Source organism: Ctenopharyngodon idella, chromosome 6 (genome assembly GCF_019924925.1).
Source record: "Ctenopharyngodon idella isolate HZGC_01 chromosome 6, HZGC01, whole genome shotgun sequence".
NCBI classification, from domain to species: Eukaryota; Metazoa; Chordata; class Actinopteri; order Cypriniformes; family Xenocyprididae; genus Ctenopharyngodon; species Ctenopharyngodon idella.
In genome coordinates, this window is record NC_067225.1 from 13,633,536 (window position 1) to 14,173,655 (window position 540,120).

The following is a 540,120-nucleotide window of genomic DNA, read 5'->3' on the forward strand; positions in this document are numbered from 1 at the left end:
CCTGCAAAGGAACCTGTGAAGATTCATCTGACCCAGCTGCCCAATCCATCCTAAAGGACCCTCTTGGCGCAACCGAAGTTCAGCATACTCCAGCCCAGCGTGGCAACTCCGTGCCCTCCCACTGCACGCAGACTGCATCATCAGTGGAAGACGTCTCTGCTACCGGATTGATCACCCGACTGTGTGGAACGTAAATATAAACTTACCAAACCTCTTTCTAGAGACCTTGGCATTAGTTTAAACATGCAGCATATGTTTTTCTAACCTGTTTAGATAACAGTTACTTGAGGTCAGCTTATTACAAATAATAGGGATATTATTTGTTGAATGATAAATAAGCAATTATTTATCACCATTTTACCACAGCCATTAGGTGGCTTCCATAAGAAGCATTCCCATACAGTTCTCTTCCATTCTACATTCAGTTCAACAGCATTGCATTTATCCATTCTGTGTTCACTTCATTTATTTGTTTCTTTGATTTAATTCAGTATTTCCCTTTGATTATTATTTTATTATCTTTTAGAAGTGCATATTCATTATTTCATTATTAATCGTTGTGGTATTTACTCTTGCATGTCTATTGTTAATAAATTTCATTGATTTTATTATAACTGTGTCTTCCGTGTGTTGATGATCAAAGACTCTACTAGTTGGTCAGACTCTCGCAAATCCTTCAGATAAATCAGTTGACCAACTCCCTCCAGTTTATATTAATTCTGAATTATTGAACAGCTCTTTTGGAGTGTTCTTAAATTGTTAAGATAGTATTCTTAACTGGTGCCCCGTATTACAAAAGCGGGGGAGGGGTCATCTAATACACTCATAACCACACCTTAAGTGACACGTGATCAAAAATCACTACGTCACCGGTGAATGGAGTAAAAATCACTACAACTCTGTCTCTCTCATTTCCTTTCTTACTGCAACGAGTGTGAGTGTGTGTGTGTGTGTGTGTGTGTGTTAGAATAAATAAAGTCTCTTGTAGATTTTAAAAGAAAGTGTCTTGTATTATGTGCTTGTAAAATTTAATGTCTTAAACTGTCGATCTTAAAGTTACCGGGCTCTAATCAGTGTTTTCACGATAGTGGATATTCATATCCGCTACAGAGCTTATTACGGCTCGAGCAAATGAATGCTGGACGATTCAGTTGCTCTGTCGTAAACTAAATGACTCTGTAAAGTTTGGAATAGATTGGTTCAGGAATGTGCTACCAGGATGGTGTGTCCATTAAAACACAGTGGATCTAGTACTCAGCCCATGATCTTTATTTGACATTTAGAGGCATAGGAATTGAACCATGGCAAGTTTCAGACAGAGTTGTATGGTGTCTAAAAAAACAAAAACAATAAAGAACAAACAAGTCTTAAATACAACAATATAACAATATAACTCAAACAAATCATATAATCCAATTAGCACAACACAACAGTTTAGCAATCAAATATAAGCACTAATACATATGAATTAAATCACACAGAACTCAAACATAACTTCAAGAAATAACATTAAATACTAAAAGAAATAAACTTACATAATCAGAAACACATCAACTCTACTAGAAGCTCTCTATGAGGAGGAGGAGGAGGAGGAGGAGAAGGACAAGGAATGTCAAGTTCAGCTGCATGCTTCACACACACCAAACAACGGCAGCTAAATAATGATCAGTGCACCTGAGGAGACTTAGCTCCACCCCTAGCTGATTATGTCATGTGACCTGGGAATTCTCAACAGCCGCCCCCAAATATGGCAACATATTTGCATTTAGAGAATTCTGTACAATTATTTTGAGTCATCTAAAAACTTACTAAGTTCCACCAAACGGCTGACAGGACGTACATAGGTTTTCCCATCAATAATAACTTCCACAACCCTTATCCTGCCATCAGAACTTGGCAAGATCTTTGTGACAGTTCCTATAGGCCAGAGTCCCCGTGGAAGTTGAGGATCCACTACCATAACTACAGCATCACTTGAAATTGAATTCCCATCCTGTTTCCACTTCTGGCGACCTTGAAGAGAAGGAAGATAATCTTTAATGAAACTTGACCAAAATCTGTCAGCCAGTACTTGGCTATGTCTCCACTTCCTACGTGAAAGAATTTCTGAATCAGCATACATTACTTGAGGAAGGGAAGTATCTTGCCGCCTCATCAACAATATATTTGGAGTTATAGGATCAGGGTCTGCGATATTAGAAGACACATATCCAAGGGGTTTAGAGTTTAACATCACTTCCACTTCAACAAGTACTGTATATAGAACTTCCTCTGAAAGTATCTGTGTACCCAGTGTCACCCGTAAGGCTGTCTTAATGGATCTGACCTCTCTCTCCCAGCAGCCTCCAAAATGTGGAGAATATGGAGGGTTAAAGTTAAATCGAATCTGATATTGGGAAAGCAGTTCCTGAAGAACAGGATTAAGTTGATCAAAGGCTTCCCTGAGCTTTCTCTCTCCTCCCCGGAAATTAGTTCCTTGATCCGATATGAGCTCGTAGGGTAGACCTCTACAAGCTATGAAACGTCAGAGGGCTAGTAGGAAACGGTCTGTATCCAACCCAGACAGAAGCTCAAGATGAACACATCGTGTTGTCTGACATTTGAAAAGAAGACCCCACCTTTTCACCTGCCTACGACCCACAATAATACTAAAGGGGCCAAAACAGTCCATACCTGTTGACCAAAAAGGGGGCTTATAAAGGCGGAGTCTAGAGGGAGGAAGGTCCGCCATCCTAGGGACTGAAGGAGAACCTTTCCATCTCCGACATTCACAACATAATCGTTGAACTGACTTTATCGCTTGCCGTCCACGTAAAATCCAATATTTTCTTCGAAGTTGAGCAAAAATTCTTTGTGGTCCTGGGTGACACAAAGTTGAGTCAAAATATGCAATCAGAAGCTTAGTAATTGGATTCTTATGATCCAAAACTATTGGATGGAGAGCTTCTGACTCCAAGTCCTTGCTCTGACGGAGGCGTCCTCTTACTCTTATAAGACATGTCACAGGGTCATACTCAGGTGCCAGTTCAACAAGCCTACTCTGTGCAGAAACATCCTGGCCTAATTGGAGTAACTTAAACTCCTCAGGAAAATCCTCTTCTTGTGCATGACGTAGTAGTAATAGCTCTGCTTGATTCTGACTGAGTCTGTTCTCTGGTGTAGAATCAGGGGAAAAGTTCTCAATGGTATATGAAACTAGCTGTGACCAAGTATTGAATTGGGAAGGGTTTAATTTGGAAAGACTTGATGAAACTTGTGTCTGGCCACAAAACAAAGGTTTCCGCAATTCTAGTGCCACATCATCAGAAGCAATATTTGGATGTTTAGGCCATTGATGAGAAGGTAAAGTGAGGAAAGAAGGTCCTCGAACCCAGCGACTAGTAGGAGATAACTCAGCCAACCTCTTTCCCCTAGTAATGTCATCTGCCAGATTATTTCCAGTGTCCACATATCTCCATTGTTCTGGTGTAGTGTGGTCTAAGATCTCAGTGACACGATTAGCAACAAACACCTTATACCGGCAAGATTCAGAGCGAATCCATGTCAAAACTGTAGTTGAATCAGACCAGAGTGTAACTTTATGAAGGGGCACAGAGAGCTCCTTTACTAGGAGACTTGCTAGCTGAGATCCAGAAAGAGCAGCACATAGCTCCAGACGTGGGATGGATATGGTCTTCTTTGGGGCGACCCTAGATCGAGCCAAAACAAATGAGGTGATAACTTCATTCTCATTTGAAAGACGAAGATAGGCTACAGCTCCATAAGCCTGCTCCGATGCATCACAGAATGTGTGCAATTCCCTCATCTCATCATATGATCCTGCTGATCCATACCACCGTGGAACTTGAAGTTCACTCAAGCATGATAGCTCATTCTCCCAAGCTAACCAGCTCACCTTAATGCCTTCAGGAATATCTGGATCATCCCATCCTCTTCCTGGTCTGATCCACAACTGCTGGAGCATAATCTTAGCACGGGTAGTAAAAGGAATAATAAATCCTAAGGGATCACATTGCCGGGCAAGGATGCGATACAAGATTCGCAAGGTAAGGGTCTGGTATTCTACCGGACGATGCTTATACCCCAAAGTATCTTGCATACAGTGCCAACTCAGTCCAAGTGTACCCTCACATGGATCATTGCAATCATGGCTCAGCCATAAGTCGGTCTGCAGGGAACGAGCTTCCTCTCTGTATTCTAGCTAAGGAACGACACACCTGAGCCCCAATAGGATACATTGATATCTTATTACGAGTTTCAAATCAATCAGAGACAACCCTCTCTTACTAAATGTTTTTTCTCATGTGTTTAGTTGTTCATCAACTACCAATTCTATACACATAATTAGACAAAGGCTTCAGAACCATTTGTGGATCAGGTCTCCTTCCTTCTCCTTTCCTTTTCCTCACGTCTTTCCTGTTCTATCCTGCTTTCTTCCATCTTATTCTTCACATTTGTAGGGATCAAGCTTGGACGAACCATCAATCGATTCTAAAGAAAGAGAAACACAATCTTTCCAAAGATACAATTCATTAGGTATTTGATTTCAATCAAACCCTTTTGTGTTCTTCATACTCCCTGCATCTGTAAACGCAATTTAAATTTTGACCTTTCATCCAAAAACATTTAACAGAGACCAGTGTTGAGCAACCGTTGCCTTCACAGCATCCCTGGTAAGTGGTTCAACTGAAGGTGTGTGGTGTCAATCCTGTTAAACTAAGAAAAGAGGTATCATCATTATTATTGTATTATTGACCTTGCGAACATAAACAATAATATATATTTTCTTTTCTTTTCTTTTTAGACAGCTTTTCATTAATAGAAAATATTTATTGGAAATAAATATTTCTCTAAATTGAAGGAAAAAAAAAAAAACTTTCTTTACAGTTAAAATTTGTTTTAACATTTTTCTCTCTTTTTCCCTTACTCAGTTGAGTGACAAAGCCTTCTCATCAATAGCCTACCTGTCTACACACTGAGACCAACACGTAGCCATCACACTTCACTATTGGTGTACATTCACTGAATTGACACTTAGCTGTTCCACCACATATAGGCTTACACCCCACACCGATCTGTGTCAGTCTCTTCTCCCAGCGTGCCAACATGTCGCAGACACAAACCCCACTGCTCAAGATGTGGACGCCTGGCTCAACGGCATTACAGACTGCCTCATGCCAAAGACAATTGAACTGTTATTATTTTTAATAATAATCATAATCCTGAGAAGATTCCCGACACATGATTCAAGCCAGAACCAAAACCATGCTGAACTAGGCAAGATCACCAATTCTCTAAGCATTGCCTTCACAGCCCAGCTGAAACTAAGCTTCAAGCACATCACCCACCTGCAAGAGGAGTTGACATGTGCCCAGAGCCGCATAGACAAGCTGGAAGTGAAAGTCCAGGATGACTTCAAGCGTCCACTGAGTTCCTGAGAGAGCTGATGCACATTCAACACTGCACAGACCAGCACAAAGTGAAAGCTCAAGACAAACTCAAAGTGTCCGAAGCAGAGCAAGAAACCAAGGAACAAGTTGACAAGCTCCAAGAAGCTCTTGCAGTTGCTGAATGCGTCAAACAAGAATTAAAGACTGTCCAAATTCACCTGGTAAACCAACTAGAAAACACCATTTCTGACATTAAAGACAAGAACTTTAAAATCATTGCTCTGGAAGAACATTTGAAAAGGTACAGCACTGAAAGGGACCATCTGAACCAACAACTAGACAACACCAATGGCGAGCTCTACATGGTCAGAAATGAACTCAAGCATGTTCACACTCAGAAACCACCAATAAACCCAACGAGCTCCCAACTCAAGAACCATGCTTGTGCAACAGTAACAACAGTAAGCACAGAAGGTCAGACAGTCTGTTACAACCAGAAGGCGTTACAAAAGGAATGCAACGTAGGAGACAAAGTTTTGCACCATAGCTCAACGCAGCCATATTAAACTACCTCCCACTTTCTGCCAAAGAACTTCCTGCCTCACTGGGCTGACTCCCCTCAGATTATGGACGATTCCCTCGTTTCAAGTCCAAGATGCAATAGCCAATCTTCATCTAAGCCCTCAAGAAAAGGGGGAGCAAAACAGACTGAAACAGATCTGACCATACATACACTACACTACATTACACTACCACATTAACATACTCACCAACATGTTCTTCCTACAGACAGAAATTAGTTTCAGAAACTAGCTAAACATTGACTTAGCTACATTCACCATAAGAAACATGCAACTATCTGCACAACAAGTAGAACACCTCTCATTAAACTATGATATGTGACACCTTAGATGCACGCAGAAGTGTTAGCCGTACCAGGAAACATTCAACTGCTTTTTGTTTTTCCTCTTCCTCTCCTTCCCTTCTTCTTTATAAGGTAAAACACCTGTCTACCCCATAAGGGTCAAGGTCATGAAATTAGGATTGACGCACCACGCCTAAGGTCTGAAAGCCACCTTAAAATTTGAATGTGAGCCAGAGAGAGCTCCATGCATGATGGGTCACATCATTTTCACCACAAATGATGTCACCAGAAAATGAATGGTAAAGCTGTCTCAACCTAAAACAATTTAGAAGAGAAGAAAACAAACAATTTAATCACATAATTTGGTCCAAGCATTAACATACTGAGACAATTTAGAATAACACTCTTAAAATTGAACTTAATCTGTTAGTACTCAGATAATCTAATGCCCTGCACCAATACAGTGACCAATCATGGAGGTGTTGTTTTGTTGTTGCTTTGTATGTGTCTGCTTCTTCTGCCTGTGTTTCTCCAGTGTCCACCGACGTCTTCATCCCAACACATCGCCGAACAAAGGGGGGGATATATGTAGGGACCGTGGACGAACCAGACAAATGAATCATTCAGATGATTCTTTCAAAACATAATTCCAGAAACCCAAACTCAGAGAATCTAAGCTCCAGTCCGTCTACAGAAAAACCCTTGCTAATTACTTTTATGACACCCATAGTTCCTGACAGAAGGAGAAGTGACAAACTGAAGCTATTTGTGACAAACCAAATGGTCACCAAGAAGATAAAGAGTCTTTAATCTCCAGATCAAAAGAGACAGAGACAATGCAGATTTGTTTCTCTGAGTGACCTAACTTTACAGAAAAACCAACAAAGACTGTTCTACAACTAAAACTGCATCAAATTGCTCCAAACAATTTGAAATGGACTTATCAAACATCTTTTAACTGCATGCTACATGTGACCAGTTATGTTTTAGAACACCCACAACTCATGTAACTGTGTAACTATTGAATGGCTGAATGAAAGTATTTTGTGTCGGATATGTTTTTAATTCTCTTCCTCTCCTCTAAATCATGGCTTGAATGAAATCTGTGTAAAATGTATCATATTCCATTTAATAGAAATTATGTCTAAAACGGTACACTCTGCCAAAGCCGGCAATTCCAGAGACCGGAAATAACAACTATTTTATGATTGGGGGCAGAGAAAAGTCACCTTTTTAAACAAGACTATATCTGATTGGCCAAAACTCCTCTCAGAGGTGGGACAAACACCTAAGTTTAAATGGTCATATCACAAGACAAAGAACGAGTGACCAAAGTAAGAATAACAAAGAGTAACCATGGAGTAACAAGAAGAAGAAACAAAGACAAGACCAAGCTGACAAAGGACAGACTTCATTCAAGCCATCCAACTTTCACTCACTTTTCTTTTCTTTTACTTAATTTTCTTTCCCGTTGAGAGTCTCGTGTTCTAAGTTTTGCCGCAAAGTTCAACCAACGACTGTTGCCGCTTCAACTTTAACTCCAGCCACGACAAAGAGACTTCCTTTCATTTTGCCAGCAAGCTCAAATGTGATTGGTTTTTACCTAACACAATCCGGACCTGAGAGACCCTCAACATATCATCGACTCGGAAAACCTTTCTCTCCACGCCGACGAGAAGATTCACATTTAAAGTCGACTCAAGCAAGTACCTCCAGATTCTAAAGCTGAACTGGTGCATTAAATTAATGATTCATGGTTCGTTCAGGTCAGGTCTTTTGAAGTGCATATTTTGCTAGAAATCCTCATCATATCACTCTCCCTCTTAAAACTCTGTCTCTCTCATTTCCTTTCTTACTGCAACGCGTATGAATGTGTGTGTGTGTGTTTGTGTTAGAATAAATAAAGTCTCTTGTAGATTTTAAAAGAAAGTGTCTTGTATTATGTGCTTGTAAAATTTAATGTCTTAAACTGTCGATCTTAAAGTTACCGGGCTCTAATCAGTGTTTTCACAAAAGGGGATATTCATATCCGCTACAGAGCTTATTACGGCTCGAGCAAATGAACGCTGGACGATTCAGTTGCTCGGTCGTAAACTAAATGACTCTTTATATTTCCCTATGAATTAATTATTTCATTTGAGCTAATTTTGCTTCCTTTCCTTACATAATGTTATTTAAAAAGCATTACAGTAAAAGTTGTTCAGTTGTGCTTTCATGTTATTTTTTTTTTTAAAGATTGGAAACAATTGTTGTATCCATGGACAGCTTATTTAATTTCTAAACAAGGTGATATGAAGATAAAATATTGATGTAATCAAACTACAGCGAGAGCAAACAAGCGACTCCTTTTGAATTGCTCTCGCGGTTCTCGAATCTTAATCTCGTTATCGAGTAGAACGGTTTTCGGATCACCAGTACACAACCGAGAACCGCTTCTTTCGGACATGTCCGATTTGAGAACCGATGAGCTGATGATACCGCTCATGCGTGATTCAGTGTGTGATCTGAAGCTACCAAATAGTAATGACTGTAACAGCACCGGCGTCTGAACCGAACTAGGACAACTGATGCCATGAGAGGACTTGAATGAGGGGCCAATCTGGCGAAACGTAAGTTTATTTAATTACAAATAATTCGTAATGGATTATGTATAGTAGTGGATCATGGTTTCTGCGCTGATGAAGACTAATTTATTAAGTTGGCTTGAAAAAGCCAACATATTGATATTCTATTTAAGCTTATTTTTCTTAGACTAAATTTTGCCCTGCTACTCCTCCTAGACTGTTCAAGCTACAACCACCAAACTCGGACTAGACCTCCAGACTGTTCTGACTCGAGTTGCTATATCTTTTCAGACTGATCCGACTTATGGTTTTCCTAAAAATGCTGATTAAAACTGGAAAAAACTCCCATTGACTTACATTGAAAATCTGAACATTCCATCAAACTCCAACTGTCAAAAATTCAAATTTAAACACACTGAAGCCCATTAGACTCAATGAAGCTGCCATTCTATGTACTATTACTGCCATTTAAACTCATTTAATCTCTCTCTCTCTCTCTCTCTATCTATCTATCTATCTATGACTTCTCATCTATCTCTCTTCTCATCCATCACTTCTCATCCATCTATCTATCTATCTATCTATGACTTCTCATCTATCTCTCTTCTCATCCATCACTTCTCATCCATCTATCTATCTATCTATCTATCTATCTATGACTTCTCATCTATCTCTCTTCTCATCCATCTATCTATCTATCTATCTATCTATCTATCTATCTATGACTTCTCATCTATCTCTCTTCTCATCCATCACTTCTCATCCATCTATCTATCTATCTATCTATCTATGACTTCTCATCTATCTCTCTTCTCATCCATCACTTCTCATCCATCTATCTATCTATCTATCTATCTATCTATCTATCTATCTATCTATCTATGACTTCTCATCTATCTCTCTTCTCATCCATCACTTCTCATCCATCTATCTATCTATCTATCTATCTATCTATCTATCTATCTATCTATCTATCTATCTATCTATCACTTCTCATCTATCACTTATCATTTATCTATCTATCATCTATCTATCACTTCTCATCTATCTCACTTCTCATCTATCTCACTTCTCATCTATCTCTCTTCTCATCTATCACTTCTCATCTATCTCTCTTCTCATCTATCACTTATCATTTATCTATCTATCTATCTATCCTCATTCAAACTCATCTATCTATCATCTATCTATCTATCTATCTATCTATCACTTCTCATCTATCTCTCTTCTCATCTATCTCTCTTCTCATCTATCACTTCTCATCTATCTATCTATCTATCTATCTCTCTCTCTCCTCATCTATCACTTCTCATCTATCTATCTATCTATCTATCTATCTATCTATCTTCTCATCTATTACTTCTCATCTATCTATCTATCTATCTATCTATCTATCTATCTATCTATCTATCTATCTATCTATCTGTCTGTCTGTCTGTCTGTCTGTCTGTCTGTCTCAAAACTACTAAACTAAAACCAAACTGAAAACTGAAAACTTTTAAACTTTAAACTTTATAAACTACTTTACACTTTCTGGACCTACTTTTTCAAGCCAACTTAAAGTTTGTCTCGACGAACTTTTTTATCTAGTTCACTTTATAACTGTAAAACTTCCTCGTTTGCACATCACTGCCCGTATATGTGTTTGTATGCTTTAGATGCAAAACTAAATTTTAAGAAACGTTTCAGATTATAATGATGTTTTAGTTGACTGATGTTATGATTACTGACTTTATATATTTGAATGTGTTAAGTGTTTTTTCATCCCGGCCCGCGATAGACGTCGGAGCGTAAAAGAACTGGTGAACCGTTTTTTTCAACCGGTTTTTTGAAACGAACTGTCAGAAAGAACCGGTTCGCGGAAAAGAACCGAACTTCCCATCACTATCGTCAACTACAAATCACTGTTATTTCAATGTCACTGTCTCCAACCATGTGTGCTGCCAACTTTCATAAAAAATATTCCCTTGTGTGTGGTTTCCAAGTCCAAGAAGTCAAGTCAAGTCAAGTCTAGTCTAGTCTTGTTTTCCCCCTTGGGGTAGTTTTTGTTATGTTTTGTTTTTTTTTATTATTAAATAAAAGCCCATTGTACTGCTATTGAGTCCTCGCTCATCCTTCCCTGATTTGAAAACGGTCCACTGACTGAGTAACAACCACTAGCATTCGGCAGAGATATTTACTTTCTTGTGGTCATCAACTACATATCAGTGTTATTTCAGCATCCCTGTCTCCAACCACATGTGTTGTCAGCTTTTGTCAAAATTTAAACGCGGATCCAACATACTTTACACATTGAAACATCAGTCACTTAACCTAAATCTAATATTTCATTTCACTCACAATATAAGTTAGATTTTACCTCTTATATTACCTATCACTTTTTTCATTGCACTTTCAATGCAATTTTGCATGCATATAGTGGATTCCAATTTCTTTTTCTTGCTGTATTTGTGTTACCATTTTTCATTTTGTGAAAAATAGGAACCTTGGTAAAATTGTAATTTTAATGGAGTCCATTGACCATCGTACCATGTCCTGTTTAGCCTTGTCTAATGCTGGTTTAAAATTACTGTTGAATAGATCCTTATACCTGCGTGTTACACTCACACCTAAATAAGGGAATTTGTCGAGACTTACTGAAAATGGAAAAGATTGGAATGACATTTGATGTGCTCTTTCATTAATAGGGAAAAGAAGACTCTTTGTTAAATTAATTTTATATCCCGAAACACTCCCGAAATCGGAAATAATTGAAAGAGCAATCGATATAGAGAAGTACACATTCCAAAAAAGTTGGGACAGGTAGAAATAAGAGGCCGGAAAAGTTAAATGTACATATAAGGAACAGCTGGAGGAACAATTTGGAACTTATTAGGTCAATTGGCAACAAGATTGGGTATAAAAAGAGCCTCTCAGAGTGGCAGTGTCTCTCAGAAGTCAAGATGGGCAGAGGATCACCAATTCCCCCAATGCTGCGGTGAAAAATAGTGGAGCAATATCAGAAAGGAGTTTCTCAGAGAAAAATTGCAAAGTGTTTGAAGTTATCATCATCTACAGTGCATAATATCATCCAAAGATTCAGAGAATCTGGAACAATCTCTGTGCGTAAGGGTCAAGGCCGGAAAATCATACTGGATGCCTGTGATCTTCGGGCCCTTAGACAGAACTGCATCACATACAGGAATGCTACTGTAATGGAAATCACAACATGGGCTCAGGAATACTTCCAGAAAACATTGTCGGTGAACACAATCCACCGTGCCATTCGCCGTTGCCGGCTAAAACTCTATAGGTCAAAAAAGAAGCCATATCTAAACATGATCCAGAAGCGCAGGCGTTTCCTCTGGGCCAAGGCTCATTTAAAATGGACTGTGGCAAAGTGGAAAACTGCTCTGTGGCCAGACGAATCAAAATTTGAAGTTCTTTTTGGAAAACTGGGACGCCATGTTATCTGGACTAAAGAGGACAAGGACAACCCAAGTTGTTATCAGCGCTCAGTTCAGAAGCCTGCATCTCTGATGGTATGGGGTTGCATGAGTGCGTGTGGCATGGGCAGCTTACACATCTGGAAAGGCACCATCAATGCTGAAAGGTATATCCAAGTTCTAGAACAACATATGCTCCCATCCAGACGTCGTCTCTTTCAGGGAAGATCTTGCATTTTCCAACATGACAATGCCAGACCACATACTGCATCAATTACAACATCATGGCTGTGTAGAAGAAGGATCCGGGTACTGAAATGGCCAGCCTGCAGTCCAGATCTTTCACCCATAGAAAACATTTGGCGCATCATAAAGAGGAAGATGTGACAAAGAAGACCTAAGACAGTTAAGCAACTAGATGCCTGTAATAGACAAGAATGGGACAACATGCCTATTCCTAAACTTGAGCAACTTGTCTCCTCAGTCCCCAGATGTTTGCAGACTGTTATAAAAAGAAGAGGGGATGCCACACAGTGGTAAACATGGCCTTGTCCCAACTTTTTTGAGATGTGTTGATGCCATGAAATTTAAAATCAACTTATTTTTCCCTTAAAATGATACATTTTCTCAGTTTAAACATTTGATATGTCATCTATGTTGTATTCTGAATAAAATATTGAAATTTGAAACTTCCACATCATTGCATTCCTTTTTTATTCACAATTTGTACAGTGTCCCAACTTTTTTGGAATCGGGTTTGTAAATGTACTTTGTTACTACCCACCTCTGGAGTGTGAGAACCGCTTGCACACCGTCGTTCGCCACTACTAGAACTACCACTGATTTTGCCGGTTTCGTGTGTCTCATTGAAAATGAACTAGAGACTTGTGCTTTGCAGGTCCCGTGTAAAACTGTCTTCATGTCGAAGCTACTGCTGGCCAAATTTATCAGCGGCCCACCAGGAATTTTCCTGAATCTTCCAGGAGATGTTCTTACTAGCTATAGCCAGGCGTGCTGTTGGCACGGGGGACGGGGGGTCAGGACCCCCGCAGTTTTGAAAAGACAGAAATCGACCCCTGCACTTTTGATAAGGGCTGCTTTAGTCAGCCATAAACCTCTACAAACTCTATATCATCTTTTAGCTTAGGATATTTTCTTTCAAACGAGGCCATTTTCACATTTTTGTGAGCTTTCGTTCATAAATAATCAACTGTTTTGTCGCGGATGTGCATAACAGAAAATGCACTCTCGAACCTAGAAACACGCAATCTCCAAACCATCGATCAAAGCATGCTAACGTTTTCTGAGGACATGTCAATGGTATAAATCATGCCCGGAACTCAGCGTTTGCGGGGACATGTCAATCAAGCCATCCGTCCATTCAGAAACCGAGAAATTTGACACTTCAAGGTCAGGAGGCTGATCTCTCAGATTAGTTCCAGTTGACGTGTACGAGCTGCTTTGACTGAAGTTTTCGCGTGGATTTATAGTTTATGGACTGTTTTGATTTCGATAATTACATCTAGAAAGGGAAAAGCATCGATGGCATTGATAAAAGATTTCTTTGAAATCGAAACTAAAGCAATGATTGCCTCCGCCAGCGGCGCAGTGGGGAGGATGCGAGGGGAGAGGACTCCATGTTTGGTATGTACAGGTGCTGGTCATATAATTAGAATATCATCAAAAAGTTGATTTATTTCACTAATTCCATTCAAAAAGTGAAAATTGTATATTATATTCATTCATTACATACAGACTGGTATATTTCAAATGTTTATTTCTTTTAATTTTGATGATTATAACTGACAACTAAGGAAAATCCCAAATTTAGTATCTCAGAAAATTAGAATATTACTTAAGACCAATACAAAGAAAGGATTTTTAGAAATCTTGGCCAACTGAAAAGTATGAACATGAAAAGTATGAGCATGTACAGCATTCAATACTTAGTTGGGGCTCCTTTTACCTGAATTACTGCAGCAATGCGGTGTGGCATGGAGTCGATCAGTCTGTGGCACTGCTCAGGTTTTATAAGACCCCAGGTTGCTCTGATAGTGGCCTTCAGCTCTTCTGCATTGTTGGGTCTGGCATATCGCATCTTCCTCTTCACAATGCCCCATAGATTTTCTATGGGGTTAAGGTCAGGCGAGTTTGCTGGCCAATTAAGAACAGGGATACCATGGTCCTTAAACCAGGTACTGGTAGCTGAATGAAATCTGCATCTCCATAAAGTTGGTCAGCAGCGGGAAGCATGAAGTGCTCTAAAACTTCCTGATATACGGCTGCGTTGACCTTGGACCTCAGAAAACACAGTGGACCAACACCAGCAGATGACATGGCACCCCAAACCATCACTGACTGTGGAAACTTTACACTGGACCTCAAGCAACGTGGATTGTGTGCCTCTCCTCTCTTCCTCCAGACTCTGGGACCCTGATTTCCAAAGGAAATGCAAAATTTACTTTCATCAGAGAACATAATTTTGGACCACTCAGCAGCAGTCCAGTCCTTTTTGTCTTTAGCCCAGGCGAGATGCTTCTGACACTGTCTGTTGTTCAAGAGTGGCTTGACACAAGGAATGCGACAGCTGAAACCCATGTCTTGCATACGTCTGTGCGTAGTGGTTCTTGAAGCACTGACTCCAGCTGCAGTCCACTCTTTGTGAATCTCCCCCACATTTTTGAATGGGTTTTGTTTCACAATCCTCTCCAGGGTGCGGTTATCCCTATTGCTTGTACACTTTTTTCTACCACATCTTTTCCTTCCCAGCCAGCCTCTTTTGCAATGACTTTTTGTGTCTTGCCCTCCTTGTGCAAGGTGTCAATGGTCGTCTTTTGGACAACTGTCAAGTCAGCAGTCTTCCCCATGATTGTGTAGCATACAGAACTACACTGAGAGACCATTTAAAGGCCTTCGCAGGTGTTTTGAGTTAATTAGCTGATTAGAGTGTGGCACCAGGTGTCTTCAATATTGAACCTTTTCACAATATTCTAATTTTCTGAGATACTGAATTTGGGATTTTCCTTAGTTGTCAGTTATAATCATCAAAATTAAAAGAAATAAACATTTGAAATATATCAGTCTGTGTGTAATGAATGAATTTAATATACAAATTTCACTTTTTAAATGGAATAAGTGAAATAAATCAACTTTTTGATAACATTCTAATTATATGACCAGCACCTGTATATATACTGTATTACTGCATTTACAATGCTTATACTAAATTTTGATAAACTTTTTATTTTGAAATGTGAATGTAGAGCAACTGATAAACTATTATTTGACAAAAAAGTCAAAACTACATTTAGGATATGGCAAGGCTGTTTGCACACCAGTCTGCAAGTATGCAGACTTGAATACAATTGTCATTTCAATAAATCTACATTTTGAAATATGTGAAATGGATATTATTGCAGTGCAAAAACTGTGTGTGTATAAACAGTAGTTTCTTTGTTTCAGTTGCTGATGAAGATTAGTGAGCAGCAGCAGCAGCAGCAGCAACTGGCACAGCTGGCATTACATCTCCAGGAGGCAGCCAGGTGATGCTGGGGTGATGCTCAACACAGGTGACAATAATGATGCACATATAAGGAATTATACAAATCTGGAGGTTGTAGATCCTGTTCTAGATTGTAATATTCTTGTCCTGAAACAAATAAAACTGATCAAAATCACAAAACGCCTCTTTTTTTTTCTTTTCTTTTTTTGTTTATTATAGCACAGACAACATATACTATAATATATATCACTTTCAGCAGTGTGGTCCGATATCTGGAAATCTGATCTTACTGTCTGGGCTTTTGCTTACAGTTTGGTCCCCCCCCACTTAAAAAATGTCGCCTGCGCCCCTGGCTATAGCCTGTAATATAATACAGCATTTGCATTTGCACTTAAGGGTTTTTTATGTTGCAGAAGTCCCATGTTTTAGTTTGTAGTGTGTTCTCCTTGAATATAAAATGAATAAATGAATGAGGCATATGAATAATATCATATAAACTCTGTGAATTAAAAGTCTAAATTCTAAAATGCTAAAAGCATGCCATAATATTGCATAATATTGCTCTTTCTAGTTGATGGTAATCTCAGTAATCTGTATCCCCAAAAGCTGTACACATAAAGAAATAAGTAGTGTTTTGTATATTTATATATAGCCTATTATAAAAATCATAACAGAGGTTTTTTTTTTCTTTTTTAGGTGAACAATTCCTTTAATTTACATGGAGCATGTTGTGATCACATGACCAGGTGAATACTGTTGTACTCTTATGGGACACTGGGATATAAACTGCTGTAATTATACAGTGACATTATTAATGGAAAATTATTGCTTTTGTGTGATGCTGCATTGAGACCACTAGGTGTCAATGTGTATCTAAACTGACTCATAAAATGAAAAATGCTAAATAAAAACAATATTTCTGAGTGCACCTTTAATATTTTCCTAATTTCTTGATGACATGTGTGGGTCACTTACACTTACATGTATTTTTAAAATGTTTCAGTAAATCTAAAAATCCACAATAGTTTGATAATCTCCAGAGTTTGGTTATGTCAGATTTTCATTCTGTGTTTTGCTATTACATGTATTTCACCTTAATCATAATTTTGTCTCTCATATTATGTTTAACCTTTAGCATTCCTGTAAAATTATGCCTAAAAAAGACATACCCAAAGTAAATGTTCTTGATCCATTTGGAGTATATGCATGGTTTTGGAAAGGTATGTGTACCACAGGCAGTGGAATGCTAACAGGTTAAACTGTAACAAGTTACTGAAAACTGTAAATACCAATCATTTACTGGGATCTAGAGCACTTGTTAATGGCTACAGAAGCACAAAATGCTATGTCACACTGATTAAACATGTATGTTCGAAATTATAACATTCACCTGTCTGGATTATGCATGGATACATGACTGCTTCCTTCTTTTTTTCAGCAATCCAGTCTGTTAATGTTCACACAAAACATAGATAGAGAACAAAAACAAATGCCCCATGTGCACAAACATAGACAGTGAGTGAGAGGATGAGAGAATATTATTTTTAGGGTATATTTTTGGGGGAATGTTATTTTTAGGGTATACTCAAGCACATTTATATAAAATTTAGACATATCTGTTGATTTATAATTCATCCTATATCTCTGTTATTCTCTACTAAACAGAATTTGAGTAAGAATGACTGCAGAGGTAAAATGCTTTTCATATAATATATCACAATTTTATTACAAAAATTAGATCTTTATCATTTTCATTAGTGCCATGCTTTTAGCATATATCAATACAGTAAAAAACCCAACCCAAAACAATAGGAGAAGCAGATATCAGCATTGATGTTGCAGCATTTGATAATTCATGCTGTTACAGTATGAATTACATTACTAGAACAGAGTCAAAACACACCAGAGCTTTAACAATAGCTGTTGAACACATTTCATAAAAACAATAATTCATCAATAAAATGAAAAAGATATTGCATAACACAATGACTAAGCAAACTAAAAGTTTGTGCTGAACTGATACATCAGCTCAAGGCACTCAGGCTGTAAGCATGTTGGCAACTAAACGACATTCTTATAGAAACATCGGTGAGATCACTGAAACAAATACAGAAAGTGCCATCCTTTTAAACCATATTTTTCCAAATAAATACATTTTTCCCCATCCTATTTTCAAGTCCATCACAGTGCAAGATCAGGTGGGCACCATTAAGTGCAGATATTAAATAAACCATCATTTAAAATGGTGACGATTTGTAATTAGGTTATCAGCAAAGTGTGTTCATTGGGAAAAAACATTATATTCTGATGCACTGTTGCTTTACTGCCCAAAATGCTGCAAAGAGACAGTTCTTCAGTTGTTGGCCCCTTCAAATAAATATATGAAGAAAAAAAAAAAAAAAAAAAAAGAAAAAAGAAAAAAAAGCTAACTGTTTCCACTTGCAAAAAAAGCGGCAAAAAATATTGTAATGCTAAAAGTAACCTGGAGTAACACTGTCACTTTGAGGTTCGCAAGACAACCAACAGGAAACTATTTTATCAAGACAAAAAAAAATACAATTATTTTAGTTTTGCACAGAAATATTTAGGTATTCATAAAAAACCCAGATTTATGCTTACCTTTGAATCATTTTATCAAGAACAACAAAAAAATGAAGGACAAAGACAGACAAAAAATAGAAACATGGATCTGGCCCCATTGCAGTTCAGTTGAGCTGACGGCAGGGCTCAAAAGTCCATTTTGTGGCTCCACCAAACACATCGATATTACTCTCTGACCATGACAACACATTGCCAGCTTGTGCTCTGTTGTTGCAGGTTGCCAGGTTGTAAATTTCACCAGCTGTCAACTTTCTATCCCATATATTGAAGTTCGCCAGTTCACCTACAAAGGCTTGGGTTGCATCAAAACCTCCACCAAGTGTGTCCTGCAAGATCAAAAAACAATCAAATTCAATATCAGGTTGCTGAACAGCAGGCAAACCTGTTAAATCTAAATAAGCATGATTGATAGATTTACTACATTTTCTAATAATAATTGACATTTTCTAAATAAATTAAACCTAATAGGCATGCTTTTGAGTCTTACCTGCTCCTGACCTAAGACCAGCACACCATTGGGTTTGATTGGGTGGTAAGGTGCCAGATTTTCTCCAGTTCCACGCAGAACACCATCCTGAAAAGCTTCCCATACTCCATCACGAGTCGTCCATGTAATGCAGATGTGATGCCATTTACCATCGTTGATAATGAAAGGTAATTTTGCAACCTGTAAAGTTACACTTTGGATTACTCATATTGCTCTTCTGTCTACAAGTGCTAAAAGACTAAAGACTTCAGCATTTATCCAGAGATGCACACAGATATAACAATCATGTTATGCATTATATAATTGCATTATTCTTTCTGACACTGTACCTTATCATTTATGAGAATCTCCATTGGATTGTTCCCCCATTCTATGAGAACAAGCTCATTGGCTTGTCCAGGAACAGCATAGGAGAAAGGTGTTCCTACCCCAGGTGATGCGTTGGACTTTATCCACAAGCAGAAAGAGAAGGCATACATTTCTGGTAGACTTTTTTTCACTTTGGCATACATGTAATTTGTTCTTAAGGGGAACGTTATCTGAAACTTGTCCAGTGGTCTGCTACCTTTTGAACCTGCAGAGTATAAAGTAATGACTGTTAGTATTAAACACTCAAAATAAATCTCTCTCTCTCTCTCTCTCTCTCTCTACTTTTATTCCACAAGGACTTCTAAACAAAGGCTGGTGCCTAAATGCTTCCATTGCTTGTATCAACTACTCTGGTGCTTAAGAGACTGTAATTAATAGGCTATTCTTAGACTATTCGTTGCACTACTGTAAATTACTTTTTTTTTTTTTTTTTTACACTGAACGCCATTCACTGTCCATATCCATACACTGTAAATGAAGTGGTTTTACTTACCAAACTCAAGGGTAAACCAAACAAACTTAAGGGTAAACCAAACAAACCCATGAAATAAATAAATAAAACCATTTGCATTCTTTTTATTTGTGAAACTGGTGATTGAAAAATTGGAGAAATGTGGGACTGCTTTGACTCTTGCATGCTGCGCTGAGCTGGCTGCGCTTTGAGCAACTAACTTTGCAGCTCTGCAGAGATCTACTTGCATTGAGAATGACCAAGGCTCTAATTATCCGTCATAATATTAGCCTACATCATGGTTTATTGGCTCAATATGCTAAGTAATGCAGCTCCCCCTCCCAAACCATCCTCTGCGACATTACACCGCCTAGACATTGCCGTTTTACTGTAACTACCAGCTATGCTTCTCAAACACTTAATTATTGTAGTAGCCTAGTTCAGATTTATTATTTGCATCACAAATAAGTAAAATTCCTCATGGAATGAGATCTCTTACCTTTCTCTAGGTCGTTAATTCTCTGATGTAAGGAGGTGAGAGTTGACTCTACTCGATTGCGCTGATCCGTGTTGTTCCTCTGCCCGGGTTTGCTCTCCTCCATAGTACTGACCCGGGACAGCACCTGCTTCTCCATATCATCAATCTTATTTTGAAGCAGATCTTTAAGGCTGTTCGCCTGGACAGAACCGTTGTTTCTGCTGTACTGCTACAGGAAAACAGAAGATAGCAGGGTGCTTATTCAAACGAACAGTAAAACGCACGCATGGGAAACTTGTGAGACTAGATAAGCCAATTTCAGGCTTAGCGCAGCCTGCCGTGAAACAGTTACACATTGACTAAATCTGTAAAAGGCCTCCATATAAGTCGACCCCATTAAGATTACTCAGTCTGGCTTAAAATCTATTAACGTAAAGTAATTTATCATGCATTGTATGAGTTTGTGTATTTAAAGAACTGTGGGATATGACCATTAGGACTGTCACACGTCTTTAACTGAAAAGTCCAAATCATGCATACCTCCAAGTTTTCTAATCTCTGTTTAAGGGTGGCTAAAGTCTGCCCGAGTTGGGTTAGAGTATCTGTCGGGCCGCGGGACACGTCTCCCATCGTGTTTTTGCCCGGTTCTTTCCTACGACCAGTCACGGGCTCCAGAACATTCTGACTCTCACAGCGGCTCAACTTGGAAGTTAGTTCCCTGATCGTCTCCTTTTGATTCATAATAGTTTCCTTCTGCTGCAGCACTGTCTCTCTTAACTGCATTACTGTGGTCTTCAGATCCTCTGCTGGCCCGCTGTTCTGCATAGTGGCTGCGCACAGGTCCATATCCTTAGGCACGGACGTGCAGATGAACTGTGTCTGTCCGAAATCTTGCGAAGATCCCTCCCAATATGTAAGAGAAAGTAGAAAAAGTGTCCATGAGATTCTCTCCATTGCGGATTGTCTTCTTTGTCAGTGTTTAAAGTGTGAGTAACGTATTGTTTCACCACCACAGAGCTGTCCGCTGACTCTATGCAGCGCGTCAGGGTTTTATATAGGACAGCAGAGGCGCGGCGCAGATCTGCTGCAGCGCGCTCTCCAATCATGGCAAGTGTATTTCTTAAGGTGGAACTGAGAGATGGTAAATCAGATGTTTGTTTGTTTTTTTCGCCACAATGGTAAGTACGATGTAAAGTACAGCAGACTATTCAGATTTATGAAGTAGTTTTACTTGGACTGTTATTTAGAAATCTAGATAACCTACCGATATTGTGTTCATGACCAATATCGAAGTAGACTATTTTTATATTTTAGTGTAGTTATATCCAAAAAAGTTTATCTAAAGTAATGGTTTCTTACCATCTGGTCAAATTTAAAATAGCATTGACTTAATAGTTAATTCATCCATCCATGCAGTGGTCCCTTGAAAGTTAGCTGCTTGTTGCCTTTGTTTTATAATGCCATTGAATAGCCTACCACACATGCAGCTGTACACTTAGAATTTTGTAAAAAAAATACAAAAAAATATTTATTTGCATACTGAGGCATCTTAACGTTATGAGAGGACATTGCGATACATCATAAATCAGTATATTTTCCCACTTTACAGGTTCCACCTTAAGACTGGGTCCTCTTATTTCATTGGGTTGGTCGAGTGCCCAAGTGGTGGCCCTGCGGGGTGGGTTTTACCCGCGGCTCTGTCACGCGTGGATCTTAAAGCCTATTCAGCATGCATGGACAGAAATTCTTCCACAGCAAGGATTAACACTCACTCTCATGACAATGATCTTCAGCAGTTGTAGTGTGTGCAAATAGGGCCCGTGCAAGGAGGGGCCATGATTGGCTGTGGAGGGAAGAAAAAAGTAGATTGACTGGCCATCAGGGGCATCAGAATTTTTCCCGATTGGCCGATCGCTAAAACCCCACCACGACCCACATATTAAACGCTGTGGAGCGCATGGGAAACACCAAAAGCCAAGTGGGAAAAAAAACGCTCCACCTAATTAAACCCCGCACACATCCAGTAGCCGTAGCGCGAGAGCAGCTGGACCGGTGTCTCCTGCACAGCGCTGACGAACTTGCTCGACGCTTTAGCTGATTTATACCTCGATGTTGTAACAGAAACTATTGCCTCTGTCTTTTCCAGCACATTAGACTCAGTTGCTCCTTTGCGCTTAAAAAAGATTAAGGAAATTAATCCAATGCCATGGTACAATGAGCACACTCGGGCCCTAAAGTTAGCAGCCAGAAAAATGGAGCGCAGCTGGAAGAAAACAAAACTAGAAGTATTTCGCATTTCGTGGAGAGAGAGAATGATTGAGTACAGAAAGGCCTTAAAATCTGCTAGATCTGCTTATTTTTCAAAACTTTTAGAAGAAAATAAACACAACCCTAGGTATTTATTTGATACAGTGGCTAAATTAACAAGAAATAAAGCTTCAACTTCTGATGTTTCCAAAGAGCACAGCAGTAATGACTTTATGAACTTCTTTACTTGCAAGATTGATATTAGAGAAAAAATTATAACCATGCAACCGTCTATTACAGTGTCGCGTCAGATAGTGCATTGTAGTGTCCCTGAGGAAAAATTCAATTCATTTCACTGCTTTAGGAGAGGAAGAATTGTCTAAACTTGTTAAATCATCAAAAACAACATGTATGTTAGACCCTATACCGACTAAGCTATTGAAAGAAATGCTTCCAGAGGTTATAGATCCTCTTCTTAATATCGTCAATTCATCTTTATGACTAGGACACGTACCAAAAACTTTTAAGCTGGCTATTATTAAACCTCTTATTTAAAAAACTACAACTTGATCCTAGAGAATTAGTCAATTACAGGCCGATCTCAAATCTCACTTTTCTGTCAAAAATACTAGAAAAGGTAGTATCATCACAACTATGTTCCTTTTTAGAAAGAAATAGTATCTGTGAGGATTTCCAGTCAGGATTTAGACCGTACCATAGTACTGAGACTGCTCTCATTAGAGTTACTAATGATTTGCTCTTATCATCAGATCGTGGTTGTATCTCTATATTAGTGTTACTGGATCTTAGTGCTGCATTTGACACTATTGATCACAATATTCTTTTAAATAGACTCGAAAATTATGTTGGCATTAGTGGAATTGCATTGTCATGGTTCAAATCATACTTATCTGACCGTTATCAGTTTGTAGTTGTAAACGAAGAGATGTCATATCGATCACAAGTTCAATATGGAGTACCGCAAGGCTCAGTACTAGGACCGTTGCTGTTCACTCTGTACATGCTACCCTTGGGAGATATCATTAGGAAGCATGGCGTTAGTTTTCACTGTTACGCTGATGATACTCAGCTCTATATTTCTTCGCGCCCTGACGAAACTTACCAATTCACAAAATTAACAGAATGCATAGCTGATATAAAAAATTGGATGACCAGTAATTTCCTACTACTAAATTCAGAAAAAACAGAGATTCTAATTTTTGGACCAAAAACTTCTTCACGTAATAACCTAGAATACTGTCTAACACTTGATGGCTGCTCTGTTAAGTCTTCGTCGTCACTTAGGAACCTGGGTGTGCTCTTTGATACCAATCTTTCATTTGAAGGCCATGTTACTAGCATCTGTAAAACCGCATTCTTCCATCTTAAAAATATATCTAAACTACGACATATGCTCTCAATGAAAAATGCAGAACAGTTAGTTCATGCGTTCATGACCTCAAGGCTAGATTACTGTAACACTCTACTGGGTGGTTGTTCTGCTCGCCTGATAAATAAACTACAGCTCGTACAAAATGCAGCAGCTAGAGTTCTTACTAGAACTAGGAAGTATGACCATATAAGCCCAGTTCTGTCAACACTGCATTGGCTTCCTGTTAAACATTGTATAGATTTTAAAATCTTGCTAATTACTTACAAAGCACTAAATGGTTTAGCTCCCCAGTACCTGAGCGAGCTCCTAATTCATTATAGTCCTTCACGTCTATTGCGATCTCAGAATTCAGGCCAGCTGATAATACCTAGAATATCAAAATCAACCGCAGGCGGTAGATCCTTCTCCTATTTGGCACCTAAACTCTGGAACAATCTTCCTAGCATGGTTCGGGAAGCAGACACACTCTGTCAGTTTAAATCTAGACTAAAAACGCATTTCTTTAACCTGGCATACACATAACACATTACCAATTTATATTTTCAAATCTGTTAAAGGATTATTAGGCTGCATAAATTAGGTCAGCCGGAACCGGGAACACTTCCTATAACGCCTGATGTACTCGTTACATCAAAAGAAGAATGGCATCTACGCTAATATTAGTCTTTCTGGTTATCCCGAGGTTCACCGTAGTCAACCGGATCCGGGCCGTTTCCAGGTGAGACCAAGGACCTGCACCTTGACACGACCACAACGCAGCCCTGAAGTATCAGCAGAGATTGAGTCAACTAGATCATCCACTGTGAGGGCCTCATCGACACGACAGCCACGACACAGTTCCTCAACAACCGTCCATACCGTCGTGATGAATACGATCCTCAATTGGATGGAACTGGAATAAATACTTTGAATGTTGCGATCCTGTCGGACTTATGATAGCTACCTGAATCGTAACAAAGCACTGTTGGCCAGAGGAGAACTGGCCCCCCGACTAAGCCTGGTTTCTCCCAAGGTTTTTTTCTCCATTGCCACTTGTCTGCCACCTGATGTCACCTGATGGAGTTTGGGTTCCTTGCCGCTGTTGCCTTTGGCTTGCTTAGTTGGGGACACTTGACATTTGACTTGACATTTGATATTCAACAGTGCTTTGATCTGCCTGCATTGACACTATTCTTTTAAAAGCTGCTGTGTAGCCAAATAATGTACCAGTTATCAATGTAAAGCTGCTTTGACACAATCTACATTGTAAAAAGCGCTATATAAATAAAGGTGACTTTATTGAAGTAATAACGCAAGTGGCGTGACCCATTTGAATTCGACACAACACAACATGATATGTGAACATTAAAGGCTCTGTGGTTAATCTAGCTGAAACCAGATTGAATAGCTCAGAGCATGTAAATTTAAATGTCGAGGTAAACTATACACAATGGTAACTACAAGCTTTTCTATCCACACAGCACTACCCCTATAAAAAATTACCATGCAGTTACTAATGCTGTATATGGCATTATGGTATTTATTATTAATGTTGCTATTATAATGTTGCGGGTGACACTTTACAATAACTACTTTAGTTAACAGGAGCTAAAAAAGAACAATACTTCTACACCTTTTATTATTCTTAGTTAATGTTAATCTCAGCATTTACTAATGCATTAATAAAAAGTTGTATTTGTTAACATTAGTTGAGGTTCTGTGAACTAACATGAACAAACAATGAATTTGTCAGGGTTCTGTCACTTCTGTCCACTTTATTTCTTGGTTTTGTGGCAGAGCTCTGACACTTCCCGGCACCTAGGTCAGTTTTGGTTTCGTGTCGGGGTTCGGACACTGTTCCCTGTTCTGTCTTTATTGTGAGCGCAAGGGTTGTGTGTACTTTCACTCGACATGCGCTCTTGTCTCCTGTTTTGTGAGCGCCTGGCCAATAAGGTGCCGGGAAGTGTCAGAGCTCTGCCACAAAACCAAGAAATAAGTACTTGTGTTGTTGTGTTCTGCCGCATGCTTTCGTGTTTTGTATTGTCTTGTGCTGTGTTGCACGCAGCTTGTGTTTTTCACTGGCTGCGTGCTTTCATGTCGTCATGTTTTGTGTGAACGCGACTTATGAGTTCTCATTAGCTGCGTGTTCATGTCTTGTTTTGTTTGAGCACATGGCTTGTGATTTTGTGTTTGCTGTGCTCTGGTTTTTGTTTTGTTTGTGTGAGCACATGGCTCTCATGTCTATTGTCTTGACTCCGCCCATCTTGTTACCTGGTTATTGGTTCATTTGCCCCACCTGTCCTCCTTTGTTACCTGCCTTGTTTGCTTTTGTATTTAGGCTACATCCACACGAAGCCAGAGCTTTCCCTATCCAATCTGTAATTCTGCAATAGAGATATACTTAAAACAAAGAATAAGACTTGGAGCACGCACATAAACCTTGCACGCTGTATACAAACTTTAGTAAAACTTAGAAATAAAGCTTTATTTTAATAAAGCTTTAGCCTCGGTAGCTTCTGCAGCATGAGCACAAGCATATAGTCTGCTATTGCTGTTGTTGTTGCTGTTTTGTGCTGTTAGCGGTGTCTGACTAGGGTCGACACGTGGGGTGATGACTTCATCATTTCACAAAATATACGGATTGGCTGTACACACAAACGCAAGGGCGTCGTTTTCAGATTTATCCACTCTGGGACCTGGTTTAAAAAAAAAAAAAAAAAAAATTTCACCTTATGAAAATGCCGGATCCATCTGGACAAAACGCCTATACGATACAAATTTTTTGGGCATACAGCTAAACTCGTCTCCGTGTGGACGGGGCCTTATTCTCCTTGTGTTTGCAGTCCTGTGCATGTTCGTTGTCTAATGCTGGGTACACACCACAAGATAAATGGGGTAATTTTGGGCCGATTTCTCCCCTTCCGACAATCTTAGGTAATGTTCCGATTATCTTGATGGTTCTACAGATTATCTTATGAGATTTTCCTGTGGTGTGAGGTGTGTTAAGAGTGACTGAATCTGCTCGGAAGAACGTCGGAGCCACAACGATCTCGAATTGTAAATATTCAACATGTTGAATATTTATGATTGGAAATCCTGTTGTATGAGGTGAACCCAGAGGACAAACGCATGCATGCTCTGGAGATTATCACGTGAAACAAAACAACACCCAATCACAAAGCAAGCTGACTCCCCTCCAGCTCATGCTGTAACATGTAATGTCGCATGTTTGCGCTGTCTCCATGACTTCATCTAAACATTTTTCTTTTTCCCCAACAAATTTGCTGTAAAAAGCATTGCCGCAATGTGCCAAAGAAGTGCCATTTCTTCTTGCCAATCGTCCGCCATATTTGTTTACTTTAAGGGGGGGGTCTAATGCTATTTCATGCATTCTGACTTATTGACACTGTGAAAGAGTTGGAACTACATTTAAAGTCATGTTTGGTGCGAAAGATTTTGCGAGATTTCCTGTGTTCACAGGCTGGACTCTGGTTGTTTGTGAATGAAATCTGTTAGTGTGTGGTGTGCTTTCCTGGTCACATCGTGGCACTCCACACACTAGAGGAACAAAACGGTTAAATCTACGATTTCTTATCGTCATGTTTGTGGTCACCCTCACGTGTCCTGTTCCTGCCAAGTCCACTTAAGTCTTGATGCCTGTCTTGTTTCCCCCATGGCGTAGTATTTGTTTGTTTTTGTTTTATTTTTAATAATAATAAAATGCCCTTTAATCTGCATTATTGAATCCTCACTCCTTTCATCCCTCACCAAACCCTGACAGAATGACTGTATTTTTATTAACTAACATTAACAAAGATTAATACTGTAACAAATGTATTGCTCATTGTTAGTTCATACTTTAACTAATGTTAACAAATGAGACATTATTGTAAAATGTTACTATTAGCCATATATTAAAGATTGGGTAATAGCTATAAGGGCAATAGGGATGGGGCCTAAGTCACTTATATAGTTTCATGTGTTTAAGATGTTTTTCATCACTAATACCATAGTTTATTATTAGTAATAATATTATTGTTGTTGTTATAGAAACCATTAAACTATGGTAATGGGTTGTGCCTGCATGTGTTATGATGTCACAGTTAACTTTTCATTAGGGCAACTACAAAGGAGAAATTAGGAGCTTGTCTGGATGGATCACATGAATTAATAATTAAGGTAAAATATTAATTCAGTAATTGAACGCCTGCAATATAATGCAATACATAATATGATTAACTCAAGCATCACAATGTAAACTCAAATAACACACGCTAAAGACCGCAGCCTTACACTCTCCCCCCTAAACCTCAGTCCTATCTGGGTCATGACACCAAATGTAACCGGTCCTACCTGACCCGCTCCGCTTCGAATCAGCATCTCTGGAATGGGAGGCAGGCACGCTAACAAGGACACTAAAGTCTGCAGCCTCTAACATCAGTTCCCAGTGTACCTCTTGAGGCCAGGGGCCTGATGTACAAAGACTTGCGTTGAATTCATACTAAAACATTGCGTACGGATAAAGCTGTAAATGTGCGTACGCACAAAAAAAATCAGATGTATGAATCTCTGCATATGAAGGATATGCATATTCTCTTTGTACATCCCAATTAACATAAAATTGAGCGCACATGCATGAGCACAACACCCCACCCAGTCTCATCCCTTAAACTGGATTGGATGTGCTACTATCGGAGGTAGAAACGAGAAAAAAATATTAATATTTGGAACTTTGTCCTCCGGAATTAATAACAAAAGAAAAAAAAAAAAAAAAAAAAATGAGTGGGAGAGTTTGCCTGATGCCGTCAATGTGGTGGGATCTGAAAATTGCACTGTAAATTACTGTAAAAAGAAATGGTCTGATATAAAGGTGGAAGTTAAGCGGAGAACTGCTGCGCACCGACAAAGTGTGGGCAGAACAGGCAGTGGTACAGGGGTCGATGAACTTACACCCTTTGGGCAGAGAGTTGCCTCTATTATGGGTGACACTTTACTCTCTGGAATAATATCTGTTGCTGTGGAAGAGACTCGGATTTACTACAGGACTGCCACGAAGGTAACTAATTTCTTATTTGTTTGCTTAACTTTGGTACACATAGCTTACCAGCTTACCTATTTAATTTTCAAATGCATGCAATGTAGCTGACCAAAAGTACACCAGAAATTTTATGTATCCATTGCATTTATGGCAAATGCGTGTACCCATTAATAAGGAATAGATTCAAATCACAGTTAACATGTACCTGTGTTTATTTGGACTTATATGGTACAACAGCAGGAGCGTCCACTGGCACGCACTTGGAGTCCGCCCCTCCTGAGCAGCCAGAGCCCATTGTGTCCGGCGTCTCCAGTGTCTCCGCCATTTACAGTGCTCCCCCCAGTGCTGAGGCCCGTCCGTCTGGCCACATCTTGATGCATGTTCTGGGGTCACAACAGCAAATCGTTATGGCCATTAGAGAAATTAACAGTCACTTGAAAAATATCACTGATGCACTCACAGACATAAGCCACTCATTAAAGGAATTGGTCAAAAAATGAACTTTGTCTCTGATTACCATTTATATTGTCGCAATCACATGTTTACAGACCTGAATGGCTTGTTTGTTGGGCTGCACATACATTGGTCCTGGGTCGGGGTCATCTAGCAGTGCCGCAACCTCACCAAGTGGTATGCCGTGCCTGTGCGTGACATTGTGCAGCACACCACAGGTCAGCACGATGCGGCACACCTTGTCAGGGCAGTATAACAGCATCCCCCCGGTCCTATCAAGGCAGCGCCACCGACATTTCAGCTGCCCAATTGGCCGCTCTACAACTGACCGAGTGCGAGAATGGGCATTGTTGTATCTGTGCTCTCGGTCAGTTTGTGGGTTGGTGAGGGGGGTTAACAGCCATATCTTTAGTGGATAACCACGGTCTCCGGATGGGCAGTTGAATTATTAAATGCAAAAAAAAAAAAAAAAAAAAAGGGATTAGATAGAACCATAACTTTAAATGCATCACTCACCAAAGTCACCCATTGTGCACCCTGCCAGCTTGGAGCCTCATCCCAACCATGCTGTTTGTAAGGATGTATGAATCATGGGTTGACCCAGGCCACCCTGCCACAATATTTCTTAGGTGCATTTGTGCATCACATATTATCTGCACATTTATTGAATGGAAATGTTTCCGATTCACATATGCAAATTCTTCTTCAGATGGCGCCTTTATAGCAATGTGTGTGCAGTCGATCGCTCCGATTACATTAGGAAAACCGGCTATCGCAACAAATTGCATTTTAATGTTTGGCTGGTCAACTACATCGTATGGGAAACTTATATACCTGGTAGACATGCGGATGATCCAGTCTCATACAGCTGGCATTGCACGGCTCAAAGACGACTGGCTTATTCCTGAGCGGTCTGCCAGTTCCCTTTGGAAAGAACCAGTTGCCAGGAAACAAAGTGTTGTCAGCACCTGTAAGGGAACGGGTATTGCGTGGCTCCTCGCTGTCTCTCTCTCCAAATTCGGACCCAACTCAGCACAGAACTCCAAGAGGATAGCCCTTGGAAATTTGAAACGGCTGATAAGCCAGTCATCATCCTGGGCCAGAAAATCATTGTGGTCCCTAAAAACTTGTTCTCTTCGGATTCTGCCATTAGCAATGTCCTCTGATAAGGCCAATGCTGCCATTGCCATAGACTAAGGGTTGTATCAATTTGCACATGCTTTTATATGTTCTTACTTAATTGTATAATTGATAGAATATTGTGTGAAAATATGTCAATTATTTTATAAATTGCAAATTAATAACAATGCTTCTCACAGGTGGTGGTACGATAGACTTGTACAACAATTCGTAGTGTAATGTTTGCAACTTCACTTCATTGCCTGTAAGAGCTGCCAACGGACAAAAACCATGAGAACTGTACATACGCCAGACATGAAGTTAGCGTGGAGGAACGCACATTCTCGCGTTAATTTCACTGTTAGTACATTCGACCGCAAGCATGAAAGCTGGCGTACGAAAAGTTTTTGTGTGTACGCAGCGTTGATACATGAGGCCCCAGGTGAGTGAGGTTTACACACAGCTCTTACTAGCTTACTTCTGTTACAAAGAGGCCAGGCAGAACCAGGGGGACAGCTGGCAGAGGTGAAGCTGATGGAAGTGGAGACCCAGGCGGAGCCAAAGAGCCGAAGTTACAACAAAGGACCTGGAGACCAAGGTAGAGCTGCGGTGACAAGCAGCTGAGCTGGAGCCAGGGTTCCAGGGGATTGAGGAGAAGCTGGCAAACAGGAAGCCAAAGGCAGATCCGAGCTGCTAGGTAAAGCCAGCGAAGGATAAGTCAATGAGCTGAATGGAGCCAAAGGCCAAAGAATTGAATAGCACAGGCAGAGGGTTACAAGATGGCCTCTTGGCTGTGACAGAGCAGGCAGACAATTCAAAAAAGAGACTTCCTTGGCCAGTACAGGACAGGCTGAGAGTTAAAACTTGGCCTTCTTGGCCGATACAGTACAGGGAGAGGAGGTGGGAGTGGGAGGCATGGTGGGAGCATCATAATCCACACTGACATGGTACTTTGTGACAAAACCACTCAATACCCTAATACTCTATTAGAACTCCCAGAGGAACGGGCACAGGGACTGGTCACACACCTGGTCAGACTCCATTTCTGGGACAAACTTGGCCTTGATAGGTATGATGGCCGGCTCACACATCTGGTCAGGCATGGCCTTCCATAGCTCTGGGTCTGAAGTGGGCTCTGGCTTCATCTCCATGTGGGGCTTTGGCTCCTTGTTTGTGTTGGGCTCAGGCGTTGGGTCTGCAGTGGGCTGTCTTGTTGTGCTCCATTGGGGACGTGGCTGCTGGTGCAGCGTGCGCTGAGGAAGCAAGCTGGGCTGGATCCTCTTCATTCTTATCAATGGTGTTGGGGGACCTGCATGAATGTAAAACCCACTCGATGTAATTGTGGAATCTATGCTCAAGGGCCATCTCTGGTCTTTTGATTTAGACCGGTCAAAAAAAAAAAAAAAAAAAAAAAAAAATGCAGAGATGTCATCGTAGTGCACAGAGGGGACCAGATCAAGAAAACTCTGCACATGCTCCTCGAAGGACATATCCCCCTGAGAGAGGAGAAGAATCTGAACTGCTGCTATATCCATTTGTTGTGTTCAGATCTTCTGTCAGCCAAAGGCTTGCAAAAATGCAGAGATAAAAGTGCTGGATCTATTTGCAATCTTTTTTTTTTTTTCCTTTTTAATAAAAATAAACTTCATTTTTCATCTGACAAACAACAATTGAAAATGAGGGCTATATAAATACAAGAAAAAAATAGGGACTAAACAAGGTAATTAACAAGACACCTCGTTATCCCTGTGTCTCTCTCCCTATATAACCCTGTTCTATTGTTTGTTTCTTTGTGAAGTATTGTCTTGTGGTTCACAGCTTTACTGTGCGTTTTTCTTGTTTCTATGTTCCTGCCCTGTTGAAAAAAAACAGCATATGCTGGTTAGGTATGTTTTGAAGCATGGAAGCTGGTTTGAGCTGGTTTATGCTGGTCCTTAGCTGGTTTGAGCTGGTTTATGCTGGTCATGAGCTGGTTTGAGCTGGTTTATGCTGGTCATGAGCTGGTTTAAGCTGGTCAAGTGCTGTTTCTAAGCAACCAGCTCCAGCTCAGGACCAGCTTAAAACCAGCACTTGACCAGCTTAGCTCCAGTGGCCACGGAGTTTGGCCCATCACAGTCACCAGCATGCCCAGTTTTGATGGTTGCTAACCCAGTGCTTTATGTGCCTTCCTGTCCTGTAATTCCTGCATCAGAGTCACAAGTCAAGATGGCTGCCATGCCAGAGCGTCCAGCTGTCATGGCCGCCATACCAGTGTCTTCAGACAAGATGGCTGATCCGCCTGTGTCTTCAGACAAGATGGCTGCCGAAACAATATAACCGTCCTCCTCTTTTTTTAAAAGGCACAGCTAATGATAATTTTTAAGGGAGGGGCCCACCAACCACATTTCATATAAGCACCTTAAATACTGTTCAATCCAGGTCAACCGAAATATGAAATAAAGTTTGTACCAACACAGATAAATGAGTAATACCAAATTATTGAAAAATAAGAATGGGCAAAAACAACAGACAATGAAAAATAAAGCAAAATAGATCAGCAGACTCATTTAAAGAAAACTTGGAAGTGGTATTAAAAAAAAAACAGTAGGCATAAAGGCAAACAGCATAGCAAAAATTACAATACATGAATAAAGTCTTTTAGTCAGAGAAATACAAGACTTAAATAAACAGAAAATCACTTACATGATTGAGCTTGAAACACCTGTTTCTCAATCTGAACTCTACTGAATTGAATACTGGAAGAGAAAACCATGCTTTCTCTTCACCAAACAAATCTCCCTTCCTCTACTCCTCACCTAGATTTAAGGTAGAGGAGGAGAGCACTTAGGGCCCCTAGAGGACAGGAGTGGTACTACAACCTACTAAACCCATAGTAACAGAACTATGGACTGTTACATACTCCGCGGCTCAGTGGAAGACTTGTCATAACGATGACAGGTCTTGAGATTTTGGACATGGTAAGTATCAACATTAGTGGGATCAGATAAAAACGAGACAGAGTAATTAACCGGGCCTAAGCGTTTAACAACCTTTGCGGGGCCTTTCCATTTTGCGGAAAGCTTGGCCATAAAACCATCATCTGCTCTGGATAAGGGGTGAGTCCATACCCAAACGATATCTCTGACCTGGAATAGAGTCTGTTTTCATCGCTGGTCATAGTATCGCTTCTGCTTGGCTTGGGCTCGTTCTGCATTTTCTTTCACCAAGCTGATGAGTTCCTTTTGTCGGTCAAGAATGGGATAAGCAGGGCTGTTGGGGTCAGGTGGTTGTTGAAAAGCTCTCTCCATAGGTCCTTTGAGCTTACGCCCAAGAGCTATTTCGGCTGGTGTAAATCCTGTGCTCTCATGCCAAGCAGTGTTAATGGCGAACCTGAATTCAGCTATCCATTTGTCCCACTGCCGGTGTTGCTCTTCAACGTAGGACGCGATCATGGTTTTCAGGTTCCGATTAACCCGCTCTGTCAGATTTTTCTGAGGATGGTAGACCGTAGTCAACTTTTGGACCACTCCCCACTGTTTGCATATCAAGATGAGTAGGTGAGAAGTGAACTGTGCCCCTCGATCTGAAACTAGATAGGCCGGGGTTCCCCATCCGGTGAAGATCTCTTCTACAAGAATCTTGGCTATCTGAGGTGCTTTGGCTTTTCTCAAAGGAAACACTTCGACCCATTTGGAACAGTAATTGACCGTAAGCAGAAGATGTTCGTTTTGCTTGGCACTTTTGGGGAATGGACCCATGAGGTCAACACCAATCATGTACCCAGGTTCAACAATTTTTCACAATGTATTGAATTCGTGAAGTATTATGCATTGTCTGGTTCTGTGCTTTGGAGATCAACTCTTGAATTTCACTATCATTACTTTGTGATATGGCAATTCAAGAGAGGTCTACAGGCATGGTCTTGGAAGCATTTACAATGAAGATCGTATCAGGCAGAGTGTTGTGATTTCAGTTTCTGGATAATACGTCTGGTATGATTTTGCACTGTCCCTTCCGATATCTCACAGTGAAATGGAATCCTTGTAAACGTATTGTCCAGCGAATGAGGCAAGAGGAAGGCTTTGGATGCTGGAAAGCCCATGTCAGGGCAGCATGGTCTGTGACGACTTCGAACGGTCGACCTTCAAGGTATGGTCGCCATTTTTCTACGGCCCAGACTATAGCTAAACACACTTTCTCGGATACTGCATATGCTTTCTCTGCTCCTTTGAGCAGTCGGGAGGCATAAGCAATCACATGCTCTTCTCCTTCTACATTCTGTGTAAGAACAACCCCTAAACCAATGTCGCTTGCGTTGGTCTGAACTCGAAAAGACTTGCTAAAATCAGGTGTTATTAAGACAGGTGCTTGTACCAGATCCTGCTTGTGTCGAACGCATGCTGACATTGCTCTGTCCAGATCCAGGTTGAATTTTTCTGTTTGAGTGCATGAAGTGGTGCAGCTTTCTCTGAGAAGTGGGAAATAGAGTGGTGGTATCAACCTGTCAATCCTAAGAACCTTTGGACGTCCTTGATGGATTGAGGTATGGGGAATGACTTGACTGCAGCAACTTTAGAGGGATCTGTTTTTATGCCTTCGTCCGAAACTATGTGACCAAGAAATGCAAGCGATCTCTGGATGAAGTTACATTTCTTAAGGTTAAGTGTGAGTCTGGCTTTATGGAGACATGTGAAGACTTGGTGGAGGTGTTGGAGATGTTCTGTCATGGTTTTAGAATACACCACGATGTTGTCAATATATACCATGCAACACTTGCCCTTCACTTCTCGGAGAACATGCTCCATTAGCCTTTGGAAAGAGGCAGCGGCATTTTTTTTCAGGCCAAAAGGAAGACAAAGTGATTTCAGAATATCCTGTATCTGGGGCATAGGATAGGCATCTAAGTGTGTCTTGGCATTCATTCCACGGTAGTCAACACAAAATCTGGATCCTCCATCCTTCTTTTGAACTACCACTACCGGAGAAGCCCAAGGAGACTTCATCCAGAGATCACTTGCATTTCTTGGTCACATAGTTTCGGACGAAGGCATAAAAACAGATCCCTCTAAAGTTGCTGCAGTCAAGTCATTCCCCATACCTCAATCCATCAAGGACGTCCAAAGGTTCTTAGGATTGACAGGTTGATACCACCACTCTATTTCCCACTTCTCAGAGAAAGCTGTACCACTTCATGCACGATCGGACTGCTTCCAACAGGACTCTTGGATCGGTGAAAAAGTGCTTCCAGTGTCAACCATGGCACTGACACCTGTCCTGTAGAATTATGGGGAGATATGATATTTTTATAGTCATGTTGAACCGCACTCTGAAAGGATTGTACTACTCGATTGCTGGCATGTGGTGGCTTGTGGTGAGGTTCTTGAACTGTGGAGGCTTTCTTCCTCTGCTCTTCCCCATTAGCTTGACTCCAATACATCTTTTGGATTCATCAAAATCCCTTTCTATCTGTGTTCCAATCCTGACTAGTTCTCCTATGTCCTTGATGGTTCCACGTAGCAGACTAGCGAGTCGTGGATTACAGTTTCTAATGATTGCTTGAACCACTTCCTTTTCTGACGTCTCCTTCCTCCACCTCAGACACAACGCACGATAGTGAAATGCAAAGTCTCTGATGCTTTCTCTGGCCCCTTGTCTCCTCTCCAACAATTTCCTTGCTGCGACATCATCATAATCCTCACTTAAAAATGCATGCAAAAAACTTTATTTAAACTGTCTTCAGTTGTGCACATTTCTCCGCTCTGCCATCCTGCAATCCTTGGCAGTACCTTTGAGTACAGCAGAGAGTGAAGCAGGGATTTCTCCATCGCTAAGAGGACGTACAGCAAAATACGCTTCGCAGTGTTCAATAAAAACAACAGGATCATCCTCTTGTGTACTACTAAAGCTAGGGAAATCCAGTTTTACTGGTGGGTTATACTGCACGGTGGTTTGGTTACCCTGATTTGGTAAGAGACTGCATAGGTAACATTTCTTTGTTTAGACTGAGAAAAAGAAAGTGTGGACTTAGTATCTGGAGTGGATGCAGATGGCACCAGAGATTGAAATCTTTGCTCTAATTGACGATCTCTTCTCTTCAGGCAGTCTACAACAGACTGACCTAACTCCTGGACAAGCAGTTCTAGTTGTTTCTTTACTTTAGCACACTCTCGTTGTACCCGATAAGACATTCTCTCCTCTATCAGTTTACATCAGTTTTCAAAATCAAAGGTAACATTTTCACTCACCCTCTGACTGAAATCTGCTAGCTGGTCTTCCAGTGAAGTGAACCGTTCAGACAGGCGTTCTATCATGGATGTTACTGAATTGGATTGGTCGTTGTTGGATTCAGAATCCATCTCCGGTGGTGGTGGAGGAAGAGGACAAGAATCGTCTGGAATGTCATGTACATTGTCCATAATTCTCTCACTTTCCTCATCTGAATCAATATATAGGTCACTGAAGGTGTTGATGAGATCTTTCAGGGGTTCTCTCCGTGTGGTGAAAGGCTCAGTTAAAAAGTCTACACTGGGCACGGCCTCATCCCCATCCAGAGCAGTCTGACTGACCCTTCTGTGTGACATGAATGCAGATTAAAGTAGCAAAATACAGGTTTAATGGTCCCTGTTCGGGCGCCAATCTATAACCATCCTCCTCTTTTTTAAAAGGCACAGCTAATGATAATTTTTAAGGGAGGGGCCCACCAACCACATTTAATATAAGCACCTTAAATACTGTTCAATCCAGGTCAACCGAAATATGAAATAAAGTTTGTACCAACACAGATAAATGAGTGATATCAAATTATTATTGAAAAATAAGAATGGGCAATAACAACAGACAATGAATAATAAAGCAAAATAGATCAGCAGACTCATTTAAAGAAAACTTGAAAGTGGTATAAAAAAACCAGTAGGCATAAAGGCAAACAGCATAGCAACCAAAGTGAATTTTGGAATGAAAAAACCTTATCTGACCATTGTCCATTTAGAATCCCAACTGTCCTTGGGTGAATGTCCGTTGAACTTAACGTAGAGGACGGTGATGACGACGATAATGACGATGATGATTTATAGTTCAGTGAGCATCAAACAATAATCCAACCCGATAACCATCCACCATGTGCTTCCTAACAATCGCTTTAGTCCTTGAGTAACGAATAATCCCAAAAGATCCACTATAGGTTTCTGTGTAGTAGTCTCACAGTGGAAATGCTCTTCACATCCCCTTTTACATATTAGTAGTATTTAACTACCAATACTAAAGAGTCCTTCTACAAATAGAATGTACAAAAATGTGAGTTAGCTTGCTAACAAACCCATTCCACACAGAGCAAACATGATAAACAAAATTACAATACATGAATAAAGTCTTTTAGTCAGAGAAATACAAGACTTAAATAAACAGAAAATCACTTACATGATTGAGCTTGAAACACCTGTTTCTCAATCTGGACTCTACTGAATTGAATACTGGAAGAGAAAACCATGCTTCCTCTTCACCAAAGAGTATAGAGCCCAAGAGGCGACACTTTGATATTTTTTGGGTAACGGCGGCCGCGCTCCGGTAGCGCGGCCGCCATTATGGGCTGAAAATACTAACTGGACCATAGAATCCTTCACATCTTACGCACCCAAAATCAGCGAATTTCACTGCCAAAGGGAGTTCGAACAGTTTTTTAAATTAAGTCACCAGTAAACTGTATGGCTCCTACAGTAAATGTTGTATTGTCTTATATATGTTTTATTTTACCAGTTGTGGAATCCAACTATTCAACCATCTGAGGTAACGTAGTTAGCCTACTTTATTGAATATTTCCATTTTATGCAACTTTACACATTTATTAATAGTAAATTAAAAATTAATAAATTTAAGATCATCATGTTTGCAGCGAACAATATATTTCAGACCTAGTGGAGTAATAGTAACAATATCTAGGTCTGAATTGAAATATGTATATATATATATATATATATATATATATATATATTGTATGTTTTAATGGATCACGCTACAAACATAATGAGAACTATGGACTGTTACAACAGTGTCTTCAGACAAGATGGCCGATCCACCTGTGTCTGCAGAGAAGATGGTCTCCATACATATATTTAATTTATAATTTGTCTAGTGCAGACTGTTTGATAACTTTATTCAATTTCTGTATATTTCCTGCCACAGGTAGGCCTAAATATGACATTTATTGTGGGTTTATGTGAAGATTGTTTTAAGTTCACTTAAATTAAAAGTTGTTTTATTTTTTGGAGCCTAATAAATGTTAAAATGTATAGTTTTCAATTACACTGTAATGCTGAATGGCAATAATTAATGTTTAAAAAAAAAAAAAAACAATTTAACAATTATGGAGCCTATTAGCCTAACAATTTACATGATTTGAAATATAGAAGTAGATAATGTGTTATGTGTATGCCAGGTTAAAGGGATTTTAGTCTAGATTTAAACTGACAGAGTGTGTCTGTTTCCCGAACAACGCAAGGAAGACTGTTCCAAAGTTTAGGTGCTAAAAAAGAAAAGGATCTACCACCTGTGGTTGATTTTGATATTCTCTAGGTTTTATCAGCTGGCGAGAATTTTGTGACCACAATAGATGTAATGGACTATAATGTGTTAAGAGCTCGCTCAAGTACTGGGGAGCTAAACCGTTTAGTGCTTTGTAAGTAATTAGCAAGATTTAATTAGCAAGATTAATAAGGAGCCAATGCAGTGTTGAAAGAACCGAACTAATATGGTCATACTTCCTGGTTCTAGTAAGAACTCTAGCTGCTGCATTTTGGACCAGCTGTAGTTTGTTTATTAGGCATGCAGGGCAACCACCCAGTAGAGCATTACAATAATCTAGCCTTGAGGTCATGAACACATGGACTAACTGTTCGCAATTTGTCATCGAGAGCATATGTCATACTTTAGATATATTTTTAAGATGGAAGAATGCGGTTTTACAGATGCTAGAAACGTGGCTTTCAAATGAAAGATTGGTATTAATGAGCACACCCAGGTTCCTAACTGACAACAAAGACTTGACAGAACATCCATCAAGTGTTAGACAGTATTCTAGGTTATTATGTGTGAAGGTTTTTGGTCCAATAATTAGAATCTCTGTTTTTTCTGAGTTAAGTAGAAGAAAATTGCTAGTTATCCAGTCATCTATTCATCTAAGTGTACTCATCTGTGCTATTTTGAGACACCATGAAATATGAACTAAAATGTGCTTTTAATATACTATCTCTATATTAAAAAAATATTAGTTACCACTTGTAGTACACTATGGGTTCAAGTGTACTATAAGTGGTAACTAAATACATTTTTTAAAATACAGAGATAGTATATTAAAAGCACATTTTAGTTCATATTTTATGGTGTCTCAAAATAGCACAGTTGAGTACACTTAGATGTTCTTAAGATTATCTTAAGAAGTATTAAAGAATTTTTAGTATATTAAGTACAAAATTAGTGCCCGAAAATAGAGCACTTTAAGTACATTATAGAAATTTTCTTTTTTTTTCACCTGGGTATGCATTCCGTTAATTTTGTGAATTGGTAGATTCATCAGGGTGCGAAGAAATATAGAGCTGAGTATCATCAGCATAACAGTAAAAAAAAAATGCCACGCTTCCTAATGATATCTCCCAAGGGTAGCATGTACAAAGTGAACAGCAACGGTCCTAGTACTGAGCCTTGCGGTACTCCATACTGAACTTGTGATCGATATGACATCTCTTCGTTTACTACTACAACATAGTTCTTGAGTCTATTCAAAAGAATGTTGTGGTCGATAGTATCAAATGCAGCACTAAGATCCAGTAACACTAATAGAGAAATACAGCCATGATCTGATGATAAGAGCAAATCATTTGTAACTCTAATGAGAGCTGTCTCAGTACTATGGTATGGTCTAAATGGTTTTCGGTACATATCTTGATGACAAAGATGAATTAATGATATTAAGAAGAGAATCTTTGACCTCTGGAAGCATCTCTTTCAGTAGCTTAGTCGGTACAGGGTCTAACATACATGTTGTTGATTTCTCTCTAATACTATCAATCTTGTAAGTAAAGAAGTTGGGGTTGAAGCCTTATTTCTCATTAATTTAGCCACTGTATCAAATAAATACCTAGGGTTGTGTTTGTTTTCTTCTAAGAGGGTTGAATAATAATCAGATCTAGCAGTTTTTAGGGCCTTTCTGTATGCAATCATGCTCTCTCTCCATGAAATGCGAAAAACCTCTAGTTTGGTTTTCTTTCAGCTGCGCTCTATTTTTCTCGATGCTCTCTTAAGGGCCCGAGTGTGCTCGTTGTACCACAGTGTTGGACTATTTTCTTTAATCTTTTTTAAGCACAAAGGAGCAACTGTGTCTAAAGTGCTGGAAAAGAGAGAGTCAATAGTTTCTGTTGCAACATCGAGTTCTATTAAGCTATCTGGTATGCTGAGGAGATGAAACTGATAAGGAAGATTATTTATAAAGCAATCTTTAGTGGTAGAAGTGATAGTTCTACCATATTTGTAACTGGGAGTCAGCTTTGCAGCCTTGGCTAAATGAAGTATACATGAGACTAGATAATGATCTGAGATGTCATCGGCATCAATATCGATTCCATGTGACAATATTAGATCTAAAGTATGATTACGACAATGAGTGGGTCCTGACACATATTGTCTAAATCCAATAGAATTTAAAATGTCTGTAAATGCCAACCCCAATGTGTCTTTTTCATTATCTACATGGATATTAAAATCACCAACAATTAGGACTTTATCTTCAGCCAGTGCTAACTCTGATAGAAAATCAGCAAATTCTTTGGTAAAGTCTGTATGGACTTATGAATGTGTTCAGGTTATTATCTGTAATCATATCATTTATCATTGGTGGCCTGTATACAGTAGCCAGCACAAATGTCAAGCGGGATTTATCATGTACATTTGATAACATTACATAAAGCACCCATCACTTTAGAAGAATTATTTTTGAAACTAGACCTCTGAGTAATACTGAAGATATTGCTATAAATTACAGCAACGCCTCCCCTTTTGCCTTTCAGAAGAGGCTTGTGTTTATAACAGTAACTTTGATGGGTGGACTCATTTAAAGTAATGTAATCATCTGGTTTTAGCCAGGTTTCTGTCAAACACATCTAGGTTATGATCTGTAATCATATCATTTACAGTTTTTCTCAATTGCTAACACACAATTCATGAAACAGTTCACCATTTTCTCACAACTATAAACACAATCTTGTAACTATACACCAACTTGTACAAACATCAAACTTCCACGTCAAAATCAAATATTTCAGTCAAAAACTTATTCACTTCTGTCAAAATCAAACTTTGGCCTCAGATGACACACAAAACCTGCAAATACACAGACTACTTTCCTGCCCAGTGAACACTAGTGTGATCAATTCATAACACTATAACAAAAATACCTCTTATTGGTATTCAAGAATAATTTGGCAGCTCAGTGTCTATTACAGTATACAACATAAATTAAAGAGTGCAGAAAGAGTAAAATGCAACGAGCTTTAGGAATTTTTTTTTTTATTTCACCACTCTAAAGTGATCTTACAAGAGATGAAAGTAGATGAAGTAGTTGATCTTACAAGAAGAAGAAAAGTTCAAAAACCAAATAACTAAATATGAAATGTGTATGCAACACAGTACAATATACTGTCAATTACAGTAATACATAAATAAAGAAATAAATTCGCCATCCTCTGCACCTTCAGCCAAATTTCATTACAGTATACAATACTATAGCAGCTTCTTGATCTTCTGACAAAAGACTTTATCTACCTTCCTTAGGCAGTCGTCTAACAGTTCTGCAAAAATACAGCACATAAAAAAAATTAAAAAAAAACCTCTACAAATAAATTTGACAATCACAAATTTGAGGGTGTACATGTGCTACAGTTTACTGGACACAAAATAGTGAAATTTCTCTCATATAAAGTACTGTTACTGTCACAAATACGGCTCCCGCGGCTCCCCCTCCCAGCCGCCGGAGGGAGCCATCACCTGAGTTTTGAGTTACTTCCTTCTGGACTACGTTACCCATAGGCCCCCATTCCTGGGACTGATTGCGCACACCTGCACTGCATCACACTCACACTATTTAAGATGCACACACGCATTCATACACTGCGAAGTCTTGATTTGCCCCGGTGATCACTACTGAGCGTTTTCTTGTGGACTGTTACCCTGTTATTGTTTGGACTGTTTATCTCCTGTGAACCTCTGCCGCCTGCCTTGAACCCTGCCTGTTTCCTGGATTACGTTTGCCTGCCGCCTGCCCTGAACTCTGCCTGTTGTAAGACCCTGTATCTCTGCCGCCTGTCTCGACCTAAGCCTGTCCCTGTTTCCGCTACTGTCTTGCCCTTGTCTGCTTTGTGCTTTGTTGTTACAATAAAGAAACTGCAAATGGATCCTCACGCTGTCGGCCCATCATTACAGAAGACTTCGCCATCAAACGATCCAGCAGTTCTCCTGCAAATCTCCACCGAACTCTCAGCACAGGCCTCTCAGCTTGCCGCGCACCAGCACCAGCTGACTCGTCTTACGTCACTCACCGAGGAGCTGGTGAGCTGGCTTCCCTCTCCTGAAGCCATCACGCCGCCTTCCACTATCAATGCCAGTCAAGCGTTCACTTCTCCACCCGCTGTAAATCCACGCCTCGCACTACCCGAGAAATTCGACGGCAGTCCAGCCAAGTGCAGGGGCTTTCTCCTTCAAGGGCTTGTCTCTGGAGCTCAAGGCCGAGCTCGCTTGCCGTGACGAGGGGAGATCGCTGAATGCATTCATTGAGTTGGCCATTCACATCGACAACCTCCTCCGAGGCCGATGACCCGTTCGCTCCCTCGCGCCAGTCTCTGCCGTTCCTGAACCCATGCAACTCGGATATACTCCCCTTCTTCCAGAGGAACGAGAGAGAAGGCGCCAGCTGCACTTGTGCCTATACTGCGGCCAGGCTGGTCACATCAAGCTCAATTGGCCCATTCGACCCAATGCTTCTAATCTCAAAGTGGTGAGTTCAGCACAGCATGTCGATTATTTGCCCAACTGCCTTAAAATCCCCATCCAACTAACCAGTGACGCTCAAACTATATCTACTTATGCTCTTCTGGACTCTGGTGCAGCAGGAAATTTCATGTCAGACACATTCATCCGTCAACACAACATACAACTAACCAACTGCAACTCTTCATTAACAGTGGAGGCGCTAGATGGGAAACCAATAGGAGGAGGAAGAGTGGCGCACATTACCTCAGCGCTGGGTCTACAAGTCGGGGCGCTGCACCATGAACAAATTCAGTTTTACGTCATCCATTCACCTAACAATCCAATCATCCTCGGGTTGCCGTGGCTTCGAACACACAATCCGCACATATCCTGGAAGGAGGGTCAGATCGGCCAGTGGGACCCCGCCTGTCATCATCGCTGCCTGAGTTCTGTCACGCCATTACCTCTCCACACCATCTCCGTCGACGAGACCCCAACGACCTCGAACCTGCTATACCAGCCGAATACACAGATCTGGCCATCGCTTTCAGTAAGTCCAAATCCACGGAACTACCACCTCATCGCTCCAGTGACTGTGCTATTGAACTATTACCCAGTACCACTCCCCCTAAGGGCAGGATATTCCCTTTGTCACAGCCCGAGGATGCGGCCATGAGATCGTACATCGAGGGGGAACTGGCTATGGGATTCATTCGGCCATCAACATCACCAGCTTCATCTGGGTTCTTCTTTGTCAAGAAGAAAGACGGCAGCCTACGGCCCTGCATTGACTATCGCGGCCTGAATGACATCACTGTAAAGTTCCGGTATCCGCTACCATTGGTCCCTGCAGCCCTCGAACAACTACGTCAAGCCAAATACTTCACCAAGCTGGATCTACGCTGTGCATACAATTTAATTCGCATCAGGGAGGGCGATAAATGGAAGACCGCTTTCTCCACTGCCACTGGCCACTACGAGACCCTTGTCATGCCCTTCGGCCTGTCCAACAGTCCTTCAGTCTTTCAATCCTTCATCAATGATGTCTTCCGAGATATGCTCAACCGCTGGGTCATCGTATATATAGATGATATTCTCATTTATTCCAACTCCTACGACGAACACGTTCAACATGTTCGAGCTGTGCTGCAACGTCTAATACAACACAAACTCTACGCCAAGGCTGAAAAGTGCGAATTCCACCGCACCTCAACATCCTTCTTGGGCTACGTCATCAGCCGAGATGGAGTGGCAATGGATGACAGCAAAGTAAAGGCGGTGTTGGAATGGCCGCAACCACGCACCTTGAAGGAGTGGGGTTGCCGCTCCCTTAACATCCATGACTAAGCGCCAATCTTCACGACTCGTCTGGTCACCCGAAGCAGTAAGTGCGTTCCAGGAATTGAAGGAATGTTTTACGTCAGCGCCCATCCTCCGTCACCCAGGCCCCGAGCTTCCCTTCATCGCGGAGGTGGACGCTTCCAGTACTGGCATTGGTGCAATCCTTTCTCAAAAGCAAGGTAATCCGGCCAAGATGTTCCCCTGTGCCTTCTATTCTCGCAAACTGTCAGCGGCAGAACGTAACTACGATGTGGGCAACCGAGAATTACTCGCAATGAAGGCGGCGCTGGAGGAGTGGCGACATTGGTTGGAGGGGGCAAGACATCCGTTCACTATTCTCACTGACCACAAAAACTTGGAGTACCTGCGCTCAGCCAAACGCTTAAATCCACGACAGGCAAGATGGGCAATGTTCTTCACGCGTTTCCACTTCACTGTTACTTACAGACCCGGGTCAAAGAATGTCAAGGCGGACGCACTATCAAGGCAAACGGAGGAGACGGGACGTAGTGAGGGTACTGAGAACATTCTGCCTGAAACTTTGTTACTCGCTCCAGTACAGTGGGATGTCATGACTGAGATTTCACAGCTCAACAAGCAAACCGCACCCCCAGTAGTATGCCCCCTGAACCGAACATTCGTCCCCATCCAGCTCAGGGACAAACTACTCCACCAAGTCCATGATTTCCCAAATTCTGGCCATCCAGGTATCACAGCTACGCTGCAGCTCCTTCAAAACCAGTTCTGGTGGGAGACCATGCTCGCGGATGTCACCAAATTCATCAGCAACTGTATCGCCTGTCAAACCACCAAAACTTCCTGCCGGTCTGCTCCAACCTCTTCCCATTCCCCAACGTCCTTGGTCCCACATCGCAATTGACTTTGTCACCGATCTCCCCGAATCCCAGGGTCACACCACAATTCTCACGGTCATTGATCGCTTCTCCAAAGCATGCCGCTTACTGCCACTACCCAAACTACCCACAGCTCTAGAGACCACTGAGCTCCTGTGTAACTCGGTCTTTCGCTTCTACGGCCTGCCGGAGGACAGGGGTCCTCAGTTCACCTCTCGTGTCTGGGCCGCCTTCTTCAAACAGCTCAATGTTAACATCAGCCTCACCTCTGGGTACCACCCCGAATCCAACGGCCAGACTGAACGCTTGAATCAGGAGCTGACACGGTTCCTCCGCACCTACTGCCATCAGAACCAGGCCGACTGGAGCCGATACTTAATGTGGGCGGAGTACGCTCAAAATTCCTTACGGAAACCTGCCACCGGAATCACGCCCTTCCAATGCGTGTTGGGCTTCCAACCACCTCTCTTTCCCTGGTCAGGGCAACCATCCGACTTACCCTCAGTCACAGAGTGGATGCGTCGTAGCGAGGAAACCTGGGATCTGGCTCACCACCATCTCCAGCGGGCTGTGAGGTGACAGGAGAATCAGGCAAACCGGCATCGACGTCCCAATCCTCATTACTCCGTGGGACAGTGGGTCTGGCTGTCCACCAAGGATCTTCGCCTCCGACTTCCATGCCGCAAGCTCAGTCCCAGGTTTGTAGGGCCTTTTCAAATTCTAAAACAAATCACTCCTGTATCATTTCGACTCGATTTGCCTGCTAATTATCGTATTTCTCCCACCTTCCATGTATCCTTGCTGAAACCCTCCGGGGGCCCGAGAGAGGAGCCAGTGGGAGCCGAGACCCGCAACCCCCCACCCCTGATCATCGAAGGCGAGGAGGCCTATCAGGTTCAAGAATTGCTCGATTCCAGGCGCCGGGGTGGAAGGCTACAATATCTGGTGGATTGGGAGGGGTACGGCCCGGAGGAGCGATCTTGGGTCAACAGGGATGATATCCTGGACCCGTCTCTCTTAGAAGAGTTCCATCGGATGCATCCGGAGAGACCGGCCCCTCGCCCACGTGGTAGACCTCGGCGCCCGCTTCCTCGTGTCTGGAGCCGCTCACGGGGGGGGGCTCCTGCGGCTCCCCCTCCCCACCGCCGGAGGGAGCCATCACCTGAGTTTTGAGTTACTTCCTTCTGGACTACGTTACCCATAGGCCCTCATTCCTGGGACTGATTGCGCACACCTGCACTGCATCACACAGCACACACGCATCCATACACTGCGAAGTCTTGATTTGCCCCGGTGATCACTACTGAGCGTTTTCTTGTGGACTGTTACCCTGTTATTGTTTGGACTGTTTATCTCCTGTGAACCTCTGCCGCCTGCCTTGAACCCTGCCTGTTTCCTGGATTACGTTTGCCTGCCGCCTGCCCTGAACTCTGCCTGTTGTAAGACCCTGTATCTCTGCCGCCTGTCTCAACCTAAGCCTGTCGCTGTTTCCACTACTGTCTTGCCCTTGTCTGCTTTGTGCTTTGTTGTTACAATAAAAAAACTGCAAATGGATCCTCACGCTGTCGGCCCATCATTACAGTTACTGTGTACTGTAATTATACTGTATGTGTAAGTAGTATAAAACCCTATCGATGGTTCTAGGATGCAATTTCTAATGACCTGTGCTCCTGTTTATATTATCCCGAGATTCTTAATTGTGTGTTATATTTTTTGCTACTGAATGTTTACTGATAGATAAATGTGTGCTATTTGAGTTTACATAGTGACACATGAGTTAATTATACTATGCATTTGTGTTTTCTGAATGAGAACATGGTTAAACCACTGTAAAATAAGTAATACTATGCATTTTTGTGTAGAGTTTTGCAGAAATCATTAAGAAAATCGGAATGTGTGTGAAAACAAGTGAAACATGTTTATAGTTTTGAGAAATGTGTCTTTGCTTTGAGAATTAAATAAATGGTTTGGGAAATTGTGTCAAATGAATCAGTTATAGTGTGTTAGCAATTGAGAAAAACTGTAAAAAGAGTGATTTTGTAGAAAGGGATCTAATATTAAGCAAACCAAGATTTATCATTTGTTCATCTGTATTATATCTGTTTATTATTTGCTGAACATCAATTAAATTTTGGTAACATTTTAGTATAGAGAACATGTATTCACTATTAACTACGCTTTTCCCTCAATAAATTCCCAATTTACTTCTTATTAATAGTTAGTAAGTTAGTTGTTAAGTTTAGGTATTGGGTAGGATTAAGAATGTAGAATAAGATTGTGTAGAATAAGGTAATGCAGAATAAAGCATCAATATGTGCTTAATAATTACTAATAAACATCCAATATTCTAGTACTATGCATGCTAATAAGCAACTAGTTAAAAGACCCTCAAATAAAGTGTTACCCAAATTTTTACCCTTAAATCGGTTTGAGAGTTTTTTGTATTTACTAATTCAGGGAACAGACACAGTCTCCATGTGATGATATCTAGGTGAAAGAGTCACTTTGTGTTGGGATTTATCTGACTTCTGTAATGTGAGACAGCTAGCAGACAGTCTGTTTAGCCAGTCTGTCTGCTTCCTGACCTTGTGACGGTCTGAGGAAGAAGGACCCAAAAGCAGTAGAATGCTGAATTTCGATTTATTGAAATTAAAGACAGCTCAAGCAATAAGACTGCAGTCCAGAATGGAAAGAGAATCGTCAGTCAGGCAGGGGTCAGAGTGCAGAGCAAACAAATCCAAATCATGAGACGGGAATCGGTGTCAGACAAGCAAGGTAGTCAGGCGAGGGGCAAACAGAACCAACCAAAACGTCCAACTCACGATCATAAGCATGCAGGTGTTCACAACAGAAAGCAGTCCAGAGTTGCAAGCGGAAATACAGAAAAATCCAATGACAGTCCAAAAGTTCAACAGCACGGGAAACATCCAAGACCAGTAATTTCTGGAGAGAAACAGGAGACCATAACACAACTGGGCAGAAGAAAAAATTTGTAAGATAAAAGAAACAACCAAAATTAAATAATAACTAAACAAGAAAAACTGGCAAATGAACAGCAAACAATACTGAACACACTGGCAGAAAACAAAGGAAAAGGAAGAATCGGTACATGTCTTCGCAATTGTGAAAAACTGTAAATTCTGTCAGGACCACTATCGTCAAATATGATTGATAATTGCATAGAGTTTGTATTGACGGTATGGTTCTGTTCTGGGCAATAACTCCCTGTCCATCCATGCAGCCTAGCATGGATAAGCATGGATAACAGCAGGAGGAGCAGCAATAACCCCCCTGGTAAACAAAACAGAACCAATATGCAGATATAATTAACGTTGTCACAGTTCCCTCTGTTCCCGGACTCCATTTCCCAAGATCCTCCTATTTCCACACCTTGCACTCACTTCCTCGTCATCTCCCCATCATCACGGATTACCTGCACCTGCTCCTGATCATCTGCACTCCCTTTATATTGGACTCACTCCCTGCATTTCTTGTCTGTTCTATTGTTAACCCAAGTGTGTATATGTGTGTTTCTCCTTCTCTGTTATTAAATACCCATTATTGTGGATCTCCGTATATGCTTCATCTCTTCAACACCAGCTACACGTAACAAATGTCAATAATTTAACATGTACACATATTTCAAGAATTAATTTGATTCAGGGGAATCATAAGGCCAATCCTGACTGAAGAGAGGAGGAGCTGGGGATGGAGGAGGGTAATTAGCTCCTGAGAATGCAATAGCTGCTGATAATACTGAAGAGCTTATATATGGATACATTAATACACATCAATTATACATTAATCTGACGTCACTAGCTTTTAATCTTTGAATCTAAATCGCTATTACAACGTGTTTGCATCTCGCTAGCTTGTTAACTTGTCATCAGTCTCTCGCGCGCTCATTTTCTTTTCAACACGTTCATCAAACAGCTGTTTCAGATCAGTCTACAAACACGGTGAGTCATGTCATCCTCTCCTAGTGTTATATCGTTTTCTGTTTGCCACATGTTCAGTATAGCTTTCTCTGTCAGCGACGAGGGATTTACATGTCATAAATGTAGGGAAATAGTCAGGCTGACAGAGAAAATCTCAGAATTAGAGACACGCATCCAAACTTTAATTGAGGATAGTAAGAATGTAAGGGCTTCAGATACTGTTTTGGATGCGACTAGCTTAGTGAACTCTGTACATTGTTCGGTTCTGGCTGTAGAGCCCGCGCAGCAGGGCACTTGGGTAACGATGAGGCGGCCTAGCCGCGGAAAACACCACTCTTCCATTCCAATAAGAACATCAAACAGGTTCCCCCACTCAGTGATACAATCACTGAGAATCCTGTTGAAAGTGCCCTAGTTATTGGCGATTCTATTACACGGAACGTGAAAATAGAGACACCAGCCACCATAGTCACATGTTTGCCAGGAGCCAGAGCACCTGACATCAAAGCAAATTTAAAAGTGCTGGCTAATGCTAATCGTAAATACTCTAAAATCATTATTCACGTCGGCACTAATGATGTTCGACTTTGCCAGTCGGAGATCACTAAAATTAACATTAAAGAGGTGTGTGAACTCGTAAGTACAATGTCAGGAAAAGTAATCTGCTCTGGTCCCCTTCCTGTTCATCGGAGTGATGAGATAGCAGATTATCATCACTCAATGGCTGGCTGTCTAAGTGATGTCCGCAAAATAATATAGGTTTCATAGATAATTGGAAAAGTTTTTGGGGGAGACCTGACCTGTTGAAAAGAGATGGTATTCATCCCTCCTGGGATGGTGCTGCTCTTCTCTCTAGTAATATGGCACATAGTCTTAGAGCTGAAACATGACAAACTGGGGTCCAGGTCAGGAAGCAGACAGACTGGCTAAACCGACCGTCTGCTAGCTGCCTCACGTTACAGAAGTCAGATAATTCCCAACACATAGAAACTCTTACACCTAGATATTATCACATAGAGACTGTGTCTGTACCCTGAATTAGTAAAAACAAAAAACTTCCAAACCCATTTAATGGTAAAAATTTAATTGATGTTCAACAAATAAAAAATAGAGATAATACTGATAAACAAATGATAAAGCTTGGGTTGTTAAATATTAGATCCCTTTCTTCAAAAGCACTTATTGTAAATGATATTATCACAGACAATAATCTGGATTTGCTGTGTTTGACAGAAACTTGGCTAAAATCAGACGATTACATTACTTTAAATGAGTCTAGCCCTTAAGGTTATTATTATTGACACAATCCTCGTCAGAAAGGCAAAGGGGGAGGTGTTGCTGTAATTTATAGTAATATTTACAGTATTAGTCAAAAGTCTTTCAAATATAATTCCTTCGAAGTGATGGTACTTTATGTAACATTATGTAAGTTGACATTTGTGTGGACTACTGTATACAGGCCACCAGGACACCATACAGCCTTTATCAAAGAATTTGCTGATTTTCTATCGGAGTTAGTACTAGCTGCAGATAAAGTCCTTGTTGTTGGTGATTTTAATATCCATGTAGATAATGAAAAAGACGCTATAGGATTGGCATTTACAGACATTCTAAATTCTATTGGAGTTAGACAACACGTGTCAGGACTCACTCATTGTCGTAATCATACTTTAGATCTAATATTGTCACATGGAATCGATATTGATGCCGTTGAAATTCTGCAGCAGAGCGACGACACCTCATATCATTATCTAGTCTCATGTATGCTACATTTAGTCAAGGCTGCTAAATTGCCTCCCTGCCATAAATATGGTAGAACCATCACTACTATCACTAAAGATCGCTTTATAAATAATCTTTCTGATCAGTTTCATCGCCTTAGCATACCAGGCAGCTTAGAAGACCTCGATGTTGCAACAGAAACTATTGCCTCTGTCTTTTCCAGCACATTAGACTCAGTTGCTCCTTTGCGTTTAAAAAAGATTAAGGAAATTAATCCAATGCCGTGGTACAATGAACACACTTAGGCCCTAAAGGTAGCAGCCAGAAAAATGGAGCGCAGCTGGAAGAAAACAAAACTAGAAGTTTTTTGCATTTCGTGGAGAGAGAGAATGATTGAGTACAGAAAGGCCTTAAAAACTGCTAGATCTGCCTATTTTTCAAAACTTTTAGAAGAAAATAAGCACAACCCTAGGTATTTATTTGATACAGTGGCTAAATTAACAAGAAATAAAGATTCAACTTCTGATGTTTCCAAAGAGCACAGCAGTAATGACTTTATGAACTTCTTTACTTGCAAGATTGACAATATTAGAGAGAAAATTATAACCATGCAACCGTCTACTACAGTATTGTGTCAGACAGTGCATTGTAGTGTCCCTGAGGAAAAATTCAATTCATTTACTGCTTTAGGAGAGGAAGAATTGTCTAAACTTGTTAAATCATCAAAATCAACAACATGTATGTTAGACCCTATACCGACTAAGCTATTGAAAGAGATGCTTCCAGAGGTCATAGATCCTCTTCTTAATATCATTAATTCATCTTTATCACTAGGATACGTACCGAAAACTTTTAAGCTGGCTATTATTAAACCTCTTATTAAAAAACCACAACGTGATCCTAGAGAATTAGTCAATTACAGGCCGATCTCAAATCTCACTTTTCTGTCAAAAATACTAGAAAAGGCAGTATCATCAAAACTATGTTCCTTTTTAGAAAGAAATAGTATCTGTGAGGATTTCCAGTCAGGATTTAGACCGTACCATAGTACTGAGACTTCTCTCATTAGAGTTACTAATGATTTGCTTTTATCATCAGATCGTGGTTGTATCTCTCTATTAGTGTTACTGGATCTTAGTGCTGCATTTGACACTATTGATCACAATATTCTTTTAAATAGACTCGAAAATTATTTTGGCATTAGTGGAATTGCACTGTCATGGTTCAAATCATACTTATCTGACCGTTATCAGTTTGTAGTAGTAAACGAAGAGATGTCATATCGATCACAAGTTCAATATGGAGTACCGCAAGGCTCAGTACTAGGACCATTGCTGTTCACTCTGTACATGCTACCCTTGGGAGATATCATTAGGAAGCATGGCATTAGTTTTCACTGTTACGCTGATGATACTCAGCTCTATATTTCTTCGCGCCCTGACGAAACTTACCAATTCACAAAATTAACGGAATGCATAGCTGATATAAAAAATTGGATGACCAGTAATTTCCTACTACTAAATTCAGAAAAAACAGAGATTCTAATTTTTGGACCAAAAACTTCTTCACGTAATAACTTAGAATACTGTCTAACACTTGATGGCTGCTCTGTTAAGTCTTCGTCATCAGTTAGGAACCTGGGTGTGCTCTTTGATACCAATCTTTCATTTGAAGGCCATGTTTCTAGCATCTGTAAAACCGCATTCTTACATCTTAAAAATATATCTAAACTACAACATATGCTCTCAATGACAAATGCAGAACAGTTAGTTCATGCGTTCATGACCTCAAGGCTAGATTACTGTAATGCTCTACTGGGTGGTTGTTCCGCTCACCTGTTAAACAAACTACAGCTCGTACAAAATGCAGCAGCTAGAGTTCTTACTAGAACTAGGAAGTATGACCATATTAGCCCAGTTCTGTCAACACTGCATTGGCTTCCTGTTAAACATCGTATAGATTTTAAAATCTTGCTAACTACTTACAAAGCACTAAATGGTTTACCTCCCCAGTACCTGAGCAAGCTCTTAATGCATTATAGTCCTTCATGTCTATTGCGATCTCAGAATTCAGGCCAGCTGATAATACCTAGAATATCAAAATCAACTGCAAGCGGTAGATCTTTCTCCTATTTGGCACCTAAACTCTGGAAAAATCTTCCTAGCATTGTTCGGGAAGCAGACACACTCTGTCAGTTTAAATCTAGACTAAAAACACATCTCTTTAACCCGGCATACACATAACACATTATCAATTTATTTTTTCAAATCCGTTAAAGGATTATTAGGCTGCATAAATTAGGTCAGCCGGAACCCGGAACACTTCCTATAACACCAGATGTACTCATTACATCAGAAGAAGAATGGCATCTACGCTAATATTAGTCGTTCTGTTTATCCCGAGGTTTACCGTAGTCAACCGGATCCAGGCCGTATCCAGATGAGATTGAGGACCTACGCCTTGACACGACCACAACACACCCCTGAAGTGTCAGCAGAGATTGAGTCAACTAGATCATCCATTGTGAAGGCCTCATCGACACGACAGCCAGTGGCACAGTTCCTCAACAAACCGTCCATACCGGCGTGATGAATACGATCCTCAACTGGATTGAACTGGAATAAATACTTTGAATGTTGCGATCCTATAAGCCTTATGATAGCTACCTGAATCGTAACAAAGCACTGTTTGCCAGAGGAGAACTGGCCCCCCAACTAAGCCTGGTTTCCCCCAAGGTTTTTTTCTCCATTTTAACACCTATTTGCCACCTGTTTGCCACCTGATGTCACCTGTTGGAGTTTGGGTTCCTTGCCGCTGTCGCCTTTGGCTTGCTTAGTTGTGGACACTTGACATTTGATATTCAAGAGTGCTTTGCATCTGCCTACATTGACAGCATTTTCTTTAAGAGCTGCTGTGCAGCCAAAATTATATACCAGTTACCACTGTAAAGCTGCTTTGACACAATCTGCATTGTAAAAAGCGCTATATAAATAAAGGTGACTTGACTTGACTTGACTTGACTATGGATGCTGTTATAGGCGTCGTATTCCTATAAGTAGACGTGAGTCACCTGGGAGTCAGCTGATGCGAGCTTGACTGACGTGACCTGCCAGAACTGACGCTAATGCTGGATCATTCAAATATTTTTGGAGGCACTGTGTCATACAGTTAATATAAACAGAAAGTGTAGTTCAATTAAATCTGATTTGGCTTCATTTTTCATGAGTAAAGGTGCAGTAAGCAGTAATAGGGCATGCAGCAGCATTAAGGGATGATTTGTTTAATCATTGATCGCACATCTTCCAATCAGCACTGTGCCATGCTTAAGGCGTAAACGAGGTAGCAAAACAAATGTAACACTTTAGAATTCTGTTCCATCATTAATGAATAACTACACAGGAACAAATGAGTAACACAATATTAACATTCTAGTAACTGCTATTAACTAACAAGAAACACTGGTTAACTAATTAGTAAGTAATAACGCTCAGTTGAATGAGGTAGTTCACTATTAGCTAATCAGTAATTACTATTTTTTTCATACCTCTCAGAAAACTACTAAGAACTACTATATACACATTCATAATTGTTGTGAATAATGCATGATTACTCAAGTGTTACCTATTCACTCTTCAAGTACTACTATCTGGACCATTATTTTAAAGGGTTTTTTTTTTTTTACTGAGAAACTCTGGTCCAGGAGTGGGCCCTGGAGCGGACTCATAGGCTGGAGCGGGCTCTTGAGCGGACTCATGGGCTGGAGTGGGCTCAGGAGCATACTCATGGGCTGTAGCAAGCTCTGGAGTGGACTCTGGAGCGGACTCATGGGCTGGAGCGGGCTCTGGAGCGGACTCATGGGCTGGAGCGGGCTCTGGAGCGGACTTATGGGCTGGAGCGGGCTCTGGAGCGGACTTATGGGTTGGAGCAGGCACTGGAGTGGATTCATGGACTGGAGCGGATTCCTGGACTGGAGCAGATTCCTGGACTGGAGCAGTCTCTGGATCAGATTCATGGACTGGAGCGGATGTGTGCGTAGCCCACACACACCAAATGGCTGTGGCCATAATGGCCAGCGCTGCAATCTCTGAGGGCTCAGGCGTGGCAGCCATCTTGGCTGAGGGCTCAGGTGTGGCAGCCATCTTGGCTGAGGGCTCAGGCGTGGCAGCCATCTTGTGAACTGGCTCAGGTATGGGAACTATAGAGCAGGAAGATGCGTAAAGCACAGGGCTAATATGTTTGGGGATACCAGCTGTGCGTATTGACACCAGCGGTGGATGCCTGAAACGTAATGAGGCTCTAGAAGATCTGCTGAAACGTAATGAGGCTCTGGAATGGACGCAAATACAGGAACGGAATTCGATGCGGCCACCATTATGTGATCAGGAACTGTTGAGGGAATTACTGGATTTGGGAGTACAGAGAGTTTCGGGGTTGCAATAACCATTGGAGGGCATAGAAATTTGTGATGGTACAATCTCTGCTGCTGCCGGAGCTTCCTCCACAGTAAACGGTGAACCACACAACATTAAAGCATAGTCCATTAAGTCTCTCAGAGTGGAATTTAATTTTCCTTCAGGAAACCAGGATCTTAACGGCTCATTAAGTCCAAAACGAAAAATGTCCTTCAAAATCACATCATCAAAAGGAACCAGAAAAGACAACTCACAGAATTGGTGGACATAATCCTCAATTGATAGCTCTCCCTGTTGAAGATCTAGTAGCTGGTTGACTGGATCCATAGTTGAACTGGGAACGCTCAAAAAGCCGCTGGATCTTGGTAAGGGCTGAGTATTGTTTAGCCTTTGATTGCGCCTTGTATTTGACCTTGTCTCTGTATTCCTTGTTCCTTGCCTTGCCTGTGTTTTTGACCCTGGACTGATTCCTTGTTTATGATCATTTGCTGCCTGCCTTGACCTTTGCCTGTTTTTGGATTACTCTTTGCCTTGCCTCTCCTGATCCTGTTTGCTGGTGTTTTACCTCCTGCCTGTTTGACTACACTTTCATTTAATAAAGCTTGCATTTGGATTTACCTCCCTGTCGTCTCGGTTCCCATCGTTACAGTTAGTCATTAAGTTCTGTGTATTTAAGCCCTGAGTTTTGTTCTGTCCTTTGTCTTGTATCCACCTTATTCCTACGCCTCATGACACTTTGCGTGAATTATGGGTGGAACTTCCGTTAAGCTGTAAACAATCAGTGAAAGGCTCGCTCTATGAATGCAATAATTGCAATAAGTTTTTTTAAACTGGGTACAATGAGATGACATTATTCTACTCACTCTTACACCATCAAACATTAAAAGCATCAACAAGGTACTTTCAGCAGACCACGAATATATCTGCGCTGTGTAACATACATTGCCTTAATAAAAAATGTTCATTAACCTCAGCATCGCGTGATACTATTTCAAAGCGATTTCCATTATTTTAACAGATAATAAATTGTATTTACCTGTGAAAACAAACCTGGAAAGATTTGTGAAAAACGAGAGATTCTTTGTGCATTCCAGAGAATTATTAATGAGATATTGGGATAATGGGTACATGTTGTCCTTTTTCATACTATTACAGCAGAATGCAAAGGGGAAAAAAGAAAATAATCATGAGGAAAAGAATGCAGCGACTGAAAAGAGCTCTTGCCATAGATTGTTATAATGTCATGTAAAAATACCAAGCGTTACATTATTCTCATGATGTCTAAAAATAAATTATGGTGGAAAATTGACAGCTCATTCAGTCAAACTGACGGATACGCTTTATTTGTAGGGCAAATTTATGAATTGAAATGATTAGTTTCAGTCTTTTTGAATGGAAGTTCCCCAAACCGGAAGTGCCACCCATAATTCAAAACGCAGTAGGCTCATCAGGAATAAATTGTCTTTGTTCTTGCACAAAGCTGTTATGCTGTGCTTTGTTATCTTATTGATTATCTAATTAGGAACCATCTCAGACATAAACTTGCTATTACTTACTGCAGGGGTTCCCAAACACATTCCTGGAGCCTCCCCAACACTGCATGTTTTCCATGTCTCCTTAATTAAACACATCTGATTCAGATCATCTGCTCATTAGTTGAAACTCCAAGACCTGAAATGGGTGTGTCAGACAAAGGAGACATGCAAAATGTGCAGTGTTGGGGAGGCTCCAGGAATGTGTTTGGGAACCCCTGACTTACTGATTAGTTAATATTGTTTCCATATTAGAAGTAGAATGAATAGTAGAAGCTAAAGTGTTAATAAAAATATTTATCCAACATTTTCTAAGAACATGTACCTGTGATCGACATAAGGGACTCCAGTTATGAGCAAAACAATGAACATCTGGGAGAGGAACAGAGTTTCTTTAGTTAGGGAGCAGCCCAGGATGGCGCGTAGCCCTTCTCCAACATACCACAGTTCATGATATCAGCCTGATAATACTCATACACCTAATAGACTGCACAAGGATGTTGCAGTGTTGAATGACTGGCAGCACACAATACCATGTGACAGCGTTAGTGCACAGGGAGGTGACAGAGCTGGGCCTTATCCTCCAGGAGGTGCCCCTCGCTCTGAAGACCATAGGTATCATACTGATGACTACAGACGGCCACGCAGCCCTAGTCCTGTCCAGCAGTAGAGACGGGAGCCCTCAGAGCCGATGCAGTGTACACTTTAGGTCTCCTGACAGCCAGCAGTCATTCAAACAACAGGGAAACTTCCATTAGCTGATGTTGAGGGGCAAACATCAGCTTCAACCTCCCAGCACTACACTGATTTTACAGTATTTAATACAAATGAGGAGCACACACAACCACCTAACAAGGTGTCAGCAAATGTTTTGGCAATTGTGGAAAGAGTGGAGGTCTCTGGTGGGCACAGGCTCTACTATTTCCATTGTGGGGGAAGATTTTCGACATTCTCATCCACTGTTAAAAAAAGGATGAAGAGGATTAGAGGATGAAAACAACGCAACAGGAGCATGCGGGAGGCTTCATCTGAATGTGTAAAGTCTCTGGTTTTGTATGCAAAAAATTTTGTGCTACCTATATGGGTTCAGTTTTTATGGGCTCTTAAAGAGGGACACGCAAACGGGAGCACGGTTGCTCCATCTGGTCTTAAAGGGTTAAAAGCAGATGTCATCGTTATAGCCCCTGGGCAGCGCCCGTAGTTTTAGTGCGTAAGCGGGATGGCACATGGTGATTCTGCCTGGATTACAGAAAACTCAATGCTGTAACCATAAAAGACTCTCATCCCCTTCCAAGAGTCGACGATGCATTAGATGCATTATCAGGATCTGCTTGGCTCTCCACAATAGACCTGCAGCATGGCTACTGGCAAGTGGAATTGGCAAAAGAGGATGTGAGAAACTGCTTTCACCACAGGTAGTGGGCTGTACCATTTTAAAGTTATGCCCATGGGTCTGACAAATGCTCCAGCGACTTTTCAAAGGTTAAAATGGAGACGGTACTTCGTGGGCTGCCTTGGTAAACTTGCTTGGTGTATTTGGATGATGTCTTAATTTTTAGTAAGATTTTAAGGATCACCTTCAGCATTTGGAGGAATTTTTTTCCAGATACAAATCCTGTGGGTTAAAGCTCAATCCCTCCAAATGCTCGCTAAGTGTGAGGTTCAGTTCTTGGGTCACATTATATCTAAAGATGGCGTTCAACCTGATCCAAGAAATGTTCAGTGTTCAGGACTGGCCTATCCCATGCTCACCTACCGAAGTGAGGGCATTCTTAGGATTGTGCTCCTACTATAGGAAATTCATTAAGAACTTTGCTCACCACGCAGTCCCTCTCCATAGACTGACAGAGAAAAATGTTGGATTCCATTGGACCGCTGAATGTCATGATGCATTTGCTTATTTAAACATGCCCTGTTTCATCCACCTATTGTCTCTTTCCTAGATTTTCACTGGCTGTTCCATTTGTATACAGATGCCTCTGCATCAGCTATAGGAGCTGTCCTTGCCCAGGAAAAATGGACTCGAGAAACAGTGGTAGCTTATGCCAGCCATGTCCTCACAAAAGCTGAAAAGAAGCGGTCTACGTACGATAGAGAACTTTGGGCCATTGTGTGGGCTGTCAGACATTTCCGCCACTATTTGTACAAGCAGCCCTTCTTCATCATTACAGACCACAAACCGCTCCTGGGCCTGAGGAAAATCCCTATCGACAGTGATCACACTAGACGGCGAACCCGCTGGGCCCTTGAATTAGATCCATTTGAATGGACGGTCATACACAGAAAAGGACAAAGTCACGCCAATGCTGATGCCCTGTCACGTCGTCAAGACTCAGGCTCAGAATTTGAAAACACAGCCTCTTCATCTGATCAGCCTGATCTTAGTGCACCACTGTCAAATTGCAGCTGTCAATTATCAACTATTCAGGGACTGAAAGACCAGGTTCAGTCAGTCGGCATGATATCAAAATCAAAATCAACCGCCTGTGTTGAGCACGAAACCGAGAGAACATCCTCTTTCATTCTGCAGTTGGCTACCTCTGTGTAACGACTGAGACAAATCAGACACAATTATTTGTTATATTTAACAAACAATTGTTTAAAACTTACCCTGGGGTCTGTCCCCAACCCCCGAGAAGACCAGCCTTAGTTTTATTGCCCTGAATATGTATGTGTTGCCACGTGGAAAAGCAGAGACAAAGAGACACATAGAAAACCCTCAAGACAGACTTTCCTGCATTCATTTATAGACAGGCTGTTCTATAATATAATTGGCATCCATTATTACTGTTTGTGTATTATCTCTGGTTTTTGAATTCAGTATTGTTATGCATATTTTATGATAAGAACCAATGGTTAACGTAAACTAACCTATAAGTTTGGTGTCTATGAGTTTGTATTTTGAAGATTTGAATGTTCGTGTATAGGGTATGTCGATACCTGTGCAACATATCAGTATTACAAAAATCTTTAATAGTTTCTTCAAAACAACTTAACCAGTTAATGTGCAGATCCCCTGCTATAAACACAAAGGATCGTAAACTTGTCCTTGTCGGGAGCTCATGTATCATTGGTCCAATTCTCAGGACTTCCTATGGCAACAATATATCCAGACGCTCTTCAAAAGGGCAGAGGCCTAATGCAGGTATCGTACGGTATATTAAATTGCTGCTAGTTAGTTAAAATTGTGAACCTCCTTTGTTACAAGGGAGTTTTTATGATGAACACTGGGGATTCTTTTCCTGGTCTTTGGTTTCTTCGTAGCTCCTACTGTTTCCCACTTCCGGTTTCACTCTATCATTTATCATTTTACCCGTTTATGTGTGACTTGCGTGTATGTATGTTTGTGTTTATTAGTTAGCTATGTGTTCGTGATTTAGTTAATAAAACTTGTGCACAATACATATTTGGTTCTGACTCCCTGTCTGCCTCTTAAATGATCAGATCTTGACTACATGCTCTGAGTAGTACTGTACAATAGGAATGTTGTTTCCCATAACCTGGAAAGGAACATTTCTTAGAATTAATAAACAATTAACACTGAGTGTTCACTGGACGAACAGGTTAATTGATTGTAATATTAATTTTATTACATTAAGTTAATTTTATTAACTGATCCAGATATTCATAATTAATTATGACTAGTTATGATTAATTATCATATTTATTTTGAGCTAATATCGCTACATCTGAATTGAGTTTCAAAGAGCAGCAACGACAGGATCCAGTTTTAAAGGAAGTTGTGAGTTGGAAACTCAAAGGCCGTTAACCACCATATAGTAAGATGAACGGACGGTTGCCAGAGGAGAGAATTCTGTGGAAAGAATACTTCAGGCTAACACTACCCAATGGGCTTCTCTGTTGTGAAATTGCTAGTCCAGGCACCAAATCTGTGATTTTTCAGGTCATTGTACCTCAAACCTTAAGGGAGCAAGTCCTTCAGTTCCTCCATGGCAACCTTATTCCTGGTCATCTATCAGCCGAAAAAGTCTTGCAACAGGCACAACAACTCTGCTTCTGGCCTTTTATGTCCCAGGACATATGTGAGTGGTGTAAGAAGTGCGTTCCTTGTGATGCCCTTGAACTTTGAACTTTCTGTTACAAGTCGACGAAACAGGTATGTTCTTGTTGTTCAGGACTATTTTTCCAAATATGTTAACCTTTACGCTATTCCAGACCAGAAGGCTACAACAGTGGCTAAGTGTCTTTTTGAGAATTTTGTCTGCGAGCATAGCATTCCAGAGGTCTTACAGACCAAGGGCAGCAATTTGAGTCAGACCTTGTTAAACATCTCTGTCAAATGTTGGGTGTTCATAAGACCAGAACCAGCCCATACCATCCACAATGTGGATCCTGTCGTTCTCTGAAGCCTGATCGATTGCTCCTGTCTGCTCCTGTCTGCCTTGCTGTCTGCCTCGCTGCTCAGAGTGGTTTACGTCTGTAACTCCGTATAGCTTTGTATTGGATCTCTTACTATCATTCATTGTTGTTTATATTATCATTACCATACATCTAATATTGCCTACCACATTAATATGACTTCGATAGCTTTTAATCTTAGCTTTTAATCTTTTAATCTAAATCGCTATCACAACGCGTTTGCATTTCGCTAGCTTGTTAACTTGTCATCATTCTCTCGCGCACTCTTTTTTCTACGTGTTCATCAAACAGCTGTGGTAAGTCGGATCACTCTACAAACACGGTGAGTCATGTCATCTTCTTCTTCTATTGTTACTTGCTCTGCCTGTCACAGGCATAGTATAGCTTTCTCTGTCAGGGATTTACATGTCATAAATGTAGGGAAATAGGCTGACAGAGAAAATCTCAGAATTAGAGACACGCATCCAAACTTTAATCGAGGATAGTAAGAACGCGAGGGCTTTAGATACTGTTTTGGATGCAACTAGTTTAGTGAACTCTGTACATTGTTCAGTTCCAGCTGTAGAGCCCGTGCAGCAGGGCAATTGGGTAACGGTGAGGCGGCATAGCCGCAGAAAACACCACTCTTCCGTTCCAATATGGACTTCAAACAGGTTCTCCCCACTCTGTAACGCACCCACTGAGAATCCTGTTGAAAGTGCCCTAGTTATTGACAATTCTATTACACGGAACGTGAAAATAGAGACACCAGCCACCATAGTCACATGTTTGCCAGGAGTCAGAGCACCTGACATCAAAGCAAATTTAAAAGTGCTGGCTAATGCTAATCGTAAATATTCTAAAATTATCATTCACGTCGGCACTAATGATGTTCGACTTCGCCAGTCGGAGATCACTAAAATTAACATTAAAGAGGTGTGTGAGCTAGCAAATACAATGTCAGAAACAGTAATTTGCTCTGGTCCCCTTCCTGTTTGTCGGAGTGATGAGACAGTTAGCAGATTATCATCACTCAATGGCTGGCATTCTAAGTGGTGTCCGTAGAATAATATAGGTTTCATAGACAATTGGAAAAGTTTTTGGGGCAGACCTAACCTGTTGAAAAGAGATGGTATTCATCCCTCCTGGGATGGTGCTGCTCTTCTCTCTAGTAATATGGCACATAGTCTTAGAGCTGAAACATGACAAACTGGGGCCCAGGTCAGGAAGCAGACAGACTGGCTAAACCAACCGTCTGCTAGCTGTCTCACGTCACAGAAGTCAGATAAAAACACATAGAAACTCTTTCACCTAGATATTATCACATAGAGACTGTGTCTGTACCCCGAATTAGTAAATACAAAAAACTTCCAAACCCATTTAAGGGTAAAAATTTAATTGATGTTCAACAAATAAAAAACAGATATAATACTGATAAACAAATGATAAAGCTTGGGTTGCTGAATATTTTATACTTTCTTCAAAAGCACTTATTGTAAATGATATTATCACAGACAATAACCTAGATGTGCTGTGTTTGACAGAAACCTGGTTAAAACCAGACGATTACATTACTTTAAATGAGTCTAGCCCTCAAGGTTACGATTATCGACACAATCCTCGTCAGAAAAGCAAAGGGGGAGGTGTTGCTGTAATTTATAGTAACATTTACAGTATTACTCAAAAGTCTTTCAAATATAATTCCTTCCAAGTGATGGTGCTTTATGTAACATTATGTAAATTGACATTTGTGCTGGCTACTGTATACAGGCAACCAGGACACCATACAGACTTTATCAAAGAATTTTCTGATTTTCTATCAGAGTTAGTACTAGCTGCGGATAAAGTCCTTGTTGTTGGTGATTTTAATATCCATGTAGATAATGAAAAAGACACATTGGGATTGCCATTTACAGACATTCTAAACTCTGTTGGAGTTAGACAACACATTTCAGGACCCACTCATTGTCATAATCATACTTTAGATCTAATATTGTCACATGGAATCGATATTGATGCCATTGAAATTCTGCAGCAGAGTGACGACCTCTCAGATCATTATCTAGACTTGTGTATACTACATTTAGTCAAGGCTGCTAAACTGCCTCCCTGCCACAAATATGGTAGAACCATCACTTCTACCACTAAAGATTGCTTTATAAATAATCTTCCTGATCAGTTTTTAATCGTTTTAGCATACCAGACAGCTTAGAAGACCTTGATGTTGCAACAGAAACTATTGACTCTGTCTTTTCCAACACATTAGACTCAGTTGCTCCTTTGTGGTTAAAAAAGATTAAGGAAATTAGTCCAACGCCGTGGTACAACAAGCACATTCGGGCCCTTAAAGGAGCAGCCAGAAAAATGGAGCACAGCTGGAAGAAAACAAAACTAGAAGTTTTTTGCATTTCGTGGAGAGAGAGAATGATTGAGTACAGAAAGGCCTTAAAACTGCTAGATCTGCTTATTTTTCAAATCTTTTAGAAGAAAATAAGCACAACCCTAGGTATTTATTTGATACAGTGGCTAAATTAACAAGAAATAAAGCTTCAACTTCTGATGTTTCCAAACAGCACAGCAGTAAAAACTTCATGAACTTCTTTACTTGCAAGATTGACAATATTAGAGAGAAAATTATAACCATGCAACCATCTACTACAGTATCGTGTCAGACAGTGCATTGTAGTGTCCCTGAGGAAAAATTCAATCCATTCACTGCTTTAGGAGAGGAAGAATTGTCTAAACTTGTTAAATCATCAAAATCAACAACATGTATGTTAGACCCTATACCGACTAAGATATTGAAAGAGATGCTTCCAGAGGTCATAGATCCTCTTCTTAATATCGTTATTTTATCTTTATCACTAGGATACGTAACAAAAACTTTTAAGCTGGCTATTATTAAACCTCTTATTAAAAAAACCACAACTTGATCCTAGAGAATTAGTCAATTACAGGCCGATCTCAAATCTTCCTTTTCTATCAAAAATACTAGAAAAGGCAATATCATCACAACTATGTTCCTGTTTAGAAAGAAATGGTATCTGTGAGGATTTCCAGTCAGGATTTAGACCGTACCATAGTACTGAGACTGCTCTCATTAGAGTTACTAATGATTTGCTCTTAGCATCAGATCGTGGTGTATCTCCCTATTAGTGTTACTGGATCTTAGTGCTGCATTTGACACTATTGATCACAACATTCTTTTAAATAAACTCGAAAATTATTTTGGCATTAGTGGAATTGCACTGTCATGGTTCAAATTATACTTATCTGACCGATATCAGTTTGTAGTAGTAAACGAAGAGATGTCATATCGATCACAAGTTCAATATGGAGTACCGCAAGGCTCAGTACTAGGACCCATTGCTTTTCACTCTGTACATGCTATACTTGGGAGATATCATTAGGAAGCATGGCGTTAGTTTTCACTGTTACGCTGATGATACTCAGCGTAACATAACCTAGAATACTGTCTAACACTTGATGGCTGCTCTGTTAAGTCTTCGTCGTCAGTTAGGAACCTGGGTGTGCTCTTTGATACCAATCTTTCATTTGAAAGCCATGTTTCTAGCATCTGTAAAACCGCATTCTTCTATCTTAAAAATATATCTAAACTACGACATATGCTCTCAATGACAAATGCAGAACAGTTAGTTAATGCGTTCATGACCTCAAGGCTAGATTACTGTAACGCTCTACTGGGTGGTTGCCCTGCTTGCTTGAACAATAAACTACAGCTCGTACAAAATGCAGCAGTTCTTACTAGAACTAGGAAGTATGACCATTTTAGCCCAGTTCTGTCAACACTGCATTGGCTTCCTGTTAAACATCGTATAGATTTAAAATCTTGCTAATTACTTACAAAGCACTAAGTGGTTTAGCTCCCCAGTACCTGAATGAGCTCTTAATGCATTACAGTCCTTCACGTCTATTGCGATCTCAGAATTCAGGCCAGTTGAATAGACCTAGAATATCAAAATCAACCGCAGGCGGTAGATCCTTCTCCTATTTGGCACCTAAACTCTAGAACAATCTTCCTAGCATTGTTCGGGAAGCAGACACACTCTGTCAGTTTAAATCTAGACTAAAAACGCATCTCTTTAACCTGGCATACACATAACAAATTATCAATTTATGTTTTCAAACCCGTTAAAGTATTGTTAGGCTGCATAAATTAGGTCACCCGGAACCCAGGAACACTTCCTATAACACCAGATGTACTCGTTACATCAGAAGAAGAATGGCATCTACGCTAATATTAGTCTCACTGTTTATCCCAAGGTTTACCGTAGTCAGCCGGATCCAGGCCGTATCCAGATGAGATCGAGGACCTGTGCCTTGACAGGACCACAAAGCGGCCCGTGTCAGCAGAGATTGAGTCAACTAGATCATCCACTGTGAAGGCCTCATCGACACGACAGCCAGCGGCACAGCTCCTCAACAAATTGTGCATACCGGCGTGATGAATACGATCCTCAACTGGATGGAACTGGAATAAATACTTTGACTGTTGCAATCCCATCAGATTTATTATGATTCAGGCAGCTATCATAAAGCACTGTTTGCTGTTAGCCAGAGGAGAACTGGCCCCCCGACTGAGCCTGGTTTCTCCCAAGAATTTTTTCTCCATTTTAACACCTTTTTGCCACCTGATGTCACCTGTTGGAGTTTGGGTTCCTTGCCGCTGTCGCCTTTGGCTTGCTTAGTTGGGGACACTTGACATTTGATATTCAACAGTGTTTTGATCTGCCTGCATTGACACCATTGTATGCAAACTGAACTGAGCTAGATGGTGACATCACTGTTTACTCCAGTGCTGATATAGATAAATTAACTAAATTAATCACTATTGATTCTTACATCGTAATGAATCAATACTGAATTTACTTAAGATTGATAACGACACCATTTTCTTTAAGAGCTGCTGTGCAACCAAAATTACATACCAGTTATCACTGTAAAGCTGCTTTGACACAATCTGCATTGTTAAAAGCGCTATATAAATAAAGGTGACTTGACTTGACTATGGTTGAACATTTCAATAGAACCCTCATTGATCAGCTGGCCAAGGTCCTGCAGCAACAACAAGGGGAATGGGATGATTATCATAGCCAGTTGGCTTTAACATACAATACTAGTCCCTATTCATCGACTGGCTTTACTCCCTTTTTCCTTACACATGGTAGAGAAACCAGATTGCTGACTAACCTGCTGTTGCCAAATTGTGTACCGCGTTCTCATCCAGTTCGCCAGCAGATTATGCTGGTGACCTGATGTGTAAACTTCAAGATGTATTCACTGCTGCAACCCAAAACAGGGAACATGCATATCATCAGCAAAAGCAACACTATGATGAGGGTCTGAAGTTTACTCCTTATCAATGGGGAGACCTCGTGTGGCTGCATGACCCTACCACAATCAGGCAGAATCTTGCTCCTCACTGGAAAGGGCCATTTGAAATTGTGGACTGTTTGGAGTCAGAGGGTGATGTGGGTGTCACTTACAGAATACATTATCTGTTAGATGAATCAGACAAATTTCAAATTGTCCATTATAACCGACTGAGACAATACAATGCACCTGTCCGTCAAAAAGAGAAACAAAATACCCCCTCAACTCTTTCCCCATCCTTGACTGCTCTATCAGGTGCTTTACCTTTCAAATTGCCACAAATCGCTCTGTGCACCTCTAAGGGAACATCTAAGGACTCTATCCTGCCACAGACACCACTTGCTCCTGGACCTCACCCTTTCCTGGCAGACCCGCTGCCTGCTAGCCCTCCTTTTACTCAGAGTTCAAGCTCTGGTCCGTCTGCATGCCTAGGTCGACATCAGGTTGAACTGCCTAGGACTATGTCTTGAGAGTATAAATGTCTGTGGACCTGGTATGACTTGCGTTTTACTTTTTTTCATTCCTTTGGTTCTGTTTCCTTAGCACTTCTTTGCCCTTTTCAATGGATGTAACTGTAAATAAACTGGGACGTTTCTTAAGTGGGTGGGGGAAGAAATGTAAGGTTAAATATATATATAATTATATAAATGGGAGATAGTGGGTTAAAGTCTGGAATCTGTGCTCTTGTTCAAAAAACTTGATTTACTTCAGTGTTCATATTTGTGTTTCCTGATTGGCTGAATTGCAAGTTGGTGTTGTTTTTCTCAGCGCTGAGCATGTGAGTGAGTAAACAGATGAGTTGCTTCTCTCTGAGTTGCTTCTCTCCGGTGATTTATTTTATTCTTTTGAGTATGTGTCACGCAAAGTTAACGAACCCTACTTTACATTACTTAGTACTTAAATGTATAATTGCAGTTTAACAAAGACACCTTAAAATAAAGTGTAACCCTTTCTTGCTGTCTCATGGTACTACACCAGTTGTCAATGGTGACAAGCAGATTAGCAGACAGTTATGATTCAGTGTACTGGTTGTAGGCCATGTCATCAGGATGTGGAGACTACTGGCAGTTACAAATCCAAGGCCCTTCCTGTGTTCTATGCCTTCACTGGCTATGACACAGTATCTGCATTTGCAACCAGGGGCAAGAAGATAGCATGGGATACCTGGAATGCAGATGACATGACAACAGAGGCCAAATCCCCCCAACTAAGGATGTACTGGTGGCAACAGGCAACAGAGGTTGGCTGAGGTTGACAATCAAAAAACATGTTTCTGAAATAGATTTTTTTTAACTAAATCTTTGTGTCTGACATTCTTTTAAAGAATTTATAATATCATGTCTGTTGCATGCATGTTGTGTAGAGTTTCAAAAGATTAGCTTTTGAAACTCTACACAACATGCATGCAACAGACATGATATTATAAATTCTAGCCTAGGTACTTCAGATACTGTGATTTCCTTCTCACGTCACAAATTCACTATTAACTATTGACCTGAACAATTTATGATGTTTATTGTGGTATCATTGTAATCCTTGACCATCAAAACATAGGGGTAGACATCACCTTTTCTGTGTTATCATGTTTGATTCGGAAGATGATACAAAATACATAATTTGGTTATAGCGGAAAGTAAAATGATCGCCATGGTGACCATGAGTCATTTTTGTGATGGCTCCATTTCTGAAAATGTTCAGGGCCCCAAAATGTACAAGTATACCAAATTTCATTTCACCTCAAATTTTGCACATATCACCTGGACTAGCAGTTCCATAGAACTCTACCTCATGGTTTGCAAGTTGGGTGAGGGGTATTGTGGATTATCTGTTAAATATAACAAATAATTGTGTCTGATCTGTTTCAGGCACTACAATTGTTTGGTTGATCTTTGTCACTGAATTAAGATCATTGTCATATTGTCATAATATGTCCCAATTTAACCACTAACAATGATAAGTGGCATGTCTGACAGCTTCTCGCTCTTGTTTTTATTTTCAAGGGGTACTAAATAATTAAGAGCTTTTCATTCATTGACTGAAACAGATGGATGTTTTGCTCCTGTTTTCTTTATTTGTCTCTCCTTTTCCAGGAGGACTGCCTCACCTCCTACAATTCAAGAAATGAAAACTGAGCCAGAGAGCAGAGGAGATTTGGAATGAACAGGCTTTGCACCTGTTCACTGCTCCCCAAATCTGAAACAAGTGCACAGTCTGAAATATGGAAAGCCTTGTAGGTATAAATGTGATTGCTGGGTAAATGTAACACTAACAAATAAATCTGAATGTGTTGCTTTGAAATGCTCAACTTGTATAAAATAGATTGTTTTCTGTTTATTGGATCTAGGTTTTCCCATTTACAGACGTGGACAAAATTGTTGGTACCCTTGAAAAATATGATAAAAGATAATAAATCTGCATTGTTTATCCTTTAGATCTTTAATTCATAAAATTTTCAAAAATCTAACCTTTCATTGAAGGAAAAGAATTGAAAGTGGGGGGGAAATCACATTATGAAATAAATGTCTTTCTCCAAAACACGTTGGCCACAATTATTGTCACCCCTAGAATTTTTTATGAGTAAAATATCTCTGAAGTAGATTCCCATTCCCAGTTCCAATCAACTAAAGATGTTACAAATCTGCCTTGAAGAGGACGTGTGTCTAAATCGTCCTAATGCGCGGTGAGGAGGAAAATTTGAGTGGCCAAAGACTCTCCAAGGATCACAGCTGGGGAACTGCAGAGATTAGTTGAGTCTTGAGTTTCAGAAAGCCTAAAAAAATTATCAAACAGCACCTACATCCCCACACTACATACTGCTGGATCTTTAATGTTGTGGGCCTATTTTTCTGCTGGAGGTCCTGGACATCTTGTTCAGATACATGGTATCATGGATTCTATCAAATACCAACAGATTAAAAATCAAAACCCTAACCGCTTCTGCTAGAAATCTAATAATGGGCCGTGGTTGGATCTTCCATCAGGACAATGATCCAAAACAAACATCAAAACCAACACAAAAACATGTCACTGAGCACAAAATGAAGCTTCTGCCATGGCCATCCCAGTCCCCTGACCTGTACCCTAAAGAAAATGAGTGGAGTGAACTGAAGAGAAGAAGCACCAACATGGAGCTGGGTATCTGAAGGATCTGTAGAGATTCTGCATGAAGGAATGTTCTCTGATCTCTTGTCAGGTGTTCTCCAAACTCATCAGGCATTATAGGTGAAGACTCAGAGCTGTTTAAATTAAAGATCAAAAGGATAAACAATTCAGATTTATTTTTTACAGTCATCTTTGATCATATTTATCAAGGGTACCAACAATTTTGTCCATGTCTGTAGTTTTGAGGACAAGCAAGTTTTGTGAGAACAGTGGTGTACACCAATTCATAATACATATTTTAAAAAATATTAAATTGTTAATGTACACTGTAATGCACACAACACCTGAACACTTTCTATCTCAGACAAACATTCATTCAGTATTATGCCTTCATTATGCATGAAGAACCCCTCTACAAAATTTCTACTTTCAATCTGTCATAAACATTATGAATGGACTGCATTGCTATGAAACAGTTTTGCATTATTATAAAAAATAGAAAGTTGGGGGTGTCATTAGCAATTAAAGTTATTAAAAATACATTTGGAAATACTATATTTCATAGGTTAAGTAAAACGATTCAACCACAGTTCTACGTTTTTGAAAGGAATATTATGACTTTTAAAACAATAATTATTGGGACTTCATAACGTAAAATTAATTTGGTTTATTTGGAATAGGCCTATATATTTAAATTTTTAATGCTTAGTTCAATAACAAAAAACACAACAACTAAATAAATATAACAATAATACAAAATAATAATAATAATAACAGCAAGAAAATCTGTAAACACACACACACACACACACATACACACACAGATATATATATATATATATATATATATATATATATATATATATATATAAATTACAAAAATAACAATAATACAAAAACAAAAAGACAAAAATAAAGACAAAATAATACAAGGATGTACACAGGGATATTGAAGTCAAATCCATATCTCTAATTACAAAATAAATGCAAAGATTCTTAAAAAGGATATAATTTCAAGGCCTTGCAACAGTCTATAGTTTTTTTTGCTTTAGTGTTCCTTATACCCTCCAATGATTTAAGATGCTGAAAAAGCTCAAATTTAAAATCTATAAAACTTAAATGTGTATTTTTTGCCCATCTACATTTATGAATGATATTTCCCTAAAATAATAAACAAATTAAGAACAAAACAAATTTTCTTTTCTAAAGGCTTATCATAAAAAAAAATTTCTCCAGAGTAATGTCAGTTCCAGAGATCTCCTTAAAAAAGACCTCAAAATAGCACCAGAACAATTTAGTGCAAATACACTCAAAAAAAATAAAAAAAATAAAAATAGCCTCATCATTCAAATTACAAAACAGACATTTCAAATCTTCAAAATCTTCAAATTCTTAATTTTTTTTTATAACCTGATTTACTGAGTAAATACAATGGATAATTTTAAATGAAACCTGATGGATCTTATTGATGACAGTATCTCCTAGAAACCAAAAAAGCCTTCTCCGACTTAATGTCCCGGAATTCCAGAAACTTTTACCTGGGGGTATCCTAAATGAATGACAAATCTGTCTAAGGAAATTATTGTTGCATTTTTTTTTTATCAACAATACTTATACCATCTAACCTTAAACTAAAATCAATAGTTACATCCAAATCAACAGCATTAGCACCACGCAACAACTTAAGGAGACCAGAAGGTATAGCATCAAAAACTAATCCTTTGCAGATATTAGAAGTTTGAATTTATCTAGAATTTATCCATATGAAAGTAAGTGGCAATCATGCCAAAACAACTGTGTCACCAATAAAATGTTGTTTCTAAACCAATATTTTTTAAAAAGTGTTTTATTCTTATATTTAATATCTTTATTATTACTTGGGCTATGCTTGGTTCCTCCATCCATTACGATCGGTGACGTGTTCGTTGACGTCCTCAGATGTAGCCTAGCCTTCGATGTGCGCGGTGTATTCTGGGTTCATCCCAAGATGGCGGCGCCCTTGCGAAAGTGTTGAGAAACAATCTCACCTGGAATTCTTATTAAAATTAGCCGCAGTTTCACAGTGTTGATCCATTATCGCAGATAACAGAAAGTGCACGGAAGGAGACCGTGGGATTAAGTTATTGAGCGCCTGCCGTGGCTCACGCAGTGTGTGTGTGTGAGGATGATGATGGGCCGCTGCGCCTGACCCAGAACCAAAAGCAGAGCCAGCGCAGATCACCCTGCAGAAACGTCTTGATCCAGCGCCTTCAGATCCTCCACAGGCTGTGGACACTGCCGTTTAAGCTGCTGACGGGAGTGATCTGTGTTATCGTCCGTAGACGCAGCGGATCTCCAGCTCGAGCTTTGGAGAACTCTGCTGACCAGAGGTGCGAGTACAATTCACAAAACCATCTAATGTCTCATAAACAATTCATCATTGGTGCAAAAATATCATAGTTGCTTTAAAAAACTAATATACTTTATTATCCACCACTTTCATCAATAAAGAAAAGTGACACTGTTTCTGAACGATTACTGTGTAGACTAGAGGACGTCCTATGTTTTCTCTGCTTTTTACAGTGTAACTATAACGGCAGTAGTTATGGTATTTAGGCTGAAATAATATTTACCATTTTATTTTATTTTTGTATGTTTAGTGTGTGAAGCAGCAAATTCTTGCAAAACACTAACTGAATCATGCATTAACTACCATGTGCACAGCAGTAGCAATAAACTTGCTGTCTAGTTTAGGCTAAGTTGTAGTGGTTGGACAATCATAGACTATATCTCAAAACCTAGGTATCTGCCTAGATGCAGCATGTTTTTTTGCTGTCATAGTTTGCTAAATTACATACAATTTGCATAAAATGCTACATTTTATCTAATCGCTGCCTAGTAAGGTTTTAGCTGTGTTGCAATGTATTGCAACACAGGCTTATTCAGCAGTACTTCTTTAATACTGTTATTATTTTAAATCTTTCTTGTCTCTCAGTGTGGTAGATTTAGGTTAAGTTCAGTTTCAGATCTGTCAGTTCTTAGTTTTTGTGGTTTCAAATGAAAAGTCTTTAAAGTTTTTGAATTCAGTGTTGTTTCTCGGGTCTCTCTATCGTACTTGCAGGTTATCTCTTCATGTTGGAGAAAGTGTTGTCTAATTGTTGTGTACCTTGCTTGCATTTTTAAATTGCTGGTACTGTGTTACAACTGGCCTGTTCATTCTCTGCTTTAATCCATTTAATCCTTATCTTGTATCATGTCATGGTATCATTTCAGTAAAAGCTATGAATAATCTGATATTTGGACACCAAAAAGCCATCTCAATTAAGTAAAATGTTGGCACAGTTACTAAGTTAGTCCAGAACAATGACTTACATTTACATTAATTCATTTAGCAGATACTTTTATCCAAAGCGACTTACAAATGAGCAGTACAACAAACGATTCATCTTAGAGGCAATAAACATGTGAAGTGCTAGTAATACAAAGTTTCAGACAGTGTCCGGAATAGTACAAGCTACAGGACGGAGCGATTAAAAGATAGTGAAGGAAAGGAAAAGTGAAAGTAGGGATGCCCCCTTATAGTCAACTAAACATTAGTCGACAAAAAAAAAAGCTTAGTCAACCAAATTTTAATTAGTTGGTTAGTCGCAGCAAATAAAAATCCACACTGTAAACCCCATAGGTTAAGTAAAAAAAAAAAAAAAAAAAAATTGAGGAAACACTTAAGTTGATTAACTTAATTATTTAAAATCAAGTACACACACACACACACACACACACACACACACACGTGGTGTATATATGTATGTATGTGTATATATGTATGTATGTGTATATATGTATGTATGTGTGTATATATATATATATATATATATATACAGTTGCATGGAAAAGTATGGGAACCCCATGCAGAATCTGTGAAAATGTGAATAATTTTAACAAAATAAGAGAGATCATACAAAATGCATGTTATTTTTTATTTAGTACTGTCCTGAGTAAGATAATTTACATAAAAGATGTTTACATATAGTTCAAAAGACAAAAATTAGCTGAATTTATTAAAATTACCCTGTTCAATAATTTGGGGACCATTGGTTCTTAATACTGTGTGTGGTTACCTGGATGATCTATGATGTTTTTTTGTTTTGTGATGGTTGTTCATGATTCCCTTGTTTGTTCTGAGGAGTTAAACTGCTGTTCAATGTTCTTCAGAAAAATCCTCCAGGTCCTGCAGATTCTTCACTTTTCAAGGATTTTTTGCATATTTGAACCCTTTCCAGCAGTGACTGTATGATTTTAAGATCCATCTTTTCACACTGAGGACAATTGAGGGTCTCAAACACAACAATTAAAAAAGGTTCAAACATTCACTGATGCTCCAGAAGGAAACATGATGCATTAAAAGCCGGGGGGTGAAAACTTTTTGAATTTGAAGACCAAGGTAAATTGTACTTAATTTGTCTTCTGGGAAACATGCAGGTATCTTCTGTTGCTTCCGAAGGGCAGTACTAAATGGAAAAAAAAAGAAGATATTTCAACAAAATAAGAAAAATTTGGAAAAACTTCATCCTGTTCAAAAGTTTTCACCCCCGGCTCTTAATGCATCATGTTTCCTTCTGCAAATGTGAGAAAAAAAGTCAGAATTGTGAGATATGAACTCGAAATTGTGAGAAGAAAAGTCAGTTATAAGATATAAACTTGCAATTTTGACTTTATTTTTCGCAATTGCGAGTTTATATCTCACAATTCTGACTATAACTCGCAATTGCGACTTAATATCATGCAGTTCTGAAAAAAAAAATTCAGAATTGTGAGATTAAAAAGTCGCAATTATCTTTTACATTTTTTTTTTTATTCCATGAAGGAAACAAGCTTCCATATATATTTTTAAGAATGCAATACTTAATTCTCAATTTCCTAAAAATTTAGTAACCTAAATTATTTTCATGTATTAAAAGTAAAAAAGCTAGCCTTAAAGAAACCAAGTTACAAGTTAACCAAGCGAGTAAATAAAGCAGAATTATGGCAAAGTTATTTCAAAGTGCCACACTTCCTGCTGCCAACAGGTGGCGCTTTGACCGTTACTGAATATTGCCATGTTGATGTCTCCAGGCCAGGACTATTATCAAACATGTGAAGTATTGAGCAGATCAGACATCGTATACCTGAGTTACAACAACTTCCTTTTTCGTGGCGTTAATCGTATTCATAAGTACTCAGCCAAGTGTTGCATGATTTAATGTGTTTCTAGTGTGTTTGGTACTTCTTGTGTTTCAGGGACTGAATTACAGTGTAAAGCATGCCATTTCCTGTTGCCAGCAGGTGGCGCTATGACTAAGTGAATATTGTCATATAGATGTCTTTAGGTCAGTACTCTTATCACACATGTGAAGTTTGGGGCACATCGGACATAGTATGCCTGAGTTACAACAGCTTCCTCTTTCATGGCGAAACATCAGATTTTGTCAGGCCACCACGGACACGCCCTTCAACAAAAATCTTTGATATTTATCATCGCTGAGGTCTTAAGATTAGACTGATAACATATGATGTTGATCTGGTTAAATCTCTATGAGGAGTTAATTACAGTGTAAAACATGTCATTTCCTGTTGCCCGCAGGTGGTGCTATGACTGTAACTGAATATTGTCATGTAGATGTCTTCAGGCCAGGACTCTAATAAAACGTGAAGTTTGGGGCAGATCGGACATTGTTTGCCAACTTCCTGTTTCATGGCGAAACATCGAACTTTGTCAGGCCCCCACAGACACGCCCTTCAGGGAAAACTCTAGATCTTCGAAATTTAACATTGCAAAGGTCTTTAGATTAGACCGACCAAATATGATGTTGATCTGATTAAAGCTCTAGGAGGAGTTAGTTAAAGTACAACGTGTGAAAATGGCAAAAACTGCAAACATTTTGCAGAGAAAATTTTAAATATCTCTCTTCCTGTTGGTTTTTAGATTTCATACCGGGAGACTTTTTTGTAGGTATTGGGATGTTACATGTGTGTACCGAATTTCATACCTGTATGTGAAACGCAGCGTGAGGGGCACTTCGTTGAAATTTTGTAGGTGGCGCTATCGAGCCATTTTGCTATGCCTAATTCTGAGATCCATAACAGACATAAATTTTCACCACTTCTGATGCGTGTGTAAAGTTTCATGAGTTTTCGAGCATTTTTAGGCCCTCAAAAAAGCGATTCATTTGGGAGAAGAAGAAGAATAATAATTAAAGCTGCAAGCAGCGATGAAAGGGCCCTCGCACCCGGGCTCACCGCCACCCGTTCGCTTTAGGAAAACAGTGAACAGTGGTGAGAAAATACAAGAGAATTATGGCAAAGTCATTTCAAAGTGGCACACTTCCTGCTGCCAACAGGTGGCGCTTTGACCGTAACTGAATATTGCCATGTAGATGACTTCAGGCCAGGACTATTATCAAACATGTGAAGTATGGAGCAGATCGGACATTGTATGCCTGAGTTACAACAACTTCCTGTTTCGTGGCATTAATTGCATACATTAGCAATTAGCAGAGTGTTGCATGATTTAACGTGTTTCTAGAATGTTTGGTACTTTGTGGCATATTGAAATGTGTTCGTGGGATTGAATTACAGTGTGAAGCATGCCATTTCCTGTTGCCAGCAGGTGGCGCTATGGCTAAGTGAAAATTGGCATATAGATGTCTTCAGGCCAGGACTTTCATCACACATGTGAAGTTTGGGGCAGATCAGACACTGTATGCTTGAGTTACAACAGCTTCCTCCATGGTGAAACATCAGACTTTGTCAGGCCACCACGGACACACCCTTCAACGAAAACTCGAGATCTTTGCAAATTAACATCACTAAGGCCTTAAGATTAGACTGACCATATATGATGTGGTACTGGTTAAATGTTTACGAGGAGTTAATCACAGTGTAAAACGTCATTTCCTGTGGCCCCCAGGTGGCGCTATGACTGTCACTGAATAGTGCCATGTTGATATCTTCAGGCTAGGACTCTAATAAAACATGTGAAGTTTGGGGCAGATCCGACATTGTATACCCGATTTACGCCACGGACATGCCCTTCAGCGAAAACTCTAGATCTTCGCAATTTAACGTCGCAAAGGCCTTTAGATTAGACTGACCAAATATGATGTTGATCTGATTAAAGCTCTAGGAGGAGTTCGTTAAAGTACAACGTGTGAAAATGGCAAAAACTGCACACATTTTGCAGAGAAAATTCTAAATATCTCACTTCCTGTTGTTTTTAGATTTCGTACCAGGAGACTTTTTTGTAGGTATTGGGATGTTACATGTGTGTACCGAATTTCATACCTGTACGTGAAACGTAGCGCAAGGGGCACTCCGGTTTTTGTAGGTGGCGCTATTGAGCCATTTTGCCACGCCTAATTCTGAGACCCATAACAGACATACATTTTCACAACTTCTGATGCGCGTGCAAATTTTCATGAGTTTTCGAGCATGTTTAGGCCCTCAAAAAAGTGATTCATTTGGGAGAAGAAGAATAAATATAGCTGCAAGCAGCGATGACGGGCCGGTGGCACCACCGCCCTGGTGACTTCAGGGCAACTGTGCACAGCGGGCAATAGGCATTTAAAATGGTTAAACAAAGGATTATGTCAAATTCACTCCACATTTACTGCACTATAAAGTGGCACTATAGATGAAGTTTGAAGCAAATCCGGTAAAAAATAAGAGGGTTATCTCAAAGTATGTTCAAAGTGACACACTTCCTGCTTCCAGCTAGTGGCACTATAACTTTGACTGACAATAGTCACATCTGTGTGATCAGCCTTGTACAACGAACACACAGCCGAAGTTTCATCAAAATCAATTAACGTCTCCAGAAGTCATAACACTTCCTGTTTCCCTTTTCTCACCATAAATTCGTTGCCTCGCCACGGCCAAACCGTTTGAGATATCCAACATCTGTTTGCAATTTAACAACTTCAATGTCTTAGCACCAAGTTAAAAAAGTTTGGTGTAAATTGTATAAAGCCTGTAGGAGTAGTTGTATAAAATTGATAGCCTGTTTTTTCAAAAAATCCACATTCAAACCAAAATATCGGACTTCCTGTTGGTTGGAGCTAATGACTGTAAATTAGAAAGTTGTCCAGCTTAATGAGACCAATATATGCACCGAGTTTGGTGACTGTAGGTAAAACTAACCCCCCCACTTTTGTCAAAAGGAAGCGCTACTGAGCCCCTCCACCACGCCCGCTTCTAAGGCTTTGCCCATGTCTACTGGTCGACAATATTGATGTGTGTGTCGAGTTTCATGCAATTTGAAGCATGTTAAGAGCCTCAAAAACACTCACGAAAATTATTAAAGTTTGACGTGTTGCCATGGCAACAATATTTAAGATATCACAAATACATTCACAGGTCTACATCTGCCATGTTTTTACATTATTGTGATGAAGTTTGAAGCAAATTGGGTTAAAAAAAAGAGGGTGATCTCAAATCATTTTGAAAGTGACACACTTCCTGCTTCCAGGTGGTGGCGCTATAACTTTGACTCACAATAGCCACATCCATGTGATTGGACTCCTACAACGAACACACAGCTGAAGTTTCATAAAAATCAATCAATGTATGCTTAAGTTATAACACACTTCCTTTTCCCCTTTTCTCGCCATAAATTCGTTGCCTCGGCACGGCCAAACCGTTCGAGATATCAAAAATCCGCTGGCAATTTTACATCCTCAATATCTTGACTTCATGCTGACCGAGTTTGGTGGTGATCTGATTAATCGCCTAGGAGGAGTATATCAAATTCCAGAGCATGCGTTTTTCAAACAACCCGTAATAACCGACTTCTTGTTGAGGTGGCGTGTAACTTAGAGCACGAAAGTTGTTAGGCCCGATGAGGTCTATATGTGTACTGAGTTTCATACAAACACGTGCAAGCGTGTTAGATATATGGACCAAGTTTTCGGACTTCTTTCAAGGGGGCGCTGTCGAGCCCCCCTGCCACGCCCGGATACCAGCCTCTGCAGCGTCCTAATGGCCGCAGATTCCAATGTGTGTGCCAATTTTCAAGAGTTTTTGAGCATGTTAAGACCCCCCAAAAGCCCCGGATGACAGAAAAAAAAAAAAAAAAAAAAAATCCTTAGAAAAACAATAGGGCCCTGTGCCTTAGTGGCTTGGGCCCTAATAATAAACGGAGCAATTCCAACAGGGTCCTCACACCATCGGTGCTCGGGCCCTAATAAACGGAGCAATTCCAATAGGGTCCTCACACCATCGGTGCTCGGGCCCTAATTAAAGCTGCAAGCAGCGATGAAAGGGCCCTCGCACCCGGGCTCACCGCCACCCGTTGGCCTCAGGAAAACAGTGAACAGTGGGCGACATGCATGTAAGTGAGTAAATACAGGAGAATTATGGCAAAGTCATTTCAAAGTTTCACACTTCCTGTTGCCAACAGGTGGCGCTTTGACCGTTACTGAATATTGCCATGTAGATGACTTCAGGCCAGGATTATCAAACATGTGAAGTTTGGAGCAGATTGGACTTTGCATGCCTGAGTTACAACAACTTCCTGTTTCATGGCGTTAATCGCATACATTAGCACTTAGCCAAGTGTTGCACGATTTAACGTGTTTCTAGTATGTTTGGTACTTTGTGGCATATTGAAATGTGTTTCAGGGAGTGAATTACAGTATGAAGCATGCCATTTACTGTTGCCAGCAGGTGGCGCTATGACTGTCACTGAATAGTGCCATGTTGATATCTTCAGGCTAGAACTCTAATAAAACATGTGAAGTTTGGGGCAGATCCGACATTGTATACCTGATTTACAAGAACTTCCTGTTTCATGGCGAAACATCAAAATTTGTCAGGCCGCTACGGACACGCCCTTCAGCGAAAACTCTAGATCTTCACAATTTAACGTCGCAAAGGCCTCTAGATTAGACTGACCAAATATGATGTTGATCTGATTAAAGCTCTAGGAGGAGTTCGTTAAAGTACAACGTGTGAAAATGGCAAAAACTGCACAAATTTTGCAGAGAAAATTCTAAATATCTCACTTCCTGTTGGTGTTCAGATTTCGTACCGGGAAACTTTTTTGTAGGTATTGGGATGTTACATGTGTGTACCGAATTTCATACCTGTATGTGAAATGTAGCGCGAGGGGCACTTCGTTGAAATTTTGTAGGTGGCGCTATCGAGCCATTTCGCCACGCCTAATTCTGAGACCCATAACAGACATAAATTTTCACCACTTCTGATGCGTGTGCAAAGTTTCATGAGTTTTCGAGCATTTAGGCCCTCAAAAATGCAATTCATTTGGGAGAAGAAGAAGAAGAAGAAGAAGAACCGGAATAATAATAAACGGAGCAATTCCAATAGGGTCCTCACACCATCGGTGCTCAGGCCCTAATAATCCTTAGAAAAACAACAGGGCCCTGCGCCTTAGTGGCTTGGGCCCTAATAAACGGAGCAATTCCAATAGGGTCCTCACACCATCGGTGCTCGGGCCTTAATAATAAACGGAGGAAATCCAATAGGGTCCTCGCACTTTGGTGCTCGGGCCCTAACTAGAATTGAGTAATAGTACCTCAAAATTAACATTCAGAAGCAAAACATTAAACATCTTGAAAGAGAATTCCACTCCATATGCAGAAAAAAAACAAAACACAAAGCCAAATGGAATAACCAGTCAAACTTGATGCACTAACATCTATCAACCCCTTCAGAAGTGCAGCCATATGTCTGTAGTTAAAGGGATAGTTCACCAAAAAATGAAAAAGCTGTCATCACTTACTCACCCTTGTGTCATTTCAAACCCATAAGACTTATGTTCATCTTCAGAACACGAATGAAGATATTTTTAATGAAATAAGAGACTTCTGTCATTTCATTGAAAGTCTATTCACCCAAAACTCTGATGCTTAAAAATGTTCATAAAAAGATTCTTAAAGAAATCCATATGAATCCGGTTTAATCCAAGTCTTCTGAAAAGACACAATCACTTTACATGATGAACAAATTTAATTTAGGCTTTTATTTACATTTATATTAATCGGCAAACATAAACAGAAGCTCAATCGAACTGAGAAATTTACTCAAATTGAAGTGTAGGCCACTGAAAATGACCAGACGTGAACACAATTAGTGAGTTATGTCAACCTCATAAATTAATTGGAGTTTTAAAATGTACTTTAAGTCATTACAGGCTTTCCATCCGCAAACTGTAATTTACTTGTATCTTGGTATGCTCCGGCTCAGAAGTTGTATAGAACCTGTATATAAAATAAAACCACATAAATATGGAGGCAAAAGATATCATATTCAGTGAACTGCGACTAGGTGCGCGTGCCAGAAGAGAGCGCGAGATTCAGTGAACTGCGAACAGGTGTGCGTGCCAGAAGGGAGCGCGAGTGCATGGAAATATTAACGCGGAAGGGCCTTGCATCACCAGTGCAGACCACCATCAGAAGCTGAAAGCACGCCTGGCCTCTGCAATTTACCTGACTGAATTTGGTGAGTGATGGTTTCAATAATTTTAATATTTTCTGGTATATCTAAGTTAAGTTACCCAGGAGCTCTGTTGACATAGACTTAGCTAACGTTAGCTACAGCTTGATGAATTGAGTCATTGAACACAGCAGGAGAGAACGCAACGTTAGCCAGCTAGCTAAAGCTCCGGTGGAAAATTATTAGCGAACGCTACCCTTTTTAAGGAGGTAGATTTTGAGGTGAGGGGACTGACAAGGCAGAAGGTAAAGTGGTCCACCGTTCTATCAATAAGCAGACCTGCCAACCTGTACGCAATTTGCGTAGCGGATACGCATTTTGACTTCAAAGTACGCTGGTACGATTTGTCACTCTAAACTACGCAAAAACCTGGTGGCGCCTCTGTGTACGCGCAGTCCTCAAATCAAGCAACAGCAAAAGAAGAAGAGTTCGACCAATCATAGCGCTAGGTTCTTCCCCCAAATAGCAAGTGGGGATGATTGACAGATGCGTAAAGCCTATCATTAAAAAAAGACTGAACATCGACGCCAATAAAGATTCCCGCTCGATCCCCCTTCATAATACTTAGTAAGGAGGCCATAATAATTTTTGACTCATGGCTGAAGTTAAGTTTCTCCAGCTCTCCCCAGGTTGGCAAAAAAAGCATCTCAAAATGCATCAGATTGATGCTTTAAAATATGGAATATTTAAATTTTTCTTCCGGACCCCCCTACAGCGGTAATATCCTTCTTACCTTTTTCACCCCTGACCCGTTTTCATGCCTGACTCTTGCATGCTGTCAGTTAAAATGACAATTCAAATCCGAGCGCAATTTTAAATGCAAATTTGTTATTTGTTTAAAAAATTTGTGTAAAATATGGAATAAATTGACATTTAGATGATAGTCTAAATGTTGACTGTTTCTATGTTGGAGAATTTTTGAGTAGCATGTTTTAAAGGTAGCCAAATGCAGTTCATTTGTAGTGTAAAACATTTTTTCTTTGTTTCTTAGCAGGTAGGCCATACAGCTCATTACTGCCACCAAAGGTTTATTTGAGATGACATCATTCAGAAATTAAAATAAAAGTTAAGGCTAATTCACACCACACCGACAGACTGCGACAGACACTTTGTCCGGATCAGTGTGTTACCCCTGTCAGAATCTGTTACCATCTGTCGGAGCTTGTTTTCGCTAATTGAACATGCTGAATCAGAATTAGAATGTTGAGAAGTGACGTGCTATAATCTGGTGACTGTCGGCGTTGGTCTGCGTCTGTCGGTGCGGTGTGAATTGGCCTTTAGGTGATTTTGACTTATTTTATTTGAGTTCCTTGAATTCAAAATGTTCAAATCATTGAAGTCACCTAAAGATTTTAAGTTGAATGAACTGTTTCACAGTTTTGAGTACAGATCGCACATTTTTAATAAATAGGTTATTCTGTGATGGAATACAAGAAGTGCCAAAGTTATGCAGTCTGTTATGGACAGATCATTAAAATGCTGATCCATTTGCTAATTATGCCAGGCAGGAAATCCAAATGTTTGCCTATCATTCATCAAACTCAAACATGGCTTATTACTTGAAACATATTCGTAGTAGTCTAACATTAGCCACTTTACATGGCCACTCACTCTCACGTTAACTCTAACCTAGATAAATGTGCGCTATTATTAGGTTCATAAGTGTTCTTTCGAAGTGTGGAAGCTAAGTGAAAGCAATTTTTTTTTTTTTTAATCAGCAGGATGCAGTTAAGTGCTCATGGAAAAGATTAGTTTTCTGCTGTTTCTTGAATATTTTCAGGCTGCAACAAACAATTATTTTAATAAATTAATTAGAACAATTAATTAACTATTATTAGAACAATTAATTGACTAATCGTTGATTATTTCACTGATTAATCAGTAGGCTTTTTATTGGTTATTCAGCTTTTGCAATTAGTTAAAATATTGAACTATACCTTTTCTAACTAATAAATAAAACAGGGAACTCACTTCAACTTTTGAAAATGTCTATTTAATTAACTTCAAGCCAACTGAATAAACAATTCACAATCTATACTGAATTTAAATTTTGACACAATGTAGGATTTAACAGGACAATACAGACATTTCTTTGACTTTATTTATAAATAGATACTTGTTAGGAAGAGTCTAAAACTTCCACAAAATATATTCCACTAACCTGATCCATCTTGTAATGACATTAGGAGTGGAGACAAAATCATTAACCCTCTATGGTACGCATTATGTTCTAACCATGAAATATTTTTTTCAGATAAGTTTTTATTACATGAAATAGCTTCAATTATGCAAATCAAAGGTTCTTAGAGAAACTTTGCCATATGGCAGCTCTGTACCACAATGGAAAATGGTCGAAAAAGTAGTTTTTCTATAAAATTATGATTTTCTTTTCTATTTAAATGCTCTTTTCTTTTAGAAGTTGATAGATTTATATACTTGGGACTCATACAAACCAAAAATAAGTAGATCCCTATCATTTAATCCCTATAATTCCCTATCATTTGACTAACTCATCCTCACTCTTATCATATGGAAGAGCTAACTCTGTACTCTTCCAATTGTCCTTTCTGTAAAATATTGCTCTTTTCATTTTTTGAAAAGAAGAAATATTATTATTTACACATAAATACAACTATACTACAAAAAACACTTCAAAATAAATAAATAACAGCAATCATATTTTTATTGTACTATCTATAAAAATCCCAATGGTACAGAGCTGGCATATGGCAACATACCTATTTTTCCATAATGGTACAGCATTTCCATATGGCAACATTGATATTTTCTCAATTTACAGTAAAACTATGTTACACAAAGTTGATTTGTGAATAAAACTTTCTAATTTACTTATCAAAGATGCTGCAAAAAATCCCCCTTTAGAAGAGATGTTTAGAAAATATGTAAATAGAGCAATTTCTGGAGCACTTCTACAGGTGTCTTCTGTGTGAGGGTGACAGTGAGAGAGTTTTTGAGGGACATTCAAATGCCATGGTAATTAAAAATAGCACATCATTGGCAACCTTAAGGCCTACCCTTTTAATTCCCATAGTGTAATATTTTGTATTTTTTTCTGAATAACAAGGAAATGAGTAGACATGAATTGTTGCCATATGGCAACTCCGTACCATAGAAATAGGAAACCTATATTTAGGGCCCGAGCACTGATGGTGTGAGGACCCTATTGGAATTGCTCCATTTATTGTTTTTCTAAGGATTATTGTTAGGGCCAAAGCCAAAGGCTGAAGGCCCTATTGTTTTCTTTAGGATTATTATTATTATTGTTATTATTATTATTTTTTTCTATTTTTTTTGGCACTTTTGGGGCCCTTAACATGTTCGAAAACTCTTGAAACTTTGCACACGCATTGGAATATGCGGCCATCAGGGCCGGGCAGAAGCTGGTACCCGGGCGTGGCAGGGGGGCTCGACAGCGCCCTCTTGAACGGGGTCTGAAAACTTGGTCCATATATCAAACGCGCTTGCACGTATTAGTATGAAACTCGGTACACATATAGACCTCATCGGGCCTAACAACTTTCGTGCTCTAAGTTATACGCCAGCTCAACAGGAAGTCAGCTATTACGGTTTGTTTGAAAAATGCATGCTCTGGAATTTGATATACTCCTCCTAGGTGATTAATCCGATCACCACCAAACTTGGCCAGCATGAAGTCAAGACATTGATGATGAAAAATTGCCAGCAGATTTTTGATATCTCGAACGGTTTGGCCGTGGCGAGGCAACGAATTTATGGCGAGAAAAGGGAATCAGGAAGTATGTTATAACGTCTGCATACATTGATTTTTATAAAACTTCACCAGTGTGTTGGTTGTAGGAGTCTGATCACATGGATGTGACTATTGTGAGTCAAAGTTATAGCGCCACCAACTGGCAGCAGGAAGTGTGTCACTTTCAAAATGCTTTGAGATCACTCTGTTATTTTTACCTGATGTGCTTCAAACTTCATCAGTGTAATGTCAATACACAGCAGATGTAGACCTGTGACAGGATTTTTGATTTTTTTAAACACTGTTGTCATGGCAACGCATCAAATTTTAATATTCGTTTTGGAGGCTTTTGAGACTCTTAGCATGCTTCAAATTGCATGAAACTCGACACACACCAGCGGTGTCGTACAGTAGACGGGCAAAACCGTAGAAACGGGTGGGGAGCAGGGCCTTTATAGCGCCACCTTTTGACAAAAGTGAGGGGGTTAGTTTAACCTACAGTCACCAAACTCGGCACACATGTTGCTGTCATTAAGCCGGACAACTTTCTAATTTACGGTCATTACCTCAAACCAACAGGAAGTCAGCAATTTTGGTTTGAATGTGGATTTTTTTTGAATAAACAGGCTTTGAATTTTAAACTACTACTTCTAGGGGGTTTATTCGATTCAGACCAAACATTTTTACCATGGTTCTATGATATTGAAGATGTTAAATTGAGAATGGATAATGGATATCTCGAACGATGTTGCCATGGTGATAGATTGAAGTAATGTCAAAAAAGGAAAACGGAATGACTCATATTTTCTATAAAAAAACACTATACACAATTAATTTATATATAGAATAATACAAATGTTTGAAATAAACACATATTATTTATTTTTTTCAATTTAAAAAGCATGTGTAAGTTAAAAATAGACAGATTAATTATATTTGATTAAAAAAATGGATAAATATTATACATAGAGTAACAACTAGAGGGCAGCATATACCTATTTTTAAACAGGGTTGGATAAATCAAGCACTAGATCAATAGTTTATATAGACAGAAGAATGATTTAGTTTTTATTTTATACTGTTTGTGCAGGTATATTTAAACATTTATCACATTCTATGACATGAAAGTCATCTCAATTTAAACGATCTCATGGATGTGGCTGTTGTGGTTTGTGATCATAGGAGCATCAGCTTCTGCAGTAAATGTGGTTTGAATTTGACATAGTCCTTTTATGTTTAACTGTTTTAAATGCCCATTGCCCGCCGTGCACAGTTGCCCTGTAGCCACCGGGGTGGCGGTGCCTCCGGGCTTTGGCCCGTCATCGCTGCTTGCAGCCATATTTATTATTATTATTATTATTATTATTATTTTTATTTTTTTTGGTCATCCGGGGCTTTTTGGGGGCCTTAACATGCTCAAAAACTCTTGAAACTTTGCACACACATCGGAATATGCGGCCATCAGGGCCGGGCAGAAGCTGGTACCCGGGCGTGGCAGGGGGGCTCGACAGCGCCCTCTTAAACGAAGTCCGAAAACTTGGTCCATATATCAAACGCGCTTGCACGTATTAGTATGAAACTCGGTACACATATAGACCTCATCAGGCCTAACAACTTTCGTGCTCTAAGTTATACGCCACCCCAACAGGAAGTCGACTATTACGGGTTGTTTGAAAAACGCATGCTCTGGAATTTGATATACTCCTCCTAGGCGATTAATCCGATCACCACCAAACTCGGTCAGCATGAAGTCAAGACATTGAGGATGTAAAATTGCCAGCGGATTTTTGGTATCTCGACCGCTTTGGCCGTGGCAAGGCAACGAATTTATGGTGAGAAAAGGGGAAAAGGAAGTGTGTTATAACTTATGCATACATTGATTGATTTTTATGAAACTTCAGCTGTGTGTTCGTTGTAGGAGTTCGATCACATGGATGTGACTATTGTGAATCAAAGTTATAGTGCCACCAACTGGCAGCAGGAAGTGTCACTTTCAAAATGCTTTGAGATCACCCTCTTTTTTTTTTTACCCAGTTTGCTTCAAACTTCATCACAATAATGTCAAAACATGGCAGATGTAGACCTGTGAATGTATTTGTGATATCTTAAATATTGTTGCCATGGCAACACGTCAAACTTTAATAATATTCTTCAGTGTTTTTGAGGCTTTTAACATGCTTCAAATTGCATGAAACTCAACACACACATCAACATTGTTGACCAGTAGACATGGACAAAGCCTTAGAAATGAGCGTGGTGGAGGGGCTCAGTAGCGCCACCTTTTGACAAAAGTGGGGGCGTTATTTTTACCTACAGTCACCAAACTCTGTACACATATTGTTCTCATTAAGCCGGACAACTTTCTAATTTGAAGTCATTAGCTCCGACAAACAGGAAGTCAGATATTTTGGTTTGAATGTGGATTTTTCACACACTCTCTCTCTGTCCTACCCCGCTCCCCCCTCAGTCTCTCTCTCTCTCTCTCTCTCTCTCTCTCTCTCTCTCTCTCTCTCTCTCTCTCTCTCTCTCTCTCCTCTCTCTCTGTGTGTGTGGGTCTCTGTCTGTGTGTGTGTGGGTCTCTGTCTGTGTGTGTGTGGGTCTCTGTCTGTGTGTGTGTGTGTGTTTGTGTGTGTGTGTGTGTGTGTGTGTGATCATATGGGCACCAACTGCTGCAGTAAATGTGGTGTATTCAAATGAATTCGAAATAGTCCTTTTATGTTTACCCGTTTTAAATGCCTATTGCCCGCCGTGCACAGTTGCCGTGAAGCCACTGGGGTGGCGGTGCCACCGGGCTTGGGCCCGCCATCGCTGCTTGCAGCAAAATTTCTTCTTCTTCTTCTTCTTCTTCTTCTTCTTTTTCTTCTTTTTCTTCTTCTTCTTCTTCTTCTTCTTCTTCTTCTTCTTCTCCCAAATGAATCACTTTTTTGAGGGCCTAAACTTTCCACACGCATCAGAAGTGGTGAAAATGTACGTCTGTTATGGATCTCAGAATTAGGTGTGGCAAAATGGCTCGATAGCGCCACCTACAAAATTTCAACGGAGTGCCCCTTGCGCTACGTTTCACGTACAGGTATGAAATTCGGTACACACATGTAACATCCCAATACCTACAAAAAAGTCTCCTGGTACGAAATCTGAAAACCAACAGGAAGTGAGATATTCAGAATTTGCGACATTAAATTGCGAAGATCTAGAGTTTTCCCTGAAGGGCGTGTCTGTGGCGGCCTGACAAATTTTGATGTTTCGCCATGAAACAGGAAGTTCTTGTAAATCGGGTATACAATGTTGGATCTGCCCCAAACTTCACATGTTTTATTAGAGTCCTAGCCTGAAGACATCTACATGGCACTATTCAGTGACAGTCATAGCGCCACCTGCGGGCAACAGGAAATTACATTTTTTACACTGTGATTAACACCTCGTAGACATTTAACCAGAACCACATCATATATGGTCAGTCTAATCTTAAGGCCTTAGCGATGTTAATTTGCAAAGATCTTGAGTTTTTGTTGAAGGGTGTGTCCATGGTGGCCTGACAAAGTCTGATGTTTCGCCATGAAGTAGGAAGCTGTTGTAACTCAAGCATACAGTGTCTGATCTGCCCCGAACTTTACATGTGTAATGAAAGTCCTGGCCTGAAGACATCTATATGCCAATTTTCACTTAGTCATAGCACCACCTGCTGGTAACAGGAAATGGCATGCTTCACACTGTAATTCAATCCCATGAACACATTTAAATATGCCACAAAGTACCAAACATACTAGAAACACGTTAAATCATGCAACACTCTGCTAATTGCTAATGTATGCAATTAACGCCACGAAACAGAAAGTTGCTGTAACTCAGGCATACAATGTCCGATCTGCTCCAAACTTCACGTTTGATAATAGTCCTGGCCTGAAGTCATCTACATGGCAATATTCAGTTACGGTCAAAGCGCCACCTGTTGGCAGCAGGAAGTGTGCCACTTTGAAATGACTTTGCCATAATTCTCTTGTATTTTCTCGCCACTGTTCACTGTTTTCCTAAAGCCAACGGGTGGCAGTGAGCCTGGGTGCGAGGACCCTTTCATTGCTGCTTGCAGCTTTAATTCTATTATTTTTTTTTTTGATGTGGATAATTTAATACAATCTCCCTGCATACGACTCAGCTGGGTCTGGGAGAGATATTTCAGATCTTGACAAAACTGTATTATAACCCTTAAATAGCATAATGACACCATTAGGGATAACAGCAAATACAGTGACAAACTGTTTTGGAATAATAGGAATATTATAGTGAGAGAGAAATTCTTGATGTGCAAGTCCCCATCCTTATTAAATAATTGACTAACCTGATTGATCCCATTCTTAAACCGTTTTCAAAAAATAAGGACTTGTTTATAACAAATAACCTTATTATTCCAAATTAAGTAAGTGGCTGGAGAAAAATTGTTTGAAAATCATAGACAATGCTAATAGCACTGGTTTGTGGAAATTAGAGAGAGCAGCAGGGATCTTATCAACGCTGAAGTTGCATAACAAAATTTAAAATTCAAACCTTCTGTAACAAAGTCAGAGTTCAGGAAGGAAGAGGACGTGGTCGGCTTGACTGTTACTCGTGGTTTTATTTGGATTTCAGTAAGCAAACAAAGTCATGCTACCAGCGCTCAGCATAACAAAATGCAAAAGCAATATATAAACTTGTGGCTCTCCAGAGCAATGGTTCCACACACACACGTGCACGAGTCAGCAGTCTGTCCCTCTCTCCAGAGTCTAATTTCCAGGTGGCTTTATGCAGTCTCCAATTACTGAAACAAGACACAGGTGTTTGTCATTTGAACTTGACCCACTTACTCACCGCTCGTCTCTCAACTCTCTCTTTCACTGCAGTCCTCGCTGAACTACACCCCCCTTGCCACATACCCCCACCGCCCGACTCAGGCCGGGGAGCCATCGCATCACATTTAGTGAGATCAGTCAGCGGACTGGTGAGGTCCGAATAATTAGGCACCAACCTTCTATAATATCCTGCCAGCCCCAGGAACTGTCTCACCTCCCTTTTGTTCTTAGGTCTCAGGCAAGTTGCAACTGCTGCCGTCTTATTAATTTGGGGACGCACTTGTCCATGACCCAAGTGGAAGCCCAGATACCTGACCTGGCCTGGACTCGAAGAGGACCTGGAGGACGGGACCTGGGGAGAGGGATAGGTTGAGAGGTAGAGGGAGAAGGAGAAAATAAAGGGGAAGAGAGAGAGACAGCTGGGAGGTATTCGCCGACCCCGGGGCACGCCACCATCTGATCCAGCGACATCGGACGGTGGCACTGGACCCACTCTGCCGTGTTCCTTGGCAGATGAGTGATGAACTGCTCCAGTACCACACGGTCGATGATGTGCTTGACGTCGCTTCACTCAGCCAGTAGCCATTTGCGGCATGAGTCCCGGAGCTGTTGTGCCATCACAAAGGGTCGGCCGCTCTCGCCCAGGTCCAGCGATTGGAAACACCGGCGATGTTGCTCTGGGCTTCGGCCTTGACAGGGGATGGTCTAGTTGACCCAATCTCTGCTGACATTGTGTTATGCTTGTGTTTAGGCGCAGGTCCTCCTTCTGATCTGGATCTGGCTGACTACGGTAAACCTCGGGATAAACAGAGAGACTAATATTAGCGTAGATGCTATTCTTCTTATGATGTGATGAGTACATCGCGTGTTATAGGAAGGGTTCCGGCTGAACTAATTTATGCAGCCCAACAATTCTTTAATGGATGTGAAAATATAAATTGATGTGTTGTGTATGCCAAGTTAAAGAGATGTGTTTTTAGTCTAGATTTAAACTGACAGAGAGTATCTGCTTCCCGAACAATGCTAGTAAGTTTAAAGTTTAGGTGCTAAATAAGAAAAGGATCTTCCATCTGCGGTTGATTTTGATATTCTCGGTATTATTAAATGGCCAGAATTCTGAGATCGCAATAGACCTGAAGGACTATAATGCATTAAGAGCTCACTCAAGTACTGGGGAGCTAAACCATTTAGTGCTTTGTAAATAATAATTTTTAATAGCAAGATATTAAAATCTATACAATGTTTAATAGGGAGCCAATGCAGTGTTGACAGAACCAGGCTAATATGGATGGACATACTCAACACTGCATTGGCTTCCTGTTAAACATTGAATAGATTTTAAAATCTTGCTAATTACTTACAAAGCACTAAATGGTTTAGCTCCCCAGTACCTGAGCAAGCTCTTAACGCATCATAGTCCTTCACATCTATTGCGATCTCAAAATTCAGGCCAGTTGATAATACCTAGAATATTAAAATCAACCGCAGGCGGTAGATCCTTCTCCTATTTGGCACCTAAACTCTGGAACAATCTTCCTAGCATTGTTCGGGAAGCAGACACACCTGTTTTTCACCTGTTTGCTGCATGATGTCACCTGTTGGAGTTTGGGTTCCTTGCCGCTGTCGCCTTTGGCTTGCTCATTTGGGGACACTTGACATTTGATATTCAACAGTGTTTTGATCTGCCTGCATTAAGACCATTGTATGGGAACTGAACTGAGCTGGATGATGACATCGCTGTTCACTCCAGTGCTGATATAGATAAATTAACTAAATTAATAACTGATTGATTCTTACAACCAAATGAATCAATACTGAATTTACTTAAGATGGACAATGACACTATTTTCTTTAAGAGCTGCTGTGCAGTCAAAATTATATACCAGTTATCACTGTAAAGCTGCTTTGACACAGTCTGCATTGTAAAAAGCACCATATAAATAAAGGTGACTTGACTTCCTGGTTCTAGTAAGAACTCTAGCTGCTGCATTTTGGACCAGCTGTAGTTTGTTTATTAAGTGTGCAGGGCAACCTCCCAGTAGAGCATTACAGTAATCTAGCCTTGAGGGCATGAACTAACTGTTCCGCATTTGTCATTGAGAGCATATGTCATAGTTGATATATATGTTTAAGATGGAAGAATGCTGTTTTACAGATGTTAGAAATGTGTCTTTCAAATGTACTGAGCCTTGCGGTACTCTACACTGAACTTGTGATCGGTATGATATCTCTTTGTTTACTGCTACAAACTGATAACGGTCAGATAAGTATGATTTGAACCATACCAAATGCAATTCCACTAATGCCAACATAATTTTCGAGTCTATTCAAAAGAATGTTGAGGTCGATAATGTCAAATGCAGCACTAAGATCCAGTAACACTAATAGAGAGATACAACCATGATCTGATGGTAAGAGCAAATCATTTGTAACTCTAATGAGAGCCATCTCAGTACTATGGTACAGTCTAAATCCTGACTGGAAATCCTCGCAGATACCATTTCTTTATAAAAAGGAGCATAATTGTGACGATACTGCCTTGTAGTATTACCTATTCTAGTATTTTTGACAGAAAAGGTATATTCGAGATCGGCCTGTAGTTCTCTAGGATCAAGTTGTGTTTTTTTAATAAGAGGTTTAATAATATCCAGCTTAAAAGTTTTCAGTACGTATTCTAGTGACAAAGATGAATTATAGCTGCAAGCAGCGATGAAAGGGCCCTCGCACCCGGGCTTTCCGCCACCCGTTGGCCGTAGGAAAACGGTGAACAGTGGGTGACATGCATGTAAGCTAGTAAATACATAAATACAGAAGAATTATGGCAAAGTCATTTCAAAGTGCCCCACTTCCTGCTGCCAACAGGTGGTGCTTTGACTGTAACTGAATATTGCAATGTAGATGTCTTCAGGCCAGGACTATTATCGAACGTGAAGTTTGGAGCAGATCGTTACAACAACTTCCTGTTTTGTGGCGTTATTCGCATACATTAGCACTTAGCCAAGTGTTGTATGATATAATGTGTTTCTAGTATGTTTGGTACTTCATGGCATATGGAAATGTTTCTGGGAGTGAATTACACTGTAAAGCATGCCATTTCCTGTTGCCAGCAGGTGGCGCTATGACTAACTGAATATTGTTAAGTAGATGTCTTTAGGCCAGGGCTCTTATCACACATGTGAAGTTTGGGGCAGATCGGACATTTTATTCCTGAGTTACAACAGCTTCCTCTTTCATGGCGAAACGTCAGAATTTGTCAGGCCGCCACGGTCACACCCTTCAGCGAAACTTCAAGATCTTCGCAATTTAACATCGCTAAGGCCTTAAGATTAGACTGACCATGTATGATGTAGTTCTGGTTAAATCTCTATGAGGAATTAATCACAGTGTAAAACATGTCATTTCCTGTTGCCCACAGGTGGCGCTATGATTGTAACTGAATTTTGCCATGTAGATGTCGTCAGGCCAGAAAACATGTGAAGTTTGGGGCAGATCCGACTTTGTATTCCCTAGTTACAACAACTTCCTGTTTTATGGCGAAACATCAAACTTTGTCAGACCGCCACGGACACGCGAAAACTCTAGATCTTCGTAATTTAACGTCGCAAAGGCCGTAAGATTACACTGACCAAATATGATGTTAATCTGATTAAAGCTCTAGGAGAAGTTTGTTAAAGTACAATTCTGGAAATGGCAAAAACTGCAAAAATTTTGCAGAGAAAACTCAAAATATCTCACTTCCTGTTGGGTTTACAGATTTTGCACCCAGGGGCTTTTTTGTAGGTATTGGGCTGTTACATCTGTCTACCGAATTTCATACCTGTACGTGAAACGCAGCACGAAGGGTGCTTAATTGAAATTTTGTAGGTGGCGCTATCGAGCCATTTTGGCACACCTGATTCTGAAACCCATATCAGATGTAAATTTTCACCACTGATTTCACCACAAATTTTCACGTGTGCAAAGTTTCATGAGTTTTCGAGCATGTTTAGGCTCTCAAAAATGTGATTCATTTCGGAGAAGAAGAAGAATTGACTGAGCAATTACAATAGGGTTCTCACACCTTCGGTGCTCGGGCCCTAAATAATGGTATTAAGAAGAGGATCTATGACCTCTGGAAGCATCTCTTTCAGTAGCTTAGTCGATATAGGGCAGAGATGGAAACTCGAGTCTGCGACTTGGACTCGAGTCGCACTTAAGTCGCAAAAACAGACGACTTGCGACGCGACTTGGACTCGTGAACTGTTAACTCGAGACTTGACTTGGACTCATGAACTACTAACCCGAGACTTGACTCGAGACTTGACTTGGACTTGAAGACAGTGACTTGTGAAAAATACAAGTCTTTTGGCATGACATTCCCGATTACATTCTCTATTTACTATCCCACATGATTGCACGATACACCACATTTTACTATTCATTTATTCCCAAATATGTGCTGCAGAAGAGAATATCACAAATCATCTCTAAACACACCAAGCCATCGAGCGCGTGACGCATCTGAAGGCACGCAAATTCATCACCCATTAGAAAACTTGTTAAATTAGCAACAAATAATAACAATATAGCCAAGCCTTACCTTGCGATAAACTTTGTCATTTCATTTGAAAATCAATTAATCCGAAGGGAAGCTGCAGTGTTGCACAACTGCAGAGGCTTGCTTGTGGTACACGTCCTTTTCATTTTTTTGTTTTTATTTATTTTTGCCCAAGTATTTGACAATGCATATAATATCCAGATTTACCATGTTGAATTATATTTGGATTGAACGAACACTTCCATGCGCATTTTATGACCCTGTCCATCCGACTCATTTCCACAGATCGGTTTAAGTCACAGTGCGTTATTATATCGCCTTATCACAAATGAGACACACAGATGGAAATGTTGTTCGTTGTTTTGTTTACTGTAACGCTTGTCTATAGGCTACATAGGTTTTGTTACCGGTGCTCACTGGAAGACTACATTTTCCAGCATTGCTTGAGATCTACAGCAAACTACGGCAACTCATATAGCTTAAAATATACAGCACTTTTTTCCTTGCAGTGGTTCTAAATGGTATAATTTTGTATAAAGTTAGAAAGTAATAGAAATGATTGAAGTAGTATTTTGTGTGCTTTATTAGACAATTTTAAAGTAAAAGTAATCTGTTTTGATATTTAAATACACTGTTAATTACAATAACAACTAGCTGAAAAAAATATATTGATAAAAATAGAATAAAGACTTGACTTGAGACTTCACTTGGACCCCTAAAGACTTGAGACTTGACTTGACTTGGACCTCAAAGACTTGAGACTTGACTTGGACTTGACTGCAGGGACTTGTGAACATGTCAGGTATAGGGTCTTACATACTTGTTGATTTTGATGATTTAACGAGTTTAGATAGTTTTTCCTCTCCTATAGCAAAGAATGAATGGAATTTTTCCTTAGGGACACTACAGTGCACTGTCTGATGCTATACTGGTTATAATTTCCTTTCTAATATTGTCAATCTTGAAAGTAAAGCAGTTCATAAAGTCATTACTGCTGTGCTGTTTGGAAATGTCGGAAGTTGAAGCTTTATTTCTTGTTAATTTAGCCACTGGATCAAATAAATACCTAGGGTTGAGTTTGTTTTCTTCTAAGAGTAGGACTGATAGTGACAGGCTGAAAAGTGCTGTTATTTTCTGTTTTTACAAAGGTAGCCTATTACTGGTGTTATTTATTGCTATTACTTTTTGGCTAAGAAATATGTAGCATTTTTCTTATTTTATACAATTTCTGAATATATAGGATATGTTTAACACATATATGAAATATGTTAGTACAACATTTGCCTTCATATTTCATGCATATGGCAAAAAATAAAATGTCGATATTTTTTATTTATTTATTTTTTTCAGAACGATTGACCGATTCACGATTTCGATATTATTTATTTATTTATTTTTTTGTTTAACTAGTCAACTTATAAACTTAACTACAATATAATTCAAGTAACATTCTCTTTATTAACCCTGTGGTTAAAAAAAATTTTCTATTCCAAGAGCACCAAGTGATCAATTGAAGTGATCAATATGATGTAAATGTAAAATAAATGACTTATTTGTTAAATATCTTTGCAGAAAATATGCATGAAATATGAAGGCAAATGTTGTACAAACATATTTCATATATGTCTTAAACATATCCTATATATTCAGAAATCGTATAAAATAAGAAAAATGCTACATATTTCTTAGCCAAAAAGTAATAGCAATAAATAACACCAGTAATAGGCTACCTTTGTAAAAACAGAATATAACAGCACCTTTCAGCCTGTCACTATCATGCAAACGTGAAATATCAAACATACAGTAGTAGTTCTTTACAGGTTTTTGCATTCCACTGCGCTATTTTTCCTATTGTTTTTATGTTTGGTGGACATGTTTGGCTGACGCACTTGTGTCTTGCATCTTTTGCAGTGTCTCACCCAGGAAACGACATTCTAAAAACATGGTGATCAAGTTAAAAAAAAGTTCAACTCGCGTTTAATAACTTTGCTTTTTTCCCAATCCACTGCCTGCGTCTTCTTTTTTTCAACACATTAATGCATTTCTGAGTGAACAGTTGCTTAAGATTAGCGATGTGTTCTATGTTACACAAGAGCAGTTAATCAGATGCTTCATCATGTGGTCAGATCATTTTCTTCTCTTAACGGTTGTCATTGCTGTATTGTCAACATGTCTAATTGTAACGTTTGCTAACATTTTTATTCAAAATCGAGATTTCTTGATTTTAAAAATAATAAAATAGAGGCAAAAACATTGAACTCGAATTAATCGAAAAAATCAGAAAAATCGAACCCTATCTAAGAGATTTGAAAAAAATAAGCAGATCTAGCAGTTTTTAGGGCCTTTCTGTATGCAAAAAAACCCTTCTTTTCACTAAATGTGAAAAACTTCTAGTTTTGTTTTCTTCCAGCTGCACTCCTTTTTTTCTGGCTGCTCTCTTAAGAGCCTGAGTGTGCTCGTTGTACCACTGCACTGGACTATTTTCAATTCAATTCACATTAATTTGTATAGCGCTTTTCACAATACATATCGTTTCAAAGCAGTTTTACAGAAAATGCATGTCAACATTACAATTTAGAGTAATCTGTTATCAGAGGTGACGGTGTCCAAATTATGTAATTTTAGAAATGTATACAAATCACGCAGTTAGCTTACAATGTATTAATTTTAGCAATGTATTAATTTAAGGCAGGAACAATGAGCTCATTGAAGTAATGAATACATGTTAACAATATTTAGGATATATAGCAAAATTTGAAATGGTGCATGTTGATCCAGAGTTTGCGTCATCTGAAGTCCTCACAGGGGTTGGGGTCATCTCTTCACAAGTGTTGAGGCGTCTGAAATCTTCATAAGGCTAGATCCAAACTGGAGCTGATATACTTTCTAGTTACCTCGGGATAGGCAACCTGAGATAAAACAGAAAAGCAAATGGAGAATAATTAGCGTAGCTGCTGTTCATAACATTAAGCAAAGATGGTGATTTACATAATGTGATGCAGTTGATACAAGACAGTTTCCTATCCACTGTAAAGAAGGCATGTGACGTATCAAATTTTTATGTTGCGATAATTGCTTAAGCTTTATCACAGTATACGGTATTCACAATATTGAAATAAGTTGCAAAAAAAAAGTGTTGTCATAGTATAACAGGTTTAAGAACTCTTTTTCTTAGAACAAAAAACTCTGAACGTTTAAATACAATAACACAGTACACAAATTATAAAGTAAAATGTTTCAAACAGATTAAAGTGCAAAAGAATTATAAAGAACAACAGGTAGTACTTTACAAGGTCTCATTATTTAATGTTAGTTAATGCATTAACTAAGATTAAGAATGAACAATAGCTACATTTGTTACAGAAGGTATTTATTACATGTATAGTCGGTGTCTCCCTCTTTCACTGTGTTTTTGGTTCATTCCCATGACCTAGTTTTCTCCCATCTGTCTGATTAGTAATTTAGTTCACCTGTCATCTCATTAGTTATCTAGTTAGCCCCTGTGTATTTATACCTTGTGTTCTCCCTCAGTCTTTGTCCGATCTCGTCAATGTGTGCATTTGTTATTGTGTTTGTAAAGAGTTGTAGGAAACTTTTTCCTCGTCGAAGCAGAGACCAGGAGACGTTGGGATATCTTTCAAGCAGAAGTTACTCTTTATTGAGAAACGTGCTGTGGGTCGCTGTAGTCATCCAAGTCTAACCAAGGCAGTTTACTTGGTAGTTCATATACATTCAAGGGGGAGGGATACATAGAGTAGAGGTGGAGACAATCTAAACAAAGCATGCAAATGCAGTGCAGGAATCAGCCCATTCCCTACATTTCCCAGCCAAGATCTAATCAGCATAACGGTGTCATTCAAATGCATAGGTGCTAATCCACTCAGTCTGACAGTATGGCCCATACCTTTACATTATCATAGAGACAAAGGCACAGCTGTATCTTGAGCCAAATGGTTAGGAAGTGCATGAAGACAAAAGGTTAATGTTACAGACACCTGGGCTGCCTGCCTTGATCTCCTTAAATTGTCATTATCTTTACCTCAAAATGTTAAATACAATATACTTCACCTTAATATTTCATGTGAGGTTATGTCAGGATGTAGGATCAGCAGATCTTAAACAGATTCTTAAATTTGTAATCCCACAGAGTTTTCTAAGTTTCGTCATTAAAGATCGTGTTTCCTGTTTATCCTCGTCTTCGTGAGCTTCATCTAATACGTTACGTGACAGTATTATTATTTTTTTGTTAATGTTACTTAAAAAATACAACTGATCATTGTTAGTTTTAGCTCAGGTCCATTAAATAATAATTACAACTTTTGATTTTAGTAATGTTTTTAAACATTAACTAAAAAATAACATTAACTAAGATTAATAAATGCTATAATAAAAGTATTTTTCACCGTCAGTTTGGTAATAATGAATTAACATGTTAACTAATGAAGCCTTATGTCACTAAGTGTTACTGAACAAAAACAAATAATCAGAAAATTTTCAATCAATATAGGGCATGTTACAGTCCATAAACATTTTCATATTTTAATAAGTTTGGAAAAAAAAAAAGGAAAAAAAAGAGCCCATTTTAAGTATTAAATATTTGGTGCTGTGATGTAGGCCTGGGCGATAAAACGGTATCGATATTTATCGGCGGTACGTCTTGATAACGATAGAAAAAATGTCCGATATAACTCTCGATATAGTTTCACTTAAATGCGTTAAAATGTAAACAGATATGAAGTTTGGTTGCATGAACAACTCTCAAGTTCGCTCGGTCCCAAACAGACGCGCCAGGAGTGAGACGAAAACAAGTTGCTGCAGAGTTCAGTTGCGCCATGTGAAATCAGAGCACACAAACACATGAAAATGAGTGCTGTACCTGCCGGTGACGAGGAGATTGTGAATAAAAAAGGACATATCAGCTTGTCAGTGTGGCAGTTTCATGGTTTTCTTATGTCTTACAGTTGATCTACTTCAAAGTTCGTCTTGAGAGAGCAGTTGACATGTCGGTATAAACAGCTGCACAGTGTTTTCAATAGGGATGCACCGATACCAGTATCAGGCCCAATACCAAGCTCGTGTACTTGTACTCGTACTTGTAAAAATACCCTCGATACCAAAGACCGATGCCTCAAGTGGCGTAACTGACAGAATTTTCCGTGCACAGAGACACCGATGGCAGCAGCAGAAACAATGTCAGCCTCAGAGGTGTGGAAATACTTCAAAATTAATGATGACTACCTACACATTACGAACTGCATGCTTTCAATCACAATTCGTTATCGATTAGTGAAGGCGGGATATGCAGAAACACGTTGAATGACACAGACCAGAATCTCTCTCCCAGTTCTCTCAGACAGCGCTATCATTTCTCCTTGTGCCTGAATGGTCAAATGCGCACATATTTGTCAAAATGTCCATCGTATGGAGTATCTCACGAAACCGACTGTGCTTGGAAAACTGCAACATCAAAAAAAAAAAAAAAAAAAAAAAGAGAGAGAGAGAGAGATTAATAAATGTATAGGCATCGGCATCGGTATCGGTGAGTATCAGGAAAAAAAAGTATCAGTACTCGGTCCTTAAAAAATGGTATCGGTTCATCCCTAGTTTTCAACCACACAGTATCTTTGACACAAGTACCATTAAACAAAGTAAACAAACAAACACACAGATCAACAAGACATGAAAAGAAATACAAGGAAAATAAAACACAATAGACAGCTTATCAATGACGGCTGGACGTCAGGACGCACACGGAGCTCATTTGAACACAGCCGGTCATCAGCGTATGCACAGACAGCAAGAGCTTCCCCACAAATATGCGCCACGCTCACATTGAGCTAAAGACAGTGGCAGTGACGGCTTGGCGACTGGAGTTCTGATGGAAGCAGCACAGGATCGACACACTCAGCAGTTCCCCCCCACGTCTACACTCTCCCGTCTTATATCCAACCCGGAGCGTCGTGAATGAATGGGCTTCAGGTGTACAGGGGCGGAGCTTACCCTCAGGAGAAGAGAATGGACCAAATCAATACAAAGAGAAAAATATACACCACGCTAAATAATAATAATAATAATAATAAATACTATGGCTTGGGCCATAACAACACTAATGTTTATGTTGTCAAAATTGAGCAAATCAGCTTCTGAAAGAAACTTGGTGCTGAAAACGACGCATTTATCGATTACATTGTTTCACCACCAGGTGGCGACAAGTGAGTGTTAAAAAATGTATTTGATATTGAATCTTCATTCAACAGATTTTCAAATGCACTGATTCATCCAGTAATGAAACAAGAGTATTTATGAGTGAGTCATTGAATCATACATCCAAACAGATTTTTAAAAAAATAATTAATTCAAATAAATAAAATTTTTTAAAATAGACTACAGCAATTAATATTTTGCCAGAACCTAAATTTCATTTAGTTGTCATTCAGAATTGTGATCTTAGTTTGACAAAACAAAAACGTTTCTCAATTTATACAGAATTGTGCAGCTCTAAGTTTCTTTAACGCTTATATTTTATATAAAGATTAAATAAATAAGAAAGATTTGTTTACATTTTAATTTTTATTTAAAATTATTTGTGGTTTGCTTTAATTAAAAATGCATTGGTTAAATTCAAACTTTTTTTCCACTGTCCTTTTTTTGAAAAAAGTTTATTAAATTTTTTTCAATAATTATCGATACCGAACAATATGAAACATTATATCTAGAGGTCGACCGATATATCGGGCCGATATTTGTCTTTTTTTAATATATCGGCATCGGCCGATATCCTTGTTTAGTAGCGCCGATTTAAAGCCAGGCACGTCCGCGGGCAGCCCTGTGTTATTGGTGCGGTGGAATGTGCTGCTGCCGCATGTGAATTGAAACTTTTTGAAGATTCAACAACAGTCCTGGGAGATAAAGGTAGCCTAAGGCTTAAATTCTGATATTTCAAAGTCCTATGGCTATATATTTACTATATATTACTAGTAAACTATGAGGTGTTGCTTCACTTAGTGAAAGAAACAACGGATAGCATAGAACCGTCGGGAACTGGCATAATGCTACAGCTGGTTGAAGGTTCGCTTACTTGTAGTTAACTTTAAGGACTGTAGTCCAAAACTACCAGCAGCTTGCTTGCTAACATATTAGCCCCAATGTTATAAGTTCTGTTTTATTTTTCCTGTATCGGAGTCGGAGAATTTCACTCTGTGCTTGGGGCAGCTCTGACAAACACTGCAGCGTGATTGAGGGCTACGTTACTCCGACAAATATTGGCAATTTTAAGAGGATTTGGCATTTCCAATTAATGTAAGCCTGTTACATTCTTCTAGTCTATTATTATTACTATTAGGTAAGCTACTTTTATTATTAAATTAATATTATAATAAATTTGCCCCGCAATAATTTCACAGCGCATCCCCGCATAACTGACGTGCTGTGAGGATAATAAAAGATTAGGCTATCAGCTCCTCTTTGAAAATGTTTTAAACATTTTTTATGTCTATTATACAATGAATTAGACCTATAATTATAATTATTAACAGTCTATAATATTTCCTAACACTACAGTCATAAATGAAAATTAAGAGCAGCTTTAGGCTACTTCAAGCACCAACTTTAAAAAAAAACAACAAAAAAAACAAGCTGTTTAACACGAAATACTATTCTTCTCATTTGTTTCACTATATGTACGGGCAACAAGAGAAATAATGGAATACATTAAGACAGTTATATACCGTTATCAGCATATTATGTTGAAATTCGTCTCTGAGAGAAAATGCTCCGTTAATGCAGCGTCAGGCAGCTCCGTCACTTTTACTTTCACTTTGAATACTGACCGAGGTTAAGCTTTTACCTGCATAACTTTTCCGCAAAGTTTGCACGTTGCTTTTTGTGTGATATCCATTGGCTCCCCTTCTTGGTTGAACCCCCGCGGATTTGCGCTACGCCACTGCGCAGAAGTGTATGACATTTGTTCGGAAGCATGGTTTGATGCAGACAATAACCGGGTTTCCATCCAACTTTGCATTAATAAAAATTCAGCTCAAGAATGTGCGCATCTGCGTGTGTTTCCATCAACTGTGTAATGCGAAATGGACATCAGCCCCGTTGTATCCTACCTTATAAATACAGTAAGCTGAGACTTGGATAAAACTAACTCATATACATATCTTCACATTTTTATATCACGATATTTTGAAATAACGATGTATCATTACACTCCTAGTGTAAAGGAAAGACCTGTTAATGTTTAATGTTCAGCTTTGTTGGACATTTAAAAGAGTTCCTGTTATGTTGAAGTTTTTATGGTTACCATTGTGCTGAAGAGTAGAGTTTGTGGTTTGGTAGATGGCTGCATGTACAAAGATGCTATGTCCAGTGAGCAATTACTTTGCTAATGCCAGTGCAATAACAAGTATCTTCCTATTTGTGCTGTGCTCATTGCAGACAGTCTTTTAGTTGTACAACATATCTGAATGTCAAATACAAACAGGTCTTTTCCATTTACTCAGAATCACAGACTTGAAGATATTGGAATCAACTCAGTATATTTGAACTGAAATAACTAAAAAACATTGGTTATGTTCAACCAAAAATGTTTAAAATGAAGATAAAATGATTTAGTGTAACCACTTGCCTTAAACTGAGTAAAATCAAAAATCCATTTTTATCAGTGTTGGAAAAGGTTTTAAAAGTATTAGACTGATGACAGTCTCCTGTCCCATTATATTAATTCCTTGCAAGGCACTATTCTTAATATAATTGGCTAATAGTTGAGTTGCCAATATAAACAGGTGTGGCGAAATGGGGCAACCTTGACATAATCCCTGCAGCAGTGCAAATCAGAATTTCAGTTCAAATCAGAATTTCTGGTTGAGTGAATGCTGGCACGTTTTGGCTGCCGCTACTCATCGGTTTTATTTCTTCTTCATCACTGAAGTCTTCCTTTTCCTATCAGTTGACATGTTTCTCAAAAGTGAACAAAACTGTAGCACATGAATTAAGGCTGTGCGATTAATCGTAATTGATTCTTGATTTCGATTTTGGCTTACAACGATTATGAAAACAATGATAATTGAATAACTTGGGTAGCTTTAATAAGTAGGGCTGGGCAAAAAATATATTTTTCGATTTAATTTATTTATTTATTTTTTTTTTTAATGTGGTTGATTCAATATCGATTCTCAAAAGCCACGAATCAATATTTTTTTCTGTATTTATTTCCGCAAACATTGAACATAATATCTGATTGACGTTAATCTTATTATTAGTTCTCTCCGCTAGATTTCATCCTCTTATTTACCTTGCAAAACAGTGGGGACCCTTTCATTCATTCAGTACTTAACATTTCGAATGCAGGTGCGCCTTTAAGCATGAAAGACATTCCAAACAGTTGTAGGAACTGTCACTGTCCCGATCGGGCCAGTGCTGCATGGTCACAAAAGTTTATCATTTACATACATTTTCAAGCTTTGCCAATTGAAGAATTCAAGCAAAGGAGATGCGAAAGAGAACTGGCGAGCACAGTGTGAGAAGTTTTGTGTGTGCGCAAACAGAAAACTGCTTGTTTCAGACAGCATGCAAATAAAAAAATACATTTTCTTTCCCATCTCCTTGTGCTTGAATGGACAAATTCACACAGATTTATCTCAAAATGCTCGCCTTGGCGAGTATCCTAGTAAACATAGTCAGTTATGGCTTAAGTGAAAGACAACATGTGTATCAATATATTGGATCCATTCATTAGTATTAAAGTGACAGCAGCCTAATATTCCTGCTGCTGTCTGTGTTTTTAATGTTAATCAAACTACAAAAGACAAAGAAATCACTCACTGCTCTTCACTGAATAACTTTTTTTGTAACTTTAACCTTTATTTAATTTCTACAGTGAAGATTATATGCAGTGTTGTTTTACATTTGATTACTTTATTCAATTTCTGTACCTGAAAACTACTTTTAGACCTACCTGAAAAACCTGCAAAGCACTGATTATTTCATTTGTATCTTTTTTCTACTGTATTTATTTGTGTGTGCTATTGCTTGTAGTTTGATTATTTGTTCTTTTTTTTTTTTTTCTTTTTTTTAATAATGACTGTTTACTTGTCTTTAATAATATTTGAAATTTTTATTAGTTGTAGCTATGGTTTTGAAATTGGAATTGGGACATCTGTATCGATACCTAGCCCTATGATGGCCCTGATACTTTTTGTGCACAAAAATAAAACAAAAATAGCGACTTTATTCGCTATTTCATTATTGGAGAAAAGCAACAAATGAATACAAAACAATGTAATCATAATCTATTACAAAAATATTATAAACTACAGTAAGTTCATAAAATCTAAACATTTAGTGGGGAAAAAATATGTGAAAGTGTAGTGGTAAATATGATAAAATGTGAATAAAAACAAATTACAATTTGTTTTCTTATTAAATACATTCATGAAAAACAATTTGTAGAAAAATACTATAAAATTCAAAGATGTTCATTTAAAACTTATTGCAGATTTTTAATGGGGCAACAAGATATGATGGATGCAACTGAGGTTTGACATTGCAACTTTTCAAGCTGAAGTGAATACATCTGTACACACCTTTTCTAATTAGCAAAACAAAAGCCTATAGTATGCAAAATCGAAACTACTGTGGACAGTTCGTCACTTAAGTGCAATACATGTTGGGAGCAATACAAAAAACAAATAGCTTACCGACAGCTAATCTAATTGAAAATACATGCAATCAAAATGCAAATTAGAATAAAAATAGAAACTCCAAATAAACAGTAAACAATTTAATCCTTCCTAGCAGCAAATATTAATCTAAACAACAGAAACTGGTATTAAGCAAACACTTACATGCTACCGTTGCTTCCACTGATTAATCGCTTAGTTTGAAGTAGTACAAAAAAGCAAATGAAATCACAATTGGTTTTTAGTTTTAGTGCAGAATTGTTTTAAAGTCAGAATTGTTTGATATCAGTATGAGAGCTGCAGTGAGCATTTATAAGTTACACAATATTCTGCACCACCAGTGGCACCAAATGCTATTGCGGAAATAATGATTGTAAACTGGTTTCTCTATACATTCCCTCATCATCACGAATGAGGTACAAACAGGTAGTTTTGCTCCAAATGTATACCATTGACTGAGCCAGTGTTTCTGTTGTGAAGTACTCATCAGTAAAAAATTTATTTAAAAGTTTAATTGGTATAAATTGCTGATGAAACAGAGACTTGTCAAGCCAACCCCTTGCAATAGGTGTGTTCGAATTCATGCGCCACTGCGCACTCCGATAAGCATCTGACTTAGAGCAGTGCATGTTAGAAATTTTGCCTGAATTGAGACAGTAAATAGGCTCAGTCAGTACAGCTTCTTTAGAGTGGCTGCATGAGCTCTGATGACCATACAGCTTTTGATAATTGGCCAGACTTGACATGACATGACATGTTTTATATTTATTCTGACACAAATCTGTAAAAAACTCTTTTTATGCAAATTTGATGTTAAATTGTGTCATGTTTATCAAAATAAACTTGGTATAGACCCCATTTTATTTGTATATAAATAGTATATGCTGTTGAACTTCATTCTTGTACATACAGGCATTAAGTTTTGAATGAAATCTGTTTCTGTTGCTATAAACATCTAAAACATCTGTTGATTTGACAAACATTGCATTTAATTCGCTTCATCTGCGATAAAGAAAGCTCAACTCCTCCTCTGACTGTAAGCAGCAAATCTCATCGATCACTAAGACCATCACACCTAATATCGAACACACCTAATGTGTTTCTGGACCATGTGGCAAGTTCAGAGATCTTTCTCTAGAGCATCTGAAAACTCTGGGATGTGTTTCTAGACCATCAGAAATCAGCTTTGTCGGTTTGTCGGAAGTATTGAGGAAGTATGAGAGTTTTTTTTTTTTTTTTTTTAAATGGTGGCAAAATTGCACTCGTCACTCACATTTGCTTCTTGTTTATGATTATAGGGTTTTGACCTTTTTCCAGCTGTTCTTGGAATCTGATATTACTGCTGAAATTTGCTTTGAATTGGCATTGGTTTGTCATAAGAATTGGGAAAAAAATAATGTAACATTTGATATAGTCTCCAACCTATTTTTTACTTTTAATACTCTTTGTGCTAATAATTCAGATTATGAATTATTTAATAGAATCATTTCAGTAGTACACCACGACTCTGTCTGTCTACTTTCTACATTTTAGTTCTGCAAATGTACAGTCACATAATTGTATTTTTCCATATGTTCTTTGTCCAGATTATTTATAAAAATGGACGCTGAGCTCCTTCACTCCCCTGTGGTGGGTCTGGCGGAGGAGGAGGAGGTGGACATGACTGACTGGAACCTTCCACTTGCCTTCATGAAGAAACGGCACACAGAGAAGATTGAGGGATCCAAAGCTTTGGCTCAGAGCTGGAGAATGAAAGACAGGGTGAGGGACAATCTTTTAATGTTATCTTTAGTCGTTTGAGCGTAAGACCATTCAACTTGATTGAACATTGATATCTACTTTCAGTGTTGATGTGTGCTGCTGCTTGTTTTTTGACTTAATTTAGTGTCATGGTCACACTGTCTAATATTCAGTAGCAAACCTTGATGAAATCTAAAAGGGTTAGTAACCCAAAAATGAAATTTCTGTCATTAATTACTCACCCTCATGTCATTCCTTGCTAGACCTTGCGTGTAGTGACGGTGTACATTTGTCAGCTTTTTTATGAGACCGTTGTGAAAGTCTCCCGTGAAATAGGTTTTGTTCTAAAGTTTAAGCAGAATTCTCCTTCTCTGATTGTTGAATTGCCCTTGGATTGTGGTGACAATGATTAAGTTAAGAAAAGCAAAATTTTGTATAATACTATGAAAAATAAAGTGTAGGCTTTAGAGTTGGGCTGACAGACATCATGATGTTGAGCTGGCAGTGTGAAACAGTATTTACAAGAATATTTACAGCAGTATTTACAGAGTCTTTTGGCAAACAAATCATATTCGGAATTCAAGTCATAGTCAAATGGGCAATGATCAAATAAACCGGGGAATCAGAAACAACAATAACAATAAACAAACACTCACAGTTTCACTAAACACTCACGGTCTCTCTGGCACGACACTCTTTATCAATCAAATGATGACGAAACGAACAATAGCGAAGGAAAAGTCAATGAATGTGAAGAACGATGGCGTAAAGCACAAAGTCAACGAGGCACGAGGCAGAGGCTGAGTGTTTGGGGCGGTCCTTATGTGTGGGTCAGGTGCTTGGCAGGACCAATCACAGTTTTCCACAGGTTAATGGAGACAACGCCCACCTGGAACACAAACATGTCTATACACACACAGAGAGAGAGAGTATACACACACAATGACCATTGAAACAGACACAAAATATCTCAGGGTCTTAACAATGACGTTCTTCTTTCTGATTAACATAATCGAAGAAATATTAATAAATATCCTGACGCATCTGAGCTTTATAATGGCAGTGAACGGAACACACGAGTATGAGCTGAAGAAAAAGCTTCTATCCACATCTATCCATCATAAACGTGCACTCCACATGGCTCTGAGGGGTTAATAAAGGCCTTCTGAAGCGAAGCGATGGGTTTGTATTAAAAAAAAAAAAAAAAAAAAAAAAAAAAAAAACTATTTTAACAAGTTATGACGTCAAATATCTAACTTCCGCCAGAACGCCTTCCGTATTCAAATTACGGAAAAAACATAACATAATGTTGTTCCCGATCACAATACAAATTACATTCAAAACCATTCAATGAACACAATTTAAACAGTAAAGTTTTTATTGTGCAAAACAACGACGAATTATAGGCCCAACCCTAGTAGGCTTCAGATTCTTTTTCTATAGCAGGCTGAATAAAACCTTTTAATGGGACATTATTAAAACACTCTCTTTAGTTTATTTTAAAAGCTAAAATAAGGTGAGTTGCAAAAATAAACAGAATATACACTCTGTTTAGTTTATTTTGGAACGTAAAGCTTGACTGGTGCGTATCAGCGAAACAGCATTGCTGTAAATGAGGCCGTAGTTGCACAAGACATCAACCTCTATAGTCCTCTTAGAAACTGACAGTAGGATAATGATTACTTGGACAGGCTTTTCAGTGGTGACATCTTGTAGATATAGCTACAGATTAGATGTGTAAGTCCAGTTTCATTCATGAGTTTAAGTCATATAAATGATGTCCAGCATCGAGGGAAATCAGGACAGTACTGAATGTCTGCCTGAACCTAAAGATTGTGCATTAATAGTGTGATCAATATTGTTCAATAGCCAATGTCAAACATCGTGCTAAGACAGAATTTATCTAGCAGGGTCTGAATTTTGGCGAGGGTATTGCACATAGTTTTACTCTAAGATTTTTTTTTTTTTGCAGATATCGATTTAAAGGGGTCATATGATTTTATAAGTTAATCATTTTGTTTATTGGGCTAACATGCTTTAATGTTCAAAAAAACATTTTTTTACATACTGTATATTATTGCATCTCCTCTATTTCCAGTCTGTCTGGCACATGCTGATTTCTACAAAGCCCCTCCTTTCTGGAAAGCTCAGAGTGCTCTGATTTGCCAGCAGACCAGTGCATTGTAATTGGTCAAACACCTCAATCGTGTGCTGGAAATGTAACGCCCCTTACCATTATCAGGAGCTTCAGCTTCTATGGCTTTAAGCAATTGTGCCGATATTCGGTAATACAATATATCACGATAATAAATATGCACGATATTGTTATCGTGGGCACTTAAAAATACAGTGAATAATTATTTATTATGAATTATTCACATTTTTATAATACATTTTAAGAGTACTTTACCCATCAACCGTTTAAAATGCTCAACACTGCTGTATGCTGCGTCAAAAAGGCATGCGCACTGATGTAAACGAGCCCAACGTGCATGACAAGCACATGGCGGAACGAGTGAAGGAGACGCGCTGAATGAAAGTGCACGTTAACTCTCTGACAGCAGAGGGTGCTGTTGGAACAGCAGAAATGCAGCGGTTACCCCGGAAACAAAGCAGCTGCGCTAACAGGATTTAAAATGCTTCAAACAGCCATTCAGTTTTTTTGCATTCGCAATGTTGTTCATCACAGCATAAAATACTTAATACTTGAAGACTTAATAGGCTATTTATTTGGTAACACATATGAACATTTGGTAACACTTTACAATAATGTTCATTAGTTAAACTTTAGTTAATGTATTAACTAGCATGAACTAACCATGAGCAATACATTTGTTACTGTATTTACTAATCTTTGTTAATGTTAGTTAATGAAAATACAGTTGTTCATTGTATGTTCATGTTTGTTCAGTGCATTAACTAACAAGATTTTAATAATGTATTAGTAAATGTTGAAATTAACATTAACAAAGATTAATAAATGCTGTATAAGTTCATGTTAGTTCATGTTAACTAATGTAGTTAACTAATGCTAACTAATGAAACTTATTGTAAAGTGTTACCAAACATTTTTATATTTTAATCTGGATTACAACATGCCCTATAATGATTGAAAATGTTCTGATTATTTGTTATTGTTCAGTAACACTAAGTGACGTAAGGCTTCATTAGTTAACATGTTAATTTATTACCGACAATGAAAAATACTTCTAAAGCATTTATTAATCTTAGTTAATGTTTAATAACATTACTAAATCAGTTGTTGTAATTATTTAATGGACCTGAGCTAAAACTAACAATGATCCGTTGCATTTTTTAACTAACATTAACAAAAAATAATACCTTCTGTAACAAATGTAGCTATTGCTCATTTTTAATCTTAATGCATTAAATAACATTAAATAATGAGACCTTATTGTAAAGTGTTACCTGTTGTTCTTTATAATTCTTTTGCACTTTCATCTGTTTGAAACTTTTTACTTAATTTTTTTTGTGTATTGCATTATTATATTTAAATGTTCAGAGTCCTTTTTGTTATAAGAAAGAGATCTTAAACCTATTATAGTATGACAGCACTTTTTTTTGCGGCTTATTTCAATATCGTGATAATACTGTATACCGTGATAAAAGCTTCAGCAATTATCGCAACATGAAAATTTGATACCGTCACATGCCTATTAACAACATTAGTTATTTTGCCCAGAGAAAATGTTGGATTATGCAACAGACATTATACAACTCAGTGCCTTCACACAGTTAATTAATAAACTGTAAACGGTTTATGTCTGCCTTTTTCATGCTATAGCCAATATGCTGATATGTTTAATTTCATCAAAAATCAGTTGATAAATATCGCTGGCTGATACATTGTTGCACCTCTAAATCAATGAGTAATTAATCACAGATGAACAGATGAAATCAATAATTTGAAATCTTTCTGTCAGACTCAGCTCTACTGCATCCTCACTCTCTCTCTTAATATATGACACTCAAATGGCTTCACATCATCACTACATTGCATCTGCACCACAAGCTGCATGCTGCGATGCAAGACTTTCACTCTTGTTTGGAGTAAATGATGCTGTTTACAAGAAAGACTAGTAAAAAATGAACACCTTGTTTTTAATTTCTTGTTAAGCCTGCAGGATGATATTTAATGATATTATTAAACTACTGTTTGCAATACTTAATGAATGGAGTGAATTCTTGCTAGTTCTCTTAATGCCTGACTTCATCAGTAGATTTATAACTACATTATTGGATATGCACTTTTCTGAATATTTCAAATTAATGTAATCACTAACTGTAGCCTATTTTAAATCTAAAAAAACCAAAAACAATATTACAACAATAGATAACAATTGTTAATTTGTAAAAACATGGAATGATAATATTTAAAATGCATACTATGCTCTCAGTGACTTTGTACAGACATTTTTGTCTAAAACATTGATGTATTTTCAGCAAAGTAGAATTATGGATATTTCTAAACTGATGTCACCATTGCCTTAGAGGGTTAGTTTACCCAAAAATGAAAATTCTGTCATTAATTACTCACCCTCGTGTCGTTTCACACCCGTAAGACCTTCATTCATCTTCAGAACACAAATTATTTATTTATAAAAATTTGATGAAATCAGAGAGGTATATGACTCTTCCATAGACAGTGATATAATCACGACATTCAAGGTCCAGAAAGGTACTAAAGACATTGTTAAAACCAACGACGACTGCAGTGGTTCAACCTTAATTTTTTTTCACCCCTAATATACAATGATTTATTGCTTGTCTTTGTTGAATAATACAGAACACAAAGAGCTTTAAAAAATTGCATATTAAATCGCAGTCGCAATATTGGTTAAAAAAATCGCAATTAGATTATTTTCCAAAATCGTTCAGCCCAATTCCAAACCTGTAAGACTTTTGTTCATCTTTGTAACACAAATGAAGATGTTTGTGATAAAATCTGAGAGTTTTCTGTCCCTCCATAGACAGCTATGCAACTGAAACTTTCAAAAAAGTTCATAAAGAGAGCATAATATATTTTATATTCTCAGAAATTCTGGGTCTGACAAAGTGCTGCACAACAGAGGTTTACTAAATTAAAACATGGATTAAAAATAATGTTTAAATAAATTGTATTATTATTTTTTTATTAACTTGAAGTGCATTCTATTGTAAAATAGTAATATATTTCAGTCATAATTTCTTCAAGTTAAACCAAACTTTTATTTGTAGTAAAGACCTTTAAGTTTCAGAGTTTGACAATTGTCTTTTCTCAAATTTAATGATGAAATGCTCATTAAAGGGTTAGTTAACCCAAAAATTATCCCACGTAAATTATCCCATTATCCCATTTACTCACCATCAAGCCATCCCTCATGTTCGTCTGAAAGAAGATAGTCATATACACCTAGGATGGCTTGAGGGTGAGTAAATCATGGGATAATTTTCATTTTTGGGTGAACTATCCCTTTAAGTTTTCTCTTAGAGCAGTTGTGGATATTTTCTTTTCCTTGTAGGAGACAACAGACGCTGAAAACACCATGAGCGGAATGCAAACTTGAGTCTGTAGTAGACGAATTGGCACCACTCATTCACAAAGAGAAATGCAAAACGAGCAGATTATATAATTAAATAGCAGTGTTTTTGCACTGTAATATTCACAGACACAAGCATATTGAGATTTATTTATTTATTACAGCTCTACAGCTCATCCAGCCATCGAATTGCGCATTTTATGTGGCATCTGCTTTATACTGTAAATTCCATTTTCATGACTGAATTTCTGGATTCTCTTTGCATCTAGGAAATCATACGGCCTTAAATTATAAACGGAGGGATGGTGTTTTCGAATATGGAGAAACTTGTTCGATGTATTTCCTCCTTTTACTGCTTCTTTGCATCCACATTGTTTGCAAAATGTATATCCATCCTCGAGGACAACCCCGCATTCGTTCTTTTTTTTTTTTTTGATATTCAGAGTATTCCCATACTGCAGATTTTAACTTACTTTTCGGCAGGGGATAGAGATTGGAAATCACAGCCTCTGTCTCTGACATTTTCTCCATTGCACGTGTGTGGGTGCAATGGAGTTGAGAGCATAAGCCGTCATGTTGATTTGGTAAGCGTCAAACCAGTATGCCGCTACAACCTTAGTACACAGTATAAATGTTACAAATTATTATTATGCATAAGGTAAAGCTGAAGAGTGAATTAACACTACTAAACTGAATCCCGTTCTGTATGAAACATCCTATATGAGATTAATCAGATATAGATGCACAACTTAAACGTATCATTACAACTTGTATCTTGCGTAAAAGTACGCAAATGTTATGAATTAAGTTACGTGCTAGCCAGAAAGTGTTACTCCCATTGTGGATGCGCTCTTCCCATAACAACGTGTTGAAACACGGGCAACTAAAGCACAAATTATTCCCAACATTCTATAGTGTCCTCTTTATAATGTTATGTATATGGCAGATTTTCACTGCACATCTTGCACTTAACTGTATTTTCATCTACTTTATCAAGTGATTCCAGACATCCCTGCGCATTTTTGAAGCCATGATGAGAAATTATTAATAATATCATCAATGTTTTTGAAAAGGAAACATCTACAAGGAATATGACTGTCTCAAATAACCCAATCATAGTCAATAATGTCGGGCATTGCATTTGAGCTAAAACTTAAGAGTGATTGAAGTCCAGGAACTGACAGGAACAGACGGTGATCGTGACATAACGCCCCCCTTCCGGAAGGCGCGTCCTCACTGCGTAAATGGCACAGATAGGGAGGGGGGGTGGGTGCATTGGAGACGTAGACAGGAACGGGGCCTCCAATGCAGATCCAGGAACTCAGGCAGCCATGGCGGGTCAGGTTCCACGGGCAGCCACGGCGGGTCAGGTGCCACGGGCAGCCACGGCGGGTCAGGTGCCACGGGCAGCCACGGCGGGTCAGGTGCCACGGGCAGCCACGGCGGGTCAGGTGCCACGGGAAGCCACGGCGGGTCAGGTGCCACGGATAGCCACGGCGGGTCAGGAGTGTAGGGAGGCCACAGAGGGTCAGGTGGCTTGGGCAGCCACGGCAGGTCAGGTGGCTTGGGCAACCACGGCAGGTCAGGTGCTGTAGATGACCACGGCGAGTCAGAGTCCATAGATGACCATAGCGAGCTATAGTCCGTAGCCGGCCATAGCAGTTCAAAGGCAGTTGAAGGCCGTGGTCGTGTAAGGTCCCCACCCACAAGCTCAAGCAGTTCGGAGGCCGCTGATGATCGCGGCCGTGCAGGGTCCCCACCCTCAAGCTCCCCACCCTCAGGAACATGGCCCCCCCCCCAAAAAGTTCTTGGGGAATTCAACGGAGTCCGTGGCGGTTTCGTGGGTAAGGAGCTCGGGTGGCGCTGGCAGGGCAAGGCACTCGGGTAACGCCGGCAGGGCAATGCGCTCGGGTGGAGCCGGTAGGGCAAGACGCTTGGGCGGCGCCGGCAGGGCAAGACGCTTGGGCGGCGCCGGCAGGGCAAGACGCTTGGGCGGCGCCGGCAGGGCAAGGCGCTTGGGCGGCGCCGGCAGGGCAAGGCGCTTGGGCGGCGCCGGCAGGGAAAGGCGCTTGGACGACGTCGGCAGGGCAAGGCGCTTGGGTGGCGCCGGCAGTGCAAGGCGCTTGGGCTCTGGAGCGGACTCAACGGCTGGAACAATCCCCATGCTTACAGACACCGAAGGGGCGGCCATCTTGCCCGTGGGCACTGGCGGTGCGGCCATCTTGTCCACCGCATCCAGAGAGCCTGAGTGCGAAGCGGCCGGCGGGCCTTGAGTGCGAAGCGGCCGGCGGGCCTTGAGTGCGAAGCGGCCGGCGGGCCTTGAGTGCGAAGCGGCCGGCGGAGGCTTAGGAATGCCAGCCGCTCGTGCTGAAGTCAGCGGTGGATCGGCCACACTGGAACGCAACCCTCTCCGCTCCCGGACAGATCCAGAGACGTGACGTGATTCTAGACGATCAACGGAGACTTGACTTGGCTCTGGAAGATCAGCAGAGACGTGATGTGATGATGTTGTGGCCGCCATTTTGTGAATGTTCTCTTGTGTGGCGGCCATTACGTGAATAGATGAAGTGTCGCATTCCTCCGCGACCCCCACAGTAAATGGAGAGCCCACAGTCAATAAAGCAAACTCCAAAAAATGACTGAGAGAGGAACGAGGTCCCTCACGAATCAATTGTGTTTTAAGTGGCTGATTAACACCCTCACAGAAAAAGTCTATCAGTACACAGTCTGGCAGATCTGAACAATATGCAACATCCAAATATTCTCTGATATATTCCTCCAACGACGGGGTACCCTGCTTGAGCCATAATAGTAATTGTGCAACGTTCATACCGGGCCAGTGTTCTTCAGGAAAGCCGCTGGATCCATGTGTTGGCGAAGTCTTCTGTAACGAAGTGAGACTCAGGCAGGGATCCATTTGCAAGCTTTATTATAAAAGAACGTGGTCGTACAGGCAGGGTCAAAGCAGGGGCAAACAGGAACAGCAGGGACAGGCAGAATCGTAGTCAGGATACAGGCAATAGTCAGGACAGGCAGAAAACACTCACAGAACAGAATACCAGGCAAGGATCAAAGGTAGGCAGCAACGGGTCGACAACGGGTAACAGACAGAATCGGTAACAAACAGGCAGACAGGATATAAACACTCAGAATTGCAACACAGGTTAAACAAGACTTCGCAATGAGGTGGTGTGTGTGTATGTCTTTTATAGTCCAGTGAATGATCTACAGGTGTGTGTGGCAATTGGTGATTGGTGTGGAGTGTGCATGTGATTGGCAGGGAGGATTATGGGAAATGGAGTCCAGGAACTGACAGGAACAGACGGTGATCGTGACATAAATCACTTATAAATCACTGAAATATCTGTCAAAATTGTTTTCGTATCAATGTTTAGTAAACAATGGTTAATCATGATCAAATAATGAACAAACCATTAGTAAATGTTCAGTGTATTATTTATTGATGTATGCTAAAGCAGTATTTTTTAAAAAAAAGTAATTTGTTTTCAAAAACATTTATAAATGACTTACAATCAAGGGATTCACTTTTCTTTTTTTTTTTTTTTTAAATCCTTTCACTCATCAACACAGATTTGGGGTCTGTGTGAAGTGTGTGGATCTAGCGATAATGTGAACCTCGGAACCAGTTTAACCTTTCACTGAAGCTCACATGCAGGCACACAGTGTTTTAAGACTCCATGGTGTGTCAAGAGAACACTGTCTGTACCCTCACAAGTCAGCACTTACATTGCAGTACACACTACAAAGTGTTCAACACCTGTTGATAAATGCATGCATAAATGCATTGTATGTAAATGCATGAATAAATAATTTACAAAGCTTTCTGCATCCCCTAATCTAAAGTGTAAACTATTCATCACTTGTAAATGCATTTGTAGGTATTATATGTATACAAGTCATTTGTAACACTTTATGCATTCCCTAAAGTATAAACTATTCATCACATGTAAATGTTTCATATCATTTGCAGATCATCCTGTTACAAATTATGTGTGTACTGTGATCTCATGAGTATTAGTTACATTAGTATGTAAAGTGTCAGTATAGCATACGTACGTTTGCATAAACACTACTTACAACAATAGCATATGTACGTGCTTCTCAATCACAATTTTGCATATAAACAAGTTTAGAAATGAACAAATGTTTAAGAATTTTTTTTAGGATTATAGAAATTTAATTGATGGGATGATTTTACTCTATTCAATAAGACTGATCAAATATGTTAAGTGTAGGGTTGTGCTGATAGACGATTGTATTGTGTATCAACGATAGTCAGAGATATCGGCAATGGCTGATGCCTTTGACGATATCAAGACTATAATTGGCTCGTTTTCCCATTAATGTTTTAAATTATTGTTATTATTATTAGGCTAGTATTATTATCAAATTAATATTAGGACCTACAATTAATTTGCCTTCCCCAATTTCATAAGGACAACACCTCATAACCACACTTGCAACACCGACACTCACGTATGGGGATTGATGCACGCACGTATGAGGATCACTCCTCATTGATGTGTGTCAGTGTTTTCAAAACAGACTACAAAACTACATCCCACATTAAATTGAACTGCAAGGTGATCTATTAACAAATTGTCAAGAGTGCTTGTTTTAAAAGAGACACATCATTCTTGTACAGTTGTTATTTAAGCCGAAGCAAAAACAACACAGTTGTTCGTCAGCATTTGTTTTGTTTTCATAGCACACAAAACATTTAATGACACTAAGAACACTAATAACAATACAATTGCAAATTATTATTAAGAATTATTATTATTACTGAAATTATATAGGCCTAATAACAGTCTAGGTCAGAACACAGCACGATAATCAGTCATCGATGAAAATCAAAAGCAGCTTCAAACATTACTTGTTTAACAAGAAATATTGATTCTTCTATTTTTTTCACTATTATTAATGTATGGTCCACAAGAGAAATATTAAGCCAATAAAGTAAGATAATTGATATATCGTTATCAGCATTGAGGTAAATTTATCTATTGTTGTGTCTGAGAGAATTAATGCGCAGTGCAGCGTCAGATCCCAAAAACTTGGTCAGTTTTGCTTTCACTTTCAGGGAATAATTGACTGTGGTTTGAGGCTCCTTCACTGGAGTTTTCAAATTGTGTGTGTGATATTCACAGGCTCGCCTTTTTAGGTGAAATGTGTCTATGCAACATGATATTTTTCTTCAACAACAACTCCATCTTTGCTTGCAAAACGATTCTCATTTTCTTTTAATTATAATTTAATTCATTTAAGGACAGACACAATTTGTTCAGTAAACCACTGTTTAATAATAAAAAAGCAATTTTATATTTAGTTTTTCTTCCCTGCTATACCGAACCATGACTTCAAAACCGAGGTATGTACCAAACCACCAGTTTTGTGTACCGTTACACCCCTACTTATAACTGATACTTATAGCCTCATATTTATAGCCTCACATACATTTTGACATGCTCTGTCTAATCTGTTCGCGTTTTATTTGAAAACAGTGGGGTCTATCAAAAAGCTCTTTAACTTTTTGCCAGCATGAAGCTGAAGATGATCTAAGCCAATTATAGTGAAAATTGGACAAACCGTGTAGGACAGTGGTTCTCAAACTGTTTCCCCAGTGGGCAGCACTATGGTCCTAGTGCAGGTCTCACGGACCGCATATCATTTACATATGACGTCACTAATGAAAACTAATCAGATTTAAAGTTATGGTATTAGCAGATAATATTATTATTATTATACCTGGATGTTGCACACACAGGCGGTGTTTTCTGGTGGCACATACAGTATTTTATTTCTGTCACACTCTGCAAAATCAACAAATACTATAAGAAATTTGTTTTTGTTTCACAGTGTGTTAAAATGGCTGTCAGTGTGACTTCTTCATATCAAAGTAAAACTCTCTTGTTCAATAAATTCACGTTACACAATCCCCTGATATACAGTATGTCACAGAAAATAAGAACAATGTATTCCACCAAATAAAAACTAACTTACTGACATTAGCATTACAGTAATCAGATAATAATGCTCAACTTCTTCTTACCTTCGCTGCTGATGCTACGACTCTTCTTGTTTGCAATGTGCTCCTTCATTGGTATGTTCCTCATTTCATTTTTCTCCTCTAATAACAAATAAGCCCATTTTGATCTCTAAATAAAAAAAAAAAAAAATGGCTGCTATTGGAATTTTGCCAAAGCGGGCACTTGTAAGTGTTCGTTAACTGAGTATTCAGTATATAGTAGGTCTGCACATGTCTGAAAATAATAGGCCAAAATGGTTTTATATAACAAAAAACATTATAGTTCAAACTTATATTCATTTAATCCATTTTAATTGATTTTAAAAACAAAAATAAATTATAAAACAGGAATTTATTTTGTGGTTGGCATATCATGGGCCGCATTTGCATTCGTGACAGGCCGCGGATTGAGAACCACTGGTCTAGGACAAGTTTGAAAAAGTTAGATTATTATTAGATTATTTCAGTTCTATTTCTGTGTGCCAAATTTCATCACTTTCCCGCAAGCGGTTCTATGGGCTGCCATAAGCGGTACTTCAAGAGCAGAAGAACACCACTAACAGATACAATAGGTGCTTACGCATATTCAGTGCTTGGCCTCTAATAATAAGAAATCTAACAGATACAGTAGGTTCCTTCGCACCTTTGATGCTTGCCCCCTAATAAAAATACCGGCCATTAATGGATACAATAGCTGCCTACTCACCTTCAGTGCTTGGCCCCTAATAAGAACACTAATGGATACAGTAGGTGCCTTCGCACCTTCGGTGCTTTGCCTCTAATAATTAGAACAGTAAAGATTACAATAGGTGCTTGCTTATCTTTTTTGTTCCACACAAAGAGTCACTTCAAGAAGAGCTCACTTTACTTCCAGTCATCTTCCTTCTCTATCTTGAGTGTTTTCAGCAGTTCACCTGCATGATGTGGCACACATTCAGACATGCATGTGCTTTTTTCTGTTTCTACTCTTTGCGCTGTGGTAGATCAGGTCAGTGGGGTCCCTGCTGTGTCCCCCATGACTCACTGACCTTTCCCTGGCCGCAGGAGCTCATTACCTCCATCCGTACAGGCAGTTTATTTCCATGTTTGAGTATTTGCATATGGGGTGCTAAAGAAGGCCAGACATTTTACCCTATTGACATTTATCTTGAAAGGTATATGGTGTCATTTCTGCACCACTTGTGGTATTAACTATTCCAAAAAATGCTATCATGTCTGCTAATAACATTTGCCATTGTTGAACAAACAGTCCAACCCAGACTCATATCATTGGATGGCTCAGAACTTAATGTTTCAGGTTGTTGAACCAAGTGTTTATGCTCTTCGGGATGTCAGTCTTCCAAACTGACTAACTTAGAGTTACCTCTGTCTCTTAATCTGTGAAAGAAGAAAGTATATCACAGTATAGTTTAATTTAAATCCTCAGTTGTTTCTCATGCTATGTGTTCTTTCAATGTTAGACTCTAACAGTGGTGGACGAAGTACACAAATTAAGTACTTGAGTAAAAGTACAGTTGTTATAATAAAATATTACTCAAGTGAAAATACAAAAGTAATTTTTAATGTACTTAATGTACTGATTGATGAATGTTTATTTTGTAATTTTATGTACGCCACTTATGTAATTTTATATTATGTTATATTATTTTATATAATCCTATTGCTCAGAAATAATTTTAAATGATTATGAATTGTCAAATAGCCAGCACTAGTCAGTATGGAAGATTAGTTGATGCAGATAGGCCTACATAATATGTAATGTGTCTTGACAAACAATATAAAAACAGACGTCACATAGGGCTATGCATAACATTTTAAGAAATTGCTACAACAGTGGGGAAGATGAATGTGTATGCGTTATTTTAATTTGTGATAAAGCTGCACGATTCTGGATAAAATGAGAATCACAATCATGATTCTCCCACAAAACCACTGAACAGGCAACTAAACAAAATAACATATAATTTTTTACTAGAGGACAAAATCTTAATTGCTGCAGTCTATTTAAAAAATATTGAAGTGAATTGAATTATTTAACAAATGGTTTTGAATGAATGATTAAATAACTCACTCATAACTACTTCACTTGTTTCATTACTGGATGAATCAATGTTTTTGAACGAATCTTTCAAATTAATCATTCAATGTCAAATACATTTTTAACAGTCACTTGTCCCCTCGTAGTTCACAATCAACTGACAGTTGTGACCTAAACATGATTTAGGTTTTAAAATTTTCAGTTACAATAATTAATCCTAAAATTTAACATTAGTAACTTTTTGCCATCAGTCATGCACACTCAGAGGATCCCCCCAGTTCTTGGCTCATTTTCAGTCAGACTTGTAAATTCAGTTCACTGGAGACTCATCGTTTGATGTGATTTGCGAACCGATTTAATGGGATGAACAAAAAGAATCAGTTCGTGCATTGGACACCGCTTTTGCGTTTCTGAGCATGTAACGATTTCTTTATTTTAAAATAATGAGTAATGATAAGTTTTATGAAATGTAGTAGAGTAAAAAGTACGATCTTATGCTTTAGAATGTAGTGAAGTAAAAGTTGCTCAAAATAAAAATACTTGCGTAAAGTACAGATACTTGAAAAATGTACTTAAGTACAGTAACGAAGTAAAAATACTGTTACTGTCCACCACCGGACTCTAATGCTGAACCACAGCCATTGCTGTAAACTCATTTAGTAAGTGAAATATAACAGAAAATGATTTAAATTCAGGTGGCTTAGAAGAGGGTATTCATTTTATAGACCAAGAGTGTCTGTTTTTTTGTAAAGTGGTTCTGCACCACTAGTGGCACCAATGAAAATTTTAAAATGAATAATTTGTGTCTTCAAACAATTTTAAAACAGTCCATCAGTTTTGCATTATTCAGCTAATCGGCCAGAGTTGAGAACCCCTGCCCCAAAGCATTGTTAAGCCTAAGTAGATCATATGAACCATTGGCACCTCTACACTGCATGTCGCTAGCCTCTGTGTTGCTTGTGGGCATTCCTAGTGCTGTTGCTGTGTTATTGGTAGACTGCACCAGTGTTAATTTTGACAGCAAATTTTGATTTAGTTTTAGTCATAATCTTTTGACTAAAATACCATTTAGTTTTAATAATATTTTAGTAATCTGAATTGTTTTAATTTTTTCGACTAAAGGTGGGTTGCACCAATAAGGATTAAATTAAGCAAAGCTTAGAGCTAATCTAGGATTTGTTGATCTGGTTTTTATTTTAAATTGAGTTGTGTTGCACCACTTAATTTTAAACTCAGATTAACAAATCGGGGATTAGGATTCTAACCTGCAATTAAAACCTCCATTTATGATTAATTTTCTCCACCATGATGGATTCACCATTACACAGCAACAATGTTAATTTTCCGTATCCTTCTTAATTGACCACCAACTCTCTCTGACATAAGTAGCTCTTCGCAATGAAGGAAATAAACATAAACTGCCACCGTTAGAATAAAGGGCTGATCAAGCGGCAGCACGTACAGATTTCTTAAGCCTGGAAATATTAATAGTAACAATTAATGGAGTAATATGGCAGCATAACTTATGACAAAATAACCGAGATAAGAAAAAACAACTGGCATGATTTGCGGATCTTCACTCTTGACCAGCGTTAATTTTGACAGCAAATTTTGAATTAGTTTCAGTCTTTTGACTTAAATACCATTTACTTTTAGTAATATTTTAGTAATCTGAATTGTTTTAGTTTTAGTCTAGTTGTAGTCGACTAATACAGTAGATTTAGTCGACTAAAATCTAATGGGCTTATTTAAATTGAAATGCATCAATTAAAGGTATAGTTCACCCAAAAATGAAAATTATTCCATGATTTACTCACCCTCAAGCCATCCTAGGTGTATATGACTATCTTCTTTCAGATGAACACAATCAGAGATATATTTAAAAATATCCTTAGTCCTCCAAGGTCATCCATCCATAAAAAAATGAATCCATATGACTCCAGTGGGTTAATAAAGGCCTTCTGAAGTGAATCAATGTGTTTCTGTAAGAAAAAGTAAGAAGTATCCTTATTTAAACCTTTATAAAATAAAATAACAAGCTTCCGGCATGACAGCCATACGCATTCAATGTATGTCCAAAAAGCATTAACTTCCGCGACGTAGTACACAATAACATGCATGTCGTTCTACACTACGCGATGACGTACAACGCATTGTACGTCATGTCATTGTGTAGAACCATGTGACTCCCCCTGGATTCATTTTTTTTTTTTATTTTTATGGATGGATGCATTTTATTTGCCTTCAGAATTTGGGCCCCATTCACAACCATTATAAACCTTGGAGGACTAAGGATATTTTTTAAAAATATCTCCGATTGTGTTCGTCTGAAAGAAGATAGTCATATACACCTAGGATGGCTTGAGGGTGAGTAAATCATGGGATAATTTTCATTTTTGGGTGAACTATCCCTTTAAGCATTTCTCTAAAATTTTGAAAATCATTATATACTCCTGGAGAAAACATCTATTCATCTGTTAGTATGAATGATATTAAGGTTTGAACATGTAATACAGACAAAGATTTAACTGCTGTGACATATAATATGCCTTTATTTATCTTAAAATTAAATAAAACCACTTCTCATAAAGAAACAAGAACATGGACTTTTCAATTAATCAATTAATTCTTTATAACAACTTGCATACAACATTGTTCATTCTTTTAAGCAGACATATTTATTTGTATAAATTAGACTAATCCTTATTAAAGCTATTAAAGTTATTCAGTCAAGAACATTGAGTGATTTTCTCTTTTTCTTTTGTTATTTGAATAACATAAATGACAGACAGCAGCGGATTTTATTAGGCTACTCTCACTTTATGGCCGAATGCACGGATCCAATACACTGATGCAGATCCGATATTTTCCCAAATGTTTACATTCACTTAAGACATAACTGATTGTTTATGTGAATACTCGCCAAATCGAATATTTTGAGAGGCAGACTGAATTGAGCTCTATTTTGCGTTGTCAATCTTTCACATAATATCCATATGTCTGCTCTTTTCTTTCCCCCAGACGTTTACACTTTTGAACATCTTATGAGACATGCAGCAAGCGTATGCCAACTTATGTCGGGTAGATCAGCATGTTACAATTCAAATGTATGCATCTACCATGCAGGACATCAGTTCTGGCTGGATCACTTCCCAAATCATTCCTCCTTAACATTTTCGTCAAGTTTTTATTCATTGATGAAAATGTCAATAGATTTTCGTCAGTTTTTGCCATTCAAAACTGTTTTTCATTCAGTTATTGTCTCGATTTCATCTGTGAAAAAATGTTGTAGACGAAAATTGACGCACGTTAATTGTCAACAAAATTAACACTGGACTGCATGACTGGCCAAATCTCTAGAAGAAGCTATTACTGATGATATTTGTGGCTGGTGAAACTAAGATGATATTCTAATTTGACTAAAAAGTGGTTTTAAAGAATTAAAACTAAGTAACATTCTGCTGTCCCAGAGTATTGTTATATGAAATACAGCAGTGTAGTTCAGATATTACCTTTCATGCAGAGTGTAATATATAGATGTTTGTGAATGTAAAAGGTCTGCAAATTTTTAAAGATCAAAGTGCACAATAAATAAAGTTATTGTCTCTCAAAAAAAAAAATTGATTCTGAACTGACAAAAAGAGTCGTCTGTAATTCCAATCTTATGCTGCGTTCCAGACAGCTCCGAATTTGCATTTTCCCCCCCCTCTTTGGAAATAATGTCTGGAACGCCACTCGAAGTTGCACATTCGACCTGTAAACTCGGGGTAGATCGACCAACCCCCACCTTGCACACAATAATGTCAAGTCCTGCTTACAGTGAGCGTAGCATCGTAGAGCTACCTTATGTCAAACGTGAAAACAAACTTTAGACATTAAATTTATGTAGTTATGCCTTGATTTTTTTTTTTTTCTCTTTGTTGGTAGAATACGTGAAGTGACATCTCCACTCAGGATTGGTCACTTGTAGGGTTGCAAAGGGTTGGAAAGTTTCCGGTAAATTTCCGGAAACTTTCCACGGGAACTTAACCTGGGGAATTTTGGAAATATTCCTATTTGGAAACTTAACAGGAATTTATGGGAATTTACGGGAATTTATGAGAATTTATGGGAATTAATGGGAAATTTATATAAATTTATAATATTTATGTAAAATGTATCATATAAAAACAAATATAAACATTTTGTTTGGTCATAACATGAAATAACAGTTATTTATTTTTCGCATTCAATTAATTCTAATTTAGTAAATATGTATAATATATTTTTATTGCAGCAATTGTTATGTGTTATTTATTTCAGTGTCACATGATCTTTCAGAAATCATTCTAATATGCTGATTTGATACTCAGTTATTATCATTGTTGGAAACAGTTGTGCTGCTGAATATTTTTTTGGAACCTGTAATACTATTTTCAGGATTCACTGATTAATAAGAAATATATGATCATCCTCCATAATGTGGTCGTTATTTACATCTCATGTCATACTCAAACTGTTTTGTTATCAAGTCAACAACTGACGCTTTTGTGTTACATTCCAAAGAGCGGCCGTTATCAGCCCCACAGTGGAAAATGAAACTGTAACCGTACCAGCTGGCCTGGATCGACATGGAATGGAATAAAAACAAAAAAAACAACAACAACAACAACAACAAAAAACTATGCGATTTGAAAACATGCAAGATAACATGAATGCAAGATAACATGACATTGTTTATTGCATTTTGTTTGCGTGCTCTGAGGCACAAGTCATTTATTATTTACGTAAAAAACTATACAGTGGCTTCTACTGCAGCAGCTTCCATTTTTCTTAGTGATATTTAGCGCCAGTTTATCAGGAAATTACGATTTTGTTCTCTTAGACTCACTGGATGGAAACAGTGCCTTATTCGCAAATGTTTTATGCAATATTCCAAATTTGTGCTTAAATTTGAGTTATTTTAAGTTAAATTTGCAACTTTGAATGGAAACATAGCTAGTGTCAGAGTATGTAATAGTAGTAAACTTTTTTTACAGCTTAACAGTTAATTTATATAAACTGTAGGTCCATAGTGAATAGTCTCATGTACTTTGTTGTGGTAATTGTACACAATGACAAAGATTATAATGACACAACAATCCTCACGTTTGAGCCCCGGATTTTTTTCATTTTTTTTTTTTTTTTTTTTTTTTTTTAATGTTGCATGCTTTATATTTGTTCTTGATCTAATTCTAACTGTAGCTTGGGTCTGATTGATTGACTTGATTGGGTCTGTGCTATCATCAACAGAATGCTGATCATCAGCAACTTGCTTGTCAGTCTCATGCCCCATCCTTTCTTATGGTCATGATGGAGTGATTCATCTTTCTTCTTACTCTAAGTTCATCCTCCCTCCACTCGCCGTTGGTTCACATTGCAGGTTTATGGACTCTTTATTTTTCCTTTCATGGACCATCAATCTTGCTTTCTCTCTCTCTCTCTCTCTCTCTCTCTCTCTCTCTCTCTCTCTCTCTCTCTCTCTCTCTCTCTCTCTCTCACACCACTGTGAAGAGTATGAAGATGAATCTAACATAAGCTCTTTTCAAACAGGTTTCAGATAAAACTGATAACTCTTTCCCATGAGTCTGTGCTCTCAGATGAATATGTTTATTTTATTTGTGAACACATGGAACAAGGTCTCACCTGTCACATAGAGATGCATTGAAATACTGACATTTAGGTGTTGCACTGTACCATAGGTAAAGCTCTATGTGGAAATTGGAACACCCATGCAATCTCATTCCTAAATGATGATAATTCCTGTGTCTATTAAACATTTGACAAAATCACACCAGAACCTTTCGCGCTGCCGCTGAGCCATAGAGAGCAGTTATCATACATTATAGGTATGAAACAGCTTCACAAACAGGCTTTTCAACCACAAAGTTTCATTATTTTTTTTGTTACAAATATTCATATTATCACAGAAGTACTGGGATAAAAGTTTATTGTTCAGATATAAACACCGATTTCTATGGTAGTGTTCAAAATAGAGCAAATAACCTTTTGAAAGTAACTTGCCGCTTCAAATAACGATTGTATCGATTACATTATGCCACCAGGTGGTAACAAGTAACTTTTAAAAAAAAAATAGTGTCATTGAATAATTAATTCAAGAGATTCATTCAAAAACGCTGATTCCTCCAGTAATGAAACAAGTGAAGTATTTAAAATTAATTAACATTTTGTCAGAATCTCTAGTAAATTACTTGTTATTTTGTTTAGTTGTTTGTTCCCAATTGTGGGAGAATCGTTATCTCTGTTTGAAACAAAAAAAAATAGTGATTCTCAATTTAACAAGCATCGTGCAGCTCCAAAATCATTTACGGTTTTCAGAACTAGGGTTTTGAATTTTCACGATTCCAAATCAGATTCTGATTCTGCCTATCGATTCCTAATTTTGATTCCAATAAGGTATTAAAAAAACCCCAAAAAAACAACAAAAAATCTTTACATTTATTCTAAGTCTTATTGCAAAACATTTCATTGTAGCGGAATACCATGAACAAATACCAACAGGCACACTTACAGAAGCAACTTTTGCCTATGGTTTAAAAATACCATAGCAAAAACAACTAGCCTAACTAATATACTGTGCATTTCAAGCATTATTAAAGACAAGTAAACACTCAGTAATTAAAAGAAAAAAACAACAAATAAACAAATTAACAATCGCACAAATATATACAACTGAAAGTTACGATTGAAAAAGTGTTTTAAGATTTTCAGGTATTCAGGTACAGAAACTGTAATCAAATGTAAAATAACACTGTACTTTATAAATAAAATATACATTACAAATATGGTTACAAAAGTTATCCAGTCAAGAACAGCAAGTGAATTTTATCTGTATTTTGTAGATTGATTAATATTATTATAGAGAGGGAGGCAGAAATATTAGGCTGCTGTCACTTTAAGAGCTGCACGGATCCAATATACTATTACACATGCGTTTTCTTTATCAACTGTTTACATTCACTTAATGCCCAGTTCAGACTACATGATTTTAGCCCGATTTTGCCTCGATCTGCTTGACTTAGGGTGTCGTGGGGATTCGTAAATGACAATGGGTGTCGGGATGCAAGATTCGATTATTTCAGCTCGTGTAGTGTGTCATATTGGATGAAGTCTGCAATGCTTCACGACGTCACTACAGAAAGACTAGCATGTTTAATTTTTTTCTCGGTCGTCCATGACGAGCTCCGTCACGTGTGACACTGGCCAATAGAAGCACAGAAGCTCCTTCCTACATGCTTTCCTACATGCTTTCAAACATGCCGAAATGAAAGAGAGTCAATGATATCGTTCCTGCTAGGTGGAATTTTCAATGGAGGAAATATTTGTGGAGCTATGGCAACAATACTCCTGCGTTTATGATGTTTCCTTGAGGGATTAAGTTACTGCGACAGAGTGAAAAAAGGTAAATAAAACATGTTACCTCAGTTCTCATCGGAGGAAATCCAAATATCTATGCAATCCAGATATGTGTCCACTTTTGGGCTTTTCTGACAACAAGACAGAGCAAAAGACGCTGCTAGCCATTGTTTGTTTACGCTTACGGCACCTTCTGTTAGTCCATAGTCCTGCCTTCTCGATGACAGCATGCATCGACACACGATGAATGGTCGGGTAGCAATGTGTAGTCCGACATGTTTCTTGTTCACAACACGACAAGATTTTAGGAGTCAAAATTGTGTGATCTGACACAGTGACTATCGTATCCAACAAAAATGTTGTGTAGTCTGAACCCGGCATAAGACATAACCATTTGTGTTTACCAGGATATTTTGACACATTTTTGTGTGTATTTGTCCGTTCAAGTGCAAAAAGACACGGAAGAGGGCTCGGTTCAGTATTGCGCACTATACAGTATGAGAGGCGGCTTTTTGTGCGCACATTTTGGACGTCTTCTTGCGCTTGAATGGTTTAAAGTCATATTAAAATGCACACAAAGGAAATGATAAGAGGAATCAAAATTTAAATTTTATAATAAGTATCTGATTCCAGAATTGGAATTGTTTTTTTTTTATTTATTTTTTTTATTCCAAACCGTAGTCAGAACAGTTTGTTAATAGTATATAACACTTGCTATGGTCGGGGCATTGCGTGCTTATAGGCGAACTAGGCAGCCGCCTAGGGTGGCAGCACAGTCAGGATGGCAAGAAAAAGAGAAATTTAATTTTTACTTTCATTTAATTATTTATCTTTTGGAAATTCATTTGGAATTATTGCACTTATATCATCAAGTTATCACCCCATTAGTTATTCTGAATCTAAATTAACTTTCCTTCATTCTACCTAGTAGTGCCACTCCCGACCCACCCCCACCCTGATGACATCTTAATGTTAATCCATCAAAAAAAAAAAAAAAAAAAATTTCCGGACATGAATATGAAAGTGTAATACTTTTACTGCTGGTGATGACTAATGATTTTAAAGCCCGACATGTGCTTCTGAAAGGTAGGCTTATGTACAGTGGGTACGGAAAGTATTCAGACCCCCTTAAATTTTTTACTCTTTGTTATATTGCAGCCATTTGCTAAAATCATTTAAGTTCATTTTTTTTCCTCATTAATGTACACACAGCACCTCATATTGACAGAAAAACACAGAATTGTTGACATTTTTGCAGATTTATTAAAAAAAAAAACTGAAATATCACCCCCCCCCCCCCCCCCCCCCCCCACACACACACACACACCCCGCAATATGTTATCAGCTATAAGTATTATTATTCAGTAATACACAGTTCCCACTTTTCAATAAAACAACTATGCACATCCATGTTCAAAGGAAGTAACTGGTAAACAACTACAACTACAAGGACTTAAAACTAATTGAACTTGGCATATTTGAGCATATGTTTACTATTTTTTTCAAATAGCTTTAAAAGTGGACATGCCTAGACTTAATTGCTGCAAAAGTGTCAATAATGTCATCATCTGCCTGGAAACATCCCTGTTTATGCTCATTCAGTCAGACATGGCATTGCCACATACCATTTTAAACCCTTTTTTAAACCCTCTATATGTAAACACTTACAGTTAGGACTGGGGGCTAGCCTCTGATGCTTTTCTTCCTACAGTAGCATCTGCCTTGTGATTCTCTAAAAAATTGTTGAGTGCAACTATCATGTACCATTAATATAAAACTCTAGCATAAACAAACAGATTCTCATAATCTACACAACCAAATCACAATGCCTGTCTGTCTGTGACTCCAACTGCACTATTACAGCATAAAGAAATGCATTTATTTGATATTATATGCTATAATATCCCAGCTAACAATTTTTGGTTCCCAGAACGTCCCGGGAACATTAGTATCTGGTTCCCAAAACGTTCCCAGAACAAAGATTCTAACGTTCCCTGTTCGTTTGCCAGGAAACGTTTGCCACGTCCTAAAGAAAAATCATTGTGGGACTGGCTCATAGTGGCTGAATTTCAGGAAAGAGACTTCAGATACAGTACTAGGGACCACTTAGGCCTATATAAAAGCATCCAAAAAGCAGCATGTCATGGGACCTTTAAATTTTACTTTAAAAAATGTGCAGCAACCCTGAACCAAATAAATTCACAATTATAATAATTTATGATTTGTCTTAGGTCAGCGGTCTATTTTCCATAAGAATATGTGTATTTATTATGGCAATGGTTAGCATAAGTAGCCTTTCGCATGTAACCATCGCATATAATATGTTTCTGCATCATACATGCAGAATCAGAATGATCAGAATGGCCATCGGATCGCAATCTGAAGTTATTTCAAACACTCGCTGTGAAGGCCTCATCAACACGACAGCCAGTGGCACAGATCCTCAACAAACCATCCATACCGGCGTGATAAACACGATCCTCAACTGAATGGAACTGGAATTGATACTTTGCCTGTTGCGATCAAAATTGGACTTATAATAGCTGCCTGAATCATAATCATGCACTGTTCGCTGTTGGCCAGAGGAGAACTGGCCCCCCCGACTGAGCCTGGTTTCTCCCAATATTTTTTTCTCTATTTTAACACCTGTTTGCCACCTGATGTCACCTGTTGGAGTTTGGGTTCCTTGCCGCTGTCGCCTTTGGCTTGCTTAGTTGGGGACACTTGACATTTTATATTTAACAATGTTTTGATCTGCCTGCATTGACACCATTGTATGCGAACTGAACTGAGCTGAATGATGACATCACTGTTTACTCCAGTGCTGATATAGATAAATTAACTAAGTTAATAACTATTGATTCTTACAACGGAATGAATCAATACTGAATTTACTTAAGCTGGACAATGACACCATTTTCTTTAAGAGCTGCTGTGCAGCCAAAATTATATACCAGTTATCACTGTAAAGTTGCTTTGACACAATCTGCATTGTAAAAAGCGCTATATAAATAAAGGTGACTTGATTTGACCGACTTGCTGATTTCTGAAAGTGTGTTTTGAGCTGAAAATTGTTTAAAATGTCTTAAATGTTGAGGTTAGCTGGTAGCCTGACATGAAAACATGGGAAATGAGCAGCGGTCCTGACGTCTCCTGACTCAGATAAAAACACCTGGTCGTTGGCCCCGAGTAAGCCCAAAGAATGCACAATCAAGCCCCGGAAGTGACAGTGGCAGCTCACTTTTGGCTCGGCAGTGGAAACGCGGCTAGTGTCTTGAACTGAAGTCTATCAGTATCTAAATTCATTCATTGATCTTTTGCGGTCATTTTGCTGCTTTTCTAAAGGCTTTTATTTTTGAGTAATTGAACCTTTTCAGTAGATTTTAGAGTAATTTAAATTATCTTACAGTTTTCTTTTTCCCCCCTATTTGTTCCTGCAGATGAAAACTGTAAGTGTGGCTCTAGTTTTATGTCTCAATGTTGGCGTGGACCCTCCTGATGTAGTCAAGACTTCACCCTGTGCCAGACTAGAGTGCTGGATAGGTGAGTTTGCTCATGCATACACCAATCCAATGACTTTCCCCTCAGTTGTAAATCTGTTCCACCATTACCCCTTGTCTGACACCCCTGTGTGTAATAAATATGGACTACTTTGTACATGTCTGAAATGTTTACATTGCAGTGGGCATTGATTTCTATGTAAGCCAGTTTGATTTAATAAACATTGTTTTTTAGTTCCTTTCCTCTATGATTTCAGCTATAAACCAATTTAATGTACACTTTCCTCAGAGGAAACTAGTTCAACATCACTATTTTGTATTTCAGTAGTTATGACGTGTGTGCAGTGCAGAAGTGTTTCATAATCCATACAGAATTGATTTTTTTGTTTTTGTGTTTTAGATTCCAACTTAAGCGCTTTCCCATTTTATGTATTTCACTTGTGTTTCAGCCAGGTTTTATTCTGGGGTGACTTTTGTACTTCTAGATGATTCCTTAGATAAAATGTATATCATTTGGCATAATAGTGTTAATGTAGAGTATAGCATATAGCAGTGTCTGAATTTACAGTAATGCTGTAACGTGTATTTTCTCTTATCTTCTAGACCCCCTGTCCATGAGTCCACAGAAAGCCCTGGAGACGATAGGGGCCAACCTGCAGAAACAGTATGAGAACTGGCAGCCCAGGGTAAGAGCTGTCCACCCTGCTGTTACCTCATATAACACACATACCTACTAGAGCTGAAATGAGTCCTGTAAGAAAAGGAAAAAAAAAAAAAAACCCTCTTCCACCCATAGTCTTGTATGAATATTTGCAGTGAATCTCATGTCTTACCACAGGTGCATCAGATTCAGAGAAGAATATAAAGGAGCAAATAATTAGGGCATATGGTGGTGTTATTGCTGTTGGAGAGCGACTAAAGAACTATTAGAGTTAGCATGCTAGTCTGTTAATGGCATCATCTTTTGCTCATTTTGGTGTGAAACGGTCAATAATTGTGAGTGGAAAAACTGGCACAATAGCATAATGAACCACACCCAAACAACAATACAAACTGAACTGTTACACTTCTTATACTCACATGCTGATACACAGTCCAGCAACTTTGATGTTACAGCAAAATTCATTAAAGGGATAGTTCACCCAATAAGAGAATTCTGTCAGCATTTACTTAACCTGTCGTTCCAAACCTGTATGACTTTATATCTTCTGTGGAACACAAAAGAAGATATTCTGAAATGTTTGTAACCAAACAGATTTGGGTCACATTGATTTCCATTGTATGGAGAACAAAACATCAGAACTTGATCATCAGAACATAAATGAAGATCTTTTTGATGAAAACTGAGAGCTTCCTGTCTCTCCATGGACAGCTACGCAACTAACACTTTGATGCTTCAAAAAGTTCATAAAGAAATCATAAAACTAAACCATATGAATTGAGTACTTTAGTCCAAATTTTCTGAAGAGACTTGATCGCTTCGTATGATAAACAGATTTAGTTTAGGCTTTTATTCACATATAAACATTAATCAGTGGACATAAACAGAAACTCAAACGTGCTGCATAACACACGAGAATGAACCTCATTTGTTCTCGCATGTCAAGCAAACATGCCTGAGCTTCCATTTACAACAACTGATGTGTGAGTTGATGAATGTTTATATGTGAATAAAAGCCTAAATTTAGTCTGTTCATCATATAAAGCGATCATGTCTCTTTAGAAAATTAGGACTAAACCGCTCAAGAGATGGGTCAGAGCTGCATATTTTAGCACAATTTTAGTACTACTGGTGTAGAGCAGGCACAATGAGCAGCCTTAACTTGGTTGTTTAAAATGACCTGTCCAGTTGGCTATACTTTTACAGGCATTTTGTTCCTAAAATATAAATTCTCACATGAGAGCTGATCCACACTCACTTCAGAAACAAAGTGTTGTTCTGTATCACTTGTACATATTTTGATCAGTCCAGTAAAGCCTCTAAGCACAGTTTTTGGCAGTGAGCTGCAGCAGTGGCTCAGGTTTGCAGCTGTTCAGGACATCTGTTTACATCTTCTTGGAGAAGAGGCCATTTACTCCAACAGATTGCTGTGTTTGCTCTCTACCATCTTTGGTAAATGCTCTCAGCAAGGTGCAGAGCTTTAAGGTGTCAGAGAGGTGTCTGGGTCCTTGGCTCTGTGGGTCAAAAAGGGTTGTGTTTGCGAGGCAGGGTCTGCTGCAGGGTCTTCTAGACACTGGCAGTCTTAGAGCTGTGAGAAAGAATTGTCATATTCATGAGCTGAGAGGGTGTGATCACTGCTCTTCTCTCATTCATTTTATTTACAGGTGGAAACGTGTGCACATAATGTATAATGAAATAAAATCCCCCAATAATCGAGATATGTCTAATTGCAGAACCGCAGCGCTATACGTGACAGCAGTTTTAGGACAGCGGCGCCAGGCCAGCAGCCTCAGACTGGAAGTTAGGTTGGAGCTGACGATTGCCTAACCCGCCACACCCACTAACTTCACTATAACTATAAGCTCCACCATACGAATGCCCCACCCCACCCCACCACTATATCTAACTTTAATGATGCTATAAGATCCACTGTTATTTCTGCTATGAGACTGCTCATCTGGCGCTGCTGTCCTGAAACTGCTGTGACTTATGGTTGAGGTTGACCGATTGATCAGCATGATAACCCTTTACTGAAACAATTGGTTATTGGCAAATATCCATACAAGTACTTTTTCCGGGTTGCATCTGTTGCTGTAGTGGCTGAGAAAGGTCCGGTCACATTATAACGTATGTAGCGAATTAACTCAAAGGGGAAATATTAATAATTATTCATAACTCATTATGATTATTAATTATGATTAATTATGAATATGTAAATCAGTTAATCAGATTAACTGGATGTAGCTACATTAATATTACAATCAATTAACCTGTTCGTCCAGTGAACACTCAGTGTTGATTGTTTATTAATTCTAAGAAATGTTCATTTCCAGGTTATGGAAAAACAACATTCGTATTGTACAGTACTACTCAGAGCATGTAGTCAGGATCTAAATCACTTAAGAGGCAATTTATTAGCAGACGGAGTCAGAACCAAACATGTATTGTGCACAATCTTTATTAACTAACTCACAAACACATAACTAAACTAACAGACACATAACATACACGAAGGTCACACACATACATTGGTAAGAATGAGCAATGATAGAGTTGAACCGGAAGTGGAACTGTTGATAGAGCTATAGGAAAAAGTCAAAGACAATCTGGAAAAGAATCATCAGTTTCCTCAGTAATAAAACACCTTTGCTGACAAAGGTAAGTTTTACAAATCAATACTAAATTGCTGTTTAGTGTTCAAATGTACGATACTTGCAAGATGCCTTTAGGCTGAGGAGCATCGGATCTGCCGACTGGGTTGTAATCTTGATGGTTCGGTCCGAAGTTGTTGCCAGTATCTTCTGCGTTAGATGAAGTACTATGAAAACTTATAGATGAGCACATGGCTGGGTTGTAGGCCGAGGCCTGCAGGCCTTGGCCTACAGGCCTGCAGCAAGAAGGGGGTCTCTTCAGTTGTCCAAGAAGCAAGGAAAGGGTGGGAGTGGCATAACACGCCTCCTGTCAGGGCTTTTATGATCGAGCAAGATTTACTGGCTGAGTTTTTTGAAGAAGAACTATTAAAGATTCTTGTAATACTGATGTGTTGCACAGGTATGGACATACCGCATACACAAGCATTTAAATCTTCTCGATACGAACCCATAGACACTAAACATGGCATAATTGAAGTTACCTTAAATGTATCATAAAACATGCGAATACAATGAGTGCAATACAACAACAGCAATAATGGATACCATTTCCTAGGGATGTGCATGTTCATTTATAGAACGGTCTGTCTATAAATTAATGCAGGAAAGTCTGTGTTCTGTGGGGAAAATGCAGGAAAGATGCACGTTTCTGTGTCTCTTCTCTGCTCTTCCATGTGGCAACCACATTCTTTAGCGCAATAAAACTTGTAACTGAGAACTTCTCGGGGGATGGGGGACAGGCCCCAGAGTGCTTTAAACAATTATTGGTTACCTATAACAAATAATTGTGTCCGATTTGTCTCAGTCGTTACACGTACAAGAGCGGCCTCTAGAGGCAAAATAAAAACTATCACTGATGCCTAATGCACATAGCAGGACACTTTAGATGCAGATTTAAGCCCTTTTTTACTGGTTAAAGCAGACATTTGGCATCATCAAGACCCGAAAATATTGCCCCTTTGCATTATTATACATTATATTCAACATTAAATATAGTAGTTTAATGTGGTACTTTTACCGAAACTCTGTAAACTTTCATTAGTAAGCAGTAGGCCTACACTGACTTTTGTTGTATTCGTTAAATCTATTTTACTCAAACAAGCCGCACACACAAAATATACACTGACAGGATAAGAATAAACAATCTAAAATGCTTTCAATCATCATAATACAAAAACTAAAAATGCGATATGGTGAGTTAAATTTTGCTTTGATTTCACTTCGACGAGTGCCGCTTTAAATTATGTTTGCACTTTCATTTTGAGGAGTGCCGCTCCAGTGCATATGCGCTTCAGATGATCAATGACAGTTCTGATCACAAAGCGTGTCAAAATGTCTATTGCCAGACTTTATTAATTCATCCAAAAATTAAAATTCTATCTTCATTTACTCACCCTCATGTTGTTTTTGTGTGTCACGCACACACGTCCGTGTTTACTACAGTATGTGTGTTGTAAATTTGTTAATCATATAAAGCCTCCTCAGAAGACATGGATTTGGATTAGACTGCTCGATTTATAATTTTAACCTTTATGACCTTTTTTTAGATATTTTAAGTTTTAGGGGAATTGACTTTAAAGGTTAGGGTTAGGTTATAAAATTTTATAGGTTTGAAACGACATGAGAGTGAGTACATGACATCAACGATACATATCGGCACAAGTTCGATGGCACAAGTGAGTAAATAAAAAACAAACAAACAAACAAACAAACAAAAAACAACAACAACAACAACAACAGAGTGTCTTTAAAAACCCTCTTTTGTGCAGAACTACTTCCTTCTGCCACAGATTCAAATCTCAAGTTAGTTTAACAGTTGAGCCTAAGCCTCCGTTACTAATTCTAAAATGTCACTTTAGAACTAGAAACTAAGGAATGCTTCATTAAAGCTTATTGTATTTTATACAACAGTTTGTTCTGGTTCTCCAATCTGATTGGCTGAGAGCCTCTTCCAGCCATGTTGTATTCTACCAGTTTCACCACGGGAACAGTTTAATGAGAATATTGAAGTCATTATTGAGGACAGTTGTAGTCCATTTTGCCATTTCCATTTGGTTGTGATTATAGTTACTATTAGAGTCCAACTGTCCAAATTTTTAGTCTGCATGTAAATGCACTTAGTGAGATCCTTAATTAAAAACAGATGTACTGGAGCTCTAATGATGTGTGTGGGGTCAGAGGTCATCTCTAAGTGATTTCCTATTTCCTAAGTCTGTTTCTGTAGAAAAATGTGTAAAATGAAACAGTAAAATTTCATTTAATTTTTTAAGTTTAATTATATGTAGAATTTAAGATCTAAGCATGTCAAAACATGGTAAATAATCAGATGTATGTTGTAAATCGTACCAGAGTAAAATATTTTACTATTTAAGAAAAAAAAAAAAAAAAACAGTGTAGGGACTTGTGTGCCAAGATTTGAATCAGTGAATTGCTTCTACTTGACTGAGAAAACTGATTTACTAAAACGTATCTGTGTGCAGCTAATATGACATTGAACTCAATGATGGTTGGTTGTGCCACACCAAGTTGTTGGAAAAGACCAGCTTTAATGATGGACCATGAGTATAGCGTAAAATGCGCAGTAAGCACTTCAGCTGTATGAGTGCCAGTGTTTTACTGTATGCTCTCCTCTCACTCGACTAATGTGCTCCTCTTCAATATTTGATATCGCTCCCTCGTACATTTCCCTGATTTGCACTCTTCCTTCTTGTTAGTTACTCTTTCAGAAGCAAAAAGCACCCAAAGCTGTCCTCATGAATGATGACTTTATCGGTGTTTGCAGTTTTCAGCAGAGGATGTGAGTTTAAAGAAGTTCACATTCCTGCCCACACTGTATACACATGAAAAACTAAACAAATAGCTGTATTATTAATAAATAAATAAATAAATTAATTAATTAATTAAATTCTTTGCCAGTTTAAATTTTTGGTGTATGTGTTCATTGTATCTGACAATGACTTTGACAGATATTTTTTTATCTGACCTCTGTCCTTCCATATGAGAGCTGGACAGTATATTAATATATTCACAACACATTCACTGGAGCCGTAATCCATACGGCTCCAGTGGGTTAATAAAGGCCTTTTGAAGCGAAGTGATGCATTTTTGTAAGAAAAAGATCCATATTTAAAGCTTTATAAATTCAAATAACTAGCTTCCGGCGGATAACCCTATGCACAACTCGATTTGTGCCTAATGAGTTACCCGTGACGCGATGTATGACGTAGGATGTAGGAGTATCGTAAGCTTAGATGCCTCTCATGGCTCAAACAAATAGGGCTGGGCAACAGACTCAAGCTCCTCTTCTCTTATACCAAGATCCTCCGACTCTATTTAAAATTTCTCGTTTTAGACTTCTAATCCATGGTGTTTTGTTTTGCTTTCTCCTCTGCGCCTCCACGTTCGTCATTGCATCATTGCCAGAAGCTAGTTATTTGAATTTCTAAAGTTTTAAATATGCTTATTTTTCTTACAAAAACGCATCGCTTCACTTCATAAGGCCTTTATTAACCCACTGGAGCCGTATGGATTACTTTGATTATGGATGGATGCTTTTTTTTGTTCAAAATGTGGGGCCCCATTCACAACCATTATAAACCTTGGAGGACCAAGGATATTTTTTTAAAAATATCTCCGATTGTGTTCGTCTGAAAGAAGATAGTCATATACATCTAGGATGGCTTGAGGGTGAGTAAATCATGGGATAATTATAATTTTTGGGTGAACTAACCCTTTAATAACAACAGTGCAATGATTTTAAAGGGTTAGTTCATCCAAAAATGAAAATTCTGTTATTAATTACTCACTCTCATGTCTTTCCAAGCCTTGTAAGTCTTTCGTTCATCTTCAGAACACAAATGAAGATCTTTTTGATGAAATCTGACAGCTTTCTGTCCCTCCATGGACAGCAACTACCACTTTGACACTTCTTAAAGTTCATAAAGAGATAGTAAAACTAATCCATATGAATTAAGTGGTTTAGTCCAAATTTCTGAAGCGAATCAATCGCTTTTTATGATGAACAGATTTAATTTCAGTTTTTATTCACATATATCTTGAGCTGAATGCTGGCAAACTGAATCACTTTGTCAGTGGTTTTATTTGCTCATTCAAAAGCAAACTATATAAATGAGACAATAAATCACTAAATACAAAAAAAAAAAAAAAAAAATGCACAGTCAATTACATTTTTTTCACAGAGTAACTTGAACTAAATTGTGTTAGAACACAAATGTTTTATGTTTGACATTTAAATTAATAAAACATTTCTGAATGTTGGAAAATTTAGTTAAATGTTGATATTAGTTTTTGCACCATTGTTGTCAGCTACAGTGTTGTCTTCATTTCAGAGTGAACTGGATGAAAAATAATGACATGATGAAATGTTGACTAAATTCAAAGGACACATTAGATGAGAGAAAAACTGTAAAAATTAACAGTACATATCCATTTAAGTTCCATTTATTATTAATAAACAAAGTAGACAGGCTCTGAAATGGCACCTAACTCCACAAACTGTTTGTCTCATAGCTTCCCTCCCGGGGAGCAGATGAAGTCATTAGAGTCTGTTACACATGCTGGCTGTGGAGAAAGACTAATCACTGACCACCTAACTGATGCTGTTGATGATATATCAAGCTGGATCAGCTGACAGGTTCATTCTCAGCTTGTAGGAACCTTGTCAACTATGCTCATAAAAGCTCATGACTGCAGAGCATTAAAATGTGAGGGACTGAAATTGGAGAGGAACTTTATCAGCTTCTGTGTATCAGAATCAGGCACTATACTATGGAGTCAAAATAATGCCGCATAGCTTTGCAAAAGAATTAAGTATTGCAAAAAGAAAAGAAAAAAAAGTGAGTAAAAAGTTGTTTTGCAAACAAAAATGAATCGCAAAAGAAAAATAAAAGTATTGAGAGAAAAAATAAGTTTTGCCCACAAAAATAATTGCAAAAATAAAATCAATGACCGCTTTAAAAGAAGCTTATGAAGTTTGATCCTATTTTATCTCTGCAACTGATATTTTCCATGGTCACACCTACTAATTCATTTGCAACACTCCTTTTATGCTATGTTTATATTTATATTTCTAAGTGTGAGCTCGCGATAACGGTCTCCCTTTGCGCTTCACTTTTCTGTGCATTTCACTTCATGGCACTGTTTTGATGTGTGGGTGGAGTCAAGAAACTGGGGTGTGTTCAGCGGACCTGGTCATGCCTCCCTCCAAGTGACGTCATCTGCTCGAGATGCAGATCACAACTGATCAAGGCACCATGGTTGAGAGGCATGCAGGTGGATCGTTTCCTTATACTCCAGACTTTTTCTAGCATTAAAAGCATTTGCTTCAATATATATATATATATATATATATATATATATATATATATATATATACACACACATATATATATATATATATATATATATATATATATATATATATATATTGTTCCGTTATCACATAATATGTTAGTCTTGTTTTTATTCTTTAAGTAATCCTTTGTTTTATTTGGCCATGGTCCCTTTAAGAATCCTGGGTTTCAGTAAGGAGTCATGTGACCATTAATCAGGAGGTAGTCAATCATGGCACAGAGAGCAGTATGTTTATTGTATCTGAGCTAATCCTGTGACATCTGCATACATCTTATGCCCTTTGTAGCATCGTGGGTATGTATTGATTGTTTTTATCAACATCTACGATTGCACATCATTATTTGGTGCATTTTCATTTTGCGAATTTTGTTGTTAGAAGTCTGTTATTTACTATCTACACTACTGTTGTGCTAGAGTAATATTATATGCTGATGGTTGTACTGTTCCTAGACTTTGAAAGTTCATATTACATTCAGAAATGTCTATTAAAATACAGTAACAGTAAAAACTTAAGGATTTAATTCACATGATTTGAGTTGATATCTGTACATAGTGCTGATTATGCTCATGTATGTTTCAGTTTCACCTTTCCATTGCAACGTCAATAAACCTGTGGATAAGGTGTGAACTGTCTTCAGAGTCTTGATGTTATGGAAGAGTTTACCTGGCTGTCAGGTTATATACAGAACATATACTGAGGACAGCACAGTGAAACCACGTCTTTTAAAAGGCAAGATAACGCAATGCAGGCCGACAGATTACGATAAAAGCATTGTCACACACAGCCAGTGGACAACTATCAGACTATAGCTGTGTGGAGAGATACACCACAAGACTGTGCCATGGCAACAGAAACATCTTCATTAAAGACACGCTCTCGTGCTTCAAGTGCATCGTCAACTGGGTCAGCAGCAGCTAAGGCGAGAGCGAGAGCAGAGGCAGCAAAAGCACGTCTTGCCTTTGTCGAAGAGGAAGTTAATCTGAAGCTACAAAAAGCCAAGCTGGAGTCATCTATGGAAATGCTTAAACATAAGAAAGAAACAGCTGCAGCCATTGCCGAAGCAGAGGTGCTTGAAGCTGCTTTTGATGAAAATATAGAGAAACACAGTTGCAGACTAAGTTTAAATTCTGCCCCCTTGGAAACCACACAACGCACTGAACAATATGTTATTGACCAAACCAAAGTACGAGAGACAGAACTTCAGCTGTGTGATGACATCCCCCAAAAAACAGAACCAAGCCCAAGCTACAGCATTTCAGGTTCACATCTTAAACCTGAAGCCAAACCTTTCCTTGCACACCAAACCAGTGCTGCTTTCCAACCACCTCACATTACTGCAAAACAACCATGCATCTATGAAAATGAACACGCTCGTGAGTCATGTGAAGTTAGATTCGAGAGCAACCATGCTACTCCTGTGCAACACTTCAGACAGCAAAGTAACAGTGGTCATCCTACTCCTCTATCCTACCCCATATCCCCAAATTCAAATCATGGCAGCTCAAACATAAATGACTTTGTAAGATATCTTGCTCGTCATGAGCTTGTGGCAACAGGCTTACTTCAGTTTAATGATAAACCTCAGAACTACAGAGCCTGGAAACGTTCTTTTCAGACTGCAACTACTGATTTAAACCTGGCACCAAGTGAAGAGATGGATCTCCTGCTGAAGTGGCTTGGCAAGGAGTCAGCAGAGCATGTGGAACAGATAAGGGCAATACATATCAACAATCCACAAGCAGGACTGGCAATGGCATGGGACAGACTTGAACAAACTTATGGCTCTACAGAAGTGATAGAAGATGCTTTGTTCAAACGAATTGACACCTTTCCAAAAATAGCGAATCGAGATTATCCTAAATTGACAAAGTTGAGTGATCTTCTAATGGAGCTTCGGTCCGCTAAGGCCGAAGGAGACTTGCCTGGCCTCGCTTTCTTAGACACGGCAAGAGGCGTCAATCCAATAGTACAGAAGCTGCCGTTTCGTCTGCAAGAAAAGTGGGCATCAGTTGGTGCAGCCTACAAGCAACAAAACCATGTTCCCTATCCTCCCTTTGCCTACTTCGTAGACTTTGTTAGTCAGGAGGCTAGAATTGGGAATGATCCAAGTTTTAACTTTATCTCTCATATAGACATAGACATAAACTGTGTCCCATTCATAGAAAACCACACCCTCTGCGTAAATGCGGTGCATTCAGGGAAAGGTCCATTGAAGCTCGCAAAGCAATTTTAAAAGAGAATAATGTGTGCTTTAAATGCTGCTCTTCGGCATCGCATATCGCAAAGAACTGCAAGATTAAAGTCCAGTGTTCTGAATGTAAGAGTGAAAGGCATCACCCGCGCCCTGGATAGAAGTAGACGCTGCTCCTGAGCACGGCGGGGAGGGGAAGGAAGTCTCATCTCAATCTCGAGTTACCAGCAAATGCACAGAAGTCTGTGGGGAAGATCAGACAGACCGATCTTGCTCTAAAATATGCCTTGTAAAAGTATTTCCAGCTGGCCACAGAGACAAAGCAGTAAAAGTCTATGCAATCTTGGACGAACAGAGCAACAGGTCACTAGTTCGCTCACAGTTCTTTGAAGTGTTCAGTGACCAAAGTCCAAGTGCTCCTTACACATTAAGAACATGTGCGGGAGTAAAGGAGTCAGCTGGAAGAAGGGCTAGCAGCTATGAAGTGGAATCTCTGGATGGAACTGTCCGCATCCCATTACCAAGCCTTATAGAATGTAACGACATTCCCAATAACAGAGACGAGATTCCAACTCCTGATGTGGCTCGCCGTCATGCACACTTAAAGTCTGTGGCACACCTCATTCCAGAACAGGACCCACAAGCCCCAATTATGCTTCTCTTAGGTCGGGACATCATAAGAGTTCATAAGATCCGTAAACGGGTGAATGGCTCACACAACCTACCCTATGCACAGAAGTTGGATTTGGGATGGGTCATTGTCGGCAATGTATGTCTGGGTAATGTCCACAAACCACAAACAATCAGGAACTTTCACACAAACATCACAGAGCCAAAACGCCCAACTCTCTTTAGTCCATGTCCTAACGTCTTCCATGTTAAAGAAAAATACAGGGACATCCAACTAACTGACTACCCCTCAGCATATTCTATGGATGAGTATATCTGTGATGCTGACCACCTGGGATGCACTGTGTTTAAGCGAACCAAAGATGACAACCAGGTGGCTCCTTCGATTCAGGATGCCTCTTTCATGAAAATCATGGAGGAAGGTCTACAAAAAGATTTAAACAACAGTTGGGTAGCACCATTACCCTTTAAGAATCCACGTCCACGCCTTCCCAACAACAGGCCGCAAGCACTGAAACGTCTTTTGTCTCTCAAACGCAACTTTGAAAGGAAGCCTGAAATGAGAGACCATTTCCTCAGCTTCATGGACAAGACGTTTAAAAACGGCCATGCTGAGTTGGCCCCTCCTCTGAGCGAGAAAGAAGAGCAATGGTACCTGCCAACATTCGGAGTGTACCATCCGAAGAAACCTAAGCAAATCAGAGTAGTGTTTGACTCCAGTGCCAAACACAATGGTGTATCACTTAATGATGTGCTTTTAACTGGGCCTGAACTTAACAACACACTGCTGGGAGTATTGATCCGCTTCAGGAAAGAAGCCATTGCCTTCACAGCAGACATAGTACAGATGTTCTATTGTTTTTTGGTAAGGGAAGAAGACAGGAACTTTCTACGTTTTCTTTGGTTCCAAGACAATGGCCTTTCCAAAGACATTGTGGACTATCGCATGAAGGTCCATGTCTTCGGTAATAGCCCCTCACCTGCGGTGGCTATTCATTGCCTGCACCAGTCTGTTCAGATCAGCGAGTTCCATGTCGACCCTGATGTCAAGCATTTTGTGATGCGCGACTTCTATGTAGATGACGGCCTGAAGTCCCTGCCTACAGTTGAAGCTGCTATCAGTTTGCTGAAAAAGACACAGGACGTTCTCTCCAAATCCAATCTGAGGCTACATAAGATTGCAGCAAACAACAAAGAGGTCATGGAAGCTTTCCCATCCAGAGATCATGCAAGTGACCTGAAAGATCTAGACTTTGAGGCAGACACACTGCCAATGCAACGTAGTCTTGGACTCAATTGGAACCTTCATACCGACTGTTTCCTCTTCAGTGTCTGTGATGAGATAAAACCTTATACCCGGCGAGGTGTTTTATCAACTATCAACAGCCTCTATGATCCTCTTGCACTGGTCACAATTCAAGGCAAGGCTATTCTGAGAGAACTCACTACTGAGAGTGGTGACTGGGATGCTCCATTACCACAAGAAATGGAGAAAGCTTGGACGTCATGGAGAGCTTCTTTAACAGAGCTATCCAGTCTTTCCATCCCCAGGCCTTATACTGAGACTTCACCATCAACGGCTGTCAGAAGGGAACTTTGTGTCTTTTCTGATGCATTGACCAAAGCTATTGCTGCAGTGGCATATTTAAAAGTCACAGATGCTGCAGGAAATAATCACATTGGGTTTGTGATGGGGAAAGCCAAACTTACCCCCCGCCCTGAGCACACAGTACCAAGACTAGAACTTTCGCTGCAGTGCTGGCCGTTGAGTTAGGAGACTTAATCTCAGCAGAACTGGACCTTCAGCTTGATGCTGTAACCTACTACTCAGACAGTAAGGTGGTTCTGGGGTACATTTGTAATGAAACCAGGCATTTTTATGTTTATGTTAGTAACCGGGTACAACGTATCCAAAGGTCCTCCAATCCTGACCAATGGCGCTATGTGCCAACAGACCAAAACCCCTCAGATCATGCGACACGGTCTGTTCCTGCAGCCCACTTAAAAAACACCAATTGGCTAAGTGGACCCACATTTCTGCTCATGCCAGAACCAGGTACCTCTGAGAGCACTTACAACCTTGTTGATCCAAGTTCAGATCCAGATGTACGGCCTCTAGTATCCACTTTAAGCACTACAACTTCATCCAAGCAGCTTGGTTCCCAACGATTTGCCAAGTTTTCATCTTGGAAGTCATTAACAGGTGCTATTACACGCCTTATTCATGTAGCCCATCTTTTCAACAAAGCTGCAAAGAAAAACAGTTCCTGTAAGGGCTGGCATTACTGCAAGGCAGAATTCACAGTGGAGGAATCCAATAAAGCTTCAGCCATCATCATCAAAGTGGTGCAAGAAGAGGTTTACAGTCAAGAGATCAAATGTATCCAAAAGCAAGAGAAGATTCCAAAAAGTAGTCCTCTTCACACTCTTGACCCATTCATTGATGCACAAGGTCTGTTGAGAGTCGGAGGCCGTCTCCACCATTCAGGCCTTAATCAGAGTGAGAAGTCTCCTTTGATAATTCCTGGCAAGCATCACATTGCAGCTTTGCTCATTAGACACCACCATGAGCATATCCACCACCAAGGCCGTCACTTTACTGAAGGAGCAGTCCGTTCAGCCGGCTTTTGGATAGTTGGTGGGAAACGAAAGGTGAGCAGCATCATCCATCAGTGTGTAACTTGCAGACGGCTTAGAGCTCCACTCAGTATCCAGAAAATGTCCAGCCTTCCAGCAGATCGCCTCTCAACAGACCCTCCCTTTACCAGTGTTGGACTGGATGTATTTGGCCCTTGGAGTGTCGCCTCACGAAGGACAAGAGGAGGTTTTTCACACAGTAAGAGGTGGGCTGTCATTTTTACATGTATGAGCATAAGAGCTGTTCATATTGAAGTTATAGAGTCCCTCAACACATCCAGCTTCATCAATGCTCTTAGACGTTTTCTTGCAGTGCGTGGACCTGTAAAACACATTCGTTCAGACCGTGGCACAAACTTTGTTGGTGCATGCAAGGACTTAAAAATACCATCAAACATTGACAGCAAAACTGTGAAGACGTATCTGGCAGACCGAGGTTGCACTTGGAGTTTTAATCCTCCACACGCTTCCCATTTTGGTGGAACATGGGAAAGAATGATTGGGATTGCAAGAAGAATTCTTGACTCCATGTTCCTCCAGCTGAAAGACAAACTTACCCACGAAGTGCTGGTGACATTCATGGCAGAGGTAGCAGCCATTATCAATGCCAGGCCTCTTGTTCCCGTGACAACGGACCCTGATGAATCATTTATACTCACCCCAGCGGCTCTCCTCACACAAAAAGTGAATGTTGTTGCTGCACCTGCAGGCGAGTTTGGAGTTGCAGACCTCTACAAGTGCCAGTGGCGGCAAGTTCAACACCTTTCCAACACATTCTGGGACAGATGGCGAAAGCAATACCTACCAACCCTACAGGCACGCAAGAAATGGCAGTCTGCTCATCCAAACGTTAGACCAGGAAGTGTTGTTCTCCTCAAGAATAGCCAAGTACCACGAAATGAATGGCCTCTTGGACTGGTAACTCAGACCTTTCCTAGCCAAGATGGAAATGTGCGCCAGGTTGAGGTCAAGGTCATTAAACCAGGAGGTTCTACGCTTTTTCTTAGACCTATTACAGAGGTAGTGCTCCTACTTTCCCCAAAGTCCAAAGTAGATGTATCATCATAGAGTTTGTTGAGGTGATGTGTAAGCACATCAGGTGGGGAGTGTTCCGTTATCACATAATATGTTAGTCTTGTTTTTATTCTTTAAGTAATCCTTTGTTTTATTTGGCCATGGTCCCTTTAAGAATCCTGGGTTTCAGTAAGGAGTCATGTGACCATTAATCAGGAAGTAGTCAATCATGGCACAGAGAGCAATATGTTTATTGTATCTGAGCTAATCCTGTGACATCTGCATACATCTTATGCCCTTTGTAGCATCGTGGGTATGTATTGATTGTTTTTATCAACATCTACGATTGCACATCATTATTTGGTGCATTTTCATTTTGCGAATTTTGTTGTTAGAAGTCTGTTATTTACTATCTACACTACTGTTGTGCTAGAGTAATATTATATGCTGATGGTTGTACTGTTCCTAGACTTTGAAAGTTCATATTACATTCAGAAATGTCTATTAAAATACAGTAACAGTAAAAACTTAAGGATTTAATTCACATGATTGAGTTGATATCTGTACATAGTGCTGATTATGCTCATGTATGTTTCAGTTTCACCTTTCCATTGCAACGTCAATAAACCTGTGGACAAGGAGTGAACTGTCTTCAGAGTCTTGATGTTATGGAAGAGTTTACCTGGCTGTTAGGTTATATACAGAACATATACTGAGGACAGCACATATATATATATATATATATATATATATATATATATTATATGTGTATATATATATGTATGTATCTGTGTATATATGTGTATATATGTGTATATATATATATATATATATATATGTATGTGTGTATATATGTATGTGTATATATATATGTATGTGTATATATATATATATATATATGTGTATATATATATATGTATATATAATCATCAACAGTATAAACGTGTGCACAATGAGAGAAATAAACAGAATTGCTGGCTATTTCAGGAGTAGCCTCAAAGACTTTAACCAATCTCTAACTTCTTTAGCTTAAGCAAATGCTGGTAATACACATTTAGTTAACAAAACGAAACCATAAACATTTTAATGCTATAAAAGTGTGCAAACTGGAAGAAATAAACAGCAGGTACTGGCTATTTCAGACAGTTCACGTTAGCAAGTAGTCTACGGCTAGTAATAAACACCACTTCAACATGATCTTCTGACTTAAGCAAACGCTTTTATTACACGTTTTGTTAAATTGAAGCCATAAACATTTTAATGCTAGTAAAAGTGTGAGTACAAGGAAACGATCCACCTGCATGCCTCTCAGCCCTGTGCCTTGATCAGTTGTAATCTGCATCTCGAGCTGATAACATCACTTGGAGGGAAGCGTGACCAGGCCCGCTGAACTCGCCCCAGTTTCTTGACTCCAACCCCCACATCAAAACAGTGCCATGATGTGAACCTCTCTTAAAGCCAACACAAAAGTAACTTAAACTGCAATTCAGACAGGCTCCAAAAGGGAGTCAAATCTGTATCTCCACCATGTTAAAATGCCCAACTTTACAGCAGAAAAAAATGTTTACAGCCTGGTACAAAAAGTGGTTTTGGTCTATACAGCTAATTTTTTCCTTCATGACAACTGTGAGGGGGGTGAATTTATTTATTTTTTTTATAACTCATCCGTTTAAATTATATTAAGCCTTAAAGTTCTGCATAATTAAGGGTGTGGCCACTTGAGTGACAGGTGGATTGCCGCTGCTGTCTCTACTAGCTGTTTTTTCTGCTGTCTGTTAGCTGTCACGTCACCTCAGCTAATTCCAGCAGCTGAACTTGGCATCTCTGCCATGTTTGTCCTTTTTTTCTGAATTATTTCATACAGTTATCAAAAATAATATGGCTTGCTGTGCTGTTAATGGTCAAGACAAATGTACATCTGTGTACATGTGCACACATGCGGAAGATAAACAGAACACACGTTGCTGGATCGTCTTGGCATTGGCTAAACATTTTATCCATCAGATTTACTGCAATGACAATGGCTGGAGAATTTGCCTCTCAAGACACCACAAAATCCGACAGCACTGATTGGATATTATAACTAAAACTGGTAATTAATGACAGAATTTTCATTTTTGGGTAAACTAACCCTTTAAGGCTTCAAAAATGCTCTTCAGAAACCTATGGGTGATGTCATGGACACTACGTCCATATTTTTTTTTTTTTTACAGTCTATGTGTGAAACGCACAGAAAAGTTAAGCGCAAAGGGAAAACGGTATCGTGAGCTTACACTTGACTGAAATGCAGAATAAAGGAGCATTGCAAATGAATTGGTAGGCATGACAATGGAAAATACCTGAGGCGGAGATAAAATAGGATCAAAGTTCATAAGCTTCTTTTACAGCTGTCACTGATTTTTGCAATTATATCTTAATATCTTTATAATTATATCTTTTGCAATTTTTTTTATTTTTTTTTATTTTTTTATTTTGCAATACTTCGTTTTTCTTTTGCTATACTTAATTCTTTTGCAAATCTATGTGGCATTATTTTAACTTCCATACTATACATAAAACATTATAGCTTTAAAGGGTGTGCACTGTAATTCTTACCAGATGTGTTGTTTCTCTCCTTGTTATATAATTGATTTTATTTTGGGATATTCAGTCATCATTGACAAAGATGTTTGGAATCAGTACTGGATAATTGTTTATGGATTGTCAGAAAAGATCAGTTTTAGGTGGAATTTACATGAAATTAAAATTTCATCAGTATTCTGTCAATTATATATATACAGGTGCTTGTCATATAATTAGAATATCATCAAAAAGTTGATTTATTTCACTAATTCCATTCAAAAAGTGAAACTTGTATATTATATTCATTCATTACACACAGACTGATATATTTCAAATGTTTGTTTCTTTTAATTTTGATGATTATAACTGACAACTAAGGAAAATCCCAAATTCAGTATCTCAGAAAATTAAAATATTACTTAAGACAAATACAAAGAAAGGATTTTTAGAAATCTTGGCCAACTGAAAAGTATGAACATGAAAAGTATGAGCATGTACAGCACTCAATACTTAGTTGGGGCTCCTTCTGCCTGAATTACTGCAGCAATGCGGCGTGGCATGGAGTCGATCAGTCTGTGGCACTGCTCAGGTGTTATAAGAGCCCAGGTTGCTCTGATAGTGGCCTTCAGCTCTTCTGCATTGTTGGGTCTGGCATATCGCATCTTCCTCTTCACAATACCCCATAGATTTTCTATGGGGTTAAGGTCAGGCGAGTTTGCTGGCCAATTAAGAACAGGGATACCATGGTCCTTAAACCAGGTACTGGTAGCTTTGGCACTGTGTGCAGGTGCCAAGTCCTGTTGGAAAATGAAATCTGCATCTCCATAAAGTTGGTCAGCAGCAGGAAGCATTAAGTGCTCTAAAACTTCCTGGTATACGGCTGCGTTGACCTTGGACCTCAGAAAACACAGTGGACCAACACCAGCAGATGACATGGCACCCCAAACCATCACTGACTGTGGAAACTTTACACTGGACCTCAAGCAACGTGGATAGTGTGCCTCTCCTCTCTTCCTCCAGACTCTGGGACCCTGATTTCCAAAGGAAATGCAAAATTTACTTTCATCAGAGAACATAATTTTGGACCACTCAGCAGCAGTCCAGTCCTTTTTGTCTTTAGCCCAGGCGAGACGCTTCTGACGCTGTCTGTTGTTCAAGAGTGGCTTGACACAAGGAATGCGACAGCTGAAACCCATGTCTTGCATACGTCTGTGCGTAGTGGTTCTTGAAGCACTGACTCCAGCTGCAGTCCACTCTTTGTGAATCTCCCCCACATTTTTGAATGGGTTTTGTTTCACAATCCTCTCCAGGGTGCGGTTATCCTTATTGTTTTTTTCTACCACATCTTTTCCTTCCCTTCGCCTCTCTATTAATGTGCTTGGACACAGAGCTCTGTAAACAGCCAGCCTCTTTTGCAATGACCTTTTGTGTCTTGCCCTCCTTGTGCAAGTCAAGTCAAGTCAAGTCACCTTTATTTATATAGCGCTTTTTACAATGTAGATTGTGTCAAAGCAGCTTTACATTGATAACTGGTACATTGTTTGGCTGCACAGCAGCTCTTAAAAAATAGTGTCAATGCAGGCAGATCAAAGCACTGTTGAATATCAAATGTCAAGTCAAGTGTCCCCAACTAAGCAAGCCAGAGGCGACAACGGCAAGGAACCCAGACTCCATCAGGTGACATCAGGTGGCAGACAAGTGGCAAATTGGTGTTAAAATGGAGAAAAAAACCTTGGGAGAAACCAAGGTGCAAGGTGTCAATGGTCGTCTTTTGGACAACTGTCAAGTCAGCAGTCTTCCCCATGATTGTGTAGCCTCCAGAACTAGACTGAGAGACCATTTAAAGGCCTTTGCAGGTGTTTTGAGTTAATTAGCTGATTAGAGTGTGGCACCAGGTGTCTTCAATATTGAACCTTTTCACAATATTCTAATTTTCTGAGATACTGAATTTGGGATTTTCCTTAGTTGTCAGTTATAATCATCGAAATTAAATGAAATAAACATTTGAAATATATCAGTCTGTGTGTAATGAATGAATATAATATTCAAGTTTCACTTTTTGAATGGAATTAGTGAAATAAATGATGATATTCTAATTATATGACCAGCACATTATAATATATATATATATATATATATATATATATATATATATATATAGTAGGAAAGGACAAGGCATAAGAGTAAAAATCTTGCTCTAATACTTGCGAAATACCTGCTGTGGTTCATGATTTATTATTGGGGGAAAAAAAAAAAATTCAAAACTCTCTCTCTCTCTCTCTATATATATATATATATATATATATATATATAGAGATATATATATATATATATATATATCCCCCCCCCCTTTACAGAAATAGTAGTTAACAACACAGAGATATAAGACATATTTGACCCCACATTTTCATAAAAAAATCATAACGTCGTCATAAAATCATAAAATCATAACTGAGGCTCTAAATATCACAACGTTCATAACTTGCAATATCTGACATGAGTTACATCCATTCATCATATGAGGAAAGCATGTCAGACTTCCTATGCCTCAGAATAACTCAGAATAACTGCATCCAGTAGCCATAGCTAAATGGCACCATAGCATATGTTGTCGAGATATACGCAAATTCTCCGGTATAATATCCAACATACACATGGCAGCGTTCTTGTTTAATGACAGACTAAATGTATTATTAACAAATTGTACAATTTTCTCCCACAATTCCTCCACAAATCACATTCATATAACATTTGAACCATAGTTCCTGTATCTTTGTTACACCGCCAGCAGAGATGGCAGTATTTTAATTAAATGTATTTAAAATACGTATTTAATTACTTTTGAGTATTTTGTAATATATATTTTCCTTAACAAAGTTAAAAATCAAATGTAATTTGTAATTAAATACTTTGAGAGAAAGTATTTTGTATTTAAAATACTAAAAATACATTCAAATATGTTATTTTATTCTCGCGTATAATAACTTTCATTACCAGGCTTAAAGAAGGGTAGGTCATTTTCGGAGAGACTAGCAATAGTGAGCTAGCTTTGAAAGCTAGTTTTGAATCCCACCCTCCATTCAGAGCGTCTCCAAAGCCATGCCTTCTACAAAACACTTGAACACAAACAGCAGGGAGCAAAAGCGTCACGAGAGACGGCGTTAAACTACCTCATATCTCATAACATTATGAACATAAACAACTTAAAGGTCACTGACCTATACCACCTGACTGCTGCAGATTCATTTCGCAATTGATAGTGTTGATAGTAAACTGTTTTGCTGACGCTTGCGTTTGCGATTGAAAAGTTGAGAGATTTTCAAATTCTGCCATGAGCAACACAATTGAAGTGACACAACGGAACCCACAATTCAGTTCAACAATGTATGACATCACCCATTCAAAGTAAATGAGAAGAGTTAACGCCGACGCCCTGTGTGAATGCACCTTAAAAGTGGCTGCAAGCACGACGTGCGCTGTCTAGTGTTGCGCGAATCACAGTTATATCCGCGGACGCTGCGAATAATCCGCGGACAGGTGGGTCAAGTAATAAACAATATTATTCTGATTAATTGCGAGAGAAAACACAGTCGGTCGTGTCTTAAATTAATTTCACCCGTTTGGGTGAAAACTGGATATGTGTCAGTATATTCGGTCCGTGTGTTCGTTCTTAAAGTGACAGCAGCCTAATAAAAAAGAAAAAGACAATCACTCACTGCTCCTGACTGAATAACTTTAGTATCTTTTATAAGGATCATCAATCTATATTTAATTCATACATTGAAGACTGTGCAATGTTTTTACATTTGATTATTCATTTTCTGTATTATTTCCTACTTGAATGCTACTGTTAAATAGTTGTTAGTGCTTTTTGAATGCTTTGGCTGTACATAGCAACTGAGAGCAGCTCTATCTAGCTTGCATCTGGTAAATGTTATTTATCAGCTGGGATTGAATTTCATGCATATTAGTATGCCATTTTAGTATGCCACTTGTGTATGCCACATTTTAGTATGCCACTTGCCACATATTAGTATGCCACTTGTGCTGACTGGCACACTGCCAAAGTGCGCGCATGAAACCTGCCTCTCTCAGAAGGCGATCGCGAATTAGAGACGTGCTTGATGTTAAAGTGTATTAAGCACAATAAGTAGGGGTGGGAGATATACTGGTAGACATGATTAGCCGGGAGAAATCTGTCAACTGGTAGAGATTTTGGACAACCTCTCTGTCGCGTGAGGTTGCTATGCTGCACAGTCATGAAAGCTTATAATTTGCACGAGGTTTTTTATCATTGGGGTTTAAAAACAAGTGGTTTTAAACTGTTTAAGTGCAATTAGCAGCGAAAGACAACTCATTTCAGCATATGCTCGCGCTCTCTGACTGTGTCAAAGTGATCACGCATTTGCAAGTTAACAGAGCCATTTATGTCTTAAGTGAAGGTACAGTTGAGAAAGAGTCACGAGAGACAGCGTTAAACTACCTCATATCTCATAACATTATGAACATAAACAACTTAAAGGTCACTGACCTGTACCACCTGACTGCTGCAGATTAATTTCGGCATTGATAGTGTTGATAGTAAACTGTTTTTTGTTTTAATGGATCGGTGCAATCAGTCTTAAAGAGACAGCATCCAAATTTACCTGCTGTCATTATTAATGTTAATCAAACAACAAAAAAGAGAGAAAATCTCACTGCTTGCTTTTGTAACTTTAATAAGAATAAATGTATATTTAATTTACACAGTAAAGACTATGCATTGTTTTTTATACCTTTGATTACTTTATACATTTTCTAGTGCTTGAAGTTTTTTCATGTAGGTCTATTTCGCCTTTCTTTGTTCTATTGTAGTTTGTTTTCTTTGCTCTTTCCTTATCACAGTTTATTTGTCTTCAGTAAGCTTGAGAGTTTTTTAGGCTAGTATTAATTTTTTTAAATTATATTGAAATTGATGATAATTATGAAATTTCAATGATATGGAAAATTTTAATATTATGAAAACCTTATTTAAAGCAAAAATAACTATATCGTGATATATATCGTTATCGTGATATAAAATTACTCATATCGTGATATAAGATTTTGGTCACATCGCCCAGCCCTAATAGTGGCTATTGATATTTTTGCTATTTTGCTATTTTTATCTATTTTCATTTTACTGTCTGAACTTAGCGGAATTATTATTAGGGCCCGAGCACCGATGGTGTGAGGACCCTATTGTAATTGCTTGGTCAATTATTCTTCGTCTCCGAAATGAATCACATTTTTGAGGGCCTAAACATGCTCGAAAACACATGAAACTTTGCACACGCGTCAGAAGTGGTGAAAATTTACGTCTGATATGGGTTTTAGAATTAGGTGTTGCAAAATGGCTCAATTGAGCCACCTACAAAATTTCAATTAAGCGCCCTTCACACTATGTTTCACGAACAAGTATGAAAATCGGTAGACACATGTAACAGACCAATACCTACAAAAAAGTCCCTAGGTGCAAAATCTGAAAACCCAACAGGAAGTGGGCCGCCCAGGTATATTTGCAGACAATTTTTTGCTTTTATTTTTATCCTCTTATACTTTTTTTTTTATCCGCCTGAGATAATGAAACCATCCATGATTGATTAACTAGTTGAAAATCTCCCCACGCCCTACGTGTTTCGATCATACCTGCTTGATCTGTGTGCGCAAGAACTGTGTGCAAACTGTAAAATGTATTTAGGAGCACGTGTGCGAATAAAGCAAAATCCCTCTGGGTGGGTTTTATTAAATTTAATGTCATAAAAAGTCTTCAATACATTAAATGGTAGGCTATAACAAACGTCTTAATGATCATTTTAAGACGTTTTATATTTTGGGGAGGAGTGTAAAACATTAGTCGCTATACAGCCTGTTGATTATTAAAGTTCAAAAGGCTATGATTTCATAAAAAAAGAGCGCTGCATGTTGCAAAGTCACAGGTTCTACAGGCTTGTGCTTCAGACTACTTCAAAGTGATTCTCAATCAATGAATAGTGCACATTTATGCCAAGCGATTGCTAATGAACTCGAGTTGATAAATTATTGCCTTTTACTTTATGGCCTTTATATAATATTATTTAGACTGTTGTAAGAATGCATATTTTCTCTCTCTTATCTGAAGGATCACCTCGCAATAGTATAGACATTTCAAAATAAGAGTCCATGTGTAATTTGGGCTTGTTTATAATTAAAAGCTAATTTTTTATTTATTTATTTTTTTTCTCTCCTTCTTCTGGGCATTAATGGTATTTTGGTTACACAATAAATTGTATTTAATTTGAATTCCATTTAATTCATAGTAAATTATTGTAGTCTCTGGCTGGGATGCTCCCCCACAGGAAGAAAAGACTAAAAACATTATTTGACTCATATTATTAAAAATATAGATTTTACTACTGTCAGTAAAATTCCCCATTCCCCATAAAGTTTCCCATTCAATAATAGGAGGATTTACCACCCGGCTACCACCGCAAGTATATTTCAAACCTGTGGGAAGCACTGAAAGATATATCACTCTCTGGCCAACTTTTGTTATGGAGAAAAAGTTTAGGGTCATGATTTTTCTGTATTACTACAACACACTGTGAGTGTATAGTAGCAACTTTTTTTTTTTTTTTTTGGTCAAACTGGTAGTCCTGCCCCCAAATGGTAACTCAACCTGTGAATGGATTACTAATGATTATCTCTGCACATTAATCTGTGATAAGATTAAGTATTTCATGTAACTTTAAAAAAAAAAAAAAAAAAAAAAAAAATGGCTCACTTCACTTCACTTAGTCATTTAAAAAATACACTTTCAAATAGCTGCAATGGATATATAATCTATAGAGTGATAGTAAATCAGCTGTAATCAGCTGGGGTCATACTTGTTTCTTGTTGTTTTACTTTGGGCTGTAGAGAAACTGCAGGTGTTCAGTTGTTCTTTTGGCCCTGTAAAGTGTAGCGTTGCCAACTCTACAGGCTGTATCACTCCTCATTTCCTCCCCTCTTTGGTGCGGCAGTGCTGAATCTCTGCCAAAACAAGCATCCTGAAAGGATCTGAGAGAAGGGACCTGCAGAAAAGTCACACATTTCAAGTCAATACAGTGAAAAATGTAACGTGTTACATTACGTTAGATCACTGATAAGATCTGAGAAATTTATGTGGAGAGGTTTTGGCCACTGAAGTTCCAAAGAACAGGATGAAGTGCCATACATGTCAAACATACAGATGGGTGAAAAAATAAAGGAAATTCTGGGGTATCCGGTGGCTCTGTTATGTTGATGAGGGCATTTTGCTGGCTTGATTTTGGGTTCACTTATCCCCTTAGACTAAAGCACATTTTAAACTCTTCTCCTGCCACTGTCCTGCAGAGTTTAGATCCAGCTGCCTTCAAAACACCTACCTGGAAGTTTCTAGTGCTGTGTCAGAATACTTCCATACTATATAGTAGGTACTATATAGTACTATATAGTAGGTACTATGTAGGTACTATATAGTATGCACATTTGATGGACACTTTACTAACTGAGGTTAACAACCCCTGCCTTAGAGAGAGGGGCAGATTTAGCCACTGTACAGCGAGTAAGTTGCCATTATTTTGATAGCCCTTAAACGGGAAATTATACATTAACCTGTTAACTGCCGACACCTTTCTGTGTTTATTAAATTTACATCCCTCAGGGCTTTTAGTTTTAAAAAACTTATGTATTATCGTATGTTTACTTCAAATATCTTTAGAGAGTAGTATTTTTTTTTTTCTTCTATTTTTACCCTAATTAGGACGACGTGGGCATTATGGAGCGCTAAACTCTCACATGTAATTTGTTTCAGTCATACTCGACACCGGAGGGCACCCTCGTGCAGAAAGTCCACAAGTGAGATTCATGAGTAATAAGTTCCAGGAAATCCCTAATATACATCCAGCAATTGCTGTAGCTCAATAAATCACAGATAGAGACATTTTGACTGATTAAACATGAAGAGAATTAACACAACATTGCAACAGCATTAATAGGAGTGGTAATCTTTAGGCACCTCACAATCCATTCCGATTCTGGGAGTCACGATTTGATTCCAAATGATTCTTGATATACTTTTTTTTTTTTTTTTTTTTATTAATTAATTCGTTTACTGACTTGAAAATTCTTTTTTTTTTTTTTTTTTTTTTTTTTTTATAATTACATATGTAATTGTAAGTACTTTTTAAAGTAATTACAAATTAAAAAAAGAAATTAGAACAATTGTATGTTAAGAATTTTAAATATAAAATAATATAGCTTCAAAACATAAAAGCAAGTAGTAAATAATAAAGAGGAACAAAAAAAACATTACATGCAATAAACAAAGAGTGATTTTAGTTTTTAAGATTATCTGAATGTTTTCTTTTTTTTCTTTTATCAATTATTCATTAACATTGAATATGACAGTTGTGAAATCACCATGTGTAAATCATCACCTAAGATTTTCTTTAGAAGAATGCTTAATAGGTTTGTTGCTAAAAAGATGAAATCCTTGAAAAAGCAACAGTCTGGTTTTTCTATAGTCTGTAAAGCGTGATCTTTTCCACCTTTCATTTGTAGACGTCTAGTATTTTGTCTCTGTTTAAAAAGAGAAATGCTTGCCCTTTCCTCTGCTTAAAGGATTAGTTCACTTTCAGAGAAATAGTAATAAACATCCTGATTCATCCGAGCTTTATAATTGCAGTAAGCGTTACCAAACGAATATAAGCTGAAGAAAGTTCCCCCATCCACATCCATCCATCATAAACATATTCCACACGGCTCAATAAAGGCCTTCTGAAGCAAAACAATGCATTTGTGTAAAAAAATATTTAACAAGTTCTGAAGTAAAATATCTAGCTTCCGCCAGACCACCTTCTGTATTCAAGTTAAGAAGAAAGTGTAAACTGGCGTCGCGTCAGTTGTATAGGGAAGGCATAGTACGTAGTGTAAGCTTTTTGAACTGCAAGAGATTTACACTTACTTTGTATGTTGAATACGGAAGGCAGTCTGGCAGAAGTTAGATATTTTACCTCATAACTTGTTAAATATGGATATTTTGGTAACACTTTATTTTAGGGTCTTTTAACTAGTTGCTTATTAGCATGCATATTACTAGAATATTGGCTGTTTATTAGTACTTATTAAGCACATATTAAAGCCTTATTCTGCATGACCATATTCTACATTCTTAATCCTACCCAATACCTAAACTTAACAACTGCCTTACTATTAATAAGCAGTAAATTAGGAGTATATTATGGGAAAAGTCATAGTTAATAGTGAATGTGTTCTCCATACTAAAGTGTTACCGATATTTTTTTTTTATCGGGTTTGGACACAAACGCATCGCTTTTCTTCAGAAGGCTGTTATTAACCTCCCTGGAGCCGTGTGGAATAAGTTTATGATGGATGGATGTGGATGGAGACACTTTCTTCAGCTCATACTCCTTTGGTAAAGCTTACTGCCATTATAAAGCTCGGATGCGTCAGGATATTTATTAATATGTCTCCAATTGTGTTCATCAGAAAAAAAGAAAGCCATATACACCTAGGATGCCTTGAGGGTGAATAAAGCTTGGGGTAATTTTCATTTGAAAGTAAACTAGTCCTTTAAGTTTATATTAGCAGGTCTCAATGCTGAGGATTTTTTCTACTGGCCCAGTTGGGCCAGTGGTTCAAATTTTTACTTGCCTCACCTAAATTTTTACTGGCCCCACCACAAAAAAATAAAAATAAAATATAGCTGCAAGCAGCGATGGGGGGCCCAAGCCTGGTGGCACTGCCACCTTGGTGGTTTTATGGCAACTGCGCATGGTGGGCAATATGAATTTAAGCTGGGTAAATGGAAAAGAAATATGTTAAAGTCGTTTGAATACGCTACATTTACTGCAGCCAGCTGGTGTCACTATGACCGTGAACCACAACAGCTACATCCATGAGATCACTTAAATTTAGATTAATTTCATGTCATAGGATGTCATAGGTCACTTTGAAATGAGTGCAAAGTTATCTTTTGCAGCTCAAAATTTCTAAGTACAAGTCCATTGCAAATCTAAGTCCAGATTTTGTCTTAAGGTTTTTTTTTGTATATTTTTCTAAACCATTAAAAGTGTCACTGACATCAACACACACACACACTGAGGCAGAGTGAGATTTAAGAACCAGTTGGAGACTGACCAGTCAGTTGAGTCAGATTATTCAATAAAATTTTAAACAATAAGAATAAAATCTATACTGTGACGGAAATTAGTCTTTGATAATCTCTTAATATATACATTCAAATGTAATACTAACTAAAAGCATTTATAGCAAAGTTATCGTTAGCAGTTAAAAATGTTATATGTTCAGTTGAATTTATCTTAAGGTCTTTTATTAACCAAATTATTAAACCAATTATATAAAACTAAATAGTCAGTACACTACAAATGAACTGGTTCTATGCCTTTATTTTGTAATATATATTCATAGAAGAGAAGCCCTAAGAGATTTCCTGTCCTATAATGCAGACAAAAGGAAAGGGTTAAATCTGCGGGACTGTATTACACACACACACACACACACACACACACACACACACACACACACACACACAAAGAGAGAGACAGAGACACACACACACACACACACACACACACACACACACACACACACACACACTGTTCACACACAAAGAACAGTTGGAGACTGACCAGTTAGTTGAGTCACATGATTCAATAATATTTTAAACAGTAAGAATAAAATCTATACTGTGACAAGAATTAGTCTTTGATAATCTCTAAATATACTAATGTAATAGTAGTATATGACATTTGAATACTATTTGAATTATTTTAACCAAAGAGCAATCATCTGCTTAATTTTACTTCTTGAAATTAAAAAAAAAAAAAGAAAAAAATTAAAATGTTTATTTATAAAATTTGTATTATTATATATTGAAATAAAGGGAGTATAATTAATTGGTTGGTAAATGAGACTTTTTCTGTTTGCCTTTTTGTTCTTACTTTAAACCCTTGCCATGGCAACACCATTCAAGATATCCTAAAATCGTTTGCAATTTAGCATCTTCAGTGTCTTATCAAGTTCAGAAAGTTTGGTGGCGATTTCATGAATCCCCAAAGAGGAGTACATAAAAACTGAGAGCATAATTATTAAAAAAATCCACATTCAAACCAAAATATCTGACTTCCTGATGGTCGGAGCTAATGACTGTAAATTAGAAAGTTGTCCAGCTTAATGAGACCAATATATGCACAGAGTTTGGTGATTGTAGGTAAAACTAACCCCCCCACTTTTGTCAAAAGGTGGCGCTACTGAGCCCCTCCACCACGCCCGTTTCTAAGGCTTTGCCCATGTCTACTGGTCGACAATATTGATGTGTGTGTCAAGTTTCATGCAATTTGAAGCATGTTAAGCGCCTCAAAAACACTTAAGAATATTATTAAAGTTTGACGTGTATCACAAATACAAACACAGGTCTACATCCGCCATGTTTTGACATTATTGTGATGAAGTTTGAAGCAAATCGGGTATAAAAAAAAAAAAAAAAAAAAAGAGGGTGATCTAAAAGCATTTTAAAAGTGACACACTTCCTGCTACCAGTTGGTGGCGCTATAACTTTGACTCACAATAGTCACTTCCATATGATCGGAGTCCTACAACGAACACACAGCTGAAGTTTCATAAAAATCAATGTAGGCATAAGTTATAACACACTTCCTGTTTCCCTTTTCTCACCATAAATTCGTTGCCTCGCCATGGCCAAACCGTTCGAGATATCAAAAATCCGCTGGCAATTTAGCATCATCAATGTCTTGACTTCATGCTGACCGAGTTTGGTGATGATCGGATTAATCACCAAGGAGGAGTATATCAAATTAAAACAGACTGTTTACTAGGATACTTGACGAGACCAGCATTTTTTGATGTAATTTTGTGTGAATATGTCCGTTCGAGCGCAAGAAGATGGGAATTAGAGATCAATTCAGCATTCGAACGCTGTCTGAGAAGCGGCTTTCTGGGCATGCGTGTCAGATATGTGTACAAAACTTCTCACACTATTGAATTGAGTTTTGCTTGCGCGTCTTCTTGCTCTTGAATATTTAAATTGGAAAGGCTTAAAAGCACAAATCATGCAAATGATAAACTTTTGTGATGCAGCACAGTTGCGTCAACTGTCTTGAGTGACATTTACGCTGCAACATCGGGCAGTCCTTATCGTCAAGCCCTCACTAGAGATGACAGAGAAAAATTAGGAGAAGGTTGAATGGAACTGGGACAATCACAAGACGGATTTAAATCTGTGTCTGTGTGAGAAGTGAACATGTACTGGGTTCTGTTTCCATAAGCTATTTCCTTCTTTGCTTTTGCATGTTGTTCATTCTTTGAGCTGATCCAGTCCTTGTTTTCTTCCAGTGTGAGAACAGCGTTCACTGAGGATAATAACAGTTGTAAGTAGAGTGAGCAATCCTGCAGAGCACTCTGAATGAACTCTGCAGTGAGCTTTGCTGAAACAGGACTGCAGGACGGTTTTGACATCAATACACAAGCTGTCTGTTCTTCACGCCAGTAAATAAAGGGTTCACAGTCACACTTTGCCCTAACCAGGTGCAAAGTGACAAGATTCCAGCGTCAAACAATTTTTCTATCCACATTTAAAGCCAAAATGCCATGTGATGCAACAAAACTGGTGCAGCCAATCAGAACACTATGTGGACAAGTTCTCTCCTTTTGTCTGTTCTTCTGTAATGTACTGCATATCTAAAGAGCATAAAACACATATTTTCAGAATTCCATGATTGTTCTCCAAACAGCATCCTTTTTATGCACACTTCCTTGTAGAACTTGAAGGATTTGTCAATATTTGATGTTTCACAATCAGTCTCTCCTTGCCTTATGTTTAATAATCATGAGGAAGTTTTGTCTGTCACTGTCACTGCTGGTTAAAGCAGAAACTGGGATATATAGCTAACTAAACGAATGGTTAGAGAGTCAGACTTGTAACACAAAGGTCGTGGGTTCGAGGTATATCGCGATAGGTGGGGGGAGTGAATTAACAGTGCTCTCTTCCACTCTCATTATGCACAACTGAGGTGCCTTTGAGCAAGGCACCTAACCGCCACAGCAAAAAATGGCAGCCCACTGCTCCGGGTGTTTGTTTACGGTGTGTGTGTGTGTACGTGTGTGTACGTGTGTGTACAATACTCACTGCTGTGTGTGTGCATTTGGATGGGTGAAATGCAGAGCACAAATTCCGAGTATGGGACATCATACTTGACTACACGTCACATCACTTTCACTAAATCTCACCTAAAGAATCTTTCTATTTATCATCACTTCATTATTTCACACACATCGCAGTGCCCTGCAGTAATAACTAAGTCTGTACTCAAGTGGAGATATAGGGAAGATCTTTTGTCAAAAGAGATGACAATTTTCCTTCTTTATTAAGCCATATGGGGAGCACATACCCTCTACCCCACCACCATTTGTTCCTTTAGACTACATTACTTAGTGTAAATATTAGCTGCATTGTTTGTTGTCTCAAAAGAGTCTGGGGAAAAAGACGAGTCATTCCTGAGGTGAGAATGAGTTCCACAGATTACTTAGAAAGAAAACTGAGAGAAAATTATGAAAAAAATTCATTATATATATATATATATATATATATATATATATATATATATATGTATATGTATATGTGTGTGTGTGTTGTATGTATGTATGTATATGTAATCAATTTTGGCTGAGAATGCACATCAATTTTGGCTGAGAAATTATTACCCAAAAGATAATTTGAAGTCATTATTCTGTAAAGCATCAAATATACATTACAAAATGTAGCTTCAGAAAGAAATATTTTTTTTTCGATTCAACATAGACATTTTTACACATGAACTTGAGGACCATGAGGTTGAGTAAATAATGACTGAATTTTCATTTTTGGGTGAACTATAACTTAAATTTACTGTTTTTACTGTAAAGATACAGTAAAAACAGTAATATTGTGAAATATTATTAGGGCCCAAGCCACTAATGGCGCAGGGCCCTCTTGATCCACTAAGGATTATTAGGGCCCAAGCCACTAAGGTGCAGGGCCCTCGTGATCCCCTAAGGATTATTAAGCCAAAGGCTGAAGGCCCTATTGTTTTCCTTAGGAAAATTATTTTTTTTCTAAGTTTTTGGGGTTTTTGGGGCCCTTAACATGCTCAAAAACTCTTGAAACTTTGCACACACATCGAAATCGTCGGCCGTCAGGGCCGGGCAGAAGCTGGTACCCGGGCGTGGCAGGGGGGCTCGACAGCACCCCCTTGAATGTTGCCTAAAAAATTGGTCCATATATCAAACAAGCTTGCACGTATTTGTATGAAACTCAGTACACATATAGACCGATCACCACCAAACTTGGTCAGCATGGAGTTAAGACATTGAGGATGCTAAATTGCGAGCGGATTTTTGTTATCTCGAACGGTTGGCCGTGGCAAGACAACAAATTTATGGCAAGAAAAGGGAAACACGAAATGTGTTATAACGCCTGCATACATTGATTGATTTTTTTTATGAAACTTCACCTGTGTGTTCATTATAGGATGCTGATCACATGGATGTGACTACTGTGAGTCAAAGTTATAGCACCACCAATTCGCAGCAGGAAGTGTGTCACATTCAAAATGTTTTGAGATCACCCTATTTTTTTTACCCGTTTTGTTTCAAACTTCATCAGTGTAATGTCAATACACAGCAGATATAGACCTGTGAAAAGAATCGTGATATCTCAAACACTGTTGCCATGGCAATGCATCAAACTTTAATTTTCGTTTTGGATGCTTTTGAGACGCTTAGCATGCTTCAAATTGCATGAAACTCGATACAAACGTCAGAGATGTCAACCAGTAGACACGGGCAAAGCCGTAGAAACAGGTGGGGAGGTGGGCCTCTATAGCGTCATCTTTTGACAAAAGTGGGGTGGTTAGTTTAAACTACAGTCACCAAACTCGGTACACATATTGTTCTCATTAAAGGTCCCATGGCATGAAAATTTCACTTTATGAGGTTTTTTAACATTAATATGAGTTCCCTTAGCCTGCCTATGGTCCCCCAGTGGCTAGAAAAGGCGATAGGTGTAAACCGAGCCCTGGGTATCCTTATTCGTCTTTGAGAAAATGAAAGCTCAGATGGCCCAATCTGGAATCTTCTCTATATGTCGCCATACGGGGAAAGGTTACTTCCCCTTTCTCTGCTTTGCCCGCCCATGAGAAAATGAGCTACTACCGTGCGAGGCGAGCACAATTTTTTTTTTTCCTCGAGAGAGACATCATGGCTTGCAAACGAGCGAAGCATGGCAGTTGCTCAGTGTTTGGATGTACAAATGAACACAGAAGTTTTTTTTAGTTCCTTTATCCGAGCCTATGAAAAAACAGTGGGTTAATTTTTTTTTTTTTTTTTTACGTTTTTTTTTTTTTTTACAGCAGAAGCTGACAAGCTCCCTTGTTGTTTGTGTACAGAAACCGATAAGTCTGTTTTAGCGAATCAGCGCACAGTATTCAGGCCAGGTGACAAGGCTTCTAGTCACTTCAAAAAGACGCGCTAGCTGAGGGAAGTTTTGTCAAAGCTGACTAAAAGTGATCAGGGATTTATAATTTCGACTCCTGTAAGTCCTTGTACACCATACACGTCTTACATGCTGAACCCTTGGTTGTCCTTTTGCGTGTGTGTGTGTGTGTGTGTGTCGATCTGTTAGTGTGCGCGTTTGTGTTTGAGTGTGTTTTCAATGCAATTACATAGCAATTACTTGGTTTTGTTTAACTCTGAAACATGAAATGTGGAGTTATCTGCTTTTGCCAAAAAACAACTGTTGGAGTTATCTGCTTTTGCTAAAAAACAAACTTTTAATATATATAAAAAACATTCTTTCAATGAACTTTAATTTTTTAATTTACCTGTATTTTTTTGGAGTTATTATTACTGGAGTTTTTTTATGCACAATAAAAAAACATGATTTGTGAAAATTAATAAAAATGGAGTTAACTGTTTTTGCAAATGAACTCTTCATATATATATATATATATATATATATATATATATATATATATATATATATATATATGATAGCAAATCAGAGCAACATGAAAAGCCAACAACGTAGGCTAGCATTAGCTACATGATAATAACTGTAACAGCATACATAAACAAACCAACTAAAGTACCGTATCCAGACACAAAATTTTAAACTAACCATTCGGAGACGTCCTGCTGTAGCTGCTGAGTTACAACTTCTTCATCCGGTGCTTCTCTATCCGGATCAGATTCTGGGTCAAACTGAAAAGCTTGAACGACTGCGTGCAATACATTGCAAGCCATTGCGATACATCCACTGTCAACATTACCGCATGGTACCATGGCCGCAAGCTGGTTAAGGCCACACACCCACCCTCCACCTTGCCCCGCCTCTCTCCTCCTCATTAGCATTTAAAGCTACAGACACAGAAATGGCACATCCTAAGGAAAGCTCATTGTGGGACTGGCTCGCAGTGGCTGAAATTCTGCACCAAGGCTGAATTTTGGGAAAGAGACTTCAGATACAGTACTAGGGACCACTTAGGCCTATATAAAAGCATCCAAAAAGCAGCATGTCATGGGACCTTTAAGCTGGACAACTTTCTAATTTACAGTCATTAGCTCCGACCAACAGGAAGTGAAATATTTTGGTTTGAATGTGGATTTTTCACACACACACACACACACAGACGTAGACTCTCTCTCTCTGTCCAACCCCCCACCCACTCCCTCCTCCTCTCCCCCTCTCCCCCTCACTCCTACAGTGTGTGTGTGCGTGTGCGTGTGCGTGTGCGTGCGCGTGTGTGTGTGTGTGTGTGTGTGTGAGAGAGTCAGAGAGAGAGTTTTACACCCTTGATCAGTTATTTAACCCTTTTATTGCAGACTCACTGTGCTTTAGAGTTTAGTGCCAACTCAAATCAAACACACCTGAAGCAGCTAATCAAGCCAGTGTATTTGTAGGCCACTGACAACATAGTATTACATTATTAGTTTGATAATTAGGTTAATTAAAATATAAAACACACTGCAAATGATAACTTCACACTCATTTTAAATTGAACTATGACACTATATTACATTTAGTACAGGACTAGTTTTCTAAATGTTGTTTGAGTTACAATTATTATTTTTAAGTTAATTATTTATTGATATAATTCAAATTTATTAAAATAAAATCTTTAAGTGAATTTCACATGATTATAAAAGTGGCTGTTTAAAATAAACTTGCATAAGAGAGCAGAAAAATCTACCTTACTATTACCTGAGACTGACATTAAAATAGTCTTTGCAGGTTCTGTGATTTGGCTCTATTTATTAATTTTTGAATTTTATTTTTTCATCTTACCTCTTCCTACTGAAATTAAATGAAAGCATGCTTTTGGTGCATAAGATTGGTGCACAAACAACAGCTCAGAGAGGTCAAAAAACACATGAAGAGAAGTGTTAGGATTATACAACATCAGCAATCACAGACATTCGCATTAAGGCTGGATTAGATTTCTCAGAGCACTGTGGAGTTTGCACAAATAACAGTATGTAATTTGCTCTAGAATTTTTACAGGGGTTGTCTGAGAAAAAACACAGACATGTCAGATTAGGATGATTAGGGCAGCAGCTGGTACCCGGGCGTGGCAGGGGGGCTCGACAGCGCCTCCTTGAATGGGTTTCGAAAACTTGGCCATATATCAAACACGCTTGCAAGCATTAGTATGAAACTCGCTACACATATAGACCTCATCGGGCCTAACAACTTTCGTGCTCTAAGTTATACGCCAGCTCAACAGGAAGTTAGTTATTATGGGTTGTTTGAAAAACGCATGCTCTGGAATTTGATATACTCCTCCTAGGCGATTAATCCGATCACCACCAAACTCGGTCAGCATGAAGTCAAGACATTGAGGATGTAAAATTGCCAGTGGATTTTTGATATCTTGAACGGTTTGGCCGTGGCGAGGCAACAAATTTATGGCGAGAAAAGGGAATCAGGAAGTGTGTTATAACTTATGCATACATTGATTGATTTTTATGAAACTTCAGCTGTGTGTTGGTTGTAGGAGGCTGACTCACAATAGTCACATGGATGTGGCTATCTTGAGTCAAAGTTATAGCGTCACCAACTGGCAGCAGGAAGTGTGTCATTTTCAAAATGCTTTGAGATCACCCTCTTATTTTTTACCCGATTTGCTTCAGACTTTATCACAATAATGTCAAAACATGGCAGATGTAGACCTGTGAAATGTATTTGTGATATCTTAAATATTGTTGCCATGGCAACATGTCAAACTTTAATAATATTCTTTAGTGTTTTTGAGGCTCTTAACATGCTTCAAATTGCATGAAACTAGACACACACATCAATATTGTAGACCAGTAGACATGGACAAAGCCTTAGAAACGGGCGTGGTGGAGGGGCTCAGTAGCGCCACTTTTTGACAAAAGTGGGGGGGTTATTTTTACCTACAGTCACCAAAGTCTGTACACATATTGGTCTCATTAAGCCGGACAACTTTCTAATTTACAGTCATTAGCTCCGACCAACAGGAAGTCATATATTTTGGTTTGAATGTGGATTTTTCACTCTCTCTCTCTCTCTCTCTCTCTCTCTCTCTCTCTCTCTCTCTCTCTCTCTCTCTCTCTCTCTCTCTCTCTCTCTCTCTCTGTCCTACCCCCCTCCCCCCTCAGTCTCTTTCTCTCTCTTTCTCTCTGTGTGTGTAAATAACTGTTTTCTATATGAAAATATTTTAAAATGTAATTTATTCTTGTGTTGGCAAAGCTGAATTTTCAGCATCATTACTCCAGTCTTCAGTGTCACATGATCCTTCAGAAATCATTCTAATATGATGATTTGCTGCTCAAGAAACTTTTATTGTGTACAATTGTACAAAATATTGGTGTACAATATTTTTTTTTACAGGATTCTTTGATGAATAGAAAGTTCAAAAGAACAGCGTTTATTTGAAATAATCTTTTGTAACATAAATGTCTTTACTGTCACTTTTGATCGATTTAATGCATCCTTGCTGAATAAAAGTATTAATTTAATTTCTTTTAAAAAAAATAAAAATTCTTACTGACCCCAAACTTTTGAACGGTAGTGTATAATGTTACAAAAGCTTTGTATTTCAGATAAATGCTGTTCTTTTGAACTTTCTATTCCTCAAGGAATCCTGGAAAAAAAAAAAAAAAAGTACACAACTGTTTTCAACATTGACAATAATCAGAAATGTTTCTTGAGCAGCAAATCGGCATATTATAATGATTTCTGAAGGATTGTGTGACACTGAAGACTGGACTAATGATGCTGAAAATTCAGCTTTGATCACAGGATAAATTACATTTTATAATATATTCAAATAGAAAACAGTTATTTTAAATTGTAATAATATTTCACAATATTACTGATTTTACTGTATTTTTAATTAAATAAATGCAGACTTGGTGAGCAGAAGAGACTTCTTTTAAAAACATTAAAAATCTTACTGATCCTGAACTTTTGAGCGGTAGTGTGTGTGTGTGTTTGTGTGTATGTATATGTATATGTGTATATATATATATATATATATTAGGGCTGTCGAATTTAATGCGTTAATTACATTAATTAGTTACGGTAAAAAATAACATGTTACAATTTTTAACGCACTTTCCCCGCCCCAGACCTATGTAGTTCATCTGACATTTCATACAATTGATTAATAACTGCATTATCTTGCGCTACATCTTTTAAGCTATATTTCAATTTACAGTTGAAACGAAATTTATTAGCATGACTGTGTAGCACAATGTTGGCAAAACATTATCATAATATATAATAAATAAAAAAAAAAATACATACATATAGATTGTCATATGTGGCATAGTAAATAATAATCAAATAAATTAAATCGATCTGGAATAAAGTGGTTCTCTCCAGTGAATTAACCGTGCCTAACATTGTGAATGGCTAACACATTTAACAGCTAGTACAGCTGTGCAGTCATCATCAAGTATAAAGTGCATTTTCTCAGTATCACTAAGTTCAATGAATGATGGAATCAGTGCATCAAATCTGGGAAGAAATGTTTCTCTTGCTTTGTAATATTTAGGACAGATGAGAAGGAAGGGTTTCTCTTCCTCTATTTGCTGTCAATCAGTGTCTAGGGGGTGTGTGTGTGTGTGTGGGTGGGGGGGTGTGTGGGTGTGTGGGTGTGTGGGTGTGGGTGTGGGTGTGGGTGTGTGTGGGTGTGGGTGTGGGTGTGTGTGTGTGGGTGGGTGGTTGTGTGTTGTGAATCAGTCTTTCATTTCTCTGGATCTCATCACTTTCTCTGGATCTGATTGCTTTCAGACTCCATCCAGTTGCATAATAATGTCACTTAGTCAGAGAAACATTATTTAGCTTCCAAGGATACTGCTCTTGTCTGTGTATGTGTGAGGAAGTGTGACTCCTCACAGATTTAGGCAGGAGGACAAGAGGTGACGTGTCTCTCAATCCTGACCCTCATCTGGTTGAAACCTGTCACTTTAACAGCTTCTGACTCACTCTCACACACTTGATCTAACTGTTCAGCCAATTACATGCCTTGTGGAGTGGCAACATGGTCATAATCCTGCTTAAGTGCTTTAATGAGAGTGAATTAATTGGTTTCAAGTGTTGCACGAGTGCCAGAGTAGAGCATTTTAACCCACAGTGATCTTTGAACATTTCCACAATTCAAGTGGACTGGCTCTCACATTCAGAAGCAGACAGCGTGCTTATCAGACTCAGACTGAATCTGGGGAATTATTAGCATTTTTGCTCTGACTTTTGCTCTGACTAGTATTACACTCATATTCTCAGTTGATTGTGTAATCAAATTTGACAAGATATTTAAAGGTGAAGTATGCAAGTTTTTTTTTTTAAATTTTATTTATTTATTTTTTTTATAAATACATTCTTAACCCATTTTATTGTTCATTGACTACAGTTAGTAGGGCTGCATGATATATCACATTAGCATCGATATTGCATTGTGCGCACATGATTCTTGGATTAATTGCAAAGTATTAAACATTAAAAAAAACATTCAGAAAAAAACAAACAAACAAAAACTGATTTTAAACCATTTAAGTGCAAGGAGACACAAAAGAGATCTCAATTACAACTTACCCACTTTTTTTCTGTTCAGCACACAAATACCAAATTCTGGTCTCTTTCGAATGGACACACACATGCAAAGTTGTCAGAATGCTCATATTGGCGAGTATCCTTGTAAACACATTCGTTTACGGCTTACTTGAACCTAAACAATAGAGAAATAAAATGGATGTGTATCATTATATCAGATCTGTACATTAGGTCTTAAAGTGACAGCAGCCTAATAAACCTGCTTTTTGTCTGTGTCATTCCTGTTAATCAAACAAAATACGGAGAGAAAATCACTTTTCGCGATTAACAAAGATTAATTGTATTTAGTTTATACAGTGAAGACTGTGCAGTGTTGTTTTACATTCAATTCAGTTTCTGTGCATGAATACTGTTAGACTTACCTGGAAAAAAAAAAAAAAAGCACCGTTTCATTTGTGTCTTTTTTCTATTGTACTATCTGTATATGCTTGTAATTTGTTTATTATTTTCTATGCAGTGTCAGTTTTTTTCCAATATTGTGCAGCCCTAACTTTTAGTATGCCATTCATTGGGTTCTCTACCAAAAATGTAAACATTGAGCTTCCAAAGCACCATCAAAACATTGAGAGCGGTCCACTAAGATCTGTCAATCTCTTTCCAGCTCAACTATAATGAAAGTTTGGGACATGGCTACTGTAGCAGGCTGAGCCAGAGGGTGTTTTACCGGTGTGGGACCGTGGCTGTCACATTACATGGGAAAAGAAGATTAGCTTCTGTAACAGAAGTTTAAGGCAAAATTCACTGCATTTAAACCTTCAAAGATTAAACAGGTCATGAACACTTCAAAGCAAACTGGGCATTGCGATGCTACACGCTACAATGGACATTTCAATACCATACATCAGTTGTTTTCAGTACCATACAGCAGTGGTCCTGGGGACCCACCGCTCTGCACATTATCTATAGCTGTGTCTCATTTCATTTAATTTCGAAAGGCTGCATCCTCCAGAGGACGCATCCTGTGAAGGATGCAGTATATGGAATGTCCTTAACCAGAATTAAACGAGACGTCCTTTGTAGGACACACGGGCAGGAAAGGAAACAGGAAGTATTACGTTGCTATGCCAACACGTTCACGGCAGTGTCGTTGCACTCTCACAACAGTCGAATGAATGAAAATTATTTATAAATTTGGAAAGTAATTTGAAAAGAAAATTTATTTACTTGTTTTATTTTGGTTAATGCTTGAGGAGCTGCGGTGTATACAACAGATATCTGTTACAGACACAAAGGAGGATATTAAGAAGAACGAAGTTTAAAACAAAAACAAGCTTGAAACTACTTGCATTTAATCACCACATTTTCGCTTGTACATGTACATCTGCCGACGCTGCCTTTTTTTTTTAACAGCGACGCAAAGAATTCTGGGCTATCTGCAGCAGTGAAGGATACACCTCATGCATCCTCCGAATTCCTGTAAAAGAAGGGCGCATTCGGAGAGTTCTACTTACTTTTCTGAAATGATACAGCCTCAATGACGTATGCAACCTTCAAATGCGACCTCCGTAGGACGCAGCCTTTGAAATAAAACACAGCTTCTGTCTCCCTTATTTAACACAGCTGGTTCTGGTCATCAGCTCATTAGGTGAGAGCTTTATGAACGGAATTAAGTGTGTCAAATAAAAGAGACATACAAAATATGCAGAGTGGTGAGTCTCAGGACCAGGATTGAAATCCACTGCCATACATCATCATCATGCACCCATTCTAAAAGACAAATGTACCAGTTATAATGTTTACTTTGATGTGTCCAGTGTAGACAGGCTCAAACAGTTGTGGTGTGTCGTCAAAGAATGCACCCAGTGCAAATACATTGGATTATTAATGGGTTTATTAGTGAAAGTTCACTAGAAAAGAAAGTTTACTAGAAAGTTCAAGTTCACTCTAGACAAGTGTTAGTCTACTGAATTGATTACTCATGACACATAGCAATACAGTGTTTGCTATGTTGTTTGAAATATGCTTTATATTTGTAAATCTGTTAGGTGCTACTAGTGTCACAGAAACTACATACTTCACCTTTAATAAACAAGATGCAAGATGATTGTGTATAACTTTGTGAATGAGAATTGTTCAACTTTGAATATTTTTTCGATGTTTTTGACTAAGTTTGATAGAATGGAGCTCATGATGAAAGGTCTATTTTCTGCACATTACCAATGACTTTCCAGGACATGAGAGGCTGTTATAGCTCTTCTGAGGTTAATGTTGATAAACTTTGCACATAGCTGTTAAAAAGATGAAACAACATAGATGGAAGCAGCAAGAAACAGAATACTAGCGTTATTCTCTTCAAAGTAGCTGTGATAGTATTCCTGTGGGCACCCTTTGCAGGTCCCCATTCTCCTGTTCTTTAGCCGACTGCTCCTAATTGCCATGGAGGTCAGTGAATCCCACAGCCTTCTTGGAAACCTGATTGATTTGGGAAGAGTCATTCAAGTGAGTCTTTTACAAATAGAGAGAAGTGAAAGCAAAATCAAAAAGTGAGCAAAAGTAATCTCTCCCTCCTCTCATCTTCTATCTTGACATCTACTTTGTTCCTTCACTTACCTTTTCAGTGCCATAATCATATTCTCACAAACTGAGAGAAGAATATAAAAACTGTCACATTGCCACAGAAAACTATTCCAATCTTTTTTTTGTCATGATGAAACAGTTTTGTGTTATGGCTTGAGTCATTTGTTTAAAAAAAAAAAAAATTAAATAAATAAATAAATAAATATATATATATATATATATATATATATATATATATATATATAATATAAAATAAAAGACTCTAAAACCTCCCTCTGTAGACCTGTCATGCAAAATTTTTCACAGGTAGATTTTTATGATTTTATTATTGGGATCTTTGCCTTTTTATTGATATAGGACAGTATAGAGAACTGACAGTAAGCTAATTGGGAGACAGAGGGCAACAGGATTAGGAAAGGACTCAAACTTGGGTTGCCCAAAGCACAACTGCACTACATGTCAGAGTGCTGCCCACAAGGCTATTGGCTCCAGATGGTAGAGAGTGTTTCTGATTAGATAAAAAAAAAAAGTATATGCTGTTTTTTTTGTCCCATCTTATTAAAAGTCATTTTTATCTACAGTATCTCACAGAAGTGAAGTACACCCCTCACATTTTTGTAAATATTTTATTATATCTTTTCATGTGACAACACCAAATGTGATAACACCAAATTTAACACACCTCCTCCCCATTCACACCTGAGACCTTGTAACACTAACGAGTCACATGATACTGGGGGGAGAAAATGGCTAATATGGGCCCAATTTGGACATTTTCACTTAGGGGTGTACTCACTTTTGTGGCCAGCGGTTTAGACATTAATGGCTGTGTGTTGAGTTATTTTGAGGGTACAGCAAATTTACACTGTTATACAAGCTGTACACTTACTACTTTACATTGTAGCAAAGTGTCATTTCTTCAGTGTTGTCACATGAAAAGATATAATAAAATATTTACAAGTCAAGTCACCTTTATTTATATAGCGCTTTTTACAATGCAGATTGTGTCAAAGCAGCTTTACTGTGATAACTGGTATATAATTTTGGCTGCACAGCAGCTCTTAAAGAAAATGGTGTCAATGCAGGCAGATGCAAAGCACTGTTGAATATCAAATGTCAAGTGTCCCCAACTAAGCAAACCAAAGGCGACAGCGGCAAGGAACCCAAACTCCAACAGGTGACATCAGCTGGCAAACAGGTGGCAAATAGGTGTTAAAATGGAGAAAAAAAAAAACCTTGGGAGAACCCAGGCTTAGTCGGGGGGCCAGTTCTCCTCTGGCAAACAGTGCTTTGTTACGATTCAGGTAGCTATCATAAGTCTGATAGGATCGCAACATTCAAAGTATTTATTCCAGTTCAATCCAGTTGAGGATCGTATTCATCACGCCGGTATGGACGGTTTGTTGAGGAACTGTGCCACTGGCTGTCGTGTCGATGAGGCCTTCACAATGGATGATCTAGTTGACTCAATCTCTGCTGATACTTCAGGGGTGCGTTGTGGTCGTGTCAAGGCGTAGGTCCTCAATCTCACCTGGATACGGCCCGGATCCAGTTGACTACGGTAAACATCGGGAGAAACAGAAAGACTAATATTAGCGTAGATGCCGTTCTTCTTCTGATGTAATAAGTACATCTGGTGTTATAGGAAGTGTTCCCGGTTCCAGCTGACCTAATTTATGCAGCCTAATAATCCTTTAACGGATTTGAAAAAATAAATTGATAATGTGTTATGTGTATGCCAGGTTAAAGAGATGTGTTTTTAGTCTAGATTTAAACTGACAGAGTGTGTCTGCTTCCCGAACAATGCTAGGAGGATTGTTCCAGAGTTTAGGTGCCAAATAGGAGAAGGATCTACCGCCTGCAGTTGATTTTCATATTCTAGGTATTATCAGCTGGCCTGAATTCTGAGATCGCAATAGACGTGAAGGACTATAATGCATTAAGAGCTCGCTCAGGTACTGGGGAGCTAAACCATTTAGTGCTTTGTAAGTAATTAGCAAGATTTTAAAATCTATACAATGTTTAACAGGAAGCCAATGCAGTGTTGACAGAACCGGGCTAATATGGTCATACTTCCTAGTTCTAGTAAGAACTCTAGCTGCTGCATTTTGTACGAGCTGTAGTTTGTTTAACATGCGAGCGGAACAACCACCCAGTAGAGTGTTACAGTAATCTAGCCTTGAGGTCATGAACGCATGAACTAACTGTTCTGCATTTGTCATTGAGAGCATATGTCGTAGTTTAGATATATTTTTAAGATGGAAGAATGCGGTTTTACAGATGCTAGAAAAATGGCCTTCAAATGAAAGATTGGTATCAAACAGCACACCCAGGTTCCTAACTGACGACGAAGACTTAACAGAGCAGCCATCAGTGTTAGACAATATTCTAGGTTATTCCGTGAAGAAGTTTTTGGTCCAAAAATTAGAATCTCTGTTTTTTCTGAATTTAGTAGTAGGAAATTACTGGTCATCCAATTTTTTATATCAGCTATGCATTCCATTAATTTTGTGAATTGGTAAGTTTCGTCAGGGCGCGAAGAAATATAGAGCTGAGTATCATCAGCGTAACAGTGAAAACTAACGGCATGCTTCCTAATGATATCTCCCAAGGGTAGCATGTACAGAGTGAACAGCAACGGTCCTAGTACTGAGCCTTGCGGTACTCCATATTGAACTTGTGATCGATATGACATCTCTTCGTTTACTACTACAAACTGATAACAGTCAGATAAGTATGATTTGAACCATGACAGTGCAATTCCACTAATGCCAACATAATTTTCGAGTCTATTTAAAAGAATATTGTGATCAATAGTGTCAAATGCAGCACTAAGATCCAGTAACACTAATAGAGAGATAAAACCACGATCTGATGATAAGAGCAAATCATTAGTAACTCTAATGAGAGCAGTCTCAGTACTATGGTACGGTCTAAATCCTGACTGGAAATCCTCACAGATACTATTTCTTTCTAAAAAAGAACATAGTTGTGATGATACTGCCTTTTCTAGTATTTTTGACAGAAAAGTGAGATTTGAGATCGGCCTGTAATTGACTAATTCTCTAGGATCAAGTTGTGGTTTTTTAATAAGAGGTTTAATAATAGCCAGCTTAAATGTTTTCGGTACGTATCCTAGTGATAAAGATGAATTAACGATATTAAGAAGAGGATCTATGACCTCTGGAAGCATCTCTTTCAATAGCTTAGTCGGTATAGGGTCTAACATACATGTTGATTTTGATGATTTAACAAGTGTAGACAATTCTTCCTCTCCTAAAGCAGTAAATGAATTGAATTTTTCCTCAGGGACACTACAATGCACTGTCTGACGCGATACTGTAGTAGACGGTTGCATGGTTATAATTTTCTCTCTAATATTGTCAATCTTGCAAGTAAAGAAGTTCATAAAGTCATTACTACTGCTGTGCTCTTTGGAAACATCAGAAGTTGAAGCTTTATTTCTTGTTAATTTAACCACTGTATCAAATAAATACCTAGGGTTGTGCTTATTTTCTTCTAAAAGTTTTGAAAAATAAGCAGATCTAGCAGTTTTTAAGGCCTTTCTGTACTCAATCATTCTCTCTCTCCACGAAATGCGAAAAACTTCTAGTTTTGTTTTCTTCCAGCTGCGCTCCATTTTTCTGGCTGCTACCTTTAGGGCCTGAGTGTGCTCATTGTACCATGGCATTGGATTAATTTCCTTAATCTTTTTTAAATGCAAAGGAGCAACTGAGTCTAATGTGCTGGAAAAGACAGAGGCAATAGTTTCTGTTGCAACATCGAGGTCTTCTAAGCTGCCTGGTATGCTAAGGCGATGAAACTGATCAGGAAGATTATTTATAAAGCGATCTTTAGTGATAGAAGTGATGGTTCTACCATATTTATGGCAGGGAGGCAGTTTAGCAGCCTTGACTAAATGTAGCATACACGAGACTAGATAATGATCTGAGATGTCGTCGCTCTGTTGCAGAATTTCAACGGCATCAATATCGATTCCATGTGACAATATTAGATCTAAAGTATGATTATGACAATGAGTGGGTCCTGACACGTGTTGTCTGTCTTCAATAGAATTTAGAATGTCTGTAAATGCCAATCCTAATGCATCTTTTTCATTATCTACATGGATATTAAAATCACCAACAACAAGGACTTTATCTGCAGCTAGTACTAACTCCGATAGAAAATCAGCAAATTCTTTGATAAAGTCTGTATGGTGTCCTGGTGGCCTGTATACAGTAGCCAGCACAAATGTCAACTTACATAATGTTACATAAAGTACCATCACTTCGAAGGAATTATATTTGAAAGACTTTTGACTAATACTGTAAATATTACTATAAATTACAGCAACACCTCCCCCTTTGCCTTTCTGACGAGGATTGTGTCGATAATCGTAACCTTGAGGGCTAGACTAATTTAAAGTGATGTAATTGTCTGATTTTAGCCAAGTTTCTGTCAAACACAGCAAATCTAGATTATTGTCTGTGATAATATAATTTACAATAAGTGCTTTTGAAGAAAGGGATCTAATATTTAACAACCCAAGCTTTATCATTTGTTTATCAGTATTATCTCTATTTTTTATTTGTTGAACATCAATTAAATTTTTACCATTAAATGGGTTTGGAAGTTTTTTTGTTTTTACTAATTCGGGGTACAGACACAGTCTCTATGTGATAATTTCTAGGTGTAAGAGTTTCTATGTGTTGGGAATTATCTGACTTCTGTAACGTGAGGCAGCTAGCAGATGGTCGGTTTAGCCAGTCTGTCTGCTTCCTGACCTGGACCCCAGTTTGTCATGTTTCAGCTCTAAGACTATGTGCCATACTACTAGAGAGAAGAGCAGCACCATCCCAGGAAGGATGAATACAATTTCTTTTCAACAGGTCAGGTCTCCCCCAAAAACTTTTCCAATTGTCTATGAAACCTTTATTAATCTGCGGACACCACTTAAACAGCCAGCCATTGAGTGATGATAATCTGCTAACTATCTCATCACTCCGACGAACAGGAAGGGGACCAGAGCAGATTACTTTTCCTGACATTGTACTTGCGAGTTCACACACCTCTTTAATGTTAATTTTAGTGATCTCCGACTGGCGAAGTCGAACATCATTAGTGCCGACGTGAATAATGATTTTAGAGTATTTACGATTAGCATTAGCCAGCACTTTTAAATTTGCTTTGATGTCAGGTGCTCTGCCTCCCGGCAAATATGTGACTATGGTGGCTGGTGTCTCTATTTTCATGTTCCGTGTAATAGAATCGCCAATAACTAGGGCACTTTCAACAGGATTCTCAGTGGGTGCATCACTGAGTGGGGAGAACCTGTTTGATGTTCTTATTGGAACGGAAGAGTGGTGTTTTCCATGGCTAGGCCGTCTCATTGTTACCCAAGTGCCATGCTGCGCGGGCTCTACAGCCGGAACTGAACAATGTACAGAGTTCACTAAGCTAGTCGCATCCAAAACAGTATCTGAAGCCCTTACATTCTTATTATCCTCAATTAAAGTTTGGATGCATGTCTCTAGTTCTGAGATTTTCTCTGTCAGCCTGACTATTTCCCTACATTTATGACATGTAAATCCCTCGCTGACAGAGAAAGCTATACTGAACATGTCACAAACAGAACATGATATAACACTAGGAGAGGATGACATGACTCACCGTGTTTGTAGACTGATCCAACTTACCACAGCTGTTTGATGAACGTGTTGACACATACAAAAATGTGAGGGGTGTACTCACTTCTGTGAGATACTGTATTTATTTATTCAAATATAAATTTTTTTACATTTTGCAATTTGCAGTGACGTGAATACAACTCTTCTATGATTAGAATGTTTTAATTTCCGAATTAAAATTCAATGGTATATTTTAGGGTGTGTCATTTTTGGGTGAACTATCCCTTAGTATTTTGATATAGTCTTTAATTATTTCTTAAAAATATTTTAATAAAATTTGGAAATTTAAAGCTAATATCTATGAATATTATTAAAAAAAACATCAAATTTTTCCTCCAAATCAAAGACATGTCATGCAACCATCATGCAGAAGAAACATGTAATAATATAACATAGAGAGGAACCCTGCAGACTATGTGTTAAAGGGTTAGTTTACCCAAAAATGAAAATAATATAATTTACTACTCACCCTCACATCGTTCTACGCCCGTAAGACCTTCGTTCATCTTCGGAACACAAATTAAGATATTTTTGTTGAAATCCAATGACTCGGTGAGGCCAGCAAGTTAATTTACACTTTCAGTACCCAGAAAGGTACTAAAACATATTTAAAACAGTTCATATGAGTTCAATGGTTTGACCTTTATATTATAAAGCAACAAGAATACTTTTTTGTGCACCAAAAAAACAAAACAAAACAAAAAAATAATGACTTTTCAGCAATATCTAGTGATGGCCGATTTCAAAACACTGCTTCATGAAGCTTCAAATCTTTTGTTTTGAATCAGTGACAAATTGCCAAACTGCTGAAATCACCTGACTTTGGTTCTGAATCACTGATTTGAAACAAGATTCGAAGCAGTGTTTTGAAATCAGCCATCACTAGATATTGTTGAAAAGTCGTTATTTTTTTTTATTTTTTTTGAGTGCACAAAAAGTATTCTCGTTGCTTGTTGTTGGGGATGTTTTCATCCACTATGGGGTGTTTTTGAGTCTTAATTTGGCCACAACTTTCTCTCTGTTTCAGCAATGATTGGAATGATTTTTGGTGACAATATTTATATATCTTATTTTGATACATATTTTTGGAAAATGCTTTGAAAAATGTCAAAACCTCAAAAATACACTGTGGGCAAACTTACTACCCTTTCGTTATGTTTGGGATGAAAACATCCGCTAAATTAAACTGCTGTAAAAATGTATCAGATAAATTTTTAAGATTTTCAAATTTTTTTGCATAAATCTGTTAATTAACCTCAGTCCTGATCAAAGCTACTAAATGTTTAAAAAAAAAATCCAGGATTTTTACTCTTTAATTGCCAAGTTCATAAATGATGTCACTGATTTGGGGGGAAAAACACACACAAAATGACTTATTTTCAATATAAAAAGTGATTGTGGACTGGATTTTTTTTTTTTTTACCTTTTATACAGTCTTGGGCTTGTCAAAGATTAGTAACAACATTGGCTTTGATGCATTGTTAGTTTTTGTGCAGCATCAGATTTAAATTTTTTTCCTGTTCGTGGCTGTTTTCAGTTATTGACTTCCATTATAACGACATTTTTTGATTGCAAAGCCATGACACCATATAATCATGCATTCTGATTGTTGGTGGTTTTCCCTGTTGGGAAGAGGTAAAATTTGTAATTTTTACTGTTGCTCACCAGGTGGCACCATTAACCCTTTAGATAGGCCTGTGCAAAAAAAAAAAAAAAAACTTAGTTTTTTATATGGAGTTATATGGAGTACAACAGCATATTAGTGTGTGTGCGTGTGTGTGTGTGTGAGAGAGAGAGAGAGATAGTGTGAGAGAGACCTTGCGCCAACTTACCGTGATGTATCTGAGAAAATCTAAATATGCACCTCAGCTCTCAGAACTACATGGAGTAAACAAAAACAAAGTAAGTGTATTTATGCACCTGCTGCCTTTTAATGGTGAGAAGTACAGACTAAACAAAAACAAGGTAAGTGGATTTAAACACTTGCATGCCATCCTGCTGGTCATTTGATGGTGAGAAGAGCAGCAAGCAACATGAGAAAGGGCTTGGCTTGTACCGAAGTTTTAGAAATGATTATGCAGCCTGACCCCTCCAGCAAGCTGCAGGATGTATTGTCTTCTATCTCTGACATCACAGACTCAGGAGAGTCAGATCCTGATCTTGTTGTCCTCTCCAGCTTCTACTGAAGGCGAGGAGGATTCAGAGGATCCTGGATCTGGGTGGATTGGGAGAAACGGCGAAGTGTGGTTTTCCACCAACGTGGAGACAACTCCCTTTCTTCAGCCTGCCAGAGGCGTGACTCCAGGGCCGACGCGTTAAGGCAGGAACACACCAAGCCGACGCCGACGAACTAGTGGCGACGAAAGCAGACTGCGGTTTGGCTGGGTTGGCTCACATCGGCAAGGTCTGGGTCCAAAGTTGCCCTGACACACCAAACTGACGCTCAACAGCCGATGACCAAGTAGCAAGTAGCAAGTGAAATGCCTTTCCGTACCAGCAGGTAGCAGTAGCTGAACAGCCAATCAGAATGATCAGATGGCCCGACGGACGACGAGCTCCGACGCCGATTCAACATGTCGAATCGGCCGAAAAAAAGACAGAGGACCAACTTCAGCCGACAGTGCAGAACACACTGAGAAAACTTAGTCGGCCGACGAACAAAAACTGCCTTCCTGCCTTTATGCCATCACAAGGGTCCAGAACGTGGATTCTGTGTTCAGTCTGTTTTACAGAGGAGATGATTGACCTCATTGTCAGCATGACCAACCTCCATGGGCGCCACACAATGAGAAACTGGAGTTGTTGCATTTTGGTTCATAATAAATTATGTTCATAAATCTGATGCAGAGTAGATTTTTTTACAGAAAAAATGGAAAAGTGTATCACTGAAGGATTTTAAGGTTTTAAACAGGCTTTACCATCAAGAAAAGACAAGCATTTCACACATAGGCCGTCCGTACTTCTCACCATCAAAAGGCAGCAGGTGCATAAATACACTTACTTTGTTTTTGTTTACTCCATGTAGTTCTAAGAGCTGAGGTGCATATTTTGATTTTCTCAGACGCATCAAGGTAAGTGCGCAGAGGTCTCTCTCTCACTCTCTCTCTCGCACACACACACAGACACTATAATAAGCTGTTATACTCCATATAACTCCATATACAAACCCGATTCCAAAAAAGTTGGGACACTGTACAAATTGTGAAGAAAAAAGGAATGCAATAATTTACAAATCTCATAAACTTATATTTTATTCACAATAGAATATAGATAATATATCAAATGTTGAAAGTGAGACATTTTGAAATGTCATGCCAAATATTGGCTCATTTTGGATTTCATGAGAGCTACACATTCCAAAAAAGTTGGGACAAGTAGAAATAAGAGGCCGGAAAAGTTAAATGTACATATAAGGAACAGCTGGAGGACCAATTTGCAACTTATTAGGTCAATTGGCAACATGATTGGGTATAAAAAGAGCCTCTCAGAGTGGCAGTGTCTCTCAGAAGTCAAGATGGGCAGAGGATCACCAATTCCCCCAATGCTGCAGCGAAAAATAGTGGAGCAATATCAGAAAGGAGTTTCTCAGAGAAAAATTGCAGTTATCATCAGTTTGAAGTTATCATCATCTACAGTGCATAATATCCAAAGATTCAGAGAATCTGGAACAATCTCTGTGCGTAAGGGTCAAGGCCGGAAAACCATACTGGATGCCCGTGATCTTCGGGCCCTTAGACGGCACTGCATCACATACAGGAATGCTACTGTAATGGAAATCACAACATGGGCTCAGGAATACTTCCAGAAAACATTGTCAGTGAACACAATCCACCGTGCCATTCGCCGTTGCTGGCTAAAACTCTATAGGTCAAAAAAGAAGCCATATCTAAACATGATCCAGAAGCGCAGGTGCTTTCTCTGGGCCAAGGCTCATTTAAAATGGACTGTGGCAAAGTGGAAAACTGTTCTGTGGTCAGACGAATCAAAATGTGAAGTTCTTTTTGGAAAACTGGGACGCCATGTCATCCGGACTAAAGAGGACAAGGACAACCCAAGTTGTTATCAGCGCTCAGTTTAGAAGTCTGCATCTCTGATGATATGGGGTTGCATGAGTGCATGTGGCATGGGCAGCTTACACATCTGGAAAGGCACCATCAATGCTGAAAGGTATATCTAAGTTCTAGAACAACATATGCTCCCATCTAGACATTGTCTCTTTCAGGGAAGACCTTTTTCCAACATGACAATGCCAGACCACATACTGCATCAATTAGAACATCATGGCTGCGTAGAAGAAGGATCCGGGTACTGAAATGGCCAGCCTGCAGTCCAGATCTTTCAACCATAGAAAACATTTGGCGCATCATAAAGAGGAAGATGCGACAAAGAAGACCTAAGACAGTTGAGCAACTAGAAGTCTGTATTAGACAAGAATGGGACAACATTCCTATTCCTAAACTTGAGCAACTTGTCTCCTCGGTCCCCAGACGTTTGCAGACTGTTATAAAAAGAAGAGGGGATGCCACACAGTGGTAAACATGGCCTTGTCCCAACTTTTTTGATATGTGTTGATGCCATGAAATTTAAAATCAACTTATTTTTCCTTTTAAAATGATACATTTTCTCAGTTTAAACATTTGATATGTCATCTATGTTGTATTCTGAATAAAATATTGAAATTTTAAACTTCCACATCATTGCATTCCTTTTTTATTCACAATTTGTGCAGTGTCCCAACTTTTTTAGAATCGAGTTTGTAAAAGCCAGAAACTAAGCTTTTTTTTTTTTTTTGCACAGGCCTATCTAAAGGTAGTGCCACCTGGTGATCAACTGTAAAAATCACAAATTTTACCTCTTCCCAACAGGGAAAACCATCAACAATCAAGAATGCATGATTATATGGTGCCATGGCTTTGCAACCAAAAAATGTCGTTATAATGGAAGTCAATGGGGCAAAAACAGCCACAAACAGTAAATGAGGGAGAAAAAATTAAAATCTGATGCTGCACAAAAACTAACAATGCATCAAAGCCAATGTTTACTAATCTTTGACATGTCCAAGACTGTGATAAAAGGTAAAAAAATATCCAGTCCACAATCACTTTTAATATTAAAAATAAGTCAGGGGCATAATGTGTAAAATTACATAAATTAACTTGCTGGCTATAGAGGCCTCACTGAGCCATCGGATTTCATCATAAATATCTTAATTTGTGTTCCGAAGATGGATAAATGTCTTACGGGTGTATAATGACATTAATAAATGACATTATTTTCATTTTTGGGTGAACTAACCCTTTAAGATCAGCAAGACTCTTATCAGATAATTTAACTTTTTATGACAAGCCAATGTTAAAGGGGACCTATTATGCAAAATTCACTTTTATAAGGTGTTTGAACACAGTTGTGTGTCTACAGTGTGTGTAAACAAACCAGCCTATAATGGTAAAAATCCAACCACTCCTTTTTTATAATCCCCATAAATCATAAACAGTCTCTCCAAACAAGCGATTCCAGATTTCCCCTCTACTCTTACGTAAGAGTAGGGGGAAGCCCTTCCAATGACTTGTGACGATTTCCCCTATTAGCGTAGATACCGCCCTAAATGAGCCTCAGCAGTCCGCCATTTCTGTTTCCTCGCTGTAGCAGCTGGAGATGTCTGCGCCAAAAAATAAATAAATATATAAATAACATATTACAGATTACAGAAGACTTTGCTTCATTGAGGGTCAGTTCAACACTGGATTTGCACAAAAGATGATGATACATGTTTAGTCGTTGAGTAGATTTGACATGCCCTGACATTTGTGCTTTTTTTATATGCTTATAAACATTAATGACAGAAGTCTCATTACACTGCATTCAGCACAAACTAGGTTACAATAATATGTGAGCAACAAGTATGTACATGTTTGTATTTTCTGAGGCCTATCAGAATGGTCTTCATTCAGAGAGAGGAGACAGATCACGCATCATGTTAGGTTTTTTATTTTGCAAAAAGCACAACATTTTTTTTTTTTTACTCTGAGTGTATACAAATAGAAGAAGACATTTCACAGACTAGAGTGGTGTATAACTCTTAATTGTATGTCCAAAATTGACAGAGTATTTTGAGTCTCTTTCGCACTGGTAAGAATAAAACCGAGGTAGTATCACCAACGCGATGGCCGGCCCTTGAGTGTTAACTCCACGACAACGACATAAATGTATCCATTAACAATTCAGAAACGTCCAGTTGCATTCTAAAAGCTGTAACTTCTTCCTGAGTCTGTCCATTAGTGTCCGGTAGAGGTCTGCGCGGGACTGTTTTTTCGTCCCGCTCCCGTAATGGTTCTATTCCGCACGCACCCGCTCCCGCCTAAAATTCACTCTGTGTTCACCCGCTATCCGCATATAGTGATTTTCTTCCCGACCCGATGGGTCCCGCTAAAGATCGTTTCCAGAATCTCGCGTTTAAACTTCCCCTAAAGAAAGAGCGTGATTGGGGATAACAAATATAAAATGTTGCATATACAAGATTTGTATTTGTTATTTGTCTATGATGCTGTCAACACCCTAAAAAATGTCAGAGAAAAAATGTCACAAAGAATAATAGGCTAAATATCACAAAGAAAAATAGGCTAAATTAAATAGCCTACAGCATGTCCCTCAAAACTATAGGCTATGCCAAAATTACATAAACAAAAACTGTTGGCTTACTAGCTAGCCTACACTACAAAATGAAATCTTTTTTAACATCCACGCAAGAGCAGAATGACGCTGACTGACGACCATTTCAGAACGTCTCTCCTTCAAAATCTGATCACAAAGGTTGAATGTTCTCTGAAGGTGCACTCACGCAGACCTCTAATGCAAATAACATATCTTGCCAGGTTTCTCAGGACAGGGAACTGGGGACTGTGTGAACACCACCACTGCAGAAAGTTTTGTTCACTTCAAGTTCAAGATGCGCTGATGTCAAAGCATCTAAAGTACACTAAAGTTACCGACCGCAATCTGCCTTTCATTCAAAATTTAATCCCGCCAGCAAGAAATCTTATCGGTTCCCGCGGGAATGCAGACCTCTAGTGTCTGGTTTGAACATGTAAGGCTGAATACCACTACTGACAATTTCTGACATTTTGGCTGCGTGAGATTCTCCAGTTTTGTTGTTGTTGATTATCTGAAGCATGAGCTGGTAAAGCTCTGCCCTCTTCTGGAAAGGGGGCTGGGAGCGGCAGCTGATTTGCATTTAAAGGGACACACACAAAAATTGTGTGTTTTTGCTCACACCTAAATAGAGGCAAATTTGAAAAGCTATAATAAATAATCTGTGGGGTATTTTGAGCTGAAACTTCACATATTTCAGCTCAAAAAACCTTAACGTTTTCATGGGGCAGTTGTGGCCTAATGGTTAGAGTCGGACTTGTTACGCCTGCCCACTGCTCCTGGTGTGTCTTCACGGAGTGTGTTCAATACTCACTGCTGCGTGTGTGCACTTGGATGGGTGAAATGCAGTGAAATTGGCCACACGTCACGCCACGTCATGTCACTTCACTTCACAGATTCAAAGATTTATATTACATCTTTTGAAAAGGGGCATAATAGATCCCCTTTAATGCAACTGGTCTGAGGTCCACATTTGTAATGTCTTTATAAGACATTAACTCAAACATACTTTTGTCCTCTCATGGTCATTATTGTAGGACTGTGTTTCTCACTAGTCCCAACAATGTAGGTGATTTTGACGATTTGCTGTCCTTGTGGAGGCATTTGGTCCTCACAGCGTAGGCAAAAAATCTACACAGACACATACACTGACCTGTAGTGCATGTCAGCTCTAAACACAATTTATTCACACTCTCCCAAACACCATCCTCTAACTCAATCAAGAGTTATGCAATACCACACACACATTACACATACTTATACCAGCTGGAGAGGACAGTGAAAAAATGAGGCATGTTTCACACTGCATCATTACAGATTTGTTTCTTGCCTCCTCTGTGGTTATCAGATTTCCATTGTTTTATTACATTATTATGAAGCTTGTTATGCTGAGATTGTGAGCCACACCAGTGAAGCATAAACTTCATATTAAATAATTGCTTTGGGGCAAAATTAGAAAAGAAAGCATAAAGTGTAATATAAAATTCTAATAAAGAGATCTGCTTATATCAGTGCAGTGAATAATGGTCATATATTTATTTGTTTTTTTCAGCCTTTAGTTTTAACTGTTTTCTGTCCTGATTCACATTCACTCCAAAGACTCTTCTCTTCTTATTATCTAAACTCTGTTAACACACACACTCTCTCAGCAGCATAAACAGCCATGGATGGCGAGAAAAGATAGCTCTGAATGTATTATTAAAGCTCTGATACAAACTCAGTCGTTCAGCCGGGAAACTCATTCTGTCAATATTCAAACCCATATTTTCTGACCTTCTCTCTTCTCCATCTAATCATCTAGAAGTAGATGGCTATTACTGCCGGCCTGTCTCATCATGTGTCTGTCTACTGTGCCCAGATGGGAGATTTTAGTGAGCTTGTTTTAAGTGGTAGGATATTTCTTGCAAGACATGAACTGGTTTTTGACTCAAATGGGGATTTCCATAGCTTATGCCTATAGTGCAAGTTGATGTATGCATTTATGGTGATCATTTCATTTTGCCATGGCCAATTTTGTCCCCACCACTTTATGAAGTGGCTCACGGCAGGGATATTGTTAGTTTTTTTTTTTTTTTTTTTAACTCCATAGATTCATTTCACTGGCTCTAGAAGATTCTTTTCACTGTCGATTTTAAAGGCCTTGATTAAGATTTCACTTTTTTTTTTTAACTTTAGTTAGTGTGTAATGTTGCTGTTTGAGTATAAACAACATCTGCAAAGTTACAATGCTCAAAGTTCAATGCAAAGGGAGATATTTTCTTTTACAGAAATCGCTTTTTAAGGACTAGAACAAACGGCTGGTAGGGACTACATCGGGACTACATTTTACCCATATTGGTGACATCACATACCCCAAATTGTACATAAACCCTGCCCCCTGGAACATGCAACAAAGGGGGTGAGGCTGTGTTGGGCTGCTATAGAGAAGAGTTGTTGTAGTAGAGTGTTGTTGCCATGATGTCATTTTACGCTTGACTGCTTCACAAACAAGGGTCAATTCAATGCTGAATTTGCTCAAAAGATTAACATGACGGCAAGCGCTTGTCGATGAGTTTAATCAACTCCACAGCAACTACATTCAGGAACGTCCAGTTGCATTCTAAAAGTTGTAACTTCTTCCTGAGCTTCCCCAATCAGTGTCCAACTCTGTTTTGAACAAATTGAGGCTGAACACTGTTACTGACAATCGTCATTTTGGCTACGTGAGTTTCTCTAGGTTAGTTGTTGTTGAGCAACCGAAGCACAAGCTATGAAAGCTCTGCCCACTTCTGGAAAGGGGGCTGGGAGCAGCATCTCATTTGCATTTAAAGGGACACACACAAAAACGACACACAAAAATGTTTTTGCTCACACCCAAATAGGGGCAAATTTGACAATCTATAATAAATAAAAACTTCACAGACACATTCTGGGGACATCAGAGACTTATATTACATCTTGTGAAAAGTGGCATAATGGGTCCCCTTTAACGTAGATTTATTTGTAAGGGTTGATTAATTTCAATCTGTTTTAATTTACATTTTGTACTATACGTAGAGTTCTCAGATGTTTTGAGATCCGTGCTGACACATTCTGATTTAATAATGTTCCTTCTGGTTGTCATTGTCATCTAATATCCTCTCTCTTTCAGGCCCGCTATAAGCAGAGTTTGGACCCTACAGTTGATGAGGTGAAGAAGTTGTGTACCTCACTACGGAGAAATGCCAAAGAGGAACGTGTTCTCTTTCATTATAATGGCCATGGGGTGCCTCGACCCACCGTCAATGGAGAGATTTGGGTCTTCAACAAGGTAAAGCAAAAAGTATCAGGAAAAATGGGTGGAAGTCTCATCCATCATTCTCATTTTAGTGAGTGTATATATATATATATATATATATATATATATATATATATATATATATATATATATAATATTATTATTATTATTATTATTATTTTTAGTCTATCCACACACCACATAGCAGTCATTAGCAGTAGTTTGGTTACTCTTGTACTTACTAAGTTTTTAAAGTGAATTTGTTTTGCACCCAAACTTGTTTTGGAGTCTAGTTGTCAGAAATAATCTCTCTCTCTCTCTCTCTCTCTCTCTCTCTCTCTCTCTCTCTCTCTCTCTCTCTCTCTCTCTCTCAGAACTACACCCAGTATATCCCTCTCTCCATCTATGACCTACAGACATGGATGGGAAGTCCCTCCATCTTTGTATATGACTGCTCTAACGCAGGGATCATTGTCAAGTCATTTAAACAGTTTGCATTGCAGAGGGAGCAGGAGCTGGAGGTGTGTGATATTACACATGCACAATCACACATACAAACACTTACTCGTGCACACACCATCATGGTCCAATGTAAATTCAGTGTGTTATTTATGTCTGAGAAAAATGTTTAAAAACATGCTCAAGCTGCACTTTTCCAATAAGTGAAAGTGGTTGCTGATTCTGTCTGTCAAGCTTAAAAAGGGATAGTATCATAAAAGTGGTCATACAATTTGTGTACTATAGTTGTAACTCAGGGTCAACTCAAAAACAAGGGAGAGATGGATCCATACGCAGTGAGTATTAGAATAGCACCAATAAATTCAATGTGAAGACCAGAGAACAAGGGAACAAAATGACCACTCCAAAACATACAGCCATGTAGGGCAAGACTCGACAAAAAACACAGGAAACACTAGGGCTATTTATACACACATTTATATTTATAACAGGGGCTAACAAAGGACAGGTGAAGGTGATTAGTTGCTATGGGAACAAACAATGGTATCTATGGCAACAAACAAGGGTAACTGTAGAAACTAACAAGGCAGCAAAGACAAAAGGAGCTAAACACAGGAATTTAACACAGAAACAAGGGAAACTGAAAAACACATCAATATAAAAGTACTTAAACACAAGACAGAAAAACACAAAACCATAATCATGAGTTCAAATCTACTGAAGCTTTGTTTTTTCCAGAACGAGTCTGATACGATTTTTTATTTTTAGTACTTGCCGATATCGAGTTCCCATACCTGTATTTTCATTGAATTTTTAATTTTTGAAAATATTGGGCAGAGAAACAAAAATAATATTAATTAAATTAGTTGGCGTAGCAAATAGATATTTCCTTCAGTTACTTTCATGCCTAATTATGCCTGTTAAAACGTATTGTTGTTAGATTAACATTGAGGACAAAGACAGCAGTAGGTTTATTAGGGTGCTGTCACTTTAAGAGCTGCATGTATCCAACATAGGCTACTGTTACACATGTGTTTTCTTTATTAACTGTTCACTTAGGACATACAGTAACAGACTGTTTCACAAGGATACTTGCCTATACAGGCATTTTGACAATTTTGTGTGAATTTGTCCATTTAAGCACAAGAAGACATGAAAGAGAACTCGATTTAATTGCCTGTTTGCGCGCTGTCTGAGATGCAGCTTTCTGGGTGCGCACTTTGGATGTTTGCACACAGAAAACTTGAAAATGTCATGTGACTACTGTACCGCCTTCCTTTAATAATGTAGGTAACCACTCGTTATACATAAGTCATGTAGCAGTTTATGCTTTTACGCATATGTGCTGAGTGAACAATCAGCAATCAAGAGCATGCAACAGAAGTTCTCTCTTTCTTTACCGTCAGGTAATGTTTGTAATATGCTCCTTATTTATCTTCTACTCCACCAAAGTTTATAAATGTTTATATTTTTGCACACATTGAAACCTGGCACATAAAGCAAGACATGCAAGAACAAGTGTCTGTTATTGTGTGAATCACCATCTACTTTAACTAAATGGAAAAAAGCATCTTCCTGTTAAACATCTACTTTTGTGTTCCCTGAAGATCATATTGGTTTGAAATGAAGGATGTGCAAATGATGACAGAATTTTAATTTTTGGGTGAACTATTCCTGTAATAATAGTGCAATGTTTTTGAAAAATTGTATCACAATTGCACCATTTCCTCCAATTCTCTGACCTGTCAATCATAAAAAACAAAAGCTCAATCCCCTGTTCTCTCAGAATAGCAAAACAACCATTAGAACCAATTGCAGGTTTTCGTTGAACTCACTCATTGACAGACAGACATAGAGTTGGCATGTTCTCCATAAATCGATTGCAGAATTCTCAAATATATTGCTGAGATACAAAGTCAGAGGAAGATGGGTCATTCACTTAACAGAAAGAAAGACAGACTCATGGCTGGACACCATTTGCAGATATTTGCAAATTGCAAATAAAAAATGCCTTTTGGTTTAAGTACAGCATTCCCTGACCAGGAACTAAGCATCTCTCTCTGAAGGGGCAGAGAGAATTAAGACTGCCTTAAATTCAGAAAACACTTTTGTTTGCTCAGGGATGATGTTTAGATTGGTTTGCTCCATCTGCCTCACTTTTTTTTTCTCTGCAGAATGAATATTTGATAGGATTTTTAGGTTTGCTGTATGGTTGTCTCTTCTCCTGTTTTTACTCCCCCTTTCAGCGATAGTTTGTCAGTTAGTATTTCATAGCCACCATCACAGTGAGAGACTGAATTATCCATAGGCAAGTTCATGAACTGTTATGAGAGGGTGCGTATGTGCTAAGAAGTTTTGTGCTGAGAAGTTGTTGTGTATGTGCTTTAAAGAGTACAGTTAAAGAATTGTAGGCAGTGTTGTGGATCAGACATCCCTCTTTGAAAATAAAAGGATGGATGGATGGATGGAAATCTAACATCAGTGGTGAAACAGTTTGTCATTCATATATACAGTGGGTACGGAAAGTATTCAGACCCACTTAAATTTTTCACTTTGTTATATTGCAGCCATTTGCTAAAGTCATTTAAGTTCATTTTTTTCCTCATTAATGTACACACAGCACCCCATATTGACAGAAAAACACAGAATTGTTGACATTTTTGCAGATTTATTAAAAACGAAAAACTGAAATATCACATGGTCCTAAGTATTCAGACCCTTTGCTGTGACACTCATATATTTAACTCAGGTGCTGTCCATTTCTTCTGATCATCCTTGAGATGGTTCTACACCTTCATTTGAGTCCAGCTGTGTTTGATTATACTGACTGGACTTGATTAGGAAAGCCACACACCTGTCTATATAAGACCTTACAGCTCACAGTGCATGTCAGAGCAAATGAGAATCATGAGGTCAAAGGAACTGCCTGAAGAGCTCAGAGACAGAATTGTGGCAAGGCACAGATCTGGCCAAGGTTACAAAAAAATTTCTCCTGCACTTAAGGTTCCTAAGAGCACAGTGGCCTCCATAATCCTTAAATGGAAGACGTTTGGGACGACCAGAACCCTTCCTAGAGCTGGCCGTCCGGCCAAACTGAGCTATCGGGGGAGAAGAGCCTTGGTGAGAGAGGTAAAGTAGAACCCAAAGATCACTGTGGCTGAGCTCCAGAGATGCAGTCGGGAGATGGGAGAAAGTTGTAGAAAGTCAACCATCACTGCAGCCCTCCACCAGTCAGGGCTTTATGGCAGAGTGGCCCGACGGAAGCCTCTCCTCAGTGCAAGACACATGAAAGCCCGCATGGAAGGACTCCAAGATGGTGAGAAATAAGATTCTCTGGTCTGATGAGACCAAGATAGAACTTTTTGGCCGTAATTCTAAGCGGTATGTGTGGAGAAAACCAGGCACTGCTCATCACCTGTCCAATACAGTCCCAACAGTGAAGCATGGTGGTGGCAGCACCATGCTGTGGGGGTGTTTTTCAGCTGCAGGGACAGGACGACTGGTTGCAATCGAGGGAAAGATGAATGCGGCCAAGTACAGGGATATCCTGGACGAAAACCGTCTCCAGAGTGCTCAGGACCTCAGACTGGGCCGAAGGTTTACCTTCCAACAAAACAATGACCCTAAGCACACAACTAAAATAACGAAGGAGTGGCTTCACAACAACTCCGTGACTGTTCTTGAATGGCCCAGCCAGAGCCCTGACTTAAACCCAATTGAGCATCTCTGGAGAGACCTAAAAATGGCTGTCCACCAACGTTTACCATCCAACCTGACAGAACTGGAGAGGATCTGCAAGGAGGAATGGCAGAGGATCCCCAAATCCAGGTGTGAAAAACTTGTTGCATCTTTCCCAAAAAGACTCATGGCTGTATTAGATCAAAAGGGTGCTTCTACTAAATACTGAGCAAAGGGTCTGAATACTTAGGACCATGTGATATTTCAGTTTTTCTTTTTTAATAAATCTGCAAAAATGTCAACAATTCTGTGTTTTTCTGTCAATACGGGGTGCTGTGTGTACATTAATGAGGAAAAAAAATGAACTTAAATGATTTTAGCAAATGGCTGGGGGTCTGAAGGGGGTCTGAATACTTTCCGTACCCACTGTGTGTATGTGTATATATATATATATATTAATTATACATCACAATAGTCCAGTACAGACATATAAAAGTAGCAGCAACAAGTCTCTGTTTAGCCTCACAGGAAAGGCATGATTTGATTCTAAACTAGAAACCCATTTCACTTTCAATATTTTCACCAGTTGCTGAACATGAGGGCCAAAGGAGAGCGTCACCTATTAAAATCCCAAGATACCTACAGTATACACAAACTCAATCTCCAAACCTTTGGAAGTAGTAATAGAAAGAAGATCACAAAGGATTGATTTTGATTTAGAAAACAACATTAATTTTGTTTTATCAGCATTTAAATCTAGTTTTAGTTAAAAAAAAAAAAAAATAAATAAAATAAATAAATATATATATATATATATATATATATATATATATATATATATATACACATATACACACACAAACCCGATTCCAAAAAAGTTGGGACACTGTACAAATTGTGAATAAAAAAGGAGTTCAATGATGTGGAAGTTTCAAATTTCAATATTTTATTCAGAATACAACATAGATGACATATCAAATGTTTAAACTGAGAAAATGTATCATTTTAAGGGAAAAATAAGTTGATTTTAAATTTCATGGCATCAACACATCTCAAAAAAGTTGGGACAAGGCCATGTTTACCACTGTGTGGCATCCACTCTTCTTTTTATAACAGTCTGCAAACGTCTGGGGACTGAGGAGACAAGTTGCTCAAGTTTAGGAATAGGAATGTTGTCCCATTCTTGTCTAATACAGGCTTCTAGTTGCTTAACTGTCTTAGGTCTTCTTTGTCGCATCTTCCTCTTTATGATGCGCCAAATGTTTTCTATGGGTGAAAGATCTGGACTGCAGGCTGGCCATTTCAGTACCCGGATCCTTCTTCTACGCAGCCATGATGTTGTAATTGATGCAGTATGTGGTCTGGCATTGTCATGTTGGAAAATGCACGGTCTTCCCTGAAAGAGACGACGTCTGGATGGGAGGATATGTTGTTCTAGAACTTGGATATACCTTTCAGCATTGATGGTGCCTTTCCAGATGTGTAAGCTGCTCATGCCACATGCACTCATGCAACCCCATACCATCAGAGATGCAGGCTTCTGAACTGAGCGCTGATAACAACTTGGGTTGTCCTTGTCCTCTTTAGTCCGGATGACATGGCGTCCCAGTTTTCCAAAAAGAACTTCAAATTTTGATTTGTCTGACCACAGAACAGTTTTCCACTTTGCCACAGTCCATTTTAAATGAGCCTTGGCCCAGAGAAAATGCCTGCGCTTCTGGATCATGTTTAGATATGGCTTCTTTTTTGACCTATAGAGTTTTAGCCGGCAACGGCGAATGGCACGGTGGATTGTGTTCACCGACAATGTTTTCTGGAAGTAATCCTGAGCCCATGTTGTGATTTCCATTAAAGTAGCATTCCTGTATGTGATGCAGTACCGTCTAAGGGCCTGAAGATCACGGGCATCCAGTATGGTTTTCCGGCCTTGACCCTTACGCACAGAGATTGTTCCAGATTCTCTGAATCTTTGGATGACATTATGCACTGTAGATGATGATAACTTCAAACTCTTTTTCTCTGAGAAACTCCTTTCTGATATTGCTCCACTATTTTTCGCTGCAGCATTGGGGGAATTGGTGATCCTCTGCCCATCTTGACTTCTGAGATACACTGCCACTCTGAGAGGCTCTTTTTATACCCAAATTATGTTGCCAATTGACCTAATAAGTTGCAAATTGGTCCTCTAGCTGTTCCTTATATTTACATTTAACTATTCCGGCCTCTTATTGCTACCTGTCCCAACTTTTTTGGAATGTGTAGCTCTCATGAAATCCAAAATGAGCCAATATTTGGCATGACATTTCAAAATGTCTCACTTTCAACATTTGATATGTTATCTATATTCTATTGTGAATAAAATATAAGTTTGTGAGATTTGTAAATTATTGCATTTCTTTTGTATTCACAATTTGTACAGTGTCCCAACTTTTTTGGAATCGGGTTTGTATGTATATATTTTTATATATATATATATATATATATACACATGTGTGTGTATATATATGTGTATATATATATATATATATGTATATATGTGTGTATATATATATATATATATATATATATATATGTATATGTATGTGTGTGTGTGTGTGTGTGTGTGTGTGTGTGTATATATACTCTTTCTGAATTCAAACTGCTGAACTTAAGTGGAGTGATTATGGTCAAATTAAACCTCTTCAGTGTTGACATTTACATTTAATAATTTAGCAGAGGCTTTAATTTAGCAAGTGACTAGTCACAGTTAGTCTAGCACGTAGTACACGTTAGCAAGGTGTTTTTTTTTTTTTTTTTTTTTTTTTTTTTTTTTTAATAAATAGAAAGTAAATGGATATACAGAATAGAATAGTAAGTGTCAGTATTAATAGGTCAAGTGTTGAAGAAAGTGTTGCGTTTTTAGCCGTTCCTTTAAAATGGCTAAAGACTCAGCAGCTCGAGTTGAGTTAGGCAGGTCATTCCACCAGCATGGAACAGTCAATGTAAAGGTCCGTGAAAGTGATTTTGTGCCTCTTTGGGATGTCACCACAAGGTGCCGTTCACTTGTAGAACACAGGCTTCTGGAGGGCACCTAAGTCTTAAGTAGTAAGTTTAGATAAGGGGCGCAGAGCCAGTGGTTGTTCTATAGGCAAACATCAGTGCCTTGAATTTGATGCAAGCAGCAATTGGCAACCAGTGCAAATTTATGAAAGGAGGTGTGACGTGTGCTGGATCAGTTGTAGAGGTTGGACAGTGCATGCTGGAAGGCCTGCCAAGAGAGAATTGCAGTAGTCCAGTCTGGATAAAACAAGAGCTTGGACAAGGAGTTGTGTAGAATGCTCCGAAGGAAGGGAAGGGCCTGATCTTTCTAATGTTGTATAAGGCAAATCTGCAGGACAGGGCAGTTCTAGCAATGTGGTCTGTGAAGTTTAACTGATCATCAATCACAACTCCAAGGTTCCTGGCTGTCCTGGATAGAGTTATGGTTGGCGGACCCAGCTGAATGAATGAAGTTGTGATGAAGTGTTGGGTTGGCTGAGACCACAAACAGTTGTCTTCACAAGGTTGGGTTGAAAGGTGGTGGTCCTTCATCCAGCAAGAAATGTCTGTCAGGCAGGCTGAAATGCAAGCAGCTACCATTGGATCATCTGGCTGGAATGAGAGGTAGAGTTGTGTGTCAGCATAGCAGTGATAGGAAAAAAAACAACATGTTTCTGAATGACAGGTCCCAGTGATGACATTTAGATGGAGAAGAGAAGTGGTCCAAGCACTGAGCCTGAGGCACCCCAGTAGCTAGATGTTGCGACTTAGACACCTGACCCCTCCACGACACCCTGAAGGACCTACCTGTGAGGTAAGACTTGAACTATTGGAGTGCAGTTCCTGAGATGCCCTTTCGTCATGAGGGTTGACAGGAGGATCTGGTGGTTAACTGTGTCAAAAGCAGCAGACGGATCCAGCCAGATGAGTACTGGTGATTTGGAAGCTGCTTTTGCCAGTCTCAGAGCTTCAATAACTGAGAGCAGGGCAGTCTCAGTTGAGTAGCCACTTTTGAAACCTGACTGATTGTTGTCCAGGAGATTGTTCTGTATAAGAAAGGTAGAAACTTAGTTGAACACGACTCGTTCAAGTGTCTTAGCAATGAATGGAAGAAGGGATACCCATCTGTACTGGATTTAGAGTTATCCGATCCTGATTAAATGGCATGGGAAATCTACCAGTGTGAAGAGAGGTGTTGATGATATGAGTGAGTGTAGGTACAACTGAAGAAAAAGTGGCTTGAAGGAGATGAGTGTGGATAGGATCAAGCGGACAGGTAGTAGGGTGAGTGGAAAGGATGAGTTTGGAGACTTTTGCCTCCGAGTGTGGAGAGAAGGAGGGAAGAATGTGTGTGTTTGCTGTTAAGATGTATGTGTCAGTTTGTGGTGTTGGAAAATTGACCACTGATGGTTGAGCAGCCTGAGGTTTTTCTTGGTGGATGTTGAAGTCTCCAAGTACTACCAGAGGAGTACCATCCTCAGGGAAGGATGAGAGTAACACATCCAACTCCTCCAATAAAATGGATTTTATTAGGGTAGGTAATTGCTTGCGATTCAAAGGAACTATTGTCACAAAGAGATGGTAAATGATTACATTTCCACTCAATGGAGATGAGCAGACCAGTACCCCCAACCAACCCAGTGTGTGAAATTAGTGGAGAGGGCTGCAGGTGTGGCAGTGTCATCTGGTCTGATCCAGCTTTCAGACAGAGCCATGAGGTTGAGACCCGAATGACTAGAAATAAATGTAATGAAGTCTGCTTTGTTTACAGAAGACTGACAATTCCAGAGACCAATAGGAAAATAAATTAATGTGTGATTTATGAGTCTTAATAATAGTAGGGATTTGGAAACACATAGTGAAGACAGGTCACAAAAACAAACAGATGAGAACAAGCTGAAAAGAGGAAGGGGGAAAAAAGCAATACTCATTAAGAGGCTTGTCGGTGTCCTTGCTCTGTTACTCGCATAGGTAGATTCACTGGTCTTTACTCTCTTCAGTCTTCACATGATGAGGACTTCTGCGGCATACTAACCAATCATATACCCGCCTGATATCTCGTTATTGAATTTAGCAGGACACAACTTATTAAAAAAAAACAAAAGAGCTATGCTGGATACCACAGTAAACACAGTAAACAAAACAATGTTTCCTAGCAATGACAACTGTATGAAAATCAAATGAGAAAAGAAGCAAATACACTTACATGCTGCTGCTACCTTCTGTTGCTGACTGCTTCTCCAGTCTCCACTGCTGCTTCTTGAATTATGGGTAATTCGAAAGTGAATACCTCTCAGTAAAGAGGGTTAAAAGGGGAGAAATGAAGGAAGGGAAATGAGATTATTTTAGCTCATAGAGAAATAGAGTTGTAATTCTCTGTGATGAGTACAGTAGACAGTGGGGGTTTTCAGGCTGCAGCATGCACCACAATTCATCACATCTTGCTTAAAAAAATAAATATAAAAGAGAAGTGGTTTCAGGATTCTAAATATGGATGCTTCCCTGCTATACATTATGCCAAAAGAAGTATGTCAAATGAGTAGAATGTAGGGCTGCTTTGAATAAAGAATTTTCTGGTTGACTAGTAGTCATTCATTTTGAGCGATTAGTCGACTAATCGCATGTTTTCAATAAACCATATAAAACATAATAAAGAGCCTTTAATGCCTACGTAGCCTAATCGGCATTCAAGCACACACATAAAGCTTGCCACAGTGCACTGGCAGAAGTAAAGATTAAGAATGCGTCGGGGGAAAAACAGCAAGGAGATTGCTTTAACATTTTAATTAATTGATAAACTAGTGTTTTCTGTATTTTCAGGCTACAGTGATGAAGTTGACAATGCTGACTCATCATCTCCTCAGTGGACATGCCTATATGCACGTTTCATACGGATTACATAACCTGAGAATATTTGTTTTCCATTTGAATTGGTTCATTTAAAAGTAGACATTTCGCTTTCTATAGACATATTTGTCATGCCTGTGAGGCAAGTTTACGTGGAGTTTCATTCTCTTTTTCTTTCTTTTTTTTCTTTTTTGCCGCGCTCAAGTTCACAGTGAGAGATGGCAGAAAGTGCACCCTGTTTGCTTTCATTATTTTACAAAAGCACAATGTTTTGTTATTGTGAGTGCACACAAATAAAAGTAGACTCTTCACAGATTCAAAAGATGTATTACTCTTATCTGTATGACCAAAAATTGAGTATTTTAAGTGCAAGTGATCTCACCGGCGCCTCCATGTTAGCTGTCATTCAGTAAGAGCACTTTATTCAGCTTTCACACTCTGCACAAACACTTGAATAGCCCACATTTTTCTAGGTTAACGTTAAGCGGCCATGTAAAGTTGCTACTACGTACATGTTTCAGATGATAAGGTCGATGAATGATAGACGAGCATTTGGATGTCCTGCCCGTTTTTTTTTTTACCACATAGACCTGCTGTTAATGATCTGTCCATCACAGACTGCGTGACATTGCCACTTCCTGTGTGTGTTTTTTTTTTTTTTTTTTTTTTTTTTCTGCGACTAAGCGACAAACAAAATTTTAGCCAACTAAGCCTCTTCTCGTTGACTAACGGTTAGTCGACTATTAGGGGACAGCCCTAGTAGAATGTCAACATACTTAGTACAGTAAGCAAATAAAGCCCAAACAACATACTTCTGCTGCATCTAACTAGTTGACACTTCAATATTCCATAATGCAACAGGAACTGAGGACCCAAGTCAAGTCACCTTTATTTACAATGCAGATTGTGTCAAAGCAGCTTTATAGTGATAACCGGCAAATAATTTTGGCTGCACAGCAGCTCTAGAAGAAAATGGTGTCATTGTCCAGCTTAAGTAAATTCAGTATTGATTCTTTCCTTTGTAAAAATCAATAGTTATTAATTTAGTTAATTCATTTTTCATCAGCTCTGGAGAAAACAGTGATGTCATCGTCCAGCTCAGTTCATTTTGCATACAATGGTGTCAATGCAGGCAGATCAAAAACATTGTTGAATATCAAGTGTCCCCAGCAGATTTGGAAAGGAAATTCACAATTCACAACTGTGTTCCATAATGACGTTAATGCAGAAAGATCCCCACGCAGGGAGTCCCCCACACGACTCTGTCTCTCACGATGTCTGGCAAACAAGCACCTTATATAATACACACACACACACACACACACACACACACACACACACACAGGTAAAGCTTGCGTGCAATCAAATGCTTTTATAAAAATGTATGAGTGCTCTTTTTAGGGCATACAACTTCCTGTTTAATATCTTATAACATCCCGTTTGAGAGAGAGGATGTTTTTATCAGTGTAGATTTGTGTTGAAGATTACTTAACCAATTCATAACTACATAGTTACATTATTTATTATTATTTTACATTATTTTCACTTCTGCACAACCACATAAAAAGTAAGAACATTGTATTGATTCGTCCCCATGATTTAACTAAAAAAAAAAAAAAAAAGTACCTAAAACTCAGGGAAGAATTAATAAAACATCCTCATGTTTCAACTAAAACAAATGGTTATTAAAACATGCTTGTGAGTTGATATATGTTTCTCCGCATGTCATGTTCAGAGCACTGTAATTGGCCTGCATATTTTCAACGTAGACTTACATAAAGTCTAGGGACATTGCAGGTTTGCATATAGAGTTCATTGTTTGAATTCCCTGTGTGATTTGATATCAAATGAGGAATATATAAGCTGTTTGAAGCCAAAATATGTAATTTGTGATTCGTACAGAATGAGTTTTGGTGATTGAGTGGTTGGGGGAATCTGTCATAAATTAAATGCAACAACAACAAAATAGGAATTGAAAAAAAAAGAAAAAAGAATTGAAAAAAAAAGAAAAAAGAAAAGAAAAAAAAAAAATCAACAAAACCTAGGAGTTTTGTCATTTTGCAGATCGGCCGAATTCAGCGCAGGCTAGAGATTCTGTGTAGCAGATTGGTGCATGATGCCACTGTTTATTGAGTGCTGAGCGCTTCTCTCTCGCTGGGTACTGCTGGAAAAGGTAACTTCTGGCCATTCCATGGAAAGTTCATTTGTTGTCGAGTGGTAGAAAGTTGGCCAACTGCGTCAATGCTGCAGGTTCAACTCCCAAACAAACACATGTTTATTTATTTATTTGTTTGAATAATGCAGAGATTTGTGTGTATTCTGCAGTTCTAATAAACACCGATTTATGTTACGCCATATTTTTGCTTACATTTAGGGCCTTGTTTACACCAGATCTCTTCATGCATTTTCTCTGAACAAAATTGCTATCCGATCGTGAAAAGACCAGGTGTAAATGCCCTCCAAAATGCTTTAAACAGATTTAAATCTGATCACTCAAACCACTTCAGATGGTGGTCTGAGACACATCAGAGTCCTGCACGGGTCCTGTTTGATAAATCCGCATCCGCCCCGCACCCGCAGTTATTAACAGCACACCCAACCCGATATCCGACAGAAATACTAATTTTATCCTGTACCCGACCCGTTTGACATAAAAACTGCAACCCCACCCGCACCCGCATTAAATCTCCTACATGAGCTAGACAAAAATCATTTTTTCATGCAGCCTAACATAAGCAATATAACCGATATTAGGCATTCTATGTCGCTGCATTCAATTAAACATTGCATTAAACAACACAAGTAAAATAATAGAACAAAGAATGTTTTAGTAGGCCTATTTAACTGTAATCTTAAAGCTAGTAAATATTACTCGGCATTTAAATGCGGTTGTCTCTTCTGAAACTCAGCAGTGTTTAACTGGCCATGTTCCTCTTTGTAGCAGCGCGAAAACTATTCTAAAACATTTATTCAAATTGTGAATAGCCTATTTTAAATACATTGAACAAAATTATAAATGCAACACTTTTGTTTTTGCCCCCATTTTTCATGAGCTGAACTCAAAGATCTAAGACTTTTTCTATGTACACAAAAGGCCTATTTCTCTCAAATATTGTTCACAAATCCGTCTAAATCTGCGTTAGTGAGCACTTTTTCTTTGCCGAGATAATCTATCCACCTCACAGGTGTGGCATATCAAGATGCTGATTAGACAGCATGATTATTGCACAGGTGTGCCTTAGGCTGGCCACAATAAAAGGCCACTCTAAAATGTGCAGTTTTATCACACAGCACAATGCCACAGATGTCGCAAGTTGTGAGGGAGCGTGCAGTTGGCATGCTGACTGCAAGAATGTCCACCAGAGCTGTTGCCCGTGAATTGAATGTTCATTTCTCTACCATAAGCCGTCTCCAAAGGCGTTTCAGAGAATTTGGCGGTACATCCAACCGGCCTCACAACCGCAGACCACGTGTAACCACCTCCACATCCAGCATCTTCACCTCCAAGATCGTCTGAGACAAGCCACCCAGACAGCTGCTGCAACAATCAGTTTGCATAACCAAAGAATTTCTGCACAAACTGTCAGAAACCGTCTAAGGGAAGCCCATCTGCATGCTCGTCATCCTCATCGGGGTCTCAACCTGACTGCAGTTTGTTGTCGTAACCGACTTGAGTGGGTAAGAATGGCTCACATTCGATGGCGTCTGGCACTTTGGAGAGGTGTTCTCTTCACGGATGAATCCAGGTTTTCACTGTACAGGGCAGATGACAGACAGCGTGCATGGCGTCGTGTGGGTGAGCGGTTTGCTGATGTCAACGTTGTGGATCGAGTGGCCCATGGTGGCGGTGGGGTTATGGTATGGGCAGGCGTATGTTATGGACAATGAACACAGGTGCATTTTATTGATGGCTTTTCGAATGCACAGAGATACCGTGACGAGATCCTGAGGCCCATTGTTGTGCCATTCATCCACAACCATCACCTCATGTTGCAGCCTGATAATGCACGGCCCCATGTTGCAAGGATCTGTACACAATTCCTGGAAGCTGAAAACATCCCAGTTCTTGCATGGCCAGCATACTCACCGGACATGTCACCCATTGAGCATGTTTGGGATGCTCTAGAACAAATGAGATATCTTATCAGCAAAAACTAGGGCTGTCGATAGATTAACATTTTCAATTGTGATTAATCACACCCTTTTGTGCAATTAATTGATTAATTGCATACATATCGTGAAATTAAGCATACATCATTTATCTTGTTTAACGTGTTTATTTTGTCATCCTTTGCTATATCCTGCAAAGTAAACTATCAGATTGAAGGATGACTCTCGCAAAACTATTTTCTGCAAGCTTTTTTCAAGGTAAATTTAGGTGCCTTTCCAAAAAAGGACACTTGGAGACTCCAAAAAGACACCTAATAACCAAATGAAATAAGGAGTACATATAATTCTTAAATTTATGAAAACCAAAGGACACATGACGAGAAAAAAAAAAAAAATAAAAAAAATAAAAAAATAAAAATAAAATAAATAAATAAATAAAAAATAATAATAATAATTCACAGAACAAAACTTTCAGAATTCAGTGTATGGTGTTTTTGCAAAGAGCTTGTTTAGAGCTTGTTTACGTTTTAGACACGTCAAGTTGCAATACTGAACAGGACCACATGGAGATGCAAAAAAATAAAAATAAATAAATAAACCAACCGCCTTGACCTGACTGCATTATATGCCTACTGCTGTACACAGATCCATTCAGAATTACTAAACACAGCAATATACACATGACAGATAAAAACATTATCCTAAATGTGAATGTGTGTGGAAACAAAATTAATGTACTGAAATGTGTCTGTGTATAAATACAATATGTGATCAGTGCATCGAGTGCGCACATACAGTTTTTTTGCTTATCATTAATAACAGACACAGGCGTACTTACTGTACAACTCCTGTACGTCACTGCAATCGTCTTTACCTTATTTACAATTCGCATCCATCATCACTTTACTAGCAAGAAGCTGGTTTGCTTTATCCAGCCGAGAAACATAGTTTGCATATCATCTGGCCATACAGCAATGGGATGTTATGATGTTCTGTTCAGTCTGTATTTTACACAGTGCGATGCGTGAGAGCTCGTACTCTTCAGAAACAGTGGCAGAATATGACAAAGCTTGTGTTTTAAAGCTAAACACACACTGTAATGAATAATTCATTGAAAACTGGCTGTGAGTCACTGTTCTCTCTGCTATCTCTGATGAAATAAGCTTGGTTTTCTTTACATTAGTGCTGTTTGGGACTGATTTGAATGCATTAAGCTACTGGATAATTGGGCAGCTTAAAATGATCTGATCGCAAACAGAGAAGCTTAGTCGGGTTAAGGGGTTAGAATAGTGCTATCACCATTAGAAACCATAGAAAAGTGCTTGCACCATTGTAGATGCTCAATTTTGCGTTTCATTAATTTATTTGCATTAAATTATTTTAACGTGCTAAGGGTTTTGAATTAATCACCTGCCTTAATGCATGTGTTGTGTGTAACGCAATATGTGTATATGTAATGTATTTAAAAGTTTAAAGGGGTCATGACATGGATTTTTTTTATATGTTCCTTAAACTTCACTTACGTTAGTTTTTTGCGCATACACAAAAATTGGTAACACTTTAGCTTAAGGTCCAATCCTCACTATTAACTAGTTGCTAATTAGCATGCATATTACTAGGAGATTGGCTGTTCATTAGTACTTATAAAGCACATTAACCCTCTGGGGTCTGAGGGGGTTTTGATATGCCCTGACATTTGTGCTTTTTAGTTGTTTATAAACATTAACCCTCTGGGGTCTGAGGCTAATTTGGGGCCCTGGCGAAGTTTTGACATGCCCTGACATTTGTGCTTTTTTCAGTTGCTTATAAACATATTAATGACAAAAATCTCATTACACTGTATTCAGCACAAACTAGACTACAATAATATGTGAGCAATAAGTATGTACATGTTTATATTTTTGAGAGAATTACGTATATGTAACACACAGAACATGCAGGATTCATATTTAAACAGTCTTTTAGCGGTTTAATATTTACAGACACTGTATTGCGATTAAAATAAAGAACTTAAGAATAAAAAAAAGTACCATTCACAATCATCAGCTTGATCATGTTGATCCTCGAAATGAAATTGAAAGTTGAGCTTTACCTCTGAGGTAAATTCTTCCAGAATTATTCCTCACTGCATCTCAAAACGATGTACATGAATCTGACTAAGCTTGATGCTTTTTTTTTTGATGCGGGCGTTGCATAGATCGTAGAATTTGCCTTTGAATAGTGCGTGCTCTCTCTGGGCGTGGCCTCATTAGCGGATAATGAGGTGACTCGCGAAAGACTGACATCTTTCTTTTTTCAAACAGATTACATAAACAGAGAATATTTGTTGTTGATTTGACTTACATTATTTAAAAACCTGACGTTTCTTTAGACATATGTCTCATGTTTGTGTAATAAGTATTCACTAAGTTAGTGAATTCAATAATATATAAATGCATAAATAATGCAAACAAGTCATTGGACAACATTTACGTATAAAGAATCAAAATGCATGTGTCATGGATAAATATAATGGAAAAGCCTCCGCACGGGCAATGAGGAAATTATCAAACCATATTGTTGATGAAAATGATACAAAAAAAATAAGTGCTAGTTATTATTAATAGTGCATCAATGTTTTGAAAAAAACATCTAAAATAAATATATTACTGAAGTACTTTGTTAGTGGGTTAATTAACAAACAAACTCAAACAAACGCATCCCATATAAGATTAATTATATATTTATACAACATAAACATAATATTACTGCACAAAATGACACACATGCACAAGTGAACTTGAACTAAGATATGTGCTAGTCAGATGTTCCATAATTCCTGTTGTGGAATGTGCTCTTCCCGGATACGCACTGAAAGATGGCAACTAAACCCAAATAATTCACAACATTTTATTATAATAGTGTTTTCTTTATAATGTTATGACAGTCCCAATCAGAGTTATTAATGTTGTGCAATGCTGTTTGAGCTGTGTGCGCTGAAGCTGAAGAGCTGAATGAACACCGGGAAACTAAGAGCTTTGCTAGCAGGTTCTTTAACTCAACAAGAAACATCCTATAAACATAATATTTCAACTTATATCTGCACAAAATGACGCAAATGCACAAGTGAACTTGAGCCAAGTTACATGCTAATCAGAATGTGTAACTCCTGTTGTGGATGTGCTCTTTCCCGCAACAACGAGCTGAAACACGGCAACTAAACCCAAAGGATTCACAACATTTTATTACAGTAGTGTTCTCATTATAATGTTATGTAATATGACAGTCCCAATCATAGTTATGTCATGCATTTCTGTTTGAGCTGCATGCGCTGAAGGTAAAGATGATCACCGGTAAGTGCTTTAGGTTACACTTTATTTTAAGGTGTCCGTGTTACAGTGTAATTATACATTTAAGTACTGAGCAATAATTAACTACATGTACTTACTATGGAGTTACGGCTAGGGTTAGGGTTTGGTTTTAGGGTTAGTTACATGTAATTATCCATAATTATCCATAATTATTACTGCAATAACTACATGTAACGTGTAGCAATGACACTGTAAAATAGTGTTACCGCACTTTACTACCCCGTTAATTGTTAACCAAATGCATCCTATATGAGATAAATCAGATATATACACACAAAATAAGCATAATATTAAAACTTACAATTGCGCAAAACAAAAGGCTGCGAGTGCATAAGCGAACTTATAGTCATGTAACTCCATTGTGGATGTGCTCTTCCTGGCGCTAAAACACCAGCAAGGAATCTCACCTTGGCAATAAAGAACAATCATGGAAGATTGTTGACTGAATTAGAATTTTATAAATTGGAGGAAGTTTATCATCTGACCAATCTGAAGGATTTAGTTAGATTCAGGTGAACTTGTAGAGCCTCTGATTATCAACACAAAAATGACAGTTTGCAATAAAAATGAATTTATTAACAAAAAGATATACAAGAGTAAAATATCACACTCACTAAATACTACGAAGGAAAATGACTAAACTACTAAGGAAAAATGACTAAACTACTAAGAACATTGAATCAATAATCAAACAGAAACTACAACACAAATGGACGTTAACAAAATTGAATGGCAAGTAGATGAGCAACGGATTGGACAAAGCAATGAATGGTCAATTAGCAGTCTATGGGGGAGTCAATTGTGGTCTTTCTGGATGCTGGTATGAAATAGTAAATAAGCATTTACTATGAATACAGATAACGTGTCTAATGTATCTGTGTACGCTGACCCTAGATAAACAGTCTCTACACAAATAGTGATCTCATATAGCAACAAACCTAATGCCAAGGCCTTTGGGAAAAGGTTTGGTTAGCTTATATTTATGTTTCACTTGGCCGGGTGATCAGTTCAGGAATGGGAAATGTCATCCACTGGTGTCCTTCCGTGTGCAGTGTGAGACTGGATTGCTTTCCTATAGTTGCAGAGCTGCACTGAGTGCTGGAGGTCTTTGTGTAATCCAGAGAACTGTAGGTCAGATGGTGGTCGGTCCGCAGGATCTTCTGTAGGTTGGAGGTACTCAAGTTATGCAGGTCAGGAGCCAAAGTCCTCTGCAGAATCCGTTGGGCTGCTTGAAGGTCCATTCGGTGAAAGGTTTACTCGCAAGAGTATCACCTTGGTCGTGCTGTTGTTCTTCCCTCGTCAGGTCATAAACTCAGAACAAGGGTTTGTTCACTTGGGAAAGCTTTTATTCCTTCCCATTGGGGAGGGGATTACTAACCCCCACCTTTCCTACTGTGGTGATGTGATTGGGTCGTAGCATTCAAGGTGTCTGCCCATCACATCACCTTCCCATCCTGTGAAACTTGTTGTATTGTCCCAAAATACAGAGTTAAATAAGACAGTGTCTTTAGGACCTTGAAAATGCTTAATTTCTTTTCAAAACCTTTCTCAAAGTCCTTGTGGCAGTGTTCTGAACTCATAGTCCAAACTTGATGTGAATTGGTTGAGGTATCAAATTTCTGTCTCTTTATTCCAGGTGCGGTTTCCACTGTGTGTGCACAGTTTCCTGGATGAGTTAAAAAAATGTATAGGATATGTTCCTTACAGTATTCCTGTCCATTTTTGTGGTTTCAAGCCAATATGTATAGAAATTGTATTGTAAATGTATTGTCTTTCTTTTGGAGCATTTCTTTGTTCTTGCTGTGCTCTAGCCAGAACTGGTTTGGCAGCCCAAGGAGTCCATGGTCATTCATACCTTGGACTCAGGTATGGAGGGCTGAGGTGAACAAAGGAAACTTGTGAATTCAAATCTTGCCCTCTACCTTTGGCGGTCCTAATTACAATAGTCCTTTAGCTGTCGTTGAGGGTCGTAATGGGAAAGAACATTGATATATATTTGTATTTATCAAAGTGGGATAAAAGAATGTCTGTTGTGAAGCTCTGGTGCCATCATGTCTGCTGTTCACTATACATGGAAACGGTATTCCCTGGTGGCTGTGGCCTCTTTCAGCAGGATAATGCACCCTACCACAAAGCAAAAATGTTTCAGGAATGGTTTGAGGAGCACAACGTGTTTGAGGTGTTGACTTGGCCTCCAAATTCCCAAGATCTTAATCCAATCGAGCATCTGTAGGATGTGCTGAACAAACAAGTCCGATCCATGGAGGCCCCACCTCACAACTTACAGGACTTAAAGGATCTGCTGCTAACATCTTGGTGCCAGATACCACAGCATACCTTCAGGGGTCTAGAGGAGTCCATGCCTCAATGAGTCAGGGCTGTTTTTGCAGCAAAACTGTGACTAACACAGTATTAGGAAGGTGGTCATAATGTTATGCTTGATCGGTGTATATCTCCATATTGATAACAGTCTGAGTAATTCTGAGTCTTAAACTGTAAACTCTGAAGTGTTGGCTTTCTAAATATATGTTGGTTATGTGTCTATTCAGAATGACTTATCAGCAGCAACCTTTTTTGGGGGGGAGGTATGTCATTTATGCCCTACTTGCCAAAACGGGGGGTGTGCACTAAATGGTTAAACGTGAGAAACGTTTTATTAATCTGTCCCTTTTTTTTTTTAGTTTCATTGTTTTAGTTAAATTGTGATTATACACATTATATGTATAATAGGGCTGTGGATCTTTGGGTAGACAACGATTCGATTCACGATTCATAGGCGTTCGATTCGATTCAAGAACGATTTTTGCAAATTCAGAACTATTCGATTCGAGATAATTCACATTAAAATTCGAATGCGATTCACTTAATTCGATTCGATTCTGCGTTTTTATATGCATTCATTAGGGTTATTGAAATGCTTCCCCCAATGTGTCTTAGTCAGGGTGTGAATTATACTGTGGCTTTCAGGAGGTCAGAGAGTAAGGGCAAAAAAACCCCTTTTGTCCATTGTTAATTTAAGTTCATGTTAGTTCTTAATGATGCTACATACTTTATTTTAATAGCCTAAAAAGTGGCGTTTGTAGAAATTTACATAAGCCAACATTTTAAAAGGCTTTAAAAGTATTGTTCATGTAAACTATAGTGTAGGAAGTAGGATAGTGTTAATGGCTACACAACCTTATTAAAGTGTTTCAGGTACATTAAACATACTAATGCTTACATGGAGAGACTACCTTAGAATATCATGCACTTCCCAACTAATCCTAAACTAACTTTTCTTCATGGAATAGTTATAAAAGCCCTCTTTGTTCTCTTTATACAGAACATTTTCCTTATGATGATTCTGAAAGAAAACGTGCTGTTGCTATAGGAACGAACACAACTTGAATGCGCATCTGATTGATAGATAAACCGTACGCTCTTATTTCAGTGTTCTTAATGTTGTAGTTATTTCAGCAGTTTCAGTTTAACAACATTAAGTTAAATTTCATTTATTCATTCATTGGAACTTTGCGTATGCATTTAGATGCTTACAATATGTGTTTGCTCCGTCCATGCAATAAATGCGCGCCCTTGAATAAGCGGGGTTTTACTTCAACTGCTCAGGTAATGTCAATGGTATGACCCATTTCCGTAAAACTTCAGTATTTTATTTTATAGAAAATAATGGTGACTTTCCACACAATGAAAGTGTTTTATTTCAACAGTAGTGACCACGCAATGACTTGGCAGCTTTATCAATGGCTTGAGCGGTTTGACTCATATTGCTGTCTCGATAGAGACTGTCATCTGCTCATGTCAAGCAACTTTACAGTGATAACTGGTATATAATTTTGGCTGCACAGCAACTCTTAAAGAAAATGGTGTCATTGTCCAGCTTAAGTAAATTCAGTATTGATTCATTCCGTTGTAAGAATCAATAGTTATTAATTTAGTTAATTTATCTATATCAGCACTGGCGTAAACAGTGATGTCATCATCCAGCTCAGTTCAGTTCGCATACAATGGTGTCAATGCAGGCAGATCAAAACATTGTTGAATATCAAATGTCAAGTGTCCCCAACTAAGCAAGCCAAAGGCAACAGCGGCAAGGAACCCAAAGTCCAACATGTGACATCAGGTGGCAAACAGGTGTTAAAATTGAGAAAAAAACCTTGGGAGAAACCAGGCTCAGTCGGGGGGCCAGCAGCGAACAGTGCATGATTATGATTCAGGCAGCTATCATAAGTCCGATTGGGATCGCAACAGTCAAAGTATTTATATCCAGTTCCATCCAGTTGAGGATCATATTCATCACGCCGGTATGGACGGTTTGCTGAGGATCTGTGCGACTGGCTGTCGTGTCGATGAGGCCTTCACAGTAGATGATCTAGTTGACTCAATCTCTGCTGACACTTCAGGGCTGCGTTGTCGTCATGTCAAGGCGCAGGTCCTTGATCTCACCTGGATACGGCCCGGATCCGGCTGACTACAGTAAACCTCGGGATAAACAGAGAGACTAATATTAGCGTAGATGCCATTCTTTTTTTGATGTAACGAGTACATCTGGTGTTATAGGAAGTGTGTTCCCGGTTCTGGCTGACCTAATTTATGCAGCCTAACAATCCTTTAACGGATTTGAAAACATAAATTGATAATGTGTTGTGTATGCCAGGTTAAAGAGATGCGTTTTTAGTCTAGATTTAAACTGACAGAGTGTGTCTGCTTCCCAAACAATGCTAGGAAGATTTTTCCAGAGTTTAGGTGCCAAATAGGAGAAGGATCTACCGCCTGCGGTTGATTTTGATATTCTAGGTATTATCAACTGGCCAGAATTCTGAGATTGAAATAGACGTGAAGGACTATGATGCATTAAGAGCTCGCTCAGGTACTGGGGAGCTAAACCATTTAGTGCTTTGTAAGTAATTAGCAAGATTTTAAAATCTATACGATGTTTAACAGGAAGCCAATGCAGTGTTGACAGAACCGGGCTAATATGGTCATACTTCCTGGTTCTAGTAAGAACTCTAGCTGCTGCGTTTTGTACGAGTTGTAGTTTATTTATCAATCGAGCAGGGCAACCACCCAGGAGAGCGTTACAGTAATCTAGCCTTGAGGTCATGAACGCATGAACTAACTGTTCTGCATTTGTCATTGAGAGCATATGTCGTAGTTTAGATATATTTTTAAGATGGAAGAATGCGGTTTTACAAATGCTAGAAATGTGGCTTTCAAATGAAAGATTGGTATCAAAGAGCACACCCAGGTTCCTAACTGATGACGAAGACTTAACAGAACATCCATCAAGAGTTAGACAGTATTCTAGGTTATTACGTGCAGTCTGTTTTTTCTGAATTTAGTAATAGGAAATTACTGGTCATCCAATTTTTTATATCAGCTATGCATTCCATTCATTTTGTGGATTGGTAAGTTTCGTCAGGGCGTGAAGAAATATAGAGCTGAGTATCATTAGCGTAACAGTGAAAACTAACGCCATGCTTCCTAATGATATCTCCCAAGGGTAGCATGTACAGAGTGAAAAGCAACGGTCCTAGTACTGAGCCTTGCAGTACTCCATATTGAACTTGTGATCAGTATGAACTTGTGATCGATATGACATGGCGGCAGGCAGGTGTGGAGTTTTAATATCACTGTTCAGTTTCTCACTATTGTATACTTTTTTAAATTTTAATCATTTGAAAGAAGTGGATGAAGTTTATTTTAATATTGGGAGAGAAGATAAACAAATACGATTTGGATATAAACATGTCGGTTTTGGGAAGAGTGTTGTTTTTTCGATGATTTACCATCCGTGGATTAACTGTTCAAGGAAACAACGATGCTGTGGAAAAGTCTGTTGAGGAAGACGTACAGCTTTCACGGGATCAAATGACTTCGGAGATCAACGAAATGAGGGACATCGGTACCTTAAAGGGATTGCACATGGTTCATCTCAACGTTAGGAGTCTGCTTCCAAAGATAAGTGAATTGTGGCATTTATGTCAGGAATCCAAAGTGTCTGTTTGGTTGCAGTGAAACATGGCTGGATGTCTCAATATTGCACGCAGAGAATACATATAGCAAATTATTGTTTGGTAAGAAGCGGTAGGAATCATAAAGGTGGTGGAGTATGTGCATTTATTAGATCAGATGTTGTGTTTAAGGAGAGAAAAGATTTGGACAGTGCCGCTATTGAAGCTGTTTGGCTGGACATTTTTTTTACCCAAGAGTAAACCGATTTTAGTGGGTATTTGCTATCGCCCACCTGATCAAAATGACTTTTATGAGAGACTTGATGAGATTTTAAGTGCTTCTAGTTTTAACATTGGACAAGAGATAATAATCATGGGGGATTTAAATACGGATATGCTAAAACATGATACTTCAATTTATAAACATTTTAATTTATTTTGTGAATCATATGCGTTGAAACAGATTATTGTGGATCCTACTAGAATTACGTCTAAAACTGAAACTGTCATTGACATTGTATTGGTATCTGACAATTCTAAGATTTGCAGAAGTGGTGTTTTGGATGCTGGTATTAGTGATCATTGTATAGTATATGTAATTAGGAAATCTAGGAGAGAGGCTATAAGACAACATAATACAGTAAAATTGCGATCTCTCAAAAAATACAGTCCACAAGATTTTATAGAAAAACTTAGTAAGGTTAATTGGACTGAGGTGTTGCAGTGTGATGATGTGGCCTGGGAAAGGTTTAAGTTATTTTTTAGAAGTTTTGAATAAGGTTGCACCTTATAAGGATTAAGCAAAGGACTGAACCTTGGGTGAATGATAGTATTTTAAAGGCAATTAAGGAGCGTAATGACAGTTTTAAGGCTTTTAAAAGGGATAGAAATAATGATAACTTTGAGGTATTTAAATGTAAAAGGAACGAAGTAAGAGATAAGGTAAAAGAGGCAAAAAAAATTTTTTTTCAAGGACAAGATTAGTGAAAGGAAGCAAGATCCTCAAAAATTATGGAGAGCAGGGTGTCAGGAAAAGACTAAGGTAAAATGTTCTAAAATTAGCCTTAAAGTAGATGGAAGTTTGATATCGGATCAGATAAAGATAGCAAATCATTTTAATAGATTTTTTACTACGGTTGCAGAAAAATTGGTAAATGAGCTTCCAGCACAAATTGGTATATTTAATGATAAATTAGTTAAGGAGTATTATGCTAAATGCGGTATTATACCGGGAGGTTTTTTGTTTACTAAAGTAAAGGAGAGTAATGTTTTTAAGAAATTAATAAATCTTAAAAGTAGTAAAAAAAGCAACAGGGTTAGATAATATTCCAGTGAAGTTTCTTAAATATTCAGCCAATTTTATTACTCCAATGGTTACCCATATCATAAATCTTTCAATTTGTCAAGGTAAGGTTCCTGATGAGTTAAAAAAAGCAAGAGTTATTTCCCTTTTTAAAAAGGGTAGGAGGTTTGAGTGTAATAATTATAGGCCGGTTTCAATTCTGAGTGCTTTATCAAAAGTGATGGAAAATATTATTTTTGATCAGATTGAAGACTATCTTCTCAAACATAATATATTGTATGAGTTTCAATCTGGTTTTAGGAAAAAACACTCCATTGAGACAACAATTTTATTTTTAACGGATTATATAAGGAAAGAAATGGATCAAGGGAAGTTAAGTGGGATGGTACTGTTAGATCTGCAAAAAGCATTTGATACCGTCAATCACAGTATTTTGCACTTAAAAGTTAAAGCGATGGGTTTTAGTAATATGGCCTGTAAATGGATTAAGTCTTACCTTGAAAATAGGTGTCAAATAGTAGATTTAAATGGGGTGTTTTCAGATTGTTTGAACATTTCATATGGGGTTCCGCAAGGGAGTGTATAAAGTTGTTTACTTTTTTTATTATATATTAATGATTTAAATTTGGCTTGTTCAAATAAGCTTTTATTATATGCAGATGATGCAGCAGTAATTGTCTCTCATGAGAGGAAGGATGTTATTGAATATGAATTAAGTAGAGAGACTGAAGGGGTCTCTAAGTGGTTTTGCCATAATAAACTGTCTTTACATTTGGGGAAAACTGAAGTTATATTATTTGGCTCAGCTGCTAAATTGAAAAAATGTTGTAGATTAGAGGTAAAGGTTGGAGATCAAATTATTGCACCTAAACGAGAAGTAAAATATTTGGGTTGTGTTTTGGATAGTAATTTGACAGGAGAAAAGATGGCTGTTTTAGCTCACTCAAAAATTTGTAATCGAATAAAATTTTTAGCAAGACAGGCAGATTTTTTAGATATGGAAACTCTAAAAATGTTGGCTGGTGCATTAGTGCAGACACACTTTGATTTATGCTGCAATTTTTTGGTATAGCGGTATTTCAAGGAAATTAAAAAATAAATTGCAGACTGCTCAAAATAAGTTGTGTAGGGTTATTTTGAAAGTACATCCATGGATGCATTTGCGAGAGGAACATTATAGGAAAATTAGTTTTTTAAAAGTAGAAAAAAGGGGTATTTTTAAAAAAAAACTAGTAATGGTGTTTAAGATATTAAAGAAAATGGTTTCAAAGTATCTGTTAGAATATTATGTATTTGTAAGAGAGGTTCACTGTCATTCTACAAGGGCGACTAGAAATGATATATATCCTTGTAGGTTTAAGAGTGAAATGGGGAAAAATTATTTTTTATTTACTAGCTCTGTTGCTTGGAATAAATTACCTAGGTGTATCCAAGAGATACAAGAGGAGAGTATTTTTAGAAAGGAAGTAAAAAAATGGTTGTTTTATCATTGATGTTTGAACTTTGAAGTTTGTGTGTACTGAGTTACTGAACGTGATGTGAATTGCACTCCATTAATGATTTGTTCGTCCAATTTTTTTTAAGATACCGAGGACCACAATGGAAATAAGCCTAATGGCTTTTTTGTGTATTTTATCCTCAACAATTTTGAAATGTGTATGAACTAGTCTTTTTTTAGACTTTTTTGTATTATGTTTTAAATTTTATTAAATAAAACAAACAAACAAACAAATCTCTTCATTTACTACTACTGATAATGGTCAGATAAGTATGATTTGAACCATGCCAATGCAATTCCACTAATGCCAACATAATTTTCGAGTCTATTTAAAAGAATGTTGTGATCGATAGTGTCAAATGATGCACTAAGATCCAGTAACACTAATAGAGAGATACAACCACGATCTGATGATAAGAGCAAATCATTTGTAACTCTAATGAGAGTAGTCTCAGTCTCATGTGAATAGCAGTGTCTGCCCTGAGGAAAGCTCAAACGTGGGCTGCTCAAAAATGTATCAATGAGAGCTACAGACGGAGCGTGAGAGCATTCCAGTGAAAGGCGGTAAAGAGTGCAGCGCATCTGTGAAGGAGAGCTGTGAGGGCGCGAATGACAGCGCACAACGTCTCCCATCAATTCGTGCATGTAGTAATTTAATGTTTATATATTTTAAAGCACTGAATCGCTATAGAATCACGATTAATCCGATTCTTAGCATTTCACATCGATTATTAACCGAAATTAACGATTCACGATTCAAAACACGTTTCAAGATCGATGCATATGCATCGTCAGGATTTGTAATCGATGCATCGAGAAAACGAGTGAATCGTTACACCGCTAATGTATAATCAACATCAGTGCTATCAGAGCAGCAGGGGTAGCCCTGTCAACTCCATCCACGTGCCGCCTTCTCTTGAAAACTCACCCTGGCGGACCAGAATTATGACATCGGAAATTGATCTCCTCGCTGTCAAATTAGCTCTGGGGGAATGGAGGCATTGGCTGGAGGGGGCTTGACATCCCTTCACTGTGCTCACTGACCATTGTAATCTGGAGTATTTCTTTGAGGTAAAAAGGTTAAACCCCAAACAGGCCAGGCCCTTTTCTTCGCCCATTTTGTTTTTTTTCCATTTCCTATCGTCTAGGAACCAAAAATGTGGAAGCCAATGCCCTCTTACGTCTCCACACTCCTGACGAAACTTCTGAGAATCCTGAGCCTGTAATTCCATCCAGTCTTATAGTCAGGCTGATCTAGTGGTCCCTGGACAAAAGGATCTCTGAAGCCAATGCCTCCGAGCCTACTCCACCGGTGTGCCCATCAGGTCACATCTACGCATTCCTCCTTGGGCACTGGCCACCCAGGGACCAATCAAACCCTCTACAAGATCGCTTCTGGTGGCACAGCATGGCACAGGATATGAGAATGTTCATCCAAGGATACAAGGAATGCACAATATCCAAAAGTCTATGTCATCTTCCATTTGGCAAGATCCTCCCGCTGCATGTTCCTCTTTGGCCCTTGTCACATCTAGGAGTGGATTTTATCATGGACTTACCACCATCAGATGGATATACCTGCATTCTGGTCATCATCAATAGGTTTTCCAATGCCTGCCACCTCGTGCCCCTGGAAGGGTCTTCCTATGACCATGGAAACAGCTGAGATGATGTTCAATTGTGTCTTGCACAACTTTGCAGGAGAAGACATAGTCTCCGATCAAGGTCATCAATTTATCTCCCAGTCCTGGAAAGCCTCTTTCACTCTTCTAGGTGTGACTGTGAGTCTTTCCTCCAGTTACCATCCTCAAACCAACAGGCAGACAGATAGGAAGATACAAGAGATTGGGCGATTCCTAAGAACCTTCTACCACAGCCACCAGAACTCCTGGAACTGCTTTGGACCGAGTATGCTCAAAACTCTCCGTCAGCCAGCATCTGTTCTCACCCCATTTCAGTGTGTACCACTCGGCACTCTCCACTCGGGACATCATACTGTGCCTGCCCAGTAAATGGCTAAGTCCCAGATACATTGGTCCCTTCTCCACAACCCGACAAATTAACCCCGACACGTATAAACTTCACCTCCCAACCCACTATAGAATTCAAAGCTTGTTTCATGTTTCACTCCTCAAGCCTTACCACCCTCCTAACTCTGATTCCTCCACAGAGTATGGTCCCACTGATGAGCCACCCTGCCTCTAATCCTGGATAATGGAACTGGGGTACTGTCACCGTGTCACCAGGGTTCTCCTTCACACACAGCCAGCATTCACTCTTACCGGAATTCTAATCATCTGCACCTGTCCTTCATCAGCACATCAACCACAGTATAAGAGCACACACTTCCGTCACACATCATCAGGTCTCCAATGTGGATTAATGACTCTTTACCTGATCTACTTACCCACTCTACTTTCCTGAAGTTGTCTCCTGTCCCAGTTAGATTCTTGAGATCTCCATGTATTCCTCCAGCATTCTCCTAGTAAGACTCTCTAATTTACCTACCTGTGTTTCCTCACCTGTTCCCCGCTCCGCTACTCACCTGTTCCAACCATCCAAGAAGTGTGTGCTCTCCAGTCTCCTCCACTCACCGGTTATTGTCTCATTCCAAGCTACCTGGCAAAAGGAAAGGACTTTGTTAATCACTATTACTCAGTCATCAATAACACTGACTTCGATATTACTCACCTGCTTCATCTGTGCATTCCATCTGTTCAATAAATACCTGTTTGGGTTTGACTATAATCCTGTCTCTGAGTCTGGTAATCTGTTACAATGTATTAGTTTATTATTTAATTTAAATAATTGGAACAAAATGATACAAAGTGCTCACATTTGAATAAAGTAAAAAATTAAATAAAAATTAAGATTTCTTAGTTCAAAGATATATAGGCCTATCTTTTTTTTTTTTGCATGTCATGTGCAGTAGTTATCTGAAAATGACAGAACACCAACAACATTTTGCACATTTTGGTTGAGTACCATTTGTAACTAATAGGGATGTAACTGTATTATCAATTTTGTGGTATCACAGTAGCAAAATTGTCTCAATAATATCGTGGTCACATGACTGTATGAAACGATAGGTCTTCCGGGCAAAAAAGTGTATATTTTTTTCAGCCCGGTTCCGAAAACAGTTCTGATGTGATGGATGGGTGAAGTGCAAGGAGCGTATCCTTTAATAGAGATGTCTCACCTCATCAATATTTTAGCAATTAATGCACTGAAAAGCCCTCGCGCTACTCATATATGTCAGATATCACAGAGAGAGAGAGGAGTGCACAAAGCTGCACGATTAATCTTTAAAAGATTGCATTCTCGATTTCAACACCCACATGATCTAATTCCTAAATGACAATGATTTGCCTGTGTATATTAACTTTTGACAAAATTAAAATCATGACATTCAAATCTTCATTCACACTGCCGCTGATGTAGAGAGAGTTGTCATGTTTAGATATAAACAGCTTGACAAATAATCTTTTCAAACACACAGTATCATTGTTTCTGTTACAAATATTCCAATTATCACAAAAGTATACAAAAGTTTATTATTCATATATAAATGCTGATGTCTACGTTACTGGTCAAAATAGAATAAATCTTTTGAAAGTAACTGGGTGCTTCAAATAATGACTGTATCGATTGCATTGTTACGCCACCAGATGGCAACAAATCACTGTTAAAAATGTATCTATCACTGAATCATTCTTTCAGAAACAAGTGAAGTCTTTATGAATCGAAGTCTTTATGAATCCCTTTGTGAATTCAAACTTGACTTGACTGTTTTTTGCACTTTAAAATTAATACCTAATCTACGAGGTAGGTAGGTAGTAGCATAGAGAATGTTATAAAAAAAAAATAATAATAATAATAGATGTTACCTTTGTCAAGGTCCAGCTTGTACAATTATTTTATTTTATATAAGGGAGTTTAAGGTCATTTGACCCATGTCATACTATACCTCATACATCTAAGCAACAGTTATGAGATTGTGATATCGTTACATCCCTAGTAACTAAAATTACAATTAAAAAAATTAAATAAAATAAAAATATTATTTCAAAATATTAATAAAAAGTTAGAGCAATAAAAATTATTTTATATATAAAAAAAAAAAGCTAAATTAGCTGCTGATGGTAATACCTTTAGGGTGTACTCATACTAGGCACGGTTGCCTTGAACCGAGACTGAGCGCGATTGTCCCCCCTCCCCACTCCCCCGCTGGCCTGCACTCACACTGCACTTAACGTTCCAGGCCGGAGCACGCTTACGTCATATACGATGCAACTTTTTGAATGGAAGAAAACAGGAAGAAATGCACTTTAGCTAAGATACTGCCTAATATATAGGCTATTAATAATTTATGCCGCACAGCGATTTTCAATAGCACATATCAGAGGATTATTACAAAGGCAGCTGACGTTAATGGAGGAATTTGCAGCTTTACTTGCGAACTACAATTCCTGTTCATCAATAAGGTGAGAATCAGACCCATTATAAACCCAAATACACTCAAATTAATTACATTAATTGATAAGTGTACTACTAAAGCAGTAATAAAGATGTTTGCCGCCATAATGATGACAGTAGCGCACAAAAGTAGTAACTGTTCCGTGCTCTGGCACGACTAGCGCTCACACTGCTCTTCCAAGCGGGCCAGGGCCGGCTAAACGAACCGCGCCAGGGCACGGAACAGAGCGATCACACGAACCAGGCTTTGGGGGTCAAACGCGCTCGGGCACGGTTCAAAGCGCCTAAAGCGGTCTCACTCTAATTTAATGCTGTTGTAGTGCTGGAAAAAAACTGTTTGCCATGTCCTCTGAGAAAAGCGGTATCTTTATCTGCCATCATCGTTAACCAGTGCATTGATCTCTATGAAGTAAAGCACCAGCTTCAGCATTGCTTTGTTGGCTGAGGTGGTGTTCAAAGTTCAGATAACCACAACTCTTCTTTTCTTGAATGAATCAGCGTTTTTGAATGAATTGGTTAAATGAACGGTGTAATGACTCATTCATAAATACAGTCGGTTGCTACCACCCACTGGTGTAACAAACAGTAACAAGCAAGTCTGTTTATAGTAATCAGTGCCTTCAGTATATGACATTACAGTATTTATATTATGTGTACTCCTGATTGGTTTAGATAGTGTAACCATTATTTGGTAAATCTACATTGGTTGGTGTATGTAAGAGGGAAGAAAAGACTTTACGCATTCATGCAAATACTGTGTCTACCTTGATTATCATTTACCATTCTACCTTACTACATAATGAATGTCACATTGTTGGCTATGTAAGGAAGGGCTAAAATGTTTATATCCTGTCACAGCTTCACACAGTGTTGCACCTTTTGTGTGACATTATGTACACTTTGCATCCCAAAAGATGAAAAACAAAAATATACACCACTAAGATGCACTAAACATAACGGCTTGCCAATGGACATACTATTGCCATTTTATGCACATTCCTGTTTTTTTTTTTTTTTTTTTTTCTTTCTTTAATGAGTTAGACACACACAAAAAGCACTTATAGCAGCTTCCTGCAACTACTTAGAGGTAAATGATATGACCAGAATCTTTACCACAAAATGAGTAATTTTCAACCAGACATTTTCTAAATGTGTCTTGGAAAAAACACACACACACACACACACATATATATATATATATATATATATATATATATATATATATATATATATATTTTATTTATTTTTTTTTTTTTTTCCTAGTCTGTCCATAAAAGTGTTATATGTTCTGTCAGGGAACAGATTCTGGGAAGAAAAAAAAAGCCAATGATCTCAAGCTGGTGTTTGTGTCCTGCAAGTCTGTTGAACACATTCAGACATCAGAGTCATCAGTAAGGGAGAACAACATTGAATGTTGACTTCGGCACAACATAATTTCATATTTATGTGGGACCTTTCTGCTCACTTGTTCTCATTATCTTTTACTAGGTGGCTGCAATAAACCCAAACCACCCGCTGGCTCAGATGCCCCTGCCTCCCTCTATGAAGAACTGCATTCAGTTGGCAGCCTGTGAGGCCAGTGAGCTCCTACCCATGAACCCTGACCTCCCTGCTGACCTTTTCACTTCCTGCCTCACTACACCAATCAAAATTGCCCTACGTTGGTGAGATATGCTGATTACACACGCATGCAATTGCATTCACTCATATACCTATGTACAACTTGAATGATGTAACTCAAACCAGGTGTTTTGATCAAAATAGCCCTTGTGCTTTGGTTTGTTTTTATTTATTACTTTTCTTTATGACCCGTATGCTCTACAAAGTAGAGCGGAGAATAGCTTATGAAGGTTAAGTATTCAGTGTAGTCCCTCATTATACTGTATATATCAATAAGGGATCATGTGTAATTATCCAGTCATTTTTGCAAATAAAACCCTGTGGAGGGATTTTTTTATCTTACTGAAGAGGTTGATTTTGAGGTAATGACCGGCTGATTACTGCATAAATAAATAAATGTTATGTTATTTTATTATGTCAGAACAAAGATATTTGACATCAGAATCTGACAATTGACCAGTAGGAATAAGTATTCCAGAGTGGAGTGTAACAAATATACAGAAGTTTTTCATGAGCAGTAGTGATGCGCGGATCACGGTTATATTTATTTATATTTATTTTTTTATTTTTTTTAGCAGAATTAAAAACAAAACAAAAGGAAGAAAAGGAAAAGTACTGCGTGGGAGCGTTTTAATGAAGTAGTTAACCAGGACGTATAAAGTGCAAATAAAGTGAACATTTTTCATTTCTTGTGTGTGTTTGGGAAGTTGCAGTGACAGTAACAGTAACATTCCAATTTAAGTTTGAAGGGAGTAAAGCCTGTGTTTAGACTATTAAGGAAATGCAATTTGCCAAAGAACTTCAATGTCCATGTCATGCTTAACACTGAGAATAACTGTAATGTGACAATCGGGTGCAGATATCTAAATCAGAGAAAATCATAGGTTCAGGATGGTGGAGGGTGGACTATAGGAATGGTTAGCTTTCTTATTATTCTTCTTCCCGAAAGGGAGTCTATGGCTGTCCTATGAACTGAACATGTAAAAAATGATGAAAATTAGCACACTTGTAGTGATGCTAATGAATAGTGATTTTACCAATTTTGGGCTCTCAAGGACCAAATCTATAGTACCACCACCAGTTCAAAAATTTACATTTGAAATGGTTATAACTTTTGAACCTTTTGTTCTAGAAAAATAAAACTCAGTACACCTAATTCCTTACATTGGCTCTACCCATTACACCATAGTGACCATTTTGAAAAATACAATATTCTGTTTTTTCACTACTCCTCCTGCAAATTTTGCTCAATTCTTACGAAAATGGCTCAGATGATCTTTGGACCGAGTTGCACAGAAATTATTGAACAGATTTTTTTTTTATTCATCTTTGTTCAAATGTTATCATGTCGCAAACTTTACAATGTAGACCCAAAATTGGTTCAGAGGCTGTATCTCGGCCAAACTTTGGTCAATCGAAATGAAACTCAGTAGGCTTCTCCAACACCATGATCTCAGGCTTTTTTTTTTTTTTTTTTTTGCAAAAACTTTTACATTTTGGAAACATTCTTCAATTTTTTTTTTTTTTTTTTTTTTTTGTGTCATTATGTTCCTTTGTTTATGCAGATTCCGACGATATCTCATTTTTCATATTGAAGTAAATGAAAAGCTGTTTTTTTTTTCACTTCTCCTACAAATTCTATATATATTAGTGCTGTTAAACGATTAATTGCGATTAATCACATCCAAAATAAAGGTTTTTGTTTACATACAGTGCATCCGGAAAGTATTTACAGCGCTTCACTGTTTATGTTACAGCCATATTCCTAAAGGGATTAAATTCATTATTTTCCTCAAAATTCTATAAACAATACCCCATAATGACAAGGTAAAAGAAGTTTGTTTGAAATCTTTGCAAATTTATTAAAAAAAAAAAAAAAAATCACATGTGCTTAAGTATTCACAGCCTTTGCTCAATACTTTGTTGAAGCACCTTTGGCACCAATTACAGCCTCAAGTCTTTTTGAGTATGATGCTACAAGCTTGGCACACCTATTTTTGGGAAGTTTCTCCATTTCTTCTTTGCAGGACCTCTCAAGCTCCGTCAGGTTGGATGCGGAGTGTCGGTGCACAGCCATTTTCAGATCTCTCCAGAGATGTTCAATTGGGTTTAAGTCTGGGCTCTGGCTGGGCCACTCAAGGACATTTACAGAGTTGTCCCGTAGCCACTCCTTTGTTATCTTGGCTATGTGCTTTGGGTCACTGTCCTGTTGGAAGATGAACCTTCGCCCCAGTCTGAGGTCCAGAGCGCTCTGGAGCAGGTTTTTGTCAAGGATGTCTCTGTACATTGCTGCATTCATCTTTCCCTCGATCCTGATTAGTCTCCCAGTTCCTGCCGCTGAATAACATCCCCACAGCATGATGCTGCCACCACCATGCTTCACTGTAGGGATGGTATTGGCCAGGTGATGAGCGGTGCCTGGTTTCCTCCAGACATGACGCTTGATATTCAGGCCAAAGAGTTCAATGTTTGTTTCATCAGACCAGAGAATTTTGTTTCTCATGGTCTGAGAGTCCTTCAGGTGCCTTTTGGCAAACTCCAGGCAGGCTGTCATGTGCCTTTTACTGAGGAGTGTCTTCCATCTGGCCACTCTACCATACAGGCCTGATTGGTGGAGTGCTGCAGAGATGGTTTTTCTTGTGGAAGGTTCTCCTGTCTCCACAGAGAAACGCTGGAGCTCTGTCAAAGTGACCATCGGGTTCTTGGTCACCTCTCTGACTAAGGCCCTTCTCCCCCGATCACTCAGTTTGGCCGGGCGGCCCGCTCTAGGAAGAGTCCTAATGGTTTCAAACTTCTTCCATTTACGGATGATGGAGGCCACTTTGCTCATTGGGACCTTCAATGCTGCAGAAATTTTTCCGTACCCTTCCCCATATCTGTGCCTCGATACTATCCTGTCTCGGAGGTCTACAGACAATTCCTTGGACTTCATGGCTTGGTTTGTGCTCTGACATGCACTGTTAACTGTGGGACCTTTATATAGACAGGTGTGTGCCTTTCCAAATAATGTCCAATCAACTAAATTTACCATCGGTGGACTCCAATCAAGTTGTAGAAACATCTCAAGGATTATCAGTGGAAACAGGATGCACCTGAGCTCAATTTTGTGTGTCATGGCAAAGGCTATGAATACTTATGTACATTTGATTTTTTTCGTTTTTTATTTTTAATAAATGTGTAAAGATTTTAAACAAAAAAATCCCCAAAAGGGATTTTGAATTTAATCCCTTTTGGAATAAGGCTGTAACATAACAAAATGTGGAAAAAGTGAAGCGCTGTGAATACTTTCCTACGGAAGCCCTGAACCGCATGGTGAAAAAAAAAAACTTGGTGGGGAGAAAAAAAAAAAAAAAAAAAAAAAACTTCTCTCGTTATTTCAAGATATTAAGTCATTATAACGACATAATATCTCGTTATTTCAACATAAGAAGTCATTATAACGACATAATATCTCGTTATTTCAAGATATTAAGTCGTTATTTCAACATAATAACTCTTTATCAAGTATGATAAAGGAGGAAAGCACATCAACGTCTTCACTGGCGCAGCGCTTATGTATTGGATCGCAATTCAAGCTTTTACTGCGATCGCCATGGTTTCGAATCCACCTTTTGCAGAGTTCGCTCTTCTCTAGTTACACTTCACATATCAAAAAAGGCATTTATTTTCAATAAAAAGGAAAACAATGTTCTAAAAGTGCAAATAACCTGCCTAACGAGTGTTTAATAACATTAAAAGTATTTATTGGGCAGCGTTAGCAGCATGTTCTCGTTCGATAATAGCCACTAGAGGGCAGAATAAGACAGGGAATCAATTAAAGAACGCAATAGTTATGTTGACCTACTGTTACAAGTTGGTGCTCCAAAATCCCAGAGGGTTATCATTGGAATTTGCATTCATCCCAGGCTAACCTTTATTGAGGTTAAATTTGTGTAGCCCATAAATTCTCATAAATACTCTATAGGCGTTTATTCTATGTAGTTTTCATAACACTGGATATTATACTAATTCATACTTTTCTACTAATCCATACTTCTAATACGTGGCCTAATAATTAATTTATTTAGCAATTACATAGGCTAGCTATAGAGTTTTGTGCTAATTGCCAGTATTGCTCTTTCAGCCAGCTTCATAGTTTTGCTTATCTGTTAACTTTTCAGAAGCCTATAACGGAGTGTCTATTTACAATAAGTGCAAATAGCGTCCCTTGTTGACAAACACTCTTTAGCTCCAATGTTTGGATGGGCCACTCAAGTTTAAAAAGGGACAGATGTAATTCAATGTATGCAGTGGTGCAACAATAGCATGAAGGGTTTCAGATTTTGGCTTTTACAGCGATCGCTGCGGGGTCGAATCAGCATTTTGCCGAGCTCACCCAATAATAGAGCTCACTCCTATTTTCTCATCATATACATTTTCAATAAAATGAAAATCATGTTCAAAAAGTGGAAATAAAATGTGAACAAGAGTTTAACCATTTTAAAAGTGTTCATTGAGTAGTGGAGGGGTTTTATTCTCCCAATAAGGCAGCATCCATTTAATAATTTTAATCAATATAATCACACTCTATGACATTATTGCATCCTGTACAAAAATACTGGGGTACAAATAATATCTGCCAATACAATGTAGCCTACAGCATCTAAATACTATTTATACTTCTTGCAAAGAACTGATAGGCTACTTTTACATGGTGTCAATATATCGCTATTTTCATCTAGTATAAATAGCATATCGTGAAAATGTTGCTATTGTCACTTAGTATAAATAGGATGTATCGGTATTTTCACTTAGTGTAAATAGCATCTACATTAGGGGTGTCAAACTCATTTTAGTTTGAGGGCCGGACTGGAAATAAATTAACCATATGCGGGCCGAATTAGCTTCTTCTTATAATAACCTTAGTGCGCTGATAGTTGCATTAATATTAAACATATGAACAACAAATTAATTTGTAAGAAAACTGTTTTTTTTTTTTTACAGCGAAAAGACTATTTTTTTTTTTATGATTTTTTATTAGCATTTTTTATTTTGATTTTTCATGGCCAATTTCAATTTTTATAAGAAGCAAATCGTCTGATTCTGATACTTGTTGCAGATTTTTTTAAAGCAAATTTATTTGTTGTTTATTTTTTCACAGGCCAATCTGGCCTTAAACAAATATGTATAGCTCTTTGATATTAGAGGCAAACACTGGCATTTAGATATTAGAGGCATTTTTATCATAATCCCAACAACGATGTTATGCACATGAGCATGAGCAGTTGTTTTTAATTTAAATTACTGAATAATTTCAAGATTAACAGCAAAAACTAGGTCTGGTCTGACTTTAGCTTTGTGAAATTATGCTAAAACAAAATCAGCAGGCGGACTGAATGAAAATGGAACAGCAGTGATATAGCGTTTCCATGGTTACCGCTATACACACAGCAGCGCTTTTCGATAAATATAGGCTAATACTACTACTTTATATGGAGATAAAAGGAAAAGCCATCAAAAGTTTTATTAATACAGTTCCTTCCAGAGATACATTCATATCAATCCCACTGTAATATTTATATTATTCTCCCTATTTTTCGCGAACAGTGAGCTTGTGCATGGTACAGTATTTCCTCTGCTGGCGGGTCTGTTCTCTTTGTGTCCGTATTCAGCGTGTTAAAGTCCTGTTTACATACTTCGTAAATACACAGATGAAATTTTGGGAAATTATTACAAAGCAGTTTGTTTGCAAGCCCGGAATAAAAACATTTTTGGCCCCTGAAAATAAATGCCTTTTTTGATATGTGAAGTGTAACTAGAGAAGAGCGAACTCGGCAAAAGGCGGATTCGAAACCGAGGCGATCGCATTAAAAGCTTGAATTGCAATCCAATACATAAGCGCTGCGCCACTGAAGACGTTGATGTGCTTTCCTCCTTTATCATACTTGATAGACAATAAAGAGTTATTATGTTGAAATAACGAGATATTATGTCTTTATAACGACTTATTATGTTGAAATAACGAGATATTATGTCGTTATAACGACTTATGTCGTTATAACGACTTATTATGTTGAAATAACAAGATATTATGTCGTTATAACGACTTATGTTGAAATAACGAGATATTATGTCGTTATAACGACTTATGTTGAAATAACGACTTAATATCTTTAAATAACGAGATATTATGTTGTTATAACGACTTAATATCTTGAAATAACGAGATATTATGTCGTTATAACGACTTATTATGTTGAAATAACGACTTAATATCTTGAAATAACGAGATATTATGTCGTTATAACGACTTAGTATCTTGAAATAACGAGATAAGTTTTTTTTTTTTTTTTTCTCCCCACCAAGTTTTTTTTTTTTTTCACCATGCGGTTCAGGGCTTCCGTACTTTCCAGATGCATTGTATTATGTATTAATTAATATGTAATTTAATGTATTAATATGTAATTTTAGATATTTCAAAATCAAGTACATTAAGCCCACCTTGGTTAACCTTGTTAACCTTGGTTTTTTTATTCAAATAATGATGTTTATTTTTCCAAACAAGATTATATATATTTTTATTTATCTGATTAATGATACGTTTTGGAACATCGATGGCCATTGCAATATAAACTAGTCTAGATAACCCTTCAAATTTTGATAATAAAACTCTCCCATTTAAAGATAAGTCTTTTATTAGCCAAATGTTGAATTTCTTTTGAGTTTTATTAATTAATGGGGTATAATTAAGATTTACCCTTTTTTTTTTTGGTCATTGCATATCTTAATTCCTAAATAAGAAAAATGGTATTTAATTGGAATGCCACATAATTCTGATGAGTTACTGGGTCTTTCTTTTAATGCAAATAATTCATATTTTTTAATATTTATAGACAACCCTGATACTAAATAGAACTCATTAAGACACTCAAGAGTCAATGTTAATTATTTTATGTCTTTCAGAAAAATTGCTGTATCATCTGCTAATTGGGAACATTTAATTAGTGAAGAATGAAGTACTCACAAAATCTTATGAAAAACAATAACTTTTCTTGTGAATGAATTACACAGAGAGCGAGCACTGCGCTTTCCCTTTATAATCACAGCACTGTCAGTCATTGCAGCGCAAGATCAATGATTTCGGCACACTTGTGAAAACTCACTTTTTATTCAATGAATCAAACTAAAGTGCACAATAAATATTTAATTTTTGACGCTTTTTTCACACGAAAGTGTAAAAACTGATGGTCAAATTGAATTTAGCAGAGGAGGAACACTGAGGTATGTCTTTATTTATTTATTTTTTATGCTGTCTTACTTTTGAATAACTAAATTAATGCTATGCCTGACTATTTAAGTGACTATATTCTGATTATAAACTAAGTATTACACTACTGATGCTCAACACACCAGCAAATGACATCTCACCGGAAGTTTTCGAGCTGGCTTATATTATTGCGGCAGTTCTAAAGAACGCTCCGTGCATATAGTCCATTGTTGGCTCATCAACGCGATGCTCTGAAGGAGCCTGTGAAGTTTTGGACCAGCGCCACCTAGTGGTAAAATAAAATATCCAAATGTTTATAACTTTTCACGGGAGTCAACTTTGTGGTCGACTTTTTACGGGAGTCATCTCCTTAGGCTACATCCACACGAAGCCAGAGCTTACCCTATCCGATCTTTTTTTTTTTTTTCTCGTCTCAAGAAATATCTGCGTACACACGAAACCACTGAAACAACTCAAAACAATGTAGTATACATGCCAGATCAGTATGTAGCGCTGTAATTCTGCAATAGAGATACACTAAAAACAAAGAATAAGACTTGTGCGCATAAATAATAATAAAGAAATAATAAAGAAGTATGCGCATAAACCTTGTGCGGTGTATACAACTTTAGTAAAGCTTAGAAATAAAGCTTTATTTTAATAAAGCTTTAGGCGCGGTAGCTTTTGCAGCACGAACACAAGCATGTAGTACGTTATTGTTGTTGTTGCTGTTTTGTGCTGTTAGCGGTGACTGACTAGGGTCGTCACGTGGGGTGATGACATCATCATTTCACAAAATATATGGATTGGCTGTACACACAAAAACACAAAGGCGGCGTTCTCAGATTTATCCACTCTGGGACCCGGTTTCAAAACATAGTGGTTTCACCTTCCGAAAACGCCGGATCCGTGTGGACGAAACGCCTATCTGATACAAAATTTGTGCGTATACACAGAAAAGCGTCTCTGTGTGGACGTGGCCTTAGACTCCTGAATCATTGCCGAGTCCAACAATACCAAACATGCTAGGTTTAGCCTTATGGTTTGTGCAACGTGGTGATTTAGCGCTTAAAAAACTTTTGCAAATATCTTCAAAACCGTTGGTCCGACTGAGACGAAACCAGCGTAGGAAACACGCTGGTTAACTAAACGCTAATGCCCAAATGTCAAAATTTTGATATGAAGTGGCAAAAAAATCAAATTAAGTCGCCAATGGGTCATTTTTTATGTTCTTATACATATATAAGATATATGTCTATAACTATAACTATATATATATATATATATATATATATAGTCTATAACTCTGAAAGGAAATGAGATAATTTCACCAAATTTGACACACATGTATGGGCTGGCTCACTCTGAGGACACATAAAAAAGTGGTGGGATTGTGCCTGTTGGTGGCGCTATAATTGAACAAAACATGAAATCGCCATTAACTACAATACAGTATTATGATATAAAATGCTATATTTTATGAATGCATTGATGTACCATTACAAAACAAAGTATGTGCCATTGGCACCATGCTCTGTACTCAAAAGGTTTTGAGACACCTTGTGGTCAAATGTTATAATGAAATTTTAAAAAATGCTAATACCTTTATATACAGTGGGTACGGAAAGTATTCAGACCCCCTTACATTTTTCACTCTTTGTTATATTGCAGCCATTTGCTAAAATCATTTAAGTTCATTTTTTTTCCTCATTAATGTACACACAGCACCCCATATTGACAGAAAAACACTGAATTGTTGACATTTTTGCAGATTTATTAAAAAAGAAAAACTGAAATATCACACGGTCCTAAGTATTCAGACCCTTTGCTCAGTATTTAGTAGAAGCACCCTTTTGATCTAATACAGCCATGAGTCTTTTTGGGAAAGATGCAACAAGTTTTTCACACCTGGATTTGGGGATCCTCTGCCATTCCTCCTTGCAGATCCTCTCCAGTTCTGTCAGGTTGGATGGTAAACGTTGGTGGACAGCCATTTTTAGGTCTCTCCAGAGATGCTCAATTGGGTTTAAGTCAGGGCTCTGGCTGGGCCATTCAAGAACAGTCACGGAGTTGTTGTGAAGCCACTCCTTCGTTATTTTAGCTGTGTGCTTAGGGTCATTGTCTTGTTGGAAGGTAAACCTTCGGCCCAGTCTGAGGTCCTGAGCACTCTGGAGAAGGTTTTCGTTCAGGATATCCCTGTACTTGGCCGCATTCATCTTTCCCTCGATTGCAACCAGTCGTCCTGTCCCTGCAGCTGAAAAGCACCCCCACAGCATGATGCTGCCACCACCATGCTTCACTGTTGGGACTGTATTGGACATGTGATGAGCAGTGCCTGGTTTTCTCCACACATACCGCTTAGAATTAAGGCCAAAAAGTTCTATCTTGGTCTCATCAGACCAGAGAATCTTATTTCTCACCATCTTGGAGTCCTCCATGGGTTCTGGTCGTCCCAAACATCTTCCATTTAAGGATTATGGAGGCCACTGTGCTCTTAGGAACCTTAAGTGCAGCAGAAATTTTTTTGTAACCTTGGCCAGATCTGTGCCTTGCCACAATTCTGTCTCTGAGCTCTTCAGGCAGTTCCTTTGACCTCATGATTCTCATTTGCTCTGACATGCACTGTGAGCTGTAAGGTCTTATATAGACAGGTGTGTGGCTTTCCTAATCAAGTCCAATCAGTATAATCAAACACAGCTGGACTCAAATGAAGGTGTAGAACCATCTCAAGGATGATCAGAAGAAATGGACAGCACCTGAGTTAAATATATGAGTGTCACAGCAAAGGGTCTGAATACTTAGGACCATGTGATATTTCAGTTTTTCTTTTTCAATAAATCTGCAAAAATGTCAACAATTCTGTGTTTTTCTGTCAATATGGGGTGCTGTGTATACATTAATGAGGGAAAAAAAATGAACTTAAATGATTTTAGCAAATGGCTGCAATATAACAAAGAGTGAAAAATTTAAGGGGGTCTGAATACTTTCCGTACCCACTGTAAATGTGGCCTATTATAATGAGACTGGTCTTAAAGGGAACCCCTGGTGTTCAGACTTGTATGGCTTAATATAACATAAATGATGTATCTTACTGAAATATGTAGTTGAAAACCCATGAAAGATTTACGTTATTTAAAAAATCCATGAAATATTTGGACCAATTTGGACCAAGGGCAGCGCCATCTGTGCGCTCTATGTCGATGACGTCAAATGGTTGCACTCACTGCTCTACTGACACTGTCATATTGCTATTTTTAAAGCAACAGAACTCTGAATATAATATACGATGCCACATTGTGCAGCTTTTGGTTGTAATTTTCAGTCGATGAGCCACAAGAGAAGTGATAGTATTTACTGCTTTACTAGCGACAAGAGGAGAAAAGAATAGGAAGTTGTGAAGAATGTGGACAAATAAAACTTCCTAAAGATCCACGTTTTTGTTCTCTTCACAAGCCCTGGTGCCTTTGAGGCTTTTAGTAGATCACAGCTAAAAGAGCTTAGAGTTGCCGATGGTTATAAGTTTATGCTTTAACCAAATGCTGTGCCTGTCGTGGAGACTGACAAAGGTAAGCCTATAACACATCTCGATTGAGACAGACTGCCTCAAAGCTTGCGTGCGCTGTGATGCACGAGATATCTGTGATCGCATAAAATAGTAGCGTCTTCTCAGCACGTTTGATGCATTCAGGTGATCAGGTGATTTTAATACGTCAATCATACATCAGTAGTTCGAATAGCCACAGAGACATTACAGCTTCGATGTTTTCATCCTTACTAATTTTGCACTCTGGCTCAAATTGAAAAGGCTGATCGTGTTTTAAAAGGAACCCCATGGATATTAAGACATGTATGCGTTACTAAATTACCGTTGCACCAAAACATACAGATAAAAAGCCTCAAAGGCATCAGGGCTAAAGTGACGAGAAAAAAGACGCAGTTAGGAAGTTTTATTTGTCCACATTCTGCACAACTTCCTATTCTTTTCTCCTCTTATCGCTAGTAAAGCAGTAAAGAATTACATCACTTCTCTTGTGGCTCATCGACTGAAAATTACAACCAAAAGCTGCACAATGTGGCATCGTATATTATATTCTGAGTTGTGTTGCATTAAAAATAGCAATAGGACAGTGTCAGTAGAGCAGTGAGTACAACCATTTGACATCACCGACATACAGGTGCTGGTCATATAATTAGAATATCATCAAAAAGTTGATTTATTTCACTAATTCCATTCAAAAAGTGAAACTTGTATATTATATTCATTCATTACACACAGACTGATATATTTCAAATGTTTATTTCTTTTAATTTTGATGATTATAACTGACAACTAAGGAAAATCCCAAATTCAGTATCTCAGAAAATTAGAATATTGTGAAAAGGTTCAATATTGAAGACACCTGGTGCCACACTCTAATCAGCTAATTAACTCAAAACACCTGCAAAGGCCTTTAAATGGTCTCTCAGTCTAGTTCTGTAGGCTACACAATCATGGGGAAGACTGCTGACTTGACAGTTGTCCAAAAGATGACCATTGACACCTTGCACAAGGAGGGCAAGACACAAAAGGTCATTGCAAAAGAGGCTGGCTGTTCACAGAGCTCTGTGTCCAAGCACATTAATAGAGAGGCGAAGGGAAGGAAAAGATGTGGTAGAAAAAAGTGTACAAGCAATAGGGATAACCGCACCCTGGAGAGGATTGTGAAACAAAACCCATTCAAAAATGTGGGGGAGATTCACAAAGAGTGGACTGCAGCTGGAGTCAGTGCTTCACGAACCACTACGCATAGACGTATGCAAGACATGGGTTTCAGCTGTCGCATTCCTTGTGTCAAGCCACTCTTGAACAACAGACAGAGTCAGAAGCGTCTCGCCTGGGCTAAAGACAAAAAGGACTGGAATGCTGCTGAGTGGTCCAAAGTTATGTTCTCTGATGAAAGTAAATTTTGCATTTCCTTTGGAAATCAGGGTCCCAGAGTCTGGAGGAAGAGAGGAGAGGCACACAATCCACGTTGCTTGAGGTCCAGTGTAAAGTTTCCACAGTCAGTGATGGTTTGGGGTGCCATGTCATCTGCTGGTGTTGGTCCACTGTGTTTTCTGAGGTCCAAGGTCAACGCAGCCATATACCAGGAAGTTTCAGAGCACTTCATGCTTCCTGCTGCTGACCAACTTTATGGAGATGCAGATTTCATTTTCCAACAGGACTTGGCACCTGCACACAGTGCTAAAGCTACCAGTACCTGGTTTAAGGACCATGGTATCCTTGTTCTTAATTGGCCAGCAAACTCGCCTGACCTTAACCCCATAGAAAATCTATGGGGTATTGTGAAGAGGAAGATGCGATATGCCAGACCCAACAATGCAGAAGAGCTGAAGGCCACTATCAGAGCAACCTGGGTTCTTATAACCCCTGAGCAGTGCCACAGACTGATCGACTCCATGCCACGTCGCATTGCTGCAGTAATTCAGGCAAAAGGAGGCCCAACTAAGTATTGAGTGCTGTACATGCTCATACTTTTCATGTTCATACTTTTCAGTTGGCCAATATTTCTAAAAATCCTTTCTTTGTATTGGTCTTAAGTAATATTCTAATTTTCTGAGATACTGAATTTGGGATTTTCCTTAGTTGTCAGTTATAATCATCAAAATTAAAAGAAATAAACATTTGAAATATATCAGTCTGTGTGTAATGAATGAATATAATATACAAGTTTAACTTTTTGAATGGAATTAGTGAAATAAATCAACTTTTTGATGATATTCTAATTATATGACCAGCACCTGTAGAACGCAAACAAAATGGCGCCACCCATTGTCCAAATATGTCATGGATTTTTTAAATAACGGAAATCTATCATGGGTTTTCTACTACATATTTCAGTAAGAGACATCATTTACATTATATTAAGCCATGGAAGTCTTAACACCAGGGGTTCCCTTTTAATAGATTCCGTGGGTCATGCTGAGAACATTAGCCGCTTTTCCACTGTCGGGCCTAAAGCGGGCGTGCTAGTGCGTGCCAGGGCCAGTCGTGTTTCCACTGTCACTTCCGGGGCTTGATCGTGCCTCGTTGGGGCTTACTCGGGGCCAACGGCCTGGGTTTTTTGGCCCGCCGAATACCTTGGTCCAAAGCGGGCCAGCTCGGGCTTGAGGGAGTGGTAACGAACAAAGGCAGAGTTAATCTGTGTGTGGAGACGGAGGCGCCATGGTTGATTACATGTAGGTGACCAGCTAACATCAGCATTAAAGACTTTTAAAAACATTTTAGCTCAAAACTCACTTTCAGACAGCAGCAAGTGTTTGAAATAACTTCTGTTTGTAATCCGATGTGGATTCTGATCACCAAGACTATGCGCGCTATTACCATAGTAAACATGGTAAATACGACGGCTTGAAGAAATCCGACAAATCATACATGTAGGCTATCACAATCATGTATTTATTTTATCTGTCAGCACGTCTCATCTCTTAACGGACTGTCTGATATCCATATTTAGCTCCGCATATTTCATAAAATAAAGCAACTCCAGTTTTTCGGGATTCCTCTGTTTCTCAGACTGAAAATATAACGTTAACTGTTGGGACTGTCACTGGAGAGAGTGCTAAAGCTCCTCAGGTCGTATTTTTGGTGGAAAATGTGTAGAAATTATCATTCTTTGTAAATGTGATGTAAACATACTGTCCCATGACTACAAATAAACAGAAACAGACGCGACTGAATAAGTACGCGTGTCCTCTTTCTTTTGTGAAATAACAGAAAATACCACTTTATTTCTGTGACTAATGTTTAATCTTGACACAAATTAATTCATTATGATCAATCTGTTTGGTAAAACAGCGATGCTTGGGTTTTTAAATCTTTAAGTAAACAACAAAATGCCAAAAAACGCCTGCTTTTATCACGTTCACTTTACGATCTCGCTAGTTTCCAGTGATTTCTTTCTGATTATTTTTCTGATAAAACTTCCATCTGTTTGTGAAATGAGGGGTTTGTGTGACGTTGTTACGGGCGTGTTACGGGCAGGTTTTAGTGAAGCGCTGCGGAGCTTCTGGCCCGACGGTGGAAATGCAGCGTGATTTTGGGCTCGGTGCTACAAGTCCGGTGCTATTAGCCTAGCCTGGCCCGCTGAAAGCCCTGGCTCGCACTGTTGATGACAGTGTTGCCATAGTCAGCCAAACTTCCTGTCCGCCATTTTGATTTTCTTTAAAATCATACTTTTTAGAACTACTCCTAGACCGTTGATCCAATTTTCGCCAAAATTGAATCCTATCATCTTCAGACCATGTCATGTATATTTTGCCTAAAATGATCTTAACTGAGTCGTATTCCATTTGAATCCACATACTATTCAATTTTAAAATTGAACTATAATTCCACTTAAGTACTTTGTGTAGCTGAAACTTAATATGCATTATCATTAATCCATTAAAATCAGAATCTTTAAATTGCCTCTTACCTCTTTTACTGTTAACTGCTATAGTAACCAATAGCACAAGCACCTTCGCATATACTATAAAGTAATTACTGTACCATAGAATATCACTGTGCTGCAGTGTGCGCAGCCATTGCTTTTTAAATAAAGCAACATACTGTATAGGCCTAGTCTTAATGTTATTTGGAGAATCTTCAACCTAACCACAGGCATACTCTCCAGTACAGCGGTAACCCCCAAAACTCAAGACATACCAGAAACCCTTTTAAATTCCAACATAACAGAACATTAAACACTTACAGATCACCCCCTATATTACTCTTGATAAAAAACACGTAAAATAGCACTTGATTTTAACATTTTCTCTTCTTTAACATTCGGAAGCAAAGCATGCTAGAAATCTGCTGTAACTCATTCCATTTGAGTTCTACTTAATATAATCAGTTGAGTTCACATAACTTTTTTTTTTTTTTTCTATTAAGTTCAATGTACTTTAAGAAATATTTGAGTCAACTGGTTGTACTGTTTTGAAGTTGTGCTGCTATCCATTGTGTTTATCCTCACGATTTTTCATAGAGATCTTAGAGTATTCTCTCCAGATTCTGACTTTGATAGATCACGGAACCCATGAATTACTATAAGGAAATCCTGCTAACTGCTTATCTTGTGATCTGGACAGATTAGCTCCTCCTCTTAACAGGAAAAAGTATTTTATTTGTAATGAAGCTTGAGAAGTATCAGAAGACACTTCTCACAGTTCCTACAAACACACTCGCACAAATAACCCTATCCTGATGTACTTTCTCTCCCACTGGATGACTTTTCCTAACAGAAAGTTACTTATATTGTTTAAGATAATTATGTTTTGAAGACACATTTCAGTGTGTCCTAATGTTTTGTAATTATTTTTTTTTTTATATATATATATATATATATATATTTTTTTTAAATAAATATATCTGCATGTTTTGGATTTTGCTACTGTAAGGCTGGTGCTTTTATACTGCTGGTAAGCTTTTTTGCTTTCGCTCTCGCTCTGTGTGTGTGTGTGTGTGTGTGTGTGTGTGTGTGAGAGAGAGAGAGAGAGAGAGAGAGAGAGAGAGAGAGAGAGAGAGAGAGAGAGATAAATAAATAAAGCTTCTATTAACTTACAGGGTTAGTTCTGTTGATTACTGTAATTGTGTTTTATGTATGTCTGTGTGTGGAGATGTATGAAAGATTCTAGGCTTGGTTTAGAGAGAGGTCAGTGCTAAGATTTCAAGCCTGGTTTGAGTAATCACAAATCAGTATGTATAAACCATCTTGACTGTGGGTGAAATCGAATGAGGCAGAAGTTAAAAAGAAGTGTCTGTGTATGACATGTCTTCTCTCACAGAGTTTCCTTTTTTTTTCCCTCTAAGGTTCTGTATGCAGAAGAGTGCAAAGCTGGTGCCAGGAGTGACCTTGGACTTGATTGAGAAGTAAGTATTTCTTTTATTTTATTTCATTTGGCTGTCTGCCTTTTCTAGTCTTTTTCGTCTCTCTTGTTGTTCTCGGTTTGCTTTTTTGTATTTTCTCCATTATCTTTTGTTCTCTGGAAATGGCAGAGAAACCTGAAAAAGCCATGAAAATTAAGAAATTTATATAGTGAATATGCATTTTTCTACTTCCGCTTAAATCAAAAGTTAATCACTAGAAATTGCTCTTTGGAGTGCAATAACAATGATTCTTATCTAGTAATCATGCATAGCTGATAAAAGCCATGGACATCTTAGATCAAAAGCTGTGGAAACCCTGTAATTATTATGGTTTTAATTATACTTTTTTATATAATTCAGCATTTCTGTTGTTATATTACGAATTCCATGCAGTTCTATCATGCATCCCAGGCTGCACTTAAACAACTCAACTTATGCTTGTTTTAATCCTAATATGTTTGGTTTCGTCTACTTGTTGGTTCTTCTTATGAATTCTATGATTCTGTTTTCTAGCTGCAACAACTTTACAGTGAATAAACAAACTAATGAGCTCTGTTGAAACTATTTAGAAATTGTATTTAGATTCATTTATAAAAGACTAAAGAAAACTAAATTGTTCTAAACAGAACTTTTTCATTGATCTGAAGTTGGCTTTTGCAACCTTTAAGTTCATTTTTAGAACTTTTTCCTGTATAAGAGCTCTGGGACCCCTGAGGCATGATGGGATTGGATGGAGGAAGAAAGGCAGTTCTTTGAGCATTCTGCAGATGAAAAGCACTTGATGAGATCATGACAGCTCTAACCCCTCTGCTTCCTCTTTCTCCATTTCGTCTGTAAACTCAGATAAGCTTGCAATCTCTTTCAGAGATCACAAACTTTTCCCACAACAACCAGAGTTAAGACAATGAAAAGTACAAATGAAAAAAATAAAATAAAAATAAAATCCCCATTTATGTCAAGTGCCTGTTTGATGACAAGTCTGACCTCATGTGCATGACGTTGTCCTACAGCAGACTTCCTCTCACACAGGACCAGGGTTTTTTTGATCCACACTTTCTTTCCATAGGGTCTAATGCTAGTTATTTCCCAAGATTGCATTATAACAGCACTCCCCACAGTCTGGTGTTCTGTTTGCTGTGGGTTTTATAATGGTAGCTTTATATTATCCTGCCATTTATCTGTATGCAAAGTGTCTTAGTAAAAGTAAAAAGGTTTTACAGAATAGTATATGCATCCTTGTTAAGAACGCTCATGTAATTATTATGTAATAATCATAACTTTTCTATTAGTGTCTTAGCTGCTTGGTCATATCTTAGTCCGCTTCCCTCTGCATTCTTCCCAGGAGACTTTGCAGTTAGCACAAGAAAGGACTTTGTTGTAAATAATAGAGACAAAGAATGAAACTCATCACAGCTATGCCATCACAGTGGTGCAGCTTTGGGGTCTCAAATGAAATTTGTGAAATTTTTAAAATATATTATTTATTTTTTATTTTTTAATGGATATAGTTGATCATGACTGTGTGTGTGTGTGTGTGTGTGTGTGTGTGTGTGTGTGTGTGTGTGTGTGTGTGTGTGTGTGACCTGCACAGATGAAATGCCCGGGTTGAATGTACATTATTACTTGTATTACTTTTCACCTGAAAATTATTTCCCCTATAAATTTATGGCCCCTTGCTGGGCTTCCTGTTCACACCCCTTTTCTGACACTCAAAATCACCCCACATAAACATGCACAACCACACAGTTATCTGAAGACAGATTTAATGCAGTTCGCGTTTAATTGTATAGTGCTTTTCACAAAACATATCGTTTCAAAGACAACACTTCTGTAAAGGAGTGCAGTTCCATTTTCTGAAAGACTGACTTTTGTGTCCTAACGGAAAGTGTACAGTAGAGTATGAGCATTAACAACATTAACAGAGCATTCTCTTTTAATCATTGAGCTGCAAGCAGCAGGGCGACAATAGGCAAAGCACTTTCAGTTGACAAATGCCCACATGCATCTGATACTGACTCTTTTCTGCATAATTGATAGCTGTTTTGATGTTTTCTGGAGCTATTTAAAGGTCAACTAACTTTTAACTATGTAAATGTCTGAGTTGAGCATTATTTATTTTTATGCGTTACATTTCACTGTGGATTCTTTGGTAAATCAGTCGCAATTTTGGAGCAGGCTTTGCAAACAGATTTTTACAATACAGACTCGACAGTTAACAAATCTGTTATTTAAACTGTGATTAAATTATAAATATAAAGCGATCACAGAACGCTCCCTCTGGAGCTGTCAGTCAAACAGCGCGCACTGGAGCTGTTAATCAAACAGCGTGAGTTTATCAGTGACTGAGTTCTGGACTCGCGCCAAAGTGCCAAAACACCCGTAATAATCAACAAATCTCTCAATTACAGTGTGTTTGCACTGTTAGTTATAAAAGCATTTGTTAGTTTGAGTTAGTGTGTGTGTGAAATCGAGTTGCAATGACGAGACATGTCTGTGATCAGCTACAATGCACATCACTCAAACATTTCATGCCACGATCTAAATATAATGCCATAGAATTAAATATAATCAACACTTTACACGATTAGTTAACCTTGAGAGCTGTAATAGTAAAAGTGATCTGAGAAAGTTAAACATGTAATACTTAGCTATTTCATAATCAAAGTTGTTAGCCAATCGCAGCAGTGGGCGTTTACACTGAAGTCTCACAGCAGACATGCCCCTTCAAATAGAGCGTTCAAATCAGAGGGCTAAAAACAGGGCAGGAAAATGGCCTTTTATTTCTAAATTATGACAATTTTTGATATAAAAATCATACTAACATTATAAGTGCACTACAGGATTTAATGTTAATCAAACAACAAAAGACAAAGGGAAAATCACTTACTCTTGACTGATTAACTTGTGTAACTTGTGATTAATCTGTATTTAATTTTTACAATGAAAATTATCCAATGTAATTTTAAATTTGATTACTTTGATTCTTATTTCAGTTTCTTACCAGGGGTATGTTTCCCAAAAGCATCGTTAGCCAACTCTGGTTGCAAGTTCCATTGAACTCTATTGGTAATGACGGAACTTGCGACCATAGTTGGCTTTGGGAAACACACCCTTGAATAGTACTGTTAGACCTACCCTACTTTGATATCAAGCTTCCTTGTGTTATGTGTAAGCTATTGCAACAAAATTAGTTAACACTGCATTTTAGGGTCTTTTAACTAGTTGCTTATTAGCATGCATATTACTAGAATATTGGCTGTTTATTAGTAATTATTAAGCACATATTAATGCCTTATTCTGCATGACCTTATTCTACATTCTTAATCCTACCCAATACCTAAACTTAACAACTAACTTACTAACTATTAATAAGCAGTAAATTAGGAATTTATTGAGGGAAGTCATAGTTAATAGTGAATACATGTTCCCTATACTAAAGTGTTACCCAAAATGAAAAAAACAAGTACATCGAGTTAGCAAATATTTGTGAGATAATTGTAATGGTAATTGATCGTTTATATATGAAAAAAAGCTTAAAAGCTGTCATCATATAAAGTGATCTCTTCAGAAGAAATTGATTGCCTAGACTTTCAATGGATGGACAAAAAAAAAAAAAGAAATAATATTAAAAATATCTAAATGACAGTATATTTTTTCCCCGTGGTATCAAAAATGGTATCGAATATCGATACATTTCATGGTATCATATCAAAGTTAGAAATTCCAGTATTGTGACAACATTAATATCTTGTTCTGCTATAGCTCTAGAAAAACATTTGCATTTCTGCATAATGCAGTTTGGGGCTTTGTGATCAGTTATGAGACATAATTGACTTAAAACTTGGCACAATATATATTGATTATATGCAAGTGCACATGAGATTTCAAAAACAAACTGTTATTTAGTATTAAGTATAACAAGTGTGATTATTTTACTTTGCATTTAATGTAATGTGCTGTGGTCAGGTACTGAAGTCAGGTAGCTGCTAAGCAATTACCAAGCTGTCTCGCTCTGAGAGATGTGTTCACGGTTGGGACTGAAACGAATGTCTCAGAGGTCGAAATTGGAAGTGAAACCCAGTATGTGTGCTGTTTTGAGTGGTACATGTATCATACTGTTGAAAAGAACCATGTCAAAGCAAGAAAGTTACAGCCTACCTAGATTCACACTGATACTAAATTATACCTTCAGCTAGCGAGAAGTTACTCTATAAATTGTGCTCCATAAAACATACGCTCCTGGAGACCAGGTACATTACTCATGATTGGAAACAAATGAAGAAAGTAAGTTTGCTGAATGGATAGAGTACAATTTGGCTGTGGGGCTGTCGTTAAGAGAAGTGTGTGTGCAGTGATAGATGGCATCTGGGAGCAGCAGTGTGTTAGTCAGTGGCACGTTAGAGGCGATGACATTTGCTTGAGGCTTCTGCCCAGCATGAGCTGCCTGACTCACCCACTCATCACGAGGACAGAGCCCACTGCTGCCAGTCACACACATAACACTGATGCCTGTGACTCTCACTATCAGGTGTCACTTTTTCAGGAATCTGTAATAGACTTTGGTTGCACCCACATACATATACTTTTTATACATTTCTGTCTCTTGTGCACATATTTGTGAGTGGTCACATAAGCAGGATACAAATAAATTGTCCTAAACCTACCTTCCTAAACCTGCTTTCTGCCATCAGCATCCTGCTGACATATTCAATATTACATTTAGATCTTTCATTTTACTGTATGTTTTTACAAAACAAATACAAATGAAAGTGTGATCTTTAGTTATTTAATTTTGAAATTATTAGAAATTATGTTGATGTACACTTATTCACTATCCACCTTATTTTTCAATGTGGAAGTAAGGTGTTTTCTGTGACTTCCGATTTATAAGCCGCTATAGGGAAATAACGAGAAGAATATCAAAGTGCAGTAAACTGTAAAATTGTTTGTGCTACAAACCAGTGTTTATAATTAAGACAATACATTAAAATAATATGGTAGTTTGCAGTATCAAGCAGCATAACGATCTGTTTTGTACAGCTAAAAATAATTGGAAGCGAATGACACCGAAAGCCAGACACATTAAATTTACAAATAGCTGCGCCCGCTCTTACCTGAAAAATAAGGTAAATATTGGTGACCTATATAAGAGAGAGAGAGAGAGAGAGAGAGAGAGAGGGAGAGAAAGCACACAAAAATGTATATATATATAAATGTAAATATATGAAGGGCCATTCCATGTCAACTCAACCAGAGGTCAAATTTTTTATTTTATTAATATTTCCGTAGAAAGACAAGCATAAAGTGATGAAAGCCAAAGTTCAGTCCCAGATATTGGGACCCCAATGTGACTCCATGTCCAAATTGTTGAATTTTACCCATTTTCAATGGTCAAGAACCAAATGTAGGTAACTTTTTAAACAGCTGATAGTTATTGTGCTTAAAGAACAATGTCTGAAGAACAATAACACTGAAGCTAGATGTATCTTGTTTTCCTCTATCAAAACAATTTAATACAACAGACCTCTCTGAGTGCAAAGAAGAAGAAAAAAAAAAAAAAAAAAAAAAAAAAAACATTTTTCCTGATGTTCACGTCTTCAATTCAAGTGTTAAAGATGTCTTAATGTCGTTTTAGATTCTTGTTCTTATGAAACTTCTTTTGGAATCATTTTTAAGGCCCTAATGTTTCAATCTCATAGATATAGGGATGTCAGTGCGGTAATGTGTAGTTACGATACTGCTTATTTGTTAGCTTCAGAAGCTGTTAAAATGATCAAAATCCTATCTTCCAAATATCCCTACAACTGATTCAAATATAGATTTTTATAAATCCATGTTTGATAGCAAGTTAATGTGCCTCAACTTAACCATTTTCAGTGGATTTTGGTACTCAGAGAGTTATGTCTTATGCAATTCTTTTGATAGAGGGAAACTAGATACATTTCTAGTTTAAACATTATTTATTCTTGAGACAAAATTCAGCAGTTTGGACATGGTGCTACGTTGAGATCACCCTTATCTATGGGAATTTACCACTTACAGTTGATTGTGAAATATGTCTGATATGACTGACGCGACCATGGACTTGCATTCAGTCATGTCAGAATTACTTTAATTAGAAGATTACAAATCAGAGCTATTTGCAAAAACTTGAGAATTGACAGTGTTTTTCAATCATGTGGCCCCTCAGCACTGCTTATTTTATGTGTCTTATCTGATAGACCAAATTAAGGTCATAAATGACTCCATAAAATCATCCAAAATCTGAAACATTATTCATACTATTATAGAACTGTAAAGGCATATCTTTTTCTCTAAAAGCTTCTAATCTATCCACCTTATTTCTGATGAGCCTACTGCGTTTTGAATTATGGGTGGAACTTCCGGTTTGGGGAACTTCCATTTAAAAAGACTGAAACGAATCGTTTTCAAATCATAAGGTTGCCCTACAAATAAAGCAGTTTGACTGAATGAGCTGTCAATTTTTCTTTCATGATTTATTTTCAGACATCATGAGAATAACATAACACTTAGTATTTTAACGTGGCATGTTATAAGTAGAATATCTATGGCAAGAGCTCTTTTTAGTTGCTACTTTCTATCCTCGTGATTAATTTCATTTGTCCCTTTGCCTTCCATTGTAATAGTATGAAAAAGGACAACATATACTGCACATTTGTGGTCTGTTCTCCTGATATAATTTGCGATATATCCCATTAATAATTCACTGGAATGCACGAAAAATCTCTCGTTTTTCTTCTCAAATCCTCACGTCTCTTTACAGGTTTGTTTTCACAGGTAAATACAATTTATCATCTGTAAAAATGATGGAAATTTCTTTGAAATAGTATCACGTTCATGGACATTTTTTTATTAAGGCAACGTACATTACATAATACAAATATATATCACTACAGTTTTATTTAACCCGTCCGTTACTGCTCTGGAAAGAATTGCGCTTTTTCATGGTCTATTGAAAGTACCTTGTTAATGCTTTTACACTTTTAAATGTTCATTCAGTGTTCATTAGTTGAAGGGTGAGTAGAATAATGTCATCTCATTGTACCCAGTTTTTAAAGAACGCATTGTTGCGTTCATAGAGCAAGCCTTTCACTGACTGTTTACAGCTTAATGGAAGTTACACCCATAATTCGCACAAAGCGTCATGGGGCATAGGAATAAGGTGGATACACATCCACATATATTACATCATCTTTATATTGTGGATACATCACATCTGTGTAAAACAAAGAAATACAGAAGGTGGGTGTACCCCATCAGTTTCCTGCCATGGTTAACTGTTCTTCTCCATGGTATGTTACCTCAGCTCTGCTGCTGAAATGAAAACCAAGATCACCTTCACCCCTTAAGGTGAGAATTGAAATCTTTGAGCAATGACTTTTGTCCTCCCAGAATATCCGTTTTCTTATTGTCACAGACTGAAAGTAGGAAATTGTTTTTTGATTCATCATCTCTCTCTCTCTCTCTCTCTCTCTCTCTCGTACCAATTTCTTTAATAAGCTTTTTGCTTTTAAAATTTAATTGTATATGTAAGTAAAAACTTTGGAACTGTTACATGATTTTTATATAATGAGCTGCGTCTCAGAGTTTCTCTTTCACATCGTATTGTGCTTGAACTGACACACAAAATTGCTATTTTGGTAAACAGTTTGTCTTAAGTGAATGTAAATATTTGAAAAATAAAATGCATGTGTAACAGTATATTTGATCTGTGAATTCAGTATTAAAGGGACAGCAGCTTAATCAATTGCTGTTTTTTAATTTTAATCAAACAACAAAGATATCACTCACTGCTCTTGACTGAATGACTTTTTTCTAACTTTAAAAAAGATTCATCTATATTTAATTTATACAGTGAAGACTATGCAGTGTTATTTGACATTTGATTAGTTTATTTAAATTCTGTACCTGAAAAATCCTTAGCCCTGCCTGAAGCAGTTCTAAATATGTGCTATGCTATTAAATGAAAAATAAAATAGAGCAATAGAATGAACAGTGCAAGTAACAGAAGCTTATACAATACATTTTTAATAGGCATAATTAAGCATGAAAGTAACTGAAGGAAATATATATTGGCTAAACAAATTAAACCAACAAATATGATTCATATTCTTTTGGTTTCTCTACCTAATATATTTAAAAATTGCAAATGCAATGAATATACAGGTATTGGTATCGGTGTGTACCAAAAATGAGAGTATCCGTATCGGCCTAGTACTGGAAAAAGTGGTATCGATGCACCCCTAGTAAAATTAAAAGAAATATCTGATCATTCTCTAAAATGCGGTTGCTCTTTACATCTCATATCGTCTGTAAACTCTTACATTACCAAGGCAATGACTGACGTATTTATATTACTTTCCAAAAGAGCTCTGTTATCAGCCCCGCAGTGGGAAAATGAAACCATATCCATACTAGCTGGGCTGGATCGGCACGGAATGAAACAGTTAAGCAAAGAAAACAGTTTGGCCTGGTGGTGGAAGTGTAGCAGTCTCCACTAAAAGGGTGTTGAGACGGTAGCGGGCTAAACAATACAGTCTACCTAATGAAGAGACATTAGACTCGATCAATATCATTATTTTCTCCAGAAATGTGTGTAAGAATGTATTTTGACAGTATATAATGTATTTTGTAAAAACAATGCTCAAACTGTAAAAATAATGCTCAAAAAACAATGGTCCTGTATGGTCCTGTTTGCACCTGGTACTTAGATTCTTTTTCATCAGTTCGATCACAAGTGGCTAATGCTGAACACAGGTGTAAACTGGATCTAATAAGTTTTGCATTTGTCCACTTTCAACCACATCCAGAGGTAGTAGAAACCCCATTCAACCAGATTGCTTTCGTAGTTTTCATAGTCTACTTGTGATCCAAACGACCACAACACATCTTAATACTAGGTGTAAAATGGGACTGTCATCTGTAGTATTTGTGTGTTTAGTTTGTGTTCAACATATAGCATAGCAGTTAGGAATTTTTTTTATTTTTTTTTATTTTTTATTTTTTTTTATAAGTCTTCTTTAAGTTTGTCTCAAGGTGCTAAAGTTTGTGACTAATCTGTTACTAATCATGACAGTAGTCACAGAATGCACTTTCTGTCTTCATTTAAAATGTAATTATTTTGCCAGTGTTCTATTGCTTTATTGCTTTTCTCTCTCTGTCTGTGTGTGTCTCTTTGTCTGTCTGTCTCTCTCAAAATGTTCAGCTCTGATTTGGAGATGTTGGGGTCTGATATGTTATTTCAGTATTACTCCTTTGAGCAACCGTGATTTGTATCCAGTAGCGATTTTGAAAGAAATTTTGTGATTTAAGATGTTATCTTGTCTCCAGTAGGCAGTAATTGGGTTGTTGATTTAGCTGTGTTCTTTTTTTATTACATGTGTTTCTTTCTTTCTCTCTGCCTTCTCCTTGTTCTCCATCACTCATTAATTAATTTATCTCTTATGAAAACACTTTTGCTGTTTGAGATGTCTGGTCACAGCACGCACACACATTCTTATTCTAAACCAGGACAGGAGGGATGTCCCATCAGTAATTACAGTAGAAAGGATGTCATGGTTGCTTAGCAACAGCATTTTTGGAAGCTGAGTCCTGTGCAGCTCTCTTACTATGCACCATCACACCTCAGTCCACCTTTACTGTAGGGATTCATAGCAAAAATAGTTTTTTATTATTGATTATTGGCATATCGAGAAAACATGATACAGTCTGTGTCAAGGCAAGTCACTTTTATTTATATAGTGCTTAATACAATACAGATTGTTTCAAAGTAGATTAACAGCAATAAACAGGAAATTAACAGTGGTAATGTTGCAAAAATAATAAATTGTGAAACAAATTCAGTTTCAGCTGTTCAACAGTTATGAAAATGTACTTAATTACATCTCAGTTTATTTTGATATTTTGATATTCTGATATGATTTTTGGGCTTCATGTATGTTCTTATTCATTTCTCTCAGGATCCCAGGCAGACTGAATGACAGAAGGACACCATTAGGAGAGCTGAACTGGATTTTCACAGCTATTACTGACACAATTGCATGGAACGTCCTGCCAAGAGGTTTGTTCTGACAAAAATCCAGCTATTCGACAATCTCTTAAGTTTTAGTTTCGTGTCAATCAACAGCACAGATATTTCAGGGCTCCCACAAGGGTGACAAATTCATTTTGGTCATTCAACATCTGTTAAATGACTTTGGCTCAGTCAGAACCCAGATTTGCCTGCTCACTTTTCTTGTTCCACAAAATAACAGAAACTGTCTGAGATGTTGCCTATGCGTATAACATGGTAAAGTAGCATAACTATGAATATAGTGTGGTGGCACTTGCAAGTATGCGGATGATTCTGGTTAAAGCCCGGCCGAGTTTGGCTTTTAAGTCATTTTCCGGTCCCACTACCCTACTAATATCTTTTTTGCTACCTGACTGTCTTGTGACAAAACCCATAACATTTAAAAGATTATAATAAAACATCTCCAAAAGATTGAGTGTTAAGACATGTCTAAATTGCTGTCCTCTAGAACAGTGTTTCCCGACCGGGGTACCTAAACTTAACAACTACCTTACGAACTGTTAATAAGCAGTAAATTAGGAATTTGCTGAGGGAAAAGTCATAATTAATAGTGAATGTGTTCCCCATACTAAAGCATTACAGATGAGCTGACAAAAATAGTTAACTGACAACTACTAAATGTTTTATAACTACCTGCATTAATCAGGAAATACAGTAGGAATGTGTTAATAAAGCATTTATTAACACATTGAGTAACTATTACTATTTGTCTAAATAATATGCATAAATGTACATTTAAATAGTTTATTAATCATTTACTTACACTTTCTAAATGATCTCATGAACCACTGACAACTCCTAAATAATTGGTTTGTAAATAATGTAATACTTAATTTATAAATGTTATATTGATCATTAAAGGTGCGGTAAGAGGATTTTGAAAAACACTGTTTAGAAATTAGTCGGGCCGACACCAGCAACAAACATATAACCAATCAGGAATAGGGGGCATAGCTATAACAGTCAAGAAGACAAAACAAGTAAGAGGGAGATTTGAAAAAATAAAATAAAAACTGCAGACAGAAAGAGAGATGATGAGACAATACAAAAGAGCTCAAAAGAATAATGGGTTGAGCTCTGGAATGAAGGGTTATGACTGGGCAAGCACTTTAGGACCCGCGTTAATTATAGAAAAGCTTTCCAGTGCTAGTGAGAGCTAAGCAGGAAGTCCTGAAAACAGACGTGGAGGCAGCTTTGATTCCGCTTCACACGTGAGTAACACTGGGTTTGTGTGTCATGATTGTCTGGAGCTGCTGTGCTGTTGGCGACTAACAACGAACTCTCTTGTTTGTATTTACTCTTGTGTACTGTACGTTCATTTTTTTTTTTTTTTGCTTCCTTGTCATTCGTTCATTATCTGCGCTTTATTTTTCGTGAAGCATTTTGTTGCACATCAGCTGTGATAAACAGACATCCACTTTTGCACTGCATGTGTAACAGTGGCCAGATAGTGAGAGTTGTGCAGGTAAACCACTGCACACTGACGACCGCGAGAGAACGCAGTGTTTAGCATCATTGTTAGTGCACTTGCCTCACGTGCCAGCAGCGATCGAGCCGGGGTTCGAGACGGACACGGAGCAGGATGGTTAGGATCGGAGAGTGACTTTTGGAGGTGGAGCAATGAAGAGAGGAGTGGGTTTGTTTGGGTTGATTTCAAATATCAACAATGTCCGACAGCGTTTTTCAAAATCTACTTATCCCACCTTTAATAAAGTATAAAAATAAAATTATTAAACACATTATAGATATGCTTATAAATCAAGAATAAAGCATTTACAGCTGTTTTTATAAACTGATTACTAATATATATTAATGTAGGGACAATGCTTTATAAATGATGATTTACTTTACTAATGCTTAACTAATGATTAATAGCGTGTTATTATAAAGTGTTACCAGTTTTTCATTCATTGTCATTAACCAAATTAGTATTATTTAATTAGCTCATATGTAAAGTTGTGTTAATTATAGTGACAATAAATAAAGAATTCACTATTTGTATATAGCCTACTAACATATTACTCTGACATTTCTCTTTAAAAATTCTTGTTTTAGACTTCTAATTTGTGACCAGGGTTTTGTTTTGCTCTATCCTCTGTGCTTCCGATTCGTCAATACATCATGCGTCAGGTCAAAGTTCACTCTTCTGCCGGAATCGACTCCGTACGGAAGCCAGTGATTTTAGTTTACAAAGTTTATAAAGCCGTATTGATTACTTTTATGATGGATGGATGTGCTTTTTTTGGGCTAATAGTTTAATTATAAACTAATAGCTTAACAGTAATGAAGCACTTTTTTTGAAAATTTGAAAATTATCCCATAATTTACTCACTCTCAAGCCATCCTAGGTGTATATGACTTTCTTCTTTCAGTCAAACACAGTCGGAGTTGTATTAAAAAATATTCTGTCTCCTCCAAGCTTTTATAATGGGAGTGAGTAGTGTGTGTGTGTGTGTGTGCATATATATATATATATATATATATATATATATATATATATATATGTATATATATATATGTGTATATATATATATATATATATATATATATATATATATATAAAGCCTTTATAACCCTTAACTATAAACTAATAGTTTTTTAATGATTTGTAAATGCTTTATTACTGTATACTTATAAAGTGTTACCCTTAATTTAGTTTACCCAGTCTTAGTTTAGACACCATTTGGCAAGTTAATTTTCTAAATTTATATTTGTTTCTTAATACAAAATACAAAAATAGTTCCAAAAGCCAAAGCAGGACCAGCCGTTGCATGTCCCAGAGCTACTCAGCAATAAACACAGAAAAGTGAAGTGAGATAAATGGTGCATCCTGGTGCTGTTATACTGAATGTCATCCCTTTTAACAGTGCTTGCCCAATCAAATTACAGGACCAAAACTAACTGTTGTATAAATTGTATAAAGAAGTATAATGATGCTTGTTTGTGCATTCACAAGCTCTGTAAATGCTTTCCTGGCAGTTTGTACAGTGTTAAAACTTAAGATATGTATCTAAATTCCCAAACACAAGCAGCACAGAACACCAGCTTTGAAGTTTTTACTCCTGTCTCTGTCCTGAGGAGGAACCAAGCATGATTCTGCTGTTATATCCTAACCTCTCAAAGTCTTTAATTAATTTTTGTGCATCAGAGAGAAATCTGCATAATGAAAATCCCCAGTGTTTTATCTGCCATGCACACACATCATAATTACTGGATCTCATTAAGACTGAGCATTTCACACAACAGACTTTAGGATTTTAATCAAGTTACCTGCAATCACATATCTCATAATATTTTTAATTTTTTTTAAAGCTTTTTTTTTTTAATCTTTCTCTCTCTTTATCTACAGATCTCTTTCAGAAATTATTTCGTCAGGATCTTTTGGTGGCCAGTCTATTTCGTAATTTCCTATTGGCTGAGAGAATTATGAGGTCATATAACTGTACACCAGTCAGCAGCCCCAGGTTGCCACCTACATACATGCATGCTATGTGGTAAGTGTATGGACGTGAACACACTTACATCATTATTGTTACTAATATGTGCAACCTTTGTTCAGACAGGACAAAAATCTAATTGTTTTGGTGAGACTGACTTTGGTGAGTCTGAGCAATAAAAAATGGAAATGCTTTTGAGCCTGGATGTTCAGATCAGATTTCAGGTGCGATATGTATTACCACATGCAGAATAATGTCTACATTCACTCACTCTTTGTCTGTTTCAGTCAAAGAATATGCATGAATGTGTAAAATACAATATTGCCTTTAGAGGCGTATTATTTTTCATATCACTCATTAGTTCAGCACCACAGCAAGATGTTGTAGAAGACAGACTCTTGGCATTGTGTTAAGTCATTTAAATGGCAACTTATGTATTTTAATTGGACATTTACTACACTGTCTAAGCAAGTCTGATAAGGACATTTCTGGAGTTTTCACTTGCAAAATAACTGTGAAGAGAAACCCTGTTCTAAAAATCAGAACTGGGTGCAGAGTGAACAAATCCCTATAGTTTGTAATTTACAGTATAAAATGCATGGATAGGTATTCCGGGTAAAATGTTGTACCACAGTGGTTTAAGGAATCACTCAGCATCATTACTCAAGTCGATATTACAATAAAAAGTACCACACTTTCTCAGTAGTTAGTTCAAGATATCGGTACAGTTCCAAATTATTTGTTTTGTTTCAAAATTTCATACCTGTGCTTTAGGATTTACAGAGTGATTGTAGCTGAATGGACATGATTCCGTCTGTTGTGTCATTAATATTAATCAAACCACAGAGAAAAACACTTAATCATCTTAATCGATTTATTTGTTCTTTATTATGGACTATACTTATCTTCTTCAAGGCCTTATGTCATTGTTTTAAAGTAAAATTTCAATGACATATAAAGTAATGTTTCATACGTTAATATTTTTCTTGATATTTTAAATAATAAATATCAAAATAAATACAGTTGCAAGAAAAAGTATGTGAACCACTTGCAGAATCTGTGAAAATGTACAAAATTGTAACAAAATAAGAGAGATCATACAAAATGCATGTTATTTTTTTATTTAGTACTGTCCTGAGTAAGATATTTTACATAAAAGATTTTTACATATAATCCATAAGACAAAAAAAAAAAAGCTGAATTTATTAAAATGACCCAGTTCAAAAGTTTGTGAACCATTGATTCTTAATACTGTGTGTCATTACCTGGATGATGTACGACTATTTTTTTTTTTTCTTCTTTTTTTGTGTGATGGTTGTTCATGAGTCCCTTGTTTATTCTGAGCAGTTAAACTGAGCTCTGTTCTTCAGAAAAAATCTCTAGGTCCCAAAAATTCTTCAGTTTCCCACCATCTTTTACATATTTGGACACTTTACAACAGTGACTGAATGATTTTGAGATCCATCTTTTCACATGGAGGACAACTGAGGGAATCAAACACAACTATTAAAAAAGGTTCAAACATTCACTGATGCTTCAGAAGGAAACACGATGCATTAAGAGTCGGGGGGTGAAAACTTTTGAACAGGATGAAGAGGTCCAAATTTTTCTTATTTCGCTTGAATATCATTTTTTTTTCATTTAGTACTGCCCTTCGGAAGCAACAGAAGATACTTCCATGTTTCCCGGAAGACAAATTAAATACAATTTACCTTGATCTTCAAATCCTAAATGTTTTCACCCCCCATCTATTAATGCATCATGTTTTTTTTCTGGAGCATCAGTGAATGTTTGAACCTTTTTTAAAAGTTGTGTTTGAGTCCATCAGTTGTCCTCAGTGTGAAAAGACAGATCTCAAAATCATTCAGTCACTGCTGTAAAGGGTTCAAATATGCAAAAAATGCTGGAAAACTGAAGAATCTGCAGGACCTGGAGATTTTTTCTGAAGAACAGAGCTCAGTTTAACTGCTCAGGACAAACAAGGGACTCATGAACAACCATCACAAAACAAAAAAAGAGTCTTAGATTATCTAGGTAACCACACACAGTATTAAGAATCAATGGTTCACATACTTATGAATGGGGTTATTTTAATAAATTCAGCTTTTTTTTTTTTTTTCTTTTTTTTTTTTTGTCTTGTGGATTATATGTAAACATCTTTTATGTAAAATATCTTACTCAGGACAGTACTAAATAAAAAATAACATGCATTTTGTATTATCTCCCTTATTTTGTTAAAATGATTAACATTTTCACAGATTCTGCAAGTGGTTCACATACTTTTTCTTGCAACTGTAAATATTTAAATTATATTTTTAAAATAAAGTTGTGTGTTCAGTAGTGCATTATTTTGCGTGAATCGTGAAATTTCACTGGTAACGGTTGAGGCAACCATGACTTAAACTCAAGTCACAACCTCTCAGTAACAGTAATATTCTGTTTTATTATATTTCTACTACACCGTGTTCCAAATTATTATGCAAGTGACATATCAGTAAGATTTCAGTACAATAAACATTCAGATTTTAGCTTTTCTAAGAAAATATTTGTTTGTTTATTTATCCATGTCTTTTTAGATAACTGGTACCAGTCTCAGACAAAATAATTTGCCAGGTCTATGGAAACCCTACTTAGAGGTTGTTCCACATTATTAAGCAAGTCACAGTTCTCATGCAGTATGGGGAGGAAGAAAGATCTTTCTGAAGATGAAAAGCATGAAATGGTCCAATGTTGTGCAAAAAGGCATGAAAACAACTAATATTGTGTGAAAACTGAATGGAGATTATCAAATTATCATAAGATTTGTGAGTGATTTAGAGCACAGCAGAACTCAGTCAGATAAAGGCTTATTAATGAAAGTTCCTGTCAAAAAAATGTATTGTTTTAAAAGGGCAGCTAAAAAGCACTGGCAAAAAAAGCCAGTGTTGAGCAGCAAACAGGTATTTGAAGCTGCTGGTGTCTCTGGAGTCTCAAGAAGCTCTCCATGCAGGCTGGCAGCCACCACTAACCAAAACTCACAAAGAGAAACATTCACAGTGGGTGTAGAAATACATTTTCAAACAGTTTTATTGCTGTGGTGTTTTTTTGCAGCATGGGATAGTGCATTGTATTTCAGAAGGCACTATCCTCCTTTTTATACCATACTTGAAAATGGCCAGTTATGAACTCCAGATATCTTGCAAAAGTCATTTTAATACCCTCAGAGACCCTAAAGGGACCTTCCATCTCACTTCCCAATATTCCAGCCCAAAACATCACCCGCTAGCTCCTTGCTGACGTCGCAGTCTTGTTGGAACGTGGTGGCCATTCACCAACCATCCAGAAATCCATCCATTTAGACCATCCATTGTAGTACGGCATTAGTCAGTGAATAAAACTATTTAAAAATGAGTCTTCATGTATTTCTAAACCCACTGTAAATGTTTCTCTTTGTGAGCTTTGGTTTGGAGTGGCTGAAATGCATCTTTACGCACAACTGCCAGCCTGCATGGAGAGCTTCTTGAGACTCCAGAGACACCAGAAGCTTCAAATACCTGTTTGCTGCTCAACACTGGCTTTTTTTTTATATCTGCCCTTTTAATACAATTAATTTTTTTGACAGGACCTTTCATTAATAAGCCTTTATCTGACCGAGTTCTGCTGTGCTCTAAATCACTCACAAATCTTATAACCTGATAATTCGAAAATCTTCATTCAGTTTTCACACAATATTAGTTGTTTTCATGCCTTTTGCACAACATTGCACCATTTCATGCTTTTCATCTTCAGAAAGATCTTTCTTCCTCCCCATATTGCATGAGAACTGTGACTTGCTTAATAATGTGGAACAACCTCTAAGTAGGGTTTCCATAGACCTGGCAAATTATTTTGTCTGAGATTGATACCAGTTATCTAAAAAGACATGGATAAATAAACAAACAAACATTTTCTTAGAAAAACTAAAATCTGAATGTTTATTGTACTGAAATCTTACTGATATGTCACTTGCATAATAATTTGGAACACGGTATAGAAGTCAAATCGATGTGCCAGGTTTTAAACAACATCACATGGAGAAAGAGAATTTCTACTTTTCATTCCCACCATTGAACTGCACTACTCATTTATTTACACTGGTATTTTACTCATAGCTCTCTCCCTCAGCATTTTACATGAACTATATTACGAATCTTCATTCCCCCGCTCTCTCCCCCTGTTTTCCATCATCAGTATCATGCTGTTGGCTAAACCTGTGTTGTGTAATCCTCAGCAGTGTATGATGGAATAGAAACAGTGCTTTGTTCTCCACAGCTAGTTGATGCTTGAATCTCATAACATGCCATTAGCAAGAGAGAAATAGATTCCAGTTTCATAATGTAGCATCAGAGCTCTTTAGTTACACTGGGCAGAAAGTTCCTTGAGTCTTCTGCTCCTATGAAACAGGAGATGAGAAATGGAGAGCGGCGGAAAGAGAGGGAACATTTGGTAAAGAAGGAAAGAGTTACAGGAACGTTTGAGAGGAAAGATGCCTTCCGCTATTAAGAGGAGACATGATAAAGCAGGTCAGGGATTAAAGGAGCGAGAAACAATACAGGAAATGGACAGAGAATGTGAGTGATATTTGTGAAATAATCATCGCAGTGTATACCGAAGGGACAGTAACTGTCCCAATAAACAACCATTCATTCTCCAAACTGATCATTATTATTAGGGCTTTCAATTGAACATGTTAATTTAGTACAACTATTTTTTTTAGTCAGCATATTGTGCAAGTAATTTAATGATTAAATTAAACCTAAATTAATTAAATTAAATTATACATTAAACATACAGTTTTTATGAATTTTATTGCACAGTAAATAAGATGAATATCAATATTGTTATGTTGGTGAAAAATAAGTCCCAGGTTTGAATCCAGGTAATTTTTTGGTGAACAAATTAGTGAGATTGATTGTATTTGTTTTGTGATTTTACTGATTTGATTAACTTGAACTGTACTGTACAGTGTTAACTTAGCGTCCACCTGTCCATTCACACATTGGGACTTTCTTTCCATTAAGTCTTTGTATATTTACATTCTAATGAGAGAAATGCTGATGATTAGAGACTGGCAAGGCGTATTATAGTCATAGCTGTAGTTCTGGCTCTTCAATGGACAACACATTTGATGTGTTATGTAATGTCATGAATTAAATATAGCCAAAGTGTTGTGGGTTCTGTGATCAAAGCAATTCTCTCAGCCTATGTGGCAAAAGAAAATACTCAAAAAAAAAAAAAAAAAAAAAAAGCAATGTTAAACCTCAGTGTGTGATGGAGATCTGAAAGCTCAGCACTGCTTCTGTATGTGAAGTGTCATGAGATGATTAGTTCTTATCTAATAACTTTACATGCAGTCTTTGACAAGTGCAGTGAAGATTACATGCAGATACTGTAAAGCAGTGCTTCTCAATTTGTGCTACAGTAAATGCAACTAAGCATATAATTATGCAGAGTTATTATGCAGAGAATAGCGAGATAAATAGGCTAATTCATTTTTTTAAAAGGAAGTGAAAACTGTATCTTTTGACGTCAAAAGCCATGTCTCCAATCAAAGTGTACAGTATTTTGGTACAGATCCATCTGTCACTAGATGGCTAGCCAAATTAGGCAGATCTCAAAATGAATAATTATGTAACTTGCCCCTGTCCTCAAAAACCATGAACAAATCTACACAAGGTAATATCAAATACAATTTTGGTGCTGTGTTGCGTTGCCACTTGACCAATGTAAAATGTAGCAAAACTATTTGAGAACCAGATGTCTCTTTCATTATTGGAAAAAAATTATACCAATTTAGTTTTTGTGTTTACAGTTCTTTTTTTTTCTTTTTCTTTTTTTTTTTTTTAAGAATGTTGACTGAATTTTCATTTTTTGGGGAAAACTAACCCTTTAAGTGTATAAGTTAAATAACCTGTCTCAAAGATTTAAAAAAACAGGTACATTTACAGGTAAATTTTCCTCTCCCTCGATAATGAGTGTGTTAAAAAATGTGCTAGTTTCATGTGATCAGAGCCTAGAATCTCAGCATGAAACGTTCATGTGTACGTGTGGGATTGACTAGTGCGGCATCATTTTGTTTGTGTGTGTGTGCAGGCAAGCATGGGACCTTGCGGTGGACATCTGCCTCTCCCAGCTTCCCACCATCATCGAGGAGGGCACAGCCTTCAGGGTGAGCATGACTTATTCTGGCTCTGAGTGAGACAGAGAGAGGCTAATTCCTGATCAGTAATTCAGTGCCTCTTATATCAATTGTTCCTTTGCCTTGTATTGGCATTGCAGCCCTACTTATGATGAATCAGTTGTAGAATCTCTGATCGTACTCAAAAGTGAATTGTATATTTGCCATCATTAGTCATTGAATTTACTTTCTTTTTTTTTTTTCTTTTTTTTCCCTCTCTCTCCACCTATTCTTGTATTGTGCTCTGTTTTACTGAATATGAGGTGCAATACCTGCTTCAGAGCTACTGGAATATTCCTGTATAATCAGTATAATCCAATAAACTAAAACAGACTTTTTTCTTTTTTTCTTTTTCTTTTTTTTATACTACTGGCGATGCATTTAATAAGGTTCATTTCTGTTCCAAAACACCCAAAAAAAAAAAAAAAGCATAGGTTAGACCTGTCTGTCTACTTACATTAACACAGAAAGTGAAAAGACTCAATTGAGATGGGCAAGGTGAGTAAATGAGTGATGGGGTAGGAGAGAAAGTATTATGTAAGACTTATATAACTCTACTGAGATCAATACAGCTGTCTTGATCACTTATGTACACTGTTTATGGCTGATTTAACAAAGTGCTTTTTCACTTTGCTCACTCCTGTGCTCACTCCATACGTGTTTGTGTATTTTCTATGTTTTTTCTGTATCACAATAGAGTTTGTTTATTTATCCACAGCATAGTCCATTCTTCGCTGAGCAGCTGACAGCCTTTCAGGTGTGGTTGACAATGGGCGTGGAGAACAGAAACCCACCGGAGCAGCTCCCTATTGTCCTGCAGGTAACTTCCAGCAAAAACTTTCTCAATAGCTCAATAGTTTAAAAATCTAGTGAACTGCCTACCTAGACAACATTTTTATTAAACATTGATCATTTTATTGACAATGACATCTGTTCTAAAAGATTGGCAGCAACATCATTCTGCCTCCTAAAAAAACCTTATTATTATATTATTTTGGCCTAAATTCTAAGGCATCATTGCATTTTGCCTCACAGAGAATGTGACAAGCTCTGTGAAAACTTTTGTACAAGATGGCAGAGGACTTGAGAGAAATATTAATTATAAATGCATTTATTTCAACAAGAGTTAAATATAGTTTAGGGGTGTTTTGTTTCAAGTGGTCCATTTCAAGCATAAGCTATTGTATGTGAATAAACAATTACTGTAAAACACTATTAATTTTAGTATTTGTCATGCTTATATTACATGTGTTCATTTCTTAAAACACATGAATAAAGTTGGCTTTTCTCCAGGTTTTTAGCTCTAGCTCTTTAACCAGCAAAATTTCAAACTCTTTCAAACTGTAACTAAAATTCAGACATTTTTCAGCGGAATGCTATCATAACTATTACATTTGTGAAAATTTCAGCTTCCTATCTGGTCACACATCAGATATAATCAACCCTAAGTCAGGGGAATTTTTTTTAAAAAAAAATGTACTCCGAGAAAAAATTAGAAGTCTCAAACATCAAATATTCTGCTTGCACACTAAGCGTACCTTAAACGTAAAAAAAAGAGAGAGAGAAAAAAGTGGTTTTGCAATACCAATACATAGAGGTAATCACTCAGAATAAAAATTCCCTCAAGTACCCTCCATTGGGCCAAATATGTGTTTTGTTGGTGGTGGTTTATTTGTAACATTTATTAGTAACTTTAGTAACAGTGAGCTCCAAAATTAGCTGACAGATTATATTTCAAGTACTGCATGGCTGAACTAGTTACAGGTCCCCCAGGAAACCACAGGTAGATGCTAGGGGTTCCACAGAAAAATGAAAAAAAAAAAAAAAAAAAAAAGAATCAAATTGTAAGGGCTGTCACAGTCAACATATTTACTTTAGATATTCATTAAATATGTTAAACATAATCATTTAAAAAATGCTTTGGGATTTTATTCATTGTAAAAAAGTGCTTCACAGATAATCTGAATTTAATGTATTTCTTATGCTAATAATAGTGGATAGAAAGAAAAGTAACGTAATACAAAGTAAATATTACCATATAATATTTTGTTAAATTTACTTTTGCTTTAGTACGGTGGCCAAGCCAGTTATTTAATTTAGAAAACAACTATTTATATTTATACTTGTGATGCTATTTATATTTATATTAATATTCTTCCCACACAGTATGTGTGTCTTTCTTTATGTAAAAATAATAATATATTATTATTATAATATTTAATTGTTAAAATATTCAAATACAGCACAAAAAATCATGGCTTCTATTTATCTGATTGTGTGTAAATGTGAATTTAAACTTTGTATTGTCTCATAGTTTACCCAAAAATGAAAAATGTTGTCATCATTTATCATTATTTCTCATGTCATCTCAAGTGCATTTCTTTCTTCCATGGAACACAATAGAAGATATTTTGAAAAACACATGGTTTTGGCCATGCAAGTCAATGGGTTCCAATCTGGTTGTTGTTGTTGTTGTTTTGTCTTCTTTTTCCATACATTTTTGTGTAATTTTTGCTCCTCTATTATCCTTGTTATCCTTTAGTGTTTCCCAAACTGGGTGCCGTCTGGCGAGAGCAGGGGTGCCGTGTAAAAACTCCTTCAAACATTTTTAAATTGTAAATGTGTAAAATTTAAATTTTAAATGTGTAAAATGTGTAAAAAATCAGTTATTATGTACCATCAATCTGTGATGTCCCCAATAACAACAAATAACACACACAAATTTATAATAAAAATTTCGGCGGGGGTTGCGCATGATTTCATTCCCATGCTTCAGTGCATACACATAAAGCCGCCTCTTTTTCATGGCAAATACACACGAAAATATTGTCACTATGTATGTCTTGCCTCGTATTCACATAACACTTCGGTTATATCCTATAAGTAGTACTGTCAACGTTAATGCATGCGATTGATTTTATCTGTCTAACGCATTAAAAATAATTAACGCAGCGTTTTTTTCTGTCATCCTTTGGCTAGTGTTACATTATATGATCACGCTGTTTTCAACCATTCAAGAGCGACAAGACAAGCGAGAACGCGAATGTGAATGTTCTGACAGACACACAATGCACAGAAAAACGCGCACCAGTATCATGCACACAGACGGAGCGCCAGAATTGAGTTCTCTTTCGCTCTTGAACAAATAATAACACGCAAAACTATGCCAAAATGTCTGTTTTGTCAAGTATCCTCATAAGAGCAGTTAAATAAGTAGGCCTATTAAACGAACGTAAAAAGTTGTGAGAAAATTGACGCGTCTCAAATATGCATCATGTGCAGCAGCGGCAGATCTTAAAGTGACAGCAGCCACTAATGCTGTCTGTCTTTAATGTTAATCAAAGAACAAAGGAAACAGAGAAAATTACTCACTGCTCTTGACTAAAGAAATTTTGTAGCTTTAATAAGGATTAATATATATATAATTAATTTTAATATATAATTAATTTAATTTATCTAGTGCAGACTGTTTGATAACTTTATTCAATTTCTGTATATTTCCTGCCACAGGTAGGCCTAAATATGACATTTATTATGGGTTCATGTGAAGATTGTTTTAAGTTCACTTAAATTAAAAGTTGTTTTATTTTTTGGAGCCCAATAAATGTTAAAATGTATAGGTTTCAATTACACTGTAATGTTGAATGGCAATAATTAATGTTTAAAAAAAAAAATTCAATTTAATTGAGACATCAGTTGTATTAGTATCAGTGATACTGGCCCCCTTTTGTAAAAAGATGCCATTAAACATTTAAAATATACTGTCTTTGTTGTTTCTACATTAATTTGGAGATTAACTGTGAAATTATTGCATTATAAAATATATTAACTTAAATTAAAACAAGCTATCAAAATTATCCCAATATAAAAACACAAATACACTGAGTGAGCAAACATTTAGGCTAGGTGAGATAGTTGTAATGGTAATTGAGCAATACTTATATATGAATAAAAGCCTGTATTAAAAATCTGTCATCACAGTCATCTCTTCAGAAGAAATTACTGATTTCCTAGACTTTCAATGAATGGACAAAAAATTAGATGATAATAAAAATATCTGTATGACAGTAGGCCTATATACAGCGGTTCTTCCCTGTGGTATTGAAAATCGATAATTTTCAAGGTATCGTATCAAAGTAGTATTGTGACAACACTAGTGTGAGGTGCCACACATTTTTGAAAATTTTCAAAGGGTGCTGTGACTGAAAAAAGTTTGGGAAACACTGCTTCAAAGGATTAGTTCACCCAAAAGATTTCTTAAATTTCTGTCATTAATTACTCACCCTCATGTCATTCCACACCCGTTCATCTTCGGAACACAAATTAAGATTTTTTTATGAAATCCGAAACTTATGTTTTTTTTTTTTTTTCCGGCTCCGTATTGGCCGAAGCTGTTCAGGTGAGCAGCACGACGCATGCGTGTGATGCTGAGGCAGGAGCCTGGCCAATACTGATCCAGGTTTGGAACGACATGAGGGTGACTACTTAATGACAGAAATTTCATTTTTGGGTGAACTAACTCTTTAAGTCGCTTTGCATAAAAGCATCTGCTAAATGCATAAATGTAATGTGAATGAGACTGTCAAATACTCCAAAATCTTGTTGTGTACAGTGTGTTCCCTTAGTTCAGACAGTAGAGCATGGCACTAGATAAAATATAATTTAAAAGATAAAAGCTAATTTAAATGTAATGTAAATGCTTCCTGATCACATTTTTTTGTTTGCTGACCATCTCTTGTATTGAGTCAAATGGATTTTGTGTCATGTTTCTGTGCATCACTTTAAGAGATGTGGACTCTTCACAGATGGGCTCAGATTGTCACACTTATATTAAACTCAGCAGCCAGTCATGCTTTTATACACACACACACACACACACACACACACACACGCACACACACACACACACACACGCACACAGACAAAAACACACCTTGTAAGTGCTGACTAATCTTCCATTTGGCTAGAGTTAAAAAAAACAGACCTCCCTCATATTCTTCTCACTTCTTTCACTTATTTCTATATTTTTTTCATTTCTCCCCTTCCTTCCTTTCTTCCTTCCGTCCATAGGCCTCAGGGTATTAAGGAACACCCTGTTATAGCCAAGGTGCATGCTGATAATTTTCACAGTCCATGATTTGACGTGACCCTGCGATCTATTAATACCTTGATGGCAGGGTGGCGTATTGTTTTGGCAGGAGATTGCAGGCGTTTTGGAGTTTGTGTGTGTTTTTGTGTGGGCATTGAGGTGGGCAGTCCTTCTGTTGCGCTCCTTACACAGCACGCTCTGTCTCTGGGCAGGCCTGTATCCGGGCCCCCTCACATTGCTAAGAGAGTGTGCCACAATATCTAGATGCTTTAAATACATACACACGTATGCAGGGTTTTAAAATGCTGGCATAGTAATATGCAAACTAGAACTGTTACCTAAAACTAAAATTTATGCTTCTCGTGATCTCAGATCTTTTGATCTAAAGGCTTATACTTAAATGCTTAATATTACTTTTAAAATTAAACATAAATTTTGCCAACCTAAGATTTTTTTTTTTTTTTTTTAAACAAAACTAACAATTTTAAAGGAGTCAGATGATGCTATTTTAAAAGTTCATTATTTCGTATATTCGGTGTAGTAATATGGGTTAACATGCTTTAATGTTTACATACTGTACATTATTGTAGTACCTTCATTCCCAGTCAGTCTGAAATGCTCTGACTGAGTACCAGTTTCTACAAAATTCCTCCTTCCGAAAAGTGCTGTTTGGCCAGCTGACCTAGTGTGTTGTGATTTGCCAAACACCTCAAGCATGTGTCAGAACTGTAACGGACCTTCCCATAATCATGAGCTTCAGCTTCCAAGGCTTATAAAGCAGATGTAAACACATAGCTAACAATGTTGTTTTACTGTATCAGTTCAATCTCAAGTCAGATTCGGATCATCAAGCAGATAGATTGGAACCAGTTTTGCAAGCACTACTTAAGCTGAAGTTTTCACAGTTGTAAGTTAATTTTGTAACTCTCTTACTTTTTAGATCTTAACCAATGATTCCAAATTGTATCCGTTTTTGGAAGGCCAAACCAAGGGGTTATGCTTTCGCACCAAAACACACAGCATCTCGGTGACATGGTTACAACACTACAATTCTTTCATTTTGTTTGCCTTTGGGCGTGCATTATGCTAATATTTCATATTGTGATATAGACGTTTGTGGATGTGATACCTGGGCTTTGATCAAGGCGCTTTTGGCAGGTCTGGAGCAGTGTTCCCTTTTGTGGGAGACTGTGAGCTTTGTAACTATGCAGACAAGCACCCATCATGCATGTGAAGTCATTTAGTATGGTTTTAAATGTGTCTAGAGTAGACAGTCATACATCATAGTATTCCTTTCACATACATCATTATTTCCCAGAATTGTCTTATGTACCCCCACATCCCTACAAGTTAGACTTAAATACCCCTTCATCATCCTGAAACTGGGGTTCCTTGTATATCATATTATATTAATATCATTTAGAATGGTCATTAATATTATTGTTGCATTTAAACATAAAGGATACCACAAGTTAAAAACAGACACACCGAGTAAGTAGCTTCCTCCCCAATTATTGACACATTTTAGCTTGTTAGTCTTTCACAAGACGAAGTCCTTGTGCGTGACATCATATCCTGTTAACCATATTTGTGATTTTGCATGCCTGAAACTTAATTTGACCACCCCTTTTATCAATAACACAGACACATATGGAAGTATTAATGAATCACCACCCTAACCACCGATGTACACGCACAGGTGGGCAGTGATTAGCTTGTGCCAGCCCACAGGGAGTGTGTGTGAACTTAAGCACCTGGAAAATGATTATATTAGTTGTTTCCACATTGTATAGGAATGTATGTCTTCCTGCTTTTGTGTAGGCATGGATGTGAGACATTTGGTGTTTCCTGTTGGTGTGGGGTATATTAAATATATCTGTTTGCCCTCTTTCATTGTATTTTATCCATGGCCCTGCTGTAGAGTTAAACACTGACACACTCTGTCGTCCACTCCCCACTGACTCCACTAGTGACTCCACTAGCTGTGGAACAGAGCAGAACATCAGATTAATTTTCTCTCATCTGGTTTCTCTTAGGTCCTCTTGAGTCAGGTACACAGACTGAGAGCACTAGATTTGCTGGGGCGATTTCTGGACCTGGGCCCATGGGCCGTCAGTTTGGTGAGACAGCATATAAAACACCTCTAACATTTATTTTGATCTTTCTTTTACTTTAAAGCTTACATAAATTAAAATACCACTTAATTAACTGTATTAAATAAGCTTTAGATAATACATATGTCAAATCAATTTACTTATACCTTATGTCGGGGATGGGCAACTTCGATCCTGGAGGGCCACTCTCCTGCAGAGTTTAGCTCCAACCCTAATCAAACACACCTGAACAAGCTAATCAGTGTCTTTAGGATTACTAGAAAGCTATGGCCAAGTGAGTTTTTATCAGGGTTGGAGCTCAACTCTGCAGGATAGTTGGCCCTCCAGGACTGTAGCTGCCCATTCCAGCCTTATGTACAATTTGGATGTTAAGTATGGATAGTTACGTAGCGCCAGGGTTTGCTAGAATTTACATACACAATCAAACAATGATATTCTTAATACAAGAGACCTGTTAAGGAAAAACAAATCTAAATAAATCAATTGCATAAGTATTTCAAAGAAAATGTTTGGCTGCCTTGAATCACTGTCATCCTCTAAAATTCTCTCTCTCTCTCTCTCTCTCTCTCTCTCTCTCTCTCTCTCTCTCTCTCTCTCTCTCTCTCTCTCTCTGTCTTTCTCTCTCTCTCTCTCTCTCTCTCTCTCTCACTCTCTCACTCTCTCTCTCTCTCACTTTGTCTTTTTGTTCTCTGCAGGCTCTTTCAGTGGGGATTTTTCCGTATGTGTTGAAACTGTTGCAGAGTTCAGCAAGAGAGCTCAGGCCTCTTTTGGTCTTCATCTGGGCAAAGATCTTAGCTGTAGATAGTGTATGTAAACCTCTTCATCCTTTGCATTTTAGCCCTTGCTTTAACCAGAATTCCACATATTGTAATTCTCAGAACAATTAACATTTAGATACTAATGACCAGCTAAAAGCCTTTTAGTATCGAAGCTATCAAACGTGATAAAAAACATAATATTGTGGTAAACATAAAATTACTTGTTTCACTGTAGACCTATTAATTTTCATTATATTTAAAAATGAATATAATATAACTAATAATTGTCAGATGGGTTATTAAAAATGAAGGATCTGATAGTTACCAACCGCTGAGTTGTTGAAAAGATTAAAACAAAAATAAAAGTTTATATTTATATTTTGATATATGCAAATATCTGCATAAATAATAAAACAGTCTAATTTGCATATTTGAAAAGTTTAAATATTTAAAATCACAATAATATTCTTGTGTATTTTAATATGACAAAATTTGATTAAGAAAAGGAAAAATGTGAATTTGTAAACTTAACCATTGTAGTACAAACAACTGAATGTTTAAATATTTCCACAAGCTAAGAGTTGATCAGTCTGATTACTGATTGATCAATATGATTTAGAGATCAGACTCTCAGCACAGTTTAACTCCTGCTTTATGAAGTGTTCACCAAAAGAAAGACCAAAAATGAATAGAAACAGATGAAAATGCTCTTCTTTAAGAGCTCAGAAGTGTGTCCTATTGTACATTTGAATATATTTGTACAACAGAAACATTTATGCCTGTGCATTGTTCCTGTTGGAAAACTCATCTATCATCCAAACAAACTCTATTAATAATTCAGTCTTAAAGTCAGCGTACATTGCCATTAGAATCCCACTTTACTTTCGTAGTGCATCACATGGATGGTGAAATTGATTGGATAATGAAAAGTGAGTGTCACATACAAAAATGTAGCCAAACCAAATATGAGTTTGCTTAAACAATGTCTAAGTAGCTATTTGGCTGTTGGTTAACATTCAGTCAGCAGAAGGTCATTTCAGAAGAAGAATAAGTAACTTCAACTCCAACATTTCTTTGGAGTAACTTGCAGTTATGAATTTTTCACTAGAATGTAAATACATTTTGTGGTTTTACTGATTTATCAATGCTACATTGATTTTTTTTTTTTTTTCTTTCTTTTTTTTTTTTTCTTCAAAATTCTAAAACAAAAGAAAAATATATCATGAAATCAAGGTAGATCCAAGGTAGATATTTTCTTGCACATTCCTGGTCTAGTGAAGGATTAATCTATTAATGTTATTTCTAATTTAAATTATTTTTTACACTAAATAATTTTAATAAAACTTTGTTTATAATGTTCAGAATGTATTTTTGTACAGTGGAGTAGAAGGGCAGTGGCAGTGGAAGTGAAAGTGGTTTGCCATATGTCTCTTACAGCAGTGGTTAAGACACCTGCAGAGATAGATTATCATTCATGCACATCCCTTACAGAGACTGCAGCAAGACACACTCCGATGCTGCTAATCAGGCTACTAAAAAAAATTAAAGACCATAAATTGAAAAACTCCATTATAAAAACCCATAGGAAAATCTTGAGGGAACCAGTGGTGAATTATTCTTCTGGGCTTTGAAGTCATCCCTGCACCACTCTATAGGGATAAGGGGGTTTTGCTATGGTACCATATGTTTTAAACTTACAAATGAGGCTGTCAACTATGTCTGTAGAAACTTTTACTGTTTGGAAATGTTCTTGTAGCCATTGCCTTTTTGAATAGCCATTTTATTCTTGTGATGGCAAAGCTGAATTTTTGTAGAAACTGTGATACATTTTTCCCCTCAGGGTTCTTTGATGAACGCTAAGTTCAAAAGAGCAGCATTTAAGAAAGTTGTTGTTGTTTTTTTTTTTTTTTTTTTTTTTTTTTTTTAAACAATGTAAAAGTTTTTACATTGACTTTTGATCAGTTTATAAAAAAAACGTACTGACTCCAAACTTTTACTGTTCAGATATATACAGAACTGTTTATATTATATAGTGATCAGTATGTGTCATTGGTCTGTTCACTATAGCACATGGCACTTAAAAAACTCACCAGATGAAATGGAGAGCACAAGCAGTCAATAGTAAAACTTGCCCTTTCCGCCCTGCCCACACTATCCTCCAACACACATTCTGTTTGAGATAGGACAAATAGCTTTTCTCTGTCTCTCTCTCTCTCTCTAGTCATTCCAAGGTCTGTTATTGTGTTATTGGTATATCAGTGAAGTGTCTCACGTGCTGCCGTTCAGTTTTCTTTAGGGGAGTATGTAAGTGTTTTATTCAGAGAAAACTCAGATGTAAGAAGTTTGTATCAGGCAGCAAAATCGGAAGAAACATTTGTCAGCAGTCAGTATGGTGTTTGTTTCATTTTCAATTCCTTCTCTTTTACACTCGCCTACACTCCCTCCTGCTTTCTCTCCCTCTTTCTTTTTTTTTGTAGTCATGCCAAGCTGATCTTGTAAAAGACAATGGACACAAGTACTTCCTGTCAGTGCTGGCTGACCCGTACATGCCCGTAAGTATCATACAGATGGTACTGAATAATTTTCCTCTTTGTTCAAAACAAAATCTGTTTTGATTACTTAATCTGCTGTGCCATATTTCCAGAGTTCAAACTATGCTTTGTTTTTGGTTGGAATTTGGTGCACTTTTGACCAATCAGATCACGAATAGGCAGTGAAAAGAACACTATTAATTAAATGAAGTCTTGGACATATGAATCGTTAGTTGTTGACTCCTGATTCTTTATCCAGGCTGAGCATCGAACTATGGCTGTCTTTATCCTCGCTGTCATTGTCAACAACTACAACACAGGACAGGTATGACATAGATGGAAACAAAGAAAAACAGATGGAGATCAAGATGATGAGTGAATCAGAGCATCTATCTATCTATCTATCTATCTATCTATCTATCTATATCTGTCTGTCTATATGTTTATCTATCTACCTATATCTGTCTGTCTGTCTATCTATCTATCTATCTATCTGTGCTGCTTAATTTTTGTGTAAACCTTTTTAACATTGTCAGGATTCATTGTTAAATAGACCCCAAACCTTTGAACGGTAATGTACACTACTGTGTAATGTACACTACTTTTTTTTTTTTTTTTGAAAGACATTAACATTTTTATCCATCAAGGATGTATTACATTGATCAAAAGTGAGAGTAGAGATTTCTGTTTCAAATAAATGCTGTTCTTTTGAACTTCCTATTCATCAAAAAACATATATACAGAAATCAAATCATGCTAATATGATGCTCAGGTAACATTTCTTATTATTATTATCAATGGTGAAAACAGTTGTGCTGCTTAACATTTTTGTGTAAATGGTGATACTTTTTTCAGGATTCTTGGATGAATAGAAAGTTCAATGAAGAGTATTTATTTGCATTTATTAAATTATATACAGTTTGTGTGTGTGTGTATATATATATATATATATATATATATATATATATATAATATTAGTATAATATTGTTATTTGAGAATTAGGGTCAAGAATGTACTCTCAGAATTATTTAGTACAATAGTTTTTAAAAATGTATTAAAATAATGTTTTTTTTTGTTGTTGTTTTTTTTTTTTTTTTTTTTTTTTGCTGATTATTCATTGACCTCTCTGTCCATCAGGAGGCATGTCTGCAGGGTAACCTGATTGCGATCTGTCTGGAGCAGCTCAACGACCCTCACCCTCTCCTGAGGCAGTGGGTGGCAATCTGTCTGGGCAGAATCTGGCAGAACTTTGATTCTGCACGCTGGTGTGGAGTTCGAGATAGTGCCCATGAGAAGCTCTACAGTCTCCTGTCTGATCCCATACCAGAGGTTCTAAAAATTGGCCAGTCTAATATTTTTCTACTATTAGAAAATCTAGTAGTAGATTTTCTAGTGTATATATATGGTTTACTTTTACAGTGCCCTTAACCAGGACCATTAATCTGCTATAATGCATTCCAAACCTTACATAGATTTCTTGGTTTCTCTGTTTTTCTATTCTATGTAGTGCAGGTTTATTCCTGTACAGAATATGTATCTCCAAATCAAAAAACAGAGTTCTACCTTGTTACAATAGAAGCACCATATTATAAGCACCATAACCCTGACCATGGGTGTTGTGTGGTTCATTAATGTTCTGTGTTGTCTCATTGGCAGGTGCGGTGTGCAGCTGTGTTTGCATTGGGTACGTTTGTGGGAAATTCTGCTGAGAGAACAGATCATTCTACCACCATTGATCATAATGTTGCCATGATGCTAGCACAACTCATTAATGATGGCAGTCCCATCGTGAGGAAGGCAAGTTTAATGGGATTTCATTATGGGCAATTTTCATCAGCATCAGATTCATTATCATTTTCTTAAGTCTGTTCTAAAGCTGAGAACAGTGCATTTTAGAACTGAGGCTTGTTATGAATCATGAATATCTCAGTGGTTGACAGTAACACATTCTACTTCCATTCGTTTGTCCAAATGTGCTGTCAAGTCATTTCAACATTTCTTGCCATTGTCATTTATTGTCAACCATGTGTTCACAGTACATGAGGGAACAAAACTGTGTTTCTCTTAGAGATCCTAGTGCAAATTACATAAAACTATTTTGGATTTCAAGACTATAACCATAGTACACATAGGACATTGCAGAACATAGTACAGAATGCACAGTATACATAATAAATGCAATGATTGTGTTTAGAATAGATAGGTTTTTGGGAATTGATGCAATTTTAGCAGTAGTCTATGAAATTATTGCAGTTGTTAAACAATCCTTGTGAAAGTGACATGCTGGCTAATGAAGTCACTCTAATGAGTGATGATTTCTGAAACCCTGTCCAGCCTCACGACGGCATTGGTCAAGGGAGTCTTATGTCTTGGGGGAAGAAGTTATTTTGAAGTCTGGATGACCTGGCCTGGCCAGTATCTATATCTAGTCAGCAATGATTGCAAAATGTGGTTTGAGTCCTCTTGGGCCTTGTAAATGCTAAAGTTCTTGGATTGTTGGGACAAAGATTCCAGTAATGTTCTCAGCTGTCTTTACTGTCTGCTTAAAGGATTTTAAAATGGGTAGCTTTAGAGTTCTATTGCCAGACAGTAATTCAGCTGGTCAGAACATTCTCTTGGTGCCCCTGTAGAAGGAGGTAAGGATGGAGGAGGCATTATGGATGTAATGTTGAGAATCCAGGTACAATCCTCTGCGAGTACTGAGTTGAGTTCTCTTTCACTGCGTATTGGGCCTGAATGATCCAAAACACAGAAACACAGTCGTCTGTATGTGTTTAAGGGATAGTTCACCCCAAAAAAAATAAATAAAAAAAATAAATATATATAAATATAGCGATGATGGGCCCAAGCCGGTGGCACCGCCAAAATGGTGGCTTCAGGGGAACTGTGCATGGCGGGTAATAGACATTTAAAACGGGTAAACATAAAAGGACTATGTCAAAGTCATTTCAGTAAACCACAGATACTGCAGCAGTTGGTGCCCATATGATCACAAACCACAACAGCCACATCCATGAGATTGTTTAAGTTTAGATGAATTTCATGTCATAGAATGTCATAGCTCAATTTCAAATGAGTGCAGAATATTATCCTAATCTGCCATGTCAGTGTTTTTCTCAGACAACCTCTATAAAAATTCCAGAGCAAATTCAACAGTACTCTGAGAAATGTAATCCAGTCTGTCTGTGATTGCTGATGTTGTATTATTCTAACACTTCTCTTCATGTTTTTTTTTTTTTTTTTTTTTTTTTTTACCTCCCTGAGCTATCGTTTGTGCAACAATCGTATGCACCAAAAGCATGCTTTCATTTAATATCAATATGTGTGATATACAATAAAAAAAAATACAATTATAAAATGAATAAATAGGTAATAGGTCTCAGGTAATAGTAAGGTTTTTCTGCTCACCTATGCAAGTTTATTTTAAACATACACTTTTATAAAATCATGTGAAATTTACTTAAATAGGGTTTTTTAATAAATTTGAATTATATCAATAAATAATTAATTTAAAGACATGCGTCGTACATGATGTTCGCAAACACAGCACATGACCTTCTGTAACGCCTGTAGGTAACTTTTTCCTCGTCGAAGCAAAGACCAGGAGACGCTGGGATATCTTTCAAGCAGGAACGCATTGCACTGTGCGCGCTGTGCGTCGCTGTAGTCATCCAAGTCCAACTAAGGAAGTGTACGTTATAGTTTATATACATTCAAGGGGGAGGGATACATACTATAGAGGTGGGGACAATCTAAACAAAGCATGCAAATGCAGTGCAGGAATCAGCCCGTTACCGGCATTTCCCCAGCCCTGATCTAATCAGCATAACAGTGTCATTCAAATGCATAGGTGCTAATCCAATCAGTCTGACAGTATCGCCCATACCTTCACATTATCATAGAGACAAAGGCAGAGCTGTGTCTTGAGCTTGTCATGCCAAATGGTCAGGAAGTGCATAAAGACACCTGGGCTGCCTGACTTGATTTTCTTAGAAAGTCATCCTTTTTACCTTAAAATGCTAAATACAATGTACTTCACCGTAGTATTTCATATGATGTTATATCTGGACGTAGGAATCAGCAGATCTAAACAGATTCTTAAATGTGTAATCTCACACGCCCATGTCTAGAAACCACATACTCTCCTCTATAAAAACAGAGATGTTAGTCTTGTATGAATCAGTACATGAAATCACAGGTGTTGGGTAATAATAATTAAGTCAAACAACATTTAGAAAACAAGTCCTGTAGTGAATAGTGATATAGTGTCATGGTTCAATTTCAAATGAGTGTGAAGTTATCATTTGCAGTTCAAAATTTTTATAAGTTCATCAATAAATGGGTAATCAGTAAAAGGGTTAAAGACCACTAATCAAGATTGTAAAACACACACACACACACAGACAGAGACCCACACACAGAGAGAAAGAGTGAGACTGAGTGAGTGAGTTTGGTGGTGATCGGATTAATCGCCTAGGACGAGTATATCAAAATCCTGAGCATGCGATTTTCAAACAACCCATAATATCTGACTTCCTGTTGAGCTGGTGTATAACTTAGAGCACGAAAGTTGTTAGGCCCGATGAGGTCTATATGTGTACCGAGTTTCATATTAATACATGCAAGCGTGTTTGATTTACGGGGTTAGATTCGGGGGAAAAACAACATCTCTTGGAAATGGTGACAACATAACACCAATGCAACTCATTGGCCTCGCACCCTTTATTTTGTGTATGCCTTGGGTGGGAATTAATTAAATAAGGGATATTGTGACGTGCATGTTCCTGGAAGAAAACTGAAAACTACAATCGAGGCATTTCAAGGACTTCAGAAACAGTGCTTACTGATTTAGAGAATAACTCCCTTTGGAGTGGACTTTTTGCTTTGAAACTTTGCAGACCTTTTTCATGCTCAAACAGCAACATTACATAATAAAGAGAGTTAAACATTTTAAAAAACAAAATAGGACCCCTTTTAATGTGGACCTTGAAAATCCTCTTAAAGAACTTCATGAGGATGTGTGCCACAGGACAGTAGTCATTAGGAGAGGATGTTGTTTTCTTCTTTCACACATGTATAATGGTCATCACTCATCACCTTAAAGGGGTCATGAAATGCATTTATTTATTTATTTAATTGTTTTATAATGTTTCCTGGGGTGCACTTATAATGTTAGTATGATATTTACATAAACAATTGTCATAATTTAGAAATAAAAGGCTATTTTCTACCCTGATTTTAGCCCTCACATTTGACCGCTCTGATGCAATGGGCATGTCTGCTGTGAGACTTCAATGTAAATGCCCATTGCTATGATTGACTAGCATCTTTGCATATGAAATAAGTATTCCATGTGGAACTCTCTTGAAATTTTTACTATGGTTTTACTATTACAGCTGTCGAGATTAACTAATTGTGAAGTGTTGATTAATGCATTATATTTAGATCTACTCCCATCGCAGGAAAGTTTGCAGCATTCTAGCCAATGACAGACATGTCTTTTGAGCGCATGAATACAGTGATCTCGTTATTGCAACTCGATTTCTGCACTTTCACGAATGCTTTCATCATAATTAACAGTGCCAACAGGATGTAAATAAGAGATTCATTGTGCTGTGTAGACAGCGTTATTGATTATAACAGGAGTTTTGGCAAGAATCCAGAGCTCAGTCACTGATAAATTCACACTGTGTGATTGACAGCTCCAGCGATTATAAAGGGAGGGTTGTTTGATTGCTTTCTGTGTATAATTTCCATATCTTACAGTAAATGTCTGTTTGCAAAGCCTGCACTGAAATTGCAACTGATTTACCAAAGAATCCACAGAGAAATGTACTGAACAAACAAATAATGCTCTACTGAGACATTCACATAGTTGAAAATAAATAACCACTTTACTAACATTAAGATCCTTTGGAAGGTAATGTTATTTTTAGTCCAGTGATCCTGTATCGCTCTTCTCTCCTTCTCATCTTAGTAACGTGCCAGTGGGTGGGGCAAACAACGTGATGATGTAGAAGTAGGCATTGATGTGATTCTGCAGAGGCGGTCTTTAGTCACACTTATTACGTCATAATGTGACAAAATCTGAAACTAGTCATTTTTGGAGCTTGGATTCAATAAAAGCTGTTTTTGGACTAACAAGGAAGTTTTGAGTTCTGAAACTTACAGGAGGTTTTAATAGTACAATGACCTCTTACATGTCAAAAGATCAAGGGAAATTTGATTTCTTAATTCATGACCCCTTTAAAGAACTTTGAGTCAGTTGCCTGGCTCAGGGGAATGTTGAAAATGACTATGAGGACATGTGGTGTGAGTTGGACTGCACAGTCCCCGAGCATATGACTAGGATCTTATCTGGTTCATTAGCTTTACACAAATCAACATTTAATAAGGTTCTTCTGCCTTATCAAACTTGGATAGAACTCATTCAACACTTTGGACAGGAAGAATCACTGTCACCAGCCACCTGCACCATGCTCTTTGTGCCTTTGGTGTTGGTGAAGTGAGTGGGTAAATCTATGTATAGCTTCATTTTGACTTTCTGATACCTAAGGGCTATTTCCACATTTGAAGGCCTCGTCACATGTTTTTTTTTAACAGTGTGGCCTCCACTGTTAGCCATGGCTATTGCTGTCCTTGTATGCTAGACTGCTTTATCGATGCACTTTTTGATGTGTCCAGGTACTGACACAACTCCTCCAGGTCAATATGATGACCACAATTTGTAGCATTTTTACATATTTCCCAATCTCTGCTGTTTATCCAAGACATTCCTGTAAAGCTGAGCTTGCTCCTTCTGGCCCTCAGTAATTTGAGATTGTGTTTGAGAAGTGTACTATACTGTATATTTCCTGTAAATTCTCCAGCAAAAATAAAAATGTCATGAGATTATGTAATTTGTAGCTTGATAAGAGTTATAATGCAGAGTAATTTTAAACTGCATTCTTCAATCTCAACTAATCAAATGTATTTCTGTTTTAGGCCACATGTTCTGTTATTAGTTTTTGCCTGTTTTGTTGAAAGGGATAGTTCACCTAAAAATGAAAGTTTTGTCATCATTTACTCACCCTTCAGATCATCTTCAGAACACAAAATGAAGATATTTTTAATGAAAGCTGAGAGATTTCTGTCCAGTTATTTGAAGCCCAGGCAACCAAAACTTTGATGCTTCAGAATTTTCATTAAGACATTGTAAATGTGTGATCCATATGAATCAAGAGGTTTGATCCAAGTCTTCTGAAGAGACATAATTGCTTTATATGAACATATTTAATTCAGGCTTTTTATTTACATATAAACATTGATCAATGCGCATACATATAGCTCATGATACATATGTCAGATTTCCTGTATTGACTTGATTAGCAGTGTTGATTTATGTTTACCTATAGTGAATCCAGTTTTTTTTTTTTTTTTGATGAAATCCGAGAGGTTTTTTTTATCCTCCATTGAAAGCAACGAAATTATCATCATTTCAGATCCAGAAAAGTAGTAGAAATATTGTTAAAATAGTCCACGTGACTACAGTGGTTCAGCCTTAATATTATGAAGTGACAAGAATACTTTTTGTTTGCATAAACAAAACAAACATAATGACTTTATTCACCAAATTCGTCTCTCCCTGTCATTCTCATAATCTATTTACGTTGCAGCGCTTCCAGGTTCTACGTCCGAACGCCGGCTCAGTATATCAATATATGATGCTGACGCAGGAGCCGGCCAATACTAAGCTGGCATTCGAAAGTAGAGCCTGAAAGCACTGCAATGTAAATAGCCACTGCTACACTACCTTTCTGTGAAGAGTTGGGGAGAGCAAAATTAAAATGATTAAAAATAGTGACCTGTAGTGAAGCTTTTTGACATGCTGTGATGCTTACCTGACTCATGTTAATTTATATTGACTCTTTATATTGACTCTATTGATTATCTGTATTGGCTCATGCTGACCTATAGTGACTTATTTAACTTTGTGGGCTTATGATGACCTTTTCTTTCATGATGTTTACTGTCAGTCACTTTTGTTTTTCCTATATTTTGTCATGTTTAGGAGCTGGTTGTTGCTCTTAGTCACCTAGTGGTGCAGTATGAGAGTAATTTCTGTACGGTGGCTCTGCAGTTCATGGAGGAAGAGAAAAACTACGCTGTACCTTCACCTGCCAATTCCACAGGTAATTATTATTTTTTAAACAGTTTACAGAACGCGGGTCAATAATTTTTTTTATTTTTTTTATTAATGTGTTACTATTATGTGCAGCAGAGTAAACGACACTTGTGTTTACTGTATGTGCACCGCATGTAGAAGGTTTTCCGCTGTTTGCAAGCAGCCTATTTTGAGGAGACAGCTGATTGCCATTCATTTAACACTCTGATTGCACTCGCAAAGCGCAAATACACTGCAGGCTCACTCCAACATCCAAGATAAATCATCAACACTATCATCTCTTACATGTGTTGTATTTAAGTAGATACATTACAATCGGCGAAAACGTATGCGCAGGTTACTTTACTTCCTGAACAAGTGCGCACCCGAGTCCGTGTTGCTTTCATATTCACCCGAACCGTGGCACAGTTCGAGTGCAATCGAACTCAGACCACCTCCTTCAGGTAGTCTCGGGTTCGGTACCCCGGTGCGCACCCGTGGTCGCATGACAGCTTTCATATTAGCGATTTTTCATGCGAACTGTGCCCCATTTCGAACTAAACTGCCAGTGTGAAAGCCCCCTAAATTTATGCCACATTTCAGATTAAGTGATACTACATTGTCATATTATTATAATTTGTGGATGATATTTCTACTTGTTCATTTAGCACATTAGTATTAGGATTTTAAGTGTGCATTTTGCCAAATATAATCGGATGGGCAGATATTCCATAAATACAGAATTAGTAGTTAGTAGTAGGGCTGTGAATCTTTGGGTAGACAGCGAATCGATTCAATTCACTATTCATAGGTGTTCAATTCGATTAAAGAACGATTTTGGCAAATTCAGAACGATTCGATTTGAGACGATTCACATTAAAATCTGATGCGATTCGATTGATTCGATTCAATTCTGCATTTTATATGCATTCATAGGGTTATAGAAATGCTTCCCCCAGTGTGTCTTAGTCAGGGTGCGAATTACAGGAGGTCAGAGAGTAAGGGCAAAAAACAACCTTTTGTCCATTGTTAATGTTGGTTCATGTTAGTTATAATGATGCTACATAACTTTATTTTAATAGCCTAAAAATTGGCATTTGTAGAAATTTACATAAGCCTAAATTTTAAAAGGTTTTAAAAGCGTTGTTAGGCCTAGTTCATGTTAACTATAGTGTAGGATAGTGTTAATGGCTACACAACCTCATTAAAGTGTTCCAGGTACATTAAACATACTAATGCTTACATGGAGAGACTACCCTAGAAGAACATCATACACTTTCCCAACTACTCCTAAACTAACTTTTCTTCACGGAATAGTAAGAAAAGCCCTCTTTGTTCTCTTTATACGAAACATTTTCCTTATGGTGATTCTGAAAGAAAATGCACTGGGTTTCTAATGTTGCTATAGTAACAAACGCAACTTTAATGCACATTGTCCATCTGTAAAACTTCAGTATTTTATCTTATAGAAAATAACGGTGACTTTTCACACAATGAAAGCGTTTTATTTCAACAGTAGTGACCACGCAATGACTTGGCAGCTTTATCAATGACTTGAGCAGTGTGACTCAGGACTATTGCTATTATAATAGAGAGCTGTCATGTGCTCATGTGAACAACAGTGGCCGTCCTGAGGAGAGCTCAAACGAGGGCTGCTCAAAAATGTCGATGAGAGCTACGGACGGAGCGCGAGCGCATTCCAGTGAAAGGCGGTAAGAAGAGCTGTGAGGGTGCGAATGACGGCGCACAACGTCTCCATCAATTTGCGCATGTAGTAATTTAATGTTTATATATTTTAAAGCACTGAATCGCTATAGAATCACGATTAATCCGATTCTTAGCATTTTACATCGATTATCGACCGAAATTAAAGATTCACGATTCAAAAAAAAATGTTTTATATGCATCGTCAGGATTTGTACTCTCCTAGTTAGTAGTATGCTGTTCCAAACATAGTCATGGTCCATTGGTTATCCGTTATGTCCAGTTGCCGCTGACCTTTGACTTGTTTTGTTTATGTAGAGACAGGGAATGTTACCCCGGGTAGGGACAGTCCCGCCATCCCTCGTTTACGATCAGTGAACTCTTACACAAACCTCAGAGCGGCCACCACCTCTCGAACCCTCAATAAGAGCCTTCAGAACCTCAACCTCAACGAGGAGGGTGAGTCAAACTCCACTCTATATCACTAAGCCTGAAATCTTATTCCAAATCTTACTTGCCAAAAATGATGTTGCTTTACTGTGAAACATGCTTGATATTAACCCTCTGGCCCTCTTCATTTAGGAGTCACACTTGCCTTCTTTACGGTCAAAAGTGACCGAAGCCTTGAAATGTAACTTTTTTGTTTTTCAGGAAAACCCATGTAATATATTTTTGTTCAATAATATTTTTGGATTATTGTATAAAAATTTTAGGATATTTTATGATACTATGCAATATTTATACAATTTTTATTAGCTATTTTTCCCCATTTTCACATTTTTTTTCTAATATATTTTTTAATTATTTTTTAATTAAAGCAGTATTCCATGTTAAAATAGAGACAAGGCATTTCAGTTTTTTTTTTTTTTAAGGTAGATTAGTGCCATCTGGTGGGGGTAAATAAAGAAAAACTTATGTAATGCCATGTTGTAAACACTAGATTCCTACAGAGTTCTATATATAGTGGCTTATAAATTCTCTAGTGGTTTTTAGACACACATACTTATTTTTGTTAAGTTTTGGATTTGGATGTATACTTAGATGTTCTCAAAGACTACTTTTTGTCAAGGTTTAGATTTTTTTTTGTTTGAAATGTTGATTTGAAGTGTCGGTTTTTGCATTAATTTTACTACAGTCAAACCTGAACACAGAGGAGGGCATTTTGTTACACATAAAATCAAAATTCAATAAAAAATATAACAAAAATGAACAGGTATGTTTTATTACAGTTTAATAAATCTGGGTCTGATAATGTCAAACTCTTATTTGAGTTTTGTCTCAATTTTACCATATTGTTACAGCCACACTGGTTCATTTGTGTGTGTATAATGGTGTGGTGTGTGTGTATAATGATGTGTGTGTGTGTCTGTGTGTCTGTGTGTGTGTGTGTGTGTGTGTGTCTGTGAATGTGTGTTTGAGTGGGTGTTTCTTTTTTGTACTCTCAATGTTTTTGAGTGTAACCTCTTTCTTGCTGTTCATTTTTTTTACTGCTTTGTGGCTGAGTTATTGATTTTATTTCACACATTTGCATAAACTTGCTCTGTCTTATAGTCGTGCTAGTTCATATATATATGTGTGTGGGGGGAGGGGGTGGGGGTAGGGTGTGTCTATTTGTAATGATGGGCTGACAGCGTGAGGATCCATTTGCAGTATCTTTATTGTAACAACAAAGCACAAGACAGACAAGGGCAAGACAGTAGCGGAAACAGGGACAGGCTTGGGTCGAGACAGGCGGCAGAGAGACAGGGTCTTACAACAGGCAGAGTTCAGGGCAGGCGGCAGGCAAACGTAATCCAGGAAACAGGCAGGGTTCAAGGCAGGCGGCAGAGGTTCACAGAAGATAAACAGTCCAATCAATAACAAGGTAACAGTCCACAAGAAAACGCTCAGTAGTGATCACCGGGGCAAATCAAGACTTCGCAGTGTATGGATGCGTGTGTGCGTCTTAAATAGTGTGAGTGTGATGCAGTGCAGGTGTGTGCAATCAGTCCCAGGAATGAGGGCCTAGGGGTAACGTAGTCCAGAAGGAAGTAGCTCAAAACTCAGGTGATGGCTCCCTCCGGCAGCCGGGAGGGGAGCTGCGGGAGCCGTATTCGTGACAGAGCCCCCCCCCCCCCCTGCGAGCGGCTCCAGACGCGAGGAAGCGGGCGCCGAGGTCTACCACGTGGGCGAGGGGCCGGTCTCTCCGGATGCATCCGATGGAACTCTTCTAAGAGAGATGGGTCCAGGATATCATCCCTGTTGACCCAAGATCGCTCCTCCGGGCCGTACCCCTCCCAATCCACCAGATATTGTAGCCTTCCACCCCGGCGCCTGGAATCGAGCAATTCTCGAACCTGATAGGCCTCCTCGCCTTCGATGATCAGGGGTGGGGGGTTGCGGGTCTCGGCTCCCACTGGCTCCTCTCTCGGGCCCCCGGAAGGTTTCAGCAAGGATACATGGAAGGTGGGAGAAATACGATAATTAGCAGGCAAATCGAGTCGAAATGATACAGGAGTGATTTGTTTTAGAATTTGAAAAGGCCCTACAAACCTGGGACTAAGCTTGCGGCATGGAAGTCGGAGGCGAAGATCCTTGGTGGACAGCCAGACCCACTGTCCCACGTAGTAGTGAGGGTTGGGACGTCGATGCCGGTTTGCCTGATTCTCCTGTCGCCTCACAGCGCGCTGGAGATGGTGGTGAGCCAGATCCCAGGTTTCCTCGCTACGACGCATCCACTCTGTGACTGAGGGTAAGTCGGATGGTTGCCCTGACCAGGGAAAGAGAGGCGGTTGGAAGCCCAACACGCATTGGAAGGGCGTGATTCCGGTGGCAGGTTTCCGTAAGGAATTTTGAGCATACTCTGCCCACATCAAGTATCGGCTCCAGTCGGCCTGGTTCTGATGGCAGTAGGTGCGGAGGAACCGTGTCAGCTCCTGATTCAAACGTTCAGTCTGGCCGTTGGATTCGGGGTGGTACCCAGAGATGAGGCTGATGTTAACATTGAGCTGCTTGAAGAAGGCGGCCCAGACACGAGAGGTGAACTGAGGACCCCTGTCCGACACTATGTCCTCCGGCAGGCCGTAGAAACGAAAGACCGAGTTACACAGGAGCTCAGCGGTCTCTAGAGCTGTGGGTAGTTTGGGTAGTGGCAGTAAGCGGCATGCTTTGGAGAAGCGATCAATGACCGTGAGAATTGTGGTGTGACCCTGGGATTCGGGGAGGTCGGTGACAAAGTCGATTGCGATGTGGGACCAAGTACGTTGGGGAATGGGAAGAGGTTGAAGCAGTCCGGCAGGAACTTGACGTGAGGTTTTGGTGGTTTGACAGGCGATACAGTTGCTGATGAATTTGGTGACATCCGCGAGCATGGTCTCCCACCAGAACTGGTTTTGAAGGAGCTGCAGTGTAGCTGTGATGCCTGGATGGCCAGAACTCGGGAAATCATGGACTTGGTGGAGTAGTTTGTCCCTGAGCTGCATGGGGACGAATGTTCGGTTCGGAGGGCATGCTACTGGGGGTGCGGTTTGCTCGTTGAGCTGTGAAATCTCAGTCATGACACCCCACTGTTAGTGCGTCCGCCTTGACATTCTTTGGTCCGGGTCTGTAAGTAACAGTGAAGTGGAAACGCGTGAAGAACATTGCCCATCTTGCCTGTCGTGGATTTAAGCGTTTGGCTGAGCGCAGGTACTCCAAGTTTTTGTGGTCAGTGAGAATAGTGAACGGATGTCTTGCCCCCTCCAGCCAATGGCGCCACTCCTCCAGCGCCACCTTCATCGCGAGTAGTTCTCGGTTGCCCACATCATAGTTACGTTCTGCCGCTGACAGTTTGCGAGAGTAGAAAGCACAGGGGAACATCTTGGCCGGATTACCTTGCTTTTGAGAAAGTATTGCACCAATGCCAGTACTGGAAGCGTCCACCTCCACGATGAAGGGAAGCTCGGGGTCTGGGTGACGTAGGATGGGTGCTGACGTAAAACGTTCCTTCAGTTCCTGGAACGCACTTACTGCTTCGGGTGACCAGACGAGTCGTGAAGATTGGCGTTTAGTCATGGATGTTAGGGGAGCGGCAACCCCACTGAAGTTTCTGATGAACCGCCTGTAGAAATTGGCAAACCCCAGGAATCGCTGTAGCTCCTTCAAGGTGCGTGGTTGCGGCCATTCTAACACTGCCTTTACCTTGCCGTCATCCATTGCCACTCCATCTCGGCTGATGACGTAGCCCAAGAAGGAAGTTGAGGTCCGGTGGAATTCGCACTTTTCAGCCTTGGCGTAGAGTTTGTGTTGTATTAGACGTTGTAGCACAGCTCGAATGTGTTGAACGTGTTCGTCGTAGGAGTTGGAATAAATGAGAATATCATCTATGTACACGATGACCCAGCGGTTGAGCATATCCCGGAAGACATCATTGATGAAGGATTGAAAGACTGAAGGACTGTTGGACAGGCCGAAGGGCATGACAAGGGTCTCGTAGTGGCCAGTGGCAGTGGAGAAAGCGGTCTTCCATTCATCGCCCTCCCTGATGCGAATTAAATTGTATGCACAGCGAAGATCCAGCTTGGTGAAGTATTTGGCTTGACGTAGTTGTTCGAGGGCTGCAGGGACCAATGGTAGCGGATAACGGAACTTTACAGTGATGTCATTCAGGCCACGATAGTCAATGCAGGGCCGTAGGCTGCCGTCTTTCTTCTTGACAAAGAAGAACCCGGATGAAGCTGGTGATGTTGATGGCCGAATGAATCCTTTAGCCAGCTCCTCCTCGATGTACGACCTCATGGCCGCATCCTCGGGCTGTGACAAAGGGAATATTCTGCCCTTAGGCGGAGTGGTACCGGGTAATAGTTCAATTGCACAGTCACTGGAGCGATAAGGTGGTAGTTCCGTGGATTTGGACTTACTGAAAGCGATGGCCAGATCTGTGTATTCGGCTGGTATGGCAAGTTCGAGCATTGGCATTAAGTTCGGCTGGGGTCTCGTCGACGTAGATGGTATGGAGAGGTAATGGCGTGACAGAACTCAGGCAGCGATGATGACAGGCGGGGTCCCACTGGACGATCTGACCCTCCTTCCAGGATATGTGCGGATTGTGTGTTCGAAGCCAAGGCAACCCGAGGATGATGGGATTGTTAGGTGAATGGATGACGTAAAACTGAATTTGTTCATGGTGCAGCGCCCCGACTTGTAGACCCAGCGCTGAGGTAATGTGCGCCACTCTTCCTCCTCCTATAGGTTTCCCATCTAGCGCCTCCACTGTTAACGAAGAGTTGCAGTTGGTTAGTTGTATGTTGTGTTGACGAATGAATGTGTCTGACATGAAATTTCCTGCTGCACCAGAGTCCAGAAGAGCATAGGTAGATATGGTTTGAACGTCACTGGTTAGTTGAATGGGGATTTTAAGGCAGTTGGGCAAATAGTCAACATGCTGTGCTGAACTCACCGCTTTGAGATTAGAAGCTGTAACACAGTTCGTAAGATGTGGGAAGAAGGAGGCGGGAACCGGCGAACATTCAAACAATAAACTTTAATAAAATAAACAAAGAACAAAACGAAAGTAATGCCGGCAGACCCTTGCGGACGTCTGCCGGCCACACAAACATAATAAAACAAAATAAAGTCCAGGCCTGGTCCTCTCTCGTCCTTCACTGTCGTCGCTCCTCCTTTTATGCTTCCGGAGCTCCTCCGTGAGAGACTCAAGGCCGGTGCGCCTCACAGGTGGAGCTCGTTAACTCTCGCGTCACCGGCCTCGCGCCGTTCCCTCACGGCTCTCGCCCGCCCTGCTCGTCACATACCCCCATCGCCCCTCGCAGGCCGGGGGGTACTCCCGAGACTGCGCTCTACTCCCCCCCCGGGGCCTGTCTCGGCGGCCGCAGCACCTGGGGGTAAGGACAGACGAGACGAGAGAAAGGAGACGGAAGCAAGGGGAGCGACAGAACGAGAGAGGGAAGAGAGGAAAAAAGAAAAAAAAAAATTCTTGGTCCGGTTCCCTGACACACTGCCGCTCGGTCCTCAGCCTGCCGAGGGGCTCTTCCTCGCGGTGCCATGCGATGGCACTGGACGCTCGGTGGACGGCCCGATCCTTGACCGCCTCCTGGCGGCCGGCGATGGCTCCTCCGACTGAGGGCAGCCGGCAGCGAATCCGCCGTTCCCTGCTCCTCCCCTTCATGGCGGACGGCAGCAGGCTCCGGCCCACGGCAAACGACGGCATTCCTCCGCTCCCTCCAGGACGGCAGCCACCCCACCTCGTCCCAGGAGCACGGCATCCGGGTCTCCGTCCCACCTTTCACAAGGCTCCAGTACCACCGCCTCGGGCAGCCTCTCGCGGTCTTGACTCCCGCGCTGCCCGAACTCCGCAGCACCGCGATCCCCCTCAGCAGCGAGGGCTCTCCGACAGCATGTCCCTCCTTCCTCCCGGGTTTCGGCACCAATGTAACACAGTTCGTAAGATGTGGGAAGAAGGAGGCGGTACCCGGCGAACATTCAAACAATAAACTTTAATAAAATAAACAAAGAACAAAACGAAAGTAATGCCGGCAGACCCTCGCGGACGTCTGCCGGCCACACAAACATAATAAAACAAAATAAAGTCCAGGCCTGGTCCTCTCTCGTCCTTCACTGTCGTCGCTCCTCCTTTTATGCTTCCGGAGCTCCTCCGTGAGAGACTCAAGGCCGGTGCGCCTCACAGGTGGAGCTCGTTAACTCTCGCGTCACCGGCCTCGCGCCGTTCCCTCACGGCTCTCGCCCGCCCTGCTCGTCACAGAAGCATTGGGTCGAATGGGGCAGTTGAGCTTGATGTGACCTGCCTGGCCGCAGTATAGGCACAAGTGCAGCTGGCGCCTTCTCTCTCGTTCCTCTGGACGAAGGGGAGTATATCCGAGTTGCATGGGTTCAGGAACGGCAGAGACTGGCGTGAGGGAGCGAACAGGTCGTCGGCCTCGGAGGAGGTTGTCGATGTGAATGGCCAACTCAATGAATGCATTCAGCGATCTCCCCTCGTCACGGCAAGCGAGCTCGGCCTGAAGCTCCAGCGACAGGCCCTTGCGAAACAGTAATTTCAGTGTGTCCTCCACCCAGTTAGTTTGTGCGGCCAATGTGCGAAATTGCAATGCAAATTCGGCGGCGGTAGATTTACCTTGACTTAACGAAAGCAGCTGGTCGCCGACGCTCTTGCCGCCCTCAGGGTGTTCGAACACCTCCTTGAAGCTTTGCAGAAAGGCCGTGAACGTGGGGAACACAGAGCTATCTTCTCTCCATACCACTGTGGCCCAGTCAAGTGCTTTGCCAGTGAGCAGAGAGCATACAAACGATATCCGGCTGGTGTCATTGGGATACAACGAAGGCTGCTGGTTTATGAACAAGGAGCATTGAAGGAGAAAGCCCCTGCACTTGGCTGGACTGCCGTCGAATTTCTCGGGTAGTGCGAGGCGTGGATTTACAGTGGATGGAGAGGTGAACACTTGACTGGCGTTGATAGCAGAAGGCGGCGTGATGGCTTCAGGAGAGGGAAGCCGCAAGCTCTGCAGGGTTTTCACCAGCTCCTCGGTGAGTGACGTAAGACGAGTCAGCTGGTGCTGGTGCGCGGCAAGCTGAGAGGCCTGTGCTGAGAGTTCGGTGGAGATTTGCAGGAGAACTGCTGGATCGTTTGATGGCGAAGTCTTCTGTAATGATGGGCTGACAGCGTGAGGATCCATTTGCAGTATCTTTATTGTAACAACAAAGCACAAGGCAGACAAGGGCAAGACAGTAGCGGAAACAGGGACAGGCTTGGGTCGAGACAGGCGGCAGAGAGACAGGGTTTTACAACAGGCAGAGTTCAGGGCAGGCGGCAGGCAAACGTAATCCAGGAAACAGGCAGGGTTCAAGGCAGGCGGCAGAGGTTCACAGAAGATAAACAGTCCAATCAATAACAAGGTAACAGTCCACAAGAAAACGCTCAGTAGTGATCACCGGGGCAAATCAAGACTTCGCAGTGTATGGATGCGTGTGTGCGTCTTAAATAGTGTGAGTGTGATGCAGTGCAGGTGTGTGCAATCAGTCCCAGGAATGAGGGCCTAGGGGTAACGTAGTCCAGAAGGAAGTAGCTCAAAACTCAGGTGATGGCTCCCTCCGGCGGCCGGGAGGGGGAGCCGCGGGAGCCGTATTCATGACACTATTTTGCACTCTTGGCATTTAGGAGTGTCACCCCGTCATTGCTGTGCACTTTTTTTCTGCACAGTGGCTGATTTGTAGTTTGTACCAACAAAAGATTCTCTGAGTTTCCGTATTTTTTCGTATTTCCCATTCATTTCCTATGTCGGTCATTTTTTACTGCAAAGAAGGTAAGTGTGACTATTTTTTTTACGACCCTTTAACATGTCCGAATCATGTCCTTGATTTTTTTTTGTGTGTGTGTGTTCATATTGCTAATGTGACACAAGTCACCAAGTGTCATCTCATTACGATGAAGCTACGATTTTTAACATTTCAAAATATAAAACTTTTGGTCAAAAATGACTGAAGAGGGCCAGAGGGTTAAAGCGCTTTATTAAAAGTGTACTAAGCCAGGAAAAAGAGCTCAGTTCGGTACTTGCACGTTATCTGATGCTATCTTCTCTGAGATGTGGAACGCAGACAAGCAAAGGATACTTTGAGCTCAGGTGCTCAACTAAAGGATCAAATGCACACATGAAGGCCTGTTCACACCAAGAACAATAACTATAAAGATAACTATAATGATAGCTATATTAGCATCTGTTTATTCTTAGCGCACGCTGCAGTTTTGTTATCTGCAGATTTAAATGCTAGAGCTCTTTAAAGTCTGGTGTATTCTGATTGGATATGATTTCTCTGTGCTGTTATCATTATAGTTGTGGTGTGGACTCTGCTAATCTTTCATATTTAGAACAATTTTTAGAGCTATATAGTTCTTGTTATTGTCCTTGGTTTGAACGGGCCTTTAGTAATTAGTATTAATGTAAATACAGTCGATTATGTTTTTTGATGAAAATTGTCTTCAAAATCATAATTCTTTCATGAATTACTCACCCTCATGTTGTTCTAATTTCTTACCTGAATCTTTTATTTCATTCATCTTTGTTTCTTTCTTTCTATTTTTTTTTTTCCTTTTTGTTCTTCAACACAAGGACTTGCTTTAGGATTTTTTTACTTGCATTAGTTAGCTTAGTAGTGGTGAAATTGGTATCAAGAATTGTAAAATTTCTTAGATATTTGAAAATTTGGTACTTTAACAAGCTTATTTCCAGCAAAAATGAACTATACTGTAATTATATATTATTTTAAAATAAAGTTACTCATATTGTGAAATAATATTTTGGTCATATCACCCATCCCTATTCCCAACAATGCTTATGTTTATATGTGTGTGCTAGGTGGTCCAGCAGCATTCTCTCCAGGGAACCTGAGCACCAGTAGCAGTGCCAGCAGTACTCTGGGCAGCCCTGATAATGATGAATACCTTCTCTCCTTTGAAACCATCGACAAGATGAGGAGAGTCAGCTCATACTCTTCCTTAAATTCTCTTATTGGTGAGATTTTCTGTTTCAGCAACAACCATGGACTAGACCTTCATCAGATTCTTTTGAAAATATCTCTCTGAATAGACCAAGTGCCTCTTTAATTGACAGCTCTTGAATAGACCAAATGCCATAAGACACAGAGAAGTGGATTTTGTAGGGGTTTTTCTTTTTTCTTTTTTTTTTTTTTTCTTTTTAAAATTTTTACTTTAAGTCAGCACTTTCGACCTCTAAAGAGTCTTTGATGTTCTGATTTTTGGCTAGTACAGTACTCTGAAGAGTGTATAATTGTAACGCAGGAAGTGCAGCTTTTATTAAATGAAAAAATAATATCCTGACAAGTAGAAGAACCAGGAAACACAGGAATAAGGAAATCAGGAAACACATGAACAAAACCAATGATAAATCCAGTAAAGACAAACCCAGACCAAGAACAAGGGAAACACAAGGGCTTCAATACACAAGGTATAAACAAGACACACCTGGAAACAATCAGGGACTAAATCAAGAGGAAAAATTAAAAACTGACAACACAACTAAAGCAGGAAACCGAAACTAAACAGAGAAAAAGCATACTAAAAGGCACCACAAATCCAAAACACAGAACAGAAACTATAACAGTAATGAGGTGAATGAACCGTATTTAGTGATATCTATTTAGGTGAATGCAGCAGTCATTGTTTATTCAGTAATAAGACCTACCTATACTTCAAATACCCACACACATTGCAAAACCTAAAAATTACACATAGATCTGTTATTTAAAATGGAAATTACCGTATTAATGCAATAACTATTGAAAAATCTGTTTGCCACATTACAGTTCCATATCACTTCACCAAATTATTTCAGTTATCTCAAAACCCACAAAGACACTAGTTGCATCCCAAATGACACACTATACACTATTCACTTATACTCTGTGCTTATGTACTATGTACCTCATCCATGTAGTGTGTGAATTTTATGAGGTTATTTTGTCATTCAGCATCGGAGTCTGATAGCTCCTCCCCCTCCGCTACGTATTAAAAACTGTGACACTTAAGTGCATGAAGTAGGGCTGGACGATTAATCAAAAAGTAATCAAAATTGAAATTCAGAACCTCTAACCGATGTAATTTTCCCATGTCGGTTATTTCGGTTTTTTAATCCTGTTAATACTTTCCCCTTAAAAACAACTACCACGTGTGTAGTCACGTGACCCTGCCCCGTCCAGTCAGCGGCATGGAAGCAACACGGAGGCGAACTCAAACGCCGAGTCAACACACACATACAGCGCAAGATCCCCGAAGTGAGATTACTGTTGCTTCCGTCCTCACGAATGTTTATCAATTGTATGTGTTTTAAGGCTTGCCAGCTTTGGACATTCAAGCGTTTTTAGACCATCAGATGTGTATCAATATATTGAGCTACTGCGCTGATTCATTGTGGCAGATTTATTTCAAACAATTTCACTTCTCTCTGTCTTATTCAATCATTATCTTTTTTTTCTTTTGAGGCTTTTAATTGTTTTTTCTGTCATCAGCCACACATGCATCCTTTTTTATTTTCTTCACCCTTTCCCTCCTCTGAGTTGCATCAGTGCAGTGTCTACACCAGCACCTTACAAAACCTCTTCATTTCATCTTTCTCCTCTGACCTCCTGTCAACCCATCATTTCCCTATAACCTTCTTTTCCTCTACTTTGTTTTTTTATATAATCTGTGACTAATGCATTTAAAGTATGAAGTCCTTACTCAACCTCCAGGAGCGACTGTGCTTTGCATACAGCAATCAGTAGTCAGGCAATGCAGGAAAATGAGTGCTAGCACAGCAGAGTCCAGGGTTCAAAGCACCTTCCAGTTACCATGGTTACTGCTGGATTCAGGGTGTCTTTTATAGCAGGTGTTGTGCTTGAAGTGAAGTTGCAGAATATATAACAACAACATATAAAAGATAAAATAATTTAACTAGGAGTGTCATCTGAATACAGTATTAATATAGTACAGTTCAGTACAGAGAAATATAAGGAATATTTTTAAAAAATCAGTTCTGGACAAGATATGGAATAGATTTCTTTGAATAGATGTTAATAGATATTCACCGGTTAGATATTGTTTTCTTAATGGAAGCATTTAGAACAATGAAGATTTTAAATTTATTCCTCCCTAGCATTACTATCTGGCATGGAAAACTGTGTCAAATCTTTACTAAATATTTTTTATAAAGAATAATAGCAATCATGAACGAATGGACAAGTCATGAAAAAATTGACATTTTTTGCCAAAACCTGATGCAAATCTGACCCAACAATGCATTTACTTGTAAAACCACTTTCTGTAATTTTTATTCAATATTTTATTACAAATTGGATTTTTTTTTCTGAGCAAAGGTTAATTTGCAATTAATTGTGGATACTTTGATTAATTAATCAGCATATCAAGTAGTTCATTAGATTATGAAGTGACTATAAATGTTTAAGCAATTAAAAGCCTTAATTTTGGATCTTTAGTCTGATCTTTTAAGTTACACCTAGCTTATGGTCAGTAACAGGGCTCCAGACAAAAAAATTCATTAAGGAGCCATTGGCTCCTATAGGGGGAAAAAACAGGCGCCAAATAATTTTTTTAAGAGCCACACAACAATGAACTTAAAATTTTAAATCACTTACTTTTAGTCATCCTGTTTTGTTTATATCTCCCCTTTACAGTTTCAGCTTTTTCAACTTTTCTGGGAAATGAATGTCACTATTTTCACTTATTACTATTATAGTTTTGTTAATATTTTGAATCTGATTAGATTTTTATATTTTCTGCTTTCATTTTTTTAAGTTTTAATTTTTTTTTTTTTTTAAACATGTCTGTTTAGTTTGTATAGATTTTTATTTTAGTATTAACATTTATTTCAAGCAATAAAAAATGTTTTTAATGGTTTTAGTTAACTATAATAACCCTGATGATAGTAAAATCTTTATATTGAATAATATGTGTCAAATAATGTTCTTAGTCCATCCTTCCTGAAGCTACAACAGTTTACTTTGAATCAAATGAAAATAAATATAAATATATGGAAATAAATATATAAATATATTAAATTTGGTTTGTGTAACCAAATAACAAACAGGGGCAATTGATATACATACTACTTGACTTTGATTACTTTGAAATACAGCGGGACTCTTATTTTGAAATGTCTGTGCTTTACTTTTGCTGCTCATTCAAGTTCAGATGAAGATTAAAAAATTACGTTGCTACAACCGTTTACAACACAATATAATATAAATAATATAAAGTAAACTTTGTGATAATTGATCAGCATTAGTTCATAAGCAATCGACAATGTGCAAGCAAGTTGACAAATGTGCGCTAATCATTGAATGCAAGCTGCTCTGAAGAACGCGCAACAGCGCCATCTTTTGACTTTAAAACATGCAGCACTCATGTTTATTTAACGAAATTAATAATAATTAATTAGGGAGTAATTAGGGAGTATCGCGATTTGTTTTTCCATCCACAAAATATAAGACGCCTTAAAATTGTTTATACTCTTGTTATACTGTTTAAGTCACTGAAGACTTTTAATGAACTTAAATTTATCTGATGAGCATAAGCGGAGTGGAATAATGAAAGTGATCAGCATGATTGATATTCAAAACGGTAAACATGCGCTGCATTGTGTGTATCTGCAGCCTGTAGAGTCGGTTTCCCCTTTTGAATGAGAATATATGTTTTGCACCGACGCAGGCAACAACACAGTCGGCTTTCATCAGCTTCTAGTTCTTTGGCGTATGTTTGGTGTGTAAAATTTTTCTCTACCTGTTCATATCTCGGCGCTCTAACTCAGTGAAACATTCACACTCAGCATCTCATTTAATTACGTCAACACAGCAAATGATGTGATAGGCTACTTGTCACAGAACACGCAAATAACATGCAGATTTTACAGTCATAACGTGTGAATTTGTATGGTCGCCAATGGCAACCTCAGCAAAAATATCAGTCACAAATTAATATTTTTAGTCGCAAATGCGACCATTTTAGGCACAGTCTGGAGCCCTGAGTAAAATACTTGTTTCTTTTTGCTCATATACACATTTCTCCAATGCTGATGCATGGAAAGTGAGCTAGAGCTTTTAATGTTCCCTGGAATAATATCATAATATGCTATGATACGCATAATCTGCTATGGTTAGGAAAATGTTTTGTCAGTGTTATAAACCATTAACTTCATTATTGGGTCCATTTCTTAGTGTGTTTTGAAACTGTGGCAGGTTGTGACAGCACACCACTGCAGTCCTGCTGAATATTTCATGCCCATCTGTAGAAAATTATGGCTCTGTTTACATCAGCCAATAAAAAGAAAGGAGTGTGACAGAATCCCGCCCCATCCCATAATATACTCTCACTTTCTCCACTGGTGACTTTGGTTGTTGAATTCTCTTATAGTTATGTTTTTGAAATTGTATTGAAAATGACTACTAATTTCAGTTAAAATTGCTTAAAATCATCATTTAGAGTGATGGTCAGAATATAGTTATTATATTATTATATACATTAGCTTTCAGATCATTTAACATCTGCACTCCATAACTGCTGTTATTGTGTGGATAAAGAAAAGTGCACAAAGAGAAAGCGAGGTGGTGGAGGAGGTGTCCCTAGAGACTGTGTTCATGAAGTGGATTGTGCATGCGTTAAGATGGCAGACACACTGTGCATGCCAATGATGAGGGGCTCCATTCTCACACAGCACCACAGGGAAAGCACATAGTCTTTCTGCAATACAAATATGCTCGTCTGCCTGATGGTCTTTTGATGTTCACACACACTTCTACATGCGCTCCAGCACCAGATATGCTCATCCGGCCGATAGGATAGTTAGCACACATGCACACATTGCAGATGCGCCCTGTCTCATAATGAGGTGAGGATGGCACCTCTACCTAATTGAAGGAATTTGTGTTTTAATCACCTGAGTGGTGCAGAGCAGGATGAGCTAGTGACTGAAGGATGACATGCTGCAAGAGACGATAGAATGAAAATGCATGAGAATTGAGAGAAAAAGAGAAAGAAGAAAAAACACAAAAGACTGATGTCAGCTGCAGTTGCCGGTTCACTCCAGGGACAGGAGAGAAAATGTCAGATTGAAATCGTGTTCCCACAGCTGTTTCCTGCTTCTGAAATCACATAATTTCCAGACCAGTCAATGACATCCTGATAATGGCAATGACAGCTTCTAATGAAAGATGGATGAGATCTACTCATTACTTTTGTGTAAATCGATAGTTCTCTTTTTATTGGTACAGGGAGGTGAAGTAATTAGTGACCTTAATGACTGTACAGGATATTCTGTTTCTGTACAGTTATCTGTTTCTTTTTCTTGAATGTATTGACAAAATCATAAACAACTTTAACTGTCCTGTATAAACAGGTGTGAGTGAATAATACAGAATGTCTTCTGTGCTTGTTTATTCTATGATTTATGATTCTATGCAAGTCATAATACCCTGGTATTTTCGTTACTATCATAGCATATGGAAATGTTAATCATTCAGTATCATGTATTTTTGTCCGATAGCATCACTGTACAATGCTACAGCAGCAGTACTTTTTTTTGTAAGGAATATCCCAGGGAGGATCTGAACTTTAGTTTAACTCTACTGAGTGGTTCTACACAAATTCTCATTAAATACACCAAATACACAATTCCTTTATTTAAAATTAAACAAAATGTGTTTTCTCTTTTCAGGAGTGTCTTTTAACAGTGTATATACTCAGATTTGGAGGGTGTTACTGCATCTTGCAGCTGATCCATTTCCAGACGTCTCTGATCTGGCAATGAAGGTTCTCAACAGCATCGCATACAAGGTACAGACAGTCCTGGGATCCTCCTTACACCTGCCCCATTTTACTGTGCTCACATATTTATACCTGCTACATCTACTTATATTTATATTTGTGACCCGTGCTGGCAAATTGATTCGGAAATGCACACAGGCTAATTACGAGCTACAGGCAAAACAAGTCAAAAAAGTTGGTTTTGGTCGAATTTGAGGTTTCACAACAATGAGTTCATTAAGCCCTCATCTAGTGATCAAAATGCTTCAAATAGCAATTAAACATCTAAAAGTATCTTTATTTGTGTGTTTTCTGAGAGGAGTACCTTTCCTTTGTCCATGAAAAATGCCCTTCTCTGCTCGCTTCACCACTCGCGCTTACCCTCAGCACAAGTTTGGTAACGTTTTAAAGTGCAGCATTCCAACTTTGTGAATACTCATAGCGAATTTTTGATGGCAAGAGTCTAAACCAATGAAATGTGATTTTCAAACTCATGCTGATGTAAACAAATCAATCTTAATCGCACTGACTGACAGATCCGAAGCGTGTGCACAAAGACGCCTCAGACAGCGTGCAAACAGAAGGAACGTCTTGGTGACTCGCGGCTGTATGGGCACACTGACCCCTTGGCTCAACACGATGTACGAGCAGGGGTCGATGGGCAGAGTGGGCACTTGGATGAATGAGCAGTCAAAATGGCGCACAAACTGCCTAGAGCTGAAGGCAGTATCTTTAGCTTTGCAGCACTTCCTTCCATTCGTTAAGGACTGTCATGTTCTTGTTTTTGGACAGACAAAAACACATATTGTATATCAGTCACCAAGGGGGGTATTCGTTCTTGCCCGCTTCAAAGGCTGGCAGAACATTTTCTCTTGTGGGTGGACAGGATCCTCCTATCTACGAGCGGTCCATGTCTCTGGGCCATCTCAGTTGCAGCACAGACATGCTGTCCAGGGGTGGCACAGTGCTTATGGAGAATGGAGCCTGCATCCTCAGAAGATCCAGAAAAATTAGAGCCTGTTTGGGGAAATTGTTTGCCTCAGAGGAGAATGTGCATTTCCTGTTGTTCTTTTCACTGATGAGTGATCCCCCTAGAAAGGGGATGTGTTATGAAGGGGATGTGTCCAGCCAAAGAAGCACATATATGCCTTTCCCGTTCAAAATTATGGTGCTGCTGGTCGCGCCAAACTGGCCCAACCAGCCGTGGTTTCCTAAGCTAGTGAAACATCTGTTTGCTCCCCTGTTGCCGGTTCTGTTATCAAAGGACCTGCTGTCTCAAGCATTGGGTGCTACATGGCACCCCAGGCCAGAGCTATGAAACCTGCATGTGTGGCAGGTCATTGTGAAGGGCGGACATAACTAGAAGTTTTTCGCACTTCGTGGAGAGAGAGAATGATTGAGTACAGAAAGGCCTTAAAAAATGCTAGATCTACTTATTTTTCAAATCTCTTAAAAGAAAACAAACACAACCCTAGGTATTTATTTGATACAGTGGCTAAATTAATGAGAAATAGAGCTTCAACTTCTGATGTTTCCAAACAGCACAGCAGTAACGACTTTATGAACTTCTTTACTTGCAAGATTGACAATATTAGAGAGAAAATTATAACCATGCAACCGTATACTACAGTATTGCGTCAGACAGTGCACTAGTGTCCCTGAGGAAAAATTCCATTCATTCGTTGCTATAGGAAAGGAAAAATTCTCTAAACTTGTTAAATCATCAAAATCAACAACATGTTATGTTAGACCCTATACCGACTAAGCTATTGAAAGATGCTTCCAGAGGTCATAGATCTTCTTCTTAATATCATTAATTCATCTTTATCACTAGGATACGTACCAAAAACTTTTAAGCTGGCTATTATTAAACCTCTTATTAAAAAACCACAACGTGATCCTAGAGAATTAGTCAATTACAGGCCAATCTCGAATCTACCTTTTCTGTCAAAAATACTAGAAAAGGCAGTTTCATCACAACTATGTTCCTTTTTAGAAAGAAATGGTATCTGTGAGGATTTCCAGTCAGGATTTAGACCGTACCATAGTACTGAGACTGCTCTCATTAGAGTTACAAATGATTTGCTCTTATCATCCGATCGTGGTTGTATCTCTCTATTAGTGTTACTAGATCTCAGTGCTGCTTTTGACACTATCGACCACAATATTCTTTTGAATAGACTTGAAAATGATGTTGGCATTAGGGGAATTGCATTGGCATGGTTCAAATCTTACTTATCTGACCGTTATCAGTTTGTAGTAGTAAACAAAGAGATGGTATATCGATCACAAGTTCAATATGGAGTACCGCAAGGCTCAGTACTAGGACCGTTGCTTTTCACTCTGTACGTGCTACCCTTGAGAGATATCATTAGGAAGCATGGCGTTAGTTTTCATTGTTACGCTGATGATACTCAGCTCTATATTTCTTCGAGCCCTGATGAAACTTACCAATTCACAAAATTAACGGAATGCATAGCTGACATAAAAAATTGGATGACCAGTAATTTCTTACTACTAAATTCAGAAAAAACAGAGATTCTAATTTTTGGACCAAAAACTTCTTACGTAATAACCTAGAATACTGTCTAACACTTGATGGCTGCTCTGTTAAGTCTTCATCGTCCGTTAGGAACCTAGGTGTGCTCTTTGATACCAATCTTTCATTTGAAAGCCATGTGTCTAGCATCTGTAAAACTGCATTCTTCCATTTTAAAAAATATATCTAAACTACAACATATGCTCTCAATGACAAATGCGGAACAGTTAGTTTATGCGTTCATGACCTCGAGGCTAGATTACTGTAACGCTCTACTGGGTGGTTGTTCCGCTCGCCTGTTAAACAAACTACAGCTGGTCCAAAATGCAACAGCTAGAGTTCTTACTAGAAGCTGGAAGTATGACCATATTAGCCCAGTTGTGTCAACACTGCATTGGCTCCCTATTAAACATTGTATAGATTTTAAAATCTTGCTACTTACTTACAAAGCACTAAACTAAAAACACATCTGTTTAAACTTGCATACACATAAACCATTATATACTTCTATAATTCAAATCATGTAAATTGTTAGGCTGCATAAATTAGGTCAGCCGGAACCAGGAACACTTCCCATAACACCTGATGTACTCGCTACATCATAAGAAGAATGGCGTCTACGCTAATATTAGTCTCTCTCTGTTTATCCCGAGGTTTGCCGCAGCCTGCCAGATCCAGGCCGTATCCAGATAAGATAAAGGACCTGCATCTAGACATGATGATAACGCAGCCCTGACGTTTCAACTAAACTATCCCCTGCGAAGGCCCCCTTCCCTTTCCTTTCCCTATGTATAGATAAAACTTTATCAAAATTATTCCAGTTCGCATAGATCCATGGACACAACTAATTTTTCTGTACTATGCGGACCAGACAAGTAATTTGACAAATATCACTTTTTTAAAAAGACCAAGCTTCTGCGCACATACACACTCAAACACGCAAACCTATTGATTAAACATGTAAATGAATGGCAAGAATGCATTAAAGGTATTCGGTTTTCAGTAGGAAAGGTGTCATTTAAGTGGCCCCTAAAGTAATAATTAACAGTTTTTACAATGGAAGTGATTCAATCAAAAAACAACTTTAGCTCGATAATAATTTTCCTATTGTCACTGTGAAGCTGCTTAGTTGGGGACACTTGACATTTGATATTCAACAGTGCTTTGATCTGCATGCATTGACACCATTTTCTTTAAGAGCTGCTGTGCAGCCAAAATTATATACCAGTTATCACTGTAAAGCTGCTTTGATACGATCTGCATTGTAAAAAGCGCTATATAAATAAAGGTGACTTGACTTGACATTGAATGTGCCACAAAGGGTCTTGGATTCGATTGCGGAAGCAAGAGCCACGTCGACCAGATGGCTTTATACTCTGAAATGGAAAGTCTTCGTATCCTGGTGTAAAGCGAGAAATGAGGACCCATTGACCTGTGCTGTGTCTGTCATTTCGTCATTTCTACAGGAATGTTTGGATAATGGATGCACACCATCAACTCTAAAGGTGTATGTGGCTGCCATTTCAGTTTTGCATTGGCCCATTGATTGTTGCTTAGCAGGGAAGCACAATTTGGTTGAGGTGTTTCTGAGAGGAGCGAGACGGCTGCATCCCTCTCGTCCTACCCTGGTACCCAAATGGGTTTTGGTGTTTAGAGCACATTCCAAGCCACCTTTCAGACCATTGCATGCAATGATGCTGAAAGTGCTCTCATCCAAGATGGCACTTTTACTTTCTCTGGCATGTGGGAAGAGAGTGGGTGAATTACATGCTCTGTCTACAGACACTGTTTGTGTGGAGTTTGGTAAAGATGACTATATGGTCAGACCCAAAGTGCTGTCTACATCATTTAGGGCACAAGTTATAATGCTGCAAGTGTTTGCTCCTCAGGAGGCAGCATCTGCGGCACAACCTTCATGCTTTGCATGCCTATGTGGACAGGTCTAGCCATTTTAGGCTGTCAAAGCAGCTGTTTGTCTGTATCGAAGGTCTGCCGCTTTCAAAACAGCACTTGTCTCACTGAAATGCAGAAGCAATAGCATTAGCGTGAGACTTGTACCATTGGAGTTCGTGCTCACTCAACTAGGAGTGTGACTTCTTCATAGGCCTGGAATAAAGAAATGTAGATTCAGGACATTTGTTTAACAGCAGGTTGGTCTTCTCAGAAGCAACCTTGAGATTCCCTCTTTTGTGGTGCTGGTCCTTCAAGAGTCACTCTCAATCTATCTGTCTATAAAGCATATATATAAAAAAAACAGTCTTCATGTATTTTACAACACTTCAGCTTGTGATTCATATTAGGTGGGGGTCATTTTTCAGGATTCTTTACCTAACCTAAGTCTCTGAGATCCTGACACCTTGCACTTCTGGAGACTCCAGGTAGGTTGCAGTTCTGGAAAATGGTGGCGCTGGAGACTAAAGGCTTCCTGATTGTTTCACATTTATTTCTTCACCTTAATTCTTTTGCAGTTAACGTGTCTTTTCTTCTCCACCTGTTTTTGTCTGACCCTGCTGACCCAATGAGCATTTCACTATCCAATGGTCATGCCTTAACTGCAATTTCTAGTATTGCATTAGTATTGCATCCTTCTCATGGGCATTTAATATTTTTTTTACTTTTCAGTCTGAGTTAAATCTCTTTTTTGGCTCATTTTATCTGTAAAAGAAAACATACCTAATAATTATACACATCTGAATCTAAGGCGTTTTTCATTTCCAGCCTTCATGAACAATTATATATCACTTATAAATGATTAAATACAAAATGAATAGTAGTTATTAAGATTAATGTGGTTTGGAATTAGTAAGATGTGCCTGGAAAAAAATATGATCAGAAAATCAATGTGCTTAATAATTCTGCATGCACTGTATTGCTCAAAACCTATATAATTTTCTTTCTTCCATGTAACAAAAACATTGTTTTTAAGAAAGTTCACGCTGCTCTCTTCCAAATAATGAAAGTGGATGGAGATGGAGGATTGTCAAACACCATGAAAATAGTCCATACATCTTTGTATAACTGTAATTTAAGTTATATAACTATTTAAGTTATATTATATAACTCTTTTTGTATTTTACAGAACAAAGAAAGTCGTACAGGTTTTGATAATTATTAAGGCAAATAAATGATGACAGAATTTAGGTTTTTAGGTGAACTATTCTTTTAATTTCTGCTTCAATCCTTTTCAGGACCTGGTTGTCATGTCACTGTTTGAGAGTTGCTAAATTTGGACAAAGGGCACATGTTCAGTTAAATCACTGATGGAGTTTTTGGTGAAGGAAGCACTTGTAGCTCTAGTCATAAATCTAAGCATGGATATGAATGTGGTAATCATCCAATACCATGGCATATATCAAAGTTCCATTATTACCATTGGATACATTGCAAATCCATGGCACAGTACTTTTTTATAAGAATCCAGAAGACTTGTGTACATAAAGTCCACAAATACATGGGTCCACATACTACATCTGAGCCTTGCACACCTGCTACTGTTTAACTTTCCACATTCAGCCCTGATTGTTATTGAGCAAATGCAATTAAAAAGAAACTGCTCCCTGTGGCCTAGTAATGTGAGCAGCAGCTCTGAGAGGCAGCCGTAAGTTAAGGTAATAACCACCGCTGACTTCTGTCTCTCAGTATCTGCTGTGCAAGCCGTGTCAGTCCCCTGCTGAGGCCCCTCATCAATGGCCTATGGGTCCCTACCCGCATGTTGCACAGCGTTAGCACATAACACTCCACTAATGAATTAGCCTGAGCTGAAAGAGCACTACACTATTCCACTCACCAACTGTTCATCTTCTGTATGGTGCATTGCGCCATTGTATCCAGATAAAACCCGTGACACTACAAATTACATTTTCAGTTGCTAATTTTAAAATAGTGTAACTTGTCCAGTTACAAATTACATTTTCCAACATGTAGCAGCATATCAGCTGTTTTTAAGATTCACATTGTTGTGTATGTAGCTTTGCTTTCAAGAAAACTGAGGGAATATTCAAACGCACTTTTAGTCTGATTAATTCTAGTCAGTTTTGTCCTAAATGAATCTCTCTCTCATATGTTTCATTGTCCGATTCATTCTTGATTTGTTCAAAATGTAAATGAACAGATAAAAAAAGATTCTCATAAATATTTCATTAACTTGCTGTTCATTGCTACGTATTCAACTTAAGATATTTTTCGGTGCATTCTGTATAAATTTATAAGTTCGAGGCTTGTTTTTGTACTTATAACTAGTGTCTAGAAATCAGCAATTTTACATTGTATCATCGTACCTTTTTTGTTGGTTTTTGTTTTTGTTTTTTGTTTTTATTTGCTGTGCTGTGCACTGAACTAGCCGAACTATCTTCATTGTAGTTAGCTCCTTTTTGTAGCTTTGTACGTAATTCTGTTTACAAAAGAATAGCTTCTTTAAATTGAGTTGATAATAGCTTCACAGGCTACACTTTTAAAGTGCTTCTTCAACATTGCATTACTCAAGGGTTTCCAGACATTTAACTTAACTACATTAACTTAACAACAGTGGAATGCACTTTATATGGCCACATTTTTTGGTTTCCGTTCATGTGAGTTCTTGTAAGTTCAAAACATCTTCCAGAATTTACTCTAAAAATCTTCTTTCATGACTGTGCCATATGCATCACCTTAGAGGTGACTTCAAATGTGGTTCTCAGGGGTATGTGAAACTTCACTAATCAGTAGATTTGTTGTCACATCTCTTTCGAACTGGGGTGTTTGATTTCCAGAAAACACTCTCACTTCATTATATATCACATCAGATATCGTAAGAAAGCTGTAGGGAGACTTTGGAAAATTAAGTTACTGCAGACTTGCTTTTCTGCTTTAACTAAATCTTCTTTTCATCTTGTGTACATCATGCTGGGCTATGTTTTTAAGTTAAAGCTATAAAGTCTCTGTATAATCTCTTGTTACATGGTTCAAACTGGAGAGAGGGGAGGGGTAAACAAACTCCCAAAAATCATCTGACAAGGTATCGGACACTCTGGCTTGATTTTTCTGGGCCTGTTTGCATCATGTCTACATCAGCTTGAGCCCGATTGCAGGTTTTTTTTTTTTTTTTTTTTTTTTTTTTAACGACAGTTTTGAAAGGGTTTTTGTTTTTTTTGTTTTTTTATGGCAGCTACATGAGCACTTTAATGTAAAACCTAAACAAATCTTGTTTTTTTTTGTTTTGTTTTTTTTTCCTCTCTCTCTTTTGTTTGAGCTAGACACTGATTGATGTTAAAAAGACTCTAAACCATGATTGCAGAACTTTTGGAGGTTGTTTGAGCAAAGGGTCATGTTGTAAATTTCAAATAATCAGACTCAGCTTGTTTTGTCTTTGACCTTTCTTAAGTTCCGGAGCAGCAGGTGACAATGAGTGCCAATTTGTCACGCTGACATTTGTGCAGTGATACTCAGATAGACCTGCTGAGTCCAATCAGTGCAAAATAACACACACACACCTCTTTCAGAGCCTGTTCTGACTTACCCAGACATTTACTCATACTAGGACTAAAATACAGTATATACTTCATTAGTGATGGGAAAGTGCATCTCCTTAAGCATGTAGAAAGACAATACACCAACATTAAGAGTGATACATTACTACAATATAACACTGCATCTTGTATAACACAGACCTCTTTGTTGTCTTGCAGTAGTGTTTGTATTTCAATAAAGTCTTAGAAAGAACCCTCAGAAACTTCTATTGCACGTTGAGTTGTAGACAATATTAGGCCAAAAAAAGTAATCTTTTGCATTTTTAAAACTTGCTATTTAGGACAGCAGTGCATTCAAATAACATTTTCTAACTTGTCTAGGATCTGGTTTTTCATGTTTATGTTTCTTCAAGTGTATTTGAAACTCAATTCCACATGAGAATCAAATAAGGTTATATTTTATTTGATTATGTTCAGTGCACAAACATAGTGTTGTTTAATGATATTTTACCCTCTATACCACTGAGATGCCCCAGCTTTTATCGTTCTCACCAGTAAATAATACAAGAAATTTTGATTTGGAGTAAAACATTTGTGCAAACTACATAAATAAAAAGTAACAGATATTAGCTGTTCCATCATCTATTGAGTTACCTATAGAGGCAGTATTTTGGGGCATCATAGATGCACTTACAACACATGGCTGTTCCAAAAGATAAGCATCTTAATTATGATGCTTCCTAACCTAAGTGCATTGTTACAGCCAAATTTTAAGGCAGCATCGCATATATCTTTTGTGCACAGGACAATACCAAAATGGATTGTGACAAGCTTTGTCAAATATAATAATAATAATAATAATAATAATAATAAATAACCCTCTGATTAAAAAATAAAACTGTATTAAAGTCAATTTTAAGTTGTTACTAGTTGAATTACAGGACATATTCGCTACACGTGTATTGTAGACAGCCTTAAGCCTTTGCGATGCGTCACTTCAGCAGACATCTACAGTTTTAGGTTACTGCCTATGTGCAGTAGGTAGATTTTGTCTCCCTTTTATAGGGGTTGTTCAGCTGTAAATAAGAAAATACTCAATATCTTTTCTCTCTCGATATTCATATCTGTTTTCTTTTTTAACTTAATGAATCTGTGGGACAGAAACTCAAGCATTTTAATCTTTGATCTGGTGCCCAAACACACAATAACTTTATTTCTGTCTACTCAGTCATGATGAATCTGTCTCTCTCTCACTTCCCTGTAGGCTTTAGCATAAAAATCAGATTAGACCATCTCTCCAGATGGTGATGAGAGGATAGGATTGTTAACTAGATTTTGATGAAGCAGATAAGTCAACTTCCCGTGTTTTTGTAGACAGCATTGTTTCATTTTTTTACCCTTTTAGGTTGCGATTAGAGTTACGAGGAAGAGTTTTGCTGTTGCTTTTTTCTCTAGGATTACAGCTCAAACAGACATGCATTCTCTATATTTGCATACATTAACTGTATTGTATTTTACTTGCAGTCATACAGGGCCACCAGAAATTATTTTTGTTTTAGCGCTTAGCTATCAAACCTTGAAATGTAGCCATCCACAGTAGCCACCGGTGGTAGATACAATTTTTTCTGCTTTTGATGGAATCAGAACAAGGATGCACAATTTTATACTACATTGTTATAAAACATCTGCATTCTACACTGCTTCTCTCATCAGGCCACCATGAATGCTCGCACACAGAGGATTCTGGACTCAGGTTCCTTGACCCAATCAGCACCTGCCAGCCCCACCAGCAAAGGAACTCTCATACATCAAGCAGGGTGAGTTACTCACACTTAAATATGTATTTAATTTGTTTAAAATCAGCAGCAGGACCATATAGTCACCTGGAATGATTTAGATTTTTTAAATAACAGATGAAAAAGCAGAATGTAATAGCTTGCGCTTCTGTTATTTTACTCTACTTTGCATCTATTAAACAGCATCCTGTTCTTTTTGGGATATGTTTATTGGCTGTGGCTATTAATTTTATTTTAACATGCAGCATTGCAGTGCATGCTGACCCTGTTCTTTTGCAGCACATTAATCTGTGTTATGGCCCTGCTTGTTGGTGTTGTAGTGCTTCCCACAGATCCAAACGCTCTTCATCTCCCTCCAGCGGATCTCCTCCCATGCCTGGTGCTTCCAGCTCCAGTCTTACCAATGAAGTGCCCAAACCGCCGGCCCGGGAGGCACCGCCCAATCGGCCACCATACACACCAACTCTGGGTGGCCAGGCGCCCCACTCGCAGCAGTTCCCACGCACCAGGAAGATGTTTGACAAGGGCCCTGATCAGGTACAGCAGTGATATTAGTTTCCCACAGATCCTTCTACATCCTTCTGTGTTGTTTATTTGCCATGTCAAATGATTATTTAAGAAAAAATATTTTTTAGCTTTTCTTATTTTGTGGCAGCCTTGTTTGTGGTTTAAACCAACAGTAGATGTTAGTTTTAGCTACTTTGTGAGGTTATAACAATGAAACTAAGCCTTGTGCCCCAGGCTTTGGATGTCTTCGGTATTATTATTTATTTTATTTTTTTTGGGGGGGGTGCAAAAAGCCTTCATTAGATGGCTAGAAGCTCAGTAGTCTACAGTTAAAGCTGTTGTCTCTCATAAGTACAAGAAGCCCATTAGACACATAAAGAGATGGATGAGAGAAAGATATTACAATAGAAATAGACATGCTGCATTGTTTGTTAAATGTTAGCAAACTAGTAACTTGAATTGCAGATTAATATTTAGCAAGGATGCATTAAATTGGTCAAAAGTGACAGTAAATACATTTACAGTGTTATTTCAAATAAATGCTGTTCTTTTAAACTTCCTATTCATCAAAGAATCTTGAAAAAAATAGACATGGTTTCCATAAAAATATTAAGGAGCACAACTGTTTTCAACATAAATATTTAATGCCCAGGTTTTTCTTAAGAGGGATCTGTTATGCCCCTTCTTAGAAGATGTAATATAAATCTCAGAATGTATCTGTGAAATTTCAGCTCAAAATGCCCCACAGATCATTTATTATACCATGTTGTGAATGCCCATTTTTGAGTGAAAGGAAAAACGTACTGTTTTTGTGCATGTATCTTTAAATGCAAATGAGCTGCTGCCCCCCCACCCCACTTGCCAGATGAGGGTGGAGCCTGTACAGCTCATGCCTCGGAATAATACACTTGCCACTATTGTTTGGTTTTGATTATCATCTATATCGCTGTCACGCTCACATGACACATGAAAGTTATTATCTGCATGTGTTTTAAATCCATATCAGTCTAAACTTCTGATATATAGTTTTCTGAGCACACAAATATGAAGCACACGCACAGAGAGCCGAATGTCAGGCGGCGTGTCCTGTGAGTATTAAACTAAGTTCTCTTTCACGTGTTATTGCGCTTAAACTGTCAAATACACACAAGGTTATGTCAAAAACAGACACAGTTCACATAAACAGTTGGCTATGTCTGTAAACGTAAACAGCAAGTAAAGAAATAGCATGTGTATATTACATACCTACTGTTATATATTCTGTTAATATGAATCAAACAACAAAAGAAAAACAGAAAATCACTCACTGCTCTTGATTGAATTAACTTTAGTAGCTTTAATAAGAATAACATTTCTTACTTGAATTCTGCTGTTAATTGCTCTGGTGACCAGATAAGCATGGCAGACAATGTACAGTTCACTGAGGGCAGGGTCTATGCAAATAGGGCAGAGTTCGTCGTCAGTCATGGGCTGGGTTAGGCATTTTGGGATGTCACAAAAGGTAGAACCTGCAAACGGCTTGTTCTGAGACACTGCTTATGATTTTAAAAAAAGAGGAGTGGGTGGATTTTTACCATTAAAGGGTGGTTGTGTACACCCACTGCTGACAAACATTTATGTTCAAACAGTATGTAAAAGTGAATTTTGCTTAATAGGTCGCTTTAGTTAATAAATAGTTGTGTAGCAAGCAGGATAAAGCACAGTCAGTAAGACCTGATCACCCTGTGAGTGTTTATGTGGTGATTTGGTTACATATTGTCATTTGTCTGGTGTGTTCCTCAGACTGCTGAGGATGGAGATGAGACAGCTGCTCACAGGAGCTTCATCAGTGTGAGTCTGCAGACAGGTCTTTGCGACTGGAGTGCCAAATACTTCGCTCAGCCAGTCATGAAGGTGAGTGCTTCATGGATTAGAGGTGAAATCTAATTAATTTACTTCTAAATCAAACAAATTCAGTTAATGAATTGACTTGAAATCATTACTTAAGATCGATTCAGGCTTAAACGTTATTTTAGCAATTAAATTTTAAATATTAGTAAATGGATATGAAAAAGTTGGACCCCACTTCTAATATTATCAAAAAACAAACTGCCCAAAGTGAAGTGAAGGTTAGTGATTAAGTGTCTCAGGACTGTGTAAGTGATCTTCTGGGGCCTGATATACAGGTGCTGGTCATATAATTAGAATATCATCAAAAAGTTAATTTTTTTATTATAAATTATTTTTAAAAATGAAACTTTCATATATTCTAGATTCCCTACATGTAAAGTAAAACATTTCAAAAGTTTTTTTTTTTTAATTTTGATGATTAGAGCGTACAGCTCATGAAAGTCCAAAATCCAGTATTTCAAAATATTAGAATATTTCCTAAGATCAATCAAAAAATGGATTTGCAAAACAGAAAAGTTCAAGTTCTTTAAAGTATGTTCTTTTGTGCACTCAATACTTGATCGGCAGGACATATTACAGCAAATGACTTGCTCCTAGCACAAATTACAGCATCAGTGAAGTGTGGCATGGAAGTGATCAGCCTGTGGCACTGCTGAGGCACTATTGAGCCTTCAGATCATCTGTATATTGTTGGATCGACTGTTTCTCATCTTTCTCTTGAAAATATCCCATAGATTCAGGTCAGGCATATTGGCTGGCCAATAAAGCACAGTAATATCATGCTCAGCAAACCGCTTGGAAGTGGTTTTTGCACTGTGGGCAGGTGCTAAAGTCCTGCTGGAAAAGGAAATCAGCATCTCCATAAAGCTTGTCAGCAGATGTAAGCATAAAGTGCTCCAAAATCTCCTGGAAGATGGCTGCATTGACTCTGCACTTGATAAAACACAATGGACCAACACCAGCAGACGTCACGGCCCCCCCAAATCATTATTGACTTCAGAAACTTCACACTAGACTTCAAGCAGCTTGGATTCTGTGCCTCTCCAGTCTTCCTTCATACTCTGGGACCATGATTTCAACATGAAATGCAAAATTTACTTTTATCTGAAAAGAGGACTTTCGACCACTGTTCACTGTCCAGTTCTTTTTCTCCTTAGCCCAGGTAAGATGCTTCTGACGTTGTCTCTGGTTCAGAAGTGGCTTGGTAGTCCTTTTCCTGAAGATGTCTGAGTGTGGTGACTCTTGATGCGCTGACTCCGGCTTCATTCTACTCATTGTGAAGCTCTCCCAAGTGTTTGAATTGGCTTTACTTGACAGTATTCTCAAGCTTGCGGTCATCCCTGTTGCTTGTGCACCTTTGCCTACCCAATTTCTTCCTTCCAGTCAACTTTGCATTTAATATGCTTTGATATACACTCTGTAAACAGCCACCCCATTCAGTAATGACCTTCTGTGACTTACTCTCTTTGTGGAGGGTGTCAATGATTGTCTCCTGGACCATTGCCAAGTCAGCAGTCTTCCCCATTAGTGTGGTTTCAAAGAACAAAAGATACCTGGAATTTATACTGTAGGGATGGTCATTTAATGAAACTCAAATGTAAATATTCTAATATTTTGAGATACTGGATTTTGGACTTTCATGAGCTGTATGCTCTAATCAACAAATTAAAAAAAAAAAACTTTTGAAATGTTTTACTTTACATGTAGGGAATCTAGAATATATGAAAGTTTCATTTTTTAAAATAATTTACAATAAAAAAATGAACTTTTTCACGATATTCTAATTATATGACCAGCACCTGTATAAATGCACAAAATGGCCATTTGAAAATATGCGTGCATAGTTTTCCACACACATATCGGGATTTATAACAAATAAACTTGCTGTAATTATGTGCTCACCGGCCGCACACTCTAGACCAGTGGTTCATTACTTTGCTTGCACCGGTTAATGAGTGCATATGCATTGGTCTAGAGCAGGGGTGGCGAACTCCCATCCTGGAGAGCCACTGTCCTGCAGAGTTTTGCTTCAACCCTAATCAAACACACCTGAACAAGCTAATCAATGTCTGAAGTGTTACTAGAAAGCTACAGGCAGGTGAGTTTTTATCAGGGTTGTATCTGAACGCTGCAGGACTGTGGCTCTCCAGGACCAGAGTTCATCACCTCTGCTCTAGACCAATGCATATGCACTCTTAACTGGTGCAAGCAAAGTAATGAAGTAAACAAAATAGCTTTAAACTCTGTTTTCCATTTGATACACATTCATATTAAATATGCCACTCTCATTAATGGTGAACTCAAATTATATTAAATTTAAGATTTTTTTTTGAGGAATATTTATGAATTTAAAAAGAATTATTAGTACTGAATGTTTAAAACACTTTTACTGTGAAATATTATGTTTTAATGACAGAGGAAATTGCTTGGCGCATGATAATCATGCTTTATATTGTATTCTAAATAGCAAAAAAATATTTTCATGTATATAATGTTAAATAATGCACTCTTGAATCTGATTAAGATGGCCTAGAAACATAGGCAGTATAATGGCAGACACTCACAGACTCTTTGGGTGGTCTAACGGGCCATAGCTCCGATGACACAGTACGGTACAACTGTTGTCGCACCACATGCAGGTGTGCTGTTTTGTTTGCAGGCAGACAGTAGCCTAATTTATAACACCTTTCACAGTCTTCCAAGCATTATGAAAATGCCTATTTGAAGGAAACAGTAAGATTTACACATTTTATTTTTAAAATATGTGAGGCACTGATATCAGAGAATTGTTAGACTGCAAAATAAGTATCTGTTCAGTTTCCAGTAACAATTATCTAAACATTCTAAAATAGATGTTTATTTTATTGGCAAAACTGCATGGATTAGTTTTGTTAAAAACAATAAAAAATATTTTGCCAATAGGCATGAATGAGAATAATTCTTCTTTGAAACATTTCTCTGAAAAGTATTATATAGCCACAGTTTTGGCAAATATACTTTGCTTTATGGATATGTTAATATTTCTATTTTAAACAAGACAGAAGGATGCTGAATGATTTTTAGCTATGTAATGTGATGACACAAACCGCATTTATAGTGAGTCTGTCTCATATTATCCTAGTGTCTTTAAACACAGTGGTAAGCTATCACATGGATGGAAATATGTATATGGAAATTATATGCAGATGAGGATATGTTTAGTAAAACTAGGCATTGTCAGCTCCATATATGGTTATTTTGGGGAGGAGAAGGGGTGGGGATCCATGTACGCACAATCTTCTGCTGATTAGGATTTCTAACGGGAATTTTAAAAAACATTATTAAATAAACAAGACAGAAAACAAATAATATTTAACTAAAACAAGGAAACAAATTAATAAAACTTGGTCGCCAATTAATAAGTCATGGGAACAAATTTTAAATAATTTGCTATACTGTTTTTGGAGGGAAATACATTCAAACATAGCAAAATACCGTTTTAAAATCCTTATGCACCTTAAACACAGTAGTTAGATATCATGTCATATGGATTGAAATATGCATATGGAAATTTCATGACCCAAAGTTATGCTAGTTTTTCTGTTGCCGTGGTGATGGCATGACATTTCTTCAACCATTTCTCTTTATTCAAAAAGAGAAAACCCTTCCTGTCTGTTCCCAGCCAAACTAGAGCAGCCAAACTAGAGCTGCCAAACTTCATTGTCCCCAGAGGGGACTTTCTAACATACAAAAGTGCTGCTGCTGCAGTACTCAGAGTGTTATCCCATAAACCAATATTTAAATATATGTCTGCATGTGTGTTTGGCTCCTTTGATGCCATGCTTTACTACAGGGCTATTCGATACTATTCTTTTTATACTACCCTTTCCACTGTGAATTCAGTTTATGCATTTGCATATTGTCAAAACACAAAAGACAATCATACTACCATGTTATTTACATGTACCATGTAAATGCCATGGTGTATAAAAATGTTAGTCAATCAGGGCCATGGTATTATCATCTAATACCACCACTGCAACAAATCCCTACCGCAGTATTTTAGTTTAGTGTGTGTGTGTGTGTGTGTGTGTGTGTGTGTGTGTGTGTGTTTTCTCTCCATTGTCTTCTGTAATTATCATATACAAATGAAAATATTTGTGAATGTGTGTGTGTTTGTTTTGTGTCCAGTCCTGAGGCAGTATAATGCAATCCTATCAGTATGTGATCAGTGAGGAACACACACAGCCTGTGGCACAGCGCTGAGAGTAATACCTCATGTTTACTGCGAGAGAACAAGACACATTAATAATCAATAATGTGTGGGAGACAAAACAACATAAAACATCAAGAAAGTAGCATATACAACCCAAGAATGAATATATATCAACTTCTGCCGATTGTATTTACATTGTATTTCTACTGATTATGTATGAACACAATGAATGCTGCAAATAGAAATTATTAGTGCATGTACCATTAGATCAGTGACTGAAAACAAGTGCCCTTGATTTACAGATTTAATATTTACAGCTTGAGGGAAGAATTTATGTTGTTGTTGATAGGACTTTGTTTTAAGGGCTTAGAGTGTTGTGATAGGGGATGATGCTAAAAAACAGATTGGTCAAGGTGCGAGGGAGGTCGGCATGATTTTCACCAGCCTATTCTCAACCAGGATGCATATAGATTTGACTGGAATGCTAAATTTTTCAACACGTCACACAATGCACTGCAGTTTCCACTTTTAGTGTGATGATTTGAGTCCAACCAGACAGGAAAATGTATTGACTTCTTCTATTGCAATTGTGTAAAACTGGACCGTGGGTGTGGGTGTGTGTGTGTGGGTGGGTGTTTTTGGTTACATGCTTGAAATAAGGTCTGTGGTGAAAACATGCTCATGCTCAAGATATGTTCATGTTTTATTCTACAAGTTGTCAGAAGTTTAGTGATGGTGACGTTGAAGTCATTCGCCCATGGTGTAGTTTATTTATAGCCTATGTTTAGCTTTACTGTTTTACCTTTGACTTGCTGTTTGTATTTACTCTTCAAAATTCATAAAAAGTTGTGTTCATTTGTGAAAATTATGAAAAAAATATGTAAGAATCCTAAGCTTTGGTTAGTCACATACCTTGTTTTCTGCAGTAATCCAAAAGCTAATGGAAAAATCCTATTGGGTTTTTGTTGAGGGAACCAGGCTGATGCTAACTTCCGGGTTGGCCTACAAAAATGTTATCTCTGTATCACTCTGTTGATTTGAGTTGAAATTTGAGACTTCAAAATAATAGGACAGATATGAAATTAGGACAGTGCAGTAGATTGGTTGCCATGCAGGGACAATAATACAGTTTTGCTGTCATTAAGAAAAATATTCTGCTGCAGGAAGTATTCCTGTCATGGACAGAACAGGTGAAGGAGACTACAATGAAGTAGAGATGAGGGTACCACAGCAGTCTTTTAACTCTTTCCCAGCCATTGATGAGATTTTCCAACTTTCTGTTCTTGTCACCTAGCAACTATGACAGCTGCCGTTGATGAGTGTCAGTAACGTTTGTACTGGACTTTTTTTTTTTTTTTTTTTTTTAATATTAAACTGTCTAAAAAAAAACAGGGTTCACGAACTATCTAAATCTGTTCACCATGGTCCATTTCTGCAAATAATAAATAGTATAAACTATATGTAATCGCATCTTAGTAAGATATGTCAACATTTGATCTGATTTAAAAGTTTTTTTTTTTATTTTACATTGCATTTGTATCATTTGATATTTGTCTAAGTTGAAACCCAATACTTAAATTTAAAAGTATAAATCGGTAATTTCTCTCAAAAAAATCCTTTTGTCACTGGTGAATGAATTCTGGGGTACGCAAGGCCCCTCAGGATCCATCTGTTGTATCCTTCATTTCATGGGAAACAAAGTAGGCCGCATTTGAAGGATCCTTCAAATTGGGACAGCCTTCATCACGCCGCAGTGACGCAATTGGCTTTCAAATGCGGCCTTCGAAGGATGCAGCCTCTGAATTGGGACGCAGCACAAAAGGAGCAGATAGAAGATTGCTTAAGTGATAAGCTTTGATTTTTTGATTTTATTTATTTAACTTTAAGCAGTTTACATATTCATACAATAAAATATTCTGGGGCCCATGAAAGTTTTGTAAATATTATAAAAAAAAAAAAATGCTGATGCTGACTGGCAACGTTTTTAGAAACGCTGGCAGGGAAAAAGTTAATGAAGAAACAAAAACAAGTTAAAAATCTAAACAGATGATGAATACAAATGGGTAGATCCACACAGGGTAACTACAAACAGGTAATCAGCATGAACATTTATTTGTATAGTGCTTTTCACAATTCATATCATTTCAAAGCAGCTTTACAGAAAAAGCATGTCAACATTGCAATTTAGAGTAATCTGTTATCAGAGGTGACTGTGTCCAAATTATATAAATCAGAAATGTACATATACAAATCATGCAGTTAGCTAACAATGTATTAATTTAAGGCAGAAACAATGAAATCATTGAAGTATTGAATACATGTTAACAGTGATTAGGATATAGCAAAATTTGGAATGGTGCATGTTGATCCAGAACATCAACAGAAAAGAAGTTTCTTTGGTGACTGACACAAACACAGGAAACATGGGGATTGTGAAGACATAATAAGGGTTATATTGACTCCTTGAGTCATTTAAAATAGTATGTCCTTGTCAATGTATTATACATTTTCTATTAAATATTTTGTAAATTTCATTAAATTCCATCAGTTGTATGTCTCATATTATATATTATATTATATTAACAAAAATGTTATTATTATTCATATTAAAATAAAATGTATCTGAATTATATCAGCTAAAAGCCACCCTGTTTTCTAGATATCCTATGTAAATGGAAAAAATCCATATCATTCAACCTCTATTTCCATAAGAAAGCAAGTGTTCTAAGGGTTTACTGGTTTAAAAAAAAAAAAAAAAAAAAACTTCAGCTCATGTGTGGTAGTTCAGAAAGCTTACTAAACAGCGAACAGTTTGGGATGTGCATAATGGACAGCAAAGATCTAAGAAAGCTTTTTGAGTGCAAAATGAGAAATCTGTCTTGAGTGAGAACAACTCTATTCCAGTCTATTAGAGTGATGGGTGTGATAAGTGCATGTTACTGGTGACTTGACTATGTGTTTATTTGAAAGGGTATAAAAACTGCTCTAGAGGAGGCCATTAACTATGACAAATTAACATGTACAAGCTCACTGCTTCATTTCCATAGAAAAACAAATCATTGATTCTCATTAAGAGATTGATATGGAGCCCCAGAGCTCCAGGAAAAAAAGACAGGTGTGATTTCTTACCTTGCTTGAGCTTGGATATGGGTTTGTGTCATGGGATCTGCCCTTTTCTCTGAGCTCCTATCTGGAAGACTGGATCGATCTGGGCTAATTAGCTGGAGCTCTGATTTTCTCACTTAGGGCTTCAGCTCTGTATGTGCATATCTGAACACTTTATTTAGCTTGTTGAGCAGTTTCCTCATTCTTACAATTGTAGAGGCAAACTTTCAAGAAAGGAAGAACATCGGTCACAGTTTTTAGAAATTTAAGTCAATTCACCTTCATTTATATTGCACTTTATACAATACAGATTGTTTCAAAGCAGCTTTACAGTAATAAACTGGAATATAATGATCAATAATGCACAGAATTAATTTCTGCAGTAAAGCAGCTCTAAAAAAGACTGTAATGAGTTCAATTCAGCTTAAGCAGCTCTGGCGAAAACAGTGATGTCATCATCCAGCTTAATTCAGTTCTGATCCAATAATGTCAGTGCAGTCAAATCAATATTGCTGAATATTAAGTGTCCCCAATTAAGCAAGCCAAAGGTGACAGTGGCAAGGAATCCAAACTCCATCAGGTGACAGAATGTCACAAAATGATGAAAAAAACTTTGTCAAAATGATGAAGAAACCAGGCTCAGTCAGGGGACCAGTCCTTCTCTGGCCAAACGAATGAATGTGGTGTGATTATGATTCTTGGCTGCATCACAAGTCGGAGTGTGGATTGATATCAATCAGAATGTTTTATCCAGCTCCTTCTGCTTGAAGATCACATTACTTCACACTGGCATATGGAGGGAGGGGGAGTTGTAGCTGGCCTTAGAGGTCTGTGCAGAGGGCTTGTCTGGTTCTTCTGGTCTTCGCTGAGGATCTGTGCCAATGGCTGTCAAGTCAACAAGGTCTTCACTGTGGGTCTGTATCTAGGGCTTGTCTAGTTGTCGTGGTCTCTGCTGACATCCAGTGCTGCGTTGTGGAAATTAGCTGATGATCAATAAAATGCAGCTCATATTTGTTGCTTTTGGTCATGTGAACTCCTTTAAATCTGCATATAGCTTGGGAATTGAAGATCAGATTTATATCCATTTTGCGGAGACATATTTGTGTGGCTAAGTGTAAATGGAATCTCTTGATAAATCAATTAACAATCTGATCAGTAAAAATGCATGAAGTGACTAGGTGTAAACAGGCCCTATTATGAAACAGTTAAACCAGATGTTATGGGAAGTGTTCCCGGTTCCTTGTATGGGCACTTCTCCCGGAAGGGCGCGCGCGCACACATCAACCAGAGAGAGAGCAAGAGCACGCCCATCAACGCGCGTTCGGCTTTACGGAAGTCGTCGGCAGTGCTGCACAGGTCACAGGACTTCACAAAATCAACAATGTCACCAAAGTGTGTTTTTGGTTGTGAGGAAAAAAAACCTTGCTTCCCAAAGAACCCAGCGTTAAGTGGAGCTGAGAGTTTTGTTCTCACGCATTACATTGATGTACTCTGGATATTTGTCATTAAAATAACCATAGAAACTGATAGTTGCAATCACGTTTTTATTGGTTAAAATGAATGGAGAATATCTCGTGTTTTTCCGTGGCTGTTCGAGCCCTAAGTGCATATAATGTAAACAATACGAACGTAGTGAATTTATAAATTCATTTTTCATCATTCACTATACGCTATATTCATTATAGTGATTCAAAAGTTATCAACGGATAACGCGATGGTGTATTCTGTGTGTTTAAATATATTTGTTTAGCAGATCATTGATAGCTTGCAGCCGATCTTTGCGCAAAAGCTGCACGTGCACGTGCTTGTGACACGTGCCCGCCCCCTTTAAGGGATTTGTATTATAAAAATGTGATAGTGTGTTAATTGTATGCTAGGTTAAAGAGGTAGGTCTTTAATTTTAGTGTGTCTGCATCCCGAACAACAGTTTGGGTACTAACTAGGAAAAGGATCTACCACCCGCAGTCGATTTTGATATTCTAGGTATTATCAACTGAACAGAATTTTGAGACTGCAGTGGACGTGAAGGATTATAAACAGATAGGAGCTCGCTTAAATCCTATGCATTCCGTTAATTATGTGAATTGGTATGTTTTATCAGGCTGCAAAGAAATATAAAGCTGAGTATCATCAGCGTGAAAACTAATGCCATGTTTCCTAATGATATCTCCCATAGGTAACAGATACAGGATGAAAGGCAATGGTCCTAGTACTGAGCCTTGCGGTATTCTATAATGAACTTGTGATCGATATTATACCTCTTCACTTACTGCTACAAATTGGTGATGGTTAGATGAATACGATTTGAGCCATGCCAGTGCAAGTCCGCTAATGCCAACATAATTTGGTACAACATAATGGGTACAGTAAGAGGATGGGGGGGATTCAACGCCTAGAACCTCTTAAGAAACACACTACAAGGCTGTTTCGTCCCACTGACTGGCCAGCGATAGGTGCCTGGAACGCTGCTATGGCTGCTACGTACACCTTGAGCATGGAAGGGGTGAGGCCCAGGCGCTCCTGGAGAAATTACAATATCGGAGATATGTCACACTCAACAGGGTCTTCGTTTCGAGCTGCACACCAGTCGACAAAGACTGACTATTTCTGGGCATAGAGGCATCTAGTAGACGGGGCTCTCGCCTGAGAAATGGTATTTGGTTAACAGGCTCCCATCGAGGGACCACAGGTGTAGAGCCTGGGCAGGGCCCATTCCAAGAGCTGCTTTGCCAGTGCACAGAGGTGACTGGATGAAAGCTTGCCTTGGTGATTTATGTAGGACACCACTGTCATGCTGTCCGACCAGACCAAGACATGGCGTCCCCTCAGGACCATCTGAAAAGAGTGAAGGGCTCGACTCACTGCTAGCATCTCTAGACAGTAGATGTGCAGATGTCTCTCGTTGCTCGACCATGAGCCGAAGGCTGGTCTGCCCTCGCACAGAGCGCCCCAACCCCAGTTGGACGCATCTGTCGAGACCACCGTCCTTCTGGATACCGCCCCCAAGGGAACCCCACGGCTGAACCACAGGAGGGTCCTTCCAGGGTTTCAGGGCTGCTATACAGGACTGATTTACCCTGACAAACAAGCAGCCGTGCCGCCAAGCATGAGGTGGGACCCGAAGGTTTAGCCAGTATTGCAGAGGCCGCATCCGTAGGAGCCCGAGCTGCAAAACCGGGGAGGCGGAAGCCATCAACCCTAGCATCCTCTGGAAAAACTTCAGAGGGAGACGGGTTTTGATCCTGACAGAGGCCATGAGCTGCTGAATGGCCAGAGCGCGCTCTGGCGAGACTGCGGCCCTCATATGGGCTGAGTCCAAAACTGCACTCAGGAATGATATACGTTGGCTGGGGAGCAGTGAGCTCTTGGCGAAATTGACCCTGAGTCCTAGGCACTCCAAGTGGCTGAGGAGCACCGATCTGTGATGCTCTAGCTCGGTCTGTGACTGGGCCAATATGAGCCAGTCATCAAGGTAATTCAAGACACAGATTCCCATCTGTCTCAGAGGGGAAAGCGCCGCGTCCATGCACTTCGTAAAAGTGCGGGGACCTAGGGACAGCCCGAAGGGAAGGACTGTACATTGGTAAGCCACTCCCTCGAATGCGAATCTCAAGAATCATCTGTGATGGGGGGGCTATCTGGATGTGAAAGTACGCATCTTTCAGCTCCAGAGAGAAGAACCAGTCCCCAGAGCAAATCTGCGTAAGGATCTGTTTCAACATTAACATCCTGAATTTCCGTCTCATGAGGGAGCGGTTCAGGAGTCTGAGGTCTAGGATGGGTCTGGGACCGCCATCCTTCTTGAAGACGAGGAAATATCGGCTGTAAAAACCCGATTCGCTCTCTGAGGGGGAACTATTTCTATGGCTCCCTTCCTAACAGAGTCATCACTTTGGTGCGAAGGACATGAGCGTCGTTCAGTTTTACCAAAGTGGGAACCACTCTGCTGAAGCGCGGGGGTCTTTGGGCGAACTGCAGCGAGTAACCTCGATTTATTATCCCCAACACCCAGCTTGACACTCCGGGGATGGCCTGCCAAGCCTCGGCCCGCGTGACAAGGGGTTGGATTAAGTCGGTTGACAGACCGCTGTGTAGGGGCCTGTGCACCGACACAGAGAGCATGTGTCATGTTCAGCTGAGCATAAATGGGCATTGAGGTCGCTCTCTCAGTGAGAGCATTCATCCTCAATGAACGCGGCTTGCAAGGGCAGGGCCGGCAAGCAACGCACTGAGAGGCTCGGCCCTCAGGAAAAATATGCTCTCGCGCCCTCATTGCGAGAACGCTCATTCTCAATGAACGCGGCTTACGGGGGCAAAACCGGCAAGCGACGCGTTGAGAAACTCAGCAAACACAGAAGAAATGTGCTCTTTCAGATTGAATATGTATCATGAGTACCACCTGAGTCAGGGGAGAGCAGCTCGTGAGCGGCGCGGTGAACAGTTGCTAGAGAGCGACGATTCACAGAGCGGCGATCGCAGTGAAAACGGCAGAGAAATTGCTCTTTTAAGTGGTTAAAACCACTGGAAATAGCTCTTTATATCACTCGCCGGACAGCAGCAGGGGAAGCGCTGAGAAACCGGTAGCGGCGAAGTGGGCGAGCAGTCTGCGAGGGCGCCGGCGCTGCAGGCGGTCGTGAGTCTCAGCTGGTCCGCTGCGTTGCCCCTTCAACGGCGAGAAGCGAGCTGTTTCAGCAGGCGAGAGAAGGCGTTCGGTCTCAAAGTACAGTGAAGAAAGCATCGTCGTCGCTGAAGGAGAAAGATCTGAAATCCTATGGCGAAATGCCCGCTTAAATAGCCAGTCACCCCGCCCATTTTGGCGGGCTTTGGCGCGCTGCATCGCCATAGGCTCGCGCAGCTCTGCTGCGCCTTCATTGGTTCAAAAAGTTTTCCAGTTTGAACCAATGGCCGTGCAGTTACACTGCATTGTTGAATAAGGCTTCAGTATCGAGGAAAAAGGAGTTTTTCCCCACACGCAGTATGAGTGAAGTATCGAAAGGGAACTTTAGTAGCTTTAATAAGAATACATTTCTTACTTGAATGCTGCTGTTAAATGCTCTAGCGAGGAGATAAACATGGCGGACTGTGTACAGCTCACTCAGGGTGTGGGGTCTATGCTAATAGGGCAGAGTCTGGCTTATTCTGAGACACTGCTTATGATTTATGGAGATTCAAAAAAAAAAAAAAAAAAAAAAAGGAGTGGGTGGATTTTTACTATTACAGGGTGGCTGTGTACACACACTGCTGACACACATTTATGTTCAAACCATGTAAAAGTGAATTTTGCATAATAGGTCCCCTTTAAGAATAGGATATTTGAGGATCTTCTGGAAGCATCTCTTTCAGTAGCTTAGTATAACATATATTATATTATATTAGGGTATAACATACATGTTGTTGATTTTGATTATTTAACAAGTTTAGACAATCCTTCTATCCCTATAGCAAAGAATAAATGTAATTGTTCCTCAGGGGGTCTATAGTGCACTGTCTGATGCAATACTATAGCAGAAGGTTGCATGGTTATAATTTTCTCTCTGATAGTATCAATCTTGTAAATAATTTAATAAAGTCATTACTGCTCTGAAACTATAGAGAGAGTAAAATATCACAGTCAATATCCCTTTTCTAGAGAGATAACACTGTTAGTCTTGAGTGTTTTCTTGAACAGTTGCAGTCTTTGAGTTTCTGTACTCACAACTGTCAAAACCAAGTTCATGTCTGTAATTGTATGTGTTTATGGTTTTAAACAAGGTGACCCTTTTGGTGCTCCATTATTTGAAAATTGAATTTATTTCTCTTTCAGATTCCAGAAGAGCATGATTTGGAGAGTCAGGTTCGTAAGGAGAGGGAGTGGAGATTTTTACGTAATGCTCGAGTACGCAGACAAAGCCAACGCATCACTCAGAGAGGTACAACTACCAGTTTCCAGCTGTAGAACTTCAGAATTTGTTATATACTGACAACAAAGACTACAACTTACATCTAACCTAAATACTGTCATATACAGTAGGTATATACTGTACAATTTGCATTATCAATCTTTTATATTGAGCTGAGTAACTTGTGATATTACTTGATATTTCACAAAATGTTTAAAATGTTTCATTACACTGCAAAGACAGAATGAAGCAGTATTTCATAAAAATGCATTTAAACAGACACACAAGGGAATAGGTTGTTTGCAATCACGTGGTTCTGGTGACGCGCGAAATGAATGTGGAGGGCAAGCAGTGAAAATTAGAATGGAAGAGATGGAGAAAAGTCCGTACTGTGCTGGTGTAGAAAGGTATAAACAGAAAATTACAACATATGTAAGGACGTGATCCTTATGTTATGAAGAGGAGCGACTTTTCTACTGAATTGATAGACTTTCCTGCCATTGAGGCGGTAAATATAGAAAATGTGAAGCTGCCGTCACACCGTGTTCAGTTCTAGTTTGGTTTGATTATATCGCGCTGCCTTTCTGCTAGTGATGTTAAGGGCAGTATTTTAATTTTTTCTGTCGTGATTGTGAAAAATGTCACCATTGTAGGTCATTTATGCTGAATCGAGAATTGCAATAGGAACTCACATCATCGTTCGGGGAAAAAGACTGGACGGTGTAATACAATTTTCACCTTGGTTGAGGAGGTGAGGGAAGACGATTTTTAGCAAATGTAATAACGTCACTGAATAAACCCACTGCCTTTCACTCAAAATAATCGCATACTTAGCTGAGTTTTGTATTTGGTTTTTGTGTAATAATTAACATTACATTTGCGAGTATGACTTGCTCGCTTGTGAATGATTATAACTTGCACACAGCCACTTCAAAACTGTTCACGAGCTTCTATGGGTTTGATTTTGGTTGTCATTTGTTGAAATAAATACATGTCTGTCGTGTCTGTCCCTTGAATGTGACCCTCCGATTCTCCTCTGTGGTCATATGGGAAAGTGAATATTTACAAAGACAACATTAAAACTACAGTTACATTTACACGCTTCCAACAAATAAATGTATTGACTTCTGTCAGCTCGTTGTACACATTTATTTTATTTGGACATTTTCTACCATATGATGGCTGAAGCAGCAGCACGTGACACTGTTCTCACGGTAACCACATCAACATTGTGAACGGAATTCTACAAAACTGAAGCGAAAACACCAAATTATCATTCAATGAGATAAAATATCTTCTCTTCCCTGCAAACGATAGCATGAAGAATGTGAATATTTAACCAAGTCAAAAACAAGTTAAGCAGGTATCTATATTCATTTCAGTATCAGCAGATGCAAAACGCTATAAAAGGCGACAACTTTTAAAGTTAAAAAATGAAATAAGTTATAAAAAAATGGTATAAGTTATGTAAACGATATAAACCCCTTCTGGGTTCTCGATTTTAACGATTTGAGCAACCATAAACGACGCAAAACATACAAATTTTGAGTTTCTGATAGGATTCCTATATAGAATAATTACTCCCTGCCCTCCAGACTCATTCGTGCTGCTGCAATGACGTCATGTGCAAACAACCTATTACTTAATTACTGAAATAATGTTCAACAATAATTGCAGAAATAATCTTATAAAATTATTGTTTTAAATATGGAAATATGAATAGAGAAACAATAGGAAAATAGACTATAGAAAATTCAAAATAGAAATATGAAATTATAAATTATATGCTCTTATGAAAATGACAAGTTTAAAGCTGCACTGATGCTGCATTTCCTTTACACAGAACCAAAGTAGCATCAAGAGCCACTTAAACAAGAAAATAAAAACTTTTATGCAGCCTTATTGCATATAAACTCAGAATTTGGACTCAAGTCTCTGATAAAGAGTGAGGTATCTCACTATGGGCATCGCCTCAGGCGTGACCAATGCAAGAGTCCTGCCTCCCTAATATACTATACATCACAGCATAAAGTAAAGCCCAACTTGCTGCCCCACTAAAATTTACTGAACTGAAACACCCTTAAAACATAATCTGATCAAAATGTGTACAAAACTGTACAAAGCCAGAAACACTGTTAACACTCTGGAGTCTGAGGTATTGCCGGCGATACCACCTCGGTTTTTTTCTTACCAGTGTGAAAGAGACTCAAAATACTCTGTCAATGTTGAACATACAATTAAGAGTGATACACCATTTTAATCTGTTGAATATCTTCTTTTATTTGTGTACACTCAGAGTAAAAACAAAATGTTGTGCTTTTTGTAAAATAAAGAAAACAAACATGATGCATGATCTCTCGTCTCCCTCTGAACGAAGTCCAATCTGATAGTTCTCAGAAAATGAAGTGTAACTTAGTGAATACTAATCACAAAAAAATTGGACTGACGTCTAAAGAAACGTTGAAATGTCAGGTTTTAAATCGTGTAAGTCAAATCGAAAACAAAAATTCTGTTTATGTAATCTGTATGAAAAGAGACACATGTCAGAAGTCTCATTATCCGCTAATGCGGCCACGCCCACGGAGCTAGCGCTATTCAGACGCAAATTCTGAGGCAATACATGTATACATCGTCGCAATCGTGTATTTATTATCTTCAAAAGTGTTTATCTGTATGTTAAAGCAATCTCTGGAAGCCTGTTAGTTCCTGGAATGTCACATGATATGCCTCTTCTTTTACTGATATTTGTGGACTAAAGGTGTACAGAGCACCCTCCGGCTGCAAGTATGAATTGAAAACACAGTATCCAGCGCTCACAGTGATGACAATAAATATTGAATAAATATTACTCCTCTGTATAGAAAATTGATATAAACATATGAGAATCCATCAGTATTTCTCCAAATGTGCATGCTTTTAAGCATATTAAGAAATTACGGTCAATATAAGATTTTAAGAGTCAAAATGTGAAGCTTGAGTCTTAGATCTTTTTAATGATGTATAGTTTGTCAACTGCACATTAACATTTAGGCTATATAATATAACAAATATAGTAGCCTATATGAAATGCCATAGAGGTAGGAATGTTCAGACGCTTTGCATCATAGAAATACATTATATTTTATAGTATATTAAAATAGAAAACCATTATTTGGTTAGAGACTTAAGACTTTAAAAAAAAAAAAAAAAAACTGTCCAATCTTTTGACTGGTACTGTAATTTAACATAGGCCTATACAAAATTTTCTTCACATCATGTGCAATAATACGTGCATGCATGAGATCACAAAAATCATGTTTTTTTCTGTCAAGAGTGGACATTAATACTGTTATCAGCATGATCACAGAGGGTTTTTTCACAGCCTACCTGACTGAAAGAGCTCATTAATATGCAGGTCATTACAGGTCCTTATTCAGATCTTTTGTCTTCTCAGGTGTGAATTACAGCATCATTCATGATGATTCACGCCTTCACGCATACTGTGTTTCTTGACAAAGTGTCTTAGAAAATTTAAATCTCTCTATTGTTTTATATGAACGAGTAGGCAGGATAATTTTTACATCATTTTGAAGCAAAAACTCTAGTCTACAACCTCCAGTACCAAGAAGTTGTGTGAACACAGATTTTTTTTTGTCCTTATTTCAGTGACTTAAGTTTTTTGTTTTTTCAATAACCACGCATAAACGTTATTCCTTCAAAAACACAAACATGTACATACATGTTCTTCACATATTATTGTAGCCTAGTTTGTGCTGAATACAGTGTAATGACACTTTTGTCATTAATATGTTTATGAACAACTGAAAAAAGCACAAGTGTCAGGGCATGTCAAAACTTCTCCAGGGCCCCAAAAATCCTCAGACTCCAGAGGGTTAACAGTTCCAGGAAGTTTATGTGTGCATTCAGTAGGGAGACAGGCCATTTTCCTTTAGCTATTCTGCTCTCGCACAACACACCCCAACCTGTGAGCGATGCATCTGTCGTCACCACCTTTCTCATAAAAACTGCCCCCAAAGAAGTCTCTGATTCAAGAAACGAGTGATTTCCTCAACAATGGAGAGTGTGCATACAGAGTGATGAAACTTTGCGATTGAGGTGGCGCATTTGCAGTAGTCCCATTGGATTGACGGAAATGGTCGAGTTTAGCCCCAGAAGACGTATACATAGTCTGAATGGGAGCTACAAATTGACCTGGGCTGCATTTCCCAAAAGCATAGTGAACCTAAGTTGATCGTAAACCAATTGCACCAAAGGACTCTACAATCTGCTTATGCTGGGTACACACCACAAGATAATCAGGCTGATTTTGGGCCGATTTCTCCCCTCCCGACAATCCTAGGTAATGTCCCGATTATCTTGATGGTTCTACAGATTATCTTATCAGATTTTCCTGTGGTGTGAGGTGTGTTAAGAGTGACTGAATCTGCTCAGAAGAACGTCGGAGGCGCCCCAATCGCGAATCTTAAATATTGAACATTAATCCCCGAGGACAAACGCGTGCACGCTCTGGAGATTGTGACGTGAAACGAAACAATATCCAATCAGAAAGCGAGCTGACAGAAGACAGAAGCATGACAATCACATTCATGTCACAGCACAAAGTTAAATGGATTTGGACAGCAGAGATGGAGGATCAGCTTGACGATTTGTGGCGACAGCACGAGTGTTTATACAAAGTGTCCTTTAAAACATACCAAAATCATTCAAAACACTATCAGCGCAATTTCTTCCTACCTATCGTCCGTCATGTTTATTCTGAAGTCTCGAGAGATTTTGTGAGATTTCCCATGTTCACAGTCAGGATTCTGGTTGAAAATCTGTTTGTGTGTGGTGTGCTTGTCACATCATACCACACCACTCACTATAGCAAAAAATTTTTTGTTCTCTTGTTTGTGGTCTCTCTTTTGTCTAATATATTTTATAGTTTAAGCTCTCCAAATGAGACACCAGTACTTTTGTATCTATCTCTGCTTTCTGCCGTGACAGAGCTCAGAGAAATAGATCTTCCAAATAAGCTGGTACTCTGAGCCCAAACATTCTAGGCAGTGTTAGAGCTGCTTCGACACATTTGCTAAACACTTTTGTGCTAATGAGAGCCTGAAAGGAAGTTTTGTAGGCTATGCCTCGATAGCCAAACCTGAGGAATTGTCTGTGTGCCTGGTAAATGCCTATATGAAAATATCTTTCTGGTCTATTGACGTAAACTGTCTGTCTGTGGGACGTATAACAAGGGGTAACCCCTTAAACGTCAGCATTTTGAACTTGTACTTTCTGAGGTGTTTGTTCTGCAAATCTCAACAGAAGGGGGATTTGACATCATTCCTCTGTTGTGCGCATCCAGCCTGGAAACCCCTTTTACAGGGAGCCTGTGGGAAAAGTGTTTGTTCCAGAAATGTTTAATTTTTGAAACACGTGGGGCCGCTAAAATGAGCTGATTAATGGCCGGGGCATATGATGGCAGTCTTTTACCATCACTCAGATCTCTCTCCGTACACTGGCCCACCTGCTGTAATGGCCAATTGATGCAGAGTTTAGCTGCTGCTTTCTGGAACATTTCAATTAGGTCAAGTTCCACCTGAACAGGACTCTTTGTTCAACACGCTGCCTGGATGTGAAAAAAATGAATGCAAGTCTTCTTTTCCTCCTTGCTCCGCCGCTTACTGAGCTAGCAGTTGCTATAAAAGAACAGTTAGAAACAGAATTATCCATAACATGACAAATCTCTAGTTATCCCTAGCACAACTAATCCACAGTGACAGTGAATATGCCCGCTATCAAAAAGAGAAGCATTCGTCAACGTACCTTGGCTGCTTGTCTAAAAACAGATAAGCATCATCTGAAAAACATGTTAGCTTTCAGAAGAGAATGAAGTAGGGACAGTTATGCAGTGATATATGTTAGGGAGGCAGGAGTCCTGCATTCCTGTCATGATTGGTCTATCAACTGCCAGACATGATGTTATTGGTACTTCCAGGATTGGTCATGCCCGAGACGATTCCCATAGTGAAATACCAAATAAATGTTTAAAAGACAACCTGAAAGCTCAAACTTCCAGCAGATACTGTCATTTCACATAAGTCTACAGTAAATCTCTTGAAGAGATGCTCTGACTCTCTATTGCTCTGCGCTGACTCTCTATTAGATGCGTCTGGGTAATAATGATGTGGATTTTACAAGTGGAACTGGGTGAACTAGTTATATGATGTAGTTTTTCTGTGTGAAAGCCACAAGCTTAAAAGAAAGCAATGTGCTTGGCTTCCTGTCTGAAGTCAGCAGAGTCTCAAACGGAATAGCTAACGTGCTTGCGTCAATGCCGGAACACACACACAAGTGAGCAGGACTGATTGCGTCAGAGCAGAGGATCCTGCTCACGCTCGTATGTCTTTCTCCTTTCATCATACTCTCCATCATCCACCCCTCTGAAACCGAGAGTGGGGCTGCCCTCATTCAGTCTAGCTGGAGGAACTGAATCAAATCCTGAATTCCCTCTGTTTCCTTCATGCATATTTTTTTTTTCTAATCTGGAAGATTCACACTGAAGTTTAGTAGTGTCACCCTTATTCACTTTCCTCAGGATCTAAAAGCTCAACATTTCACTAATTAAGAATGTTCTAACTGATCAAAATTCTTACCCATCCTTCTCGTTTTTAGGAGTGACACGGTTAGATGATCAGATATTCATTAATAGAAACCCAGGAGTGCCATCAGTGGTGAAGTTTCATCCATTTAACCCCTGCATTGCTGTAGCTGACAAAGACTCAATCTGGTGAGTGACTGGAAAATACACATCCACATTCATTTATAATCATAACACTTTGATAGAGAAGCATCAGCAAGCATAAGAACAAGCATATGACTGTGATGAAAGTTCATCTTTTCTTTTGACAAATCATTCATTTTTCCACCAAATTCAAAGCTTGAGGGTTTAACTAATTTACTACTTAATTTACTAAAATAAATTAAGACAGCACTGTAATATTACTACTGCAGTGTGAAGTAAAATAATATACTTATTATAAAATAATCATTTTTTCATTTACATTTATTTTACAGTTCAGTTGTATTACAATACAAATTATCAAGGTCTATAGTCTCACAAAATTCTGTGTTAGAAATATAAAATTGAGCAACACTGAATATTTTTTTTTTTTTTTTAGTTTTGTAATTATTTGTGGTAAGTAACAAATGTCCTTTTATGCCATATTTAGGCTATTTTTGCACACCCTCCCTGTGTCAGAACTCTATATTTGTGACACAGAGTATGAAAGGGCTAAGACTGATATTTTAATACCTCTTTGATTTAAACCTTATTTGTAAAAATGCTGATGAAGTTTTAAGTATAAAACTTGATGTCAGTTAAAAACACTGATTCAGTGTTTAATTTGTGTCATCACTCAGAAAGGTTCAAGGCATCTCTGTTACATTGTACATGCTTCAAAATGTTTTAGCAATATACACTGATCAAGCATAACAATATGACCACTGACAGGTGAAGTGAATAACACCGATTATCTCTCCATCACGGCACCTGTACAGTGTACATTTTAGGACATCCTCAGACCTCAGTCATGCAACTTTCTCTTGGCTTTAATCCCATCATAATGCCATCCTTGAGTTGTCTTTTTTCTTTGCTCCCCTTTTTTATATTTAACTAACTATTCTCAAATTGATGGTGTGTGTGTGTGTGTGTGTGTGTTTTAATTATGTAGAATCTAACTATTGATGTTATTCATTTTATGTAGGTTATTTATGTAATCCTTTGGCAATGTTCTTTGTTATTGTTATTTGAGAATTAAAAATGAATTAAAAACCAAAGAGAGAGAGAGAGGCCAAAGGTAAGCTGTAGGCTACCTGATATTTTGTTCGTACAGTTTTAATTAAATATTACACTGGCTAGGTTTTAACATGATGATTTTCACATAGGTCTGCAGAAAAACAGCAACGGGCTGAATGAAAATGTAATCGACTCTCTGAAAGCAGAAATAAAGCTGTTTCCCTGGTAACCTCTGTACACAAACCAGCTGTGCTTATAACAACGCAGTCTAATAGCTCAAAAGATTTTTTACTTCCCTTATGAAAATTAACCATGGTTTTACTACAAATAAACCCAAAAACATTATTGTTGTTAACCATGGTAACACACTAGTTTGTGGTATTTGTAGTAAAACTATTGTTATACAAATAGTATCAATCCAGTTGAGTGTTTGAAATAGCATTTTGATTAGCATTGAATTATAAATATACTTTATTATTACGGAAATACCCGAGAAGGCTTGAAGAAAACATATAAACCATTTATTGTTGTAGTCGTTTGTTTATTTTATTCATGTTTAATCAATCATAGTGTTTCCACCTTCTTTTTATTCAGTCACAGCGATAGCATGATGCCCATTGGGAATTTCCTGGAACAGCGTTTGTTATATTGCGTATATTTGGAGTATTTGGAGTATCTGCTCAAGGGCGCCCTCCGGCGTCCAGTATGAAACAGACATGTTTAGCACCAAGTAAAGCTCACTCAATCCTATTCAGGGTAAAAATAGGAAAATAATTCCTCTCTCTAAAGTACTTTGAGGGGAACATATAATCAATATGATTTTCTCCAGCGTACATAAGTGTACAGGGTTTTTTTTCCACAGTGGATGCATAAGAGGCACGTAATTCATATTAAATACATGGACTCCATTTTTGATTTTGCATACCTCCTGACAAAAATAAAGAAATTATTGAGACAGATTTTTATCATAATATAATATTTGACCTTAGACCTTTCTAATGATTTATAGACATACTGCTTGCATGTTAACAGGTAACCCCACATTTTGTCATACAAGTTTTAAATATTATTTTCTAATTGTTATAGTTATATTTTTAATTAAATACTAATGCTAAATACTTTAATAATGAAAGTTATTACAACAGTAATATTTCTTATTTGGTTTAATATTTTTATTTAGCAATAATGATAATAATAATAAAAATAATTTATCAAAATAATATATTAGCACAAAATTTCGGGCCAAATTGTGCAGGCCTACAAACAAGCAAAACAAGCCTGGTATTGTTTATAAAAAAAAATTGTAATTTGTTTTATAAAATCGCATTTTAAATCGCAAATCGCAATTTTAACCAGTAAAATCGCAATTAGATTTTTTTCTCCAAATCGTGCAGCCCTAATACACAGTGCATCGCAGTTTGTTGCGTATCGGGCTACATAGCCGCTGACCCCTGTCCACCGCCGAAAGCGTCACTTTTGGGCACGTGAACATTAGAACTGGACCACAGAGCAATGGAAGAAGGTGACCTGGTCTGATAAATCACATTTTCTTTTATGGAGATACCACAGCACACCTTCAGGGGTCTAGTGGAAGTCCATGCCTCAACGGGTCAGGGCTACACAATATTAGGAAGGTGGTCATAATGTTATGCCTGATTGGTGTGTGTGTGTGTGTATGTACAGTGGGTACGGAAAGTATTCGGACCCCCTTAAATTTTTCACTCTTTGTTATATTGCAGCCATTTGCTAAAATCATTTAAGTTCATTTTTTTCCTCATTAATGTACACACAGCACCCCATATTGACAGAAAAACACAGAATTGTTGACATTTTTGCAGATTTATTAAAAAAGAAAAACTGAAATATCACATGGTCCTAAGTATTCAGACCCTTTGCTCAGTATTTAGTAGAAGCACCCTTTTGATCTAATACAGCCATGAGTCTTTTTGGGAAAGATGCAACAAGTTTTTCACACCTGGATTTGGGGATCCTCTGCCATTCCTCCTTGCAGATCCTCTCCAGTTCTGTCAGGTTGGATGGTAAACGTTGGTGGACAGCCATTTTTAGGTCTCTCCAGAGATGCTCAATTGGGTTTAAGTCAGGGCTCTGGCTGGGCCATTCAAGAACAGTCACGGAGTTGTTGTGAAGCCACTCCTTCGTTGTTTTAGCTGTGTGCTTAGGGTCATTGTCTTGTTGGAAGGTAAACCTTCGGCCCAGTCTGAGGTCCTGAGCACTCTGGAGAAGGTTTTCGTCCAGGATATCCCTGTACTTGGCCGCATTCATCTTTCCCTCGATTACAACCAGTCGTCCTGTCCCTGTCCCATGCTTCACTGTTGGGACTGTATTGGACAGGTGATGAGCAGTGCCTGGTTTTCTCCACACATACCGCTTAGAATTAAGGCCAAAAAGTTCTATCTTGGTCTCATCAGACCAGAGAATCTTAATTCTCACCATCTTGGAGTCCTTCAGGTGTTTTTTAGCAAACTCCATGCTGGCTTTCATGTGTCTTGCACTGAGGAGAGGCTTCCATCGGGCCACTATGCCATAAAGCTCCGACTGGTGGAGGGCTGCAGTGATGGTTGACTTTCTACAACTTTCTCCCATCTCCCGACTGCATCTCTGGAGCTCAGCCACAGTGATCTTTGGGTTCTTCTTTACCTCTCTCACCAAGGCTCTTCTCCCCCGATAGCTCAGTTTGGCCGGACGGCCAGCTCTAGGAAGGGTTCTGGTCGTCCCAAACGTCTTCCATTTAAGGATTATGGAGGCCACTGTGCTCTTAGGAACCTTAAGTGCAGCAGAAATTTTTTTGTAACCTTGGCCAGATCTGTGCCTTGCCACAATTCTGTCTCTGAGCTCTTCAGGCAGTTCCTTTGACCTCATGATTCTCATTTGCTCTGACATGCACTGTGAGCTGTAAGGTCTTATATAGACAGGTGTGTGGCTTTCCTAATCAAGTCCAATCAGTATAATCAAACACAGCTGGACTCAAATGAAGGTGTAGAACCATCTCAAGAATGATCAGAAGAAATGGACAGCACCTGAGTTAAATATATGAGTGTCACAGCAAAGGGTCTGAATACTTAGGACTGTGTGATATTTCAGTTTTTCTCTTTTAATAAATCTGCAAAAATGTCAACAATTCTGTGTTTTTCTGTCAATATGGGGTGCTGTGTGTACATTAATGAGGGGGAAAAAAAATGAACTTAAATGATTTTAGCAAATGGCTGCAATATAACAAAGAGTGAAAAATTTAAATATTCATTTTTGTTACCATGTATTACTATATTGTTGCATATAAATGAAAATAATTGAATATAATTCATATTCCCAATTAAATTTAAGCATAGTGAACTGTATTAAAATTGTGTTCTCTGTGTGTGTGCAGTTTTTGGGACTGGGAGAAAGGAGAAAGGTTGGATTATTTCTACAATGGGAACCCACGGTACACACGCATCACATCCATGGAGTACCTTAATGGGCATGACTGCTCTCTCCTCCTCACTGCTACTGGTCAGTTCACCTATTAATCATGTTGACGCAGGCTTTGAATGGATCTCATCTTTGTTAGTTTCTGTGCTGACTTTCACCATGCCACTTTTTTTGCAGATGACGGAGCATTGCGGATTTGGAAGAACTTTGCTGACCAGAGAAATCCAGAGATGGTCACAGCATGGCAGGGGCTGTCTGACATGCTGCCCACCACACGAGGTTTGCTTTTATACTCACACACACTGTGCGGATACCACTCTTCTCCTTTCATCCGAGTTTCTTTTCCCCATCTACCTCCCGCTTGGCCAGTGTTTGGAAAAAGCTGTCGGAATTTCCAGTCTTACTGCATGATGCGGGACTGTATAGATGCCCATGGGTACTCTGGTATGAAAGCAGAATGTTAGTCATTGTATTAGTTTCCTCAGTTTGCTGTTGTGTAAGACAAATTGGCAGTTGCATAACCAAAATTATTTAGTAATTTACATTAGTAATTTACATTACACTTTACATTACATTTTAAGCTACAAAGGTGGCTAAGCTTACTTTTGATCAATATGTTTTTATATTATATATAATAGTATTGCTTCTAACTTTTCTGTCATTTATATTAGCTCTAACTTCTTATTCTTTACTGTATGAGCACAGACTGACAATCTTATGAAAACATTTGAAAAATTCAGACCACTACCAAATAATTGTTGTTCTGTCTGTTAATGATGTTAAGCCTCCCCATATCAGCTTACAAAACTGACAGGACTAAACAAAATAATATTATAGTCCCAGTGCCTTCTAATTATTCCCAGTGGATAATATCAAAATAAGACAAGCCTCATAGATGGTGGAGCTCACCTGCTTTATCTGTTATATCTAGTAGAGATCGACCGATATGGGTTTTTCTATAACCGATGCCGATGTTTAGAGGTCAGGGTCAGCCGATGGCCGATATGTGCTGCTGATTTTTAGGGCCGATATCTTGAAGTTTTCCCCTTCATTTGCATGCTAAAATGTCACACTAATAATTAGTGGATGCACAACATTTCTAAACTTAACATCATTTATTGAACACTGACTTGATTTACATAAAAGTTTTAGAGCATTTATCAAGCTGAATTTTTCAAGTTTGTTGGAACATAAATGTAAACAAATATACATTTAAATAAAATAAATACAACTTTATAAATAAAAATCAATTAAAAACTTTGTCATGTTGCACAGCCTTGTATGTAAGGACAGTTCTAAACTCTTAGTGATTTCTGACATTCTTGACGGTTAACGTTAGACAGGTTTAATGAGGATAATAACTGTGCGACATATATATATAGTCATTGGTCGGAACACATCACTTTATTAGGCTGATGTCCATTTCGCATTACACAGATGATGGAAACACACGCAGATGTGCATATTCTTGAGCTGAATTTTCATTAATGCAAAGTTGGATGGAAACCCGGCTATTATCTGCATCAAACCATGCTTCCGAACAAATGTCATACACTTCTGCGCAGTGGCGTAGCACAAATCCGCGGGGGTTCAACCAAGAAGGGGAGCCAATGGATATCACACAAGAAGCAACGTGCAAACTTTGCGGAAAAGTTATGCCGGTAAAAGCTTAACCTCGCTCAGTATTCAAAGTGAAAGTAAAAGTGACGTAGCTGCCTGACGCTGCATTAACGGAGCATTTTCTCTCAGAGACGAATTTCAACATAATATGCTGATAACAGTATATAACTGTCTTAATTTATTCCATTATTTCTCTTGTTGCCCGTACATATAGTGAAACAAATGAGAAGAATAGTATTTCGTGTTAAACAGCTTGTTTTTTTTTTTTTTGTTTTTTTTTTTTTTAAAGTTGGTGCTTGAAGTAGCTAGCCTAAAGCTGCTCTTAATTTTCATTTATGACTGCAGTGTTAGGAAATATTATAGACTGTTAATAATTTTAATTATAGGTCTAATTCATTGTATAATAGACCTAAAAAATGTTTAAAACATTTTCAAAGAGGAGCTGATAGCCTAATCTTTTATTATCCTCACAGCACGTCAGTTATGCGGTGATGCGCTGTGAAATTATTGCGGGGCAAATTTATTATAATATTAATTTAATAATAAAAGTAGCTTACCTAATAGTAATAATAATAGACTAGAAGAATGTAACAGGCTTACATTAATTGGAAAAGCCAAATCCTCTTAATATTGACAATATTTGTCGGAGTAACGTAGCCCTCAATCACGCTGCAGTGTTTGTGAGAGCTGCTGCCTTCTCCACCCCAAGCACAGAGTGAAATTCTCCGACTCCGATACAGGAAAAATAAAACAGAACTTCTAACATTGGGGCTAATATGTTAGCAAGCAAGCAAGCTGCTGGTAGTTTTGGACTACAGTCCTTAGAGGTAACTACAAGTAAGCGAACCTTCAACCAGCTGTAGCATTATGCCAGTTCCCGACGGTTCTATGCTATCCGTTGTTTCTTTCACTAAGTGAAGCAACACTTCATAGTTTACTAGTAATATATAGTAAATATATGGCCATAGGACTTTGCAATATCAGAATTTAAGCCTTAGGCTACCTTTATCTCCCAGTACTGTTGTTGAATCTTCCAAAAGTTTCAATTCACAAGCGGCAGCAGCACATTCCACCGCACCAATAACACAAGGCTGCCCGCGGACGTGCCTGGCTTTAAATCGGCGCTACTAAACACGGATATCGGCCGATGCCGATATATTAAAAAAAGACAAATATCGGCCGACCTCTAATATCTAGATGAATTTCTCTCAAACTGGTTATTTTCGGTGGGGTTTAAAGAAATTAATTTGCACATTGAAATCAGCTGAAAGACACATCAGAGTCAGCATGAGTCTGACTGGGAGTGACATTAGTTGTCAGCGGTGGGGCTTGTCACAACCCGTCAGTTAAAACCAGTTAGACAGATTTTTTTCGCATTTATAAGTGTGTGTGCAGTCAGCTTCAACTTTAAGACACATTTTTTAGGAATAGTTCACCTCATCTACCCCTCATACTTTTTGAAACATAATTTTTGTGTTGTTTATTTCTGTAGAATACAAAAGGCACAACATTAAGTTTGCTGTTTTTTCCGAAATGTTCAAATTTGGTACTGTCACTATAATGAATGAAGTTTGGCTGTGTTTGAAATGGCATACTAATGTACTATTCATGCTATTTCTACAGTATGCTGTGACCATATTATGTATTCTGCACAATATGCACATTTAATTTGAATTTATCCCATTCTATCTTTGAGTCATTATGTGATTGGACTGCCAAAAGACATTTACACAAAAATGGATTAAAATTGCACACACTAAACTTTTACATATTCTGTACTGTTTCACATACCATTTCAGGTATATGCTGCCCAGTAAACATTGTTTATAGCAAACACAGTATTGGCGGAATGCAACATTATCAGTAAAAGATTTAAATTTTGGTCTGTACCTCATATAAAGAGCTGATCTCAGAACTGTTATTAAAACTGGTTTCTAGGACAACTGAGCCCAGTCATAACTCCACCAGAGCAGAAAATAGTGGGAAATCCTTGTGCCCTTATGACTCCTAGCCAAATTTAAAAATTCATGATTACATTTTTTCATGGAAGCATGTCTTATATAAATCTATGCTAGATGGCACTTTTAACTCAATTCTAAAATGAAAAGGCTTGCTTGAGAAAAAGATCAGCAGCTTTAATAGAAATCATAAATGTTCTTGTGTCCTCCAAGTCTGGTTGCTGTATCCCTTATCCTTAGTGCTGTTTCTCATTCCTGTTTCCCCTGCATATAGTAGCTGCTTAGACACTCTTTTGCTTTCCTTTATTTTCTTTATTAATAAACAACTATCACTGTAATTCCACTGCAAAATCTGTGTTTACTTTTCCTGTAATATCTGTAAATACATTAGTTAGCATCCTCTGTCATTGGAAAGGAGGAACAGCAATATTGGTGTTGGCAACAATACTGGTGTTAGTTCACTCAAAAATCTCTTACTAACCCTTATGTAGTACTAAACTCTTATTAACTACCATTACTATCTTCCATGGACCATAAAAGATGACAGTACATTGTCATTCTCTCGGTTTCCATTTCTGTAACTCTGTGCCAGGAAGCCGCACACTCTTGAAACTTTGTATTAAATGTGGATTTGGAATATGAATGTTTAGAATTAGATGTTATATAGCAAATCCCTCAAATTCCTCAAGAAAAACCATGAAAAGTATAGTGTCTGATGAAGCATTATAGAATGAAACTACAAGATTTGTGTTTTTTATGCTCTTCAGCTGCAGCACATTGCGAGTGTGAAGGTGCAAATAAGAGAGAAACTATTCTGATTGGCTGTGTTTTGTGATTGATTTTGTGGTACTCTCCATTTTCACATTTAGTGTGGACAGACAAATTGCTTGTTGCTGGATTTCTGTCTTTTTAGGACACAGTGTAAAGGGCCATTCACACCAAGGGTTATAACTGTAATGCTCAGTTAACTTGAAGCATTTAAAATGGCAGACAACAAAACTGCAGCGCATGCTTATAATAAACAGAACAACATCATCTGTTGATGCGGACACTTATGTAGTTATCGTTCTTTATAGTTATTGTTCTTGGTGTGAACAGGTCTTAAGTCATTATTCATCTCTCTCTTTCGCAGCTATCAGATCTCATTTGCATATTTTCAAATGTGTGCATTACAGTGCATAAGACTAGTTTTAATGTCAGGAATGCTAAAGGCAATTAGCTCTTACTTGTTACATGATTGACTGCCACATGACAGTTTGAATGTAAGGGAGTGCAAATGAGTTTTGGGATCTATTCCAAAGATAAAAGTTTTCAGTGAAAATGGCCAAAATTTTGCCGTTCATCACACGAAGTTGTTCTTTAGCGTACTTTAGTACAGGGGTCCTCAAAGTGGGGTTTGTTCCCCATAGCCAGGGGGTCCTCAAAATAAATTTAGGGGCCTATGACTTCCACAATGCCAAAAAACGCAGACGGAATTGTGGAGTCATAAAAATGTAATTTACTGTATAATGCAGAATGTCACAGAATTTGACACGTTGGATGAATAATTTAAAAGTAGGACTGTGTACTTACGTCTGTGAATATTTAAGCTCAAATAGACTGTTATTGCATGTTCTACACGTCTCTGTGTGAATTCACCAGCAGTTCACCATTTTATTTGATATTATTGTGGTTTAACCTCAAGAAATTATAACAAATATATTACTATTGTACAGTAGAATGTACTTCTCGTAGTAATAATAATACAATTATTAAAACTTTATTTTTTTAAGGAATAATCACACAATTTTTCTTCCATGTTTTAGTTTCAACAGTAAACCTCTGTTGTGCAGCACTTTGCCAAAAATAAAAGCAGTTGATACATTTTCATTTCATTACATTTTTAAAAGATAACATTTTTTAAAAGATTAGCCTTCATTTCATTACCACCTTTTTTGATAATAAATTTGTATTTCATAGGGCCCTGTTATTGCAATCATTTGAAAGTTGTTGGTTTTTTTTTTACTGTATGAATTGATTAGACATGCTTCTTGATTTTTTTTATTTTTTTTTTATTTATTTTTTTTACTTTTAATAAATCATTGATAAATTTCAATTAATTACATGCTTTTTGATTACTAGAGTACAAACTGTAGCAAGCATATGCTTAATCACTGTTATAATTATGAGGTGGTCCTTGGAAAATGTTCTCCCCTCTAAGGGTCCCTGGCCCCAAAAAGTTTGAGAACCCCTGCTTTAGTATACTATATTATATATTAGATTATTGCGCACTACTTTTATGGAACTTCAGTGCCACTGTATACTGTATGGTAACTTTAACATTCTTCAACATTTCTTCTTTTGTTGTTAAAGAAATTTAGGTTTAGAGAAACATGAGGGGTGAATAAATGATAACTTTTATTTTTGGGTAAACTGATCCTTTATTACAGAGGTCTCCAAACTCAGTCCTGGAGGGCCGCTGTTCTGCAGAGTTTAGCTCCAACACACCTGCTTGAAAGTTTCTTGCATGCTTAGTGAGACCTTGATCAACTGGTGCAGGTGTGTTTAATTGGGGTTGGAGCTAAACTTTGCAGGACAGTGGCTGTCCAGGCTTGAGTCTGGAGACCTCTGCTTTATTATGATACTGTTTTGACAAAGATCCGTTGTTGTTGGCCAGTAGTTTTATAGCATATATTCTTGCACTCTTTGACCTCCAATTTTTCTATTATGAAAAATACACTCACATATTCTCAGCCTGTGGATGTTTATTTCCCAACTGAAATGAATCTAGAGCATAACCTAATAATAATAATAATAATAATAAAATAACTATAGTACATTAGTATGCCATAATAATCTCAGTCACATACATTAGAACGCAAGGAGATGCTTGAGCCACTGACTTTCCTGAAGAACTCGTGCACATCTGCGCTTCTTTAAGATGGATGAGCAAAGTTTTGACTCTGGGAGCAGATATCAGCCTTGCTATTCGGCTCCCAGTGAGAAAACCTGATTTACTTGGCAGATGTCATGCTGGGAAACCACAGCCTTGTTCTCCCTCCTTTTCCTGCAGTGTGTGTGTGTGTGTAGATAAGGTATAAGGTGAATAAAATTCAGGTGGAATATGACTGGGTGTCATCTCTCTCTCTCTCTCTCTCTCTCTCTCTCTCTCTCTCTCTCTCTCTCTCTCTCTCTGTGTGTGTGTGTTTGTGCATTCTCCAATTGAAATGTGTATGTGAGAGCCTGTTTCCATGTAAAAGTGTGTGCGTGATAAGGCTCAGTCCCACATGCCGCCTTAAACCCTTGCATACCACCTCTAAATCCTCTCTTTGGTGACGTGACTGTTGGTAGACTAAGTGTGCATCAAGAATGCATGATAGTTGCAAAGGAGGCATTCTCAAGCACTGAAGCCTAAATTGAAAAACAGGACCACACTACTGTTGTGTGGATTTTACTGATATATGTGCACAAAGGCAACTGTAAGACCACAAGTTCTCATGAAGTGCACCATTTGGGACAGTGCCACAGATCACATCCTGGTGTGTGTTTGCTAACACTGTGGTGTCCTCTGGCTGATATACTGACCGTCCCTCCTGATCTCCTTCCTGTGTTCTTCCCCTCTCTTCCGCTTCTCTTCTCACAGGTTTGGCCCGACGGGTCTCAATCTATCTTGACAGAAGTAAGCAGGGAGGTGAGTGCTTCTCTCTCTTATTTTCCTTCACCTCTGTTTGGTGTTTGCATGTATGAGACTAAGCCACTAATGTTTTCCTATTCCCAGTTACAGCCTAACATTTTTCTCTACATCCATCCGATTGGCTCTTTTTATTCTTTCTGCAATTCTGGCTAGTGGAAGTCAAATCTGTCCAGTATTTAATTTAAAAATTATTCTTTGTTGGAGATTTGTGTGTGTGTGTATGTGTATATATATATATATATATATATATATATATATATATTTATTTATATATTTTTCAGGGGCTTTTCCTCGGAGGAGGCAAGGGAGGCAGTGCCTCCTCAAAAATAAATAGGATGAGAAAATAATCCATATTACATATAAAACAACACAAATATTACAAATTATGACATTAAAAAGAGCGCAAGTCAATCGTATTTCTAAAGGAACACTGCCCAACAGCGACACCCGCAGGTAAAGTTACAGCAGGAGTCATGCCTCCCTTTGCTCTCATAGAAAACCATAGAAAACCATCAGACCCCTGGCGTGCGGTGGGTTTTGTGGGGGGTAATTGAGAATGAATGGGGGAAAGTCACGTGAGAGGAGGCAATGTCTCCATCGCGCTATGATTGGATGTAATTGGTTATGATTGGATATGATTGGTTTGTGCGATAAATCCCGCCTCTTGTTGATGTGCACGTTCCGCGTGTCAGTTTGAATGAACAAATGATGGTGTCAATGGGAAGACTAATTGAAAAGTAAGTAAACAGATCACCCAGTTAGATATCACTGCTTTATGTCACGTCAAAATCAAACTTGAAATGGACTGAAAACATGATGACTGTGGGGGGTTTTAGTGCAATCAGCTTGGTGAAATTAAAAAAAACAATTCGTGTCTGTGACAGACAGTGTTTACGGAGCATGACTGATGATCCAAAATAGCCTAAGTTGACTATTAAAAAGAAAAACATCAATACACAAATAAAATATATTGTTTAAATTATTATTGCCTTTAGTTATTTTGGAATGAATGTAGAAATGCTTAAAACACTAACTTGATGAGATTGACTTGGTTTTGATAAATAGAACATTTATTACAATACATTGTTAAGGTAAAATTACAAAATAGAATTGTATTTGGTTTCTTTTTTTCTTTTTTGATGTAATGTAAAGTAATGTTCATTTAACAAGGAAGATGTGTCAACGTTAAGAGTAATGCACATGAATTTACATTGATTCATAAATAAATAAAAAATATATATATTATATTTTATTTTATGTATTTATTTATTTTTTTGCAGAGCTCATTTAGTAGAGAAACTAATTTGGAACTAATAGTGTGGTTCTCTTTGCTAAAATTAATAAACACACAAGGGATGTGGAATCTGTAGGAATTTACGATTGGTGGAACGTGTTGAAACGTGGATTTCGTGTGGCTTTCTCATTGCTCTTGTTTATTATAACACACATATGAAGAAAGGTATTAAAAATATTATGTAACCTTATGCCTTCAGTAATATTCACTGAGCAATTTCACCATCAGCATAAGTATGTATTAATCTTACCTGAATCAGACTGATCTTTGTGCATGTGTGTATTGTGCTACTGGATGTGAATTTTACATGCATATTCCTGTTGATAAGAACGTTAAAGTGTGTGGTATATATGTATTATGTGTGCACTATGCGCAAATGTCTTTTTGCGTATCAGATCAGTTAAACTCTTTGAAAGTTCATATTACTTAATGCAAGTTCATTCAGTTAAGCATAACCCTGGAATTTGAAGACAAACCAAATGTGATGATGAATGTGCTTCATAAAGTTTTTTTTTTTTTTTTTTTTGTTTGTTTTTTTTATTCCTGATGTGAAATTCTCCCTTGGCTTCTCTGGTTATATCTCAGCAGTGTTTGGAGGGATAAGTGTGAGGGGGTTTTTCTCTTCCCCAAGATTGGATTTTTGATAGACAGCAGAAGTTTTGAAAGTAGGGCAGCAGTGCTTCAGTTTCAGCATCACAGCTTGTCCTGATCCACATAACTTTTGGCTGTGTGTTTAGGACACTCATGAGAGAATGATTGACTGACAGACAGACAGTCAGAACTGAACCAGGGGTCCAGAACAGCCAGGACAAAATTCCCCTCTCACCTTTCAGAAGGTGCTGTCAGCGTGAAAGCTGAAGCTTTGCAGTCATTTGGAAGTTGTTTTTTGTCAGTTTAATCTAGAGGCATAAATGGGCAATAAACTGAAGTCGGAAACGCTGTGACCTGACCAGTACTGTCAAATTTTACCGTACCAAAAGGGTGGAGCTACACTCTGCGGTACATTGATTGGTTGACACAGAATCGTCACTTGCGCGTGCTACAAGGGGAATGACAACACAAGAGGCGCCACACAAATGTGGTTCAGGCAACACGTGCATTGATTATCTTCACTTCATGTAGGCTATATAACAAAACAAAATATAAAACACAACCCTGCCTCTTTTCGTTTTCATTTAAAAAATAAGAAACCTATTAATGTGTGGTTCAGGCAATATGTGCATATGTACATATGTGCATATGTTATCTTCACTGTATATGTAGCCTATAATAAAATGAAATAAGACAAAACAACCCTGTTTCTTTTTGTTAAAAGTCAGTTTTAATTATCAATAATAAACATTATAAAAGTATTTGTATAAAGTATGAGAAGCTATACAATAAGAAATAAAGACAAGCAAACAATTCAGTTAAACGTACAAAGTCAGCGCACTAGTACAACGTTAAAGTTAAATAAATATATAAAGTTATGAAACTTCACTTTGCCCTCAGCCAAAACAATTTGCCCGGGAACAAATTATAAATTCATGAGACCAAAGATTGCCCGTTATACACAAGATGAATGATATCTCGTTTTTAACCACTACAGAGACATCTGAGGCAGCGGCAAATGTCTGAAGGACTAGCCGCGGTACAGCTGTTCTCGGCTGGGTACATTAGCACTGAGCGCCCAGTGATCACCTGGGTCTCACAACTCCGACAAGGTCAGATCAAATTTTCAAATAGGCGCTATCTTTATAAATAAACCACAAATTTGAGCTGTAAACAACTACATTCTCATCTAAAAAACTTTTAAAACTACATTTCATGACACAATAAAATAGTTTTTAAATTACGCGGGTTTTCTCATCCGCTTCTCCGCTATTGACCCTTGCCGGTAGGTGCTGCTGCATGGACGTCTGAACTTTGCGTACTTGGTATTGTGAAATGCCGAATGTTGGCGTGCAGCAAGCAAAGCTTGTCTTCTTCTTGTGACAGACAGCCTCAAGCCGAGAAGCAAGAACAAGATCTGCTGTATCCATTGTTGTTTACTGTGTCGTTTTCTTCTTAGCGCAAGAATAACGTCGATCACTACTTTCCGGCTACACGCCTATCAAGTAAGGGTACTGTTGTAAGGGTAGCCTGATCAGGGTGTACCGTTCCGAATCGTACTGAACTGAACCGCACCGCTCAGTGAAAACGAGCCATAAGAGAGTGTGTGTGCACACAATGAGTTGTTCATAAAAATAAACCAAACTCAAGCCCATAGTTATTCACCTTATCTAGCAAGCAACATGAAAGTAAACTATTTCCTGTGTGGGCACTTCAGATTCTTTTGCCGCTATAGGTAAATAAGGGGAACAATAACAAAATGCGGTAAATGGTAAAATAAATTGCGATACTAAACAGTGTGTTTATGTATGTTTATGTTACAGTTTGCAATATCAGGCAGCATAATGGACCGTTTTTTTTATAGATTAAATGAATGAAAGCGGATGAGACCGTAAGCCGCTACACAATCAAGTTACTGTGCCCACGTCCGCTCTTACTTTAAGAATAAGGTAAATAGACGTGTGGACACATGTACAAAAACCTGGGGCCTTGTGTATAAAATTGAGTAGATTTCATCCTTAAAGTGTGTAAGCACAAAAGTTTTCAGATTTCTAAAACCGTATATGTACACCAGAACCTGTGTAAAATTGTAGCAATCCCATATCAGTGGAAGATTGTGCATGTATTCACCCCCTCCCTGTCTCCACCCCAATATAAACATATATAAAGCTTACATCATATAGTTTTACTATTCATATCCTCATTTGCATATCATTTAATGCATATTTCCATGAATATTTCCATTTTGTTTAAAGTTACATGACACTAGGAAATTATGAGATAGGCAGACTGTAAATGCTGTTTGTGCCGTCACATTACATTGCTAAAAATCATTCAGTTGTCTTGTTTAAAATATAAATATTCAAATTGGGGATGTGGCTGAAGCCAGATAATGGCTTCAAAATGAATAACGCATTCTACCGAATAATAGAACAAATATCGGTAACGCTTTAGATTACAGCCCGGAAAGTACTGCGTAATTACAACGAATTTACAGCATAACTTTCGCTAATTATAGTGTACCTATAAAGTAAGTACGTGTAAGTATAAGGGAACAATATGTAAAGTCTTGGGAATAAAGGGGTAACAACCAGGAAAATAACAAATTATTTATACTGTATTATGATAGTATTATGATAGACAACAATCTTACGTTTGGGAGCAATTTAGTGAGAACATACACTGATTAAGTTGTTTCAAGGCAAGTAGAAAGAACTACTGCAATCTTTTTTAATACATGGGGAAATATACTTTTGTTTAATGTAGTTACAGGGTAAGTATGACATTGCGGGCTGTAAATTAAAGTGGTGCTTGTTACACTCTTGTTTCATGTAGTTACAGGGTAAGTATGACATTGCGGGCCATAAATTAAAGTGGTGCTTGTTACACTCTTGTTTTTTATGTAGTTACAGGGTAAGTATGACATTGCGGGCCGTAAATTAAAGTGGTGCTTGTTATACTCTTGTTTTTTATGTAGTTACAGGGTAAGTATGACATTGCGGGCTGTAAATTAAAGTGGTGCTTGTTACACTCTTATTTCATGTAGTTACAGGGTAAGTATGATATTGCGGGCCGTAAATTAAAGTGGTGCTTGTTACACTCTTGTTTCATGTAGTTACAGGGTAAGTAATTAAAAAAAACGCAAACAATCTGTTTATCACTCAGAAACCTTTATTTGAAAACAACTTATTTCAAAACAGATTTAAAGTTACAACACTTCTTATTCGTTTCTCTTGCTTGGCTTCCTCCTCCTCTTGTTCCTCTTCTTCTTTTTCTTTCCACTGATGAATCTTAAGAGGGAATCCCATGTCATTTGCCATTCTGTATTAAAAGAAAATACAGTACACCCGGAAATGTGCTCACCGTTTACTCATCTTTTACCCTCATGCCATCTGAGATGTATACGACTTTCCTTGTTAAGATGAACACAAACGAAGGTTTTAGAAAAAAAAATCATATCTGGGAACACTTTATAATGCAAGCTCATGTGTTCCTAAGTCGAAGCATCAAACAGCACATACAACAATAACAACAGTAATCCATACGACCCCAATTGATGAATCAATGTCTTCTGAAGTGAAATGATACGTATTTGTAAGAAAAATACAAAAAATGTAAAAAAAAAATTTAAACTTTCGACCAACTGTCACCTGCGCATGAAAGGGTTGAGAGTTCATGCTTGACGTAACTTAAAGCGTGACGTAAGCCTGCCGAGAAACTCATGCGAAAAGTCACGCGGATGTCGGATGCTGTCAGTTTTTTTTTTTTTTTTTTTTATTTATTTTATTAATGCTCACAATAAAATACACAGAATAACAGATAATGATAACGAGAAACAAACAAGACAGAATAACAGAGATGGCAGTTCTCACGCGAGTTTCACATGAATCTCCCGCGAGAACGTCATGAAAGCTTCATGTTGCTCATTACAATATGCTTCGTCAAACGCAAAGTCGACTCTCATGCAGGCGCTGGTGACAGTTGGTCGGATGCGAAAAGATGACTAGCCTAAACCATGAGAAAATTTCTGGGTGTACTGTATTTTCTTTTAATACAGAATAGCAATGGGATTCCTTCTTAAGATTCATCAGTTAAGAAACAAGAGGAGGAGGAAGCCAAGCAAGGGAAACAACAGCATCAACAACAACAAAAAGGACAAAATGTGTTACTTTCTGTCAGGATTTTAGAATTTGAAATGAAAAGTTGATTTAAAAAAAACAATGAATAAATGAATAATAAGTGTTGTAGACCTGTTTTTAATTAAGTTGTTTTTCAAATAAATCTTTCGGAGTCAGTGATATCAGATTGCGTTTTTTTTTTATTTATTTTTTTTTTTAACTACATTAAATAAGAGTGTAACAAGCACCACTTTAATTTACGGCCCGCAATGTCATACTTACCCTATAACTACATGAAATAAGAGTGTAACAAACACCACTTTAATTTATGGCCTGCAATGTCATACTTACCCTGTAACTACATGAAACAAAAGTATATTTCCCCATGTATTAAAAAAGATTGCAATAGTTCTTTCTACTTGCCTTGAAACAACTTGATCAGTGCACTCCCAAACGTAAGTTTGTTGTCTATCATAATAGTATCCCTTAGTTTTAAAATACTTACAGTATAAATAATTTGTTATTTTCTTGGTTGTTACCCCTTTATTCCCAAGACTTTACATATTGTTTCCCTATACTTACACATACTTACTTTATAGGTACACTATAATTATCGAAAGTTACGCTGTAAATTCATTGTAATTATGCAGTACTTTCCGGGCTGTAATCTAAAGCGTTACACAAATATTCGGCAGGCAGTCAATCCTCGTTTTTGCTGGATAAAATGTGAGCCAGCGGATAGCACAATATTAAACAAAAACCTCTAAAATCACCCCACAATAATGAGTGTGTGAAGTAAATGAGTATAAACTCTATGAATGAAATAAGCACAAATCAAATAGCCGCATTACTATCTCTGTGCATCTCTCAGAAATCAGAGCTTGTCAAGTTAGATATCAACTAAAATACTACATGATACACATTTTCTACAGTTTGATATGTCTATTAAAGTATTTAAACCTTGTACGATAGGATACACGAATGAATGGAGATGGCAAACGTTTAATGTATTCTTTATCATTTGCACAGATTTGCATTTGTATGCATAGTAAAAGTTGTTTTAGCAATTTTCAACCACTGGATTTTTTTTTTTTTTTTTTTTTTTTTTTTTCAACTTCCATGTTCTCTAATCAGCTATTTTATATAGAATTCGACGACTCTTATTTGAGGTTCTGGATGATTGTCCTGACATAACTCGTACACAAAGTACACAAACTCACAAAGTTCCTCTGATTTTTTTTTTATTTTATTTTATTTCACATGATGAGGTATTGTTTTTGTTAGAAGATACATAAATATTTATAAGGAGGTCCTGGACCCAGAACTCCACCAGCTCAAAGCACAACCGCACTACATCTCGAAACACTGCCTACGATGCTGTTGGCTCCAACAATTAGAAGATATTTAAAGGGCACCTATTATGCCCCTTTTTACAGGATGTAAAATAAGTCTCTGAGTCCCAGAGTATGTATGTGAGGTTTAGCTCAAAATACCCCAAAGATACTTTTTATAGCATGTTAAAATAGTCAGTTTTGGGGGGGTGAGCAAAAACACGTTTTTGTGTGGGTCCCTTTAAATGCAACTGAGCTGCTGATCTCAAGAAGAGGGCAGAGCTTCAAGAGCTCTTGCAACAAACAAACAGGACAATCTCAAGCACTGCAAATGTCAGAAACTGTCAGTAATGGTGTTCAGTTCGAACTGGAGTCAGACAATGATGCCTACAGAGCCAGAGAATATATGCTGCATGGAGATAGAAGTTTATTTTACATCACACAAAAGATGAAGCGTCCGTTTTCACTCCAGAAAATCACTAAGAGCTGAATAAACACAGTACAAGAAGTGCACGTTAAAGTCTTATCCATAAACTCTCTCTCTCTCCCTTTGCATTATCAACAACATACACAGCAGTTGAATTACACAAAACACTTGTTACAACAGTAAACAGATATATACAGACCTTATTCTTTTTTTTGAATGGGGTGCTTAATAAACTGGTAAACTTTTTTATCCATAAAACAATGATAAACTGTAAAAACGTGTGTGCTCTCCCCTTCCTTGCTGCTGTGACCAGTATCGCTCTGGAGTCTATAAGCTGGATCACGAAAAGTTGGTACTGATCCATCCTTGAGTAACAAATTTTTAGCAGAACCTGTGTTTTGTATTGTCTCTTTGCATTGATCATCACTCACAAAGAAGTCTGGAGTGAAATGATTCGTGCAGACATAAACAAATGTAGGTATATTTTGGGGTGCATTACAAAAATAAAACTAATCCACTGCATCCTCAATGGCTCAGATTTTGGTAGAAAATGAAGACCCCCATGTCACTCTTACATCCAACAACAGAACACCGGGATTGCTTATGAGACATTGTTTTCGGTAAAGCTGCTTGAGCACGTATAAAATGGCGGATAGCGTACAACTCGCTGAGGGCAGAAACTACAGGTGCTGGTCATATAATTAGAATATCATCAAAAAGTTGATTTATTTCACTAATTCCATTCAAAAAGTGAAACTTGTATATTATATTCATTCATTACACACAGACTGATATATTTCAAATGTTTATTTCTTTTAATTTTGATGATTATAACTGACAAATAAGGAAAATCCCAAATTCAGTATCTCAGAAAATTAGAATATTACTAATGACCAATACAAAGAAAGTATTTTTAGAAATCTTGGCCAACTGAAAAGTATGAACATGAAAAGTATGAGCATGTACAGCACTCATTACTTAGTTGGGGCTCCTTTTGCCTGAATTACTGCAGCAATGCGGCGTGGCATGGAGTCGATCAGTCTGTGGCACTGCTCAGGTGTTATTAGAGCCCAGGTTGCTCTGATAGTGGCCTTCAGCTCTTCTGCATTGTTGGGTCTGGCATATCGCATCTTCCTCTTCACAATACCCCATAGATTTTCTATGGGGTTAAGGTCAGGTGAGTTTGCTGGCCAATTAAGAACAGGGATACCATGGTCCTTAAACCAGGTACTGGTAGCTTTGGCACTGTGTGCAGGTGCCAAGTCCTGTTGGAAAATGAAATCTGCATCTCCATAAAGTTGGTCAGCAGCAGGAAGCATGAAGTGCTCTAAAACTTCCTGGTATACGGCTGCGTTGACCTTGGACCTCAGAAAACACAGTGGACCAACACCAGCAGATGACATGGCACCCAAAACCATCACTGACCGTGGAAACTTTACACTGGACCTCAAGCAATGTGGATTGTGTGCCTCTCCTCTCTTCCTCCAGACTCTGGGACCTTGATTTCCAAAGGAAATGCAAAATTTACTTTCATCAGAGAACATAACTTTGGACCACTCAGCAGCAGTCCAGTCCTTTTTGTCTTTAGCCCAGGCGAGATGCTTCTGACGCTGTCTGCTGTTCAAGAGTGGCTTGACACGACAGCTGAAACCCATGTCTTGCATACGTCTGTGCGTAGTGGTTCTTGAAGCACTGACTCCAGCTGCAGTCCACTCTTTGTGAATCTCCCCCACATTTTTGAATGGGTTTTGTTTCACAATCCTCTCCAGGGTGCGGTTATCCCTATTGCTTGTACACTTTTTTCTACCACATCTTTTCCTTCCCTTCGCCTCTCTATTAATGTGCTTGGACACAGAGCTCTGTGAACAGCCAGCCTCTTTTGCAATGACCTTTTGTGTCTTGCCCTCCTTGTGCAAGGTGTCAATGGTCGTCTTTTGGACAACTGTCAAGTCAGCAGTCTTCCCCATGATTGTGTAGCCTACAGAACTAGACTGAGAGACCATTCAAAGGCCTTTGCAGGTGTTTTGAGTTAATTAGCTGATTAGAGTGTGGCACCAGGTGTCTTCAAAGTTGAACCTTTTCACAATATTCTAATTTTCTGAGATACTGAATTTGGGATTTTCCTTAGTTGTCAGTTATAATCATCAAAATTAAAAGAAATAAACATTTGAAATATATCAGTCTGTGTGTAATGAATGAATATAATATACAAGTTTCACTTTTTGAATGGAATTAGTGATATAAATCAACTTTTTGATGATATTCTAATTATATGACCAGCACCTGTATATTAATGCAGGACTGTCAGTCAGCAGCCATGGGCAGGGCACATTTATGTCCAAACACCATGTAAAAGTGGATTTTGCATAATAGGTGCCCTTTAAATAAATGTTAAAATTGTAATTAAAAAAAAAAAAAAAAAAAATTCTATGGATTATACAAGGCATATTTGTAAAATGTTAACTACGCAGGGAACAGAATATACATTTCAGTCATGACAACTCTCGGAGTGGATTAAATTCAACCAGCATTTATTGGCATGGGGCATGAAGTATACATGGCTTGATTTTGGCGTACGAGATCTGCTACGCTGCTGCTGCTGCTGCTGCTGAGCAAATACGAATTTGTTCAGCTTAGTCAAATAAAGCAACAAAGAAACGGCTGCTGCAAGAATGGTAGAACCCCTGTAGCAGATCTCTACAGGTGGCGCTGGGGAGGAGGAGGGATAACAGAGCTTTCACATCTGCAGCTTGTCGATCGCAGGCTAGGGTACGATATATATGGTTGCGTGGCTTTGGAAATACTTCTGATTGGCTGGTGCCACGGCATAGAAAGAACCAATCAACGTTCGGTTTGGGTTTCATGCCTGAACTCTGTATTTAAAACAGCCTTTTCAAGTAATTTTACGAACTTTGTTAAACCCCGCCCACTTCCGGTTTTATCCAAATACAGATAGATAATTTTTTTTGATGCTAATTTTGAGATTGTTACAGATACAAATATTGGCTCCACTGCACACCCCTAATTCAAATATCTATAAGACAAAATACATAAAACAAAATTGTAAGTATAAAATACTTAAAATTAGAGACATTTTTCAGAGAAGAATGTTTCTCGTTTATTCCTATTGGCAAAATATTGTTTTAAACAAAACTAATACATACAGTTTTGCTGGTAAAATAAACATCTGTTTTAGAATGTTTGGATATTTTTACTGGAAACTAACAGATACTTATTCTAGAATCTAACAATTCTCTGACATCAGTGCCTCACACAGAATATTTTAAAAATAAAACGTGTAAATCATACTGTTTCCTTCAAATATGCATTTTCTTAATGCTTGGAAGACTGTGGAAGGTGTCATAATTAGGCATCATTTTGTGTGTCTGCACACAAAATAGCACACCTGCATACAGTTGTACAGTACTGTGTCATCAGACCTATAGCCAGTTTGACCACCCAAAGAGTCTGTGAGTGTCTGTCATTACACCGCCTATGTTGCTTAGCCATCTTAATCAGAGTTGAGCGTGCATCATTGATCATTATTCCTATGAAAATATTTTCTGTTCTACTATTTAAAATAAATGAGTAGATAGATATTATCATGCGCCAAGCAATTCTCTCGGTTTCTTGTTATAATTCTGTCATTGAAACAGTACCATTCTACAGGAAAAGTGTTAAAAAGCAGCGCATCAACTACAAATATATCTATTTAAATTCATAAATATATTTAACTTCTGGATAATGATTTAATGTAACTCCATTATTGAGAGTGGCATATTTAATTATAAATGTGTATATTAAATGGAGAAAAGAATTTAAAATAATTTTGGTTACTTCATTACATCACTCGCACCAGTTAACGAGTGTGCATGCATTGGTCTAGCGTGTGGACGGTGTGCACTTATTTACCCCATGTTTATTTTTTACAAATCCTGATATGTGCTTAGAAAATTCTGTACACATATTTCAATGCACATATTGCACGTTTATACATTGAGCACCTGAACCCTACTGAACATATTTCGGTTAAATTGCAACGCCAAAATCAATACCTGGTGCTCACTGCTTTTGTGGGAATACGAGAATATCCCAACAGGCATGTTCTAACTTATAATGAAAAACCTTCCAATAAAAGTGTAAGCTATTATAGCAGCAAAGGGAGAATCAACTCCCTAATAATGCTCATGATTTTGAGATTAAATGTTCAGCAAGCACATAAAACTATGGTGTGTGGTGTATGTTCGCATATAAAGCCCTTATCCTTAAAAACCAAATATGACTCACACTACATTAAATACAAGAAATGAGGATAAACAAAGTTTGCAGCTACCAAAATGAGAGCATTGAAATTGGAGTGTTGTTTAAAAACTGAACCAAAAAAATGAGTCTACTGTCACTGTCTATAATCAGTAGTCTATCCACAATAGTGTGTAATGTTCAATGACATTTTTTAGCTGTAAAAGAGAATCTAATAACTGAGTTTCTCAAAGAGCTCAAAGAAAAAATCATATCACTGGATCATAAATGAAATCAGCTCATCTCTGATGAACCACCACATCTCTAACTTGTGTGACTTCAGTGTTTACAACTCAGTGAATAATTGCAGTTTTATTCTTCTCCTTCTGTCCTTTGTTCACATCGTTCTTACTATCACAAGAGTGACCAGACAGGGCATAATGACTTGACCATAATGCTTTAAGAACACCAAACACTTCATAAGCTGTGAGTTAATTTCTGTCATTGATTACTTTACCCTCATGTCGTTAAAACCCGCAAGACCTTCGTTCATCTTCGGAACACAAATTAAGATATTTTTGATGAAATCCGAGAGGTTTTTGTCTCCCATAGAAAGCAACGAAATTACCACATTCATGGTCTAGAGAAGTAGTAAAGACATTGTTAAAATAGTCAATGTGACTACAGTGGTTCAACCTTGTAATGAAGCTATGAGAATACTTTTTGTGCACAAAAACAAAACAAAAATAACGATTTTATTCAACAATTTCTTCTCTACCCCGTCAGTCTCCTACACAGTTGATGCATTGCAACGCTTCCATGTTTACGTCTGACGTAAATATCCTTCAGTATTGGCCGACGCATGCGTGTGATGTTGACGCAGGAGAGTCTGCATTCTGACATAGAACACGAAAGCTCTGCAATGTCTCTTCAACGTAAACTGCGTAGGTGAATGACAGGATAGAGAGGAAATTGTTGAATGAAGTCGTTATTTTTGTTTTGTTTTTGCACACAAAAAGTATTCTAGTTGCTTCATAGCATTTAGGTTGAACCATTGTAGTCATGTTGACTATTTTAACGATATCTTTACTACTTTTCTGGAGCTTGAATGTGGTAATTTCATTTCAGGTCCTTACGGGTTTGGAATGACATGAGTGTGAGTACTTATCAGAAATTTCATTTTTGGGTGAACTAACTCTTTAAGGCCCATTCACATCAAGAACGATAACTATAATGATACATAACTACATTACGACACTATAACTACATTACCACCCCACACCAATGTATAATACTGTCCTGTTTATTCTAAGGTGCTGCAGTTTTGTCGCCTGCCACTTTAAAGCAGGATGGATTCTGTTTGGCTGTTAATGTTTTTATCGTTTGTCAGCTTAAAAAAAATATGACAATATATATAACAACAATATAACAATATCATTCCTCTTTGCCGTTATTGTTATAGTTGTGGTGTAGTCTCTGCTATTCTTTTAAATTGAAAATGATTTTTCTTGATGATGAGATATCTTTATCGTTATCAAATAGTTTTACTGTTTACTGAACTTTGTTCTTCTTCCAATTATTTACCTATAGTGTCTAATGAATTGGAAGTCTCCCACATTCACCGAAAATAGTTTACTTCTGCATTGCAAAATAAGTGGTTAAGAGGTGCATCTAAGTACTCAGTGTTTTATGTCACAATTCATGAAAGTGTTGTGACAAAAATATCACACATATTTTCATTCTGAAAAACAACCAAAAGGTGAGTGTGTGATTGTATTCTCTTTTATCGTACAGACATATCAAGAGAGCCTAGGGAGTCATATATTTGAGTGTGTATGTGTGAAACCTTCCCTACTCTCTCTTGAAGGTGCAGGTATGGTGGTAGACTGGGAACAGGAGACTGGCCTCTTGATGACGTCAGGTGACGTTCGAGTCATACGGATCTGGGACACAGAAAGAGAAATGAAAGTGCAGGTACTTCACACAAACACACACACACACACACCCCTTCATCTTAAACACATCAGACCCAGGCAAGCTTTATAGCTCTATCATTTACAGTGGAAATAAAAAAAATCTACACACCCCTGTTAAAACAGCTGGTTTTTGTGATGTAAAAAATAAACAAATATAAATAATAGCAGAACTTTTGCACCTTTAATGTAAAAATTACAACCTGTGTAATGTAACCGAAAACCAAAGTGACACATTTAACAGAAAAAAAAAGATAAAAATGTTACGACCCTGTCTTTTCCTTCGTCACCTGGTGGTGGCAGTGTGGCGTCTGGATGTGACGTAAATGTCAAACTGGATAATTTATGGGTGGAGAGTATAAATATCTGGCTGATCTACTCAACGGTACTTCCTCTGGTAGAACGTGTTTCTCCAGAGAAGTCATTTGCTCCAACCTGCTTTCATTTTGTTCTTCCCAACCTTTCTTACCCATTGGATTCTTATTTTCTTTTGTTTATTTAATTCCTTAGACATTGTGCTATTTTGTTTAGAACAGATAATTTTGTAATAAACAACATGGCAATTCAAAGAACTCATTTGTTTGTGTGATCCTCTTTATGTTACGGTCAAGAACGAGCTGACCGTGACATAAATTGGGGGCTCGTCCGTGATCCTTTGGAGTAAAAACTTAAAATAACCTAACTGCATAAATGTGCACACCCTTTTATAATTGGGTATGTGACTGTTCTCAGAATTAACTAATCATCAAGCTCATGTGAAATAGTACACCTGTCTTCCCCTGAAGTGACTCTGATTAACTCCAAATACATCTCTCTAAGAGTTTTCTGACATCATCATCTTGGTTGCATGCTACTACAAGAGCCATGGGCCACAAAGAGCTTACAAAGCATCAGTGGAAACTTATTGTCGAAAGGTATCGCTCAGGTGAAGGCTACAAAAAATTTCCAAGGAATTGGATATACCATGGAACACAGTGAAGATAGTCATCAACAAATGGAGAAAGTATGGCACAACAGTGACATTATCAAGAAAAATGTCCAAAATGAATGACAAGACAAAGAGAAAACTAGTCAGGGAGGCTGTCAAGAGGCCTACAGCAACATTAAGTGTTTCAACTCTTTCTACCAAGTACTGGTTGCTCCCTGCATCTCCTGTATTCTCCATCTGTCTAAGCTATGGGTCAGGGTGGCAAGACACAAGACTTTTTTGACTTGAAAAAAACAAAAAACATCCAAGCCTGGCTAAATTTTGCAAAAACATATATCCAGTCTCCCAAAACCACATGGAAAAATGTGTTATGGTCTTACAAGGCCAAGAACACCATACCTGTGGTGAAGCATTGTGGTGGCAGCATCATGCTTTGAGCTGCTTTTCTTCAGCTGGAACTGGGGCTTAAGTGAAGGTGGAGGGAATCATGAATAGCTCCAATTATCCAGTTGATTTTTGGCACGGAACCTTCTGGTATCTGCAAGAAAGCTGATAATGAAGAGAACTTTCACCTTTCAGAATGACAATGATCTAAAGCACACAACCAAATCAACAAAATAATGGCTTCAGCAAATAAAAAAAATAATGTTTTGGAATGGCCCAGCCAGAGTAAAGTTGTGGAGGACCTGAAGAGAGCTGTGCCCAGGAGATGCCCTCGCAATTTGCTGATCTGCAATGTTTTTGCAAAGAAGAGTGGGAACATATCTAGTTCAGTCATGAAACTCTAGAGGCCACAGGCTGATAGGTCCTTTAGATGCAGTCTCCATCTCCCCCAACTTCACCTGATTAGAACTGTTAGGGGATTTATGCATGTCTATTTATGGAGTAGCAGCATTTATTACATGCTCACAGCAGCTTGTCTGTATATCTATTAACAGTAGAAAATTCATACTTGCTCTGCAGCAGCAATAATAAACAGCAGCAGTGTAGCAGACCTTGTCCGCCAAGACCAAATACATTAACATTACCATATTCAATAACATGCTAAAAACTGTTCCGAGAGTTTACATGATTGAAATATTCCCAAGTGAGGTTGTGCCAAGCTGATAGACTCCTATTCAAACAGTCTGCTGTAGTACAATCCAAGGGGGGTTCAACTAAGTCGTCTTCTTCTTCTTCTTCTTCTTGCAAATCTGTCACTTTGGTTTTCAGTGGCATTGCATATACAGTATGTTGTAATCTTTACATTAAATGTGCAAAAGTTCTGATATTATTTATCTCTGTTTCATGTTTTCATAACAAAAGACAGCTTTTTTTAACAGCAGTGTGTAGACTTTTCAAACCCACTGTATGTGCACCACTTTCTTGCTTAGATCATAGTTACTGTAGATAATACGTTTTTTTCCCCCATCATTCTCTCTCTGGCTCTTTCTGTTTTTGCTGTCTCCCTAAAAGTCCAACTTTGCAAAGTTCCCACTTGAACATTTCCATTGACTGATACTGCAGATCCTTGTATTATTGTTTTTCGTAAGTATTAATTTAGTTTGAATGGTTAGTTCACCCAAAAATGAAAGTTCTGTCATAATTTACTCACCCTTGTGTTGTTCCAAACCAGTAAGACTTTCATTCTTCTGCAGAAAACAAATGAAGATATTCTTAATAAATTCTGAGCCAGTTCTGTACTCTCCATTGACAGCTACGCAACTACCACTTTGAAGCTTCAAAAAGTTCATGAAGAGATTGTAAAACTAATCCATATGAATCGAGCGGTTTAGTCTAAATTTTCGCACAAGAACAAACCTCAAACGTGCTGCGAAACACACAAGAATGAACCTCATTGGTTCTCGCATGCGTACTGAAGCGTATTCTGAGATGTACTGTATTGCATTGGTGATTTCCAGCTTTAATTTAAGCCCTAAAGTTTTAGATTGTTGTTTCGCCTTCATTAACTCATTCAGCTTTTGTGTCTCTGTTGCAGGACATCCCAACAGGAGCAGACAGCTGTGTGACCAGCCTGTCATGTGATCCTCAGCGGTCACTGGTAGCTGCAGGTCTTGGAGATGGATCTGTTCGGGTGTATGACCGCAGAATGGGACCTAACGAATGGTGTGTCTCCTTCCACAGAGCTCTGATTGTAGAATCATTACCCTATCAAACCTAACACCTCAGATGAATCATAAAGGAATGAGCTGTTGTTGACCTTTGGGGAGAATCAAATCACAGAATCAACCCTCAGAAACCTTTAAAAAGAGTCATATTACTGAATCATAAATGTATTCATCTCTGATGTGGTGTCACAACTAGTATGAATTAACTGGCTAGAACAGAAAATGAATAGGCAGTCTGGTGGCTACAGGCATGTCACTCCTGTTCAGCACCACTGGGCTTATTTTGTCTTGCATTTGGACTTGGTTGGACAAAAGTGTCTGTAACAATAAATCATATCTCCATGTGTTCACACACTATCACCTGCAAATTCCATGAGAAAACAGTGTAATTAAGTCATAAAAAGCCCTATGAATATTTAAATAATGCTAATTTAACAGCTCCCTTCGGTGCTAACATTTCCAAAGACTCAAGATTTCCCCTCTGCTAGTCACATCCGTCAGCTCTCTTTCGTGCCTTATTATTTCTTTTCTTTCATGCGCCTTTAAACACTCCACCTCTGTGTCCCACAGCTCAGGCTGACATTTCCTCTGTCACACTGTTGTTGAGTTCCTTTTCATTAATTTGCATGCAGCCTGAGAGCCACTATACTTTAAGAGCATAAATTGTTTAGTGAAATCGAAGTAAACGTGCATTCTGACCTTTGCATACACGCTAAAGTTCTGTCACAGAATGCAGAATCCATACGTGGACATCCTTGCCACAAATTACATTGCTGGAGTGTTCATGGTCATATTTTCAGTCTAGTTTAAGGGTATTTCTTCTGGTTACTTTTTTATAGATTTTTTTTTAACCCTTTTTCCAGATTCACACTTTAATTCTTAAAAAAAAAAAAAAATATATATATATATATATATATAATATAGAAGTAACATGCTTAAAGTAAATAACATGCTTAAAATAGGAGACATGATGCAGGTAAATATCACTTTTGAACAATATATTTATTATGAAAAAAATGATTATTTCCAAATTGTGCTGTCATTTTGTCATGATGATGTAAAAATATATATTGTATTAAAATAAATATTTAATTGTATGTATTTAGGATACATAAAGGATACATATATAGCAGATAAAGATAAAGTATGCCATTTTATTCAAAACATTTCTATAACAGAATGTATTTAAACACAATATAATATTTGAGATGTGGTGTAAGTTACACTGTGATAGAAATGACTTGTTTAACTGAAAAACAATTATTCTTGAAATTCCACTAAATTCTCCAGTGATTCTCCAGTTGCACGTTGTTAGTATCCCACCCACCCCAGAATTCTTTGAAGAACAGAAAGTTCAAAAGAATAGCATTTATTTGAAATAGATTTTTTGTAACATTGATTTTCTAGCATAATGTTAAAGTCTCTGTCATTTTGATCAATTTGAAGGGATAGTCCACTCAAAAAATTAAAAATGTACTCACTCTCATGTCATTCCAAACCTGTATTTCTTTATTTCTAAACCTGACAGTTTTGGTTCTATTAACTTACACTGTATGGAAAAAAATGCATACATATGTTCAGTAGAAGAAAGACATGCATACAGGTTTGAACGACATGAGGGTGAGTAAATGATGACAGAATTTTCATTTTTTGGTGTACTACCCCTTTAATGCATCCTTGCTGAATAAAAGAATTCATTTCTTTCAAAATCTTACTGACACCAGACTAGTAATAGTGAATAGTAGTGTAAGTCCACAGTTCCAAAAATCCCCATAGTGTAAGAAACACCCTTCTAAAAAAAACTATGATTTCTTCAATATGCTGTAACTACAGAAATAACTGTTATTCTGTGTTATGTTGCATTTTTATTCCTGCAGCACCCTCTAGTGTTCAGTGTTCCATAATGCTTCCTGATTGGCTTATACTATCCAAATATCTCTTTTTTCCAGTCGTGTGATGACGTATAGGGAACACGGTGCTTGGGTGGTGAAGGCACACTTGCAGAAGGAGCCCGAAGGACACATTATCAGTGTCAGGTAACTGCTTTTTTCTCCACATAATTTATATCACTTCATCAAAGAACTTACGCTCTTACTGTAGTCAGCTCACAATTTGGTTCCCCTGTCTTGTAGTGTGAATGGAGATGTGCGGTTCTTTGACCCACGGACGCCAGAATCAATCAACGTCTTGCAGACAGTGAAAGGACTGACGGCTCTGGACATCCATCCACAGGCAAACCTGTTCGCTTGGTGAGAGATGCACATGCACCTTCTATATGATTCATACATTCAGTTCTATTGTGCAAAATATTGCTGTTTAGAAAAAACCTTGATTAAACTAACTAATAATTCTGCTCGTAACATCACGTAGTTAATTTAGAATTCAGTTTATTTAAAGAAAGCACTGATTGCACACTTTTTTCTCTCATTCTCTCTCCAGTGGCTCTATGAATCAGTTTATAGCTGTGTATAACTCCAATGGGGATGTGATCAGCAACATTAAATACTATGATGGTTTCATGGGGCAGAGAATTGGAGCCATCAGCTGCCTGGCCTTCCACCCTTACTGGGTAAGACACGTTTCTCAATGAAGACGGAGAAATGTCTTTATTTCTATAAGCTGCAGTGTTGGGAAAACTACTTTAAAGGGTTAGTTCACACAAAAATGAAAATTCTATCGTTCCAAACCCACAAGACCTTCGTTCATCTTCGGAACACAAATTAAGATACTTTTGATAAAATCTGTGAGCCTTCTGGCCTCGATAGACTGCAACATTATAACCACTTTCAAGGCCCAGAAAGGTAGTAAAGACATCGTAAAAATTGTCCATGTGACTACAGTGGTTCATCTTTAATTTTATGAAGCAACAACAATACTTTTTGTGCGCAAAAAAACAAACCAAAATTTCTTCAACAATTTCTTCTCTTCCATGTCAGTCTCCTACACTGTTCACGTAGTAAACACAGCACTCAGTGCTTCCAGGTTCTACGTCAGAACACCGGCTGAATAGCAGCATGTAACTAAATATTTTTCTACAAAAAATAAAATGCTGCTCAGGGACTTGAAACTTGGAAGCTGCATGTTGGAAAAATTTGCTTGTTTAACACCTCTGGGCCAAATTTACTGTGTTAAAATAACGGATGCAGATTGAAAAGACTAGATGGCTTTTAAAATATACAGTATAACCTCATGACTTGAGTATCAAGCTTAAGTAAGAAGAAGAAGAATCAAGAAATCCAAATTTGCTTTTACCTAGTAACAGAGAATTATACAAATGAAGAACCAATCATTTTGGAAAAAAAATGATGCCATGAATCATGTCACCTTTGCCATGCTCCTGTTGTACTCTCTTTGTCAGGGTAGTTCTCTCTAAAATTGGTCTAAGATCCTCCCAGCAGTGAAGATAAACTTGAGAGATAAACTTAAGAATAAAAATGGAGGAGAATAAAATGTAAGAAATAAAATATACAAATAGGTACAACAGCATCTTGATAAGCAAGTAGCATGCATGCTGTACATTGTAAATCAGTCAGTCAAATAATATATTTAAGGCTTTATGGAAGATATGGAAGACCAGCCAAATACTACTTACTTTAAATCAGTGATGCCTCCGATTATTATCTCTATACGATGGAATCAATGCAAGCAGTTTTTGCTTTTGCATACATCCACATGACATATGACATGACATATGCATGAAGAGCAACTGGGCTTGAAATGTCACTTGTGGTGAAAACATGGAATAAATATTTTTCTATTTTTGCAGCTGTGGTGTGCCAACTTTTCCTTCCTTTTTTACAATTTGTTTGTGGTTGAGCACCCTTATTGAGCTGTTTTGCCTGTTAGATGTGCGCACTTTGTGTTGAATTTTTGTGGAACACTTGCAATAGAAAATGAAAACTTTACATATATAATCCTCTTCCTTTTCTTTTACCTCCTCAGCCTCATCTGGCCGTGGGCAGTAATGACTACTACATGTCCATCTACTCCGCAGAGAAGAGACTCAGATAACATCATGACCTCTCACCTTTGACCTTTGCTGACCCCCTTGGATGTAAATGACTTCCTGTACATATGCAACAACCATGATGAATGTCTAAAGAAGGCTGCTGAACCCACACATGATGACTATATTAGTATCATTATTATTATTCTCAAGATAATTCTCATTATGGATTTATTGATTGTACACTTGGCTGTGCAGAGGAGTGTATATTATTTAAATTGCATATAAAGATCTTAAAACTTTATGGTTCGGCCGATGTTGGCTGGGTTTGACTGTCTTGGAACTGTTAACCTCATGCAAAACCCTACAGAGTGAGAGAGATCGACCTAAACTCAAGAGACTAAGATGACAAACTTCCAGAAGCTGGGTTTTCCAGGCTGACTGTGGAAGGCCCGTTGCCCAGTGGGTTCTCTCTGAAGCCACGTGCCTCGTCATATCTCTGCTGAAGTACAGTTGGATCTGCTTTTCTTCTTATGTGAAGAAATAGCCAACCTGTGCAGCGCTCCTACTCGCCAGTCACAACCTTCCTCACACATCCTGGCTTAACATGTTCACACACAGTGCCAAACCCCCTCAACATCAAAACACTTTTTTGGACTGCATATACACAAATGCTGCATTACACCACAACAACACACATGACTCTGATCTTAAAGCACTGGACGTGGACAATAGGGCCTGCCCCCCATTTGCATCCACACTAAGCCAAGTTTCTTAAAGATGAGCTTGAATAATCAGGATGAAGATTTGTAGACAGAAATGTAAAGATAAGAAGAGAGAGTGAGTTTTCGATCTATTTTTGGTACTTGGGCAGTACAATAACATCAAGCTTGCATTCAAGAGTCATACGTAAACACACAGCCCCCTGGAAATGCCACACTACCTATTTTTGCAGCGCCAAAACTTTTGTTCTCTTGGTCATCATCACCTTCATCATTTACCCCCTCCCCATCTTCTGAAAAGACTGCTTTTTCCAGAAGTTCTTCTGTAATCTGTTGTGCAAACTCATTTGGTCTTAAAATCAAAGATGGTTTCCATTGTTATTTTTCCTCAGTGAAAAATTAGTGCAGTGGACAGAACATAAAAAGGACTATTTCACATTTGTAGCCTATCATGATGTTGCAGTTTGTTTGTCCAGATCTGTTTCCACTTTCACTTTTTCTGTCACTCAGTGAATGTCTAATCTTTTGGTTAAACATAGAGCAGTGGTTTTCAATCCTGGTGCTGGGGACTCACCGCTCTGCACATTTCAAATATCTCCGTTATTTAACACACCTGGTCATCAGCTCATTAGGTGAGAGATCTATGAACTGAATATAAGATAAGAGAGACATACAAAATGTGCAGAGCGGTGGGTCCAAGGCTGAAAACCACTGGAGTGACACAGCATTATGTGGAATCAAATACAAATATCATGACTTTCTCATTATAGCACTTATATGTACACACAAAGTCTGATTTTGTTCGGTGCTACTGTTAGCTTTGCTGAATTAATTGTATTTCCAAATTTGAGTATTTAGAGCTTGTGATTCATAGAGGTTTTGTGTGTGTGTGTGTCCCACAACTTTTATCAGTTTGTACAAGAATGAAAATGATAGTGTTTACTAAAAGCCTAAAGGGGTAGTTCACAAAAATACGCACATTTAATCACTTACTCACCCATATGTCATTCCAAACCTGCATGACCTTTTTATTTGTGGAACACAAAGGAGATGTTAATCAAAGTGTCCAAACACTTTGAACACTTTGATTAGCACAAGTGGATGGGGACCAGGCATTTCCCGAGTCACACAGGTGTGGCAGAACATGAGCGCAAGTAAATTATTCTGTATTAATTTTTTGGGTGAGCTATCCCTAAAGTACAGCAGAAAAATCAGGTGGAGCTTTTTTAATATTAAGCGAATTGACATTATTTACATAATGTCTGAATAAAAGTACATAATCTGAATAAAAGTTAGTGCTAAGTTCAATTTTGTAAGGTACTTTGAGTTGCTGATACATTTATTACCAGTTAATAAAACTAGAAGGGTTGATCAGGATGGAAATGTATTTTTATAACAGCTCTGATCAAAGCGTTTTGTTTGTTTTTTCATTTCACATCCTAGTAAAAATTTCTGCGAGCATATCTGAACTTTTAATGTGAGGTGACTGATGGAAACAGGCCTGGATCAAATACTGTGAAATATGTACACAGCTCATAGATATTTTCCTTTGGGACAATCATGTCACAGTCGAATTACACTTCTTTAGGGAAATTTAATTAATGTCTTAAAATCAAATAATAGATAAATGGAAAAATTATAGTACATTTTGAGCTTAGCTCCTTGATTAGTTGAATTGACCCTAGTCCTGAGTCTGTTGTTTTATCTATTGAGATGGTGAAGGTAAACATCCTTGTGTGTAGTGTCCATCAACTCTAGCACCCTGATTTTCTGACTCGTCACTGATGATGTGAGATGATGACTGGCAGATATGTTTAATTCTTACCTTCCCAAAATCCAGTTCTTGGAATGTGCTTGAATTGATGTTATTACTTTTGTAACCAGTTTATGTAATATCTGTATTTAAACTTTTAACTGGATAAGTTTTTATTTTTTCATCTTTTAATCTCTTCTTCTTTTCCAGTCCTTTTTTTTTTTCTTTGTATTTTGACTTGTATTTCATGGTGTGGCTGCCATTCTCTTGCTGTGTTCGCATTAATCCCTGAAGGGAAAGAGAAAGCACATTTGTCCTTCGCTTTCCCCAGGACCCTTAGTCTCTTGTTGGATTCTCTGCCCCCTTTGGACATTTGTTTTCATTGAAAGGATAGTTTGGTTTAGCACTATCAGTGGATTTGTTTATGAATTGTGCCGGTATATATTCCCATCAGAATATACCGTTTTTCATCCCGCTGTTAGGGAGTCGGGGATGTACTCTGGCTTTATCAAACTGGAAATCACTGCTCTACTAATCCTGCTTTGGGTTTTAACATTTTAAAGTAAAAGAATTGAAATGAATTGAAACAATCAGGGGTTTTCCATGGCTGTAGACTGCTTTTTCACCATGGTTTAAAAGACGAGAAGAAAGCATTCAAATAAACCAGATACATAAAGGTACAGTTTGCTTTATTTGTCTCTTTGCTTTGTTTCTGTCATACTTTTATCCAGTTCCTTTTAATGTTGGCATAGTTTTTATTTTTATGTATTTTGTTAGTTGACAAATGTCCATAAACTCTTTTTTTTTTTTTAATTAAAAATCAAGATTTTAGGTTACATGAGGCACGTGTGGATATCTTGGGCCATTTAACAAGTCACATTTTTTACCATTTTAAACAACCTTTTCACAAGATCACTTCATGTAATTCGCAAAATGTCTTAATTTATACACGTGTGAGTGCGTATAAAATAAGACATTTTGTCAAACCATTTAAATGTTATATTAATTACTATTACTGTACAACAAAATATACTATATTTACTATGAGTACTATTAAATTTTTTTCTTGCTTTCTTGCAAAAAGTGTTTTCTAGAACAAAAGCAATTGTCAAGTCAAGTCACCTTTATTTATATAGCTCTTTTTACAATGCAGATTGTGTCAAAGCAGCTTTACAGTGATAAATGGTATATAATTTTGGCTGCACAGCAGCTCTTAAACAAAATGCTGTCAATGTATGCAGATGCAAAGCACGATTGAATATCAAATGTCAAGTGTCCCCAACTAAGCAAGCCAAAGGCGACAGCGGCAAGGAACCCAAACTCCAACAGGTGACATCAGGTGGCAAATAGGTGGCAAATAGGTGTTAAAATGGAGAAAAAAACCTTGGGAGAAACCAGGCTTAGTCGGGGGGCCAGTTCTCCTCTGGCAAACAGTGCTTTGTTACGATTCAGGTAGCTATCATAAGCCCGATAGGATCGCAACATTCAAAGTATTTATTCCAGTTCAATCCATTGTATTCATCACGCCGGTATGGACGGTTTGTTGAGGAGTTGTGCCACTGGCTGTCGTGTCGATGAGGCCTTCACAATGGATGATCTAGTTGACTTAATCTCTGCTGACACTTCAGGGGTGCGTTGTGGTCGTGTCAAGGCGTAGGTCCTCAATCTCACCTGGATCCGGCCTGGATCCAGTTGACTACGGTAAACCTCGGGATAAACAGAAAGACTAATATTAGCGTAGATTCCGTTCTTCTTCTGATGTATAATGAGTACATCTGGTGTTATAGGAAGTGTTCCCGGTTCCGGCTGACCTAATTTATGCAGCCTAATAATCCTTTAACGGATTTGAAAAAATAAATTGATAATGTGTTATGTGTATGCCAAGTTATAGAGATGCGTTTTTAGTCTAGATTTAAACTGACAGAGTGTGTCTGCTTCCCGAACAATGCTAGGAAGATTGTTCCAGAGTTTAGGTGCCAAATAGGAGAAGGATCTACCTCCTGCAGTTGATTTTGATATTCTAGGTATTATCAGCTGGCCTGAATTCTGAGATCGCAATAGACGTGAAGGACTATAATGCATTAAGAGCTCGCTCAGGTATTGGGGAGCTAAACCATTTAGTGCTTTGTAAGTAATTAGCAAGATTTTAAAATCTATACGATGTTTAACAGGAAGCCAATGCAGTGTTGACAGAACTGGGCTAATATGGTCATACTTCCTAGTTCTAGTAAGAACTCTAGCTGCTGCATTTTGTACGAGCTGTAGTTTGTTTATCAGGTGAGCGGAACAACTACCCAGTAGAGCGTTACAGTAATCTAGCCTTGAGGTCATGAACGCACGAACTAACTGTTCTGCATTTGTCATTGAGAGCATATGTCGTAGTTTAGATATATTTTTAAGATGGAAGAATGCGGTTTTACAGATGCTAGAAACATGGCCTTCAAATGAAAGATTGTCATTCTTGTGATGCAGAGTGATAGAGGGATAAAGGGATAGTTCACCCAAAAATTTAAATTCTGACATTGTTTACTCACCCTTAAGTTAAACACAAAAGAAGATATTTTGAAGAATGTTAGTAATCAAACAGTTGACGGTAGCCATTGACTTCCATAGTATTTGTTTTTTCTACTATGGAAGTCAATGGCTACTGTCAACTGTCTGGTTACCAACATTCTTCATAATATCTTTGTTTATGTTCAACAGAAGAAAGAAACTTGTACATGTTTGGAACAACTTGAGGGTGAGTATGATGACAAAATTAAAATTTTTGGTTGAACTATCCCTTTAAATGTGTCACTGCTTTGTGTCCACAAAAGTCTGATTACAGGAAGACTGAAAGCCAGACACGGTTTCATATTTAAAGCAGGAATAATCATCTAGCAGTTTAGTTTAGTTTTTGTTTTGTTTTTTATATCATTTCCCTGTTTTCGCCTTTCTGGAAGGCTCCACGACTGTATATGGAAGCCTCTGTGTTTACCTGAAGAGTACTACTGACACAGGTTCACTTCCACCTCCTGTCCATTGCACCAGCCTCCTGCCTCGTCAGAGAGATGCAAATCTAGCTAGAGTGAACATTCCAGCTCTTGGCCTCACTTCCCCAGGAAGCACAACTCACTTCCTGTGAAATTAGGAGCACAGAGGCTGTATGAAGTGATAACCAGGCAGAAGTGAAGCCCACTTCACTTTGTCCCATAGCAAAACACACATACGCACACTGGTTAGAAGTGCTCAGCCATGCAGGTGAAGATCCAGCCCTCTCTAAGGATGGGCACCGTTCTCCTCCTCTTTCTCTTCACTTGTAAGGACACCTTTCATTTCAATCTCTCAATTCTGATTTTAATGGATATTGAAGTTGGTTTGGATATGAATTTGTCTTGATTTTTGTCTTGTGGTTTTTTTTTTTTTTTTTTTTTGGCTAACAAATCACCCTCTTCATCGATATCTGACATCAGCAGAGGAAGCCTGTGCAGGTAAGCTGCTCATTTCTCAGCCTTGTAATCATTGTTAAACAGTGGAATCTTTGGAATTTTACTGTGAGAAGTAGTTGTTTTTGGTTTGTTAAATTTAATTGTAATAAAGATTTTGAACATACAAATAAAACATACCAATAAAATCCTTATAATATGAACTAAAGGATTTTTGTTATGCTTTGTGGTACTGTGCTACTTTGTGCTGTTTGTTTTTGAAAACATGTCCATGTGTATTGTCACATGCCCTCGTTCTAGAAAATAGTGGGAAGTGAGGCATGAGAACTTAGGTCGTGTGATTTGACACATCGTTCCTTTTCAGCATGATGATCTCATATTTGACAGCCAAACACTATAAGCCTGAATCAAAATCTAATTACAGTTGATATAGCTACATATATATATACTGTACAAGTTTTAGCTCCTTTTAACTATGCTTTGTAGCTTATGTGGAATTAGTCCTGCACTGCCATATATTAATTAGAAATAGAGATTTTCCCCATTAAAACTTAACTAATTTGTCTGGTGATAACCTTTTGAAATAGCATGTATGTAATTATATTTTTATGGCTTCATAGAGAGCTACATGAAATATTAACTTTTAAACATTAATTTGTCACACCACAGGACCAGTAAACTGAACTAAAAAAATTAACTTTTAAAGTAGTAAAGAACAAAAAGAAATTATGACCAACTACATCAATTACGTCTAAATACATATTCTTTCCTTTGTACATATATCAAATATAAAACTAAAATCTAGATGTTGAATGTCCATGTCCATTTGTGAATTAGCCAAATATTTAATGTAGTCTCTCTCTATTATTGAAGACATCAAAACTGCATGTATATTATACAAATTTTATACATATACATACCGTTTGATGGTATTATAAAAAGGATGTGATGATAATAAAAAGTTTATTAATATCTATATACAAAATTATTCAACCCCTAAAAGTCAGAATTTGTAGAGAATCCATTTTAACTTTAATCCTTTTTAACCACTTTATAACCTCAAATGAGCATTGCCTAAAAGCTTCTGACACCTCTTAGGCCATTCCTTGTGTGCAAAAGCTTCCAGCTCACTGATATTCTTTGGTTTCCGTGCTGCTACTGCTTTCTTCAATGCTCACCAAAGATTCACCAAAGAACATTCCAGTGCTGCATTTCCCAAAAGCATTGTAAGCCTAAGTTGATTGTAGAACAATTGCCAATAATGGTCTGTATGATCAACTTAGGCTTACGATGATTTTGGGAAACGCAGCCCAGGACAGATCCCTAAACCAAGCTTTTGTAGATTTCGATGTATACTTAGGATCCTTGTCCTGGAAAGTCAAACGATCAGATCCATTGAAGCTTCAGTTCATGAACTAAAGGCATCACAATCTTTGCCAAAATGGCTTGATACATCAAAGAATCCATAACGCCGGTCACATGGTCAAGATTGTTACTTTCTGCATCAGCAAAGCATCCCAATAACAAGACTGACCCACATTCATGTCTGACCCTGGCATGATGTTCTTCTGGTCATAAGCCATGCTTTTTTTGTGCCAGACACACTGATCCATGTGTCCAAAACATTCCAGTTTGGTCTCATCACTCCACAGGACATTCTTCCAGAACTACACAGGCCTATCCAAATTCTTTTTCAGCATGTTGAAGTCAGCCTTGTATGTTCTTTTGTTCAATTGTGGCGTTCAGTGAGGTATCCGGGCATGAAGTCAATGTTTGTTTAGTGTTCTTTTTATAGTCTGCACTGAAATGCTTTTTCCTCCATTCAACAGGCCATCTTGCAAGCCTTTGCTAGCAAATTGAGGGTTTTTCTCAGCCGCTCTGATCTAGATCTTGATCCCCTTGATTTTATTCCCCTTGATGAAATTGCGCTTTTTCTTCCATGTGCTGAAAGGTTTGCTATGGTAATGGTACCATGAATTTTAAAGTAATGCTGTGTTTCTAGGAACTTTTAGTGTTTTGGATATACTTATAGCCATAGCCTATTTGAAGTAATAAAACAACAACTTCTCATAGCTTTTGTGAGCACTCTTTTGTCTTGGCCATATTTCAGCATATGCATGAGCTAAATTTATGCATGTGTCACAACTAAAGCTAATTAAGTGTCGTTACTGAGTTCCCAAAAGCTTGATTGTGTTTTAACACAATTTTCTACCCTACTTTACTACTAAGGGATTTAAAAACAGAAATATTGAATAATTATGACATAGATGTATAATGAAAAAAAGTCCTATATAGGACTTATTATAAAAGAAAATTATTAAAAAAATTGTTTTATATTGATATCACTTTTAATATGCCACTAAAGTCTTATAATCCTTGTTTTATTGAATCTTTAGAAAAGCTTGCATTTGTAAATTGTTACAGTCTCTGTGGGGTTGAATAATTAGAATAAAATGGGTGTGGACAGAAGTTCCTAAAATAGCACTAATTCCTAGAGATGGAAGCCTCTAAACATGTTTAACTATTTTCCTTCCTGCCCAATGTTTATGTATACCATACTGAGACTCCCGGGCACCGCTAAGTAAATGGGAGACATGATAATAATAATATAATGATGATGATAATAATAATAATAATAATAATAATAATATAAAACACTGTTCTGCCCTCCTCCTTGTTTGCTTCTTTCATAAGGATATCAAATACTGTGCTGACTGAACCACAAAAATGCTAAGAACAATATGTTTATGAGATGAGTCGAAGGTTTCAATAGTTTGAAGGAAATTAGATTACTCCATCGGTCTTCTATTGTAGTTCTAACTGTAGCCGGTAGCAGTTTGAGTAGAATTGATTTCTTGTGGTGCAGGATATCCAAGTATCTTGTTAAACATAAAGTTTTTGAAACCTCCACCACCATCTGAGTGGTAAAATGACTTATTTTCTCCTCAGAGTTCATCATAAAAAGCGTGGATCTTATTATGCAGCCCAGCGATGAAGTTCAAAGAAGTACAAATGTATCACTGAAATGCGAGGCAGAAGTCAGCCGCAGCCCAGGGTCTCACCTCAACTATAAATACATATTCTACAAAGATTATGTCAAGTTAAATACTGACCAGATCAGTGCTACGGATGGCCTCTACTCTATACCAGATGTCAGAGTGAGTCACTCTGGGAAATACAAATGTGCTCTTTCAATTAAGACGGAAACGAAGGAGAGCAGAGTCAAAGACCTGAAAGTGAAAGGTAAAGTAACACATCAGTTCAATGTCTAGAAGACTTTTGTTCATGAATCCTAATATTATCTGATGTGTCTGCAGGTCTTCTGACACCAGTCCTAAAAGTGGATAAACTTACATTGACAGAAGGAGATGATGTTACTGCTGTCTGTACAGCAGAGGGAGAAACAGGTTTTTTGACATTTTTCTTTAGAGATGGACCTGAGGAACTCTACCGGAAGGACACTTATAGTCAGAAAGTTGAGCACAACCTGACTGTTACTAAGAGACATAAGAATATGTTTTGCTACTATAGCATTAATCTGAGTGGCTCATTAGAAACGTCTAACAACAGTAATGTGATTAGTGTTGACTTTCAAGGTAGGTCATTAATGTTTTTATTTATTTATTTGGTCATTAATGTATTAATAATAGATTAAATGGATTTGTTCATCCAGGAAGTTTAAATATGTCCACATTCTGTTTCAATTCAGAGCTGAAGATCAAACCTGATATCAAAGTCATGCCATCAACAGATGTTACTGAAGGAGATCCCATAACCTTGAGCTGCAGTGTGAATATGACTCACCAGAGAAATTCAGATCTAATAATCCATTTAATCCATGAAAAAAACACCATGCTTCGTTTGAACATGACACAGGAAGATTACAAAGTGATTGCTATGGCTAATGACTCTGGAAAATATGAGTGCATTTCAAAACTTGGTGGTGTTCATAAATCTTCCTCTGTGAACATCACTGTAAAAGGTGAGAGATATTGAATGCTTATTGATGTTTCATAATGTATTCCTTGTGAAATATTTCGCTTCCACACTTCTTGTTTGGTCATACACTTTGTAAATATATTCTGCGTTGATAACAACTTGCATGTTTTTGCCTCAGAGCTTTTCTCTGTGCCTGTCCTGAGTATTCATCCCGCTGAGGTTTTTGAAGGAGAAAACTTCACCATTAGCTGTCAAATCAGCAGCTTTGACTCAGAGGAAATTCAAAGGAATATAACGTATTCAATATTTAGAGACAATACAATAATAATAAATAGTAACAATTATAGTGACACTGCAGGCAAAGTGACCAATGAGGAATACATGTGTAAGGCTGAGGCCAATAGGATTACCAAGGAGAGCCAGAGGGTGCTGTTTGGAGCAAAAGGTAGGCAGTGTCTTGTCATCCATTCTGTCTTGGAAACCTAATAAAAAAAATCTGATCAATATAGAAGTATTAATTAACCATTGTTTCTCTTAAGTGCTCGTTTCAAAGCCTGAGATCACAGCTTATGGTCCAGTTATCGTAGATAAGCCATTTTTGATCCTTTGCCACTCTGAGAATGGAACTCTGCCAATTATCTACTCGCTGATGAGAAACGACATCACTCTGAACAGGACCGAGGTGTCTGACCCTCATGAGAAGGCTCATTTCTTAGCCTTGATATCGACTCCTTCAGACATTAGTAGTTACTTGTGTGCAGCAGAGAATAATGGTCGAGTCAAGATGAGTGAAAGGCTACATGTGACTGTAATAGGTGAGTTTATTGTAAAGAGATCTGTATTTAGCATTGATTTGTTTTCATTTCAACCCAATTTGACTCTATAATTATAAGATTTCTCTATAATTAGAGAAAGAAATGATGGGCATTCCAATTCCACATAAATCAAAGCTTTTTGTTGAGTTCTGCGTGTGTGTATTCAAATGTAACTGACTACAGTATTGTGTCATTTACAAACCCGATTCCAAAAAAATTGGGACACTGTACAAATTGTGAATAAAAAAGGAATGCAATAATTTACAAATCTCATAAACTTATATTTTATTCACAATAGAATATAGATAACATATCAAATGTTGAAAGTGAGACATTTTGAAATGTCATGCCAAATATTGGCTCATTTTGGATTTCATGAGAGCTACACATTCCAAAAAAGTTGGGACAGGTAGCAATAAGAGGCCAGAAAAGTTATATAAGGAACAGCTGGAGGACCAATTTGCAACTTATTAGGTCAATTGGCAACATGATTGGGTATAAAAAGAGCCTCTCAGAGTGGCAGTGTCTCTCAGAAGTCAAGATGGGCAGAGGATCACCAGTTCCCCCAATGCTGCGGCAAAAAATAGAGGAGCAATATCTGAAAGGAGTTTCTCAGAGAAAAATTGCAAAGAGTTTGAAGTTATCATCATCTACAGTGCATAATATCATCCAAAGATTCAGAGAATCTGGAACAATCTCTGTGCGTAAGGGTCAAGGCTGGAAAACCATACTGGATGCCCGTGATCTTCAGGCCCTTAGACGGTACTGCATCACATACAGGAATGCTACTGTAATGGAAATCACAACATGGGCTCAGGAATACTTCCAGAAAACATTGTTGGTGAACACAATCCACCGTGCCATTCGCCATTGCCGGCTAAAACTCTATAGGTCAAAAAAGAAGCCATATCAAAACATGATCCAGAAGCGCAGGCATTTTCTCTGGGCCAAGGCTCATTTAAAATGGACTGTGGCAAAGTGGAAAACTGTTCTGTGGTCAGACAAATCAAAATTTGAAGTTCTTTTTGGAAAACTGGGACGCCATGTCATCCGGACTAAAGAGGACAAGGACAACCAAGTTGTTAACAGCGCTCAGTTCAGAAGCCTGCATCTCTGATGGTATGGGGTTGCATGAGTGCGTGTGGCATGGGCAGCTTACACATCTGGAAAGGCACCATCAATGCTGAAAGGTATATCCAAGTTCTAGAACAACATATGCTCCCATCCAGACGTCGTCTCTTTCAGGAAAGACCGTGCATTTTCCAACATGACAATGCCAGACCACATACTGCATCAATTACAACATCATTGCTGCGTAGAAGGAGGATCCGGGTACTGAAATGGCCAGCCTGCAGTCCAGATCTTTCACCCATAGAAAACATTTGGCGCATCATAAAGAGGAAGATGCGACAAAGAAGACCTAAGACAGTTGAGCAACTAGAAGCCTGTATTAGACAAGAATGGGACAACATTCCTATTCCTAAACTTGAGCAACTTGTCTCCTCAGTCCCCAGACGTTTGCAGACTGTTATAAAAATAAGAGGGGATGCCACACAGTGGTAAACATGGCCTTGTCCCAACTTTTTTGATATGTGTTGATGCCATGAAATTTAAAATCAACTTATTTTTCCCTTAAAATGATACATTTTCTCAGTTTAAACATTTGACATGTCATCTATGCTGTATTCTGAATAAAATATTGAAATTTGAAACTTCCACATCATTGCATTCCTTTTTTATTCACAATTTCTACAGTGTCCCAACTTTTTTGGAATCGGGTTTGTATATGCAATACAGTATTAATTTCATATAACCATTTGAAAAGGATTCCAGAATAAAAGGTTGGGTCCAGTGGGTCAGAGTATAATGTAATTTCATTTATGTGATTTAATGCAGTGGTTCTCAACTATTTGTGTCAAAGGCCCCCATGTTTCCAACACAATATCAAAGGGCCCTCCATATAAGTTATAATATTTTTTATATTTCTTTCATAATTGATAAAACTGCTTGTTTTAAACCTAACAGGAATGTGGAGTATATGTTGATATATTAAATAATTAACCATGATTCATTTTGTGATTCTAGAGGTTTCAAGAACTGTATGATCTTCAATAAAAACAATAATAAGTAACATTTTATAATAAGTATACAGTAATAAAGTACACCTTCTGCAAACTATTAGTTAATATATTGTTGTCTCTACATTGTTGATATATTAATAGGCTATATACAAATAGTGAGGGTAACAATTTACAATAAGGTTAATTAGTTAACATTAATTAATGTATTAATTAACAGGAACTAACCATGAGCAATACATTTGTTACTGTATTTGTTAGTCTTTGTTAACATTAATTAATAAAAATACAGCCGTTCATAGTTTGTTCATGTTACTTCACAGTGCATTAACTAATGTTAACAAATAAAGCTCTTGATTTTAATAATGTATTAATAAATGATGAAATTAACATTTATTTAACACAGTTTAATAAATGCTGTAGAAGTGCAGTTCATTATTAGTTAATGTTAACTAATGAAGTTAACTAATGTTAACTAATGAAACTTATTGTAAAGTGTTACCATAGTGAGTTCTTCATTCGTTGTCACTGTAATTAACCAAATTATTATTGTTTAATTAGCTCATATGTAAAGAGTTAGATAATGTTTTTTTATGCTTTGTTTACAACTTATTAACTGTAAATAGTTCACTCTTGATGAGGTCACGGAAAATGGGAAAATATTAGTATTAAGTGTTCCTCAAAATAAATAAATATATATATATATATATATATATAAAACATTAATTAAATTGTGTTAATTACAGTGACAATGAATCAAGAACTATTTGTATAGCCTATTAATATATTAACAATGTAGAGACTACTGTCACGTATGGTTGCTTGCAAACAGACGAAGAAGATCAATAGCGTTCCAACACGAAATGATTGTAATCCCGGAGATAGGCTTGGCAAAACACACACTTAACATAGCAAGACTGGACACTGAACAGAACGCAGGCAGGAACTAATATAGAGGGTATGCATTGACGTCAATTTCCCACCAGAACACGCCAAAAGAGCCTGCTACATGACTGGATTTCATAGGGGAAACTGCGAAAACACAAGTAAAACACGAGTAAAACAAATGATTAAACTAAAGGTTGGACTCGATAGTGTTCCTTTTACAACTTACCAAAGATCCAGTAATCCATGGATATTGACATGCAGCCAGCAATCGTGTTTCCAAACATTTATATGTGCCTGATTTCCGTGCTGTGGAAATACATTAAGTAAATTTGCCTGTGAACGCTTTATATAAATACAATATAGGTAGGTCTAAATCTGGGTGATCACGTATATCAATGTTATATATCCAGTCCTAAAACTTGTGGTAACACTTATTTTAGGGTCTTTTAACTAGTTGCTTATTAGCATGCATACTAGAATATTGGCTATTTATTAGTACTTATTAAGCACATTTAATTCCTTTTTCTGCATGATCTTATTCTACATTTTTAAGGCCTTTGCACACTGAGTCCGAAATTCGCATGCGAAATTTTTGCACGTTAAAAAATAAATTCGACCTCACGTTATGTCAATCACGTTTACACACTGCCTCCGAAACTTTCGTCCATCATAAAAAAATTCGGATCAGGTTCGATTTTCTGCGTTTTTTGCATCCGTGGCACGCATTTTGAGAGACGTTTTGACAATTCAGAGCCACCGTACGCGAACGCCAAAATCCCGAATGTCATCTGACAAGTTGATCCCCTTCGTCTACAGCACAAAGCAGTAGCACTGTATGACAAACAACGTGCGGAATACAAAGAGACAGAATATAAAGTCAGATTGTGCCAGTAGCAAAGCATCAAACTGAGCCACTGACATCCTGAAGTAAACTTTGAAACGCTCGGGATAATCACGCAGCTCCTTGATGAGGTGAACTCTCTTTTCTCTCTATGCAATCTCGGGATTGGATGGACCCAATATTTCCTCTTTCTTTTTCTCTTTTTAAGAAGAGAGAGGACAACTAAATCATGCTCACTGCTTGAAGACTTCATTTTGTATTGTTTTGCGATTTTTTTATTTTTTTTTTCGCAACGGATTCATTAATACGCATTGGACTCAGTGTGCAAGGTCTCTGTGCGTGACGAATTTTTAGGATCACGAATACGAAAAAACGCATGCGAAAATTTCGGACTCAGTGTGCAATCCTACTCAATTGAGGGAAAAGTCATAGTTAATAGTGAATATGTGTTCCCTATGCTAAAGTGTTACCAAACTTGTATAGTTTTTGTCTGTGTTTATTTAAAAATAAACCGAGATGTATTTTAAAAATAAACCGAGATGTTGTAGCGGTGACTGACGGCATCTGGGGGATGACTGACGGAAGCTCTGCAGACGGATCCATAGGCACAGATGGAGAGCAAAGGCAATGCAGAGGGGAAGGAAGAGCTGGCTGCAGGCGTAGGGGTGGAGGAATGGAGCGCAGCAGACGGCCCGTAAGTCTGTGGGGGAGCCGGCAGGATGAGGGAACCTGGTGGAGCCGCAAGTCCGAGGGTCTCCGGTGGAGCCGAAAGTGGGAGGAGCCAAGGCAGAGCCGACAGACCGAGATGGAGCAAAGAGGTCCGAGGCTGGAGGTGGAGCTGCCGGATCCTCTTGCACAGACGCTTGCGGTGTCACCAAAGATGACAGAACAACGTTAATAATGACACAGTTTATGCAGGTTAATGAAAAGAGGAGATCATGGTCCATATAGTCATTAGTGCTGTCTACTAACTGCAACGATGAAGGTACCGGGTGGGATAGGGTGGGAATTAGTACTTCCTTATTGAAGTCGATCAGCCAGTCCTCATTTTCCATAGACACCCCTCCCTCATCCGCATGTATTGTGGGCTCATGCCCCTGGTCAGACTTATGATGGAGTTCTACTTCCAGGGTGAGGGTCGGCTCTGTCCGCATTCTCTCAGTGTGAGTGATGAATGGTGGGAACCTGAACAAAGAAGACACGTGAAAAATGAAAACAAACTGAAAGTCTATGAAAACTTAGACAAACCAAATGTGACTGTGACAACTATAATATATTAACTAAGAATTAACTGTAAACTAATAGTTTATTAATGATTTGTGAGTACTTTATTACTATATACTTATTATAAAGTGTTACCAATTTTTGTTATTGTTTTGTTTTGTTACCAATTTTCTTGGTTTTGTCTGTTCATACTATTTTTAATTTATATTAGAATTATATATATATATATATATATATATATATATATATATACATATATATAAAATATTCATTTAATTGCATTTAAGTAATCTTGCGGCCCCTTTGTTCACCCTGGGCCCCTGGTTGAGAACCACTGATTTCATGTCATGTCACTTAGTAAAAGCAATGGCCTGATTTTTTGCAGACATCTTTGAGTTCATTGTTCTCTTGTCTTTAGTTCCAGTAGAGACGCCCTTACTGACAGTCGTTCCAGTTCCCGGAAACATTGAGGAGGGTTATAATATTACCCTGATATGTGGCATTCCAAAAGGCTCTCCACCAATCAGTTTTATGTTTTATGCCAGCAATCCCACACCAATTCACAACACCACAGTACAGAGTAATTCATCCTCATTTGTCCTGAGTACAGTGAACAGAGAAAAGAGTGGGAATTACTACTGCACTGCATCTAACATGGCAGGCATGAGCATGAGTAACATTGTCACAGTCGAAGGTGAGCTTCATCTTTCTTCAGCATACAGAGTTTTATTTGTTTTTTTCTGTCTCAAAGTTTCCAATAAATTCCCAACCATTTGCTTCTTCAGGATTTTCATCAAATCAAAAGTCAATTCTATGAAATGACATTAAGACTTAATACATTCATGAATACAATATTATTATTACCAGCATCGGGGGGTAATGCTATTTCATGCATTCTGACTTATTTACACTGTTGAAAAGTTGGATTCTCATGCTAAACATGGCCAAAGTTTCAAAACATGAGTTGGACGAATGACGGAGTATTTCTGTGCCAAATGACTACTTCCGGTTTCGGTACGGGTTTTGGAGAGTTTTTTTTTTTTTTCTAGTATGGCTCTTTATCACGTAATAAAGAGCGGAATTCCTTGTATAGGCACTTCTCCCTGATAGACGTGCGCACACACATCACCCAGAACAAGAGCAATAGCACGCCCATCAACGCGTTTCGTTCGGGATACGGAAGCCGAGACATTTTTCAACAATGGCTGTGTCCCAATTCAGGGGCTGCATACATCATGGGTCTCATTTAAGAAAAATAACTGTTAGATTGCAACGTAAGAAAGATATTACAGTATTTTACACCTCACAATGAATATCAGTCAATTTTATTACGGTTACTTTTCTTAAATATGACATCCTTGATGAAGTATTCAGCCTTCAAATGCGATCTCCGAAGGACGCAGCCTCCGAAATAAGACGCAGCTCCTGTCACCAAAGGAGTGTGTTTTTGGTTGTGAGGGAAAGATTACCTTTTACAGCTTCCCAAAGAACCCGGCGTTTAGGGAACAGAGGATGAAGATTGTTTTTCCGGGGCAGCAACGGAGTTGTGCACGTATGTTTGTTTGTTCACGGGGTTTCGGTGATGAATACTTTGTAAACAAGTCCCAGTTCGGCGCTGGATTTGCAGATCCTGGGTGGTGAGTAAAGCTGCATCAGATGTCTGTGTTTTGTTGGCAATCGGCGCGCAAGTGCATATAATGTAAACAACACGAACGCTTTTGTTCCCTTTGTATTTATAATGATGCCGCAGCCAGCAGACGTCGCAGAAGCTGCACGCGCTCTTTAGCTCTGCCCACGGCACTGACGGCAGACACGCCTCCGGGATCGCGGCTTTTTCCGGAAAGACTCGGTTTAGCGTATGTAGCGTATCTATCTTTTATAAATATGACAAAACTGAAGATTTTTCCGAGATATAAAGGATGCATTGTTACTCTATATGTACTCAAGATTAACATGAGATTGGCAGAAACCGTGTGTGATTTCCCCCCAACATCATTCAACATCTGTGCTTTTTTCTCCTACCTGTAAAGTAACACTGCCACTCTTGTCTATGACCCCTATTAAGAACAAAGTATGTGTTGTAGGTTATTTCCCAAGTCTTATGAAAACATACAATATGTTTTTGTGAGGAACAGGCATTAAAATGGACATTAAAAATCATTATTCAATGAAAATATTGCATGACAGCCATGGTCACCTTTCAATTTTATTGTATGGAAAAGTGCAGCTTGGACATTCTGCTACTAAAAATCCCTTCTGCACTCCACAGAAGAAAAAAACGTCATACAGGTTTCGAAAGACATGTAGATGGTGACAAATTTTTAACATATGGGTGGCCTGTTCCTTCAAAGAAACCAAATATTTATCTAAAATCTTAAAGGTAATAAAAAAAAGTCCATGCTATTTGTCAAATAGCATATACTGATCTCTCCATACCTTTCCTCCCTGTAGTGAGCTGGGCAAAGTGGAAAAAGGCTTTGATTGCTGTGTTCTTCATGCTGTTAGTGGCGCTGCTGGTCCTTTTCATCATGATACGCTACAAGGCCAAACGAGGTAGAAAGACCTACAGCCCCCCTGCATCACAAGCTGCACACGTCTGATCTATAAACAAAACTCCCTTTTCAACTTTTCTCTCTGTCACAGGTAAAAGAGAGATGGCTGCCAAACTATCAGTGTGAGTTGACTAGCTTATGTCTAAGTTGGTCTTGAGTTGATGGCATTAAGGACAAGATTAGGTGGTTTTGTGTTATTAGATAGTCGCTACACGTGCCTGTACAAATCATGTGGTCCCAACAGACAAATCTGTTTTAAAAGGAATCCTAGTTTATTATACCCATAGACAACCAACAAAGTTAGGTAGTAGAGAATATTTAATAAGTACTTTTGATTTTTCTCTCACCGTTCCTCAGAAAGCCTGCAAGTCCTAAATCAGATGACTCTCTAACCCTGAGTCTCACCCATGACACCCATTATAGCACGCACACAGGTAGTCTCTTTATATTTTAATTTTTGTTTCTCAGTCATCATCCACTCCATTCATTCTTTCACTCTTTTACACCATTAGTCCTTGTTGTGTTCATTCACCATTTCAGACCAAAATTTTTGCAACACTGACAAATCCTACCTTAAGATACAGGACTCTTTAAAATTGAGTCCTTGTATGATCAGACACCAAACTGTTGGTCATGTGGTTGTAAGTTCTTTATAGTTTTGGGGCATGACCTTTTTGGCTCTCCAAAGAACCTTTCAGTGAACAGTTCTTAAAATAACCCTTTTTCTTAGTGTAAAGAACATTTTAAAAATTTATAAAGAAGCTTTAATCTTTTTTTTTTTTTTTTTTTTTTTTTTATAAACCTTTTGTATTGCATGGAAGTTAAAGGTTCTTTATGGTACCAAAGAACTTTTATTTTTAAGAGTGTGAGATGAGGGAGCTCATCTCAAGTCAGTGGTGGAGAGCTGACACTACTGTGTGGAACAGATTTAAGCTGATTCTTTGTTAAACTGTCCACACACTTAGCCCCCACCCCACCCCACCCCCTCACTTCTTGTCAAAGAGCGTTTGATGTTCAGCCAAACACACACATCCTTTTCATGAATCAAGAGGACAGACCAGGAGTATTCAGGCTTTGCTATCTGTGTTTACTTTACACAGGCTTTGCTATCTATGTTATATTTAGTTGCCAGTTGCCACTAAATGTTACTGTACTAAGACGCTGTGTGATGCTGGCAAACTCACTGTCTAATTCCACACACAGAGCTACACTTTGAAGACTTGACGGGAAAGGTGACCTATGGGACATGAAATCACCACAATTGATGGAAACAACTACAGAATTGTGACCTTATCTCCTAATCGTGACCTTATCAGAGTTTAGTGAAGGATTCAAAATTTGCAGGGAGTTTTGAAAGCCAAGAGACCAAGCAAATTCTAAGTTTAAGAAACTCAGGAGGCAAAATTAATGAGCTTTTCTGAGGGAAAAACAAACACCCTTTTAGAACCACCTCTGATCTTTTTACATTTTCAGATCACACTTTCTTTTTCAACAAAGGGAAACAAACTGTATTTGTAACACGATTGGACTTTTGGAAAAAAAATTTTTCCAGTTGTTATGCAATATCAAAATATTAAATTTTTGTCATCAAATTTTGTCACTTTTTGATGCTGGTAACTAACGTATTGCAATCAACCGTCCCATCTTCTTACAACAGCAAAAAAAATGCTTAACTCACCTATATCATAGCAGTTTGACTCATCATTCATCTGAACAGAATCTGAATCATTTGTTCACTTTGTGCTTTTTCTCTGATTTAACTGCTTTCCTTGCATATGTGTATGTTTTTGCTTCCATCATCATATGTTTGTTAAAAGATGTTGTTTGTTTCATTTTACACTATAAAGAGTCTGTGCATTATTTACTATATACGATTGTGTGTATGTGTTTAGTTGGTACATAAAATGAGATTTGGTAGACACTTAAAATCTAATAAAAAGCTTTATTTGGAATTTCCTCATTTTGAATTTATTCCCTCTTATTGAAAGGTTATTAATGTCTGTCTCTCTACAGTCTGTCTTTTAACATATGTGAATGAGATATAAACTACTTATCATTTATATTTCTGAATATTATATTTATATATTTTTGATCTTTGTTAAAGATAGACATTTGTTATTAAGATCCACCTCCTTTGGTTTAAATCATATTTTGAATGGCAACTTTGCATAGGCATTTATTTCATGTACAATTGGTCTACTAGCACAGTCACTAGTGTCCAGACCAAACAGTTTACTTCAGATGCAGTGTCTCTAAAAGCAGGCCACAGGCATCAGAAATACAGCGATTGTTCCTTAAGTGGAAACATTGTAGATGGACAAAACAAGCTGTTCCTGTAAGTTTAGAGAAATGTCACAGACTAATCCTAAAACATGTTTAACATACTGAAAGTTTTTTTAAAAATTCAAAAAATGCAGACAGTTTTCTGTGATGGGTAGGTTTAGGAGTAGGGGTAGTGTAAGGGAATAGAATATACAGTTTATACAGTATAAAAACCATTATGTCTATGGAGAGTCCCCATAAACCACATATACGTGTGTGTGTGTGTGTGTGTGTGTGTGTGTGTGTGTGTGTGTGTGTGTGTGCGCGTGCATTCTTTCCTAACACCTCAGATGACTCAGTTATCTAAAATATGAAAATAAAATATTCTGGTAAAGTTTGGGATAAGAATTAATGTACTTCAACTAATTTGATTTCAGCTGAGACCAGTGGCATGTAACTGACCTTGCCTGATACACTCTTTTTGCTGTGTTTCAGTGGAGGTGAATAACAAAGAGAGTGTTTGGAGTGAAAGACCACCAGGTATGTCCCCACTCAAGTAATAATCTGAATGCTGGTTCCCATGCACTCTCCAAACTACTAGCATTTTTCTTGCAGCATATATACTGTATCTTAAATCTCTCTAAACTACTTGATTTTGCTCATTTTTGTCTTGGTGTTTGTTTTTTCCACCAGATCAGGACAGCCTAGAGTTACCAAATGAAGGTGACGTAGAGTACACAGAGGTGGTTCATCCTCAACCTGTAGATCCTACACGAAGTAAGTTCAACCTTTTAAAATTATATCCATCTCTTTTCTTGCTCATCTTGCATTTAAAGAGGAAGATTATGATTTCTTGCCATACATGAGCTGATTAGAGAAAAGCCACTTCCTGGGTAGGGTCTAACCATCCAAATTATCAAGGGCCCTGGATTTAATTACAGAGACATTTTATAAACAGGAAAGGCCAGATGAATTAGGTCCTGCTAACTCCAATAGCCACTTACTTATCCAGAATTACAGTTTGCATTTGACTCTTTACATAAGCATTTCATGAAAAATATATTATAAGAAAAAATTAAAGCAAAAGAAATAGTAATTATTATTATTATTATTACTTTATTACATTAGTTTTAAAAAAGAAATGCATCTTAAACTTTCATATTATTTTGTTCTTTAGTTCCTCTGAGAAAAGGCACAGATACTGTATACAGTGAGCTTCAGACCTCTCAAGGTACAACCAACTAAGAGAGCACATACACACACAAAACATACACAAAAAATATGTAATGCAAACACACTTTGTTAAAATGGCTCTCTTATTCTAAGTCATATTTCTTCATGTTTATACAGGGGATCTTGAGCACATCAACCATGTAAGTTCCCTTCTTTCAATTCTCATGACCTTCTAAACCAGTGGAAACCCCATTGTTCACAACAATATTTGAATTCTTTGCATTTTTTCCTATTTTGCTGACTCACCTCACATGCTTGGGTGTGTTTGAAAAATGCTAAAAGTAGCTGCTGTGCACATGAAAAGTGCTACAAATATCTAAATAAACAGGGAAACAGTGCTTTCTTTTAGCTGTTGTTTTAAAATCAAACATTACTTCAACAAGTGTGCATCTTGTTTATTTACAAACCAACATAATTTATGGTCAAAGGGCAATCCGGGACTTCTTAACACATTAATTTTATAAGTAATATCTTATATGTGTTATGCAGAAGCATGAAACATCCCTGCACCTGACCACAAGATGTGGGAAGATGTAACATACTCAAATAGAGGACTGAATGTGTGTGTTTTGCAAACTTTGTCTACAGTAAGTGAAGAGGGAAGCACAGGTCAGACTTTCCAGGAACAAATAACAGGGCTGTGGTTTCCTCTTCAACAAAGGGCCAGAATTTACAGAAAGCGGTCACACACACACACAGTGACCTCATAGAGTCTGTGAAAGACAAGAGAAAAGGAAGACAGAAGTACATCTAAACTGTACAAGTTAAACTGACATCAACCAAAATTTCCTTCTGGGTTTTTTTTTTTTTTTTTTTTGTAATTAAACATTTATTAAAAAATAATAATGAATGGCCTCTTTGGCTTCCGTACTTTAAAAAAAAAAAAAAAACGCCTATCCTGGCTTCCATACTTCTTTTGGTTGGATTGTTAAAAAACACTTATCCCGATTAGAAAACGCCCCAAAATTGGGAGACACTCCTTTTTTGTTCCGCAAAGACCTGTACTTGACGGTACGGTGCGTCAGCTTAGTAAAAGTCTCAGATCTAAACAAATAAGACAGGTGTTAATTTAAATGTATGCCAGAAGCATATTTTTTAATTAAGAATTAAAAATAAGTATAACATAATAATTAGGCCTATTAGTAGCCTATTACAAATAATAATTAATTAAACCCAATATAAAAAAAAAAATAAAAAAATGTAAGTATTCTTTAAAAAATATGTTGAAATAATGCAAATTAGTGGCATTAAGAAATGAAGACCATTGATTCCAAACTCAGACAGTATGTCTGCTTACAATCTGTCTTTAACATTTTAGCTTATAAGTTTTCGTGAAAATAAATTGCCTTATGGAGAAAAGCAGGGGGGAGCATCAAAATAAAGTGTTAGCAGATACTAAGACAGTCTACTAATACTCTAATGAGAGTTGACATGTCTAAAGGGACCATAACTCTTATGTGGACTCTTCACACATCTTATTTAAACAAATACACCCACTCTCCCTCCCTCTCACTTTCTTTCTGTAGGTGTGTTAATGGCACATTTATTGGTATGGAGCCGAGGGAAATTTGAAGTAATCGGCAGCCATGTTATTGTGACTGAGGCTCTAATGGGGCTTAACTATGACCATATGACAGTTTATTTGATCTAATAAAAAATATGCATGACAAACTAAAATATTTTGTCAATAAAAGACAATTATTATTTTTCATATAATTATTATTTTTTATTTTATTTTATTTTATTTTTTCATTTTTTTAGAAATTCAAATTTAAGTAATTTTGAAGTTTGACAATGCTGTGAAACACAGCTATACAGCCTAGGTCAAAACAATACAGGCAAACAGCTCAAGAAACACATTCAGACATTCAGAAAAACACAGAGCTGAACAAAATACTCCTTCCCTCCACTCACAGCTCTCGAAGAACAGGAGATAAATAGACGAGCCAGTACCAATGCTGAACATTTCTTGAAATAATATTTTCTGAATGTTCAGGTTCTTCCTCTCAGTCTTTATTCATCTATTTCCCATGGTTTCTCAACAGAAATTCATAACAGTTTATTATGCCAGTTGTATCGTATCTGTATATAGAATAGCATAGTTCTAATAGCGGGGCACATTGTAACGCAGTGTTACAACGACCCCTAACTGCACAACTGCAATTTAAATCCGATTAGTTTCTTCTGCTAGATAGTGAAGCATTAAAAAACTACCCAAACTGCAAAATAACAGATTGGAGGTTAAAATAATAACAGATTTGTCTAAAAAAGAAGAAAGAAAAAAAGGAGGAAAAAAAGATGAAAAATTAACGCAAGTATAGAAATTTACTTTTGCTTTAAAAAATAAAAGTTCAGTGAATTTTGGCACATTTTTTTCTCTATATTGTCAGTATGGCAACTAGTAAATACATTAAGCTTCATCATGCTAGCATGTGTGGAAGTATTTAAATCATGTGTGTTATAATTTTATAATTTGTTTTAAGGAATACTTGATATTACTGCAATTAATGTCCAAAGGTTGTTCTAAAGGACTTATTTACATTTTCTTATTTTCGGTGACCTAATCTAAAGTGAGAACTATTTACAGTCAATAAGTTGTTGACAAAGCATAACAGAACATTATCTAACTCTTTATACAAGCTAGTTAAACAATAATAATTTGGTTAATTACAGTGACAATGAATGAAGACCTCACTATTTGTAAATAGCCTTTTAATATATTAGCAATGTAGAGACTACAATATATTAACTATGAATTAACTATAAACTAATAGTTTGCAGAAGGTGATGACATCTCATCAATAAACTTTGTGCTTGTTTTTTTCTAGCAACGCCTGTTAGAATATGCTGAACTCAACCATGATCTTTCTGAACCAGTGGACTAGCAGAACTCAGTCACCACAAGCAATCGCTCAACCACACTGGAATACTGTTGCCTTTGTTCCATCAGATCTCTTCTATCCTCCACCTATATTCTCCTAAAAACACTAATTTAATCATGTATTTCCCTTTGTGTTTGTTTGTCCTATTTTTTACAATGCTGTACTGTGTGTATAGTCGGTACTAAAAACAACATGCTTTTCACAAGGTTGTTTTGAGGTATCACATTTTTAATAAAGTCAATTATTTGTTTGAATTTCTTTGTGTGATAAATATTTTGTTACTTTAATACCTCAATAACTTCTCTCTTTAAGTTGAAACTCTGGATCAGTTGTTTTGTACCCAGTGCACACTCTGCATTGGATGATGTGACTCAAACAGCTCCAGCAGTTAGTTGGTAATCGCCTCACACGAGCGATAAAGATAAAATCATGCTTTCATCTCTGGACAAAATGCCTTATCTGCTGACAAAAATAATGTCACTTTTAGCTTGTGCTAAAGGAAACCAAAACAAAGAATTTCCCTTCAGGTTCCACTGGGAGAAGATGATAATGGCTATGAATACCAGTTACACCCATATCACTTAGCTCATCCAGGCTGACATCACTAAGTGTACATACAGTGAGCGCAATAAATGTTGGTACTCCTGGTAAAAGAGCAAAAACACAACATGGAAAAAATGTCCTTGGTGTTTATCCACTTTGTCAATCATTCAGTATATTCACAAAAATCTGACCTTTAATTAAAGTAAAATAATTATGAGAAAAAATAAAAGAAAAACATTCTCATTATGAATCTTTTTTTCTGAATTATATGTATTTTATTATGGGCATCTTCAGTACTTTGTAAAACTTCTCTTTGCCAAGAAAACACTACAACTTCCCTTTGTACAATCTCCCTTTGCCAAGATTTGCCAAGATACGGGAACGAGTACTGCGGCGGGGAAATCTCCTTTTTCTCCAATCACTGAAGCCTTTTTCATAACTCAGTGAAACTGCACAGCCATTGGTTCGTGCAGTAAAAGTAAAACGAACCAATGACGAGGCAGCGGAGCTGCACGAGCCTATGGCAATGAAGCCCGCCATAGCCCGCCGAAATGGGTGGGGTCATCTGGCTATATAAGTGGGCATTCTGGCATAGGATTCTCAGGTTAATTCAACTGAAGCGACGACACTGAGTTGTGCAGCGAGATAGCACTGCTAGCAATGCAGTACTCGTTCCCGTATCTCAGGGAACCAAGGTTACGTTAGTAACCAAGTACGTTCCCTTTTGATTCTTCACTTGTACTGCATCGCTAGACATGGTGGGGAACCAGTACAGTCACGCTGTGCTATGACAGAGGAACGACTGATAAGTTGCTAGTCCTAAGCACCTAAGGGGCCCAGAGGGACCAAGTATAGCAGGGCAAAGCCAATAATTAGCGGCTCAGACCTAAGTCGGGGCCCTACAGGAGGCAAAGCAGGCTGAACTCACAGAGGTCAAGCATTCTAAAAGGTCAAGCTCTGCTCAAGCTCCGCTCAGAATAGATCCTGCCTCGAGGCAGGTGTATGGGTTCCCAGTGGGCCAATGCAGAAAGGGCCCGAGCCTGTAAGGCAGGGGCGTCCAGGTTGTAGAACCTGGCGAAGGTAGACGACGAGGCCCAGCCGGCCGCCACACAGATTTCCGCAATGGACACTCCACCCCCCTGAGTCCCTCAGTTGTCCTCAGTGTGAAATGATGGATCTCAAACAGTCACTGCTGTAAAGGGTTCAAATATGCAAAAGATGCTGGAAAACCAAAGAATTTGGTTTGGTTTGCGGGACCTGGAGGATTTTTCTGAAAAACGGTCGGTAGTTTAACTGTTCAGGACAAACAAGGGACTCATGAACAACCAACACAAAACAAACAAACAGTCATCATCCAGGTAACACCACAAAGTTTTAAGAATCAAGGGTATGTTAAGAACTTTATTAATCCCACAAGGGGCAATTCAAGTAGGGTAGCAGCATCATATAGCAGACACAAAATATCACATAGACGGTACAAAGAATAAATAAATAAATAAAAACATAACCCAACATGCTTCATAAATAAATTCATTTAAAAAAAATAAATAAAAAAAACCCACCTAATTAAAACTTTAAATTGCAAAAAGGAATAGCCTCTGGAACAAAGGTAAATTTATATCAGATGAGCAAGTCCTAACTAAGGTCTGTAAACGATTCCTGTTCCTAAGAGAGAGTGATGAGTACCAGCATAAAAAAGAAAAACTCAAGATACTCTCAATAAAGGTGGTATAAAAAGTTCTCAGTATGTTTTTTTGTACACAGAAAGTGTTCAATTTCCTAAGAACATACATTCTTTGATTCACTTTCTTAATAATGGCCTCTGTGTTCTGCTGGAACTTTAAAGTAGTATCAAAGATAGTTCCAAGATACTTATACTGCTACCCTTTCAACTTCTTTTCCGTAAAGTACACAGGTTTCACCTTTGAGGCATTTTTCCTAAAATCAATTACCATCTCTTTCGTTTTGCTAATGTTCAGTTGTAATTCAGTTTTTTTGCACCACTCAAAGAACTCATTGTGATCCTTACTGTCATCACATTCTGCACTAGTTAACAAGGATAGAAAAACTGTCATCAGCATATTTAACTACATGACAGTTATTCTTAGTGCTGCAACATTTATTTGTATAAAGTATAAAAAAAAAAATCGAAGACAATTCGCTTCCCTGAGGAGATTCAACATGACTCTTTCCATAAAACCAAACCGTGACTTACATCAAATTCACATACAAGTTTCTTTGCTAAAATGACAGGATTCATTGTGTTGAACACAGAGGAGAAATCAACAAACAACATTCTAGCAAATGTGCCTCCCTTCTCTAAATATTGGTGTATGGTAGGAAAAGCTTTGCATCATCCACACCTCTTTTAATGCGATATGCAAACTGCAAAGGATCTAGCTTATGACCCGTAACTGTGATAAGTTGTGCCTTAACTTCCCTCTCTAAGGCTTTCATGGCTAAAGAAGTTAATGCAATGGGCTGAAAATCATTTAAAGAATGTGACTTTTCTTGCTTAGGAATAGGTATTATATTAGACGTTTTCCATAATCAAGGAACTACAGCTTGATCCAGGGATGCTTGAAACAGAGAGTAAAACATTTAATTGTTCTCCCACTGATACCGTCTGGACCAGGCACTTCATTAACGGGTGTAGCTTTCAGCTGCTTCACTATATTGAAAGGATGCAAAATCAAGGAGTTAGAGGGACTTAATTTTTGTTTAAAATCATCAAGAACAGCACTTATGTCATGCTTCTCAAAACGCGTAAAAAACAAATTCAGGTCATTGACCAATAAGTTACCATCAGCGTTTCTATTTAACACTGTTCCTTGCTTAGGTATACTAATATCTGCCATGTTCCTAATCCCATGACAGACAGCCCTCATATCACCTTGAACAAATTTATTTTCTATTTTATTTTTATAATTTAGTTTAGCACATCTAATTGTTCTTTTAACCTCCTTATTGATCTTTTTTTTTTCTTCTCATTGGACCCTGATAAAAATACTCTTTTCTTCATGTTGAGAATATTTTTAAGCTCTTTGGTTACCCACGGTTTGTTGTTTGGAAACACAATCAAACTTTTAGTGGGTATAATTGACTCAACACAAAAATGTATGTAACTGGATACCACAAGAACCTGATCATTCAAGTCCAAACTATCACTTAAAAACAAAAAAACGTGTTTTATGATAAGATTTTTTTCTTTCAACTACTTGACCTTAGCTTTTTGTGAATATTTTGAATCAAAGACTAAGAGGAGAAATTGCAAAAACAAATTTTCACAGTCAGTTTTGCTCATATTTACCAAGGGTGCCAATATTTGTGGAGCCCACTGTATTTCCTTTATTTTATCACCTTTGTGTGTAATCCCGGTGTCCTGGACAAATTCCTTCATTGGCCCTTATCAATCATGGCCTCCTATTAAAACCCCTTCCATTGAATTGGATCTACCACCCTATACTCTCCTCTTCACCTATATAGCTATTGTGTGGTGAGGGTACTGGAGCTGTTGCACTGTGGCTGCCAGGTGGATGCTGCACATTGGTGGTGGTTAAGGAGAGACCATTGTAAAGAGCTTTGTGTATACAGTCGTATCTAAAATAAATGCTTCATTAATTAATTAAATAACTCATGTAGAGTTAAGTCATTTTTATTTAAGGAGTTTTTAGTATTTAGGCTGAATCTGATGTCATGCCCATAATAATCAAACCCTTCTTAGCGCTATTTAAGACAGGCAAAGGGGAAGGGTTACATCGATATAATCAATAACCCATTTTCAGAAAACACTGCTTGCAACATGAAATTTTAATCCTAGTTATTAGACAAGCAGACAGCACTGACACTGCGTTCTCGTTATTGTCCAGTAGAGGAGCCAAGTGTTTTGTTTATGGGTGGCATTTGCACATAGTTCCGTTGTGCCATCTAGCGGAGAAAAGCTATTTATTTATTATAAAGCAATTATTTAAATTCTAATTGCCTTTTCTAGTATACGTTTTGATTATAATTCATTGAAAACTCTTCACACCCTATCCAAAAACAAGCTGTTTGTTTCTGGTCCTGCACTGGGTTTTTCACTGTGTTATTAAGACCACAATAATGTTATTATAAAGTTATTAAGGTAATACGTACGCTGCAATGTGTCTTCTCTGATTTTTCCCATTTTAATGTCCATTCTTGGAATATTCCTAAATTAAATAGATTTCTTGCAACAGTCTGAAACACTCACTTTCTGTTATCTGACAAAAGTATATGCCACTTTCCTTGTGTTATCACTTACTACAAATGTTCTACTACTGTAGATCCCTACGTTTGTGTTCTTCCCTCCAGAGTCACATCACCGTGACGTCAGCTATGAATCTGTATGCAGAAACTCTACTATGTCCTCAAGTTCAGAGCATAAATGGAGTTGGCATGGCAACAGCTGCATTTTTTGTTTTGTTTTATCCTTTATTGAAAGAAAAAACATTTGCCATCTCCCTATTCATGCGTGCCGGCACTGAGCTGATTAAAGAACATTTACAGCTTAACTGAATTACTATTTCTCCATTATGACTGTTTAAATATAGCAAGAGTATAACGAGAGATAATTAGGTCTTCCGCCTCTACATTAAGTTTCATCTGATTTGTCCATTTGCTGATTTTTGGTGCTTTTATCATGATGACATTCTAACGGAATCAGGAAATGCAGATTTTAATGGAATAGAATGTTGTTCCACCTCTTCTCAATCTTTCAAAACACTTCATTTTCTGTCACAAGCTTACAATGATGAATAAAACATTTTCCTATTGCATGTATTAACCCTCTGGAGCTGTTTGGTCATTCCAAATTTTACGTTATTTAATTATTTATTATTATTATTATTTAATTTTTTACTTCAATGGAATGGTAGCTACGAAACTCTGTAAAGGTTTTGGCACTTACTGTGTGAACACACAAAACAAATGCACATGATTCGAAAAGGTTAAATTGTCCTTAAAAAAGTCACACTTGTATTGTTCGCGGTCAAAAATGACCGCATTTGAAATGAATGAGAGACGATTTTCATCTATCCACCTTATTCCTAACTAGCCTACTGCGTTTCGAATTATGGGTTGCACTTCCGGTTTGGGGAACTTCCATTTAAAAAGACTGAAACGAATCGTTTCAAATCATAAGGTTGCCCTACAAATAAAGCTTATCCGTCCGTTTGACTGAATGAGCTGTCAATTTTTCTTTCATGTTTTATTTTCAGACATCATGAGAATAACGTAACGCTTGGTATTTTAACGTAACATGTTATAACAAGAATGTCTATGGCAAGAGCTCTTTTCAGTCGCTGCTTTCTATCCTCGTGATTATTTTCTTTTGTCCCTTTGCATACCGCTGTAATAGTATGAAAAAGGACAACATATACTGCACATTTGTGGTCTGTTCTCCCGATATAATTTACGATATATCCCATGTTAACTCACTGGAATGCAGGAAGAATCTCTCGTTTTTCTCCTCAAAGCCTCACGTTTCTTTCCAGGTTTGTTTTCACAGGTAAATGCAATTTATTATCTGTAAAAATGATGAAAATCACTTTGAAATAGTATCGCGCAATGCTGAAGTTCATGAACTTTTTTTATTAAGGCAACGTATTACATAATACAGATATATATCACTATAGTTATATTTAACCTGTCCGTTATTGCTGTGGAAAGAATCGCGCTTCATGGCCTGTTGAAAGTACCTTGTTGATGCTTTTACACTTTTAAATGTCCTTTTAATGTTCGTTGGTTGAAGGGTGAGTAGAATAATGTCATGTCATTGTACCCAGTTTAAAAATAAAACGTAGTATTGCGTGCATAGAGCGAGCCTCTCACTGACTGGAAGTTACACCCATAATTCGCGCAGAGCGTCATGGGGTGTAGGAATAAGGTGGATAGAGGGTATGCACGTGACGTCACCGTAGGGCGGAGTGACTGCGGTTACGCCCACTGAGTGGCAACATTGGTTTTCAGCGTGAATGCCGCGAAAAATAAAACTAATTCAAAACGGGAAAGAGCTTTGCGATTGACTGTACAAATGATTTGACAAGAAAACTGTAGATTTTTTTTCTGAAGAACAGAGCTCAGTTTAACTGTTCAGAACAAACAAGGGACTCATGAATAACCATCACACAACAAAAAAACAGTCGTAGATCATCCGAGTAATGACACACAGTATTAAGAATCAATGGTTCACAAACTTTTGAAATTTGTCATTTTAATAAATACAGCTAATTTTTTTTTGTCTTATGGATTATATGTAAACATCTTTTATGTAAAATATCTTACTCAGGACAGTACTAAATAAAAAACAACATGCATTTTGTATGATCTCTCTTATTTTGTTAAAATTTTGCACATTTTCACAGATTCTGCAAGTGGTTCACATACTTTTTCTTGTAACTGTATATACACTATTTGCTATTTTATTCTGTTATTATAGTACTAATATATTATACTCATACTCAGTTGTATTTTTAGGCTAATAATAATAATAAGAAGAATATAGGCTAATAATAATAATATGCCATATAAAACTGCCACATACTATAATGCTTATAGATAATTAAATGTTTAACTTTTTTAAAAACCCAGTAAAATACATTTTACCAGACAATTAAATATTATGCTGTCCATTTAAAATGAAGAGACAATTTATGTATTTTTTTTATGTATTTTACAAAATTATAAAATTTCTATAAAGACATTTATTGTTGTGTTACGGATTAAAAAACAAACATTTGTGTGTAAACTGCAAGCATAGAAGCAACATGTAGCTATATAAATAAATTATAAAAATGAAAAGGGCCTTAAGATAAATGCTTCAGATAAATAAGGTTTTGAATTTTTTTTACAATTCCTTATGACAATGAATAATTTTCAAAGTCTAACGGGATTAATTGGAGTAATTGGAGACAGAACCTTTTTCTTACTCCACGTAGATCATAAACTGTTGAAGTCAGTTGAGAAATGTAAACTTTATTGCACTTTTTGTCCAGAAAAGCCTGTTTACTTGTTTATTGAGCAGTCTGCCCTTAGCAATATGGCAGACTCGTTGACATATTGCAGCAAGCGGCCAATGAGGCGTTGGACTATTGCACTGAGCCTCGTGACGCACATCCGGTTTAAAATAATAGTGCTCAGTTATACACTGCCCAAAAAAAATTAAAGGAACACTTTTTAATCAGAGAATAGCATCAAGTCAGTTAAACTCCTGGGATATTGATCAGGTCATTTAAGTAGCAGAGGGGGTTGTTAATCAGTTTCAGCTGCTTTGGTGTTAATGAAATTAACAACAGGTGCACTAGATGGGCAACAATGAGACGACCCCCAAAACAGGAATGGTTTTACAGGTGGAGGCCACTGACATTTTTTTTTCTCTACTCATCTTTTCTGACTGTTTTTCACTAGTTTTGCATTTGGCTAGGGTTAGTGTCACTACTGGTAGCATGAGGCGATACCTGGACCCTACAGAGGTTGCACAGGCAGTCCAACTCCTCCAGGATGGCACATCAATACATGCCATTACCAGAAGGTTTGCTGTTTCTCCCAGCACAGTCTCAAGAGCATGGAGGAGATTCCAGGAGACAGGCAGTTACTCTAGGAAAGCTGGACAGGGCTGTAGAAGGTCCTTAACCCATCAGACCGGTATCTGCTCCTTTGTGCAAGGAGGAACAGGATGAGCACTGCCAGAGCCCTACAAAATGACCTCCAGCAGGCCACTGGTGTGAATGTCTCTGACCAAACAATCAGAATCAGACTTCATGAGGGTGGCCTGAGGGCCCGACATCCTCTAGCGGGCCCTGTACTCACTGCCCGGCACCATGGAGCTCGATTGGCATTTACCATTGAACACCAAAACTGGCAGGTCTGCCACTTGGCGACCTGTGCTTTTCACAGATGAGAGCAAGTTCACCCTGAGCACATGTGACAGATGTGAAAGGGTCTGGAGAAGCCGTGGAGAATGTTATGCTGCCTCTAACATCATTCAGCATGACCGGTTTGGTGGTGGGTCAGTGATGGTCTGGGGAGGCATATCCATGGAGGGACGCACAGTCCTCTACAGGCTAGACAATGGCACCCTGACTGCCATTAGGTATCGGGATGAAATCCTTGGACCCATTGTCAGACCCTACACTGGTGCAGTGGGTCCTGGGTTCCTCCTGGTGCACGACAATGCCCGGCCTCATGTGGAGAGAGTATGCAGGCAGTTCCTGGAGGATAAAGGAATTGATACCATTGAATAGTCTTGCGTAGCCAGACCTTCAGACTGATGGCAGAAGGTCTGGACTCTATCGCAGCTTTCATTGGCCAAGGACCGCCCAAGAGGACATTTGACTAACATTTAACACAACCAATCACAGTTCGTTTTATTCCGTGTCAGCTTTAGGGGCGTGAAAATGTAAAGTCGATGTCCCTTCAATAACAGGCCGGCATGCAACTATTATTCATTCAAGAATGTTGTGCAAGTTTACTGCAACAATGGAGCCGCGAATTTCACATACTTTTGAAAATCCAGCGTTAAGTTGATCCTGGTAAGCGCTTTTTGTCACAGCTGTAAACATGACGGCGTTTTTCTTCCACGAGGGGGTTTAGCGTCACGGCATTTGTTTCCATGCAGACCGTTGAAGAATTTGACACACGTCTCCCGGACATCCTGTAGAATTCAACCAACCAGATGACGACTTCGAAACTCCTGAAGTGTTTCCAGATAAGTGTGCCATATGCATCAGACATTCAGTCAACAGTCGGTGGGCGTGACGTCTATGGCCCCCATGCTCGCCTGACCTAAATCCAATAGAACACCTTTATTATGTTTCGGTCCATCCGACGCTGCCAGGTTGCACCTCAGTCTGTCCAGGAGCTCAGTGATGCCCTGATCCAGACCTGGGAGGAAATACCCCAGGACACCATCTGTCATCTAATTAGGAGCATGCCCTGACGTTGTCAGGCATGCATACAGGCACGTGGGGGCCATACAAACTACTTACTGAGTACCATTTTGAGTTGCTGCAATGAAATTTTAGCAAAATGGACTAGGCTGCTGCATCATTTTTTCACTTTGATTTTCGGGGTGTCTTTGAATTCAGTCCTCTGTAGGTTGATAATTTTCATTTCCATCAAACAATGTGGCATCCTTTCGTTCCTAACACATTACCAAATCCATATCAGTATAGATATCCAGCATGATATTTTTCCCCATTGAGATCTGATGTGTTTTCAAAGTGTTCCTTTAATTTTTTTGAGCAGTGTATATATACAGTGTTCTGTAATCACATAGCTGACTAAACGCCTCTTAAAATTAGAGTCCTCGGGATGATTTCAAAATCCAGACATATTCAGAGATGGGAGAAGAGATAATCTGATGATGATTCTGTGTACAGAATTTTCCAAACTCAAGAGAACTTTAAGTTTGAATCCAGCATGCCATGATTCTTTCACCACACAAGTGTCAGCTAATGAAGATCAAAATGAAAATATTTATTTTATTAAAGTATTTAGTCACTATTCTGTGTCATTTTTCACTGACAGTCATTCCACTGTATGTAGTTCACATATTTATGAAAAAAACCTTAATATTCAAAGAGGTCATGCTGTCATTGCGTTATTCTTTAAGATTAATTAAATATAACATCATTAAATTTCTTTAGGGCAGTTACCTCACATTCATTTAGCTATTTCAAAGACTGGAAGTGCACCAATGCACACAAGGAAAAATTAACCATAGTTACACTTTTACTAGTACGGTTCACCTTCATATGGGTGTTTAAATAAGTGCGTATATGTGTTTTTGCCGTGGAGAACGTCAAAGCTTTCTACTTATAACGTGTTTTGCAGCATAGAGTAATTTAGCCAATCACAAACATATCTGTTGATTTCTTGAACGCAATGGCCAATCAGAGGTGTTTAAGTTAGCACTGAACAAAAACTCTGGCGTTTTAGCGGTGAGTGGATTCTGAGTTCTGCACACTTGCAAATTCTCTCATTATAACAAACAAAGTGTAGACATTATGTAAATAATAGATTCATTGTGTAGACAGCTTCATTTATTATAACAGAACTTTGTGAGACCGCAATGAAGATGACCCAGCAGAGGGCCGGAGGGCACTTAGGTGGGGGATGCAGAGTCAATACATGGGACAGGGGACAGGGCGAAGTAGAAGGTGGGAGGAGCCAGGGTGTAACCCCCAGCAGGAGGGCCAGGACGCAGCTTGGCAGCTGGACCAGGGGGACAACTGACCGAGATTGATTATTGAATAAAAAATGATTGCGTCTAAGAAATCATTAATTTTTATTGAGCCAGGATATCAAGATGTTTTGTTTCTTTGACATATGATGGTGAAAGTAAAAAAAAATGCACCCATCTATGCATATTTATAATAAATTATATATTTTTGGAGTATATCAAACAAGTAGCCCTCTAGATTGTTTTATTCCTTGAGGGAGCCCTCACTCACAAAAAGTTTGGAGACCCCTGATTACGCTAACTGGGGGCAGTTTCTTCCATTTTTTTCTATTTTTTCTTCCTCTTTTCCTCCTTTTTCCTTCTTCTCCTTCTTTTTCCTTCTCCCCTTCCTCAAACAGACTATTGTTCCCCAGCTTCTTTGCCCAACCCTGCTGATTAGCATCTTTGAGTTAGGCTCAAAAGTACCTAAAATTGTCATCATTGTTTTGGTAGTGACAAAAGGGAAAACATGATCATTTATTTGGGGAAAATAAACAAAATTTTAGTACAGGTATGCAAATCATTAGTATTTTAATATGTTTTAGTAGTGTTTTAGTATGCGAGTTAAAAATTCTGTAATGTGATGTGGTGGCTACCAACACATTACTGTCACTACCGAAAATGTGCAATCACGACCAAAACATGGGATGTTTTGTCAAAAATAAAGTATAATTGAATTATCAACTAAGATGTTATTGTAGTGTTTGGTTCAGTGTATATTCAAACTAATGAATCCTTAACTTTGAAATCGGTATGATAAACTTTATGCCTTTTACAAAGAAAGATTGGATTTAAAATACAACAAATCACATAAATTACACTTGAAATATTGTCAAAATTGTAATTGTTATTGATTTACTTATGAAAACTTTTTTTTTTTTTTAAATAGCAAAAAATATATTTACAAGGTAGTTGTAAACAAAATCTTAATTGGTTAATAGGTCACATAATGAGGCTTCTGGACTTTTATTACTACTTATGCAAACTATATAAAACATCTTATTTTCAGTTTAGTTGTAAACCAACTGAACAAACGGAAAATATAGTTGACAAACGATTCTTAGTGTATAACCACAGAAAGGCTGTGGTAAAAGTGACTGCACCATTTCCTGTATCAGTTCATTGTTTTATCCTGTGTTTGGCAGTCCGTAGCATGCAAATCTTTAGACTATGTGTTGGCCTTATTCTCTTCTGTATTTCACTTTTATAAAAATCTCTAAAGGGGGATTTTGCTTATAGATGCATTGACTTTATTTTGACCATTGTGTCCTACAATACGCTCGTGCACTGAAAACTCTTCCTAATAACGGGACAGAATCATCTTAATTCTATTAAGATTTGAAAAAGTTCAATTTCCTAAGTGAAATGGCCGTGGTTACTAAACAGATACAGCCAAATCATGCAAAGAAAACATGCATATAGTAATTTATGATATGCTCGCTTTCCTTCCTGGAGCGTCAAGTCAGGCAGTCATATTATTAATATTCGTGATCAGAGTTAATTCGCCAGTTGACTGGTCATCTCGTCCACTTTTCGCCAAATCTCCTTGCGGATGGTCACGTAGCGTAAATAATATTCATGTGCTACGCATTTGCCGTAGTAGGATTTGTAAGTTCGTATTCAAGACGGGCAGATTCACTTCCAGGTGCTAGGAGACGCGCGGTCCACTCACAATTCAACACGAACAGCGTTTGGCCTCATAAATGCGCATGCGCAGCAGCGTTTTCCTCTCTGTTTCCTGCGCACATTGCCACGTTATTAGCGGCAGACACAAAATTCAAGCGACACTTCAGACTGTTAAAGGTGAAAGAATACCCGCCGCGCTAACAGTCTCCCCGGTTTCCATCACAGTTTCATTAATAGCTGGCACGTTTGGAGGTGATCCGAAATGCTGAAGTTGTTGATTGTGTGTGCACTGGCCGCTACGATCACGGCTGAAATCCCCGAGGAGGAGGACGTGCTTGTACTGAAGAAAAGTAACTTCGAAGAGGCGCTCAAAACTTACCCAAACGTCCTTGTTGAGTTTTGTAAGTAGTCGCCAGCTTTGTTTGACTTGTCGTTGATTTGTATGTCTGTTTTACGACGATAGTTTGTGCATGAGGAAAATGCAAAACGAAACCAGCTATCAGTGAAATCAGTTATTTTTATTCTTCGTTTTAATTTGCAGCCACAATGTTTGATCTCTGTTCACGAGTCTAACTCCTTCTAGTAACATAGACGTGTGCTAACGTAAGAGTGCAATTTTGAAAGCTTTCACATAAGCGGACGCAATGTACTTATTTAAAGACGTCATTTCCACTCACTCCAAAACTGTTTTGACAAATAAAAGTGCAGTGAAACCCTTTATGAACAATGCATTGTATCCAAGTTAGTACATCTGTAGTGTCAAATACATATTCAGGGCTATAACAGCCTTGGGACGGAAGCTCTAAATTTCGTTTTTGTTGAAAATGGACATTGATTTACACTTTCGCTTGTTTTTCGACTTTAGTTTTTTTTTTTTTTCGTTGGTGCTTCTTTCTATTTTACCACTTCATGCAAATGAGACGAGGTCTGACATATAATGGACAAGCATCAATGAATTTCTAATCAAAAAAGACTTCTCAACTTCTGTGTTACCGGGCTCATGGGTTTGTTAGTTTATCTGCCTTAACCGGGCTAATTTCATTGGCCTCTCTCAAAGTATATCCTGATACAGGGTCGTGATAGACCCCCAATTTACCCAATCACTGGTGTCCACGAGTGTTTCGTCATAATGAGAGGCGTGGTAGCGTGTAATATGGGCGGGACTTCCCAGGGGCTCAGCGCTAGGTTGACGTGTACATCAGAAAAATAACTTTTGTTGCACAATAAATCTGAGAAATTTTAAAAACTTTTTTTCCTTGTGAACAATAGAAAGCGTAAACAGTGCGGTCTTTCACTAGTATTTTATTTGATAAAATCGTGATGAGTATTTGATGCACATGCTGCTTTTCTTAAGCATTATGAATATTGGTCTTGTATTACTACCATGACAGGTTATTTCAATTTATCTAATTTCACACCCAAATTAAACTACATGCTGTTTAGTCATGCACCCCCCTAACTTGTTCAGTTCAGACAAATTACTGCTAATGTAGTTTGAGTAAATTAATGCTTGATGTAAAATCAGTAACATTCAGTGAGAGTAAATGTAAAATGTATTGAATTAACCACTTTTTACTTATTGCAGATGCGCCCTGGTGTGGGCACTGCAAGGCCCTGGCTCCCGAATATGCCAAAGCAGCTGGTATGCTGAAAGCTGAGGGCTCAGACATCAGACTAGCTAAGGTAGATGCCACGGAGGAATCTGAGCTCGCTCAAGAGTTTGGTGTTCGTGGATATCCCACCATCAAGTTCTTTAAGGGAGGAGAGAAGGAGAACCCCAAGGAGTATTCTGGTTAGTGATAATTTACCTGCTTGATGTCTATGGTCCTTTTTTGTGTATGACCTACCAGAATGCCTTTTTTTTTTTTTTTTTATAAAGATTTTTTGAAAAGGTTACACTACTTTTATTTGGACTTCAGATCTGTGAATAAAGAATAGGCTATTTCTTATCAGTACAAGTTAAAAAAAAAAAAAACCCCAGATAGAATGATGTCAGTGAGTGTATAAACTGTTCTTTATTTTGGTTTGAATTGCTAAAGTGTAATTGAACTGTATGTCATCGTATACTGTAAAACATAAATCAACTTAGATGGGTCAGATGCCTGTATACCATGAATATGAGTGCTACATGCTGAAGACGTGCATGTCATTCTGTACGTGGAAGCCCTGCGTTCCAGCCTGTTTGTATAAGGCCCCTCCCCCTTTCCTTCAACGTGCAGTTCCTCACGTTGCCTGTGGTCTGGTTGCTGTAGGCTGCTCTACAGGGGTGTTTATTACTCCTGCAGACAAGACCAGCCTCAGAAAAAGTTCTAGGACTTTAAATTGTTAAAGTCTAAAAAAAGATTGCTTATGGCAGGGGTCCCAAACTTTTTTTTTTTTTCTTTTTTTTTGTCAGCCAAACCTGAACCCCTTAGATGTAAAATATTTACTTTAAGTACCCTCTGATATTTTAAGTTAATATTTCAATTTAATGACACATTCACATGATCGCCAAACATTTAAGTTTTATTTTGATTCATTTTTATTTTGAACACAAGAACTAGCTCAAGTTAACAAATACTTTTTTCAAAAGTTCAAAACCTCTAATTTTCAAAAATGTCAAATCCTCTTTTTTTTTATTTTTTTATTTTAATGGATTAGTGGTAAAATTCTGTAAACTTATGCCCTCAAATGTTGGAAACCATGTGAATATAAAGTGAACTTGGCACACATTAAATTTACAAGTGCATGTTAGACTGATGTGCTTGCAGATATTAAGTTTATAAGAAGCAGCATTTAGTGTGAACCAGGCTGCTCTGAAAACATGGTATTATAAGCAGCATATGTAGCATATGTAGTGTAGCTCTTCACTTGGAAGCAAGGAGCACAACAGACTATATACTTTAAATTGCAGTTTGATAATCACAATTTAAAATATACCACTTTTAGTTTTATTTTGAATAATTGTGCACTCCTACTCATTTTAATATTACCTTTTGATTTAGTTAATTAGCTTCACATCAACTCACAAGTCCCCTGCAATTCTCTCACAAACCCCTAGGGGTTCGCGAACCCAGTTTGGGAAATCCTTGTCTTGCGTCGCCAGTCCTTTAGACTGACAGCTGAAGTTCTGGACTCCATCGCAGCTTTCATTGGCTGTGGTCTGCCCAAGAGGACATCTGACCAATATGTAAAGCAACCAATCACGGTTCATTTTGTTCCATGTCATGTTTAGGGGTGTGAAAATTTAAGTCAATATCTCTACAATAATAGAACAGCATACATCACAGTCTATGGCGTGCATCTAATAAATGATTCATTCGAGAACATTGTGCGAGTTTACTGCAACAGTGGCACCGCAAACTTCACATACTTTTGAAAACCAAGCATTTAGTTGATTCTGGTAAGCGCTCATTGTCACAGTTGTAAACACGATGGCTTTCCTCTTCCATAAGGGGGTTTGGCATCACAACGGCTTTGTTTTCAGGTGGACCATTAAAGAACGAGACACGCACGTCTCCAGGAAATCCTATAGAATTCAACCAATCAGATGATGACTTTGAAACTCCTGAAGTGTTTCCTATTTTGTGTGCCATATGCATCAGACATTCAGCCAACGGTCCGTGGGTGTGGCGTCTGAGGCTGAGACTAGGGAAATCCTCCCTTATGGGAGGGCAGAATTATCTCAGAAACTGGCTGGAACAAAAGAATTACAGAAGTTTAGTCTGCCACTTTATATCTGAAGCCTTGATGGAAGGACTCTGTCAGGGATTCTGTAACGCAAGATTTCATAAGCTGTCAGCCTTGATCAAATTCTGAACCGCAGTGTAATTGCTGACGTGTTGCATCAGTCATTCCTGCTGTAACCTGTGGCACTCATTACTGGTTTAAGAAGAGCATGATTAAGACAACCTTTGAAACTGTGTGTGACATGTCATTTGGATTGACATGTAAGTCCTGCCCTGTGGTCATAAATGATCATAAATAGATGAGGATACGTGGATGGAGTACTTGAGCTAGATTTAATCTTTGTTTCCCAGGGAATGCAGGAACTAATAAAATACCTTAAATGCGGCGCAAGTTGCTTAAGTTTTGCATATCTCCTCTAGTCCCTATGACGCTTATTTAAGGGTTTTTAAATTCCTTACATAGCTGAGCCTCTCAACAACCCCCACCAAAAAAAGCTCTTGTTTCTTAATTGCAAGGGTGTCTCTATAAATGTATATTTCTGCTTTTGTAAGTGTTTGCTTGGTGCCACCAGGTTCCTTTGTTTCACTATGACATGCTCATGCTCTGTCTGCAGCTGGTCGACAGGCTGATGATATCGTCAACTGGCTGAAAAAGCGAACTGGCCCCGCAGCGACTACTTTAAGTGATGTGACACAGGCAGAGTCTCTTATTGCTGATAATGAGGTTGCAGTAATTGGGTTCTTTAAGGTAAAATTCATTCTTTTCTTCAGCTAATTTAGATTTGAGTTATTTCCTTTAACTAACTTATTAAATTTATTCTTTTTTTTTTTTTTTTTTTTCTCTGCAGGATGTTGAATCTGAAGATGCCAAGGCCTTCATTAAAACTGCAGAGGCTGTGGATGACATACCCTTTGGCATCACCTCTGATGATGCAGTCTTTTCAAAGTTTGAAGTTACCAAGGATGGTGTTGTGCTTTTTAAGAAGGTACACAAATTCTCCACTATGTAACATTCTACTAAATTTCAGAGGACTCCTTGATTTTTGCTTATTGCTTGTTTTTAAAGAGGCCATATTATACCCTCTTACAAAGTCTTTATTTTGATTTTGGGGTCCGTTAGAGAATGTTTCATCCTTGAATATTCAAAAACACATTTTTCACACATTTTTACATTGTTGCAGCACTTCCCTTCCCAGTTTGTCAGTAACGCTCTGTCAGTGTTTGTCAGTGAAGCCCCTCCTTCTGAAAATCTAAATTTTCTCTGAATAGTCCACTAGACCAGTGTGTTGTGATTAGTGAACTGAAAGTGTCACTCCCCTTACCATAACCGAGATTCAACACACTACTAACGCAACTCAGCCAGGCCTCATCCCTGTTTTGTGTAAGCCTTGGGTGGGAATTATTAAGGTGCAATGTGTAAAATTTGGGAGGATCTATTGACAGAAATGTAATATAATATACATAACCATGTTTTAGAGGTACATAAAACATTGGACACCCATGCCTTACATAATGAACCGTTATGTTTTTATTGCCTTAGAATGAGCCATTTCTATCTACACCGCGGGTCCCCCCTCCATGTCAAGTCGCCATTATGTTCCAGCATGTTTGTACAGCAGCCCTAGGGGCTATTCACGTATCGCGTCTTTTGCACGCTCAAATTCTTTATTTCAAATGTAGCCGCACAGCAGGCGTGCTCATAATGGAAGCGACGCAGTCGCTACGCGCATGCAGTGCATTTTCCAGGCGCATCGAGATGAAAAATTCTCAACTTTCCAGAATGCAGTGTACAGTACCTGGTACTTTTTTTTAGTACCGCCTCGGTTGAGGTTCCAAACGAGCTGTACCACTCTGCAGATCACTGATTGGTCAGAGAGAATTGTCACTACCAGCATCATTGGATTTGCGACAAGAGACCCCAAACCCACTAGATCTAGATCAACAGCCACCGCAGTATCATTTGTTTGCATGACTTTTTTAAACGACCTGCTTTAAACGACCATTGCACGCAACTTGAAAAAAGAAATGGTTTTATCGTAGTCAGTAGATGAGGTGGCAGTGCAACTATAATGATTAATCTATAATCCCACCCACTTTGAAGCAGTACTAAACTGCAGTGGAAAAGCAAACTGAGCCATTAGTTCCACCCCTTCTCCAACATGCATATCTGTAATTTTCAAAAAAGCCTGAAGAACTTTAGGCTTGATCAGGTAGGTTTAATTAAGGTTGAAGCTAAACTCTGCAGGGCTGTGGCCATCCAGGAACTGAGTTTTGCACCCCTGCTCTAAACTATTTTGTCAGCTAAATTTGGGTGAAACTTGCTTGCAAGTAATTAAAAGTAAAATCTGTAATTGTTTGAAGCAGTTCAAAAATTGGTCTGAATGATCCATTAGTGAATTAAAAAATTTTTATTTTTTTATTTTTTTTTATCTCAAATGACTGAATGTCATGGAAATTCATTGGTTTAAAACGTGAAACTAGCCAACAGTAATTCATTCTCTGTAGGATGGGTGGATTTTTCTTTTAATCTATAATCAGGAATGGGCTAAACTTCTCATTGACCACTGTTAAAGAGGCTTTGAGATTCTGGTATCTTAGCACCCAAACACACACTCTGAAATTCATTGTCCCTACTGCTTCATTCCAGAATGCAGCTGCTCTCTTTGTGTGCTATTAATGCCCGCTGCATTTGTCAACAAGAATATCCACTGCCCTGCGACAAACAACTGTTACAGTCACGTTTCTATGCTGATTGATGCATAGTTCCCTACTCAGTTTTACAGTGAATATTGCTCAACAGGTTTGTGTTGCTGTGCACACTGAGAAATGCAGTGTAAATAAGACTTGTAACAATCTCTCTTTCTCTTTAAGTTTGATGAGGGTCGGAATACTTTTGATGGAGAGATCAGCAAAGAACAGCTACTGCCCTTCATCAAGGCCAACCAGCTTCCCCTGGTTATTGAGTTCACAGAGCAGGTACCCTTTTGACATTTTCATCCACATTTCTGTCTGTTCCGTATTGACATCTAGAGTTTGAAATGGACCCAGGTTGCAGTATTCGTATTTTCATTGACATGAGAAATTGAATGCATTTAAAGATTGGAGGTTGTGGGGGAGAAATGGATTCTGAAATTCTTGTTGTTTTGCAGACTGCTCCAAAAATCTTTGGAGGTGACATCAAATCCCACATCCTAATGTTTGTACCCAAAACAGCCAAAGACTTCCAGGACAAGATGGACCAATTTAAGAAAGCAGCAGAGGGCTTCAAAGGCAAGGTGGGTGCCCCTTTATTTTGATATTGTTTTTTTTTTTTAAATTATTTTTCAGGGGAGGGGAGGGGGGTTGTAACATATTTAAATTTAACCTAACTTGCTTTCCCCACAGATTCTCTTCATCTTTATTGACAGTGATGTGGATGATAACCAGCGAATTCTGGAATTCTTTGGCCTTAAGAAGGAAGAGTGCCCAGCTATTCGCCTCATCACCCTCGAGGAAGAGATGACCAAATACAAACCAGAAACCTCAGAAATCACAGCAGAGAACATCATCACCTTCTGCACAGCCTTCACAGAGGGGAAATTAAAGGTGGCAGAAAACATTCCTTGGGTTTAAGGTTTAAACAGTGTCTGTGTCTTAAATTAGGAAATTAGTCTCCGCTAAATTTGGCAGTTACTTTTACTAAGTAGGCTTCTGTATCAAGTTTTGAAATATACAATGCTGATATTATGAACGGATATGAAAATTGTGATATCCAACTTGCAGATTTTGATCATCAGATGGGGATTTTGGCACCAATATTGACTTAATTTTGGCATTTAGTGATGTAAGGAAAATGTGTTCTGTCTCTCTGGAATGATTTTAATGTCTTGTTGTCTTTAGCCTCATCTGATGAGTCAGGACATTCCTGAAGACTGGGATAAGAACCCTGTCAAGGTCTTGGTGGGCAAGAACTTTGAAGAGGTTGCCTTCAACCCTGCCAAAAATGTCTTTGTAGAATTTTGTAAGTATTTTGTCTCTATATAAATGTTTGCTTGAATGCAAGTTCTCTAACTTTTAATGTTGCTGGTCCTTGCGTTTGATGTCTGACCAGTTGTTTTGAGAGATCATGGCAAATTGCCTGGTGTATTCTAAGGCGGGATCTCTTGATTGCCTCTCTCAAAGCCTGGCATCATAAACACAAGATTCCTGTCCAGAAGCTGTACTGCTAATCTTGGCACGCGTACTCGCAGGATGCTCACATATACTCTTAAACATGCTACAATGGGAAATGCTGAGATCATTTTGGCTCCAGAGATATTTAAAGCAACCTGCTTGCCAAACTAGTATGTCTATGATGGAAGTAAGGGGATTTTTTTTTTTTTTTTTTTTTTTTTTTTTTTTTAAACTGTGAGGCAGTCTGTGACTGACTTTCTAACAAATGGAGGTCTTTGTCATTTGAGGGCATTACCAGGAGGCCTTAAATTTTGGGCATGTGAATCGTTTGCATTTCCATCTGTGCCCAGTGTTTAAACAGTGGGTAGGATTTCAGCATGCGTCCAGCTCCAGCTGTCAGTAACTAGTGCCTGACACAAAAACCATCTGCTTTTTTCCAAATCTTTAATCTCATTGTCTGTATTGTATTCCTCTGCACCCTGAAACTGTTGTAGGTCCTGTACATCCATGTTTCTGTACTCTTTACCCTGTACTTTTTACAAGTCTAACAATCTTTAGCCATTATCCAACTTGATTTCATGTCACAGCATTATCACAAATATCAATACTTTTATCTGCACAGTTATAATCGTTGCTGCAATGGGGTTTTGTATAGTCAAGCCATGTATGTCCAAGCATATGTGACATAATGTGCAATCACATTTTTGGAGGATTATATCCATTACAAATCACTTCTGTCATGCTGAGCAAGTGCAACAAATCCGAGAGCAATTGTAGTCCAATTAAAATGATAGTTTACCCATAATACCCAATAATAAAAGAGGTGTCATTTACTTGCCTTTATCCCTTTCCAAACCTGTTTGATTTTTCTTTATTCCTTTGATTTTCTTCTATCCAGATGCCCCATGGTGTGGTCACTGTAAGCAGCTAGCCCCCATCTGGGATCAGTTGGGTGAGAAATTCAAAGACAACGCAAACATCGTTGTGGCCAAGATGGACTCCACAGCCAATGAGATTGAAACTGTCAAAGTGCATAGCTTCCCCACGCTGAAGTTCTTCCCTGCTGGCGATGACCATAAGGTAAGGCCATGCGAGTGATCATCTTAGGAATATTTTTAGAATAATGAATTGTGAATAAAAAAATAAAAAAATAAACGCAATGCAAAAAATCTGAGTCGTTTCAATATCAATTCTTAACACCAATTTTGATACTGAATTTTAGTGATGCTATGTTTAGCTTGTCCCCATGTTGTATTTTATTTAAAATTTCAGTTATAAATGGCAATATTTACTATTTTTGCTAAATATTAATTGTTAAATTGGTGCATATAAACAAATGCTAAATATCATTATTTGTCTCTAAATGAACACATACTAAGCATGTTTTATATTTAACTAACTAAATTTTTACTGCGTTTTACTAGCATTAGGCTGGAAAGTTTAAACCGCATGGCTACAATGGCAGTTATTAATGCACTTGGAATATTTAATCTTGACTGATGTGATTAGCCTTAACTTTTCTACATTCTCTCTGCTCTCCTAATTTTTTCAAGTAATGTTAATGTTTTGGCCAATATCATAGATGGGAGCATAAATGTACACAATTAGAAATAAAGATGGCCAGCTTTTTAGCCAGAAAAAAACTCATACAATTTAGTAATTATTAATTATGCACTTTTCCTGGCAGAGGTGATTTCCTAATACTTGTTTGTGTATATCAATACACTATTCAGTGCATTCAATCAGTATGCTGCTGCAGGAGGAGTGTGGCATGTTTTGTTAGTTCACCGCCTTAGCTTAGTGGATATATATTATGCACATGGCACACTCAGGTCAGGAAGCTAATGTCCACTACTCTTTAAATGTGTGTGTGTGTGGTGTTTATTTATTTATTTATTTATTTTTTTAAACTTTAGTTTTCACAGTCTAACACAGTCTCCTGCTCCAGTCAATTTTGTATTCATAATTTTGAACAGTACCACCCCCCCCGGCAAAGCAAATTACTGATAATGATTAGCTTCCAGATTTAGAAATGCTGAGATATAGCCTGCCTTGCAACACATGCCATGGAAACGAGACACTCCTGGCCCAGTGAATTCATCCCTTGTCTAGATTTTTAGAGAGAGATAGGTACCCCATGGATCTAATTCTAGAATTAAGAACCTTATCAGTCCAAAATGTGTTTTGAGGAAATGGAGCAGTGACTGGAAGACATGTTGACAATAAAAGACCACTATGATAAATGAGTGTGTTGGGTTTACTTTTAAGTTACTACTAAGATGACTCTTGGCTAGAGCCCTGTTTTGCAAGGTTACCCAGCTGTGACCAACACCATAAACAAGTTACTGAGATGTCTTGGACAGTTTCCTGACTCTCTTGGACAGTTTCCTGACTCTCTTGCAAACAAATCCCCCCCCCCTTTTTTTTTTTTTACTTTTGAAGGGTGTATAGGATGATAATGAAAATAAGAGGTTAATAACACTGATAATATATATTTATTGAATGCTTTTTGATTTTGAAACATTTGTCACTTGTGTTTTTTTTTTTGTTTTGTTTTTTTTTTCCCCCTTTTTTCGTTCTGTAGGTAATTGACTACAATGGTGAGAGAACACTAGATGGATTCACAAAGTTTTTGGAGAGTGGAGGAAAAGAAGGTGGAGCACCAGCAGGGGATGAGGATGAGGAATCAGAAGTATGTATACATTTACTGCAATTAAATTAGTTTTTCTAATTTTGGTTTAACTAAATTTGACATTAGTATTAAAAGTTAATGTGGAGTCTTTTATACCATAATTAGATTGCAATTGAATGTCTGCCCAGTGCACTGCCTTGTAGAGGCGGCTTTGAGACCAGCATTTCTGTCTGTGTCCAGTTTCGACTTGATGTTAATTTTGTAATTACATTTTTGAACATGTTCTGCATATTCACATCAATTTAAAAAAAAAAAAAAAAAAAAAAAAATACAAATGATAGTTGGCATAATATTAGTTGTAAGTTTGAAGAGTGCTTGTGGAGCTGCAGTTGTTTGCTGTCACATGGACATTCCTGGCTCTGGTCCTCCTCTGCAGGGGGTAAAAACCCTGCTGCAAATCTGTCAGACAAGTGATTGTAAAGAGCCTGAGGCCCTGTTTACACCTAGTGTTAAGTGGTTTCGTCATTGTGATCACAGGCGACTGGATGCATTCATTATATAGAAATAAAAAACATTTAGTTCAGTTGGACAACCAATGTTACAATTATAAACTGAAAACGTCTGCTCTGCTTCATGCAGCATGAGCTGCAGTCGCAGCACAGTGCAGCCGGAATCAGATTTCACTTAAAATGTAAGGAGAGATGAGATGACTGACAGGACTAACAGAGGATTTTGTACGCAACAGATACTGAGCGTCATTGACAAATATCTCATCTTGTAAAATGTGCGGTAAGAACCGCTGCTCCCTATACACAGAGTACTCGTAGTCGCAAATTTAAAAGTGACGAGCGAGCGTGCATTCAAAAGCTATTTCAATACCTCACATATAGATAGCGGCTCCCTGATGTCCGTAAGTTATAGGACTATGGACAGAGTATGTGTGATCGCGAATTCAAAACCAGTGTGAATTTTCTCTCCATGACATTGCTACAAAAGACAGCCACAAAAGACCAACTACTCTCCGCCTACTGACATATGTGAACACATTATAGGAAGTGCGCTAACCAGATGGAATTTAAACTTTGTCGGCTGAAGACCTAAGTTTGGTGTGAAGACAAAAAAATGTACCAAGCACTGTTCTCTCACCATTTCTGATTTCTAACACAGTCACAGCATTCAGTGTGGTCTTGCGACTAACAAAGCAGAAACGAAAGCTGCTGCTCTCTGTATGTCCCCTTGTGTCCTCTTGCATCCATGTAAATTACATGAGCTCCATTTCGCCCATTAGGTTAAAAGATCTGAAAAAGCCCGTAGATTTAAAGAATGTGCTCACTGCAGAGCAAATGGGTGGAGCTTACGTTAGCTCCCCCTTGCTGGATGTCTAGCGAGGAGGAGCAAATGTACAACCACACCCTAATCCTACCCTAACCCTACCCACAACTCTCTCTCCACCCCACTGGATGTCCAGAGAGGAGGAGAGTTCTATCCCTCCACCCCACTGCACGTCCAGTGAGGAGGAGCTGGCCATCATAGACTCTGCAATGAGTACCACTTGTACATTTACTCACACATAGACCCCTCCCCTCAAAGAAATCAGGACAGAAGTGGACAAAAAAGACTGATTAAAACACCAGGTATAAATGTGTCTCCCTTGTCTACTTGATCCAACTGACCAAAACGCATCTTAATACCAGGTGTAAATAGGCCCTGGGTGATGCAGAGTTAATTTAAAGTGGCCCAGTTTCTTTATCAACCGTTAAAGTTTTGGCATCATTCAGGGAGGTGTGTGCACATAAAATGAAATTTTAATCCATAAAGTATGCTGAAGTATAGAACTCTGGTCCTAGAGTAAATATCCTCTAGAAATGTTTCTTTACTCGCTTCATGGTCTGTGGCACTGACTGAAACTGAGCTTTGTCTCCCTGTGGCTCTCCTTACAAGCCTGACATGAAACCTAACTAGTGGAAACTCTCCCCTTGCCCTATACGTTTTTGATCGTACCTTTTCATTCTGTGTGCGTGAGAACTGTTACTCCCACTGACATTCCCACTTGCGCTGCAGAGACGCAGTGGATATTTCACAAAGACGGGGCTCGACAGTGTGGGTGCTTCTGTGTGCAAATTGTGAAATGTATTTTAGGAGCACATGTGCGAATAAAGCAAAATCTCACTGGGTGAGTTTTCTTAAATTTAATGTTATAGAAAGTCTTCAGTACATTAAATGGTAGGCTAAAACAAATGTCTTAATCACTTTAATACATCTTATATTTTGGGGATGGGAAAAACCATGAATTGCGATACAGCCTATTGATTATTAAACTTCAAAAGGCTATGATTTCATTAAAAAAAAATGAACTAATGCTAATGAACTCGAGTTGAAGAATTAAGACAATGTCTACTTTATGGCCTTTACATAATGTTTTAGACAGTTGTAAAAATGCATATTTTTATCTCTCATCTGAGGGATCAGCCCGCAATAGACGAGTTCCGGTGGATTTTGGGCTTGTTTATAATTAAGTCACATGCTAAGGTTTTTTTTTTTTTTCTATTGGGCATTGGTATTGGTATTTTGGTTATACAATAGTTTGTATATTAAATTGTATTTAATTTGATTTCCATTTAATTCATAGTAAATTATTGTAGTCTCTGGCTGGGATGCTCCCCCACAGGAAGAAAAGACTAAAAACATTATTTGACACACATTATTCAATGTATAGATTTTAGTAGTGACCGTAAAATCTGTGTCCCATTCACTGAAAGACACTATATGACAAAGCAAGGAGAACTCTACCATTCAAATGCTGTAGTTTTGCATAATTTAAAATGCAGAATAATGCATAATATTAGTTGCCTATATAATTAAATATAATGGTAGCCTACATAATTAAAATGAATTTTAATAAATAAAAATATATTGTTAAAAATGACACATTATTTGTTGTTTGTCACATGTAGTAGACCATTTTTGTTCACTGGATAATAGGAGGATTTACCACCCGGCTACCACCGCAAGTATATTTCAAACTTTTGGAGAGCGTTGTAAATCCATCCTAGGCTTTCTGCTTCCTCTTCTGGGAAGTCTAATTGTAGAACATTATCATTGCCACTAATGCCCAACACCACTGTTATAGCTGTTTACCTTCCAGTCCCACCCCATGATCCCCCTCCCCACCACTTACTATCACCACTGACAGGACTAAGTCAGTCAACGATAGCTAGTCCACACATTCCAGCTATGAGGAAAGGGCTTTGCAACCAAACACTGGTGACAACAGATCTCAGCACCCGTGAATGTCTCATGTCTGTTGCACTTGTTTTTCTGCACGGATTACTGGCATGTTTGTGGCAGGGCAGATTAGTTTTGATAAATTGAAGTCATGCTAGTACACATGGCCTTCTGGTAGAGATGGTCATAACTGGCTGTGAAAACATTTGTTTTGGTGGGCAAAGAGCCTTGGGTGTTTTTTTTTTTTTTTTTTTTTTTTAAACCTGGATTCTAAAAAGTATCTTGCACTTTCCACAGGATCTGGATCTTGATGATGCAGAGGAGGATGATTCAGATGTGGAAGAGGGACACGATGAGTTATAAGAGACAGGAAGAAAAGGCGAGACAAAACCCTTCACCACCACCACCTCCACTTTAAACCTCCCTGTCTGTGAACACTAAAGCTTTTCCTAACTAATTGTACCGCCACTGGGCGTTACAGGGTCCTTCGTCAGCCAGTACTTTCATTAGCACCCCAGCTAACCATCTGCAGCCCAGAGAAGTGCCTCTCTGCCCACAACAACTTTATCTCTTTCAAGTGTTTGATTTTGCTTTTTTTTTTTTTTTTTTTTTTTTTTTTTTTTTTTTTTTGGCATTAAACTATATTTGGTTTTTAGGTTTAATTGTAATGGTAATGTTTAACTGCTCTTTACCTGTCCACTACCTCCATTTATACTCTGGGGGGCTAAGATTTTAAGATTTTGCAGTTTAATACTGGTAAAACTCTCCCTATGAAGGAGGGGGAAAGTCAGTTATTCTGCCTTGATTCTGTGATATGAGTGAAAGGATATTTTAGGGCAGAGGGGCTGTATGTTGATGTTCATAGGGTGGAAATAAAATTATAATAATGGGCTGCTATTACAGTGCATACAAAACATAGCTGAGACCAAACTAAGGTACCTTCCCTGTTTCTTTACAGTCAAGCCACATTGTCATATTCCAGATTTTCCAAAATCTTTAACACTTGCTACTAAATTATTTTTAAAGATGTAAAAGTGGAGAACTTGTTTTATTTAATTTTATATTTCAATTATTATTATTTTTTTTTATTATTTTTTTTTTTTATAATCTTACATACTGAAGGGCCCAGAAACGGCACTTTTGTTGACTTTTACCTGGGGCAGAGTTGGCCCTCTCAGCTTTCTGGTCATCTGGGAGGATGATTTAAAACCTTCTTTTTGCACTTCATTGAGTGCCATCAGAGATTCCATATCAGTTACTGAAATGGCAAAGATTTGTCATCTTGTAAGGACAATAACTCATCTCCCATACCCTTCCTGCTTTCCATCACTTTAGTGGAAGATTCCTTCCAATCATTGCCGGTTAACAATGTCTGAGTGGTCAGTGTGACGGGGAGAAGAAAGTGTGCTTGTAACCAGATTAATCGGTCTTTTCCCCTTCTTATGCCAGGGTTCAAGGTTGTGTGTGTGATTTGATTAACCCTCATGTTGTCTGTCTTTATTTTTCTAGGAGGGGTGAATTTCAGGGTTGACATTTAAAGAAAGGGGGGGGGTTTGTGAATTATACTGGGAGGGATTTGGGTTTTGAAACGAAGCATTCCATTGCATTAAATTGACTGATAAAGTAAACTGGTGGCCAAATAAACAACAAAATGGTGATAAACATGTTGGTGGTTTTATTTCTTGCATTTTATATTTTAACATGACTGATTCAGTCAGTTGGCATAATTTAATCTAAATGTGCTCAGCACCTTTTGAGTAAGTTTTGCCTGAAAATAAAAGCTATTTATTCAGCCCATGCTCTTCCATGTTTTTTTTCCATGGAATATAAAAAGGAATCATTATATATCAAATTTTTTTTTTTTTTTTTTTTTTTTTATGCATTACAGTACACAGGTACAATACAAAGTTCATAGTCACTATTGCTGTTACAGCTTTTTATTTATTTTAATATAAATATAATACTGGCATGGTACGCAATTATAATATTATAAATATAAAACATGGCCAGTTGCAAGAATTGTAAGAAGATTTTAGAGCTTTGGCAGAAGGGAAGATAAACTTACAAAGTGATTGGAATTACTGCCTGGTCTTCGCACAAAGCCATTATGTGGCTTCAAGTCTGACAAATCCCTTAGGACTAGTTACTATATATTTGTGGTGTTTATTTGGAGTTTTAGACAATCATGGACATTGTGAACTTATTCAGAAAAGAGCTGCATTCATTTAAAAATAAATACAGTATGGGTTCGGAATGACATGAGGTTGAATAAATGGTCAAATATTAAATTTTTGAGAGATATCCAGGGTTTTAACCATTTCGGATTGATTTATGCGTTTCATGCAAAACATGCAGAAACTTCTGGAACTGTTATTAGGGGCTGAGTAATAACTCATCTTACAAAAAAAAGTCATGTAGACTTAAAGTAGAAACCACTGTCAGGCCTGCTGTCAGAGATCATGACATACTAATGTGATTCAACAATCATCTGCAAATAGTCTCTCTGGCAAGAGCATCTTTTTCACTGGCTGTTTATTCAAGTGTTATTTTTAAAAACCTAATTGTGACCATCAAAATGTCCTTGCCTTCATGTTTGGCAGGCAGTACCTATAAACCACTTTTATGCCCTATTCAATGTGTACTAGAAATTACTATTGGCTTCTCTGCTGTGTGACAACAATCAGGGGGAGGAGGAGGAAAGACTTGGTTCAAATGTGGTGCATGAAAACAAGCTGAGGTTACGGATCTCATTGCTAAGTTGGCTGAGAATCGTAGGGGTGTGACTTCAGATCACACCCACCCGTCTTCCAATTCGGTCATCTGAGCTATGAGATTACAGCCTCTTAATATAGTCTAGAGCAGGGTATATATAGGGTACATACAGAGCCCTGACTTCAGACCAACTTCTGAACGACTGTCTAGGAAGGAACAGTACATTTAAGAGACGAACAGAGAGACGGACCAGCTGCAATCATCAAGACCAGCACCTTGGAAAAAACTTCTAAAGACCTTATTCTTCTGAACCTTTTAGCCACATTAAGAATTGGTACCGAATTTCTCATCTTGGAAACAAGAACATTAAAGAATAATGAAGTACTACCAGTGTCCAGTCACCCAGACCATACACTATGAGGGCTGCAATCCAAATGCCACTGGCCCAGTGTCATGCTCTCATTCTCGGCCTTCCATCAAACCTATTCGCAATGTTCACTTTCCCAATGACATAGTCTTCCAGGATTATGTCCGTCAAGGAGAGCTGGAGAGAATTGGACGCTTCATTAGAACCAGAAGAGTGCGCCTGGACACCATTTACCATTCAGGTAGGAAAACTATCTACTTGCATGCTGAGTTGAGTCAGCAAGGGAAAGTAAATCTTTGTTCAGAATCAACTAGACACTCTTCATGCAAGTAATTAAAATGCAATTATGATCACAAAAGCATTCCCTGATATGATAACATAATCGTCAGCGTCTCAAGCTTTAATCCACTGATAATTGAGCTGTCTGAGCCTGTCCTTTAACATTAACTTCTTGCTGATTGTCCAGGCATGGCAGCCATTCATGAGGCAGTCCTATCTGGAAACCTGGAGTGTGTGAAGCTTCTGGTAAAGTTTGGGGCTGACATCACCCAGAGAGATGAGGACGGATGGACTCCCCTCCACATGGCTTGCAGTGATGGCTTTCCAGAGATAGCTAAGTAAGTGAAATGCTAAATTTAATGTATTATTTAGATTTCTGTAAACAAATTAGACCTTTAATAGATGATTACTATTTATAGTATACAGAAAATAAAACACAGTTGAATAAGACTGTTTTAGTTCTCTATCAAAGAAAACTTGAAAGGCTGTAAAGAAGCCAAACAGAACATTTTATCAGCTGTATTTGACCTCTAAAATGTGCTTGATTTGTGAAACCAGATCAGACAAGATAGTGAAACTGGGTGAAGATTTAAAGAAATAGTTTTTCTTTTTGTTTTCAGGTACTTGCTTTCCTTGGGTGCAGACACTGAGGCTGAAAATGACTGTGGGGAAAAGCCTGCTGACCTTATTGACCCAGACTGCAAAGAGCTGCTTGAACTCTTTGGGGTCGGTGGTGACTGAACTTGCATCCCCTACCTGAAACTGAAGTTCTTCTGATTGCTCTCATCTTTTGTGGCAGTTGCCACATTAAAAGTATGGAGTGGAACAGCCACTGTGTATACAGTGGAGCTGGTAGTTGAGACACCTTGACAGTGTGTCTGGTTATAATTGTCCGGTCCTGTGCATTTGGGCCAATGACAGTGATTAGGATGTGAGTTGCACTTGCCTCCGCAGGAAAGAACTCTTCCAGTGGAGACGATGCAGTGTTCTTGCTCTAAGCAAATGTGAAACACACATCAGCTTTTCTGTGTCAGTTTTTTAGTTAATGCATTCTATTGTGAAACATGATTATGTAGCAGATCAATGCACTGTTGTTAGAGTTTGATAAATAGCACCTTGTGATTTTTTTTTTTTATCAATTTACATGTAAAACCTGACATTGTACAGAGTCTTAATTTTATACATACCTGTAATAAAAGTTTTATACATAAATATATATAAATAAATTTGTCTGTTATTTAAAGTCATCCTGAAATCAAATGTGATAATTCATACTTTTTTAAATAGTAGAGATTGCAGTATTTTGCAATGGTCACTCATATGAGATCGCAGCAATAGCAAAACGACAATGATCCATCAATCCAATAAATTCTCGATGGACAAAATCAAGTCCAAAATCAAGTCAAGCTGTAATAATAGGGAAGGTCCACAGCTCCTCACACAATATAAATAAAATAATTCATAATAGGCTTTATATGCAATATTTTTTTCCTTGTGCAGAATCTTTTTTTCCCCCTTCAAAATCCTAGTTAATCCCTGTTAATTTCAATCTTTTCAATATGATCAGACATTTGTATCATATATGCCATGAATAACATGTCTGGAATGACATTTTCTATATAAACGTCTAATGTTTTGGAAATTGCCCCATTTGTATTCTAAAAGGCACATACATATGGAAGGCCGTAAAGACAAATATTTCTTTAGCCGTTACGTGTACAAATGATATAACACGTGTATGCGTAATTTGCGTCTAAACACGTTATTTCGTGTACAGAAGTTAATGTTTTGGCCAATGGCAAGGCCGAAGACTTGAATATTTGCATAAAATGAATTAAACATACAATAGTGACATAAATATCTACCTAAGACATGTCAGCGCTATCTATGATCACATGATAATGACGTTGTGTTACGAATGAAGGAGGAGGAGGTATTTCAAAATACACGTGGCAGAGAAGAACCATGGCTTTGAGAAATTATGTGAACAATTGCAAGCAAATTTTTCAGGAATGTGCTCACTTGTGTCTATCAGATAAACATGGGCACCTAACATTTTTTAACCTCTGTATATTAAAAAAAAATAGTTGGAATACAAGAAACCATGAAAATTTATATTACCCCATTTATATGCTGGTGACACCATTGCTTTGTGTATGTTAAGCTACATCACACGACCAAGAGTGCTGTTTTCCTAAATACCATCACGATTTGAAAATGTGACACTGATTTCTTAGAACAGTTTAATAGGCTACACAAGTAGTTAAAATTAAGTCACTTACATTTTAGATGCAATATTGACTATTTTTGTTCTGTTTCAGCAGCGAAAATAGTTCCAAACTAAGATAGCTGCAGAACAGTTTCCATTACTAAATGATTCAGTGTTTTGAACAAATCGGTTGAATCAAAGATTCAATGACCCACTCATAAACTAATGCTGCATCCCAATTCGCCTACTTCTACTATGCCCTAAAAGTATGTACTCTTTTTGCGAACAAAAAGTACATACTTTTGAGTGTGTAGCAAAAAAGTAGACAAGCTTTGGGACATACTATCATGTCATACAATTGCGTCTTTGCTCTCTGTCGCATCCTGTCACCGTAAACTGGCCTGTCAATCATCTTTCATCCTCCACCACATTTCATTTAGTTAATTTCCTACCGTATCGGAGAGAAATGCAGTAGCACGTTGATCTGCAGTCGAGGGTCTTTCATGTGGAGAACTCTCCTCATTTGCAAAATGATGCATTTAAAAGTTAATTGGAACTTGCAGATGACTTGGTATTGCAGATGAAATATAACACGGATAACATTAAATAAATATTTTTTATCAGGTTAAACTGATTATTAGTCACTCAAACCTCTCACCGTCAGTCGCGCATTTCCGCCATATTTTGTAGTTTTTTAACACTTTTTACTTGTGTTCGTAGTTCTGAACTGAATCCTAATCCAAAGCGCAATGGGTTGTGGGCAATAATAGCCTTTATAGTGTGCACTTCGAAAATCTACCTGAAATAGTAGACCATCCGGGGACTTTTGGCATACTCTTTTCAACATACTATGCTTTGGGACACACTTATTTTAATCTCACATACTATTTAGGATGGATAGTATGGCCATTGGGACGCAGGGACTGCCTCATAGTGATGTCCGGTTCGCGAACGAATCGTTCTTTTTAACCGGTTCTTTTCAGTGAACCGGTCGAACCAGTTCACCAAATCGGACTGAATCGTTCCAAACAGTTCGCATCTCCAGTAAGCAAACACTAAAAGACTAAAGTTACTCACTTTTTGACGTGCCTGACACTACCTCTTGAAATAAACCAACATCCTGGAGTTAGTTACTCCAACAGTACACTGACTTAACCTGCTGTAGAGCAGCTGATATACTGAGCATGCGCGGCGTACAAGAACGAATGTACACGGCCTGTCACCGTTCTCGTCCTCGAGTCAAGAATCGGTTGCAACGGTTTTCGGATCATCAGTACACAACCGAGAACTGCTTCTTTCGGACATGCCCGATTTGAGAACCGATGAGCTGATGATACTGCGCATGCGTGTAATTTTTCAAGAGAACGAAAAGTACATTAGTCAAGTTTTGGTGAACATTGGAAAGTGTGATAATATAAAACATACTGGAAATATGTTTGTGACTTAATTCAAAATACAAAAAGTGTATTGTGCTTTTTCAAATACACCATAACAGATTAATAGCATACAAAATACTGTACATAACTACATGCCAACATGAACATAATATTTTGTACACAGATCAAACTAATGTTCAGAAATAGTTCTACAAATTTCTTTTTCTATATTAATGTTATTTAAAAAGCAATACAGTAAAAGTTGTGCAGTTGTGCTTTCTTGTTATTTTTTTTTTTTAAAGTTTGTAAAACTATCAAACTAAACATTTATTTGTTTCATAAATAATCCATGGACAGCTTATTTAATTTCTAAACAAGGTGATATAAAGATAAAAAAAATGACGTAATCAAACTACAGCGAGAGCAAACAAGCGACTCCTTTTGAATCGCTCTCGCGGTTCTCGAATCTCTAAATTGTCTACTAAAATCTACTAAATTGTAAGAAACGTTTCAGATTATAATGATGTTTTAGTTGACTGATGTTATGATTGCTGACTTTATATATTTGAATGCGTTGTGTTTTTTCATCCCGGCCCGCGATAGACGAGGTCATCGCGAATGACGTCATTACGTCGGAGCGTAAAAGAACCGGTGTACCGTTTTTTTCAACCGGTTTATTGAATCGAACTGTCCGAAAGAACCGGTTCGCGGAAAAGAACCGAACTTCCCATCGCTACTGCCTCATTCTTGAATGAATCAGTCGTTTGAACGAATCGTTTGAATGAATGACTTATGACTCACTCATTAAGCCGGTCAGCTGCCGCCACCTACTGGCGGTTTAGTTTCATGTTTAAAAGTATCATTCTTTCCAACATTTCTTATTTGTATATTCAAAAAATATTTAAAACAATCTAATAATATTATTTAATGCAGTGTAATTTATTTAATTTGATTGGTAACAGTTAGTGTCTTATTATTCTAATTTAATTTATTGATCAAATTTAGGAATTTAAAATGAAAGATGAACCATACAGGAGGGGGGAGGGGGCGCCCTTTAAAGAGACATATATATATATATATATATATATATATATATATATATATATATAATCAGTGGCGTCGCGCAGTGGTGTTCTGAAATGAGGAGGCACATTTTTATTTATTTATGAATCAATGTACATTCATGTGCATTACGCTTAACGTTGACACATCTTCCTTGTTAAATGAACATTACATTACATCAAAAAAGAAAAAAAGAAATCAAATACAATTCTATTTTGTAATTTTACATTAACAATGTATTCTTATGTATGTATGTTCTTTTTTCTTATATATACTTTACTTTATACTTTTTGTCTTTTTATATATACTTTTTTTCTATGGTTTTCTATAAGTGGAAAGGGAGGCATGACTCCTGCTGTAACTTTACCTGCGGGTGTCGCTGTTGGGAAGTGTTCCTGAAGAAATAAGGGTGACTTGCACTCTTTTTAATGTCATAATTTGTAATATTTGTGTTGTTTTATATGTAATATGGATTATTTTCACATCCTATTTTTTTAAGGAGGCACTGCCTCCCTTGCCTCCTCAGAGGAAACGCCCCTGATATATATATATATATATATATATATATATATATATATATATATACATATATATATATTTTTTTTTTACAAATATGCAGATTTAAATGTCAGACCATTTGAATCAAACCATGTTTTAACAAGCTAAAATAAATAATACCACATAAAATAAGATACAATAAATACCATACTTTTATGTATTTTACATTTGTTGAAAAGCGCTTATTTAATTAGCCTACTTTGAAAACTGAAATGAAAATCATAAGACTTATATATAATAATATATGAATTATATAATTATTATAATTAATTATAATTTAGTAATTTTAGATATTCTGAACATTATATTATGCTAAAACAATTAAATATATTATATATTTTATATAAACTATGTTATAAAATATTATACACTGATACATAAAAAAATGTAGGGTTTGCAGCGCTAGTGGATGTGACTTTTATTTTGATAGCCGAAAACTTGAGTTTTCGCGTCTACACGCAATTACGCATACATGTATTATATCGTCTGTACACGTAACGTCTAAATAAATATTTGTTTTTATGGCTTTCCATATTACGGCCTTCCATACCAACTCCCCCTCTCCAGATGTAATTTGGGCGTATATGGAGTTGGTCCAACCACACCTTAACCCTACCAGTAACTCAATCCCTCCACCCATTATATCCACAGAGGAGGAGCTGGGGTCAGTTCTTCGTACCTCTCTTACTATATCTGAGATGATTTGACAGATGCCAGATCTTCTAATCGTGATAACTGAACTTTGGCTAATTTGGTTCTTCAAACGAATTTGCGGATTGGATTAAAATATCTGGATTAAAATGTCTGAGATTACTGCGCGTTCTTGTGTCGCTCGAAAAGGGCAGATGTATCGATACTTGAAACCAGGATCAGCAATGCATGAAAACATGCATGAAAAACACATGCATGAAAATTTGGCAGTTTGGAAGCCTTTTTTGGTGCCAAATAAGGAACGCCAAAAGAACCATAATCTGCATTAAAAGTTTTTTTCTCTCTTACTATCCTCTATGGTGGGGTGGCAGTGCTACGGGAAACAATGCCCGCATCGCTTCCTTCCCGGAGGAGGGCCGGGTGGAGAATTTTGGTCTGTTCCGCCGCTGGCTCTCCGGAGTCCAGCGGTACCCACGAAGTAGAACTGTTTTCTAATCCTCCAGGTCCCAAGAGGGCGCGGCTGGCAGTGCGCGAGGCCCCGCCTCACCACTCTTAGCCCCCTCTCACTTCGCCAGTAGGTCCCAGTGTGTTGGTCGAGGCCGCCTTCCATGTGCCGTATCCCATACACACTGCCACCTTGCAGAGTCTGACTCCACTTTGGGCCGCTATGCCGTCCGAGTCGGGTTCCAGCACTCTACCTCGCTGCCCCACACACGGTACGTCTGTGGTGCATTTGGTCCCGCTGGCTCGGTGTCTGGAAGCCTGGCTAGCGCTTTCCAGCCCGTCCCGCTGGATCATTCGTACCATCAGACTCGGCTATGCGATTCAGTTCGCCTGGCGTCCCCCAGTGTTCAGGGGTGTCCATTACACTCGTGTGTCCCTGGACAATGCACCTGTTCTCCGGGCAGGGATTGCTGTCCTCCTGGCAAAGGATGCAATCGAGCCGGTCCCTCCAGCCGATATGGAGTCAGGGTTCTCCAGCCCCTACTTCATTGTACCCAAGAAGGGCGGTGGGCTACGGCCAATCCTGGATCTGCGTGTCCTGAATCGGTCTCTTCACAGGCTGCCGTTCAAGATACTTACGCAGAGGCGCATTTTCGAATGCATCCATCCCCAGGATTGGTTTGCAGCGATCGACCTGCAGGACGCGTACTTTCATGTCTCGATTCTGCCTTGACACAGATCCTTTCTATGGTTTGCGTTCGAGGGTCGGGCATATCACTACCCTTCGGGCTGGCCCTGTCGCCCCGCGTCTTTACGAAGGTTGCGGAGACGGCCATTGTTCAAGGAACAGGGTGTTCGCATCCTCAACTACCTCGACGACTGGCTCATTCTGGCCAGCTGTGCGAACACAGGGACATGGTGTTAGCTCACCTCAGCCGGTTGGGTCTTCGGGACAAGAGCAAACTCGCCCCCGGGCAGAGGATCTCTTATCTCGATATGGAACGGGACTCGGTCGCCCAGAGAGCGCGCCTCACCGAGGAGCACGTCCAGTCGGTGTTGAACTGCCTGAGTACGCTCAAGCGCAGGACAGCGGTCCCACTGAAACTCTTCAGAGGCTCCTGGGGCATATGGCATCCGCAGCCGCACTCACGCCGCTCGGATTGCTTCATATGAGGCCGCTTCAACACTGGCTCCACGGCCGGGTCCCGAGATAGGCGTGGCAGTGCGGCACGTTCCGTGTCCCCGTGACACCAAACTGCCGTCGCACTCTCACCAAGTGGTCAGACCCTTCATTCCTGCGGGCTGGAGTTCCCCTCGAACAAGTGTCCAGGCATGCTGTGGTCCCCACAGATGCCTCTGCCACCGGGTGGGGTGCCACGTACAAGGGGCATGCAGTGTCAGGTCTGTGGACGGGGCCTCAACTGCAGTGGCATATCAATTGCCTCGAGTTGCTAGCAGTATGTCTTGCACTGAGCCGCTTCAAGGAGCTGTTGACAGACAAGCACATACTGGTCCGCTCGGACAGCACTGCGGCCGTTGCGTACATCAACCATCAGGGTGGTCTACGCTCCTGCCGCATGTCGCAACTCGCCCGCCATCTATTGCTGTGGAGTCAGAAGCATCTGAGGTCGTCTTCGTGCCATTCATGTCCCAGGCGTGCTCAACTGTGCAGCCGACGATCTCTCACGGCAGCCTCTGCTTCCGGTCGAATGGAGACTCCATCCCCAGGTGGTCCAGCTGATCTGTTTGCCTCCCCGGACACTGCTCACTGCCAGTTGTTCTATTCCCTGACCGATGGCACACTCGGCACGGATGCTCTGGCACACAGCTGGCCCCGGGGCCTACGCAAGTATGCGTTTCCCCCAGTGAGCCTTCTTGCACAGCTCCTGTGCAAAGTCAGGGTGGACGAGGAGCAGGTCTTGCTAGTGGCTCCGTATTGGCCCACTCGGACCTGGTTTTTGGATCTGACGCTCCTCATGACAGCACCTCCCTGGCCCATTCCTCTGAGGAAGGACCTTCTGACTCAGAGACGGGGCACCCTCTGGCACCCGCGTCCCGACCTGTGGAAACTCCATGTGTGGTCCCTGGACAGGACGCAGAGGTTTTAAGTGATCTCCCGCAAGCGGTTGTAGACACTATCACTTCCGCTAGAGCTCCTTCAGTGAGGAACCTCTATGCATTGAAGTGGAACCTGTTCATCGAATGGTGTTCCTCTCACCGAGAGGACCCCTGATCATGTTTGATCAGATCTGTGCTCTCCTTCCTGCAAGAGGGCTTGGAGCGACGGCTGTCTCCCTCCACCCTCAAGGTGTATGTTGCCGCTATTGCCGCACCTCACGACAAGTCTTTGGGGAAGCACGATCTGATCGTCAGGTTCCTGAGGGGGGCGAGGAGACTAAATCCGCATCGCCCTCCCTCATTACCCTCTTGGGATCTCACCCTGGTACTTACCTCTCTCCAGGGTAATCCCTTTGAGCCTTTGCAATCAGTTGAGTTAAAAGTACTGTCCCTTAACCCTCTGGGGTCTGAGGATTTTCGGGGCCCTGGAGAAGTTTTGACATGCCCTGACATTTGTGCTTTTTTCAGTTGTTCATAAACATATTAATGGAAAAAGTGTCATTACACTGTATTCAGCACAAACTAGGCTACCATAATATGTGAGGAACATGTATGTACATGTTTGTGTTTTTGAAGGAATAACGTTTATGCGTGGTTATTGAAAAAACAAAAAACTTAAGTCACTGAAATAAAGCCAAAAAATATATATTAAATCTGTGTTCACAAGACTTCTGGGTATTGGAGGTTGTAGACTAGAGTTTTTGCTTCAAAATGATGTAAAAATTATCCTGTATGCTCGTTCATTTATAACAATATATTGATTTAGTTTTTGTAAGACACTTTTTGTCAAGAAACACAGTATGTGTGGAGGCGTGAATCATCATGAATAATGGGTGATTTACACCTGAGAAGACAAAAGAATCGCATAAAGAACCTCTAATGAGCTGCATATTAATGAGGCCTTTCAGCCAGGTAGGCTGTGAAAAAACCCTCTGTGATCATGTCTCAAGCTCATCATGGTGTATATCAAACATACAGAAAAAACAGCAATACAATTCTATTATATACTTTAAAATATAATGTATTTCTGTGATGCAAAGCGTCTTAACATTCATGTTACCTCTATGGCATTTCATATAGTCTTTTAGCTTAAAAGCATGCACATTTGGAGAAATATTGATGGATTCTCATATGTTTATGTCAATTTTCTATACAGAGGAGTAATATTTATTCAATATTTATTGTCATCACTGTGAGCGCTGGATACTGTGTTTTCAATTCATACTTGCAGCCGGAGGGCGCTCTGTACACCTTTAGTCCACAAATTACTCTAAAGAAGAACAGGACATTCAGGAACTAACGGCATGTCTTCCAGAGATCACTAACCATGGCTTTAACATACAGATAAACACTTTTCAAGACAATAAATGCACGATTGAGATGATATATACATGTATTGCTTCAGATTTTGCGTCTGAATAGCGCTTGCTCCGTGGGCGTGGCCGCATTAGCGGATAATGAGCTGAATCACGGGCGTCTGACATGTGTCTCTTTTCATACAGATTACATAAACACAGAATATTTGTTTTCGATTTGACTTACACATTTTAAAACCTGACATTTCAAGGTTTTTTTTAGACATAAGTCTCATTTTTGTGTCATTAGTATTCACTAAGTTACAGTTAATTTTCTGAGAACTATCAGATTAAACTTCGTTCAGAGGGAGACGAGAGATCACGCATCATGTTAGTTTTCTTTATTTTGCAAAAAGCACATCATTTTGTTTTTACTCTGAGTGTACACAAATAAAAGAAGATATTCCACAAATTTTAATGGTGTATAACTCTTAATTATATGTGCAACATTGACGGAGTATTTTGAGTCTCTTTCACACTGGTAAGAAAAAAACCGAGGTGGTATCGCCGGTGTGACCGCCGACCCGAGGGAGTTAAGACCGTCCTCCTGGTTGCATTGGCCTCGCTCAAGAGGGTAGGGGACCTGCACGCATTTTCGGTTGACGAATCGTGCCTGGAATTCGGGCCCGGTGACTCTCACGTTATCCTGAGACTGGATAACTGAATATGTTATCCCGGCTAGAATATGTGCCCAAGGTTCCTACCACTCCCTTCAGAGATCAGGTAGTGAACCTGCAAGCGCTGCCTTCAGAGGAAGCAGACCCAGCCCTAGCTTTGCTCTGTCCCGTCCGCGCTCTGCGCCTGTACGTGGACAGAACGCGAAGTTTCAGGACCTCAGATCAGCTCTTTGTCTGTTACGGAGGCCAGCAGAAGGGAAAGGCTGTCTCCAAGCAGAGGATGGCCCACTGGATAGTGGATGCCATCGCCCTGGCGTATGAATCCCAGGGCGTGCCTTGCCCGCTCGGGTTGAGAGCACACTCCACCAGAGGAGTGGCCTCTTCCTGGGCGCTGGCGCACGGCGCCTCGCTGACAGATATCTGTACAGCTGCGGACTGGGTGACACCTAACACGTTCGCTAGATCCTATAGCCTTCGTGTAGAACCAGTATCTTCCCGTGTAGACGCAAAGAGCCCGTTCTAGTGTCGGCTTGCAATGCCATTCCTGCCCACTGGGCCAGATACGTGCATCCTTTACTCCAGTCGAGTTCCCCGCTTGGCGAACCCTGTCGAGTTCCTCCGCCTCCCCTTGTGGCTCGGACATTGCGGAGTGTCTGATGCCAGGCCAAACGTCCGTCACCGTTGATGTTTGGCTGGGTGCCATATGTTGTGACCCCTCCACGTGAGTGGTCCCATATGTGTATTGTCCATGGTCAACTCCCCACGGTGAGCCCGTGTCTTTCCCTTAGCAGAGCCAGCTCTGCTGTCACCTGTCAGATGAGTCTCCCCCTATGCTTAGGCTGGAGCCATCCCAGGGACTCCATATGCGTACTGCCCACGGCCAGTCCATATGTGTATCTCCACGTAAATTCCTCCCCTGCATGGTAGGTAGTGGTCTCCGCAGCGTCCCCTATGGGTTCGCTTCCCCAGTGTTGTCTAAGTCTCCTGTAGTGGGTCTTGTGGAACAGCAGTAGACTCTCTCAGTGTAAGCTCGCCCCCTTCTCCACCCCACTGGTGCGCCGGGTGCCTAGAGCTTGCGCTGGGCGCTGGAAGGGGTCTGTAACTGTGGCGTTTTATTTGGGATCCCAATTCGTCGGTCACTACTGACGTACGTCGAACGTGACCGACTGAAAGGGAACGTCTCGGTTACGTATGTAACCCTCGTTCCCTGAAGGAGGGAACGGAGACATACGTCTCGTCGCTATATAAATAAACATTGTATTGTATTGTATTGTATTGTATTGTATCAGCCTCCCTTCCCTCACCCACACAATTCTCATCTCTGAATGTGAATACAGCAACTTTATGTTCCACCTTAACTTCATCTCTAGACAGTATCTGTCCTCTGTCATCCAGGCCTGCACATGCTACTCCCTCTAACCCCCGGTTATCTGATGTTCTTCGTGAACACCGGACCAAAATCAGGGCTGCAGAGAGGAAATGGCGCAAATCAAAAGACCATTCTGACCTAAGTAGTTATCAATCTCTGCTCTCATCCTTTTCTGGTGAAATTCATGCTGCTAAATCTTCATATTTCAACAACAAAATCAACAGCACTTCAAACACACGTGCAGTCTTCAAAACATTCAACTCTCTCCTCTGTCCCCCTCCACCACCACCCACCTCCTCCCTAACTGCTGATAATTTTGCAATTTTTTTCACTGACAAAACATCTACCATCAATAGTCAGTTCTCAGCTCAACACACACAGGAACTCAGACCAACCACATACACAGCCACACACCTCCTCTCTACGTTCTCTCCCCTCACTGAGACAAAAGTATCCAAACTTCTCCTCTCCAGTCATCCCACCACCTGCCCTCTAGCAGGTGGCATTTTCCCTAACACATTCAAGCAGGCTCGGGTAACCCCACTGCTTAAAAAACCCACATTAAACACGTCACTTGTAGACAGTTACAGACCTGTCTCTCTCCTACCATTCATAGCAAAAACACTTCAACGAGTTGTTTTCAACCAGGTGTCATCTTTCCTCTCACAGAGCAATCAATTGGACTTCAATCAATCTGGTGTCAAGAGTGGTCACTCAACTGAGACTGCACTACTGTTGGTCACTGAATCCTTGCGGATTGCAAAGGCTGATTCCAAATCATCAATTCTCATTCTGCTCGATCTATCTGCTGCCTTTGACACTGTGAATCATCAGATCCTTCTGTCCACCCTCTCATCACTGGGTACTTCACTTCACTGGTTTGAATCCTATCTCACAGGTAGGTCTTTCAGGGTTGCTTAGAGAGGGGAGGTATCCAAAGCTCATCAACTGACCACGAGGGTTCCTCAGGGTTCAGTTCTTGGACCCCTCCTCTTCTCCATTTACACTACATCACTTGGTCCCATCATACAGGCACATGGTTTCTCCTACCATTCCTATGCTGATGACACGCAGCTCTTCCTTTCATTCCAACCAGATGATCCCACAGTAGCTGCACGAATCTTAAGCTGTCTGGCGGACATCTCGACATGGATGAAAGAACATCATCTGCAGCTCAACCTGGCAAAGACTGAGCTTCTCGTCTTCCCTGCCAATCCGACTCAAAAGCATGATTTCACCATCTAGCTTGGGACATCCTCAATTACCCCATCAAATTCAGCCAGAAATCTTGGAGTAATCCTTGATGACCAACTGACCTTCAAAGACCGCATTGCGAAGACAGCTCGGTCGTGCAGATTTGCACTATACAAGATCTGGAAAATCAGGCCCTTTCTAACAGAACATGCAACACAACTTCTCGTCCAGGCCCTGGTCATTTCTAGGCTTGATTACTGCAATGCTCTTCTGGCTGGACTGCCATCATGCACAATCAAGCCTCTACAAATGATTCAGAATGCTGCAGCACGTCTTGTCTTTAACGAGCCCAAAAGAGTACGTCACAGCTTTCTTCATCTCCCTGCACTGGCTACCACTTGCTGCTCGCATCAAGTTCAAGGCGTTGACGCTTGCTTACAGATCTACCACAGGCTCAGCACCCTCCTACTTTCACTCTTACGAGTCTACACCCCTACCAGAAGCCTACGCTCACTAAAGGAGCGAAGGCTCGTGGTACCATCACAGAGGGGCAAGAAATCACTCTCCAGAACATTCTCGTTCACTGTTCCTTGCTGGTGGAACAATCTTCCTGCCTTCATGCGGAATGCAGAATCCCTGGCAATATTCAAAAGACAGCTGAAAACTCATCTCTTTCGTGAGCACTAAACCTCATCTTAAAACAAAAAAACAACAACAAAAAAACCCTTTCATTACCTATGCTCTGCTGAACGAATCATTTCCGTCAACTGATTCTTTGAAACACTTGAGAACCGGTGTTTAATAAATTCATTGGTTATTTTACGGGTTCATGAGGTGACGCCATCGCTTGTTACCAGACATCCTAGCATAGTACATGCCCTAAATCGTTCCAATAAAACAAATGTTCGGTTGGTTATGTATTAATGTATGTATGTTTGTATTATTATTATTATTATTATTAAACATAGCGTTTATGAGTATTTGCGTTTAAACGTTTATATGAATTTACTGTGTGCCAGAGTTTGCAGCCATAATTCAAAGTCAGCAATTGAAGCACTGAATTTTATGGAAGTAAATAATGACAAATGTTTTTGAAATAAAAAAGCTTGATGAATTGCACTATTTGAAAAAACATGTTGCATTAACCATGCTTGCATTTTAATGCATTGTATTTTTAAGGCTTCCATTTTAATGGGCTGAAATTCAGCATGGTCGTATATTTAAGCTGTGAATATTTCAATTATAAAGAAAATGCTTAGTGTGCAGTGTAGCGAGTTGCATTCCTCTGGTCTCCTCTGCTTGCATCACCAATATAGCGAGGTTGGTCTTTTTATAGCCTAATGCATTAAGCCAAATTGAGCGTTTTTATTATAATTATTTTATGGCAAAGCACTCTCTGGGTTCATCTGCTTTTCGTATATAGTATATAGTGTTGTTTAATGTGTATATTGTACATCAATAAGTTGTAAACTGAGTTTGATCTTTTATTACTGTATTACCCCTGTATTACCCCGATTTCCGGGGACAGTCCCTGTTTTTGGTGTTCTGTCTTCCCATCTAACCAAAAAAATGGCTGTTATGTAACTGCAACGTAATTTGGTGACCAAACTTTCGTTGTGGCGAAATTCCCGGATAAGTTTCCACAATGTAACTTTGTGACGTCGCCAGTTAACTGCGACATTGTGGCAACGTTGTGTAGGCCTATCAATACAGGTGCATCTCAATAAATTAGAATATCATGAAAAAGTTATTTTTTTTTTGTAATTTAATTCAAAAAGTAAAACTTAAATATATTCTAGATTTATTAGACATAAAGTAAAATATTTCCAGACTTTTTTGTTTTCATTTTCATGATTACAGCTAGCTGCTCATCAAAATAAAAAAATCAGTATCTCAAATTATTAGAATATTTAATTTCAAGTTCTATTAAATTACCATTCTCAGGGTATAGACCTTATGCACCAGAGAAACAAGCACGCCGCCATCTTTATAATATTGTCTTTGAACTTCCGTTTTCACGGTAGCTCTGTATATTTCTATGGCATCGCTGTCAAAGAATAATTAGCTGGTGAAGTGGATTTACTTGTTGTAGAGTTAATGAAAGTTATCATGAGCATTGTAATGTTTAAAGCAGATGTCTTAACAAATGTCAGTCGACCGCTGTGGAAGTTCGCTGTGGAAATACAAACCGGAAGACAAAAGACAACGAGCACATCGCTGAAAAGGTGTGGGGCTACATAAGGTCTATAAATACTGGGTTTAGGTCAGTAATCCCAACAGCAGTCATGGGGAAGTCTGCTGACTTGATAGTTGTCCGGAAGATGATCATCAAGACCCTCTACAATGAGGGTAAGCCACAGAGGGTCATTGCTGAAAGAGCTGGCTGTTCGCAGAGTGCTGTGCCAAAGCATATTCATGGAAAGTTGACTGGAAGGAAAAAGTGTGGTAGGAAAAAGTGTACAAGTGAAAGGAATGACCGCAGGCTTGAGAAGATTGTCAGGCGAAGCCGATTTTAGAACTTAGGAGAGCTTCAAAAGGAGTGGACTGAAGCTGGAGTGCATCAAGAGCCACCGCACACAGACGTCTTCAGGAAATGGGCTATAACTGTCACATTCCACGTACCAAGCCACTTCTGAACCAAAGACAACGTCAGAAGCGTCTTACCTGGGCATAGGAGAAAAAGAACTGGACTGTTGCTCAGTGGTCAGTGGTTGTTTGAAGTCCTCTTTTCAGATGAAAGTAAATTTTGCATTTCATTTGGAAATCAAGGTCCCAGAGTCTGGAGGAAGAGTGGAGAGGCACAGAAACCATGTTGCTTGAAGTTCAGTGTGAAGTTTCCACAGTCAGTGATGATTTGGGCTGCCATGTCATCTGCTGGTGTTGGTCCACTGTGTTTTCTGAAGTCCACAGTCAACGCAGCCATCTACCAGGAAATTTTAGAGCACTTCATGCTTCCTTCTGCTGACAAGCTTTATGGAGATGCTGTTTTCATTTTCCAGCAGGATTTGGCACCTGCCCACACTGCCAAAGGTACCAAAAGCTGGTTCAATGACCATGTTGTTACTGCTTGATTGGCCAGCAAACTCGCCTGACCTGAACCCCATAGAGAATCTATGGGGTATTGTCAAGAGGAAGATGAGAGACACCAGACCCAACAATGCAGATGACCTGAAGGCCGCTATCAAAGCAACCTGGGCTTCCATTACACCTGAGCAGTGCCACAGGCTGATTGCCTCCATGCCATGCTGCATTGATGCAGTAATTCATGCAAAAGGAGGCCCAACCAAGTATTGAGTGCATAGAAATGAACATACTTTTCAGAAGCCTGACATATCTGTTTAAAATATCCTTTTTTTAAATTGATCTTATGAAGTATTCTAATTTATTGAGATAGTGAATTGGTGGGTTTTTGTTTAATGTGAGCCAAAATCATCACAATTAAAAGAACCAAAGACTTAACCCTTTGACGCGTATATGCTCACACCGGTGTGATCAGTCTTGGCTGGCCCCAGAAGCGTACAATGATGTCTGCTTTTCAAAATGCACGTGCAAATTTTTCTGATCCTTGACGCAATTGTGGGCAGCAGCGCAAAGTTGATTCTGAGGTATTTTGATCTAATATTTGATGTTTTTTTAAAATGTTGTTGATTTAAGTAGCAAATGAGAATCAATTAAATTAATGTTTGTATTTTCAGACAAAGGTCTTCTTAATGATATTCAGTTTTGTTCAAGGTAATTCAAGCAACAGTTTTCAACAACAGAAGAATATAGTAAAAGTATGGTATTTGGGGTAAAAAGCGCACCTGCTGTTGGGGCAAAAGGCACAATAATTAACATGATAATAAATAGCTGGCTGACTTTTCCATTTGTTGACATGACATGGTTAGATTCAGATGGTAAATATCATATATTAACAACAATTTTCTCCGTTTCTGTATTTTTAAAATATATTTTTATATTAACATATTTTAATGACAGTATATTTATTGAACAAAAATTTAATTTTTTTATTTATAAAAATAAACAGAAAATAGTACAAACTTTGCTGAAGTGATTCTTTTGAACAAGTATTAACCTAGACATTATTAAAAATATATTATTTTAGCAAAGTATTTGTATCAATACTGTGTGCATTTTACCCCATGATGGGGAGCCTTTAGTTTTACCCCGTGTGTGAGGTAAAAGGCCCCCTTGCCACCTCATACATTTATAAGATTTTTAAACAAAATAAACCACTTTAATGAATTATTTTCACACAAAATCTGTTTCTCCATCAATGTTCAATACAAACATATATATTTTTTCTGCAATCATACACTTTGAGAGTAGTGAAAAGCACATTTTTCTTAAGGTGTGCCTTTAGCCCCGTTGTACCCTATACATCCGTGCCACGAGATGTTTCAAAAAGTGGTGGGGACATGTCCCACCCGTCCCACCCGCAAATTACGCCTATGTGTGAAGGTACACTCAAATATGAAAAAATTAAAAATAGATAATAAAATAAATAATAATAGGCTACACTTGCAACTTACTTTGTGCTTAAAATGTGTCTAAAATGCAAAATAATTAAAAATAGTTAAAAGCTAAAAAAAAGTCGTGTAGGGCCTACAGTAAACACCTTGTGAAAATGAAAACATTAAATTCAATAATAAATGTTAAAAATATTTGTTAAATGCTGTTTTATTTATCTCATCTTCTTATATTTAGGCTATGTTTCATTTTTGTAATGTGCTTTTGTAAAGTCATACTTTTGTTATAACATAATATTATTTTGAACTGCCTGTACAATGGTTACTATTATTTTGGTGAATTATATTAAAACCAGACCAAAAATCGTAATAATCAAACTAAATCATAATATATCATAATATAATCATAATATAATATAATCATAATAATTATTAATATTAAAAAGCAAAAACATTCAAAAATGTATTGTCCCCGTTTTTTAATTAATAGATAATAACAAATTAGATTTTGGTGATATTTTGACCACTCAAACAGGAAATGTCCCGGTTTCCATTTCAGAAATCTGGGGCCTCATTTATAAAATGTTGCGCAGAAACCATCCTAAATTTGATGTTACGATCATTTCTCATATGTGTGTACATGTGATTCATAAAATGAACGTACACACAGAAAATGAGCGTACACCTCTCTTTCAGATGTGAAATCTGTAAATCGCAAATGTTCTTGAACTTGCACGCAGCTGAATGGTTTCAGTTATCCGCGTTGTAAACGACACCTAATTAATGTCATTTACATAAAAGATTACCAGTCATCATCCAAATCCTTTAGTTAATTTAGAATGGCGAGCTGCAAGAATAGCTTAGATTTCCAAAAACCTGCAGTAATCTGACAAGGAGTGCGTACATCTGCTCAGACTGTTTTTATAAATATGAGCGTTGACATGGATTTAAGCGTACGCACACTCTAAAATCAAATCTGTGCATATATGCACGCTTTATAAACGAGGCCCCTGGTCACCTTAATACACAGGGAAAGTAACCATGAAGACATTGAATTAAACGTAAACACAGTTTTTGTGTCTTCATCAGCTTTTCCGCATATATTCTGGACCTGATAATCATCGCATAGCCTACACTTGCTCCATTTCTGTAAATCCGCTTTTTTGAAAGAATGACTCTCTAGCCGTTGATGGGCTGCGTTTCCCTAAAGCAGGGGTGGGGAACGTTGATCCTGGAGGGCCTTTGTCCTGCAGAGTTTAGCTCCAACCCTGAAAAAAACACTCACCTGCCTGTAACTTTAGTAATCCTGAAGACCTTGATTAGCTTCAATTAGGGTTGGAGCTAAACTCTGGAGGACAATGGCCCTCCAGGATCAACGTTCCCCACCCCTGCCCTAAAGCATCATAAGCTGAAGTTGAACGTATACCATTGCCACCAATAGAGTAGCTCAAAGATGACATGTTTTTGTATGCAAAACCTGGAAGCGAGTTAGCATTTTAGGACTTCTGGTTCCATTACCCTGAAGTCTATGGGTTTTTTGAATGGGTTTTTGCTAAATCGCCTGAAATAAAGTCTGTGGTTAAAGAAGCCTCTAAATATTTTCACGTTTTGATCTGTGACATAAAACACACCAGTTATAACCCGCTTGTGATTTTTTAAACCTTTATTGTGTCTTAAAAACGGCGGTTGCTAACAAGTTGCTAAAAGGGACTACTTCCTTTGGCGGGGACTGTAGATGTCATCATGACAAACTGGACAGCATTTCTCATGAAAAAGTGGATAAGTATTCACAGCACAGATCATAATCAGCGAGCATGTTTTTAAATAAAGTTGTTTTTTAAATAAAGTTTGAGGAAGCTTGGTGGTGGTGACGTTGATCCGTGACCATGGTGCATGTGCTGTAGTCCGTTTATAGCCTACTGTTAGCTTTTTATATCTGACGACTTTATTTAGGCTTCAAAATGTATAAATGTTGTGTTAACTTGTAAAGATTATCTTGATAGACAAAACATGTAAGTGTCATAACCCTTTGTTAAACACAGAGCTTATTTTTTGCGATTTTCCAAAAGTCTATGGGAAAAATGCATAGGCTTTCGATCGAAGGAACCCGTGCGCCGCTAACTTCTGGGTTGGCCTACAAAAACACGTCATCTCTGAGGTGGAGCTACGAACTTAGGCTTATATGCTTTTGGGAAACTACCCTAGTCGTTGTTAACAGCCGCTTGCACCACCTGCTGGTGAGGCCGACTAAAAGCAGATGGAGATCTTGCATTGGCAATCTACTGCTATTCCTGCAGTTCCCGGATGTGCAATGTTGAAATTTCTGTCGAATTTGAACCACTGAATTTGTAGAAGCGAATTTGTAAAGCAAAATAAAATGGACTGAAAATTGCCTGTCAAATATTACGAATATTATAGGATGTATTTTTAAACAGACTGCATATCTTGGAAGTGAAGTCTAAAAGGTGAATATGAATCATTGAATTTTTAATAATGAAAATGTGTGTGAAATGTTTTGAATTGAAATATTCACAGCTTAAATATACGACCATGGTGAATTTCAGCCCATTAAAATGCAATCCTTAAAAATGTAATGCATTAAAACGCAAGCATTAATGCAACACATTTTTTTTTTTTTTTTTCAAATAGTGCAATTCAACTAGCTTTTTTATTTCAAAAACATTTGTCATTATTTTACTTCCATAGAATTTACTTTTTCGACCCATCGGTAAAATTTCGGTTCTTACTGTCAGTTCTCGGCTCATTACTCAGTCAGACATGGCTGAAAGAGACGGTTCCCAATCCCGGTTAAATGTGACTAAATTCAAAGAAGTGGTATCGTGGTAAGCTGATGTCAGACCAATTTCTGTGATTCATTGAAAAGGTCCGATTCAACAGATAGATTCGTCCTCCAATCTGACATCACTGATTGTTGTGCTGTACTCCCCTCAACGCAGCAGTAGGCTATACGCTACGTTAAGTATCGTTTTGGCTGGGACAAAGGATTTAAACGCCACTTTGTAAGTTCCAAATGCTCGTAAGCTTTAATAGCATTAATGGTAATATATTAGTTACGTTGAATCGATCTCTGTTTTAAACGTCGAGTTCAGTTGTGGGTTTTATAGAGGGTTTCTGCTATTGATGTTAGCTGCTAAGCTAGCCGGATGTCAGTTGCGAACATATTACATTCTGTTATAGCACATTAAACATATTTGCTATTTCAATTACATGCAACGGCAAAATAATGTTTCTTTGTGAGACTGACTTCAAAATAACTGCATGTAATAAACTTTAAGAACAAACCACAGCTCTAAAAGCTATTGGTACATTTCCAGGTTTTAACTGCCTGTTTTTGTGCTTTGACACTTCCTGGAGAGCAGTTACCTAAAATAATAATAATAATAATAATAATAATAATAATAATAATAATGATCATGTAATTAACTCTGTGATATTTATTTAACAATCGCGCCTTTCACAGTGGGTCTGTCACTTCAGTGTCATAAGTTTGATTTAGTAAGAGTTACAATACTGTTGCATGGGGATATTTTGGCAGTGTTGTGGGCAGCTCTCCATCCCCAAACATGGTTCAGAATTACAAGCAGATGTCCGGAGACTGTTCCCCAACCAACACCGAGGAACTACTCACACCAGCACACGAGGAAAATGTGCGATTCATTCATTACAGTAAGTTGATTTATAAAAATGTAGGAAATCTTTTCAAATGGCAGAGGGAAAAAATCAGTGGCCCATCAAAAAATTTGCTGTTTGTACGTGATTTTTATGTTGTTTGGGAATTAGTGTTTTAGATAACATCAACACTTCTTCCAACAGCTTGGCAGCGAGTAATGAGAGAAATGCAGACTTGCCAGGGAAGTGAAAACAATAACCAGGGGCCTCAGAAGTATGTGGAGAGGATGCCAAACCCTGCACTAAGCTGTAGGTTCAACTGGGTGATTTTTGTCCTGGGGATTGTATTTTGTTGATAAAGGAACATTTTAGAGGTATAATAATTAATTAATATTGTTTGAAATATTTGGCAGAGCTAACAGCTGTTCCCTTTCTTTGCTAGGAAGGATATGTTTCTTAAAAACTGCATTTTCTTAAAGACTTGCCTGAAATATTATGTTGAAAATGCATGCATGCTCTCTAACTATTTGTTTCTACTCTTCAGCTTTTACACCAGTCGACTTGAATGATGTGAAAAGGAAAAACACACAAGAGTCCAAGAAGTCATTATGAAATTTTTGTTAACTTCTTGCCTGATGCACTGATTATTATTATTATTCAGACCATTTATCTGCCGATCCCTGATCCATTCAAGCGATAAGCATTGTTCATTGATGCCTACTCCGTCCTATGTTTAAGGACAAATGATGCTCCTTGAAATAATGTTTTTATAATTCCTATTCCTTTTCGTAGAGTGCTGCAGATAATATTTTCATGTAGCACTTTTTATTCCAAGAATGTATATTTTTGTAGGCCAAACCAGAAGTTAGCATCACCCTGGATTCCTCAACAAAAACCCATTAGGATTTTTCCATTGGCTTTTGGATTATTGCAGAAAATAAACTGTGACCAACAAAAGGTTACGATTCTTATGTTTTGTTCTTTGTAATAATCTTCACAAATGAACACAACTTTAGTGATTTTTAAAATACAATTGGTAAAAGTAAAAAGCTAATTGTAGACAATAAACGAACTACACTATGATCTCATGTTCGCTGTCACCACCATTAAGCGTCCAACAACTCTTTAAGTCTTTATTTATATATTTTTTTTACTTCCCTGAAAGTTTGAGTTAAAATATTTTTCAAAAGTGTGATTACATCAAGTGTGAAACACATCAAGGCTGTAAAAGCGGAAGATATAGAGTAGATGAGCTTACCTGTTTGGGGTGATCACATTTAATGTCCCCAACAACCTCTGTAATCCCATTTAGCCACTTGTTAGCAACTACCTTTTTTCAAGACAAGTTTTACATATTTAAAAAAATCACAAGAGGTAATACTGATGTATTTTATGTTGTGAAATAAAACGTGAAAATATCCTGAGCTTGTGTTACCTTACTTTAGGCATTTAACCAAAAACCCATTAAAAAAAAAAAAACAATGACTTCAGGACGATTGAATCAGAAGTGCTAAAATGCTTACTCGTTTCTGGGTTTTGACCTACAAAAAATGTATCATCCCTGCAGCACTATATTTATGCTCATGTAAACCAGCATATAGGGCAAAAAGTATGACTTTGATCTATGATGATCACCCATCAAACCAACAAAATGAACAAATTTATAATAAAAAAAATGGTAAAAAATTGCTATTGTATTTTTCAGTACAATTATTCCACAGCCACATTATTTTTCTTCAGATGTTGCAAGGAAACGATTGGATAATGTGCTCATAGGTAAGCTAATAAACCTGTTATCTAAAGAATTGTGCAATTATTAAAACACTCTGAATACCTTCTTGGTTTACAGATGTCTATAAGAAGAATACAGCACAAAGATTTGGAATAGAAGAATGCATATGTACTGTGTATAATTACACTGTTTTCACTTAAAAGCAGTAACTTGTTCAAGTTAGCCGGGATGGCTCAACTTACACCCTGGGCAAAGATGTGCCAGTGCCACTCTTTTGAAAGTCATATTTCTATAGCTTAATGTTAGATGATTTCTTATTTCAGTTCCTCACATCCTTCAATATTGCTGCATCAGTTTATTTCAATACCTTTGTCTCAGTTGTACAAGTTTTATGTTGTTGGCAGCTTGCATACTATGTTATACTACAGCCTACAAATATGTCTGCGATATGTAAGAATAGCCTTTTTTTATTTTTTTTTATTTAGTATACATTCAGTAATGAGGTTCAGAGTGGGGCCTCTTATGAATTATTTTTAGGAAATGATTATAATCAATTACCATATGGCTTACATACAATCAAGGCATATAAAATCTACATAAATCTGGACAAATATGCATGTTAAAGTTAAATCCATTACAAATATGTTAGCTAAGAATGACTTTACTTTTCCAAAATAACTCATGAAGGTATGAGAATGGTATCAGTTTTAAATGGTGGGAGTTTCATGTCAGTTATTTATGATATGCACAAATGCATACCACTGTCAGTTTCCTGTGACATTCTGTACTGTGTTCATCATCTAAAATGACTGTCCCTTGGACTGCCAATCGCAGTCAGCTGTTTTGTACAAAACCATACCATGTTGATTTTAAATTTGAATGTCATTTTGTGGGATATTTAATCATAAAAACATTTATTATAATAAACAAACAAAAGGAACAATCTGTGGTGCACTTATTTAATCTCCTCAGGAAGTGTCTCCCCTGAATGGAAAAAAAAGAACATTCATTACTGTGATAGAAGTCAACCAAAGATCATTTTAAAAAAGGAATACATAGTTCACACTAAAAATAGAAGTGCCATGCTGTTGCCTGACAGGCAAACTCACTCTTTAAACTTCCATTCCTGACGACACATTGGGCACTGCTGCTGTACTTGCTGAGAGTTCAGCCACTTCAGGATGCAGTGCATGTGGAAACAATGAGAGCACTGACCCCAAACCAATGGGCAGTCATCTCCTGGGACCTTACCTGATAAAACCAGAGAGTACATTTAATTTTCTTGCCTGAATATATGTTTCAACTACACAAAAAAGTTGCACAATTAGGTCTGTGTTTAAACTTAAAACAGAAGGATTTCATGAGAAAACTGCAAAGGCACAGGTGGCAGTGTAGTCTCTGTCCATGATAAAGTGAAATCAGGTTACCCACAGTCTGGGCAGCAGCCGTTGAAAGGTGCTCGACAGATGCCGCAGTTCTCATCGTTAGCCACCCACAACCAGGAGGCCACACCATTCCACTGCTTTATTTTAACCTTCATCACTTCTGGAATTCACATAAACATAGGACAGATTTTTATTAATTATTTAAAAAAAAAAAAAAGAATCACTCCCATACAAAAGGCATCGTGGCAGCAGTATTATGGTACAATGATGGAATCAGATAATACCATGACGATGATATAAGCCTGCAGGGTTACCACAGCTTTTTACCAACGACTTTCCTGGACTTTTCCAATCCTTTTTAAATACTGGAAAAAGATTTGTAAAAATATTTTGTGGAGACTGCACTCACGAATGATAATTTCACGTGCTTGGATATATAACGTTACCATGGTACTGAATACCATGAATACCACGTTCATGTACCCAGATATTTACATTATATAAATAATTCAAGAATACCACGGAATATATCAAGAAAATGCTTATCACAATCACAATACTACGATACTAAGCACTGTACTGTTATGATATTATTCTTCTTTTTGCTAATGTACAATGACATATCCAGCTCAGCTATGAGTGAACACACTAGCCTGATAACATGAACATAATACGAATCTAAAACATGTGGCGTTTCCGTTGATAGAGAGAAAATGATTAAAATGTTTTAATAATACTGACCCACAAATGAACTGACATTGATTAATCTCACTACGTCGATGTTTTCACGTCAATAACATCTCAACTCCTGTGATGCGAGCAACGCAGCTTGAGCTCAACTTTCTTCGCGGTTTCTGAAGCCAGCTGAAAGCACAACAACTCCACCTACTGTGTGGGAGATATACAAAGAGTTAAAGTTTCTTTTATCTTTAAAGAAAGCAAACAAACAGGTTAATAATAAACAATGAAATAAGCAAATACTTTAAGAACTCTGCTAAGTTTTATATCTTGTTATTTGAGGGTTTTTTTGTTTTTTTTGTTTACACGGATACATATCTATGTTTTACAGCTCGATTTGTCTTACTTTAGAAAGAGGAGCGAATCCGGAAGTGTTGCGTCTCCTAGCAACGGAGATGCAACAGAAACACTGCAGGTCTCGCGCTGCTAAATGGTCACAACACAGAAATAACATAATAAAATATTTACCCAGAATAAAGGGATTCATTACTTAAGCTGAAGAAATGAGGATGTAGTATCGTTAATTGAACGATAACTATTAATAAATTTGGGGAAACACTGCTTCATAACAGCTCTCTGCAACTTAGGAACAAGATACAACGGAAACAGGTGACAATTTAAAATGAAATTACTCTGTCATATCCCGTTAATTATATATATATATATATATATATATATATATATATATATATATATATATATATATATATGTGTGTGTGTGTGTGTGTGTGTATGTCTGTGTGTCTATATGTCTGTGTTGTATTACTTTATTTATGACTATGAAGAAATGGAAAGTGGTGGGTGTGATGAAGTTCTACCAGAGGATCAAACGAACAGGCAGGAAGACGGTCCGGGTGAATTCACTGAGCCTAAAGAGGTCTGAAGTCTTACACGATCCTTTTATTTTTATTAGTTTAACACTAACGTTACATACTAAAAACATTCATCATCATACAGATGGTATCAGTGTTGATAACAGCTTTTTACATTAGTTTTCCAATCAATCAGTGTGCTGTCCTCAGTATATGTTCTGTATATAACCTAACAGCCAGGTAAACTCTTCCATAACATCAAGACTCTGAAGACAGTTCACTCCTTGTCCACAGGTTTATTGACGTTGCAATGGAAAGGTGAAACTGAAACATACATGAGCATAATCAGCACTATGTACAGATATCAACTCAATCATGTGAATTAAATCCTTAAGTTTTTACTGTTACTGTATTTTAATAGACATTTCTGAATGTAATATGAACTTTCAAAGTCTAGGAACAGTACAACCATCAGCATATAATATTACTCTAGCACAACAGTAGTGTAGATAGTAAATAACAGACTTCTAACAACAAAATTCGCAAAATGAAAATGCACCAAATAATGATGTGCAATCGTAGATGTTGATAAAAACAATCAATACATACCCACGATGCTACAAAGGGCATAAGATGTATGCAGATGTCACAGGATTAGCTCAGATACAATAAACATACTGCTCTCTGTGCCATGATTGACTACTTCCTGATTAATGGTCACATGACTCCTTACTGAAACCCAGGATTCTTAAAGGGACCATGGCCAAATAAAACAAAGGATTACTTAAAGAATAAAAACAAGACTAACATATTATGTGATAACGGAACACTCCCCACCTGATGTGCTTACACATCACCTCAACAAACTCTATGATGATACATCTACTTTGGACTTTGGGGAAAGTAGGAGCACTACCTCTGTAATAGGTCTAAGAAAAAGCGTAGAACCTCCTGGTTTAATGACCTTGACCTCAACCTGGCGCACATTTCCATCTTGGCTAGGAAAGGTCTGAGTTACCAGTCCAAGAGGCCATTCATTTCGTGGTACTTGGCTATTCTTGAGGAGAACAACACTTCCTGGTCTAACGTTTGGATGAGCAGACTGCCATTTCTTGCGTGCCTGTAGGGTTGGTAGGTATTGCTTTCGCCATCTGTCCCAGAATGTGTTGGAAAGGTGTTGAACTTGCCGCCACTGGCACTTGTAGAGGTCTGCAACTCCAAACTCGCCTGCAGGTGCAGCAACAACATTCACTTTTTGTGTGAGGAGAGCCGCTGGGGTGAGTATAAATGATTCATCAGGGTCCGTTGTCACGGGAACAAGAGGCCTGGCATTGATAATGGCTGCTACCTCTGCCATGAATGTCACCAGCACTTCGTGGGTAAGTTTGTCTTTCAGCTGGAGGAACATGGAGTCAAGAATTCTTCTTGCAATCCCAATCATTCTTTCCCATGTTCCACCAAAATGGGAAGCGTGTGGAGGATTAAAACTCCAAGTGCAACCTCGGTCTGCCAGATACGTCTTCACAGTTTTGCTGTCAATGTTTGATGGTATTTTTAAGTCCTTGCATGCACCAACAAAGTTTGTGCCACGGTCTGAACGAATGTGTTTTACAGGTCCACGCACTGCAAGAAAACGTCTAAGAGCATTGATGAAGCTGGATGTGTTGAGGGACTCTATAACTTCAATATGAACAGCTCTTATGCTCATACATGTAAAAATGACAGCCCACCTCTTACTGTGTGAAAACCCTCCTCTTGTCCTTCATGAGGCGACACTCCAAGGGCCAAATACATCCAGTCCAACACTGGTAAAGGGAGGGTCTGTTGAGAAGCGATCTGCTGGAAGGCTGGACATTTTCTGGATACTGAGTGGAGCTCTAAGCCGTCTGCAAGTTACACACTGATGGATGATGCTGCTCACCTTTCGTTTCCCACCAACTATCCAAAAGCCGGCTGAACGGACTGCTCCTTCAGTAAAGTGATGGCCTTGGTGGTGGATATGCTCATGGTGGTGTCTAATGAGCAAAGCTGCAATGTGATTCTTGCCAGGAATTATCAAAGGAGACTTCTCACTCTGATTAAGGCCTGAATGGTGGAGACGGCCTCCGACTCTCAACAGACCTTGTGCATCAATGAATGGGTCCAGAGTGTGAAGAGGACTACTTTTTGGAATCTTCTCTTGCTTTTGGATACATTTGATCTCTTGACTGTAAACCTCTTCTTGCACCACTTTGATGATGATGGCTGAAGCTTTATTGGATTCCTCCACTGTGAATTCTGCCTTGCAGTAATGCCAGCCCTTACAGGAACTGTTTTTCTTTGCAGCTTTGTTGAAAAGATGGGCTACATGAATAAGGCGTGTAATAGCACCTGTTAATGACTTCCAAGATGAAAACTTGGCAAATCGTTGGGAACCAAGCTGCTTGGATGAAGTTGTAGTGCTTAAAGTGGATACTAGAGGCCGTACATCTGGATCTGAACTTGGATCAACAAGGTTGTAAGTGCTCTCAGAGGTACCTGGTTCTGGCATGAGCAGAAATGTGGGTCCACTTAGCCAATTGGTGTTTTTTAAGTGGGCTGCAGGAACAGACCGTGTCGCATGATCTGAGGGGTTTTGGTCTGTTGGCACATAGCGCCATTGGTCAGGATTGGAGGACCTTCGGATACGTTGTACCCGGTTACTAACATAAACATAAAAACGCCTGGTTTCATTACAAATGTACCCCAGAACCACCTTACTGTCTGAGTAGTAGGTTACAGCATCAAGCTTAAGGTCCAGTTCTGCTGAGATTAAGTCTCCTAACTCAACGGCCAGCACTGCAGCGCAAAGTTCTAGTCTTGGTACTGTGTGCTCAGGGCGGGGGGTAAGTTTGGCTTTCCCCATCACAAAACCAATGTGATTATTTCCTGCAGCATCTGTGACTTTTAAATATGCCACTGCAGCAATAGCTTTGGTCGATGCATCAGAAAAGACACAAAGCTCCCTTCTGACAGCCGTTGATGGTGAAGTCTCAGTATAAGGCCTGGGGATGGAAAGACTGGATAGCTCTGTCAAAGAAGCTCTCCATGACGTCCAAGCTTCCTCCATTTCTTGTGGTAATGGAGCATCCCAGTCGCCACTCTCAGTAGTGAGTTCTCTCAGAATAGCCTTGCCTTGAATTGTGACCGGTGCTACAAACCCAAGAGGATCATAGAGGCTGTTGATAGTTGATAAAACACCTCGCCGGGTATAAGGTTTTATCTCATCACAGACACTGAAGAGGAAACAGTCGGTATGAAGGTTCCAATTGAGTCCAAGACTACGTTGCATTGGCAGTGCGTCTGCCTCAAAGTCTAGATCTTTCAGGTCACTTGCATGATCTCTGGATGGGAAAGCTTCCATGACCTCTTTGTTGTTTGCTGCAATCTTATGTAGCCTCAGATTGGATTTGGAGAGAACGTCCTGAGTCTTTTTCAGCAAACTGATAGCAGCTTCAACTGTAGGCAGGGACTTCAGGCCATCATCTACATAGAAGTCGCGCATCACAAAATGCTTGACATCAGGGTCGACATGGAACTCGCTGATCTGAACAGACTGGTGCAGGCAATGAATAGCCACCGCAGGTGAGGGGCTATTACCGAAGACATGGACCCTCATGCGATAATCCACAATGTCTTTGGAAAGGTCATTGTCTTGGAACCAAAGAAAACGTAGAAAGTTCCTGTCTTCTTCCCTTACCAAAAAACAATAGAACATCTGTTCTATGTCTGCTGTGAAGGCAATGGCTTCTTTCCTGAAGCGGATCAATACTCCCAGCAGTGTGTTGTTAAGGTCAGGCCCAGTTAAAAGCACATCATTAAGTGATACACCATTGTGTTTGGCACTGGAGTCAAACACTACTCTGATTTGCTTAGGTTTCTTCGGATGGTACACTCCGAATGTTGGCAGGTACCATTGCTCTTCTTTCTCGCTCAGAGGAGGGGCCAACTCAGCATGGCCGTTTTTAAACGTCTTGTCCATGAAGCTGAGGAAATGGTCTCTCATTTCAGGCTTCCTTTCAAAGTTGCGTTTGAGAGACAAAAGACGTTTCAGTGCTTGCGGCCTGTTGTTGGGAAGGCGTGGACGTGGATTCTTAAAGGGTAATGGTGCTACCCAACTGTTGTTTGAATCTTTTTGTAGACCTTCCTCCATGATTTTCATGAAAGAGGCATCCTGAATCGAAGGAGCCACCTGGTTGTCATCTTTGGTTCGCTTAAACACAGTGCATCCCAGGTGGTCAGCATCACAGATATACTCATCCACAGAATATGCTGAGGGGTAGTCAGTTAGTTGGATGTCCCTGTATTTTTCTTTAACATGGAAGACGTTAGGACATGGACTAAAGAGAGTTGGGCGTTTTGGCTCTGTGATGTTTGTGTGAAAGTTCCTGATTGTTTGTGGTTTGTGGACATTACCCAGACATACATTGCCGACAATGACCCATCCCAAATCCAACTTCTGTGCATAGGGTAGGTTGTGTGAGCCATTCACCTGTTTACGGACCTTATGAACTCTTATGATGTCCCGACCTAAGAGAAGCATAATTGGGGCTTGTGGGTCCTGTTCTGGAATGAGGTGTGCCACAGACTTTAAGTGTGCATGACGGCGAGCCACATCAGGAGTTGGAATCTCGTCTCTGTTATTGGGAATGTCGTTACATTCTATAAGGCTTGGTAATGGGATGCGGACAGTTCCATCCAGAGATTCCACTTCATAGCTGCTAGCCCTTCTTCCAGCTGACTCCTTTACTCCCGCACATGTTCTTAATGTGTAAGGAGCACTTGGACTTTGGTCACTGAACACTTCAAAGAACTGTGAGTGAACTAGTGACCTGTTGCTCTGTTCGTCCAAGATTGCATAGACTTTTACTGCTTTGTCTCTGTGGCCAGCTGGAAATACTTTTACAAGGCATATTTTAGAGCAAGATCGGTCTGTCTGATCTTCCCCACAGACTTCTGTGCATTTGCTGGTAACTCGAGATTGAGGTGAGACTTCCTCCCCCTCCCCGCCGTGCTCAGGAGCAGCGTCTACTTCTATCCAGGGCGCGGGTCCAGGGTGGAGCGCTGTGTGATGCCTTTCACTCTTACATTCAGAACACCGGACTTTAATCTTGCAGTTCTTTGCTATATGCGACGCCGAAGAGCAGCATTTAAAGCACACATTATTCTCTTTTAAAATTGCTTTGCGGGCTTCAATGGACCTTTCCCTGAATGCACGGCATTTACGCAGAGGTTGTGGTTTTCTATGAATGGGACACAGTTTATCGCAGTCGTCAGAGTTTTGGGAGGGCTCACCAGTATCAATGGGAACTCTGGAAGATACCGTTGTCTTGTGTACAGAGATTTCTCGTTGTTTACTGGTCTTCCAAGCTGTCTTCTCCATCTTGGGAGCCATGTCTATATGAGAGATAAAGTTAAAACTTGGATCATTCCCAATTCTAGCCTCCTGACTAACAAAGTCTACGAAGTAGGCAAAGGGAGGATAGGGAACATGGTTTTGTTGCTTGTAGGCTGCACCAACTGATGCCCACTTTTCTTGCAGACGAAACGGCAGCTTCTGTACTATTGGATTGACGCCTCTTGCCGTGTCTAAGAAAGCGTGGCCAGGCAAGTCTCCTTCGGCCTTAGCGGACTGAAGCTCCATTAGAAGATCACTCAACTTTGTCAATTTAGGATAATCTCGATTTGCTATTTTTGGAAAGGTGTCAATTCGTTTGAACAAAGCATCTTCTATCACTTCTGTAGAGCCATAAGTTTGTTCAAGTCTGTCCCATGCCATTGCCAGTCCTGCTTGTGGATTGTTGATATGTATTGCCCTTATCTGTTCCACATGCTCTGCTGACTCCTTGCCAAGCCACTTCAGCAGGAGATCCATCTCTTCACTCGGTGCCAGGTTTAAATCAGTAGTTGCAGTCTGAAAAGAACGTTTCCAGGCTCTGTAGTTCTGAGGTTTATCATTAAACTGAAGTAAGCCTGTTGCCACAAGCTCACGACGAGCAAGATATCTTACAAAGTCATTTATGTTTGAGCTGCCATGATTTGAGTTTGGGGATATGGGGTAGGATAGAGGAGTAGGATGACCACTGTTACTTTGCTGTCTGAAGTGTTGCACAGGAGTAGCATGGTTGCTCTCGAATCTAACTTCACATGACTCACGAGCGTGTTCATTTTCATAGATGCATGGTTGTTTTGCAGTAATGTGAGGTGGTTGGAAAGCAGCACTGGTTTGGTGTGCAAGGAAAGGTTTGGCTTCAGGTTTAAGATGTGAAGCTGAAATGCTGTAGCTTGGGCTTGGTTCTGTTTTTTGGGGGATGTCATCACCACACAGCTGAAGTTCTGTCTCTCGTACTTTGGTTTGGTCAATAACATATTGTTCAGTGCGTTGTGTGGTTTCCAAGGGGGCAGAATTTAAACTTAGTCTGCAACTGTGTTTCTCTATATTTTCATCAAAAGCAGCTTCAAGCACCTCTGCTTCGGCAATGGCTGCAGCTGTTTCTTTCTTATGTTTAAGCATTTCCATAGATGCCTCCAGCTTGGCTTTTTGTAGCTTCAGATTAACTTCCTCTTCGACAAAGGCAAGACGTGCTTTTGCTGCCTCTGCTCTCGCTCTCGCCTTAGCTGCTGCTGACCCAGTTGACGATGCACTTGAAGCACGAGAGCGTGTCTTTAATGAAGATGTTTCTGTTGCCATGGCACAGTCTTGTGGTGTATCTCTCCACACAGCTATAGTCTGATAGTTGTCCACTGGCTGTGTGTGACAATGCTTTTATCGTAATCTGTCGGCCTGCATTGCGTTATCTTGCCTTTTAAAAGTCGTGGTTTCACTGTGCTGTCCTCAGTATATGTTCTGTATATAACCTAACAGCCAGGTAAACTCTTCCATAACATCAAGACTCTGAAGACAGTTCACTCCTTGTCCACAGGTTTATTGACGTTGCAATGGAAAGGTGAAACTGAAACATACATGAGCATAATCAGCACTATGTACAGATATCAACTCAATCATGTGAATTAAATCCTTAAGTTTTTACTGTTACTGTATTTTAATAGACATTTCTGAATGTAATATGAACTTTCAAAGTCTAGGAACAGTACAACCATCAGCATATAATATTACTCTAGCACAACAGTAGTGTAGATAGTAAATAACAGACTTCTAACAACAAAATTCGCAAAATGAAAATGCACCAAATAATGATGTGCAATTGTAGATGTTGATAAAAACTATCAATACATACCCACGATGCTACAAAGGGCATAAGATGTATGCAGATGTCACAGGATTAGCTCAGATACAATAAACATACTGCTCTCTGTGCCATGATTGACTACTTCCTGATTAATGGTCACATGACTCCTTACTGAAACCCAGGATTCTTAAAGGGACCATGGCCAAATAAAACAAAGGATTACTTAAAGAATAAAAACAAGACTAACATATTATGTGATAACGGAACAATCAGTTTTAGATTTTAATGTAATGTTTGTTAATGATTTTATTTATAGGGGGAATCGATGGAGCTTTCAGACAATTATGACAGAGACATCGATCATGCTGGGACCAGTGGATCGATTCATTTGGACAATTCTGGTATGTTTCATGTGACTACCAGTGTTAATTTTGACAGCAAATTTTGATTTAATTTTAGTCATTGTCTTTTGACTAACATGCCATTTAGTTTAGTCATATTTTAGTCATCTGAATTGTTTTAGTTTTAGTCTAGTTTTAATTGACTAAATATCATAAGATTTAGTCGACTAAAATCTAATGGGTTTAGTTAAATTGTAATGCATCAATTAGGCATTTCTCTAAAATTTCCAAACTCATTATATACTTCTGGAGAAAACATTAACCTGTTAATATGAATTAAATGAATGAACATGTCATACACAATTTAACTACTGTGACATATAACGTCTTATTTATCTTAAATTTAAATAAATCTACTTCTTATAAAGAAATAAGAACATGGTCATCATTTTAATTAATGATATAGGCCTATATATGCATTCTTTATAACAACTTGCATACAACATTCTTCATTCTTTCAAGGAGACATATTTATTTGTATAATTAAATATAGATTAATTCTTGATAAAGCTATTAAAATTATTCAGTCAAGAACATTGAGTGATTTTCTCTTCTTTGTTGTTGTTGTTGTTGTTTGATTAACATTAATGACAGACAGCAGCAGGTTTATTAGGCTGCTGTCACTTTAAGGCTGAATGCACAAATCCAATTCACTGATACACATCCGTTATTCTCCCAACGTTCACTTAACATAACCGACTGTTTGCGTGAATACTCACCAGAACTGGCATTCTGAAATAATTTTGTGTGTATTTGTCTGTTCAAGCGCAGAAAGACAGGAAAGAGAGGTCAGTTCAGTACTTGTTCACTGTACCGGACTGAATTGAGCTCTTTTTCGCATCATCAAGCTCTTTCAGATTTATCTTTAGGTCTGCTCTCCTCTTTCTTTAAGACGTTTACATTTTTGAACGTTTTATGAGACATGCAGCAAGTGTATGCCAACTTATGTCGTTACAATTCAAATGTGCACATCTGGATCTCTTTCCAAATCGTCCCTCCCTAACATTTTTATCTTTTATTCGTTGGTGAAAATATCAATAGATTTTCGTCATAGTTTTTGTCATTCAAAACTGGTTTTTATACAGTTATCGTCTTGTTTTTGTCAGTTGACGAACAATATCCGTCAATGAAATTAACACTTGTGACAACCTTAATATTATTTATTCTATATAGAAGGATTTACTCCTATTACACCTTTTGTTTTGTTTATGAGCAGAAATAAACAACAGGTGGACACCTGTTATACCACAACACACTCTCCAGCTGGAGATCAGTGGCACGGAGTCAGAAAGTGGAGTCAGAGAGGAAGATGAGGAAGAGGAAGAAGTTGTGGTGCTGGATCCTGAGCATGTGTGTAAACCTGTGTTTTTTTTTTCCCCAAATCAGTAAAATATTCTTTTTATCAGTTTTCTAATGCCCCATGTTCTTTTTTAACATTTTGTACCATTTAGCCTCTAATGAAGAGATTCCAGTCTGCATTGAAAAAAACCCTCAGTAATCAAGTGGAGAGATTGAACCTTGAGCTCCGTGAGAAAGTAAGAAATCTGTCAAAAAATTCTTGGTAGTGTCTTTAACAAGTGATTGATAAGTATTTCTTTATATAGCTACACATGCAAATTGGGCAGAAATGACTGATTCTGTTCTTCAGGAAATATAAGCACACACTTGCATACAAACAGAGGCCAAGGAAACTGATAATTACTGCTCTGTTGCAGATAGTAGCGGAGAAGACAGAGGCTCAGAGGCGCCATGAGCTTGCTGAAGAGGTATACATGGTCCATAAGATGTTGGCCAGACTCCAGGCCTCTCTGGAGGCAAGTCATGAGGCCAGTGCCCAGGCTGTTGCTCAGCGTAGACAGGCCCAAGACCAGCTGGATGGGGTAAAAAATCAGTACCAAGATATTGCCAGTCGGGCCAAAAAACAACACATGCAAGGTGAGAAGGTATATTAATTTGGTATAATGTATATACTATTAAAGTTTTTATTAATTCATTTTTAGCTCAGTTTTAGTTTTAGTTCAGTTTTTATTTATTTCCAATTAGCAAATTCTGATCTCTCAAATAAATGAATCTGTGAACAAATGAGATACACAAAACTTCTTAAGAAAGTTGATTTACCCCAAAAAGTGTAAACACTGTGACTCCCAACCAGCCCAACATAGTAACAATAGCTCATCCAATCGCTTCAGTTTTTGGGGAAACTACCTGTTCAACAATGTTGAACAATGCCAGATAGGATGAAAATGATTTGAAAATCATTATTTTACAATTCTGTTTGGTGCAGAATGGTGCAGTGGTGCAGACTTTAAATAATGCCTTAAATAAACACATCTTTAAATAATGAACCATTGAAAGTGATGAGAAAATCTCTGTAAGTCTTGTCTTGATCATGTGCTGTCTTCATAGTCTCGGAATTACAGTCTAAAGTGGACAACCTGGCTCTGAAGTTGCTCTACATGCACGAGGCCAATAGTGACCTGCGTTCGGACATCAAAGCAATAATAAATGCTTCACACAAAGTTCAGAAAGAGAGAACTCAGGCAGAGGAGCAAAAATACCAGCAGGTGGAGTTCTAGAGCACGTGATTTTGGTCAAATGCAGCCATTTCATGTGTTTTGCTATTTTCACACATATGAATCAAATAAAGTTCTTCTGCTTTGATGTTATAAAAGTAAAAACAAATGATAAAATGCACTCTCCCCATTTCATTGAAGCTCTAACAAATGTTTGTTTATACACCTCTCTCTTTCTCTCTGTCAGGACCTTTATGTTGAGCGTTTGACCAAGCATGTGGAAAAGCTCTCAGAGCAGATCTCTCTGTATGAGGTTCAGATCATTGCTCAGACTGAGCAGACAAAGGCTGCAAAGGAAGCTCTTTCTGAGGTTAGAAACCTCTGCAACAAATCATGTGAAGCATACACTCCCAAATTTAATGAATTTCATTATGAATTTTAAGCGCTATGAATGCATTTCACTGGATACTGTAGGTAACGTTAAAATTAAAATTAAAATATTACTGGGATCAACAACACTGACTTTTTGAGTGAATTTCCATACTGTTCCATTAGTACAATTAGTTCCATTTGTACCATTATTTTAACTTTAAAGGGAGATAAGAGTTCATCATTGATGTAATGGTAACATTTTACAATAAGGCCTCATTTGTTTACATTATAGTTCATGTATTAACTAACATGAACTAACAATGAGCAATACATTTGTTACAGTATTTATTAATCTTTGTCAATGTTGGTTAATAAAAATCCAGCTCTTCATTGTTTGTTCATGTTAGTTCACAGTGCATTAACTAATACAACTTTTGATTTTAAAAACATTAGTAACATTGGTGTTAATTTAGTAAATTAGTAAATATTGAAATTAACATTAACTAAGATTAATAAATGCTGTAGAAATATTGTTCATTTTTAGTTCATTTTTAGTTAACAACTTTAGTTGAAATGTTAACAAATAGTTAACAAATTAAACCTTATTGTAAAGTGTTACCGATGTAATAACATTCATCAATAATGACATTGTGTTCTTCCACACTAGTCCTAATTTTTTTCTTTTAAATAGATAGCATAATTCAATAAAGAAGTGTACATTACCATTCAGAAATGTCTCTTATGCTCATGTGTTTATTTGATAGTAAAATACAGTAAAAATAGTAATATTGTAAAATATTATTACAATGTAAAATAACTGTTTTCCATTTTAACATATTTTAAAATGCAATTTATTCCTGTGATGGCTGAATTTTCAGCATCATTCAGTGTCACATTCTAATATGCTGATTCAGCGATCAAGTAACATTTCTTATTATTGTCAGTTGAAAAAAATTGTGCTGCTTAATATTTTTATGGAAACCTTGATATATTTATTTTAGGATTTTTTGAATAGAAATGAATAGAAAGTTCAAAAGAACAGCATTTATCTGAAATAGAAATCTTTTGTGACACTATACATTTCTTTACTGTCAATTTGAACCAATTTAATATATACTTGCTTAATAAAAGTATTAATTTCTTTTAAATAAAAAAACCTTACCGATTCAAACTTTTGAATGGTAGTGTACAATTTTTTATAGGTACCATTTCAAATAAATATATATCTGTGTGTATATAAGGCCTATAAAACACTTTCACCATTTCTTTAAACCTTCAAGTCATCATTCAAAATTTGTCTTGACAAAAAATCATTTTAGTGTATTAAATTACACTTAGTTAGTTTCAGTTCCTTTTAATTTTACACCCTTAAATTCATTTAAATTAGATTCAATTCTGAAATTCTGTTTGCTCCCCCCATTCAAAATTTATTTTTAGATTAAGAACTGAATTGTAATTTAAAAAATCCTTCTCAATTCAGTTTTGAATTGCGCACAACCCTGCCAGGCACATATTGCAAAAATTAACATTTGCATATGTCACCTATGGACCCGTGTGTGTGTGCTATAGGCGCAGCTGGAACTGGACTCAGTGACTGTCGAGCGTAGGCAGTTACTCCAGCAATGGAACAGCAGCCTGTTAATGATGAGGAGGAGGGATGAGGCTTACACTGCCATGAATGAAGAACTGAGGTGAACATAATGCTCATGATATTTGTGTGTGTAAGACCCAGACAACAGTATTGATGTGTATTGACGTGCTTTCTCCAGGCTGGCCAATGATCAGGTGCGCTCTCTGGACACAGAGATTGAGGGCTATAAAAAGTCCATTACACAGGAAGAAGAGCAGAATGAGCTTCTCACTCTGCGTCTGAACCGAGCCCAGAATGACTGCACCACCTCACGTAAACTCATCACACACTCCCAGAACCATCAGGAAGTCCTACAGGCCCAGTACAGCACATATACACGAATGCTGCAGGAGACAGAGAAGACTCTCAGCACATTGCGTGGGGTACTTCATTCATATCAGTCTACAACACAAATATTTCACCAGCTTGATGTGTTCAGGTTAATGAGCACCAGTCTGAAGGTTATACTGTATATGGGACCTTTGTCTTTCTCTTTCAGGACCACGAGGTGCGTCAGTCCGAGCTCAAGACTCTCAGGAAGCAGATGGAGAAAGAGTCTGTAGTGCGTTTGGACCTGGAGGACCAGATCATGAACAGACTGCAAGAGCAGCTTACTCACAATAATGCGGCAAAGTACTCACGCCGACTGACTGCTAAAACTGCAGCACACAGGAGAGAGAAGGTAGGATGCTGTTAGTAATATGTAACTTTTTTACATATGTGCCTCTCATATAACCAAACCTCAGTTCAAAAAAAGTATATACTGTATATATACACACACACACTCACAGGACAAAATGAGGAATTCAACTAAAAACAGAAGAACGTAATCAGTAACTATGAAAACCAAAAGAGTAACTATGGAGATAAATATCATGGTGACTTGTCACAGGAAATATAATATAAGGGGGTTAATATGACCGTGATTTTGAGGTGTAATATGACCTGAATGTGTTCTTGACAAGTTTCATAAAATTCAAACTTGTGCATTATATGTGATTTCTTAGGAGGCTCAGTTAACCAGACTGGAGAATGACATAAACGCAGTTACGCTGGAGGGGCAAGAGGTGGTGACACATCTGGATTCTCTGGTTGCATTTCAAGCTGAACTTGAGCAAGAAATGAGCCAGCGACACTTGCTGCTGTCTTCTCGCGAGGCAGAGATTGCTAAACAAGTCACAGATATTGAGCGAAAACAGGCCACGATCAGCATCTACAACAAGAAGATCAAGGATATTGTGTCCAGTACTGGGGTTAGAGCTCACATTTTCATGCTCAGTTCATGTTTTAATGTATGAATGTTTTGAAAAAGACATGGACCTCCCTCTTTCTCTGATGACAACAATAAGTCATAGCATCCATCTAGACCAGGGTTCCTCAAATCCAGTCCTCGAGGGCAACTGTCCTGTAGAGCTTAGCTCAAACCCTGATCAAACTCACCTACCGGTGCTTTTCTAGTGATCCTGAAGACATTGATTAGCTTGCTCAAGTGTGTTTGTTCAGGGTTGGAGCTAAACTCTGCAGGGAGGTGGCCCTACTGGGCAAGATTTGAGGAACCCTGCTACAGACTATTGCATTTCATATTCTAGTTACTGTAGATACTGCATATTTAAACTGTGAAATGTGTGTGTGAGAGTAGCATGAAGACCTAGGTCCTCTGGAGATCCGTGCAGCCACCCTGTCTAAGGAGCTGGAAGAAGTTGGTGCAGATATTAAAGAGCAGCAGCAGTTGTGGCTTTGGCAGCAGGGGGAGCTAGTGAGATTCACTCAGGAAAAACAGGCCCACAGCTCCTCTGTACAGATCCTACAAACACAACTCACAATACTGCAACAGAGCAAGATCAGGAAAGAGAGTAGGTACCACTTTTCACTTACACACTGTTCTCAAAGACTCTGTATGCTATTTCTGCATCACTAGTGATAATAATAATAATAATAATAATAATAATAATAATGACTATAAGTTTCCTAACAGGTAGTAGGTACATTTTGTATTGTATTCCAAAAAAAAAAGTGTTGAAAGAATTATTATCCTTCATATTATTCCAAACCTTTATTACTTTCTTCTGCATAACAAAAATAATATATTTCAAGTATTTTTTTTCTATACAGTTAAAATTGTATATATATACTGTATACCATACCATTTGATATCATATATATATATATATATATATATATATATATATAATAGACTCTTTTGCAACATTATAAATGTCTTCACTGTCACTTTTGATCAATTTTATGCATACTTGCTGAATAAAAGTGTTATTTTCTTAAATTTCTTAAAAAATCTTACTGACCCCAAACTTTTGAACGATAGTGTATAATGTTACAAAAGTTTTCTATTTCAAATAAATGCTGTTCTTTTGAACTTTTTATTCATCAAAGAATCCTGAAAAAAAATTGTACACAACTGTTTTCAACATTGATAATATTAATAAATTTCTTGAGGAGCTAATCAGCATATTAGAATGATTTCTGAAGGATCATGTGACACTGAAGACTCGAGAAGCAGTATTAACATTAAGTGGCATGGCATCTTATGCACAGAAGACATTGGTGCATGCCACTGTCCTTAATGGTGCATCCGGTTGTCATTGGCATGTGCCACTAAAACTTGTGACGTGCCACTGACATTGTTTCAAACATAGGGTTTATTATATCCTGGAGTTATTATAAGTTTCTATTTAATATAATTTTTTTTTACAATATAAATATATATTGCAATATATATTTTTTAAATATATATTGTAAATACACAGTTGTTTTGATAACTCAACACATTTTTTCTATTTGCATAGGATTGACAGTTCACCTGTGTTATTTGGAATTATAAAAGAATATAGACACTATTCAGATGAGTGGCCACAAATAAAAAAAAAAAAGTGAAACGTTCTAATTAATTTGTTAGCAACCAAAAGGGGTATGTGTGTCATCAGGTGTTTCATATAATTGTAAACTAGCATGACAGAAAATGTCACAAACCATTATAAAGTGACACCTACCGTTCTAAAATGCATTATGAAAATTTGTTTTTATGTCTTATTACATAATTCCATAAAATTATTTGTGAAATATTAAAGGCATAGATGAGAACCACTAACCACATATTATATTATTTGAATAATATAAATTATACCTATATTTTTTTAGATCAATATCAGACTCTTGAATTTGCTACCATCTAACTCACAAACAAATAACAAATACACCACCCGTGGATCTTCCTCAACTGTTGTAAGTTTTAGTTGATCTTGCGCTTGGCCAATGTTATACTTATACTGAGACCTACCGGCGTGCATGCAGCATCATGCAAAAATATAGGTTTACGGACTCGACTGCTAATGCAGTATTCGTAGTGACCCATGATAGATTTATTCTGTCGGTTTCCTAGAATGGGCAGTTTGCTTGTTAACATATTTGAAAATATAAGTTTACATACAGTACATGTATATATACATATTTAAAAAAATATTACCAATTTGTAAATATGTTTAATTGATATATATATATTTTTAAAAACACTAAATTAGGCTATTTATTTAGGATTTTGTGTCACAATTACATCAGTATAGCTGCTCAACTCATCTGTCAGTCACTACTGAAGATGCCACAACATACACGACAACATTGTCAGTGGCACACGACGCAGTCCATCAGCACATGTCACAAGTTTTATTGCCACATGCCACTATCCACTGGCACACGTCACAAGTTTTAGTGGCACATGCCACTATCCGCTGGCACATGCCAATGAAAACCAGATGTGTCACTAGTTTCAAGTTCAAATTTTAAGTTTATTTATCATGTGTACAATGTTAGTGACAGTTTGCACATTGAAATGCTTAGATTGAGGCTCAGGGATTCTACATTAGTGCAATACAATATAAGTGCAATATAATACAATCCAATACAAATTAGAGAGAATAAAATAAATAAATAAATAAATAAAAGCAGAACCAAAAAAAAAAAAAAAAAATCTGTAAATATATGCAAAACAAATAAATGTTTGTATGTTTGCAAGTATGAGTGCCAAAATGGCAGTGGCATGTGCCAATGGCTTCTGTGCATGAGATGCAATGCATCTAAATGTTAATACAGCTTAATGTGAATACCACTACTGGCCTTTTCACTTTTAATCTCTATTAGCAGTGTTTGCTGGAATGCTTTTGGGCTAATTCATGGTCTGTTGAAAGTACTTTGTTAATGCTTTTACACTTTTAAGTTTCCTTTTAATGTTCAGTGGTTGAAGGGTGAGTAGAATGATGTCACTTCATTGTATCCAGTTTTTAAAAAAAGCATATTATTGCGTTCATAGAGTGAGTCTTTCACTTATTGTTTACAGTTTAACAGAAGTTACTCCCATAATTTGCGTAAAGCGTTATGGGGTGTTAGAAAAAGGTGGATAACTTTAAGTAAATTAACTACAAACATTTTTACCATTTGTAAGAGAATATATAAGAGAATAAACAAAGCACAAAGTAATAAAATGAGTCTGATAAATAATTGATATCATCCTCTGCATATGTGTGTTGGTTATGTTTATGTGTATAAGGTGAGATGGAGCAGGAACAGCGCGAACAGGCAGATCTGGATAAACAGATCAAAGCTCTCATGGCAGACATGGTGAAACTGAACTCTTTGCTCAGTAAAAACAGTGATCTGAATCAAGCCCTGCAACAGAGCAACAGTCTGATGGAAACAGAGTTCAGACAGAAACTCAAGGTGCAACTTTACACACTGTGTAGCTTATTGTGAAAAAACAGGCCTTTTCCTTATCCACTCTTTTTTTTCTGTATTCTTCTGTTCTTATTCTTTTCATTTTGTCATCTGTACGTCATCTGTATGTCATTTTCAAGCACAGACCCTACAGTAAGAAAGAACTGATATTACTTTGGGATCTTGTTCATTTACTGTATAACAATAAAGGGCAATTTTTTTCAGTGTATACTAGAAACTCAAAAGATCAACAGCAATATAAATACTAATCAGTAGTAATGCAAACACAATACTACGTTCTATTCCATAACACAAATACAACTTGATAGAATATTTATCAATGAACATTTTGAAGGTTAAACAATAAATTATTTAGCTTCCCATTCTGTTATAGCAGACATTTCATCCATGTACACACTGCAGTGTGGGTGCAATTTGTTTGTCACCTTATCTCAAGTAATCCTGAAGACCGTGATTAAGTTATGTTTGAATAGGTTTGTGGCCAAATTCTGCAACAATGTGGACCTCAGAAGTCAGAGTTAAGAATCCCTGTTGTAAACAGACATGTAATTATCACTCACATGATTTATTGTTAAAACATTTTGAACAGTTATCTATCTTGTGTTTGTAGGAAGCCGAGAGGGATTCAGTTGAGACTCAGTTGAAGCTGGAGAGGTTAAATGAAGAGAAAGAGAGACTTATCAACAGCCTAGTGGAGGCAGAGTGAGTCTAACACTCTTCACACACATGGACACACACACGCACACACACACACACACACGCACACACACGCACACGCACACACACACACACACACACACACACACACACACACACACACACACACACACACACACAGAGGTTTGTTTTGCTATCAAAGTGAGGACATTCCATAGGTGTAATGGTTTTTATACTGTACAAACTGTACATTCTATCCCCCTACACTACCCCTACTCCTAAACCTACCCATCACAGAAAACATTCTGCATTTTTACATTTTTAATAAAACATTGTTTAGTATGTTTTTAAAGCTATTTTAAATATGAGGACTCATGAAATGTCCTCATATTTCATGTTTATGTCGTAATACCAGTGTAATACCCATATCATTATACAAATTTGTGTCCTCTTAAATCACAAAAACACGCGCACACACACACACTCACACACACGATGACTGAGTTTCAACTTCTGGTAACACTTTACAATAAAGTTCCATTTATTAACATTAGTTAACTACATTAGTTAACATGAACTAACAATAACAATACTTCTAAAGAATATATTAGTTAATGTCTTAGTTAGTTAATGTCAATTTAACACTTACTAGTACATTATTAAAATCAAATGTTGTATTTGTTAATATTATTTAATGGGCTCGAGCTAATATGAACAGTTTTTTTTATTAACTAACATTAACAAAGATTAATAAATAATGTAGCAAATGCATTGCTCATTGTTAGTTAATGTTAGATATGACATCAACTAACATGGGAACATGGGAACTTATTGTAAAGTAATACCCAAATTCTAATTAAATGCCTACCTAGAGAACATTTTTGGGCATCATTGGAGCTGTGTGAGCAGCTGACTCTGAACATGTCTTTGGCCCAAAAATGCTGTTTTGGTAGGCAGCTTACTAGGTTTGAGATACAGCCATACACACAAATGGACATTCATGTGACTTCTCAATGCATTTCCATAATGTATAGAATCAATATAACAGCAGAGCTGAAGAATCAATGTTGTGTAGAGTTAATGTATGGATTGTATAACTGTTTTGTTTATGTGTGAAGGCATCAGATCATGCTGTGGGAAAAGAGAACCCAGCTGATGCGAGAGACTCGCTCTGCCATAGATTCAGACATCGGACAGGGAGACATTCGAACTATGAGAGCAGAGATTCACCGTATGGAGGTTTGTATAACTTAGAAAGTTTGCATGTATAGAAGTAAATTAATATGCATCAATACTTATAAGTGTGGTTTCAGTTTGAATGGATCTTATGTGTCTAGGTTCGTTATGCTCAATTGATGAAGCAGCAGGAAAAATTATTGAGAGACATGGAGTCAGTGGTGGCCAGACGTGAGACTATAGCTGTTCGGAGTGAGGCTCAGGCACGATCCGACCATAAGCAGCCCACACACAGCGACTACCACAACACTCTCCAGAGCCTCCGCCGAAAGATTCTCCAAACTAAGAAGGTGTGTGTGTGAATCAAGGTTATTATAGTTTAGACCTTTTAACTTTTATTTTATTTTGAGTAATTTCATTTATTTATTTATTAATTCAGTTCAAATTTGTCAGTTTTACTTTATGCATAATTTAGTTTTAGTTTTTCATCTAGTTGCAGTTTACTTCTGCTTTTTTTTGTAGTAGAGCAGTTAAAGTTAAAACAGTTTCTCAAACTGATTTAATATTTCTGGGATACTTGACTATATTTGGTCAGTGGTGGCATTCAAAATATTACAAAATATTTTTGCTTAATGACTGGTAAACTATATAATTGACTAATGTCCTAGCCAACTGATTTTCTTTAAAGCTATGTTTTGAGTTTTGATCACAAATCACTATTTACTGTCCGTTTATTTATTTATTGGTAAATAGCAATGTAATAAGCGTGATCATTTTATATCTAAAAGAAAAATAATTCATGGATAATTTTATTTGAGTTAGCTTAGAGCCAAGAAAATTTAACCATGAAATGATAGCCATGAAAATTTATTTTTGTCAGGTTTCTTTTTTTCCAAATATTTTGGTTTATATATTTAGTTTTAATGAAATGCTTTTTTTACATTTCATTTTTAGTGTTCAGTTTAATTTTAGTTCAAGGTGGGGTAAATATTTTTTCAAAAACACTGTTTGGAAGTTAGATGGGCCAACACCAACAACAAACGTGTAACCAATTAGCATTAGCGTATAACGGTCGAGGAGACAGAACGAGCAAGAGAGAGATTTGAAAAAAAAAAACTGCAGAAAGAAAGATGAGACACAATACAAAAGAGATCAAGAGAATATCACTGGAATGAAGGTTTATGACTGGGCAAGCGCTTTAGGACCTGCGTTATTATTAGAAAAGCTTTCCAGCACTGGAGAGAGCTAAGCGGGAAGGCCTAAAAACAGATGCGGAGGCTGCTTTGATTCCGCTCCACATGTAAGTAACACTGGGTCTGAGTGTCATTGATTGTCTGGAGCTGCTGTGCTGTTGGCAGCTAACAACAAACTAAAAAAAACAACAAACTAAAAAAAAAAACTTTGTTTTTACTCTTGCGTACTGTACGTTCATTTTTGTGCTTCCTTGTCATTCGTTCATCATTTGCGCTTTATTTTTCGTGAAGCATTTTTTTGCGCGTCAGCTGTGATAAACAGACATCCACTCTCGCACTGCGTGTGTAACATTGGCCAGATAGTGGGAGTTGTGCAAGTAAACCACTGCGCACTGATGACCGTTAGAGAATGAGGTGTTTAGTGTCATTGTTAGTGCACTCGCCTTGCCTGCCAGCAGCCGACGGGCCTGGGTTCGAGACCAACTTGGAGCAGGGTGGTTAGGATTGGAGGGTGAGTTTTGGAGGCAGAGCAATGAAGAGAGGGGTAGGTTTGTTGAGGTGGATTTCAAATATAGTTTTTGAAAAACTACTTACCCCACCTTTAACAATAATAACCATGTATATGACCTTTATCTTCTAGTTTTTATTTACAAAATATCTGTCACTGTTATTTACTGTATGTCTGTGTGTGTGTTCAGCAAGCAGAAGAGTGTGATGGTGTTATAGCTCAGCTGGAGGAGAGGCAGGGCTCTATGACCTCCAGCCTACGAGACAAACATATGCATCTCAGTGACCTGCAGAATACCAGAGTGGTTCTCACCCAAGACCTCAGTGCACTACAAGAAGCCAAAGAGAGAGTCAGTGCATCCACCAACAGCATATGTCACACACTTGAGTACTTTGGGGGCTCTCAGCTTTATAAGCCAGTTATATTATGGTTAAATCAACCTATGTAGAGCAATTTTATTCTACATAAACGTGGCATCAGAGCGAGTGTGTCTACATAGACTTTATATTTACACAAGAATCGCAATTACAGGAAACAACGTATCACATGCTTGAATGTTTATACAATGAAAACATTTGCGCAAGACATCAACAATTGTGGGCAGGGGCTGAAAGTACCAAAAAGAAGTTGGGGTGGGGGGTGGGGGGGATCTGTTTATAAATGTACTTTCATTATTATTTGTTGTTTGCAACACAGAAATAGCAATACTGTGTAGTTTGTGGAGCTGTTTCAAACATAACTTACATGACCGCTGCTCTCTCTGGCTCAGCGGCAGCGTGAAAGAAGGTTTAAATATTCCAGTGTGATCGTAATTTCAAATTTTTAATATACATAGTGGAATCATTGTCATTGTGTTTGAATTGAGATTGCAATCTTTTAGTTATTAATTGTGCATATGGGACTATAGCCTATGTATTTTTGTATGTCGTATTTGTACCAGACCTCAAAAAAGCCATTTAAGTTCCAATTATGTTTTGTATGCCACTTATGTTGTGTCACCAATGGTTTTCTTTTCTCTCCTGTAGAATTTGTCTCGTCTGCCCGTGCTGCAAGGCCGGGTGAAACACCTGCAAGCTGTTAAAGAGGGACGGTACACTCTGGTGGCAAGCGGAGACGCGGCATTGGAGCTGGCTACACAGAAACATGAAGAGCGATTAAAAATGGTCAGCATATAATCCACTGAAGATTTTCCGATACAGTAAATTAAGTTGACCACAAGAACACTGGAAATGTAAAAAAAAAAAAAGAAAAAAAAAAAAAAAGGCAGAAATATTGTACATCTCATGCAAAGCTAGTATATATTCCAAGTTCTGTCATGAAACTCCAGATGGCGCAGGCTGATGGGTCCTTAAAAGGATAGTTCATCCAAAAATCCAAATTTGCTATTAATTTACTCACCCTCAAGCCATCCAGTATGTCTTTTTTTCTTCAGTAGAAATTTAAAGAAGATTTTAGCTGAAACCATTGTCCTTAGTGATTCATATGATGAAGTGTAGCGAATTAACTCAAAAGGGAAATATTAATAATTATTATAACTCATTATGATTATTAATTATGAATATGTAAATCCGTTAATCAGATTAACTGGATGTAGCTACATTAAGATTAATATTACAATCAATTAACCTGTTCGTCCAGTGAACACTCAGTGTTGATTGTTTATTAATTCTAAGAAATGTTCATTTCCAGGTTATGAAAAATAACATTCTTATTGTACCGTGCTACTCAGAGCATGTAGTCAGGATCTAAATCACTTAAGAGGCAATTTATTAGCAGATGGAGTCAGAACCAAACATGTATTGTGCACAATCTTTATTAACTAACTCACAAACACATAACTAAACTAACAGACACATAACATACACGCAGGTCACACACATACGTAGGTAAGAATGAGCAATGATAGAGTTGAACCGGAAGTGGAACTGTTGATAGAGCTATAGGAAAAAGTCATAAACAATCTGGAAAAGAATCATCAGTTTCCTCAGTAATAAAACACCTTTGCTGACAAAGGTAAGTTTTACAAATCAATACTAAATCGCTGTTTAGTGTTCAAATGTACGATACTTGCAAGATGCCTTTAGGCTGAGGAGCATCGGATCTGCAGGCTGGGTTGTAATCTTGATGGTTCGGTCCGAAGTTGTTGCCAGTATCTTCTGCGTTAGATGAAGTACTATGAAACAACTTATAGATGAGCACATGGCCTGCAGCAAGAAGGGGGTCTCTTCAGTCGTCCAAGAAGCAAGGAAAGAGAGGGAGTGGCATTGTTCACTGGCTTTTAACCTCTGGTCAAAGTCACACCTCTTAGTTGTTGACCGGACCAATGAAGATGTTGTATTTCCGGGCCATAACACGCCTCCTGTCAGGGCTTTTACGATCGAGCAAGATTAACTGGCTGAGTTTTTGAAGAAGAACTATTAAAGATTCTTGTAATACTGATGTGTTGCACAGGTATGGACATACCGCATACACAAGCATTTAAATCTTCTCGATACGAACCCATAGACACTAAACATGGCATAATTGATGTTACCTTAAATGTATCATAAAACATGCGAATACAATGAGTGCAATACAACAACAGCAATAATGGATACCATTTCCTAGGGATGTGCATGTTCATTTATAGAATGGTCTGTCTATAAATTAATGCAGGGGAAAATGCAGGAAAGATGCACGTTTCTGTGTCTCTTCTCTGCTCTTCCATGTGGCAACCACATTCTTTAGCGCAATAAAACTTGTAACAGAGAACTTCTCGGGGGATGGGGGACAGGACCCAGAGTGCTTTAAACAATTATTGGTTACCTATAACAAATAACTGTGTCTGATTTGTCTCAGTCGTTACAGAAGTTTGTCACTTTCGGCGCGTCCTGTGCACATTCATGGTAGTCTGGAGCGCAAGTTTCCTGTCGCATAAAGACGTATACACAGGAGCTCAAATGTTGGGAATCTGTGAAAAGTCTTCCCGATTGAGATTGCACAAGCCAACGTAATCTTAATTTTATATATAGGTTGCAGCATCCAGGATAAGCACAAGTAAATACCACTTTGATGAACAATACAACACGCTTGTCTTCCATGTTGTAAACAAACACAGCTTCAGCTCATGTGTGAGTTTGCTCCTACACATACGTGCTCAGGACTGTTTTCAGAGACTGTGGATTACACATAATAATGTTGTAAATAATATTCAGTTTCTTGCACAGACCAGTTGTTTCGCTTCATAAGCCCTCAATGAATTGTCAGGATCCACAGGTATTAATTTTGTTTTGCCTGCATATGTTTGTTTGTTTGTTTGTTTGCATTATATGAGTCACCATTGACTATGGTTTCATTCAGCTAAAAATCTTATTTACTGTTCTACTGAAGAAAACGCCTACATCTTGGGTGGCCTGAGGGCGAGTAAATTAACAGCAAATTTTCTTTTTTGGGTGAACTATCCCTTTAACGCAACCTGATGATATTTATATCTATATTTTACTATATGGCACAAGCTGATTGGTTCCTGTCGCATCTGCAGCCAATAAGCTTGCTGCTCAACATTTAAATAGCTGGTTAGCGTTTGCATAAACAGTTTGCAGCACGTTTCCAGAGTTATTCTGACATTCAACATCTAGATAAGTGAATGTTGTTTTACTCCTTATCTCAGTACATTATTCTGTTCATCAGCCTTTTAATTTCTAAACTAGCAAACATATGCAAGTTTCAAAACCAAGCATCATGCTTTTTATTGTCTTGCGTTCGGGGTAAGAGTAAATTACTAAGTATATAAGCAGCAGTGTTTACGTTAAGTTGATGTGAGAATATAGAATCGAAGCACACCAATGTCAGAATCACGCTTCGTCATTTTCAGGTCGGATTGCCATTGTTTGTATGGTGCTTTGTACAATACAGAGTGGCTTTGCAGTTGTATATCATGATTAGTGATGGGTTAATCATGATTAGTGATGCAGCAGGATTCATTACAGCTGTAAAGCATTTAAAAAGCATCAGTGATTAGTTAGTGTAAAGTGTATTAATTATGAAATTAGTTCAATTCATGTATAAAGATGCTCTGAAAAAAATAGGACAGTGTGTTGTTTTTGAGCTGGGTCAGATCGGTGTTGATTCAGTTTGGTTCAGTGATAGTGTAAAGTTCATTAATTATGAAGTTAGTTCAATTCATCTATAAAGAAACTTGGCGGAAAAACAGCTGCTGCTGCAGCAGCATGCATAACAATTCAGGTTGTGATTTTAGCAAATATTATTAATAGCAGCAGCATGCATAGCAAATTCAGTGTTAGGTGTTGGCTTGACTATAGACGATCCAGAGTAAAAAGGCTTGAATACCATGAATGGTGAAGTAACATTTAATAGAAACTATGAATCAACACAGATACAAACAAGCATGTAATGTTAACACGACAATAACTGAAGAAACTGAATGGCTTAAATGCACAGGAGCAATGAGGGACAGGTGAGACTCTAATCAATTAAACAATGACACAATGCTCTTGGCGGAACTATGGCAACCGAGTAACCAGGAACTAAACACAATGGAACTGAACATAGGCAAAGTAAGACAAAAGAATATCAAATTAAAAGTCCATGTATACAGACACAGAGAATTTGTGACATTCAGATTTCAATGTTAGTAAATATTAACTGTAGCAGCATGCATAGCAAATCCAGATTGCTATTGTAGCAAATTCAAATTGTAATATCTATTTGTAGACCCCAAATTAATTTTCAGTTAAAGCTAAATTACCATAAAGTAAGCTCACGGCAACCACTGCAAAGTTTTGTGATATTATCAGTAGCTGGCAAAGTGGAGAAAAGCAGAAGCTTGTGATTTCAAAAGTCAGTAAACAAGACTAATGATGCTAATTATTTTCTGCACTCTTATCTCAGGTCAGCTCCATTATCCAGCATTTGGCTGAAGAGTACCCTCAGCACCACAGCACTCTCCACAGGATCAACCTCACATTGGCAGAACACCTACACAATGGACTTCAAGGCCGCCAGTGACCACTGAAATACGTATTTACATGAAATAAAAGACATGTATGTACATATACTGTATGTTTGGCAGCTTTTGGCCTGGTTAGTATGAGGTCTGGTTTATTATAATGACAGCGATATAGAGACTGAATGTCTGTTATGGTGAGAACTTTTTTTATCAAGAGGTGGGTGAATGATATCTTTAGATATAGAAAAACAGTCCATATCAAACTAACTTTTCTGTATCAGTGTACACACAGTTGCAACCATATTTACTTTAAAAAGCAATGTGATGGAGTATCCTAAATAAAATCTTTTGAATAATTTTCCCTAAATTTCTCATAATTTAAAACTATGATTTAATGAAATAAATCTAAAATTCATAGGATATATATATATATATATATATATATATATGATGAGTGTCAGAGCATCTACATAAGTGCAATGGCTTCTAAAATAACCCTGAAACAAAACTGAAAGCTAAATTATAATAAATTAGAAGCTCACTGCAAACAATTTGTTATATTATCAATAGCTGAAGTGAAACCAGTGAGGCAAAGTGGAGAAAAGCAGAAGCTTGTGATTTCACAAACCAATAAAACAAGACTAATGATCAGGGGTGGAGCTAAATTGTCAGCTTGCCCACCCTGTCAGATCCATGGAAATAAATGTTGTTGTTGTTTTTTTTTTTTTTTTTTTCTCAATTATACAATTTTCTTAACGTTTTACTATTCCTCAATAATTATTTTAAATGTGATTTGTTTTGTCATGCATTAGAACTCTATCCTAACATGAATAAAAATGTGCTTATTCATCTCCAGTTACGCCACACCAGTTGTAATGTTATGTTGTTTTTGCACCAATATCTGGATTCCAGCTAGCAGCTCCCTTTTTTATTACAAAAATGGCTAAACAGCTATCTATGACACATTTAAAAAAAAAAAAAAAAAAAAAAAAATGGTTAGACAAAGTTGACAGGATGCCTTAACAACTTGACATGTTTGTCTTTTGAAAGATAACTAACAGATAATTAGGATTATGAAGACATTATCAACATCTTCAATCCAAAACCTGCCGACAATAACATAAAACATAAAGAATCTTACTAATCCCAAACTTTTGAACGGTATTATTTACACATATATCAAATATATAATATATCAAAATTAACAAGAATAAACACAGATACATTTATACAGGTTTATTTCAGTATAAACCTGTTAGAGGCAGTGTTCAGGCAGAGTTCAAGGTGTTGCCCTGGCCTCAAAATTCCCCAGATCTCAATCCAATTGAGCATCTGTGGAATGTGTTGGACCAACAAGTTCGATCCACCTCCACCTTGCAACCTACAGGACTTACTTGCTGCTAACATCATATTAGGCAGGCGGTCATAATGTTTCAGCTCATCAGTACATATATATATAATGTCCCCACAACGATGCAATAACTGAAATCCTTGTCCTTGTGGGGACATTTTTTGGTCCCCATGAGGAAAACAGTTTTTAAGTTATAGTAAGTAGTAAGTTTTTGAAAAGTCAGTGAAGTTTTCTGTGATGGGTTGGTTTAGAGAATAGAATATACAGCTTGTACTGTATAAAAGTCGTTATGTTTATGGAATGTCCCAATAAAACATGAAAACCCAACATGTGTGTGTGTGTGTGTGTAATGACACTTGTACTATTGGGTCTTCGGGCTCATAATAGCCGCACAGGTTTTGTTTACTGTTCTAATACAGTAGGAATCATGTTTCAGTCATAAACCCAACCCTTCATTCAGGCCTGGGCAATGTCTGCCAAATATTCATACAGGCTTTGTTATGTGTGTTTTGATTTAGAGATGGCAGATATTACACTTAATACATCAGTCTATTGTGTTAGTCCATTTTAGTCCAGATTATAATAAATATATATGTAAAAATGCTTGGTTAATTAAAACGTTAGTCAACTATTGAACACTATCTCATCCATTCTTACATTTCCTGTTGCTGTTGTTGTTGTTGTTGTTGTTGTTTTTGTTTTGTTTTGTTTTGTTTTGTTTTGTTTTTAGGTTGTACAAAATTACACTAGATGCACCAGACTGATTAGATAAGATAGAACATCCAGGGTGGTTTATGCTGGTTAGTGCTGGTCTACTAATTGACCAGAATAGTCGGCCTCTCAACAAGGCTTGATCTCATAATGAATCTTTTTTTTAAATTCTAAATCAGGGGAATTGTATTCAGGTGAATCGACTCCAGTAAATGTCCTGTCCGTGTTTAACACGATTGAGGTTCCAAAAATAGCAGCTATTTTGTCTAAAGTTTAAATTGTCACACCACTAATAGGTGGCGACCAGTGAGTGTCTTAGAGTATTATGTGTTAGTCATTTAGTCATTCACTGATTTGTTCAAAGACACATTTGTTCACAGCCGTAACAACAAAAGGATTTGAACTAACTGAACATTCTTCACTGAACATAAAAATCATGACTTGTATCTTTGAAAAAAGAGAAAATGAAGGTGACGACAAAGTTTACTCATTTCAAACTGTGCTTCACTGCAGAGGCCACTGAGGTCTCACAACTGATATTGTGTGCTTACAAAGTATAGACGGTAACACTTTATTTTAGGGTCTTTTAACTAGTTGCTTATTAGTGTCACGATCACCGTCTGTTCCTGTCAGTTCCTGGACTCCATTTCCCATAATCCTCCCTGCCAATCACATGCACACTTCACACCAATTGCCACACACACCTGTAGATCATTACCTGGACTATAAAGGACTTACACACACACCACCTCATTGCGAAGTCTTGTTAACCTGTGTGGCAATTCTGAGCGTTTATTATCCTGTCTGCCTGTCTGTTCCCGTTACTGCCTGTTACCCGTATTCGACCCGTTGCTGCCTGCCTTTGACCCCTGCCTGGTATTCTGTTCTGTGAGTGATATCTGCCTGTCCTGACCATTGCCTGTATCCCGACTACGATTCTGCCTGTCCCTTGCTGTTCCTGTTTGCCCCTGCTTTGACCCTGCCTGTACGACCACGTTCTTTTATAATAAAGCTTGCAAATGGATCCCTGCCTGAGTCTCGCTTCGTTACAATTAGCATGCATATTACTAGAATATTGGCTATTTATTAGTACTTATTAAGCACATATTAATGCCTTATTCTGCATGACCTTATTCTACATTCTTAATCCTACCCAATACCTAAACTTAACAACTACCTTACTAACTATTAATAAGCAATAAATTAGGAGTTTATAGAGGGAAAAGTCGTAGTTAATAGTTTATATGTGTTCCCTATACTGAAGTGTTACCGTATAGACATATTTATTTCTATAGGTAACATCACTACAACTGGTCACTGATTCTATTAATCATAATACTGTAAATTACTTCATATTGCACTGTTTATTATAAGATCTCACTTGGAATTGACTTCATAGATTTGGAAGAACGTGCAATACGATTCAAAAATCCAAAAACTCCAAGTGAACAGCTTTGACAGTTCTTTTGCAAGCTGTTTGATGTAGATAATTATATATTTTATTTGTTTGTCTGGGTTTCTAAGGGGATCCTTTATGTTAAAGAACAACTCTTTGAATGCGGATACATGAGCGTGTTTTAGATCTGGACGTTTTTTGTTTTCTTGATGCTGGAATGTTGTGCATGTCACCATGACTGATGTAAATCTTGTCATAGTGCCAAACCAATCAGGGGGGTTTATTTAGTACTTTTTTTAGTTCCCTTTTTTTGACAGACACGTTGACATGGAAACTTTTCCCCTGGCACAGTGAAACACTAAAGTATATGTCCCTTGCAGACAGTCATTAAAGTGACATAAGCAGATTTTGCACTACCACCAGTGTTGGGGAAAGTTACTTTTACAAGTAATGCATTACAATATTGTGTTACTCCCTAAAAAAGTAACTAACTGTGTTACTTAGTTACTTTTTATGGAAAGGAATGTGTAATGTTACTTTTGCATTACTTTTTCTCACTTGTTTTTTTTTTTTAATAGCAAAACAAGTTATTCCATTTTTGGCAAATGTAATGGCCCTTTCACACTCTAAGTGAACTGAATAAGCCTCAGGCTGAAGGAAATCCAAATTAAGACCTGTACAGTAGAGGGCGCAGCTCAGACAAGAAAGTCCAGCACTCTTAAGCAATAAAAACAAAAATTGAAACACAAATGTGATGTTTATCTAAAGTCATTTTTGCTTATTATGGTTGAATATGGTCAGCAGCAAAGACATTTGTTAATGAAGTGAGATTAAATACAGAAAGTATATTTGTGTTATTTAACATTTAATTAGTGCAGGTTTGAAAATTAAAGGTTAAAAGTAGGTTAAAAGTAATGTGTTACTTTACTAGTTAGTTGGAAAAAGTAATCTGATTACATAACTCGCGTTACTTGTAATGTGTTACCCTCAACACTGACTACAACATCATCATACCTCCACAAAGGCAGATTATCATCAGCAAAGGATGTACATGCTGTGTTTGCATGTGACATGTAATTTTCCATAAACTTCAGAATCCCTCTTTCATTTCCTTTTTTCCTGTTGGACTTTGTACCTGTTCACAGCCTGTTTCATTTGCTTTAGATAGGAAGAACTTGCTTGACACATACAAATCACACAAGAGCGGATGAGTATATGTTTTCGTAGATAAATTGCGGTTTGCTTTGTAAATAAGATCTCTGTATTGCTTTAGTGGATAGTGGTAATCTGAGCAACAACTACATCATAACTCAACCAATCCCCTAATGAAAATAAATGATTTGTAATGTCAGGCATCCTTAAGTAATGTTTGAAATGCTGCGTGCTTCTTTTTAATTCAAGGGGAAATCCACATGACATGCTCTGTGTATGTGTGTATGTGTTGTCGGGAAAACCTCTTCTTGTTATTCAGGTTTCCTCACGCACCTGTGGGTGTGAAAGGGGGAGGAGTTTTAACTTAAACTCCCTTACAATCTCACTCCTTCTCATTTCTCATTTCACTTCTGCTGTGTTTATGCCTGCATTTGAGTTGTTTTTATTGCAGTTAGTTTTTTAGGCATTTGTAAAATCCACTGTGTTTATATGTTTGGCAAAGTGTCTGATTTCAGGATTTCAGCATGACTGAGAGTGTCCTGAACACTCCAGACTTAAAGGATCTAGAGGAAGAAGAACTGTGGGATCTTATTAATGATAACCGCCATGCCATCTCTATCGGCGTCCGTCCCTGTGTTCTCATCCCTTACCTGCGCCAGGCACGTGTCCTCACAAACCTGGATGAGGATGAAATTTTTACCAATCCCCGTATCATCAACCGCTGCATGAGGACCGGTAAGACATTTTGACTTATGGGAATCAGAGGAGAGATGCTTGAAATACTTTTGTCATGTTGAAATACATGACAAAAGTCAATGAAGTATAGCTATAATTTTCATTCTTAGAAAAAAAAAAAAAAAAAAAAAATTAATTAAAAAATATTGGAAATTAAGATATTTTGTTTGTTGATGTATTTTGAAAATTGATGTTTTGTTTTGAATTAGAGTGATGAAGGTGAAAATTAGCAGTTATTGGAAGGTTGGGTGGTTTATCTTTCAGAAATGTGAAAAAGCTTATTGGAAATATAGATAGATACAGACATGTCAGCTGGATCCGAGGTTTTGCAAAATTGCATAGTTTTCAGTTACTACACATGTGAGAACCAATGCAATATTAGAATCAATAATTTCAACGTAAATTTTTTTGAACCCGGAAGAAAATAACAGCATGTGAGTTTGAAATGACGTGTGCGTACATAATTTCCATTTTTGGGTGATCTCTTCCTTTAAAGAATATTTGAAAGTTGATTTAGTGGATTAATGTATCTTATGGTATTTTGATATAATGTCTGAAATGTCAGTCTTTTTCTGCAGGTTATATGCTTGACATGTTGCATATACAGGGTCGTAATGGAGCAATGGCTCTGCTCGAAAGTCTGATGATTCATTACCCAACTCTCTACACACAGATCACTGGCCGCCAGCCCAGCATTGAGCCTTCAGGCTTCAGTGGTCAGTCAGTGCACTTTTATCCTCGTCGGTTTCTGATCATGCATTACAAGCATAAACAAATCCTATGTGTAGTAGTTAAAGCGGGAACCTGTAATGTTTGTGACTTCTAAACTGTCCATTAAACAATGTAACTCTAGTGTCAAATGTGCACAAGTGAATATATTTTCATGTGTGTGTTTGAGAGATGTTTATCACCTTATTTAAGGCTAATTAGTAAAACCTTGCTTCTGTTCTTGCCAGGCCTGATAAATTACACTGAGCTGACAGAGTACCTAGTTAATGCGGTAAGCAGTATGCAGACAGAGCTACAAGTGGCACGTCAAGAGGTTGTGCGGCTGCGAGCTCGATGCTGTGAGCTGGAGGGGAAACTAGAACAGGTCCAACAAAATAATGAAGAGTTCAGACAGATGCAGGAAGAGCACGGACAACTGCGCAGTCATCTAGATGGTGTGCATTTAACACAGCTTCACATCAATGTGGTTAACGTTTCACTAATAAATCATTAACAAACATATACTGTATAATGTCATTTATGTTTATAAGTTTTATAACATTAACTACAGTTAACTATTACATGTAAAATGTAATAATGTTTTTGAATGCAATTAATAAAAGTTCATTTTAAGTGTTAACCTTTTAAAATTGTTACATTTTATTTTGAGAAATTCTGAATTTCTTTGAAATAAAGTGTGCAGTACAATGCTTTCTCAGAATCAGTGTTTCTTTGCCTGTTTGAAGACTATTTAATGTCTGCTTGTCCTCTGTGTAGTTTTAAACAGGAAACTGCTGAAACTGAAGGATGAGAAATGTGATCTCTATGTCAGATATACCACAGTTCTTGAGGAGAAGTCTGCAACCATCATACGCAACAGAGACCTGCAACTGGAGGTAAGGAATCAGATTTTATGTGTTTGTATGTATGCTTTTACTTGGACTTTATTTGCCATTCAGTAAGTTACAATAAACAAATTGTCTCGTTCACGTGCCTGATAGAGAGCAGAATTCCATAAAGAAGTTAATGAGAAAGTAGTTTGTGTGTGAAATATTTTTCAAATACTGTAACCGGTGTTGGTTTCGTACTAGTTCGTACTAGCAAAACATATTAGATCATGTTTACATCATTACTAATGTTAAAATAATCCTGATGTATTTTTTTGTATTTTTTTTTGTTTTGTATCTTTTCTGGTTGACATGAAAAACTTTACATTTGATAATATAAAGATTCCAAAAATACCGGACAATTGTTAAGGCTTGTCTCACGTTAAAAAATGACACACGGTAAGCAACATCATAGTTACACTCTAAAAAACATACATAAAAATAGAGCACAATGTACTGTATAAATTTGACGGAATTTTACGTATTTATTTTTTACAGATGTTTTACCAGTATTTTGAACTTCATTGCGTTGTGTTTTAGGGTTAACGGAAATGTCCGTAAAATTACTGGATGATGTCCGGGTAATAAGCTGCCAGTACTTTTTCTGTTATGCATACTTTCATATAGTAGTTGAGATCAGTTGCCTACTTGGCAGAGAGCCATTAAGAGGACAGAAAGAAAAACTACAGTATAACCAACACAACAAAAACAGGAATGCTGGATTGCTTTACAAATAACATCAGAGCATGATGAAATCTCTTCTCCTCACTTCTTCTCTAGATTTACCAGCTGCAGTGTGAGTTAAGGAAGGCACAGAAAGAGACAGACTTCCAAAGGCAGCGTTCCTTAAAGAATCCCAGTGACACACAGAAGCTTAAAGATGAACTCAACGCTGTACGCGCAAAATTACTGGAGACTGAGATATTCTCCCCGGTGAATAAGAGAATCATTTTATATTAATAAAACAATTCAACATATTTTGGGACTCAATCTTGTCTGGCTGACCTTCACAGTAAATCTGTCTCTTTCTCTTTCAATAGGTACAGCAGGACATCCTTGAGAATGATTTAAAGGAGACAGAAACCAGACGTTCAGAACTTGCCGAGGATGTCAGTAGACTAAGCGAGGAGAATGAACGACTCCAGCAAGAAAAAGAGGAGGTACACTGGTCTCTCCTTAACCTTAATGTTGTTTGTTAGTTTTCAAAATGTTGTACTTTGTATAAAACTTTACCTCTTTAGTTCTGTTTACACTTTTTTTTTCTTTTAAATGTCCATATTTTTGTCACCCTCCCCATGCTCTCCTCTCACCTTTTTTAGCTCATAGAAGAGAAAGGCTATTTAGCCTTGGAGGTGGAGAAGTTGACTGTGGACCGTGAGATGTACCAGCACAGGAGTACACTGTTCCAGAGTCAGCTAGAAGAGGTGCAGTCAGAGAGAGACAAGGTCAGTATCATCAGTGCTCATAATTCAAAAAATCATTAAGTCTTAAATAAGTTTTCAGATTCAACAATGGGTAACACTTTATAATATGTATACAGTGACAAAGCACTTATAAATAATTTGCAAAATATTAGTTTATAATTAATAATAGTTTATAATCTGTAGTTAATACACTAATAGACTATATACAAATAGTGAGTTCTTAATTCATTGTCTCTGTAATTAACAGTGTTATTGTTTAATTAGCTCATATATAAATAGTCAGATAATGTTTTGTAATGTTTTGTTAACAACTTATTAACCATATTAGAAAATGTCATTAATTAAGTGCTTTGAACCAACCTTTACTGGACATTAATTGCATTAGTATTAAGTGTTCCTTAAAATGTTTACAAATACATTAAACACACAAGATTCTTTTTGGGACATTCTGAAATCATGCTGGAAAACATAAATTTTGCACAGACATGTGGAGTCCACTACTGGTAAATGAAAGCTTTCTTATATACTGCTCATGATTTTTTTTTTTTTCAGGCATATTTGTCCCGTGATGAGGCCCAGGCTCAGATTGCACGGAGTCTCGCAGAGAAGGATGTGCTGAGAGGACAACTAATGGAGCTACAGGAAAAGGTTTTCACCATGAAAGCCTGTAGCAGGCAAAGAGAAAGAAGAGAAAAATCCAGGGTAAAATTGAATTTTTTTATTATAAATTCAATACCCAACATACAGTAGCTTACCAGAATGATTTTGCATATTCAGGGCAATTTTCAATATTGTGCTGTCAATTACATCTGTAACCTAATATAACCACACAGGGCTTTATTTTTACTGTTATGTCTCTTGAATGAGTAGGACAGGAAGTTCAGTTGCGAGAGCAGTGAGGGCCCTCCTCCCAGCCCCCCACCCAGAAGACGGCTATGTCGCTTGAAAGCAATCCTTCCTGAGTCTTTCAGCTCATATGAGGTACATTACTGTAAATGTTCTCCTTATCTAAGCCTAGTGTGACTTAACCTGCTTCCCAATTCACTTACTTATGCACTGTTCTATGCCGTTTTGTAGTATAAATACTGTGAGTAGTGTGTTCACACTGAAAATTACAAATACATTTACACTTCAAATGACAAACTTAATGAACCGAAAAAACAAAGTGTGAAATTTTGGACACTTCATGCACTCAACTGTTGCAGCTTTAATTACGCTGTTAGACTCTGATGTTAAATGACAAAATAATCTTATAAAATTCATACACTACACAGATGAGTATAAGTAAATATACATAAGTACATAGTGTATAAGTGCATAGAGTAGTACGTCATTTGGTACTCAATATTAGTCTTAGCCTCAGACAGTCCATGAAGAATATGGAGAAAAATGTGAATTCTACTCACTCTGCATAATAATAATGTGTGTATATTATGCATTCTAAATAGTATGTGAGATTAGAATAAGTTTTACATTTTTGAAGTATGGATCAATGCACAATCTAACAGCTGATATTGCTCACAGCTCATTGGAGGATTTGGTTCAGAACTAAGTACTACAAAAATGGAGAACATATAGAAGGATGTTAACTGTGACAGGCTAGTTTTCGGTGACAGAATACATGTAACTATGCGATAGTGCGCAATATTATGACGTGGTACTATGTCCCAAAACTTGCCTACTCTTCTGCTACACACTTGAAAGCATATATTTTTCCTTCACAACAAGAGTACATACTTTTAGGGTATAAGAAGGTGAATTGGGATGCAGCAAAAACTGTGTTTACAAGATAGTGGACAAGATATTTTAATTATTTTTTGAGAATTAAAATAATCATATGTCAAAGTTTTCAAGGTTAGTGACATCACATCTTGATAATGAAAGATATTCAGAATTATGCTTGATAATTTGCATGCGTTTTAAATTTCCACCCTAGTGTGGTTAATACCCCACCCCTAAACAGCACATATGAACAAAACAACACTACTGGCAAATGAACGCTTTTTTAATTACAGATACTGCTCATGGTTTTTCTTCAGGCATATTTGTCCCATTAAAAAGTTATTTGTGACTTTAGATGTCAGTCTAAGCAACACAGGCATTCCTGGAATGCAGTTTGACAGTGTTAGTGCAAAAAAGTGTGCAAAACATACATTAAAGAACAATAACTATAGATGTAACGCTTTAAAAATGGTTATAATTTAATTTAATGAGGAGTCCGCACTTTATCAAGCTCTTTTTTCCATCTAATGATTAGCCAGTAAAAATCCATCCGACTTTAAAAATGCTTTATATAAACAGAACTTAATTGTCAGTTGGTGTGGATGCTAATATGGTTATTATATTTATCATTCTTGGTGTGAATGGGCCTTTACACTTACAGTTCATTTGGGTCAACTGTACATCCACTGTTAGTAATAATAACTTGGTTTGCATTTGGTAATGTAAGAATGGGCCCTGAAGAAGGAAAAAGCATTGTTCTGTCTGATGGCATTAGGTAGGAAAAATAGAGCTTTTTTTTGAAGGTGTGTGTGTGTTTGTGTGTGTGTGTGTGTGTGTGTGTGTGTGTGTGTGTGTGTGTGTGAATCAATCTTTTACAGTTCAATGATGAAGTAATCAACAGTATCAGTTCCAATCAAGTGGAGCCCCCCTGTTCTGAATCTCTCCGTAGACGAGAGTTACACTTTCCCTCCAGAAGTGACATGGAAGACATTTACAGGTGAGCTGCTCATCTGGTCCGTAGCAGTGAACTGTACAACTGTGAAAGTAACAGTTTGGTTTAGAGTTTTTCAGCTTACATTAAGTATTGAGTTATTATTTTTAATTGACTTTTTAAAATGGTTGAGTAGTTGCCCATTGAGAATTATTACGTCACTGCAATCATTTAACTTGATAATTGTATTATCTAATTTACATGAAGAAGAGGACCACTTTTAAACCCATTTACATACTTTCATTACATAAATGAATCCAAACCCCATTGCTTTAAAGTGCTTAAATTGTCTGGATTCAGTCAGATTTACTGCATAGAAAGTGCTGTTTGTATGTCAATGCATGTGGAACTTGCATCAAGCCCAGCAAACAGTTGGTGTTGTAGGGTGATTTACGCAGACTGTATGAGTGTTATAACCTGTTCATATGGTCATCAAAATGAATTGGTATTGCTTACACCCTGTTTTTGCATCTGGTGGGAAACAGGACTGAGGGCACATTTTCTTTTTTCTTTTAAAATCTTTATTGTTTGTATGTCTTCCACAGTATAATTGAACCATCCATTAGTGTTTCCTGTTTCCTTGATTCTATGATCTTAATGTTACATTGTATGTGCCCATGACTCAGACACACTATCATAAAACTTACTCATAAATCGACACTGTTTCCGTATGTACATTCACCTTGTGGTGGAGATAAAGATGTTGTGTAGTAGGCCTATCTAAAAATAACTTCAGACCTCAGAGAGAGGAAGTTTGCATGCGGATTATCTAGAGAACTGGTATTCAAAATAATTAAAAAACACGACTCTCTTTGTTTCATTTTCAGCAGTCAGGAGCTGACCGATGACTCTTCTGATTATGTGGTCATTCCTAAAGGTACTGTTACTTCCTCCTACATTACATCGTGGTTACCCAAACAAGCTAAAATGTAAATTTTCCACAAATGTTTATGCTTTCACTTAGTTACATACAGTTCCCCAAAAATACACTTAAAACATGTTTGCATTAGCTACATCACAAAAAATCAAACCAAGTACAATTTATTTTTGAAGAGCAAGCTCACTTTTCTGGCAAAACATTTGTTAGGAATAAGATAATTAAACAATAATATTCAAAATTAAGGCAAAAGTATTGTAACACTTTCTGGTTGCCAAATAGTTCACAGGATGAAAAACACCTCTGATAAGGCTCAACCCCTTCATCAACAAACACAAAATTTCCTATTAAATCAAAATTTACTAAAAATGTCTTTATGCTGCAGTATAACAGCATATTTGTTTACATTAGTTTCTGTTTTTAAACTTGATTTTCTTAATGAGTAATTCAATGGAATACTTTTACTGAGCTTCATGACATACTTCCATTACATACTTTGAAAAATCTTCTTCTGAATGATAAGTGGCAATGGCAGAAACTATGAGTCATTTTATTTGAATGTATGTAATGGAAATATGTCATGAAGTATTCCATTTAATTACTCATTAAGAAAATCAAGTTTACATTTTCATGTTCACAGTGTGAATATTTTCAGAGAAAGGAGAGGAAATATTCTAAGAATTACCATGTATAATCGTCTTCAAAATACAGGATTTTTTTTTTTTTTTATTATTATTATTTTTAAAGCTTTAATTTAAGCTTTGGTTTAAAAGCCTAAATTCAAATCTTTCCATTTATACTACTTCATACATCCACTAAAAATGATCTTGGGACCAGTAAGTTGCAAAAATGGCTCACCAAAGGGTAGTTAGTTCTAAGAACAGCTCTAGCACTATTTGTCAGCAAAATACATTTGCTTTGATATTTTGCTATGTAATGCAATGACATTCAGATATTTGTGGCTTAAATGTCTAACAGTGTCCAAATACTTTTTAGGGACACTCTGCAATTAGAATGAATTATAATACACCCCTTTTTGATCTCCATTTTGATAGGAAATCATTTGAACAAGTCAATATCACCCACATCACTTCACAAGAGGAGCCCTACTGGCAGGTAAAATAAAAGCTTAAACATAATAATCACATCTATTTATTTGAAATGGTCACACTGCAAAAAAAAAAAAAAAAAGAGCATGTCATTTTGTATAAATCTAGCGTCTCAAGAGCATCAGCTCCCCCCTTCCTAATGCGCTCCAGACCTCAGGCCCTGCGTGTCACTGGTCGCGTACTCACTGTGATTTTCCAGGGAGAAATGTTATTGAACCAACTACAGGTCATCGGGGGTAATAAGACCGGTGTGTTCGTGCATCATGTGACCGAAGGATCATCTGCTCATAACAGTGGCATTAGCCCTGGAACTCAGATACTTCAGGTAAGAGCGTCTGTAGTCTGAACACTAAAATTTTTATTTGAGGAACATTTTATAATTCCCACCACTTAGGCCTGGTTCCACAAACAGAGCTTAGATTAAACCAGGATTAGAGCTTAGTTCAATTAGGTTATTTAAGTAGCTTTTATAAACATACCTTGGAAAAAAAAACATTGCTGGTGTGCATCTTGAGACAAAACAATCGCACTTACATATTTTAAGATATGTCATTGCAAGTTGCTTTCAGTTAAGACTGCTCAGACATGCATTTTAATCTGGGACTAGGATTAAGCCTTGTCTGTGAAATGGGGGAGTAAAGTTTTAGAAAACAGCTGTTCATTTTGCTTTCATTTAAACACAAAACCATTAGTTAGTCTTAAGCTAAAGTGTCCATTACTATCCAAAACTTTTGAAAAATCTAGTCTAACTTGATAGTGAAGAAATTTCCTCTGAAAAAAAAAAAAAAAAACCAAAGTGGTAGGAGACATGGAGAGAATTCAGTGATGAAAGCAGTGGCAGGTCTCTCCTGATTATTTCAAAGATAAGATGCACCGACAGAAAACAAAAAGCTCTCATTTTCTCTTTCTCTTTGAATAAGGAAAGATAACAGATATATACAGTATCTCACAAAAGTGAGTACACCCCTCACATTTCAGCAACCATTTTATTATATGTTCTCAAGGGACAATACTATAGAAATGAAAATTGGATATACTTTAGAGTAGACAATGTGCAGCTTGTATAGCAGTGCAGATTTACTGTCCTCTAAAAATAACTCAACATACAGCCATTATTGTCTAAATAACTGGCAACAAAAGTGAGTACACCCTAAGTGAACATGTCAAAACTATGTCCAAAGTGTCAATATTTTGTGTGAGCACCATTGATATTTAACACTGCCTTAATCCTCCTGGGCATGGAATTTACCAGAGCTGCACAGGTTGTTGCTGGGATCCTCTTCCACTTCTCCATAATGACATCACAGAGCTGCTGGATGTTAGACACATGGCGATTCTCCACCTTTCGCTTGAGGATGCCCCACAGGTGCTCAATAGGGTTCAGGTCAGGAGGGCATCATGTTCTGCTTCAGAATGTCACAGTACATGTTGAAATCCATGTTTCCCTCAATGAAGCGCAGCTCCCCAGTACCAGTAGCACTCATGCAGCCCCAGACCATGATGCTACCACCACCATGCTTGACTGTAGGCAAGACACAATCTTCTTGGTATTCCTCACCAGGGCGTCGCCACACATGCTGGACACCATCTGAGACAAACAAGTTTATCTTAGTCTCATCAGACCACAGGACATGGTTCCAGTAATTCATGCACTTGGACAGGTTGGCTTCAGCATACTGTTTGCGTGCTTTCTTGTGAGCCAGGTTCAGAAGAGGCTTCCTTCTGGGACGACGTCCATGCAAACCAACTTGTTGCAGTGTGCGGCGTATGGTCTGAACACTGACAAGCTGACCTTCTGCTTCTGCAACCTCTAAAGCAATGCTGGCAGCACTCATGCATCTGTTTTTTGAAGCCAGCTTCTGCACCTGACCCACAGCACAAGGTCTCAACTTCTTTGATTCAACTTCTTTGGCCTGTTCCGAGTGGAACCTATCTTGGAAAACCTCTCTCTATGACCCTGGCCACTGTGCTGTAACTCAGTTTCATGGTGTTACCGATCTTATAGCCTAGGCCATCTTTGTGGAGAGCAACAATTCTAATTCTCAAATCCTCAGAGAGTTCTTTGCCATGAGGTGCCATGTTGAACATCCAGTGATCAGTATGATAGAATTGTACTCAAAGCACCAAATTTTAACTGCTCTAATATTTTGACAATAATGGCTGTATGTTAAGTTATTTTCAGAGGACAGTAAATCTATACTGCTATACAAGCAGCACATTGACTACTCTAAAATATATCCAAATTTCATTTCTATAGTATTGTCCTTTAAGAAGATATACTAAAATGGTTGCTGAAATGTGAGGGGTGTACTAACTTTTGTGAGATACTGTATATTTTTTAATCCCTGGACAGATATTCAGGGTTTTTTTTTAGCTACAGTTACATGGAGTGGGAACTAATCAAAGCCAAAATTGTGCATTTGTAGCTAAAATATGAGCAGGAGCAGAGAGCTGTACAAATGGTTCTGGAAGACACCACTATGGAGGAGGCCCTGTGGGCCCTGGGGCAGGTCCAGGGACCATGCCACATTACACTGAGACCCAGCCAAGATGGTAAGAGTAAAAAAAATGCAATATATTTAATTATGTATTTTAAAGCAACCACTTATGTACTTTAGAGAAAGTTAGAGTAATGTATGGTGCTGGCAATGGTAAAGTCATGGGTTTGATTCCATGAACTGATGAAATGTATACTTTGAATGACGCAAGAGCAATGTCTGATTCATGAACGAGTTGGTTCTTTCCAGTGAACATGATGAATTGGTTCACAAATCACACTAAACAATTCATTTGTGAATCGGACTGATCCAATTGCAACTGTTCTCGAGTCAACAACTCACTGGTTCAATGATCTGCTCAAAATGAGTCAAGAAACGGGATATCGTCAGAGCTTGAACATGACAGAAATTTCTAACGCCAAATTTTATTATGGATTATTGTAAATGAAAATCATATTTAGGTCATGACTATCAGTTATTTGTGATTAAATCTGCTGTAGAAGTGCGAGCTGTTTAAGCCCATTGAAATGCTTAAATGTGGTCTTGTCCGCATGTGTTTCACCACCTGTACAGCGAATTTAGGTAAAATAAAGCAAATTAAATATCCATGCATCTTCCCCACTGCTGTTTGCATGGTGTTCATCTTAAAATGTTAATACATTTTTGCCCCATGTGACGTCTATACATTTTGAGTTTTTCACATGCAGACAACAGCGTTGACAAAACGATCCCCATTCACACAGATCTGCGAAAACTATTAAAACGCTGTATCATAAATTCCAGTAGTTGGCGTTGTCACTTTGTAAAGAAAAACTATACACCTATAGACTGAACACCTAATACGCATGCGCATAATGTTTTCACAAATTTGTGTTTTTGTAGTTTACATAGAGACGATAACAGTATCGTTTTCAAAAACTTGCACTTTGAAACACGTTTTCAAAGGTTTGCGTTTTCAAACACCATTGTCGTGTAAATGAATGACCAAAACATATAAAAACTGTGTCGTATAAATGGCCCCTAAGATTGGTTCTCCCTGTGCTCGTTTGCCTGTGCTTCCTTGGTTGGTAATTAGTTCTACACCTGTTCTGTTTTCTGTTCATTACTCTCCCTGTGTATTTAAACCCTTAGTTTGCCTCTGTTCTTTGTCTTCTGGTAGCATGAAGTTTTAAGTGTGTAGTGCTTCTGCATTCCTAGTGTTTATTACAAGTTAGTTTGTTCGTAAAGCTTCTTTCTCTGTGGATTTCCCTACCGCTAACCCCTGTCATTTTAATTTTTTAATAGTGTATAATTCCAAGTTTTGGTTATAAAGTCAAATGTTTGCTTATTTTTCAGATCAATATGTTTTATCATATTGATCATTATCATTTATCAATTTTTCAATTTATCATTTATCATTATCAATATCATTTACTCACTCTCAAGTTGTTCCAAACCTGTATGAATTTCTTTCTTCTGCTGAACCCAAATTAAAATATTTTGAAGAATATGGGTAACCAAACACCTGATAGGCCCCATTTGACTTCCATAGTATGGGGAAAAAAAATACTATACAAAGTCAATGGTGCCCCACAACTGTTTGGTTACAAACATTCTTCAAAATATCTTCTTTTGTGATCATACCAGAACTTTTGTACATTTATTGTAAATAAAACTTTAAACTATTCAATGCCACTGAAAGCCAAAGTAACACATTTAAGAGGAAAGAAAATTAAAAAAAATTATAATGTTTAATCTTGATTTGTGATGGCTTATTTAATGTAACATGTAAATAGTCAAGATAGCTATTTAAGGTAAACCAGAATAATGATCTGCTGATTTTCTTCTAGCCTACGAGAACCTTCTACAGCAGCTAAAAAATGGTGAAGTCATGTCGGGTGATTCCTTCTACATCCGTGTTAATATGACGTTGCCGGGGGATGTAGCAGGAACTCTGCCGGTCAAGTGTAATGATATTGTCCATGTTACAAACACTCACCATTCCAACGATGGCTTCTGGTGGGCCAGTCATGTGCACCCTTGTCACCTGGAAGACCTGCACAGTGGGGCTCTACCCAACTACTACAGGTAGTAAAAGAAGTTTTATTTGTAGCAGAACTTACATCTTGGCATGTTTTTTTTTTTTTTTTACATTGTAAAATGTACCCAGTCAATCTAAAAGATTATGGTCAGTAAGACTTTTCTTTTCTTTTCTTTTCTTTTCTTTTCTTTTCTTTTCTTTTCTTTTCTTTTCTTTTCTTTTGTAAGAAATTAATACCATTATTCAGAAAGGACATTAAATTGATTAAAAGTGACAGTAAAGACATTTATAATGTTACAAAATATTTCTATTTCAAATAAATGGTGTTCTTTTGAGCTGTCAATTCATCAAAGAATCTTGAGGGTAAAAAAAAAAAGTATTATAGTTTCTACAATAATATTAAGCAACTGTTTTGCAACTGATAATAACAAGAAATGTTTTGACCACCAAAGCATATTCAAATGATTTCTGAAGGATCATGTGACACTCAGTAATGGCTGCTGAGAATACGGCTTCGCCATCACAGGAATAAATTACATTTTAAAATATAATAAAATATATAAAATATTTTACAGTTATTTTAAATTGTAATAATATTTCACACTAATACTGTTACTTTATACACACACACTCACATGTTATCTTTGCTCATTTTTTAGAGCACAGAGGCTGTTAATAAGTGCTATAGAGGATATGACTTACCCTTGCAAAACACTCAGAAAGGTGAGTGTCCATCAATAAATTCACACAGTCCAAATAGTCATTGCATAATTTTTTTCCTCTTTCTTTAACTTTCTAAGTCAGTGTGATTTGTGTACTTTTAGAATATACTAACATAGTTCACAGGCAATTTTGCTCATTGTTGAGACAATTACAGTTAATGGAATGCTGCACAATGCTTAACTGAACTATAAAACAATTGTCTTTGCTGACCTGTTGACATGATGGATTTAAAGGTTAGTCACAATTCATGTCATAGGTTAGTCATAGTCCATGTTTCAGATAAATAGTTGTGAAATATCTAACAAATTGTTGTATAGATTTGTATCGCCATAGTATGGAATTACGGAAATGCTCACCAAAATACTGAACTCTGGGTGTGATATGAAGATCTTTGTTGAGTGAATAATAATGCATAACTTATAACTCTGAAACTAGCCATAGATAGAAAACAATCAAACTAATTAAAGAAAAATGAGTCATGCATTCTTGCCATTAACCTTTTCATTGTCCTGTTGTTAAGAGAGACAGACATGCACAAAATGACTTGCAATGTTAGATTCTGTTGAGATGTGTCATGAAAAAGCATTGTTAGCACAGATTGGTAGAATCTTTTACATTTGTCCTCAGTACTTGTTTTCTGTTGGCAGGAGAGAACTGCAGCTAATGGGAAGCAGAGAGAGGTGAGGATTGTCAGCACCTGTCAACAGAACAGAAACCCTCTGTGGGTCAGTGTGGAAGACGACAACACTACAGCACTGGACAGTTAGTACAAGACAAATGCATTCAGCTGTTTTAATTCTAGGCATGGGAAACATAAGGAATTTCTGATTCACAATAGTTCCATTAACAATTCTTTTAGTACTTTTGAGGAGTGAAAGTACTTTTGAGTTCTTTCGAACAGTGAGACAATTTCAATATTTCTTTTTTTTTTTTTTTTTTTAATCAAAACACTTCTTGCAAAAGGTTTTTACATGGTCTTCTTAATTACCAGACATTCACAGACGTTTTGGAGGCTGCATTAATGCAACACTAAACAAACAATTTGGAAATAAATTTTATTTATTTTAGTAAAATGCTACTGACAAAACACTAAAAATGATGACAACTACACATTGTCATATGTACAACTACAAAGTAACTACACTGATTTAAGTCTCAGAAAGAGATGAGATGATGAAAATACTGTCATTAATTACTCACCCTCATGTCGACTTTCGTTCATCTTCGGAAGACAAATTCGTTTGCCTATAGGCACTGTATATATATATATATATATATATATATATATATATATACAGTGAAACCAAAAATTATTCAGACATTTTTGATATTTTTGATATATTTTTACTAGTGGGTACAGGACACTATAGTTCATTTATGTAAGTGAGAATAGCAAAATAAAGTAAACTGTGACATATTATACCCAAAAATTCTTCATACAGTGGACTACCAGTAAAATTGATAAAAATTTGGAACCAAAAATTATTCAGACACTTTGACCTGACCATGTTTTGCTTAGGTGTCTGAATACATTTTGGTTTGACTGTATGTATATATATATATATATATATATATATATATATATATTGTACAGTGCCTATAGAAAATCATCACACCCCTTTTAATATGTTTTAGTTCTGAATAAAAACATATTAAATCTTATTCATAACACATGTGTGCAAGTGAGAAATGCTATTAACTTTGAAACCTTCAATCAATTAATCAGTGTCAGGCAATTTTTTTGTTTTGATCTTAAGTGTCAAGTAAATCTTTCTTTTCTGTAGGTTATGGCTGTGTGCCCAGCAGATGTGTGACTCTGATGCCCTACACCCTAGTCACACCTCAGTTCCCTCCCATCTGTCGCCCAGTCCTCCTCCTTCCCACAATCTTTGGCCATGTCTTGCACAAACGGTTGGCAGAACAGGAAGGTTATCAGCTCTGTGAGCCAGGTAAAAAAAAAAAAAAATCAGTAAAGATACCATACAGAAAACTCTCCTATTACAGTGAGAAATTCAGGCTTGAGTCGCGGTATCAACAGGGTTTTCTCCCTCTTTACAGCATGAAGAGGCTACACTATATATAATGGTGATGAAAGAAAAAACAAACAGAAAAAACAAGTACTTTATTCTAAAAAGAAAAATTATTATATACTTATCTATTATAATTATACATTATAATAATAAGTCCTGGCATTAATGTAAATTAAGAAATTAAGACTGAGGTGATGTAAATTTATGTAAATTGTCCCACGATATATGGCCATCTCTGGTTCTTTCTGTCTGGCTTTAATTTCCCCTCTGTATAGTCTTATTTATCTGCATTGTTCTCTGGCTGCTACCTCTTTTTCTCACTTCTGTCATCTGTCTCTTATATTTAGAATTGCTGATGGCAAGTGAGCATGCCGTACAAATGCAGAAGGGGGAGATTCTTGAAGAATGTGACTCGAAAACACACCGTTGCTATACACTGCAGGGAGTGGAGAAAATCATGAAACGGGTGTGTCATAAAACATTGCTATCATATTACTAACAGCCTGCTCAACAGGATTCAGATAACCATTTTATTTAGAGTTCAAATAAAATATGAAAATCTGATTTTACAACAATACAGTACAATAATAAGATTTACAATAATTCATTAGAAAGAGAAAGCCTACAAAAATGTTTTGTAAAAAATTAAGGTCAGAGGTGAAACTTTATTTTGAGAAAGATTAGACAGACAGACAGGCAGACAGACATCATATGACATCACAATTTTGACAATTTGTTCATATTGATATAAATTAATATTCAATTCATTGTAGTAAATTTTTTAACAAATTTTAATGACAAAAAAAGTCCACATTTTGCACCCAACGCTGATTCCAGTGAGACCATTTTATATGACAGAGTTTGAGGCTCTGAAAGTGACCTGTATTTAAAATAGATATAGTTACCTACAGTATAGGTAAAACATATAAGCCATATATTAGACCATGTGTGTGTCCACAAAAGTATGGTCATATAATGCTTTCCTGTTTGATATCCATTGTATAGGGCACTCACTGTGTGTTACCGCTGGGTTTGGACTGTGTGCGTCGTCTCCATCGTGCTGAAATCTTCCCCATTATTGTCTACATCATGTCTACGGAGAGAGCTCTCCGCAGATTGAGGTATTATAATTTTCTCTGTGTCTCTAAGAGCGTTATCAAATCCATTTACACATTCTAAAGCGTTTGATATAAAGGTTCTGATTTTTAAGACGAAAAATTTTGTTTTGGGAGCATTACGAATGCTGTATTCGTCTATTCTGTCATTGTTTCCTAGACACAAACTACGGCAGAGCTCTGTGACTGAGTCTCAGGTGCTGGAGTGTTCCTGCAATGAGGAGCCCCTTCTGGATAAACTGCCCTGCCTTTACCGAAGCATTCCACCAGAGAGCTGGCATGACAGTGCCACCCTAGTGGACACTGTGAAAACTGTGGTGAGAGAGGAGCAGAATAAGATTGTGTGGGTTGAGGCAGATCCCTGGTGAGGGACTAATGGGAGTGAGGGCGTAAAGTCAAATTTCCCTTACCACAGGCAGCTAATTATTAGTATTAAGGTAAATTTATAATTCTGCATCAAACCTATGCTGTAGACCCTGTGTAGCCATGGTGGTTACGATGTAGCCTGATGTGCATCTTTCTAGAAATTCTGTGAATGGTCAGCCTTATAAACAGAGAACTTCCCCCAGGATGATTTAAAAAATCTGCAACAATATCATTAATAGCATAATTAATAGAGAATCCCACTAAACACTTACAGTTTTTTTTTTTTTTTACAATTGCTAGGACACATTTCTTAGTACATAGGTTACTTTTTCAAAACTCTTCACACAGTTCTCCTTACCTTCAGCTTGGCACAGCAGTTAATTTCACATCCAAAATTCACTATAACCACCAAAACAGTTCATGCATGTCACAAATCAAGTCAGTGTTCCATCCATAACACTAGCAAAGGTTGTCACCCAACAAACACGCTTTGTCACTCAAAAAAAAAAAAAAATAAATAAATAAATAAATAAATAAATAAATAAAAAATTAAAAATAAATAAATAAAAATGACCTAAAAAAACACTAACAATTGGTATTATTTTATAATGTTTTCTTTTGTAAAACTTTCCTCACAAAACAAGAATGACAAATCTCTACTGCTTAGAATTTATTACAGAATATGTTGCATGGTCCATGTTTAATTATTCATAAGTTGTCCTCTTTTGTATAGGTGTTAATGAAACTGAAAGACTAACACTTGTGTAGGTGTTCAACAACATCTAATTCTTTTGATAGCATTTCATTTTTTAGATTTGGAATATATTACAATATGGTATTACTGTGCAAATGTAGCAAAATGTTGTCTTATTCAATTTTGTTTTGTTACACTTTTTGAAAAAAGTAAAAATGTAGTGTTGGTAGTGGTTGTGTTTAAGTGAGAAAAGAATTTATGCAGTTTTAAAGATGATAATGATAAATGATCCACATTTTAGCCTACATAGACTGCTGTTGTGCTCAACGTATGAAGAGTTTTGGAAAAAAATCCCTAAGTATTGAGAAATGGATCTCAGCGATTAAAAAACTGTAATAACCACCGCTTAGAGGCTATACCACAGGTCCAATGCAGAAGTATAATGGGCCATTTAGTTAGAGATATACTAAAAAGCACATTCTGTGCGTTTAGAGCAAAAAATGGAGGTCTGCTACAGAGCTAAAGGAAATAACAGGCGAAGTGTTGCCTTATTTGAGATTTATAAACCATGCGTTTAGTGCGATAATCAAACAACACTAGTGTTTAAAAGTTTTTTTTTTTTTTTATTAATACTTTTATTCAGTAAGGACACATTAAATTAATGATAAGTAAAGACATACATTGTTAAAAAAAAAAAAAAAAAAAAAAAAATCAGTTTCAAATAAATGCTGTTCTTTTGTATCAAGGTTTCCACAAAAATAGTAAGCAGAGCAGCTTTTTTCATCATTAATAGTGAAATGTTACTTAAAGGGTTAGTTCACCCAAAAATAAAATTTCTATCATTACGTACTCATCCTCATGTCGCCCCAAACCTGTAAAACTGTTCATCTTCGTTCATCACATGCATCGTGCTGCTCACGTGTACAGCATCAGCCAAAACTGAGATGCCGTTTGGACGTAAACACGGAAGCCTGCACTGCGTTCACTACGTTAACTGCGTATGACAACAGTTCAAATTGTTAAATAAAGTCATTATTTTTTGTGCACAAAAAGTATTCTTGCCACTTCATAACCACTGAATCACTGTAGTCTCAGACTTTTTTAACAATGTCTTTAATACCTTTCTGGACCTCAAAAGGTGCAATGACATTACTGCCTATGTGTGGTTCAGATACCCTTGGATTTCATCAAAAATATTTTAATTTGTGTTCCGAAGATGAACGAAGGTCTTACGGGTTTGGGACGACATGAGGGTGAGTTTTGGGTGAACTAACCCTTTAAGTATCAAATCAACATATCAGAATGATTTCTGAACAATCATTTGACTAGAGTAATGGCTGCTTTGCCTTCACAGAAATAAATTCGATTTTAAAATATATTAAAATAGAAAACATTTATTTTATATTATAATATTATTTTACAATAATACTGTTTTTACTGTATTTTTGATCAAATAAAGGGTGAGCATAAGAGACTTTTGAATGGTTGTGTGCAGTATATGAAAAAAGTAATGCTACAACCTTAGATTTTAGTACATTTGTCCGTTTTAGGCATTTTTTCCTGTGCTGAACCCTGAGGGTTCCATGATATCATTCAGTATACATACCAGAACTTAAAGTAAAATATTTTTCTAAATATTTAAGTATTGTTTAGGAACGGGTATATAAGGTGCTTTATTGGGACATGATGGTAAGGTGCATGCTATGCTTTATAATTTCTGTAACTAAGTCTGCTCTTACTGTTCCACTATTTTGAATGTTCTGTGCATGAATAAAAAAAAAAAAGCATTTAAACATTTACACTGAAGGAAGCTGTAAATCATATCCACTGAGGGATATTTAAATAATTTAAATAAGATAACATGTTCGCAATGGCAAAATGGATTAATATTTAATGAGATTTCACAGTGACTATCTGGGTGTAAAAACATGTGGACTTCCGTTTACAGTGAGCCAGTTACTTAATAAGTTACTTTCAATAGCACTAGCGCAAACTTCAGTGTTGATACTATACTTAATAGTGCTGTTTACCTCAGGTTCACAAATAGACTTCTTTGTTCAACTTAAGAAAAATGCAAACTAGACGTCATTACTGCACAGAAATCTGAAGAATGAGGATATAGAGCATTTCCCCTCAAGCCTTGTATCTAATCTCACTACCCTATGCATTCCACCAGACCAAACTGTCTGTCATACATTTGGAATGTTTTTACTTAAACAAAATGCTTTACTTTTCAGTTTGAAAACAGACAGTTTAAAACTGAGATTGAATAACTATTGTATAGTGAATTATAGACAATACACATTACAATGTAAATGTTGTCTTTTATTGTATACTGTATTTCCTTTAAAATTCTATGACATTTGTTTCACCATTTGTATACTATTATTGTATACTATATTTGTATTATATTATAGAGTATATCTCTTGATTATGTAATCCTTTTTATTTTTCTTCTCTATTGATGTGTAGGCCAGCTTAACTACACCAAATAAACTCTTTTTTATCAATAAATGGATGAACAGAATTGTGCTTTCTGAACACAAAAAAACCCTGTCCAGCAGCAACATGTCCAACATGTCCTTCACCACAAATGTGTTTTCCCATAACGTGAGAGATGTTAGTTGGCATTTTAACAATGTAAACAAGAAGAACAATAATAATTATCAGAAGAGGACTTACAAAGCCGACAAAAGTGCTTTATGAAAATCAAGGTCAGAGGTGAGACTTTATCTTAGATTAGAGAGAGAGAGAGAGAGAGAGAGAGACAGACGGACTGACAGATCGATTGATTTCTACTTCCACTTCTTTTCAACCACGAGAGGGAGCCAAAGAGCAGTGGAAAAATAAAAGGGAGTGGTTGCTGGGAGAATAATAATATACGGTGTTCTGGAGAAAGGAAAATAGATGTGGAGACTCATTTTAATACACAAGCGATGGCTCCTAGTTTATGTATAAATAATTTTGCTGGAGTAGTCGTGTTGTTTTCGTGTTGGTTTGTACTGTTGCTTTGGATTTTCTATTTCTGTAAAGATAATACTAAGCCAAATCAATGCACATGCCTTTCTGCTGTTGACTTCAGTATTGTACAGCAGTTCACCAAATCAATTTCCTCACTGAGGCTGATTTTTTTTTCTTGGTTCCACTGGGGTTCTGGAACCCCTCTGGTTGCCAGGAAACGGCCCGAGTGATTTGTTGTGTGTATTAGAGTATATTTGAGATGGTGACAAACCTTCTCAGTACATGCAGCCAAACCACTGCTTTTGGGATTAGAGAGAAGAGCTGACAGATATGATTTGTGTTGTGGAACACATGTACTAATGCTCAAATGCACATGCGTGCAGTAGGCTACCTTCCTCATGGCAGTTAAACACTCAGATTTGTTCTTGTCTGTTTCGTGACTCTGGTTTGACTTGTTGCGGTTTGACCTTTTACATTCTGACAAGGATGCAGTTTTATTACAGTGAAGATGACGTTCACAAACCTTGTTACGACCTCACTCTAAGACCTGCCATTTATGAGTGCTGTGCAGTTCATCATTTATAGTAATATTTACATTCTGTTTTCAAAACATATTTATGTTCTGTTTTCCCAAAAAAATTGTCTCAAGCCCATCAAGCCAACATTTTTAAACAGTTTTTTCAAACCATGATGTTTGTGATTGGGTTATCAAACACCTCAGCACCTCTTGGTGCTTCTATTCTAGAAAACACAGTAACATGGACAGGATCCGAGGTTAATGTTCACACCGTCAGTTGGCATTATAGCTTTGAACTCTGGCTGACCATTCTTATATTGTCTAAGACCAGCCAGTTTTCATTGACTTTTTAAAGTAGAGAAATAGATGTAAAAAGTTTACATCAGCTCTAGAGAGATTCTAAATCTTCTGCATGGGAACCTTGACACACTACTGGGTCATGAGTTCAGAACACACAGTGGTAGGTCTGATGTTTCAGGAGAGGTCTGACTGTGAATCACACGCATCCAGCACATAGAGAGAAATGATCCTCACGACACTGGAAATTGAATTTGGAAATGTGTTTAGCTTTAGAAACTGGAGGAGAAAAGGGTGGGGGTGGGAACTAGACAAATTCAGAGAAAGAAAAAATCATGACCCTTTTATCACTGGTGCTGTTTCAGGGTTATTTGAGACACTGTTAGAGTTGTGTAGCTGTACAGTTACTGGGAAACTGAACAGGTACCGGGGGATAATATACACAAGGTTGGAACCCTTCACCACTCAGGTAGCAGAGAGTGTGTGGTCTGTATTGTAGAAGTTCATCTATGTGTGTGTGTGTGTGTGTGTGTGTGTGTTGGGTGCTTTCATGTATCTTGACAGCCTGCAGTTGTGGAAGCTTCTTCTTAGGTTACCACAGCAGAGCCCCCCTCCTCAGGTTGCCGGGAGACGTATAGTCCAGATGCACTGTCAGGGGGAATTAATCTCAGACAATCTGATTTTAGTGTCAGTCCGGTTTACTTCAGAGCGCTCTAGCTCAAAGTTGCTCATGAGGCCCACGTAGCATCCAGCTCATAATAGAATGCATTTAATTGGTTCTACTTCTAAGGTTCAGATAGAGAGCAGATCACAGGTTAGTTAGTGGTTCCATTACATCAAATAGTCATAATAGTCAGAGCCAACATAATTATTAGAGCTTCAGGTTTGAGGGTAAATAACATGACACATTTTTTTTTTTTTTTCTGGATCTATTAATTTATTAAGAGATATATTAAAAAGAAATTCACATACTCAAGAATACACAGCTGAATTTAAATTCATTCTGATATATTTTGAAGAGGCATGAATGTCAGAAATTTCAGGGTGATAGAAATGTCTTGATATAAGTGAAGAAAAAAAGCTTAATTAAACAAAATAAATTTTTGAAAAGAAAACATTTTTAAAGGAACAGTTCACCCAAAAATGAAAATGATGTCATTGTTTGCTCACCCTTATGTCCTTCCAAAACTGACTTCTCTTCTCTGTGGAACATGGATATTTTTTTTATTTTTTATTTTTTTTAGTAACCAAACTGTTTGGTTACTAACATCCTTAAAAGTTCATTTTGGGGTGAACTATCCCTTAGTTTGGTATTATGGTAATTTGGTAATAATGTATTTATGAAACCAACATGAATACAAGCGTACATTTCTAAGAACCATGCGTTTTAAACAAGATTTCTGAAAGATATTCAGTTTCTTTATCGTGGACATTCAATTTTTGTCCTTCACCCATGGACTGAATCTTGGTTGTGTTTTACTATCAAGGTTTGTTTTTAAAAAAAGTAAATCCATAGTGTTAAACGAAATATCAAAGTGAAATGCATATGAAATGTATAATCTGTGCAGTTCATTGTCAATAAATGTACATAATGGAAACAACTATTAACCAAAACATTGTTTCTGAACATGTTTAGAAATAATAATGCTTATATGTTTGGGGCAGGATCTTTCTTGAAAATAAATATATATAAATATTAAAGGAGTTAACTTTTTTTTTTTTTTTAATTCTGTGGGGTGTGCATCACAGGTATGATTACCCAAGGATTTACATGAAATTAGTGTTTTCTTTTATACTCTCACTGAAAAAATAGCAAATAATTTACAGTTTCTGCTATGATCATAAGCAGTGAAGGTTTTTGGCAGCCTTCTTGCATGCTGAGGCTGTGTGTATTTGTCACGCCTGAGCAGACGTGTAACTTAAAACGTGTTACTTTGCACTCAGCGTGTGTGACAGCCGGAGTGTGATACCTGGCTTATACCACACTAGTGCCCTCAGGTGGCAGATCAAACTAGCAGGGGGCTCTTAGTCTCATCCACAGGTTGCCAGATCTCACCCCGTTTCCTTTACAGTACTGAATGCCAAAGTTCAGCTGTAATTTCCCTGTTTGCTATAGTAGCTTTCTTTATTATCCCTGGCTGTACATGTTTTTTTTTTTTTTTTTTTTTTTTAGACTATTTCACAGAAGGTTCAATGCAATGACATTTGCATTTTCGTTTTTCCCCCCTCTTATACATCAAGGCCTCAGTCAAACCACTGGTGCTGCCAGATTCCACTCACACCTTCTCTAACTGTGCAGGTGGTCACATCTTTCCAAACCCCTTGCCGGGCGGCGCATTGGCTGTGGTCTTGAATCCAGCTGGACTGGCTTATTATCTCCAGATGACACCAGCGGGAAGAGCAGATGCCTTGTGGCCATGCTTGGCTCAGCTGTGAGCTAGAACATTCATCACTCTCCCAAATATCAGTCTTGATACTGAACTAAGCCCATACAGGCCTGTATGTAGACTACAAACCTGTCCATGGAAAAAATAATGACATTAATGCATCATAATCAGTGAATGACAATGAAATCGGAAGGATTTGTCATGGAGTTCGGAGATTGGTATTGTTGGAGTAGGTCAGAGCCGTAAACAGAAGAGAGCACTATCACTTTGTATTTTATAAAGCTACTCATTTATTTATGCATGTGTATTTGTGTGTGTGTGGCATATAGGCAGCCGGTCTGCTAGATTAGAGAAGGAAAACAAATCAAAGCAATGCTGCCAGATTTTGATTAAACCAGCTTTAGAACGCCTGTGTCAGTGAGTGTGAGTTTGTGTGTCTGTCTGTCTGCATGTAGGCATCAATCTTTTTGCAGACTGATGCATTAGTGTAATTGTGTGTCTGTGAACATATGTGTGTAAGCGATTTTTTTTGTCTCTGTTATTATATATACCTTCTGCAGTGTGTCTCTATATGAACTTCCTTCCCGTTCGCATGCCTGTAACAAGAAAAGAAGCTGAAGTCAGGAAATGATATTTTTAATCTGCCCCCTGCAAAGAGCTTTTCTTATTAAAGCTGCAGTTGGAGAGGACAGATCATAACCGACTCAGGATTCTATTAAAGCTTCTTATGATCCTTCCTCATACTGTCTGCTCTCTCTTCTCTCTCTCTCTCTCTCTCTCTCTTACACCTGTTCTGTCTCTCTTTCGCTCTTATAGATTCACACTCTTTTATTCACCAGTACTTTTCAGCCTTTTTCTTAAATTATAAACATTATAAATGAACAAAATACTGTCCATGTCTAAAGCTCTCCTAAATGATTCAGGGCTGCATTAATATATAACCTCTCTGAGCTTTCCAAACAGGGTTTGTGACCTGGAGGATAAAACAAACATGCCATTCACAAATGGCAGCCATTGTTGCTTTTGGATTATTGAGTTGTGAATGAATGCTTAAGAGAAAGGATTTTCTGTTATTAGGCATGGAATTATTCTCAGTTTTATAATTTAGATTACAGTTTAGATCACATCATGATCCTGTTAAACTGATCAGTGAATGAACATTGAGACAAATGAGAGTCAGTGTCTTCATTTGTGCCTCCCCTCAAGCTGACTGCTGGGGTGAGCATGCAAATAGCTATTGACCTTTTTAAAATGCAACTTTTTCTCACTCCCTACTGCTCTAAAAGCCCATGTCATTCTGATTACCTAATGAAAACCCTAAGTGTTTTATTGATTGAAGTTGATCTGTCCATTATTACCTTATAAGTCTAGCACATTTGTCTCATGTTCTTGCATTAGTCTCACTGTGACTGGTTTGGTTGTTAACAAAGCCTTGCGGCTGTGTTAACCAGATCCATATGTGGAGTGCTCATCTTGGTGTTAGAGCCATGTGACTGGTGATCTTTAATGCTGTGTTTGGCATTAGAAAGCCAGCAAAGGTGTTGAACTCACTTCGATTCCTGCACCAATAAATCCAGCAGTAATGGGAGAGGGGGGGAGGGGTTTACAGGCCTATCCCAGAGAAAGATAGAGAGAAGGAGGGATAGAGAAAAAAAAGGAGAAAAAAGAAAGATAGAGATCCGAGGACAAAAGAGATGGCAGGAAGGAAGAAAAGAGAGACAGCACATGAGAATGAATGAATGCAAAAAGGCAGATTGGATGAGTTGACTTTTATAGTCTCATGGTTTGTCTTTCAACACAGCCTGCGTTGAGGAAACCTTTTGTTCACTATATTGTAAAGCAATGAAGTGTGAATTTGTATAACTGTCAGATGTAGAATCTAGTCATTTTAGTAGTAGGTGAATCGACATTGTATTAAATAAAATTTGTTGTATTCTGCACCTGCTCTTCAGTGTACAGTAATTAAAACACAATAAAATACACTTGTGTTGTAGTACTTGAGACCGGTCTAGGTCTCGAGACTGGTCTTAAGACAATTTTTTGAAGGTCTTGGTCTTGTCTTGGTCTCAGCCACATTTGGTCTTGGTCTTGTCTTGGCCTCAGACTAAAAGGACTCTGGATTTTATTTCAAGAGCAGTCAAGACCACAACTGCCGGGATATCGCTAAATTGCCATTGCATTGTCTGATTTATTTGTTAACTTCATTAATTTGATTGGATGTAAAACTTCCTGCTTCAAATGCAATTAATAACTTATTTCTAATTTCATTTATTTTGTTACTGTTGTGCAGGGTCTGACATCAACAAGGGATTGTGTCAAAAATGTAACCAAAATTAATACAAATGCCCACAAAATTCAAGATATGATTGCAAAAAAGTACAAACCTGATTCCAAAGAAAGTTGGGACACTGTACAAATTGTGAATAAAAAAGGAATGCAATAATGTGGAAGTTTCAAATTTCAATATTTTATTCAGAATACAACATAGATGAATATCAAATGTTTAAACTGAGAAAATGTATCATTTTAAGGGAAAAATAAGTTGATTTTAAATTTCATGGCATCAACACATCTCAAAAAAGTTGGGACAAGGCCATGTTTACCACTGTGTGGCATCCACTCTTCTTTTTATTACAGTCTGCAAATGTCTGGGGACTGAGGAGACAAGTTGCTCAAGTTTAGGAATAGGAATGTTGTCCCATTCTTGTCTAATACAGGCTTCTAGTTGCTCAACTGTCTTAGGTCTTCTTTGTCGCATCTTCCTCTTTATGATGCACCAAATGTTTTCTATGGGTGAAAGATCTGGACTACAGGCTGGCCATTTCAGTACCCGGATCCTTCTTCTACGCAGCCATGATGTTGTAATTGATGCAGTATGTGGTCTGGCATTGTCATGTTGGAAAATGCAAGGTCTTCCCTGAAAGAGACGACGTCTGGATGGGAGCATATGTTGTTCTAGAACTTGGATATACCTTTCAGCATCATGGTGCCTTTCCAGATGTGTAAGCTGCCCATGCCACATGCACTCATGCAACCCCATACCATCAGAGATGCAGGCTTCTGAACTGAGCGCTGATAACAACTTGGGTTGTCCTTGTCCTCTTTAGTCCGGATGACATGGCGTTCCAGTTTTCCAAAAAGAACTTCAAATTTTGATTCGTCTGACCACAGAACAGTTTTCCATTTTTCCACAGTCCATTTTAAATGAGCCTTGGCCCAGAGAAAATGCCTGCGCTTCTGGATCATGTTTAGATATGGCTTCTTTTTTGACCTATAGAGTTTTAGCCGGCAACAGCGAATGACACGGTGGATTGTGTTCACCGACAATGTTTTCTGGAAGTAATCCTGAGCCCATGTTGTGATTTCCATTACAGTAGCATTCCTGTATGTGATGCAGTGCCGTCTAAGGGCCCGAAGATCACGGGCATCCAGTAAGGTTTTCCGTCCGTGACCCTTATGCACAGAGATTGTTCCAGATTCTCTGAATCTTTGGATGATATTATGCACTGTAGATGATGATAACTTCAAACTCTTTGCAATTTTTCTCTGAGAAACTCCTTTCTGATATTGCTCCACTATTTTTCGCCGCAGCATTGGGGGAATTGGTGATCCTCTGCCCATCTTGACTTCTGAGAGACACTGCCACTCTGAGAGGCTCTTTTTATACCCAATCATGTTGCCAATTGACCTAATAAGTTGCAAATTGGTCCTCCAGCTGTTCCTTATATAACTTTTCCGGCCTCTTATTGCTACCTGTCCCAACTTTTTTGGAATGTGTAGCTCTCATGAAATCCAAAATGAGCCAATATTTGGCATGACATTTCAAAATGTCTCACTTTCAACATTTGATATGTTATCTATATTCTATTGTGAATAAAATATAAGTTTATGAGATTTGTAAATTATTGCATTCCTTTTTTATTCACAATTTGTACAGTGTCCCAACTTTTTTGGAATCAGGTTTGTACTTGTATCTTGATATTTATATTATAACATATAATATAATCAGCAATTAAGAAATATAACAAGAAAGAGGGCTGTTGTCACAAATATGAGCACAATTGCAAATGTGATATAGATTTTTTACAGTTGTTCCATAAACAAAATTTTATTTTTAAAACATTAATCATTTAACATTCAGATTCAGATGCAACTTCTGTTCCACTTCTGCAGTGTAAAGTTGAACTTTGTTGTTAGTGAATTTCAATTGATTGGTAACAGCTCTATATAGTGTCTTATTATTCTAATTATAATTATTGATTAAAAATAAGACATTTCTCAGGCAGTAAATGTGGATCTTTCGGAGTGCTAGTCTGGTCTTGGTCTTGACTCGGTCTCGACTTGCCTTGGACTTGGTCCTGTCTTGGTCTCAACCCCCCCCCCCAAAGACTTGGTCTTGGTCTTGGTCTTATCTTGGTCTCGACACACACTGGTCTTGGTCTCGACTTGGTCTCGCTTTAGTTGGTCTTGACTACAACACTACTTGACACATTGGATTGTTTTTTTAGTCTTATCTTTACCATGGTCTCTCTGGTGTGAGCTTTGAATGCCTAAATTATAAGGTAGATTATTTCAGGAACAGGCATTGGGTATTAGTTATCACCCATCACAATGGAACAGCCTTTCATCTGGCCTTTCAGAATCCCTGAATGCAATAATAATAATCTTCCAGCAGGATGAAAACTCTTGCTTTGTTGAATACTTTGAACTGCATTTTTCCTTGAGGCAGATAATAACATACTATTTTGCTTTACACAAAGCTTGTAGTAAGCATTTCAACTACTTGAAGAAACTATCAAAAACATCTGTGAAGCATGGTTACTTTTTAATATTTTGTTCCTGTCTGAAAAGGATAGATAGATAGATAGATAGAGATAGATAGATAAATAGATAGATAGAGTTTTGTATTGTTTCTCTGATCTGAACAATAATATTAACATTTACCCTTTGTCAGCCAAGATTCCCCACCACCGATGTTTAAAGACACCTTCTGCCTCTGTAGATATCCAAAAAGGACCCAGACGGGGGGGGGGGGGGGGATTTCTCCAAATCGCTTCTAAAATGAAACATTAAATCCCCTTTCACCCTGGATGTGCTATATCCTAAAATTACATCTATTACACTGCCAGCCCCTGCCTGACCATTATGTACTTGGAGAGGATACCTGTGGGACTAATGACTGAGGTGTATGTGCGTGTGTGTGTGTGCTTGTTTTTGTGATTTAAAAGGACACAAATTTGTATAATGACATGGGTATTACACTGGTATTACGACGTAAACATGAAATATGAGGACATTTCATGAGTCCTCATATTTAAAATAGCTTTAAAACATACTAAACAATGTTTTCTCAGAAATGTAAAAATGCAGAATGTTTTCTGTAATGGGTAGGTTAAGAAGTAGGGGTAGTGTAGGAGGATAGAATGTACAGTTTGTACAGTATAAAAACCATTACGCCTATGGAATGTCCTCACTAAGATAGCAAAACAAATCTGTGTGTATGTGTGTGTGTATGTGTGTATGTGTGTGTGTGCGCGTTTCAGGTATTCCCTACGTCATGGGGACAAAGTGTGTCCCCACAAAGATGGCAATATCCCAAATCCTTGTGCATACAGGGACATTTTTTGGTCCCTATAAGGAAAACAGCTTATAAATCATACAGAATGAGTTTTTCGATGTTTTTCTGTGATGGGTATTTAGGGGTAAGGTGATAATGATAAAAATCATTATGTCCCTATAAAACATGAAAACCCAACGTGCGTGTGTTCAATAATATTCGTATTTTGTCTTGCATTTTAGATATGCATATTTAATGCCTTACAGTGTAGTCATAATCTAACCATCACATACCACAGTTCTAAATATGAATTTCAACTGTCAGTGTGTGCGTAGTGTTAACGTGTGCTGTCTGGGCACATGCTGGCATAAGTGTGTGTGTGCTGAGGGTGGGCAGCTCCTGCTGAGAGATTGCACTGACTGCTGAGTTATTGCTCTTTAATTATCAATTACTGCTGCATTGGTGGGCCAAGAGCAGAAGAGGTGCTAATGAAAACAGAGGAAGCATTAAAACACACACAGTCTAGAGTATGGTGGGTATGTGTATGTGTGTGTATGTGTGTGTGTGTGTGTGTGTGTGGGGGGGGGGGGGGGGGGGGGGGGGGGGTATTAGTACCTTAAAGGTACATATTAGTATTTTAAAAGTACATATTAGTACCTTTTCCTTTTTGTACCTTACAGTACTGCCCCAGTGACAAACACCATACCTTTTCTGACAGTGTGTGTTCATGAAATAGAGCTATGACCAGACCAAAACTTCTTGAAATATCTCACTCAGTCTTTGAAATATCTCACTCAGTCAGGCAAATGCTTAGGCCTACACATTTTTAGAATCAGAGGTTAAGAAGAGTGTGACGAAATATGACTCTCAGGAGACTCATTTAAAACACATGTTAATAATACCAGGTGTAAACGGTAATGCGTCTTGGCTGAGCACATGTGATTGGATCACGAAATTATATTCGGATGAGGGGAGTCTTTTGCCACATCAATGCAATAAGAAAAAATTGACGCCATCTTGCGATTTAAAACAGTTACTACGACAACCGATTGTAACGACAACAACGTAGCAATGTTCATATAGTAAGCATAAAACATTTGTCTGAGGAGGACTGTCTGAGAGGACAATCTTTGGACAGGGTCACGATGAATGAAATCATGAGAATTACGCCTTGTCAGTAAAAAAAAAACCCTCCTGGCTTCGCACGACTGAATAGAGTCATCTCCGTTAGGTCTGCCCGCGTGCCTTAATGAAAGAATCTCGTAAAGTAGTGTTATGATTACCTTAATTTAATTGCCTTAAGTATCGATATGTAAAGCTTGGGACTGTTAATTAGCCTGACTTGTGTTGATTGAACGTTGTTAACGTTATTTTCACTGAATCGAACATACTTTTTATTCCAAATACAACTTGTATAACACTATGTACATTACCATTTTGCCATTATGTTCACTCAGTTTGCTGGCGAAGTTTATGTAATCTGTGCAGATTTAGCGCACATACTTAACTCATGAGTCAATATGAATATTAAATATGGCCGAACTAAGCAGCACCTGCGCATTTCTGCCTACTTCAACACAATCGTCAAAAAGCAACTAAAGGCGCGCTGTTTGTTTGCTTTAAAGGGAATAGTGCAGACCCAAGAAACTATAATGTGGGGTAACTAACCCCAGTGTAAAAAGGAAAGGAAAAAAAACACCTATAGTGTGAAGCACATCTGCCAATTTTTAGCAGACCCTGGCCAGATATAAACACTGATGTTGCTGCAGCTATCAAAATGGGTAAATGGGACCTCTGAAGCTTCAAATAAAGATTGTATTACATTGATATGCCAGTAGGTGCTGACTGACTGTTGACTGAATGTATTTGATAGAGATTTGTTTAAAAACTCTGGACAAAACAAGTCATTAATTTCAAACAATTATTTACATAATGAATGCATTTAAAATAACGCATTTGTAACATTTTAGACATTAAAGGTGCAATATGTAGGATTTTCTGTTCGCTAGAGGTCTCTAGAGGCCTATTCAAAACAAAGGCGTAGCTTGATGATGCCAAGTTTGAGTGCGGAATCTTGGGACATGTGGTCTCACCTCACATCCGGTGGAAAAGAATCGGGATAGGAATCGGAAGAAATCATGTTCATGGATGCGATTATTAACTTTAGCCTACTGTAGTATGAAGGAGAGCAGGACTGAGTGTTGTGGGAGCTGAATGAGGCCACTGGAGCGATTGCGCAACACACACCGCGAGCAGTGGAACTTTTATTATGCCACAGTCGCCGGCGCTGCTTCCGCTTTTCCGGTCATGAGTATGAGGTAACACAGCTCTGTTTATCATATTAGATACATTTGAGTGTGTTGAAAATGATGTTATAACATTTAATCTGTGTGTTTTCTCGGTGGCTGCTGTGAGACACTTGTTGCACACTGCAGTAAGATCAATTTTAGAATATCATATTAATAAATGCTGGATGGCTTGTGTTGATAAATGGAATGCAATAAATTTGAAAACATATTGTATGATGGAGAAAATTCTTACTGTTACTAAAAATAAAGCTGCATCTGATTATGCTATGTTAGCTACTGGACAAAATAGTTTTTCTCTGAGGCATGGTAAAGCATGGTACTCACAAAAAAATCAAGAAAATTAGATTTAAACAATAAGACTAAACGTGTTGAGCTATATAACAATAATTAGTTTTCTGTCCATAAATATATCAAAATAGTTGTTCCCTTGTCTATTAAAACATGTAATATATTAAAGAGTATTTAGTGTTTCCATGGTTTCTACAAAATAAAACCGGAAAACGGGTAATGCGGTATGACGCCATTGACAGGCGACTCCTCACATGTCCCGGAGCCTTGGTTAAAATAGCAATTTTCTCACAATTTACAAATAGTTGGAAACATTTAGGATATTGTAAGTAGGCTACTCAAGTGAACAAAATAACACTAGCCTGGATATTTTACTGCAAAATTCTTACATATTGCACCTTTAATAGACTCAAATAACATTAAATAGAATATTTTGTCAGAACCTCAAGTAAATTACATGTTATTTTATTTAGTTGTCTATTGTTTTGCTTTCAGAATCGTGGGAGATTTTTTAACCCAGATTACCCAGAATCATAAATTCAGTTTAAAAGAATATATAATATATTTGGCATTTAACTTAATATTAGCACTGTTTCTAATATTAAAATAAATGAGGATGAAGTCTTTAAGCACATTAACAAGGTTTTGGGACAATCATAATTTTTGCGAAGTTCTGCAAACTCAAAAGATCAAAATCAAAAGATACAAGACCCCCCACTTCGCATTTGTGCACGTCACATTTTTGCCATAATAATCGGCTGATTGTCGTGGCCTATAGAATACCTTTAAAATACTAAACATTTGGCAATGATTCACTGCCTCATAGCCTCATGGGCGTTTGAAATCATGAGTGCAATACAGCTGCAGTCATCTAACGAAGTGTCACGTTTCTTGAACACTTGAATTAGTGAGATGGAATAGAAGAGAAACGTGACCGTCTGCCGGTAAGATCAGCCAGAGCTCTGTCACATGTTCTGTCAACCTGACATGATGGCATCGTGCCAAACAGCACACAATACTTACAATGTCACACATTCCTTTTCCTTTAAACGAAATCATTTTTACATTATTAAACACTTTTTTGTGCACAGATAAACATGATTATTTTAGGGCGCAGTGCCCATTTTCACGCTTAATAAATTGTTGCCTAAGTGTTTTCAAAGGGTTTTCTTAAGTTTTCAAACACATTAAATGTTTTTACATTGCGATGTTTTTATTCCTAAGGTGCAATTAAGTAGCACTTTCTTGCCAATGGAACTTGATGAGAAAGAACAAGGTTACTGCGTTACTGTAGTCCGCAGGTCCAATTTTGTTACAGCTGTGTTGGAAGATGGTGAAATCTCTTTGTCTTGTTCAAAGTCAACTGATAAGTTCGCATATGTCGATTTATTGTTAAGTGATCACATCGTATAAGGTTTACTGTTGGATGATGACGAACTATTCAAGTCTCACGTGGGCAGACAGGTAAACAAACGAGCGCGAGAAAAATGATAAGATCGCACATGTCGATTTATTGTTAAAGTGATCGTATAAGGTTTACTGTTGGATGATGACGAGCTATTCAAGTCTCACGTGGGCAGACAGGTAAACAAACGAGCGCGAGAAAACTGAACGAGGAGAGCAGCACTGACGCACGCGAAAGAACAGGTGCATCACACGGTGCATTGTGCAAGATTGTAGATTAAAAGTGTTTTTGTTACATTATAGGTGCCTTAGATCAGTGCTGGCGTCCAAATTATTCAAAACAAAACGTCTGTGAAAGGGTTCCCATGCATGCTGATGGAAAGCTTGGAATTCACAGGCAATCCGTACCTGTGAAAATCTCACCAGTTGTAGGTGTTGGCCATAATGTAATGTGACTCACGTGGGCTTGAAGCAAACAGAGTTTCCTCTGTATCATCTCTAATCGATAGGAAAAGAGATAGACTTCCGATTTTTCTCATCTGTGAAAGCAACTAACAGCTCTGATAGCTCTGATGATTTATGTGCATGGAATCAGCATTATTAAGCTCTAAGTTATTAATTAAGCTGGAAAAAAATGGGAGCAGATGGGACTCATGTTTGCCTGAATTGATTTAAAATTGTAACTTCTACAAGAAAGCTTTTCTGTTAAATGTCAGCAGGAATTCAGTTTAGAATAGATGGGAGAATGCCTCAAAAGAATGTAAAGAAATAATGATGGTGATCTCTGCTTTTTTTAAAGCATGTGTTTGTTTGGTGGTGTGAATGAGGAACATTCCTTTTTGTTCTCTTAAGTAAACCCACTCTGGTTTTATATGATTATTTGTTTCTCTATGTGAATGTGTGTTATCTATATTGTGTCTATCCAGTTCAACGAGACCTACACAAAAGATAAAAATTAAAATATATATGAAAAAATAAAACTACTAGTTAGGCAATGCTCATTGGCAAAGCATCTCAGGTTACGCATGTAACCATGGTTCCCTGAGAATAGGGAATGAGACGCTGCATCCCCTAGGGGTTGCTATGTTGCTAGGTGTCTGAAGCATGAGTCTAAACACGACAATGAACTTGACATTGACAGACAGCAGCCTATGACGTTACCACTGATGTGACCGTGAGTATAAAAGGGCACCTGTGAATTATGTCATCCACTTCTTGTCTGAAGGAGACCTGTGCAGAAATGCCTGAAGCATGGCAAATGGACGCAGTGTCTCATTCCCTGACATGCGTAACCTGAGATGTTCCTTTTAGAAAGACAACTTGCACTGCGTCCCTAGGGGTCGCTATTGGGAATGGAATGCCCATGCTGCCATGCTGAAGGGATGAGTGCCCTATTGGCTGAGCTAAGTCAAAGACTCAAGGAGTCCTCATCCCTAAGGTGCACCAGTGACAACCATAGGCCGGAGCTTCTCAAGAACGAATGCCTCAGGACAACTCTAAAGAGAGGAAGACTAACTACATTCATACTAAGGCCAGCTTCCCAGGAGGCTCATGGAGAGCCTAAAAAACTCAGAACTTCCCTGTAAGCAGCCCTGAAGTCTAACCCAAGAGTAGTGCCGGGTTGAGTCCAGCTGGCCCACAAAGCTCTCGCAGTGAGAGGAGGCCTAGCAACACTTGCACTGAGGTCAGTAGCCATGGAGGCTCCAAGAAAGCCTAACTACCTAGCATACTACCCTACCGCCTAGCCGAGCTCTAGGAGAGGAGGCCTCAGAAGACAACTTCTAAATCAAGAGGAGGCCTAACAATGTCCCACACTCAGAACATCTTGCGAGGAACCTCACAGAGAGCCTACAACCCGTGACTGCTATCCTGGCGGAGCTCTAGAGAGTGAAGGCCTTAAGAAAGATAACTATCTAAAATGAGAGGAAGCCTGATGACATTCACATTAGCAAAGGAGACTCACAGAGAGCCTGACAACTAATAGCCGAGCTCTAGGAGTCGAGGCCTCCGCATTACGATTCTCTTATTGAGAGGAGGCCTAACAACGTCCCATACTCAGGATGTCTTGCAAGGAGGATCACAGAGAGCCTTCAACTCATGTGGAGCCCTGGAGAGAGGAGACCTAAATAAATACTCTCTCTAGTGAGAGGAGGCCTGATGACACTCTCAGTAGCCAAGGAAGCTTACAGAGAGCCTAACAACTTAACAAATTTGCCAAGCTCTAGGAGCGGAGGCCTCATCAAGACAACTCTCTAAATCAAGAGGAGACCTAACAATGCCCCAAAAACTCAGGATATTCTGCAAAGAGGCTTACAGAGAGCCTACAACTCACACTTGATATCCTAGTGGAGCTCCAGGAGTGGAGACCACAGAAAAATATCCCTCTAGCGAAATAAGGCCTAGCAACACTGCAATAGCAAAGGAGGCTAACAGAAACCATAACCATTAAGCCAAAATAATGGGAAGAAGTTATAAACACTACCAGGAATACAGCATGATGCTGCTGTTAGCAGATTCTATAAATGCAGTAGCCAAGGAGGCTCAAAGAGAGGCTAATAACATAACAACACTGCTTGTAAATGCAGGGGCCTCACAGAAATAAGCAGGTCCTGAACCATGAGGCACAGATGGCTGGCCCGATTCCCTCGAAAAAAGGGACAGATAAGAGTGAAGTTTCCTGATAGGAAGGCGCTCACAATGCATGCAAATAGTCCACTCAAGGACTGAGCATGCATGCTCCTCACCCTTGCACATAATGTACATATCGTGTGTGTCATCTGGTGTCAGATAACGCTGACATGGAGCAACACACAGTCTGAAAGATTTAGTGCTAGTGCTCGCCATAATCCTTTGATTGCCTTGTATAGACACATGTTCAAACAAACAGGTATCCTGAAGACAAGAAAGAGGATGACGTAATTCGGGTGCCCTTTTATACTCAGTCGCACCAGTGGTGGCGTCATAGCCTCCCGCCTGCCAATGTCAAGTTTATTCTCGTGTTAAAGGCTGATTTATACTTCTGCGTCGAGTGTACGCCGTAGCTACGGCGTAGGTTGTGTGTACCACGCGTAGCCTACGACGTAGCCGGATGTGCACCTCTTCAAAAATGTAACAACGCGTCAATTCTACACGGACAGCAAGCGCTGTGATTGGTCTGCTAGAACCCCTCCCTCAGGTCAAAAAACTTGCGCGGAAAACTCAGAGAAGAGCGAGCGTTTTCAACTTCTATAGGAATGAAAAAATGCTCTGTTTCAGGAGACACATGCAGTCATACTGCAACAAAAAAAAAATCGTTACCTATTTGCCGCTTCTATTTGTAAGCTTCTCTGACAATGTACATGACAAGCTGCTTCTTCTTCGACTTTTGCCTTGATACGCAACATGACCGCAGACACTGCCTACTAGTGGTCTGCATGCATGTCGACGCGGACAATGACGCAGAAGTATAAATGAAAACAGACGCATAGCCTATGGTGCAGAGGCTCCGGCGTAGGTCTGACCCAGAAGTATAAATCAGCCTTTAGACTCACGCTTCCGACACCTGGCATGCCGGAGGCATTCCCCCATAGCGACCCCTACGGGCCGCTGCGCGAGTTCCCTTTCGAAAAGGAACCTGCTGTCTAAAGCTTAGCAATTCTCTCTCTCTTTCTCTCTCTTTCCCACACACACACACACACACACACTTTATTTCTTTCTCTCTGCTGGGTTCAGAAATAAGTAATGAGTCTGCTAAAAGGGGAAACAACATTTCAATCCTCTGACTTGTTTCAGGAAATTGCATTTAAAGGGCAGCAGGTTTTGTGGCACATTACTGCCATTACAGTTCCCATTTAGTCGGTCACGTTCGACGTACGTCGGACAGACCGACGAATAGGAATCTCGCTAGAGAGGCCAATCTACTTCGAGTGTAACTAAAACGAGCCAATGCACATTGGCATGCAATCATATGCAGCAGCTGCTCGCCTCGCAGCGCGGGTACATAATGAGCAGCAGGTGCGTTGCATCTTCGGCTTTTCGCTTCAGAGCCGAACGATGTTTGTTCCTGTTCTCTGCAAGCAAGTGTCTGCTAGAAGACGAGTCAAACTTTTTGGTTGAACTTCTCTTTTTTTTCGAGTGCAGGCGAACAGCACAGCAGCGGGGTCGAAGTCCTCTCTTTATTTTCTGTTTTTTGTTTAGTTTGCCATTATTGAGCAAATAGCTGTTTTGACAGCGTCAGAAGGCTGTTCTCACGGCCGGTACGGTACGCTTCGAGCGCTGAAAGCCATTTTTACGGCTGGTAAGAGTGAGTACCTTCAAAGAGAGAGAGCACACTACAGGCTGCACACAATCCCTGTCTGTGTTGCGGCGGCCGTTCCCCTGCGTGCTTCAGCACTTTAAAAGAGTAAAGTCCCTAAAAGAGCTTACACAAGTAGAGCTTGCGTCTTTTTAAAGATGACATTCTATTTGTGTGTTTCTGGATGCGGTCGTTTCCTGTCCTCACTGACAGCCACGATCACTGTTTCACATGTCTGGGCGCGTGCTGAAACGATGTTCGTGGGTGGTTCACATTTTCATATGAGAACATGATCACGTCGACACGCCGGTCGTGACTCTTCTTTCTCTGGGAAGCTTGAGTCCCCTCTGTTGTTGGCCAGCTGCCGCTTGTGTGTAAAAGCACAGCCGCGGGTCTGCCCGACACTCTGGAAGACCACGGAGATCAGCGAGAGCAAACCTCTCGCTCCTCTGCGTGTCGTGTGCCGTCGAGCTGTCGGGCTGCAGCGTGGGTTGTCACGGCAACCCAGCGCTCGCTCGGCGCTCTAGATGCGCGGTCTCCTTGCCTAATCTCCATTGTAGCGCCCTCTCTGGTGCACCAGAAGAGGTCTACTTTGGTGAGATGGCTTGGGTGACTTGAGGTTGAGGGGTTCCTTCAGGGAACCAACCCCCTAGGGCCCCTCCCTCTCTAGCGCATTGCATGCTGTGCAGCTTCTGGATTGGATTGCTGGTCCTTCTCATAGGGGAACCTAGCATTTCATTCAGGGCTCCAGCTGAGGGTCAGATGTCGATTGCAGCATCGGAGAGAGGGCTGTTATACTCTGGAAATGAGGGTGACGCTGCCCACTGTAATGGTGTGTGCTTATGCTGACTCAGCTTCAGAGTATACAGCCATGTTTTCACGGGTGTTCCAGATGTGCATGGAAAACTTGGCAGTATGGAGCTATATTGGTGCCATAAATATGGAACGCCAAAAGTGCCAAAATCTGCATAAAGTTTTTTATTCTCTCACTACCCTTATGGGTGGGGTGGCTGTTCACAGACCACACCCACCCTGCATGTGAGGCCAAGGCACTCTTTATGCATGAGGGTAGTTCTGAGCCGGGGTTGAGCTGCGCTTGTTGACTAACCGTGATCAAAGTCACGGCGCAGGCCTTTGGCCAGACGATGTCCACCTAAGTGGTCCAGAAGCGCCCCCCCTGGCTTACCTTGCTGAGGTGCGAGAGGTCGTCAAGCTAAAACGCTTTCTCGACACTCCCATCTCACAAGGTGGCCTTTTCGGTGACACTGTCTGGGACTGAGCCCAGCAGTTCTCCTCAGTTAGTAGCAGACCGGGGAGCCTCCCCTGACAAACTATTGAGTTCCTCGTGGGCCCTCAGTCTGCTCGTTGCCTAGGGTGTCGTCCCCTGCAAAAAAACTCCAGCCCAGCCTGCTCTACTGTGTCCGCTGCAGGAAGATGACGCCTCCTGTCTCTGCTACTGTTTAAGTGGTTAGTGAAAAATCACCCCTGAGACGGGTGACCCAGATATGGGCGGGGCTGCTCAGTTCCTCCATCTCCGGGTCTGAAGAGGGCTCGGAGAGCAGTGGGAGGAGAAAAACCTCACCACGCTCATCCCCCTCTTCCTTCGCCAGAGGGCAGCAGCGTGCAGTCGAGAAGGCAGCAAAGCCTCTGCTGCGCCCCCTGCCCGACCGTGGAACCAGGTAGGTGTTGCACAGCACACTCTGACCCCGCTTCGGGCTGCCTCGCAGAGAGAGCCTCCCGAGCCATGTCCCTGTGTTCCACCTCGCTGCCTCACTGCGGGTACGCCTGCGTTCCCTTTGGTCCCGCTTGTACGGTCTCTGCGAGCCTGGTTAGCGCTCCCCAGTCCTTCTCGCTGGCTCATTCGGACCATCGGCTCGGCTATCCGATTCAGTTCGCCCGGCGTCCCCCCCAAGTTCAGGGGCGTCCACCTCACTGCAGTGAAGGCTGTCGATGCCCATGTCTTGCGTGAGGAGATCGCGGTCCTACTGGTGAAGGACGCGATAGAGCCGGTCCCTCCAGCCGATATGAGGTCAGGGTTCTACAGTTCCTACTTCATTGTACCCAAGAAAAGCAGTGGGTTATGACTGATCTTGGACCTACAAGTTTTGAATCGGAGCCTCCACAAGCTACTGTTCAAAATGCTCACGCAGAAGCGCATTTTCGAATGCATTCGTCCCCGAGATTGGTTTTGCAGCAATTGACCTGAAGGACACGTACCTTCATGTCTTGATTCTTCCGCGACACAGGCCATTCCTGCGTTTTGCGTTCGAAGGTCGAGCATATCAGTACAGAGTCCTACCCTTCGGGCTGGCCCTTCGCATCCTCAACTATCTCGACGACTGGCTCATTCTAGCTCAGTCGCTGGATCAGTTGTGCGAACACAGGGATTTGGTGCTCAGACACCTCAGCTAGTTGGGTCTTCAGGTCAGCTGGGAAAAGAGCAAACTCTCCCCTGTGCAGAGGATCTCTTTTCTCAGTATGGAGTTGGATTCTGTCGAGCAGACGGCACGCTTCACAGAGGAACGTGTTCAGTCAGTGTTGAACTGCTTGAATACTTTCAAGGGCAGGACAGCGGTCCCATTGAAATTCTTTCAGAGGCTCCTGGGGCATATGGCAGCCACAGCGGCAGTAACCCGGTTTGCTTCATATGAGACCACTTCAACACTGGCTTCACGGCCGAGTCCCAAGATGGGCATGGCAATGCGGCACTTTCCGGGTGGCAATCACTCCGGAGTGCCGCCAAGCCTTCAGCCCGTGGTCGGACCCCTTGTTTCTTTGGGTAGGAGTGCCCCTAGAACAGGTGTCCCAGCATGCTGTGGTATTCACAGATGCCTCCGCCACTGGCTGGGGTGCCACGTACAACGGGCATGCAGTTTCCGGGGTGTGGACGGGCCCCCAACTGCACTGGAACATCAGTTGCCTCGAGTTGCTAGCAGTACGCCTTGCCCTGAGCCGCCTCCGAGGGCCGTTACGGGACAAGCATGTGCTGGTCCGCACGGACAACACTGCGACCGTTGAGTACATCAACTGCCAAGGTGGTCTGCGCTCCCGTCGCATGTCGCAACTCGTCCCCCATCTCCTCCTCTGGAGTCAGAAGCATCTGAGATCGCTTCGTGCCATTCATGTTCCCGGTGTGCTCAACCGTGTGGCCGACGAGCCATCACGAGCTGCGCTGCCGGGAGAGTGGCGACTCCACCCCCAGGTGGTCCAGCTGATTTGGAGAGAGTTCGGAGAAGCTCAGGTAGACCTGTTTGCCTCACCAGAAACCTCCCATTGCCAGTTGTTTTACTCCCTGTCTGAGGGAACACTCGGGACAGATGCACTGGCACACAGCTGGCCCCGGGGCCTTTGCAAATATGCGTTTCCCCCAGTGAGCCTACTTGCACAGACCTTGTGCAAAGTCAGGGAGGACGAGGAGCAGGTCCTGTTAGTTGCGCCCTATTGGCCCGACCGGACCTGGTTCCCGGAACTTTCACTCCTCGCGACAGCCCCTCCCTGGCCCATTCCTCTGAGGAAGGACCTTCTTTCTCAGAGACGGGGCACACTTTGGCACCCGCATCTAGACCTCTGGAAACTCCATGTCTGGTCCCTGGACGGGACGCGGAGGTTCTAAGTGACTTACCCCCCGAGGTACTTAACACCATCACTTCGGCACGTGCACCGTCTACGAGACGTGCTTACGCCTTGAAGTGGAACCTGTTTGTCGAGTGGTGCTCTTCACGCTGGGAAGACTCCCGAAGATGCTCGATCAGAGTCGTGCTTTAATTCTTGCAGCAAGGGTTGGTGCGTAGGCTGTCTCCCTCCACCCTTAAGGTTCATGCCGCTGCTATTTCCGCATACCACGACCACATAGATGGCAAATCTGTTGGTAAGCACGACCTGGTCGTCAGGTTCCTTAGGGGGGCGAGACGGTTAAATCCTCCTCGACCCCCTCCTTACCCTCTTGGGACCTTGCTCTGGTGCTAAGAGCACTCCAGAATGCTCCCTTTGAGCCCTTGCAGTCAGCAGACTTAAAGATTCTGTCTATGAAGACTTTGCTGCTGGTTGCATTGGCCTCCATCAAGAGGGTAGGGGACCTGCAGGCATTTTCGGTCGACGAATCGTGCCTTGAGTTCGGGCCGGGTGACAGCCACGTGGTACTGAGACCCCGGCCTGGCTATGTGCCCAAGGTTCCTACCACTCCCTTCAGGGACCAGGTAGTGAGCCTGCAAGCGCTGCCCCCGGAGGAGGCAGACCCAGCCCCGGCTTTGCTCTGTCCAGTTTGCGCTTTGCGACTGTACATACACAGAAACCAAAGCTTCAGGACCTCAGACCAGCTCTTTGTCTGTTACGGAGGCCAGCAGAAGGGAAAGGCTGTCTCCAAGCAGAGGATGGCCCACTGGATAGTGGACGCCATCGCCTTGGCTTACCAAGCTCAAGGCGTGCCCTGCCCGCTCAGGTTGCATGCTCACTCCACGAGAGGTGTTGCATCGTCCTGGGCGCTGGTTCGTGGCGCCTCGCTGACAGACATTTGTAGAGCTGCGGGCTGGGCGACACCTAACACGTTCGCTAGATTCTATAGCCTTCGTGTCGAGCCGGTCTCCTCCCGTGTTCTCACCTCAGGTCAGAGGCACGGAGAGGCCCCGGCTTAGTGTCAGCTTGCTGCGCTTACATGCGCTTTTACTCCAGAGAGTCCCTACAAGGCAGACCCTGTTGAGTCCTCCGATCTCCTTTCGGCAGCCGACGTGGTGGAGCGTCTGGCGCTAGGCCTATACTCCGTTGTATCCTTGAGAACCGGGTTTAGGCTGGGTACCATATGTGTGACCCTTCAGGGATCCCATATGTCTAGTTCCACAGTTGCTCCTAAATGAAGCCCGTGTCTTTCCCTCTGGGAGAACCCACCTCTCATCGAGTTGGAGTCACCCCAGTTCTTCCATATGTAGTACAGCCCTACGGGGTTAGTCCATATGTACTTCTCCACATAACTCCTCCGGGGAAGGATGTGGCTTCCGCAGCGTTCCTTTCCCAGCGAAAGGGTACGCTTTCCTAGCGTTATCCAATAGTCTCACTGAATGGGTTTTGGGGAAAAGCAGTGATCGACACTCTCTGTGTTAGCCCTGTCCCATCGTCCTTAGGCAAGGGGGTTTAGGTGGCTTACAACAGAGCGCTGGAAGGGGGCAGCTCCTGTGGCGCTTTGGTAAGGATTCCTATTCGTCGGTCTGTCCGACGTACGTCGAATGTGACCGACTGAATGGGAACGTCTCGGTTACAAAGGTAACCCTCGTTCCCTGAAGGAGGGAACGGAGACGTACGTCCCGTCGCCACAGTCGTTGTACCCCGCTGATGCTGCCACCTAACTGGTTCGGCTCCTCAGCGAAAACCTGAAGATGCAACGCACCTGCTGCTCATTATGTAGCCGCAATGCGAGGCGAGCAGCTGCTGCATATGATTGCATGCCAATGTGCATTGGCTCGTTTTAGTTACACTCGAAGTAGATTGGCCTCTCTAGTGAGATTCCTATTCGTCGGTCTGTCCGACGTACATCTCCATTCCCTCCTTCAGGGAATGAGGGTTACCTTTGTAACCGAGACGTTATCTCTCAACATGTTCTCACTTGTCTCTCTCTTATGAGCAGCTATATTTTATAGACAAGATATTTCTATAAAAATTTCCTGCATTTGTTCACAAACATTTCAAAAATGCCATGGACATATCCTGAAGCAGATGTCCCAACATACACTTTCACTATTACATTCTGCAATTTTACATTTTCAAAAAACATAATTTAGTATGATTTATAAGCTATTTTCCTTATGGGGACCAAGAAATGTCCCCACAAAGACAAGGATTTTGGATATTACCATCATTGTGGGGACATCTTGTCCCCATAACATACACTGTAAAACCAATAAGTTCAGAATACTCAAAACAGTTAAGTTAACAACTCAAAGATTATTTTAAAAGAAAAATATTTTGTACTACAAAAACTCAGTAATTACAACTTGAAATTGAAATATTGAAAAAACTAACACCTAATCTTTATGGTTAAGTGTTAGTTAGCAACAGCACACATACGCTAATATAACCATCAGAGACTATCGCTATTCATTTGCATGAACTGTTAATTGACATGCAGTATATATAGCCTTGAAGTTTCGCAGCTCATTCTCGACCTAACCACAGGCACTACTCTTCACCACGATAGTAGCCCTACAAAATTTAAACATCACAGAAACACCTTTAAATACCAAAATAATAGAACATTAAACAATAACACATCTTCCCCTGTATTAATCTTGTGCAAAAACACACAAAATAACACTCAATTTCAACATTTATTCTCCTTACACAGTGTGACGAAAAGCATGCTGGGAACTTGAAATCTGCTGCACCTCAGTTTAATGTTGAATGAACGTCGGTAAGAGCTACGGTGTGACTGGGATGACGTCACTTTATGCCGCTCAGTAAACTTAAAAATAATAATTTAAGTATAAGGGTTTACTCAAAAATGTTGAGGTACACAAAAATAAAGCTAAACTCCTCGTTCAGAAAATGCATTTGTTTTAAGTTGCATGATTTAACAGACTTTAGTTGCACTGTACTCAATCTTTATAAGTTAGTAGTACTTTTCGGGTTTACAGTGTAGTGTTTACCAGGATCGCACACACACACACACACACACACACACACACACACTCACACAGGTTTGTTTTTGTGAATTGTGGGGACATTCCATAGGCGTAATGTTTTTTATACTGTACAAACCGTATTTTCTACCACCCTACACCAACCCTACACCTAAACCTACCCATCACAGGAAACTGTGCACATTTTATGTCACCCTCTCCTTGTAATACCTATGTCATATGTCATACCCATGTCATTATACAAATTTGTGTCCTGATATGTCACAAAAACACGCACACACACTTTCAGTGTATATGTGTGTGTAATATGGCCAATATGACTAATCCATACATGTCTATGTTGTCTTGCACTTGTGGGATATCTTATGTGTTTGTGTGTGATTGGTGGTGGTTTGTCTAAAGTTGTGGTTAGTGTGTCAATAGGGAACAGTGTGGTAATTCTCTTTTGCTATTTGAGCATGTTTGTCTCTCTGTCTTTGTTGCCATTGACAGATTGGATGTGATGAATGCCATTTTTCTGCATGCCAGCATGCAAGACATCTTAAAACAACTGCCAAACACAAATGTGCACGGTGCACACACACATATACAAATGTGCAACCATTAAAATCTCACCTGTGTGTCTGTATATGCAGGCATGTTTGCCCAGAGACATGTAGTAGTCACACTCAGACAGACAGACACACATACACACACACACACACACACACACACACACTTCAGGCAGATGACACAGACTTATTAAGCTGCTGTGTGAGAGAGGCAGGGGGAGGGGAACAGACTGGTGGCTTTCCCCAGCATCACCCCCTCCTCTCGCTCTCTCTCTGCTAGCTCGTTTGCTATATTATGATGAATTATCTTTGTGTTCCCTCTTCACTCACTGAAGGTCTGTCCTTCTCTCTTTTGCCGAGCTACAAAACTGGCAAATGCTCTTTTTAGTGGGAGGAGGAGCAAAGGAGACATTTAAATCCCTGAAATCTCTCGCACACATACACACACTGGCATTGGTGCTGACAGCTACAAAACAATCCTACTAGTGAGAGCTGCCTTTGTTCTGTCAGGCTGGATTCTCTTGTCTCCTATTCAGAATGCTTGCTCTTTTCAGAGCTGGCTTTCTCTGACAGGTTATTCCTTCTGAAATTGTGTCCAGTGCCCTGATGCTTATATACACATACGCATTGTGCTTATTGTCCTTTTTCACTTTTCTGTGTCTCAATTATCTCTTCACTTTCTCTTTCACTTTCTTTCTCATAAAGGTGTGTTCAATGCATGCAGACATTAGTATTGCACACCAGGGAGCTTACAAGTGGAAATTAGCCATTTCATGCTTGTGCTGAGTGACAGCTGTGTCTCCCAGAGCAGTTTTCTTCTCTTCCTATTCCTCTCTCTCTCCTGCTTGCTCACTCTCTCTCTCTCTCACGCAGACACACACACACACACACACACACACACACACACACACACACACACTCCCCTGGGAGAATAAATCTGCAATCAACCAGGCCTAAAAATAGTTGGTGATAAGAGCCACCACCCTCTCTCTCTACCTCGTCATAGATTCTTCCTGTTTTGTTTAACAATCCATCAACATTATAGCAGTATTGTCATAATACCCTTAAACAATCTGTCACAATCAATCATGCCATGACCATGTATGTAGTGTATGGTCACTGTATCATAGTTTAAAATCTTTATGTCCGTGGAATGGTATGTATATTTACAGAAGGTTTCATCAAGCCTCCATGATTTTAAATAATGAAACATAATTCATTAAAATAGTTCATGGAGTTGAAATGGTAAATACATTATGATTCAGCATAAATGTATGTTTTGATGATCAATAATTCAATAAATAATATCTATAAATGCCTTCCAAAGAGTTTACAATGTGTTTATTAGCCTGCTGGGATTCATGTGAGGTGTAACGATGTGGGTGTGAAGGAGACTAAATGGCAGAGCATTTTTTCCTGCTGTGTTACGGAGACAATCAGCTTACAAAACACAGTCTTCTATAGCTTTAAGTCAAGCTCAGTGTCAGTCTGCTGATTCCTAAACCACATAGGCTGAGACTTTGTCACAAATGAGCAACTACATCATTGCCTTTTGAATTTTTATTGTTATTTTAGATAGATCAAATTATGTTGTCACATTGTAATGTTAAAACCTGACTTCTTTCATTCTTTCAAACATATAAATTAATAATTCATTCATTCTTTTCTTTCATTCACTAATTTTACAATCAAGTATCTTTTTATTTTAAATATCTTAAAAACCTTTTCTTTCATTTAAGTATGTTACGAACAGAAGGGAGCGGAGACACTGGTAAGTGTAATCAGGTTTATTTGAGGAAACAACAGAGCGTGCAAGCAGAGTGCAGGTGAGTTGGAGCAGATGATAATGTTGTCGAGACGTGATACTGGATCTGATACTTGTCTTTGTTTTCTCAGGGAGCGAGGATGCAGAGTGGCGTGGAGCAGACGAACACACTGGAACTCACAGGAGACGTGGAGACGTGGAGACACAAGGGATCACAGGATCACAAGGGATCAGTACTCTAGGAACCCACCACGACGCCGGGAGTCCAGGATGTCTTTTACTTGGTAGACTACCCCGTCTTCTGCGATGAGTGGAGGAGGGGGATCTTCGGTGTTGCCAGGCTCTGTGGAGGGAAGAACAGAGGGATGGTGAGGTTTCAGGAGTGACACATGGAAAACTGGGTGAATGCGATACTCAGGAGGGAGTTGCAGGTGATAGGTGACAGGGTTGACTTGCTGGATGATGGTGAAGGGGCCAACGAATCTAGGACTCAGCTTCCTACAGGGCAGGCGCATCCTGATGTCCCGGGTTGACAGCCAAACCTTCTGTCCTGGCTGGTAGTTGGGTGCGTAGGAGCGTCGAAGGTCGGCTGTCAACCTGCGCCTGCGTAGGGCTCGTTGGAGTTGCAGATGCGCTGAGTCCCAGACCCTCTCGCTCTCCCGGAACCAGTAGTCCACCGCCGGGACGTCTGATGGTTCCCCATCCCAGGGGAACAGTGGGGGCTGATAGCCGAGTACGCATTGGAAAGGAGTAAGACCTGTAGTGGGCTGACGGAGAGAGTTCTGGGCGTACTCGGCCCAGCCCAGGAACTGGTTCCAGGAGTCCTGGTGGCCGTGACAGAAGGTATGCAGGAAACGGCCGATCTCCTGTATCTTCCTCTCCGTCTGCCCGTTCGTTTGCGGGTGGTAACCGGAGGAGAGACTTATGGCCACACCTAGGAGTTTGAAGAACGCCTTCCAGACTCGGGAGGTGAATTGAGATCCACGGTCAGATACAATGTCTTCTGGTAATCCATAATATCGAAACACATGGTTGAATAGTAACTCCGCCGTTCCCATGGCAGTGGGTAGTCCAGGCAGGGGAATTAATCGACAGGACTTGCAGAACCGGTCGACGATTACTAGTACGCAGGTACATCCATTGGAGACGGGAAGGTCGGTGATGAAGTCCACTCCTAGGTGTGACCAAGGGTGAGTGGGAACGGGCAGAGGTTGGAGCTTTCCGGAGGGAAGATGGCGTGGATTTTTTGAGATGGCACATTCCCTGCACGTACCTCCTGACGTCGGATGTCATGTTGGGCCACCAGAAGCGCTGTTTTAACAGCGAGAGGGTTTCGTTGACCCCTGGGTGGCCAGTGCCCAGTGAAGCATGTGCAGAGTGAATAAGTGGGGTGCGTCGTGTCCGTTGTACATACTTCAATCCGGGGGGGCAACCCGGCGGAGTGTTGGCGGAGGCATTGGACTCGGGGAGCGTCTCTTCAGACCAGGAAATGGGACTCACGAAGAGTTTCTCGGGGATGATGGGCTCTGGATCCTCGTTGCTTTCTTCCAGACTGTGAATACGAGACAGGGCATCGGCCTTTACATTCTTAGATCCAGGACGATAGGAGATGGTAAAGTTAAATCTCGTAAAAAACAGAGCCCATCTGGCTTGGCGGGGATTCAATCTCTTGGCATCTCGTAAATATCCCAGGTTTTTGTGGTCTGTTAGGACCACGAAGGGGTGTTTTGCTCCCTCAAGCCAATGCCTCCACTCTTCCAGGGCGAGCTTGATGGCGAGGAATTCGCGGTTGCCGATGTCGTAATTCACTTCCGCCGGGTTGAGTTTCCTGGAGAAGAAAGCACACGGATGGAGTCTGCTGGGATTCCCCTGCTGCTGGGATAACACCGCTCCCACTCCGGTGGTTGAGGCGTCGACCTCGACGACGAAGGGGAGTTCTGGATCAGGGTGAACCAGGAGGGGAGCGGTCGTGAATGCGGCCTTGAGGGCCTCAAAAGCTTGGGTGGCGGCTGGGGTCCAGGACAGAGACTTGGGCTTACCACGGAGGAGGTTGGTGAGTGGACTGGTGATGGAACTATAGTTTTGGATGAATCGTCGATAGAAGTTTGCAAATCCTAGGAATCTCTGTAACTCTTTGATGGATGAGGGAAGGGGTCATTCTTTGACTGCAGTAACCTTCCTCTCGTCCATGCGGACGCCACTGCGGTCGATGTTATATCACAGAAACTGCACTGAGGGCTGATGAAAAGTGCATTTTTCGGCCTTTAGGAAAAGGTGGTAGTCCCTCAGACGTTGGAGGACCTCCGCAACGTGTTGGCGATGTTCGGCCAGGCTCCGGGAGTAGATTAAAATGTCGTCTATGTAGACCAGGACAGACCTGTGCAGCTCCCGGAGCACCTCATGCATGAAGTCTTGGAATACGGAGGGGGCGTTGACCAGTCCATACGGCATGACGAGATACTCATAATGGCCAGTAGGTGTCACGAAAGCTGTTTTCCACTCGTCCCCCTCACGTATTCTGATGAGGTTGTGGAGGTCCAACTTGGTGAACACAGTGGCGCCGCGTAGATGTTCCAGGGCTGCTGGGACGAGAGGAAGGGGGTAACGGAACTTGATGGTGATTTGGTTAAGTGCTCTGTAATCGATGCAGGGCCGCAAGCCTCCGTCCTTCTTCGCCACGAAGAAAAAGCTTGAAGCAGCAGGGGAAGTGGACGGATGTAGCCTTGCTTAAGAGCCTCGTCGATATACTCCTCCATGGCTTTCTCCTCTGGAACGGATAGGGAATATATCTTCCCTCTGGGCACTGGCTCACCTGGGATGAGGTCGATGGCGCAGTCCCATGGCCAGTGGGGAGGCAGCTTGGAGGCTTGTTTCGGACGGAAGACATCACTGAAGTGGGAATAACAGGCAGGAATATCAGTTGAACGTTTCTCGAGTGGACTTTCCACTGTAGTAGCACAGACTTGGATTTCTTGGGAGCTTGGAGAACTGAACACGGGGAACTCGGGAAAACAGCCGTGGAAACATTGGTTACCCCACTTCAGGATCTCTCCTGTCCTCCAGGAGATGGTGGGGTTGTGCTGCTCTAGCCACGGGCGCCCTAGAATCACATCAGATGTTGACTCCTCCAGAACCAGCAGCTGGATCTCCTCCATGTGGAGAACTCCAACTTGGAGACGAAGGGGTCCCACGCTGTAGCGTACCTTCCGCAAAGGTTTTCCAGTTACCACGTGGATCTGGTAGATTTTCGGCGTGGGGGTGGTTTTGAGGTGAAGCTGGCGACAGAGGGCTCCGGAGATGAAGTTTCCAGCTGACCCAGAATCGAGGAGCGCACTGACTGGAAGACAGAAATCAGCGGCAGTAAGCTTTACAACAATTGAGAGTGGTTTCATCTTATTCATTGTGGGCAGAATGGCACTCACCAATGGCCGAACAGGAAGAATGAGCAGAATGAGCGTCAGGTGTGGCTTGTTAATACTCAGGAGAGGGAGTGCGTTGTGATTGGGTGAGTGTAGAGCCTGGCGTGTCTGTGACAAAGTAATACTAATGCTAGAGTGTGAAATATTTTTAACTGACATATCTGTTTATCAGTTGCATGTTCTTTAAGTTCCTTTGATTGTCTAAAATGGACTGAATAAATCAGAATAAATGTACTGTGGTGAGAAAGGTCACAGTGACAGTATTGATTATCTGTGTCATTAAACCTCATCACCGATTCACTCCTAATGAATCTATTTGCTGAGGTTTTGTGAAGAGACAATAGGTATCAACACGTCTTGCTAATGAGATCTTAACAGTCAGTGAGGTGTGTGTATGTGTGTCTGTGACCCCTGCTGTGGTGTTTTATCCACAATGCGTGTGTAGACCTATATGACCTTTTCATGTTTTTATGGTTGCTCTGGGCCATTGTTGTGTTGGGGTGTGCGTATGGGTTTTTCTGTGGCTGGGGTCTTAAATGTGTCAAAAGAATAGCAAAACATATTCTAGGTTCAAGTTAAGTTTGACTTACTTTCTGTAAGTAAATGGGGCCAATTTTTGGAGGATTTAAAACCGAAATCTAATGTTATAAAAGCACTTTACTTCCTCTGTTAACTTGAGAATTATTTGAGCTGCAAGGTTGTTCTTGTAAATGTTGTGGTCATTTTAGGGCTTTAGGTGAGACCTTGTCATGTAAAAAAAAAAAATATATATATAGCTTTACACAGTAAATGTTAGTAAGTGATTTTTTTTTCACTCATGGTAACATTTTGTTGTGTATGCATGTGTGTGCATCACATGTCAAATCTCTTGTTAAGTTGTGACGTAAGCGATACTGTTTCGGGCCTAAGCCTCTAACTCATTTCCATTGAGAATACTATCTCAACTGCCATTTATGAGCACTGTTTATTCATATCACACATTTAAGCTAAGCTTTTAAAAAGTCATGGTGTACACTGCAATCTCCGGACACAGTATTATTTTAACAATTTATAAAAGGTGAATTACTCTCCGGCCATCTGAGATTTCATTATAAAGACAAGGTTAGAATTGATATTTTTTGGTAGTATTATAGCACACCATCAGTGTATATGCTTACCTTGTAAGAGCCTCACTGTAACAGATGTATTTTTGTGCCAACATTATGCTATGATTCTGTCGAGTGAACTTTTTTTTTTAACAAAATTTCTTGGAAAATTACTTTAGGTAATGTAAAAATACACCACGAAGACAAATGCGACTTTTATTTAATACATAAAAAAGTGAATAGAAATAGAGGATGAGATTTGATAGCTGTGGGATGCCAGATGAATTGTCAGAGGAGTGTGGTAAGCGAAATTATTGATTAACCCTTTTGTTGTGACTGACATTAGATGAACATTCTTGTCCAATCTCATTAGAAAACATAACTATTTTATGAGTTGGCTATTGCGTATACATTTTAATGATCTGATTCATATGAAATTGTACTATTTTATGAAAAAAAATAAGCAGATCCACCCCTAAGCCTAACTGTCAGTGCAGCATAAGCAGATTGTACAAAAATGTACAAATGTGATATAGCCTACGGATTTATAGCCTCATTCACTCTACAAGTGATGAGTGAGCATTAATGATGAGCATTAGAGACAACCAGCACAACTACAACTGACTTGCAGCCTTAGATGAAATCAACTGCAAATAAAATCTCATCAGAGGATGGTTAATCAACTTACAAAAAACAGCATTACCATATTCACTTATTACAAACTAGTTTGGCTTTCTTTCTTTCATATGGTACATGTACAACGGTTGTTGTAGCCCTTTAGTTGGGCACTTGACTTTGAATTCTCTTTCAGCAACTGCTGAAAGTGCATGCTATCACTATTGTCAACAATATTACATGCTCCTGACTGCAATGACATACATTTTGCTATGTGCACATTTTGGAATCAGTGACTGACAGCTGGACTTTGACACGCAAGTTCCCAAATGAGTATGAAAGTCTTTAAAAACATCAACTTTTAGTTTTGAACTTTCATTATCAAGTTGTTATTAACTGTTCCTTTGAAAGAGCTCTTCTCATAACCCCTTTTGTTGAACAAACTGCTTATGATTATGCTTTTATTAGGCATTTTTCTTGTTTTTCATATCTCTAAATGTTTTTGTTTTGCAATGCAAGCTCTTTTTTAACTGATTTTAACTGATTTGTGTACAGATCTTTTGAAACAGGAGACAATTCCTTTGATGCTTTTTTGAAATTGACTAATAATGTAATCAGAACTAAATCAATTAAAATTTTCACACTCAACTCCGCAAGCCTATGCTAGTGAACCAGCTTCACCAGCTCCATTTTGAACAGCATGAATATGCTTGTTCACCAGCACTAACGAGCATAAACCAGCCTGGACCAGCATGGCATTTTTTCAGCAGGGGGGAGTGTCAAAATAGTGTTAGCAGATACTAAGATACTAAGACAGTCTGCTAATACTCTAATGAGAGTTAGTTGACATGTCTAAAGTGGACCATCACTCTTATGTGGACTTTTCACACATCTTATTTAAACAAATACGTCCACTCTCCCTCCCTCTCACTTTCTTTCTGTAGGTGTGTTAATGGCACATTTATTGGTATGGAGCCGAGGGATATTTGGAGTAATCAGCAGCCATGTTAGTGTGCAGAGAGCAGACTGAGGCTCTAATGGGGCTTAACTCTCATTGTCACGAATGCTCTGGAACGCTGAATCGCTCACTCACTCCCTTTCCCTCTCCACCTATACCCACCCCCCAACACACCCACCCATCATACGCCTACAATTTACTCATCCATCACCATCAGCTCTCTATCCCCTCTCCCTCCATCTTCTGCTTCTCTGTGTACCATCTCTTGTTTTTCTCTTCCTTTCCTGGCCCCTCTGCATTTCTCTTTTGTCTTCTCAGCCCCTCCTCCTCTTAACTCAATCCATCTCTCTCGCTCTTTCTCTTCACCAACAAAATATCTGTTTTTATGACCATGTAAAATACAATATGGTTTCTATTAAATACATTAAACGTAAGCAAGGATGTGTGTGTATGTGTGTGTGTTGCGTACATGTTTGCTTAAGTGAGCTTACATGTGTGGTAACATTCAAGCTATTCAAGTTAGAATAACAAATAAATACAACCATTAACCCCTAAGCTTATACAGGTCTTATCGTCATCTTTGCAATGAGCCGTGTAGTTCTACAGAGACAGGTTGCCTTATCGTATCACATCTAGGTATCAAGCTGAAAGGACAAAACTGATGTATGGACAATTCACAACGTGTTTAACAACTTGATATCTAGACCTTGTTTGTTAAACTGTGTTCTTAACAGGACCAAGGCCATGGTCCCACTGGTTCCTCCAGAGTTGCTCCACACAATCATAGTTGTCAAAATATATGAGAAAGATTGTATTTATGAGTTTAATGCACATAATGTCACCACAAAATCGTAATTATGAGTGGGAAGTTGGATGGAATAAATGCAGCATCTGTATTAATGGTAAATTTGTTAAAATGAATTAAATTATATTTTTTTCATTTACAATAAAACTAAGTTGCTGTACAAAACTGTACAATTACTATATCAAAACACACCTGATGTGTTTTGTAGATTGAAGAAAAAATCTCGACATTTATGTGGAAAAGGTACATCACCATCTTGCTTCGACCAAAGTGATTTGAATGCATCTGATGTCTTAATTATGACATGAATATGACTTTCATACCAGGACCAGAACGCAACATAAGCATTTGGAAACAATAGCAAAAAGTATTAAATATCACATTTCTGCTGCATATTTAGTTTCAGAAATTGTATTTCTATTTAAAATAGGAAAACACTGAAAGGATTAATTAGGCTCTAATAAAACAATTTTTTCCGCTTACTTGGAGATTTCTGTCCTCACCAGAATAACTTTGAAAAGAAATTACATGAAACTGCTTTAATCATGGATCTGTGGCAATCAAAAACCAAAGAACTTTCAGTCTAAGATACACATTCTCTGTAGTAATCTATGCTCAGTTGAAGACTTCTTTATAATGAGCAAATGAAAATTGACTTCACATCACAACCAACCAGAACAGTAAATTACACACATATTTATGTAATTTGTGTTAAAAAAAATAAAAATAAATAAATAAAATAATAAATAAACTAAGTTATAAATAGCACTGTCTCATACTATTGTCATTTTCCCAAACATTCTGTCATCACTTACTTACCCTCATGCCATTCTAAACCCACTTGACTTTCTTTCTTTCTTTCAACATGCTATTAATTATTTGTGAAATTTACTAGTGATTTCAGAGTGAAAATGGTTTTAAAGTAAATTCTAAAAAAAATAAAAAAAATAAAAAAATAATCAGTTTACAGTGTATAATTGCATGAAAAAATAATCAGCATAACCATGGCGGTGCTCTGTCTGGACCACTTAGGATCAGAAAACAAAGGCAAAAGTAATGAAGAAAAATCTGATTCCTCGCATTCAGGGCCCAGGCACTTGTGAGGATGCATATCTTGAAATATTTTATTTCTACTGTCAATTAAAGATGACTTAATTTTCATTTTTTGGGTGAATTATTCTTTTAAACCAGAACAGGTCAAGATGAAGGTCTCACACAAGTTACCAGTTAGATTGGGATAAGTGGTTCTGTTTGTATATCTCTACACCTTTAGATGTAATGTAAACACCGGACAGTAGAGATGATATAATGAACCTCATCTTCTCCCTCGCTCCTCCCATCATCTCACCCTGTTACCCTCCATCTATCCCTCCTCCTGTCCCCTCACTCTGTCTCCCCCAGCCTCCTGCTATATGTGTCTCTCCACACCTCTGTTTTTAACCCTGCCCTCTCTCTCTCTCTCTCTCTCTCTCTCTCTCTCTCTCTCTTTCTCTCTCTCTCTCACTCTCTCTCTCTCGGCCAAATGTCCCCAGACACCCATTAGCTCTCGTTAACCCTGTCACATTGACAGCAGGAATTAAATGTTTCCAGATATGCGTCCTCACGTGTGCCTGGGTCCTGAATGCGAGAGATCATGTGTTTTCTTCATCTGACCTTCAGTGCCACATTTGCCTATGTTTTCTGATCTAAATGGTCCAGGGCACCTCTGTGTCAGTCTGTTCTCATAGGTAAATGTCCATGCACATTTATAATGTGTGTTTTCTTGTATGAACATATTTATTTTTGCGTTTAACTGAGTGCAAATATTGTAACACATAACAGAGAGGCAGATTTCCACTATTACATAAGCATTATTTGATTTCAAATCAAACTAAAAACCGTTTTTGCTGTTTACAAATTTAGATCAATTTATTACACCAAAGACATTTTAACAAATGCACAGATTTTGTTTGAATGCTTCATGTTTATGAATGACTGTGTTTTGAATGTTAATCTTTTGATCATAGCAAATGCTTAATCAACATTCCAAACACAGGCTGCTAAGTGATCTAATTACAGCAACCATAATCCACTCCGTGGATAAGTCTTTATTTGTACTGTAAAGAAAAATTCTCTGTTCTGTGAAGAGTAAAGACCAAAACTATAGTCTTGTTACTCTTGATTTGTCTTTGTTACTGTAAAATACATGCAGTGCTTTAAAAAATCTTTTTCTGTATAGAAGCTGCAATTTATTGAATACATTCAAATTGTTTTCTGTGCATGTTTGTTCATTGTTTATTCTGAAATAAAGCACGTTTGAACACTCCCCGAAGCAAATTCCTTACTCCGCAGTCAACAGGACCTTGAATGCACTGTTACGGTAATCTCAGAATCTCTTGATAAGAATGAAAGGGATTATTGTTTGTGCTTTACTGCGTTTTTTTCTGTTGACTCTGCTGTTCAGTGAGTCTCACGTTTGCATGTTTTGCTGTGAAATGATAAAATGGAGGGTTTGTTTCAATCAGAACCCAAGCCATCCTCTCCCGATCCATTAAAACTGGCAATGACATTATACTGGAACATGAATACACAGACTCTGATGCAATTGTGAAGAGAAAAATGAAATGGTTGTTTCTTCTTTGTAATTTTTCTCTCCTATTCTTTCTCTTTGTCTCTGGTTTTGTCTTTCTTCTTTTAGCATTCCATATGTTTTTTTCTCTTGCAGAATTTTTTTTTTTTTCTCCATTTCCTCTCCTACTCTGCTGTTGCCTTTTTTCACATTTTCACACATGTAGCCTGGTTTATTTGGACAGAGAGCATCTTTTAATATTGTGTGAACACACAACGTGCTCTGTGTATGTATGTTTGAAATGAAAGCATGTGTTTGGTGGAGATATAATGTGTTATAATCATCTTTATATGACCTTGTTACATGCAGCATTGTAAAGTTGTGGCGTGACACGTGTTTGGGTAATGACTGTAATATGGTCATAAATCGAAATCAGGCAGCTCTAACCAAACTGTCAAATAAAATACTACAACCAAAGAGAGAGAGAGAGAGAGAGAGAGAGCAAGACAGAGGCTGTGTGTGTGTGTGTGTGTGTGTGTGTGTGTGTGTGTGTGTGTGTGTGTGTGTTCAGGTGTGGACATGCTCTGTATGTCAGGTGACAATAATTCTTTGTCACTGCAATGAGTTTACCAGAAGCAACTGAATCATTGTCATTATATGGAGCCTGTATACATATACACACTCAGTTTCACATGAGTAAGCATGTGTGTGTATGAGGAAAATGATGAAATTGGATATAGGATCATAAAGTGCTGTGAGTGCATGATTCATCCTTATGAGGAAATGTGTTTTTTTATGTGCATGTGCATATTATGCACATGAATGTGAGTGTGTTTAAAGAGGGTGCAAGTGTAAGTTAAATGATCCCATTGTCAGGAGTGTGAGACTGCTGCCCTATCAACCTGTGTAAGTGTGTGTGTACGTGTGTCATTAGCTGCATATCCGCGTTGCCACGGCCTTCAATTAGGACAGCGAGATAAAAATGGCATTAGCATGTGAAAGCCAAGCTCTCTCCTCTACAGAGATGGAAAACACACTCTCTTCTCAAGCCAGAAGGAAAAAAAATGCTGTAATTCGACATTTGTCATCTCTATTCTGATATTACATAAATCTCCACGCTTAATGAAGATACAATCTGAGAGCAGTCAGACTGTGTGGGGTTGGGACTAAGAATATTTTAGAGGTTTAGAACCTGGTAGTTTTCTGAATGTGAGATGTAATTCATTCTCTTAATCACTATCCTTCAACTACAAGCATGTGACATGCACAAAAAGAATGTTTGTAAAGATAATAATCAAGCTGCATGTTGAGGAGCAGGTTTTTGGTGTATTCTGTTTCTTTTTCATATGCACATATGTGTATTTTTATGTTTGTGTGGTTGTGTGGTTCAGGTATTCCCTATCTGGTGTCCCCTTACTAAGGACAGTAATACCAGCAATTTTAAGTATATGGAAATATGTCTGAAATTGCAATCATATACATCTGTGTGTGAATCCTTCAGTGTCAAATTCTGCTTTTAATCATTGGCTGATGGACAAAAAACAGACATAAGGTATTCACAGAAAACCACAACCATGACGTGGAACATATGAATACAGTAGCCAATTTCTACACAATGATGTCTATAATAACTAAGACACGATAACGTAATGTACAGTACAGAAACAGACAGTAAATGCAAAAAATAAAAATAAAAAAACAGAAACTGAATGAGAAAACACCAGTGCTTATAAACTTATATTTATATTTTATTTCTTAATGTCTTATAAAAAACAAAAACCCTAACCAGAAATATTTGAAAAATGTCAATACAGTCCTGTCTTGTAAGCACTGTAATAATATAAAAGCACCACAGTTCCATTGTCTCTGTGTGTGTGTGTGTGTGTGTGTGTGTGTGTGTGTGTGTGTCCTGTTAACCGAACGTTATGGGGACAAAATGTCCCCACAGTAATGGCATGATAGGTTTAGGGATAGAATGTTTGTACAGTATCATTATGTCTATGGAATGTCCCCATAAAACATGGAAACCCGTGTGTGTGTGTGTGTGTGTGTCCTCTTCTGGGCAAAAATGTTTTGTGTGTGTGTGTGTGTGTATGTGTGTGTGTGTGTGTGTTATCTCATAGTCTATGTGTTTCTGTCAGTGCGCTGGGTCAGCAGCAGTCTGTATAAAACTGGCCCATAGCAGCTGGCAAAGAGAGCTGAAAAACCTCTCCCTCTCCATTTTAATTACCTGCACCCATGACCTCCTACAGAGGAGAGAGAGGGAGAAAAAAGAGTCGAAACTAGAGGGGGAGGGAAGTGTGTGTGTGTGTGTGTGTGTGTGTGTGTATGTGTGTGTGTGTTTGTTTGTTCTTGTTTGTGTGGAAAGGGTAACAAAAACAAAAATATTTTAGGAGGAAACTGTAGATTGGCTCTAGATTATCCAGTGCTAAACAGCTTCATGGACAGAACTGATTTGCTCACGCGAGAATACACAGAGATACATAAAGGATTCCCCAAACCCTTTTTTGCCACAGGAATCATTTTTAGTATTCTTGAGTTCCAGAGCTTTAATAACAAGCCTTTTCTCTGTCCTAAAACATCAATTATTTTTAATATAATATATCAATGATAGTAAAAATCTAAATATAATTTATACTAATTTCAATTTAAACGTCTGACAATATCAGTGATGGGCAGGTGCTTAGGGGTTTTTTTTTTTTTAAAGCTATTTGCAATACATTAAAAATGCAGTTCATAACTACATTACTTGAATACATGTCTACTAAAATGTTCATGTCTTTAATTTCTAAATTAAAAATATAAATAGTGCATTTTTATACATCTCATAATGATATCATAATGAAGAAAAAAGCCTCAGTACAAGAATGAAATAATGGAAAATAAAAGTAATTGTCATTATATGCTGTTTTTATAGAACAGGCACACAATTCCAATAGAGGGAACAAGAGCTAAACTAACCACAGTCTGTGTTGATGACATGTGACATAATTTTAGGATGAGTTGAGTTGAGATGAGTTTCATCTTGTCTAGTTTCAATTTTGCTGTACTGAAGCCAAGACTATGGAGGAACTTGTTTGCTGCTAAACTCTCCAGTACTTGGATACAATTGTTTTGGTTAGTATCGTGACATGATTGTGAGTAGGAGGCTGCTATGTTTTTTGATGACCTATAATAAGCCTGTAGGTGTGAAGCCAAGGCAACGGGTGACTCATCATCCCAGCCTGAGTCACTCACACCTGGAGACTGGTTTCTGTTCTTCTTACAACCTGTCAAACAATAAAAAATGAATTGAGATGTAGCAGAAACTGCATGCTTACGTCTTCTCATAAAGTATATACATATGGGAGTGTGCATGTTTATTTGCTGATATGTACCTGCTCCTTTATACTTATACTAAATAGATCATATCCCTTTGGCAAGTCATTCTGCCTGTGATAAAAGACCATAACAGAAAGAAAAAGGGAATGTTGACATTCTGTTGAATCAAACTACGGAATGTTGCTACTCCTGTGATCTGCACATTAGCTGCAGATACATAATGCTACAGCTCAAAATGACCGATACACGTTTTATTCCATTTGCATAGTGATATTTGCACAGTGTGTGTACTTAGTACTACATCGAAGATATGAAATGATCGTTTACACTTTATTTCAATGGTCCACTTTAGACATTCTATAACTTTGCAACTACATGTCAACTAACTCCATTAGAGTATTAGTAGACTGTAGTAGACTGTTAGGTTAGGGTTAGGTGTTAGAGTTCGGGTTAGTAGTATAAGTTGACATAGTTGGAAAGGTACATATAGTCAGTAGAATGTCTCTTGGGGAGCATCAAAATACTAGTACTTTAATGAGAGTTAGCTGACATGTAGTTGCAAAGTTAGAATGTCTCAAGTGGACGAAATAATCTTATCGAACAAGCCATGGTTTAACAATATTGTACTTGTTTCAGAGTGTCTCAGCTGCAGCTATACAGTATATGTTGAAGCAGAATTTTCCATTTCTACACTGACCTCTTACCGTTGTGGTCTAATGTGTGTAACTGCTGTAAAAAAAAAAAAAAAAAAAGCAAAGTGTCTATTTAAATCCAGCATACTGTGCAGATAAAGATCAGTGTTGCTGTGAGCGTTGCACAGTCGTCTTCCCTGCATCTTTAAAGATGTAAAGTTTTTACACCCACAGATATTTTCAGCATGAGTATTTAGATATACATGTGTGACCTCAAAATTCGAGGTAAACACACCACAACATTTTATCTGCATAGAGTGAGAAACGACAATAACTATAGTAGAGAAACAGAATTTGGAAGCATTGAAACAAGTCATATAAATGAAGGATTAAATGGGATGACAGGTACACACACACACACACACACACACACACACAGACACACACACACACACACACACACACACACACACACCTGCACAAATGAACAGGAGTCAAAAACTTGTAAGTTTTAAAATCCATAATTATTAATACCCATCTGAAACTGAAAAAATTGTCTGTAAAATGTGCTACAAAAATACAGTAGTCTCGCCTTTTTAGTGAACCTCTAATTCAAGTATACACATACACATACACATTCAGAGCATCAGCTGATGTCTCCAGACAATGGTGCCACCATCTTGTTTTCTGTGATTTCCTTTTTCTTCCTCAGAGAGGGTAGAGGATTGACTTGTCCTACTGATTGTTTTATGACATCAAAACATTACAGACTCTAAATGCACTGACAGATTTTCACACTTAGCTTATTAACAAGCAGTTCCACTGGAATTTACAGTTAATTCTAGAACACGAAGATTTCTTGCATAATATTGCTAGGATGACGTGCTGCTTATATACGCTCGTAATGAGGACTGAATGTTTAGGCTCCTCCCGAACCTACGTTTGGAACTACATATTATATGTTGCAAATGCCTATTTTTGAGTTGAAGCAAAAACATGCTGTTTTCGTGCATGTATCTTTAAATGCAAATGAGCAGCTTCTACCCGCTCCCTATCCAGAATAGTGCTGTGCCTTTACAGGTCGTGCCACTCTGCCAAAAATTAACAAAACATCTGTTTTGTTTTGATAATCATCTCTATTGCAGTCACGCTGAAGTGAAATTGCATCGTCATCATGAAAGTTTATTATTTGCATGTGTTTTAAAATCATATTAGTTTAAACTTCTGACACATGGTTTTCTGAGCACACATATCCGAAGCACACAGAAGGCTATTAAACGGCGCATCCCGTGAGTATTAAACTACTTTCTCTTTCACGTTTTATTGCACTTAAACTGTCAAATACACACAAGGTTATGTCAAAAACACACAAAGTTCACATAAATACAGTTGATTATGTATGGAAGCTTGTTTCCGCCACGGAGTAAAACAATTTAAAAGATAATTGCGACTTTTTATATTAAATTTACATTTACATTTACATTTAATCATTTAGCAGATGCTTTTATCCAAAGCGACTTACAAATGAGAAGAACAGTAAAAGCAATCAGACCAACAAGAGGGCAACAGTATACAAATGCTGTAACAAGTCTCAGTTAGTCTAGCACAGTATCATTTTTTTTTTTTTTTTTTTTAAATCAGGAAAAGACACAGAATAAGAAAGTGCTAGTATTAATTAGTCAGGTGCTGACAAAAAAGATGGTCTGTGAAGCTTAACTGATCATCAATCACAACTCCAAGGTTTCTGGCTGTCCTAGAAGGAGTTATGGTTGATGAACCTAGCTGTTATAGAGAAGTTGTGATGAAGTGCTGGGTTGGCTGAGACCACAAGCAGTTCTGTCATTGCAAGGTTTAGTTGAAGGTGATGGTCCTTCATCCAGCCAGAGATGTCTGTCAGACAGGCTGCAATGCGAACAGCTACTGTTGGATCATCTGGTTGGAATGAGAAGTAGAGTTGAGTGTCATCAGCATAGCAGTGATAGGAAAAGCCATGTTTCTGTATGACAGATCCTGATGATGACATGTAGACGGAGAAGAGAAGTGTTCCAAGCACTGAGCCCTGATGAACCCCAGTAGCAAGAAGTTGTGACTTAGAAACCTCCCCTCTCCGTGACACCCTGAAGGACCTACCTGAAAGGTAAGATTTGAACCACTGGAGTGCAGAGATACCCATCTTCATGAGGGTTGACAGGAGGAGATTGCGAGTTATAAAGTTAAAATCTCTGTATATAAACTTGCAATTGCGAGAAATAAAGTTTATATAATAAAAGTTTATATCTCTCAATTCTGACTTCATAACATTCAATTCTGACTTTATATCACACAATTCTGACTGATCAAGGCAGCAGCATATCTACTAAAAGCAAAGCTGTAAGTTTAACTGCTTTAAGAACAGCAACGTCATACCTCGCTACTGAGAAATGTCATTTAGCTTTTCGAACTATTTTATTCTGTGCGTGTGTATGTTTTTGTATCCGTGCGCGTGTGTGTCTGCACTATACATGTGTGTGCATTTGTATGGGAGAGAGAGCGAGAGAAAGATAGTATTTGTTCCATAATAAAACATGGAAATGGTTTGTCATTTTTATTCTGTTGTTTGTTATATTTATTTGCTTGGTCAGCGTCTTTGTGAGTTTTGGTTTTTTGCTTTTGTAGGCTTTAAGGACCTTTGAAATAACTGAAATAATTTGGTGAAGTGAATGGAAACTGTAACGTGGTCAAAACCTTCCTGGAACTTTCCCATAGTATAGAAGATAATATTTCAAAATTGGATTGGTTTTCTTTAATAGGAATCCTTGAATTGATTTACATGCTATTTCTGATTCAGTAAGAATATCATGTATTCTTGCAAACTTTGTGCACACACATGCAGTACCATCTGTGCATTTGTGAGGCACATGCGAATTCACATACATGTTTCCAGTAGCAAACACACACTTTTCTACTTCTCATGTGAACATGCTTATGTTACACATCTATGTAACTGAGTGCTGACAGGAAGATAATTTTTTGTGAAAGTTTTATTTATGATTATGAATTTTTTTTTTTTTACACAAATCTATTGTTTTGCCACATTATACATTAACTGATCATGTGGGGCATGCATTACTTTGATACAACTTTTCTGCATTTTCACCTTTAATTTGCCTGTTATGCATCTACAGATCTCGGATTTCTTTAGTCAAGCTTTGTTTTCTGCTGAAGAAAGACAGTTGTACACATAGCACCAAGGAAACTGAATAATGAGATCATTTCCACTTTGTTAAACAATTATAATAAACAATTTAGTTTTTTCTTGACTTTCTTGAAAAAATATGTTTGACATGTCTGTATACATTATATTACTGCATATACTAGAGATGTCAATGGACATCAGAGTCAAAAGTAAAAATAGAGTAAAGAGAAAGTAGTATTTGTATTATAGCATTTTTTATAGAATTTACAGCCAGTACTTTATTGTGAAATTACAGTACAGCTGTAATGATGGCTGATTTCAAAACACTGCTTCATGAAGCTTCGGAGCTTTACGAATCGAATCAGTGGTTCGGAGCACCAAAGTCACGTGATTTCAGCAGTTTGGCAGTTTGATACGCGATCCGAATCACTGATTCGACACAAAAGATTCATAATGCTCCTAAGCAGTGTTTTGAAATCGGCCATCACTAGATATTGTTAAGAAGTCGTTTTGGCGCACAAAAAATATTCTTATCCCTTTATAATATTAAGGTAGAACCACTGTACTCACATGAACTGATTTAAATATGTTTTTAGTACCTTTATGGATCTTGAGAGAGGAAGTACCATTGCTCTCAATAGAGGCCTCACTGAGCCATCGGATTTCATCCAAAAATATCTTCATTTGTGTTTCGAAGATGAACGTCTTAGGTCTTATGGGCGTAGAACGACATGAGGGTGAGTAATAAATTACATTTTATTTTCATTTTTGGGTGAACTAACCCTTTAAATGAGAGCTACAGAAATGCATGGCTATTCCTTTCTCTGTGTGTCTTTTAATGCTGTTGTTAACTAGTGAGTTGTGGGTCTTGGTCTATCCTTTCCTAGTCCTGCACATCACTTTTCACATCACATTCACCATCTAGACCTACAACACAAATTCTACCTTCCTTTTGTGGGCTTGTGTAAACCTGACATACTGCCCTCTTCTTCTTTCCACCCACCCTCCCTCTCTCTGGCACATCCAAACTCCACCAGCAGTGGGAAATTCTTCAAAATCCATAATTTACACTCAAGCTAACGCACACACACACACACTCACACACACAACGTGCATGAGTTCTCTGGAACAGCTTACTGCAGGAACCGGTCATGAGAGTTTTGAGTGGCTTCATGAAAAAAAAAAAAAAACTTATGTAAATACAACAACACACACAAACTTGGACAGCGTCAAACACTTCCTCTTGTTCATATGTCAAGTGTCTATGGAATTGCATGTACTGTGAAAATAACAACAAAGACACACCCTTAGACAGTAATGCCCTCCAAACACACATGTCTGAGATGTCTGGCAGTTTCCGGGGTCTTTCATAAGCTCTCAGATTGATGTGACAGTTCCTAGTGTGGTGTGTGTGTGTGTGAGAGAGAGAGAGTGAGAGAGAGAGAGAGAGAGAGAGAGAGAGAGAGAGAACTTATGTGAGCGTCTGTGCTGACCAGTGCCAAATCAGGGTTGGGTTACATACTGTTAGTTCTGCAGAATCTGAGCTGAAGCCAGGGGAGGCCTTTCAGCCCCTCTCAGGCACTCTCTGTTCCTGTTTAAAGGAGTAGTTCACTCCAAACTGGCAAATTCTGTCATTATTTATTCTCAGTATTGTAGACCATTTTTAAACCAATTATTTTTCCATGCAATACAAAAGATAAATTATAATATATACACAATAATTTGGTTTGATCTCTTTGATCATTTGTTTATAGTGGGATAGACCATGTACAATGTTCGTCATATAGGCATCATATTTAAAGCCACCATGACATCAAAATCGACAATTCTTATTTTTTATGGAATACTGCAGTATTTATTATAAATGATTTATCCATGCACATAATTTTTTTATTCATCATAAACTTCCATCAAAATAACTTTCCCTTCCTCTTGCAACAACATCTTTTCTTTTCTCTGATGACGTGTTTACTGGCACGAGGGCGAGACAACCTGTCACTCACATGATTGCAGTAATAGCAAACGACAACAATCCAATCAATTCCCAATGGACAAAATCAAGTCCCGCCCTACATTATTTCTTGTTCGTTGTTTTACTCATATATATGTCATAATAGGAAAGATTATCGCAGCTTCTGTTTTTATGCTGAATTGCTGCATAATAATTTGCATGAATGGTTTAATTTGAGAGTGAATAATGGTTTAAATTGTGTTCTGCTCTTCACACAAAGTTGTCGTATAAGATTTGGGATTAGGGCTGTTACAATCTCAGATTTTCCATACATTATTATTGTGGTGATTATTGTGATATTTATGTAATCTATATAATATATAATAATAATGGTATCAGCCAATCCATCTTTAACTTTATTTTGTTTTTTTCCTTGGCCAATACAAGTGTGGGGAGGCAGAGAGAGAGTTTATAACCATAATTTCACAAAAGAGCGCAAAAGCGCTTCCTGCAGACTACACCCCATCTTTTTTATTTTTATTTTTTATTAATTATGGTTGTCATTAATACCTGTCTATTGTGAGATCCCTCTTTTGAATGCAGTTAAAGTACAGTTGCATGGAGTACTTTTGTGTTGCTTGTATAGTGCTTGTTTTATCCTTTTTGAAGCTTGATGGTCTGTGGTGTAGGATTTACTCAGAAATTGCTAGAAAATTTCACAAATAATTACAAAGGAATGACAAGTTACACACTGAATTAAATGTGAAATTTAAAGTAGAAAGACTGAAATAGTATTTTCATGTAAAATGTACTCCAGTAATCTTTGTTTAATTTTCAACTTCAAAAAATCTTTTTTTTTTTTTTTTTTTTTTTTTTTTTACATTGTGGTCACTAAGTCCTATCATTGTCTCTACAAAATATTCTTCAAAATTCTTAAAAAATAAAAGGCATATGGATTTGGAAAAACATGATAATTTTCATTTTTGAGTAAACTATAGCATCTGTTTGTTCATTTTTCTTAGAGAATCACAGAGCATATAATTAATGTTACATAACTAAATACAAGCATCTTTGTGATGAAGGTCTTTGGTCCGCACCTCTGGAACCAGTCACACGGGGAGCAGCTCCGCACTGTTAACACGGAACACTTTAGAGTCATTGACTGATTTAATGATTTTTGAGTCCTGTGATCTGGACGGTAGCGAGTGCCCGTGTCTTTGTTTGAGATGGGGGGTGGGTTATTTATAGAGTCTCAACCGAGTGTGTAAGAGATGGCAGGGTCATATAGTCCAGGATTGCATGTACTAGGACCGCTCCTTCTCTCTCTTTCTGAATTACAGTAAACATCACAGGGAAAATTCTGATGTATTTTAAATAAATAAAGTGTACCTTTCCATTGTGCTGAACACATTTTTGGCAAAATCACTGAAGTTGGACCAGCTCCTTGTTTAACTTGGGAAAAAAGGTTCAATGAAATTTACTGGATCTTTGTTGATTCAGCACTATATTTGCCCATATAAGATTAGTTTCATTCATAAATAATTATTTGCATTCAAAACTCACAGTGCAGTTTAACACAATTGGAATTTTTTATGAATGATAAACTGATGAATTCATTGTAATAAGTGAAAACGTGCAGTCGTTACCCAAAGTTGTTACCTGACCTGACCTGACCAAAGGTTAGTTTTGTTGGTGAAACCTAATACAGTCAGATTGATATTTAAATTGATTTTTGACTTGAATAAATCCAGTTATTTTTAATTTTACAGCATGAAGCATTTGGTTCTGATCATTTGGTTTTGTTAATAATATCTTTCTCATTAATCATGACATTACTCTTTAACCATGTTTTGTTTTGCAAGTACCCAAAAGCAACCACTGTGCATTTCACGTTTAGTCATTTTCCTGAAATATGATAATCCCGCATGTAATTGATATGAAAATTGCTCGTCTCCAGTCAAGACTTTGCTGATGGATCATTATTTGTGGCAGGCTGCTGATGAGTTTTGACTGAAAGTAAATCTGTTCCTCTTTCTCTCTCTCCTGCTCCACTACATTAACATGCAAACAGGCAAATTAGCCTCCCCACAGGAAGTCTTTGAGGGCAGACGAGAGAGAGCGGCCAGGCCTAAGTTAGGTACTCCAATCAATGGCCTTGTTCCACAGGCATGAGAGGAAAACGAGGATTTGCATGACAGAGGTGGTGGGCACTGACGCAAGAAGAGTATTACAGTCGGAGATGTTCCAAAGACAAGAAGTCACATGGCAGGTTCTAAGGTTTACAGTAATATTCGCTTATGCTGCAGTGCTTGATATTTCATTTGAAAACCTTTATGTTCTGTCCTTTAAATACACTGTAAACAGTGGTAACATGCAAAGAGCTATTTCTACCTAATCTAACCCTTAAACTTAATTTTGTTAGTCTAACCTAATGTATTTAGCTTAGTTCAGTGACGCTAAATAATATTCTTGATTTTCAGTTAATTTAGACTATATTTTTGGGTAAGCATTTTTTTTTCAGTGTGTATGTGACTAAACTGACCCTCATATTAAAAAAACAAAATGAAACAGCATGAGTCAGGCCTGAGGGGACTTCAAATCAATGAAATATAATTTCTTTAGTGATTTTCACAGTATTTATTTAATGTAGAATTCTGTCACACTAAAAAAAAATTCATGGGATGTCAGATCCTGATGCTGATGTACACATGATGTGTTTGTTAAAACAGATTGCATGCGCATTTAAATTATAATAATATATAATCACTTTGATGGTGATCCAGTTTTGCTTTTTCACAGATTTGAAGTACAATATTTCTCAGCCTGAAATATTTGTGGAAAACACCATACAACTGACTTAAACCATGCCATTGTTCTTCTGTGTCTTTTGTTTGAGTGTTACCTGCAGGTTATGGGTATGTGCACGACCCCACACACTCTGATGCACACATTTCGCTTCAGAGCTCATTTTGCTCACTTTCTTTCCTTGTGGCTGCAAAGTGCTCAATACAGTATTGACTTGTTCTCCAAGGCAACCTGCAGAATTCCACCGACTCCCCTCCACGAGCCTGGCGGTCCGTCTCTCCACCCCTCCTCGCTCGCTCTGTCTCCAACGCTTTTCCCATCCCCCCAGCTCCAGGGATGTGGTGACACTCAATGGGTGTGTGGTTGAAAGAGGGAGAGTGTGTGTGTGTGTGTGTGTGTGTGTGTGTGTGTGTATCATGACTTCAGATGTGTATGTGCATCATGTGTGTGTGTTGTGGGGGTGGCTCATTGCGTGGGGCTGCAGGCAGTGTGTTTTAAAGAGCCAGTCACTCCAGCATTCGTGATAACAATGACTTCAGCACAGCCATTTCAGTGCGCTGATCCAGAAAACACACACAACCATCCGCATCTGTCAATCTATTTTTCTCTCAATAAAATAGCTTCATAAAATCTGTAAGAATGCATGTGGTGTGAGGTGCACATAATTGCTTTCAAATATGCACATCATACACAATTTGCGATCCTGTATTTTACTGCTGTGCAGTTATCAACTGGATTGATCTCAGTAGGATGAGTCTGCCAGAAGGACACAGAGGGTCTGCCTGAGGGATGCAGTCCCGTGAAATGAGTATGTCATTTTAAAAGGCTTGTTATGGAGGCGGATGCTGATCACGCTGCTCTGTGTTAATGTGGAAATGTGAGGGTGAGAGTGTCTGAAGCTAATCACCCCCTGCTGATGTCTGACTGCCACGCTCGAGGCCACTCTAAACATTTCTCTCAGTTTCCACCTCAGTCTCTATATTTGAAACATTATTTTTATTTATTTATTCTTTAATATAAAGCAGCTTTAATCAAATGTACACATAGAGCAATCAAAAGCAATGTGAATTGAACATATAAATGTTCTGGCTTCTAATTTGAAAATTATAATTATTTAAATATAGTTAACTACAGTTATTTGCACTTTCCATTTCATTCAGAAATATAAGGAACAGTACTACAAATGCCAAGCTGATGGGTGTGAGTCAGTTATACACATACTAACTACACTAAAAAGCTGTTACTCAGGCTTGACCCTTTCAAAAAGTGATGTACCATTTAGGTATGTACCTTTAAGATACGAATATGCACCCTTTAGGGGTACAAAGCTGCAGCTTTTGAAATGTTACAGCCCCAGTGACAGCTTTTGTACCTTTTTTCTAAGAGTGTATTAGGCCCACAGATTAACCTTTACCACCAGAGAGTTAGTGCGTCAGAGCCACAAGAGAAAAAGAGTATGAGAAAGAGTAGAAGAGCTTGACAGGAAGCAATTGTATGTGTGCGTATAGAATAATAGTGTTCCACAGTGAGTCATTCTGGTTGGTCGTCAGTGTTCAATAATCATGATCATTACCTGCTATTTATGTACTGTACTCTCGGGGAATCTGGAGCCAACCAGTGCCTCAGAGGGCTTGTATGAATCACTGTGACGACAGTCTGTTTTCCCACTCTCATATGAGAGATGGCAATAAGGCACTTACAGCTGTTGACGCTGATTGTGTGTTTATGTTTGCCAGTTTATATATACAATATAAGTATATAGAATATTGATTTTTCATTTTAAGGCTGTGGTACAAACACGTTTTATTTTATTTTTGTTTTAGATAGGTTACAATCCCAAGCCATCCCACAAGAATGGGACAAATAGAACAGTCAGAATGAAATCATATTGCCAATGTCAAATATATATATATATATATATATATATATATATATATATATATATACAAGCATCTTATTATTCCAGTAATAGGCAAATACGTAAAATAAATAGGTGGTACAAAAAGCTGTTACTGGGGTGATACCCTTTCAAAGGGTACTAATACTTATTTAGGTAATAATATGTACACTTATAATACGTACATTAAGGTACTAGTATGAAGGGGTAAATAAGGTACAAAAGTGTACCTTTTGAAAGGGTACTGTCCCAGTGACAGCTTTTTCACATTTTTTTCTGAGTGTGACATTTTACTGACATGCCCTTGATGCATTCCACATGATCCTTACAGAAGATAACTAATGAAAAAGGATGTCTAACAAGCATTGTAAAACATAACTTATGAAGAGCTGATTGACATTACACAAACTTTTTTGACAATGGTTAAAGTCATCGTTCAGGAAGATGCAATGCAGGGTTCATAAGAAAATCATGCAGACATGATATCAACTTATTACTCAAAAGGTGCACACCCCTGGTCAATCCCACATAATTTGCATATAGTTACCCAGGGGTTGGCACTAAAGGGGAAAAAGGTGGGACTGAATCCTTGGCCCAGAGCCATGGGGAACCACAAAGATCTTCCCAAGGGCAGGAACACCGATATTAGCTGAGGGGCCCTCAAAGCAATACACACAGTACAAGGGGCCCATAAACCCAGCGACAGCCCTACCCAATATTTGTTGAGGATGGATGAATGAATGAAAATTATGAATGAAACTTGCAACACAAAGATTATGTAAATGAACTGATGGTTAGGATTATGCTTCCCAGATCCCCTCTGTACTATATTCTTGCTCCAGTCTTCCTGTCCTGTGATATTAAATGAAATTTGTTGAATCTATTTATTAAATATAAAAGGCACAGACACTTCTAAAATGTATGTAGATCCTGCACAGCAAGTTTTCATTGGTTCAATTCATTGGTGATATGATTCATGTTAACTTTTTTTAATATACAGGTGTGATCAGATAAGTATGCATTTTCAAGGTAGTAAAATGAATGTTTATTGATGCACGAATTAAACATTGGTAACCAAGACTGTTGGTATAATAGCAAATGAATTCTCAAAATATTATCAATTGTCATTTTCCCACAGCTTTGTTTGTGTTTGTATTACAACCTGTTGAACAATGTTCCCATACTGTATTTATTCACTACAAAATCTTAGAGCTATTCCATGTGTCCACATTTGCACTGTTATGACAGATATTAATAGTCGTCCAAACTGGATGAATCTGTTCAAGCTCAATGCATACTCAATGCTGAACTTCACAGTCACGGAGAAAAGGTGTAATATAATTAGTGTTGGCGGATGTGTTACAACAAATAATTTCAAACTGATTCTGATGGAGGCTGTTTATTACAGGCTCTTATTTATTTTTTAAATATATTTTTGTTGATTGTGCTGTTTGCTCTTAAAGAGCAAATAATTGCAAAAATAATCTCTTTGTTTTCTCTTCAATTTGAAGCATGCTAATGAATAGTGTTGAACATTAGGTAAGCTGAGCAGTAGGGAAGTATCCCTGACAACTGTGGTCATCTAAGAAGAGAAATTACCTGACACCCATCACATAGAATTGTAATGGTCAGTGGATTTTGAGAGACAATAACACTGAAATGGTGTGAGATGGATTGTGTAATTTAATTCAACCACCTGATCAGATTAGGCATTATTGACATGAGATAGCAATAAAAAAGAAAAGAAAAGAAAAGAAAAGAAAAGAAAAGTGCTGTCTGGAATATTATTATATGCAGTATGTTAAAAATAAAAAATTAAAACCCATGAAAAACTCGTGCCATGTTTTGATGTTACAAGAAGTTGCAAGAGCATCAACTCTTGGTTCCACCACCAGTATCAAAAGGAAACTACGATGGGAGCACCTGAAGCTCAGCTTCACCCGCAACCAAAATTGCACCCCTGGATTCCAGAGATCATTTATGACGATACGACGGACATTTTAAATGGGGTTTCAAATACGATGTTGAGCACTTTATTAACCAAACACCGGCAGTTTCTTTACAAATTAGTTGAAGACGAAGACTGCGATGTCCAGTTATGCATTTCACAAAACCACAGAACAACCTGTCAAACTAGAGTTCAAAACTGTCACGCTCTAGGTGTCTAGTGATACCTTTACCTTTACAACCTTTTTAGTAACTGCGACAAGTAGGTTTCGCATATCCAATGTTAAATTGGAAGGCAGCAGAAACTTCGTCATGGATCTATGTGACAATGGATTCCTGAAAACATCACTGCGATCAAATCATTGAAGTTTTGCTTCTTTTTGCAAGGTCTTTAAACAATGTTAAATGTTCTAATTTTAAGCGTGAAAGACATATAAACTGTGCGTTGACAGAATAGACCGAAATATTTCGCATTCAACATTTAATGCGCCAGCATTGAATGATAATCAGAGACGTGCTTCTCATGAGTTTAACGATCCTTTCTCCTCTCAGTAGCTAAACAGATTCTTAAGTAGCAAGTTTTTCATATTTTGTATAAACAGTATTTTGTTGTATAGCCTACAGTAGGAAGTCTGAAGAGAGAGAATGTGTCAGTTGTTCTGAAATTTAATCTGAAGCCACAGTTAGTTCTTGGTTTGCGGTGATGTTACTTACAACACTTGGATTTTATTTTAATATTCACATATTTTAAGTGCAGCCCATCTTATGTTAGTAAGGCAGAGTATGAGAAAGACTTGACTCGACTCTATTTACCATGACTTAAATGAGTAACAGGAACATCTCACGAAATATGAGCAACAGAGATCAGCAGGTTCAAACTATTGAAATATTGTTCTTTAACGAAACAAGTAGCCTAACTCAAGATAGTCTAATGCTAACATTAGCTAATGCATTGGGTTAACTTCATTTTACACAACAGAATTTCCCGTAAAATGACACAGATGGGTTCGTGCGAAGAAACTCTGTTTGCAATGTGATAATTCGTCGTCCTGGACAAGATTCATTATAAGAGAAACTTTTCATCTATCTGAGAAGTCAAATTTTATGCAACTGTATAATGTCAGTGAATACTACATACTTATATGTTTCATTTAATATTTTCAAGTAATTTCGCTGCTGTTCAGCAGTTATTGCCTTATAAGGAAAGGCAGTCGTGCCTCTCTGCAATAGGCTGAGAATTGCCGCCTGCAGTTAACCCTTATCATGCTGAATTTTTTTGAAGA

General features: G+C 38.3%; 8 protein-coding genes and 1 long non-coding RNA gene across 33 annotated transcripts; 7 read left to right on the forward strand and 2 right to left on the reverse strand.

Annotated features, from left to right (window-relative positions):
• Positions 1-17,442: 17,442 nt before the first annotated feature.
• LOC127514863 (neuronal pentraxin-1-like) lies at positions 17,443-29,732 on the reverse strand. 2 transcript variants are annotated; one of them, XM_051898116.1, is made up of 6 exons: positions 29,340-29,732; positions 28,995-29,172; positions 20,154-20,361; positions 19,164-19,408; positions 18,835-19,014; positions 17,443-18,673 (listed from the first exon to the last, which is right to left on the reverse strand). In XM_051898116.1, exons 3-6 carry the CDS (start codon positions 20,287-20,289, stop codon positions 18,452-18,454), a joined length of 783 nt encoding a protein of 260 aa, XP_051754076.1. In that variant the 5' UTR covers positions 20,290-20,361; positions 28,995-29,172; positions 29,340-29,732; the 3' UTR covers positions 17,443-18,451. The 2 variants fall into 2 exon arrangements, with proteins under 2 accessions (XP_051754076.1, XP_051754075.1); XM_051898115.1 differs by lacking the exons at positions 28,995-29,172; positions 29,340-29,732 and adding an exon at positions 20,673-21,178.
• A 42,184-nt stretch (positions 29,733-71,916) lies between these two features.
• Positions 71,917-360,264, forward strand: rptor (regulatory associated protein of MTOR, complex 1). Of its 5 annotated transcripts, none has more exons than XM_051898081.1 (36): positions 71,921-72,374; positions 106,830-107,004; positions 131,446-131,548; positions 132,109-132,191; positions 188,407-188,565; positions 188,907-189,053; positions 220,711-220,886; positions 236,922-236,981; positions 246,959-247,059; positions 250,421-250,565; positions 256,620-256,695; positions 257,423-257,524; positions 263,830-263,913; positions 264,603-264,713; positions 267,143-267,217; positions 267,456-267,521; positions 268,335-268,526; positions 268,854-268,994; positions 275,248-275,368; positions 277,363-277,503; positions 286,389-286,544; positions 292,257-292,375; positions 302,042-302,145; positions 302,445-302,661; positions 304,414-304,524; positions 317,625-317,730; positions 324,352-324,466; positions 328,860-328,984; positions 329,081-329,182; positions 336,104-336,151; positions 350,022-350,128; positions 353,034-353,161; positions 355,113-355,199; positions 355,296-355,412; positions 355,603-355,732; positions 357,106-360,264. In XM_051898081.1, the coding sequence occupies exons 2-36, from the start codon at positions 106,843-106,845 to the stop codon at positions 357,172-357,174; spliced, it is 4,086 nt and encodes a 1,361-aa protein (XP_051754041.1). In that variant the 5' UTR covers positions 71,921-72,374; positions 106,830-106,842; the 3' UTR covers positions 357,175-360,264. The 5 variants fall into 5 exon arrangements, with proteins under 5 accessions (XP_051754046.1, XP_051754041.1, XP_051754042.1 ...); XM_051898082.1 differs by having other exon boundaries at positions 302,484-302,661; XM_051898084.1 differs by lacking the exon at positions 336,104-336,151.
• A 2,370-nt stretch (positions 360,265-362,634) lies between these two features.
• pecam1b (platelet and endothelial cell adhesion molecule 1b) lies at positions 362,635-381,977 on the forward strand. 8 transcript variants are annotated; one of them, XM_051898091.1, is made up of 16 exons: positions 362,635-362,882; positions 363,037-363,054; positions 365,959-366,252; positions 366,327-366,605; positions 366,719-366,991; positions 367,127-367,393; positions 367,488-367,763; positions 373,213-373,488; positions 375,246-375,347; positions 375,438-375,468; positions 375,704-375,780; positions 378,104-378,148; positions 378,302-378,385; positions 378,786-378,839; positions 378,959-378,981; positions 381,670-381,977. In XM_051898091.1, the coding sequence occupies exons 1-16, from the start codon at positions 362,819-362,821 to the stop codon at positions 381,724-381,726; spliced, it is 2,220 nt and encodes a 739-aa protein (XP_051754051.1). In that variant the 5' UTR covers positions 362,635-362,818; the 3' UTR covers positions 381,727-381,977. The 8 variants fall into 8 exon arrangements, 7 of the variants coding, with proteins under 7 accessions (XP_051754051.1, XP_051754053.1, XP_051754052.1 ...); XM_051898093.1 differs by lacking the exons at positions 378,786-378,839; positions 378,959-378,981; XM_051898092.1 differs by lacking the exons at positions 375,438-375,468; positions 375,704-375,780.
• A 12,184-nt stretch (positions 381,978-394,161) lies between these two features.
• Positions 394,162-409,471, forward strand: p4hb (prolyl 4-hydroxylase, beta polypeptide). The gene is made up of 11 exons (XM_051898114.1): positions 394,162-394,533; positions 395,718-395,924; positions 398,415-398,548; positions 398,649-398,786; positions 400,672-400,776; positions 400,950-401,075; positions 401,185-401,385; positions 401,680-401,800; positions 402,851-403,032; positions 404,537-404,644; positions 408,107-409,471. The coding sequence occupies exons 1-11, from the start codon at positions 394,395-394,397 to the stop codon at positions 408,170-408,172; spliced, it is 1,527 nt and encodes a 508-aa protein (XP_051754074.1). The 5' UTR covers positions 394,162-394,394; the 3' UTR covers positions 408,173-409,471.
• A 136-nt stretch (positions 409,472-409,607) lies between these two features.
• ppp1r27b (protein phosphatase 1, regulatory subunit 27b) lies at positions 409,608-412,414 on the forward strand. Its single transcript, XM_051898120.1, has 3 exons — positions 409,608-411,129; positions 411,355-411,505; positions 411,788-412,414. Exons 1-3 carry the CDS (start codon positions 410,898-410,900, stop codon positions 411,906-411,908), a joined length of 504 nt encoding a protein of 167 aa, XP_051754080.1. The 5' UTR covers positions 409,608-410,897; the 3' UTR covers positions 411,909-412,414.
• Positions 412,415-431,342: 18,928 nt separating this feature from the next.
• LOC127514867 (uncharacterized) lies at positions 431,343-434,894 on the forward strand. 2 transcript variants are annotated; one of them, XR_007930727.1, is made up of 5 exons: positions 431,343-431,609; positions 432,146-432,276; positions 432,424-432,593; positions 432,764-433,995; positions 434,069-434,894. It is a non-coding gene; the product is annotated as an uncharacterized LOC127514867 (long non-coding RNA). The 2 variants fall into 2 exon arrangements; XR_007930726.1 differs by having other exon boundaries at positions 431,349-431,609; positions 432,764-434,894.
• Positions 434,895-435,056: 162 nt separating this feature from the next.
• On the reverse strand, positions 435,057-444,385 carry anapc11 (APC11 anaphase promoting complex subunit 11 homolog (yeast)). Of its 10 annotated transcripts, none has more exons than XR_007930721.1 (5): positions 444,143-444,385; positions 437,496-443,857; positions 437,116-437,210; positions 436,421-436,500; positions 436,153-436,224 (listed from the first exon to the last, which is right to left on the reverse strand). XR_007930721.1 is itself a non-coding variant. In XM_051898080.1 (4 exons), exons 3-4 carry the CDS (start codon positions 435,489-435,491, stop codon positions 435,057-435,059), a joined length of 255 nt encoding a protein of 84 aa, XP_051754040.1. In that variant the 5' UTR covers positions 435,492-435,496; positions 436,078-436,224; positions 436,421-436,472. The 10 variants fall into 10 exon arrangements, 1 of the variants encoding a protein (XP_051754040.1); XR_007930719.1 differs by having other exon boundaries at positions 437,062-437,210; XR_007930715.1 differs by having other exon boundaries at positions 436,910-437,210.
• ccdc40 (coiled-coil domain containing 40) lies at positions 436,507-463,913 on the forward strand. Of its 3 annotated transcripts, XM_051898089.1 has the most exons (20): positions 436,507-436,683; positions 436,860-436,951; positions 444,411-444,495; positions 445,712-445,845; positions 445,947-446,030; positions 446,211-446,430; positions 446,902-447,059; positions 447,256-447,378; positions 448,950-449,071; positions 449,150-449,393; positions 449,510-449,692; positions 450,018-450,263; positions 450,650-450,863; positions 453,569-453,738; positions 454,364-454,455; positions 455,529-455,649; positions 455,748-455,936; positions 457,478-457,636; positions 458,313-458,450; positions 462,178-463,913. In XM_051898089.1, the coding sequence occupies exons 2-20, from the start codon at positions 436,862-436,864 to the stop codon at positions 462,292-462,294; spliced, it is 2,889 nt and encodes a 962-aa protein (XP_051754049.1). In that variant the 5' UTR covers positions 436,507-436,683; positions 436,860-436,861; the 3' UTR covers positions 462,295-463,913. The 3 variants fall into 3 exon arrangements, with proteins under 3 accessions (XP_051754049.1, XP_051754050.1, XP_051754048.1); XM_051898090.1 differs by lacking the exon at positions 436,860-436,951; XM_051898088.1 differs by lacking the exon at positions 436,507-436,683 and having other exon boundaries at positions 436,823-436,951.
• A 2,953-nt stretch (positions 463,914-466,866) lies between these two features.
• On the forward strand, positions 466,867-487,235 carry card14 (caspase recruitment domain family, member 14). The gene is made up of 21 exons (XM_051898087.1): positions 466,867-467,580; positions 468,159-468,296; positions 468,537-468,743; positions 469,066-469,184; positions 469,956-470,108; positions 470,216-470,335; positions 470,495-470,620; positions 471,152-471,301; positions 471,470-471,580; positions 473,200-473,318; positions 474,140-474,189; positions 475,245-475,305; positions 475,407-475,623; positions 477,725-477,851; positions 479,626-479,863; positions 480,476-480,539; positions 481,187-481,301; positions 482,324-482,488; positions 482,917-483,035; positions 483,575-483,690; positions 483,845-487,235. The coding sequence occupies exons 1-21, from the start codon at positions 467,370-467,372 to the stop codon at positions 484,050-484,052; spliced, it is 2,934 nt and encodes a 977-aa protein (XP_051754047.1). The 5' UTR covers positions 466,867-467,369; the 3' UTR covers positions 484,053-487,235.
• Positions 487,236-540,120: the final 52,885 nt, after the last annotated feature.

Bases quoted from the DNA above. Each gene is read 5' to 3' on its own strand.
- p4hb (XM_051898114.1), top strand. From the start codon at position 394,395: ATGCTGAAGTTGTTGATTGTGTGTGCACTGGCCGCTACGATCACGGCT. The intron at 398,549-398,648 runs GTAAAATTCATT...TTTTCTCTGCAG, and splicing joins CAGTAATTGGGTTCTTTAAG to GATGTTGAATCTGAAGATGC. The intron at 403,033-404,536 runs GTAAGGCCATGC...TTCGTTCTGTAG, and splicing joins CTGCTGGCGATGACCATAAG to GTAATTGACTACAATGGTGA.
- ccdc40 (XM_051898088.1), top strand. From the start codon at position 436,823: ATGTCTGTGTTGTATTACTTTATTTATGACTATGAAGAAATGGAAAGT. The intron at 449,072-449,149 runs GTGAACATAATG...TGCTTTCTCCAG, and splicing joins GCCATGAATGAAGAACTGAG to GCTGGCCAATGATCAGGTGC. The intron at 449,693-450,017 runs GTAGGATGCTGT...GTGATTTCTTAG, and splicing joins CAGCACACAGGAGAGAGAAG to GAGGCTCAGTTAACCAGACT.
- ppp1r27b (XM_051898120.1), top strand. From the start codon at position 410,898: ATGAAGTACTACCAGTGTCCAGTCACCCAGACCATACACTATGAGGGC. The intron at 411,130-411,354 runs GTAGGAAAACTA...CTGATTGTCCAG, and splicing joins GGACACCATTTACCATTCAG to GCATGGCAGCCATTCATGAG. The intron at 411,506-411,787 runs GTAAGTGAAATG...TTTTGTTTTCAG, and splicing joins GGCTTTCCAGAGATAGCTAA to GTACTTGCTTTCCTTGGGTG.
- rptor (XM_051898081.1), top strand. From the start codon at position 106,843: ATGGACGCTGAGCTCCTTCACTCCCCTGTGGTGGGTCTGGCGGAGGAG. The intron at 107,005-131,445 runs GTGAGGGACAAT...TTGTTCCTGCAG, and splicing joins GCTGGAGAATGAAAGACAGG to ATGAAAACTGTAAGTGTGGC. The intron at 355,413-355,602 runs GTGAGAGATGCA...TTCTCTCTCCAG, and splicing joins CAGGCAAACCTGTTCGCTTG to TGGCTCTATGAATCAGTTTA.
- pecam1b (XM_051898091.1), top strand. From the start codon at position 362,819: ATGCAGGTGAAGATCCAGCCCTCTCTAAGGATGGGCACCGTTCTCCTC. The intron at 366,606-366,718 runs GTAGGTCATTAA...GTTTCAATTCAG, and splicing joins GATTAGTGTTGACTTTCAAG to AGCTGAAGATCAAACCTGAT. The intron at 373,489-375,245 runs GTGAGCTTCATC...TCCTCCCTGTAG, and splicing joins TAACATTGTCACAGTCGAAG to TGAGCTGGGCAAAGTGGAAA.
- anapc11 (XM_051898080.1), bottom strand. From the start codon at position 435,491: ATGAAGGTTAAAATAAAGCAGTGGAATGGTGTGGCCTCCTGGTTGTGG. The intron at 435,203-435,382 runs GTGGGTAACCTG...TGGTTTTATCAG, and splicing joins CAACGGCTGCTGCCCAGACT to GTAAGGTCCCAGGAGATGAC.
- card14 (XM_051898087.1), top strand. From the start codon at position 467,370: ATGACTGAGAGTGTCCTGAACACTCCAGACTTAAAGGATCTAGAGGAA. The intron at 470,109-470,215 runs GTGAATAAGAGA...CTCTTTCAATAG, and splicing joins AGACTGAGATATTCTCCCCG to GTACAGCAGGACATCCTTGA. The intron at 477,852-479,625 runs GTAAGAGTAAAA...ATTTTCTTCTAG, and splicing joins ACTGAGACCCAGCCAAGATG to CCTACGAGAACCTTCTACAG.
- LOC127514863 (XM_051898115.1), bottom strand. From the start codon at position 21,086: ATGGAGAGAATCTCATGGACACTTTTTCTACTTTCTCTTACATATTGG. The intron at 20,362-20,672 runs GTATGCATGATT...GTTTTCCTGTAG, and splicing joins AGAGATTAGAAAACTTGGAG to CAGTACAGCAGAAACAACGG. The intron at 19,409-20,153 runs GTAAGAGATCTC...TATACTCTGCAG, and splicing joins AATTAACGACCTAGAGAAAG to GTTCAAAAGGTAGCAGACCA.